The following is a 502,082-nucleotide window of genomic DNA, read 5'->3' as shown; positions in this document are numbered from 1 at the left end:
GTAAATCATTTCATCCAGTCTTGGGACGAGCCGGTGAAGGCTTGAACTTGTCGTGCATTGTTTAAAGCTCTGAAAAGAGAACTTATTCTTTTAGCAAACATCTGTTGAGCATTTTAAGGGATTTTCGAGAGCCAACTACTAGCTAAAGAGTAAAACAAGGTATGGAGTCTATAATATGGGGCCCCTTCCACGACCCCTCCCACCAGACTTGTTAAAAATATTTTCTTATATTGAAAAGATATCCCAGTGGAACTGAAATTTTTTGAAAGAAAAAGACGGCTATAAATTTGTCTTGTTTATGATTTTACATCCCAGGACCATTTGTTAATGGGAGGAGACTTCATGTCTTAACGTTCTTCTCAGAATCCCGTGAAGAAGCCGTGCACGATGCAGACAAGGAAACATGTATCACTCATTTACCGTTCATTAAGCACGTGTTTACTGAACTGGTAGCCCCTGGGAAGCTTCCAAGACTGTTTAAGACAACTTCCTGGCCCTGGGAGAAACTGAAAGAAGTAGGATAATGCAAGGAAACTGGGGCAATGCTAGAGACCTTTCTCTCGAAACCCAGGGGATGAAGTCACTAACTCCATCTGGTCAGGAAGGGGCACGAAGGCTTCATGGAGGTGGTGGTGTTTGAATTAATATTCCAGGGATGAGTAGGAGTTCATCAGAGAAGAAAGGCAAGTGCTCCCTTTCATTTCAGTTTAATGGTAGAGAAAATGTGTTCGTTCTCATTTGACAGATGTTTTAATTGAATTTGGGTGGAGAAGTCACTGGTTCAAAAGTGCCACACTCCTCCCGGGGGATCTGGTATTAGAATCCAGGGCTACTGCCTTCTACCTGAGTCCTTTCCTCCACACCATGTCTGCATTTCTTTGTCCCGGAGACAGAGCCTTACTCCCCTTCATGTACTTTCAATTCAACATTTAAACAATATGTACCCTGATTTTTTTTAATGTGTTTTTTGAATAGGTAATACATTCCCTTGGTACAAAATTCAAAGGCACACCTGAAACTGAATTAATTTTTAAATTTTTTTTAAAATTGGGGCATAATTAACATAATATTATATTAATTTTAGGTGTATAACATAATGATTTGATATTTGTACATAGTGTAAAATGATCACCACAATAGTCCAGTTAACATCCATCACCACACATACACACTTTTTTTTTCTTGTGATGAGAAATTTCAAGATCCACTCTTGTAGCCACTTTCAAATATGCAGTGCAGTATTATTACCTATAGTCATCATGCTGTATGTTACATCCTTGTGAGTTATTCATTAATTTTTTTCTTAAATAGATTACCTAAAGTCATCTAAGACATTTCCTTTTTTATTTATTATTTTTGATTCAACAGGGCCAGACTAATGAAGAACACAAAGGTATTTTAGGGATTTTTCATATTCAGACTAGAAAATTGCTTCAAAATACATGTTTTCATGGCTCCAAACATGTTAACATTGACTTTAATGTGCTATACAGCTCTTAAGATATATTAAAAAGAATGTGAATATTTTGGAATTGAAAATATTTCTCATTTACTTGGAGGCCTAACTTTATATTTGTGAATCAAACCTTATGACCTTTCTTGTGTATTTTAGACAACAGGCTTTGAGAGGTCAGAGATTGCATCTTAGTCTGTTATGTCTCTGGTACCTAGCATAGTATCTGGCACAGCGTAGACAATACATACTGGTGAAAGATTGTCATCTTAAACCCAACTCCTTTAGGAAGACTAATGGGAGGGGAGGGGAGGTGCCTGGTTGGAATCATGGGATCAGGAGTGGGAAGGAGTCTTACACTGCCCTGGAAAACCTTCAGTCAATTAAGTTGTGTCCCATGAGTGACAATTTTTTAAAAAATAAATAAATAAATAAAATATGAAAACCTAAAACCCAGTCAATCCAACCCCCTGTTTCTTCCACTCTGAGTGGCTTTGTGGTAAAAAATAACACTTGCCATTGAAAATTGTGGGGTCTAAGGTAAAGGATACTAAAATACCAAGTCAGAAGATCAGTGTTTTGGTTCCAAATCTGCCAGCTGTGTAGCTTTGTCCATCTCAGACTTCCCACTTCTCCAGTGTAAAATCCCAGGTCCTTGTCATGGCCTAGGAGGAGATGTTGCTGGGCTTGGTCATCTGCTATCTTTCCATCTTTTCATCTTTTCATCTTTTCTGTGAATTGCTCTTTCAATTTTTCCATCCCAGCCCATTGACCTATATGTGCCAAACAAGTCTTGCCCCAGGGCTTTTGCACTTGTCATTCTCCCTTTCTGGAACGTTCTTCTCTCTGATATCCCTGTGATTTAATGATGGCTCATATCCTTGCTCTCTTCATAGCACTTATCAGATGAGCCATAATTATTTTGTTTACCTATGTTTTTTCTGTCTCAGCAGCTCAGAGAAGCAGGAACCATGTTTGTCTTATTTATTATCACATTCTGGCACAGAGGCTAGGCCTAACAAATATTTGTTGGATTAAATAGAATGTTAAGATATTGTCTATCTGTCACATTAAACCTGAGAGAAGGGATGGTTGGTTTCAGCTCCACATCCAACAAAGCGTTCGTTTGTCATAAATGCTAAATAAATAATCATGCCTGATTTACTTGTATTAATATATTTGATTCTTAGACTCTGTGCTTATTGCTTTTAGTATAGCTCAGAACAGTCATTCAACACTTTTTCAGTCTTGCAACTTTCTCCCATCTGTTTTCTCCCCATCTGTCTCCCCTTTCTTCCCCATTCTCCCTCTCCCTTTCTCTCTCAGATTTTAAAGATTTATTCTAGAAGTATCTGCTTATTACTGTTTTCCTTTTTGGGCAAAGAAACCAAGCTAACTAATTTTCTCAAGGTCATATAATGATTCATTTGCTGAGCTGGTTATTAGCATCTTCCAGCCTTGGTTTTCAGGTAGATCATGTATCTTGCTTCTAGCCTGCCAGGTACACTCTTAAATTACACTGTCTACACGTTAGGGAAACTTGTTTTCCTTGTGCTACTGTGTCACTACTGATACTTATTTTACATGATTGATACCGAAAGATTGTGGACTTACTATAAAACTTATTACCTCGTCCTTACCACGTGGTTAGGATGGTAGTTCTTTTCTTTGGTTTCTCCAGAAAGGTCTCACTCCTCTGTATTTTTACTTTATGGAAGTATTTTAAGTGGTGCTAAATGTTTTCTAGAACAATATTTCTGATATGTTGAACTAGTTTAGTCTGTCAGTTCTGAAGCAGAAATAATTATACTTTCATCTAGGAAGAAATAAATAGCTGTCCCATATGGAGTAATGTAACGAGAATACAAGAACGTGGGATTAGAACACCATATAGTTTACCCCTCTATGGCCAGGCAAGATTTCATTTAAATAGTCTTTCTTTCTTCCTTTCTTCCTTCCTTCTTTCTTTCTCTCTCTCCCTTTCCTGTTTCTTTCTTTCTTTCAACATAATGTTTTTGATAATGTTCTTTGGTAGAAAATTCTATGTTGTTTACTGTTACTTTACGCAATGTAATGTTTAAACTGACAATAGCATAGCAGTGGCATAAACTGTAGCAGTATGTATCCATGGAACTCAAAGTGCTTCACAGGCAGACCTTGAAAGGAAAATGAAAATGAGTCACTATTGCTAAGAAAGCTCTCTAAAATGTAGCCTGGAGGCCACTGAGCAATTGTGACTTATGCACTTCTCAGACTGTATGGAATCTGACCTTCTGACCACTTACTGTCCTAATGCAAGCATCTGGAACATCTGCCAGGAACTCAAGATACTTATCAGAACCTTACCCTAAAATAACTCATTATTCTTTAAGGACAAATATTTCATGACTTGCGTCAGAGTCAATCACAGTTCTTACCAGGCAACTTTAACAACGTTGTGGCTTTTGTCTTCATAAGCCCCTGACTCTTTCTTTTCCATGGAACATTCTTTCAGTTTTTCCTGAATCTGTGTCTCCTAGATTCTCCAGACCTCAAATAAACTCTTTTCTTGTTTGCTGCCTTCTGCCTTTTTTTTTTTTTTTTTTTGTCGATGATACATATTCATAAGCTCTCAACATTGGTATTTGGATATAGATCATTGTCACCCATTTGTAAGTGAAAGGAGTCAGAGGCACAAAATTAATTGACCTGCCTGTGGCAGATTTTCTGCAGTTCACCAACCATATTTTTATCCCTTTCCATTGACTGAGGCATAGCTGGGCTTCATCTCCCAAGCTCCTTTGAGTTAGGTTTGTCTCTATGACCCAAGTCAGGCCAGTAGAATGTTAGCAGAAGTGCTGGGTGTCTTCTCTAGGCCAAGGCTTAAAGGAGCACGTTGATTCTGCTCACTTTCTTCTCCCCCTGCACTGGGTTGCAGGCCACTGGGAGACCAAGAGGAGTGGCAGAGGCACAGAATGAAAAGAGCCGACACCCTGAATCACAAAGAGGAGAGCTGCCTGCTGCTCAGGGCATCCTTCTCAAACTATTGTATGAATGAGAAGCAGACTCTATTGGGTTTGAGGGATTGTATACTTTGGAGTCTTTTTGTTAGCTCAGTCTAGCCTATCCCAATTAATTTTACTCCTCCACATTGTTTAGAAAGTCAGCAGTAACACTTCAGCCTTCTGAAGTAAAATTAAAAGGAAGCATATGATTTGCTAGAACACTGCTTAGTGCTTTGACAAGTCAAGATTTTAAAAGAACTCCAGCCAGAGCTCTGCATTTACAGTCAGTTATAGGCACAGATTTGCAGAGTCACAAAGTGGCTAAAGACCAAAAGTATTTTTATGTATACCATTAGGCAATTGATTTGGCAATTGCATCGTGAAGTAACCTGCTAAGCCAAGTGGGAAACTGTCCTTCTCCATGTAAAATGCACTTCTACATGGGAATTTCCACAGATACTCTCAGATTTCTTTTAATTTTGCCTTTTTTCCCCCCTTAAAATACAAGTGTCTCTTAAGTCAACATCGTGAGGAGTTTGAGTTAGGTAGCTATCTGTTGTGTCAACTCTGAAACCTGAAAGCTTTGTTGTTCACTCTCTAGATAAATATGAAAACTCAAGAAGTACTGATAACAGAACCTATAGATTCTCTTCATGAATTCTCTTCTGTAGCTCCCAATTTTACTCCTGGGTTGCTTCTAGTCTTATATTACCATTATTTATTTACTAATATTTATTTATCTGGCAAGATTAACATCCTAATCACTTATACCTGTGCATTTAATTCATTTAATAAGCTTTAGTTCCCTTGAATCTGAAATTTGACTGTTCAGTGGCTAGGGCATATTAACAAGTTGTAGAACTCCTACGGATTGAAATTGCACAGAAATACCTGTAGGAATGAATTATTTATCTTCATTCTACCCTCCCACTTTGAGATAAAACCACAGTGTTACATACTTAAATCGTTCAATGCTTTCTGTTTTTCTGTTTACACGTTGTCTTAATTTGAGTCTCTAACATGTGGTCTACTTGAGGCAAAACTGATGGAGGATTCATTGGGAGTCTTTTTTTGTGTAAACCACTCGTTATATGATTTGTGGAATAATAAATGTGGTCCAGATACAGTTTATGTTAAACCTGAATTCGTTTGTCCTAAAGCCTCAAGTACTAGGAAATTCTCTTTCCCCATTCGATTGCTCTTATGAGATAGACATTGATGTTAAACAGGATACATTAAAAATCACTCTGAATTTTCAACTGAAGCACTCTAACTTTAATGGAGATTAACTGTCACAATATGAAAAGCCATTCACGTATCTATACATTGCCTGCAGCCTTGAATTTAAGGAATATTACCTGTTCTGGGCTTTGAAGGCGATCTCAATATTCATTATCTAAAGAGAAGGGCGTAAATTACACTTTGCCATTCAATAAGCATTAACCCAAAAGATAATAGGATAACCAGTTTCTCTTGCACAATAAAATTATTGCCACAACTGTGATAAAAGAGGTTGAACTAGGTCAGGAACAGTTCTTTTTACATTGCTAAAGAACACTAGAAGAATTAAAAATTTATAGATTACCTCCTAGAAACAATGATCTGGTACAGAAATGTAATAAAACACCCAACTCTCCTGTATCTTCCTAAGCTGCTCTGTGCCATTTCATTTTGTGATTGTGTTGGTGTGACAACTTTCCAAAGCTCTTTCCAAACTGTCTTTTGGCAAAGATGATTTTCAGAGCAAAGGATTTTTTATTGAAAATCCAGAGGCAGATGGTGTAGAAAGGTAATGTTAAAATGTGAACCAAATAGAATTTCATTTTGTGTATATTCTATATACTTACAATTTAATTTTACTTATATTGCTGGTAAGTACAAGACAAAAAAAGTGAAGAAGAAATAAAAAATGGCATTAAAATATCTTAGAATATAAATATCCTTCTGGATAAGATAGTATGAAAATACTATAGAATTATTTTTATGTGATATCTTCCAGTAGCAAAAGCTGGCAAAATTAATTATTAAAAGAGCTATACCTAGTTTTGAAAAGTTATTTATTAATGTTTCTTTAACCTTTCAGATACTTCTAAGTCTGTTGTTTAGAGTTCCTTAAAGCAGGTATATTTGTGTAATATTTAATGCTGGAAAATAATCTAAGTGGGCTTGTTTGGTGATAGACATAACTTGGTTTTAATGGATTCGGGAGGAAACTGGGGTATTTTATTTGCAAATGTCTAAAAATCATATGATTCCTAAGTGTTGATAGACGCTTTTATATAGAAGGTTTTTTGTTTTTTATTTAGTGACTCCTTTCCTATCTTTGTTTTCCTTTGATGGCCTTTTATTCTTCAATAATGAAACACATGAGAACATACACAGTTTCAAACTTTCCATTGATCTGTTTTGAGCTAAATCGCCTTATGGTTTAGTAAAGGTAGTGGAAATATGATTACTTAGGTGAAACATGACTGCACAGGCATTTTCTGCTTGCCACAGATTTCTGCATTTAAAGTAATCTACTGAAAACTGAGACTTGGGAAGAAAAAATGCCCATCTACAGTTTATGCCAATAGAATATATGTGAATAAAAATCTCAAAATTTTTAGTCAGTGAATCCCTGAGAATGGAGGTACATCATCCTTAGAGAGCAGCCAAGAGATCTGTTGAAAGGCATAGCACATCAGAGAAATGAGCCGTGTAGCCTGCAATTGCTAGAAATACATCAGCTGAACCAAACTGACAGGTAATCTCAATGTCATATTTTGGCATGCCTTCTCAGAATAAGCCAGGAGTCTTTTCTTTCCCCTCAAAGAAGTCAACTCATTTTTAAAGTGTTTGGAATAGCATGGATCTTTACTGGTGTGAGCTGGAAAGTTTTTTTTTTTTTTTTAAAGTTATCATTGACCATGAAAAAGGAGCAGTCTTTGGATGTCATCCTTCAAACTGGAGATGGGTAGTGCAAAAGAGGTTTCAGAGGCAAAGCCAATGAGTTCATGCCATTCTTCTTAAGTCCGGCAGAGTGAAACAGAAGAGAACTGACCTTTTATGAAAAGGTAGGTTAGGCTTGCATCTATTAGACCTAAGTATTTTATAGGACTGAGCAGAGCAAAACTAGCTGCTGACTGTGCAATCTCATGGTGTGGCTGAGCCTTCTGCTGTAGGGTCACCTGTCCTCCAAGATGCAAATGGGGTGAGAAGAGCATTTTGAAAGCTGAGGGAAAAACACAGATAAGGCTTTGTTTCACTTTTCTATCTAGCTTTCGAATCCAATTTTATTTAAAACAATAACCATGAGATGTATGTACACTAAAATACTTTTAACTTTAAACTGAAAATATAAACAACAAACTTTTGAGGACTCAGTTGCATTGCTTCCAATAAATATTTAAGCAGTTTGATTTTGTATAGAATTATTTGACCAAACAACCTTGACCTGACAGTTCCAGGATAAGGACATTGATAAGCTACATCTGAACTTTGCCGTGATGAAATAGCACCAAATTCTGGCACTTTGGTCTTTTAATATGCTCCTTGCTGTAGGGAAGGAAAGAGTTTTCCTCAACCTTTTTAGGGTCCATGGCTGGGTCTAAAAATTAAACTGATGAAGATTAACGGGAGAAGAAGTGTACAGATTTATTTAAGTTTTATGTGACACAAGAGACTTCATAATGAAATGAGGACCCAAAGAAATGATTAAAGCTGAGTGTTTTTGTGCTAGTTTGGAGGAAGAATGGAAGCCATGGAAAGATGATGGGATGAAGAGTATGAGCTAAGTGTTGTAAACTGGAGGAAACTCAGCAAATTCTGAACTGTTTGTTCAAATTCCTCTCTGTCCCTTTGTCTGCTGAGATACTGATACTCCTTTCCTCTGGGCATTGAGAGGGCACCTCTCACATGAGGGTTTTATGACCTGCTTTAGGGAAAGGTCAGAAAGTTCTTCCTACACCTGCCATTTCTCAAGTTCCTTCAGCTTGAAATATTCAAGGTGCCCTATTTTGGGGTAGCATGTCCTGAACCCTATCACTGCCAGAGAAACATTTGTCTCTTCCATTGAACATCCATACATATTATTTCCTTTAACACTCAACCCAGGACAAGGCAAGATGTTTATCCTTGTTTCATTTAGGGGAAAATGGGTGCTCTGATAAATGAAGTGACAGAGCCTGCCTCCACAAAGGTGGAGCCGGCATCCACCGCCACAGGGCCCGTCCAACTCTGGGTACAGGGGCTGATGATACAATCTGTGGAATGCCCAGGATCTTTACTTTTTTTTCAACCTTAAAAAAGTTGAGATATAATTGACATACTGTGTTTTAGGTATACAACATAATGATTTGATATTTGTATATATTGTGAAATGATTACAACAATAGTATTACAACAATCACCATATATAGTCACAATTTTTTTTCCTTGTGGTGAGAACATTTAAGATCTTACTCTCTTAGCAACTTTCAAATATACGATACAGTATTTTTAACTGTAGTCACCATGCTGTACATTACATCCCCATGACTTATTTATTTTATAACTGGAAATTTGTACATTTTGACCACCTTCACTTGTTTTACCACCCCGCCAACCCCTCCTCCACCCTGCCTCTGGCAACCATCAATATGTTTTCTGTATTCATAAGTTTTGTTTTTGTTTTGTTTTGATTCCACATACGAGTGAGATCATACAATATTTGTCTGACTTATTTCACTTAATGTAATGCCCTCAGGTTCCATCCATGTTGTCGCAAATAGCAAGACATCCTTCTTTTTTATGGCTAATACTCTGTTGTGTGTATATATACCACATTGTCTTTATCCATTCATCCATCAATAGAGATTTACTTTTTTTTTCTTAGCATTTCTCTGCTTATTAGAATTTCCATTAGGTAGCTAAGAGTTCAGAACATAATTAGAAGAAAGGAAAGTAGTAACATAAAGCAGTATATGGTAAGTGCCAAATGAGTGGTACTGCTAGCCAGGGCTGAGTTCCAGATGAAGGGCACTCAGAGGAGCCAGCGGAGGAGGCAAGACTGGCACCGAACCTTGGTGGTGGGTGGGGTTAGGATAGGCTGAGAGAGAGGAGATGCCAACTCCCTTCTTTTTCTACATATTTTGTTACAAAGAAAACCATATGGATTCTCTTTGTGGTTACATTCTCGAGTAATATTTCTTGGAACACTCTTGGAAAGAATGTTCTCCTTTTCTCCTATTTGCTGGGATATGCTAAAGCAGTATCTCACCAGTAGCTTTAAGACACCCAACATAGAGCATTCTAAATCAGAAAGTCAAATGAGAACTCCAGTCTTGACTCTACCACCCAATGGCTGGCGCCTCCGGAGAAGTCATTTAACTTCTCTGGATCTGTTTATTCATCTGAAAAAATAGGGTTAATAATACCTACCTCCCAGGCTTGTAGAAATTGAGAAATTTGCCCACATTGAGAAAATGTGGGCAAATTAACTAACATAGTGCCTAACGCATGATAAGGGCTCAGTCAGTGACGAGGTGCTCCTTCCTCCTCGTAGGCCATAAACGATAGATTTGTTTTTTGAGTAGGGAACAACCAGCATAGTTCCTGGCAGCATGTGAAGAATGTGATACCTCTGCTGAAATGCTTGTCTCTAGAATTTTGGTCAGCCTTCTTGGAAACCTAAGGCTGACCTCTTGCAGGTGGCCGCCCACAGACCCTTATCCCTGTCTGGAAAATAAGTGGGGGCACAATGCTTCACACTTCCTGGTACTTTGCCATCCACAACCATTGAGAGCCCTGGAATACACACACACTGTCAAGAGGATTAAAGGGCGAGTTTAGGACTGAAAAGTGCTGAGGCCAGGCATTTATGGTAAAGTGTGGACAGCTGTTAGCCAAGGACAGGTGCATATTGCTGGGTAATTAGAAGTTTCCCAGTGAGCTAGCACAGGACAGAGCTACAGTGGTTTTTTTCTTGCATAGATTTTTTTTCTGGGCAGCCTTCTAAAATCCTGTGGTAGTGCCATCAGATGGGGCAGATGCAGTGGTTAACCCTGCTCTCTATTAGCAGACAGAGAGGGAGAAATGGCCTCAGTGATCGTCTTAGTTAATTAAAACATCTTACTGGGAAAGTGGCTGTTATGAAGGGAAGAATCTGGTTTGGGAGCTTAGAAAGTGGGAGGCTGCGTTAGTACAGGCACCCCAGCAAGCTAAATAACATCCCTTTGAAAGCTAAATATAATTTCAGAGTGAATCAGGTGCACACTATCAGTCCTGTGTCTTTATGCTCCAGGGTTTCTGTTGTATTAACAATAATACCAAGAACGATAACAACAAATGACAAAATACTTCCAGTCAGAAAAACAGATCCAAGAAAAAACCCCCCTCAAAGCCCAAAAGTTTTAGCGTTTACTACTAACATAGGAAGGGAGGACCTTTTGTGGCTCTGAGGGAATTGCTTCTACTGGGAATCCATCTCTGGCATAGCAAGGCCACCATCTTCCAAGTCTGCAGGGGCCTCTATTCTCTATTTCTCCCCTGAACACTCAGAGAATCGGTAGAGAGGGACTGGATTCATGTTTAAGAAAGTGTTTATTCTTTGGGAGATGAGGTTAGAGTTGGTGCTGGGGACAGGGCCTTAGAGAAGTTCTTAGAGGTGAGAAAATGATGTCATTGTTATTGGCCTCTTTCCCTCTTTTTCTCACCTTATTAAATAGTGAAAAGAGGGTTGCTTTTTTGAAATGCTTGAAAATAGCCTTTTAATGCTTTAGGCAGCTGGCTAAACTCTTGTTCTGAGTGGCCTTTGGACTGGAAAATTGGATAGTCATTTTGTGGAAAAGGGAAATTAAAGGTAGTTTTAACCATGTGAAGAAAAAATGGATATGATCCTTTATTGTTACTTATTGATGTTGTTATATGCAGACTCCATTTCGATAGGGATTTGAGCCTCAGGAGAGCGATACCATAAGACCCCTCAGAAAAGGGAACCCTAAGGAGAGAAGAGGATTTGAAACGTGGTAGAAGAAAGATTTTCTTTAGGAGGTGTTTTTCCACCCAAAAGTCATAGGTAGGTTACACTTTCTCTGCCCCTAAGGGTCATATTTCTGAAGTTAATGATTAATTGATGTTATAATGAATCCTCTATTCCCTCCACCCCTCCTACCATATCCAGAGTCTGGATTTTTGTTTGTTTTGGTTTGGTTTTCAGTGTAAGTGAAGACTCAGCATCAAGTTATCACTGTATAATCTAGGTCAGACCTTAATTTCAATATCTTTTTTGTTGAATAACTTTTTCAATGGAAATTGAAATTGAAATGTAATTCTGTTCTTTTAAAAAACATTTGAAATATAACATCTCAGTGTTCAGATAGCCTGAGGTAGTTGAGCTTATACTGAGATATCCCTAAATATCCAGTCAGGCTGAGAAGATTTGGCACATATGTTAAATTGAATTAAAAGCATGTTGTGACACTGACTAAAATGTTGTAGACATACCTGGGTGTAGAAAAACTAGGAGAGGAAATCATGATTGCAGTGTTTTAGATGGCCTTTAGAAATTCTGTGACTGCCCTGGGATTAGAAACAATGTTTTGTGTATCTGTGTTTTTGTCTCAGGAGAGGATTGGTGGCTCCTATCGGATTCTCAAAAGGGGCCATATCTCCCGAAAAGAATAAGAACCACAAATATAAAAAATGCTCAGTACACTGGACTAAATTTTAAAAACTGAGAAAAAGAAATTTCTCTGGGCATCTATATGTTCTTTCTACATTAAAGGCTTAGAAATTATATATTATAGGATATACAACTTACTATTCTAGTATGAGTTTTAAATCCGAATACAATAATTATAAAATTATTTCACAGAGAAGCTTGATTAAAAAAGAGATGCCTCGTCTTAAGGTGTGAGATGGTCTTTGTTGTTGTTGTTGTTTTAGGGGGTAATTAGGGAGATGGTCTTAATAAATTCAAATGAAAAATTTCCTGGGAATTGGTGGACTCTGAAAAGATGGAAGCCCTGGTGTTGTGGGTGGAAAATGTCACCTGAGTGCCACTAGGAGGCGCTGTGGCACAGGGAGTGAAAGGAACCCCGGTCTGATAAGGCCTCAGCTTCCAACACCAGTGAGACCTTGAGCAGGTCATTTAGTCTTACCCTGGCTCAGTTTTGTTATCTGCAAAATAGAGATATTCTGCTTCAGTGTGTTCAGTGAGACTAAGATATGATAGATAGCAAAGCGCTTTTAAAGGAGTGCATTGTGGCCATTAAAATAGCTGTGTTGATAAGGATTGCTAAGATGTGCTATTAAGCATAAAGAGTAAGGTGCAGAGTTATAGTATAATGGTTTTATGTATGAGTTTTTATTCAAACACACATATGCTGATAATATACTGCATTATTATTTTTTACTAGAAAGATAAAAAACTGTGGTTTTGTTGGGGGAATAGAACTAGGAATGGGGAGGGAAGCGTCTACTTTTCATTTTATTATTATTTGTATTAAAATATTTTTTATTACCTTAAAATTTTTTTTTAAATGAAAGTACTGGGGAGTGAACCCAGGACCTTGTGCATGCTAAGTATATACTCTACCACTATAAGCTGCACTGCATCACGCCGCCTCCCTGCCCCACCCCCACCCAATTAAAAATATAAATGGGTTATTTGAGCAATGGAATTGTGAGGTGTTTTTAAATTATTATTTTTTCTTAAAAAACTAAAAAAATTTAAAAAATGAAGATGAAAGACCCTTGGGAAGAGAGTGCTCTGGAGGTGTTAGGTGAAATTATTATTACTGAAGAATAACCATGGCTGACTTAAGGCCTGATCACCCGTCTGGGTGTTTTCAGGAAGATGCTTCCCAAGGATGAAGAAGTACTTCAGACTCACTTCGCTGGGTCCCTGAAATAGGATGAACCTGGAGACAGGTTTTCCTCTCTAACCTGTATATAGACGGTATGTCCTTGCCTAAAGTGACTGTGAGAATTGTGCTGGATTTATTTGCAGGTAACAGCCTGATCCCTTCACTAGAGCACGGCTCCAGCAATTGTCCCATCTCCCAGAGTTCTCCCTTCCTTCTGGATCATTCTCTCATCGAATAGTAACCTTCTCTAACATCAGCCATTTTCAGAAAACGTCGATCCCACGTTCTTTTCTGGCAGCTACCCCATTTCTCTGCTTCTCTCCCAGCTTCTCTAAAATGTAGTCCGTACTTGCTGTCTTCAGGTCCTCTCTTCCCATTCTCTCTTTCAACTTGTGAGTGAGTGAGTTTTAAACTGATGTCATTGCAGAGAGAATAGTAGAAGAAACCCCTAGATATCCTCACCCAGCTTTAATAGTGAGCAATCACCGCCACTTTTGTTTCGCCTATATCCTATTCACTTCTCCTTCCCCATATTTTGAAGCAAATTTTATATATCATATTCCTTCATCTGTAAATATTTTAGTGTGTGTTCCTAAAAAATAAGGACCCTTTTATTATAACCAATACCTTAAAAATTAATGATTTTTTAATATTATTAAATATCCAGTCAGTGTTGAAGTTTCTAGTGGTTTCATCTATGTCATAACTTTTTTACGATGTTTGAAACAGGATTCAGATAATGTCCATTTAATGTATTTCTTCTCTCTTCCTCACTCCTCCCTCCCTTGTAATTTGTCTTTTGAAGAAATCATGATCCTTATCCTGTAGATAGTCTGGATCTTGCCAATTGCATTCCTGTGGTGTAGTTTAATGTGCCTTCTGTATTTCCTAAAAATTGGTAGCTGAATCTAGAGCCTTGATCAGACACAGGTTTGATTTTGGGGGTGTGGGGCTAGGACGATTTCATAGGTGCTGGTGTGTTCTTCCATCAGAAAGCTTATAAAGTCTTGTTTGTTTCTCTCTTGGTGATCAGTGCCTATTTCCATTAATTCATTAGGGGTTCCAAAATATATTAGGTGATATTCTACTTTTATCATTCTTTTTTCATTTATTTATTAGTTGGAGTACCTTTTAAAAGAGAAATTTACTTTCATTTACTATTTGAATACCCAATGGTATAATTTATATAAGAAAATCAGGATAAATTCTCGATTCTTTTTTTAATCACTAGTCTCAGAATAATGAGTTGGTTACCTAGCATCCCCAGTTTGATTTTGGATTTTTTTTTGTGTGTGTGATTTTTTTCAAGAATCATTATGAACTCTTTCTTGTATTTAAACATATTAGATGTGTTTTAGTCCATTACAGTTTTATCCATATTGATGGTCAAATTTTCCCATTCTCACTCTCTCTTAAACTCATTTCAGTAATCCCCACCACTCTTGTCAATGTCACCACTGGCTTAAATGTCACAAAATCCAATAGTCAATTCTGGGTTCTCTTTTTAAAAGATATTTTTAAAATGAAGATATAATCTACATACTGTAATATTCACCCTTTCAATGTATACAATTCAGTGGGTTTTTAAGTTTATTCACAAAGTTGTGCAGCCATCACCACTCTCTAATCCCAGAATATTTTCATCACCTCCCCAAAAGAAACCTCATACCTATTAGCAGTTAGTCTCCACTTCTCCCTCCCCTAGCTTCTGGTAACCAGTAATCTGCTTTCTGTCTTGATGGATTTGTATATTCTGGACATTTTACATAAATGGAATCATATGATATATGGCATTTTGTGACTGGCTTCTTTTACTTACTGTGCTTTCCGGGTTCATCCATGTTCTAGCATGAATCATGAGTCCTCATCTTGACCTATCAGGAGCATTTGACACGAGTGATCACTTTTCTTTGTTCTTTTGACTTCTGGAGCACCCTCTCTCTTATGTTCTTCTTACTACACTGTCTACATCTCTTAGTCTACTTAGATGCCTCCTCCTTTTCTTCCAGTCTTCTTAATGTTGGTGAACCCCAGCGCTCAGACATCAGACCTCTTCTTTGTACTCACTCTCCTGGCGCCTTCATCCAGTCTCATAGGTTTACATCCCATGTGGTATGCCATCAACTCCTAAATCTGGATCCCAACCAGGAACTTTCCTCTGAATTCCAGAGCTAAATCTTCATCTCTTCTTGGATAATCTAATATGCATTGCAAAAGCAACATGTCCAAAATTGAACTCCTGAGTCACCACACCCTCCTGCTTTCCAATTTGTTCCTCCCACAATCTTCCCTTTAGGTGTTTAAACCAAACTTTGTAGTCGTGCTCGACTATTTTTCTTTCTCCCCACATCACCTCTGTCAGCAATCCCGCTGGCCTTTCTTTCAAAATACATCCAGAGTTCAGCTCTTTCACATTAACTTCATAGCTAAACCCCTTGTCTAAGCCCCCGTCACCTCTTGCTGGATAATTGCAATAAGTTCCTGACTGCTGTTCCTGCTGCCACCCTTCTATGGTGTATTCTTAGCAGCCTGAGAGATCATTTTAAAGCCTAAGTCATGTGTCTCTTCTGCTCAGAATTATTCAGTGGATCCTTACGTTGGTCAGAATAAAAGCCAAAGTTCTTACAGTGTCTTCCAAGCCCTATGTGATGTGTCCTCCGTTCACCCCATCACACTCACCTCCTGCTACTCTCTGCCTTGATTCCTCTGATTCATCCTCACTGGATTCCTTGCTCTCCCTCAGAGACAACTCACATGTTTTCACCTCAAGGCCTCCACACTTACCGTTTTTCTGCTAGAATGCTATTCCTCCAGATACCTCAATTCCTCATCTTTCAGTTCTGTGTTTATATGTCACCTAATTGATAAAGCCCATTCTGTTTAAAATAATAACTTGCACCTAACCCCTTCCCATTCCCTATGCCACTTTCTCTGCTTTCCTTTGTTTCCCAAGCACTTACCTACTAACACATACACACACTCATAAGTATATGTTTCCACATGCTCACATCTGTGCACACATGTACATCCACTTGTGTACTTGTTTGTCTGTTGCCTGTCTTCCCCACTAGAATGGAAGCTTAATTTTGTTCCCTGCTATATTCCCAGCATCTGGAATTGTACTTGGCATATCATAGGCTCTCAATATATTTTCATGGAATAAGTGAATGAATTGTCTGAATTTGTCTTTCCCTCACAGAGACAAATGGCAAGAAGCTTTAAAGCACTATTTTGGTGGCCATATGATCCAGCAATTTCATTCCCAGGAGAGTTGAAAATGTATGTTTTCGTATGAAAACAAGTGCATGAGAACTTGTACATGAATGCTCATAGCAGCAGCATTAATAGCTAAAAGGTGGAAATGACTGAAAATGTCCAGCTTCTGATCATTAGATAAACAAAATATGGTGTGTCCAAATGATGCAATATTATCCAGCTCATAAAAAGGAACAAAATACTAATACGTACTACACCATGGATGAACCTTGAAAGCATTATGCTAAGTGAGAGAAGCCAGGCAGAAAAGGCCACATATTGTATCATTTCATTTATATGAAATATCTAGAATAGGCAAATCTATAGAGACTGAAAGTAGATTGGTGGTTTCCAGGGGTGGGGGGAGTGGGGAAGTTAGGAGGAACTGCTAACAGATAAGGGGTTTCTTTTTGGTGTGATGGAAATGTTCCGCAATTAGATAGTCATGATGGTTGTACAACTCTGTGAATATTCCACTGTGTTATACATTAAAAAATGGCTAAAACAGTGACTTCTATGTCAAGTGAATTTTATCTCAGTTGAAACAAATGGCATTTTACAAGCTTTAAGTGATTCACATATTTGAATCTTCTTATTGAAATTAGGTTTCTGTGCTCTTTATTGCAAGCAAGCTTTGCTTCTTTTTATATCTGTCAGAGTTTGATTTTAAGGCAATGCCAGGTTGGGGTTAGGGCATGTGCTACTTGAGTTGTATCAGGCTTTTACTGTGGTTGCTTTGCCTCAACTCCTGCCAGGCTAGTTCTATAGTACAACCTTCAGAAGGTAGGGGGAAACCTGGACATCACCAAAACTGGGTCTGCATAGTGGCAAAACATTTGATGGATTTGGTTTAAAGCTGGAGAAAATAGGCTCTTAGAGGTTGTGATTGTGGTTTTTTGCCCTTGATGATCAGGGGAAAAGGCATAATGGTGTCTCAGAAGGAAACATGAGGAAGGTTTCTGTAGCACTGTAGATATTGTAATTTTTGATTTGGATGCTGGTTCATGGGTATGTTCAATTTGTGAAAATTCATCCAATGGTACACTGATAATATGTGCCCTGTTCTGCATATTTGTAGTATTTCAATAACAAGAGAACAATTCAGTTTAACCTCCATATGTGTTTATGATATCAACAAACTGCTGTGATTAAATGGGGACCAGAAGTCACTGAATTGACCTGTTGCCTTGGAGATGACATCTAGCCAGAGCCATTCTGAAAGTTTGTTTCCATGGATAGGGCTCTGTAAGTGCTCTCTGAGCTCTGCATCAGAGCCCTGTCTCTAAGGCAGTGAGTGTATCTTCACCATCTCCTAATCATTGTTTTCAAGAGCAAGGTCATGGCTAACCTGTGGCTCCTGTGCATTGGGGCTGTTGGAATATAAGCCCCCTAGACGAGGTGATGCTCTGAGTCAGGGATGGAGCTGCCAGGCAGGCGTGCCCCACTCCCTGCTCTGTCATCAATGTCAGACACCCAGAAGCTACCCACCATAGTGCTTGCCCTTTCTACCTGGGCCCAGAAATGTCCTTATGGGTGCCCACTACAAGCAGATCTGATTGGCTTGTTAATGGGTTTGGGCCCACAATCTCATACCTAAAATACTTGGTGCCAGATGTATTTTGACATCCAGGCATTTGGGGGTTTTAGAAAGGTGATACACCATATATTATGTAATAAGAGTTGCATACACCGTATATTATGTAATACTGCCAACATGGCTTGGGGAAGCTCTCTGCAACAGACAATGATGAATATTTACACTGAGTAGGATAAGGACTACAAATGGTGTCATGTCAGTTCAGGCCAGGACATGCTGTCAAAAGCGTTTGCATCAAAGCTCAAAAGGTTTTTTGGTTTCAGAGTTTGGGAATGTGGAGTTGCTCATGAGAGAACATGGATCAGTATCAGTCAGTGTTACCATTAAGTGAATGAGTCCCAGTTCTTTCTGGACAGAGGTTTCAGTAGGCAGAGGTGCTGAGTAGTCAGGGGAATGGGCGAAGGTATCAGATGCAGGGGGTGTCACAATCTGCTTAGGTTGAGGCTGTGCCTCTGAGTCAGTAAATGGAGGTGGAAGAGTTGCAAGAAGGTAACCTTGATGAGGTGGAGCAGAGATGACTGGTGGAATACAAGCCTTCTTTGGATTCTTCTCTCCTCCATGGCACCTGTTGAGCTGTCAATGCTTGTTAACATTTCATTGATTCCTGCAACCCATTAGGGCCTTCATGGAGCATTCAGCTGTAGCCAAGTTTATGATTTAAAACTTCTGGAGGCTAATATTTATCTAAATCAATTTAATTATAGGGATGATAAAGCTCACTTAGACATATGTTTTGAGGAGATTAGAGTTGAATTCCCTAAATGAGGAGCAGGAAATGAGGAGCCTTTCCTGGAAAGCAGATTTGCCATCAGTCCTGCTGATCATTCAACAGCATGTAAGTTTACTGTGGGAATGGCTTCTAAATGTCTTTCTTCAGGATTGTCGATAGAGGTTGGAGGGGAATAAACAGTTAAGTCTCACATCACACTGGGAAAGTGTCCTCTATGACCTCAAACATGTTAATCTTGGTGTGAACTGTTTAAAAGGAATGATAAAGAAGGTGAGGGGTTGTTTACGTGCTTCTGCAGGTAGAAGATGGTAGCCAGTAGTGGGGGTGGTTTGTTAGCGGACCCTAACTGTAGTTGGTGATTAGATTTTACTGTGATATAATATTTTTTTAGTTATGTTACAACCTCAGAGATCTTTTCCTGTCTCCCTCTTGTCTCCTCCACCATCTTCTGCCCATCATCATATCTCATTTTGATCCATTCAATAGACATTTGTTTACTGAGTGCTTTTGGTGGTGCTGGAGAAGCCACAAAGGTGCAGTAGGTGCTAGAGAATTAAAGCTGTTAAGATATGGTCTTTGCCCACTAAAGCTTATGTCCTGGTGAAGAGAGACAAATAAATGTAACAGTTGTGTGCATATAGTGTCGTAAGTTAAGTCCTGTGACAGAAGTATTTGTAGAGTGTTATGCGGGTACAGAGCAGGGGTATCTGAATCAGCTGGTATTAGAAGTGGGGCTTAGGGAAAACTTCCTATAGGAAATGACACTTTTTTTTTTTTAACATTTTCTATTGACTTATATTCATTTTAAAATGTTGTGTCAAGTTCCAGTGCAGAGCACAATTTTTCAATTATACACGAACATATATAGATTCATTGTCACATTTTTTTCTCTGTGAGCTACCATAAGATCTTATGTATATTTCCCTGTGCTATACAGTATAATCTTGTTTATCTATTCTACAATTTTGAAAGCCCAGTCTATCCCTTCACATCCTCCACCCCCTTGGCAACCACGAGTTTGTATTCTATGTCTATGAGTCTATTTCTGTTTTGTATTTATACTTTGTTTGTTTGTTTGTTTTTAGAAAAAAATACATATGAGCGATCTCATATGGTATTTTTCTTTCTCTTTCTGGCTTACTTCACTTAGAATGACATTCTCCAGGAGCATCCATGTTGCTGCAAATGGCATTATGTTGTCAGTTTTTATGGCTGAGTAGTATTCCATTGTATAAATACACCACATCTTCTTTATCCAGTCATCTGTTGATGGACATTTAGGCTGTTTCCATGTCTTGGCTATTGTAAGTAGTGCTGCTATGAACATTGGGGTGCAGGTGTCATTTTGAAGTAGGGTTCCTTCTGGATATATGCCCAGGAGCAGGATTCCTGAGTCATATGGTAAGTCTATTCCTAGGGAAATGACACTTTGAATTAAATCTTTTCTTGTTGCTTCCTGTTATAAACAATTTAAATAAAATGTACAGATTGTAGCATAGTTCAGTGAATTTTGACAAATGCATACATCCATGGAAATGCCACCCCAATCAAGATACAAATCATTTTCATTACCACAGAAAGTTCTTTTGTGCTCCTTTCCAGCTAGCACCCCTGTCCTAACCACCACCTCATAGGCAACCAGATGAATTGCCTTCGATCTAGGAATTTACACCAAGAATAAGGGAGGAAAGGCAATTCTACTGAGGAAACAGTTTGCAAAGGCATGGAGATGTGAGAAATTGTGTTATTTGTAGGGGACCTCCTGTCCCTTGGTTATCGTATCTCTGGGGCTGAAGCCATATCATCTTTATTGGATGGAAGTTTGACAGAGGTGAGGCTAGGAGCCGGGTCACTTGGGATGGGCAGTCAAACAACTTCCATCCTATAAGACAAAGTAGCATGGAAGGGATTCAGGCAGGGTAGTGGTACTAAGACCAGTGTATTTATTATTATTATTATTATTATTATTATTATTATTATTATTATTATTATTATTATTATTATTATTATCTAATTAAAGTTTTAAAAAATTACCCATCTTTTTATTGAGGTAAACACACACACCATCAACTTTACCCTCTTAGCCATTTTAAAGTGTACAGTTCAGTGGTATTAAATACATTCATATTGTTTACAACCATCACCACCATCCATCTCCAGAACTCTTTTCATCTTGCAAAACTGAAACTCTACCCAGTAAGCAATAACTGCCCATTCACCCCTCCTCCCAGCCCCTGACAACCATCATTCTACTTTCTTTCCATATGATTTTGACTGCTTTAGATACCTCACATAAGTGGAATCATATAGTATTTATCCTTTTGTGGCTGGCTTTCTTCACTTAGCATAATGTCCTCAAGGTTCATCTGTGTTGTAGCACATGTCAGAATTTCCTTCCATTCTAAGGCTGAATCCTTTGTATGTATTCAGTGTTTTGTGTAAATGTATTTTGCTTATCCATTTATCTGTTGATGGACACTTGGTTTGCTTCCACATTTTAGCTATTGTGAATAATACTGCTATGAACTTGGGCATATAAATATCTATTCAAGACACTCTTGCAGTTCTTTTGGGTATATATCTAGTGAATGGCTAGATTGTATGGTAATTCCTTGTTTAATTTTTTGAGAAATCATTATACTGTTTTTCACAACAGTTATACCATTTTACAATCCTACCAACAGTGCACAAGTGTTCCAATTTCTCTAAATCTTTGCCAACACTTGGTGTTTTCTCTTTTTTTTTTAATAATAGTATCCTAATGGGTATTAAGTGGTATCTCATCAGAGTTTTGATTTTCATTTCCCCAATGATTAAGACTTTAATTTTAAAGAGATCACCTTTGCACCCAGTGTTTGGGGAAATGGAAGCGGACCTTGAGTAGAGGCAGAGAGACCCCGTTAGGAGTGATTATGGCAACCCAGAAATGATGAAAGCCCAAGTTAAGACAGTGGGTGGTGGAAATGGAGAAAAAGAAATGAATGGAAGAGGAGTTAAGGAAACAGACTGTCCAGTACTTGATGATAAGGTGGAAGTCGGACTTACAAACTAAGGCACCTACAAGGCAGTACATACATGATATTTTCATTAGTAACACCAGATTTCGTGCCTCCCTATATTTCAAGATTTTGCTTTTTCAAAGATACCAGCAGACTAGTGAAGAATACTAGAACTCAGAGCCCTGGCTCCCAGCCCAGGTGGGGAGAAGTTTTTTCTACCGTATTTTTAGGGCCCCTTAAATATCTCAGAAATGGGCCTATTGTTATACTTAAACAGATCTATCCTTGTCTCCCTCAAGATGTGATTGGTATAATCAATCTATGATTTTTTTTTCAATTTGTGATTTTTAAATGACAGCTTTATTAAGATATGATTCACATACAATGCAATTCACCCATTTAAAGTGCATAATTTAATGGTTTTAATATATGTGCAGATTGTGCAGCCATCACTATAATCAATGTCAGAACATTTCGCCACCCAAAAAAGAAATCCTATACCCATTAGCATCACTCCCAATTTTCCCCCTGCCCCAGCCCCCAGCCCTAGGCAATCACTAATCTACTTTCTGTTTCTATAGATTTGTCTATTCTGGAATGGTCACATAAATGGAATCATACAATATATGGTCTTTTTGTGACTGGCTTCTTTCACTTAGCATAATGTTTGCAACTTTCATCCGGCTGTAGCTGGTATTAATACTTTATTTCTTTTTACTGGTGAATACCATTCCTGTTTGGATATGCCAAATTTTGTCTGTCCATCAGTTGATGGACATTTGGGTTGTTTTTACTTTTTGGCTAGTATGAATAACCCTGCCATGAGCACTCATTTACAAATCAATCTATGGTTTTGAACGGGAATAGTTACCTTATAGGGTTGCTGCAAGTTTATCTCCTTTCTGTATTCCTTTCTCTCCCTCCCCCAACTCCAATTCATATCTTAACATTATTGGTGGTTCCCTTATGTATGTCTTAGCACTTGGTAGCTTGAGGACAGGGCCACAGTCTGTTACTCTTTGGGAATGACAGTGACTAAGCCTAGGGAGCATGTTAGGTGATGGCCAGGAAATTATTGCTGCAAAAAATCTAGAAGGATTTTTCTGGGTTTTAGGGCTCTTAACCAGGTGGCAGAACCTAATGTGAGGTTTTCAACCATAATTTTCCAAGTTTTACAGTTTCTTTTTTTTAGATGCAAATGCTCAGAGATTTTTGTCCTTTAATCAAAGGAATGCTTGGGTGTTTTCTACACTACTGTGCAAGATAATTAGCTTTCAAAGGTATTTGTCTTAATATTAAATTATTTTTATTGATGCAAAGAAAATAGAAAACAACTGTGGAGACAATTTGCATGTTAAAGTTCAAGAGGTTAAAACATTTTCAGGGCAAAGTTTTATTTTATTGGTAGGAAGTTGTTAAACTCCTTCCTCTGTATAATACAGTAATTGGTCTTTTTACGTGAAGAGAGACATGTATCTAATTAAATAATGTTCCTTGACATCAAACAATTGATCTAATATCTCAGTGAAGACAGTTTTATGTCCAGTGTTGCTGTTGGATGGTGTCTGCATCTGAAACTCCCTTTCATATTAATTTAATATGTCACCAATCTCTCTCTTTGACTCACACAAAGGAACAGAGATGAGTCTTTTCTGTAGGGAGGACTTCAAAAGCAAAACTGAACTGACACTGCAGAAGAAATGAAAAAAAATTTATCAGGCCTTTTTGAAGGTATGTTGTGTGGGTGCACTTTCTTCTGACTAAATTGATAGTTTATTTGCTTTTGAAGTATGAAAGGGAAAAACAGTTAGTTACCTGAAAGAAACTTCCCATCTCAGGAGCAAAGATGACCTGACTCTGGGAGTTCTTAGTCTGTTGTTGACAGGGTGTTGTGAACTGCTTTTCCTTATTCTTCTTCAAAGAAAACACTACAGTGCAAATTTGTTTTTAAAATTAAGTTGGTTTTCATGCTTCAGAAAGTAAACTTGTGTGAGTAACCACTCTCTGGGCCTCAGTGTTTTTATGCAAAAACAAAGGGAGTATAGACAATGAAAGTGTACCAGAAAGACATGCTGGAAGAATAGTCAAGTAGAGCCATATATTGTTTCAGAAGGACTAAGAGACATTAAGAAAATGATAAAAGATGTAAAAGAACCTTATTCATCAGAATTAGAAAAACTTACAAATGAGGTGACAGAATTAAAAAAAGAACTAGAAATAAAAGGGAAAAAAATCACTTTAGAAAAAAGACTCAATTAGATAGAAGAAACAGTAGAACAGAGATAATAGAAGGTAAAAAGAAGTATAATTTAACAATAAAAAAGAAATGAAGAAAGAAATGAAAAGGACTTGAGACTTACCTGTCTATACCAGATAATAGGAGGGGAAGAAGACCAAAGGAAGGGAAAAAAGAAGTGTTAAAACTGAAAGTCGTCCGGAAAATGGCGGAGAAGAAGGACACTCGCAGGTCACCCTCTCCCACAGATACACCAAGACCCACAACTACAAACCCACTCAGCCAACCAGAGCACCTGTGGAACTCCGACAGAACATCGCCCTCTTCAAAAGATAAAGACGCCAAAAATCTGGTAGGAGAAAAGGAAAAAAGAAAGAACAAAAGGCAAAGCAGCGCGGGACGGGTCCCGCGGGGAGGGAGCGGCAGGGGAAGACTGGCGCTCGCTCGCTGGGTCTCCCCTCTCCAACTGAGAGGCCAGCGGCACGGAGGGGGAGCCCTTGACTAACAGAACTAAGTTAAACGGGCACAGAGCGTCCCCCTGACACCCAGCCTGAGACGCGGGCCGGCAGCCGCGGGCAGGGCCAGGCTGCACAAGCCGGGCGGAGGACGGAAGTGGCTGCACGGAGGCAGCCCCGGGGGAACGCAAGGGGCTGCGCGCCGTGGCTGTGGGTGCACAGGGCAGAACAACCTGAGCCCTCCATAAAACAGCAAGGTTGATGTGCTCTCGGGGGAAGGGTGCACACCCCCATCTCTGAAAACCCGCGGAAAGTTTTCGGGGGAAGAGAGGCGGGGCTCAGGCACAGCCGCCATATCCTCCGCGCTGAGCACTCAGGCGGGGGCGGGGGCGAAACCTGCATCCACACCGAAGGGCTTAGCAGCCTCAAAGGCCAGACTGAGACTGGCCTGCAGCCCGTGGCAGATAGGATCCTTCCATCCTGGTCCCTCAGAGAACTTGCTCCACAAAGACAAACAAGGAGCTGGGTTTTGGCTCGGAGCAGGGACAGGGCTGTCCCTCGGTCTTCCCCGAGCCCACCCGCAGAGCGCCGACCAGGGCGGAGCGCCGACAGGGCGGAGCGCCGACCAGGGCGGAGCGCCGACCAGGGCGGAGCGCCGACCAGGGCGGAGCGCCGACCAGGGCGGACGCGCAGCCGCACAGAGCAGCGGAGCTACCGGCGGCGGCGCAGGTAGAGCGAGAGCGGCCCCCGCCTTTCGGGCAGGAACACAGCCCCTGGCCGAGGTGCTGGGAGGAGGCACGACCCGCCCTCCTACCCGGCCAGTCTGCAACATCTGACTGCGGCATCCAGAGGGGCAGCGACCCGCCCGCCCACAGCAGAGACCTGCACCTGACCCAGTGTTAGGAGGAGGCGCGATCTGCTTGCCAACAGGTGCTGGGAGCAGCACAGAAGAGGGCGCCAACGGAGGGCCTCTGAAAACAGCAAGCTGAGCTTCCAAAACAGGATGAAGACAGAAAGACTTCACATTAAAAGCACACAGACTCCAGGAGAACACCGACAAACCACCCCCCCCTTTTTTTTTTAATCTGTTTTTACCTGTTCTATTTTCTATTACTCTCTTAATCTTTACTTCTTAATTCATTTCTATTTCTCTTGGGTTTTGATGTCCTGCTATTGATTACACACAGGTTTCAAATACATCTATTCATCTCCCCCCCCCTTTTTTGTAAAGGTTTCAAAAGGATGTCTCAACCCGATTAATACTCTGCTTCAACTCACTCTTCTATTATTCATTATACACTGTTTTCAAACCCTCTTTCTCCCTTCTTTTAAAATTCTTTCTCTCTCTCTCTTATTTTTTTTCTTTTTTTCCTAAGTTCTATTCCTAAATAGTCATCAGATAGATAAAATCATTAAGGACCAAAATAAACAACTGATACTCCATAAACCACAGTGCCAAAGAGGTATGAGCAAGATGAAGAAGCAGAAAAACCTTTCCCAATTAAAAGAACAAGAGAAATCCCCTGAAAGAAAGATCAACGAAATAGACATCGATAGCCTACTAGATCAAGATTTCAAAAAAGGAGTGATCGAATTGCTGAAGGAATTAAAAGAGATAGTGTTTAGAGATGTAAAATATGTCAAAAATGAAATTGAAGCTATAAAGAAGAGCCAAGTAGAATGGGTAAACTCATTGACAGAGATGAGGAATGATCTAATAGCTGTGCAAAGCCGACTAGATAATGCAGAGGAACGAATTAGTGATCTAGAAGACAGGGCAATAGAAAGCACCCATTCAGAAGAACTACAAGAGAAGCAAATAAAAAATAATGAAAATAGCATAAGGGACCTATGGGATAATATAAAGCGTCCCAATCTTCGCATAATAGGGGTCCCAGAAGGAGAAGAAAGATCAAAGGGGATTGAAAAGGTTTTTGAAGAAATCATGACTGAAAACTTCCCAAACTTAAAGAAGGAATCAGATATCCAAGTACAGGAAGCTCAGAGGGTCCCAAACAGGAAGAACTCAAATAGACCCACACCAAGACATATCATAATCAAGATGGCCAGAGTCAAGGATAAAGAAATGATTCTAAAGGCAGCAAGAGAAAAGCAAAGAGTAAGTTACAAGGGAACCCCCATAAGGCTCTCAGCTGATTTCTCTACACAAACACTACAGGCCAGAAGGGAGTGGCAAGATATATTCAAAGCCCTGAATGAAAAAAAGATGCAGCCTAGGATCCTTTATCCAGCAAGGCTATCCTTGAGGATAGAAGGAGAAATAAAGAGTTTCACAGACAAAAAAAAGCTGCAGGAGTTTAGCAACACTAAACCCATGCTAAAAGAAATATTGAAAGGGCTATTCTAAATAGAAAAGTAGCAGGATGCTACAGAAATGAGAAACACACAACTGGAAAGGTGATAACTCATGAATTACAAATAAAGTAAACATGAAATTATAAAAGAAGACATACAAATCACTGAGAGTGGGAGAGGGAGGCAGGGAAATATAGAATATTTTTTTCTTTCTTTTTTAAAATTTTTTAACAGTAGGATGGGTTTGAGATCATGTTACTATCAGTTTAATAAAAACAGTTACAGTAATGGGTTGATAGATTTACAAAAAAGGGTAACCACAAGCCAAAAATTTACAAAGGAGTCACAAAAATTAAATAAAATCCATGATAATACAAAGGAAAATTACCAAGCCACAAAAGGAAGAAGAAAGGAACAAAGAGGATATACCAATTCAACTGCAAAGATAAGTTCAAAATGGCAATAAACACACATCTATCATTAATTACTGTAAATGTTAATGGACTAAATGCTCCAGTCAAAAGACACAGAGTGGCAGACTGGATAATAAAGCAAGAACCTTCAATATGCTGCATACAAGAGACCCACTTTAGGGAGAAGGACACATATAGATTGAGAGTGAAAGGATGGAAAAGGATATTCCATGCAAATGGAAAAGCCAAAAAAGCAGGTGTTGCAGTACTGATTTCAGACAAAATAGACTTTAAAACAAAGGCCATAAAGAAAGATAAAGAAGGACATTTTATAATGATTAAAGGAGTGATACAAGATGAGGATATTACACTCGTTAATATATATGCACCCAATATAGGAGCACCTAAGTACGTACAAGAATTACTAACAGAGATAAAGGGGGATATTGATGGGAATACAATCATAGTTGGAGATTTTAACACTGCATTAACATCACTAGACAGATCTTCCAGACAGAAAATAAACAAGGCAACAGAGAAATTAAATACTACAATAGAAAAACTAGATTTGGTGGATATTTTCAGAGCATTACACCCCCCAAAAATAGGATATACATTCTTTTCAAGTGCACATGGAACATTTTCCAGGATCAATCATGTACTTGGACACAAAAGAAACCTCAACAATTTTAAGAAGATAGAAATTATCTCAAGCATCTTTACTGACCACAATGCCATGAAACTGGAAATCAACAACAGAGAAACAAAGGAGAAAAAAAGGAAAGCATGGAGATTAAACAATATGTTATTGAAAAAACAATGGATCAATGAGGAAATCAAAGCTGAAATTAAAAAATACCTTGAGACAAATGATAATGAAAGCACAACCACTCAAAACCTATGGGACACAGCAAAGGCAGTGATAAGAGGGAAGTTTATAGCGATACAGGCCTTCCTCAAAAAAGAAGAACAATCTCAAATAAACAATTTAACCCACCACCTGAATGAATTAGAAAAAGAAGAACAAAAAGCCCCAAAAAGCAGCAGAAGGAAGGAAATAATAAAGATCAGAGAGGAATTAAATACAATAGAGATTAACAAGACCATAGAAAAAATCAACCAAACCAAAAGCTGGTTTTTTGAAAAAGTAAATAAAATCGAGAAACCTCTGGCCAAACTCACAAAGAAGAAAAAAGAGAGAGCACAAATTAGCAAAATAAGAAAGGAAAATGGAGAAATTACAACAAACAAAATAGAAATACAGAATATCATACGAGAATATTATGAAAAACTATATGGAACCAAACTGGATAACCTAGAGGAGATGGACAAGTTTCTGGAAACATACTGTCCACCAAAACTGAATCAAGAAGAATCTGAACACTTGACCAATCCGATCACTAGAAAGGAAATAGAAATAGCAATTAAAAACCTCCCTACAAATAAAAGTCCAGGACCGGACGGCTTCACCAGGGAATTCTACCAAACATACAAAGAAGAACTCATACCAGTCCTTCTCAAACTCTTCCAGACGATTGAAAAGGAGGGAATACTCCCAAACTCATTCTATGAAGCCACCATCACCCTGATACCAAAACCAGGCAAAGACACTACAAAAAAAGAGAATTATAGGCCAATATCACTGATGAACATAGATGCCAAAATCCTCACCAAAATTTTAGCAAATAGAATCCAACAAGACATAAAGAAGATTATACATCATGACCAAGTGGGGTTCATCCCAGGGACACAAGGCTGGTTCAACATACGCAAATCAATCAGTGTAATACATCACATCAACAAGAGAAAGGACAAAAACCACATGATCATCTCAATCGATGCAGAAAAAGCATTTGATAAAATTCAACACCCATTTATGATAAAAACTCTCGCCAAAGTGGGTATAGAGGGAACATATCTCAACATAATAAAAGCTATATATGACAAACCTACAGCCAGCATAGTACTCAATGGTGAAAAACTCAAAAGCTTCCCACTAAAATCTGGGACAAGACAAGGATGCCCACTATCACCACTCCTATTCAACATAGTCCTGGAAGTCCTAGCCACAGCAGTCAGGCAAGAGAAAGAAATAAAAGGGATCCAAATTGGAAAAGAAGAGGTAAAAGTGTCATTATATGCTGATGACATGTTACTATATATAGAAAACCCTAAAAGGTCCACACAAAAGCTACTAGAGCTGATTGAAGAATTCAGCAAGGTAGCAGGTTACAAAATTAACGTTCAAAAATCAGTTGCATTTCTTTACACTAACGATAAATCAACAGAAGAAGAAAGTAAAGAAACAATCCCCTTTAAAATAGTACCCAAAGTAATAAAATATCTGGGAATAAATCTAACCAAGGAGGTGAAAGAATTATACACAGAAAACTATAAACCATTGATGAAGGAAATTAAAGAAGACTTTAAAAAATGGAAAGATATTCCATGCTTTTGGATTGGAAGAATCAATATTGTTAAAATGGTCACACTGCCCAAGGCAATCTACAGATTTAATGCAATCCCTATCCAATTACCCAGGACATATTTCATCACAGAACTAGAACAAATCATAATAAAATTCATATGGAACCATCAAAGACCTAGAATTGCCAAAGCATTACTGAAGAGAAAGAAAGAGGCTGGAGGAATAACTCTCCCAGACTTCAGACAATACTGTAGAGCTACAGTCATCAAGACAGCATGGTATTGGTACCAAAACAGACATATAAACCAATGGAACAGAATAGAGAGCCCAGAAATGAACCCACAAACTTTTGGTCAACTCATCTTTGACAAAGGAGGCAAGAATATACAATGGAATAAAGACAGTCTCTTCAGCAAATGGTGTTGGGAAAACTGGACAGCAGCATGTAAAACAATGAAGCTAGAACACTCCCTTACACCATATACAAAAATCAACTCAAAATGGATTAAAGACTTAAACATAAGACAAGATACAATAAACCTCCTAGAGGAAAACATAGGCAAAACATTATCTGACATACATTTCAAAAATTTTCTCCTAGAAGAAATAAAAGCAAGAATAAACAAATGGGACCTAGTGAAACTTACAAGCTTCTGCACAGCAAAGGAAACCAGAAATAAAACAAGAAGAAAACCTATGGAATGGGAGAAAATTTTTGCAAGTGAAACCGACAAAGGCTTGATCTCCAGAATATATAAGCAGCTCATACGACTCAATAAGAAAAAAATAAACAACCCAATCCAAAAATGGGCAGAAGACGTAAACAAGCAATTCTCCAAGGAAGACATACAAATGATCAAAAAGCACATGAAAAAATGCTCAATATCACTAATTATCAGAGAAATGCAAGTCAAAACTACAATGAGGTATCACCTCACACCAGTCAGAATGGCCGTCATTCAAAAATCCACAAATGACAAATGCTGGAGAGGCTGTGGAGAAAGGGGAACCCTCCTACACTGCTGGTGGGAATGCAGTTTGGTGCAGCCACTATGGAAAACAGTGTGGAGATTCCTCAAAAGACTAGGAATAGACTTACCATATGACCCAGGAATCCCACTCCTGGGCTTGTATCCAGAAGGAAATCTACTTCAGGATGACACCTGCACCCCAATGTTCATAGCAGCACTATTTACAATAGCCAAAACATGGAAACAGCCTAAATGTCCATCAACAGGTGACTGGATAAAGAAGATGTGGTATGTTTATACAATGGAATACTACTCAGCCATAAAAACCGACAACATAATGCCATTTGCAGCAACATGGATGCTCCTGGAGAATGTCATTCTAAGTGAAGTAAGCCAGAAAGAGAAAGAAAAATACCATATGAGATCGCTCATATGTGGAATCTAAAAAACAAAAACAAAAACAAACAAACAAACAAAAACAAAGCGTAAATAAAGGACAGAAATAGACTCACAGACAGAGAATACAGACTTGTGGTTACCAGGGGGGTGGAGGGTGGGAAGGGATAGACTGGGATTTCAAAATTGTAGAATAGACTACACTGTATAGCACAGGGAAATATACACAAAATGTTATGATAACTCACAGAGGAAAAAATGTGACAATGAGTGTGTATATGTCCATGAATAACTGAAAAATTGTGCTGAACACTGGAATTTGAAACAACATTGTAAAATGATTATAAATCAATAAAAAATGTTAAAAAAAAACAAAAAAAAAACCCCTGAAAGTCAAGAAAACTTTCCTGAAACATTTCCCAGAATATTTTGCAGTACAGATTGAAAGAGCACACCATGTACCTAAATATGTTGACCCAGAACCACAAACACCAGGACACATTCTAGAACAATTGCTGGGCTTTAAAGAAAAATAAAAAAATTTCTTTGCACACTTAAGGCACACATAGCATGTGACTTATGAAAGAAAGGAAATTAGATTATTATCAGACTTTTTGACAGCAAAGATTTATGCCAGAAGAAAATGGAATAATATACTTAAGATACTCAAGGAAACAAAATGTGAGCAAAAGATTTTGTATCCAGTAAGATTGACACCAACTGTGATCAACATGCAAGAACTCAGGGAATATTGTTCTTATGGGCCCTTATTAAAGTGTCTACTAGAGATCAAGTCCACCAGAAACATTAGAGAGACACTGATGCAAGAATTTGTGGTGAACCTGAAATAAATTGTTGCTTGTAGAACTAAGACTTAATTAGGGTTAAAAGAAGGATATTATAATCTGTAAAGTTTATATGATCTCTCAGCACAGAACTAGTACAACCATTAAAAAAGGGGAAAGTGAGGTTAGCCCAAGAAAAATATTTTTAAAGTGTTTTCTCTAATCGTATTTTATGGTGGTATTATTATTATTGCTGTTGTTATTACTCCAAGATTAGTGTACAGTTATCATAGCTTAGAGAAAATGATGTAATATTCTAGTTCTATCACCCTCTGGGTCCTTGAGAACTAGGATTCTTGGTATGGGAGAAGGTGTTCAATCCCCTAGTAACAATGAGTGGCTCTAGTGCCAAGATTATGGCCTTGAAATACTATGTTCCACTAAAAGAAATTAGGGTTTCCTGGAGAAATGGCTAGTTCTAGGTCTGGAGTAGGAAAAGTACAAGATGAACTGGGACATCTGGACCTACCATGTTGCAGGAAGACTACCAAAGTCAACTAGAGGGGCAGATAGAAGGCTCAGGGGCCATTTTGAAGAGATTCCCACAGGTCAAAGGTGAAACAATTTGAGCCTTAATGAGAATAATGTTTATATATATTTAAATCCATGATTTCATAATAGTATCTTAAAAGAAAACTAATTAGGTCACCTTTTGAGGCTGGCAGATAACCAATTCATTATTGTGAAAACTATACGAATAAAAACAAAAAACTGACTGTTCATCTTGCCTCTCTTTTATGAATTGTGCAACCAAGTGGGTAAGCAAATGGAAGATGAGGGAAAGTCTTTCTTTATGAAATAGTTCCAGCCAATAAATGAAAACACTATGATAGAATTAGAATATCACCATCCTAACTATCTCAAAGGAACTAATTAACCCAGGCATTGAGCACTAACAACAGCCAACATTAAAAGAAGATGAAAACTAGACATTATGTACCCCCTGGTGAAAGAACACACCACCACTTCATTTTGTAAAAGAAACAGAATCTGAGTGTCTTCAATCCTCTGGATCCAGCAGTCAGTTTGCAGGAAATATAGAGGATAGAGGAACATGCTGACCTGCACCATCAGCAAGCAGTCATAAAAGTCCAAATTGGAGGAAACTGTACAGGTGAAACAATGTAGATCCTTCAACAAATATACTGTAAGGGAAAGAAAGGGACAGAGGGGGATATACCAAGTTAAAAGGAGAAGTAGACTAAACTAATATGCCCACTTGGGTGATAAAACCATAAAGTAACAAGAAGGGGATTATATTTTCAGGGGGAGTTGAGGCACCTGGGGCATACTTCAATGCAGTGTTCTATTATTAACATACTGCTATACTTGCTTTATCGTATATGTAGCCAAATCTATCCCTCCATCCATCCATCAATCCATCTTAATTTTGGATGATTTCAAAGTAAATTACAGGTATTTGTATACTTCCTCCTAAGTACTTCAGTCCTCTGATACCATTAATCAGAGTTTAATATTGACTTACAATTTTTTCTTTTGATGTAAAATTTACATAAAGTGAAATGCACAAATTTGTAGTGTACATTCACTGAGTTTTGAGAAGTGCATACACCCGTGGAGCTCAAACTTGTATCAAGATATACATTAACATCACCCCCCAAATGCCCTTATGTTCCTTCCAGTTCTCTAAAATCGGAATATATTTTCCCTCAAATGATTAAATTCAAGAAAAAAATTGATTTCCTTTTGAGTAAAATGAAAAAATAAAGCCTGTTTTCCTTTCTCTTTCCTTCCCCTGATATCACTAATTTTTGTAGATATACTCCAGGAATCTCACTTTGGATTATTGTTAGTAGTACTAAGAGGAAGTCTAGAATAGTGGTTAAGGTTTTGGAACCAGACCAGTTGGGTTTGAATTCCAGCTCTTTCCCTTATCAACGGTGTGATGACATTGCTTACTTACATTCTCTGCCTCAGTTTCCTCCTTTGATAGATGAAGGTAATAATAATACCTTTATCAAAGGGTGTTTTGAGGATTAAATGAGGTAGTACAGTCGGCCTTCCATATTGGTGGGTTACGTATCTGCAGATTCAACCAACAACAGGTTAAAAATATTCTTTAAAAAATTCTTGAAAGTTCCAAAAAGTAAAATTTGAATTTGCCACACATTGGCAACTATTTGTGTAGAATTTATATTGTATTTACAATTATTTACATAGTTTTTACATTGTAATAGGTATTATAAGTAATCTAGAGGTGATTCAAAGTGTATGTGAGGATGTGTGTAGGTTATATGCAAATACTAAGCCATTTTATATAAGGGACTTGAGTCTTCATAGATTTTGGTATCCTCAGGGATCCTGGAATCAATGCCCCATGGATGCCAAGGGACAATTACATGTGTAAAGTACTTACAACAGTACCCGGCACATAGTAAACAAGATATAAGTGTTTACTTTATTGTTATTAAATCATCATTTTACACTGTGTATTATTCCATTCAAGAACCATTTTGATGATTGCCTTCAGATTTAAAATTACATTAACAAGAATTATATTAACAAGAATTATTCAGACTTAACTAGATTTGAGGTCTGTTGGAGGCATCCAATTGCTTAACTATAGGTCATCTTTATAATCTGGAACCATTTGTTCTAGTATCCTTCAGAGACCATTCTTCTAGTATAGGTCCCATGTGGCCTTGAGGAGGCCTTGTACCTTCTTCTCTCTTTGGTTTCCTTTTCTATGAGATGTGAGGAACACCATAGACTCATACAGGAGGTTCATCAGACTCATCACAGGAACTGCTTGGTTATAAATTAGATAATTCATATGAAAACTTGTGGAAGTCTCTGGGAAGTCAATACTCTTACAAATATTTGTGATTGCTGTTATTTATCATTCTCCAAGTGAGTCAGTCCTACTCATCAACCCAGGCAGTACTAACATTAGCAGACAGGGTCAGCTTGCAGATGATCCATTATTGGTGCCTCCATTTTTCTTTTTCTTTGCGTCATTCTCCCCAGTCATGCCCCCCTCCCACTCCACCTCCACCTTTCAGCCATTTCTCCTATGTGACAAGGTCAGCCACCGTTACAACAACTCCAGTCCATCCAGGACTCTCTAGAGGCCAGATCTACATTTTTTTCTGTGCAGGAATATCTCTACCATTTCTTTGAAATAATTAGCTTTGCAGCTATGGAATTTTGGGCAGTCATTTGGAATTCTGTTTGACTTTTACCTGGTCCATGTTTCCTCCTATGTGATCACACTGCTGAGGTTTACTGACAGAATGTGCAGCAGAAAATTTATTCCATCAAGATGGATTTTCTTGGGATAATGTTAAAATAATTCTTAATTTCTCCTTACTCTCAGACAAGAACCTACATTTAAAGTTAAAAACCACATCAAAGCTGTCAATATTTGTTGTCTTATTAAGCAGATTGAATTTTAATTTTTGCATTTCATGTTCTCTGCATATATGATAAAGATCTATCAAATTCATGTTAAAAATTTCAAAGATTCAGTAGACTCTTATTTCTGCATTAAATTTTAAAGTGTCTAATATATAAAAATATGAATTCATAGTACCTCTAGAAAACTGACAGGAAACAAGCCTTAAGAAGGTTCCAAAACAATCTGTGATGTTCCTCAATCTACAGAAGTTCAAGTGTGTCATGTCTGCAGAAAGATTACACTTTTCCTTCCCTTTCTGTTGTTTCTGTCCAAATAATCTGCCCTTTGTCTCTGTTGTGTTCCTTATTATCTGTATCTGTGAGATACTTCAGGTTACAGTCTCATGGCTGACCATGCTATATATGAGAAAAGCAACTGGATTGTCAGTTATGCCTTTTTTGTTGTTGTTAACCAACTTTTGCATGAAGCATTAAAAATTCAAGTGCATATAGCCTTACTCTCCCAGAGGCAACATGGCTCAACTCTTGCTCATTGCTATGGCTCTGGGATTATTTTTCACTTCTGGCATCTGGATGTTTTCCTTTCTTGCTTTATAGATGCTCTAATTGTTTTTAATTTATTTAAAGTAGATTAGTCAGCATTACTATGTGTTCAAAGTAAGAGCAAGAGCTTCTGCTCTATTAAGTGTGTTCTGTAGCCCAGAAGTCTGGCTCCTCTATTCCCTCAGTCTGCTTCTTTTTGAGTGTCTACCTACTCAATAGCCATTGGCCCAGTGAGCAGATATTTTATGCTAGACCGCATCATATGTTAGCAGCTGGTTTATGGATTTGTGGCTTTGGGGCCAGTCTAAATTACTGAAGTTATGCTTCTCTGTCTTCCAACTGCATGAGCTCACACAGCACAGAAGCGTACCAGCCAAGAGTACCTTATCCTTAGCGATGTGCAGAAAACTATCCTGACCCCTTATCTCCCATCTGGCCTGTGAATTTCCAGGTGTTATGTTCTCGTGGCCACCTCTAGGTTGTTCCTTTGAACTCTAGATTTGACTCAGTTCTTGCCTCCTTTCAGATGTTCTCTCTCTCCTTGATGCTTGCCTAGACATGGCGCACAACACTTTTTCTTTGCACGTCCCCAAATGCCATATGCAAAAAGCATTGTGTATCACAGATTTAGAATTACATGGCAGTTTTTAAAACTAGTTTTCAGAGACTGCTGTCCTTCATTGCCATTCCTCCCTGGGGGTTCCCTCTCTCCCATCACATTGCTAGCGCTGCTCCTAGCCCTCTCTGCCACTTCTCTTTTCTTACTTCTCCACCTACTCTCATCCCTAAGTTTCTCTTTATTTTCTGGGCAGAAGAGTCTAGCTATCTCTTGGCTTCCTAGTTTTCTTCCATCTCATGAATGAGGCCTCACTTTTGGGAACCTAAATCAATGTATATTGCTACATAAAAGTTATGGTTCTGGAGAGAATTGTACCAATTCCACTGGGTTAGAAGAGATTACACCCAGAAGTATTTTTAAGTGGCTGTGTTCAATTTTTTCCTGTACCACTCAGTACGGCATCCAGAAGTTGACTATGATCATGTTGGAATTTTGCTAGCAATTGATCTTGTCTTAGTTGAGTCTCTTTTTTTGATTCTAAGTAAAGTAATATTGAAGGTCTTGGTTTTACCTAAATAGCGCTCTGAAAACACTAGATTGACTCCATAGAGTCATTGCTTTTTATTATAGACACTGTCTCTGTGTTGACATTTCTGCCTATAACTTAATCACTTCTTATGTAATTGAGAGGTGATATCTTGATTCAATAACACAAATTTATTAAAATTGATTTGGGCTGCTAGTTCTGGAACAAGATGCGGGACAGTGTAGGGGTGGGGGGTTAAATGCACGTTTCTGATTCTTTCCTCCAAATACAACTAAACGCACTTGGAGTTATTGAACAGACAATGATAACAAGACTCTGAGAGCTAGAAAGAAGAAGCAGACTGGTAGGAAACCTTACGACATGAGGAAGGACAACATGATGAGTTCCTGGGGTTTTCATTTTATTCCCTATATACTCCTGGCCTGGGTGCCACAGGGGCCTGCAATCTGGAACCACCAACAAGGTTAGACAAAAGAAATCAAAAAAAGCCTGCCCTCTCTGGCCAAAGGTCCAGGAAAGGGGAAGCCCAACAGAGACCCAATGGGGAGTCACAATCTCTGTTTTACATCTCGGACCAGTAGGCAGTCTAATCTGTTGGCAACAATGCCAGTAGCAAAATCCCCAGCCATTCTAGACACTGTTCCACAAGCAGGGCACTGGAGGCAGTCTGATCTAAGCACAGCAGCACAGCAGCACAGCAGTGAAGTGTCTCCCTGCCCTCTACCCAGCAGCATAAGACGACCCAAACCCAGTTGTTTCTGCTCCAGCTCCTCCCCCAGAAGATCATCCAGTGACAGAAGTGGCTGAAGGAAGTGCCTTCTGCCCCTGCACACGGCACCAGAAGGAATAGAGCAGGAACCCTAGCAGCTCCAGAAGAAACAAGAAAACCAGAATAGCATTGTAAGGGCTCTCAAAACTGAATTGTCATTGGATCTAAAGCCCACAAAGTAGGCTAGCACTTATAGGCTAAACCTAAACAGAGTGACAGTCTGCTTAAAGAGAAACTTAAAAAAAAAAAAAAAAAGCTTTGAATAGGATCAAGAATATCAACACTATAACCAAATTGTCCAGTGATTAAAGAAATCACTCATCATACTAAGAATTAGGAAAACCACAATTTGAATGAGAAGAGACAACCGATGCCAATACTGAGACAAATCAGATGCTGGAATTTATTATAAGCATTTTAAAGCAGCTGTCATAAAAATGCTTCAGCAATCAATTACAAATTCTCTTGAAACAAGTGAGAAAGTAAAAAAATGTCAACAAAGAGATAAAAGTTATAAAAATAACCAAATGGAAATAGTAGAATTGAAAAATGTGATAATTGAAATTAAAAACTCACTGGATATTCTCGATAGTGGAGTGGAGCAAACAGAGGACAGAATCAGTGAACTTGAAGACAGAGCTATAGAATTTACTTAATCTGAACAACAGAGAGAAAATGGACTGAAAAGAAATGAACAGAGCCTCAGAGATCTGTGGGACACTAACAAAAGAACTAACATTTGCATCATCACAATCCCAGAAGGGGAGGAGGAACTCAGTAGTGTTAGAAGAGTATTTGAAAGAAAATGGCTGTAAATGTCCTAAATTTGGTAGGAGACTTAAACTTTCATATTCAAAAAGTGAGTGAACTTGAATAGGATAAATAAAAAAGTCCACACCAACGTCTGAAATCTACCAAATTCTGAAAAAGAAAAAGAAAAAAAAATTATAACAGCCAGAGAGAACACACTACCTATAAAATGACACTAATTTAAATAATAGCAGGTTTCTTATCTGAGACCTTGGGGTACAGGGTGAAGTGGCACATTTTTCAAGTGCTGAGGGAAAAGAATTGCCAACCCTAAATCCTATACTCAGATAGATTATTCTTCAGAAAATGAAGGGAAATGATGACCTTCTCAAAGGAAAACTTGAAGAATTTGTTGCTAGCAGAACTGCCTTTAAAGAATGGATAAAGAAAGCTCTACAAACACAACAAATGATAACAGAAGACCTTCAGAAAGGATAGAAAAACAGTAGAACGGGTAAAAATAGATATAAAGATAATAGAATATGCTATAACATCATCTGATATGGTGCTTGATATACGTAGAGGAAATACTTAGTATTTGAAAATGCGGAGAGTAAAGCCATCTAATGGAAGTAAGTTTTCTACACTTCTCTTAACTTGAAAATATCAACACTAAGATGCTGTGATGTTTATATATATATATATATATATTACTAAAAACATTATAAACAAAAATGTACCCAAAAGAATTGAATATATGCCCCAAAGAATTCAAAACAGGGATTGAACAGATGTTTGTACACTGATGTTCACAGCATTATCCACAATAGCCAAAGGGTGGGAACAACCCAAGTGTCTATCAGTGGTTGAATGGATAAACAGAATGTGGTATATACACACAGGGGAATATTATTCAGCCTTAAAAAGGAAAGAAATTCTGACATGTGCTACAACATGGAGGACACTATGCTAAGTGAAATGTCAGATACAAAAGAGCACGTACTGTATGATTCTACTTAAATGTGGTAACTAGAAAGTAAAATTCATAAAGGCAGAAAGTAGAGCAGTGCTACCAGAGGCTGGGGGAGGAGGGAATTGGGAGTTATTGCTTAATGGGTATAGAGTTTTCTCTTTGGAGTGTTGAAAATTTTCTGGAAATAGATAGTGGTGATGGTTGCACAAGACTGTGAATATAGCTAATGCTACTGAACTGTACCCTTAAAATGATTACAATGGCAAATTCAGTATTTTATATATACAGATATATGACATAGATGATAAATATTATATGTATATACTTTACCACAATAAAAAGAATGTAATTACAATATGCAGCTCCTGTAGCCCACTGGTGAAGGCTGGTAAGGGGGAAGAAACATGTAAGTTATTACTATCCTTTACTGGCCTGGAGTAGAGGATCTTTGCTCCAGGTAGGTCTCATGGGTAGCCTGTGTTTAGTGGAATCTTAAGCAATTAAGACAAGGGATAGTATTTTAGAAAAGCTACTTTCTCAACTGTCAGGTATGAGGATCTTTAAGTAGAATGTCAGTTCTCACCCACAAAGTTGGCTGATCTTGGTGTAAACAGGTGAGTGAGGCGAGCTTTGCCTCACTTATTTTCCCTCCTGTGATTTTCAAGTACAAATCTGATTACCAGCTGCAGAGTGATAAAGCAGATGTGCTGATCTAGAGAAGAAAGAGCTCAGTGTTCACAGCCAGGGCTACTGGAAAAGCTCATGTTGGCCTGATCTGACTCCACTCCCTTTGTGTTCCCACATCGATTAAGTCTCCATCCTTGAGCCACCTGGCATCTCAGTAAAGTGGAATGCTCAGACTCCACTTCACCATGGGATCGGTGTGTCACACTCTCAGTGACCTAACGCATGAGCTGCGTTCCTTTACCAAGACCCAGATTCCCAGGGCCCCTTAGGTTGCACAAATAAGGCTGTTTTGATGGCCCATTGACTGAGTTATCTTTGAAGTTTGGCTGTTGAAAGATTAATTTGGCCTTAGCCTATAAAAAAAAAAAAGAGAACATTAATATAACTTGTGAAGCATTAAATATATGATTTTCAAGAACCAGATCCTTTATATAAACATTTGCTGCACACTTTGCATGTGTTTACGTTGAATTATTAAATGTGTCAGTTAAGTTCCTAGACATTACTATGGTTTAAATTTATCTGGGTGTGTTGAATCCCATGCAGTTTGTATCCAAGGAAGCATCTCATACTGTGTATTGCCAGCTGGGAGATCATTCATTCATTCATTCATTCAGCATTAGTCAGTTAGTATATTCAAGGTTCTCTGCTGTGCCTTGGGTCCAGATCTAAAAGCACTCTCCCTATCATCTTTACTGCCATCAATACGACAGAAGCAGGGGACTTCCCTGGGAGGCCTTGCAGGATGCCTCACCCTGCACAAAAGCCGCTGTTCCCTAGCAAAGCTAGAGTTGCTTTAATGACTTCCCAGGAATTCAGAGAACAAGGTCACTGGGTCTTAGTGTTTGGTATATGATTTTCTCTTTCTTTTGATCACATCAATAAAGATGTGATTTCTTTTTTTTTCCCATTTTTAAAAAAAACTGAAGTATAGTTGATTTACAATATTGTATTAGTTTCAGATGTACTGCAAAGTGATTCAATTGTATGTGTATTTCAGATTCTTTTCCATTATAGGTTATTACAAAATGTTGAGCATAGTTCCCTATGCTATACAGTAAATCCTTGTTGCTTATCTATTTTATATATGGGGGTATGTATCTGTTAATCCCATGTTCTTAATTTATCCCTCACATGCCTTTTCCTCTTGGTAACCAGAGTTTGTTTTCTATGTCTGTGAGTCTGTTTCTGTTTTATAAAAAAATTCATTTGTACCATTTTTTTAGATTCCACAAATAAGTGATATCATATGATATTTGTCTTTGCCTGACTGCACTTATGATAATCTCTAGGTCCATCCATGTTGCACACACACAATGAAATACTACACGGCCATAAAAAAGAATGAAATAATGCCATTTGCAGCAACATGGATATCACTTATTTGTGGAATCTAAAAAAATGGTACAAATGAATTTTTTTACAAAACAGAAACAGTCTCACAGACATAGAAAACAAACTTCTGGTTACCAAGAGGAAATATATATATATTACACACACACACTACATCTTCTTTATCTGTTCATCTGTTGACGGACATTTAGGTTGCTTTCATGTCTTGGCTATTGTAAATATTTCTGCTATGAATATTGGGGTGCATATATCTTTTCAAATTAGAGTTTTTATCTTTTCTGGATATATACCCTAGAGTGGGATTTCTGGATCATATGGTAACTGTATTTTTAGTTTTTTAAGGAACCTCCATGCTGTTCTCCATAGTAGCTGCACCAATTTACATTCCCATGAACAGTGTAGGAGGATTCCCAATAAAGGATTTTCTTAATTTTCCATGTCACCAGGCATTTTCTCCTAAACACCTCTTGAAAACAGACAGGCTTTATCTCCCCTATAAGGTGGAACTTGAAATATAGATATGAATTGGCCAGCTTGAATCAAGTAGCAAGTCATCAACAGAATTGGGGCTCCCAGGTTCTAGGAAAGGGAGGCTCATCTCATTCACTCTTCAAGGTCCTGACAGTCTCCTCTCCTTTGAGAAGGCTTCTTCATGTTCCCAATCACTCCTGATCTCTCCACCTCTTCCCTATGGAACCCAGCCTTCAAGGTCTCAAGTCACACAGTTTTGTACTGTGTCTCATTTCCACAACTGAATTGTAGGCTTCTTTTCTCTCAAGCAGAGTGTAGCACAATGTGCTAAGATACAACACTTTTATAACTTTTTATCTTCTCCACTTTCCCTTGCAAAATGTATCTGTGCTTTTCTATGTCTCATAGAGTAAGAAAGAGTGATATTCTGACACATTTGGTCTATATTACAGTTATGATTGGCTATTCTTGGGACAGTCTCTTACTTGTGTCTTCTAATTGAAAGGAACTATTTTCCTTTTGTAGGGGCTTTGAAACACCTAAAGGAAAGGCAGAGAATTAAGGTCCAGCTAGAAAACATGGTTTTCTGTCTTTTGAAATAATTATTATAAATATTTGACATATACCTAAATGTGTGTATATGTATATATATATATGCATGTATACACACAAACCTACATGAAAGTCATGAAGGTTAATAGTAAAATGAATATCAGTGAAACTGATACTCAACTAAATAATAAAAGATGACCAATACTTTTGAAACTACCTTTGCATTTCTCCTTAACTTTATTTCTCTGCTTTCCCAACCCTGCCCCAGTGAATCACTATCCTGAATTCTTTTCTTTGTAGTTTTAATACATAGGCATATATCACAAAACAATGTGTCATTTAGTTTTACATTTTTAGACTTTAGATAAATTACATCATACAGGTTGGTTTTTTTTTTTTTTTTTGGTATCTTTCTTAGCTTTATGATTTTCAGACTTTAATGTTCTTGTGTGTACCTGGTAGTTCACTTATTCTTAGTGCTGTGTGATACCACTGTGTGAATATTCTGCAGCGTTTTAACCATTCTTCTGTTGATGGACATTTTGGTTGTTTCCAGTTTTTTACTAACAATGTTGTTAGAACATTCTTGTTCCTGTCTCTTGGTAAAGAGAAGGATGAGAATTTTTTTGTTTTTAAGATTGGATAATTTTTATGATCTGTCTTTGAGTTTGCTAACATTTTCTTCCGTCAAGTCCATCCAGTGAATTTTTAATTTCAGTTATTGTTCCTTTTAATTCTACAATTTCCATTTGGGTCTTTTAAAATATTTTGTTTTATCACTGAGATTCCCTATATGTTCACTCAGTAAGACAATATGCTCCTTTAAGTCATAAAATATACTTACAGCTGCTTAAAGTTGTCTGCAAAATCTAACATCTGTGCCATCTTGGGGTCACATTTTCCAGTTTCTTTGCATGTCTAATACTTTTGAATTGCATACTGGAAGTTGTTCCTGATACATTGTAGAGACCCTGAATACTGTTGTGTTCATCTGAAGAGTGATGATTTTTGTTCTATCAGGTGTTTCAGTTACTGGCAGGTCACCTTGAATTTGTGCAAAATTAGTTTTATGATGTCTTAGAACAAAGCCCGTATCTGTGGCAAGCCCACACCCAGCCCCTTGAACTTGGCAGGACTCAAACTCCAAAACTATGTCTTCCTCTCAGATCTTATCAAGGCTATTAAGTAGTCTTTTTCTTAGATTATATACTCTGGGTACAAATTCTTTGTTCCTCGAATGTGTTGCAAATACATCTTCTCAGATTATGGCTTGCCTTTTCATTTTCTTTATGACATGTTGGTGGATAGAAGTTATTCTATCCATTGTAATGCAGTAAAATTTCATTTCTTTTTTTAAGGATAGTGCTTTTCCCAACTTCTTTAGGAAATCTTTTCTTATCACAAAGTCATAAAAATAATCTCTTCTAAAAATTTAAGTTTACCTTCCCCTGTTAAGTCTTTAAGGGATCTGGAATTGATTTTTATACCTGGTGTGAGGTAGGAATTCAATTTCCTGTTTTCGTATGGATACTCAGTTGTGTCCGCTCCTTTTACAGTCCATCTTTTCTCCAATGTCAGTTTTGAGATATATGACATATGCATCTAACTCTTTCAGGTTGTTTTGTTCTATTCCACTGGTTATTTTGTCTATCTGTGTGCCAATAAACATTGTTTTCATTACTATAAGTTTCCAAGTCTTGCTATATGGTAAGAAAGTCTGCTCATACTATGATTCTCTTTCAAGAGTGTCCTGGCTGGTCTTTGACCTTTGCTTCTCTCTCTCTTTCTCTCTCTGTGTCTCTGTGTCTGTCTCTCTGTCTCCCTCTGTATATATTTTATATATATATATATATATATATATATATTTATATCTATATAAAATTAGAATCAGCTCACTCATCAAATTCCTATGTATTAGGGACCTATCATGTTTTCAGCTGAAGAAGAGTGGTTTAAGAATATGTGATAAGGTCTTTATTTATCATGTGCTTACATTCAAATTGTAGAGAGGATTAATATTCATGAAACATTGAAGAACATAAGATGGTATGTAAAGTGCAGTATTGTTTGGAATGTGTTAGATGTAGAGGAGGAGCCCAGAAGAGAGTTGGATAAAGAAGGTAGGAGAGATTAGTGAGACCTCAGAGAAGAGGGTAGGGCTTAAAGGGTGAGAGGAAGAGAAGGAGAGGTATTCTCAGAGGTGATAGAAATAAAAATAACCTGAGTGTTAATGCATATTCGTTTACAAAGTGCTTTCATATATATTATCTCATTTGGTCCTCAAAGAATACTACTGGGTAGCATTTTAGGGCACATAGAGGGAAAGTGATTTGCCTGAGAATCCTGTTTGTAAATGCTAGGCTGAAACTTCGGACCAAATCTTCTATTTCTAGTCCAGAATTCTCTCCCCTGTATCCCCTTATCTCTCTGTATATAAGAATTGTTTCATATAAAAGAAATCCAGGAGGCCTGGAACTGAGGTCTGTGTTATCCATGTGCCTTTTTCCTTACCCACAGTGTGTCAGGAATCAGGACAAGCTGCTTCATTTGAGACTCTGTGTAAAGCTTTTAGCATCCAGGCAGACTTAGCTAGGGGGCCTGAAGAGGGGATTTGGGGAGCAAATAAAATAAGAGTGGCAGATAAGAATCACATGGCCTCAAAAAAATCTTGCATACCTCTTAGGAAATTAAATTTAATATAGAATCAATATGTTGATACCATGGCTCTATTATAACAGGCTTGTTTTTCCTTAAAAAGAATGTCATGAAGTATTTGTATATTTTTATCAGGCAAAATTTGCTGGGCTTACATTTGGCACAACATTGGTTTGGGCGCAGAACTAGTCCTCCAAAGCAAAATAGCTGAAGTTTTAAAGTTAATTCTCACTGCCAGCAGTTTCCCTTTCTTCATCTATCCCTAACTCTTCAATCGTTGAGTCCCGTCTGGTAGCCAGTGCCCTCTTCAGGACTCTCCCTCACTCTTAAGCAACACCAGTGTTCAAGGTTGAATGTGACTGATGCATGTTAGGGTAAACTGATTTATGATAAGCCATTTTGATAGCTTTCAGAAGCATATTCATTTGATTAAAGCAAAGCTTCAAGCTGAAGAGATAAAGGTATGTGATAGTGGACTTTCTAGCAGTTACCACCGTTGAGTGGGAGGCAGGCAGCACAATTAGAGAAAGAAAATTTTAGTTTTAGTCTTTCACCTTATATCTGAAGTCACAAGTCAGCAAGTATTTGCTGAGTACCTACAAAGTGCAAATCAGCAAACTTTTACTGAATGCCTACAATATGTCTCACTATGGGATGTATGGTTTAATCTCAAGAAATTTAGGGTCTATTAGAGATGATATAACTTGGGAATTCTTTTTAAAAAGGTTTTTATTTTTTATTGAAATATAGACCATTTACAATGTTGTGTTAGTTTCTGGTGTACAGCATCATGATTCAGTTCTCTCTCTCTCTCTATATATATAGGTATGAATATATATGTATATTCATATTCTTTTCCATTATAGGCTATTACAAGATATTGAATATAGTTCCCTGTGCTGCATAGTAGGACCTTGTTGTTCATCTATTTTATATATAGTAGTTTGTATCTGCAAATCCTGAACTCCCAATTTATCCCTTTACCCTCCTTCCCCAGCTGTTAACCATAAGTTTGTGATCTATGCCTGTGAATCTGTTTCTGCTTTGTAAATAAATTCATTTGTGTCATGTGTTATTTTTTAAGATTCCACATATAAGTGATATCGTGTGGTATTTTTCTTTCTCTTTCTGCCCTATTTAACTTAGTATAACGATCTCCAGGTCTATCCATGTTGCTGCAAATGGCATTGTTTTATTCTTTTTTATGGCTGGCTAGTATTCCATTGTATATACATACCACAACTTCTTTATGGGAATTCTTAATTTGGGATCTTTAGGAATTCTAGGAACTGTCTAAAATTCATGCAGTAGTATTTTTTTTTCTGGGGCGGGGAGGGCAGAAGGGTCTAGGTCATTCATCAGAATCTCAAAGGAGTCTATAGCCACCTCCCTCCCCCCAAAGCTTAAAAATTACTGGCAAGAGTTCTGTATTCCATCTGCATCCAGACTCCAGGACTATGGTAGGGGTGGGCTCGTTTCCTTCTCAAATAATGACGTCGCGGTCAGGATTTGGAATCACTTCTCAAGGCTTGCTCCAGCTTTGTCACTGCTACAGGTTAGGTTGGGAAGCAGATTCTGCAACTGATAATAGCCTTTAGGAAGTTTATTAGGGAGTGCTTCTGAGATTAACACTTGTAAAAGGGGAGGGAGGAAAGCAGGATTGGACAGAGGGAGAAATTTTAGTGCCATCTCAGAGGATGCTGTGGTTGATCACACAGGGAGTTCTGAAGCTTGTCTCCTGAGCTGGGGCCAGAGGCTTGGCCTATGCACCTCCCATTGTTCAGTGATTGGATGAGGACTGCCCCTGTGAGGAAGAATGACCTTGGGGGAGGTGGCCATCTCCATCTAAGGTAGTTCCAGGGGCAAGGGTCAGGTAGGGAGGGACAAAAAATGGTGTAATTCCTTCCTTTTCAGTGTTCACAAGAGTCTAGCTCTGTGCTGCTCAGATCCATTTTATTTGTGTGTAAGGTCTGGGAGAAACTCCCTCAGGATTCTAATTAGACTGTCCTCTTGGGTAAGCTGATTTTACGGGTGTGACAGTAAATTTTTGTCGACTTTATCTCCCACCCGTGGAAAGCATATGTCTTAACAAGTCCTCCAATATGCTAGCCACTTGTCCATCTGATCCTATTATCAATATAATCATCATCTATATAGAGCATCAGTGTGATGTTCTGTGGGGTTTTCAGCCAGACAACCAGGTTTCTTCAGAGAGTGGGAGAGTTAATATAGCTCTGGGACAAGGCTATAAATGTCTCATAGCCACCTTAATCTGCTCTACCGAAGACAGCACATCTGGAACAGCAGCTGCAGTTGGGGATACTACTTGGTTGGGTTTGCATTGATTTCCTTTCATACTCCAGGACTTGCCTTTTTTTTTTTTTCAGGAGCCAGACTAGTAAATTAAACAAAGACATGATGGGGACCACCCTCTTTGCATTGTTTAGATCTTTTAAGGGTAGCACTACTTTTTGCCATTTCTCCAGGATGCCACATTGATTTGGCTTTATTATCTTGGCTTGTTTGTAAGCCAAGGGGTGGGGGTCAGTTTCAGAGTTTTCACTTGGCCTTCCTCATTATGATAGCTCTTACCCCACAGGCCAAGGAACTGATACAGAGGATCTACCAAATCTTAAATGTGTCCTTCCAGTTTTACGTTTGGGGATCCAAGAAATGACTGCTGTGGGTATTGCAGACCCAGGGGATTTTCTGTGAATAGGATCTGGGCTAGGACAGTTTTTACTAAATCCCATATGACCCCACTGTAATGGGGGACCTTGTGCTGTTTTAGGTCTCCGGAAATTAATGTCAATTTTGACCCTGTGTCCAGCAGTCCTTTTGGAAAGTCCCTTTCCTCAGTGCATGGTTACCTGAGTAATGGCTACAGAGGCCCACGTGGGGAGAAAACATGGGGAAACATTATGTGTTCGCTTGCTGTTATGTTACAGGAGCATTCCATTTGGGAATCTGGCTTCTCTTTCAGGCAAGTATTTCTGTATCTGAACACTGGCTCAGGTTCAGAAACCAAGCAAAGGACCATGACGTTTTATTGGGACCTCGGACCTCAGCTTCCTGATTATCCATCCTTGATTTATTTTGATTTTATAGTTTTATAGTTTGAGTAATACCCTTGTCACCATTCCACTTATTTTGTCCTTAGGGATTGTTTGTTCTATTAATCGTCTCCGTAACTCTGTGTCTCAGGCCTTCTGGCTATCCCCCAACTTGCCCGTCACTGTGATAATTACATCCACCTGACCTCTGCCTGTTAAGCATTGCTACCTGGCTATGGAGGCAGGGGAAGGTGCTGGGCGTGGGCCCTTTCATCTTCATTCTCATTGTTATCCATGAGTGGTTTTGTGATGGCATCCGTACCATCAGCCCTGGTTCACAGAAGGCAGCCACCATTGAATTTCTCAGCTTTGGTAAGTGCTGTACCCTCTGGGGTTTCCTGGCCTTCCGTGGTAGATCTGTCTAGCATGGCTCACCCCTGCCTTTCAACCCTTCTTCCATGATCTGCCATGGAAGTTCTGGTATTTCTACTTCACTTAGTGTGGCCCATTGACTTTCCTATGCTTTTTTTTGGTCTTTAACTCTTATCTTTTACTGAAGTGTAGTTGATTTACAATGTTAGTTTCAGATGTACAGCAAAGTGATTCAGTTATGCATATATATATATATATATTTTTTTCAGACTCTTTTCCATTACAGCTCATTAAAATAAATTGAATATAGTTTCCTGTGCTATACAGTAAGTCCTTGTTCTTTATCTATTCTGTATATAGTAATGTGTACCTGTTAATACCAAACACCTAATCTATCCCTACCCCCTTCCCCCATTGTAATCCCAGTTTGTCTTCTATGTCTGTGAGTCTATTTCTGGTTTATAAACAAAATTTGTATTTTTTTTAAATTCCATATATAAGTGACATCATATGATATTTGTTTTTGTCTGTCTGACTTACTTCACTTTATATGATAATCTCTAGGTCCCTCTATGTTGCTGCAAATGGCATTATTTCATTCTTTTTTTATGACTGAGTAATATTTATGAGTGAGTAATATATACCACATCTTCTTTATCCATTCATCTGTTGATGGGCATTTAGGTTGTTTCCATGTCTTGGCTATTGTAAATAGTGCTGCTATAAAGATTGGGGTGTATGTGTCTTTTTGAATTATAGTCGTCTCCAGATATATGCCCAGGAGTAGGATTGCTGGATCATATGGCAAATCTATTTTTAGTTTTTTAAGGAAACTCCATGGTATTTTCCATAAGGCTACACCAATTTACATTCCCACTAACAGTGTAGGAGTGTTCCTTTTTCTCCACAGCCTCTCCAGCATTTATCATTTGTGGACTTTTTAATGATGGCCATTCTGATTGGTGTGAGGTGATACCTCATTGTAGTTTTGATTTGCATTTCTCTGATAATTAGTGATTTTGAGCATCTTTTCATGTGCCTGTTGCCATCTGGATATGTTCTTTGGAGAAATGTCTGTTTAGGTATTCTGCCCATTTTTTGATTGGGTTGCCTTTTTTTTTTTTAAATTAAGCTGTATGAGCTGTTTGTGTATTTTGGAAATTAATCCCTTGTCAGTGGCATCATTTGCAAATATTTTCTCCCATTTTGCAGATTGTCTTTTCTTTTTGTTTATGGTATCCTTAGCTATGCAAAAGCTTTTAAGTTTAATTAGGTCCTATTTGTTTATTTTTGCTTTTACTTCCATTACTCTAGGAGCTGGTTCAAAAAAAAATATTGCTACAATTATGTCAAAGAATTTTTTTTTAATAGTGGTATTGGGGATTGAACCAATTAGCATGCATGCTAAGCATGTGCTCTTCCACTGAGCTATTACCCTACCTGCTCTTTTGCTTTTAGGAACCATCCTAGGAATGTGTCTGCACATCTCCTGGGATCCTTGCCAGGGTGTTATATCATGTATCCAAAGAGTGTGTTCCCAAAGTGATACACTCTGCATTATTCACCCTCACGTTCTGCCCTTCTTGATGGAGCATGCTCAGGGTCCAGGCCCTGTGTGCCCTCCTCACCCCTGCTGCTGCGTGTGGACTGGGCCCTGCAGCTTCTTTGTGGCCCCTTCCTTCCTACCAGGCTCCAGGGCCAGATCCTTTTTCTCCCTTCCTTCCCAGCTTGCCTACACTTAAATAGCATTTCCTATTTATGATTACACAGTTGGATTATATTGTAACTTCAACCTTGTTATTGGCCTAATGATTGGAAGGGGAGGTGAGGGTCAGTCCTGAAGGGGACACACGTTGTTTTGATCGGGAGAAGCCTCAGTGTTACCTCCAAGCAAGAGGAGGGTACCAGCCCCTAAGAAGGAGGAGTGGGCCACTCCTGCAGGCTCAGAAGGTTAGGGGAAGTATAGGAATTTGGCATTTTCAGGTGGATCAACCCAGATGCCTCCATCCCATGTGTTGTGATCTGGTTCTTTTCCAGCCAGGACTCTCTACGTGGGTGGGGAGTTTAATCTACTCAGTGTTCAGCTGCTCTTACTAATAAGTTCTGGGACTGACCCTCAGCCTTTTCTGCCCTCCCACTGCAGGTGATGACAGCCTCTTCATACACTATGAAAGATGCCATCTGGCTTTTACATTTAGCCTTTCATTGATGATTAATTACTTTCAGCTTTTTATTATCTTTTCCCACAGTGTCCATTGTGTTTAGCAACAGCCTCACAATTTCGTTATCTCCATTATTACTATTTTGTTTAAATTTCTCCAATGCATGATACATCATGCCAGCCGATGCCTTTCTTTCCACCAGTATAGTACCCCAGTTCACCCCAGGTAAAAATTGTAACAATTACACTGCTACCTTATGCCACCCAGTACCATACAACCCCACCAGTGTTGGGATACTCATTGCCAACTAGGTGATCCAGTTCCAAAATCCTAACGTCCACTTTCTCTGACTACCCCTGGTACCAACTGAAGATTAGCGTGCAAGGGATTTGCTAGGAATTGCTATTAGGATCAAAATCTATGGAAAAGTAGGGAAATTGTGCAGTCCTAGTGGAAGCTTCAGCTGATCCCAGAGTGAGTTCAGAAGCTGGGATGGCATGGCCCTTTATGATTACCCCAAGCTGGGGTAATAGGGTTTAGTATTAAACCCTACATATCAAAGAGTCATTGGATGCAGGATGGTTTGTAAGGGCCCATGACCTTGGCAATACATCTGTCTTGGCCACGGTGATGCGTGTAGGGCCTGACAGCTGAGGGCTTTGTGCTGGCAGCACTCCTAGGAGCTGGGAGTGACTTTCATCCCAGAAGGGAGATCCGTGTGGAGCATCACACTATTTAAATATAGGCACTAGTTAGGATTTTTAAAATCTTGCAAGTGACATCCCCAGACCTCATCTGCCTTTGTTGATGAAATAGATGTCATTGTCTTAATAGTAAAGAATAAGTAGTAAACTTATAGACTAAATGCTCTTTTAAGGTTGGGCAAGCTAGTTGGAAGTGATAAGAGCAGGATTGGACTCTATGTTCTTGAGCAAATCACTTCACCTTTGAGCCTCTTTCCCTCTCTGTAAACTAGAATGCTAGTCCCTGCCCTGCTTGTCTTCTGTTGATTCAGGGTCTCATTAACCATTTTAGACAATGTATTTGAACATGATCTCTGATTTCAAAACTTCAGCCAACCTAGCACAGTTCCCTGTGCATAGTAGGACCTGTTACAAGTAATAAGTGGTGGCAGGACCCCCTTATCCAAAAGGGTTTCCGTACAGTTAAAATTTTATTTCATTGGAAGTCTTTTCAGAATGCTAAACCCTTGAGAAAGAAAGCATATTAAGTTCCTATCGCTGGTTCACACCCTAGGATGTATGGAGGAGCCTCCCCATGTAAAGAGAGGGGTCCCAAGAAGGAGATATGTGAGAATGTTGAAAATATGCTGCCTGGCCCTGGCTCTGCATCAACACTTGCATTGCTGGCTGGGTTAGCTGGGATGAGTGGGCTGTCACTTATTGGTTTGCTCTGATGAGAAGCTTGGAGCCCTCCTACAGCAAGAAAGGGCTTGCCCATTTTTCCAGTTAGATTCTAACTCACCTAAGTTTCATTCAAGTCTACTGAACTCTGCAGGAACCCAGAGTCCCTCAGAGATCTCCAAATCCTAGCAATCCTGGCAGTGTGTGTAAGGGACTGGGCAGGTATGAATAGACAGGAATTGCTCACTGTCTATTCAGTAGAAATTGAGTGGAAAAAGCAAACTGATAAAACACAGTCTCAAAATTTACCTCATTCATCATTTCTAATGTTTTAGATTACAGCTAGTGCACTCCATTCAGTCACTCCTCAACTCCTGGCAGGAGGTAATAATGACACCTATTTTTGGCAGAGTGGATAATGATAAAAATCCTTTGCATCCACAAAGAGACTGTTTGCAACGTTGTTCTCTGCTCACAGAGCCCAACTAAAATCCGCCTGTGTCTGTTCAAGTCCATGGAGAAGCAGACTCCAAGGTGGCATGAGAAGCCCAAGTGATTTCTTGAGGGGGCAGTGGGGAGCAGGAGAAGGCAGACATGGTGATGCAGGTCTGACACCTGAGGAAGGAAGAAGGGAAGGAAGCAAGACTGGGTAAGAAGAGTCTTTGCAGCACAGTTGCAAAAGAGGTTCAGCCAGGCCAATGGGGAGTCCTCAAGCTAGTTATACACTGGGGAAGTCCTGCATCTTGCTGGATTGGGCCTACCTTAATCTCCTCACTGTGCTTAATCATTGTCAATTACACACCCCACAGCAGGAGTTCTGAGCTGTGCGTTTTCGTCACCACAAGCGTCCAGGCCATGCACTGCACAGATCTATTTCTTTCCATAGCTCAGGGAGCAGCTTCTGCATAGTTCCCCATAGCCTCTCTTCCTGAGAGGAAACCTAGAAGAGTTTAATGGCCCATCCTCTCCCTCCTCCACCATCCATCCAAATTCCCCTCACTCTCAGCCATCACCTTGGCAGGTCATGGTAATTCCCAGTATTGTGACCCAAACCTTCATCTCAAGGGGCCTGAGCTCTTAGTAATCATACCCTTCTCAGGCTGGTGTTGCTACAAATATCTGTTTACAGTTATAAGGCAAGGGAGTTCCAGTAGGCACGACTTGACTCCCTTCCTTCCTGAAGTAAAGAGCCAGCTACTGGTCACAGCTCCGGAATCTATTCTCACTTCAGGCCACTTTGATACCTGTGCATGACCAAGAGCTCAGCTTGTATCTTCACCCACTGGGAAGGTTTTTCTTCTCTGTTATCTTTCTAGGACAATTCTGAATGTGGCTGTAACGCAGCTGCGATCCGTTTTCAGCTTGTATCTACATACAGCTTGTGACCAACATTTTAAAAATTGAGATATAATTCATGTACAATACAAATTTGTGAGTCATTGGCAAGCAAAACTTGGGTCTTTTCCTGCTTCTTCAGCTGGTGGTGTAGGACTCCCTGTATGGCCATAGATGCAAGCTGAGAGAGAGGCACTGGTGCAGCCATGGTGGGTGATCTGGCGTCTATAACCTCTGCTCCTGCTCCGGCTCAGTCACAGATGTACCATCTCATCTGAAGACGGACCGTGGCTGGGCCTGTCCCACTTTACGACTTGGCAGGTCCAATAGCATGCAGCTCTTAGTGGACAGCTGTGTGGTCACTTGATTACCCCAGGGCCAAGCATTCTGTCTCTGTCAGGGTCCCACCAGGAACTATTTTTCAAAGGCATAAAATTCTCCACTGCAGATGGCATTGCCTTCCTCCAGAATCCCAGGGACCTGCTTTGTGATTCTCCAACTGGGGCTTGCCATAGATTCCACAATGTATCTTTTTTTCTCCTGCTAACACCCACTACATGATAGGATCTGCTGGATAGTATGGCCCAAATAGCAGGACAGGTCTGTTGTACCTGTCCTGTAGCCCTTTCCTGCTCTGAGCTCCACCCAATCAGGCACCCCCTTATTATTAGACCTCTAAATGGTTCTCTGAAGTGGCAAGCCACTGGTGCTTCAAAGGTTTATCTTCCACCAGTGCCACACATGTGTTTTATCAAGACCTCTAGTGTACTAGTGACCTTTTGTTCATCTTGTCATTGATAGAATGGATCAGCATAATGTTCTGTGGGATGGCCAGATGGCCAGATCTCTTCAGACTTTATCTCAATAGAGGGCGGGAGAATGAACATAACTCTGAAGCATTACTGTAAGTGTAATATTGTATTGTCATTGGTCTCACATGAATGCTGAATGGAAAAGAATGCATTAGTTAAATCAAGTCCCATACTCCAGACCTTATTCGTCTGCTCTAGCATTAACACTAAGCCCAGCACAGTGGCTACAGTTGGGACAACTACTTGGTTGAGCTTGTAGTCTACCCGCATCCTCTGGGAGCCATCTAGTTTCTGCAGGGGTGAGACTGGTGAATTGAGTGAAAAAATGATAGGTCTTAACATCCTGTAGGTCTTTAATGAAGGCACTAATCTCCATCCCTGCCAAGTGATATTATGTTTGATTCACTATCTCGGCTTGCGGGGACTCACTTTCAGAGTTCCCACTTGGCCTTCTCCACTCTGACAGCTCTTACCCCACAGGTCAAGGACTCAATGTAAGGATTACTCTGACTGCTGAGTATATCAGTTCCACTCATACGTTCAGGCACTGTGGGAGTGAGCACTGAGTGGGTCCGTAGACCCTGTGGGTTCACTGTGAGTTGGACAGTAGCCAGGACTCTATTTACTTTGTGGCCCCACCTAAAATAATAACGGGCGGAGTGATGATGCTTTGGGTCTCTAGGTATCAATGTTAACTCAGATTCTGTGTCCAATAGTTCTCAGAAAGTCTGGAAATTTCCATATCCCACTATATAATCACATGAGAAAATGTCCCTAGGTCCTTTAACTGTCCCTAAAACTCTGCGTGTCCGGTCCCTGCAGCCACTGTTACTTTGGGCCTCATCCTTCGCATAGATATTAATGAGCCTGCCTATGCGATGGCCTTTCCTATCATGAGATCTGACCTGCCAAGGAGAACCATCACTCAGCTTCTTAGTGACGCCAGGTGGATGGGGAGTCCTCAAGCCAAAGCTGCCTGTCTGTCTTGCTGAAATGAGCCTGCCTTAGTATCCCTGCTGTGCTCAGTCATTGGTTGGGAGTGGCCAGCAGAAGCCTGGCACAAATGTGGTGGCAAATCTAGAGGAGGAGCAGCTGAGCCGTCAGTCCGTGATGCTCCCTGCAGCAGGGGGCCTCGGCACTTTTCCTGGCTGCTGCACAGCCTCTCTCAGGAAGCATCCAGGAGTGGAAAGGGCCTCTAGTTTAACATGGTAACAGGAAGGAACAATTGTACCCAAGACACTAGGCATAGTTTCTGTTTTTTTTTTTTTTCCCTAAAATATTTCTGGAAAATTCACTTTCAAATACAAATTCTCCTATATGCCTGACATTTAAACAATTGAGATATAATTCACATACCATAAAAGTCACCTATTAAAGTATACAATTGAGTGGTTTTTACTATATTCACAAAGTTGTACAAGTACCACAACAGTTTCAGAACATTTCATCACCCCAAAAAGAAACTGGATACTTCTTAGCAATCACTCCCCACTCCTCCCTTCTGCCTCGTCCCAGGCAACCACAAATCTACTTTCTGTCTCTATGGATTTGCCTATTCTGGATATTTTATATAAATGGAATCACAATACATGGCCTTTTTTGTGGGGCTTGTTTCACTGAGCGTAGTATTTACAAGGGTCATTCATGTTGTAGTATCAGTACTTCACTCCTTTTTATGGTTAAATGATAGTCCTTTGTATGGATATACCATGTTTGATTTATCCATTCGTCAGTGGATTGTCATGTGGATTGTTTCCACTCTTTGGTTATTATGAATTATACTGCTCTGAATATTTGTGTACACAATTTTGTGAATGTATGTTTTCGTTTCTCTTGGGAGAAGAGTGAGTTGCTGGGTCAGAAGGTAACTCTATGTTTAACTCTATGAAGAACTGTTTTCCAAGCTGTTTTCCAAAATGTATGCTTGACAGTTTTATAGGCATTTTGGAAGATACGAAAGTGAAGATAATCCCTCATTCCAAAGAATTTATAATTTACAGTGGATGAGGCAATGAGATTAACCTCCATACATTAAACCATAATTATAATACAGCTTATAATTAAGAGCCAAACCATGCAGCACTAAATTAAAAGAGGCTCTACAGTGATACACACTTTTAGAGCGGGAAGGGAAGGATGCATGTGTATTAAAGGGCTATGCCCCTGAAAGCCTGCATTTCCACAACCCTCTTCAACAAGATCAGCCTGGGACTACTTGAGACAAAGAAGTGGCAACTATTCCAAACTCTAGAAAGACTGCCCTGTGTCAGGGATGTTTCCTGCTTTCTTCGTTTTACATTATTTTTTAAGATAAGAATCTGATATGGTGGATGTAGTTTGAACTTATGTTTTAGATACTATCTTCAAGAGCGAACATAAATTTGAGTAAAACTACTTCCACTCTCTGATCTGGTCTCCCTTGTGACGCATGGTACACATTTGCTGACTCACTTGTTAGAGCTATGGTTCAAATCTGTGGCGAGGAGCAGAAGAAAGTGACTAGTTCACAGAGGGAATGAACCCGAGGCCATGTTAAGAAATATCCTGGGACGTTTTCTATTTCATGCTAAAACAGTATTGGAGCATTAGTATTCTACTTCCTTTCCTTCAGTGGTCTTCTTAATGGATGGGGTCTCATACTTTCCATTTGCTGTTTGTTTATTTTTCAGAGACCAAATACTTGATAGGATGGGAATTATTCCCACTGAATTATTCTGAGGTACTTATTAAGTAGGACTGGCATCACCTCTGGTCCATTTCATGTTGATGTTTGCAGTTGATTTCCCACTCACTGAATTTCCTAATCCCCCTCTCAGCATCTGGACCTTGCTGTTCTCCTTGAGGAAATCAGCAGCTGCTGGCAGCCCTAGAGGGCTCTGCTAACCTACACTCTCACCTGAAATTGCTCACCCAATTTGTCCTTCACGGAGAGATTTGTTTTGAACCTTACACACCCTCCTCTCTGAGCTCCCTCCCCTTCTTACGAGGACGACATTCATTTTGAATTTTAAGTAAGAAAATATGGGGAGTGGGGGAGAAGAAAGCCTTTTCTGTTTGTGCACTAAGGAGCGTGTTCTGTATCCCTTTTTGAAGGAGCAGAGACTTGATAATGGACTCGTCCCCTCCATTTGTTAAAATTCTCATCTTTTAGTAATAAAAAAACCCCAAATTGCATAGTGAATCTGTCTTTATTTTCTCCATGACTAAACACTGCATTTTTCAGCACTTAACAAGTCTTTGTTCTGAAAATTGGTTTCAGATCAGACCCTGCTTCCTAATGAGGCAACGACTTAGTTGGTAACACATTTTTTTCCCCTGGACTGTAAACAGCAGCAGACATGTAAAAAGGCACAGAAGATGGATGGGAAACAAAAGTATGCAATTCTCCCTTTCCTCACAGGGACTCACAGGGTCTGTGAGTAATAAAGGATTGATGAAAGACCCAGGTCTTTGATTGAGATTCTTCTAATTAGAAGTGCTAATTAATACCTACTATATAACCAGCCCTGGTCATTGTTTTTTGAGGACCCCAGAAAAGACTTGCTGCAATCTAATCTGAGAGGGAAGATTTGAATCTTGTTATTTCTAGGCTTCCTATCTGTCACATCAAGTCGGAATCCTTCTCTTTGCTTGGAGAGCTTGTGTAACCTGTGATTCACTTGCCGTTTTAATTTTACTTCCCATTTTCTTCCCCCAAAGGAACTCTTCTAAAATCTGTCTGGTCTTCTGGGTCATTTTCACTGACCTTCACTCATTGCTTTCTAGCTCCTGCATTCCAGACCCCAAGCTTTCCATCTTTCAGAGTCGGACTCCAAAGAAGTAGCTTTCACTTCTTTTGGAAGCTTCTCTGATCACTATAGCATTTCCTGATCATTTCAGTCTATTTTCTCAACGCTACAGCAGGAGTCTCTGTTAAATAATTTGGTTCTTTTTAAAACTGAAGCATAGTTGATTTACAATGTTGTGTTGAGGGGGAGGGTATAGATCAGTGGTAGATGGCATGCCTAGCATGCACGAGGTCCTGGGTTCCATCTGCATTACCTCTGTTAAAATAAATAGATACATAAATTTTAAAAACCTAATTACCCCCCCCAAACAAAACAAAACAAAATGTTACGTTAATTTCTGGTGTACAGCATAGTGATTCAGTTATACATATATACATTCTTTTTCATATTCTCTTTCATTATAGGTTATTACAAGATATTAAATACATAGTTCCCCATGCTATATAGTAGGACCTTGTTGTTTATCTATTTTATATATAGTAGTTTATATCTGCAAATCCCCAACTCCTTTTTAAATTTTTATTTTATTATTTAAAAATTATTTATTTATTTATTAAAACTTTTTTTTATTGAAATACAGTCAGTTACAATGTGTCAGTTTCTGGTGTACAGCACAATGTCCCAGTCATGCATATATATACATATATTCATTTTCATATTCTTTTTCATTAAAGGTTATTACAAGGTATTGAATACAGTTCCCTGTGCTATATACATAGAAGAAACTTTTTTTTTAAAATCTGTTTTTATATAGTGGCTAATATTTGCAAATTTCAAACTCCCAAATTTATCCTGTCCCACCCTTTCCCTGGTGACCATAAGACTGTTTACTATGTCTATGAGTTCATAGTGTCCTTTTTCTTCTTTTTTTTTTTTTAGATACCACATATGAGTGATAATCATATGGTATTTTTCTTTCTCTTTCTGGCTTACTTCACTTACAATGATGATCTGTAGGTCCATCCGTGTTGCTGCAAATGGCATTATTTTATTATTTTTTATGGCTGAGTAGTATTCTATTGTATAAATATACCACAACTTCTTTATCCAGTCATCTGTTGATGGACATTTAGGTTGTTTTGATATCTTGGCTATTGTATACAGTGCTGCTATGAACACTGGGATGCATGTATCTTTTTGAATTAGAGTTCCCCCTGGGTATATACCTGGAATTGGATTGCTGGATCATATGGTAAGTCTATTTTTAGTTTTTTGAGGAATCTCCATACTCTTTTCCATAATGGCTGCACCAAACTACATTCCCACCAACAGTGTAGGAGTGTTCCCTTTTCTCCACACCGTCTCCAGCATTTATTGTCGTGGATTTTTGAATGATGGCCATTCTAAATGGTGTGAGGTGATACCTCATTGTGTTTTGATTTACATTTCTCTGATAATTAGTGATATTGAGTATTTTCTCATGTGCCTATTGGCCATTTGTATGTGCTAATTGGAGAATTGCTTCTTTAGTTCTTCTGCCCATTTTTGGATAGGGTTGTTTGGTTTTTTTCTTATTAAGTCGTGTGAGCTGCTTATATATTCTGGAAATTAAGCCTTTGTCAGTCATATCACTTGCAAATATTTTCTCCCATTCCATAGGTTGTGGTTTTGTTTATGGTTTCCTTTGCTGTGCAAAAGCTTGTAAGTTTAATTAGGTCCAATTTGTTTATTTTTGCTCTTATTTCTATTGCCTGGGTAGACTGCCCTATGAGAACATTGCTAAGATTTATGTCAGAGAATGTTTTCCCTGTTTTCTTCTAGGAGATTTATCACGTCTTGAGTTATATTTAAGTCTTTAAGCCATTTTGAGTTTTTGTGTATGGTGTGAGGGAGTGTTCTAACTTCATTGATTTATATGCTGCTATCCAGTTTTCCCAACACCATTTGCTGAAGAGACTGTCTTTTCTCCATTGTATATTCTTGCCTCCTTTGTTGAAGATTAATTGACCATAGGTCTGTGGGTTTATTTCTGGGCTCTCTATTCTGTTCCATTGATCCTTATGTCTGTTTTTATGCCAATACCATGCTGTTTGTAGCTCTGTAGTATTGTCTGAAGTCTGGGAGGGTTGTTCCTCTAGCTTTGTTCTTTTTCTTCAGTATTGCTTTAGCAATTCTGGGTCTTTTGTGATTCCATATAAATTTTAGGATTGTTTGTTCTAGTTCTGTGAAAAATCTCCTGAGTAGTAATCCCCAATTCATCCCTCTCCCCCGCCTTTTCCCTTTGGTCACTGTAAGTTTGTTTTCTATGTCTGCAGAGAACTTGGTTCTTGATTATAAATTATTCTGTATTGTTCAATAGTTCCAACTGCCTTGTGATAATTTCCTTCAGAGTTGAGAAAATATCTTAGGTTGCTTGTCTCTCTTAGGGCACTTAACATTTATCTATCAAGTCAACAATATTTATACTCATTCTGTATCAGATCCAGTTCAAGGCATGGGAGATACAGTTCCTGCCCACATGGATCTTCTACTTTAGTGGGAAAGGCAGACAATATATAAAGCAAACAAATGGATAATCTAATATCAGATAGTGGTAAGTGATAAGAGCAGTCTTGAGTACATGTAAATTCTTAATCAATCATTCATTTTGGAGAATGAGTGGAGACCAATTAGAGAATAATATAGTAAACAATCTCATGCAAATTATTTGTGCATTTTGCAGCATATCTCTGGTATCATCTTGGGTATTTGATTTTGCAATGCTTCTTCATCTCTTCATCATGCTCATGTTCCATAATGTGTATACACACAATCACATCAAACACAATATCATCACCATTTCCACACTCCAGTGATGAGACTTAGTTTTACTTGCATAATTCATTGGTCTGCCAACTGTTTAAAACCAAGCTTCTGATAATTATTCTCTGTTTTGATTCCTGTTGAATTAAAAGGACTTTAGAATCATCTGATCCACTCCTTTACGTTATAGGTAGATAAATTGAGGCCCAAAATATATGTGTCATTACCTAAAACTATATAGTAACTTATTGGCAGAATTAGGACTAGAACCTGAGTTTCAGATAGTCTCCCCAACTCCCACCACATGATTTCACCATCTAATCTGAAATGGCTTCTCCTTGACCCTTACCAGCTGCCAAGATCAGTACTGTATTTTCTGATGTGGGACTGTTTTCCCACTAAAAAAATGCTCTGAAAGCCCACCTTATTTAAGGCTGTATCCTCACTGTTTACTGTACTGCCTGGCACATGGCTGTATCCACTAAATGTTGGATGAATGAAGGTATTAGTGAATAATTTAAGTACATCTTACTTTTGCAAGAAATGCATTTCTAAAAAGTGGTGTGTAAAATGAATTTCAGCAAATAGAATGTGACTTTCTTCTTGATTTCCCATTCAAAGAAGAAAGATGACTATCTTTATTTTTAATTTGCCTTTGATTCAAAAGTAATTCCTTATATTTTAAACTTTAAGTTTTTCCCTCCCAGCTCAGGACTTTGTAAAGCAGTTCATAGCATAAAAGCTAACACTGTAGTATACTAAAGAACTGCTACTTAGAGTCACTGTGGTTAACTTTTAGTACGTTGAGGCATGATTTATTCTGTCTCTTTCCTCAACCTATTATGTATCTACTTACCACTCCTGGGTTTCCCATATTGAATTTTCTTAAAGTGAAGCCCACCTTTGAGGTATGTGTGTGTGTGTGTATGTGTGTGTTGAGAACCAATGCCAAGGTTGGAGTGGCCCAGGAGTGAGGAAGAAGGAAGAAGTGCAAGCCACATCAGAGAACAGGGAGTGTCAGGGTGAAAGGCTAGCAAGTGAGAAGGAAGACCAGGAGGAATACTGAGTCACATTCCATAGAGCCTTGAGTATCAGGAGAAGGAAAATACATTTAATTTGGTAAGTTTTTGAGGAGTTTTAAATATCCTTGATCTGCTCTCTACAGTTCTTTCTAGCCTCACTCCTTATATATCCCCACTCGCAGGCACACACCCAGTGAAATGATAAGCTACGTGCAGTCCCTGTTCTATTGCTTCTGTGTCTTACTTTCTCTCCCATCCCTTTATTTATGATGAGGTTTCACCTATCATTGCCTCAAAAGTCTTCTCTCTCCCCTGCTGAGTTGGACACTGGTCCTGTGTGTCCCCTTGCCCCATGGTCACCCTGTCATACCACCTGTTTTTGAACTCTAACACTTGCTGAATGTCCTGTATCTGTCTCCAGATAGTAAGCCCATTCAGGAGGGACTGTGACGTGCTCAGCACTGTATTCCCATTGCCTGGCACCTAATGACACAAGTATCTGATATAAGAATGAAAGAAAGAATGAACAAATAAATTCATGGATGGAATGATATAATTGGACCTGTACTTTAGGAACCTTATCTGGCAAGATGAATGGAGAAAAGAGAAAGATGGGTTAGGCAGTTCCTGTGGTATCCAGAGGGAAAAGGAGGAGGCTTAAATTAGTAGCAGAAAGAATACAAAATGGGGACGTAAAATTTCAGAGGAAATCTAGCAACTGATTGAGGGACCAGGAATATTCTAAAGGCTGAGGTTTTGAGCTTGGAAGAATAATGGCACCCTGAATGGAACGAGGGAAGTCAGAAGGAAGAGCTGGTTTAGGAGGCAGTGGTAGGGGGATAAAAGTTTGATTTTTAGATAAACACATGTTTAATATTATCTACTAAAGCTAATTTTATGGTTAGTTTCCCCCGGAAGTTAATGTTGTGAGCCTGACTCAAGGTGTTGGAATTTAGCCCATTGCCATAAGAGTCCTCTCAAGTGTCATGATATTGACTGGTGATGTTACCTTCCTTCCCTGCATCCTGGGTCATATGTGTGCTGAGACTGCAGAAGTGGGACTCATCGGTCATGGCAATGCCACTGCTAGGTCAGACGGCAAATGAAATGTCCTCTCTAGTAGGACTGCTGTCAGGATTAACTTTTGGCTAAAGAGTACTGCTGAGGACGTTTGTCTGTGGCTTTACTTTTGGTCACTGTTTCTCTCCACATCCTTTCTTATTGGCCTTCCCCACTTAGACATGCTCCCCAGTGTCTGATCTGGGCAGGAACCTTCTCTAAACTTCTGGGCTACTTGACAAGAATAAGATCATACCATTCAAACAGAGCTGTTACTGATGGACATTATCTTACCTCTCTTCTCTGTGGCATTCCTATTTTAATAGATTCTTAGTAATATCTGAGAATGTTGGAAAGTTGCTTGCTCCAGTGGTATGGCCCCTGAAGGTAGAGAGAGGTCCTGGGTTCTGTCCCTCACACTGTGATTGACAGACTTTGAAACCTGTACAGATTAAATGGGTAGAGCCCCAGTTTCTTTATTTATGAAATGAGGCAGTTAAACTTAATCAGTGATTTTCAGCCATATCAATGTCTTCCCTTTTTGAAGCTCTTCTTTTACTATTCTGAAATGAAATTCATAGATAGCATGTTACTTGTATCCATGATTTAAAAAATCAATACAGTACCTTAACTTTAACAGAAAAATAAAGGGAAAGTATTTTATATAAATTAATATGTATTTCAATATTTAAGTGCTCAGGCCCACATACACCAGAAGATATAAATTCATCAGATATTTGCAGCTATATATAGAATCACCATAAATGTGACAGCTACAAATGCTACAACTATGAGTGTGTGGTGTTGACATTCATTTATCATTTTTATTGGCCATCAAATACAACTAGTGGCATTGCTGTCAGTGATGTGATTTTCCAAAATGTGAAAGTTTCTTGGTAAAGTTCCAAACAAAATAAAGCATGATCTTCCCTTCTGGGTTGCTATCCTAAAAAAATCCAGTATATGTTTAAACTGTGCAAAAAAAAAAAAAAAAAACCCTCTAAAAACAAAAAACCGTGTGTTTATATGTAGAAAGGAGCTTTTGTTTTAGGCTCAGATAACTGCATACACACTTTTCACTTAGGTAATTTACTGGATGGACATTGGGGAGTCAGGGGAGAAGTGAGACTATTCCCTCTGGGTGGGACTTTTCTCTGTATTGCAGGATGTTGAGTACTCCTCACTAGCCCCCACCAAATGCCACCAAAGTTTCTCTCCAAATTCCTGCAAAAACAACAGAAACACTCACCACAGTTTCTAGAACACATGCTGGAGGTGGGGAAGGGATGGCAGTACTACCTTCCTTGAGAATTACTGAACTAGATGATATTCTAAGTCTGCAGAGACTCTATCATGGGCAGGTCCAGTTATTGTAGGGCACAGAGTTTATTCAGTTTGGGGTCCCCTTCTTTAAACAAAGAATCAAAATTACAAAATTAGGTAGAACTTGGGCATTTATTTACAATAAGAAAAGAAACAGCAACAACATACAAAAATTTTTAAAGCTGGTAAGTGTCACAAATATCACAAGCACCTAGTATTTTTTTAAATTAATAAACTGCCTGTCACACCTAATAATTCTTCCCTACATTTTGGGCAATGTACTCTGGTCATCTCTTCCCATCACAATGCATATTATTTTCTATAGAGATAAGGAAGGATAATTCTGTCTTTCCCTTAACATGGTTGATCAAGTTTTGTTTCTATTAGTGATAATTTAGAAAAGTTTCTTTTAACTTCATAGCTCATTATTGGTTACCATGTAAATTGTTAAGATTGTTATCAAATCCGGGAAACTTCCAGTTTCTTTTATATGCAAGCTATAACCAATAGCTTATACAGTAACCAATCATAAATAGTCCTTAAATTGACAATACTCATTAACCACTTTGTCACTGATGTTGTTGTTGTAGTGGCTTAATGTTAATAAGCACTATCTTCATCAAAGTCATAGTTCATGATAAGTCAGCAAAAAATTTAAAGACAAGAATTCTGATAAATTCTATTTTGTATGATTCCCACCAAAAGAGGGGAAAAAAATGGGTCTTTTGTATTTATATTCGCCTTATTATCAAGTATGTTTCTTTTAGGAGAGAACTTCTCTTTTGACTTGGCATCAGTGAAAACTTTATCCTTTGTTCACAGTTTCACATGACTGGTGGTTGGGAGAATTTTCCATAGGCTGGCTTCTAGTTGTGTACATTTCAAACCTTGCTTCTCCACCACTACTCACATACTTCTGGGGCTGGAGGATACAGGACACGTTCATATCATGATATGGCCTTACTTCTGCACCTCCATACCATGAGAGATACCAGATCAGCCAGCCAAGTGGACAGTAGGAACATTCCTGGAAGTCTTTCTTAAATTGGAAGTGAAAGCAAAAAATTAACTCTATGTAGAAGTGACTCTGAGCCATACAACCCATTCCAGATATTCCAGAATATACCAGATAACCTAAGTGTTAAATGGATTTGGAGGAGAAAGTGAGAAGTACTCTCTACAGTCAACAGTTCTGATAATTCATACCTTTTGACCCTGTAATTGCCTTTCTAGGACTCTGTCTTAAAGGAATATCAGAAACTTGGATTAAAAAATATAATTATGTTAATCACAATGCTAGTCTTACTGTCAAAATGAAAGAAATCAGAGCAAAATAAAATATGATACTTTCGCTGGAATATTATTCAGACATTAAGAGAGATATTTCTGAAGATACTTCTAAAAAGTCAAGAAAAGAGATTTTAAAAGACTGTTTAATGACATAAGAAAGAGCTCACAATATGTTAAATGATTAAAAACAAGATGCATACACATTATGTTTATTGTTAAGAGAGCTTTGAAAGGTACAATTAAATGAAAAGCCATTTAATTTATTTTAAACCAGTTAAAAAGATTTTAGAAAAACAGTTAATGAGATACACAAAATGAATGTTATGTGCACCAGAAAATACCAAAAACAGAAAGCATCTGTTCTTTCTTAGGTATCTATTGCTCCTACAGATACATGTGAAAGGGAATAAAGCAGTTGCTCCTTTTCAAGGAAACCAATTACCTTTCCTTCAGACTATTTGATAAACTTATAAGCCTTTACCTTCCAGCTTTCCAAAGTAATCTTTGTACATACTTTAAAAGAATGACTTTTTCCAATAGTCTGCTAAACTTTTTAAAAAGCCCTATTCTTAACCAAATTTGGAAAAGCTCATCAATGTTCACTGCACAGAAAATCAGTGCGTTAAGTTCATAGAAAAGTTCTTCAGCACGTAGGACAGTTTTAGAGTATGCAGATGACAAGTACTCTAATATTAGTTATCAATGCTTGAAGAGTTTAATTCAGGGGAAAATTATTTACTTAGCGAAGATGTCAGTTCTTGAACCTAAACTCTTCACTACATAAAATGGATGTTGGGAAGTGTTATGGCTCAGGAAATAATCATCACAATGAACTTTCATGCTCAGCCTGCATTCATCTGCCCAATTCACAGGCATAGTAACTAAGAATGTTCTAGGAGTACTTCTTTGCCCTTGGGGGAAGCAAAAGCAAAAACAAGAAAAAGTTATATTAGGATTTTTTTGTCCTTGTTTTCCTTTCTCTTGTTCGTTTTGCTCTTTCTCTCCTCCAAGCTCCACTCCCCTCTATCCTTAAAAATGGAGGTAGGGAGATATATACTATCTGTTTGCATTTGCTGTTCTAGTTCCAGAGGAGCTTCTCACACGCCCATGGCCTGACAATTATCTGTTTCCACCCTTCCTCTCTCCTATATTAGTACTGAGCATCTTAGTATTTAAGGCATCATGTGAGACTCATGGCCCCAAGGAGCTTATGATTGAGCTCACGACTCAGGGTAATTCACTGTACCATGTTGTGGTACAGGTCGACATGTAGAGAGTGCATAAAGTTATGGGTAGGTGCCATAGGAAAGAGCTTCTGCTTTGGGCATTTAGCTTTTTGGAATAGAGGGGTTTTCCTCCTTTGGAATTCCTCTTGAATTTTATTGTTACAACCATGGTTTTGTATCAGACTTCTTTGCCCAAGAAAGTTGGAAGTTGACTGCTGCACACTTGGAGAGAGGAATTTCCCTGCATTTCCAAAGAATGGGAGGATTTGTTTGGTAGAAATATTAGACATAGGTACTTCAGTTAAAAATAAAGAAATGGACTAATTTAAAAAGGGTGATATTCTCTCTTTTTATATATTTCAAACACTTGAAATTGTTTTTTTGTTGAGAAAATTTTACTGATCAGAGTAAAATTTCTGAATTAGTCACCTTAGAGCTTCCATATTCCAGACCTTTTAATTCTCTGACTTGACTTTGAAGGATCTAGCATCTCTTTAATATTCTTGGATCCATGTGGCAGTAGCCATTATTTGAAAGGGGAGGTTTGGGATGACAGTAGCATTTCCGTAGTTCTGTTATTAAATCCTGTTCCCAGATCTCTAAATATAAAACAGATCATCCTAGAGCCCCACTACAACAACTGTAAAGTTGAGTTCAGTATTAACTCAGTTTGTTTTGGACCTTCACAAGGTGGTTTGGTCACTGAAAGGCAGTTAACACTAAATGCATAGGAAGAGTTTAATATATAGTGATTCCTAAACGGATGAATCTCTTGGGAGCAATGCTGTTATATTTCCAAAGAATTCCCATATATTTTGTAAAGCATTGACCTTTTTTGAACAACTTGTTTGTGCAGCTATGTGGGATCAAAAAACTATGGCTGATGCACCCCAACGTATATAGCAGCACTATATACAACAGCCAAGACATGGAAGAAACCTAAATGTCCATCGACAGATGAATAGATAAAGAAGTTGTGGTATAGTTATACAATGGGACACTACTCAGTATAAAAAAGAATGAAATGATGCTATTTGCAGCAACATGGATGGACCTAGAGATTGTCATTCTAAGGGATGTAAGCCAAAAAGAGAAAGAAAAATACCATATGATATCATTCACATGTGGAATCTAAAAAAAAGAAAAAAAGAGGACACTAATGAAATCATCTACAAAACAGAAATAGACTCATAGACATAATAAACAATCTTATGGTTACCAGGGGAAAGAAGGTGGGAAGAAATAAATTTGGGAGTTTGAGATTTGCAAATATTAGCCACTATATATAAAAATAGATTAAAAAACAAATTTCTTCTGTATAGCAAAGGGAACTTTATTCAATATCCTGTAATAAACTTTAATGAAAAAGAATATGGAAATGAATATATGTATGTATATACATGACTGGGACATTGTGCTGTACACCAGAAATTGACACACTGTGACTGACTGTACTTCAGTTAAAACAAACAAACAAACTACAGCTGAAAGCAAAGAGGGACTGCCCTACTCTACAAGGAGAAAGAAGGGAGATTTAGATACATTTCAGAGCCCAGCTCAATCCTGTGAAGGCTTCTCTTTTCACCTGAGTGTTCATTGCTCTCCCTTGGCTTTCAGATCTTACAGCCTCTGCACAAAATTTATGGCTCCATTCATAAGTACAATAGCCACAGCTCTGTTTTGGTAACTGCTTTGTTACCAGGGCTGTACCAGGAGCTAGATGACCAAAGCAGACATAGTGATTCCTGCCCTCCTGGATGTTAAAAAGGAGTAGGCGAGACAGGCAATAAACAAGTAACAAGAATAAACAGTTCGTGGATTCTCAGTTCATTTGGATTTATATAACCTTGAAACAGCTTAATTTTTTCCCCTAGTGACTGCTTTCAATCTTGTTCACCCAGCTTCCTACCCTTTAGTGAATGTTTGGCAGATCCTATAAATTTCCAATCAATTTGCGTGGTTAAAATACAGTTTAGGCAAGCTTACAAGTCAACCTGACATCTAATTCAAAGGAAACTCCTCCCCCACTTACATGTGGTACTTCTGTCCACCCAACCTGGAAAGACATTCTGAGAGGTTCTGGTTGGCCTCTTTTCCTGGGAAAACCTTTAAGAGTGAAGTTAGAGGGATGAAATACCTTTCTACTGTAGCTGGTCTCAAGGCTGCAACTGACAGTGTGTCCCTCCTCTGTGTTCATTCTAAATTCCCCTCCCCCTTGGCTAGCACAGCTGCTGGCTTACTTTATGTGGGGAGGGCTGAACCCCTGGTCATTCCTGAAATATCTGAGATCCACATCTGCTGTACTTGTCCATGTATCATCACATTGGGCAGTGGAATACCAAGGGTGAGTTGATGGTCACTGGGTCCCTCTTGTGTAGTAGCTGTCCTACCTCCTGCTGATGAGCAAGATCTGTGACCTCTGCCAGTATGGTGACACCTTTCCTTGTCTGCTGGTCTTTGACTGGGTGGCAGCTGTAGCTTAAAGTGTAATGGAACTCTCATGTCTCCCAGACAGAAGTGTCCTCAAGACAGGACCTCAGGACGCACAGAGTCTGAAGTTGCAGGGAAAAGCAAAACATATACCCTTAGTGGTTCGCTGGGGACTCTTCAGCTGAAAGCAAAGAGGGACGCTTCAATGTTTCCCCTATAGTTCCCAGACCCATGCATTCTTTCTCTTGGGGACACAGCACAATGTAATGGTCATTGCTTTCAGTATAAGCTGTATATATATATATATACCTGTGGGTATCATCTCCAAGCTGGCACCTCAGTTGTCCCTTCAATAGGCTGTTCTGTCACTCTGTCAATGTGGCAGCTTCTAGAGAGATGAACAACATAGTGGGACCAGTGGATTTCAAGATTTTGTGCCATACTGCATCACCTCCTTAGCTATAAAAGGAGTCCCTTGGTCTTGTGCACTGTTGTGCAGGATCCTATTGGTAGACCAAACACTCTGAAAGCCCTCTGATAGTGATGCTTGCCAAGGCCTTGTAGGCATGGAAGACAAAGGTAAACTGTCAAATTGCAACAGATGAATTGCTGCCCCTTCCAAGGTGAAGGGGTCCAGTGTAATCAACTTGGTGGCTGGTCGGTCTTTCCAGTGAATAATGTTGCATCAGGCACTCAGTGTTGATTTCTGTTGCTAGCAAGTTAGATATTTGGCAGATTCAGTAGCAAGATTAGGCTTGCTGAATGCATTCTGTTGGACACACGTATATCCTTCATCCCTGAGCCATGGCTACTCCATTTGTGAGCCCATCATGCCAGCCCTGGAGTAGCCAATGACAGGCTGGCTGATATCAGCTGGCTACATCTTTCTGCTTACTTGATAGCTTAACATCTTTTCTGGGGTGGATGCTATCTGGGGAGCATTAGTATGTGATATAAATATCTCCACACTTTTGTTTCTCCCCATAGTTCCACCCATATGCCTCTTCCCTAGACCTCCTTGTCCTTGACCTTCCATTTTTCTTCCATGCCCCGTCGAGTCATTCACTGATGCTGAGAAGTCTATATGTATTCGTGCTGCAGGCTACTTCTCTTTCCGCGTACAGTGGATGACCAGGTACAACACACATAGCTGCTATCTTTCAGTGTCACCCCAGAGTGCAAAAGCACTCCACTTTTGGCTTGTAGCTACGTATCAAGTCATTCTACCTGTGAACCATGTTCTGCCTTTTTCCTCCTCTGTCAGCAGTTCACAAAGGACCCCCAGGTGGCCATAGGTGTGAGTTGAGGGAGAAATGCTTACAACAGTGGTGGAGCACATGGGTGTCTGGACTACCTGTTTCATTTTTTTAATTTAAAAATTTATTTCTTAATGGGGTATAATTGATTTACAATGTTATGTAAGTTTCAGGTATACAGCATAGTGATTCACAATTTTAAAGGTTATACTTCATTTATAGTTATTATAAAATATTGGCTACTATGGAAAACAGTACAGAGGTTCCTTGAAAAACTAAAAATAGAGTTACCATGTGATCCAGCAATCCCACTCCCAGGCATATATCTGGAAAAGATGAAAACTCTAATTTGAAAAGATACACACACTCCAATGTTCTTAGCAGCAGTTATTTACAATAGCCAAGGCATGGAAGTAACCTAAGTGCCCATCTACAGATGATTGGATAAAGAAAATGTGATACATATATAAAATGGAATATTGTTCAGCCATGAAAAAGAATGAAATAATGCCATTTGCAGCAACATGGATTGACCTAGAGATTATCATACTAAGTAAAGTAAGACAAATATCATATGCTTTCACTTATATGTGGAATCTTAAAAATGATACAGATGAACTTATTTACAAAACAGAAATAGACTCACAGACATAGAAAACAAATTTATGAAAAAGAATATGAAAACAAATATATATATATGTATGGCTGGGACATTGTGCTGTGCACCAGAAATTGATACATTGTAACTGACTATACTTAAACACACACACACACACACACACACACACACACACACACACACACAAATTTATGGTTACCAAAGGAGAAAGGGATAAATTAGGAATTTGGGATTAACAGATACACACTACTATATATAAAATTAATAAACAACAAGGTTCTACTATATAGCACAGGGAACTATATTCAGTATCTTGTAATAACGTATAAAGGAAAATAATTGGAAAAAGTTATATGTATATAAAACTTTATCACTTTACTATACACCTGAAACATTGTAAATCAACTATACTTCAATGAAAAAATTAAAACATCTACTTAAAAATAAATAAATTTATACTCATTATTAAAAAATTGGCTGTATTCCCTGTGCTATGCAATATATCCTTGTAGCTTATTGATTTTATACATAGTGGTTTGTACCTCAATCCCCTACCCCAACTTGCCCCTTCCCCCTCCCTCTCCCTACTGATAGTCACTAGTTTGTTCTCTACATCTGTGAGTCGTTTCTTTTTTTTATATGCATTAGTTTGTTTTATTTTTAGATTCCACATACAAGTGATATTGTGCAGTATTTGTCTTTCTTTTTCTGACTTATTTCACTATACCTGCTTCATTTTTTGTGTCCTCTGTCCCTACCCATGCTCAACCCTAGAGATACTACTTCAGTCTTACGATGTGTCACTGTTGTGCCCATCCTATGAGTTGGTGGATCTCACAGAACTCTGTATATGCTGGGCAATTTCAGCTACATGGTCACTTGATGTCTTATGACAAGACACTCCATCTCTCTCACAGCCCACTAGCACATTAGAAAATTTTAAGATAGCATATAGTTCTCTGCTGCAGATATCATGGTCTTGCTCCAGAACCCTTGGGATTTCTGTTGTGATTCTCCTGCAAGAGTTTACCATAAATTCCTCCTGGCCTTTTTTCCCCCTACCAAATACACCTCTAGAATCACAGGTTCTGCCAGGTCGGATGGTTAAGTTACAGTACTGAATGCATCACTGCTTGGACTTGTTATAGAGTCCTTTCCTACTCTGGACCTACGTAAAACTTGTGGTCTTCGTGCCACTTAGGAAATGAGTTTGAACAGTATTTCCAGATGTGGAATATGCTGCTTCCAGAACACAGGGGCAGACATGGTGAAGGAAGGTGCCTAATATATGCAAGCAGGGAGGTTTGTCTGAGGTGGGGAGAGTACAACAATACAAGGAGAGGGGCAAGGATATTGAGGGCGTTTGCAAGGACGTGGTTATTAAGATGGAACATGGAATCCAAAGAGTATAGGAGGAAACTAGTGAGGGAGAGAGAGAAAAATAATGGAATGTTGTGAGAAAGTGCATTGCAGTTCCAAAGTGATATTGAAGAATTGCTCTAGTTGAGGTACTTGAGCAAGTAGATCAAAAGACTGGGGGATTGGAGTTTGAATTTGGAAAAACAGAAGCAATGTGTGTGAGTGTGAGTGTGTGAGTGTAATGATGAGGTCCAGGATGTCATCATGAGGGTAGGTAGGTTGCTGCATTGGAATAGAGGAAAGAGTTTGTTTAAAATTAGAAGATACACTATTCTTCTTTATTTCTTGTAAATTTCATCGTGGTGTATGTCTTCCCTAATAGACTCCAAATTCTTATATTTGGCACCAGACACAGTGTTGAGCCCATTGTAGGAATTCAGTATATGTATGAGAGGAACAGCCTTGAGACCTTACGTTTCACAAGGAAAGATCAACATGAGATTCTAGACATAAGAGCAAGAGCTATTTAAACTGAAGCATTTACCTGTTGGCAGACACAGTGTTACTGTTTGTATCAAGGCCACAGGAGCAGCTATAGAGGGTAGATTTAACTATATTTGACATTTGCATTTGGCAGGGTGCCTGGGGAACAGGAGACATGACCAGAACATAGCATCGGTACAGAGGTATTGTTGTGTATTATTTCCAAACTTACTTTTTTTTTCTTGTACTCAAGTGTCTGGTTCATTATTTTTAATGCCAAGGAGAGCCTGTACAGATATATCTTTTCCCCTTATGTTACAAATTTTTGTTACTCTTCCTCTCTTCTTCCAAACAAAACAGGATAGCTTTGATTTTGGGGGCACCAAGAAATTATTTAGCTAGGATGTGTTTCTGCTTGGGGGCACGTGGAGAGGACTTTCCTAAAAGGGGTTGGCTAATGCTGAAAATTCCTTTCAATAGTATAATGTTTTTCTTCTATAAAAGAAAAGGCTTAAAACGCAAACTCCTGGGGGAAGATAACAAAGCTCTATGTAACAGTAAGGTGCAAATCACTGAAGCTAGAGTCTTTTCTGAGAGAAAGGTATATATCTTTTGCTGAGAGAAAGGGGAGGAGGGTCAGAAGACAGTGATGGCATGGGCACAGGGAGAAACTGCTCTCAGGGGAAGCTGAGATGCAGGATCCAAGCTTTTTGCCTGGTGCTGGCTCTGCCACCTATGAGCCTCTGGGTTGCAGGGTTCAGTGGTTGTTGACCTAAAACAAAGACTGTCAGATACTTCTCTAGCAAAGATAGGTTTATTAGGGGAGTAGCAGAGAACTGCAATTCAGGGTTTGCAGCCATGACAGATCACATTCAAGTTCCCCTACACAAGGCAAGGAAACCACTTTTATAGAGGGGAAAGGAGGCTGGGAGGGTTATAGTGAACAGAATCCATGGCTTCTCATTGGCTGAGTCTTTACGAGGAAAAAAAAGTCTTTCTTCTTCTCCTGGGCTTTACTTCATGATAGGGCAAAAGAGCTCCCCCTTCTGGTCTCCTGACTATTTAATTGAGGTTCTGTTTTTTAAATTTTTGTTTGGTGAATATGGTTTATGAGCTCTGAAGTCATGGTAGTGGTCTCTGAATGACTTTGAGGCCATGGAAACATTCACCTCCCTATAGGGCTTTGCTCACTCACTCTCTCCTCTAAGAATTCATCTGGCTTATCAAGTTTACATTTCCTCAAATGGCTGAGAATTCTACATCTGCCTAGTTTTCCTCTCTATGTGTTCCAGATCATTCTTTCAGCTATTTCTTATGACCTATGTGTACAGATGAGCCAGTTTACATAGGCACTACTCAGCCATCCAATTAAAACAGGACCTGTTCCAATGCTTAGAAAAGTGGAATTCTGAGCTTTAAAACAAGTAAAGTCTTTCAAGAAATTGTTTTCAAGCTGAAGTCAACTGAGATTCCAAAGCTCTGAGTTTTATTTCTAGCTCTACTACTAAATAGCCATATGACCTTGGATGAGTTATTTTATTTCAGGGGCACAGTTTCCTCATCAAACACGAGAAAGACTGCATTCAAGCAATTAATGTATATTAATTACTTGATGAATTCAAAACAGCTGTATTAGATGGCATCACTCATGCTGTGGTTTGAATCCTGGTAAATAGCCCACAGTTCACAGCTGCTTTGGAATCTGGTCAGACTTCTGCTACTTTTGGTCATTTGGTTTTTGTACCTGTTCCAGGTGGTTGAGGGCAGAATTAAAACCATTGATGAGCTTTTATTCTGGCCATGCTATCTTCCTGAAAGCTAATTCCCATGCTTAAAAGTTACTGCTGAGTCAGATCTTTCCCGCTTTTCTCTCCCAGAAGTGGTGTTGATGTTTCTGACTTACTACTTCTGCTCTCCCTTGAGGCCTCTTAAGTTTGAAAACTCATTTAATTCCCCATCTCCAGCTGGGAGTGTTCTTGAGTTCTGTTTTTCCTCCAAGATCTTTAAGGAGACTGCTTGCTCGTTCCTAGATAGGCTTTTCTTTGTATTTTCAGAATTGAGCACACTGCTTGACTTTCATTTTCTGCATTTTCCTTTTCTTTTCTCTATTAGTCTATTTTTATAACCATTGCTGCTTCCATCAAGAATCCCCTTCACCTTTAGTTAGACCCAGTGAGTACTGGACACCATGGTTCTTTCAACATGCATTATTTATAGCCTAACTCCTCTACTTCAGTTCCGACCCTCTTGACGTCATGAAAATTTAAGAGTTGCCTTATTCCCTTTCTTTCCATATCTAACCTTATAGCTCTGGCTTGACCAGGGAGTCTGGTAGCATGCATAGAATTATACCACTTTGTGTTTTGGATGGATTGAAATTTATCTACCAATCGTGGAGTCACACAATATGAATTTTCATTCCAATTTGCCATCTACTTGCTGTGGGATATCGGGGAGTTCACTTACCTTCTCTTGAGTCTCCTGATTCCTTAACTGTTCAATGGATGTAATAATTTCTTACCTACTTCACAGTTACAAAGATGAAATTAAATGTTTTATGATATGTAAAGCTCTATATACATGTAAGTGATCTTTGTCAGCATTATTAGTTATCGCTGATTTTCCAGGAGTTTACCATCAATATTATCATAATAATGTATTTATGGATCCCTGAGATTGACTGGCTCACTGGAACACAGGAAAGGTACTGATAGAATATTGGAGAGAGACAGAGTGACAGAGTACTGCTGAGGTACACGAGGTGCCAAAGAACGTGAGTATGCTAATGAATATAATGACTCGGACACTAGGTCCTATCTTTAGCCCAAGGTTAGGACTCTCTGTCTTCCTTAGCATGCCTTCTCCAGTCTCCCTCATCTTAAAGCCCATTGGCAGTTTCTCATTTCCTATAGCACTAGCTATCCATACCACTTATGTGATTAAATCAGGGTAATCAATGCTGTTTATGTTTTTAATTTTCACATTCTTTCTCCCTTACCAAATTGCAAGTATTTCAAAGTCTGGAACCATATCATGCATGTCTTTTATCCCATAGTGATAGCATATTATCTTGATTTGTACCGGGTTGGCACCAGAAATGTGTGGTATTGCAGTGCTGGACCATGTTTTTCTTTGTTGAAGATTAGAAAGAAGTGTCTTCTGTATATGTTCTGTTATTCTCTAAATTTTTTTATTTTTAACAAAGTCATAAGTGAAGATACATTAAAAAGTTAAATAGTAGTAAAACTTATAAAATGAGTACTCCCTGTCAACCACACATTAGAATCTGTTCCCTAGAAGTAACCATTTCTCAAATCTTTAACTGTTTCCCCCTCCTGGGTATTGTTATAAACAAATAAACAAACAAACAAATACACTATCTTCTGGTTTATCAATTTTATACATTATATACTAACCTAAACGTTGGTAGATGAAGATTTTTTTTAAGCTCTTTTTTACTCCTCTCTTCTCCTCCTGTAATCTGATATACTTATAACCAATTTTGGTTAACTTTATTGTCAATGTTCTGGTTATCTACTGATGCTTAACAAATCATCACAAAAGTTAATGGCTTAAAAAAATTACAGTCAGTTTATTTTCTCCCACAGTTCCTATGAGTCAGGAATTGGGAAGGGCTTGACTGGCTGGTTCTAGTCCATGTGTTTCATGCAATTGCAATCAAGAAGGAGCTGGCCAGAATGCTGTATAGTCAGTATAATGCAGTATGCAACCTTTTCAAATTCGCTTCTGTCCCTTAGTAATATGCATTTAAGTTTCCCTCATGTATTTTCATCATGTGGCAGCTCATTTCTTTTTAGTGCTGAACACTATTTCATTGTTTGGGTGTACCAAAGTTTATTTATCTATTCACCTACTGAAAGACATCTTGAATGCTTCCAAATTTTGTCAATTCTACATAAAGCTTCTATAAACATACATTTGCAGGTTTCCGTGTGGACATAAGTTTTCAACTCTTTTGGTAAATGCCAAGGAGTGTGATTGCTGGATCGTATGGTAAGAGTATGTTTAGTTTTGTGAGAGATTGCCAAGTTGTCTTACAAAGTCCTGTATCATTTTGCATTTCCACCAGCAATGAATCCCTACTACTCCACATCCTTGCTAGCTTTTGGTGTTGTCAGTGTTGCAGATTTTGGCCATTCTAGTAGGTGTGAAGTGGTATCTTCATTGTTGTTTTAATTTGCATCTCCCTGATAGCATATGATGTAGAGCGTGTTTTCATATACTTCTTTGTCATCTGTATGTCTTCTTTGGTGAGATGTCTGTTAAGTTCTTTGGCCTGTTTTTTAATCACATTGTTTCTTCTCTTATTGTTGAGTTTTAAGAGTTCCTTGCATATTTTGGATAACAGCTCTTTATCATATGTATCTTTTGCAACTGTTTTCTCCCAGTCTGTGGCTTGTCTTCCCATTTTCTTGTCATTGTTTTTCACAGAGCCAAAAATTTTAATTATAATGACATTCACTTTGTCAATTATTTCTTTCATGGATTGTGGATTTGGTATTCTATCTAAAAATCCATTACCCTGTGCAAAGTCATCTTAATTTTCTCCTATGTTGTCTTTTAGGAGTTTTGTATTTTTGCGTTTTACACTTAGGTATATGATCCACTCTAAGTTAATTTTTGTGAAGTATATAAGATCTGTGTCTAGATTCATTTTTCACATGTGGCTGTCCAGTTGTTGAAGAGACTATCTTTGCTCCACTGTATTGCTGTTGCTTCTTTGTCAAAGATCAGTTGACTATATTTATGTGGGTCTATTTCTGGATTCTCTATTCTGCTCCATTGATATTCCACTAAAATACCACACTTTCTTGATTATTGTAGTTTTCTAGTAAGTCTTGAAGTCAGATAGTTTCAGTCCTCTGACTTTGTTCTACTTCAATAATGTGTTGGCTGTTCTGGATCTTTTGCTTTTTCGTATAAACTTTAGAATCTGTTCATTGTTCTCTACAAAATAAATTGCTGGGATTTTGACTGAGATTGAATTAAATCTATAGATCAAGTTGGGAAGAACTGATATCTTGACAATATTGAGTCTTCCTATCATGAACATGGAATATGTCTCCATTTATTTAGTTCCTCTTGTTTTCTTTCATTACAGTTTTATAGTTTTCCTCATATAAGTCTTGTACATATTTTGTTGGACCTACAATTAAGTATTTCATTTTTGGGGTGCTAATGAAAATGGTGGTGTGTTTTCATTTTCACATTCTACTTATTCATTGCTGGTATATAGGAAAATGATTGACTTTTATGTTTAAATTTGCATCCTGAAACCTTGCTATAATTGCTTATTAGCTATAGGAGATTTTTTTATTCTTTTGGATTTTCTACACAGATGATCATGTCATCTGTGAACAAAGACAGTTTTATTTCTTCCTTCCCAAGGCATTGGTCCATTTCATCTGGGTTATCAAATTTGTGAGCATAGAGTTAGCTGTTCATAGTATTCCTTTATTATCCTTTTAATGTCCATAGGATCACGAAGTGATGGCCCCTCTTTCATTCTGATATTAGTTATTTGTGTTCTCTCTTTTTCCTTAGTTAGCCTGGCCAGAGGCTTATCAATTTTATTGATCTTTTCTAAAAACTAACTGTTGATTTTATTGGTTCTCTTTATTGATTTCATGTTTTCAATTTCATGGATTTTTGCTCTAATTTTTATTTTTTCCTTCTGCTTATTTTGGATTTAATTGTCTCTTCTTCTAGTTTCCCAAGGTAGAAGCTTAGATGACTGATTTTAGACCTTTCTTCTTTTCTAAAATATGCATTCAATGGTATAAATTTCACTCTAAGCACTGTTTTCACTTCATCCCACAAATTTTGATAAGTTGTATTTTCACTTTCATTTAGTTCAAATTATTTTAAAATATTTTCTTGAGATTTCTTCTGTAACCCATGTGTTACCTAGAATTGCGTTGTTTAATCTCCAACTATTTTGGGATTTCCCACCTATCTTTCTAGTTAATCCCATTGTAGTCTGACAGCAGACATTGTATAATTTCTTTCCTATTAAATTTGTTAAGATGTATTTTATGTCCCAGAATGTGGTCTATTTTGGTGAATATTTCATGTGAACTTGAGAAGAATGTGTGTTCTGATGCTGTTGGGTGAAGTACATTATATCAGCTGACTGACAGTGTTGTTGGATCTAAATGTCCTTACTGATGGGTCTGCTGAGTCTGTCCATTGCTGAAAGAGGGGTGTTGAAATTTCCAACTATAATAGTGAATTTATCTATTTACCCTTGCAATTCTGTCAGTTTTTGCCTCATATAGTTAGATGCTTTGTTGTCACATACATACCCATTAAGGATTGTTATGTCTTGGAGAATTGACTCTTATCATTATATGGTGCTCCTCTTTATCCCTGATATCTTTCCTTTAAAGTCTGCTCTGTCTGGAATAAATTTAGCTTTTAAAAATTACTGTTAGTATGGTTTATTTTTCTTCATCCATTTACTTTTTTTTGAAGAAGACTTTTAAGCCCTAGGGGATGTGGCAACTCCAATTCCCTAAATCAGTGAGTGGAGAAGAACCTCCTGTTAACCAGAATGTTTATGCTTAACTGTTAGATGAATGTGAAATAAACATTTATTTGGCTAAGTCACTGACATTTTGAAGTTTACTAGCAGTTAGCATTTAGCATTACCTAAATAATAAATTTATCATTGCTAATATTGTTAATTTATCTGGTCCCTTTTTAAAAATATATTGATCAACCATGGTAGAGATTTATCTGTTTTACTAATATTTTAAAGAAACATCTTCTGTGTTTGATAGTACTCTCTATTTCATTAATTTATATTACCTTCAATATTTCTTTTCTTCTATTTCAGTTTAGTCTATTCTTTTTCTAAGTTCTTGAATTGCTTGTGTAGATCATAATTCTTAATACCTATCATGTTTTAATATACGCATTCAGGCCTATAAATCATCCTTTAAGTATTAATTTAGCTGTATTTTATAAGTAGTTCTAATTATTTAATGACATTTATTATGATTTTAAAAACTTATTAATTATTCACACATGTGTTTTATTATTTTTCTAATGTATGATCTTTGGGGGGTCCAAGTATGTCATTGCTTCTTAGTTGAACTATATTGTATTTTTAGAAAGTCCATCCATTTACTTTTTTTTGTTCATTTACTTTTTATTAATATATTTTTATTTAAGTATATAGCCTCATTTGCTTTTAATCTATGTGTGTCATATTTAAAGTGGGCTTCTTGTAGAAAACATAGTTTGGTTTTGTTTTTTGATCCAATCTGACCATCTGTCTTTTAATTGGTGCATTTAGCCTGTTGACATTCAAGGTGATTATTGATATAATTGGCTTAATAGATACCATATTTGCTACTTTTTTCTATTTGTTGCCCTTGTTCTTTGTTATAATTTTGTCTTCCATACTTTTTCTGCCTTTTGTGGTTTTAATTGGTCACTTTATATGATTCCATTTTCTCTCCTTTCCTAGAATATCGGATATACCTTAAAAAACCCCTTTTTTGTGGCTGCCCTAGAGTCTGCAATATACATTTATAACTAATCTAAGTTCATTTTAAGATAACACTACACTGCTTCACTGGAAGCATGAGTACCTTGTAATAACAAAATAATCTTGATTCCTCCCTTCCATCCCTGGTGTCATTGCTCTCATTTGTTTTACTTACACCTAAGCATACACAGATACATGAGCATACATAACCAAATACATCGCTTTTATTATATTTTGAAGAAACTTTTATCTGTTAGGTCAATTAAGAATAAGAGAAATAAAACTTTTAATTGTACCTTCACTTATTCCTTCTCTGCTGCTCTTCCTTTCCTTATATAGAGCTGAATTTCTGACCTATATCATTTTCCTCCTCTCTAAAGAACTTCTTTTAACATTTCTTGCAAGGCAGGTCTACTGGCAACAAATTCCCTCAATTTTGTTTGAGAAAATCTTTATTTCGTCTTCACTTTTGAAGGATAATTTCACAGAGTACAGAACTCTAGGTTAGTAGTTTTTTCTCTCAACACTTTAAATATTTCACTCCACTCTTTTCTTGCTTTCATGGTTTCTTAGAAGTCAGTTGTAACTCTTATTTTTGCTCCCCTGTAGGGAAGGTGTAGTTTTCCTCTGGCTTCTTTCAGGATGTTTTCTTTAGTTTTACTTTTTTTTTGTAGTTTAAACATGATATACCTAGGTGTTTTTTTTTTTTTTTTGAGGGAGCATTTATTCTCCTAGAGTCTCCCTCATGAAATAATAGTACAGTGTCAGCAAAGGATATGGGTAGAGTTTATACTCAGTTTTGGGATTGTACCCTCTGTGGAGCCCTTCTTTCTGGGGTTTCCCTTATAATTCTCCAACCTCTCTGAACTCTGTCCTTTAAAACCTCAAGGCAGTAAGACTACAGCTTTTTGCCAGCCCAGACTGCACAGATAAGGAGTGTCCTCAGGCAAAAAGCCACAAACATCAAATCTCAGCCAGTACATTTCCCATCTTTCAAGGATTGACTTTCCTCCAGTTTCTGCCTCCTTTTGGTCACTCTCCAATATTTTCATAGTTACAAAAACAGTTTTTTGGTCCTCATTTCCTAGGAGTTATCTGTAGGTGGAACACTTTGATCAAGCTCTTCTACTGTAATCAGATTGAACTTCAACTATAGCTTTTTACATTACCTAGTAACCCAATTCCTGTGATTTTCTGTTCTTTTGTATGTATTAGTTTGCTTCCTGTTGAAATGTCTTTCTGGAGGTACCAAATTTTTACCTTCCTCTGCTCTGCTCAGTCATTTACCTTTCTTGTTATGTTTTCTCTCTTCATGTATTGTGATTCAGGGTTACAAATGTCTTTAAGTTTCATCGAAGTTGAATATTTTTCCTTATTATTTTTATAGTAATTTCTGGGAGGAGAATGAAGGTAGCATATCTTTACCTGGTCCTCTTGAAACCTGAAGTCTCTTGAGTTATTCTTAAATATGTTTGGATTGTAAATTCTTCTTGGACAAGGACAGTCTCTATTTTGTGTTGTCTCAACACCGTGCATTTATAGGAGCGACATTAACAAAGTGCATGTTGAAATCCAGGTGCTTTGGGCACACAAAGCTCTCTGAAAGGTGTCTGTGTTTCTTGCTGGTTTGACTTGCTGCTGTCCAAGAAACTGACTTCAACATTCCTGCCTTCTTGGAACCACTGCTCTTGGCCCACTTAGCCAGTTTTCTTACAGGGCTCTAGCTACCCTTTGTGCTTTCTCAGGGATGTGTAGATCATCCGGAGAGAGAGATGAAAATCTTTTCATAGGCAAGGCTGAATGCTCTCCTTGGTTTCAGGAAAAGTATCATCCTTTAAGCCTTTTAAACGGTGTATGAGTAGGAAGTTTGCAGCAGTGTTAAAGTTCAGCATTGGGAAAATATGTTTATTCTCAAGGTTTTCTCATACCTAAGACCTTTCTGAGAAAAATAATGTGAAAGAATCACTTCACATATCCAGTGGCAGATCTGATCTGCCAGAGCCCTATTCATCTTGAAGATGAATCTAGCAATCTGGGTTCGTGGCTGCACCAGATACTATCTGTCTCACAGCAGCAGCTGTGGGTTCTCCTCCTTAGCCACTAACTTTCTCATGAACTGATAAACTCCTTTGTGCTTGGAAGCAGTGATGCAAGTAGACATCCTCGTGTGTCCTGGAAATGTCTGTGTTTCTGTGTACAAGTTTGGCTGATCCAAGGATGAAGGGTGTACGTGGGAACCTCTGTTTTTAATTAGCCTTTTGGGCATAGCCAGCTCTCCATGCGCTGTCACAACAAAGGGATCTTTATTTCTTTAGGAAATAGTATTAAGATGCAGGAGTTGGAACTGTATACTTGTCATGTGTGAGACAGCTTTTATCTGCTTTTTCATCAATGATCTTTGACAACTGATCTTCAGTTCTAGCTTAACCATTTACTAGTTGTATAACCTTAGGCAAACTCTTGTTCCAGCTTAATTAATCTAGTTTACTGCTTTATAAACTGGCAGAGAGATAATATTTTCCCTGACCACTGACCTTAGAGGCTTAGTGAGGCTTAAGGGGTAGCATGGAAATGGAAAAGTGTGTTATTAAAAATACAAAAATAAATTATTGATATTACAGCTTATAGAAGTTTTTCTCACGAGGAGGGATAAGTTAAAAAAGGAAATCTTGGTTGTCTCCTGAGAGAGTCCTATTCTTGGGGGTAAAAACGGAACATGGGAGTGGGAGGGTATAGCTCAGTGGTAGAGTGCATGCTTAGCATGCACAAGGTCCTAAGTTCAATCCCCAGTACCTCCATAAAAAAATAGATGAATAAATAAATAAATAAACCTCCCTTCAACCCCCCAAAAGACCAAAACCCAAAACCAAAATAAAATAAAACACAGAACATGGTACAATGTGGCACTGAGTTTGCAAAAGATTCTGCCACCACTGCCACCTTTCCCCTCCTTTTCTCAGCCCTCCCTGCCCCCAGGTGGAGACAGAAATTGACACTGGGCAGGACACCCCTCCCTGTGCTGCCAGGCCACCTATGCTGGACGGCTTTGTCAGAGGGCTGACAATCAGCTCCCTGCTGCTTTCTGATCTTTTAAAATCCAATTAAACATCTCTGGCCACAGCGTGACAATTGTCTGGGCTCCACTGAGTGGAACTTCACCCGAAGTGGCATTAGGAAGCCAGAGGAGAAAAGAAAAGCTGCTTTATCCTGGAAAGATCACACCCTCAGTTCCTGAAAGGGTGGGATCTTTGTGAGGTCTGGTCTCATGTTCAGACTGAGCAGTTGGCCAGCTGAATTCCAAACGTCAAGATGATAAAGGTCATGGAGCAGATTTAACCTTGTCCACATGGGCTCTTGTGCCTAGGAGTGGTCTGATGGTTTAAGAATCAGCAATGGCATAAGGTGAGTGTGAGAAACAACAAGTTTGAGTATAATGTCCCTGCAGGGAGGGGTGCTGGAAGGTTAGGATGGAGCCAGATTATAGGGGACCTTGAAGCCAGATCATTGGAGTCTTACAATGAACTACAGGGCCTGACCTCTTATGGAAGGCAGGAGGATTCTGTCGTGGGTAGAGTGTACTACCTTGCAGACTGCCATCTTATAACATCTTGCCATTATATGTGTTTCCTAGGTTTATCCAGCCCCTCTAGTCACAGTGCATTGACACATTGTTTAATACAATAGTGACTCACCTTAAACACTAAGGAGATGCTATATCTGGAAGAATCAAAAGCTTCTTGTTCTGAAATAAATGCCATACAATTACTGGATCAACAAAACAAAACATATAAAACAAGGAATGTGTACTCTGATCCTGAATTTGCTACTAACCAACTGGTAATGTGAGGGAGCTATCTTCTGCTTGGGGATTCAGCTTCCTTATCAATCAAATGACGGAGAAAGGGACAGCTAGAGCAGTGATCTCCAAAGTTCCTCTCAACTTGAATGTTCTGAGGAATAATTGTAGCTGCTAATTTGTGTGCATTTTGTTTATTATAATTTGTTTTATATGTCCATAAGACCATTCTATTGGACCAAGTTTCTGAGGATGTTTTAAAGATAAAGTGATGTTAAAAAAAAAAAAAGACTGCTGATCTATTTTGTCTTTACCAGGTAGACTTTCACCATTTGGGGCATTTTAAACGTTGAGATATAACTGACATACAATATTATATTGCTTTCATGTGTACAATGTAATGATTTGATATTTGTATATATTGTGAAATGATCACCCCAGTAAGTCTAGTTAGCATCTGTTCCATACATAGTTACAGAATTTTTTTCTTGTGATGAGAACTTGTAAGATTTATTCTTTTAGCAACTTTCAAATATGCATTACAGCATTATTAACTATAGTCACCATGCTGTACATTGTATCCCCATGACTTATTTATTTTATAATTGGAAGTTTACACCTTTTGACTCCCTTCACCCATTTTGCCCACTTGCCCACCTGCCCCTGGCAATGACAAATATGTTTTCTGTATCTATGAGCTTCTTTTTTTTCTTTTTTACTCCACATGTAAGTGAGATTATACAGTACTTGTCTTTTTCTGTCTGACTTATTTCACTTAACATAGTGTCCTCAAAGTCCATCCATGTTGTTGCAAATGGCAAATTTTCATTCTTTTTTATGGCCAAGTAATATTCCATTGTGTGTGTGTGTGTGTGTGTGTGTGTGTGTGTGTGTAAACACATATATACATATAAATACATGTGTGTGTGTGTATGTGTGTGTGTGTGTGTGTGTATACATATCACTTCTTTATCCATTCATCTGTTGATGGACACTTAGGTTGCTTCCATATCTTGGCTATTGTCAATTATGATGCTATGAATATAGAGATGCATATACCTTTTTGAATTAATGTTTCCATTTTCTTTGGATATATGCCCAGGAGTGGAATTCTTGGATCATATAGTAGTTCTCTTTTTGGTTTTTTGATAAACCTCCATACTGTTTTCCATAGTGGTTGCACCAATTTACATTCCCACCAACAATGCAGGAGAATTCCCCTTCCACAAGAATTGTTAATTCTTGTCTTTTTGATAGCCATTCTAATAGGTGTAGGATAATATCTCATTATGATTTGATTTTCATTTCCCTGATGATTAGTGATTTTGAGCATCTTTTCATGTACCTATTGGCTATCTGTCTTTCTTTAGAAAAATGTCTATTCAGATCCTTTTCCTATTTTAAATCAGGTTTTGTTTTGTTTTGCTATTAAGTTGTATCAAATGTATGATTTGCAAATATTTTCGACCATTCATTAGTTGGATTTCATTTTGTTGATGATTTCCTTTGCTGTGCAGAAGCTTTTTAGTTTGATGTAGTCCCACTTGTTTATTTTTGCTTTTGCTGCCTTTGCTTTTCGTATCAAATTTTTAAAAAGTGATGGCAAAGACCAATGTCAAGTTTATTACTGCCTCATTTTCTTCTAGGAGTTTTATGGTTTCAGATCTGACATCCAAGTCTTTAATTCATTTGAGTTTATTTTTGTGTATGGTGTAAAATAGTGGTTCAGTTTCATTCTTTTGCATGTGGATGTTCAGTTTTCCAAATACTGTTTGTTTAAGAGACTGTCCTTTCCCTGCTGTGTACTCTTGTCTCCTTTGTTGTAAATTAATTTGACCATATATGCATAGGTTTATTTCTGGGCTATCTCTTTGTTTCACTGATCTATGTGTCTGTTTTTGATTATTTTAGCTTGGTAATATAGTTTGAAATCAGGGAGCATGATGCTTCCAGGTTTGTTCTTCTTTCTCAAGAGTGCTTTGGCTATTTAGGTCATTTTGTGGTTTCATATAAATTTAGGGTTGTTTTTTCTATTTCTGTAAAAAATTTCATTGGAATTTTGATAGGGATTGCATTGAATCTATAGATTGTTTTGGGTAGTGTGGACATTTTAAGAATATAAACTCTTCCAATCCATAAGCACAGAATATCTTTCTGTTTATTTGTGTCTTCTTCAATTTCTTTCATCAATGTCTTACAGTTTTCAGTGTATAGGTCTTTTACCTCCTTGGTTAAATTTATTCCAAGGTATTTTATTCTTTTTGGTGTAAATGTAAATGGGATTATGTTCTTAATTTTCTCTTTCTGATGGTTTGTTATTAGTGTATAAAAATGCAACAGATTTCTGTGCTTTAGTTTTGTATCCTACAACTTTACTGAATTCTTTTATTAGTCCTAACAGTTTTAGGGTGGAGTCTTTAGGGTTTTCTATACACAGTATCATGTCATCTACAAATAGGACAGTTTTACCTCTTCCTGTCTAATTTAGATGCCTTTTTTTTCTCTTTCTTGCCTGATTGCTCTGAGTAAGACTTCTAATACTATGTGGGAAAAAAGTGGTGAGAGTGGGCATCCATGTCTCACTCATGATCTTATAGGAAAAGCTTTCAGATTTTTACCTTTGAGTATAACTTTAGCTGTGGTCTCATCTTGTATGGCCTTTATTGCCTCACAAGGCAATGTTGAGGTACATCCCCTCTATATCTACTTTGTTGAGTTTTTTTTTTTATCATAAATAGATGTTGAATTTTTGTCAGATGTTTTTCTGCATCTATTAAGGTGCTCATATTATTTTTATCCTTTATTTTGTTAATGTATCATGTTGATTGATTTGCAGAACTGAACCATCCTTGTATTCCTGGAATAAATCCCACTTGATCGTGGTGTATAATCCTTTTAATATATTGTTGAATTTAAGGGCATTTTTCAGAAAGGGAAAATGACCTGCCAACAGTTACAATGTGTCAACAATGGTGCCCAGTTTCCATATCTTTCTTCTTCCAGTTTTCTTCTTGCTGTCAGACGTAGAGCTTATCATATGATGGAATGATCACCACACTTTGTATAGTTGTGGGAGATTAGAGGAAAAAGGAATTAATAAACCATAGAGTGGTTGGGGAAGACTAAATGGCAGAAGAGGGCCTAGGTTGGGTACTGACAGAGGGGTAAGATTAAACTAGGCAGAGAGATGGGAGTCAGTCTTTCCAAGTAAACCAGGATAGCAAGGCAGGGCTAGTGTGTTAGGAGTCAGGAGCTGTACTGGTAACAGCAGGAAGCATGGGAAATGAGGAAAGGCCTTATAATCATCAAAGCCCCCAGGTAATGCTGAAGCTCCTGCACTTGATATGCTAGGACCTTGAGACCCAAAGTATGGCCTTGGAACTAGTCTTGGGGCTTGTTAGAAACATAGCATCTCAGGCCCACCCTAGCTCTATTGAATCCAAAACTTCATTTTAACAAAATCCAAAGGCGATTCCTGTGCACCTTAAAGTTTAAAAAGTGCTGCCATTCAGGACAATGGTTTTCAGTGATGTGATGTCTGGTCCCCAACACATAGGCCTCCTGAATCAGAATTTTCTGGGGATGGGGCTTGGACACTGGAAGTTTTGAGAAGCTCTAACCTGTAGCCAGGGTTGAGAAGTACTGTTTTCATGGCTATAAAACAAGAATGAAAATATTGAATCAGAGAATAACACAGTGAAAGATTTAATAAAGATCAGTTAGGCAGCAATATGAAAACTATACTCAGGAAACAGAAATTAGTGGCAATGAAACAAATATACAGAATGAAAGAGAAGACAACTCCACCATGCTGAGTCTTGATGGTTGAGAAAATGGTTGGGCTAGAAGTTGCTTGGGGGAGCTGGTTTGGCTTAAGATACTTCTACTTAGATTTGTTGGCAACTACATCTGGAAGGTCTTAGATGGTGTGGCATTGACGCTTAAATTAAAATTAAAGTTACAGGTTAAAGGGCAGCACTGAAAGTGTGGATTTGTGATCCATTATTCCAGAGTTGGGAGCTTGAGTCATACAAATGGTACAAGAAGACCAGATAACAGAATAAAGGCTTTTGTTGTGTGTAAATAGAATGGTAGGTATGGAGGAATTTTAGAAAACTTTAGACCAAACTTCTGTGCATGATCCAAGTGTCCTCACCGCAATGATAGTACAAGGAATATCCTTTCAACTTGACCTCAGTAACTGTCAGCCTAGATCAGAGAAGGACCATGCCCTGGGCCACCTTGTAGAGCCCCACAGAGTTCATTGCCAGAAGAGCCTGGCCTGTGTGAAGTTCTCTTGCCAGCTCTGTGACTCAGCTACACACTTCCACAGGGATATTTTCAGAGTACAATTATGTGTGGCAGAATCTCTTTTCCATGGCTGACAGTGTTGTCCATCTGTGGAGCTCTGTGCTCTAGAAATAGGGAGGAGGTACTCAGTGGGAGAAAACTGGGAGCCTGCTTCGATGATGGGAGCCTGGGATTCATGCTCTGCACCAGGGCTCCACAGCCCTAGCACCATTTCCTAAAGGAATGGTGGGAGTTGAGCAGTAACACACAGACCACCTCAGTGGTAGGATGCAAACCAGACTGGAACCCTGAGACACACTGAGACAAAAGAAGTAGACTTGGAGTCGAAAAGCCATGGTTCAAATCTAAGTGAGTTCTACTACTTACTGACAGTATCCTTGCCCAAGTTTCCTCCTCAGCAAAATGAGGAATTTTCTCTTCATGGGCTGTCAAGAGCAAATGAAATATTGCATGGAAGAGTGCTTTGCAAACTAAACAAATGTTTTTATAAGTACTATATTTTTTTTTACAAAGGACACCAGAATGTGAGAGGTACAGACAGATGAGGAAGAAGAGGACCAAATGAAATTGGAAGATATGTTTTCATGATAGTTTGGGAGGTTTTCTATCTTTCCTAGTGCACCAAGAGTAGGAATCTTCCCATTTGGTTCTGTCTCTGTTGTGGTCTGTTCATTCTTGCTCCTTCAGCCTGAGACTCCCCAAGCCAATCATTAAGTTTTTTTAACACACCTATGATGAACACCTGGTTGTGTATGCATACCTGTCCTTGGGCAAAATTGTGAAGGAAGCAGAATCGCCTATGGTGACTCCAGATCCCCCTTTAAGGTATGATTCCCAAAGCAGATGTGGGTATCCCACTTTCTGAGAATGAGACCCTTGTGTTCTCTTCCTTCCCTTTCCCCTACCTGGGAAGTAAAGGGCTCACTGTCATATTTCCAGGGATGCTGGCATTTCAGGTGGAGGACCAAAGTTTTAAGCTGTGATGATGAAATTTCTGGCATCATTGAGCTGGGTGGAAATATGTGGAGTTAGATTTTTCTGCTGTCTTTGAAACTATAGCTTTCATCGAGGTGTTGGTATGGCTTTGTGGTGGTATATTTCTGCCCTCAGAGGTCATAAGTCATACAATCCCTGTTATAAGTGCCCTGGGATTCCATGAAATGCATCCAATTGCTTTACTTTGTCGGATTTTGTGAGAATCAAGAAGAGAACAGAAGACAGTAAGCCACTGTGCTCCTCCTGCAATAAGTACCACTGCAATACAAGGGCAGTAACATTCCTGATACTGGCAGAATCTATTCAGAACCACAGGATGCTACAACCAGGAGAAATCTCATGAAAAGCAATTCATCTGCAGTATATTCAAACTTTAGCAGGTACCAGAACCACTTGGAGTACCTGTGAAAGCTCAGAGTTTCTGACTGAGTAGGTCTGGGTGAGTTGGAGAATTTGCATTTCTAGCAAGTTCTCAGGTGACCACTCATGCTGCTTTTAAGGAGCTACACTTTGGAAACCGTGGGTCCTGTACTTTGTAATATATAAAACACTTCCCCCTCTCAGTCTTCTATGAGCCTCTTATACCTTGTGACCTTGTGAGGCAGGTATTTCACAGATGAAGAAGTAAGTTTGAAAAGACTGTGACTGCGAAGTTCACTCAGCCAGTGGCAGAGCTGGGACTCCGAGCCGCTCACTCTTCCTGCCATTTCTCTAGTTCTAAAGTGTACCATTGCCAAGTTCTAGGCCGTCAGTGAAGTGTGGCCAAAACGAGAGGCTCAATCTTCTGACTCTTTCTGTAGGATTCTTTTGATCACTTTGCCTTCTTCAGCAGTCTACAGTGAAGCAGGAGCTGAGAAAGGAAGCCAAGGAGAGGCCTGCTGAGGGGAATGAGAAGGGGAAGGTGGGCAAGCTGTGGATAGGAAGTTTAGAATCCTGGAAGACCTTTGATACCACTCAGGCATTTAGCTTCACAGGACAAGATGTGCAGTGTTCTTTTTTCTAGCCACTCGGTTACTCTGCCACATCAAAGTCTAGTCTGTTTCTGATGTACAGTGTTTGCAAAGCCCCTCCCACCCACCCTGGCATTCTTTGCTATTTACTATTAGTGTCAGCCTTTGAAAAATTAAGAAGCTCTTGATATGTTTCCCTCTCAGCCCCATGTGTTCCTTGTATTTATCAAAATGGAACACTAACAAATATTTATTCAATTTTATAGACATGTTGACAATAAAGACTACCATGTGTGTCTTCTGCCATGGTGATTATTTTGCTCAATACATGATTGACTGAGATGTCTTCTGTATCATAAACACACATTAAAAATAGCAACCTAAAAAAAGATAAAACTGACAAATAGGAAATTCCATATTTTTGGAAGCAATACATTGCCAACCTGGTTATTAGGACACAAAACAGATAATCCTCAGTGAGTTATATAAGCTTGTATAATGAGACTTCAAATAAATGTCTTTTTGGCTTCTACAATGTTCATTTTCATCTATAAAAGTTTTCAAATTGGAACCCTTTTAAAAGTAGCATTTTCCCCCCTGTGTCTATGTTCTAATAACCTAGGGTATATAAAGATCTGGCTACTTTATCAAAATCACAAACTCACGGTCCAATTCCAACTTTTAACATCTACTTATGACCATAATCATGAAGCTAAGAGAGGTTACTGCATTTTCATATTGCATTTTGTCAACCAAAGAAAACGTTCTTAATCTGGCTAAGTATGTTCTACTTTGCTAATCAAAGGGGATTAAGGGAGTCCAAAGCACTCAAGATTTGTGCTGCTTATTTCTAAGTGTGTTATTAAAACAATCTAAAATTGATGAAATGAAGATTCTTAATATTTTTATCATCTCCTACTTAATGTTCCCCCAGAACATTGATTTAAACGTTAAAAAGGCATATGTCAGTATCAAGGATTTGTAACTTAGATTTTTTTTAAGTAGTAAGAAAAGTAAACAGATCTGCATATATTGCAGGTGCCAGTTCTGAGAGATACTGGTGCCATTTATGTATGTATGTATGTATGCATGTATTTTGGGGGAGTGTATTAGGTTTATTTATTTATTTTAATGGAGGTACTGGGGATTTAACCCAGGACCTTGTGCATGCTAAGCATGCACTCTACCCACCTCCCCCCCTACCCCCGCCCCAATGTGGTGCCATTTAAACTTCAGTTTTTGTTTTGCGAATTGAATAAACAACTGCTCTGAAGAAATGAAAGGAAACTGTAATGTTTGAACTATAAAGTTTCTGACGTTTATTGACTCTCTGGATCTCCCAAACAACTTCCTATCCTTGTAAATTTGCTCCTGTGGTTGATCAGATACAGACTCGTGTTATTTTTCCATTACAACGTGTGAGTATACCAGTTTTATTCCCAGCAGTTGGCTGCTTTTAACCTAGAGGTGACTGTGCAGTTGTGCTGACTAAACCCAATGTTGGATGTGCTGTGCTCTGTGTGTGTGAGTGTATGTCCACTTTCACATTCAGTAGGTGCCGTGGGGCTGCACTTATGTGCACGGATGTGAATACCTATTTCACTGCTATCTCTGTCTTTCTATTTTATCTCCTGTTGGGGTTGTAAGTATTGACTTGAATCTTAAATACTAAAGTGTGTATTGGAAATTAAAATCAAGCAAAGTACAAAGACGTTAAAATAAATCCAACTGCATTCTATTGCTTTGGGACTATGTGGAATGACAAAATGCTGTGAATGAAAAGGAGAGCTTCACAGCAGATTGATCCTAATGGAGGCAAGAGGTTAAGTTTTAAGGTCAGGGCACAAAGGTAAGAACTAAGACCAACCAAAGGAAGGGCATACTCCTGTCAGCACCATTTAAATGGTGCTCTCCCTCCCTTCCTTTCTCTCCCTATTATTGTGTATACTTAAATTCACATAAGGTGTATGATTCAACTTGGTGGTATGTGTCAGTGCTTCTACAACAATATTTTAAATCCTTGCAATAAATCAATGAGTGATACTATCCTTGTTTTACCAGAAGAGAGTAAGTGCCTCCCCCAAAGCCACATAGCTGGTAGCTGGCAAGGCCAGGAGTTGAGCCCAGATCTACCTGTCTCTAATGTCTGGGCTCTTTAGTACACCTTACTTAGAATGGTAAAAATCCTTAGAGATCATGTTTTATAACCAATTTATTTCACAGATGGAAAACAAGACTTGCCCCCTTCACTGCTTGCCTCAGTCAGCGTGGATAATGGGGTGTCAGCTGTATATACTAGACTGCCAGGATTTCCCAACTGGGGAAATAGAGAGGATTTGGTGCATCACAGAGTGATGGATAAGATTTAAGAATTGGGTCAAGGGGGATGGAAATGAACCAGTTAAAGGAACTGGAATTACAGATCCTGATGTGAAACATAAATCCTGCTCTTTAAGTGAATATTTAAGTTGATGAAGGATAAAGACCAGCTGGGCTCCACTTTCCATCCGGCCAAAGCAAGAAGAAAGGCCTTTAAATGTTGCTGGGTAGGAGTATAAGTCAGTTGGAATCAAGAAATCCTGATGGTGGGGTGATGTTGGGAGGAGGGTGGCTGGTTAACACCATGGGATGGGGCCCCCAGCTAGGCTGGAAGCTGCCTTCTGCAGGTCTTCCTGTTTTCCTTGCCCAAGGGTAGAATAGCATTGCCTCTCTTAATAATTATAGTTAAAAAGTAACATTCTTAATTGACCCATCAGAACTTTCTACACCTACGAATGTTTCTACTCTCTGATCCATCCCTGGGGATTAGAGCTATTTTCATGAAATACAACTCTGACAACCATGTCTCTGACCAAAGGTGGCCCCAGAATAACTATTTTCAAAGTGTAGTTTTTGGAACTCCAGAGGTAAGGTTGCCATTTGCAGCAAATAAAAGTATAGGATGCCCAACTAAGTTTGAATTTCAAATAATCAACAAGTGATTTTTGTATATTTGTATATCTATAGGTCCCAAGCAATATTTGAGCATCTTGTATTTTATCTAGTAACCCCACCTAGGGTACCTTAAGATCTTTTTCAAGGGGTTTTTGAGGTCAAAACTATTTTCACAGTAGCACTAAAACTTATTTGCTGTTTCCACTGTGTTGACATTTGCATGGATGGTGTAAAATCAACAGTAGTTTAAGGTGCTGGCGTCTTAGCATGAATCAGGGCAGTGTACTGGTGGACATCATGTTATGCACAATCTCTGTCATGTACTCACAGTTAAAAAAATTTCCAGTTTTACTTAAGATTCTCCTTGATGACACAGTAAAAATTATTAGTTTTATTAACTCTCAATCCTTGCATAGATGTCTTAATATTCTGGCGTGACTATTGGGACATAGGCATAAAACGTCATCACTGCATACAGCATACTGTTGCCTCACTTGTGTGATGGTTTGAGGTGCAAAGCTGACTGGCTGGTTTTTCGTGGAACACCAATTTTACTGACAAACTTCAGTTATTGAGACCTAAGTATTTGGCAGATATTTTCTTGAAAAATGAATGAAGTGAGCCAGTCACCTCCAAGGAAAAAAACTTGACAGTATTTGTGCCAATTATAAAATTTAAGCTTTCAAGTGAAAATTAGAATTTTGAAAAACTTCTGTCTACCACTGAGAGCTTGACAGCTTCCCAATGCTGAAAGACTATCTGATGAGACTGGTGGTGATCACAATGAACGGTGGTTTTTTGGATACTGTGTCACAAAACATGTCAACATTTGGAAAATCTGTGTAACTCAGTGAGCCTAAATGTTCCAAATGACCAATGCATGATGTTACCAAATTATGCCTGGGTAGAAATATCCATTGGAAGTGCAATAAAACTGATTTTAATGTAAAGGTGTAGGAGAAGTTTCAATGTTATGGTTTCAAATTCCACATTTCAGCTAACCTTTAAAAATCGAGTTTTGGTGTCTTACCAAAGAAGAATATCCATAATTATCTAAAAAGGCTATTAAAACAGTCTTCCCTTTTCCAAATACATATCTATGGGAGGCAGGATATCTTTACTTCAACACCAACATTCTATCACCACAGACTGAATGCTGGATAAGAGAATCTGTCTTCTTTTCATCCCGACAGTAAAGAGATTTGTAGAAATGTAAAAGGATGCCATTCTTCTCACCATTTTGTTTTGGAAACTAGAGTTACTTTTCTTTAAAAAAAATTATGTTAACACGTGGGGGCAGGGGTGCTCAGTGGTAGAGCATGTGCTAAGCATGAACGAGGCCCTGGGTTCAATCCCTAGTACCTCCATTAACCAAAATCCAAAAACAAAACCCCTAATTACTTCCCTCTCCCCCACAAAATTATGTTAACACATAATGGGCTTATTACTATTTTAAAGTGAACCATAAATGATATTTTAAATGTTCTCAGTTTGAATTTTGAATATAGTAAACACTGAGTGATAAAATCTACATGGCAAAAGCTCTTTGGGGGTCTACCATAATTTCTAAGAGTGTGAAGGTGTCCTGAGACCAAAAAGCTTGAGAATCACTGGCCTAAAGGACAAGACCTAGACTGGTGAACAGACACTGGGGACTTTCTGCTATTCTACTCCATCCTGCCTTTGCAACCTCACTTATCACCACTGTCTCTGAAGTACCCCCAGGTCCCAGCCCAACCACTTACTGATTCCTGCACATGTTCTGGACCTGTCTGCCTGACTCTGTGCATGCCGTTCCTCTACCTGGAACAGTGTCCCTACCCCCTTTCTCCACCTGTCTGGCGGTTAGTGGGTCAGGGCTACCTTCTTAGGGCCTGACAATGGACAGCCTCATTCAGACCCAATTGCACAGTTTGTTTATGGCTATATTCTGCATATAGCCTTCAGGATCTGTTTGTCTTTTTAAATTAGAATTCCTGGAGTGTAAAAGACCCAATTTTCCCTCTGTTTATATTTTTTACCATCTAAGGGCCAAGTGTCCTGCCATAAACTTTATGGAATTTTTGTAAATATTAGCTGACAATTTCTAGCCATATCTGTGGCCTTTTATGATCCTGGGCAGATTAATCAGAGTATTTAGTGCCTGCTGTGAGCAGAACACTTGGCAGTGGGGGGAGGGGGCTAAGGAGGTGATCCTTGCTTAAGGACCTACACTGTGCTTGGAGAGACAGGATTTATAGCCAAGAAGTAATCAAACAAGGCACAAGAAGGTATATAACCGAAGTAATAACCAGGTGCTGTAGGCCTTTAGTGAAGGGGAGGTGGGGGCCATTATGCTTGGATGTTGGCAGTGGCTGGAGAAATCTGAGCAGGCTCCTGGGAGGAGGCAGGGACTTGCTGGGGACTCTTTAAATGGGGAGGGTTTAGTTAGAGGTCAGCAAGGCAGGATTTTGGGTCAGCGAATAAACACCAGCCGGGGCAGAGTCAGAAATGAGCACAGCATGTTCACGGCCTAATGAGGAGACTGCTGACCAAGGTGAAGGTGAATGGTGCGAAATGATAAGGTTGAAAGCTTGTCAGAGGAGTTTGGATTGGGGAAACCAACCAACTTTTTTTGTTTGTTTTTTTGTTTTTCGTTAGGGAAGTGACATGGTATATTTTGAGCACAAGATGGGTTATTTGTGGGAGGAGGGATGGAGATGGGGCATGTTAATGGTCCAGGGGTGTGAGGTGGTGAGGCTCTAGACTAGGGTATCAGCAAGGTTTTTTGAATGAAATTAATGCAGGTCACCATGTCTAGAATGCCAGCATGGTGCCTTTAAATGGTGTGTTTTATACATAAAGGCCTGGGGATTAAAACTCCACAGTAGTATTTTAGTGACATAATTTGGTCTTATCACACGTGGCTGATTTAGAGCTGAAATCTTATATTCTAGCCTTTCCTCATGTCCTCATGTCTTATTGCTTCAGCTACTAAATAATTGTGTGTGGTTTTGGGCAACTTACTTTAACTCCTTGGTGTCTTGGTTTTGTCTCTTGTTAAATGAGGGGACTAAGAGTACCTGTCTCATAGCCTCATTATAAGAATTACGTGAGGTAATACATGTAAAGTGCCTATATTTGTGCCTGGCACCCAGGAAGCCTTTACAAATATCAACTATTGTTATTTATTTATTCAGTAATTTGTATTATGGGTATATAAATAGTTAAATTACCCAATGGGCCAAAGCATTCAGAGCTGTGCTGAATTAAGTTCCTTAAGCTAAAAAAAAAAACACCTTGCTGGAGACTTTGCAAAGATGGGATTCAGAAGCTGGGATGGAAAATTGTTAAAAATTCAAATTCCATCAACTCATTAAGATCTAAAAGGTAAAACCAGGAGACCTGAATCACAATTTAATCATGTCCCTCCTCAGCTTAAACACCTTCGCTGGCTCCATTGCAGAGATAAATCTGGTCTTCCCAGCAAGCCAGCAAGCCTTCCTGCACTGCCCTTTTGTTGGCCATGGCAGCCTACCTCCCCTAGCCACCCCACCCCCAACCTGGGCCGGTGGTCAGCACCTCAGCTGCTCTGCACTCCTGCTAATTTTCAAACACATCCTGTCCTGCACAGCAGTCTCCCTTGCCTTCACTCTTTCCCCCAAGCTCATTCCTGATACCCCATTTGTGCCCTATAAAATTAGTCGCCTGTTGTTTTTTTTTTTAAATAGACTTTATCTTTCAGAGCAGTTTTAGGTTTACAGAAAAATGGCATAGACAATAGAATTCCCATACTCCCACCACCAACAGTTTCTCCTTTTGTTCACCTCTTGCATTAGTGTGGTCCATTTGTTACAACTGATGAACCAATATCGATACATTATTCTTAACTAGGGACCATAATTTACATTAGGGTTCACTCTGTGTTGTACATGCTATGTGGGTTTTGACAAATGCATAAATATAATGTCCTACATCCACCATTACAGTATCATACAGAATAGCTTCACTGTCCTAAAATTGCCCTGTCCTCTGTCTATCCCTCCCTCTTTCCCTCTCCATTAGTTTTTAAGAATCAGTTAAAATGCCATCTCTTCTGTGAAAATGTCTCAGATTCCCTCAATTTTGAATCTCTTTGATGCTTGCATAGCACTTTCTTCATAGCTGTTATAGCTCCTATCTTCCAAATAGTATTAGAGATACACACACTCTTTTCCTCCTTTACTGGATGGTATGTCCTTGAGGGAAGGGCTGTGCCACATATTTGTCCCCACAAAACCTAGCCTAGACCCTGTTCTTAACAGGGTGCCTTATAAATGCTGGCTGAATTGAATTGCGAGCAAATATTAGGATAGGATTTTGCAGAATAGGTCTCAAGAGGCAAAGCTTTAGACCTAGAATTCGGAAAGTGACAAGTGTACTTGTGAATTTTAAACATGCTTCAGGCTCAGGGGTCCATGGATCAGAAACTCTTTCAAGGGAACCAGCTTCTATCCCTTCAGATCTGGGCTCAGAAGCAGCCTCAGTTGAGGTGGCCCAGGACAGCTTTCGATTACCAACTAGGCCTCAGGGCTGTCTCTCTCTGCCTCTCCTCCTCTCCAAAAACAAAGCAAAAAGAAAAAAAAAAAAAAAAAAAAAAAAAAGAAAGAAAGAAAGAACAAGGAGCTTGGTTGTTTCCATCCTTCTAGTCCTGATGCCCCTTTCAGGAAGGCCCCTGAAGAATCTATGTTTGGTCCTCACTTTCTCTCCTCAGGTGGCCCCCCAAATTGAGGGGGCTCTGTGTGACTTCTCTGGCCAAGAAGCACCTTCCCTTAATTTCTTAGTTCACGCTGAGCTTTTTGCTTTATTTTTGCTTTAAAGATGCTGTTCTCAAACATTCTAAAACGCTGTAGGAACATGCAGATCGGAACAAAAGCAAATAAATAGAATCTTGGGAAGTAACAAAGCAAATGTCCTTATCCAAGAACTAGTACAAAGCTAAATGAGAAATATCAGTCATGCACTAGAGACAGTAGTTTCCTCTGTAGACGGGAGCTGCCCTTTGCAAAAACCCTCATCCCAAAAATAAGACAATGAAGGTACCATAAAACAAACTACTCTCTTCAGCTCCCGCACGGGAGTCAGCAGTTTTAGCAGGACTGCCTATTCCTTTAAGCGACACAAGCAGTTTGCAAGACCTAGGCTTTTACTTCCCTGTACCTGCCTCCTAACACCCGTGGCGGTGCGGGTGGAGGAGGGAGGGAGAGGGGAAGAGAGGTGTCCCCCTCCCAACCGTCTTAGAGCCCACGGCTGCGCCAGACCAAGCGCTGGGCGGAGGTGTGATGGGGGACGCGCTGGAAATCAGATTACATCCAAAGGTGCTGTTACCTGGGGCAGTGAGTGCTCCCCAGACAGCCGGGCGACCCCATCCTTCCTGCAATCGGAAAGAGCCTAGAAAAAAGGGAGGCTCTCGCCGGGCTCCGGAGCGTTTGGGAGCCAGGCAGAACCCCTCGCAACCCAAGCAACTACCGCCTGCCCGCACCTGTGCTCCCAGGGGGCGGAGCCTCCTTCAGGTGTGCTGCAGGGAGGACGGCGCGGAGAATCGAGGCCCGCCGCGGGAGTCTAAGTGTCCCCTTGCCCCCGCCCCGAAGAAATGCCAGGGGAGGAGCGGTTAATCCGCACCCGGCCACAGCGGGATCCACAGGCTCCGCCTGCCTCTTCGGAGGAAAGGGGAGAGCCCGCGGCGGCGCCGAGGGGGTTAAGAGGACTGCCCGCAGCTAGAGCGCGCTTAACCCTTCGGCGCCCGCGGGTCAGCCGAGCCAGGCCGGGGTGGCGGCCCCCCGAGTCCCACGCGGCGGCCACCGCGACCGCGCGGGCCGGGAGGGGAGAGCTGCGGGCAGGCCTCCGATCGCCCGGGCACTGCACGGCCCGTGGGAGGCCCAGAGCGGGCGGGGGGAGGGAGGGGGACGCGGCGGCGGGCGCGCAGCGTCGCCAGGGCGAAGCCGGCGTGCGGCGCGGCGCGGCGGGCGCGGAGCGAGCGAGCGAGCGCCTCCGTCCCCGGATGTGAGCTCGGGCTGCCCGCGGTCCCGAGCCAGCGGCGGCGCGGGCGGCGGCGGCGGCGGCGGGCACCGGGCACCGGGCACCGCGGCGGGCGGGCGGGCGGGCGGGCATGGGGGGCGCGCGGAGCGGCCCCGGCGGCCGGACCGGCATCCCCGCGGCATCCCTCCGCTAGAGGAGGAGACCAAGCCAATTCTCCTTTGCAGCAAAAAATTACATGTATATATTATCAAGATAATATATACATCTGATCTTATTTTTTTTTAAAAAAGTTTATTTTGCTCCGATTTTGAAAAAGAGGGAGCGTGGGTGGCCAGCGGTTTTTATAAATTATTCTTATTTTCTGTTATCTGTCCCCGTCCCTCCCCACCCCCTGCTGAAGCTTAAATAAGGGCAGGGACCGCGGCTCCTACCTATCGGTCACCCCCTTACCCGTTCCTCCCCCTCCCCAACGCCCAGCACAGTGCCCTGCACACAGTAGGCGCTCAATAAATGTTCGTGGATGATGATGATGATGATGATGAAAAAAATGCAGCATCAACGGCAGCAGCAAGCGGACCACGCGAACGGTGAGCAGCCAGAGCCTGGGCACCCGCTGCCAAATCTAATCCTTGTCATGGTCCTCCTCTTCCCACCCCCTCTTCCTTCTCACCCCCTCCCGTCTCTGATATGCTGGTGGGTTGAGGGGGTTGGAGAGGCTGCTTCTAGCTCGGTGTCATCTACATAGGGGAGATGCGTGACAGCCACTTCGTTCTCCCCTTCAGGCCTTGAATGTCAGAGTTAATTCTGCATTTGTGGGGTGGGGGCGGCTGTGGAGTCCGTGGAGTACTGTGCGGCCGGAGGGATGGTGAGCCGAGGTGATTCGGGTTTAGTGTCCTCGGGCTCAACTTTCCTCCAACGCTGAGCGATGGAAAGGGGGTGGCTGTGAGTCTTTAGCCTGAGCCCCCTTACCAGCCTCTTTTCGCCTTCCCCTCCTTCCCCGCCCCTTGGTTGACTAGAAAGAAGGTGTTTGGTGGCATCCTGAAAATTCTAGGATTGCCGGCTTTCACCCTTCCCGCCGGTGGGTAAAGCAACCCCCTCCCCTTGAGAGGGAGGCTGGGTCTTAGAATCGCCGGCTAGGGGGTCGGGTGGAACGCGTATTCCCGCTCCCTGCGCTGCTGTGCACACGTCGGTAACCTAGCAATGCCCGGGGAGTCGCTGCCGCTGTGGGGCTCCCCTCCCGAGCCGGCCGGGCACCACGTGCAGTTACCACGCTGGCCCGGCTGGATCGAGGGAAGCTGGAGCAGCTCCTGGCCAGCCCTCCTCCCTCCTCCTTGGAGGTCGCTTGAGTCCCCTACAACTCCCAAGGCTCGCAGCCTTCCCGTGGAGCGCTCCCCAAGGGAAGGCTTGGCACGAATCCTCCCCTGGCTCAGACCTCTGTTGCCCTTCCCTGTGAACCCCTTCTCCGGCGGCTGGTCAGGCAGACCTGTGCTTACTTTGACTCTCCCTTGCTCTTTATTTAGCAAGAATTGGTCTTGCAAATGCCCATTCCTCTACCGCTGTCACCAGTCTCACTTTGACTTGTCTCAGTGAGGAGGTTGTGACCCAAGGCAGGCAGGTGCCTGGAAGACTTGCCTGGGTGTTGGCCTGACCCCAAGCTGGATGGGGCTTTGCACATGAAGCCCCTGTGGAGTTCTACCCTCTGTGCACTTGGATGCCATCCGACACTGAGGTGATTGCTGTTTAGGCCTTGAGGGCCTCTGGCATAACCCAGCCTGTCTATCCTAGGTGTAAGGGTGCAGGCTGCCTGCCTTGTCTGTTTCTCTGGATGCTGGCTTGGCTGCTGCGGCTGCAATTTAAAATGCAAAAAAGCCCTAAAGATGTTTTCTGTTTTCGGAAGCCTGTGGAGGAAATGAGTCCCAAGCATCATGAATTTTCATTTGCAGGAAGTGTCAGTGCATAATCTAGATATTTGTTGTGGGGCTTTTGGTATTGCCCTGGTGCCAGTGGAGGATTTTTTTCCATGCTGAAAAAAATGTATTTGTGGCTGTGGAAAGATGTTGGAGTAACACCCTGAAAATGATTAAGACTATTGAATTATTGGCACTGCCTTTTTTGTGTGTATGTGATGGTAGTTATTTTGAAGAAAAGCTGTTGTGTATGTCTCTGTTAACTCATCAGAGATAAATGGGTTTTAAAAGTCAAGAAAGAAGTGGAATAAAATGGGGGAATGACCTCAGTTTGTCTGAAGAAATGCACTGAAAGGCTCCTTGTGGAGACAGGGATGTAGAGAGGTACTAACCCACTGGGTGTGATGCAGCAGTGGTCCTGTGTTACTGACACTTTGGGCAGAGCACGGGGACTTTTCTTGCTGCTCTGGCTGACCAAACCCTGCTTCTGAAAAGTAGGACATGAGGTCCCAAATGGAACCATGGGGATGATTCCCCCTATTCTTGATGGGTAACCACCTTTGCTTTCTTCTGACACTGGAGTCTTACTGTTTTGTTTTGTTTTTTAATTTTTCTTTTTCTCCTTCTTCCCAGAGGCAAACTATGCAAGAGGCACCAGGCTCCCTCTTTCTGGTGAAGGACCAACTTCTCAGCCGAATAGCTCCAAGCAAACTGTCCTGTCTTGGCAAGCCGCAATCGATGCTGCTAGACAGGCCAAGGCTGCCCAAACTATGAGCACCTCCGCACCCCCACCTGTAGGATCTCTCTCCCAAAGAAAACGTCAGCAATACGCCAAGAGCAAAAAACAGGGTAACTCGTCCAACAGCCGACCTGCCCGTGCCCTTTTCTGTTTGTCACTCAATAACCCCATCCGAAGAGCCTGCATTAGTATAGTGGAATGGAAGTATCCTTTTTTAGGGGAAGTCTTTCTCATTTTCTCTTTTACCATCTGTTCTTTAAAAGGATTTGCTTTCTGAAATGGCACTTACAAAGTGATAGCAGTCTGGAATGTGAGCAACAGAGAGGCTGTATGTAGAAGGTTTCATGGTATATAATTTCCTGTCTCCTCAGGGTGCAGAGGGGTATCTCTGTGGGTATATTTAGAATACTCTGTGTGTGTGTGTGTGTGTGTAGTGGTGGGGGAGGGAGTGACAACCTGAAAATTCAAAATGGTAGATAATTAAAATATGAAACTACCCTTTGGTCATCTGACTCTAGATAGTTCCTTTAAACACACCATTGTTTTTCAGCAGCGGTATGCACTGAACCTATTGCAAGTAAGGTGTGCTGATTAAAAAAAGACTACTAGAAATAAATATGTTTTTGACCTTTAGTGGCATCTTCTCATTCTACTGTTTGGAATTTACTTCGGAAACTCCAATTAATACTAAAGCTGCTTCTAGGTCTGACATTTGGTGAGTCTGATGTTCAGGTAGCTACAAATATGAACGCTTGCTTCACAGGGAGGGAGCGATTTGCTCCTCAGTGCTAAGACTTCCTGGAATTTCCTTTTGACAAGTTCCCAAACAGCATTTGAAACGTGAGCAGGAGGGAGCCTGTGAAGGGAGAGGTTGGTGTCTGCCTCTTCTTCCTGAGCCTGGCTAAGTTAGAGCACAGCCCTCACAGTGGAGGAATTTGCAGTTGCTGCCTTTATAAAAAAAATTCTGTCTGTGTCCTTGGACTGGAGTTACATTTCTGGGTGTCTCCTTTGTATTTTTAAAACTGAACTCCAAATGCCTCAAGAGGGCTGTTAGCTCCCAGATCTTGGAAAACTGGGTGCTTTGCCTGCTCACCCCCTTCCCCAAACCTAGAGGCCAGGCTCCAGTGCCTGCCACCCTTCAGAAGAGGTTGACTGAGGCCTTTCTGAGCAAATGGCTTTCTAATTAGGCAGATGATTCACTGATTTGCGTAAAACACAGCATTTCCTTTTCCCAGAAGTATTGTGGGGCTACCCAGGGCCTTAGAGCGATTCCCAATGATAGGAAGGAGTATGAACAGAGGGCTTCCCCACTGAGCCCAGTGAGGAGGGGCCACGCTCCACAGGGAGGCGGTCGGAGCCCTGGCTGCAAACTGGAGCTGTACCCCCCTTATAACTTGAGTACCTAGCTAGGCAGCTCTTTGCACACCCTCTGTCTCAGCTGGCTGTTTTCTGTGCTCAAGGATTTGCATGAAAATGAGGTAACTGTCTAGAAAGGTTTTGGAGAGAGTAGCCAAGGGTCAGATTTGAGGGGTTTTCATGTGCATTTCCTTTTTTCAACAGTTGTATCCTCTCTAGAAGGAGTTGCAGAGTCTCTCACATGCCTGGGGTCATGTGGATGTGTTTTCTCTTTAGGTTCTTTTTTGAGCCTGAGGAAGAACACTGGTGTTGGCCCAGGAGGGAGCTAGGTCAACAGGGTGTCCCTCAGCGGCATGGCTGGAGTCAGAGGCAGTAATTGTACTTAGCCAGCGCAATCTCCTCCTCCTCAGGTTGGCTTGACGTGACTCTGAGTAAGCAGAGACCTCTCGGTAGTGTCATTAATTTCATGTGTAGTGAGGTGGGAGGCCTGATGCTGTGTCTCTTGGTGCACAGTAATTTGTATATAGGAATTTATGTGAATGGAGTGAATTCCTGGATCGTGTGGTGGATTCCTGTTCCTGCACTGCGAGGCACATGTGTACAGGAACTAGGGGCTGTGGCTGCCAGTACCGGGAGAAGCCGACCTACCATTGGGACAATCTGTGGAATAGATTCTGAAACGATATATGATTTGTTTTTTCAAATGACAGTTTCCTTCAATTTCAGGGAGCAGGATGCAGACAGCCTCCTAGAGCCAGCTGTGCCAGACTCCATCAGCACTAGGAGAGTGACTTTTTACACGCTTTTAGAGTTTATGTGCAGGCTCGGCATTGTGTCCTGCACTTAGGGGAACGAGGAAGGAATATTTAGGATCAGACCCATCTAGTTCTCTATTGCTCTGTTCTGCTTAGCTTGTGAGAATCTTGGGGCAGTGAGATGGCATCTAGCAATACCTGGAGTCTGAAACTGGACCACCATAAAGGAAAAAATACTCTTATGTTTGGCCTTCCTGAACAGCATTAGTACTTCTCAGATTTGCTGGCTTCTCATTTAGGTAATAGGAAATTAAAAAGGCAGAATGGTGGTGTGGGGGAGAGAAGAGACAGTCAGTGTTTTTCTATGTAGGATGACATTAAGGCAGTTGACTTTTAAAACTTTGGTAGGAACTGCCAGAAGGAAAAATGAAAAGAAGATTCTGAAGTTTTTGAGGTGGACTGTCTTACAATTGGATCCCAACGTAAGAGATTTTGTAATACTAGATGCGTTAAAAGAATAAATATGAGGGAAGGATAACTGGCTTTAAAAATAAGCCCATCGGATGAATAAGGGAATGATGTATTTCACATCCATATTTCAGTGAGTGTTCAACTTCTTCAGGGGGCAGAGGTTTCATGAAATTCAAGGTACCCCCAGAGACGTGAGGGGCCTTTGTTTTCTTTGGCATCATTGGATTTCCCAGAAGGAAATCAGGATGAATTGGGAAGGGTCTGTTCATACCCTCAAAGCTTTAGGACTTGGAGGTGTCTGGTTAAATGGTGGCCTTGTCTTTTGTGGGTAAGCATATGGGAGAAACAGTGCTGTACAACCAAGTCCAGAGTTGGAGATTAGATTGGTATTCATGAAACCTTGCATTTGAAAAGACTGAAAACCGAGAGAAGAAAAACAGTCATTTTGGCAGATGTCAAATTTTGTATTGCCAGTTTTGACAATGTCTCTGAATAACACCAGAATGTTTAAGCAAGTATCTGTTGAAGGCTGCTCTCAGAGTGATTCTTCCAGACAGACCCCCGAGATTTAGAGATGTTAAATTGAACTCTGAAGACGTCTGGTGCTGATTTCTTATTACTTTTTATTTAATTTGGTTGTAAGTTGAACACAATAACAGTACATTATATACAGCTCCAGTCCAGCTCTCATCTGAAACAGTGATAACCACTGATTAGTAAAAGCAGGAGAGGGAGGTGAAGCCTGGTTTGCTTGTTACGGTGTCTGAAGTATTGGAACTGCCATGAGATAGTCACAGGTGGAATGGAAGATGTCTTTGCTGACCGGCCTGTGCCAGTCCAGACAGGAGATTCAGACTGACCCAGCCAAGAATAGCCTCCAAGAAAACAGCTCTAACACATGGTGGCAAGGATTTGTGGAAGAGATTTGTCTCACGATGGCTTCTCTTTGTGTCTGCAACAGCCAGGAATTTAGCTTTCTAAGGCCCTTGTTGCTTTTAAAATGACAGGAAGCAGAAGCTTGGTTTGCACAGTGCCCTAATTGGATGTACTTTTAGGTTTTCATATAAAACGTCCCACAGAAGAATGAGTGTAATGTGAGCCTTGTAACAGAAGAAAAGGACATGGGGAGGTCATTTGATAGGAAGATCCGCAGTGAGTTGACCACTGACGATTACTCCTGCTGGAAACTTAGTAGTTGCAGCAGTCAGTGGAATAAGGATTTGTGTGTGTAATTTTAATTTAAAAAGCAATTCAAAAGTGGTGTGATTGGGAGTGTGATGAGAGAGATGGTGTATGCTGACATAACACATATATACCTTAACAAAAATTTTCAGACCATTTGACATATTTATATTATTGGCTATTTTTGCCAATTGTGTGGCCTTAGCTATTTACATCCCATTCCCTGAAGATGATTCTAATTCAACAAATCATAATTTGGTAAGTGTCCTTAGAGTTCCTGCTTATCCTGGTGTGTGTTTGTCATTTGCCTTTGTACCGAAGCTGGCAGCTGGCTTTCTGGGTGGTTGAAGTTTACAGCTACGCATGTGATGTTTCACAGAGCTTTGAAACACTGGTGTGTGTGTGTGTGTTTTTTTTTTAACCTGCATTCTCAAATTTATACTGAATGAAAGTGTTTAAAGACATGAATCTTGTATAAATAGATGTGGACCTTTTTATGGAAGACATTTGTAGCAGATTTAAAAATAACTTTTCTCTCCATATAGGCTTTCTTTTGTCTACCATTCTTTCCCTCATAATGTTAGCTTTTTTTTTAATTAAAAAAAATTTAACCCAGTGTTATTTGGGAGCAGTGGGTACTTTGCTCAATTTTTCTGATAAGTAGAGAGTTATTGTAGTTATTATATATGAACTGTTAATTTTTACAGAAGTAGAATATAACAAAACTAATCCACATAGAGCATAATTTGGAGAATAATACAGTATAGTATCAAAGTTCCTGCTCTTAGCCTATGAAATGCTCCAAGATAAAATGATTCTACGGTGAAATAAATTGAGATACTTCCAATACTTTATTGCCCTCTTAAAGATTTATGGTGCACATTAATTCAGTAAAAGCTCCAGAAAGGTCTGTAGTTAAAAAACCAGTTTCATTTTGTTTAACTCAGCTAGTCCCTAAAAGTAATTGGTCATGGATTCTTTAAACATTTTTTGGCAGAACGCATCACAGTGTTTCATGGAACTTCCTTTGGGAAAGGTTGATATAGTTAAAAAAAAAAAAAAAAAGAAAAAGCACTAGAGTGGGACTAGGAGTTGTCCTACTTGGCTGTCAACTGGCTGAATCTTGGGGCATTTATTTGCATACCTTTTCTGCACTGCCCAACTGTCCATTGATGGGATTGGGTGAGACAATCAGGAGAGTTGTTTTTACCTCTGACATTCTGTCATCTTTCCTTGATGATTCAGAAGCTGTTTCAGGATTTTTCTGGGGCTGTAGCATCGCCTTTGTAGGGCTCAGTCCTTCCTAACGAGGCCATGCAGAAAGGAGGTAAATGAGGGGCTGGGCCTGGATAACAGGAAACCCTCTCTCTTGTATTGCCTTCCCCTCTTTTAGCTGGTTCCATTTGTTTTTGGTTTCTCGTGTTGAAGCTGTATTTTCGTCTGGCTGGATGTTCTTAACTGAGTGTTGTAAAGGAAAAACTAGTGTGGGGAGAGCTCTGCTGGGTTCTGAAGATGTTGACATTGTGTTCCTGTGATTTTAGACTTCATAGTTTACGTATAGGATATCATATTACACTTAAAATGTGTGGCATATTTCAGCATGATGTCTCTTCATATTTGGCCTTCTGTAGTCTGATGTCTAGAGAATTTTAAAACACTTTGGATACTGCTACTGAAAGTACAACTGTAAATGGAAGTTGGATCACATATACAGCCTCATTATTAGTGTATATTCATCCTGTGCTAGAGATGAGTTGTGTGATTTTGGGTATTTTAAATAGCTTCTGATTTGGTCATAGACATGTGACATTATAGATAGTCATTTCAAAGGAAAAGCAGAAGTAGTGAAAAGCCCCCATCAATGGGGCTAGGCCACAGATGGTGTCAGCTTGTTACCAAATTTAACAACGTGGATGGTGACCCAGTTTGTTGCTTTTTGTAGCTCAAGAGAACATGATTAAACAAACTTAGAAAATAAATACCTTTCAGAAAGGCAGATTAATTCAGATCAATGGAATAATTAATGTAGCTGCATGTGTAAGTCAATTAATACTCTGATTCTTTTTTCCCAGGGAAATTCAGGGCACTAATGTAAGTACTGTCAGACCATTTGGATTTGTCAGCTAATAAGGGAGGGAATAAAATATAGGAAATGGATAAATCTCCTTTCCTCCCTCTGGCAATCCCTCCCCAGTGGATCTTTTCTTGACAGTTCTTAAACACTGGTCTTTTTTGGGTGGGAGAGGGAGGTGTGTTAGTTTGGCAGGCCTTCCTAAAAACCAACATGTATTCCTTTGACCTCTCAGTATCCTGAAACTCATAGCATTCAAGTTTGTGTCTTGTGCTCACTTAAATGGTCCCATAGTTAGATGAGTTTTGTCTCTGCCTAACTCATTAAATATTTCCTTTCCCACTGTGGGAAGGGAAGATATATGCGGATTTCCCCCTGACTCTTAGCAAGGTCCCATGCCATGTCAGTCCTCTTGCCAGGGAGCAGGTTTGTTTTGTTTTGTTTTGTTTTTTAATACATTTGACCCAATTTGTACCAAAGTGATTGCTCTATTTTTGGGGTTGGTTTAGAGGCAGCTGAACAAAGCTTATTTTTCATCTGTAGTAAACACCTTTCAATTAATGTGAACGGCAAAACAAAGGGCAGAGACCAATACAGTTGTATGTGTCAGGGAGCTGGTGGTTTCCTCTGCCTCTGAGCTCTGTCAGGAATGTGGATGTTGACCACCTGGAGTAAGATTCAGGGCCATCTTGGTGGAAGATGTTTCTGCCTGTTGCAGGTAGTTTGTAGGGAGGTTATTACTTTTGTTGGAGAAGAAATGCGGCTGTCATCCTTGATCCAGTGTGTGTCTGGTCTCGGTTATATGTAACTCATCTAGCTTTGGGGATTTGGAGACTACCTTGGGGGCAGTTAAGTTTTCCCAGAGTTAGATTAAAAAAATATATATATGTATATAAACAGTCTCAAGTTTTTGTACAGCTTTCATTGTTGGACTCTCAGGGACTAGTGGAGGCTGAAGCCATGGAAACGGTGCAGCTCAGTTCCCACAGCAATATCCCTCCTAGATCAGTCAGTAGCAGGGTTTCCTCTCCACTTATTGAAAGTGTATATCATTTATTTAATTTTCTTCCTGGCATGGGGCAGGGGAAAGGGAGTGCTTCTTCACAGAGTGTCAGAGTAAGGATGATCACAGTCCTGTACTTCACTGTGCTAGAAAATGCTTTATTTTGCTTCCCAAACTTCAGTTTCTCATAAGCACACTGCTGTGGCTGAACCGTGTGCATCTGTACATCCTGTTCCTGGTACTCCCACACCCACCCCCAGGCTGCCGCCCAGTTCTTTGTAGTGCTGAATGGCCTCAAATGAGAACTGTCCAGAGAGGGGCGCTCACCAGCCAGTCCAGACTTTCCTTGATGTCTGCTGGTGACTGCAGCCTCTGAGGACAAGGCGTGCGGCCCATGGTGCTCTGTCCCTTGACCAGGCCAAGTGCCTGGTGCCTATCAGGTGCTCAGTAAATGCTTGTTAAACTCAGCGAAAAGTTAACTAAGTCTTTGATTCCCTTTTTGTCCCCTTTGCTGTTGAGCCCATTTATTTGTGGTTTTAGACTGTTGACACTTGGCCTCTGCAAAATCCCTCACGTCTTCCCCTTCCTCTCCACTCACGTTACAGCCATGACTTCTGCTAGAGGAGTGATCCTGAGGCTTCAGGGGCTGCCCCTGCCCTGCCCGAGGGGAGGCCAGACCCCATGGCCAGGTCTTTCTTGGTCCGTTCAACCTGTTCTGGTTTATCCTTCACTCCTCTCCTTCATAGTGCCCCCCAACCCCATTTGTCTACCAGCCGTTCCTCAGCACCCTTCCCTCCTCTTCTCCACCCATGGCCTTTTCTCCATTTGAAATGCCTCTTCCTCCTCACCACCCTTTCATCAGTGTCACTGTCCTTAGAGCTGTTCAGGAGTAATCTCAAAGGACGGCTCTTCCGTGAAGCCTTTTTCTTTCTTTCTTTCTTTTAATTCTTATTTTTTATCAATGTGTAGTCTATTTACAATGTTAGTTTAAAGTGTACAGTAAAGCGATTCAGTTATACATACACATTATACATATATATATATTTTCAGATTCTTTCAGTGAAGCCTTTTCTGACCCTGATTGGAAGTAACACACTTATCTGACTGTCTCTCGTGGCACTTGGCACATAAAACACCCTGTATTTTAGTTATTTATGTGCACATCTTATCTTCATCTTATCAAGCATCTTTGCAATACAGTTCATAGTGAATCACTTTGGAACCCCAGCAGCGCCTGCCCTGACGGTGTGCAGTGGATCTTCATAAAGGTGGGCGGGTTGTTGATGGCTGAATGCACGCTCTCTCAGGAGAAGCACCTCACCCAGTCTCTCCTCTGAGCCATATTTAGGATTTCCTTGGGTGGCAGGTCTGTCTCTGGACTCCTGGAGGTCCTTGGCTGTGGGTGGGTGGGAAATTCCAAGTGTTTTACTCCTGAAGAGCTTAGGGTCTCGTGACCCTGCTTCTTGTGCACCTCTTGCTGAAGGAGCATCAGAGCTGGGTTTCTGAGCAGAGCAGTCTTGGACATTTTGTGCTCTGGCTCAGAGCTCAGGGTAGCAGAATGGTGGGAGCATCTCTGGAAAGCAGTGCCAGCTGGGGACTCTCGTCAGTGGAACCAAATGCCTTACAATGGCCAGGACCATTGTGGGACAGCCCACTTTGATTGCATTCTCTCCTCCATGGCTGAGACCTCCATGCACAGTGTTTCCTGTGCTTAAAAAGTGAGGTCATTGACTCTGTATGATCTGTAGTTTAGCATCTCATGTAGTGAGCGGTGTGGATCAAAACACCTGAGACACAGTTTTATAACTTGGGTCCTTGGGCTTTGCCTATGGGGTGACTTTTAGTTCTGTACCTCATCTACTCTGCATCTTTGCTCTGTTGTCTTTCTGTTTGAATTGCATGTTCTTCCTTCTTTGTGCCTGGATTCTGTCTGTTTTTCTAGGACAGCTGGTGTGCTGCCCTCAGTTCAGCCTTCTCTGATCCTTGTCCCCACCTCCTACCCCACCTGCTGTGTGTAAGTAATACTTGCTTTCTCCCTGCAGTCCCATAAGCATGGTAAATTCTCCTTTTTACAGATATTAGCCCCTTTCTGCCTTATTTTATAACTGCTGCAGGAAGTGGCTTGGTGTGCAGTGTGTGGTTCTGCACATGGGCTCTGGGGTCTAACAGCCTGACTCTTTGGCTGGTGAACTGAGTGACTTTGGATGAAACCAGTATATTCCTAGAGGCTGAGGCTGGAGCCTGATTGATATCGACGGTGTGGTGAACTTAACCCTGGGTGGCACACAGTAGGCACATTAGGAAATGCATGTGTGATGACTAGGTACATAAATGAATGAAGGTACAGGGGCTCCACGGTATGTCCTTATAGATCAGTAGTTAATTTTCAACAATTGGCTAATGATTAATGTTTGCTCGAGAGGCTGACTTTCATTGTCCAATATTAATGAGAATCCCAGGAAACACCTGTCAGAGTTTGCCTTGAATTTCAGAATTGATCTTTCTTGACAAATTTACTCTATATCTGAAGCAAGAGAGTAGGAAGACAAGTACTTGATACTTTTTGAATCCCTACGTCATAAGCTAACTTCTGTATTCAGAATTGTGTGTGAGCCATGTGTGAGTAGTGGTACTTGGGTAGGTGTGTGTGTCACATTTCGTGTGAATGTTGGTGGAGGAAGAGCAGCAAAATGACCAGAGTAGATGGACTTGTGTAGTAACACTTAACCCAGAGCTGGTTTCCTGATCATAAACGGTACATAAATATACCTTGTACAAATAATTGCATTTCTTTTGTAGTCTTACCTCATGTTGACAAAGAACAAGTTACCTAGCTTGATCTTTTATTGAACAGGCCTTGAGTATTAGTTGTTTTTCAGAAATCAAACCCAACTCTTAGAGAATTCAGATTTACAACTATTTAAATTCCTTAAGAAGAATTCCAGAAGGGCCTCACTCTTTTGATTGGTTTGTTAAAAAGTGATCTCATTGTTATATAGACACTCTGTGAATACTAGAACTTCCCTGCTCAGACCTTTTAAAAATGAGCCTATCTTGGAGTGAGGCTGTATTGGTGTATTGGCCAGAACTTGTGTGTGTTTTTGTAATTTATTAACTTAGCTAAGGGACAAGTCCAAGAGGTAGACACTATATCAGATACAACTGGAAAGGGGGCTTAAAAGAGGTTATGGAGCAGGGGAGGGTATAGCTCAGTGGTAGAGTGCATGCTTAGCATGCACAGGGTCCTGAGTTTAATCCCCACTACCTCTGTTAAAATAAGTAAATAAATCTAATTACCGCCCCCCGCCAAAACCCCCAAACCAACAACAACAAAAACAAAACAAAAAAAGAGTTTTTTTTTAAAAGAGGGTCTCAGGATCCCACCCTGCACCCCAGCCCTCAAGTCTCTGAGGCAGAGTCTGACTGGCCTCCAGAAGGTCCCCCTCACACACAGTCTGAAATGTGCATCCCCTCAGTCCATTTGGGGCAGGGTCTTCGGGGAGATGCATTCCTTCCTTAACCTCAGCTTAAGTGTGATATTGTAAAAATGATTGTGTGAGAACAGGAGACCCCTGTAGCAGATCTGTGGATAGTTTCCTATTTTAACCTTCACCATCTCCCTTTAATTTTTTTTTATTGAATTATAGTCAGTTTACAATGTTGTGTCAATTTCCAGTGTAGAGCATAATTTTTCAGTTATACATGAATATAATCATTGTCACATTCTTTTTCACCGTGTGCTACCGCAAGATCTTGTATGTATTTCCCTGTGCTATACACCTTTAATTTTTAACTGTCTGTACAACATAAGAAGTATCTGATACAGAGGGGTCCACTTGCCCAGCAGTAGAGACACGTCTTGTGAACTACTGTTGGTGGTGGTGGGGTGGGGACTCCATCACAGACCCTCAGCAGCTCCTCCTCTAGGAAAATCCCTAAGGAAATTGCAGAGGCTCTGAAATCCTGGTGGCTGAGTGGAGTGTTACTGTTGCTTGGATGATGTGCCAAGGGAGGGGATGTTGGTGGGTGTCCTTGCCCTGTGGGGTGAGGGTGGGGGTTGGTAGCTCATCTACAAATAGATGTAAATCTCCTATCATGCTCCCACTCTTGGGGTTCTCTGCTGTCAGCACTATAGGATATGTCCCCAAGTCCTGTTCTGACCTTGTGATCAAAATAAGGAAAGTGCCAGAAGGCATCTTTCCTTTTTAATGTGAGTGAGATTGGTATTCTTGCAGCTGGAGTTCTTGTGGGCAGTGAGGCTGTTTTGCTGGGCAGGTGGAGCTGGCACTGGGAGGTGGGGAGGTGGGCACAGTGAGAAAAACTGAAGATGGGTTTGAAGGAGGAACTTTCTGAGCGTTTCTGTGTGTGTGTGTGTGTGTGTGTGTGAGAGAGAGAGAGAGAGAGAGAGAGTGTGAGAGCGAGAGAGCGAGAGAGAGAGAGAGCTGGGGGAAAAGTGTAGTGGGTGGATGGAACCTTGGGTGTTTTTGACATGCACCTTCTAGGATGCAGCCTTCTTCTGGTGATGTTAACCAAGCAGGGCCCCAGACACTGCCCATGTGGGGAAAATGACTTTCTTCTCCAGAACCTCAAAGCAGTTATTTCTGCTAATTTCTTTTCCTCCTCCCTTCTGGCTGAGTGGTCATTTTAGAAGTTACCTGTTTAAATTATTGAATGAGTGAGACTCAGACTGGGGGGAATTGGAGGGCTGACCTGAGGGAGGGAAAGCAGGCTGCAGACCACTCAGGGAAGATGCAGCTGGCAGGTGGACCCTGCCTGGGAAGGAAGGCGGAGGTGTCCTGGGTCAGCTTGGCCTGGGGGTTGAAAGCAGGTTGGGTCTGAGGCTCATGCCTTTCCCTGTCTTGGTCATCTTCTGAGGGGTCCAGCCTGCCTCCTTTCCCTACATCCACGGAGAAGTCTAGCATAGCATACTCACAAATATGTTTGTAGTGCTGTAAGAACCCTTGTTTATAAGATAGGAAGTCAAGGCACCATTATTCAACAAATATTTATTGAGACCTGCTGTGCAGAGCATACCAGACTCACGGGTCCCGGCTTCTAGCTGGTGCTGCTGCCAGCTCACTGTGCCCAGCTGCTCTTTCATTAAAGAAAACCCACAACATGGGGTCAGAGAGCAGCCGCCTTTGTTTTTCATATTTTGCATTCTTTAAATCATCATTTGAACTTACACAAGTAATACATGAAGATATTCTTCTGAACAGTTAATACAGATAAATTGATAATCTCCTTTTATCTACCCAGCTCCTTCTAATCACGGGTAACCTGTTTCAGAATTGTTTTTCACTGTGTATGTGTACATGATCTGTGCATTTTGAAATATATATCTATATAGTTTGGGTATTTTAAATTTTACACAAGTGGAAGCAGAATGTATACATTACAGAGCTTTCTTTTTTTCCACTGTATGTGTCTTATAGGTCTTTCCATACCTGTATTTAGAGCTCTCACAACTTCTTAGTTGCCATAAAATATCCCATGTATGTGCCATGGTTTATTTAATTGTTCTCTATTGGATGAGCATTTAGGATAGTTCCTAAAGTTTTAACTATTTTAAACAATGCTGCATTGAATATTTGTCTATGCTTTTTGTGCATACAAGTAAACATTTCTCTGGGGTAAGTACTTAGAAGTAAGCTCTCTGGGTGGGAGGGTAGTGCGTTTTTTTCCATTTCCATACTTAATGCCACATTGGCTTCCACTTCGCCTTTATCGATTTACGTTCCCACCTCCGCGTCTCCTTGAGATCAGCTGTCCTTTAACTCTGATGAGTGACATCATTTGTTCTTTATCCTAGGCCATGGAAAAGGAAACCTCTGGTGGGGGCTGAGGGGGGAGGTACAGGCTCTTTCTTGGATGGTTGGGAGACACCTGGAGCATGTGGTTACAGCAGAAAGTCCAGGAACCCTGAGTGCCAGACTTGTCATCTTTTTTGAACCACAGACCCAGATGAAAGGCACCAAGGAATATTCTTTCCTTTGCTTTGGGTGCCACACACTTGGGGACCATGATTCTTTCAAGGGAAACACTCATTCCAGGTAGCTAATAGGTAAATCAGTCCCTAATGCAAAAATTGAGCCTTAGTTTTGTAGTGTTTGCTTGCTTCCATTGAGTACCAAGACCAATACTGCCTTTATGTTCCCTTTTAGTTGTGGAAGAAAAATATCTCACCTGCTTTGTTTCTGCTGTCTGGAGGTCTTTGATTATTATTTTTTCACACACACTAGAACTTTGCTTTTATTATGGTATTTATCACAGGGTTTGTACCCCTCTTACTTCCAAAAACTCTGAGGTGACTTAGAAAATGGAAGTTGATGAAAGATGGGGCAAATCAGAACTCCAAACAAAAAGGAGCTTGTCCAGGTGCACGAGGTGAGTGGATTGCTAACACCTGGGCACTGAATTGGCTGTTAGGTTTTCCAGCAGTGGTGGCAAAAGGGAGCACTTCTAACTTACAGTGTTTTTATTCTCTCAACAATAGGAAGCAGCTGTATTCGTTGAGAGGGGAGCTTTCTAGGAAGCAAATCCTAGCGGGAATCAACAGCATGGGTCCTTGTGCAAGGTACTGTTGGGGCAGTGCTTCAAAACAAAAGCCCTGTCTTCACTGTGCTTTTGTTGAAGAGAAATAAATGCCCTGCAAACAGATGGCCTCTGGATTCAGAGTTCTTAAAAGGTTAGGGCACAGCATTAAACTGTGGCATACTGGAGGCACTTCTGTATTCTAGAAGAGTTTTGCCTTTCTTGATTATATAAATTACTATAGAACTCAGGTTGGGAAGATTAAGAGAGTGGTTTAAAACAACTGTCATTTAATCATACATAAATTACTTTCTTGAGCATTTATTTTGTGTAAAATATGGTCTATTAAATACATTCACTTACTGTCTTAACTTGGTTTAAGCCAGAGAACAAAAGGATACTATGAATTAACACAAGGAACCCCTTCCAAACCCTCATTTTGGAAGAGATGTGGTTTTACTTTTTTAATCTCATGTGAACTAAAGAAGTGACCGATATTTTTATAAGAAGACAACCTTGAGTGTTCTTCAGTAAATAGATAACAATGGGGTATAATGAAACATTGTTTATATTTAAATGACTTCTTTTATATTGTACAAAAACAGCTTGAATGGGTAAATTGTTAAAATGCTGCCCTTTTATACCATTAATTAGTCCCTTGGTCCTTTTTTTTTTTAAAGGTAATGCAAAAGTGTGCTTCTTTTTGGGTGTTCACAAATTCTAAATTATTGAAATATAAATTAATATGAATCTATCCAAAGCTCTTTTCAGAATGTTTATCTGGTGGGAGTGAAATTAAAACATTTAAAGTTCTAAATTAGAATGTGGAAAAGTAGTGACACCCAGCAAGAATTTGGTAAAAAGAGAGGTGTTTAAGAAGTCTTTTTCTAGAAAGCCACGTGGGATTGTTACTGCTGTAGTCTGGGCAGAGAAAGCTTTGGTGTTATTTTAGGTTGGCAGCTGAATAAGCTAATTGATAATCATTAAAGGCAGGGGTGGGAGGGGTGGGGATAGTAGGTTAGATGGCGGTTCTGATTTACCATGAATGGCACTGAATGTGGATCACAGACCTGGTGAGTTTGGGATTGAGAAGGACCCCAGTGACCTTCAGACGAATGTGTTCCTTTTTCAGACCCAGCAGTTGACTTGCTCAGGGTCACACAGTGAGAGAGGAGCCAGGTGGGGACTCAGGCCAGTGCTTCTGTCTCCTGGTCTATTTCTTTTCCATTCTCTCCAGTTTCAGCTGGGAATCCAGACTGAAGTCAGGCTCTGGGGCAGGGACACTTGAGACATCTGGAAAATCAGATGACAAAAGCATGTTTCTTCCAAGCAAGCTGGGCATTCAGTAGACTTTTATCTCCTCGATTTCTTATCGTCTAAAAGATAGTTTTGATCACTCCTCTCTGCCCTGTTTTACTTCATAAATTATTCTCTTACTTTCTTCATGCATATTAACGTGCAGAAATCATTTGGCCATAGACAGCCTCATGATTTTATGGAGAGAGCCAGCGGGGGGAGGGGGGATTCAGCCAGGCTGGTTCTAGTGTGGCCGACAGGCTGTGTCTTTCTGACCATAACCGGAGGCACATGGATAATTACCTTTGTTACTAGCTGGTGGCTGACATCTACCGGGCTAGGTGGGCTCAGCATATGTAATCTCTTTAGTTCTCCCTTAATCCTCACTATAAACTCACGAGGAAGAGACTACTGAAATCCTCATGTTGCAGGTGAGGAAGAAAGGCTCGGAGTGGTCAGATTGTTCCCATGTGGCCACGAGGCCTGGTAATTGGCAGGGCCGGGACTCTCCCCGGGCTTTCGGACCTAAGGGCCCAGGCTCCACCCACCGCGCCGTGCGGAGAGGTCAAAGTTCGCCGGGCGGCTCGCGTCCCGGACTCTCCTCAGGCTTTTTGGCCTAAGAGCCCACGTTTTACCCACCGCGCCACGCAGAGAGGTCAAAGCTCCCGGGCCGCTGGCGTCCGGGATTCTTTCCCTGCTTTTTCGCGTAAGAGCCCGCGCTCTACCCACCACGCGGTGCGGAGAAGTCATAGCTCCCGGGCTGCTGCCGTCTAAACACTCAGCAGCGGAGGGGGAGGCCAAGGGGCCGAGCGACAGCGGGACCTCCAGGTGGGTCTCTGGGCAGGCTTCACGGTCCTGATTTTGGTTATGGCATGGAACCCAGGTTCGGGGACGTTCTCGCTACCCAGAGACATTTCGAGGTGGAGAGAACCTGGGCGGCCCTCTGCCCGTCTTCTGAAGCATCTTGTGAATCATCCAATTAAAATGGGAATTAGAGGAGTTTAAATTCGGGCATGAAGTAGATTTTATTGTATTTTAATTCCTTGAAAAGTGTTACTTGTGAAAGGCAAGTCTGGGGCTTCTTGGGCACAGGGCAGTCGGAGGAATGAGCAGTCAGGGTTGTGGGTCCCTGAGTTGCACACACCCGCCACTCAGAGCCTGTGAACAGTACAGCCACTCTTCCTCACCCAGCCTGTCTCTTATGTAAAAGAGGAGATTAAGCGGTCTGTAGGGTTGGCCTGGTCCCTGGCTTCTAGGAGGCATGGACTCTCTGTGGCTCACTATTGCTGGAGCCAGGGTGATGCGTCCTAAAGCCTCAGCGCAGTCCTGGGAGTTAGGGGTGACTGTCCTCAGCTTCACAGGAGAGGAAGCGGAGCTTGGGAAGACGGACCTGCTTGCTCCTGCCCCAGTGAGAGAGTGACACTATGGGCCTTGGATGAGGGTGGGACCCTTCTAGCCACATTAGTTTCCTGAATGGTTTACGGGGTTAGGGGTTTGCTTTCCAAAGCAGTTGTACGGAAGATGTTTTCACCAGACTGACCCAACCTGAAGGGCTTGAGACCTAGCAGTCAGAAAGGGTGTTGCGGGAACCTGGTGAATTAGTGACGGAAAGTTACCCAGCTGGTTGTAGGAGGCCCTAGACCTGGACTGCACTCCATCTTCCCTTAGGCAGCAGTGAAGTGCTGTTGATTTCCCTTGGGACACTGTGGGTAGAAGGGGCTGGTTTAGTGATCAGAGTCTGATTTCCACAGCCAGGAAGTTATCCCAGCTGGAGTAGGGCAGCAAAATCCGGAGCTCAACATCCTCCTGTGATGCTTGGTGGTGTCCCTGCGGACACTGTCTCAGCTGCTCGGGCATCCACTTGACCAGCTGTATCTTGTTCCTGTGAGGCCCAGCTGGGAGACCCCTGGCCACCTCTTGATTTAAATGATACTCAGAAGGAGAAAGAAAACAAGTGCTAAAGAGCAAATCAGATGTCAGGGGAGTTCTGGTCTGATTGCTGTGCTCTCAGAAGGGAAGATGGGGCAATTCTTAGAACCAGAGTAATGGCAGTTATCACTGGTGCCCGTGTGCTTCTGTTACAGTGCCCGTGCATTCTCACAGTGTGAGTAACTGCCTACAGGCTACAGAGCAAGGCCGTTAAATGACTCCCCCAAGACCAAACATCTAGGATGTGGCAGAGGTAGGACACAAAGTCCCTGGGCGTAGTGGAGGCCTCCTTGCAAGTGGTTCTGCTGGGAAACCATGGCTTACAGATGGAACATGACATGCCAGAGCTCAGGGTCCCCAAGACCAGGGATACTGTTTGTTCTTCTCAGCCATGTGACCTCAGATTCTTCACCTGTAAGGTGAAAGTAATAATGCTAGTTCTGCCCCTCATTGCTGAGATGGTTAAAGGGGATTTTGTAAGGGAGCCCTCTGTGCACAGCAAGTGTTGTATGTACTGTGAATTTCCTTATACATCAAGTCTTGCATTTGTAGTTTGCTCTGATTGGACTGCCTCCCTTCTTCTCTTTCTGTTTGTGTTATCATGTCCTTTGGAGAGCAGAGAGTCTGGAGGAAATTGGTCTAGACCTGGGTCTCAGGTTTGCTGCCTACTAGCTTTGTGACAGAACAAATTGTTATCTCCCTTGGCCTTGATTTTCTCATCTGTAAAATGGAGGTAGTCATGCTTGTCTTACCTTTAGTATGAGGTCTTCGAGGAGTCAACAAAATGATATGAGTGAGCCCCAGTTCACCCAAGATGTTATTAATTAATTAATTAATTTTTTAAATTGAAATATCAGTTTACAATGTTGTATCAATTTCTGGTGTACAGCACAATGCGTCAGTCATACATGAACATACATATATTTGTTTTCATATTCTTTTTCACCATAAGTTACTACAAGATGTTGAATATAGTTCTCTGTGCTATGCAATATAAACTTGTTTATCTATTTTATATATATACCAGTCAGTATCTGCAAATCTCGAACTCCCAATTTATCTCTTTCCACCCGTTTCCCCCTCGAAACCCTAAGTTTGTTTTCTATTTCTGTGAGTCTGTTTCTGTTTTGTAAATAAGTTCATTTGTCTTTTAAAAAAATTTTTAGATTCCATGTATAAATAATACCACATGGTATTTTCCTTTCTCTTTCTGGCTTATTTCACTTAGAAGGACATTCTCCAGGGCCATCCACATTGCTTCAAATAGCGTTATTTTATTATTTTTTTTTATGGCTGAGTTGTATTCCATTGAATAAATATACCATGACTTTATCTAGTCATCTATCGATAGACATTTAGGTGTTTCCATGTCTTGGCTATTGTAAATAGTACTGCTATGAATGATGGGGTACATGTATCTTTTTGAATTAAGGTTCCCTCTGGTTATATGCCCAGGATTGGGATTACTGGATCTGATGGTACATCTATTTTTTGTCTGTTGAGGAATCTCCATACTGTTTGCCACAATGGCTGTATCAAACTACATTCCCACCAACAGCGTAGGAAGGTTCCCTTTTCTCCACAGCCTCTCCAGCATTTATCATTTATGGACTTTTGAATGATGGCCATTCTAACTGGTGTGAGGTGATATCTCATTGTAGTTTTGATTTGCATTTCTCTGATAATTAGCAATATTGAGCATTTTTTCATGTGCCTCTTGGACATTTGTATGTCTTCATTGGAGAACTGCTTGTTTAGGTCTTCTGCCCACTTTTGGATTAGGTTGTTTGTTTTTTTGTTATTAAGTTGTATGAGCTTTTTATATATTCTGGAAATTAAACCCTTGTCTGTCTCATCTTTTGCAAATATTTTCTCCTATTCTGTAGGTTGTCTTGTTTTGCTTATATTTCCTTTGTTGTGCAAAAGCTTGTAAGTTTATTTAGGTTCTATTTGTTTTTTTTTTTTTTGCTTTTATTTCTACTGCTTGGGTAGACTGCCCTAGGAGAACATTGCCAAGATGTATGTCAGAGAATGTTTTGCCTATGTTTTCTTCTAGGATATTTATTGTGTCTTGTCTTATGTTTAAGTCTTTAAGCCATTTTGAGTTTATTTTTGTCTATGGGGTGAGGGAGTATTTTAACTTCATTGATTTACATGCAGCTGTCCAGTTTTCCCAACATCATTTGCTGAAAAGACTGCCAAGACGTTATTTAATTGGTTAGGAATGGTTGTGGGGAGGGTCTCTTTGCCAACTTTCAGGGTCTGAGCATTGGGGGAGCCTCTTTTCCCTCTGCCTTTAGGGGGCTGTGGAGTTTTTAAATCAGTCCCACGCCTGTTAAGCCCCCTGTTCTCTCATGAGTGCTGCATTTCTTGGCCCGAGGATTTTTGTTTCCCTTTTTCTTAGTGTGGCCCAGTACATGGAGGTGGAGAGAGCAGGGTGTGTGCCCTTCCCCTCTCTTTGTTGGAGCCTGGCCTCTATGCCTGGCCCCGGGCTGGTGGGCAGGGTGAGCATGTGGCTGCAGGGGAGAGGCTGCCACTGATACCACCCCGGTGTTGAGCTCAGGGCTCAGCAGCAGGAGCCCCATATTCCTGGTCGTCAAGGACTGAAAGCAGACCCCCATGGTTTGGGGGTTCTGGGTTGGCATTCGTGGCCACACTGATGTTTCAAATGGGAGCACCCAGGGGCCATGTCTTGAAGCTCCCACCGTTTGATTTCAGGCACCAGTCTCAGATTCTGTACCTGTTTTCTTGTCTTCACAGCAATTCACTCAGTAGTCACTAGTACTCCTGTATTACAGATGAAGTACGTGAAGCTCAGAGTTAACTGAATGAATCTTTGCTGAGGTCATAAACCCATAAGGTTGTGAACGGATCCAGTGGTCTCTCTGTCTGCTGTTTCCGTTCTGGCACACCAACCCCGCCTCCCCCGGCCCTGTGCACACGAGGCATGTCATGGGAGGATCAAAGAACTTAGAGTTCAGTGGCCTACCTTTGTGTTCCTGCTCTGTAACATCACTCCTTGTGACTCCCGCTATCCTCACTGGTCACAAGGTAGGGAGGGAAAAGTCAAGTGGGAGCTGTGTGAAAGTGTTTTATAATGTAGAAAGCAGCGTGCACACGTGAGGCGTTATCCTTATTATTGTCTGTGAGGGAGTGAGTGACTTCCCAGGAGAGGAAGGCTTTGCCTTTCCCTCTGATCGCTTTGGAAAGCAGTGCAAGGCTGAGCCCTGATCCACCCCAGTCCACTCCCATCTCCCCATGAGGCCAGTGCTACACACAGGCCCTGCACAGATGAAGAGCCGTACCCATTGGGGCAGCGCCCCCCCATCTCCACCCCCGGGGTTGTGCTGGGGGGAGGCTGAGGTGCGGGTATGAAGAACTGAAGATACCCGTTGAATCCACAGTTGGAGCTGGCTCTCCCCCTCCACGATTCTCGAAGGCCAGCTGCCGTGTGGAGTCCTGACTGTACCTTGAGCTCCTCAGGATTTGTGGACCATGGGGCTGGGTGGCCATTGAGGCTGGAGGTCCTGTTTGTGGTCTCGATTCCTTCCCGTCCTGGTGGAGCTGGTCACCTTCCCTGGGGAGCCTCATGGACTAGCCCCTGGTGGGACCAGCTCTGTCCCCTGAGGCATATGCTTACTTGGGTTTGGTCTTACGCGCTTTTCTTATTTTCAACAGCAGCGTGAACTTGTGTGCAAGGAACCAATGTACCCTTGTCTTCATCCTCCATGGTCCCTGGCACAGGGTGTTGGTAAATGATGGACCATTTAGTGAAGCATCACTGTGACTGCCTTTGGCATACTGAGGTTGCCTTATCGCTTTGACTGCTTTCTTAACATGGCCTGATAGTCTCTCTTCCCAATCTGGAAACAGAACCCTGGGGAGGGGGATGGAGGGACAGAGCGGGATGGACGACTGGGCAGAGATGGGGGAGGAGAGACAATGATGAGGGAGAAGGAGAGAGACATGAGAGACAGAGTAGGGAGAGGAAGAGAGAGATGGGGAGAGTGAGAAGAGAGAGTTGGAGAGATGGGGAGTTTGGAGGGAGGGAGGGAGACAGAGAGATACTCCCTTTGGGAGAGACTGTAATTGCTTAATGAGAACATCAGAACCTACAAAACCAAAATGGAGTGTGCTCTTCAAAGTAGTTATTCTGAGGTTGCACCCTCGTCCCAGTGATGCAGGACTACTTGTCTTCAGAATTGCTTTCAGAGCCAGTTTCTATTTTTCATTTTGCTCTACTTCAGGCTAAAAATGGGGTGATTCAGGTTGATCCCTGACCTTATCCAGCAGGCTCTCGAGAGGCACGTGTCCTGGGCTCTGGAGAAGGTCCTCGCTGGCATTTTGGAACGCTCTGAGGAGTGGCTGTATTCCCAGCGCCACACATCCCGCCTTCCGAGCTTCCTACTTTGAAGGGAACAACACTTGTTTATGCGACTCTGGTGTGTTGATTAAACAAAACAGCCTTCCTACTTTGCCGTCTCACTTCCCTAAGTCTGCAGTCTCATCTGGCCTGTCTTCTCCTGGTGCCAAGAATCCGTTTACTGAGGCTTTCATCTTTAGCCCCTGGCCCCAGGAACACGGTCATGTGAGATGTTTTACTCTCAGCTAGAGAATGGCTTCTAAAGGCCTCCCTCATCCCTGGAAAAGCAGGTTTTCATGTTACCCCAGAGTCAGGGGTCTTGAATGTCGGCTTCTCAGGAGTTGGGGATGCCTGCCTGACCCTTGCCAGGGCTCAGGGATCCTGGGAAAAGATGTCAGTGTACCGTTCACAGCTGTTGTGCAGGTGGTTTACACAAGTAGACAGAATTCCTTCAGTTCCCCAGAGTGTTCCTTGGACTTAGAAGAATATGTGTCTGCATTGCTTCTTTTCTTGCCTTTTAAAAAAATGCACTTTTTGATCCCAGTTAGGTTAGACATTTTAATCTTAGCTGCAACGAAGAGGGCTCCACCCTTGCTGTGTGTGAAGCTGTGCGGGACAAGGACTGCTTTAAAAATAGCCCCTTGTTTATAAGTGGGGTGACTTCGACTTAAGTCATGTTCTGTTCAGGTGGTTGCCACTGGCACCTGGCACTGGGACCTGGGGGCAATAAATAACAGAAGTAATTGGTCTCCATTAAGTAGATGGGATGAAGCCATGCACATTTTTTCCTAAACAGCCTTATTGAGATATAATTTACATACCATACAATTCACCATTTTAAATTATACAATTCAGTGGGTTTTTTTTTAACTACATTCAGAGTCAAGCAACCATGATCAAAATCAATTTGCCAACATTTTCGTCACCCTGAAAAGAAACCCCATACCCATTAGCCATCACTCCCTATTTCCCTCCAGCCCTCCCTTCCCCAGCCCTAGGCAATCACTAATCTACTTTCTGTCTCTATAGATTTTCCTATTCTGTACGTTTTATATAAATTACATAATATGTGATCTATCGAGTCTGGCTTCTTTCACTTAGTACAGTGTTTTCAAGATTCAGCCATGCTGTAGCCTGTGTCCGTACTTCATTCTTCTCTGTGGCTGAGTGATGTTCCATTGTATGGCTGTGCCACATTTCCTGTGTCCCTTCGTCAGCTTGTGGACATTTGAGTTATTTCCATTTTTTGGCTATTATGAATATTCCTTTGAACATTCAGGTACAAGTTTTTGTATGAACTTGCATTCTCAGTTCTCTTGAATATATGTGTGTGTATATGTATGTATGTATATATATATATATATATATATATATATATATATATATATATATATATATTCTACTCCTAGGTGTATGTCTATGTATATATACACCTAGGACTAGAATATGCTGGGTCGTAAGGAAACTTGAACATTTTGAGGAACTGCCAAACTGTTTCCCAAAGCAGCTGCATCATTTTACGTTCCCACCAGCAGTGAATGATGATGGTTCCATTTTCTCCACATCTTTCCTGACACCTGTTAATGTATAGCTTTTGGGTTTGAGCCGTTTTAGTGGATGTGAAATAGTATCTCATTACACACTTGCACTTCTCGTGACTAATGATGTTGAGCTTTCCTTGTGCTTATCAGCCATTTCTGTGTATTCTTTAGAGAAATGCATATTCAGATTCTTTGCCCATTTTTAAAATTGTTCTTTTTTTAATTGAGTTGTAAGAATTCTTATGTATTCTAGTTACCAGTCCCTTATCAGATACATGCTTTGCCAATGTTTCCTCTCCACTGGGTTGTCTCTTCATTTTCTTGATGGTTCCTTTGAGCACCAAAGTTTTAAATTGTGATGAAGTGATTTGTACATTCCTAGACTCTTAGGGCTGACTAGGGCCTTTGAAGTTGCCTGTTTGAATTCTCTTGTGCTGGTGATGGGAGGCTCTGTGGTTCAGGGAGGAGGCACCTTCCTCAAGGTCACAGGCTAAAAAATAGTCAGGACTGGAGTTTAACCTATAGGAATCCTCAGTTTCATCCCCACTTTCTGAAGGTAGGAAGTTTAGGTTAGGTGTGTAGGGAAAGAGAGTTGGTAGTTCTGAACCATTCTCATCTTCCTGGAAGCACACAGATTCCAAACTCTGCTTCTAGATGGGCTGACCCTAAGGCCCCTCCCCATAGTTTGTTTGTTTTTGAATAGAGGAGGGTCCTGTCAAATTTGGTCCTTTCTTTGAGAGGATGCATTATATAAGAGAGTAGCATAGATCAGTGCTGCCTGGAATGGTCTTTGTCACTAGTCACTTGTAGCTATAAGAACATGAAATAGATTTAAATTTTATTTAATTTTAATTTCTCAGTCACATAAGCCTCGTTTCCATTGTTCAGCATCCATGTAGGGCAATCGTATGAGACAGCACACATCGGGAACATTGCCATCACTGCAGCATGTGCTGTTAGATGGTGCTGACTAGAGAGGTCTGTGGCCCTGTGCACTGGTGTTGTGTCCTCACCTCTGACCCAGGCTGATGCCCTGGACTCACAGCCTTGGTCTGTCCTCTGTATGTTCCTCCTCCACCTGCCACCCAGACTTCCTATTTGTGTAGCTGCCTCTGGGCTTCTTGGCAAAGCCTGCGTGCACCCCCCCCCCCCCCATTAGATGGTTTGTGGGCCTTGCTGGCAGAGACACTGCTTTTCTTTAGCTTCTGGACTTGGTTGCTGGTAAAGAGACCAGTGCCTTTCCTCACTTCAGCCAAAGGATGTGACCCACAGAAATAGCACTGAAAGATGCTTAGAGAGGAGTGTGTTCTTTCTTGGAAAGACTAACTCCTGAAAATGAATGAATGAATGAAATGATGTGCTCTTTGGACATGAAGAAGAGGTTGAAGAACTTTTGAGTTCAGTTCTTTTGGCTATGTTGGTGGATAGCCTTTTGAGTGGGTACTTCCCTTTAGAGGCAGTTGGTCCCAAGAATTTGCCACATTGTGAAGGGCCGTGGGGAGGGAGGCAGGAGGAGTTGGAAGCCCAGTGTCTCAAGATGGTGACATGGCAGATGCTGGCCTAGTCTTGCTTAGCACCCTGGTGGGGGTCACCTTTATTTCTCGTGCCTCTAATCCTGAGGGACATTCTAATCACTGATCTCAAGGTCATCAGGGCCGCTCAAAGAATCTCAAAGGAAGTAAAAAGGATGGAAGACCTTATGGTGGTACCAAGTTGGAGCATTAGAGCAGAGATGAGCTGGGAAGATATCAGCGAGGAGAAGGGATTCACCCAGGCTCACCGCAATTTAGTGGTGGCAAAACTGAGATGAGAACCGGGTCCTGTGGCATCTGGCCTTATGCACATTCCACCAGGGTGGCATTTATACAGCGGCAAACACGGCGACTTCTTGGAGATGTTGCCCAGGCTTAGACACGATTTAATTTAACCCACACAAGGCAGGTCTTGCCTTCAAGCCCTCCTCTGCTGCTCTCATCATTAGAAAGTATTAAGAAACCTTTCAATTAAGGCGGGATCACCCAGGGTTCGCATTCCTTCTCTCTGGCCTATCTCCAGGATCTGTTTTCTGCAGGGAGGTCTGTCCTTGACTTTAAAGAAAGCGCTGGGAAACAGAGACTTGTTTTTGTCCGCAGGACTTCGAGAGCCTTGAGGGCAAGGCCAGCATTGTTTGTCATCACTTGGGGACTGGCACAGCGTGTTCAGTTAGTGAATATCTGTGGACTTTCTCTTTTTCAGGAAAATCCCCTTTTGGATGGATTTCTGAGGTCCCTTCTTTCTGTGGTCCTGAAACTTCGTCAGTTCTAATTTAGAAATAGTGACCAGAAGAAATGGGATCGTTTCTCTGTCTGTAGGGAGAATTGCCCATTTTGCCTTTGAACTTTATAAGATCTGGAAACTTACATGTTTATACTGTGAAAGTCAGTGTTACTTTTTGCTGAATTGAGCAGTAGGTAGATGTAACCCAACAGGACATCCCGGGTAAAATTCCCAGAGCAGTGAGGGCCGAGCAGGGAATTGTGGAAGGCATCCCTTGCCATAAGCATGGACTGTCTCACCTAACAGTGAACATTTCTGCTGTCTTTTCCAGGGGTGAAAAACTGTTCTTTTCAAAGGCAAGCTTAATGACTACTGTGCCAAGACGTGAAATGATTAGATAAATTTCTGTACCAGTTTAGCACTAGAAATGCAGTTTACAAAAGATCTTAAAAACAGTCTTAAAAACAGGGTGAAACATCTTAGGCTCAACTGGTGTACTTCTAGTTTAGTTATTAGAGACAAGGCTTCAGGGACAGGATCATGAACAGGGATGTGATCCAGGTCAGAGCACCTGTCTACCTGGCCTTTGAAGCCTCTTTTTGGGTTCATTTTAATTAGTTTCTTGTTTCAGTTTTACCAGTACCTGAATTTCTCTGGTTGGAGCAGAGTTAAGTTTTCAGGCTGAATTACTTGGATGATTGCCTTTGTTTTCTTTTTCACATAGCCTTTGGATATCTGGCCTTTTCAGCCAAGGAAAATGGAACTGGTTTTAAACACTCACTTGAGCCATGAATTTCAACTGTGTATTAATTTGCTGCTCATTCTTTGATTTTCATATCTTTTGAGAAGCAGTGAAATGACACTGGGGCAGGCCTTCAAGTTTCCTTTGGAGGGACCTCAGGGGCTTGGAGCTGAGGGGAGTGGCTGGGGAGAGTGGAGCTGTGCCCTCCCACCCGTGTCACCCACAGAGCAGCTCTCCCTCCTCCCTCCCGCCTCCCTCTTCCCCACCACTCCCTCCTTCCCCCTCTTCCCACTCCTCCCTCATCTTTTTTTACTTTCTCCTTCCCTCCCTTGTGTGTTTGGGGGGCAGAAAAGTTTCTGAAACTCATCTTGTAGGCAGTAGAGAAGAGGTTGGTCTGTGTCTCATCCTCACTAGAATCAGCACGGACTCGAGACTGAACACTTAGGGCTTGGTTCTTGCTGTTCTTTACTCCTAAGAGTCAGCCACAGGCGAGATGCTGTACTAAGGTCTCAATTTTGCCTCTCAGAGCTGTTATTTAGCTCTTCAGGGCAGCAGAAGTAAGAAATCTGGTGTCCTGAGTGAGCACAGGCCCTCTAACACGTGAGTTCCTGTGTTTTATGGACATCTTGAAAAGTATTCGGTGTTATCCCCATTTTTTTTTTAATGTGAAAAAAACCCTCCAGTTAGATCAGAGTATGAACTCATTCCTGACATCTTCCAAAATTGTTTTCCTAGGGAGGAGAAGGGCCATATATAACGTGGAAGCTTTGCAGTGGGGGAGGTGGGGGATACAATGGGAATAAGCTGGAACTAACAATTAAATGATCAGTAACAGGCTTTGCACATTCTTACTGTTTTCTGCTTTGGGTATAAGTTTTGCTCTATAAAGACTGGAGGTGACCTGTTTCATCCCCTATATATTGGGAACTCTCAGAATGTGCCAAGGATCAGCCCAATTCACTGAACGTTAATGCAAGAGTCAGAAGTCAGTCTCTGACTGCAGGGAGCTCATAGTTCAATGGGGACGGATGGCCCTTAGGGAACCCGTGTACTCAGACTCCTCTGGTGCAAGTAATGGGCCCAATCCCAGTCAAAGAGGAATTTATTGGCTCACATAACTGACCAGTCCAGAGATAAATCTAGAGTCAGCTTAGGGGCTCAAATGATGTCATCAGGATCTGGTTTCTCTCTCCCCATCCTGACTCCACTTCCTGTGTGTTGACCCCATTCTCAGACATGTCCTCCTCTTTTAACTGCAGGATGGCTGCCAGAAGTTCCTAGGCTTGCATCCGTTCACCTTCCTTCCAGCCAAAAAGAGTGTGAGAATCTTTGTCCAGCCCTGCCAGACAGTCTTGTTTTATCTCATTGGCTCAGACAGGGTCATGTGCACATCCTGACCCTGTCACATGGCCGGGGGCATGGGAGGCACTGTCTGACTTCAGCCCTGGTCCTGTGCCTCACTCATGAACCCAGGATGGAGCCAACTCTACTCTAAGCCTCTGGGCTAAGAATAGGGAGAAATCAGAGCCTTGATTTCTGGGGGAAGGAACTCCAGACTTGATCCCTTGTCAGGGCAGGCAGAACTTGGGGATGTATTCCCTTCTGACATATCCGTGAGTCAGAACTTAGTCCATGATGAGCAGAGCGTCTTGTTAAGTGTGGTTTAGCTGCGCCATGGATTTAAATGCTGAGCCTTGTCTGTCCTGGGAACATGGTTCTTGCTGGGATGGGGAGGGAAACATTTTAGGGGAGCATTAGAACCTTGACCTTGCGAACATGTTCACAGTGGTGACTGAGACTCTCAAACACATACAGGTGAATAAAGACGGTGCATGGACACCCCTCCAGTCAGCCACATTACTCAGATTAACATGTTTTAATCTTTCTGGGATTTGCATAGCGGAGTGGGGATTGGTATATCCTGTAGAGATTTTGGAGAGAGACCCAGGTTGTTCATCTTGGCTTCATAGCCGAGCCTCATGTTCCTCACCTGAGTTGTGGGAAGTAAATGACGTGCTGTGAGAGAAGCCTAGTGCCTGGAACATAGTACACAGTCCATCGAGGGGGCTGCTTTTATTTCCTCGTGTTTCAGATGAACAGGATGTGCTGCCACATAATATCTTTGGAGTTTGTTTTCATGTGACCATGCTGTAAATCTGTGAAAATCATTCTTCCACAGCCCACATCTCTGAGAGTTGGAGAGATGCATCTTCAATGGGGATGAGATGGTAGAAAACTCACACACATCATAGGCCTCACCTCGTAGTTCACTGAGTACTTTTGTGTTGGTGCTCTCATTTGATCCTCAGAATAGCCTATGATAAAACAGGCAGGAATCACAATTCCCGTATTACAGGCAAGGAAGCTCATCTATGACTTATCCAAGGTCATTGTGATGGGAGAGGGCAAGTCCTAATCTCAGATATCCTCTGTCCATTGTAGCATTCTGCCACGCCAGTGTAGATCTGCCTTTCTGATATAATTCACTGAATTTGTTAGGTATTTACTGTAGTTTCAAATGAGTTTGACTAGAGAACCATATTGTATAGTTCATCTAAATCAGAAGCCTTGAGTTCATTTAGTGAAAAATAAAATTGTCCTTTTCCTTCTTTTTGTTCATTGGCCTGATTCATTGGGATTGTTCTGCAAACCTCTATTGCCATTAAAGCAAATTAGCTCAATTTGTGTTGTTATGAAGTAACATAAGTCAACTTTATAACATTTCGAAGTTATATTCAGTAGCTTCCCAATTAGAGCCTGAAAAGCTTGCCTTTCTGAGGTCCAAGTCATTTATCCTGGTAAAGGTAAAGATTTTTCAGGAAGGTTGGACTCCTGGGAAAGAGTGTCAAATGCTAAATTCTTATTCTGTTAATACCTATCTCATTTCTTCCTAACCACACCCATCAAAGTGTTGTGCACCAGCATATTGCAGTACTGGATAATAATTAGGATGGCACTGAGTATTTAAGAAAAATTGAGGATGCCTAGCAGCCAAGAGACCATTAGAATATTAACATTATCATGTACAGATCTTCCTCAGTTTACGACAGGATTATGTCCTGATAAACCTATCCACTGTAAGTTGATAATGTTGCAAGTCAAAAATGCATTAAACGCACCTAACCTACAAACATAGCTTAGCCTAACCCACCTTAAAAGTGCTCAGAACATTTACACTAGCTCACCACTGGGCAAAATCATCTACCACAGAGCTGATTTTATAATAAGGTGTTGAATATCTCATGGAATCTATTGAATACTGTACTGAAAATGAGAAACAGAATGGTTGTGCGGGTCCACATGGTTGTAAGTGTACTGGTTGTTGACCCTCATGACTGGGACTGACTGGGAGCTGCCCAGCATCCGGAGATAGTGTCTGTCTAGCCTGGGAAAAGATAAAAATCCAAAACTTGAGGTATGGTTTCTACTGAATGTCTGTGGCTTTTGTACCATTGTAAAGTTGAACCATCGTAACTTGGAGAGGTCTGTAGGTCTTTTGGATAGGGCTCTGTTTGAAGATATTTGAAAATGTAGACCAGATTAATCAAATGCATTGTGTGTGCTAAGTGTCTCTGTGTTGCCCTCTTATTCATGTGTGAATGAGGTGGCCATGAGAACCTGCAAAAGCAAGATCATCTGGAGTAAGTTCATCCATTGTTAGGTGGTTTTAGGGTGGGTCACATCTAGTTGACTGAGGGTTGAGACTAAAGCCAGATTACTGGGTTCATGATACACTAGGAACAGGCACACAATGCCTTAACCCAGACTTTGACTCTTAAGGTACACAGATGTCTCTGTGAATACCTCTCCTGTGGTAGAACAGACCAAGCACCTGAGCCCAGAGCTCAAATGAATAGCAACTGTGCTTGGGGTGTGCCATACATCTGGTGAGGTGCATGGAGTGCACAGATATGAACCTTTTCATGTACACACCATGTAACCACCTTGCAGACCAAGTTATAGAGCATCTCCAGTACTCCAGAGGGTTCCTTCATGCCCTTGCCCACCTCCACTCCTTTAGACCTCCACCCAGGAAATCACTATTTGGACTTCTACTAGCATCAGTTAAGATTTACCTATTCATGAACTTCATTATAAGTGGAATCATGCAGTAGGTACTATTGTATGTTTGGTTTCTTTTACTCACTATAATGCCAAAAGCGCAGGTTTACTGCAGTCAAGATTGGCTTGAGAACTCACCTGGAGTCAAAAGGTTTTGAGAAACCTTGGTTTATGCAGCTTGGCAACATACATTCTGAGATAAGATATCCTGGAACTGTCATGAAATGAAATAATATACATGCCAAGGAGAGCAGAGATCACCTTAAAAAAAAAAAAACTTCCATGAAGTTACTTCTAATTGCATATCTTTTCTTTACCTGGTAGTGGGAATTCTCCCCATAACTCCCACATCTTCCACGTAGACACTGGAGAGTCCTGGCTGCTTGGGTATAAGGTATATAACATTATGTGTGAATGACAACATTTGAATGAGTATGTGGTGGAGTCAGGGAATGTGTTAGCTGGTATTCTGTTTCAACTATTTCTTCCTGATCTTGGAATAATTCCCTTGTATGTGATGTGAATGGTTGTAAAAGACCTTCTAGAAAGAGATCTTATTTGTTTTTTGTTACTCATATACCTTGTCCTACAAGTTCCTTCTCTTCTCTTGATATCTGTCATTTCCTGTCTTTTTTTGACTTTGAATAAATCCTGAAGAACCTGTCTCTGTTTTGTCCAACTGTAGTCCTTTAAAGTGGAGAAGCTAGAGTTTTAGCTATATTTGAAAGTATTTTTCAATAATGTTAAATATAATCTATGCAACAACTTGGTTTCTTTCTTTCCAGAGGTCTTAGAGCATTCTGGAAATGTTCTCAAATATACACAGCCAGATAATACTAAATAATGCTTATAACCAAAAGGGAAGAGTTGAGTTTGAAGTACAGAATATTTGAAGAGAAATCTAGTCTTGTTACTTTTAATTTTGAAATCAATTTTTGATTTTTTTTCTTTTATGGTTAGTATTTTCTAGGTCCTGAGAAAGACCACAAAGATACTCTGTTTTCTTCTAGAAGCCTTATAGTTTTAGCTTTTACTTTCAGGTCTTTGGTCCCATTTCAGATTTTTTCCTATGGTATGAGGTAGGGGTCAAGTTTCATTTTTTCCCCCAATGGATATTCAGTTCTTCCAACAACATATGTTGAAAACATTTCCCATCTCCATTGAATTGCTTTGGTACCTTTGTTGAAAATCAGTGAACCATATAAATTTGATTCTATTTCTAGACTTTTTCTCTTCCATTGATCTACTTGTCTGTCTTTATGCCATTTCTACACTTTTGATTACTGAAGCTTTATTGTTATAAGTTTAAAATCAGACAGTACAATTTAGTTCGTCCTTCCTTCCTTCCTTCCTTCCTTCCTTCCTTCCTTCCTTCCTTCCTTCCTTCCTTCCTTCCTTCCTTCCTTTCCCCCCAAGAATCTATTGGCTATTCTGGGCCCTTAGCATTTTCATATAGATTTTAGAATCAACCTGTCAATTTTTGTAAAACAACTTTCTGGGTTTTTGATTGAGATGACATTGAATCTATAGATCAATTTGGGGAGAAGGACATTTTAGCAGTATTGAGTCTTTAAATCACTAAATATTGTGTATCTCTCCATTTACTTAGATCTTCTCTAGTTTTTCTCAGCATTGTTATTAGTGTAGAGGCCTTACACAGTTTATTAAATTTATCCCTAATATTTTGATACTATTATAAATGGAATTTAAAAGGATCTTCCGGTTTTTTTATTGGTACTATGTAAGAACAGCTTGATTTTATATATTGCCCTTGGACCTGTTACCTTGTCAAATTTATTTATTAGTTCCAGTAGTTTTGAAGATTCTTTAGGATTTTTTTTGTGAATGCATTCATTCTGAAGAAAGAGTCTTATTTATTGCTTTCTGATGTGCATATATGAATGTATGTATTTTTCTTGCTGATTGCATTGGCTGGAACTCCAATACAGTGTTGAAATCGAAGTAGTGAGAATGGACATTTTTTTTTTTTTTGGATATTTTATTTAATCCTTTTTTTTTTTAACATTTTTAATTGATTTATAATCATTTTACAATGTTGTGTCAAATTCCAGTGTAGAGCACAATTTTTCAGTTACACATGAACATACATATATTCATTGTCACATTTTTTTTTTTCTGTGAGCTACCGTAAGATCTTGTGTATATTTCCCTGTGCTATACAGTATAATCTTGTTTATCTATTCTACAATTTTGAAATCCCGTCTATCCCTTCCCACCCTCCGCCCCCTTGGCAACCATAAGTCTGTATTCTATGTCTATGAGTCTATTTCTGTTTTGTATTTATGCTTTTTTTGTTTGTTTTTGTTTTTTTTAGATTCCACATACGAGCAATCTCATACGGTATTTTTCTTTCTTTTTCTGGCTTACTTCACTTAGAACGACATTCTCCAGGAGCATCCATGTTGCTGCAAATGGTGTTATGTTGTTGGTTTTTATGGCTGAATAGTATTCCATTGTATAAATATACCACATCTTCTTTATCCAGTCATCCGTTGATGGACATTTAGGTTGTTTCCATGTCTTGGCTATTGTAAATAGTGCTGCTATGAACATTGGGGTGCAGGTGGAAAATGGACATCTTTGTCTTGTTCTTGAACTCAAAGGAAAGTTGTTTAGTCTTTCATCGTTGAGAACAATGTTAATTGTACATTGTGTATAAATGTCCTTTATTGGTTGAGAAAATTTGTTTCTAGTTTGCTGAGAGTTTTGTTATGAAAGGGTGTTGGATTTTGTCAAATGGTTTTTCTGCATGTATTGAGGAAATCATATGGTTTTCCTTCTTTATTAAATTCCTTAGAATTTTGAATGTTAAGCCAAATGTTTTTCCCAGGATAGACCCCTCTTGGTCCTAATATATTAACAATTTTATGTATTGCTGGATTTAATTTTCTAATACTTTGTGAAGGATTTTTGCACGTGTGATCTTGGGGAATATTGGGGTCTTAATTTTCTTTTTTGGTGATGTCTCTGTCTGGTTTTGGTATCGTTATTACGCTGGCCTTGTAGAGTGAGGTGCAGTCTGATACCAGTTGCTCTGCTATGACTGGCAGCAGAGTTCTAGCTTTCTTACTTTGAGTGCATAGAGTGATGGCTGTTGGGTGAAAGAGGTGGAATTACTTTAATAATTGGTTGAGAATTTCTGCTTTAACATATGAAACATCTTTGGAATAGTATATTTGTTGTATATTTCAAGGATGCTGAGAAATATTTTATCTTGAGTAGGATGAACAACTCTTAATTCTCCTTATGCTAAAATTGCATTTATATTTAAGTAGCAGAATTTTTTTTATCACCAAGGGAATGAATTGTCTATCTGACTGTCATCCATTTGTAATTTATGGAATATTCAATTAATAGGTTTTATTGTATGTCAATATCTGATCTCATTTTTTCCTTTCTCTGCCTTCTTCTGGTTATATTTCTCCCAAATAAAAGCTTATATTCATAAGTCAGTGTTTTTTTTTTTAATCTGTTGAGTTATTTTACATGAAGTTGGTCACATGGCCTCAGGTAAAATAAAAATATTTTTTCATCTATATTGGTAGCATTGTAGGTTGCCACTACTGCTGCGGTTTCTGTTTTGAGGAGACTTTCCTTCAAAAACGAGGATTATAAATTCAGTCTAACTCAGCAGTGGTTTGGTATAGAACGGAGGTAGAAGAAAACAAACCATCAATTTTGGTGAAGTGGGAATCTTGTGTTAAGCAAGCAGTGAGTGAGAGGGAACTGGGAGCAACCATTCTGGTTCCCATAGTGATGGTGCACCCAGAAAAAGTACAGGGTTAAAAGGAATCATTATGAAAGAGTTTTGGGGGTGTGTTGTGATGCTCCAGGAAGCACGCCAACTTCTACACCTCTGGCTTCAGAATGACGTGTTTAGACACACATCCTACACAATGTGTTCAGCAGTACTTATTGCGCTTCTCTTTAGCCCCTCCAGTCCTGGAGGGTGGTACCTCTGGGGAAGTTAGGTCCCCATGTGATGTAGAAGGATCTTCCCCTCTACTTCTTTCCAAGAGTCCAGGGAAGGTGAGTGAGTTATGGAGCCTAGAGACAGGGGCCCAGAACATTGCCTGGGGCATCTGTTGACCTCTGATGTTCCCTCCCTCCTGGTCCTGGATGGTAGGCTGAGTTGTTCAATGCCGGTGAGGTGGGATGCATGTTTTCAGATGCCACTGGCCTGACCTTGGTGCTGTCTCCTATATCAGTCTCCCTTGTTCCTCTGGGGGGGTCCTTATGAAAAAGGCTTGGGATTGGGGACCATTTCCACATTTACCTAAAATATTCCCCCTGCTCTCCATTCATTCATATCCCATCATTCTTGAAGGCTTACTTTAAGTCCAGCCTCCTTCAGGAAGCCTCCCCTAACTAAATACTTGGGCCCCCCACTCCCTTTCTTCCCTTTAAGGTCTACTTTTTGTGTACTGTTTTTATAGTCCCAAGAAATAACACACTTTGAATTAAGCTGAGAAGATCAAGTTTATATCAGAGACACAGTCCAGGTCTGATATTTTTAACGTGATGCAGAATGGAAGCTCTTTGTTCACTTGACAAGAGTGAAAAAAAAAAGTTTTTATACTACGCAATGGGAAATGAAGCATCTGCAACAGCAGAATTTAGGTTATAATGAGTGTGAAAGCAGAGAATTAAGGCTAAAAGAAGCAAAGTAATTTGGGTCTTGATTTCTCTGGCTTGACCACTCTGGGTTATTGCCTTATTCCCTTTTCTTTTAGACACTGTGGTCAGATTTTTCTACAGAGGTATTTTCTTGTCACTGAATTCTTTACACCACACCCACTCTGTTTGGATTTTTGAGTTACTTTTCCCTTTTGGTTTCTGTACCCTAGCTCTTTTTATTATGGCTTCTCTGCAAGTTGTTTTTAGTGTATTGGTATCAGAGTCAGACATCCCCAGGGCCAGATCCCAGGCTGTGTCATCTTGAGCAAGTCCATCTCACTGTTCTTCTTTTTATTCCTTTAAAAAGGATGATGAAGCTTGCCTAGCAGGATGGTGGCAGAGTTGGAGAGAATGCAGGTCCCGTGCTGGCACATGGCAGGAGCTCTGATGGTGACTAAACAGGTCTCCAGTTGCTCTACCCCAGGGGTCCCCTCTGTCCTTGCATATCAGAGGTGCTAAGTAAGTGCTCTCCCAGTGGGTTACTTAACATTACAGGTAGGGTGACCTTGATAGCTGACAGCCAAGGGGAGGTGTACCCTTGAGCTTGCTGAATTGTTGCAAAGGCATTTTTCATGGTGTTTACTTAGTTGCAGGTGTGACATGAGCAACATAGCAGCCCCGTGATAACAGAACCCATTAGGGTAACATTTGGAAGTCATTAAGGCCACGAGAAGTCAGTGGGAATCTTACTCTGTGTCCTGCAGGGGATCTGGGGATAAATAATGAGAGAAAACATGGAGCAGATATTCCTGAGAAGGTGGGACTTTAACCACAATAATAACCGCCACTTACGGAGCAGCTGCTCTGTCCCAAGAGCTGTCCCCGGTAGTTGCAGCCACAACCATGGGGCAGAGAAGTAAACTGAGGCTCCAAGAGGCTATAATGAGGTGGGTGTGTAAAATTCAGAGAGAAGTGTAAAGTGGGCACTTCAGGGCAGGGGAGGAGAATGAAGAGATGGATAAGGGTAAGAGATTTTAAGCACTTGAGTAATACTAGAATTTTGTCACCTCTTTTGATGTTTAAGAGACATGTCATTGGCTAGAGTTTGAGGTTATGATGTTGTGGCACTGACTTTTGCATGTGTGCTGCTTTTATGTTTATTTTTGATACTCATTTTGTGAAAACTCTTTACATTCATTGGATTTTATATTCTTCTGAAATGGGATGCAACTGATAATTTTATAGCCGGGAGGAATGGAGAGGCGTGGTAAGTGTGCTGAACAGAGGGCTCTGATCCCTTTCCTGTCACCTGGCTGTGTGATCGGTGCCTGACACACCACATCACTTAGTAGGTTGGACTTGGGAGTCTGGCCCCATGGGCTTTTCTCTGGGACCCTTGACTGACCTAGGGTTTGGAGCAAGTTTTTGCTCTGGTGGCCTTGGCAACAAGTGCTTGGCCAGTTAGTGAGGATGGTAGAGATGGAGACTGAGAACCAGGCTCTCGACCAGATCAGACTTTGATGTCTCAGCTGTGCCCCTTTTGAGCAATCTCTCTGTCAGTTGTTCACATATCTGCATTTCCCATCATGTTTTCCTTTTTGTCTTGGCTTCAGAGATGCTCAGAGCTAAATTTATTGCTTGATTATAGTTGCTGGGTTGGCCAAAGTTTTAAATACTTTTTTTTTTAACTTTTGTATGTGATTTTTTTTCTTATTTTTATTTTGGTAATCTGCTTGTTTTTGTGTTCTTGATGGCGTATCACCTTAAATCATTTTGAGAAGTAGGTCAGGTATACATTTAAGAATTATTTTTGTAGGAGGAGAGCCATAAGATAAATGAAAACAGATTTGGGTGACCCTCATTTTAAAAAAAAAGTTTGGGATAGGTTTTGTATTTAAACTCCTTTTTATGTTATTGGCTATCAGATGGTCTGTACAGCTCATTTTACTGTCCTCTCAAATGCAGTATGCGTCAGGGGAGAGTTTCTCTTTACAAAAGTTGTTTCCTTGGATATGAAAGTATTGGTGTGGTAACTTTCAGTTCTGACCTTGAGGGCAACCTGTGATTGCCTGAGATTGTGGGGGCCACACCCCTCAGTCTACTCCCTTGTTGGGGCCTGAGGCAGCTCCCTTGGAGGCCCAAGGCTGCTGTAGAGGTGAGGACACTGAGCATGTGCAGCTGCTGGCTAATCCTCCTTGAATGTGGAAGGAGAAGGTTTGGGGCATAGTTACCAGGTGTCACTGCGCCTTTGTTCCAGCCTGGCTCTTAGAGTAGCTCTTATGCACTTGACAAGCAATTATTTGGCATCAACGGTACGCTGGGCACTGAGATCGGTGCTGTATTCTTTAAGCACTAAATGATGACAGCAGAGTTGTTAATAATTACAGATGGGGTAGAATCATCACACAGACAATAAATTTCAGAGGAATCATATTGAAAATACTCCTAGTGGCAGATGCGGGCAACTCGAGTAGATGACCCGAGGGCCCTGTAGAAACTGAGATGGTTACAGTGGGGCGACGTAGGGGAGCAGAATTCCCATTGCCCGGCTGTGCTTCTTGTGTATGAGGGCCCGTTGGGGCATCTCTTCGCAGTAATTCCAGGTATTTGGGCTTATGAAGCAGGTACCTCAGGTCACTCAGCCCTTTGGTGTGGCCTCCAAAGAGATTCTTCCAGAAGTTCTGTGGGGGTGGAGTGTGTAGGCTGGCTGTGCTTGCCCTCCCCTCCCCTCTTTGTGGCTGTTCCTTTCTGTGATTCAACTGATGGCTTTTCTTGACAAATGGCTGGCTTAAGCTTTATTTTATCTACTTTTATCTTCTCCAGCCTTGTGCTTCCAGAGCATCACGGGCCTGTGCTCATTCTGTCCCTTCTACTTCTCCGGTGCTCCCTCCACATCCCAAGGGGATTGGGACTGTATTTGCATCATCTCTGCATTTTCTGGCACTGCCAGGGGAGGTGGCTGGCCAGGTGCTTTTCAACCTCTAGAACCTCCCCTCCTCCTCCTCCTCATCATATGTCACTGAAATATTTTGCTTCTTCTAGGCCCAGTCCTGTTCCTCTTTCTCCATCTCTCTCTGCTGCCTTTTGACCCATATCCTTACCACCCCAATCCTGCCCCTTTTTGCTTGCTGACTGGTTTTTCTTACCTTCTGTCACATTTACATGCTCAGTATTTTTTACTCCAAGCATCTGTTCATCTAAATCATGAACTGCAGTTGGTATAATTAAATTTGTAATATGTTTATTTTAATATCAACATGTCGCTTCGTGCATGTCTCTGTAAGAGACCTGGCTGTCAGCAGGGGCTCAGAGCACTGTTTGCAGATGTCCACTCCTGCCAGCCTCCCTGGGATGTTCATCAGGTGCCTCATCGGTTGTTTCTCTGCTGTGTGTCCATCTCTCTGGCCTTCGCTGTCTTTCTCTCTCCAACACACATCGCTGCTATAGGCTGGACCCTTTCCTTTCTGTAAATCCTTGTCTGTTGGTGCACACAGATACCTGGGGGAGTGAGGAGGAATTGAACTGCTCAGTCAAGAGGTCACATGCAGGAACCAGCAGAGAACTAGAATTTCTTGCCCTCCTCTTTATTTTCCTTTGTGTAGCTCCTTTAAAACGGCAGCACGTTAATAGTTGGGAACGTGGAGCCTGGGCACCCTCCCCTGAGTATATTGCTGATGCAAAGGAAGGCTGGCAGGAGCAATCAGAGCCTCTCCTCTCTCCCTGCCTCCTGTGGTCCCCAGTGATCCCCCTCCCCAAATGTATGGGAGGGAAACCAGCCCACCTGAGGAGGGGTGACAAGAAGTAGAGGATCCCATGTTAGAATAGATTATGTGCTGGCTGCTTGTCACTTCTGTTTAAAGGTAAATAAAAATCTATCTCTGGCTTAGAATTCTAGCCTCCTGGCCTGTGGGTGAATATTGACTGGCTAGTATTACCTCCCATGTAGGAAAGCTTGCATGCAAGGCTATAAATTAGAGCTCTGCATTAGGCATATCTTCTTAATGTTTTCTGCTGAGTGGAATTAGAAACATGTTGTTTCTTTTGAGGTTGGGAAAAGCAAACAAGGATCCCTTTCCTCCCAGACTAGTGGAAAGTAAACTAATAATTTGCTATCCCGTTTTATCAGCCATAAAAGTTAGATGAAAGCTGGGGCAGATATATTAGAAGATTGTGATGTGTCTTGGACCACAGATTTTTATTCCTTTTCTGGAAGAGAAAAACTGCATTTTAGAGTTAGATAATTTGATTGAGTTTTGTAGACTATCAGATACACAGAACGCTGGGTTAAGTTTCTTGAGTTTTGAGTTTTTTAGCACAATAATGGGCAGGTCACTTGACCTCCATGGGCTCTGGCTTCATCAGCTCTCTAAGGGAAATACAAATTCCTGCCTTATAGGTGGTAGTGATGATCAATGGGAAATTTGTGCCAAGCACAGAGTATGTGTTCAATAAATACTGGTAACAGATAAGCACTTTGATAAGCCTACAGAAGGCCTGGGTTCTTTGGTTTTTGTTTGTTGGTTTTATTTTGTTAATTATAACATATGGCTGGACTTAAAATAATGCATGCTGTTTCTGCTTTTGTGGACACTGGTGCTTTTATAGTTCTTACTGAATTGTCACAGAAATTTTGAAAGAACTCATGACTTCAAACAGTTTTGAATTTCCTTTTTTTTTTTTTTTTTTTTTTTAGTTTGCAAAAGATTTTGAAGCTTAAGTCATGTAAGTAATAACAGGAGAAGTTAAGAGTCAAAGATTTTTCTTTTACTCTGGTCAGTTTTTAAGCTGAACTTGGCATGGGTTGAAGCAAATCCGTGTCATCTTGACCGTTCACTTTTGTTTTCTTTAACTGAGAGAATAGATTCTATACTCTAATGAAATAATTGCAAACAGTCCTGTTAACGTATGGTATTGATTTTTCGCAGAAGAATTGTTGAAGTGCATGGGAACTACTAGGTTAAAAGACGTAAAAATAGCCAATGCTTCATACGGTCCAGATGATATCCTCCAGACTAGAGGATCCAAGAGGCACGAGAAACGTTTAGAGCATCTAGAGCAGGAGCGGGAAACCGTGGTCTTCAAGCCAAACCGAGCCTGCTGCCTGTCTCTGCACGGCCTGTGAACTAAGATGATGTTTTACATTTTTGAATGGCTGAAAAAAATCCAAAGATGAATACTGTTTCTTGACGTGAAAATTACATAAAATTCAGATTTCAGTGAAGATAATTCTTTTTTTTTTTTTTTTCTTTTTGGTTGCAGCCACTCCCATTTGTTTACATACTGTCTATGGCTGCTTTTGTGCTACAATGGAAAATTGAATAGTTGCCTAAAATATTTACTGGCTGGGACTTGACAGAAAAAGGTTGCCAATCCCAAATCTAGATGGTGAGGAATTTTAGTTCGAAGATACATGAGTTGATACATGGCTTCTTTTTGAAGTTCAGCTTTTGAAAGTATTAGCTTATTAATGTCCTTTAACAGTGACTGGTTTGTTTTGTTTTTGTAACTTAGAAAAGTATTATGCATTTAAAGCATACTTAATGAGTTCCATTGAAGTTATCGATGCTCATATTTTCCCCTTTTTGGCTACTGTGAGACTTTTTATGTTGGTCCCTGAGTCCTTTTGACAGGAGCTGGTAGTCTTTGATAGCTTTCTTTTTATCTGGTATAAGCTGTTCAAGATGAGATTTCTTGCCCCGGATCTGGAATCAGCCATTTCTCCAGGAAGTCAGTCCTATTTTATTTTAGTGGATAATAATATTTCACAACTACAGTCTGGGCTCAGAGGTGCATATCCACAAACAGCTATTTATAGTAAAAACACACACACACACACACACACACATAGAAAACGTGTAAAGTACAACACTTGTGTAACCACCACCTACGTCAAAAGGTAGAACATGGCAGAAGCTCAGAAACACCTACAGGGTCCCTTTCTGACCACAGCCCTCTCCCTTTTCCCCTCAGAGTAACCACTCTCTTGATTTTGATGGTAATGACTTCTTTGCTTTCCTTTTTTGTTTTATCATTTTATATCTCCATCCCTAAGCAATGTAGCTTAGTTTTGTCTGTTTTGGCATTCTATACAAATAGATCATGCTGCAAGAATTCTTTTACATTTTCTCTCATTCAGCGTAAGATTAATTTGTTTTCATTTTCTTGTCAATATGATATTCCATTGGATGAATAGGCCATAATTTATTTATTGATTCTACTACTGATGTACATTTGAGTTGTTTCTAGTTTTGAGCTGTTAAAAGATGCTACTAAGTCTATCCTTGTGTCTGTCTCCTGATGCACATGTACATACATTTCTGAAGAGTATGTACTTGGAAGTCGAATTGCTGGGTCAAAAGGTGTGTGTCCTCTTTCCAAACTCTCACCAACGGTGTGTGAGTGTCCTATTGCTTCATATCTTTGCCCACACCTGGAATTGTCAGACTTGTAACTGTCTTGCCAATCTGTTGATTGGAAATGGTAGGTAACTCTGCGACTTTAGTTCAGTGTTTCCTCAATTGCCAGTGAGGTCAAAAACCTCTTTATATGTTTAACTAACTGGATTTCTTCTTTGTGATGTTTCTATTCAAGTCTTTGGGTTATTTTCCCACTGAACTGTCTTTTTCTTCTTGATTTGTAGGCATTTTGATTTGTGGGCATTTTTATATGTACTGGATACAGGTTGTCATTGGTTGTGTGGGTTATGGGTGTCTTTTCCCATTCTGTGGCTTATATTTTCACTTTCTATATGGTGCCATTTTTTAATTGAAGTCTAGTTGATTTACAATACTGTGTTTCAGGTGTACAGCAAAGTGATTCAGTTATATATATATTCAGTTATATATATATTATTCAGATTAGTTTCCACTATAGGTTATTAAAAATACAGAATATAGTTCCCTGCACTATACAGTGAATCCTTGTTGCTTATCTATCTTATGTGTAGTAGTTTTTACCTGTTAATTGCATGTATCCTAATTTATCCCCCACTTTGGTAACCGTAAGTTTGTTTTCTATATCTGAGTCTGTTTCTGTTTTATATATAGAGTCATTTATATTATTTTTTAGATTCCACATATAAGTGATATCATGTGGTATTTTTATTTTTCTTTCTGACTTCTTTCATTTAGTATGATAATCTCTAGATCCATCAATGCTGCTGCAAATGGCATTATTTCATTCTTTTTTATGGCTGAGTAATATTCCATCACACACGTGTGCTTGCACAACCCCCCCATCCTAAACCAGTCACCTGTTGATGGGTATTTGGGTTGTTTCCATGACTTTGCTATTGTAAATAGTGCTGCTATGAACATTGGGGTGCATGTATCTTTTTGAATTAGTGTTGTTGGTTTTTTTGGATATATATGGTGCCCTTTGATTAACACAACTTCTTGTGCTTTTTATGTATTACTTTAGGAAATCTTCCTCGACCTTGAGATAGGTTAGAACATATAATAAAGATATAAAATATTCCATAGTAAAAATGTATAATAAGAGCTGATCTTTTAAAAGCTTTATAGCTTTGTCTTACTATGCACGTTCCCTTTTTAAAAATCTACACAAAAGCAATAATACTGGACCTTACTTTTTCATAAAAAGTTTTATTTTAGAGATCTTTCTATATCATCCATATACAGATCTACTTTTGTTTCTAGTTTTATTTCCTATTAAAACAGTGCTGCAGAAAAACTCTTGTGCTAATATTGGCATAAAATGTGAGTGTATTGATAAAGCAAATTCTAAATAGAATTTCTAGGTCCAATAATTTGGTTGTGTTAACAATGAATAAATATTAATGTATGCTCTCAGGTAGTACATGTAAAATAGTCAGTAGTCCAGTTGACCACATCCAGAGAAACTATCTGGATGGGAAGTGAGTTCTTTAGACCTAACTTGCATTAATTGCAATGTGATTATTTTTAAAAGATTGACATCAGTCTCCATGTTTCAAAGGAAGAAATGGCTGATTTAGCTGTGTTTTAGTTTGGAACAAATTTCACAGGAGAGTGTACACTTGAGTAGAGTGTACGTCGTAAAGAACAGGGAGGCAAGCAGATGCTTAACTGTGCTGTAAACTCAGCACAGAGAAGCCACTTTGAATGACTGTGATGTTCTTTGTGACAACTGACTTGAGAGTTCTTGGATTTTTGAGTAATCATCCTCGCCAGAGTAGAGACTATCACCAGCCTTTTGGATCTCAGATTTTATTCAAATTGAAATGATTCCCTTACCCCTCTCTGGCTTTAATAGTTCTTTGAGAATAGCTGTTTTCCCCCCATACATTTCTTACGTACATAACTGTGTTCTAGGGAATAGAAAATGCTGTGGAGAAGATGGAGGATTGGGGTTATGAGATTTAATGCTTGTCTTCACGCAGATTGCCATTGCATAGAGTTTAGGTAGTAGTTTACTTGTATAGTGGGCTATTACCATTAATTTTCTATTACTCTCTTCAGGGCATCATTTTTTTGGGGAAAATTTTTGTCTTTTATTATTTTATATTTTATTTTTTAATTGAAGTGTACTTGATTTAAAGTATTGTTAGTTTCAGGTGGGAAGTATAGTGATTTTTTGGGGGGGTTATATTCTATTATAGATTACTATAAGATACTGGTTAAAATTCCCTGTGCTGTACAGTAAGTCCCTATTTTTTAATCTGTTTTATGTATAGTGGTTTGTATCTGTTAACCCCAAATTCCTAATTTATCCCCTTCCCCTGCTTTTGCCTTTGGTAAACATAGGTTTGTTTTCTGTGTCTGAGTCTGTTTCTCTTTTGTGGGTAGATTTATTTGTATTATTTTTTAGATTCTGCATATAAGTGATATATAGTTTTTGTCTTTGTCTGACTTCACTAAGCATAAGCAAATATTCTCTAGGTCTGTCTACATTGCTGCAAATGGCAATATGTCATCCTTTTTTGGCTGAGTAATATTCCATTGTGTGTGTATATGTAATATATATTATATTATATATAAACATTATATATATATACACATACGTATACAGAACACTTCTTAGGCCACCAGTGTGTTGATGGTTACTTGGGTTGATGGCAAACTTAGAGCAGCTGAGCCAGTCACAAAGTCACCATATGTTGTATAATTCCATTAACATGAAAGTCCAGAATAGGGAAATATATGGAGACAGAGTAGATGAGTGCTTGCTTAGGGCTGGGGCAAAGGGGGAATTGGTGGTGATAGCTAAAGGGTACAGGTTTCTGTCCGAAGTGATGAAAATTTTCTAAAATTGGTGAGGATCATTGCACAGATCTCTGAATACACTAAAAACCAATGAATTGTACATTTTAAATGGGTGAGTTGTATGGCATGTGAATTACATCTCAAAGCTGTTTAAACAATGTGAAAAAAAAAATCAACGCAGCTGGTTTTCCTCAGGGGGCTCAGTGAGGTTTCCCTGTAAGTTCTGTGGTTGCTTACAAGAATGGACGATATAGAATTCCCACGTTTGGAAGAAGGGTCCTAAAACATATGCCAGTTTCTTACCAACAGATAGGAACTGGTGATTTTTCCTTCTTCATCAAATAGGAGTCAGTGCTGTTCAGAGGCTCTTTAAAGAAGGGGTCAACATTATTCTTGTTAAAAGGGCAAAAAACCCAATCCAGAACATTCCCCAGAGACCCATTTAACCCAAAGCTGTGTGACTTCTCTGAATTTAGAATTAATACAGATTTTAAATGCTCCCACCCCCTATTGCTGAGTAACCCTTTTCTGATGTGGAGGTGAAGAGGGATAAAGAACTTGAGTGTGTACAGCTGAGTTAGTCTTTGTTATTCCCCAGGTGTGCAGGATTCAGGGCCCTCTCGCCAGGTAGGTGTGTGGTATGTACCCAGGAATTGATGTGTATTTATTGAAGTCTTAATACTTGCCTGTCCTTGTGCAAGACACTGGCTTTACCCAGGAATATAGCACCTGAGACAAATGTGAATAATAAACGTTGTCCTAATAACTGACATATGGATTGCTAGCTGTGAGCTTGGCCTGTCCATTTTAAAGTTGTTACAAAAGTGGAAAAAACATTCCTGACAGACAGAGGTCTCATTATCTTGTTTAGTTCTCATATCTGAGGTGGCGAAGTCACTCTTACTGTCGTTTTACAGGTGAAGAGACAGATACAGAGAGGTTACTTGTCTTGCTCAGGATCACATGGCCAGTGATGGGTAGATTCACTCCTGGATCTGCCCAACACCAGACTTTCTTGTTAGGGGAGAGGGGACATGCAATTGATAACATTTGTATTACACAAGTAATATACATTAAAAGACAAGGAAAAGCACAAAGAAGAAAATAAAAGTCACCCATGACTACCACATGGGCATAGCCGTCTTTACTGTTTCTGTTTATTTCCTTCCAGTCTGTTTCCATGCCTTCTGATTTATTTTTATATCCACCCTACCTCTGTCAGCCCATTGGTGAAGGCCATGGCTAATTCATTAAAGAACCTTGGGACTGAGGACACATAAGTAATAAATCAGGATGTTTCACAGGCTGGAGACTAGGGGGCAGAGGCAAAACACAGACCCAAAAGTGCATACCATTGGCCATCTCGAGGAAGGTCTTACTTGTCCCAAGTGTCCCCTTAATCTTTCTCCATTCCCCCAACCATTAAACTACCCCTCCTGTGCAACATTTAAAGAAAAATATCTACAGAGGGACACGTGCTGCAGCACATGCATTTAGGAAAGTGTGGAAAAGTGCAGTGCTAACAATGACGGCTTTGGGATTTCATGGTTGAGTGAGGTGGGTGGTAGAGTTGAGGTGGCTGGAGGCTTCCTGAGAGTGCTGGGACTAGGTCTGGCTCCCAGCAAGTTGAAAACCCTGGGAGAGAAATTTCCAGGTACTATGAAGAGGTTGTGAGAACCTCCAGTCCTGGGAGGGCTAGGTGAGGGAAAAAAATCAGATGCAACTTTACCCGATGAGTCATCAGTCTTTTGCTTGGTGATTGGTGGGGTCAACTGCCATTGTGCCTATTTCCAGTGTTGGGCTGCAGGGTATTGGTTAGCACTTCTTCTCTGAAGTAATATCAAAAGAAGAGCTATATTTCCAGATCGAGCTGCATCTCACATGTGCATGTGTGTTTATTTATTTTTTAATTTATTTTTATTTTTTAATGGAAGTACTGGGAATTGAACCCAGGACCTCATGCATTCTAAGCATGCGCACTACCACTGAGCTATCGCTCTCCCCATTATACATGTGTATTTAGATGTAAAGACTGGAGTGGTGGACAGACCAGCTTGAGGGTAGTAAGCTGTCATGGGGAGGGCTCAGGTCCTGGTCCTCTACGGCAGTTCTGATCTCAGCTGTGCTACTTACTAGTCATGGCAGATTGTTCAGCCTCTCATTTGTAGAATGTGGGGACGCCCACGACACCTGCATTTAGTACTGTGCCTGGCCTAGAGTGAGTGCTCAAGAAGGATGAGCTAATGTTGTATAATTCTAGAGGTGGGAGAGAGAGATGTTCAGTTTGGAAAACTATAGATTCATCTCTTTGTGTTCACTCAGGAAACCATGTTATAAGACCTACACAAGTCACTTTAATGTTTGGGGCCTCAGTTTTTTCAACAGTGAGATGATGGGTGGTTCTAAATGATCTCTTTGATTATATTTGTGACTGTAATTCTACAGATCTTTAGTTTTTTTGTTTGTTTTACACCATATATAGTTAAATTTTTTTCTTGTGATAACTTAAGATCTACTCTCTTGGCAACTTTCAAATATGCAGTATGGTATTATTAACTATCGTCACCATGCCATGTGTCACATCCTTAGGACTTATTTTGTAACTGGAAATTGGTACCTTTTGATTCCCCTCACCCATTTTGCCCACCCTTCACCCCAGGTACAATTCTGTCATTTTAAAGAATGTCTCATTGAACACAAGTTACTTGTCAGAATATTTCCTTGTCTGAGCCTCCCCACAACATTGACTGGCAATGACCAATCCTGCCACTTTCTCAGTTAAGGAGGCAGGCTTACAGACCTCAGAGTTTGTGAGAAGAGCTTATTCTAGAAAACGAAGGCCAGGTTCCCTTCAAAATGAACGTGTGAAATATGGATGTACCTCGATTAAGCTTTTGCCCTTGTAGCGAAACTGAGCTGGAAAGGGGTTCTTGGAGGAGCTGTGTGAGGATTTCAGGAGACATGATTCCCAGGAGAGCTTCAGGCTAGGACTGTCACAGTAGAGCAGTAATTTACAGGCTCCTGACAGCTGGGAAAAGGTCATGGTGTTCTTCTTTGTTTATAAATGAAAAAGTAACTTGGGGTTCAGGGGAAAAATGGAAGGGCTTGTAAAGACTGACCTCAGAATCCCCATTATGTCAAAATTCGATTTGTTTGATGCAATTAGCTCAATCTGGACACTTTCTTACTCTAAAAGCAGCTGGGATTCAGGGCACAGGATAAAGCAGCGTTGGGGCAGGGGGGCGGGGAGGAGGCCCTCTGGCAACAGTGGAAAGGCCAGATTGTTTCTATTGTGTGCCCTGATGTAATTCTTTGTCTGTGTGCCCTCTGTGGTTTATCACTTTCCATTTCATGCACCCTTCTTGTAAAGCAATTACAGAAGCAGGGACAAATAGGCAGTAGCAGTGGGGATTGGAGCCTTTTAGAATGGCTAACCGATGCAAACTGGGCATCAGCTGGTGGAGGATGAGGAGTGTGTAAGGATGGGGAAAGGAGTTTCTTCCTTAGAGGAATGATGGTTAAGAAGGGTCATGAATGTTGCATATTGGGTCTCTTTGGCCAGGCCCTCCAGCCCCTGAGTTCCTTCTAGGTGCTTCCTGGCTTTTGGCCACAATGGTGGCTGCAGCAGCTGAGCTGTAATTTAGATGTTACCACTGCTTAGCCATGAAAGGGCAGCGCCAGGCTGCTCTGTCACAGTGCTGGGGGGGAGATTTGGACCCTGGGGGACTGGCAGCTGCATTTGGAATCTGGATGATTCCAGGAACCCTCAGAGCAATGCTTGGACCACCTCAGTGGGTCAAAGTTTGGGTGGGGTCCCCAAACCAAACTGTACCTCTAGGTGCACTGAGTTTATAGCTTTTCAGTGGTCAGGGTTCAGATTAATCTCTGTCCTTGGTTTTATCATAGTAGACTGGCTTTTGGCTTAGGCTTCTGGTGACCAACTGCTCACAACCATAGTTTAGTCCTTGAAAGGCTGTGAGGGCCAGGATTTCACTAGCAGGGATGAGATGCCAACTCTGAAGAGATCTTGCTTCATTTTTGATTGGGCATTTCATCTGCATTTGTTTTTTTGCCCCTTGTCTCCTCTCTGTCCTCCAGTGTCTTTGCGGAAAGTTCTGTGTTCTAGGGCTCAACTCACCAGCCTGGCCCTGTCAGCATGATTATTATTAAATCCATTGCATTGTCCAAAGAAATTGCAAAGTAAATGGATAGTAGACAGCCCTGCACCCTGACATTGGGCAAGTGGCTGGCGTTTTGTGAGTCTGTGCTTTTTTTTTTTTTTTAAATTTTCATGGTGGGGATAGTAATGCACCATGGTTATGAAGAAACACATGGAAAAATTATTCAAACAGTGGATCATTTATAGACCTAAAATGGAATTCTCAAGTGAGACTTTCTGTAGAAAAGTTGTTTGTAGTAAATTGCAATGCATACGCTACTTATATAGTACTTAATATTTGCCCAGAGAGTCTTTACTTTGTTATTCCTTTTTGATCCCATCAATCATACTGCACAAGAAAGAGGAGGCAGGACTCACTCTCCCCCACCATTTGACAAATGAGGGGAACTGAGGCTCCTGGATATTGTGACTTGTCCAGGGTTATTGACTGAATAAATGCCCAAATCAGTAATAAAATGAGGCATCCTGAGTCTGAGTCCAGCGCTCTTGCCGTCACTGTGCTAAGTGCATAGCACTAGGGCTCTTGGTCATGGCTCCGGGGGCTCACCTGCCTCTGTCTGCCAGCCCCTGTTTTTTGCTTAGCAGCTCTTGATGGAGGGCAGCTGGTGCCCAGGCCCTCTGTTGCCATTAGAAATGTCATTAATGAGGGGGCCCAGTCACTTACCCTCTGGGAGCATACCATCTCATAAGGGAGGTGGAATGTAATAATGACAGTGTCTCTCGATCCTCTTTTTCTTCTGCCTCCTGTGAATGTGCCAGGGCAGGGGGTGGACAGAGACTTGGTTCCCTGACCTTGGCTTTGTCTTTCTCTCTCTCCTTTTCGGAAGTCCTGATAGCCCCTCGATGGGTTCCTCATCTAGGGTTCTGCTTGCCTCTGCTGGAGGCCATAGAGGGTGCACTAGTGTGTGCTGGAAGGCTGGGAAGACAGAAGAGACAGGGAGTTTTCTCCAAGGAGACTCATTTGGAACCAGCTCTTAACGTTGATGACAGTGGTCCCTTGGGGACAGTGCCTCTCCTGCTGGCTATCATGACCCATGGTGGGACGTTGACAGCTTTCGCTGAGACCTCTCGTCCTCCTTGTGAAATTTTAGTACTGGTTTACTTACTCTGAGTAGAGCTGGAAATTACAAGGCAATAAAGTTCTGCCTTTGTCCCTCTAACATCCTCTCCCTACCAGAGCTTTCTCCCAAGGGTACAGTAAGATGGGACCACTTCCTGGCATTGCTGGGCAGCCTTTCCATCATGAGCAACAGGGATTGGTCCTGAAAAGAGGATCTGAGGACAGTTATCCCAGATTTTACAGCTGGCTGGGTGGAGGGTGATCTAGGCTCATCAAAAAAGGAGTTTTTTCCCTTCAGTCAGAGAGTAGAGGTGATGTGCAGACTTCTCTGTGGTTGGTTTTCCTCTTCCTCTCTTGGTCCTCTGATTCATTGTGCCTTATGTCTTTGTTTTCCCTCTTTGCATCTTTCTCTCCTGAAAGAGGATTTGATGGAATGGTTAGAAACATGTTAAATACACTAGCTTTGGGGCTTAGTTGTTGGTGCACAAAGAAACTGAAGAATACACCTTGGCTGTGTTCCTTCACAGATTGTATCCTTCCAGAGAGCCAAATTTTCCAGAGTGCTGAAGCTGAATTTTTATCCATTATGAGGAGCAGACCTTTTCTTTATTTTTAAAAATCCATTTTGCAAGGAAATTCTTTGAAATGTATTACACATACACACACATACACAAACACGCACACTGCTTTTATAAGCAGACTGCTGGGAACCTAACCTGATGTTCTGTCACACAGGGTCACTGTTTGGGACATTGAAGATTATCCTCTGCTGGAGGAATGATGCCTTTGGGTTGTTTGTCCCTATTTAGTAAAAGGCTCCAGTCTCATACTTGGCTGATTCTTGTATCTGGGTCTTGTTTTTTCCTTCCCTCCAGTATGTTAGGTGTTACTTTTGCTTGCAGTTTATCTCCCTTTCTAATCTGCTGTTTAGGAACAAGACAGCAATTTTAGAAATGTAAGAACAACATCTACCATATAGTGGGTTCTTACTGTAGGCACTGCTATAGTACATTACATGAATGTTCTCATTTAATGCCCACACAGTGCTAGCAGATAGGTAGTGTCATCATCTTTATTTTATAGAAGAGGGAACTGAGCAGCAAAGAAGGCAACCACATATCCTTCTTGCCTGAAATACAGGAAATTAATTCAACAGGCATTCATTGTGAGCTTCTTTTGTACTTGTTAAGCATCATTAATTAAAAGTAATTGGTGTCGGGATGTTGAGCAGTATAAGTTAAAGTTTGAATAATGGATTATTTTTAAATAGTCTGGTTATTTACAGGGCTTCATAAATCTTTTTTTGTTGAAGTATAGTCAGTTATAATGTGTCAGTTTCTGGTGTACAGCACAATGTCCCAGTCATGCATATACATACATATATTCATTTTCATATTCTTTTTCATTAAAGATTATTATGAGATATTGACTATAGTTCCCTATGTTATACAGAAGAAATTTGTTATCTGTTTTTATATACAGTAGTTAACCTTTGCAAATCTGAAACTCCCAAATTTATGTCTTCCCATCCGCTTTCCCCTGGTAACCATAAGATTGTTTACTATGTCTGTGAGTCTGTTTCTGTTTTGTAGATGAATTCATTGGTGTCTTCTTTTTTTCTTTTTTTAGATTCCACATATAAGTGATATCATATGGTATTTTTCTTTCTCTTTCTGGCTTGCTTCACTTAGAATGATGATCTCTAGGTCCATCCAAGTTGTGCCAAGTGACATTATTTTATTCTTTTTTATGGCTGAGTAGTATTCAGTTGCATAAATATACCACAACTTCTTTATCCAGACATCTCTGGGTGGACATTTAGATTGCTTCCATGTCTTGGCTATTGTAAATAGCACTGTTATGAACATTAGGGTGTATGTATCTTTTCAAATTAGAGTACTCTCTGGATATATGCCCAAGGGTGGGATTGCTGGATCATATGGTAGGTCTATTTTTAGTTTTTTTGAGGAATCTCCATACTGTTTTCCATAATGGTTGCAGGCCTCATAAATCTTTGTGTTGTTTTACAGTACTTAAAGGGATTTAAGAATGATAGAAACTGTAATAAAGTGCAAAAGTAGTCTTCTCACTGCTGCTTGGGGTTCAGCTCTGCAGACCAGAGGACAGTTCAACACAGGAGTCATTTTTTGTTTGTCCCCCCTGATGTCATAGTAATTTGTGTTTGTTTATGCAGTCTGATTGTCCTAATCTTGAATGTGCCTTAATGTAAATTCGCTTACATTGCTTCTGCCAGATGGAAATGACATATACCTATGTGTTTGAATTTCCATATGCCTGAGCCTGTGAAACCCTGTAGATATAGTGGACCCGGCTCTAGATAATTAGACAGTAGACTTAGGCTCTTACTTCAACTACTTACTTGTTGCAGGGCCCTGAGCAAAAATGGGTATTCTTCTGGGCCATAAGCTCCTCTACTTTAAAGTGAGGAGGTAAGGAAATGTGGTGGAATTTTTAGTTTGGGACATTCTATGAAGAGCTGATTCTATCTCAAATGACTGTGACCAGAGATATATATCTACAGGTGCTTGCTCTAAAGAGGGCTATGCAAGCAGTAGTGTTTAACCACTAACTTATAAAATTCTCTGAAAGTTGATTCTTTGAAGGATATTATACTTGCCCTTGGAGTCTTACTTGTTTAAAAAATTTTCTTCATATTCTCCACTGGCTTTTCAAGCATTTTCTTTGTAGATAGCCCAGAAATGGTTTTCAGACCTGTTTCTGATGAGTTTATCATAAATTGATAGATTGGTAGGTTTTCTGTTAATGATGCTCTTGTGCTGGCTGGCTGTTCACCTTGGCCCTTTAACACTGAGTAAATTAGAGAGCATCGATGAGAAGTCTTCTTTTCTTCAAATACTCAAAGGGTTGTTTTTTTCTCCTGAGCAGCTGTGCATGTCTGCATAGGACAGAAGTAGAATAAAGGGAGCTAACGTGAAGGCGACTTCAGCTGGATGCACAGATGGGTTGACAGCAGCCTGATTGTTGTGCTCAAACCTCGCAGAACTGCTGGGAGGAAGAGGTGGTGTGTGGTGTTGGCCTGTTCTGGATGGCCCCATGTAAAAAAGAGTGTTTTGACATTCCCCGGGGGAAGGACCTGCTGGAGGAGAGGAAGGAGAGCCAGGGATCCTCTTCCAGGGATGCTGCTTGAGGGCAGATGGCAGCAGGGTGTTGGCTGGCCTTCAAGGTTCCTTCCTGTGCTTGGGGCTCTTGTCCTGAGCTGATGAGGTATGGCACCTGGATCAGGCAATTCAGAGAAGCAGTCAGGTTCTCCTCTGTTTTTTAATGTTCCCTGATTACCAAGACATTCAAGGACAGTGAGTAATGGTGCTGAGTTCCCCCGGAACCATGGCACAGGGATGACAGCATAGGTTTTTTCCTTCACCCCAGGTCCAGTTCTCTCTCCCTTAGCAGCATTGTGCCACCCGGAGGCGGGTAAGTCTCCCACTCGGCATTCCTTGACTCTTAATGAACTATCAGGCTTTCCCCTATAATTGGGTCAGGCAGCCATGTGACCTGCTCACTGCCAATTTCTTTTTTGAAAAGATGTTCATTTCATGGATCATTTTGAAGATTCTCCATGGATATATAACATGGTTTTAGGAGGTTGGATAATTTTTCAATTGTTCTTTGAGATAGGTTATTTTGTCGGTCTCTTTGCAGTCAGCCGCTGTAGACTTTTTAAAGAAGTTCTCTCTTGCCATCTTCATTTTATTGCTTCTTGTCCAAGGACAACCACGAGAGAAGTTCCCAGACCCACGTGATCCTAACCTGCTCCAGAGGCGACAAGAAGGTTGGGAGGAAAGTACAGATTTTTAAGTTACTGATATTTTAATAAGGGTTGGGGGAGAGAGGTAGTCAGAGACTGAGACCCAGAAGTGTTTTTTCACTTACTTGAGCTTGGAGATGGAAATATGTTCTGAAATTTGTTTTGTCAGCTCCCTCTGAAATAAATAAAATTAGTGATGATATCATTCCTATTTAAAATGTTTGAATAGGTATCAAGGCAAAGTGATTAGAGCCTAATTGTTTGCCAGATTTCCTTTAAAGCTATGTTTTTTTGGGGGGGATTTCTATGCCAAAAAACATCTTAAACTGATGAACATATAGTTGTCCTCAGTTACTCTGGCCAGTTTTTAATTAGATGACTGTTTTCATCGTTGAGGAAATACATTTGCATTGGGCCCAAGCCCCACGGTGCCAGATTTCAATCCCAGAAAGAAATGCTCTTAGTTTAGTGCAGATGTGCACTTAAATAGCACAGGAGTGAACGCTTTTACTTGGCCAAGGTCACATGGCAACTTTGCAAAGGGTTGATTGGTTTTGGAGTTGGGCAGGTTTAGGGTCGAGTGCTCCAGCTAGCCCTCTGTCTGGAGGACCCAGGGCTCTCTCCACCTCCCTGTGAGTGCAGCCTCAGAGGAAGTTTACTCAGGTTCCCAAGCCTCTGTCACTGGGGCCTGACTGCCGGGAGCAGAGGGGGATGGGGACAGAAGCACGGTTGCTACAGTACAAACCGACCTCCTTCTTATCCCCACTCTGACACAGCCGCTGCCGGTGAATCACCAGCTCCCTCATTTGTGTGCCTGTTGGTCCTGGGTGCTGGTAATAAACTGTGAGGTACTCACTCGTTGCCACCTGCTGTGCTAGATGCTGGGAAGGATCAACTGTAGTTTTGCTAAAACCTAGCTCTGAGGCTTACACCAATAATATTCTGCAGTTTTTTGCCAACCCCCTGGTCAGACCCTTTCACTGGTTCTTGTTACCCAGGACACGAAGGCTGGACTCTCAGCTAACGTTCCATCCGCTCTGGACAGCTGGGGCCTGCTTCTCCCCCAAACCAGCTCTGCATGTTTGCCAGGCTGTTTCTTTTCACTGCTGGATATCTGACCTGGAGCCTGACACATGGCTTAGATGGTGACTGGGTGCCAGGCACCCTGCCTGCCTTATTGGAACAGTGTGTCTCCTCCTGGGCTGCAGGTACAGTGCTGGGGAGCATTTTCAGACTTCTTTGGCATGTGAGGTCTTGGATGGCAAGGGCTCTTGCTGGAAGCCTGTTTCTTCCTATACCCAGGCCCACTTTTCCACCTGTGAGTGATCCTCTCCCCGGGGCAGTTCAGTCTGTGCCTGGGGAAGATGACAGACTCCAGGCCCTTTTTACCTCTGCCCATGCCTTCAGTGTGGGGTTTCACTCCTGAGGGCTTTATTTCATTTCTGAAGACCGGGGGCTTTCACCTTCACAGCCTTCTTCTCTCCACCTTGGAGCCTGTGAGTGAGAATCTTTTCTCAGGGTTGCCCTCAGGAGCCTGGGCAGGGTCAGGAGCTCTGCCACACTGCCCTTTCCACCAGCTTTTTCTGGTTCTGTACTTGACATATGCAGTGTAAGTTTGATTTCCTCTTCTTTGATTGCTCCGGGTATTTTTTTTAACCTTTTTTCTAAACTATCTTATTAAATTCATTTTGCTTGACTTTGGAGTAGAAAGATAACAGTAGAAAGATGACTTTACCCTCGTCTGAACTTGGAACTGACAAGATACACTTTATTATTTTTTATTGAATTATAATTGACTTACAGTAGTGTTAGTTTCAAGTGTACAACATAGTGATTCCATATATTTATATATTACAAAATAATCATAATTCTAGTTATCATCTGTTACCATGCAGTTATTATATTATTGATGATATTCCCTGTTCTATACATTATATCTCTGTGAGTTATTTATTTTATAACTGGAAGTATGTATCTCTTAATCCCCTTTACCCATTTCATCTGTCCCCTCAACACCCTCCCCTCTGGCAACCACCAGTTTGTTCTCTGAATCTATAATTCTATTTCTGGTTTTTTTTTTTTAAGATTACACAAATAAATAAAATCATACGGTATTTGTTTTTCTCTGACTCATTCCACTTAGCATAATACTCTGTGGGTCCAACTATGTTGTCATAGATGGCAAGATTTCATTCTTTTATTCGGCTGAGTAATATTTCATTGTGTATATATATACACACACTACATCTTCCTTATACATTCATCTATCAGTAGACAATTAGGTTGTTTCCATATTGTGGCTTTTGCAAATAATGCTACAGTGAACATGGGAGTGCATATTTTTTTTGAATTATGTTTTTGTTTTCTTTGGATTAATATCCCAAAGTGGAATGACTGGATCACATGGTAGTTCTGTTAATTTTTTGAGGAACCTCCATACTGTTTTCCATAGTGGCTGTACCAATTTACATTTCCAGTAACAGTGCACAAGAGTTCCCTTTCTTCCACATCCTCACTAATACTTGTTTCTTATTGTCTTTGTTTTTTTGAGGTGTAGTTGATTTACAATATTATATTAGCTTCAGATATACAGCACAGTGATAATTTTTATAGATTCTGTTCCATATAAAGTTACTATAAAACATTGGTTATATTCGCTGTGCTGTGCAATATATCCTTGTAGTGTGTTTATTTTATACATAGTAGTTTGTACCTCTTAATTCCCTACCTCTATTTGCCTTGCCCCCTTCCCTCTCCATAATAACTACTAGTTCTCTATAGCTGAGTTTCTATTTTGTTGTATTTATTGGTTTGTTTTATTTATTTATTTTCCAAATATATTCCAAATATTCCAAATATAAGTGACAAAGTATTTGTCTTTTTCTGTGTAACTTAATTCACCAAGCATAATATCCTCCAGGTCCATTTATGTGTTTCAAATGCAAAAATTCCTTTTTTATGGCTGAGTAGTAGTTCACTGTGTGTACGTGCATATGTGTGTATATGTATACACACACACACACACACACACACACACAAACACACACACACATACACATACCACATCTTCTTTATTCATTTCTGTTGATGGACACTTAGGTTGCTTCCATATCTTGGCTATTACAAATAATGCTGCTATGAACATTGGGGTGCATGTATTTTTTCAAATTAGTGTTCTCATTTTCTTTGGATATGTACCCAGGAGCGAGATTGCTGGATGGTATAGTATTTCTATTTTTAGTTTTTCGAGGAACCTCCATATTATTTTTCATTGTGGCTGCTCAAATTTACATTCCCACCAAACAGTGTTCGAGGGTTATCTTTTCTCCACATCCTTGCCAACATTTGTTATTTGTGATCTTTTTGATGATAGCCATTCTGACAGGTGTGAGGTGATACCTCATTGTGGTTTAGATTTGTGTTTCTCTGATGATTAGCAACATTAAGTATCTTGTGCCTGTTGTTTATCTGTATGTCTTCTTTGAAAAAATGTCTAGTCAGGTCTTCTGCCCATTTTTATTTGTTTGTTTTTCTTGGTACTGAGTTGTATGAGCTATTTATGTATTGTGGATATTAATCCTCTTATTGGTCATATTATTTGCAAATATTTTCTCCCATTCAGTAGGTTGTCTTTTTGTTTTATTGATGGTTTCCTTTGCTGTGCAGAAGTTTTTAAGTTTAATTAGGTCCCAATTGTTTGTTTTTGCCTTTGTTTCCTTTGCCTTAGGAGTCAGACCTCCCACCCCAAATTGCTATGATTTATGTTGAGTGTTCTGCCTCTGTTTTTTCTAGGACTTTTGTGGTTTTCAGTCTTACATTTAGGTCTATAATCCATTTTGAGTTTATTTTTATATATGGTATGAGAAAATGTTCTAATTTCATTCTTCTACTTGTAGCTATCCAGTTTCCCCCAGCACCACTTATTAAAGAGACTATCCTTTCTCTGTATATATTTTTTAAAAATGTTATTTATTTATTGGTTTTGTTTTGAGGAGAAAGTAATTATGTTTATTTATTTACTTATTTATTTTAATGGGGGTACTGGGGATTGAATCCAGGACCTTGTGCATGCTAGGCATGCACTCTGCCACTGAGCTATACTCTCCCCCTCCCTTTTCTCTGTATATTCTTGTCTCCTTTGTCATAGATTAATTGATCATAAGTGTGTGGGTTTATTTCTGGACTCTCTGTTCTGTTCCATTGATCTTTGTGTCTGTTTTTATGCCACTACCATACTATTTCAATGACTGTAGCTTTGTAGTATAGTCTGAAGTCAGAAAGTGTGATACCTCCAGCAGTGTTCTTCTTAAGATTGTTTTGGCTCTGAGTTCTTTAGGGTTTCTATACAAATTTTTTAAATTATTTTTTCTAGTTCAGTGAAAAATACCATGGGTACTTTGATAGGAATTGCATTGAATCTGTAGATTGCTTTGGATAGTATGATCATTTAAAAAATATTCTTTCAATCCATGAACACTGTATATCTCTTGATCTGTTTGTGTCATCTTTAATTTCTTTCATCAGTATCTTCTAGTTTCCAGAGTACAAGTATTTTACTTTCTTGGTAGTTTTATTCCTAGGTATCCTTTGTGATATGATTGTAAATGGGTTTGTGTTCTTATTTTCTCCTTCTGATACTTCATTGTTAGTGTATAGAAGTGCAACAGGTTTCTGTGCATTAATTTTGTATCCTGCAACTGTACCAAATTCATTGAGCTCTATTAATTTTTTGTGATGTCTTTAGGATTTTCTACATATAGTCCCATGTCATCTGCAAACTGTGACAATTTTACTTCTTCCTTTCCATTTCCTTTTTTTTTTTTTTTTTTTTCGGTCTGATTGCTGTGGCTAGGACCTCCAATTCTATGTTGAGTAAAAGTGGCAAGAGAGCTCATCCTTGTCTTGTTCCTGATCTTACAAGAAATGATTTCAGTTTTTCACTGTTGAGTATGATATTAGCTGTGGTCCTATCATATATGGCCTTTATTATGTTGAGGTATGCTTCCTCTATACCTTTGTGGAAAGTTTTTATCATAGATGGATGTTGAATTTCATCAAAAGCTTTCTCTGCATCTATTGAGATGATCTTATGGTTTTTTACTCTTCAATTTGTTAATGTGGTATATTGTATTGATTTTTGTAGATATTGAACCATCCTTGCATCTCTGGGATAAATCCCACTTGATCATGGTGTATGACCTTTTACTGTATTGTTGGACTCAGTTTGCTAGTATTTGAGGATTTTTGCATCTATATTAACAGCGATACTGTTCTGTAATTTTATTTTTTTGTGATATCTTTGTCTGGTTTTAGTATCAGGTGGTTCTGGCCTTATAGAATGAGTTTAGAAGTGTTCTTTCTTTTGCAATTTTTTGGAATAATTTGAGAAGGGTAAGTGTTAACTCTTGTCTAAATGATTTCACAGAAATCAACCGTGAAGCCATCTGGTCCTGGACTTTTGTTTGTTGGGAGTTTTTAAATTACTGATCCAATTTCATTCCTGGTAATTGGTTTGTTCATATTTTCTATTTCTTCTTGGTTCTGTCTTGGGAGATTATACCTTTCTAGGAATTTGTCCATTTCTTCTAGGTTGTCATTTTATTGGCATATAGTTGTTCTTAGTAGTCTCTTAGGATCCTTTGTATTTCTATGCTGTTGGTTGTAACTTCTCTTTCATTTCTGATTTTATTGATTTGGGCCTTCTGTGTCATTTTCTTGATGAGTGGCTTAAAGTTTATCAGTTTTGTTTATCTTTTCAAAGAACCAACTTTTAGTTACATTGATCTTTTCTATTTATTAGTTTCTATTTCTCTTTTTTCTGCTTTGATCTTTATGATTTCTTAACTTTAACTTTTGGTTTTGTTTGTTCTTTTTCTAGTTACTTGAGGTGTAAGGTTAGGTTGTTTGATATTTTTCTTGTTTCCTTAGGTAGGCTTGTATCACTATAAACTTCCCTCTTAGAACTGGTTTTACTATGTCCGATAGACTTTGGATCATTGTGTTTTTGTTTTCATTTGTCTCCTGGAACTTTTTGATTTCTTCAGTGATTCATTGGTTTAGTAGCATATTGTTTACTCTCCACGTGTATGTATTTTTTGCAGTTTTCTTCTTATTGTTTTCTAGTCTCATAGTGTTTTGTGTTGTCAGAAAAGATGCTTGATATGCTTTCAATTTTGTTAAATTTACCAAAGTTTGTTTTGTAGCCTAGCATGTAATTATCCTGGAGAATGCTGCACGTGCACTTAAAGAATGTGTATTCTGCTGCTTTTGGGTGGAATGTTCTCTACATATCTTAAGTCATTCTGATCTAATGTGTCGTTTAAGACCAGTGTTTCCTTACTGATTTTTTAGGGGGGTCTGGATGATCTGTCCATTCATGTAAGTAGGGCGTTAAAAGACTCCTGCTATTATGTTACTGTCAATTTCTCCCTTGATGTCTGTTAATATTTGATTTATATATTGAGATGTTCTTGTGTTGGATACATATATACAGTTGTTATATATTCTTCTTGGGTTGATCTCTTCTATTGTCTTTCTTTGCCTCATGTAACAGTCTGTTTTAAAATTTATTTTGTCAAAGTATTGCTACACTGGCTTTATTTTTATTTTCATCTGCATGGGATACTTGTTTCCATCCTCTCACTTTCAGTCTGCATGTGTGTTTAGATCTGAAGTGAACCTCTTGAGGCAGTATAGATATGGATCTTGTTTTTTCATCTGTTCAGCCACTCTGTCTTTTGATTGGAGCATTTAGTTTTTTACATTTAAAATTATTGATAGATATGTACTTAGTGACATTTTGTTAATTGTTTTGGGCATGTTTTTATAGCTTTTTTTTCCCCTCTACCCTTTTGATTTGATAACTATCTTTAGTGTTATGTTTGGATTTCTTTATCTTTTTGTGTGTATCTATTATAGATTTTTGGTTTGTGGTTTCCATGGTATTTATATATAACAATCTATATGCATATGTAATTATTCTAAGTTGCTGATGTCTTAATCTTGAACACATTGTAACAATCCTGTTTCTTTACTCCCCTCCCCTTATGATTAGTTTTTACATCATATTTTATGACTGTTTGTTTTGTGTATCCCATAACTGCTTATTATGCATCTGTAGATGATTTTACTACTTTTGTCTTTTAACTTTTCCACTAGCTTTGTACGTAGTTGATTTACTACCTTTAATATATATTTGCCTTTACTGATGAACGTTTTCCTTTTGTAATTTTCCTGTTATTCTAGTTGTGGCCTTTTCTTTTCACTTTCACTTAGAGAAGTCCTTTTAACATTTCTTGTAAAGCTGGTTTGGTGGTGCTCAGGTCTTTAAGCTTTTGCTTATCTGTAACACTTTTTATCTCCAACAAATCTGAATGAAAGTCTTGCTGGGTAGAGTATTCTTGGTTGTAGATTTTTTCCTTTTATCACTGCAGATACATTGTGCTACTCCTTTCTGGCCTGTAGAGTTTCTACTGAAAAGTCAACTGATAGCCTTGTATGCAGCTTGTTGATTTTTCTTTCTGCTTTTGATATTCTCTCCTTTACCCTTAATTTTTGCCATATAATGTGTTTTGGTGTGATCCTCTTTGGGCTGTTGCTGTTTGAGATTCTATACACTTCTGAAATTTGGATGTCTGTTTCCTTTCCCAGGTTAGGGGGAAATTTTCAGCTATCATGTCTTCAAATATGTTCTCTGTCCCCCTCCCCCCACCTCTTCTCCTTCTGGGACCCTATCATGTGAATATTAGTATACTTGATGTTGTCCCAGAGGTCTCTTTAAACCGCTCTGATTTCTTTTTTATTCTTTTCTTTTCTGTTCAAATACAGTGATTTCCACTATTTTGTTGTACAGCTCTGTGATCTATTCCTCTGTATAATTTAATCAACTGTTGATTCTTCTAGTGTATTTTTCATTTTAGTTATTGTATTTTTCATCTGTTTGGTTCTTCTTTATATTTTCTAACTCTGTGTCAAAAAATTCCAATTTATCATCCTGTTTATCCATTCTTCTGTATTCTTTGATTGTCTTTACCATCATTACCTTGAACTGTTTCTCAGGTAGACTGCCTATCTCCACTTTGCTTGGTTCTTCTGGGGTTTTGTCTTGTTCCTTCATTTGGAACATGTTCCTCTGTCACCTCATTGTGTTTAATTTGCTGTTTTTATTTATGTGTATCTTGTAGGTTGGTTACATTTCCCAACCTTGGAGAAGTGGCGTTTTGTAGACTTCCAGTGTTTCCCAGCAGTGCACTTCCCTCTGGTCACCAGAGCTGTATGTTCTAGGGGTATTCTCCTGCGTGGGCTGTGTGGGTCCTTCTGTTGTGGTGAGCTGACTACTGTGGGTGGTCTAGTAAGTGTGACTGGCCCCTGGTCTGGTTGGTTGTCAGGCCCTGCCTTGTGTAGAGGCTGCTGGACACTGGTTGGCAGGACCAGGTCACTATGCAGCTGTCTGTGGAACCCTGGCAGGTCCCAGAGTTAGGCAAAGCTGGGTTCTGTGGTGGGTGGTTGTGACTCTGGATCTTCTCAGATCTAGTGTTGGCTTGCTGGAGGGTGGGGCCAGTTTCTGACATGGCTAGCTGTGGGTTACAGGGTGTCCCAAAGCTGGTGCTGGCTCACTGGTGAATGGGGCTGGATCCTGGGGTTCCTGGCTAAGGAGTTCACAGTATCTCAGAGCTTGTGTTGCCCCGCTGGTGGGCAGGGCTGGAGCCCTAGAGGTGCCAGTGCTTGTGCTGGCTCACTAGGGGTAGAGTGGGTCCCAGAGACTGCCTGCAGGGCTCTGGGGGTCCTGAAGCTGGTGTCAGACCACTGGTAAGTAGGGCTGGATCCTTGGGTTGTTGGGCGAAGGGCCAATCGTGTCCCACAATGGACCTGGCCTGCTGATGGGCAGAGCTGGAGCCCAGAGGGTGTCCCAGGGCTGGTGCTGGCCTGCTTGTGGGAGAAGCAGGGTCCTGAGGTCTCTGGCTGCAGTGCCCATGGGTCTCAGAGCTGGTATCAGACCACTGGTGGGAGGAGCTGTTTCATGACACAGATGGCTGCAGGATCCAGGGTGTCCCAAAGCTTGTGTCAGCCCACTGGGGAATGGGGCCTGATCATGTGGAGGCTGGCTAAGGGGCCCAGGGTATTTCAGACCTGGTGTTGGCCTGCTGGTGGGTAGACTGGTCCTGCCATGGCAGTATATAGATGGGTCTTGGTTTCTTTTTTTTTTTTTTTTTAATCCATTCAGCTACTCTGTCCTTTGATTGGACAGTTTAGTTTATTCATTTACACTTACAATAATCACTGATAGGTATGACTTTTGCCACTTTGTTAATTGTTTTCTCATTTTTATAGTTCCTCTGTATTCTTTTCTTCTCTTGTTCTCTTCCCTGTGGCTTGATGACCTTCGTTAATTTTATGTTTGAATTCCTTTCTCTTTTGTATGTATGTATCTATTATAGGTTTTTATTTTTTGGTTATTATGAGGTTCATATATAAACAACAACATATATATGTGACAGTCTATCTTAAGTTGATAGTTGCCTAAGTTTGAATGTATTCTACAAACTCTACCCCCCTCACCCATGTTTCATAATTTACATCTTTTTATTTTGTTGATCCCTCAACTAATTATTGTAGTTATGGTTGATTTTACTACTTTTGTTTTTTAACCTTCATACTAGCTCTATATAAGTAGTTGATCTACTGCATTTACTATATATTTGCCTTTACCAGTGAGATTTTTTCTTTCATGTATTTTCTTATTTGCAGTTAAGGCCTTTTCTCTTATGCTTAAATAAGTCCCTTCAACGCTTTTTGTAAAGCTTCTTTAGTGGTGATGAACTCCTTTAGCTTTTGCTCGTCTGGGAAACTCTCTCTTCTTCGATTCTGAAGGATAACCTGGCTGGGTAGAGTATTCTCAGTTGTAAGTTTTTTGCCTTTCAGCACTTTGGATATGTCATGCCACTCCCTTCTGGCCTGGAAAATTTATACTGAATAATCTGCTGATAGATTTGTGGGGTTTCCTTTGTACATAATAAATTGGTTTTTTCTCTTACTGCTTTTAGGATTTTCTCTTTATCCTTACATTATAATTAAAATGATAAATTTTATCTTGGCGTGGTTCTCTTTGGGTTCATCTTATTTTGAACTTTCTGGGCTTCCTGGAGCTGGATATTTGTTTTCTCCCAGATTAGTTAAGTTTTCTGCCATAATATCTTGTGGCTTTCTGATTTGTGCTTCTACTTCATCCAGTCTGCTGTTGAACCTCAAGTGCATTTTTCAGCTCAGTTATAACCAGTTTGGTACTTTCTTATATTTTGTATGTCTTTGAAGTTATCACTGTTCATCCATTCTTCTCCTGAGACCAGTCAGCACCTTTATGACCATTACTTTGAATCCTTTATTGGGTAGGTTCTTTATCTGCATTTTGTTAAGGTCTTTTTCTGGGGATTTGTCTTGTTCTTTGGAATATTTCCCTTTATCTGGTCATTTTGCCTGACTCTCTGTGTTTGTTTATGTGTATTAGCAGAGAGAGATACCTCTCCCAGTCTTGAAGATGTGTTCTTGTGTGCGAGATGATCTGTGGGGCCTGGAAGTGCAATATCCCCTGTCTTTGGAGCCTGGTGCTCGGGAGGGGGGGGCACCCCTCGTGCAGGCTGTGTGCCCTTGTGCCTGTGGTGGGGCTGCAGCAGCTGCATCGAGGGACCAGGGTGTGGTACACGCCCACCGGAGCTGGCTGGCTGGAGGGAGAGCGCCAGAAATGGTGCCTGCCAGCTCTGTCATCAGCAAGTTAGAAGGAGATTGCAAAATGGTACCCATCAGTGTTTTCCTTCCTGGAGAAAGTTACTGCTGGTCCCTGCCTTTCTGGCATCTGCTTTGGGATTAGTTACTGATTCTCCCTCACTTAGGGTCCTAGCACTTTCCACACTATTGCTTCTGCACTGGATCTCAGGGTAAGCGGGTCTGCACGTGAGCTCTTTGAGATCAGGCTCTCAGTTCCCACAGTTCTGTGGGTCCCCTGGACTCCATCCCTGTTGATTTGTAAAACCAGACATTTTGGGGGATCTTCTTTTGGTGTCAGACCCAGGGGCTGGGTGCCTGATGTGTAGCACAGTCTCTTCACTTCTTTAGGGAGAGTTTCATATTTTGGGGATCCCTACCAGACTGTGGTACACCGTGCTTGGGTGCAGTCCTGGGTGAGATTGAGTCTTTGCCTCTCTTACCAGTCTTGGTGCATCTCTATCTTTTGTTATGGAGCTACTGTTCATCTAGCTCTTGGGTCCTTTTCAGAGGACCATATGTAGCTGTAAACCTGTGTCCATGGGAGGAGGTCAGTTCAGGGTCTCCCTATACTGCCATCTTGAGCTCCTGATTTCCATGACACACTTTAAGAAAGATTTACCATTCCTGTGAGTTTTCTTCCTTCCTAAACTATAAACTTCTTCAGGCCAGAAACTACGTTTTATTCTTTTACGTGTCCCCACTGTACCTCTACCTGCTGGGTGCTTAGTAAACACAGGACAGAACAATGCAATGCTGACCTTGTATAAGAGAACAGGTACTTCCAAGTTATGGTAAAAGCTCTCAGGCACACTGAAAAATTACTTGCAGACACAAATCAAGCTGCCGGCACATGCATTAAAGCCAGGACACTAAGAACCATTGCGAGACAACACTATCTTAGCTTAGGAAATAAAGTTTACTTTAAAGTAATGCTGTTTTATTTATGTTAACATATTTTAGTTGACACAATGATGCAGAATAGACTTGCTACAAATTAGTGGAGCATTTCAGTGAAGTTCTTAATAAATTCCTAATTTCCGTGATTTGTCTAATTAGGCTAGGCTTGTGTTTAACACAACCCTCATTTCTTCATTATCAGGTTATAAAAAGTGTTTATGCTGTGCTGCAGCCTATGTGTGTGTGTTTCTACCTGGCCTCAGAGTCTCCAGGAGCACCTCTTGGTTCTTCCTGTTCCCCCTCATATTAAGAACAAATCCCTGCCATTTATCAAGGGTACGTGCTCGTGGGGGTTGTGGAAATATTACTGGCACTGCTGCTGTAACCACTCCCCCCAGTCCTGCCACTAATGGGAGCTAGCGTTTGACAGGCACTCTTCCTTTGCACTGTATTCTAAGCAGTATATGTGTGTTGTCCCACTTAAGCCTCATAAGAATCCTATTACTTACATTATTACTCCTGGTTCAGTGGAGGTTCAGAGAGGTTAAGTGCCTTGCTAAGATCACACAGCTTGGAAGAGTGGGGAATAGGCTTCTTTCCCTTCAGGCTACATTCAATGAACTGAAAAGTAATCAGAGCCTACTGGTAGGAAAAAGACATTCCCCCAGGGTGAGAGCACCAGCTAAACATGACCCTCTTGTTTGTGAATCAGACCTAGAGGATGGGGGTGGAGTGGGAGGAGAAGTCCAGGAGGGTCATCAACTGAGAGTTACCTGTGTGGTTCAGGTAGAAGATAGTGCAGGTGCCAGAATTAGGATCAAAGGTAAAACTCTGAAGTGTTACCCACACAGTAATGACAAGGCACACATGTGTACTGGAGTGGAGGAAATGTGGCAAAATTTAAAATTCTCCTGGGTAGATCCAGCGTACCTATTTATACGTCTGCATGAATATCTTTAGACTAGTCACAATATGGAGACTCCAAGGAATTGCCCCTGTGTCTCTTTAGAACATAGTAAAGTATATGTGTGTGATTTCCAAAATTTCTACAAAGAATACTTATTAGAAAAAAGATAGTTATTACATTAAAAACTTGTAAAGAGAACCATTTTCTTCTCAAAGCAATTGAAACAGTGTAGCACCAGATAGGGTCTTTTCCCAGCTATTTTACCAGGCACTGGCACACACACCGCACGTGGCTTTCAGATTCTATAATGTTTAGCCCTATACAGTCAGCATATTTGATTCTCTGGCAGTCAGCCTCTGCATTGGAAGAGAAGGTACAAATTAGGACTGTTAAGATTCCATTCAAAGATTCTTCTATGGACCATGATAAGCGTTTGCGATAGGAGCTTTCCATACTCCATACAGGTTTTTTTTTTACTTAGAAACTTGTGTTAAGGTAGAGAATTATGCTACAAAACACAACTGTGTAAATACTTCTTGAAAGTGCCTTAAGTTGTGTGTATGTGTGTTTTAAAACTGGAATTTTCAGTATCATACCACAGGAGGAAAGATGTGAGGTAAATACTCAACATGATTTACAAAAAATTGGACAGAAGTTGGGAGCCAGTGAACTGCTTTGACACTAACTAGATTCTCAGTTGTTAACAATCTCATGCGGTTCTCGTGAATCACGCTGCGTCTGGCCTCATATCACCCGAACAGATGAAGGGGACTGCTCCTCCTCTCCCGGCACGACACGTGTGGGCTTTGCCCCATCTTGATGAGTTCACAGACTCCTTTCCTTGAGCCCCCATCTTTAAGCCCACAGCAGAGTGGCTATTGGATTCAGTGTGCCCTGGCGAGTTCCTTACCATTTCCTCGGTCTTTTTCAAATGTGTTCATCATCCCTCCTCAGTGATGTTTAAGTCTTGTCAAGGGTAGGCCTAGGTGGTCCTTTGTTCCTTCTCTCATAGCACAGTGTTTGTGGCTTTTACTGCATGAGGTTAAAACACCTCGATGGTTGACATTTTATCTGTTCATCACTCAAGAACCAGTATGTGGTCTGGCACCCAGGAAGAAATCAATAAATATTTTGTTGATTAGTAATTCCTAAAGCCAATTCCTGCATCTTTTGAGTTTGATGACTGTTTCTGATTATGAGTGGGAAAGGGTTCTGATTGGCGTGGGGAGATAGCAAACTCCCTTTGGCCACATATTGATTCAATCACAACTGCCTTCTTTTGAATTTGCATTCTAAATGTTAACACTATTGGCAAGTATATAGGACTATATAAAAATTTAAAGAAGGTATACTGAAATACAATAAATGTGAAAAGTTATAACAACTTTATAGCAAAATCATATTTCTTGTAGCTTAAGTTCCCCAGTTTCTGGGTTCTGCGTAATATTCTAACAGTGTCCCATGAGGGTGCTCTACCCAAATGATTGAATGAGGAACTGAAAAGACTTATCAGACGTTTAGTGTCACAGACTCATGAGCTGAATCAATACTGAAATTTCTACCTATGTTTTTTATGGCTCCACATTTTGTAAAACTCTGGGACATATTGAACATGTGAACAGGGATCTCAGTCACAGTGGTAGGACAAGGTGTGGGATAGGACTGTGCTAAAGGGTTCAGTTTGGAGGGTGGATCTCCTGTCCTTTTCCTCATTTCTTTCTGGCTGCTTTTCCTTTTTTCCTATGAGGTACTCCCCAGGGAATAGAGAAATAAGTGGACAAAAAGCAAGTATGAAAATGGGATTTATGACTTTCTATACCTAAAGCTCATAGCTCTTTCCTTTAATGCTATAATGACCCGTCTCTTTTTTTCTCTTTAAGTCCTGCTCAATGATGTTCCATTTCTCACTTTGCTATCTTTCTCTCATCAGTTGCACATGACCTATTGAGAGGGAAGACTCTTCAGACCTTGTTTGCCTCTCAGCAGAGAGCCTGGCTGTGTCTCACCAAGGGCTCTTTTCTCTGTCCTTAGTTTTTTTGTTTGTTTGTTTGTTTTATGTGGATAGACCTTGTCCAGATGATTCTTTCATGTATTTTCCCCAACTTGGAATATCCACCTATCTGTTCTCCATCACTGTAGTGTTTTGTTTTGTTTTTTTAACTTACTTAATGTAAGTACTGGGAATTGAACCCAGGACCTCATACATGCTAAGCACGCGCTCTAGCACTGAGCTGTACCCTCCCCCTCCATCACAGTAGTTTTGTCTTGTCTAGAATGTCATGTAAGTACAGTCTCTCAGTATAATGCCTTTGAGATTCATCCATGTTCAATAGTGTGTGTCAGTAGTTCCTTTTTATTGCTGAGTAGTATTACATTTATGAATATATCACAGTTTACTTATCCATTCACCTATTGAAGGAAATGTCATTTCCAGTTTTTGATGATTAGAGCAGCTGTAAACAAACATACACATGTTTGTGTGAATATAAATTTTCATTTTTCTAAAAATTTTTTCTATAAATTTTTAGATTTCTGTAATTCTATAAATTTTCCTATAAATACTGAGGGGTAGAATCATATAGTAAATGTGTGTTTAATGTTACAAGAAACTGCTGAACTCTTCTCCAGAATGGCTATATCATTTTGCATTCCTACCAGAAACATATGAAAGTTCCAATTACTTTCGATCCTTGGCAGCACTTAATAGTGTCAGTATTTTTGAGCTTTTCTAATAGCTGTTTGGTATCTCATTTTGGTTTTAATTTTCTTTTCCTTAATGGATAGTGATGCTAAACATCATCTCATGTGCTTATGTGCCATCTGCATATCCTTTTTGGTGAAGTGTCTGTTGCCATCTTTGGAAATGAAAAAATTGGATTTTTTCTTACTATTTAGTTTCAAGAGTTCCCCATGTATTTTGGATCCAGGTCTTTTATCATATATGTGAATTGCAGGTATTTTCTCCTGCTCTGGCTGGTCTTTTGTTTTTCTTGTATGTTTTATAGAGAAAAAGTTTTCACTGATGACACCAGTTTAATTTTTTTCTTTGATGGATTATACATTTGGTGTCATATATAAGAACTTAGTCTAACCCCAGGCCATACAGATTTTCTTCAAAGTTATTTAAAAAAGTTTTCTAGTTTTACATTTAAATCTGTGATCCATTTTGAGTCGTGTGTGTGTGTGTGTGTGTGTGTGTGTGTGTGTGTGTGTGTGTAAAGTATGATGTTTAGGTTGAGGTTCTTTTTTTTTTTTTTTTGGCTCAAGGGTGTCCAGTTGTCCCAACATCATTTGTCAAAAAGCCTATCCTTTCTCAATTAAATTGTCTGTATACATTTGTCAAGAATCAACTGGCCATACTTGAAACTTTTAATGGATTCTCTATTCTGTTCCATGGATCTATTCCTTCACCAGCACCACACTGTTTTGATTACTGTAGCTTTAGTGTAAATCTTAAATTGAGTAGTTTGAGTTTTCTAACTTTATTATTTTTCAAAATTGTATCTGTTCTAGTTCCTTTGCCTTTTCACATAAATTTTAGATTCAGCTTGCTGATTTCTACAAAAAAAAAATCCTACTATGGTTTTGATTTTAATTGCATTGAATCTGTAGGTTTAGGGAGAATTGATGCTTCAATTACACTTGACCCTTGAGCAGTGTGGGGGTTAGGGGTATTAACCCTCTGTGCAGTAAGAAATCTGCATATAACTTTATAGTCGGTCCTCTATCCACAGTGCTACATCTGTGGATTCAACCATCCATGGATCGTGCAGTACTGCATATGTATTGATTTAAAAATAATCCATGTGTAAATGGAGCTGCACAGTCCCATCCCTTGTTCAAGGGTCAGCTGTATATTGAACTTCCCAATTCATAAATATGGTGTATTTCTCTATTTATTTAGGTTGTCTTTGATTTATTTCATCAAGGACAGTGTCTGTTTTCATCAGTGTGTTTAGATCATCTATACTCAATATTATTTTTGATATGTTTATATTTAGGCCTACCATCTTATTTTAGTCTCTTGTCTCTTTTTCACTCTTCTGTTGCCCCTTTCCTGCCTTTTTTTTGGGTTATTTGAATATTTGTTAGCATTTCATTTAAATGTATCTGTTGTTACTGATCTTAGGGGGAAATCTCTAAGTCTTTCACCATTATGATGTTAGCTATGGTTTTTCATAATGATCTTTTTTTTTTTTTTTTTTTTTGGATTGAAGAAGTTTCCTTCCATTGCTAGTTTGTGGATTTTATGTATAGTTGTTTTTTCTTGTGATGGCCTTTATCTGGTTTTGGTATCAAGGTATGGTTTCTAATTTTTGTGGAAGTGTTTGTGAAGGATTGGTGTTAATTCTTCTTTAAACATTTAGTAGAATTCACTAGTTAAGCCATATGGGCCTGGGCTGTTCTTTGTGGGACATTTTTGGTTGCTAGTTCAGTCTCCTTACTTATCATAGACCTGTTCAGATTTGCTGTTTTATCTTGTCACATCAGTATTAGTAGTTTCTTTCCAAAAACTTGTCTGTTTCATGTAGGTTATCTAATTTGTTGGCAGCATTTCTTGTACAGTAGGTCTCCTGGAAATGAATTCTCTTAGTTTTCAACCTCTGAAAATGTCATGCACCTTCATTTCTAAAGGATGTTTATAGAATTCTGAGTTGACAGTTCTTTGCTTTCAGCACTTTATAAATACTGTTTCACTTCTTTCTCACCTCCCTGGTTTCTTTGGGAAAGTCACTCAAATCATTGTTCCCTATATGTTACATGTTTCCTCTGGTTATTTCTAAGATTTTTTTTCTTTAGTTTTTAGCAGTTTGATTATGATATGTCTGGGTATGGATTTCTTTGAGTTTATCTTGTTTGGAGTTTGCCGAGTTTCTTAAACTGTCGGTTTAGGTCTTTTGCCACATATAGGAAGTTTGCAGCCAGTATTTCTTCAAATATTTTTTTCTCAAATAGCACTCTTTCTTCTCTTCTTCTAGGACTCTGATGGCATGAATATTAGACATTTTGGTATGTTCCTGCATGTCTCTGAGACTCTTAATTCTTTGTTCATCTAGTGATATTTAAAATACACTTATTGTATTTTTCAGTTCTAAAATTTTAATTTGGTTCTTTGTCTTTTTTTGAGGTGGAGCTGAGATTTTCTATCATTCCATTATTTTCAACAGTGTTCACCCTTTCTTCCTGGAGCATGCTTATAATAGCTACTTTAAATTGTTTGATTCCAGTACCTATGTTATCTTGAGGTTAGTGTCTTTTAATTGTCCTTTTCCTTACAAGTTGAGAGTTACCTGGTTTTTTATATGCTGAGTAATTTCAAGTTGTATTCTGGACATTTGGATATTATGTTATGCTTTTCTGGGTCTTGTTTATATCTTACGGAGACTGTTTATTTTTTCTTTTGTAAGCAGACAATTGATCTGTTGCAGGTTTTGATCTGGATTTCATGGGCTGTGTTTCTAACATCAGTTCAGTTTTCAAAGCCTTTTTGGTGTCATTTGAATTTCTCCTGTGTGTGTAATCCATTATCTTTTCCAGAGTGCAAATCTCAAAGCTGTTGGCATGCTGTTTAGGATGAGATACACAATAAACAGCTCTGAGGTGAGCCTAAATGTTAGTATGTCTCTTTGTGGTAAATTCCCTTAAGTTGCCTTCTCTCTGCAATCTCTCTGACAATTTCTGGTTCCCTGAGGCCCTCTTTTGCTTCTGCCCCCTGCCAGAAATACAGGACTGTGGTTCTCCTTTTCTGCTGTGTACTTTCTGTGACTGTCCAAAGATCAGCAGCAGAAGGCTGGCAAGAAAAAGAAGCAATGGGCATTTATCCTCTTGTTTGTGGAACTACAATTTCTCTTCTTGGAGAAAGTCATTCCCCCTTTTCTGAGTTCTTTGTGCCTACTCACTTCTGCTTCTGTTCTGTGGCTCTGTGGGATTGCCTGGAGCTGAGGTAGGAGAGATCAGAAAAAAGCAAAACCGATACAGGGGTTTTCTTTGAACATTAGGAGTTACTATTTTTTTGCTCCTTAGGCTAGAAAGTGAGGGTTTCTTTTCCAACTTCATTCTGTCCATAATAATTAGTGAGCACTTCTGGGTGCTGGGCCTTTGAATCCAGCCTGGGTGATACCAGTGGGAACAAAAACAGTAACTGAAAATTGACTACTGGTTTGGTGGTCCTCTGTGTTCTAGTTTTCTTCCTCAATCTACTGGCTACCATTTACTTTGCAGAGTCCTCAGATGTCCCATGTTTTCTGTCCAGCTTTTATATTTACATGCAGTTAAAGAGATAAGGTGGGTGTTCTTAGTCCATCTTGCCTGCAACCAGAGCTGCCATATTAGTCTTAACATCACTGCCTATAAAACAAATCCTGAGTAGGGTGGGATTTACCAGGCCTGATTTTTCTGAGACCCTAGGATGTGTTCATAATGTGTATCATGAGATTCTCACAGAATCCTTATGATTAAATAAGCTTACTTTTCTTTAATTTAAAGGAAGGGTTAGCATACTGTTTCTGTAAAGGGCCAAATGGTAAATCTTTGTATCCTTCCAGCCATACAGTCTCTGTCACAAGTTCTTAACTTGGCTATTGTTGTGTAAAAGCAGTGATAAGCAATACATAAGCTAATACATAAGATGGCTGTGTTCCAGTACAACTTTGAAATTTAAATTACTTATTCTTTTCATGTGTCAAGAAATATTCTTTGTTTTTTACTACCATTTCATAGATGATTAGCCAGATTCAGCCCATGGCCAAAGTTTTCAATGCCTGACTTTTGTCATGGATGGCTGTCTGACCCTAACCAACAACCTTTCTTGATCATAAGGGTTGTGTTTCTCCATAACAAGTAAAAAATAGGCAGGAAAACAACAGGGGTTACAGAAATCTTACAGAGGTGTTCATAGATATAACCTGTAAGTCAAAGAAGCATTTCAGTCCTTTTCTGTGTTTCTTAGATTGTGTAGCGACTGAAGGCCTTTTACATGTTTAATCTCAGTTTACCCCCATACTACTCTAAGGCAAACGCTTTCATCCTCATTTTATGGGTGAAGGGGCTGAGGCACGGAGAGGATTACTAGCATGGGCCACGTCATGCCTAAACTGGGGTTTGCACCCAGGCCAGTCCAGTGCCAGAGCTGCTGCTCTTTACATTCTAGGGCAGTGCTCATCTCCTCTCTCCGTTTTGACTTGTGTCCTTACAAAGAGACCTTGTTGATGGCCAAGTCATCAGAAGAGCTGGTACTCAAGACCTCTGTGTTCTGGTCCAGACTAGCTCGTGTATTATTGTTTGAATCTGGGAAGTCTCTTTTTTTTCTCTGGTCCTAGTTTCTCTGCCTATAAAATAGGAAATTGGACCAGCCAGTGTCTGTTTTTGTGTCGTTGTGGGTTTTGTGTGGTTTATGTTGTGGATTTTTGCAGCAAACTTCATGCACAGTGACCCTGGGAAGAGGTAGTGGTGTACTTTGTCCCTGGAGGGCTAGAGAAAGTTGTAGGGAGCAAGCCTGACTGTTGACTTAGAGCTCTGTAGCTATAAAGAAAAACAGCTTAAATACATTACATCTTTTTTATCTTCAGTTTTTCACAGTATACTCCTAGATTACATTTTGCTTGATTTAGTGTTAGCCACAGAAGTTCATGCCATTTTCTTTGAATTGTTATTAGTGGAAGTCAGCAGGTGCTTAAGAAACTGTGGGTCTTGATGAAGTAGTGGTATACCTTGTTTGAAATCTATTCTGCAAATAGTGAAGCATTTCTTAAAGACTTTATGAGATAATATGAAAATGTTCATTGCTTTCTGTTCATTCCAGTATTTTAAAAAGTTACTTTCACATCATGTCTTAATTATGTAGTTGATTTACTGTTCTTTTGAACATGATGGAAAAGGAACATGTAAACAGTCGTAAAAAAACAGAGGTGAGAAATGAAGTCACATCTGCGTGCTGCTTTGTGCTAGCAATTTTTGTACATACTGTTGTACGAAGAAGTCCCAGTTTACCATGATGAGTAAGACTTGGTCTCTACCATTAAGGGGAATTTAGAGTTTAATAGGTTTAATTGTTCTCAGCTGGCATTACTCTCCTTCAGTATTTGGAAATGTATGGGGCAGTTGTAATCGTCACAAATACTGAGAGTGTTATTGGACTTCAGTGTGTGGGATTGCATTATAATGAAGAGTTGGCCCACCACCCAAGTCTCTTGTAGAGCCTCTCTTGAGAAACACTGGGTTAAGCGAAATAATAGTAATGATAATAAACACTTGCATGTTGAGCACATCCAGTATGTTCTGAGAGCTCTACAAATATAGGTCTGTATTCTCTGATCTGCAGCTCTAAATTAAAAAAATCTCTAAAATTGAATTGGATATTTTTTATGAACCCATTTGGTATTAAAACGTGACCTGAATTGGTGTGAGACTTTTTTTTTTTTGGCTGAATATGTTTTTTCTTAAACAGCTTTATTGAGGTATAGTTTACATACAATGTAATTTACCTACTTTAAGTATATAGTGCAGTGATTTATCAGTAAATTTTTAGAGTTGTATTACTATTACCACAATCCAGTTTTATAACATTTTCTTTATCTCAAATTCTCTTTAGCCTGTGTGAGACTATAATAAAGTTTTTTTCCCTTTTAGTGTCAATTTTCAGATATTCCACTGAAGAAACAAAAAGTATTTGGTTTTAGGGTGGTACTCTGGATCCTTCTGGACCCTAGGTATTCATTTTTGGAAATCTGAAAAATTCTGAATTCTAAAACCTTCCTGGGCCCAGAAGTTTCTGATAAGGGATTGTGAACCGTATGAACACATCCAGTCCTCAGAATAACCCCGTGATGTAGATACCATTATTGTTCCTCATTTACAGTTGTGGAGACTGAGGCACAGAGGGTAAGACCACTCACTTTAGGCTGTAGATTATGCTGTACACAGAAATTGACACATTGTAACTATACGTCAATTAAAAAAATATATATAATGCTGTTATGTGAATGGTAAAGCCACATTTAGAACCTAGGTATGGTCATACCACTTTGCCTTACCCCTGCTTCATTTATCCAAGACTGAAATGAATGCTGCTGGGAGTCCAGAATAGAAAACCAAGAAAATAGCATGACAGCTGGGCCTGTAATAGTATATGCCTGCTTAGAGATGGAGGAAATCATGTTCTTCTTCTGTTTTTATTTGAGTTGATACTAAAGAATATTTTAAAGTTCAACTAAACATACCATGAAAACCAGCAGACCCACAGTCCCCATTCACTAAATCGTCATTATCTTCACTCCTCTGTGTATCCCTCCCCCTCCCCTTCTCTCCCCACACAGAGGGGACCACTATCCAGAATTTCATGTCTAACTTCTTTACTATTTTTCTCTTTCTGGCTTACTTCACTTAGAATGATGATCTCTAGGTCCATCTATGTTGCTGCAAATGGCATTGTTTTATTCTTTTTATGGCTGAGTAGTATTCCATTGTATAAATATACCACAACTTCTGCATCTAGTCATCTGTCGAAGGACATTTAAGTTGCTTCCATGTCTTGGCTATTGTATATAGTGCTGCTGTGAACATTGGAGTGCATGTATCTTTTCGAATTAGAGTTCCCTCTGGATATATACCCAGGAGTGGGACCATATGGTAAGTCTATTTTTAGTTTTTTGAGGAATCTCCATACTGTTTTCCATAATGGCTGCACCAAACTACATTGCCACCAGCAGTGTAGGAGAGTTCCCTTTTATCCACACCCTCTCCAGCATTTATCATTCATAGATTTCTGAATGATGGCCATTCTGACTGCTATGAGGTGATATGTCATTATACTTTTGATTTGCATTTCTCTGATAGTGATATTGAGCATTTTTTCATGTGCCTATTGGCCATTTGTATGTGTTCACTGGAGAATTGCTTGTTTAGGTCTTCTGCCCATATTTGGATTAAGTTGTTTGTTTTTTTGTTATTAAATTATATGAGCTGTTTATATATTCTGTGAAATTAAGCCTTTGTTAGTCACATCATTTGCAAATATTTTCTCCCATTACATAGGTTGTCATTTTGTTTTGCTTATGGTTTCCTTTGCTGTGCAAAAGCTTGTAAGTTTAATTAGGTCCCATTTGTTTATTTTTGCTCTTATTTCTATTGCCTGGGTATACTGACCTATGAGAACATTGCTAAGATTTATGTCAGAGAATTTTTTCCCTATGTTTTCTTCTAGGAGATTTATCGTGCCTTGTCTTACATCTTCTTTACTTTTCTTGGTAGTTATACCACATGTTTTAATCCCTTCTATCTTTAGTTGTGCACATTTTTGAAGTTCATACAAATGGAATTATATGGAGTACATTCTTCTCTAACTTGCAGTTTTCTCTCAATTACAGTTTTGAAATTTATCTGCAGTTCATTTGTTTTCATTGCTGTACAGGAGACTATATTGTCATCTATTTATACGTTTTCTGATAATCAACGTTTGTGATGTTTCCTTTCTTTTCATAACTTAAATGGTGCTATGGTGCATAGTCTTCTGAATTTCTCTTGGTGCACCAGGGCAAAGAATTACCTCAGAGTGGAGTTACAAGATGCGTGTGCATGTTCAACTTTACTGATGATGGATATTTGCTTTCCAAAGGGTTACATAAGTTTATGCTCTCCTCTAAGGATGTACAAGTGTTGGATTTGCTTTCATATTCTTATCACTTGATATCACACTTCGTACTTTTTTAAATCTAATGAGTCCGAAATGGTATTTCATTGAGGTTTTAATGTGTATTTCTCTGATGACTAATGAGGTTAAGCATCTTTTTCATAGCCGTTTAGTTTTTCTCTTTTCTGAAGTGTCTGTCTAGCCCTGTGCCCATTTTTCTGGTGGACTGCCTTTGTCTTATTCATTCACTGATGTCCTTTATATGTTCTGCATACTAGTCCTTTGTCAATTCTATGCTATACAAATATTCTTCCCAGTTAGTAGCTTGTCCTTTTGTTCTCTTTGTGGTGTCTTTTGATGAACAGAGTTACTAATTTTAATGTAACTAATCAAGTCATCTTTTCCTTCATGAATTTTTTCCCCCTTAGTTTATTTAACAATTGCTTATGGAGCCCTTGGTATGTGCCAGACATTTTTCTAAGCACTTTCTGTAAATTGAAAAACAAGGTATCACATCTTAGGAATTAAGTTGCCTTATTTACCAAGTAAGATATAAGGACACTCAGTTGGTCTTAATGGCTGATGTACAGTTTGGTACTTATGTCATTTTGATTCTATTGAGGAAATTGAGCTAGAATGCTTTTAGTCTCCACTGGGAATACTTCTGCTTCCCAAATGTTCCATCAGAGTAATAGAAAATGCAGTGTGTATTATATATATTCAGGCACACACTGCTCTTTCCTGTGACCCTTCTGTCTGTAGAAAGTATCATTTATGCCATAAATATCAGTTAACTTTCAGATAACACCAGTGCTCCGAGTCATAGCCTTTCCCAACCTGGTTGGCCGAAGTGAAGCATGATTGGGCTTTGTGAAAATTATGATTACTGTTTCTTTATGATGGAGAGTCTGATAATTCCTAGACAATGGGGAGCCATTACCTTAAGTAAAACTTGACAATCTGGAGTCTTTCCAGCCTGAAGACCACAGCAAGTTCTTATCATGGACCAAAGAAATACATCATCTCCCAGTGCTACTACCACTTCATCTCTTACATCTCCTTTTCAGTCCACTCCAGCCCAAGTTAGTCTTCAGAATAGGCCCTCCTCCTTCTGCCTGGAATGTGCTTCCCCAGATGTATTTTGGTTCAGTCCTAATCACCCAGGTCTCTGCTCTTAAGTCATCTTCCCAGATATGTCGTCCCTGACCAACCTCTAAAACAGCTTCCATGCTACATCTTGCTTGCCTTTCTGTTGGAAACTTCAGCTCTCTGGATAGCTCTTTCTATGAGTATTTCTTTCATTACACACTAAGCTCCTTGAAGCAAGGTTCTGGTTTAAGTTTTTTCTTCTGTCATCCCTGCTGTCTTCCTGCAGGGACGTAGGACTGAACCCTGAATGCTGCTCTGCTCACGGTAGACTCTCTTGCTGTCTGGGAGGATGCAGGTAGTAGTTGTCTTCCAAGGAGGAGAGCAGTAAATTAGGCAACACTGTCATTTCTTACACAAACTTCTGGCCGAAGTAGCATTTTCACTCTGAATTCCTGTAAGTACTTTTCTTTCTTCTTCTTTTTTAAAATTGAAGTACAGTTGGTTTACAGTGTTGTGTTAGTTTCTGGTGTACAGCATAGTGATTCAGTTATACATATATATACTCTTTTTTATATTCTTTTTCATTGTAGGTTATTACAAATTATTGAATATAATTCCCTGTGCTATACAGTAGGACTTTGTTGTTTGTCATTCTGTATATAGTAGTTTGTCTCTGCTAATCCCAAACTCCCAATTTATCCCTCCCCTCTTCCCCTTTAGTAACCATAAGTTTGTTTCTATGTCTGTGAGTCTGTTTTTGTTTTGTAAATAAGTTCATTTGTGTTACTTTTTAAAGATTCTACATGTAAGTGATATATATTTGTCTTTATCTGTCTGACTTACTTGCTTAGTATGATAATCTCCAGGTCCATCCACATTGCTGCAAATGGCATTATTTTATTCTTTTTCATGGCTGAGTAGTATTTCAGTGTGTGTGTGTGTGTGTGTGTGTGTGTGTGTAAGATTGCTGGATCATATGGTAACTCTCTTTCTAGTTTTTAATGAATCTCCATATTGTTTTCTATAGTGGCTGCACCAAATTCTTTATGTACTTTTCTTGAGTCTCGTGTAAGAAAATTCGATTGACTATAATCTTGATGAGAGAGGGGCTGGTCTGTTTTGTTCACAGTAGAATCTCCAGTTCCTAGTGCAGTGCCTGACTCATGGTACCCACAAAAAAATGTTTACCAGTAACACATGGCTGAATCTGACTTTGGTGTATGTGAAATTCATTATTGTTATTGATGTCAAAAATTATACTTTAAAATTACAAGAATGACACTCTCCTTACAGGATCTGTAAGGAACAATAGTTTCTCATTGTCAAAGAGCCTTTGTTGCTCACGTGACCTTTGGTGTTAGGCAAAAAGTATGACAGACATGTACCCAATTCTGTATAGCTGGTGTATTCATAGATGTTCAGACCTCAGAGTCTCTTCTGAGCACTTTACTGTTTTTACTTCATTTAGTGGTGCCCTTATAACTTTAAAGAATTCATACACCTTCCAGAATACTTATGTTCCTACTCCTTCCTCATCAGAGAGTTGAAGCCTCAAGTGTTTGTCAACTTTAATAGTAGAACAGCCAGTTATTTTACCAGCAAAAGCCAGCTTATTAAGGAATAGCTAGAGGAATTTTGATACTGGATATGCAAACTGTGGTGGACTACAGACAATTCTCAAAGAAGGAGAACTTTCTTTTGTGGGGAAAAGAAGAGAGTTGAGAGGGGCTGTAATAACCAAGGAGTCCATTGGAGGAAGCTGGGAGTCCAAAGTATGGAGACTTCTCATTGGTTAGGCTACTACAGTCTCTGGGCTTTTGTTGGGCAGAGTTTTCTTCCTGCAGGATAGTAAGGTGGGAGACACCTTCCTGTTGGAGTAATTGATGATGCATGGCTGGTCCTGAGAGCTCACTCTGTAGTCCTGTCTTGACTTTAATTTTAGCTGAGGTTTTAGCTGAGAGATTACTGAGGAATGAGAACCTATATTCTAGGATTAATGTAAGAGATCAAGGGAAGATAATCCAGCCACTGATAGAAAACTCTGTATTTAAAAAAATAAACCAATTGTCTATAGTTTAAAGCATCCTCACTAATAAGCATTTTCTTAGGAAGAAAAGTATACCATGTCTGGTATGTATTTTGCCTGGGTGTGGCTATATGGTGCTGAGACAGGAGCAAGGGCCAAAGCTTTTGCCAGTTTTTCCAGGCAGGATTGTATCAGGAATTCCTTGAGAATGAGGAGTTCTAGTTTATGGGTTTCTTTCTGACTGGAAGGAGCATGGGCCTGGGCAGAGCACTCGGCTAGGCGTCAGAAGGCCTAGTCTTGTGACCATAAGTAAGGCATTTAACTTAATTAAGCCTCAGTGTCCTCACTTAACACAGACAGAGACATCATGGGGTTGATGTTTGGATCAAGTGAGAGAATGTGATTCTTTGTGGACGATGAATTTCTGTGAAAATAAGATGGTGAGGTAGTCTTGCATATGTGCTTGGCAAGACCCCAAACTTGGATAACTGCAACTGTTTATCCTTTTATGTCCCTGCACCAGTGCAGCTAAGAATGGTTGCAGATGTCATCTAGCTGTGTTGGTTGGTAATCTTCAAAATGATCACTAACTCAAATGAGAACTTCATGCCATTGGCATTTATACTATGTTTAATCAAGACCATTCTCTCTCTCTCATTTCTTGACACCAATTTCATACATTCTCCTCTCTCCTTAAAACTCCAGAACCTCCTTCCCATCCTTGTTCTCTGCTGATGGCCTTATTTCCTGTTCCCTGAGAAAGTTGAAGCCATCAGTAGAGAAATTCTGAGTTCCTGCCACCACATCCACCCATCTGTCTGCCTTTCTGTCCACAGGTGCTGCTGCCACGTCCCTGTTACCCAAGCAAGCCCTTGGCCTAGGCCCGCCACCTCACTTGATCTCCAGATTGCATCCTGCCTCACCAGTTCAATACAGGCATGACAGTTCTCTGGCTTTGTTGTGCATACTGCATCTTTCCTGTCAGTGCACAAACATGCTGTTATTATTTCTCCCATTTAGGTACAGACCCTCTCTTGAACCCTTTTCAGCCACTAGCTGCAAATCCATTTTTCTCTTTAGGTAAACTTTTCAAATTTTCTATGTTCTCTGTTGCATTCTTCTCTCCTCACATTACTCTTTGAACTCATCTAATCATGTGTTTGCTACCACCGCTCCACTATAACTGCTCTCATCAAGGTGACTGCTGATCGTCTCGTGGCAAAATCCACTGGTTTGTTTTCAGCTCTTTCTGTACTCGAAGTACTTGCAGCTGAAGCACTTGCAACACCCTCCTCCTTGATACACTGTCTTCTCACTTGCCACATGCTGTGGTTTTTCCCCACCTTACCTGCTGCTCCCTTTCGGTCTCTTTTGCTGATTCTCCCTGATCTCTTCCTGCTGGAGTGCTTGGGACGCAGGCAGCAGACCACTTCCTCTTCCCATCAGCGTTCCTGTCCTTAGTGGTCTTACCCAGTTTGTTGTTTTAAGTATATTCAGAGGCCAAGATCCCAGGGACTTCCGGCTCAGGCCTCACTCCTACACTCCAGGCTTGTGTATCCACCCTGTCCCTGGAAAGGCCTGTCTCATCCTGCTCACCCCGCATGTTCTCCTCTGAAGCACTTGTGGCCACTGACAGGCTGTCGCTGTGCTGCCTGATTGGTGGTTGTCATCTCTGCCCTGCACCAGAATGGAGGCTCCACAGGGGAGGTTTCTCTTCATCTGTAGCCGCTGCACCTAGACAAGTGATGTGTTAAAATGCAGTTCTCAGTCACTGTCACCACGCCCTGTCTCAGCTCTCCCTACATCCGACGGTGCTCCAGCCCTTTGTCGATAGGGCTGGTCTTGGAAATCTCTTAATAAATCCATTTTGGCAAAATGGTATCTTTATTTCTGTAGAATGCTGTTTAATATCAGACATTTTTAGTATGCAGTATGAGGTACATTCTTTATGATTAATTGAGGGGGGCCATTTGGAGTAGTAGAAAGATCTTGACTTAAGAGCCAAATACTTCTGAGTTTAAATTCTTGCTGTGCCACTAAATAGCTACAGAGCCTTAGTCAAAACATAGCAACCCTAGGCCTCAGTTTTCTCTCATTTGTGAAATGAAATATTTGTTTCAGAGAGCTGTTGTGAGAGATTGTGCTGAGGATGTAGACTGCATCTGGCATAATTTTTGGCACATGATACATCTTCAGTAATGATGACTGTTAGGATTACTGTCCTTGGTTGTATAGACGATCTGTAAGATTGCTCACAATTTAAAAATTTTGAAATAAAAATTTTGCGATTTTTCAATGTTGGCAGTTGGTCTTTGGTTGAAAACATGACTGTTTAATACAACATTGTTTCTGTGGTAAAAATTAGATTTGATTTACATTGTTTCAACTTACAGAGTCTTTTTCAGGAATTTATTCTGCTGCAGAGTTCAAGGACTGCCTTTCAGTAAAATTTACTTAACCAGAGTGCTTAGGAATGGAATGTTCTGGAGGGATTGAATCTCCTAATTAATGAAAAGAACTCATTTTGTGGGGGAAGTTATTTCTAAAATGCCTTTATATGTACACTGAGCATAATTCCCAAGTGTACACCGTGTGCTCAGTCACTACTTGGTTACTTGTCTTTAGCCTGGAAATACTTACCTGAGCTTCTGTAGTGATTACTCTGAGCTGTAAGCTATAGGAAGTGCCATTGATGCTAATAAATATGAACTCAGTATAGATACTTACTTTAAGTATTACTTAAAATACTTTTAAGCCACATTCATGATAATTATTGATTGGTAGTACCCACTTGGAGGAGGAGGATTACAAATGGCCCCAGCTCAAAGGGAGCTGAGCAGGAAAGTCAAGACAGTGCGTGTGAACACACATATCTGCGTGTGTCCATGCACATGTGGACTCACGTGGTTAAATGACAATGCGAGTGCAAAATGCTGAGTGCAGAATACAGTCCAGTATGTATCACTGGACAGTGTGTGGTAAGTGCCAAATGAGCAGGATAAATTTAAGTACTGTGATTTCAAAGAAGGAGTAATTAGCAGAGGCTAAAAATGGGCAGAGAAAGCTTCCTGGAAAAAGTGAGATTGGAGCTGGGCATTTGGCTGAGTCAGAGCATGTCTCTGTGTGATGAAGTTTATGAGGCTGGTCCAGCCAGGAACAGGAGGATGGTTGTCCAGCCAGTCCATACCCACGTCTGGAAGGATGGCCTGGCAATCACCTTACAGCTCCGGCTGTGAACACAGCACATCTTCCCTAAGTCATGTCCTTGTTTGCCACTTGTGATTTTGATTATTGTGACTTCAGATCAAGACTGGTGGGGGGAGGCAGGGTTCTTAAGCTGGAAGGGCAAGGGAGGGAGTTTAGGACCAGGTTTGTTGTGAGGAGTTATTTGAACCATTGGTTTCCTGTGTGTGTCTGACTCTTCCTTTGGATATGGGTCCGTGAGGGCAACCTTTGGCTGTGTGTTTCTCTCTGGTGATGTGATGGGTGATTGTGGGGGAGAAGAGAAGGAGATTTAGTCTTCAGACAGAAAGAAACATGGCACCATTCATAAATACATTCCCCCATCCACTGAAAGCTAAACACATAGATTATACCATGTGGCAGGGATGGGATGAGGGCAGTGGGGCAGCCAGAGAGTTGTTTTATATTGATTCACTTGCTCAACTGTCTGGATTATTTACTGGGAAACCGTGGCTGTCAGTGGTTGTTTATACTAGCTGGAAGGGGAGAGTGTGGCCAAGAGCCTACAGTCTTACACAGGCATTTGTGTGAGTTGTAGGGGGCTTTCTGTTGGCAGAGAGGCTAGGATGGAGTTGGGGGCTGGAAAAGGAGGGGCCGTGAATGTCACAAGGTGACAACCACACTTCTCCGGAGGAACCACAGGTGAAAGATGCCTGTTTAGGTTAAATATGAACCCTAAATAGAAAAGTAACCTTGTCTTTTTAGGACCTTCTCAATTCAAGTGCCTCTCTGTATAAGACAGTGATCTTTATTGCAAAGGCTTACTTATGAAAAGGCATGAACCGTGTCACAGTGATGGTGAATCCCAGGCAGTTCAGCTCTGATGGGGCACTGCTGACCTGGCCCTTGGCTGCCTGGCACCTACTCTCTAAATAGGTGCTGGGGAACTTCTGACCCTGAGTGACTGGGACTCATAAAACTCCTTGGATGTGCTTTAGACATCACTCTGGCTTTACAGTTGAGAGAGCTGCTACTCAGCCTGTGGACTGATTTCTTTGAGGTCTCCAAGGTGGTTTTGCCTGTCTGTCAGTTGGTCTCTCCCTCTTCATATGCTGTCTATTTGCTGTTGAGTCCCAAATTTATGTATCTACCCATGACCTATTGATCATCTCGACTTGTATTTCAAAGACATCTCAAACTCAGCACATCCAAAATGGAACCCAGGTTTCCCCACAGCCTTCCTGTCCTAGCAGATGGCATCCCATCCATCTAGGTGCTGGGACACTGAGTCTCAGGATCTCCTGGACCCCTTCTTATCCCACATGTGCCATCAGAATCATTGCCGATCCTGTTCTTTCTGCCTCTGATTTGTCCTTATTCTGTCCACATCTCTTCCTCTCTGCTACTACCTCCCTAATCTAACCCACCATCATCTTTTGCACCTCCCAGTCTCTGCTCCACACAATGGCCAGATGGCCTCGTAAGCACAGATCTGAGTGTGATACCCATCCATCTAAACACCATTTTATAGATCCTTCTTAGATGAGTTGGATGGGTTTCATATTGGGGTCCCAAGGCTCTGTGTGATCCCTGCCTCCTCTCCTACATCCCTATCTACTCTCTTCTTTGCCTATCTATGATGCTTCAGCCAATCAACATCCTTTTAGTTTCTTTAAAATAGTAAGTTCTGATGGCCACAGAACTTTCACACACGTTCCTTCCACCTGGAAACTCCTTTTTTGTCCGTTAGTTCCTGGCTTAAATGTCACCTCTTTTAGGCCTTAGATAATTCCTCTACCTAAAAAGTTCTCCCATATTTTCTCTGTCATTGTACCCGGCTTATTTTCTTAATAGCATTATCTATAGTTGTTTGTTATTTGGTTATTTCCTATACTGATTGCTGTCAGGGAAAGGCCTGTGTTCACCCTTGTGAATCCCCCTTTGTCTCCAAATCATGTGCTGTTACTCTGCCTTTCCTTCACTCCGGCCACATTTAACTCCTTACTGTTCTTCAAACATGCCGCTCTTGCTTCTGCCCTAGGGCCTTTGCACTTGCTGAGTCACTTGCTCAGAAATTTTTATTTTTAAGCCCAGATATTGGCTGCCTTGTTTTCCTTATATTTTTACTCAAAGTTACCTTTTTGGTGAGACCTTATCTGGCTCCTGTGTCTAAAATTGCACCTACCCTGACAGTCCATGCTGCCCTTCTCTGCTTTATTTTTCTTCCTTGTGTTTATCACTGTCTACCATGTCACACATTTTACTTATCTTATTTATTGTCTGTCTCCCCCATGAGAGTGAAAAGTGAGAGTTTCTATTCTTTTACTGCTGTATGCTCAGTATCTGAAACAGTTCTGGGCACGTGGGCACTCTATGAATGTTTGTTGAATGAGGGAGCAATTGCATGAATAATGTATGCTCAGCAAGTGGCGCATATTGACCGTTCTATACACTTTCTTATTGTGGTAAAATATACGCAAAGTATACCATTTTAACCATTTTTATGTGTGCAGTTCAGTGGCATTAAGTACAGTCTCACTGTTGTGCAACCATCACTGCCATCTGCTCTGTACTCTTTTCTGAAATGAAAGAATCCAAGAATAAGTGAGGAACTGAGTAAATGAAAAGCAGGTTTACAGTAACGGTGCTGTAATGTGGGGCCTCATGTTCTTCGCACTGCAGCGTGCAGGCCAGGAGGGCTGCAGGTGAGAGGATGTGTCTCAGGATGCCAGGTGAGGACTGCAAAGATACTCAAAAATTTGGCACATGCTTTATGTGGTCTGTGTTGTAAATGACAAGGGCCTTGCCCTGTTTCCTCTTGTCCCCACTGTGCACACCCGTGCTCCCTTGTGGCATCACGCACAAGCACGTGCCTTCTGAAGATGTGACTTTGTAATGTTTTGAGTTCGTGGGGTGATGGTGAAAGGGCAGTGCTCATTCTCCTTTGAACCTCACTGGATTGGCGTCAGGAGAGGACCTTCCTTCCTCCCTTGGAGCACTCAGCCGCTTAGGCTATTCCGTTGATGGCAGGATGTTTTAATTCTAAGTAAATCAGATTACATGGAACACAAAATGTTAAGTGTGGGTCAAAATCATTGACTATGAAGTTCTCCCAGATAGATGGAAAGGGAGCATTGCTTCAAGCCCTTAAAACTTTTTTCTCATGAGCTTGTTGGATTCTATAGAAACGCACATTTTTGGGCACTTCACCATTTCAGGCCCTTCTCTGCTGAAACCCATATGGTGTGTTCCTGCTGTTGTCTATCACATGTGCTGCTCTGGATTCCTTGGTAACACTGCAGTGGTGTCTTTTCTTTATGACTCCACTGAAGTCTTAAGACAGAAGCACAGGGCAGGCACATCTAAGTGTTTGGGGTCTTCTTTATTGAATCCTCCATTTTTTGTCCATCCCTGTGATAGGCTCAGTGCTGTGTCGGTCTGGGGTGTTCAGAGAGGATTCGAGTGTAGCTGGGCCCTAGAGAAGCTTACAGTACAGCAGTGCAGATAGAGCTATCCCTACCTGACTACTTCTTGGTGCCACAGATGCCGGCCTCTTCTGTGCACAAAAGGCTGTGCGAGCTCCAGGGAGGGAGAGAAACTTGCTGTGTGGGGTGGGAGTTCAGGGAAAGGTTAAGGGAGAGTTCACAAAGGTACCTGTCAAGGCCAGAAGCCTGCTGGTGTGGTGGGGGGCTGTGGGGGGCAGCGAGGCAGAAAAGGCGGGATGCGGGGCAGGATTGTGGTTGAGGCCAGCTTTCTGTCTGATCTCGTTAGTGGTAGACAGGAGCTGGATTTAACCAGGATTATGTTCATTTCTGTTGTCAGCTCTAATCATCTGTTATTTGACTTGCCTTCACTAGAGATATTAGTATCTGTCAGGAAATGACTAAACTTCCACAAATGTGTCTGTGGTGCACAGTCTTGTGGGGCCCAGGGTCAGTGGTCATTTGCCTGGTATGGACAACATTCAGTTCCCTAAGCTCACAGGATTCCCCAGCCCTGTAGGAAATAGCAGTATGCCTTTAGGTCATTAAATGTTACTCCATGAGAGTAAAGACACATACTAATTGGTTTAGTCTTTTTTTTTTTAATGGTTACATCCATTAAAAAAAAAAAACCAGTTTATTCTCTTTGTATATCTTAAAGGGTGCTAGACACTTAGAGTCTTTGATGTAGTAAGGCTTGGTGCTAGATTGTTAATTGCAGTATTGATGACACTTATACCCTACAGCAGAGTACACACCTTTACCTTTTAATCAGCAAAACTCATTAAGAGAAAGCTTTGATTGTGTTGTTGGAAAGGGAAAAATATCCCTTAACTGGCTTAGTTTTTTCTGTTCTCAAAATTAGCTTGCAGACAAGAAAAATTATTAGTTATTTTCCTGAAGCTGTGTGTCATATTGTAGTTGAGAGGAAATGCTTGTGTCTCATGGGCACCTTTCCTCTTACCACTGAGACTTGACAAAGCTGATGGTCCTTGTTGCATCTTTGCTTTATTTGCTCTTCTGGGTGTCTTGGTTTCGGGCCAGATGCAAGACATGAAAAGAGTTATGCTCCTGTTTTCAAGTGGGACATGTTACTATTTGTTTCCATCACAAAGGCCCATGAAGATTTTGGAAGATGCCACTGACATTTTTGTAATATTTGTTACATATTACACAAAAATAATGAGAGCTCTCAAGTTTGACTTGTAGCTCAGTTTGCTTTCTTAAAATGGCGAGCAATGAACATTTTCTAGTGAGTGCATCCTCTTAAATTTTAAATGGATTTAAGTAAAATTTGGCCTGTGGATGTGCTAATTCTCAGTGAAATCTTCAGTGTGCAGAAATACTAAAAGCCATCATATTCAGAGACTCATTGCTTTCTGTAATGATTTCCTGTAAGAACATAAGAATCTACATCCTCCATCAGACTAATGGGTTTTCCAGTCCAGCCTTCTGACACTGAGAGTGGAATTAAGGGAGTCACTGTGGGAGGACCTGGTGACCCTTTTTGCCATCACCTTAAAAAATTTAGGGGTGTGGTTTAAATATGGATAAATTCCCTTAATAAGCCATTATGGAGCCACTACTCATGTTATTCTTGAATTTGACTAAATTGCTTTTGCAGCAGTTTTTATTTTTGGCCTTGACCATCTGGAATGTGGCAGCCAGTCTGAGCAGCAGCCAATCAGAATTTACCCATGTCAGCAACGAAGGGTTGACGTCCTTTTCCCCATTCCATACTTACTCATTTGATTCCCTAGGTAGAATTCATAAACACTTAAATTGTTCACTTAAATTGTTTGAGATCTTTGTAAGGACATATTACTTTGAATCCTGTCACCAGTACACTTCCGAGGGACATTTTCTCCCCCTTCTTGCTGTGGGGGCTCTCAGAGCTGCAGAGCTTCTGCTCAGTAACCTCCATCTTTAAGGAAGTGAGACATGGGCATCTGAGAGTCCTGGGTTCCTTTCCTGGCCCCACCAGGTCCTGGCTGTGTGGCCTTCATGCTTCTCCAAGTCTCTCTCAGGCTCAGCATACTCATGGGTAAGGTGGGGGTGCCATGTACCTTCTCATAAAATTGTATTCATTTAGTTTCAGACTCCTGGAGTTGCGAGTGCCAGAAGCCCAATTCTAACTGACATGTACAGAATGGGGGAATTACTAGTTCATACATGTAGCCAGGAGGCCGGGGGGCTGCTCACTTGGGCGTCGCCAAATTCCAGCCCTTACAGTGCTGGTGAGGGGCTGTCTGTTTATCCCTCAGCAGTGCTTGTCTCTGCTTGACTGTCTTCTTGAATGTGGTGGCTCGATGGCCATTGGCAGCTTCAAATTCATCTCTTACCGACTTGGCAGTCCAGCCAAAAGAAACAGCATTTTTTCCAATAGAAAAATTAGAGAAATCCCATGCAGTCTCTGAGTCCTTGGTTTGGGGCACAGCCTGGTCTTGTCCTTTTCACCATGGCCAGGGAGTAGTTTTGGGCCCTGCAGTGGCCAGAGGATGGAGTCATGTCAACCTAAACCACATGAGGAAACAGTTTCCCACAGAGAAGTAGGTTCTCACTGGGAGAGTGGGACGGGGAGTTCAAAGCAGTGTGCGGTACCAACAGTGGCTCTCCTGGTGGAAGGGGATGCCGGCAAAGAGCCTGGTGCAGTGCCCGGCAGACACAGTCCCCTGGATGGACTCTTCCTCTCATATTCTTCACTTACTCCTCAGGGATGCAGCTTCTTTAGATTGCTTCTAAAGCCACTTCTTTAAGGTGATTCTACCCTTAATATTTCCACAAACTTTTAATTTCACTTACCTGCAACTTTGAAATGTTTTGAAAAGGTCTATATTAAGGGGGAGGGGTGGTGTGGGTATGGCTCTCAGGAGTTCTGAGCAGGGAAAAGCCCCTTTCTTAGGGTGTCTACCGGCCAGTTGGTGTAGGTAGTGGGTCATGTGTGTGTAGCAACTGTGGTGTGGAGTAGAATATGGGAAAGTGCTGCCAGGGAAGAGGGAGGATGTGGGGAGAACAGACTAGAGCATGACCCTGTCCCACTGGGAGGATGTGGGAGAACCTGATAGGATCTCATCTCAACTGGGCCTTGAAGGCAGGATCGGCTGGCTGGCTGGCTGTCAGGAGCAAGATGGGGCAGCAGGAAGGAGAAGGGAAGGAGAGGGAGCTGATTCATCCTTAGGCTCTGAGTATGGAGTTGGGAGGCGCGTACCAGTTCCTTGATGTAGTAGGGGAAGGATGTCACAGTCACGAGTGCCCAGACAGAAGTCCGTATGGATCTGGGGAGGGGGAGCTGGAAGAGGGAATCTTCAACTCTCATTCCAGATGGTGGAGGGTGCAAGCAGAGGCAGCGATAGGATGGCGAAAGATGACAGTGGGACTATGAGCAATTTTGTTTCTGGAGCAGGAGGCTCACCTGGAGGAGATGAGCTGGAGCGGGCAGAGTTGGACCTTGAATGTCAAGTTCACACATTCACTGTGCTTCTCTGGGCAGTAGTTTTCAAGGGAGGCTTCATGGGCATGTGATCTCTGCAGCTGCACAGGGCCCCATGCGGCTTAATGCTCTGCTGTTGTCATCTTGAAGTTCTTAGTACTTTTAAAATAAAGGGCCCTGCATTTGCATTTTGCACTGGGCTCCAAAAAGGATAGAGCCTGCTGTGGGGTGATGTGGTAGTGGTCTGTGCTGTGCTGCGGGACACGTCCAGCTGGAGTGAAGAAGGGACTGGGAGCAGAGGTGGGACAGTAGTTGGGAAGTTTCACTTAGTTCTGAGGAAGAGAGAATGGGGGCCTGAGTGAGGACTAGTGTTGCACTGAGGATGGAGGGAGAGGCACGCATCTGACACCTGTGGCCAGGCCTGAGCAACAGACTGAACAGGATGGGTTGGGGGAGGGAGGGGCCGCAGGTGGCTTCAGCTCTTGACTCGGGGACTTCTTGTGCTGTGCTAGCCTTGGAGCTGGGGGACTTCTGGTGAATAAGCCTGGTTTTCCAAACTGAAATTTAGAAGACTGTCTTAATATTTTTACTCAGTAGTAAGCTGAAGCTGACACTGGCAGACTCATTCAATGAATGTAAAATAACCAGAAAAGACATTCTGGAATCAAACAGATGGACCAAGCAATCATGTTTAAAATGGCAAATCACAACTTGAACTTCAGTTAATCATAATCACATTTCTGTTTCTTGATTTCGAAACATCTTCCTAGGTAGTTTCCTGTTTTTGTTTCTTTTATTTATAAGGCCTTATTATAGGGCACCCCAGTTAAAGATGCTTGGTACATGATATCTGATCCCCTAAAACCTTACATTTAGGACATGATACTCTTTTTGAGGTTTTCAAAAGTGGTTATTTCACCTCCTACAAAGATTGATGAGGGAATTTATTTCCCGCAGCTAACATAGAAATTAATACAACTGTGTATTTACTTAGTGATTTTTTCAAAAACACCCTTTAAGTGGGTCAAGGTTGCCCTGAACTTAGGGTCCCAGCCAGCTGTGAGCAGGGCTTTAAGAAGTGGGGCTGGGAGGGGAGTGTGATTTTAAACTGTCAAGTCTGACCCTTAAATACTGAACTGTTTCCTGCCTGGAGCAGACATAGACAAAGCACTTTTGTTGCAAGGACATGAGGTCAAGGCAGTGCTGTCCAGGCTCCAGATGCTGTGCTGGGACATCTTGAAACTGGGGAAACAGCTCAGGGCCCAAAGGAACCAGGATGTGAGGTTTGTAAAAAGATTAAAGGACTTCACTCCCATCTCAGGGGAAGGGCAGAATGCCTTTTCAGAGTTTTACAGAAAACGGGCTCCAGGGAGGTAGAAAGACCCCTGCAGCTTTTGTGCCCTTGTGGTGCCGCCCACACCTGGTCATCCAAAGTGGCTTTCTCTGACCTGGGCATCTTTTCCATGAAAGAAGTAATTTGGTGCCATCCAGATGTACCACGCTCTAAAAATGGGGATTTTACCTGCTTCTTTTTTAAGGGGGTATGGAGGGATGTGTGATGTTATAAATGGGGGCCCACAAAGTTAGGAGAAAAAGGAAGGGTTCCCTTCTTATGCTCTTCGGCCCTGGATGGTTGCGATGTGTTTGAATTTGTCTTGATGCTCCTGTTGCAATGGGCTCTGCATAGTTAAGAGCCTCTCTCATGATGTCTAGCACTGCGAATTGGTGTACTGCAGACACTGGCCAGCTCCTTGGTGTCTCCCATGGCACCAAGTGTCTTGCTCTGTGCACAGTAGGCACTTGTTGGATGGATGGATGAATAAATGTTCCATTGAATGAATCCTGTTTGACCCGTGTAAAGAAAGATCCCTGTGCCATCTGCAGAGGGAGAATTGTGACTCCTGTGTGCAGGAGAGCTTTGTGCTAGAGCATCCTCGTAACCTCACCTGACCCTTTTTGGCACCAAGAACTGCAAAGGCAGAGACCATTTCTATTATGCTCAGCATTTATTCCCCAGTGCCTAGTGCAGGACTTGGCATGAAGCAGGAACATCATAAATATTTGTTGAGTGAATGAACAAATGATTGGGATACTCCTGTCTTTCTTACATTATAGTAGAAGCTCGTTTCCAAAAGAGTCATGTGTGAATGTCTCCAAGTTCCTTTAGTCCTCAAGAGCTGCTCCTTCACTTCCTCCTCCTTGTCCCCCTTCACCACCTCCTCTTTCTTCCCCTCCCCTTCTCCCATGCTCAACACAGTGATTGACACATAGCAGTCATTTGGTGTTTGTTCAGGGAATGAAGTAAGTGGCAGTAGGTAAAGGAGAGTGCTGTGAGTAGGAGTTAGAAGTTCTGGAGTACAGCCAGTAACCAGTCTGGAGACCTTGGTGAAGTAGGCTGGGTGTCCCATCTGCACCCAGCAGAGTCCTCCTTTGTAAAATGGGGTTACCAGTTGCTGCTCTGGTGACCTTGGGGGCTGTTAATGTAGCTCAGAAGACAGAAGGGATAGGAACTGCTTGGGAAGAGTTAACTCTTGTACCTGTGAGAGGACTACTTCTTGTTACCAAAACATGTCAGAGTCCAGTTGTACTGGATGTGTGGCTACTGGGTATGTACCTCCTTCCCAGTCTGCCCTGAGAACTGGTGGCTTTATTTTTCCTAGATAATGAGAACTAGATAAATCAGATACACCATCAGTGTGGAAAATTTGGGTATCACAGAAAAGTGCAAATACGAAAACCATAATTGCCCATATGAGGTGGCCCAGAGATAACCACTGTTAACCTTGTGGAATAATTAAAAACTGTCCCCAAGCTGGTGTATACATGCACCGCACATCACACCTTACACATGTCACACACACATGCATACATGAAATACGATTGGAATCATCTAACAGTTATTTTTCATATGCAATTTTCTGAAGTAAATTCCTGTCTTAGCTTGGGCTGCTGTAACAAAGACTATAGCCTGGGTGACTTAAACATTTATTTCTCACAGCTGTGGAGGCTGGGAAGTCCAGTCAAGGTGCCAGCAGGTTTGGTGTCTGGTGAGAGCCCACTTCCAGGTGTGCAGAAGGCTGCCTTCTTGCTGTGTCTTCACATGGTGGAGAGAGATCATGTCTCTGTCTCTTTTTACAAGGGCAGTAGTCCTGCTCATGAGGGCTCACTCTGATGACCTCTTTACCTCCCGAAGGCCCCACCTCCCAATCACAATGGGGATTAGAGCTTGAGCATATGAATATTGGGAAGATGCAAACATTCAGTCCATAGCAATGGCTGGTTCCAGGAGAAGAAAGAGCCTTGACGTTTCTTCCTTAACTTCCTCAGGGCCTAGCCTGGTGTGAGACAGAACAGGTATTTGCTAAATACTGAAGATTTCTAGAACCTCAGGGCTGGAAAGATTCTGAGTTATAATTAAACATTCTCATTTTAAATACAGGAAAGCTAAGGCCTAGGGAGGAAGACAGGCCCAGAGCCCCAGGGCTGGGTGAGAGCAGAGCTGAAGCTCAGAACCTCGCCCACTGGGACTCCCTGCTAATGAGTGCAGGTGCCAGGAGCTCCGTGGGGTTGGCACTTCCAGCGGATAAACCAGTGCTTAGTTAAGTTTGCCTTTATCTCTAGGTTTGCGGGTACTGCTCTGTCCCAGGATAGGGCCTGCATATCTCCAAACAGCTGTTTCCAGTGGTGCGTTTGGACTGTTCTCTCAGCCTTACACTGATTTCTGTGTCAGTTGACATCTGGGGCCTTCCTGCTGGCTCTCATCATTTGTATTGTACGCAGACTCTGCACTTGATTTAACATACTCGACTTGGTGGGAATATATTCTCCTGTATTTGTCACTTTTAGATGTTCTAACATTTGTCTTTCCTCACCTTTAAAGCACAGTGGAAAGTGGTCCTCCTTTCTGTAGGTGGTCCTTGCCTCAAGCTCTCACAAGTGTGTGCATCCACCCCCTCCCTTTCCGTGGCTGTCTCCCTCAGCACCCTCTTGTTCACCAGCAAATATTTCATGTGTTAGGTCCCCAGGGAGGCTATATTGTGAAAGATTCTGCATCTGTGAACCCCATGCCTTTAAGGATGTGAGTCTGAAGACAGTGGCAACATGTATATAGGAAAATTCTAGCTCAGTTTACGCAGTGGCCGGGGACCCGAGAGAAGGGCCAAGAAAGTTCTCTGAGTACTCAGTGGCAGGAGGGTAGGGAGATGGGCAGGTGAGGCTTTGAAAGGAGGGGTGTTAGAGCTTGACTTGAAAGATCGATGAGGATTTGAGCACTGGGAGGTTGCAGGGAGAAGCACCCCGGAGGAGGAGGAGGAGGATGAGATGAGAAGAGTGAATCCCTAGCCTGGGGCACCCAAGGAGGAGGGAGCTTCAGGAATCCTCGGGTCTGGGACTCAGGAGAAGCAGCTTGAGTCTTCGCCATCGCAGGCCGTGACTCGGGGATCACCTGCCTCATCTTTCACTCGCTCCTGCCCTCGTGCTAAGGGTGCATACAGCCTGTCATGCTGGTGCCAGCTTTCCTTTGGGACAGGGCTCTTGACAGGGGCCCATGACCTCTAGGTGCTTTCTAGTGGGTTTCAGGTGGTCTGGGAACTGCCTGAAGTTGTGTGCATGATTTTGTATCTGTGCTCTTTTTTTCCCTCCAGTTTTCAGGTCTCTGTTACCCTTGGAAGGATACACACCTTGTAATCAAGAAGGAAGAAAGTTGGCTTGTGGATTAATTTTCATGACATTTAAAGATCTTGAGTTGTATAAAGTTTACTGGGGCCAGTTTCACTCAGTTGGAAAGCCTTCACTCTTCTCAGGCAGGGACACTGATCTCAGACTGTCTGTGCTCCATGAGCAGGACCGTGTCTTGTTCTTTTCTCTGCTGTCCCCTAGCCCCACTTCCTGGCTCTTCTAGGACTTTCTGCTTGGTGAGTCTGCACTGTTGACAATCGGGAGCTCTGCCAGGTGGATGTGAGGTGTCCAGCAGAGGGCAGGGCTGATGGCAGCTGCCTCGACATGCTGTTCAGTAGGCAGGTGAGTTGTGGCCCTTCAGGGAGCAGCACAGAGCTGGGTTGGTGGCAGCATTTGTTATCCTACCCAATGTAGGCTGCTCTGTAGCTCCATGGAGGACATGACGGGAGAGCGGTGGCGCCCCTTCACAGTTGTTTAAAGTCACGTTTTTCCTTTTTGGAAAGGCACGAGGAGAGCATTTGGTTTCCACTGTTAAGGGATTTGGCCTCAGAGAGCGACCACAGCTGCGGAGTGTAGTGTTCTAGAGTCACAGGCTAAGTTAGGCAATGCCTAATCCAGGTGGGATCTGGGATCCCATGTTATCACTCCCACACACCCTCTCCTCTGTATCTCATTCGTCTAACAACTCATTGATTGTCTAACCTCTGCTGAGAGGGAGGGAGTGAACAGATATACACAGATCCTATCTACAGGGAGCCTTCTAGAATGCAAGGTAGCATCTCAGTGTCCTAAAGTGTTTTGAGATGTGTGCTAGTTGCGGAGGTCAGGGGCAGGTAGGGTGAGAGGTGATGGGAATTGATGCTCCTGCTTCTCTGGAGATGCCCCCGTTTTCTTTCTGTTCTCCTAAACCTGCAGAATTTTTACTGCTTGTTTCTGTCTTCAACACCTTACTGCATTTATAGTCCCCTCCATCATCTGCCATCCATCCATCCATCCCTTCATCCCTTTACCATCCAACATTTACAGGCCCTAAGACAGGAATGCAGAAAAGAGACTCGGTCCCATCTCTCAGAAGTTCATCTTTAATTGTTTTCTCGTCATCCAAATTGCCCTGGGGGTTTTGTTCCCTAGCTTAACTGTAAGCACCTTGAAGGTCAAAGATGAGCTCCTCTTTGATAGCCATGGGAGACTGAAAGATTTGTTGTTCAGTAGTTTGCTAGAACTGTAGTCCTGATGTCTTTGCTTAATGAAAACCTTGAAAGACTTTGTGTCTGCAAAGCACGTCTGCCTTCCTACTTGCCACATTGAGTAGATGTCTCTATGAGAGGCTTTTAGTTCTGGTTTATCAATCCAGAGTGCTAGGAGGGACTTGGGGGAAAATATAATGTCTCAATAGGCAAAGATCCCCAAAGTGTATTTGTGCTTGAGAAATGAAAAGACTTAATTCATGTCTTTTCTTTATGCTTCTACCACTTTTTCTGTTGTTTAAAGAAAGGGATGTGCCAGTTTAAGCTGCCTAATTCATTTTTTAATGTGGGTCAGAGCTGCTGTCTTCATGTGTCTTTGTCTAATCACACCTAGACTTCTGCTGAAATGTTTGCTTCATAAATTAAGTTTAATTAATAGAAATAGGAAGGTGAAACACAGGGCTGCCCATGGAGGCCTTGCTGTCTGAGCTGGATTTGCAGTCAGGGAGCCAGGATTCTGGCAGTCAGGCTGGGGCATTCATCAACAGTGTGTAGTGTAGATTTACTTCTTAGCAGAATCGGCTGGCCCACTTACAGTCCCGATGCCAGAAGAATTGTCATTGTCTTTAAAAAAAAAAAAAAAAGATTTGACTTAAAAAAAAAATCAGACTCAGGGTTGAGGCCAGGTTTGAATCTTAAAGCAGGTTGACCTATTTTCATCACAGCACCATCAAAGCCTGCTTTGTGAGTCTACCTCCCTAACGTGCTTTTATTGGAGTCACATGAATGGAGCACCTGATTCAAGCAGGAGTGAGTGAAGACCTTGTCCAGGGGAGCTCTGTTTCTCACTGGGCCTGAGGGCCCAGCCTCGAGATAATGCCTCCCAGAGCACCCCCCAACTAAGGCTTGCTCCGTGCCTGGGGGAGGGCCTCCTGGGAGAGGGCAGCAGCCTCTTAGCCCAAGTATGGGGGTTACCTTTTACAAAGTGCTGTCACATATCCCTCGTTGACCTTGTTGGTGGCCTGGGGAGGGAGACTGGGTGGGCCATGTTATCCTTGCTCTACAGAGAAGGAAAGGGATGCTCGCACAGGTGGCTAGTGGGAGGCATATGGCACTGGCTCCCCTCGGGGACTGGTTGGGGCCCCTGCCTCAGGGAGCTTCTGCTCCCTTCTTTGTTCTCTTTCTCACTTGGTTGAAGCAGTTCCAGCTGTGCTTGTGGTTCCAGAGCGAAATAACTCTTCAACTGCATGTGGGATCTGTGTGTGATGGGCTGGCTGGTGAACTCTCCTGAGCATTCCGTTACCTAGCCGACTCTGTGTCGAGATGAGGGAAAGGGCTTCAGTTCCACGTGGGTGGTGGACAACCCCATGGCAAGTGCGAGAGGGAGGAATTCACATAGAGGAGACAATTTGCTCACCAATTTTTCCTTATCTCTATTCTGGCTTTTCCCCCTTGGAAGATGGCTAGCTCCTAATCCCCAGGGGCCATCACCTGCCTAGTTATCAGTAAAAGCCTCCTTGTCTGCTTCTCTGACTTTCTTGTTTCTCTCTGGGGCAATGGTTCTTCACCCTTACACGGTCTCCAGGGATAAGAATGGGTATCATTAAAAAAAAAAAAAAAGCAAAATTAACCCACTTTAGCTTTTAGAATTCATTGTAGTCCACAGAAGATATTGACAAGAACTGGAGACTATGTGTTAGTCTTATAAAAACCAACAGTAATAATAATCCCTTGCATTCTTGTAGAGAGCCTTAAAACTTTAGACTGTCTTTACTTGTCTTACTTGTCATTTCCAGAAACCCTCTGGATTAGATAAGTCCATGTTAAATATTTCCATGTTATAGATGAGGAAATTAAGACCCAGAGAACATAAAGTACTTGCCTAAGGTTACTTACCAGCTAGTGAGGAACTGAACCCAGATCCTTTAATTCAAAACCAGACAGGCAATATCTTTAACTTCATGAAGCTTATAAGCTAATTGAAAAGGAAGCTATTGAACAAATACTAGGACAAATATCTGACTGAGGGATATATCAAGAGGGACCTAAACTGCAGGCTGGGCCTCCCTGAGACAGTGGTGGGCCAATGAGACCCCGATGCTGGGTTGACTTCCTCTAAGTGAAAAGAGGCATGGAAATTACTCAGGGCATGGCATGCCCGAGGAACTAGATGGAGCTTCACATGGCTGGGTAAGCGTGAGCAGTGGTTGGGAATCACAGGGTCTCATCACAGAGGGCCCTGTGAGCTTTGATTTGGTCTAAGGAGTGTGAGAAGCCACTGAAAGGTTTTAGGCAGGGAGTTGACGTGTGTTTCAGGAAAGACGGCTTTGACCATTGGGTGGATATCTATTGGGGGAAGGGCAAGAATAAAACTAGGGAGCCTGGTTATGCAGCTCCTGGAGTTGTTCAGGGGGGAAATAATGGTGACATAGACGATGCTGGTGACAGTGGGCATGGATGGAAGTGGAAGAGTGAAGAACTGCTGAGCAGAGTTTGGGATTATCTGGAGGTGGGAGAGGAGGAGGAGTAAGACAGACTCAAGATTTTGGCTTGGATGGGGGACAGGGCCATTTTTTTGAGTTAGGAAACCCTGGGGAAAGGGCCAATGTTGGGAAGGAGGATGTTGGGCATGCTGAGTTTGAGATGCCTGTAAAATACCAAGTGAAGATACCAGGTAGGAACTTAGGAGAGCTGGAGGCTTGAATTTTGGACTCATTGACACAAAGTGGATTGTTGAAATAGGGAGCATGGATTAGGTCACCAAATTCTGTTTTCCTTACTGTACTTCTAGACAGGGTGTTTTCTCAAGCCTGAATTAGAGCTTTGAGGGAGTTATTACCACATTTGGAGACAGTTTCATAAAGACTATTCCTCAGGTCTCAAAGAAGACCCTGTAATGCAAAAGGCAAATCAGGTAGGTGAGTGGACCCAACAAAAGAGCTTAGTGTTATACCTGAGTGTTGCTAATTTCAGAACTGGTGGTTGGTTGAAGGAATGTGGGGACATGGTCTCCGTGGTGACACTTTTCATTGCTATGTATCGTCCACCCAGTTGTTCTCCCCAAGTTCACTTCCTTAGATCCTTGTGTTATATGTGATGCAATTAGAAATGATTCTGAATACTTCCATAGTGTTTCAGTATTTTGGATCAATTCTTTGGGTAGGTGCCCAGCGGTTGCCTTCTGTGGTCCTAGAGTACACACACGTTTTATGACTGCTTATTGTTACTGAGACAATCAGTTGTTCACATCAACGAGAGCTCTGGACTTGCTGGGGTAACAGCTTCACGTGTCTCCCTCTGAAAACCTCAAAGAGTTGCCCTCCAGGTTTGTCTGTGAGGCACCCTGAGGATGGGGGAGCCAGCATTCTCTCATTGGGGCAGGCCGAGTACCTCTGTTACCACTGGGATTGTGAACCTGACTCAGACCTGGCCATGCTCAGAGCCTTGGGCTGGAGCCTGATAGCTGAGAGGATAGGACACGGATGATTACCTCTGAGGGTGAGCTCTGCTTTGAGTTCTGTATGAGGTGGGGGGGAGTTTCCAGAAGGGAGATGCTCCTTCTGCTTGGGGAGCAGAGAAGTGTGTCATAGAGATTATGTCAATAAAGTGAGTTGGTGGAGGTGACTGATGGCTCTGTGCCCCTCATTCAGTGTTCCCCTGTATCTGGCAGATTCAGGGAGCCCTGGCCGAGGGGGCACAGTGGTCAGCCAGTAGAGGCTCAGTTAACCCAGAGCAGGCAAAGGCCCAGGTGAGGACCAGTGCCCCACACCCAGCCAGCTCTTTTCTACCTTCTAGTTCTTGAGGTATGAATTTTTAACCAAGCATTTTCTGACCTTAACTTTTTTGATGAGAAATCATTCTAAAAATTGGAAATTTTAAGTTACCTATGATTTATTGAATCAATCCATCCAAATACTCATAGTTAGAATTATGTAATACAGGCATAAAACTATAACAGAGTCTTATCTCCTATGTGGGGGGAAAAAGTAAATCTCTTTCCTGGTAGAAAATGAGAGAAAAGGGCTCAATTAATATTGTGTCACATTCACATTTTTTGGAGAGCATCTTCCATTTCTTCAGAAGGGGACCTGCGTGTACTTTTCCATCTCGCACAGTGCCACTGCTCTGTTTCTAAAGCTTCCAAATGGTGACAGATGTGGGATTCTTTAATTCTTCAAATCTGTAGGGTTTTCCCTTGTGCAAAAATCACTGCCTTTTTTTCAATTTAATTAAACCTTTAATGAATATTTTATCAAATGAGCTCCATGTCTTGTATTTCATTATTAATGTTGTTTATGAGGCCTTCTCATTAGCATAATTTATAAACTAAGAGATTACTAAAGAAGGGTGACTATTTTAGAGACAGTGGTAGGGGAGCACATCTGCACATCTTAATGTGTGCAAAAGTGGGCATTTAATGATGCCATGGGAGAATAGGGGCTGCTGGAGCATGGGGGTCACATGGGGTGAACGCAGTTGTCCTAAGTGCATGGCTGTTCCTGCAGCAGTTGGGGTGGAAGGCAGCTGGGAGGGATCATAGAGCAGGGCTCTGGAGGCAGAAGGGCTGAGCGTGGGTCAAGATCTGTCTGGTCCTCACTGGCTCACTTTAGCCGAGCTCCCTTCCCCCATTCAGGGTCATTTTGATCTGCCCACTGGCCAGATAGTGTTCCTGGTTCCCCGATGACCCTGGAACTGGCTTGTAATCTTCATCTCTGCCTGTTTTGGCTCCATTTTGTGGGTGATGTACGTGTGACACTCTGGCTTCTATTTCAAGGGACTTTCTCCTTCTTTCTGGAGTCACTACTCCCCCTCTCATCCCTTGGACCTTGTAGTCATGCGTGATGTTTCAGCTCCTGAGTACCTACCTCATCACCCCTCCCTGCTCCACACTGCCCCTGGGCCTATTCTCCCTCTTATGTAATCCTTGCAGACCTTTGCTTTCCTCCTCGTCCAGCCTAGGTTCCAGACTTTTCAAGTCACTTCCCCAACAGGTCTCCCAGTTGGTCCTTCCCTGTGTATCTTCCAGGGAGTTCCCAGCCCTGGGCGAATCAAGCCAGCTCTTCTACCCCTGGCTGCCTGTCCCTTGGTTACTTTTGGTAGCCTTTTCTGTTCCTGTGGGTTGGGCTCCTTCCCACCTAAGAGCCTCTTTACAGACTGTTCTGTCTCTTTGGGTTGCTCCTCCCTCACCTCATCAGCTGCTGCTTCATATTCAAAACCCTTATTTGCTTCCTGCGGGGGGGCGTCCTCTGACTGCCTGGTTGAGGTCAGGGTCTCTCCCTGTCCTGGTTCTCTATCTGTGATCATCCCACATCGTGTGTGTACTTCTCTGTTCCAGACCTGGCCCAGGCTTCCCAGGGCAGCCCTGTCATCAGACCTTCTGTTCCTTCGTGCCCATGAAATTCCCCAGAAATTCTATTACTATAGCATCCAAATGCTGTTTCCCAGACTGTCTATCCTACTCAGAAGTGGCTCAGAAATCTTTTGTCAGCACGTGTCTTGATTCTTGGTTCCCAAAGCCCCATGGTCCTCATTGTTCTAACCCCTGGTGTCTGGAGGTGTGGTGAAGTATTAGTGAATGGTGTTGGCTTTGGACTAACTTGAAATCATGACCTCTCTACTTACAGCTGGATGGCCTTGGGTCAGGTCACTTCTCAGAGTCTCAGCTTCCTCATCTAAAAAGTGATAATAGTAACCACCTCCTGGTCTATTGGGAGGATGACAGGAGAAGGTACAGGTGTGGAGCTCAGAGGGTTCAGGACATAAGGGAGCATTCAGGCAGTGTTGGCTGCCGCCATGAGCTGTTCTCCATTGTGGGGACATAAAGCTCTACCACCTGTGCTTCTTGTGGTTCCCTTACATGTGGGCTTTCAGTAAACACTTGGAGAGCGAAATAAACATTTTAAGAAGACATTGAACCCCCTTGAACCTGCAATGCAAAGCCCTCTCCACACCCCGTGCAAAGCGTCTCATTCCCACGTCCCCCAGGTCTGCCCCCTTGACATCACTGCCTTCTCTCCACCATCAGAAAATAAGTGACTCTTCATGTCTTCCTCCTCTCATTCTGTCTGGAATACCCTGTCTCTTTCCTTGGATCCAGCATCATGTCCACCACCCCCTCTACTACCAACTTCACAAACTCTCAGTGTGTGTCCGCCAACTCTATTGACCCTTTGTCCACTCAATGCTGTGTTGATTTGCCCTCGTTCGTTGCTTTCTAATTGTGAAATTATAGAGCACTAAAGGCAGGAGTGATGCTTCCGCTTTCCTGGGAACCACACAAAACATAGAAGAACTCAGTCCCTTCAAGGCATTCAGGAGAAGCTCGCTGACTGAAGGAAATAACCAGTTGACCTAGTTCTGGTGTTGATTAACTAATACCTGGATACCAGGGGTACCCTGGGATGCTTGTTAAATGCATGTCACTCAGCATGTTTTGTCACCAACTTTTGGCAAACCTGAGTGACAGGATCTTGCCCTCCTGCCCCCTTTCTATTCTTTCCCTGCCTTTCCAGGAACACCTGAGCCTTCTCTGCATGAAGGCAGCCTTGTGTGCATTCATTCAGATGTTCAACAGAAGTTGGGTACCTCCCTGCTGTGTCACAGGCAGGCCCTCATCCAGGCACCAAGGAGCAGCAGCGAACCAGTGAGGGTTCCCGTGGAGCTGTGTGGGGTCAGGGAGAGACAGAAGCGGGCACACATGACAGGGCTGGAACTTCTGTCTTATATTCTGGTTGGGGAGACGGAAAGAGTGAGGGAATGAGAGGAATAGGAGGCGATGCACATTTTGGGTGGCCAGGAAAGGCTTCTTTGCTGAGGCAGTATGTGAGCAGGAACCTAAATGCAAGGAAGGAGCACGCCTTGTGGATGGTTCTGGAAAACAGTAGTTGAGGCAGAAGGGACATTGTGTGCCAAGGCCCCAAGGAGGAGATGGGAGTGAGTGTGTTGTCTTGAGAAGACAGCAAGGAGGTGCATTTGGTTGGAATGGAGTAGCGGTGGGACGAACTGAGGCAGGGAATTAAGAGAGGCCAGGATGCATAGTGTGTTTTCAGCTCCCGCCAGAGCCTAGCATTTTACTCTGAATCAGCTGGAGAACTATTTGAGGGTTTTGAGGATCAGAGGGACAGAATCTCATTTATGTAATGTAACCCCACATCTGTTAGGAGCTCAAGGAAATTGAACAAACTTCAGTAGTAGGAGGAGGGGAGTTACTTGTATTGTAACAGAAGGGCACCTTCCTAATTGCTTTATGGGTAAGGCCCATAAGCAAAAGGAGTGACTCCAAATGTCTCCTGCTTCTCTCTTAGCAGATATGTAAGTGGTAAATGCTTTGGAAGAAATTCACGCTGAAACCAGTGGTTGTATTTTTTAGTTGTTTTTTGTCACCATATAACTGTCTTTTACTAACTAAAGCAAAGATCCCCAATTTGTGTGGACATCACTTTTTTCTTTCAGATTTTAAAATGCTATTGCACACATACCTATTTTTAAAATTCAGGTGCATTTTGGAGGACACAAACAAATCCGAGAAATCGGTGTGAGCAGTTCTGAGATCTGCATTCAGACATTTAGAACCATTCAGCTGACTTCTGTAAAAACTCCCACAGGCACTTGTGCCTTTAATGGTGGTGAGAATGTTGTTGATCGTAGCTCTGTATCAGAGGGTGTGTTCCCCTCCGCCTGAGGATTGTAAAATTATCAGGAACATCCTGTTGGTGTTGAGGTCATGAGCAAGTGAGAGAAATGAGAGGGAGGAAAAGAGTGGCTGTTCTTCCCCCTTGAAGGATGAGAAGGGCTGGGCTCCAAGACCACCCAAGCAGCTGGATGGTTTGCCTTCTCAGCCTGATCACTCCCCACCCCCTCTCCCAGCAAGTGGGCAGAAGGCGCTGCCTTGCCTGCCCCTGGGCTGAACTAAGGCTTAGTGTCCTGCCTGTGCACCTGGGTCACTGGCAGGGATGGCTGCAATCCCAGCCAGCTTTGCAGGGGTCAGAAATAATGATGTTAGACTCCGTTCTTCAGGGAGCTGTTGCTTTTCTTAGAAGGTATAAAAAAAGAAAGGCATGAGTAAGGCAGAATCTTAGAAGAAGAAAGAACAGAAATGAAGTTCAGGGACAGAACCCACTGGTCCTGGCAAAGTCTCTGGGAGTACGTGAGGGAGGGAGCTTGTGTGTGCATGTGTGAAAAGGCAAAAGGAATGGGTGACTCTCTTGGACAGAAAGACCCTCAGCCATAGGTGTGAAGTCTGGTTGACATTAGTAACCAGACTTAGACAACACCTGGTCTAAAAGGCATTGTCTAAGTCTTGAGGACAGAGACAAAGTCACCCAAAATGCTCTGGGCTTACCGAGACTCAAGTTCCAATGAGAAGTTGGAGCCCAGATTTCTCAGGCCATGTTTTTCTATTAGTTCAGTCACTTTAACAAATGCTTATCACTTTCTTGGTGGCAGGCACTGTTCTCGATACTGAAGCTGTTTGGTGAACAGGCTCCACGTGGAGCTTACATGCTACTGGGTGTACAGGCAGTAAACAGATAAACCAGAGAAGATAGCTTCAGAGAGCACCTGCCTTACGAAGGAAGAGAAGTGAGCTCATTTGACGGTACCAGGTGGGTGGCCGGGGATGGGGCTCCAGGACAGAGTTTTCAAAGAAGGAAGATACAAAGACTGATGCAGAAAAAACTTTGGGGGGAGCAAAAGGAAGGCCCATGGATACGGTTGTTTGCATGCACGAGAGAACAGCAGACTCCTCAAGTCCTCTTACTTCCCTCCAATTCTGGCGGAGACCCACAGCCTTGTATGTGTGCAGCAGGTATGCTCAAGGCGCCAAGGGACCCTCGTTTTCTAAGCTCTTCATCTTCCCCTTGGCCATGTAAAGAGTTCTCATGAGAGCATGGAGACTCTTGAGACTTGGAGATTGTTCTCCGATTGCTTTCCCCCCAGTCACTCAAATAGGAAAATTCGACCTTCCCAAATTCCCCTATTGATCTGGAATTGTGTGCTGGCAGGGGTTTCCCTCTCACTGCTCTCCTGTCCTGTTGTTGCTTTCCTATCAACAGCAATTCTGTTTCCTCAGGTTCTAATTTCTGTTTTCTCCATGTCATCTGTCAACGGGGTCTCTTTTGGTGGAGCTAATTGTTTAGCCATTAGAATGGCTCATTAGTTGAGCACAGCGATCGTACACAGCTGTTTAATAGGGAGTTTCACCTTTGTGGTTTCAGTCTGTCTTCGCGTCAGTAGTCAGGTTGTGACGACCAGCCCCTCCCAGGCAGTATGCTGTTTCCCTCTGGAGAAGACAAAGGACACATCCGTGAGAGAACACTGGTGGGGACGTTGAGAGGGAGTTGAAGCAGATGCTAAGAACACTTTTATGTGGAAGGAAAGGATGAGCCAGAGGTTATACCAAGGGATGGAGGAAATGCCACCTCCCCTGGCCCCCAGAACCCTCACCCAATGTAACCAGCTCTGAAGCCCCAGATCACGCTAGAGGCCCCAGAGAACCAGGAAGGACCATGTCTGTGTTCCTGGTCTCCAGCTGGCCTCAGGAGCTACTCGGCATCTGGAATTGCTTCCCTCTGCTCCCTAGCCCAGCTCACCAGAGCCCTGACTCAGCCCAGACCCGCGGCTGTCCTGGGCCCTTGCCTGCCTGCCTTCCATCACCCACTCCAGTGTGACCCCAGCTCCTTAGTGACACCTGCCTGACCACATTCAATTTATCTAGAATGCAGTGGAACTTGTAGCAAGGGAGATGCCAGGTAAGAATACATGAAAAAAGTTGTAAAAGTGTTTTCACAGTTCTTGCCTTCAAGGAATTTACAGTCTAGTGCTCATGAGGACATGAATGATAAAGGCATTTTGTGACATGTGCCTGGGGGAGTGGTTCAGACAGCCTGGCTGAGCATGAGGGCGATGTGGGGTGTGTATGGTAAGATGTATTAGTAGGTGTGGGCATCTGTTGTCGACAAACAACCCAGGCTGGTATCAGGATCGACTTTTGTGATCTCCTGGGGTTTCTTTTCAGTTGTAGAATGCTGTCATCATTAAAGAAACAGGGCTTGGCCACTTACTGCTTTAGATGTCAAAAAGCAATGGAATGAATGAGGTCAAGATCCACGGGCACTGAGAGCCTCATAGCATGTGCACCACAGGAGCACTCCTCCTGGCTGGTATTGGAGCCACACGACACTGGGAAGGAGGGCTGGACCAGAGAACTTGGGTCACCTCAGGCTTACTGTATAACCTTCAGCCTGGTCCTCTGACCTTTGGGGAACCCTGCTTTCTCTCTCTGCAGTAATATCCTCTACAGTGTGTGTGTGTGTACACATGTGCACCCATGAGTTTGTAAAGAGGTAACTCTAGTGTCGGAAGAGATTTTGTTAGGAGTCAGGAACCCTGGTTAGTGGTCCTCCTTGTCATTTTCCGTGTCATCTGGGGGAAATTGAGCAGAGTAACAGCCCCCCAAAGATGTCTGCATCCTTGTCCCTGAGACCTTGTGAGTATGTTACCTTACATGGCAAAAGGAACTTTGCAGATGTCATTAAGGAACTTAAACTAGAGAGATGACACTGGATTTTTCAGGTGGGCCCATGCTATCCTTGTAGGAAGGTCAGAGACAGATGTGTTGGTGGAAGCAGAGGTCAGAGGGATGTGGTCACAAACCAGGGAATGTGGAAAGCCTGGAGAAGCTGGGGGAGTCAAGTGAACAAGTTCTCCCCTAGAGCCTTCAGAAGGAGTGCAGTCCTGCCCAGGAAAGGAACCTTCATTTCAGCCCCAGGAGACCCATCCTGACATCTTACCTCCAGAACCTCTAAGATAATTTTGTGTTGTTTTAAGCTACTACATTTATGGCAATTTATTACAGAGACAACTAATACATTACTTATTCCTCTAGACTTTAGTTGCCTCAATCCTAAAAAAATCTTATCTTCCTGATGGCTGAGAACTGGACCATGTGATGATTTTTTCAAGTTTCCTCTAGTTCTAAGATCCATAAGATGAAAAAATAAGCCTAACAGTACATTGAAGAGTTTAAAAGGAGAGGGAGGAAATGGAGAGTTAATCTATGTGTGCCGGATGTTTTCCACCATCTGAGAAACATTTTAATTTCTCATTTTAAAAAACTGATTCAACTGATATTGGAGATGCTGTTCTGGGTGCTGGGGATACAGCAGTTAATAAGCTTGACAAAAGTCTCTTCCTTCTTGAAGGTTCTGTTCTTTAGGGAGATGGATGATAAACTGTGAGCATCATAGCTAAGTAAATTATGAATAATGTTGAGGCTGATATTGGTCTGGAAAATAGAGCAGATTGAGGGACTAGTCATACCCACGTTGGAGATGTGAGAAGGAAGCTCAGAGGACTGAGGATTTGCTCAAAATTGCAGCATCGGGAAGTGGTAGAGCTGGACTTAAACCCAGGTCTTTTGGGATCCAGAGGCCTGGTCTGCTCTTCCTCTCAGGTGGGCAGAAAGCTATGCTCTACTTTGCTTATTTGGATTTTACCACTTTTCTGAGGGAGAAGAGTCCCTATCGACAGCTGGTGCTTAAAAAAAAAAGTTGCTGCCCTTCTGGATTTCATATATTTAACTCCTTCCCATCTCTGCAATAAAAATGCCAGAAAGTTAGGGCCAAGGAATGTGGGCAGCCAGCCCAACTGGTGGTACAGCACGGGGCCTGTGTTCTATTCCCTCCGAACACCTGCGTCCCATCTCAGCAGAGGCCTGGGAGCAAGGCCGTAACCCAGGGAGAAGTGGTGGTCAGTAATCATTGTCTCTTGCACGGCCTTTCTCCGGCAGTTTGATGTGTATCGTTTCCCATCACTGAGGGATATGTTTTTCTAGGGAACTGTTGGGTCTTTAGAAGGAAACACGTGTTGTTCCTTAGAGCCTCTCTGCATTCACTTCTTGACCACATTCGGATGTGACAGTGAAAGGTGCTTGGCGGTAAGACTAATGGGAAGTCAAATATTTCAGCATTAAACATTAACAAGTCATAATTAATAAGAAGTTAGTAAGTTTTATTAATAAGTCTTCATAGGCTCAAACAGTAGAGTTTAGAGGTTGGTTCTGGAGTGCCTTCTGTTGAAAGGAGTTTGTAGAAAAGCCTTGTTTTCTGGTTGTACTCTTTTAGAGACTGCATTTCTCTTTTATTTCTACTTACTGCTACTTCTACACAAACCAAAAGAAAGGCATGTTTCGGAAAAATTAGCCCCGGGCTAGCTGCAGTGAAAGGAATTGAACTTTTGGTTGATCTGTGGAGGCTGAGGAATAGCTGGACGAGGTATGTGCCCAGGCCTGGGCATTGAGAGATTGGGTCTTGGCATAGCTCTGCAGTGGATATCCATGTCATCTAGGAAGACCTTTCTTGGCCCTGGCACAGCTGAGAAACTCAATTTCATTTGAAAATGTTCTTCAGAGCACTAGCAGATTAGCCAATCCTGGAAGTAAATAAGTTTTAGGTGGCCAAATTTGGATACATTATCAGTGTGCCTTAAAAAAGAAAACCACAGGTATGTTCCTGGTAAAAAGCTGTATGTAAATTGAATTTTAAATAGTTTTCCAGTGGAAGGAATCTTTTCCTTTTTTATGTATTAGTTTTTCCTGAAGGTGGGGCTCTGCCTGCATTTCCTTTTTCACACCAGGGTAGAAAAGTTTCAAAGCAAAACATGTTCATTTCCGAACATGAAGGAAACATAAAAACAAAACAGTGTACATTTAAAAAAAATGAGATCATTTAAACTATACTATTTTGAAACTGAATGACATATTGTGAATGCCTGTGGCCTGTTGTGTGATCTTCTATAATATTATAATAGATATAATTTATCTGCATAGTATTTCATTAAAATGTTTGTTCCATTTAAGCCATGGTCTGTTGGAAATTTAGGTGGTTTTCTTCTTTTCATTACTGCAAATCAGGTTGTGTTGAATATCTTGGTGGCAAAATCACCATGTACATCTATGATTATTTCCTTAGAATAAATTTTTAGATGTGCAATTGTACAACAAAGAGTACACAGAATACAGAATTCTGTGGTTTTGATGTGAGTTGCAAAGTACTTGCTTTGTTGATTTTTTTTCAAAAAAGGGGGTTAAAAACTTGAGAAATTTTGATGTTAAAGTAATCGAATATTCGAGAACTCAGACTATTGAGTTATTTCACACCTCTAAGCCTCAGTTTCCTCCTTTACAAAATGAGTATAATAATACCCTTAAATGAAATGTGAGCATTAGTTACATAGTATAAGTAAAATCACATAGTATAAGTAAAACATACATGGAAGTCTATTAATTTGTACTGGAACCTCTCCTCATTCACCAGAGGCACATATGGGGTCTTGCAGTCTCCTCTCTGCCCCACCCAGGCTGATGGCAGCTGCCATCAGCCCAGGCAGGCCCACCGCCATCATGGTGCGCTATGACCAGGGCTGAGATGTCTGTCCTAGTTCTGAAAGCCTTCAGACATTTATATGTTCAGACAAACTAATCAGGCTGAAATTTCTCATGCTTATTTGCAGCTAGCTGAAGCAATCCATTTAGTTGCTTTGGAATTACCCAGGCGTGGAAGAATTTGGTTTCTCAGCCTTGTGAAATTCTGCAAATAGTAAGGTACTGACAGGCCCTGGTGAAATCAGAAACAGGGGCCGTGGGTGTGGCCCTTGATCAGGACTTCTGTCCATGGCTAAACTGGTGACTCCCTAGGACTTCACATCTGCTTCAGCTCTCCTTTTAGCCAGCATATATCATGAAGAGGTTCCTGATATCCTCCTCTGAGCTCTGAGCTTCTTACTGAGAAAGCAGAGCTTTGGTTTCCTTTTCCTTTCAGTTTCGTCACTGATCGATGGAGATGAGACAGTTGCTGATTCTGTTTCTCCTCTTCCTGAGGGAGAGGCCCGGAAGCCCTTAAGTACATAGTTGGTTTCTTTTAAAACCCCACCGATCCAGTATTTGGGCTGTCACGAAGGGCTGGGGGCCAGGAGAGCTGGGGCTGAGTTGGGGATTGCAGATAACAGAGTGTGTAATACCTAGTTTAGTCAGTCTTCATGGCCCATGAGATAGGGACAAATCAGGAGACTGAGGCACGAGGAGGAATGTGCCCAGGGACAGGCAGCTGGTGAACAGCAGGTGTCACCGTTGCATGGGAGCATGCTGAGACAGAAAGGTACGGTCCCTGTTCCTCGAGGAAATTTTCATAATCATAGAAGCAACAAAATAAGTTGTTACATGAAAGTAACTAACCTGTTCGAGATACAGATCTAAACCCCCAAATCTCTGAAGAATTTTGCTCTGAATGATCAAAATAGTTGATTCCTGTGTAATATACATGCATCCTTTATGCGCTGTCCCCACCCCTGCTCTCACTTAGTCTATTGATTCTGTCCTTTGTTGGCAGTCTCGCCATGTTGGGTTACCTGCTCTGTAACTCCACCGTTAACTCTGAATTTGACATGAGGAGGGATACCATCTCAGGCACATACAACGTAGTGTTTTCCTTTTCCCCTTGTTGAGGTCATGCCCTTTTGTCATGAATATAAAAACTCCAGCCCCAGCCTCAAAGATTCTGATATGCTTCCCAGGATTGTGTGCATGCTCACTGCTCTGCCCCATCCTCTGTGAGGTTCATTAATGTGCGCAGAGTGCTGTGTTTCTGCTCTGTACATCCCATCAGCAAAGGCTGGGTCAAGCTTTGCTTCCTGTCATAGGTATTAAGGGTTTTAATTTTAAGCTACAAAATTACATTCTAATGCTAGATACTCTCCTTTCATCTCTACCCACTGCTGTGAGCCTATCCACGTTACCAAGATGTGCCTTCTCTGGGGTGTGCCCCCTGGTTCAGAACCACTGGCTTAGTAGCAAGGGAGAAGGCAAGAAACTGATTAAAACAAACCCTAGGATTCTAAAAAATCCTAGGATTTTAGAAATCCCAGGATTCTAAAAATAGGTAGGATAATTTGGGGTAGAGGAAGAGAGCCCTGCAAACCTCAGCCCTGAGAATACTGTTCTCTTATAGCTTAATGGCTGATTTTCCTGACTCCATGCAGAAGATGTTAAATGATGTTGTTAGTGATGATGATGATGATGGTAGTAGCTACCACTTAGTATGTGCTAAGCATTATGGGAGGCACTTTTCATACTTTTATTTCATACAATGACCCCATTATAGGTATTTCGCTCCATTTTAGATTGAGGGGACTGGCTCATGGAGGTAAGCTTTTCCTGTGCCCCACAACTAGGTAGGGAGGTGCTACCTGAGATCAAAGGCCTGTACTTCTAAGGCTGACACCCCGTTGCAGCGACACAGTGCTCTTATAAATTCGTGCCTGCTGCCGTCCCCTGCCGCTGCTGCATCACAGACGTTTACTCACCTGAATTGTCCTGTATTGTCCTTGCTGTCACAAACCCTTTCTGGAATGAGGGCTACAAATAGTCTTATTCACAGATGGTGAGGTGTTTTGTGATCAGAGCTGATGACTTTTTATCTTTGTAGCAGCAGTTAATGGAAGTTCTTACCAGCCTAGAGTTTTTGTTTTGTGAACAATTCCTGGACTTCAGTGCAGGAGCCAAGACTAAGTTCTGGGTCTTACTTGTCATTAAGTGGTTTTTGGGACTTCGGGAAACTCCCTTCCTGTCTGTCCATCACTAATTGGTCTTGGTTCCCTTCTCTTCCTTTCCCTTCCCTTCCCATCTCCTCTGCCAGTTGATCAGCGCTCTCATCTGGTTATGTAGCAGGTACAGCTTTGACAAAACTCTTTCTCGCTCACTGACCAAGTTGTCCCTCACAGACAGTGAGGGGCAGCTGAGGTACAGAATGCTGGGTCACATGTCATGCATGTGATCTGGGTAGGACCCTGAAGCCGTGAAGGAGGGCTGATGGGGAAGTGGAGGCTTTCACGTAACAAAACTCAGCTCTAGATTGTGGTTTTGCATCTGGGGTTTTCTGAGTGGCCTGAGCTCACACATGGAACAGATACAGCCCCCCCTTGAGAGATTGTTCCAGGTATTTTGATGAGCTAGTACCTAAACTCTTTAAAGTAGGAATAATGCTTATGCTTACTCTGGAAGGCAGTAGAGCAGAGTGGTTCAGAGACTGCTGGGGCTTGAATCCCAGCTCTGTTGTGACCCGTATGACCTCGAGCAGGTTCCTTAACCTCTCTGTGCCTCAGTTTCATCTGTAAAACCAGAGATGATAATAAACCTACCCCCTCGAGTTGATGTGAGGATTCAGTGACTTTCTACATTGGAAGCACTCAGAACAGTTTCTGGGACATACTGTATGATAGATGAGACCATATTGTTAGGTCATCTGATTCTCTAAATCAAATGAGAATGCTTCATAAATTGCAAAATACCATTCAGATACTCTTCATGATGGAAAAATGAAGAAATAGAATAATGTTCTAGTCTAAGCTATAGCCAACAATCCCAATTCACACAGCAGCAGTAAAAGCGACCAGTTGGAGGTGATAGGGAGTCCACAGACATGGCAGGGGAACAGTGATGCCCAAACTCAGCTGTGTACTTGAAATCCCTGGGGAACTTCAAAATCCATAGCACTTCATTCCTTTCCAGACAAGTAGAACCAGAATTTTGTGGGACAGGGTGGACCCAAGAAGTCATCATCATTGTCATTGTTACTATTTTATAAAAAGTTCTCCAGGTAATTCTGGTGCAGCTGGTCTGTGGACTAGTGTTTGGGAACCTCTGGCTTGCATGTCCTAACAGAATTAGTTGGTTATATTTAATGGAGTGTAAGAGAACTTGGTAGAGGGTCTGATAGCATGTGTCTGTATTTAAATAAATGTTCATAATGTTGGAGAGGCTACACAAGCAGGCTTGTCTGAAAGAAATTCTAGACATCTGAAGACACCTGAAGCCCAGGATTGAGAGTCTGGCACTGTTTCTTATTGAGGTCAGTGTTCACTGGCTTACTCATTCCCTTGTGTTGGGGATAAAGTGATGATGGAGACTGCTATTAACTGGTCGAGCAGTGGGAAGTCAGTGTAACTGAGATTTGGGAGTGGACAGTTTTTGGATCCTGGTTTGCAGAAGGAACACTGGATTCCCACGTCTGAATGTGTAGATGAAATTGCTCTGTGGGAATAGGATTTTGCAGAAGTGGCAGCTGCAGGTAGAGGGCATGGTGCAGAAGATTCAGGGAGCAGGCATTTGGGTGACTAGACCACAGATGGAGAGCTAGCCTAGTAGAGAGTCATTCTAAACTCATTAGTCTGGGAGCAAGGAACAAGCTGGAGGTTCTGTGCTCAGGGAAAAGAGGGGGCTGGCATATCCTTGAGAAGGAAGATCACACATGGAGGGCTTTTTGAAGGGTCACTGAACACTTCCTCATCCCCCTACTCTGCTCTGCTCTCTGTAGCTAAAAAACTTAATGAGGAGGTCATAAAAGCTATGTGGGGTGCCAGGATGGGTCAGTGATAGCCCTTGGACGAGCGTCTGTCAGCTGGTTTGGTTTTACTAGCCCTGGCAGTGAAATGGGGTAAGTATCCTGACTTCACAGAGTGATCGGAGAGTTGGAGGAAATGGTGGTTATGAATGGTGGCTTTGTTACCTGTAAAGTGCTGTTCATACATATGGAAGCACTGCTTGTGATGTAAACATAGTGTGCCCCTTGGTATTGGAGGAGAGAGCAGTCTCTATCCCTGGGTGGAGTGGGGGATCCTTGCTGGTGAGGGTAGAGCCCCAAATCTAAGGATCTTGAACCTTATACAATCACCTTTGTTTCATGGTCTGAGATGGGGAGTATCGCCTTCCCAAGGCCCACTGCAGGGCAGAGCACTGTGCTGACTCCTGTGGTTCAGCTGTCATGGCCCATCTGTGAGCGTTTCTCATTGTGGGTGTTGCAGTTAGGTGGCTGGTTATGCCCAGTTTCCAGAGCTCTGCTGTGACTCCATTTCTTTCTCTTTTACACTATTATTACATGTAAGCTAGAGTGAGATCATTAGAGGTAACACCAAATCCCTTTAACTGATTAAAAAAAAACACACAAAAAAATAGCCTATTCAGATTGTGCTCCTGTCTTGTCAGAAGTAAATGGATTGACACCCCACACAGCAGTTGCCGGGGCAAGAACCATGACTTCAGGTAGGCAGAACCTTCCAGACATCAACACTTTCCATGCATTTGAGACCACCATGGTAGGCTCCTGGTGTGTTTGGCACTGTGGAAGTTCTTGAGGAGATAGATTGGGCATTATTTTTCTGGTCCTTAAGTACTTTAGTCTTTCTAGGAACATAGTAAATGATCTTGCACCCAAATGATTGGTAGGAGTTGTTTGGAAAGACAAGAGGACTCAAAGTAATTGACATGGTGTAATTGATCACAGTGAAGGACAGGTAACTATGGATCTCATGAATCAGAGTAATAATAACTTGTATGCAGAGTGTTTTAAATTTTACAGTTTTCTACAAGGATGGTGAACTCTGCCTTCAAGGAGCCAGACAGGTAACAAAAATCAGGGAAGCAGTTAGATTGGTGGGGACTGTGGTACCTGAAAACACAGCAATTCACAATTTAGAATGGAAGCATAACACACTGCTTCTGATTTTCAAAGACCATTTGTAAATATGATCCTGTTTAATGTTCATGGCATCCTTATGACACAGGACTATCCTCCTCTTCCAAGGATAATAAAACATCAAATACAGTCAAAGCAAGGCAGAGATAGCATGTGGCCTGGAGCCTGCAGTGCCTATTTGCAGAGCTGTGTGGCCCTTCCCTTGGAGGCCTTGGCCCTCGGGACCGAGCCATTTGGGAAGAAGATGTTGTATCTTCTAGTGTCCGCCTGTCCCCAGAGCTGCCTCCATTGTTCTGAGCATGGCTCTAGGGAGACAGGCCCCTGGGCTGTTTGTTTCTACTCTTACCAAGTTTCTTAAATGACCCAGGAGGAAAGGCTTGGAGAAACCAGCAAGCCTGCACAGGAGTTGAAGAAGGCCATCAACCGAGTCAGTATTTGGGTCGTTTTGGACATCATGACAGGCCCAAAGTGCTGAAGTCAGCTTTGCTACCATGTCAAATTGGCTGACTTGTGATTTCCCAACTGTCTCTTCCTTTTCATCATTCAGCCATCTTAGTCGTTTTTCACTGAAAGAAAAAGAGAGATTGAGAGATCCAGTTGGGGTTAGTTGAACCCAAAGCAAAGAAACCCATTTACTGGGGCTGGATTCCCCTGAAGGAGGGAAGAGGTGTCAGTTACAATTAATGTGAACAGCATCTCTGGCTCCCGAGACCTCTGGTTACAGCAAATGTGACAGCATGAATTACCTTCAATTACGGTGAACTACATTTAACTGCATTATTGCCTGCACACCTTGATGGGAGCTGGCTGCTTGGATATCCTTGACCCTGGAAGAAAAAGAGAGGAGGGGAGACTTGGAGATGACAGATGTTGAGGATCTGGGCACAGAGCATAGCGGCAGGCTGGGGAATGTGGACTTCCGGTACTGTCCTTAGAGGTTATGGGTGGTTTGGGGTCTGCTTCCCATAAGTGCTTGAGGAAGGAAATGACCTGCTTTATTGAGGTATAATTTACATACAATAAAATGCGTACAGTGTACAGATCAATGCATTTTGATAGCTCTATACACCTCTGTCATCATCACCCTGATGAGGATACAGAACATTTCCATCATACCATCAGGTTCCCTGGTGTCCTATCTGGTCAGTCTCCACCCCAATTCTTGACTCAGAGCAAACAATGATCTGATTTTTAAAAATTATAGATTAGTTTTGTCCTTCCTAGAGTTTTATAGAAATGATTCAGAGTGTTCTCTTGTCTGTGTTATCAAAGGTTTGTCCTTTGTATTGCTGGGTGATGTTCCTCTATGGATATAGCACAATTTATCCACTTAGCTCCTACTGGACATTTGGGTCCAAACATTGGAAACATCCTTTTGGCTGTTAAAAATGAAGCTGCTGTGAACCTTTTTACACAAGGCTTTGTGTGGACATACACTTTTATTACTCTTGGGAAAAATAGATTAGGATTGCTGGGTCATATGGTGTGGTGGGCAGGATTTTGGCCCCCATGATCTTTGCCCTGCAGGTGATATACCTGTGAATATGTTATATTACAAAAGAGACTTTGCAGATGGAATTAAGGTTGCTAATCGACTGACTTTGAGATAGGGAGATTGTTCTGGGTTAATGGACCCAGTGTAATTACATGGGCCCTTAAAATTAGAAAAGGGAGGCAGAAGAGGCAGTTACAGGGATGCAGTAGAAGGAGAGGTCAGAGAGATTCAAGACTGAGAAGGACTGGAGCCAATGCTGTTGCTGACTTTGTTTGAATGTGGATGCACTTGGGCTCCTGTATGACAACGTGACAACCATTTCTACCTAACGATATACAACTAACTTCACTGTGAGTGGAGAAATTCTCACCCATAACCCCAGTGAGGAGACACACAGTCCATTGTATTCCTCTCTGGCTTGGTTAATTACTCCTCAAATTCAGTCACAATCCCGTGACATATTCTGTTACCTAAAGACTAAATTGTTAACTTAGTTAACTTCCAACAACTTGTACATAAAATCAAAATGGGAAGGAAAGCGAAGAAAATAATTAACATGTACAAATAGAAACTACACATATAATAGGCAAATAGAAAATATGCAAATCTACTGTAGTTCTAATTTCTGTAATTGATCATGTGGCCACAGTTGCCATCAGTGGCTTCCTTTTCCCACTACGTGTTCTGTATTTGACCTGCTCTCAGCCACATCAGCTGATTGGGGTTCTTTAGTAGAATGACCCACACCTTCCTTCCTGAAGGGTCCAAGCCTTAAGTTTCCTGCCTGGTTTAGATTGCTGGAGTTTTCTATTAACCTTTAGTATAAGGCATGGAAGTACTAAGAGGTATCCCCAGAAAATGACCTGGTTTCTGGACTGCCTCCTGGCCTCCATTGTGTAAAAGCAATGCAGGTTCCCTCTGCTAATCAGAACTGGTCCCTATAGTCTGTGAATTAGTCCCTTCTCCCTGCCGATTGATTCAGTGGCATAAATGGACCTAAGCGTCCAGGTGGTATTCTCATGTTTAAATTCATTGTACTCTGTTCGAAGTTTTCCTTGCATGGGGACAGAGGTCTCCAAACCAGCAGATCACAGTTACTGAGATGGGAATCAGATAATCCTGTGAGTTGGATATTAGATGTAAAGTAAAAGAAGCCGCGCTCACTTCTGTCCCTTAAATTCTGGATGCATGTATTCTGGCTATGAGAGAGACCATCCTGTGTGTTGATTTCTGACTCAAGGCATATGCTGCATCCTGTGAAACAGAACCCCATCCTTTCTGGGTATTCTGTTCCTCCTGGTTCCATATTGAGTCTTTAGAAGCCTTTCCACCTTTCAACCAGCCAGCCATTTCTGGGTGACAGGGCACTGACAGTTCTTGATGTTGTACTGATACCAGGTTTCCTGCAGTTTCCGTGTTCTTTGTTACAGCTGGCTTGTTGATTATCCCGTTTCTTATCTCATCTGCTTTCTACCATTCCTTGATGTGCAACCTTAAGTACATCCTTTCCTCTCTCTGGATCTTCAACTCTCCATCTGAAGAGGGGGAGGTTGGGCTTGATGATCCTTTGAAAACTTTGCAATTCCAGTGTGTTCTTGCTCCGGTGACCTTGCAGGGTTAGTTTGAGATTGCTTGAGACATTGTGGGTACAAGTGAAGAGTTGATGCGAGGGGTTGTCATGTGGTGGGAGGGTTGGGACATGATGCATTCCCATTATATCATCATTGTCATCAGTGTCCAGGGCTTGACTTCCATTCTCTCTGGACCCAAGGGAAGGGTACTGGCCCTCTTATACCACGTTGCCATGTCTTTGCCCCAGGACTTTAGGATCAGTGCTCCTTTCCATGGGTGTGGGTCAGGAGCTGTTGGTAGGGATGGGGAAAGGGCCATATTGTGGAGAGATGGTCAGAATAGGACGTGGAGTAGTTTGACATTTCCAGTCTGTGTCCTGCCTCCCTTTTCTCATCCCACAACACAACAGAGTTGCGCACACTTTCTCTCTCTATCCCCTTTCCAGACAGATACAGATGCTCTGAAATCAACCAGCCTTAGTGAGGAGACAGCCACTCCAGTGTCTTCTGCCTGCCCCTGGCCTGTGCTATGCTTGGCAGTTGCAGCAGGCCTACGAGGAAACACGCTATGCTCTCCCTGGTGGTTGGGTTTTTTTTTTTTTTTTTTTTGGAGATGAAGACCTAAAAATATTCTACTCTATAATGGGTTATCCAATCAGCCATGCAAATAAGCACTGTGCTAGAGCCTATAGGAAACAAGGCAGGAAGCCTGAACTCAGAATCGTGCCAGCTTTGCCTTTTTTTCTTTCTTTCTTTCTTTTTTTTTTTTTTTTTTCTTCATGTGCTTAGGATCTGAGTTTGGGAGTTGATGGGGGAGGAGAGTATGCTGGGCTGGTTTCCATGGAGGCAAGCACTGGACACTGATTTCTGTCTATCTGGTGGGTTGAGGGCAAAGAGGGTAGGATTTGGTGTCACAGGGAGTTTTGGAGGTAGTGTTACTGAATATAGTTGGGACGATTTGACTTACTTTGCCTTGAACATCTCTTCCAGCCTCTGGGCCTTTCTTCCTTATGATGCTCACCTACCCCAGTGCAGCTGCCTAGAATGCCCCCGTCTTGTTTTACACTTTTCCAAATCCTGCACATCCCTCAAGGCCCAGCACTTACGTGATATTGTCATGACCAACTATGCATAGTGAATGGCTGCCTTACAATACTCTTTGTCTATAACAGAAGCAGCCTCTTCCCTGTAGCTCTGTGTGGCGCTTGTGTGTACATTATTCTTTGTGTATACGGTGTATCCCTGGATTCTCCTAGAGGCCCTCTGACACCAGTAGGGGTGGGGGTGCGGGAGGCAGCGAGAGATAGTTCAGTGTTTGGGCTCAGAGCACATGTTGGAGTGACATCCTTGCTCCTCTCCATGACCCTGGTTAAGCTACTTTGCCTTCTAAACATGCATCAGTTTCCTCCTCTGTAAAACACTGAAGGTGGTATTTCCAGTTTCACAGGGTGTAGGTTTATGACAGCTGAATGACACAATGCCTATGAAGTACTCAGCAGAATGGCTGCCTCAGAGGCAGTGCTCAGAAATGCTCGGTGGTGGTGATATAATTTTGTAGTTTAGGGGCAGGAGTAAGTCTGCTCTCACAGTGGTGGCTCCTTCGCAAGGACTGTGGGTGGTTACCTGAGTTGTTCAGTGCCAGCTCTGGGCCCAGCCCCAGGATGCTGTGCTGGAATGGTGACTGGTGGTCAGGGATGCAGCCGGGAGGAAGGATATTGCCGTGAGCACCCAGTGTGCTGGGAGAGGTGGGTGGAGGCGTCTGTGTGCTGTGAGGAGAGGACTTGACCTGGACACAGCGCAGAAGCTCCATGAGGAGAGTGCCCATCTGTCCTTTTCACCTTGTGTTCCCAGCACCCAGGACAGGGCCAGGCACATAGTAGGTGCTCAGTCCTTCTCTGCGGAAGGAATGTCCAGGAGCCCTGGGCCACATCTCTGGCTGTCCCTCTGACCTGGTAACCCTGACAGCTCCCGCAGCCCCCTGGTCACGGGGACCCCCCAGCGTAGGATGGGTTGGGCCTTCCAGGATGCAGTTCTCTGAGGTGTCCTGGCAGCTGCCCTCCACCTAGCATGCGTCTTACCTCAGTGGTGCTTTTGGAGAACTGGGTGGAGAGGCAGGAGCATGAAAGCCCGACTGGCAGCAAAGGGCGCCAGGTGCTGGCAGTGCTGCAGGCTGCGTGTGGCTTTCCTCAGGTAGCCAGGTGCTCAGCTCATGGACAGTCCTGGTTATGCTGACACTGAAGGACTTCCCTGGCAGCCAGATTTGCTGCTGTGGCTGCTGCCTTGTCAGAGTCCAGAAAGCATTCTGACAACGGGCCCCCCATGTTGCTGTCTCTACTGATCAGGAGCCCCCAGGATCTTTCTGGCCACAAGGTAAAACTTCTGAGCACCATGTTCAAGGCTCTTGAGATGCTCTGGCCCCACTGGCTTTTCTTGTGTCACCTGCTCGCTCCCAGTCTGTAGGCCCCCAGACCCAAGCTGCGGCCACCTTGACTGTTTGCTGGTCCCCAAAAATATGCAGAGCCCTGACTGTTCCATAGGCGTTGATTGTGCCCATCTCTCCCCTGTGCACACCATTGCTCTTTTGGGTTCCACCCTCCCTGTTCCTTCCTGAAGAAAGTACATTCTTTCCTTCCATTTATAACCTACATCATTGGAATGTACTTGATTCCGCGTGGCACTTTTCACCTGTAAGGCAGTGCAGTTGTGTGGGGCGAATGTTGGCTTTGCTGTTGAATAGACTGGGATTCTAGCACTGTCTCTGCCATTCTCAAGTTGTGTGATCTGGGCAAGTTCTGTAACTTCTTGGGGCTTTACAATGTCGTTGGTGAAGTGGGGATAACAACTCTGACATTGTCAGATTTTGTGAACTACGGTATTTGTAGCCCTTTGCAAGTGTCAGCTAGTAGGCCCCAAGGGAGCTCCTACCAGTGCCATCTCTCCTTTGCTGGTTTCACTGGCCAGCTCCACCTCCTTCCATGTAGAAACAGTGCCTGTGGAGTGTCAGAGGACAGCGGGTCCAGTCCCGACGCAAGAATCACACCAACAAAACACTTACCACGCCCCGTGGCTCCAGTTTCCACTCCCTTCCTAACCCACAGTCTTCACATCTCGCACGGGCTGTTCGTGGACCCGACGTTAAGCAGAAAGAGGTGGAATTCGATTTTGTACTTGCTCATGCCTTATCTCTCCTGGCTGTCAGGAAATTACTATTCAGAATTAGGATTAGTTATGGAAATTTCTCCCTTATCTGCCCTTTCCTTTCTCTGTGAAGATCATAGTTTCAGGTTGTTTCCTTGAAGTAAATCATTTTGGCCAACCTTTGTGAAGCATTGGGAACATGCCAGGGCTGTGAGGTGCTGGAGAGGATAACCTGCTCCCAGATTGGGACCTTCACCGGGGCTGACTGGCTGGTCCTCACAGCGCTGGCGGTGGCTGAGGGGGCCGCTAGTGCTATCCCATCCTTTTACAGGGCACTAGGTCTTCCTCCCTCATCTTCCAGCACTAAGTCAGGTTTTCTTTCCCTACTCCACTCCTCCTTCTCCCCTTCTTGTGGGAAGGTCCTCGGGGGATCCTTTTACAGAGCTTACCCTGGTCACCAGGCCAGAGTGGAAGGCTTCCTTTTGTTCCGTTTCTCTCCGAAGTGTGAAGAAGCCCTGAACAGGTGGAAGATGGGGAAGATGTGGCCCCTTTCTACTGGAAGTTTATAAACTGACCACGGTAGATGGCGCACCCCTGTTTCTATTGAACAGATGGTTATGGAGTGTCTGCTCTGTGCCCGGCACTGTCCTAAGAGTTGGTAATATGGTGACAAAGTAGACAAAAAGTGTCTCCTACGGTTGTAGCTGTGGGCATGTAACAGGGAGAGATAGTCAAAGTAGTTATAGATTGTTATAAGCATTAGAAAGAAAATTTATGAAAAATTAAATAGTGATACAGGTCTAATACAATAAGAATATACCAAGACAAATTGTAGGATCATCAAGTATCAGCTCTGCAAAGGCCCTTGTCCTGCTTCCCTATATTTAGAGAGATCTAGGCTCTGAGAGGGTGGGGCCCACGTCTAGTGAGCAGGCTGTCCCTAGGCAGTATGTGTGGAAGGGCCTGGGGTGGGGGTGGCCTTTTTTGAGGAGGGTATCAAGATCATTAATCTCTATCATTTTCACCCAGTTCTGGCTCCTCTTTTAAAGCAGAAGAAAACCCAAGGGGATAAAATTTGTACTTTCGTGGTGTGGAAATGTTTCTTCCAGCCGAGGACTACCCCTACTCCAGCTCTTACAGTCACATTTGTATAAGAATTTGGTTTGCACCCTACATTTGGGGGATAAGCAAATATACCTGGACTTGTACAACAGCAAAGACTCATTCAGGATGGCTTCTGAAGGATTCCCCTGCTATTTGAAAGATACTAAAAACTTTAACATCAGGGGAGGACTCGGGGCAACAGAGAGGAGGGAGGCGGGGCAGGATGCAGGCTCTGAGGCCCAAGTTCTCCCATTGCACAAGGGCTGGCCGTGGCTCTGCCAGAGGAGCAGAGGCCCTAGAACCTGGAGCATGGAGCAGGAAGGGCACCTCCCCCATGAGGATGAGAATAGATAGTTGCTCACAAAGCCTCCAACGCCAGGCTGAAACTCCATTTCCTCTCCTGCACCGCTCCCTACCCCTGCCTTAATAGTGAAAAGCTTAGAGAATACCCTTTTATTACAAATGAAAACAAATTCACCCTAAACACTGGGTTTGAAACCCATAACTGCAAATAAAGGAAAATAGCAGAATCAGCCAGGTGTGAATTCACGGAAACGAATGTGCACAGGGTTGAGGGTGCCACTCCCTTCATTGGAGGCTAAATCTAGGGGGCCCTGGGTTTTGGCTAAGTGTCTCATTTTTATTTTTTCAAGATTTCTGGATCTAAGCCAGAGGGAGCTCCAAAGAGATCACCTGAGGGTGTCCAGAGCCAGCCCTGCTTGCATTGCAGGCTCTGCTGGGTGCTGATGGCTGCCTAGTCCTGGTGGGGAGGAGGTCCTTGGGATGGTGGTGCAGAGAAAAACCAGGTGTGTGCTGCTCAGAAGTTGCCTTGAGAGAGGAGAGAGGGGAAGCAAACCATTTAATTCTACTTATGTGAGGAAAATCAAAGACATAAGCAAAGATTCCTAAGACAGCACAGAAAGCAACCATAGAAGAAAACACCGATGCAGTAGACTTCATCAAAGTCACAAACATGGGCTCATCAGAAGATGCTGTGAGGAAGATGAACAAGCAAGTCCCCAGTTGGGAAAAATATTTGCAAAATGTAACAGATGAAGGACTTGTATTCAGGACAGGTAAAGCATACATACAACCCAAAATAAAAAGACAAACATTTCCATTTTAAAAAAATCCAGCAAAAGATTTAACAGATATTTTTAATAGAAGATACAGATGGCCCAAAGGTCCATGAAAGAATATTCATCAGTTCTGTTATCAAGAGAAATGCAAGTTAAAACCATAATGATGTGCCATTACGGTACCCACCAGAGTGACTCAAATGGGAAAGGGTGAGGATGCCAAATGTTGGTGAGGGTGTAAAACAGCAAGAAACTCCTACACGTTGTTGGTTGGGATACAGTGGTACAAACACTTTGGGAAAATCCTCAGGCAGTTTTTTGTATGGCCTATAACACAGCAGTTTTATTCCTGGATATTTACCTAAGAGAAACAAAAACATGTCCACAGAAAGATTATACACAAATGATGATAGCAGCTCTACTCACAATAGAAAGAAATCCTAGACACTATAATAGGTGTCCCTCAATAGGGGAATGGATAAACAAACTGTAAAAATTCATACAGTGGAATACCACTCAGCAGTAAAAAAGGCATGAATTACTGATACACATGGTATCATTATGCTGAATGAAAGAAACCTTTCATAAAAGAGTAAATATACTAAGTCCATTTAAATAAGTTCTTGGACAGGCAAAACTAACCTATGGTGGTTAAGAGTCAAACAGTTGTTGCCTCTAGAGAATGTGGGGTGGGGACTGGGTGGGAAGAGGCCCAGCACAGCTTTTCGAGGTGATGGTGATGTTCCATGTGTTGATGGAGGGAGGGCATGCATTTGTCAAACTCATTAAATGGCACACCTGAGATTAATGCGTTTCTCAATGGGAAATTTTACTTTTAAAATCCTATAAGTAAGTATTGAACTCTAGATAGTGACATGCATGCTTAAGGGTTTAAGGATCAAGTATACAGAGGTCTGTAACTTAAAGTGTATCTAAAAACAAGATGTGTTATGGGTAAATACTGTGCTGATGAGATACGTGATAAGATCTATATAGCAGAATCTTGAAGAATTTAGTCAGTAGGTATGGGGTATTCACTATAAAATTCTTTCAGCTTTTCTCCATGTTTGAAAGTGTTTGTAATAAATGTTAGCATAAATCTGCTCAAGCGGAAGATGCAAGTTGCAGTAATATGGATGAAAAATAATTGTGATTCATTGCTCTTTGTTACATGGGCTGTTTTGCTAATTCTTCTTCAGAATGCCATTAAAACCCACCACAGGAGCCTCTGTAATCTAGCTGGTTTATCAAATTCAGAATCCTTCCATCTTTTGTGATTGATTTGATTTACCTGGGTACCTTGGGGTCAGTTTTCTCACCACATGATTCTCTCTCCCCCTTTACTGTGAGCTCCTGAAGGTGTTTCCTTCAGTAATAAGGCGTTGGAGTAGTTTCAGAATCGTTGCCTTCTCTGTTAGTTTGGGGAACAAAAACCAACAAGTAGGAGATTGAGAAGTAGTGATGGGGCAGAGACTCTGGGTTCACTAAGTAATCTGATATGTACTCAGTGACCAAAACAAAGTTCTAGCTTTTCAACAAAGATTTAAATAAAAAGATGAAGTAGTTCATTCCTTCCCTTCTGTCAGCATTTACCCACCTACAGTGTAGTGGTCAGTGTCGTGTACAAGAGCTGAAATGGCCGATCATCTGAACTCTCAGGGCCTGAGACAAAAGTGCTGGAGATACTGTTCAAATTAGCGATTTGGGGTAAGCATTTGAGTGGGTAGGGGATGTTACAAGCCACTGTAGATAACCATGGAGTGAACTGAGGACAGAGATTAGATCAACACTCATTCCTTTCTCTTTTTTCCTGGAATGAAGTCAGACCAGCATTGTTCTCATTTTTATTTGCAATGAACCTAGGTTTTGAACTCATCTATGTAATAAGAACAGGAAACGCAAACTAGAAGAAAGGAGAGTCCGCACATTGACTGGTTAGGTCTTACATAATAATGAAAACAACAACAGAAAGTGAACCCATGCCCTCTGGCCAGCCAGGTTCACTCTGCCCTCTTCCCAGGCCCCATCCCCTTCTGCCATGCAGAGCCTTTCCCACCCAGGTAGGTTTTGGGGGCCTCCACTATCCCTCTTCCTGCCAGCCTGAGCCCAGCTGTAATCACTCATCTGAAAGGTATGTTCTCCTGGTGTTTACTGCCCTTTACATGGCTCTTCACCTGGGAAAAGTCCACCCAGGCACTCTGCTGTATCCCAACAGGCTTTTAGTTGGTGTTAAGTTAGTTCAGTTACTCAGCATAGTTAGTTCACCTACTCAGCACACCCCGTAATCCTTGCGCTGTGGCTCTGATGGGATTAGTCATCGGAAATAGAACGTCTGTGAGGGACAGCGAGGTCCCCTCAGATAGGCCCGAGACTGGACTTGTGCAGGTGATGCCAGTGGGGTGGTAGAGGGGCATCGTGGAAATGAGCGCCCTGTTGGTATGTTGAGAAACTCTAAGAAACCCAAAGCATTCTGATGACCATGAAAATTGCATTGGTAGAATAGGGGTGGAAGAAAGCAGATCAATTGCTACATTTTTATAAAGGGGTAGAGAGGGAAGGGGAGAAAAGAGTGTGTGTTTATGTGCAAGAGTGTCACAGAGGCCTAAGGGTTTCTTCCATTGTTTTCAGCCCTGAATGAAGAGGGCTCAACTTGTCTCTGAATCGTGGGCAGTAGACAGAACTCAGTACAGCAGAGCACGAAAAGGCAAAGACCACATTTCATTTGTGTCTGGGTCTGTTTCCATGTCCCAGCTCTGAAAGAGGACCCGGCAGGAGCCGCAAGGGCAGTGAGGGTGGCTGGATCTGAGCGCTGGTGCTGATGCTGGCGAGATGGACCCTATGGTCTACCCTCCCTATGTTTGGCAGAGCCACCTGGTTATCAGTGTGTCCATGGCCATGTCCCCACTGCCTCCTTTCCTCTTGGTGGTTTAGATGTGCTGCCTTGCTTTTCCACAGCAGCCCACATCTGCCTCTGGTCTCCAGCTCGTCTCCTGAAGACGGTTGTTTCTCTACTGAGCTGTGTGAGGGCCATGGTGGCACTGTTTATACTTCAAGAAGGTTTGCTGCTCTGGGATTTGGGGGTGTTCTCTGCATCACTCCCGTCTTTGCCAGGTTGGTGCCCTGTTTCCTTTCTTTGTCATTTTTTTTTATTTTATTGAAATACAGTCGATTTATAATGTGTTAGTTTCTGGTATACAGCATAGTGATTCAGTCATATATATATTCCCTTTCATATTCTTTTTCATTATAGGCCTTTACAAGATACTGAATATAGTTCCCTGTGCTCTACAGTAGGACCTTGTTGTTTATTCGGTTTCATGAAGATTTTTCTCGTCGCTCCACTTGTACTAGATTTTCTGCTGGAGTTCAGTAGGTGTTCTGCGAGAGCTGTTCCACATGTAGATCTATTTTTGATATATTTGTGGGAGAGGATGAGCTCTGTGTCCTTCTAGTCTGCCATCGCAAAGCCCTCTCCCTCTTTTCAAATATAATCAATTTTAGGAGGGTGGGCGTATTTGTTCATTTACTTGCTCATTAACTTAAGTGCCCATTTTGTCTCAGGTATAGACAAAAGGAATTTGCTAAAAGTACAGACAATTTGCGACCACCCAGATTTCTACTTGACCTTCGGATCTATTTATGAGTTTGCAACAAATTGAGGAGATAAGTCCTATGATTGGGCCACTGGTCCCCTGGTGATGTGTTGTTGAGGACGTGGCTAACTGGTATACAGAGAGGTTCAGGACACCCAGTGCAGAGAGAATGTAGGGGCACGTGGGGTCACATGGTCCAACTCCCTGCCTTCAGGGCCAGAAGGGAGCCAGGTAAGAACATTCATAAACTCTGGAGGGAAAGGAAGAGTTTTGTTTTCAGTGCTGCTGCTTTGGGATTTTCTAGATGAGTTTTGAAGCTGGAAACTGACCAATAAGATATATAGAATTAGAGCAGAAGAGTCTGAAGCTCACTGTATCCCCCCTAATTAAAAATGGGGCTCATCAGATGTTTCGAAGTCTGGGCTCTTAGTGGCATTGTGCGGTGGGCTTGGGTTGTTCAGTGCTGCCCTGGGCCCCCTCCCTCATGATGAGAGAGGTGAAGAGGAGGTGGTGGCTGATGTCCAGGTTCCAGAAAGACCTGCTCTAGAGTCATTTCCTGGTGGCCCTGATCTGGAAATAGCCGAGAATCGTAACCGAGGCCTGAGTATTTGGGGACAGTGTGGCCGAAAGTAAGGTCCTGATTGTCAAAGTGAATCAGATGGAGGGGGAGGTGGGGCAGGCGTAGCAGCTGATAAAGGCCATCTGCATTGGAGGGTGGGAGAGAGACAGGAGAGGGAAAGGCTGAGTGGTGAAATGAAGAGAGAGAAGGAGGCTCTCTTAGGAAAAACCCTCAAGGAGGGGAAGACCTGTAATCTGACCTAGACCCTGAGCCAATTCCTCTAAAAAAATTTTTTTTTTCAAATTAAACATGGATGCAAGTCACACTCAAGTGTCGTCGTGCTGGGGAAAGTTTCAGTGTAGCTACTGTCATGGTTTATGATGTCAGATAAGTTCTTTCATCTCTTTGAGCCTCAGTTCACCCCTCCAGATTTCACCAGCTGAGGAATCTCATGTTTTAACGTGATGTGATTTGATGTCTCCTGTCACTGCTTTCACCTGGGCTCGGTGACTCTCCTCTCTTGCTTACTTCACAACATCCTGGGAAGACCCTGTACCTTCCCAGTCAAGCTCAGTTATTGAAACTTCAGTGTTAGAGCCTGATTTAGGCTCCCACTTGCTACCCCACCCGCCGCTAAAGGAAGCGAGTGGGATCTGTGCTCTGCACCCCCCTCTCCAATATCGCCTTGAATTCCTTCCCTTTTTGTGGAAGCAGTAAAAGGACAACTACCTTTTCACTTAATTGGGCTTGACTAAGGATTTCTTCCTGGTAGGCTTTGCAGCTTCTGTAGCTAAAACTAGCCAGGTGGCAGACTCCATCTGGCAGGCATCCCCATGCAGTGGCCTGGGAGGGGTACTATGGGGTCTGCTGAGCCCTCCCCTCTCACAGGCCCTGACCTGGGACTCATGGCTCTGGCTCAGTCCCTTTAATCCCCAGTGCCCAGCCTGTGCTCCTAGGGTGACCTCTCATGGTGACCAGTCCCCTCGGGTGAGGTCCCAGAGATAGCTCAAGCCTAGGACCCCTTGGGGTCCACTTGGCTTGTGGGAAGCTCATGGATCCCTACCCGGCCGGCAGGCAGCATGGTGACTGTCCTGCCTCTACCTCTCCCTGTTCAGGGACGGGGACTGGTGGTTCTGGACTGCGGCTGATGCAGAGTCCCCAGGGAACAAGGAGACCACTTTTATGATTCTCTTAAGTCCCTGTCACTTTGGTTTAGGAAGGGGACCTCCCTCTAGCTTCTCCTCCTCCCCGACACTGCCATCAACTCTGTCTTCCCCTCAAGCATCATTAGACAGTGGCCGTGGGGGTGGCAGGTGGTTGATGGCAGAGAGAGGGCTGGCTCAGTAAGCCCTGGGCGGGAAGGTGTATAGTCCTATTTCTTGGTTACTTAGAAAATGAAGTACTTTCGGCAGAGAGCCTTGTCCTTTAATATCTGGGTAACAGCACACATCTCAGCCAACTCCTTTTCAAGTACAAAGTGAAGCATTTCACTGTCACCAACACTGCCTGCCATAGCTTATCTGCACACGTGCATGAGTATCAGATGTGGAGCCTGCACCCTTTGTGTGGGACTGTCTTTTCATGGCTCTGGTGTTCTCTCTGTGATAGCATTACTGAGGACCATTTCTTGTAGAAGGATGAATGTTAAGTCTTATTTAAGGCTGTTACAATGTTACCCACCCCCCAAGCCAAACCTCAAAGGATCAACACGAGCTGTTCTGGGTCTGCTGTACGCTGACATCATTGCTGACAGACCAAATTATAGTACTCTCTCACCTAGTTCTAAAGGATGAATGCCATGGCACTTAAAGTATTTTGCAGAAACTATTATTTTAACTCATTTTCACAGTGTCTGTGTGTGTGTGGTTTTTTTTTTTTTTTTTACAGTCTTGTAGGAACTTTGGTTAAATACAGAGTAAAAACTGAAAGCTTGTTTGGAAATAATGGGGAGTCAGGTCCTTCAAGGTCTTTTAAAAAATATTCCCTAAATAGCAGTTTCTTTTGTGCCTGCAATTCTGAATTGTAGTTTGTGCCTCCAACGAAGACAGACACCATCTGGGACAGCGCATGTGTGTGTTTCCAAAGCCTCGGCGGTCACTGTAATTTTAGCGCCTGTGTATTTTCACAGGAAGCAGTAAGGAAGGACTGTCAGGACCTGTTTTTAAAAATGTTTGTGTTTGCAAAGATTTTGGCTAGTATTTCACACATATCTTAGCCATGAAGCAAAAATGTTACACCATATTAGAAAGATCAGGGCTGGATAATCACTAGTATTCTCCTTGTCTTTATCTGGCAGAGAAACAAAAGCCAATAGCAGTGTATCTCATGGGCACTAGGGGTCCAGAGCAGGGGGTCAGCAAACTTTTTCTGTAAAGAACCAAATAGTAAATGATTACGGCTTTGTAGGCAGTGCCGTTTGGGTTGATATCACTCAGCTTTGGTGTTGTAGTGCAGAAGCAGCAGTAGACAGTACCTATGTGAATGAGCACAGCTGTGTTGCAGTAACATTTTAGTAACAAAAATATGGCCAGTGGACCCAGTGTGGCCTGTGGGCCGTGATTGACCAACCCCTGGTCTAGCGAGAAATAGGAGTTTTGAGTAGTCACTCCCCAGAAGGTAGCTGTGCTTACCTGATGGCCTTTTATACCAACACAATCTCCCCCAGCTGATGATTCATGAGGCAGGACTGGTCTTTGGTCTATCCGGAGAAGATCACCCTAGTGGAGATTTACATTGACTCCCGAGAGAACGCCTTATTTCCCTTCTTCATCCTACTTCAAGAACTGTATATCACACAGACTGCAATGTAGAATGAAAGAATCCTTGATAGCATAAATGAAGTCATGGTGAAGGTGAGGCATTAGCAATCGGCACCTGGGCGATTTTTTGGGCATTTCTAACCAGTTGTGTTTCCACCAGAGGCTGCCAGCCTCTGTTCCCACATGTGACTCTGTGCTTCTCGCTTAAATACGTTCTCTTTCTCACTTGTGTTCACCCACATTGCCTCCCTCCTTTCCTTTTTCTTGCCTCAGCACATAATGCTGCCACTGCTACCATGTGTGCCCCTCTGGCACACAGGAGGACAGAAGTGATGACCTAGATTCAACTTTGGAGAGTTTGCCGCCATCAAGCTCGAGTCCCTAGGTGGTGGCACTCGGTGCTCTGTCAGGGCTTCACAAGTGGTCACAAGAGCAATATGGTATTCATTTAAATCTACATGCACTGATGACTGACAGTGCATCTGGACCCTATGATGCAGTTTCTAGAGACAAATTCATGGTGAGCACAGTCAAATGCTATACCTCAGATTGGAGCTGAGGACAAGGTGAGCCCTGGTTAGTCTCTCCAGCCTCCTGCTGCACCTGCTTTTTAATCTGATCCGTAAGTTGGTTATTCTAGAAAGTCTGATAGGGAGACTCATTTAAAAAGTTAGGCTCTCTTCCTCGGTGCTACCTATGGAGGTGGCAGCCATCTCCTAGTCTTCATCATGGCCGCCCTCAGACCCCTCGTGAAGCCCAAGATTGTCAAAAAGAGGACCAAGAAGTTCATCCGGCACCAGTCAGACCAATATGTCAAAATTAAGCGGAACTGGTGGAAACCCAGAGGCACTGACAACAGAGTGCGCAGGAAGTTCAAGGGCCAGATCCTGATGCCCAGCACCGGCTATGGGAGCAACAAGAAAACAAAGCACATGCTGCCCAGCAGCTTCCGCAAGTTCCTGGTCCGCAATGTCAAGGAGCTCGAAGTGCTGCTGATGTGCAACAAATCTTACTGTGCTGAGATTGCTCACAACGTCTCCTCCAAGAACCGCAAAGCCATTGTGGAAAGAGCAGCCCAGCTGGCCATCAGAGTCACCAATCCCAACGCCCGGCTGCGTAGCGAAGAAAACAAATAGACAGCTCGTGCACATTGTATTTGTGTTAATAAAACCATGAAACTGGAAAAAAAAATTAGAAACACTTTTTAAACATTACTTTAACCTGGGCTATATAACTGAACATTTATTTGCCAATCTTTTGGTGTAGGTATGAAAGGTTGTTTTTTTTTTTTTTTTCAGTATTATGCATCTACTGGTCAGGGTACCATTTTCTTTCTTGTATAAACTACACCTATCAGGTACCTACATTTTCCAGTTGTATTTTATTTAAAAATAGAATAAGAACTTAAAGGTATATGAGAAGAAAGCAGAGAGCAATTCTAAAAGTGTACGGTTTCCCCTTATCCCTTGCTGTTATCTCTCCTACATCCAACCCAACAAGAAAACAGACCTTCAGCAGCATTGCTTACCTAGGACTTCTCAGGGATTCAGCCGAGTTTTTGTGGCAGCAGTGACTCTTTGCCCTCATGTTTCATCATTTCAAACAGCATACGATTAAGTTAGGTAGTTAAAGTAACAAGCCCACCTGGTATAAACTTAGGAGCAAACATAACCAGTTCTTAGTAAGCATACAACTCAAGCATTGAGGACAAAAACTTGTGAACCTTCTAGAAATCAACCTGGGAGCCACATGGGTTCAGTGTGGCATGGGCATTAGTCATTATCTTTTACCCAGAAGGAACAGGAATATTAGTTCATCTGACCAGATGGTTAAAAGCAAATTAATTTAGAGAGCTTCTGCCATATTAGAAAAGAGGTCAAGACCTGAACTTCTACCCTCAATTCCCAGTAAAATAATAACCATTTATTGTGTGCATTCTCTGCACTGGGCATTGCACGTTAGTCCACTAATTCCTTTGACAGCACTTTCACTGATTGGGAAACCAAGGCTTGGGAGGATTAAGTGCTTGTCCACAGCTATATAGCCGGACCAAGCGGGAACTCTGAATCCAGACTGTGTGACTCTAAAATTCCTTGTGCTCCCCAGTTTAAGATGGGTAGTCAGAAGTCATCCAGCTAGCCTGTGGTTTTCCTTATCCTGGCTTGCGGGTCTGGTTGTTTCAAAGTCAGTAGCAAGCTGGTGGGGTGTAGGCCCTGCAGGTTTTCAGAACCCACCTATTTACCTTTTCCTGGCTGTAATGAGGGGTAGACTTATCTCACATCTTTGGCTCTCTCTGTGCTCTCCTTTGAGCTGTGAAAAATTCAAGACTGAGTTTTAACAGTTGAACTATTTGTTCTGGATTTGGATTTTTTTTTTTTAAGTTTGGCATTTGAGCAGAATCACAAGTTGTGGAAGGTGGTAATTTCCAGACATTTGAGGTCTGATTCATCAACACTACTATAATTAAAGGAAAACCTATATTTGTTTGCTCCATTTTATCCTAACTCACTCACTAGGATGTTTTATAAATAATGAACCCAGATATTTGGAAAATAGCATCTATTTAGCTGTTGAAGCTTTCGTGGGATCTTCTGTTCATATGTCTCAAAGTTATCCTGATGACGAGTTTGCCTGAACACTAAATTGGTAGGGAAGTGACTATGGAAAGTGAACTCTACTGGCGTAAAAGGCAGCTTTAAAATACAGAGAATGGAAATTAAACAGCTTGACAGCTCTTTTAGGAGGTCCATTTATGAAGCATAGCGAGCTCAAGTGCAGTGATTTCAGTTGGTCACAGGGTGTTAATGAATTTTGAATTGAGGCAGTTGTGATTAAGCCTGTTGCCTTTTCCAACACTAATCATTATTAAAATGATGATTGATCTTAGTGATTATGAAACCATTAAAAAGGCATCCGCCTATGCCCAAATGAACAGGATGGATGTCGTTTTTGTAGCTGTAGCCAAATGGGACTTCAGTGATTGTGATTACAAGGTGCTTGTTTGTTTAGGCTCTTTCTTGTATTTTCAGAGCCTTCAATACTATTTTTTGTCACAGGCTTCCAACATTGGGGCTGGGGAGTAGTGCTTGGTGTTCCCCCTGGGCCTCAGTGCCTTGGCCTGTAAACTGAAGCAAGTATGGTGACTTCTGAACTTTCCAGAACCCTACCTTTGATTGGTAAGAGGCTGGCAGAGACTCTCCTGTGTACCGTTTACAGCACAGCCACATGGTGACAGCAGCCACTTTACTGAGAGCAAACCATGTGCCAGGCATTTCTGCCATCAGTGTTAACCCTTAATTCCCTGTTGAGGGAATCAGGAAATGGCTTCCCGAGAACCTGAGCGCTTTCCCTCGGGCCCTGCAGCCAGTCTGGCAGAACTGGGATTTGGACGCGTTCTTCACTATCTACAGTCTTGTGCTTTTAAAAAAGATTTTCCTTTCGGGAGATCACTGCACAGTCTGAAGAAAGCTCAGGAAAGACTTCATCTCATTCAGTGAATAAAGACACAAGAACAGTCTTCAAAAGGCCAGCCTCAGACTCTGTAGAGCTCGCCCAGCTCAGAGGGCCAACCACCTTTCCCATAAAGCCTCTGGGGAAGAGGAGCCCCTTCTCTCCTTCATGTCCCTGTGTAATTGTAGATGCCCCTGCTCTGACTGCCCTCTTCTCACCTGAGAGGTGTGTGTGCTGAAAGCAAGCAGCCCAGGCCTGCTGGGGGACACACATGACCCTCCTTGGCCTATAAGCTCCAGGCTTGGGTGGGGACCATGGCCCAGGTCTCAGATGCCCCTGTGCTCCTATCCTGCTTCTCTGACCTGCTGTCATTCCTCCAGGTGGACCAAGGAAGGCGGGCAGGCTGTGAGGTAGAAAGTCAGCTAGGACCTTCCCTCCTTTCAGCGTCCAGGGCCCAGGTGTCTGCTGCTGCTCTTCCTGCCCCCCGGTGCTTAATGTGCTCTAGCTGCTATTTCATTCTGTGGGTTTCAGTTTCTCCATCTACTGGAGGGCAGTGCTGCTGGGTCCCCAGAGTACCTTCTGGATCTGTGACTCAGAGCCTTCCCCACCCTATCCTCCCTCCTGCCTTCAGTGCCACACTGCAGACCTGTGTCTTCTTTCCCATCTTGGTCTCACCCACTCTCCTTTCCTTCCTCTGCGGATGACCCTAGAGACAGCTGACTCCCACTGTGGCCCCACTTCATCTTCTGGGACTGGGAGGGAACTCACTGCCCAACCTTGGCCCCAGCCTCTGTTTCCTTACCTGAAGATTGAGTTCTTCCAGAGAAACAGACTTAGGACATGTACCTCCATCCCTATCACTTCCTGATTTGGCTCTTTTTGAGTTTTGGGGTTGCTTCTTGGGTGTTTGGCTCTGTAGAGTTAGGGATTCTTTAAATACCTTTTAACTTTAAGGTGTTGTGTGTGTGTGTGTGTGTGTGTGTGTGTGTGTGTGTGTGTGTGTGTGTGCCGGGAGAGTATGTGAGGAAGCCTGAGAATAAGAGAGTGGTTATTCATCCCCACGGGTATCCACTGGTAGGGCCAGATTATTGGCTTCTAGAGCTGTTTCTTAACATTAAAAAAAAATTTTTGGCCAACAGTAATAGATACATTTTACATTGTAGCTCCCAAACTATCTAACTATCTATCTATCTATCTATCTATCTATGTCATCTGAAGCATGAGTTTTATGAAAATATACTTACTTTTACTGAATTCTGATATTTGCTGTGCATTCTGATGTTTTTCATGCTATTTTATTTCATTTTCAAAAATTGCTGGATGTAAATCACAAAATTAATTTCATATGTATTCCATTTTAAATGTCTTCTCCATTATAGTATAAACTCTGTGAACACAGGCAAAATTATTTTAATTCCTATAATTGGTGCTCAATTCATATTGTCAGCTGATTCTTCTCTCTAGGCAAATCCTCTGGAGAAATATTTCTAAGTGCTGAGAAACAATTTCATTCAAAAGATGAGGTGACTTTTGTCACTGGTCTGATTTCCTTTCACATTAGCTGCTAGAAATCCCAGTGATATTAATAAAAATGTCCTCATGTTATACATCTTTGTAATGGTCCTATTCCTGTTTCACTTTATTTTCATTTCCTTGTTAATTTATTTTTACTTCTCACCTTATTCATTTGTCCTAAATATTTAGAGTTTCAGCTGATTTTAAAAGATGCTCAATGAGAAAAAACTCACTCAAATCAGACAAATCTCTAATCACACAAATCTTTAAAAGTAGAGACAGAAAGTCCCCCATGATCTTGCTCTCAGAGGTAAGCTTCTTCACTTTCTGGTGTCTGCGCTGCAGACTGGCTTATTAAGAGATCTTGTCAGACATCAAGGGCATCGTATAGTTCATATTACTCCCGTAGTCATGTGCCATGGACATCCTTCCCTGCCCTTACATGTGTTTCTGCCACGTTCTTTTTAAACAGCCATCTAGCATTCCCTTTCTTATCTACTTCACATTTTTATATTCTTGCTGCCTGGAGTTCTTTTTTAGAGCAAGCATTTAGGTATTGAATAAAAATTTACCTTACAAGAAAAAGTAGAGATCATTAACTAGCCCTAGCCTCCTGACCAAATAGAATCCTCCAGTAACTTCTTCTGGAGCCACCGATTTTCTTGGGAATGGAACTGCTTATAGAAAACCCGTGTGGGTCCCGAGCTTGGAGGATGGTGGCAGAGCCCTCCCTCTGGCCTCTGGAAGGTGTTAAGTGGCATTTGAGGGAAAGGTTTGACTGGCAGGACCAGATCAATGCGAGTGATGCTCCCCAGCTTGGAGCGAGTCTGCAGACACTGTGTTCTGCTTAGTCTTTGCCTGGTGTATTGATTTCCACTTCATGGCCACAGTTAAGCGGTGCCTGGTTTTTAAGCCACCCGATGTCTTTTAAATTAACTTAATTTTACTTTCTAATACTAAAACCATGATGAATTAGAGGCATGGAGTTATTAATCTTCTGAGTAAATGTATCACACATTTTGTCTCAATTATAGGTGACACACTTTATTTTTAAACTTTAATTTATGAATTTATTCAGAAAGAAGTTATCTATGTTCCTGTGGTCTCATGACATTCCCTGGAGAAAAGGTGCCCACGAATGAGGGCTGTTCGTCCCAAAGAGTAGCTTTTATGATGGAGAGAAACAACCGGTGAGCTGAATTCCCATGCCCATTCCCAGCTGCCCATTCTGCCCTGGACCACAGACATCTGCTCCGTGGCCTGCACAGTGAGGGGAAGGGGTGACCCGGGGCCTGGGAGCTGGGCCCTGCTTCACCTCCTGAGTGTTCTGCTCTGTGATGAATTGTAGACAGGCTTTACTGCTCAGTCCAAGAGGTGTAGGAGCTGGCGTGGATAGGGAAGCTGCCTCCCTTGGTGTGGAGCCGGTGCTGACCCTGGGGTGATGCCTGCACTGTGGGGGTGCAGACCTGCCACATGGACAGTGAGCTAGGCTATTGTCCTGGTGTTCACGTGGTGAGTTGTTAGCAGGTGCTCTGTGCCAGGCGCTGTGTTGTTCCTGGGGCACCACAGGCCAGGACTGCATGTTACACGGATGCAAAAGTAAAAGGAGCAAGTGTCCATGGGTGTGAGGTCCACGCAGACCCTGGCTCACATGTTTTTGCATGTGTTGCCTCATTCACACTCAAGAACAAACCTGGGCTGTCTCTGCCTTTCTTATTCTTATTTTGAGATGAAGAGGCAGCGGCAAAGAGGGGTGAAGCCCGAGTCCACAAACCCAGTAAGTGGCAGAGCTGGAACCTGACCCAAATCTCTTTGCCTCCTCTGGACAAGGTCAAAGTGCACCCGAACTCATGACTGTGAACATTTTAAAATGGGAGCAGCTCTGCTCCCCAGGTCTCAACACTTGTACAGTCAGCAGCTCCTCCTCCAAGGTGCATCCTCAGGTTGCTCAGTCCAAGTGGCCTGGATGACCCTAGGCTGAGGTCCTGGTGTCACGGAGCTGGGACTCTGTAAAAGCCCAGATGAGGCTGGGCAGGCCTGGGACCAGCAAGGAGGTGGTGGACTTCCCCACCAGGTAGGTGTAGTCAGGCTTTACTGCTGTCTTCAAAGCAGAGGGCATCTTACTGTTCTTTTTTGTTCCTGTTGACTGTGACCCTCATACATGAAAGGAATAATAATCCCTTCTTTGGCTGTCTTACTCCATAGCTTCGAGAATCAGCTGAGAGAAGGGCTTGGAAAGAGTTTCTTTTCCCAAGTGCCGTGTCCGGGTGTGCATGTGGTATGTTTACAGGGATACAAGTAAGCATCTGGGGCATGAGATGAGATTACATTTATAATTCATGTGTGAGAAAATTTAACCACATACAAATGTGGAAGATTTGTCTTTAGCTCTGTTAATGGAGAAATGGAATGACTGCTTTCTTCTCAAATTGAAAATGTTTGATTGTAAACTTACTCAGTTCCTGCCATTGTGAAATGTTTGCTCATTTCTTTCCAGCCACAGAGGACATGTTGGAGCACTTGGCTCATGCCAGGCAAATGAAGCAATGCTAAGAAAAGACTTCTTTTCTAAAATAATGGGGTTTGGCAGTTTGTGCATGACCCGAGCCCCCTAGATCCCAGGGAGGCAGCGAGCAACTTTGATCAGCCCCATGTAGGGCCCATAATCCCACTGCCATTTGCCTTGACCTGAGCTGTCAGAATGGGATGTAAAGGCCTGACATGGTTTAGGAAGGAAGCCTAGCTCTATAACTCTACCTCAGAGAGGCAAATGGATCTGGGCCTGAGTGTGAGACGGTGAGACAAGGTCTCAGCCCAGGTGCTCAGAAGTGCAGCATCAGGCTCTGCCTGCTTCTTTGTTGTGGGTGATGCCGTCATGGTATTTACTGAGGCTGAGCGCTCAGGTCTCTGCTCCATGTGATGAGGGGATCTGCAGAGGTAGATACAATGGATCTTGCCCTCAGGGTACTGACAATCTATGAGTAAAACCTTCCCAGCTGAAACCAGGAGCCCCTGAAAAAAGGGCAGCTCCTTGCCTCTCTGCTCTCTTTCATGACCTCGTACATCCTTGGTGCTCATACATGTGTTACGATTTACTCTCATGATTAAATGCATGTGGTACAACTTTTAATTCTGGGGTGGCAAACAGTTTTGACTCACGTGCCTACTCCAGTCTGGGGGTGATGCCCAATTGGGTACTTTGTGGAACTGCATTAGGATGCAGTGGGAGGAGTGCCTGCGCGAGACTGAGTGAAGTCTGCTGCAGGGGTGCCTGGGGAGCAGAGGCAGTAGGCACATGATGATCATTTGTGTTTCCCATAAGTGCACAGGCTTGCAAAAGGAGGGGCGGAACAGTGCTCAGAGGAAGTGAAACTCCCTACTCTTCCCTGAAAGGGTGGAACAGGATTAGATAAACAGAAGGAAGTACTGTCAGTCATGGAGGAGAGCAATGACAAAGACTGGAGGTTCCAATGAGTATGACACACATTCAGGGTGTCCTGGGAGCTGACGGACTGGAGCAGAGGGAGTCGTGAAGGAGGAAAGGGAATGGGGCAGCCTGGAGGCCCTGTTCCCATTGGAGTAACATATCAGTTGGTTGGTGGTAGGTAGAGCATGGACAGATTGTGTAGAGGTCCTTGGGGATGCCAGATGGAGGAATTTAGACGTGATACAGCCTTTTCAAGCTTTCCCAAATGCTCCAGACACAATTAGTTGCTCCATTCCACATCTCCCCACAGGGGATTCCCTGCTTTGGCTTTGATTATCGTCTGCTATGTCTGGAAATGTTTGTGTGTATGTCTGCTGTCCTCCTTCAGGACACAGACAGTGTCTTAGCCATCTTTGAATCTCCAGTGCTTAGGACCACACATGGCATGGAATAGATACTTGATGAATGTGGTTGGACGAAATTGAAATAGGGTGCCTTGACTGCCAAGCAAGGTAGGGTGGAGGCAGGCGGTGCCTTTGTGGTCAAGCTGGGTGAGGAAGTATATGGCTGCTAACTATAGGATATACTGACTACCAAGGGAAATCCGTCTGTGTCCCAGGGTGGGTGGGATGGGAAGCAGGGCAAGTCTGAGGCATCAGGTTTATAGGAATGTATAGAGTCCAGGAGACCAGCTGGAAGTGAAGACAGCAACAGAGAATGAATGAGATGGAAGGAGGAAATTTGGAAAACTGAGCCTAGATGAATTCCCAGAGGCAATAACTTGCAGGGCTCATGGGTCCTATACATAGAGAACCATCCCAGAGCCCAGAGTCAAAGGGAATCATCCAAGGAATTGAATCTATTGAGAAGTGAAGATTTCATATCTATTGAGATTCTCATAGATACTTCAACTTTCAGAGAAGCAGAGTGATCCTGTAGGCCCTGGGTATTTAGCTAGGGCTCTTTGGTTTGCAGTGCACCAAAACCCCAACCCAAACTGACTCAGTTTATTAGCTGTTATAACTGAAAAGCCTAAGGTTGGGGGAGAGTTTTGGCTTCAAGTTCAGCTTGATCCAGGGGCTCATACAGTGGCATGAGAACCAGGTGCTTGCCTCTGTCTGAGCGTCTCTCTCTGTTTGACTCTCTCCTCATTCTTTGGTTTGGCTTCCCTTGATGTTGACACTTCATCTTCATGTTCCCCTAGTAACTCTAGGCTTATAGCCTCTGAAAGCTGAGTCCAGCAGCCAATGACAGAACTTCTGGCCTAGTGGCTACAGTGAAAATCCAGGATTAGCTCTGATTAGACCTGGTTGATGGGCACTGGGTCACAGGCCTATTCCTGAACCAGTAACCTGGGTCACATGCCACCCCTGTACTTGAAAGTAGGAAAGGAGCAGTTCTCAGAGGAAAGTCAGGGTGCTGTTACTCTGCGAGTTTTGCTGGATGACAAGAACCATAATGAGCCATCCTGTGCAGCTGCTTGCTTTAGTCAGGGCAACAAAGCAGCAGTTGCCTCTGCTCTGCCAATGAGTAAGGAGGCCACATCCAGAGAGAAGGCCCTGTCAGCTTCCTCCACCCTCTTCCTACAGACCAGATGTCTTTAAAGTTGGTCTCCATGGAGCAGTCAGCCAGGTCACCTGCTAGTCTCCTCCGTTTGTCATGTCAGGTACATTCTAGACAGCATCCTGGGCAGTGGCCCAGCCCGAGTGGTCATGGGATCATTGTGCTGGCATTGGTCCTGTGAAGTGTCTGTCCCATCTTCTGATCCCCACATCAGGACTCCACTTCCAGGGCCCAAGAGTGTGGCCTCACCCCATCCTGTCCTATCCTGGGCGGACTCTGATGATATGTGTCTGACAGTTCATGGAGCTCTTCCCTGCTTTCGCATAATCTGATTTTTATTGTAACCTGGGTGGACCAGGGTGAGTATCCCAGTTTTATAGATGAGGAAACTGAGAAGCAGAGGGTAAGAGACTCAGCCAGTGGCAGCTGCAGGGACTACAAATGGACTCACATGTCCTCTAGAATCATACTTTTAAACCAAAGGTGAAGAAGAGGGAAGGCACGCTGACTATTCCAGCCAGTTTCTTCATGTAAACATGGCATTCAGCTACCCATTGGTGGCCCTCTAGGTACTTCATTCATATGTGCAGAGGAGAGCATCACTTCTCTGGGAGCGACCTCCACAACCTGGTCACCTGATGAGGCGGCAGCTGCTCTTAGGTCTTGCTGCTGCTGGTTGGCTGTCCTCCCTGGGGTCCCGGGGCCCTCACAGGATCTCCCTCTGAAGCCTGAGTCTGGACCTTGCTCCTCAGGTCATGGAGAATTGTCGTGTAACAGCTGGGAGACATCTGATTCAGGCTGCTTGTTTTACAGGCAAGAACCTTACCTCACACCCGTGCTCCTGCCGCTCTGGGCCTCTCGACACCCTTGACAGAATTGCCTTTGTGGGTCTTCCTCCCTCCAGCTGGAGGTGGGGAGCCTGTGGGTGCAGAGATGAGCTGTGAGCCTCTTCCTGGATGTGCAGTTGTGGGTGTTTTCCTCAGACTGGGCCTGTAGAATCATTTTGGGTGGGATGTTCATGTCCCCACACACTCACGTGTTCAAACCTCAACCCCAGTGGGACGATGTTTGGAAGTGAGGCCTTTGATCTCTCTCTCTTCCTGTGTATACCCACCAAGGAAAGGCTAGATGAGGACATCATGAGAGGTCAACCATTGGGAAGCCATGGAGAGGGCTCTCACTGGATACCAGATCTTGGCACCTCAATCTTGGATTTCCCAGCCTCCAGACTGTGAGAAATGAGCCTCAGTTGTTTAAGCCACCCAGTCTATGGTATTTTGTTAAGGCAGCCTGAGCTAAGACAGTTATGAAAGTTCTAAGCGGGAAAGGCCATTGAATAATGTTTGGTCAAAACCTCTCATTTTGTCCATTTATTTATTCATTTGTAAATACCGAATATTTTTGTGACAGGCTTGAGAATTCAGTGATGCATGAAATAGAAATGGTCTCCGATTTTATAAGAAATTATCATTTATTGGGAGAGACAAATATCAAAGAGAGTTTTTTTCAATTTAGATTTTCCATTGTGAGTAGGGCTGTGCAGGAATGCAGTGAGCTTTGGCAGCATTTACCAGCGGGCCCGAATTTTGTCTGGGAAGTCAGCAAACGTCTCTCTGAGCAAGTGTCATTTAAGCTGAGCCTTGAAGGACAAGTAGAACTTAGCCTGGTGGAAAGGCAGGATTGGGGTGGGGGGGCATTTTACAGAGAGGGGACAGGGTGTAGCCTGAGCCAGTCAGCAGCTGAACTGGGGCTAGCGGAGAACAGATAGAGCTCCAGGCCCTGCATTCTCTCCACACCCCGTGCAGGGCTCGTGGTAGCCCCGTGTCAGACTTGTGTGCTTACAGAAGAGGGGAGCTGATGTACATATGTTGGGGTGGGCACACCAGGTGGGTGAGGCAAGGTGGGCAGAGACATGGGGGAGGGGAGGTGACTTGGGAAAACAGTGGGAGGGAGCAGATCAGCCCCTGACTTGGAGTGGAGGCTCCTACAGAAGAGGAGTGAGCAAGTTGGAAGGCACAGGTGGATGGAAGGATGAGAACATTCGGTTGGGATCGAAAGGGAAGGGCCTGTGAGACACTGGGATCAGCTGTCGTCTCAACAGTCTGAACATTTATTCCAGGCTTGTTCTAGGAAGGGTTTATGGTAACTTAGAAAGATTCCTACTCTGATTAGTTTGCTTTTGGGTACATAGGCTAGAATCCCAAATTCTCATGTTTTTATACCCCTCATTAGGTCTGGCTTTGCTGCTTAATTCCTTCGCTTTTTTCCTTCTCTACCTCCTGTCAGGACCCGTGAGCACTTTATGTGTGCCCAGTATGGTCTAGATGCTGGGGTTACAGAGACAGTAAGAGATAATCCCTGCCAATGGGGAGCCCCAGGACACAGAAGGGATATGTGTGTGGAGGGGAGACTATCTTCTTCTGCCGGGGTGTAAGCCAGGAGACCACTGCGAAGACTTGGGGCCTGTGGGTGGATGAGTGAAGCAAAGAGATGAATGTTACCAGGCTCATCAGCCTCTGTTGATCTTTTGACAACAGGTTAGGTAGGGATCAGGCTTTCTGAGGAGGACCCAGGTGCTCAGGGATGAATGGGTGGATGATGGATGGCTGGATGTTCACAGCACTAGTCAAGGCTCCTTGAAAAAAGGACAGCTGACGACCAAGTACAGTTAAGGATCCTGGTGTCTCCTACTCCCTGCTAGTTGACAGTTGCTGACAATAGGTTCTGTGTAGGGTTAACTGGTTTAGAGACTGCTGGTTAAGAGTTTCTCCTGTTCGGTGAAATTTCACTGTTTAAAGAAGATAAATGAGGTTTCATAGTTAGATTTGGAGCTTTTATTTCTCTGGTGGCTTGAGTCTCAGAGGGGACTTTAATCCACGGGTAGGGTGGTCTCTGGTAAAGAATTTGTGGTTTCTTAAAAGATGATTTGCCTGGCCCTGCCCATGCAGGCCTCCCTGTCGGTGAGGAGAATCCCCGCTGGTGGCTGGGTGAGTGCTGCGGCACATGGCTGTACCTGGCAAGTGCAGGGAGGCTGGGGTGCAGGAATCATTTATTCTTTTTGTTTAGCCTTGGGGCAGACTTGTAAGGTGCAGCCTCTACTGCGAGGGCACCTCATTTCGGGTTCAGTTCCAGAGGGTTCTTGCTTGCCTTTCGCCAGCCTGCTCATTCCTTCATCCTTACCCTTGTTTCTTCTGCGTGCTCCCCTGCATCCCAGCCACAGACTCCGTGCCTTCCCTGTGCAATGTCTCATCCATCCTTCAGCCACTTACATATTCCCAGCTCGCCCCGTGAGGAGCCTGACTTTCTTGGCGGCTTCCATTTCAAATGACTGACTCAACATTCTTTTCTCAAATGAACAATCCTCTTGTGAAGTAATTACCCCTGCTTGCCATGACTGTTGTTTTGCAAGGTTTTTTTGAACACTGCATTGGCTTAATGTGGAGGTGTATTTGTTTTACAGGAGTCCTTTTAAACGACAGGGTTGGGAACCAGGATGACACTGGCTTCTAGGCAGACGGGTCTGACGTGCTCTCCAGGCTATGTTGGCATTATGATCAAGACTCTGTAATAAAGAATCACATTAAAACAAGGTTATATTTCTTATAATCAGTTCCATCAAGTAATGGATTGAGGATTTTGGAAAGAGAAACCAAAGTCTTCAAAAAGGAAAGAGAGGAGAATGAGAGAAGGGGATAAAAGAACCCTAAACAACTTAGTTACACAAATGGCTTTTGTATTACTGCGACAAAATTGCTTAGAAATATAAGCTAAAGAGGGCAAACAAGCTGGGTTTGGTAGGTGTACTCTCTGTTCCCTGTCTTGTTTTTCTGCTCTAAAGTATAGTGCTGTGTTGATGTAGGGATGTAACTGCTATGAATATTGATGGCAGCAAAAGCTTTTTTTTTTTCTTTCTCCTGCCTGGCCCAGTAAATAAAGCACAAAGGATAAAAAGGGAAGAGAAATTGTAAAATCAGTGTGCTGTTTCCAGCTTATCTTGTTCCCTGAGAACTCTAACTCTTGAAAACATACTGACAACCTACCTGTAGTGGTCAGGGTCTAATTTGGGTGTAGCAGGTTGGTATTTTCAGGGATTTTTGCTTCTGAAAAAATCTCAAAGTTAGCATTCAGCGTTAGTGTCGCTGCTTCATTCAAGTCTCCCTGGATCTCTCCTCTGTAGCCGGCAGCAAAGTCACTTGCTGTTGCTGAGAGCATCCACAGTGGTGTGGGTGCACCTCTGGTGGAAGCCTGCCACTCAGGGCTGTGGCAGTGAGTGGGAAGACGAGCCCTTGCTCTCATGAGGCACACAATGGACTCCAGAGTAAACAGAGGAGTCCTGGGATGTGTGTGTGGGGCACAAGCGGGCATGTGTGCTGCTGCTCTGGGAGATTTCAGCCACTCATACTGGCCTGGCTGTGTGGAGGGAGTGGGTTAAGTGGTCCAAGAAGGTCTTCACACCCTGCTAAAGGGTGTAGGGTGCATGGAATGAGCCAGGCTGAGAACAGGACCTGTGGGGAGATCTGGAGGAAGCATGGATGTGGAGGCTGGGGATGAGCTAGGCTTTTAAAATTGAAAACACATTGACTCTGGCTAACTTACACCACAAAGGAATTTATTAGACCGCTAGGATGGTGTTCAGAGCATCAAGGGATGCTCCGAGGGCAGGTTAGGAACGACCTGGGGACTTGGGGGTAAAGAACTGATGGAACTGGCTTTTCAGCATGACCACTGGGGAATCAAGGTTGAAGATAAAGGCTGGGGTACAGCTGAGTTTGGATGATTCCCCTACTGGTAAAGAGAAAGAATGCTGTTGCAAGACATGGGGAAGTCACATCTAGGACTGGGTCTCACCTGCGACAGAGGGGTAGCCCAGCATGGCTTAGGTGAAATAGTGGTCACATATAACAAAGCAAGTCCTTGCAGGGGAGAAGTGGTTTAACCCTTTGGCCCTGTCAGAGGGCTCAAGATGCAGAACTGCTCTTTGTCAGTTACGTCTCCTAGAAGGTTCTCTGAGCGCACATTAGAAACCCCCACCTCCCCCACCAGACTAAACTTTTCGAGGATGGGGACCATAATGGAGACATTTTTCTAATCCTGGCTTCTGGTATGGAGCACATCACACAGAAGAGATGCTAAGTATTTCCAGAAACAAATTGATTTGCCCCCTTGCACTAGGCATCTTGATAAGTGAATTCTGTGAATTCCATTTTCCTAAGGCATTGGTGACTTTCCCTGTGTCCTACAGAGGAAAGTTTATATTAGAGGACTTTATGGCCCATATGCAAGAGTTTTAATTACCGATGATTTTTCATTTACTTATTATTTACATAGCTTTTTTGCTAGCCAATGCCTCTTGTAAAATTAATCACACACATCCTAGTTAGTCCATATTTCTTTTGAAACCAAAGTTGTATGAAGAAACCTTTATAAAAGAGACAAGAGCCAACATTTTTAGACTTGCTGACAGATGCATTTTCTACAGCTCATGGAATGTCATGAGCTGGAACTGGAAAGGTTCGAAGAGCCCTCCAGCCCAAGGGTGGCATCTGGAAGGTCTTTGGCAGTCCAGCGGGGATAGCTGCTGGGTCTGTGAGAAGTGGATTCAGAGGCTGAGTCCAGGCTCCCTGGAAACATGTGTGGTGACCCAGCTTCCCTGTCAGCCAGGAGAGGCGGCAAGCCAGTGAGGAGGCCATGGGTTTGCCATCCAGATTCCCTTCCCTGACTGCGCTGGTGAGGAAACTTAGGTCCAGAGAGGAAGAGGGACTTGCTGAGGTCACCTTGTTGTTCAGTGGCACAGCCAACCCTGTCTTAGAAGTCAGACGGAAGCCCAAGAAGAATACAGGGTCAAGCGGATGCATCTTCCTTTCTTCCAAAGGACGTTCAATTCAAAGCCCTGTGGGAATCTCTGTTGTCCCCTTGTGCTTTTCTGGGCCTGATTTGGCAATCTTAGGAGGAGAACATGCTGCATTTGGCAAATGTATGCAAATAACAAGCATGCCATTATGTCCTAGGCAGAGTCACTGCACACACATCAGGGCAGGTGGCAAAATGCAGTCATGCAGCCTGGGATGAAAAGCATATTACACTCCGTTGCATATGAGAAATTCAGTGTTAGAATTAAAATGCTTTCCTGGTCCAGATACAGTTTTTATAGTTCCATTTCTCTTAATGAAGCTTTGTTTGGAGAAAAATGCTCTGAGATACTGATTCTAATCCCTATTTCTTTTTCTTCCTCTTCCCCACCCGTCCCCCCATTTTTTGTTTTATTTCTTTGTTTCTCTTTGCAGGAAAAAGTAGAATATGCCTTCCTGATTATTTTTACAGTCGAGACATTTTTGAAGATTATAGCGTATGGATTATTGCTACATCCTAATGCTTATGTTAGGAATGGATGGAATTTACTGGATTTTGTTATAGTAATAGTAGGGTAAGTCCCTTTCATTTGGGGAAATGTTTGGAAAATGGGAGGTGGGAGTAACAGAAAACAGTCTTCTAAGGAAACAGTGTTGCTCCTTTATGAGTGATTGCAGCCAGAACCTGTCATGAATTCTTTGAAGCCTGGTGATGCTGTTGTCAGTCTCTGGGCAGAGACTGACTTGAAATTCTCTCATTGTTACTCCCTCTTTCAGTAACGTGTTCTGGAAGAAAGTTTAAGCTCAGCTCGTGATGTGAGAGGGTTCATCTTACTACACCCTGGGTCTCCACATATAGGCCAGCCCCGCTGGTGATTTGAGTCAAATGGGTAGAGTTCTTCTACTTAGCACCTTGTTAAGTTAAAAAAAAAAAAAACCAACAGTGAAAAAGTAATAAATCCTTCATAGGAGTGAGGTACTCTGCCATTTAACATCCCTTGAGCAAAGCCATTAATTTTTTATGCTGACTTGGGGGAAAAGCTTTGGGACGCCAGTATCCCATTTTAAATAACAAAACAAGTGTTTGAAAAATGTCAGATATCCGGCATGAAATGAAATAAGCCAGAAAATGCAGAGAAGCAGGCATGTTCCCGGAATCCTGTCACGGGAAGAAGACACCAACAGTTTCAGTTAAAGGAAAATATTAAAATAAAAAAGTGGCCTGTGTTATTCTGGTCCTTCAACACCTGGATGTGTTGCCAGCAGGAGAAAAATGAATCATTGTCAGAGAAATACTGTGTCTTTGGACCAAATACTCGCATAGGAAAATAAAATCTAGCCCTTTGCTGAGTCTTAGTTACCCAGCTATAAAATGGGTTGCTCCTAAAATTATATTTGCTCCTATAGAGAGAGATTGTTAAATGGCCTTTGTGTTTTTGTCTCCATGACTTCATTCAAATGCCTTTTGCAGTGGAGCAAGGTGATTATTCTTTTGGATTATTCTTTATCATGAATCCTTTGACTTTTCATGAGAGACTAGTACTGATGGATATTGAGAGAGTGGGATAAATTTTGAGCCTGTCTTTTCAAATTTAAGAAGTTAAAGTGGGATCCAAAGTGGTGGCCCAGCAGGATGATTAGACTTCTGGAGAAAATGTTAATGTTAACTTTTGCAAAAAACACCATAGTAAATTGGAGTCTGAGGCATTGCTGCAAAGGTAGTGCTAAAAGCAACAGGTAGTAGTTATATATGTGCCATGCCTTCCTATATTTGATGAACTCTAAGAAGGAATGGCAGACAGGAGCCTTGCAGGTCTGTTGGTTCTGGAATAATCTTGCTGGGCATCTTCTGACTGGACTTTCTGTTTAGCTAGAAGATGGAGATGCTTAGCTCCATTTCTTGTGTTCCTACCCTACAATCACCTCAGCTTTCTGGCTGGAGGCATTTTTCAGATTGTCACACAGCCCAAAGACAGGGAACTCAGCAGAGTGTGGTGTTCTCATTGAGTTGAAGAGATAGAGTTCAGGAAGGCTGAGGTGGCTAAAATTTAAGAGGCATATATGAGAGTGGGGAGGGAGCTATTCAGAGAAACAGCTCCATAAATATGCCCTGGGGTCCTCTTGAGTTTTGGCTGAAGACTTAGCTACACTTACATGGGGTAAGGCCAGGCAAAGAATACTACTGGGGAGGAAAGGAAAGCTGGGGGTTGGAGGGGGGACTACAGCTGAGTAATAGCTAGAGATCACGTAGGTCTAGGAGTTGTTTAAGTTGAGACCAGCCAGACTGGAAAGCCCTCACTGAATACCCTGGACTGTCAGTAGAGATCCCAGAAGGGCCATTAGTAGCAGGGCTAAACTAACTTTAGAGCAGAGGTTGGCAAACTATGATCAATGGGCCAAATTCAGCCTGATACCAATTTTTGTAAATATTATTGTCACAAGCCATGTGCATTTGTTTACATAGTTGAATATTTTAGGTCCACAAAGCCTAAAATATTTACTGTCTGGCCCCTTATGAAACAATTTTGCCAACTCCTGCTCTAGAGTGAAAAACAACTGAAGCCCTTGCTGCTAATGTTTGAAAAGAAGCCTGAAAAGGATCAAGCTGACGTGCAAGGAACTTAAGTGCTTAACAGAACAAAACTCAACACTTTTTAAAGGAAGACAACAAAATCCAGATACTTAAAGTGTTTAGCATCTGGTCAGATATTACTAGGCATATGAAGAAATATGACCCATGACCAGCATGAAATTCCATCAGTAGAAAAAGACCTAGAAATGACAGAGACGATGAAATTAGTAGAGTATTACTTTATAAGACTTTTAAAACAGCTATTATAAATATGTTTATGGATTTAAAGTAATACATGACTACAGTGAGAAAAGATGGGACAATGTAAAAAAGACAAATAGGACTTCAAGATCTGGAAAGTATATCTGAGATGAAAAATTCCTGGGTTGGCTTAACAGCAGATTAAATACAGTAGAAGAAAATAATCAAAGAATTTGAAGACATACTAGTAACTCAAAGAATAATGATGGAGACTGAACGAACACCATCTTAGTTACCTGTGGGACAGTATCAAGTAATCTAACATACATATGTTTGGAGTCCCAGAAAAGAGGGGAGATGGAGGGGAGACAAAAAATTTTTGAAGAAATGAGTCCAAATTTTCTAAATGTGATGAAAAATACAAACATAAATCCAAGAAGCTCAACAAAGCTCAAGCAAAATAAACATGAAGAAAGCTACATCAAGGCACATCATGTTCATAATCAAATTGCTCAAAACCAGAGATAAAGGGAAAGTCTTAAAAGTGGAGAAAAAGACATTGTAGACTTTTGTCAGCAGCTGTGCAAGCCAGAAGACAATAGAGAGATGTCTTTAAAGTGCTAGGGGGAAGTATCAGTCTATAATTCTTATTTGATGAAGATATCTTTAAAAACTGAAGTAAAAAAAAAAATTTCAGATAAACCACAGCTGAGGAATCACCACTACTAGACCTGCACCTTAACAAAGGAATTTCTTCACATTGAAGGGAAATAACAACAGATAGAAATAAGAATCTATACAAAAGAAATGAAGAATACCAGAAAGCATAAATTCATATGTAAATATAAAAGCATTTTTCTCATTTTAAAGTATTTTTGAAAGTAATTCATTACTTAAAGCAAAAATAATAACAGTGTATTGTGGGGTTTATAGCATCTCTAAAAGTAAAATATATGACAACATTAGCACAAAGGACAGAAACAGGGAAATAGGTATATACTATAGAAAACTGCTTGTGTATTTGGTGGAGTTATTATTTGAAGGAAGACTGGTAAGTTAAAGTTGTAAGCCCTAGAGCACAGGCCAGCAAACTTCAGCCCATAGACCAAAAATGGTTTACTGCCTCCCCCAATCACTGACACCACATTGACAAAGTATTTTGCTGTCTGCTTTAGGAGATTAAGTTTTATTGGAAGACAGTCACACTCACACATGTTTATGGCTATTTGGTGTTAGGATGGCAAAGTTGAGTAGTTGTGACAAAGACCCTATGACCTGCAAATCCTAAAATAGTTGCTAGCTGGCGCTCTACAGAAAACTTCTGCTGACACTTGCCCTAGAGAAGTCACTGGAAAAATAAAGAGGTATAGTTAATGAGTCTGTATTGGAGATGAAATGGAATTTTTAAAAAGCTCAATTAATTTAAAAAAAATGGAAGAAAAAAATGACAATGGACAGGGCAAATAGGAAACAAATACACGAAGCACACACTGATAGAACTGAAAGAGGGGATAGACAAATCGTCAGTTGTAGCTGTATATTTTAATACTCCTCTTTTGAGGAGTGTTGCTAGACCATCTAGACAGAAAATCATTAAGGATATGGGGAGAGTTGAACAGTACTATCTACCAACTTGACTTAATTGACTTTTTTTGAACACCATACCCAACAAGAGCAGAATAGACATTGTTTTCACATGCACGTTGAACATTCACCACAAGACATATTCTGGGCCATAAAACAAGTCTCAGTGAATTTAATAAGATAAAAATCATAAAATTATGTGTTTTGAATGAATTTAGCAATTTTTAAAAAATAAAGTCAGTGTAAAAAAGCATGTGAATTTCTGTATCCTAGTCATGAAAAACTGGAAAATGAAATTTTAAAGATAATGTTACTTACTATAACATCAAAAAACATGAACAATTTAGGGATAAATAGCACACTGAAAATGACTAAACCTGCTGAGAGAAATTCAAGAAGATCTAAATGAATGAAATGATGTACCATATTCATGGACTGGAAGACTCAATATTGTTAGGATATCAGTTCTTCTGAAATTGCAGTATAGGCTGAATCCTACTCTAAATTCTGGCAAGGTTGTTGTAGAGAATGACAAATTTATTCTAAAATTTATATGGAAATTAGAGAGGCTCTAGGATAACCAAAGAAATCTTAAAGAAAAAAACTGGAACCTGATTTAAGACTTCCTATAAAGCTACAGTAGTCAAGATAGTGTGCTAATAGAGTAAGAAATAGACATAAAGATCAATGGAATAGTCTAGAAATAGATCCATATGGATGTGATCAATTGATTTTAGACAAAGGTGCTGTGATGAGTCAATGGGTTGAGGGAACAGTTTTCAATGAATAGTGCTGAAACAGTTGTTTATCCATATGAAAAAAGACTTTCCATTCTGACCTCACACCATATACAATTATTACCTTGAAATGGATCATAGACTTAAATGTAAAAGCTAAAACTGTAAAATTTCTAGGAGAAAATATTTATGACTTTAGGGTAGGCAGAGATTTCTTAGGACCCAAAAAGCACTAGCCATAAAAAAAAAATTGAAATTTTGAACCTTATTAAAATTTAAAACTTTTCCTCAAAAGGGATACTATGAAAAAGATGAAAAGATAGGGCACAAAATGGGAAAAAAATATTCCCAGTATATATATATGACCAAGAACTTGTATTCAGAATATATAAAGAACTCTAAACACTCAAAGTTCAGAAGACAACCCAATACATAAATGGGCAAAAGATTTGAACAGATCTTCACAAAAGAAGATATGTAGGTGGTCAACAAGAACCTGAAAAGACGTTCAGCATCATTAGTAATCAGAGAAGTGCCAACTAAAACAACAGTGACACGGCACTACATATCCACTAGTATTAGTAGAAGGACTGACAGTTAACAGAAGTTAACCACCATATGGAGCAGCTGGAGCACACTGCTTATAGAAATGGAAAATGGTGTATCTCTTTGGAAAAGATTGCTAGTTTCTTACAATGTTAACCATACACTAACCATATGACCATATTACCAGTACAGCTTTTGGGTACTTACCCAAAATAAATCAAAGTACATGCTCACAAAGAGACTTGATTCATAATAGAGAAAAACAAGAAACAGTCCAAATAACTCTCAGCAGGTGAATGGACAAGCTCATTGTGGTATATTCACACAAAGGATTATCGCTCAACAATAAAAAGAAATAAACTGCTGATAAATGTAACAGCTTGAATGAATCTCAGAAATGTGGAAAGCAGAAGCAGATGAACGAAAAGGAGAGCATGCTGTGTGATTCCATTTATGTAAGATTCTAGGAAAGGGAAAAACACCCCAGACTGATAAATAGCCAATCACTAGACCTAAAGCTGAGCTTGGAGGTAGGCAAAGAGGCAAGAGAGAACTGTTTGAGATATTGCAAAGGCTCTCTGTCTTGGTTATGGTGTTTTGTTACTTGGGCTTATGCATTTGTCAGAATTCATTGTACACCTTAAATGGGTGTATTTTATTATATATCAATTAAACTGTAATAAAGTTGGTTTAAAAATAAAAAAATCATCTAGGAAACTTTAAGTAGAACTGGACTTGGTTTTTTTCTCATTAAATATGAAAAACTTCAGAACATCAGATTACTCTTTATCTAAAATATGTACTAAATTGTAGTCAAAGAACTCAGAAGGAAAGTTTAAACAGAAAAAGAAAAATCAAATTATTATGTCTTCCCTTGACTCAAATTTCTACGTACTTAAGTTTCCAACTGCAGACTCTATCCTAATCCAATGGAGTTTCCATTCCAAGTCAACTGTGACCTATTGCTTTTGTCAAGGTTCCCAGGAACAGAAACGTTAAGAAAGTAATTGATATTTCTAAAATGTTAACTGTTAATAATGTTCAGTGTGTCTACCAGAGCTGATACTATTCTCTGCATAGAAAAGTTTGATCTAAGCCAATTTTTATCCCACTCTTCAAATTTTTAAAATCAACATATTTGTTAAGCATTCATGCTCATCACTAAGCTTTTGGGAGCATGGGAGGTTCACTCTGGTGCTTCTGATTTGTATTGGTTTGGGTAGCTCGTCGCCTTTTTCTCCTGTCTTGCAGTAAACTTTTTATAACAACCTAGGATCAGATACTTTCTCCTCTTGTACTCATCTCTTCGGGCAACATGGTCCTTATTTTGGTTGTGGTGGGGGAGTGGTGAAAGGGTAGAATCACAGAGCATTAGAATGGGAAGGTCAAGGCTCTGGATCATTAATCCAGTTTTCTCAGTTTACAGAGAAGGAAACTAAACCCCAGAGAAGAAGAGGGACTTTCCTAATGTCCTAACTCTTAGAAAGAGAAGCCAGCCCTGACCCCTTACACCCTCTGGCTGTCTGCACACAACAGCCAGCTTCTCTCTCGGACTCAGGCTCCTCTGATGGGAGAGAGCCATTGTTCACCTGTTTTCAAGGGCATTGCTGAAGAACAGGAGATAAAAGGACCATAAAGTGTACACTGCAAAACACCAATACTTGAAAGCAATCTTAAGTCACCACCGGCATAAAGTACTTTCCTATCCCTTTGGGATGAAAATTCCTGTGGCTGCTGCATTTCAGAAGAGTTTGAGGTTTTCTTTCTTCCTTTTCCTTTGTTTTTGTGACACTGTGAACTTGTTTTGGAGGGGACTTTTAACTTTAGCCTTGCTGCAGGGAGTTACAGTAATTAAAAAACTATGCTAATGAGAGACCTGTCATAAATTTGATATATTTTCCCAGTCATAACCAGGGAGAGCCCACCCTCTGTAGTTTTGAAAAGGTAAAGACCTGACTGATTCCCTCCCTGCTCCTCCACCCACAGCCTAGGTTCCTTGCTAATTGCTGTACTGTTATTAAAACAAATGACTGGTCTTTAAATGCCCCGGAATGACATGACTATGCCCAATCAGGACTGTAATCAGACCACCCTACGTTTTATGGACTCAATGTCTTGGTGATCCTGAGGCAAGCCAACGGGCGCAGAGCTTCTGCTTTGGCTGCTAATTAAACTTTAGAAACCTTTGCTTTGTTGCTGGGCCAATCATACCCACAATCTGATAGGCCAGAGTTGATTCTATTTGAAACGGACAAATTTCTGTTTATTCTGAAAAACAAGCAACAATTCCAAAGAACAAATGCTTATTTGAAAGAGCAAAAGTAACTGTCAGATGAGTGGATTGCCTGGAAATAGCTTTACTCAGAAAACCTTCTGAGAGTAGGAAAAAATTTGTCGTGGCTGCCAGATACAATATTATTCACATTTCAAAAGAGAAAATGATGATATTAATACCTTCCTTTTGGTTACTGCTGTTGGCCTTTGCACAGCTCCTTAGCATCTGGATTTACATCATTCCCTGAACATCCCTCTGGAGGTGGAGGGGTGCATGTGCCAGTGACTGTATTGGAAGTGGTGTGATATATTGATTAAGATTTGGAACTTTGAAGTCAATCTTCATTCGTGGATTAATTCAGGAGACATTTTTTGAATGCTCCCTGTGTGTAAGGAACTGTTGTGCGCACTAGGCTAGAATAGACTAAATGAAAACATGAAGAAACAGACTACAATTCACTGCCCTTACGGAACGTACATTCCGATGGGGCCAGCATACCTGGATTCGTGTTAGATCTGCCACTCGTTTTGTGGCTTCTAGCAAGTTACTTGTTCTCATCCAGTTTGTTTCTTCATATGTAAAATGGAGTTCATGATTCCCGTTGCATAACGTTTTTGAGGATTCATGAGGTAATGCATGTTAAGTGCTTAGGATATACTGACTGCTCCTGAATGGTAGCTGCTACGATTATTGTCATCGTTATTGCTATTTGGGCAATTCCACTGTCATCATCGGATACCTGTCATCATCAGATACCCCTCTAGCATCCAGCCTCCAGGGGGCTGACTAGGATGCTCCATTGGCAGGAAACTGGGTGAGATCAATCCCCGACCCCAGTCCTTTTAGATGTAGGGGCCACGGCCAGGGGTCACAGTCTGATTCTTGCCTCTGCATTACCTTCCCTTTATTTAAGCAGCAGCCAATACAGAATTAGCCCTTGTTCAAAAATAACTACTATCACCATCCTGTTTTGCTTCCCTGGGTGACAGACTCTAACATTTCTTCCTCTCTTTTTCTTTCAGATTGTTTAGTGTAATTTTGGAACAATTAACCAAAGAAACAGAAGGCGGTAACCACTCCAGTGGCAAATCGGGAGGCTTTGATGTCAAAGCCCTCCGCGCCTTTCGAGTGTTAAGACCACTTCGACTAGTATCAGGAGTGCCCAGTAAGCACATTTCGTTTCCTAAAGCCCAGAGTTTGTTGATTTTTTTTTTCCTCCTGGGTGGGTCTCAGAATTATGAAATGGGGTGTGATGAGGTGAGTTGTTGTGTAGGAGTCAAGGTCTCATATGCCTTTGCCCTTTATGAAGCACTTCTGCTTGTATTGTCACTTTGGGTCTACGTGACAGCCCTGATTCAGGGGCTGGATATGATTGTTGTCTTCTTGATGTTGTGGGAGAAATTTCTCTTGTGGAGATAAAGGAGGTTGTGACGGGAAACCTGGAGGTCAGGCCTCCTGAGTCCAGTCTGGTCTTTGTTCTCCAACACCACACTACTGTCACCTCCTCCCACTCCCAAGTCTGCCCCTCTGCACGTGGCAGGTTAAGTAGATGAGGGTGTTGGAGGGCTCAGCTGACTGCCTTATTTGCAAAATGAGAGCAACCAGTGGCTAGAATCTTGAAAATTCACTTAACTCTCTAATAGAGGAACTGTTCCTGTCCACTGTGGGGAAGAGGTGAATGCTTCTGTGTCCTCCCCCACATGCAGGGCACAGTAGTGCCTGCTTAAAGGTTGTTGTGAGGACTGAGTGCAGTGATGGAGGGAGAGCCCATGCCAAGGGCTGGAGCATAGTCTTAGAGTGAGAGGTGCTGTTGTCATCCACTAGGCTACGCTACCTGTCCAGGCCAGGCGCTAGATATCTGGGCCAAGTTCAGTGCTGCTTGAGTTGAAACAGATGCCCCACCTGTGCCCTGGCCAGGAACTTCCATAAGGAGCATGGAGTGTCCTTCACCGAGTTCTGTCCCTGAGAGTACACCACCCACCCACCTCCTGGGGACTTTGGAGGGTCGAGGTCCTCCTGCCTTTCTAAGGACCATGGCTGTGAGGTGGCTGCCTGCTTTCATCTGGAGGACGGATATGGGACTGTGAGATGTGCCTTTTTTTCACAACTCGTAAAGCCATCAGAAGAACAAAGATCATGTTTTTGCCTCTCCAGAAGTTCTTCATGAAATTTTATTGAACCTGCTGGCTTTCAGAAAGCACCAAAAATTCTCCAGAAAAAAAAATTCCAAATTTAACATTTTTAAATGTAGGAAGTGGTGTTTTGTTTTGTTTTTTATGTGTACTTGTTTTTCCAGATGGTTCATTTATTTTCATTGAAAAAGATCAGTGCAAGTCAAAACCACAAAACTGTCTGGAAGCAATTGAGAAAAATAGAAATACGTTGGAAATGATCAGCCCTGTTGTGTGTAATATGATTATATGAGAAGTTCAGTGAGCAAACATGAGGTTTCAGATTCAGTTGTTACAGCTTAATCTAATTTAAAAGTAACCACGACAACTTTTTTCCCCCAAAGAGCAAATGACAGGCCGGCCTGTCTGCGGTATGTGCTGTGAGCTTCGTGGATCTGAGTCATACGTAAGGACTTCTCAGCCCATGTTCATTAACTGCCCTGGTGGGGAAACTCCAAGTCTCTCCTCAGGCCTGACTAGGCTTTGGGGAGATGGGTCGGGCCCTCTGGGTCAGGCTCTTTCCTGTGCTGGTTTGCAGCTGTGGACCAGTGATTTCTTAAGTGCCTGAAATTGTTAAAAATGCCAGGGAAGGTGTGACTGTTTACACTTCTCTGGGAACTATCTAATCCCTTCTAAAGAGAACTTGGACTGGCCTACAAGGCATGATTTTGTGTGTGTGTGTGTGAATAGATGTTCATTCATGGGAAGGTAAAAATGTGTTTCAAATAGAGCCCTTCAGATGTTTATGGAGCTCTTAACCACCCATACTCAGCTGATAAATATGTGTCTGAATCCTCGACTGTCAAGTGGGAAAGAACCCTCAAGATCACCCAGTCCACAAGTACCATCTTCTAGATGAGGAAGCTCGTGCAAGAAAGAGGTAGTGACTTAAGCAGGTTCTTACAATTAGTGGGTGGCCAAACAAGGCCAGACCCGTAGCCTCCTAGCTCCTGGCCCAGTGTTCTTTCTACTCCATTTCACTGCCTCCTTGGTTAGAATCCCATGAGATCAGCTGTACATATTGGTTGTATACAAAGGAGCCTAATGTCGTGAAAGTGTACACGTTCACATTACATACAATGTCATTATCTCATAAATTTGACTAATCCAAAATATTGAAAATTTGAAATATAATAGTGATATTGTATTTAACTGTAACAGTAATTGTTACATTGCACTTAAATGAAATGTATTAAACATAACCACATTTATGAAACATACTGCTCAGTGCCATACAATTAAGAATAACTACTGGATGATGATTTTGGATGGCCCATCCATGTCTTAAGAAAAAAAAAATGAAAAGACAAACAAAAAGCTCTTTGTCCAAGTAGATGAGAGCAGATGTTTCTTTTCCACACCGTCTATTCCTTATGGAAGATGAAAACATTAAAAGTCATCCTACTGATCATTTTTTTCCCCAAAAGAAACCACTTGAACATTTAAATATCTGAAGGCAGTACTGAGGATTTTTGTCATAATGAGCATCTGGAAAGAGGCTCTTTGCAAGTCCGAAACTCTCTTATCACTCTTCCCTCCCCATCCCTGCCCCCACCTTTTCCTGTGTACTTCTTATCATGGTGAACTTTTCTTGTAATTGCTGTTTTGTGTCTCTACATGGTGTGTTCTGACTTCTAACTCATTTAATTGTAGCATCTCAACTTCTTATATTCTTTTGTTCGTTGAATATGTATTGGGAAAGTGAGAAGATATTAGAAAAGGCCAGTTTGAAAGAGTTAGAGACCGTGAGGAGAGGAAGAGACAGACAAGAAAGGGGGAAAAGAGTGAGTTATACGGAGGGAAGCTGAGGTCATGGGTGACAGGAGGAGCGCAGGGCACACAGGCGCCTGGTGGATCAGGCAGCCTGGATCTGGTGGGGCTGTGGTTTCCTGCTAACCACTCTCCTTAAGTCTCCTATTTCCTTCCACCCAGTAACGAGTGTTGCCCAACCATCCCTCTTCCCGTGGTCTTTTCTCTTCCTGTACCATGGCTCTGAGTGTTACTCTGTGAGTAGCTTCCAGGTTTCTGTGTTCCTCCCTCATCTCACAAGTCCACGTGTCAGCTGCAGGACGCTTCCCTCTTTGTGTTAAGCCAGTGATCAAACTCACTGGGTCTAGTTGATCTCACCCCTTCCATCCTCTGCCCCTCTCCTACCTCCCTCATTCCTGAGGAGCCTCCTTTTGACAGGCTTATCTTTGTTCAGGCACTAGGATTAGCATCATGACCCTGCCTCCCCGGGCACCTTCCTCTCCCTCAGACTTGCTTGTTGAGTTCTGATCTCATCTGGATCCTTACCCTGTCCTACCTGGAGGCCCCACACCCTCCAGCTACTTCTCTGCCTCTCTTGCCTACAGCTACCCCACTTATATTTCTAAAAAGACTGCCTTTTGAATTTTCCTGGATCTCCCCCATGTATACATGTTATTAAACTTTTGTTTGATTTTTTTTACTGTTTAAAAATAGAGACTTCCCTTTGCTGATGGTCTGAAGTCTGGCGCTGTAATACGAATCCCAAACTCAGAGCTACCTAGCTTGCAATCTGCTTGTCTTTCCTGATACCCTTTCCCACTGTGTGACCGCCAGCTGAGACTCACCACCCCCAGCCCATGTGGTGCAAGCTTGCTTCTGTGCTTTTGGTGCTTTCTTCTCTCTGCCTGGAGTAGCCCCTCCCCCGTGCATGCCCACACGCCAGTGGAAATGCACCCTCCTCAGCCTTCAGGCCCTCCTGAGAGGGAGACTGCTGCCCAGTCCTCTTTCTTCTTTCATCTGTCTTTAATTTTAACGGTGTGGTATTACTCACCCAGCATCTGTGTGCTACCTTAATTTGTGTTTAATTCTTACGTCTTCTCCTAGAAAATAACCTCTTTGAGAGAAGCCACGTTATGTAACACATCTCCACACTCCGCAAGGCACCTAAACCTTGCGCTTGCCGCGAGGTAGATGTTCAAGGAATTTTGTTAAATGGATGAATGAATGTGTAAATGAGTGACTTTCATATCCAGCAGTCCCCTCTCCCGGCCTTAGTTTTTCCATCTTTTAAGTTGAAGGAGTTGGATTAGATGATCTTTAAGGTTCCTTTTTAACTTATCTCACATCCAGGCTTAATGTTAAAAGCTATGGAAAAAAAAGAAAAGCTATGAAATAGCCCTTCGAGTTTTATTACTATGTGTCATACACAGATCAGGCATCATTAGGAATTTTATACACACACACACACATAAACACATATGTCATTGAAATATTTCCTAGCTCACTAACTTATTTTTCTCTTTCCTAGGTTTACAAGTTGTCCTGAACTCCATTATAAAAGCCATGGTTCCCCTCCTTCACATAGCCCTTTTGGTATTGTTTGTAATCATAATCTATGCTATTATAGGATTGGAACTTTTTATTGGAAAAATGCACAAAACATGTTTTTTTGTTGATTCAGGTGAGTAATGAAATGGTAGATAACCTTACTTTTTAAAAATTCAGCTTTCCCAAAAATAACTTCTGCAGTTTGGGGAAAATCTAAAACAAAATGAGAGAGAGAGAGAGAGAGAGAGAGAAAAGAAAGCCAAATACACCAGTAAATCTAAGCCAGTTGTTAGTTTGAATTATATTCAGAATAAATGAGAATTTAGTCTCCTTTTCTATCTTAATTTCCTATGTAATGTATTCTGACAAGGACTCTGAAAACTAGACCACGAGGTGAATCAGCAGTGTTGTTTTGTATAGGCTGAAGAAAGGTTCTGTAAAAGTGAGGACAGAGGAGAGAGCAGTGGACTCTGAGTAGAGGAAATGGCAAATCCCATGAAGGAGGGAATATGTGAAGTGAACCTTGAAGGACAAGAGGAGTCCAAGACAGCGTAGCTGGGACGTAGGGCGTTCCAGGGTCTGGCAAGGGGACAACAGCTTCTGTGGCTTGGTTTCCTGATGCTCCCCTCTCCCTTGAGTTCTGAAGCCTTCCTCCTCTGTTGGCAGATGTTGTAGCTGAAGAGGACCCAGCACCATGTGCGTTCTCAGGGAATGGACGCCAGTGTACCGCCAATGGCACGGAGTGTCGGAGTGGCTGGGTTGGCCCCAATGGAGGCATCACCAACTTTGATAACTTTGCCTTTGCCATGCTCACCGTGTTTCAGTGCATCACCATGGAGGGCTGGACAGACGTGCTCTACTGGGTAAGCAGCTTGAGGAGAGAGTCTGTGGAATGTTCTTTCCTTGGATAGAAGTGTTTCATTAGCTAGAGCCATTGGCTAGAAAAGAAACCCCAGAAGTGAGTTCTTTGGGAAGGGATGCAGACCCTCCCTTCACTCAGGACCTGTCATCCCCACCTCAGGGCCTTAGTTTCAGCTCTAGAAAGCCGCTACAGAATGTTGGCTCTCTCCATCCCCAGTCCCACTGGGCTGGTTTTGCCCAGCAGTCTGGTTTTTAGGAGGAACTCCAGCAGGCCAGGGCTGTCCTGATTAAATGCTTAGAAAGCCAGAGGTCATTTCCCCAGTTAAGAGGCTCCTGGACTCCATGGACTAAATCTTGTTCTACTAGGCCCTATACAGGAGATAGACAACATGAACTGGATCCTTTTCATGCTTTCCATTGCTTAGGACAGCCTTAAAGCCAAAGTCGGGTTTTCCCTTATTACAGTATTTCCCTTTTGCATCTTCAGTATTACTATAAATCAGCCCAGCATAAGCCCTCTGCTCTCTCCGTTTTTTCTTTGGAGTCAGGACCTCTGGCAGAGCATGCAGAGGTGGCTCGTCAGCCTTCCGGGGCTGGTGGAGCTGTCTGTGAGCACAGAGGGATACCCTTTGTGTGGTTGCCGCCTGGTTCTTATTCCTGATGGAGCCAGGGGGTTGGCTATAAATGAAGAGCAGTCATATTTTAACAGCCTTTTCTCAGAGCAGAGTTTGTTTGTTTACTTCTTTGCCTGATAGAGTTGGGAAAAGCTCATAGAAGTTTAGAAATGATTTTCCACGGCACAGAGTTGCTGGAAAAAACAGCCGACTTGCGGATTTTGAGCCTAAACTCAAGTCCAAACAGGATTAACCCAGATTCCAATAATGATTTGTTATAAGGCAGTTAGTAATAAAATACTTCTTGAATGAGCAGTCTCTAGTTAGAATGCCTGCAGATTGAGAAGGAGCTTCTGACAGGATCTAACTTTCAGACACTTGATTGAATTTCCCATTACTCTGTAACTTCAGAGATTGTAGCATGTAATGGTTATGAATAGAGTTTTTGCTTCCCTTCACCAGTGAGCACCATACTTACAGGATTGTAGGAGTCCCTGTATATTCAATGTTAAGCAAAGGAGGTATGTTTTTATTTTCATCCCTCAAGTATGAATCTAGTTTGGTAATAAGGTTTTTTTAAGCATCACCAACATGTTCTATCTTGCCCCCCTCCTTTTCTTATTGTCATAGGAGAGTGTGTGTGTGTGTGTGTTTGTGTGTGTGTGTGTACGCGCGCACGAGTGTGTCTCTCTGTGGGTATGCACATCTGTTATTTATATCCATAACACAATGGCTTTCATGAAGAGGAAGAAGGAAAGAGATTCTATTGGATGAGCCAGGTCCATGGCCCTGCAAGGGGACCCTCTAATTATGTAAAGTGTTTGTTTTCACTGTTACTTCCTAAGTTGCAACTCCTACATAGATTAGTGACATTCTCATAACCAGTCTTCCCTTGGAGTTTCTGATAAATAGAAAAAGTATCATCCAACTAGCCCAAACTGATCCTTCCCCCACACAAAGAGTACAGAAGACAACATTCTGATTGAAAACAAACAGACAAAAAATCTGTGACTCCCCACAGCTCTGTTCTCCCTATTGTCACAGTGAATTGTCCGTTGCCGATCCAACATGCCTTGACTAATGGACAGTTTTATCCTTTATTATGTTTCTGCACGTTGATCCTCTCATGACGATGTTCCTGTTGCCACGCAAGTGAAAACTCTGGGAGTGTGTGATGAAAGGAGAGGAAACTCCATGCACCCAGAAACAAAAGTTTCACTTGCTTTCCTGAGAACCGTTAAGTATCACCTAAGATGATATAATTATTACCTCTATTATTCATATGACAATCACAGAGCTAATAATTTGACAATATAATAATTACATTCTCTATGAATTACATGGCATCTTTATTCCAACGGAGGAACTCCAATAATTTACCAACATTATTCCAGTCTATATCCCTTTATAGAACATCTCAGAAACAGTGGAATACAGACCCCTGGACATCCCCAGGGTCCTACTGCAAGTGCTGTGGTCCATGATCTAGAACAGGGGTCTACAGACTTTTTTATAAGGGGCTAGGCCATATTTGGTCTTGCAGACTGTAGTGTCTCTGTCACAACTACTCCAGTTTTGCCCATGTCACTTGGAAGTAGCTGTAGACAACATGGGAACCTGTGGCTTCCTTCTGATAATTATCTGTGGACACTGAAATGTGAATTTTGTAGCGCTTTCCTGGGTCTTAAGATACTGCTGATTTTTTTCCTCACCATCTAAAAATGTAAAAGCCATTTTCAGCTCATGGGCCATGCGGAAGCAGGTGATGGGCTGGGTTTGGCCTGCAGATCGTAGTTCAGTGACCCCTGGTCTAGACTAGAACCCAGCCCTCTGTCCTTGACATTCTTCCACTGTCAGAGGTTCATGAGCTCTTCTCAAACACTAGGGGGCAGCTCAGTAATGTCTTCCAGAGTGCTCAGAAAGATCTTATTCTCTGAAACATGTCAGGTTGCTTTTAATTACTTGTTGATTGCATTTATTAACTCAGCATAGACTAGGCAGGAGCCAGGGCCCCAGCCTTTTCCATACTTTATGGGCCACGGTCGGCTGGAAGCCACACAGTTCTGTTCCAGAACAGGACATCCCTGCCCAGCACAGCACCTGGCCCAGAGCAGGTGCTCGGCAAATACCAGTTACACTTCAGGTGTCTCATCCCATTGCTTCAGTGTAGATGCACCATGTTTAAATGCCATTTTTATCCACAACCAGGATGTAAAGGGAGCATCTGAGACAGAACTAAGGAGATTAGATTTTAAATGTTGATTGCGAGGAGATTTCTCAGTCCTTTAGGTGTTTGTATATGATGGACAAAGTCTTTGCAGGGATGATTTTGCATCTTGTCAAGATCATATTCAGTCAGTGTTCTCAAGCCCGTTGATGCCACAACTCTCCAGAGTGCCTGGCAAGTGGCCAGCAGGGTCTTGACAAGGGAAATGCAGGGGGGCCCAGTATGCAGAATGACACACATGTAACAGAGCCACGTGGATGTGTGGGGAGGGGATTCTTAACTTCTGGAGAAACATAATTTTTTTTAGCACTCTCTTACAAGGTGAATTCCATAGACATAATTAAGCTGCCATCTGACCCACATGTATTTGATGTCCTTAGAGGCAGAAGGGTGAAGTGCAAGGAAAGAGCCTTGAGGCTGCCTAGGGCCAGGCATGTGACCTTGGGTAGGTCACCAAAACTCTTGGGCTTCAATTTTGTTGTCCACAAGATGCAGAATAACACTACTTGATTTCATTTTTTTCTTTCAACTTGGAGGAAATGTTTTTAAGTATAGGAAATTAAGTAAAATAGTATTGGTTTCAGGAGAGAGCTATCCATATAAATCGTTTATGGCCTTTTGCTTTAGTGCCAAGCTCTTTTCTCAGCACATCCATGGCAGCGCTGGCTGTCAGACCGAACGGGAAGTTCTGTCTCAGCCAAGCTGACAGTCTCCTTCATTCCTGTTATCTGGGAGACCCCTCTCTATTTCACCAACAGCTTGCCTTTCTTCGCCTTTCTCTTATTCCATGCTCAGGGAAGTACCACCAATATATCAAGTTTCTAGTAGTGTTAGCAACAGTTAGAAAAAAACAAAAAGCCTCAGGTTAGCCTTTAATTGGAGACATGGATGTGCATTTCAGCCTTTGAAGTGAGGGAAAACTGAAACCAAATGGATTATTATTTCCTGAGTACTGGGTGACACCACATGAAGACTTTGATATACTTCAAAAATCTAAATTGAAATGCCTGAGCTCATGCCGATTTCTCCATTGTTGACAAAGACCATGCAGACAAAATCCCAAGCACAGTCTCTATTTTCATGTGGGGGTTTGGGGGACCAGCTTGCCAGTTCTGACTTGTCCCATGTGTGTGGTAAGGTCTAAGAAATACTAGCCTCTGAAAAGAGACCCTTGTTGAGAAGGTTTAGTTGGGAGAAAGACTGGCCCCTAAAGCTTAATTTTTGTTTCTCTTTCCCACCTTCTGGAAATTTAAAGTCTCCTGTGGCCTTGGTTTTCCCCTCAGCCCCCAGCTGTTATTCCAGGTAATATTTCTGATTTGAGCAAATGAGAGAATAGGAGTCTGTTGAACACTGATTCCTAAACAATTAAAAGTTTCTTTATTTGGAGGAAAAGTTCCCTCTCAAGTGGGAGCAGACAGCTGTTCCTGGAGCCATTCTCTGGGCCATGGGACTGAGGCCTGAAAGAGGATGGGCAGGGCAGAGTGTCGGCTGACGGCTGACCTACTTTGCCACAGTGTGGGAGCACAAAGTCTCCTGGTGGGGGCCCTGGACGTGCACATCCTTCCCTCCCCATGAGCACACACTGCCCTGCCACGTGCATTCCTCCTGCTCCAGCAGAGAGGAAATGGGCCCACAGAGGTCTCTGTGGAAGGGTCTGACTTCAGGCTGAGCTCTGGCCACTACACCAGGCAGCCTGTTTCTTCTCCTCTGCTCATGGGTTTTTAAATAAGTTTAGTGGCACAGTTGCTTTGGAAGAATTACCCTGGGCCTTCCTGCTGAAATTAGTTTATCCAACTTAATTAGATCAACAATTGCAGCCACGGCCCTGGCTCATTCATTACCCTAATTGCCAATGTAAGATGTGCAGACTGATATGAGTTCTATTGAGCACATCAATTTTCATGTGGCCAAACAGGTGTTTCAGAAGGGATTTAATGCCCTCTCCTTCAACTTCAGCAACAGATGTTAGTTGTTTTTTTTTTTTTTTTGATGTTTTCTTTTTCTATTTGGTTTCTGCATGAAACAAACAGTGAAATGCATGAGCTTCATTCTGTAAAGCTAAAACCTAGAGCCGGATAATGTAGAGGAAAGCGCATGCTTTAAGTCCTAAGGGCTTGACCCTGCACACAAGAACTATGAATTGGCCCAGACTGTATACTGTTCTATTAGCTGGAGATTCTGGGTGTTCTAGCAAAGTCAAGCATGACGTCACTCATTCTGTCCCCTGACTGGTCCTTAACAACTTCTTTCTGGGAGAAGTGTTTGCCCAATTTAATGCTAACTTGTGCTGCTGGTAAGTTCCATCCAGCCGTGAACCTTAAAACACCTGTTTATTCCAGCAGGGAAATTGCTCATGACTGAACCTCTCCCGGGAAGATGTGTTGGGGCAGCCATGTCTGACTGCGCTGCTTGAGCTTGTCCCAGAATTAGGGGCGCCAGATTCCTTTGGGAAGCTCACTGCTGGAGCCAGCTCTCCAAGGGTGGGTCTTGTTGGTTCAAGCTAGGTGTAGGGGAGAGAGGCTTTTTTCTTTCCCTTCTCCTAGATCCTTCCCATGGATGCAATTGGGAAAAATCTCATTCCCCAAAATACCCTTGAATGTGTGTCAGTTAGCTGACTTCTGAATACTTTCCTTCTTTGAATTAATTTAGCTGTGCTTGCACTCACTGATTGCAGATAATACAGGTTTAAAGTGGATTAGGTTTCCTTGGATAGGTTGGCTACTAATGGAAAGTTATTATTTCAGGGTTGTTTTTTGCGGGGAGGAGGGAGAGGAAATTAGTTTTATCCATTTATTTTTAGAGGCAGTACTGGGGATTGAACCCAGGACCCTGTGCATGCTGAGCATGTGCTCTATCGATTGAGCTATGCCCTCCCCCCTCAGGGTGTTTTGTTTGGTTTTTAAGAAAAAAATTTATAGAGTCAAATGTTGCAAATTTGTCCCTGTAACTAAGACTTTTCCACCATCACAAATTTTGAAAGCAAAAATAGTACTAATAACTTGAGAAGAGTAGAAAATAGTTTCCAGCTAAGCAGCAGTTTTTCTTCTACAAAAATCTTTTCTGAAAAAACCCTTATCAAGACAGTTTCCTGTGAGAAAGAGCCAAATCCCAGCTGATTTCCCTCCCAGTGGCCAAAGGTTGCTGTTGCTATTATTTGCCCAGAAAACTTTGGTGACTCTGTGTGTGTGTGTGTGTTGAGAATATATAATGAATGTGCTTTGGTTACTGTTGTTTGATTTGCAGCAAAGTAAATGTTTCATTAAATGTATAGAATGCTGTCTCTAATGTGATCCTCTCTCCTTATTAGATTCTCTTTTTAACCCACTCCTATGAGACCGTCTTATTTCTTGCAGATGAATGATGCTATGGGATTTGAATTGCCCTGGGTGTATTTTGTCAGTCTCGTCATCTTTGGGTCATTTTTCGTACTAAATCTTGTACTTGGTGTATTGAGCGGGTAAGCTACACCTCTTTCATCTTGAAAGCAGAGTTCTGAGGACAGTTGCCAAGACCACACAGGCTTTGTTGGTGGGGGCCGCCAGGCGGGTGCCAAGCATTTTCTGTGTCCTCCAAGATGCTTAGCTTTCTTTTCTGCTGAGGCTTCCCAAATCAAGCTGATTCCTGGAACCTCACCAGCCTTCAAGAAGGAAAGCTATAGGATAGTTATTGACCAGAAATTAATCAGTGTTGTCACTTGGGATTTAAATAGTTGGCATTGCTTGCCCATTTGTCCGTCCTAAAAGGAGATATATCTATAATTGCTTTATTGGTCTGGATCCAAATGTAATGCAGATTAATTGGTACAAAGCAGTAGCTAAATGACTTTTTGTGGGCCACATTGGTAGGTTTCAGCAGCAGAACATGTCCTCACTGAAGGAACCAAAATGGAAGGCCCTTGGCGGGGTCCCATCCTAGGAGCACCAGTCTTCGGTCAAAGCCCTAGTGGTCTGGCAGCTGGTCCTGGGGCTCTGCTCTTTGGCAAATGGATAACTGATAACTGATCTCCTTACATTTTACAGGTAAATGATGCGATAGGATGGGAATGGCCATGGGTGTATTTTGTTAGTCTGATCATCCTTGGCTCATTTTTCGTCCTTAACCTGGTTCTTGGTGTCCTTAGTGGGTAAGCAGTTGGATCCATGTTCCACATTCTGCTGCTGCCACATGTCAGGCGGCTCTGCGTGTCCCCTAGCTGCTCCCTGCGGCTTTCTCTGCATGCGTGTGGACTCTGATGTCCCCTCTGTGTGTTGCTTTTGGACTAAACTGTGATTCTTTCTGCTTGTATCTGTTTGTGAGATTCTGTGTTTATGATGCTTGCCAAACGCAAGTAATTTAATGAAACTGTTTCCCTGAAGCTAGTCGCATTAATATGCCCGTGTGTAGAAGTAGATTAAAACTGAATAAAAGGATTCCCAGCCTTGGTCTCACCCAGGAAAGGGCCTTTGTCTTTTGTGGTTTTCTTCCCTTTGGTACAGACCGTGGCCTTTTTAAGTTACCCACAATGTATCATGAATGTTTCCAGTGGTGTTTCAGATTTCATGGTAAAGGAGAAATAGGCTTAGGTTAGCACATAAATAATAAACAGTTTCAAAATCGCACATCCTTCAGATCGGGATCATTTATTAGCTCAGGATCATTTTCTGCTGCTGTCATTGTGAGAATGTTCCCTCAAATTCATTTTTAATCATAACTTGTAGAATCTTTCTTTAATGCAGAGTAATAATCAGCTTTTGCATCTAAATTCCTATAGCCTTATCCTTGTCCTTGTCACTCAGTCACTGTTTTTGACATTTCATTTTGTTGACCACCTCGGCTCTGTGGATTGACCGTCCATCAAGGGGTTTCAGTGGAGACTGGGTCAGGAGGGGGCCTTAGCCCTGCCGGTAGTCACCATCCCAGAGCCCTTCTGGGCAGCCGTGCACCCTTCCCGTCCCACAGCCACCCCAGACAGGGGAGGACCTCAGACAAGGGAGGACCCCAGAGAAGGGAACTGGGGCTCCCAGACCCTCAGGAGCAGTGCCAGGTTATCACCATTGATGGGGGGCTTGGAGTGGCCAAAGCCCAGGAGGCGCCCATGTCCCCAGAGGAGCCTTTGTCACTCCCTGAGCTCAGACATCCTCAGGAGAGAGATCCTGTTGATAGACTTGATTCCAAGTCAGTTTATCTATTCCTCACTCTCTTTATCTTTGTCTTTCTGAGCTTCTATCTGGGGGAGGTGATGTCTTCATGCAATACTGAATCAATGGAGAGACCTTTATCGCACTTTTCTAAACGCTGCTTTTTCCAGAGCAGAAAACAGAGCTAGTTACCCATTTCTGCTTCCTTTCCTCATATTCCCTCTAGCCTCCCCAGCCTGTTTTCAGGGGATAATAAATTTAGAATTCTGTTTGACTAGGTGTGGTCACTTTTTACACCATGGGCACACCCTGTCACGTGAAACCCCTGTCCAGGAGCCTCTGTCCCACAGTGAGAGGAGTGGGGGGATGGGCTGGGACTGAGGTAGGGGTGTGACAGCATACCCCTGCCCACCACCCAGACCAAAGCTTCTTTCTGCAGATGAATGGCCCCCAGGCCTCCTGTTCTTTCACTTAAAACTTTGAAAAGTACCTTCCTCCTAACACCTTCCATCGCCTTAGGTTAGCGTTGGGATTGTAAGGGTGGAATTTATCCCAGGAGAAACAGTCTCATGTTGATTTCACCACAGGAAAGGCCCATACAAGGTTAACAGCAGCTCTGTTGTGAATTCCTTGGCGCCCCATGTCTTCTAAACCCAACTAAACTGAGGCCATGGAAACGACTAATTTTAACAGTGCCTGTGACATGCCTTATCTTAGAGCTCCCCAGAGCAGGAACATCACCCCAGCAGGATGGAGCATCTGAAAAAGAGGGAAAAAATGGGGGGGAGGGACTTCTCATTATCATGGTGAGTTTTAAATATATGCTTCCCCCCCCCCAGGGGGTACCCAAAGCTGGAAGATGAAAATAGGCACCCATCATGATAAATCGAAGAGTTTACTTAAACATAGTTTAGGAAAATAAGTAATTGTAAAACATTTTTGTGTCAGAACAAAACTAGATCCTTTATGAAGGAGTCAAATGATATGTGAACTTTAAAAATAAAATCTAAGACTTCCCAGCAATTGTCCATGAGTTCCACATTGTGCCCCAGCTCCTGGGGGCTGCACACTGATTCTGCCCTACCTGTAAGGCCACTTGGTGGGAAATGCTGGGGGGCACTTTGTGGAAAGTAAGAACCACGTCTGCAGAGCAGTCTCTCAGCTGTGTTCGCTCATTTGGTCAGCATTTCCCGAGTTCCTGTTGAGTGCCCGGCTCTGGGCCAGAGGCTAGGGTGCCAAGATGTCTGAGACATAAATGGGGGCCTTATGCTCAGATGTTCATCGTCTGGTGGGGGAAACATTGTTAAGCAGTGCAGGATGGCCAAGCTAGAGTAGAGGTGGAGACTGAGGGGCTGTGAAAGCTGCCTGTCTGTGAGCTAGATCTTAAAAGATAAGGCATCTGCGGGGGCGTGGGTGGGGGGAGTGTGACTGGGGGTACTGATGATGAGCTGGCATGTTCCTTCCTCCCCTAAGAGTTAGCTACCTGGGCTTCTCTGTCCTCTGTCCTCCTTGCCTCTGCCCTCCTTCCTCCTTGACTTTCCCCCAGAGCAACAAAAAAATCTAAATGGGTCATTTGTATTCATTTTCTTGTTAAAGCTGACGTAAAAATTTTTTGATTTTAACCTTAGGGTTCTTCCCAGTTTTTTTTGGGGGGGGGCACTCTAGAGGGAGTACAAAACCTGAAGGACGTAAATGTTAAAAGGAAGATGACTTAGGTCGGATAGTCCCTTAGGGACCATCAGACTGACACAGATGTAATCTGGAAAGCCCTGAATTAAAAGGCTCCCATTTTAGACACTTAAGACTGTGCTGCTGCTTTCTGATGAAGAGTCATTAAATGATGCTGTGTGTCTTTAAGTCTGTTAACCATGTGGAAATATTTGTTTCTGCTCCTTGGCTCCTCCTTTTTCCTGTATGGCCATGCCATCCTATTGTATCCTTGAACAGATTTTAATCTACATGCTTAATTTCATGTTGGTACATTTTTAAAGCATTGTTAAGACTGATATACGTTGGGAAAACTTTGGTTTTACCACCGACCCTTTTTCTCAAGGTGAGTATGAAGTTTGTGAACTTCAGCCCCATGTAGCTGAGCACGGTCCTGGGTAAAGACTTATCTCTGGTGATTGTGTGCTGTGGGAGGAGCCGAGAACATCTGTAACCAGGGTGGCTATTTCACATTAAGTCGTCTTTTAAGGAGATGGTCCCATGATGACCAGGGTTTGGAAAGGCTGTCTCAGTGAAGCCTACGATTCAGACAGATTATGTCTCTTCTTAAGGTGGCTTTGATGGTTTTTCACTTCTGAAATGGTTCACCTAACTCCTCGTCCCCTTTGGGGTTTGTGCCAGTAGGTAGGTCAGATAAGAACATGCAGTGGTGTTTCAGAGCTTTGCTTCTTTAGACACACTGCCGGGTTCCCCGGGGAAATGGTGGTCATGGACAGGGGCCCACCCCATGCCAGGTATACCCGCAGTTAGGCAGAGGGCCCTCCGAGCCCCTGAATGGGAGTGAAGACCCCCAGGAAGGGACTGGTAGATGAGACAGGAACTGGAAGGCCTGGTTTCTGGTCCTGCCAGTGTCACACAGCAACTCTGTGACTTCACCGAGCAGCCAGGACTTCAATCCCCTCGCCCTCAAACGGGGGTCCTGCCGTGCTGCCTTCCCTGCAGGGTGGCTGGCTTGAGGTCAACTAATGAATGTAGAAGTGCTCTGAAGAATATATCCTATGAAGAATTGTACTCATTGAATGTATCTTAAATCCACGGACCTCCTGCTAGTCCCCTCCCTGAGTGAAGTGGGAACAACTAAGGGGGCTGTTTGGAAACTAAAATATACCGTTTTCTGGACTTCCCAGGAGGTGACCAAGAGAAACATCCTTTGTACGCATGTTAATACTGTACTCAGTGTCCCAAGGAGGCTGTGGAGGTTCTCTGTCAGCTCTAAAGTATTATGCAGCTCTAAATTATCATTGAGGTTATGTCTGGTTTTTCCTCTTGCACAAATAGAGGAGAATGGCATTTCTGTAACATAGTGGTTAAACATCAGCTTTAGAGTCGGATAATCAAGACTGGACTCTTTGCTCTAGTTTTTACCAACTGTGAGATTTGGTAAAATGACTTGGGTCTTTGAGCTTTACTCTCCTTGTCTGTGAAATGATGTTAATAATATGAACCATGTGGAGTTGCATGAGGAGTTAGTGAGCTGGAGAGTGGAGAGAGCTTGGTCACTGTTAGGATACTTGCTTGAGGAAGAGCGTATAGAGTGAGATTTGATGCAAGAAAAATCTAATCAACTCAGTCTTTTTAAACTAAATTTTTTCCTTGAGAACCAAGCCTATAGATTGGGGTTAATTTGCATGTCGATTTCACTCAGGAGTTAATAAACTAAATAGTCTCTGTGCTTTCTGCTTTTAGAGGATCTAATGTTCAGCAATGCTATTAGAGGTGCAGGAGGATAAAATGAAAATTATTAAGAAGTTGGTCAATTATACGACCTTGTTAAGGAGAGATTTGATTCGCCTTTGTCTCTGCCCAAGATAGACTAAGGACCCACAGTGCTTAGATAGGTTCTGATGTCTATTAGATGGATTTCTCCTGAGAAGTTTAGATAATCTGATATTTATATAGTGGCAGTCATATCCCTGGCATTTAGCAGTGGCCAGAAAGAGATTAGATAAAAAGACCCTTAAGAGATTAGTGTAATGTAACCCAGACTTTGATGCATCTGCTTTCTGTTAGCCTTTGAAATCAGGCCCACATGCCATTTTTCACAGTAAATCCAAAGGGCAATTTTAGGATCCTATGGTATGAATAGGTTTTCTATTCAGTTGTTTTTAATACTGTTGTCTTGGTGCTTGGATCTTCCTTCATACATAAAATATTTATCCACACAGATCTCTTTTCTTTTATAAATTCAGTGTCATAAAATGAAGGCTCTTTAATTGTATACCAAACTGACCAATATTGAGATGAACCTCTATCTTAATCACTTTTTTAAAGAAAAAAAAAAGCCTGATTGATTAATTTCATCTCCTAATCCTCAGACTTCATTCACATTTGTCCAGGACACTCCCATTTTTCTTCAACCCATTTGGTTTCTTTTAATCCACAGTAACTGGGGGAAAAGGATGCTTGGTGATAGTGGAAAGAGTTGGAATACAAAACCTAGATAGAGATTTGGTCATGGTTACTTTACTTGTGTAACTTCTGGTCCAGGGGGATGCAGAGGGAATGTGGTGGTGGTGTGAGACTGTACTGTATTACATCAGAATTTTACAGAATAGGTTCAGATTTAGGAGCCAGCATAATTTACACCCAGGTCCATTAAATTCACACCATTATGAGCCATGGTAAATCAGAGATTGCCTCTGATTGCCTCCCCTTAAATGTTGGCAACCCAAGTAGGTAGATGGTGGTGGTTTTGCTTGTGATGACGTACCCTCTGGAAATAGGCATTCTTATAAATTATTCATGACTGGGATTAGATTTTGCTCTCATTCAATACTTTACCAACATCTGAACAACAAAATTTCCTGTACATACACATATCTGCATCTTAGAAGAGTAGTCGAATTGCTTACAACATTGAAATAGAGTATTGTTAGGTAATGGGATAACCAGGCTATCAGCATGATTGGTTACCACTATATTACAAAATAAAATTGTATTGAGTTAATGAGTTGCTTCCATATCTTGACCAACAGATTATGAAGGCACATAGAGGTCTAGTCTAAAAATAAAGGGTTCTTTGTAGAGAGTTCATCCAGTTTAAAAAAAAAAGATTTTCCTGTGTGTAATTATTAATGATGGTCAGACTGGCAGAATTCCAGGCAAAGATGTCCTGAATGATCACTTGTAGCTAAATACTTGCCCATATTTAGCTGGATTTGCCTTTGGTTTGATTAGGCTAATATGTGAATGATTTGTCCACACAGTCAGAGGTCTCTTTTCTTGAACTTGGAAGTAATGTTGTGAGTAGGGTTGAAAGGCTGAGAGAAAGGTCTGTGGTCCTTTAGTAACTTCACGTGGTTTGGCTTTGGTAGAACAAGAAATTAAGCCCCATTTAAGCTTTACATGGAAGAATGCTAAATTTCCTTTTTCTAATGAAGAACCAAGCTAAACATTTCCATATACTTTTAAACACTGAACTTGCTTGTTGCAGAGTTAAAAGGCTGTCGGAGGTAGCTGACAGCAAGATCCTGGTGCTGTTGGTACTATGGTACCTGAAATGCACAGGCCGGTAGCCACACCTGATGTCAACAAGTGAGTGGTAACCTCTCTGCTGCTGGCTCGTAGCTGCTGTTTCCATAGAAATGGCTGTTGGGATCAGTGGAAACGAGGTAAGTGAAAGTTTTCGCTGATCCTTGTTTCCATCAAGCTGACGTCTGTTTCCCTGGCAACAGCAGTGGACAGCAGCCAGGCACTAGCAGCAGATTCAGCAGAGCTCTCTCACTCATCAGCTGCGGCTGTCATCTATTCCTGACTGAATTCTTTTTTTTATAGCACGTAGCAAAAACCTCTGAGGACCCAGGAGGCACCTCTGGCCCCATGTGCCCTTCTAAGCACCCATTTTGCCAGTGGAGAGCTCTGTCCTAAAGCAGAATTCATCACAGTGCTTTCATGCAAAGGCTCAGCTCTTGATAAAACTGCTGGTACCTTAATGGTTGAAATTAAAGCCATAATTTTCCTGTGTTCCCTGTTCGGTTGGTGGTACTAACAACTGCGATTACTTCTACAGTGAAAGGGTTATTTATGAATTTAATAATTTAACTTCTGTGAGAAATGTATTGACAGCTGCCCTAAGGTGCTACTGTCAACCTCTGCCAGTTTTTTTTCTCTTCTGTGTAATATTCTTTTATAGGCTGATAAAATTGCTTACAGAAATCAAATATTGGTGTAGTGGGGGCAGCTCAGTGTACCAAGACCCGTATGTCTGTAGTACAGGGAGCTCTTCTTAAAGTTCAGCAGTTGTTCCTTTCCTAGAACATTTTAGTGTTTAAGCAAATGAGGCACCTAAGATGAAAATATCCTTCTCCCCTGTGAGAGCACTTGCAGGTCCCACCAGGCAAAGGAGAGCCGTTATTATTGCCCTGGTCTGTAAGATGAGAGTTTGTGGGGAGGGGCACAGAGTGAGTTGTTGGACACTGTCTTGTTTTAAACTCTTAAAGATAGTATTAAAGATATTTCCTCTGAAACAAACAAACAAACAAAAAACCCCTCTGAGAGTCAGAGCTATATCTCTGAGAAGGAAATGAAGGTACAGATCCACAGTGTTATGAGAATTTGGATGGGTCAGGGCTAAAAGAGCACTGGTAAATGGTGAATTACCTGTCTTGGAGGGCTTTCTGAACAACTTTGTTCCCAGCAATCTGGACGAGGGCAACTATCCGTGGCCTGGAGGTGATATTAGGGCTGACCCTGTACTACCTGGTTGGGTTCAATGTAGCAGACTAATAAGAAGCAGAAAATCTTGCTAGGTATTTTTCTCTTAGATTCCTTAAGAAGAAATTGCTTAATCATCATTCAATGAATAGTTTTAAAAATTTTTAATGGAGGTACTGGGGAATGAACCCAGGACCTCATGCATGCTAAGCATGCACTCTACCACTGAGTTATACCCACCCACCAATGAATATTTTTTGAGTGCCTACACAGTGGTAGATGTATTTGCCAAGCACCTTCCTAGACACTGGAGTTTCAGTGGTGAAACAAAATGGAGACTTGTCTTCATGAAGCTTATATCTAATGAGGGAGACAAAAATTATAAACTTTTATGAGTTCTTTGAGAGAAAGGTACATGGTGCTGTGAGAGTGTTTAACAGGCACAATGGATGTCCAGGGTGAAGAGTCCTGGAGGAATGGAAGGATGAATGAAGAGCCATTATATCCAGGCAAGATGGGAGAGGATGCTAGGGGAGGGTCTTACAGTCAAAGGAAAAGCCCATGCAAAGGCCCTACAATGGGAAGGAGTAGAGGGCGTTGGAGAAACTGAACAGAGCTGGAATGGCAGGTACCCCGGGGGCTGGGAAGGAAGAGGGGAGAGAAGAGAGACTGATGAGCAAAACCCAGATCATAAAGGTCCTTCAAGACCAGGTCATGAGTTTTGGCCATTAGCTAAAAGGTAAAGGAACCCGTGATGATTTTTAAGCCAGAAGTGATGTAATTTATATTTGTGTTTCACAAAAATTACTCTGTGTTCTGATGTCTTCAACTTACCTTAAAATACTTCAAAAATAAAAAGGTAACTTTATGGTTGTATAGAGAGAGATAAGAGATACAAAAAATATTAGCAAATGTTAATTGTGGAGACTAAGTGGTAGGCATCTGTGTTCACTGTATAAGTCTTTCTACTTTTATGATTGTTTAAAATTGTTTCCTAATGTTGGGGGGGGGATCAGCTTGTAAAAGTCACTCTGGCTGCAGTAGTATGAATGGACTGGATGGATGCAGGACTGGATGTGGGTGGTTCGAGGCTATTGTAATCCTTTTCTAGCCACAGTAGAGTAACAGGGCCAGAATGGACCTTTTACTATAAACAACTATAAAACTGGCCAAAATATATGAAGCAGGTTTTTTTTTTTTTTTTCCAGAGATGGAAATAGGCAGCATAGGATTGGGTTCCTTAAGAGAAGGGAAACACATGAAGTAAGCGTCACAATTGTCCTGGCTTTCTGCCCAGCGATGCTTTTAGAATTGTGGCTCAGGGAGGCAGAGCCCAGAAGAGGATGGTGGTCTATTTGCTCAAGAGGCAAAGAGCAGATTATGGGCTGCCGAGATAGAGATAGCTGGAGTTCTCAGGGAAGAGTACTGGAGAGAGGTGTGCAGAAACAGGGCTCCGAAAATCTGAATAAGGATTCTCTGAAATATTTGACCATGTACTAAGCTGCCGTGTACCAAGTGAACTTAGGGAGGCGTGGTAGAGAACAGCTACTACAAAGCTGGGAGCTGCTGGAAATCTCAGTGTTGGGAGACAGAGGGATTCTGACCAACTGGAGAAGGTTGATCTTGATGAATACACTGGACGTTCAGTTGAGACCACAGAAAAGCCAGGCATTAGGGGTGAGACTGTAGCCCTGGAGTAAGAGCCGCTCTAGACTTGCCTTAACAAGTCTTATAAACAAGCATCAAAAGGATCAGGTCAAGTGGTCAATTAAACACCCGCCAAAACAAATCAGCACCCATTAAAGGAAGACACCAAAATCCAGATGTTCCCCAAATGTTCCCCCGTATCATTTAAATTACAGGACATAAAAAGAAGCAGGAAAACCTGATCTATAATCAAGATGCAGGCAGTCAATAGAAACAAATTGAGGATAACAGATAAGGAAAAAACATGGAATGAACAAAAAAAGCCAATAGTAAGATGGTAGACATAAACCCAACTGTATCAATAATTGGATTGAATGCAAATGGGTACATTTTAATTACAGGACAAATTGTCAGGCTGAATGCAAGATATTACAAATATAAAGACAGATTAAAAATAAAAGAAAGGGGTAAATACATTAGTACCAAATATATAAAATAGACTTCTATACAAGGAATATTTGCAGAGATGGAGATATTTCAGAGATAGAGACATTTCATGTTCCTAAAAGGGTCAATTCACCAAGAGAACGATGATTCTGAATGAGTTTGTATCTAATAAGCTTTAAAATACATGAAGGGAAAGCTGTCAAAATTAAGTGGATAAATCAGTTCACAAACAGATAAATTTTTATAGTTCTCTTTCAATAATTGAAGAGCAAAGGGATGAAAAAAACTAAATATAGATAACATCTGAATGCTACCAACCGAACTGACCTAATTGATACTTATAGAACACTATATCCAATAACTGCAGAATACACATTCTTTGCAAGAGCACATAGAACATTCACCAAGATAGATGACGTCTTGGCTGTTAAAAATAAAAAGTCTGTCTCAGAAGATTGAAATCTTGCAAAGTGTTTTTTTTCTAATAGCAATTGATTTAAAATAGAAGCCAATAACAATGATCTGTCTAGAAAGTCGTTCACAGTATTTGAAAATTAAGTAACACATCTCTAAATAATTTAGAATTTAAAGAAAAATAATTTAAATGAGAAAAATTTTAAACTGAATAATGAAAATACATCTCAAAATTTGCATTATCCATCTAAAGGAGTGCTTAGAAATTTACAGCTTTAAATACCTATGGTAGTAAAGAAGAAAGGTTTAAATTCAGTGATCTATATTCACATCAATGGCTCTAGAAAATAAAAGCAAATTAAATTCAGGGAAAGCAGGAAAAAAAGAACTCAGTAAAATAGGAAATGCAAGTAATAGGAAAAGTTAACAAAGACAGAGTGTACTCTCTGAAAAGCTTAATAAAATTAATAAGTCTTTAGCAAGACTAATCAAAAAAGAAAAATCTGTTAGAAATGATAAGCTTAAATTGTGTGCATTTTATTGTTCACAACTTGTATCTCGATAAAATTGATTTAAAAATACCGTTAAAATAGAATTAAGAGTCTTCTGCTTCTGGTCAAGATGCAGTAATGGATACCAGATTTACCCTCCCACTTGAAACAACTGTAACAAAACCAAAACCAGACAATATATGTAAAACAATGGTTTTCAAGACCCTGGACATCAGGCAGTGAAGAACATTTCCCTGAGAACCGGGAAATCAAATAAGCTCCATGATTGTCCCGGTTTACTGGCTAAAGAGAATTCCTGGGCCCCAGGACAAGGAGTGGGAACCAAGGCAGAGCCCTGTGATCTTCCTGAGTTGAGAAGATGAAGCTAAGACTCTGAAGAAGCCAAAATAACTAAAATATGAACAGTGTAAAGCAGGATAGAGTACTAGAGATGAGAGAATTTCATAGAGAACTTCAGAGATCAACAGAAGGTCCCCCTTAAGTATTCAGCAGAGTACTTTTCAGCATGTATGTGAGGGATCTAACCCAGAGCTGGGGAAAGAACGTTTGAATGGATTACAAAGGATGGTTTTGGTGTTCAGTGCTCAGGAATATTGCTTATTTTCTCCAGCCAGACTGGAAAAACTCATGATTCACAGGACATTGGGTGGAATACTCAAAGGATATGCCTCAATACTGAGGAATTAATTTGCCCTAGACTAAGCAGTGCTCCAGAATGACCTAACAAATCATTACAGCAAGACCTGAAAGGATCATACAGTTTGGTCCAAGTTACTTAACTGCATCCCAGAACAGAGTACTAGAGTATTTGTAGAAATACAGAAGTACCTAGCACTCAACAAGATAAAACTTAGGGTCTACCATTCAATTAGAGGCCACTAGGCATGCAAAGAAGCAGATACCATGGCCCATAAGAGAAGACTTAATCAATCAATCGCAACAAACTTGGAACTCACTCAGAAGTTAGAATCAGCAGAAAAGGACATGAGAAGAGACGTAGCTATATTCCATGTGTTCAAAATGTTAAACAGAGACATGGAAGATGTGAAAAATAGACTAAAAAAAATCAAAATCCTAGGAATAAATTTAATGAAAGGTGTAAAAGATCTCTTCACAAAACTGCTGAAGGGAATTAAAGAAGACCTCAAAAAAATGGAAGGACTAGAAAACTGAATTTATTAAGGTGTCAGAAGACAGGTAGTATTAGGAAAAAATGCTTTTCTTTGTAACAAGAAGAAAGGAGGAGGAGATGGGGCAGATGTCAGTTTGGTTTGGGAGTGGGAAGCTGGGAGTAGTCCTGCGTAGTAGTTTCTCTGAAGCAGGAGACGGGGTTCACTGTTGATGATGCTGGGGTAGGTGGCAGAGTCGGGTCTGAGGAGAGAGAGTGGGGGAAGGCTCAAGGTAGTCACTGTAGGGAGCTGGGAGCAGAGAAGTGAGGTGGACGATAAGTAGCATTGAAGTCCTATTTGAAGCTGGCAGTGGTGGATCCACACTGGTGTCAGTCCATCCCACTGTATGGCTTTCTGTAGCCATGTTTGCCTGCTCTTACATATGGAGAAAAGGGGTGTTTGAGTGCATGTGGGGTGAAAGTCTTGCTGTCTCTAATAAAAAGATGGAAGACAGTTTAGGGTATCAGCAAGAACTTCATTGAATGGATTACTGATGGATCATGAAATCTAAGGTAGATCAGGAGGGAAGGAGAGGCCTGATGGACTGAGAAAATGGGGGAGGTCAATGGACTGGACATTTCAAAGAGGTTAATGTTTATAGTGGGAGTAGTTAATACAAGCCAACTTTCTGAGAGGAGGTTGTGGTCAGAGAGTGGAGAGCTTGAATTTATGATTAGGGGTGGTAAAATCGAAGGGTTGAAAATATATCAAGGATTTGAAAAGCCGAGGGTTGGCAGGGTCAACCAAGGGCTACTGGAGTCCCCCAGGAAGATGAAGATGGTAGAACTTGGGATGGGGAGGAATGTTGGGGGCCAGGAGCCTAAGACTTCAGGGGGTTAGTAGAAGACAACACAGAGGAAGGGCGAAAGGTCACATAGCCCATTGGCACTGTCCTCAAAGGAACAGGGTTTTTTTGGTGGTGGTTGTTTGATTTTTATAGCAGGATGAGGGAGTATTGGTCAAGATGTGAGAAAAACAGAAAAGCAAGGGGGCTGTCAGCTCCACCTTGAGACCCCGAGGTAGGTGGGGTCTGGAAGGGACTGCAAGGGAAGCAAAGCAGTAAGCTCCAGGGTGACCAATGTTTCCCATGAAGTAAGGAGGAAGGGGGATCCCTTTGAAGAGGTGGAGGGTACAGGAGAACGTGCTCTCTGCAGCAGCAGTTTCTGAGGGCACAGGGAAGGGCTGAAGCGTGAGAGGAGGCCGAGTTGGTGACAGGACTTCAGGGATGAAGATGCACTTGGTGATGGGGATTGGGCCTTGGACGGGTGCCCTGCACTTTAGGCAATTACTGATGGCATCAGCGAAGAGTGCAGAGGCTTAGTGCGGGTGAGGTCTCCCAATGAAGGAGGGTCCTCGGTTACCAGAGACGCTGGCTGGCTTGGTCTGGGACACTGTTGCCCAGCCCCTGTGGTCTGGGCTCACCTGGCCTGAGATGTGTGCCAGAAGCTTCAGTCTACAGAGACAGCCTGGAGGTGCTGGTAATTCCAGCAGATGTGGATGGCCTAGCCGAGGGTCATGGCCTTGCTGTAGCTGGGGATTCTGAGTGCCCCCCCCCCCCACACACACACACACTGTGCTGACTCCTCTGGCCCAGGGGATTACTAGTTGCTGTGGTTATTGGTCTTCGCATGTCGTAGTGGGGAAAGTGTGAGTTTGGAGGTCAGGGTCCTGGTTCTTGTCCCAGTGCCACACTTCCTGGAGATGTGACTTTAATCAATAACTTCACTTCTCCAAGTCAAGGCTTTCACCTGCCTAAAGTCGATGGCCCCACGTGCTGTGCAGTTTTTCTTACAGAGCTGTCCTGAGAACCGAGGAGAGAAATGGATGGGAAGGGGCTGTGTAAACCATAAAGACCTTTGCAGATATGAGGTGTGCTCAGCGTTGGCTAGCTTGTTGCCTCCTTCTAGGAGGCTGCTCTTGTGAGTTTGAAAAGCCTTATTTGCAGTCTGAACATTCACTGGCCAGTTCTTGTCTCCAGGGCCCCTCATCTTTCTGGGACCTGGAGTGGCACTTAAGCACTAACCTAATTTCTCAAAGTCTGATTGTCATAAGAGTTTGGTTTGGATTCAGGGATGAAATATTAATCCACTCGGAACTAGATCATTCCCTTGAAATTCTGCTTTAAAATAAATCTTTGTTTAAGTTATCTGCTGGCACATTCAGAGCCTCTAAGCATTTGGGGCTTTTCAGCTTCTGAGTCTGGGAGGCTTTCTAGAGGGATCTGAAGGATTCTAATCCAGTGGGTGATGGCACCCCACCTGCCCAGAGGCCCACCTGTCCTTGAGTCATATGCCGTTACTTATGGACAGGCTCACGGAGATAAATCGAGGAGCTCCATGGCCCTCCCTGTGAGGATGCCAACAACTACACGCCGTCCCGCCATCTGTCAAGTAGCCTTCAGCGCCATCTGTGCCGAGCAGTGTGCTCTGGGAGAGCAGTGGAGGGCTGGCAGGGCAGACAGGGCTCTCCTGAGAAGCCGGACTCAGGTGGGTCATTGAAGGAAGGACATTTGTCAGGATGTAAAGAAAGGAGGACTTGGCCCAGATCCCGGAAATGGTGGGGAAAACAGGAGCTTCAGGAGTTGGCCAGTGGGGCTGTCGGATGCTCTGTGTTGTTGGGGAGCAGTGGGGCACAGGGAGGGATGTGTAGTTAGGAATGCCAAATGAGGGAGGTGGGGTTTTGTCTTTAATTTATGGGAGCTGTTGAGGTGTTGGAACACTAAGGTGATGGAGGCGAGCTGGGCCTAGAAGGCAAAGCTGGTGCCTCCCTGGGTGGAACAGTGGGGGCTGTAGTAGTGGGGTGGGCGTGAGGAGCTGGAAGTCCAGGCTGGGGTAGAAGTGAAGGAGACCACATGGAAGATGGTGTGGGCCAGTGTCTCTCAGATGAGGGGAGATCTGTGGATTTGTCAACTCTGGAGTATGGATTATGTGAGAGAATTTTTCTTTACTGCTCATTGTTAATATAGCAGCTAAGATAGATGCCCAGTGCTGGGCTAAGTGCCTTATATAGTTTGGTTCATTCCATCTTCTCACCTACTCCAGTTAAGTGTGTTTTGCCTCAGTTTTACAGATGAGGGAAGCAAGGCTCAGAGAGGTTTCGATTTTTCTCAAAGTCACACAGCAAGTAAGGAAGGGATTCTGAGTAAGCTCGGGATGAACTCTGGATCTGCTTGTCTCCAGAGCCCAAGCTGCTCTCTCATCGGTTGGCAGCGTTTCCTGTGTGTGGTGAGGGGGAACCCCCTGTGGGACCCCATCTACCAGATGGGGTCTGTGCTGATATATCCTGACCTGTTCCATTCTTCATGCTTTGTCAGTTTCTTTCTCTTTTCCAAATTAATTACTCAAAGTAAAGGAGAATCATGAAATATAAAGACTTCAAAGAAACTGGTTTCTTTTTCCTCTTAAAACTGCTTGTGAAGAAGTCCCACTCTAGTTCAAGTGGTCCTTTGGGATCCTGTTTCTGAGAGGTAGGCCTCTGAATCTCTGAGTCTTCCCTATGATAGGATGCTGTTGCCTTATTCTCAGATAAGTCCGGTTGTTCAGAGAGGACACTTCACCCATCCTGCCCTTCAAGGAGGAACTCCTGGGAGAGAGCCCACCTCCTCTGGTGCCTCTTTCCAGGCACTTTGCCTTTGACGTGACCAGTGAGTGGGGCTTGGGTGGGAACTCCTACAGGGATTGCTTTGAGGACATCCCTGCTGGTGGGCTCAGTTTCAGCTTCTTCCCTGGGCCAGTGTGGCTCATCTGTAGTCAGACCCAAATCACCCCCTGCCCAGCTGCCCTTGAACAGTGCAGCTGTCTGTCCATCTCGTTCTCTTTAACCAGGCCCTTAGCAGCAAACTGTGTTGGCGCATAAGCAGGATGGGCCCTGGGCTTCTGGTCCCACCCCACATGTTGATTTTGAATGGTTCTGCTACCTTCCCAAGTCAGACTTCAGGTACACGTTTTCCTTATTTTTCTTTCAAACCAGAATCTGACAAGTCTAGGCAGGTATATTTCTCAGGTGACTTCTTAAGGGGCAGTATTTCAAGAAAATATGTAATGAGGTTGACGTGGCTCACTTGATTGAAATATTTCTCTTGGAGAAAGGGATGTCAGACAAGAGGCCCATGTTTCTTGAAGAACAGCTTTTAAAACACGTTTTTTAGAAAACAGATTGAAACAAGAAGTCTGACTTTTTAGCATGCAACCCGCATGGATCCTTACCATTTGGGGAAATGTCTGTGGTAGCCATGGAAACTAACTCTTCAAAGAAAGAACAACTCTTCTGTCCTCAGACAAGATGTGGGGAAAGGAAAGCATATTTCATTCTAAGACACTTTATTTCCCTGGATAACTTCTTAGACTTGTCCAGGGCTCTGGCTGGCTTAGATTTTTTGTTTTTAATGGCAATGATGGATGTGGTTTTAGGAGATGGAAAGTTACATGGGCATTTGTGGTCAAGTACGTGCCACACAGAGCCCACAATCCATGTCATTGACATGATTATCATTAATGTGGGACCTGAGCCTATGAAACTAGGCATTAAATTCAGCCTATTCTTATCGGGCAACTACTAATGGCCAGGGTTTGTGATGAGGAACCGATAGACCAAGATAAGACATTCACAGCCCCTTCATCACAGAGCTCACAGTCTGGTGTGTAAAAGAGACTATTAAATAACAAATTGCAGGGCAAATTGGAGAAATGTTTTTATAGGCTGATCCAGTCAAGTAGGGTGGGATCTGGAAGAGCAGTTAGTTGAACCTCACTTAGAAAACAGCTCACAGTGGCCTGGAGCTGAAAGAGGTCTCCGGGGCCTTGGAGAAGATGAGGGAACTTGAGGACAGCTGGAGCTCCAAGATAAAGCCAGGGAGTGGTCAGAAAGGACCAAGGGGAGAGATAAGAAAGCCAGACAGATAGCGCATTGCTTCACTTGGTCCCCACTCGTGATCCTCTGGTGCAGTGTAAGTGCCACACGTACCCGTCCCTGAGGTTTGGTGTGTTCAGTCCACCTCACTGTTGTTCACAGCAGATAACTCCACCTAGTCATTAAAAGCTGGGAAACACCTACTTTGAAAATGGTTCATCTTGAAATGTGGAAACTGTTTTCTATATAAAGCATCTTCACTTTTAAGTCAATACAAGCGGTCAAGGACATGAAAAGGGGAGGGTTGCCTTGAGAAAATCTCTTAATGCAGCCAAACCTTTGAGAACAGAAAAATTAGAAGGCACCGAAGCCCTTTATGCAAGGAGTCTATTTCAGTAATGAAAGAATAGTCATAATGTAGTTGTATTATTGGAAATGTGATTGGTTTTTTTTTTCACTCCTTCCAATCTGCTGAAATTTTAATTTTCCATTATTTTTGCCCTGATTCCATCTTTTTCTTTCTACTGGAGCTTCAAGTGCTTAATCTTAGTCCTTCTCAGTGCTTTCATGGCTCCAGGTACAACTTCATACTCTTGTTTTACTTTTCTTTCTCCACCCAAGAAATGTGACTGTTAAACATTTTTCTCAACATGCTTGCTGTGTAAACAGGGGTCCTGCATTTTCTCTTGCCCCTTCTGCTGGCCAGTGGCTCCCCTCCGCTTCCTGGTAGCCAGTGCCTAACCCCACTGACGAGCACTGTCACAGGTTAGTCCTCTTTCCCTCGTGAGCGTTACCTGCAGGCGAGCAGATCTTACTGCCAGTGCTGCCGTCCAAGGCCCTCCGCCCCCAGTCTGGCCTATTTATTTCATGCAGAGAAAACATGTTCTGGCTACTCCTGGTTTTTTTGTGGTTCAGAGAAGACTGGAACAAAGCCAACGATTTTGATGAATTTTGAGCCAAACCAGTGCCAATAGTTAAAAAAAAAGAAATTGGTATGAAGCATCACACATTATTGTTGTTGTTGTTTTTTACAAAATACCTAGTTTCTTTGAACACGAACTGAACTTACATACTTTCCAAAAAATTAAATGTAAACATAAAAATTTTTTTTGAATCAAACTACTCTTTCATTCTGTTTTATTTCCTTTATGTCTGTGTAGGGGAAATAATTTAGGTCTAAAGAAGACTAGCCTCTGCTGATAAAAAAAAGTATCAGTGTGTTAGCTCTTCTGTGTCCCCCTACTCTTTGCCTTTTTATAAATGCTGCTTTCTGGAGGTTTGTTTTTGTTTTTGATGAATTTTTGAGTCATCCGTTTTATAGAAATCTGAGCCCTACTGATTTGGTTGGCCTTGCTCACTAGAGGCTTTTACGCTTGTTTGTGTCTGTTTTCTCTGCACGCGTGCATGTGTGTAAATTTCAAAGCATTTAACTTGCCTAAATTTTATTTGTGTGGGTTTGGTTGAAACAAATAGTATTACAATCCAAGAAAAAAACATCGTCTCTAAATCACCATGATTTCCAGTGACCCACTTACTTTATGCGGCATATGAGAAATTCCAGAGCAGACCGTGTGTCGTCCTTCTGCATTTGTGGCAGTCATGTTTGACCTGCACGATGATAGTTTTCTTTAGGCTACGTGCTCTCTCTACGGTAGTGTTTACTGAACCAGGGCTTCTGGAGGTTGGGGTGTCAGGCCTTGTAACTCCTGGGCAACATCGGGGTTTGGGAGGCTCTGCAGAGTGTGGGGTGTGTGCCCAGCTCCTGGGGCTGCTCCATAGGGGCTCCCAGCAGGAAAGCTGGCTGGTTCCAGGCAGGGAGACTCTCCCTGGAGTGGTACCCTCTTGGGAGTGGGTCAGCAAGCGGGGAGATGAACAGGAACGGTGCTGCTCACTTTCTCTCAGCCCGAGTTGGCTCTGGAAGAAAATCAGAATGCGAGGGTAAATGCTGCTTTCCATCCCACCCCTCCCTTCCTATCCTGACTAATAAGTGTCCATCCTATGCATCTCCTGAGCCAGGAGGCAAAGATTGGGAATCCTGTGGAAAAAGACCTAGGTTTGGAGCTGGGTTCAGAACCTGGTTGTCCTGTTTACCTGGCATGTGACGTGGGTCAGTAATATCACCTTGTTGAAGCTTAGTTTTGACCTTTGTGAGATGGGAGTGAGGATCCTCATCCTGCCGTCCCACACCGAGTTAGTGGGCCCTGTGGACAGTGAACATTAAGACCCTCTGAGGACTCCAAATAAAGATCTCAGTACAGAAGAGGTTTCTTTCCGTTACTGTCAGAGAACCTTTGGGAAACCATGTCAGCCCCAGCCGTGAGGTGCAGGCTCTCTGGAGCTGCTGCTGGTGGTTAGCTGGGACCCAGGGCCAGTGAGTGTGCTTATGGCTGAGGGGCTGCTCTAGGTGGCAGGGCTCAGGCTGCGAGAGCTTCCTCTTGTCCTCTTCTGTTGGCCTCTCTATCAGTGGAAGGTCTTTGCTGTGGCCTCTGTGAGTACCAGCAGGTGGGGCAGAGGGCTATACCACAGCTCTGCAGCCAGAACCCCTCCTGGCCATTCTTTCTGATCATTCTCAGCCCTTCTGCTTTTTGGCTGCCAGGTCTAAGAGAGGGTGCCCAGCTGCTGCCCAGGGAAGGGACCGTTTCACAGCAGTTGGGTGTCCTGCATCCCTCTGAGCCACAGAGGAAGCCGGGGAGACTCAACTTATAGCTACAGTCAAATGCAACGCAGGGCAAGTACTGTCCTGAGGGGGATAGGGGATGTGGTGGGGACTGGGGAAGACAGACAACAGGTCTTTACAACACCCCGTATGCCAGCTTCTCCACCGATGGCTAGTCCTTCTCTACCACAGGTCCCCGTCCGCACCCTCCGGGAAAGTTGCTGCTTCCAAGGCTCTTCGTTCCACCTTTGATGGACTTGGACTGTTCAAAATTTTTTCTGATGTTGGCACTGAAAGCATCTTCGGAAACGTCCACATGCTCCCTGGGGCCCACAGTGGGTCTGCTTCCTCTTTTCCGTGGCAGCTTTCCAGAGGCTGAGGACCAGGAATGTGGCTCTTCTGAGACCTTTCTTCTCCACTAACCTCCTGTTTGCCCTTCCTCTGCCCTTAGGTCCTCCTGCCTTTCTTCTCTGAACACTTAGGCAGGGAATGTTTACCTGGCATGTCCTGCAGGAAGATCCGCATTAGCTGAGAGGTCAGCGGTGGGTGTGCGAGTGAGACCTAGGGGGCTAGCAAGGACAGGGTGGAGGTGAAAGGGACCGGTGAGTAGGGGGTGTGGGTGCGGGGATCAGTGGTGACAGGCCTCACAAGTGCTTTTCCAAATAGTAGCGGCAGAAAGTTGGGAATTTTATCAGGATCCTGTTATTTTTACTCACATTTTTATTGATGTTTAATCTAATCCCTCACCCAGTGTTGACTGAATTCTTTCTGGCCTCCTTACCACCATTTTCTCCTTATTTTGTTCTGTCTCCACATATCACTTCTGTGAGACAAAGCTGATGGCCGCTTTCTCCTATCAGACTTCTGTTGGTTCCCCATTGCCTACAGGGAAGCAGATCGCTCAGTTTGGGGTTTAAGGCCTTTCCTGGACTGACTGTAAGCTCATTTTTTATCCTCATCACTTCATGCGTCTGCCCTCTTCCTCCTCTGCCTCCTGTGTGCCATGTTGAGGTCCTTAGGAGGGTGGATTCAGGAGTTGGATGGGTTGTGTGACCAAACTCCCTGAGCCTCAGTGTCCCTGTAACAAGAGTGACAACGTCCTTCCGTCACCAGCTGCCCTCTCCAGTGAGGATGAGGTGCGAGGAACTGTGCTGGACTCTGAAGTACGCCACTGAGGAGGCGGGTGGGGTGAGGGCACTCACAGGTCCACGGCTAGTGCTCAGTGAGGGGAGCTCTGATGATTCGGAGGAGGGCAGCACTCGATGGCTGGGTGACCAGGGAAAGCTGTATCTTGAAAGGGGAGCTGGAATTCAAAGATAGGAGAGGGATGCTCAGTGGATGGAGTTCTGTGGACAGAGGCTCACAGGGTTGGGAAAGTGGGGAAGAATGTGGCCAAAGTACAAGGTGTATGTTTATGAGAAGGGGAAGGGAGAAGGCCAGAGGGCCCTGAGCACCAGGCTGTGGAGCTGGATCTTGATTCCTGAGGGCAGCAGTGAGACGCCCTGAGGCATTCCAAGCAGACAGACAGCGTCCAGGTCTGCAGTGGTGGTAACCAGCCGAGAGGGAGGCAGGCCCCTCCAGCTGTCTCGGTGGGCGAGGTGTGTGCAGACGGGCCAGCATGAGCCCTTGGGGATTGTCAGGTCCGGTTGACAGGGAGGCTCCTCACTGAGAAACTGCCCCTTATGGAACATAGACCCAGAGGGAAGATATTCTAACAACCTGAGACAGAAAATCCCCCTCACAGGCCTGTAAGTGATTAGGGAAAGTGGCAGCCTGGTGTGGAGGCTGCTCGATAGTGCCCATGGGCTCAGACACTCAATTCGTAGGCATCTATCCACAGAAGACTCTAATTCAAAAAGATACATACACCTCAGTGTTCATAGCAGCACTGTTTACAGTAGCCAAGACATGGAGGCAACCTAAATGTCCATTGACAGATGAATGGGTAAAGATGTAGTATGTATATGTGTGTGTGTACACACACACGCGCGTGCGCGCGCGCAATGGAATATTACTCAGCCATAAAAAGAATGAAATAATGCCATTTGCAGCAATGTGGATGGACCTAGAGATAATCATATTTAGTGAAGTTAGGCAAAGACAAATATCATATGACATCACTTACTTGTGGTATCTAAAAAAAAGTGGTACAAATGAACTTATTTATAAAACAAAAATAGACATAGAAAACAAACTTCTGGTTACCAAAGGGGAAAGGGGTAAAATTAGGAGTTTGGGTTAACAGAAATGCTATGTTATAACTACTGTGTATAAAAATACATGAACAAGGACCTACTATGTAGCATAGGGAACTATTCAGTATCTTGTAATAACCTATAGCGGAAAAGAATCTGAAAAAGAATATATAAAATAACTGAATCACTTTGCTCTATGCCTGAAACTAACACAACATTGTAAATTAACTGTATTTCAATTTTTTAAAATATACACTTATTTCAGGCGTATGAGTGATCGCAGGAACCATGGGCTCTCTGTCCTGAGGCATTCTGGCCTCTTCAGGAGTAGGGCTCATTTTGTTGTGTGTAGTATGTTTTTTTGTACCTAGTCTTCATGCTTGCTTGAAGGGGCCTCCACAGGGGAGCAGAGACGAGGAAAGGAAAACTTAACGAGATGGATAGCATTGTCCATTCCCATGAGGAGCCTCCAGTCTACCTGGTGAGCTGAAATGAATGTAAAACAACATAAACTGGCATTTGATTAGTATGGTTACATTTTCTAAACACTTCGAAAAAATTTTTATTTGGGAAGTAATTTCAAATGTACAGAAAAGTTGTAGGAATAAGAATAGCTTAGTGAGTAATCCATGTGTCCTTTACTCTAATTCATTTATTATGAATATTTTATTAATATTTTATCTCATTTGCTTTTTAATTTGTAAGGGGTGTGGACTGACTTATTTTTAAATATTTAAAAATTTCTTACTGTTTTTAGTTATTTGGAGGTTCAGATTATCCCAAATCTGGCCAGTGGGAGGTGCTTCTCATGCCCCCATCATAATATTTTTTGGCTGGTGTTTTTTGTGTGTTTTGTTTTGTGTTTAGCACTTTCTTACTTTCTTAGTCCTATATCTACCCTGTCCCAGCCTTGAAATCAGCCATTTGTCGAAAGACTGCTTATCCCTTTAACAGGAAATGGTATTGGAGCCCGAGATCTGGGTGCCAGGTGTGCTCATAGCTACGGGGGGGATTTCTTTGTTTCTAGATACTTCCAACAGAGCTAAGAGGTTCATGCATTTACATACACATCCTTACCTTTATACATGTAGTCACATGCCTACATCTTTAGAAGTCATGAATCACATCAGTACCCAGAGGGTTCTTTCTCATCTTCTGCCTCTCATCTTTCTATATCCCTTCCACAGGGAGAACCCTGGCTCCCAACAGCATTGACACATTAACTCATTTGTTAAATCCTGTAATACATCTAAAATAGTTTCAGCATGATACCATCCATATTGCTACAGAAAACCAAGCCGACTAAGAAGAGCTCAGCATTTGTCTGTGGTTCCACCCTCACTCCAGTCCTGCCCACAACCGGGAGGATGCAGTCACGTGTTCATGAGCTTCTTGAACTAGTTTTATCTTTCTTCTTCAGGGTGGTTGTGGTGTTCCTTTGAAGTACAACCAGATTCATTTGTTTCAATTCACTTCTGTTTTAGAGCTATTTTTCCCCCATCCCAACATTGTTGGTGTAATTTAAAAATTTAATGTGTAGAACAGTAAAATGATTCCAAATGTCCAAATTATAGAAAAAAGTATATTTGGTGTCACTCCTACTTTACTCCCTCTGCTCCCTTTGTCCCCGGCAAAGGAGATGGCAAGAAGTAAGGGTTAAGGAAAATAGTGGTTTTCACCAGCGATCCATTTCCTGTCTGGGAAGGGAGAACAGGGCTGTGCAGTGGGGTCTGCCCTGACCCTGTCCAGTGCTCTGGCTAGAACCTGCAGGTGGTGGGGGGCTGGGGTCTCAGGGCTCTTGGTTCACACAAAGGGGTCAGTACACACTAGGAGTGCTTAGTGTTACCTGAATTTATGGAAGAAGCCCTCTTTGACCTTATTTTATGCTTCATCCTTCAGATACTTCCTGTGGTAATATTCGTATTTCCTTGTTTCCTCTTCTTTTGCATCCAAGGGGAATGGCACAATATATGTGCTTTTTTGTCCAAGCACTGCTTAAAATCTTTTTTTTTTTCCCCTTATGATCTGGAACAGGTAGGCTTCTATCACATGTGAGTTGTCAGGTCTCTAGTCACTTGTGAAAGCCGGATGGTTTCTACCAATAGCTTTGTCAAATTAACTTTTATAATAGTGACTATTATTTAATCCCTGAGTCATAGGGTTCTAGAATGATGAATTCTGATGTAAATGGAAAACTGTCTTTTTCGTCAACCACTGAGGGTGATAAAGATTCATTGGACTCAGGCGAGATTTTCTGGAATGCAGGGTTTGTTGTGACGGGAATGAGTTATTTTCCACTGAGCAGATAGTGGTGCAGGGCTGGTAGGGCGCTTGCTGGCTTATCGAGGTCACTCTGAGCCCTAGGATCCCGTGTGTCCTTTTGTGCTTCTCCCAGTTTTGCAGGCATCATGCAGCTTAGAGCCCATTCAGAGCGGTTTGCAAGTTTTCTCCTTTTGGTATTTGAGAAACCTCCTCCAGTGGCCTTTTATTCCCAGGTTCAACAACTGTGATACATTTGAACTTCACATTGGTACAGTGCTTTCTGATTTTCACAATAGCATTTTATTGAATGTCTTACCTGTTCTCCTGTCTCACAGGGATTAAGTATCACGTCTGCTTTGCAGGTGAAGAAACTGAAGCTCAGAAAAGGAAAGTGACAGAGAGGGGCCTAGAATCCAGATCCTCAGACTTAGAGCCCAGCATGGTCTGGGAGGACCAGCAGGCCAGCTGAGATTATCCCAGAGCCCCCATGTCCCTGCACCTCCTCTTCTGCAGCTCATGGCTGACCGGAGGAGATGCATGCCTTGTAGATCTCAGTTCTGTCCACATCAGCAAATGTTATTTGCCTACTAAGTACTAGGTCATTCTAAAGGGACTGTCTCAAATCAGTTCAGATCATTTATATTAACAGTTTTGTTATATGAACAGTTATAATAGTGATTATTATTTAATATAAACGGGCTAAAAGCGAGGACTTGGCAGTGTGTTCTATTCTCAGAAATTTTAGTTCATAGTAGGATTTTACCTGGGAATGCCTTGCTATACCCCAACAACCAAGAATGTACAACAGTGATACAACTTGTTAGAAGGGATTTGTTTGTTTGTTTTTTGTATTTCTAATGTTTAAAAAAACTTCGTAAAGTAAGATATTAAAGCAAAATTCCCTGTGAAACTTAAGGGTAACTCTTCCATTATTTTAGTTTTTTTTTTTTTCAAGAATTCAGATCAGATATGTAACCAAAATAAGAAGACCCTGTCTTATGTGATGTGAATTGGGTACTCTAAGTTCAGAACCGAAACATGCAAAAAGATTTTTTCCTGGGATATTTTTGGTAAGCAACAGAATTGAAGGCCCACAGACTTGGTCTTTACAACGTATTTAAGAAAACAGACAACATAATGCATCTTCATGTTGACATGTGACACTCCAGGCCTCCACGTGAGATTCTGGTTTGCATGTGACATTCTCAGAGTTCAGAGGCATCTGGTGAACTACCCAGGACATTACGCTTATCCTATATCTCAGGAAGCCAAGGCTCTGGGTGTGGTTTCTGTGAGTGACAACATGCCTGCAAAAGCCTTTCTGTTTTGAGATGGGAAGATGTTCTCTCCGGGAGGAATGGCCCTGGGCTGGGAGTGCAGAAAGCATCTCTGGGCCTTGATCAGCTTCATGGACCCCCTGGAGTCAGCTCCCCTGCTCTGGGTGCCACACAGCCTGGCCTCCTCACTTCCCAGAGAATGAAGGTGGGAAGGGCCAGCTCTAATAGAGCCAAGGACAGATCCTGGGGTGTCTGAAAAGTGGGTGATTTGGGGGCAATGAGGGTGTTCTTTCTATCTGGGGACAGAGGGTGGCACCTCGGTGAGGCTTCCAGTGTCTTACCTGAAGTATCAGTGTCCCTGGGTGTTCAAGCATCTGCTCAGCCCCTCGACAGTCCAGAGTGGAGAGTGGGAAGGAGGAGAGAAAGTAGAGGTTGGCTTTTTATGTAAGCAGGTGACCTCCCTTCATCAGTCGGGTTGGGTAAGATTAATGAGGTCCCTGAGAGGGAGATTTGCCAGCTTTGGATTGGAAGGAAGACAGATGTAGTGTCCGTCAGAATCCCGGGGTCTGTGTGCAGAAGTTGCACTGCCTGTAACCTCACCTGCTTTCTTAGCTGCTCTTTAATTGTACTTACTAAATCCATAACATGCATAACTTGGCTCCTCTTACGATTCACTGTTGGAAATGCAGATGGTCCCTTGTATATGAAAATTGGGTAATCAACCACCTGACTCTCCGACTTGCCTGAGCGAATGTGGGATTCTGTACATACGCAGAGATATAGGCCTGCGGACATGAAACGTAGAGTAAACGATGAACAGTTGGAAACATTGACAGTCTGCCAGAGCCTTTCCAGGCAGGTGTGCCCATAAATGGGCAACAAATCGTACTGCCTTTTCACCTCCTACAGGGGAGACTTTTGGGGAAAAGATCATGGCAAGAAGCAAGGGTTAAGGAAAATAGTGGTTTTCACCAGCGATCCATTTCTTATCTGGGAAGGGAGAACAGGGCTGTGCAGTGGGGTCTGCCCTGACCCTGTCCAGTGCTCTGGCTGGAACCTGCAGGTGGTGGGGAGCCGGGGTCTCAGGGCTCTTGGTTCACACAAAGGGGTCAGTACACTAGGAGTGCTACGTGTTACCTGAATTTATGGAAGAAGCCCTCTTTGACCACAGCTTGGCCCTGTTGGGTCCTTTCTTTCTGAAGTGTGATGCTGGCTGTCTGGGGAGGGTCTGGGGGAGGTGGGACATCTGAGTCCAGGCCCCTGGTTGGGGGTCAGGAGGCCTGCCGTGATAGCCTGTGAGGTTTTGGGCCTCGGCTCCTGGAGAGCACAGAGCTCCTGAAGGGAGTTCGTTTTCTAGATACGGTGCATGTGTTGGTGTGGTCTCTGCAGCTCTGACCCCCACGGTCTTGCTTGGGGAGGCACTGTCCTGTGTCCTGTCCACGTGTGTGGCCCCTTTTGCTGTGCTCGTGTGGCTGTCCTTGGTGCCGTGTGTCCCGCCACAAGACTGTTTGCGGCAGGGCAGATGGCTTGTGGCGCAGGTCCCGGGGGACGTTCTGATATGTGCTGTTCTCTTTGCCTCCTTCAGAGAATTCTCAAAGGAAAGGGAGAAGGCTAAAGCCCGGGGAGACTTCCAGAAGCTCCGGGAGAAGCAGCAGCTGGAAGAGGATCTAAAGGGCTACTTGGATTGGATCACCCAAGCAGAGGACATTGATCCTGAGAATGAAGAAGAAGGAGGCGAGGAAAGCAAACGGAATAGTAGGTGGTGCCCCTCCCACTCTGGACCCGACAGAGCCTGCGTGCCGTTCAGACACCCTCCCACAGCCAGTGTCTCCCTGTGACCCAGTCTGAGGCCGAGGCCTTCCTGCAGCCACTTGGTTCCCCTGCTGCGCGTCAGAGAGAGCAGTGCCTTTACACGGACGGAATTTCTGCCTGAGGTGTGGGGTTTAGCTGCCTGTCTCACCATGAGGCTTTATGATTGAGGGGGGTCAGCCAGATGGGCTGTGGGCCCCTTCTATGAGGGCAGAGGCCTGATAAGACGTGTATTTGCTGTGCACTGGAGGAGGAGAAGTTGAGGTTCCTTCACCCTAGAGTGAACAGGGCCGCTGGAAGGGAACTTGAAGAGCAGAGTCCCTCCCACCCAGCAGCTTGAGCCATGGGGCGCCAAAAGCTTAGCCCATCAGGGGACTGGGAATGCACCAGCTCACCATTCAGGGCAGTGTTAGGAGGCACGTGAGTCAGTGGGGCTGCTCCGGAGCCCACCCTACCAGTTCCCCAGTGGGACGCTCAGCACCGTAAAACCCTTTCTGCAGTCGTGGGGTCCCCACACTCCCTCTACCACTGGAATTAATTGCCATTGTCAACCAAAGCATTTCTTTTACCATACACTTTTCCGGCTCTCATTCTTCCCGAGGCCATCTGTGCCTCAGGTGAAAGAGGCAATTGAAATTCAGCAGCAGAGTTGACTAAGACATTTGTGATGTGCTTCAAATCTAGACTGGCTGGTGGTAGAGACTGAGGGTGCTTGTCCCTTGAGAGGCCTGAGAAACCAGGTTAGGCCTCAATCCATGGAAAGTGGCTGAGTCAGCCCCACCTGGAGCACAGCCCCTTGATTCACTAAGGCCAGGTGCGGAATGCCAGGAGAACCCCTGAAATGGGCAGGATGAGGTTTGCTCCTTCTGGGGAAGGCATTCCCTCACACACATGAACGCAGCACAAGGAGACAGGTGCAGGTGGCACGAGGAGGCAGGACGTGTACTGAGGGGCTGAGGGGAAGAAGGGCTGGCTGCAGGGGGCTAGGAGAGAGCTGTGGGGTCTTGGGGCCTGGACCTTGAAGGATGGATGGATCTGAGATAGGTGAGGAAAAACACTGAGTCAAGGCAGTGGTATGAGAAGGACCTGGAGTTTGGGCAAATGAAGGCTCAGGGAGAACGTGACAGGCTCATCCTTTAGCTGGAACCCCAGGGGTGTGCAGGTCAGGGCAGGTCAAACTGGGGAGGATGGACAGGCTGATGGGTGCCCCCTCCCTCAGAAGTGGAGTGGGGAAGCTGAGGCCAGGACCTGTGGTGTAGAGGATCCCTAACAGAATGGGACTCTGAGTCTATGCTTCGGCGGAGAGTGGGAGTTTCCTGTTACCAGGGGTATATGCTCAACTCAGTCCTGTGTGCTAATGGTGGGGCAGTGCGTGCAGGCTGCGCCCCGCCCCGCTTCCCACTTCCCAGGCCACACCCACTGCCACCTCAAGGAAGAGCCTGAGGGTGAGGAAACCGGGGAGATCTCTAGGCAAGGTTCATTGAATACGAGATGAGAGTTTATAAGTGGATGTTCACAGGCACTCCACACCCATGACACGTCCTCCCTGTGATTAGGTGTAAGGAGTGTCTGCGCATCTTTGGTGCAGCTCCGTCCCAGGCATTGGAGCCAGAGTCCTGCGGCCTTCCCGGAGCTTCTGCCCCTGCGGCAGGGCCACGACAAGGCAGCCTGCCCCACTCTTATCCTCTTCATTCCCAAGCTTTGGGAGTGACGCTGCCCTGCAGAGGTCCATGCTCTCCTCAGCTCAGCACGTCGCCTGTGTTGTGTAAACCAGCAAAAGCTGTGTCCCTTCTTCTGAGCAGAGCACCTTGCTTTGCCAGCGTAGATGTGTCTGTAGGGGCAGAGCAGGGCCCTCTCACAGGCAGGTGTCCTTTCGTCCCCCTATTGCTCAACCTCTAGAAACAGACAGGGGTCTGTGTGAGTGTTGTCATCGCCAGTTGTGCTGGAACTCTTTTTATGGCTCGTGATTTGAGGACTTGAACCAGCCTCTTTCAGTAGTCCTGAGGGTCCACCCTTGTGTCTTGGCCCCACATTTGCTGTGTCCCGCCTCTGTAAGGAACCTTGGTGTGTGATGATGAAATCAGTGCCTCTGCCTTTGGAGACCTTCCCGTTGGGGGTAGGTGTGGAGGTGGTGCCTTAGGTGAGACAGAGCAGAGAAGCTGGCACTGTAATCAAGGGCCAGCAGTCTGCGGTGGGAGCTGAGGGGTGCAGAGATGCAGGGAAGGCCCTTGGGAGAGGCCAGGTTCCCACTGTGCTCTGAGGGACAGGTGGCCTATGGCTGTGGAAGGTCAAGGAGGGGGGTGATTTTCAGGCTGAGGAAATGGTATAGACAAAGGGCGAAGTTTACAAATATTCAAAGCCCTCAAGTGCATTACTTAGTAATGTAATTAAGGAAAGAAACAAAGCCCCTTTAAGGGTTGTAGAGCCTTGGAATTCACTGTGTAACTAGGGCTCCAAACCCCATGAAGCCGTGCTGTGTCTCTGGAAGGTCAGCATCATGGCTTTTGCTGCGTGCTGGGATGTATAACTCAAAACGTGGGGCCAGCTTGGTGTTGGGTCCGGAATAGCATCTCTTTCTGGTGCACCCTGGTTCTTCATCAGCTCTTTTGCTAGGTGCTGGACTTCCCTGTGGAGTGAGGCGCACAGTATTTCTCCAGTTGTCAGAGTCCCAGCGCCTTGGTGGATTAGGGTTAGAAATGAAGCTGAAATCCCAGGCTTTGGGAACCATGTAGAGATTGAACTGGCTTGAGAAGGAGGAAGCCCCCCCCAAGGAGGAAGTGAGCCTCCCTGAGCACATTTTCCAGCAGCGCAGAAGTTCTGAGAAGCCTGGGACCTCAGGTGGCTGCCAGCTGTTTCTCCTCACAAGCAACGGTGTCTGACAGCCAGAAACACAGGGGGAGAGGGGTTCACTGTGGCCCATGTGGGCCTCCTCACCAGCAAACCGTGGCTGACTTACCTACCGCCTGCACACTGTAGATCTGGTCTCTGTCACCTGTTTGCAGATAGTAAAGTGTGGGCATTGCCAGCGCCAGCATCCTCCCTGAGTATGTAAGACTCACCATACACCTTCCACCCTGGCCCTGCCCTGTCTTCTCTCTAGGGAAGGAGGGGCTGCTCCCTGGGGCTCCTGACTGTCCACACGGCTTCAGGATATTAACGCCACTGACTGTCGTTTTGGGTTGGATCCTGGATGCATTGGGACCGTTTTCCCCCAGACATGAAGGATTTAAGTGACAGTGTGAGAAGCCTCCCTGATGACTGAGCCCAATGTAGAAAGAGGGGAGGGGAGTATTGGAAGCCATTAATAATGGCTGATGGCATAAGCCCACAGAAGGCAGGGGCTGGGCCGGTGGGCACTGTGACACTCTTCTCAGGAGTTGGCTGCAGTTGAGTTTGGTGACTTGGATTTTGGACTGGAGTGTTAGGCACATCACCCAGCATCTCTGAGCCCCAGTTTCTTTGCCTGCAGGAAAGGGATAAAGATATTTGCCCACAGGTTTGTCATGAGGATTAAATGCTCGATAAGGAGCCGTTGTAGCGGCAGGAATACTTGCTGCTGCTGTTGTCGTCAGACTCCAGGACAGCGTGACCTAAACAGAATTCTTCTTGGGGATTCCACTAGACCTCTCCCCAGCCTCAGGCTGAGGACCCCTTTTAGGACCGGGTCCCTATACTTTCCTATTTAGGAACTTTAAGTTTCTCGAGTATTGATGGAATATAAACCTGTTGACTTTCGAGATACAGTAGCACAGCTCTCTGGCCCTTGAAGTCCATTCCTGGCTTGTTGCTGCTTGCTGTCAGAGAATGGATGTCAAATCAAGCTCTTGGAGATGCGCTTACATTATCTTTTCTCTCTGATCTACTGAATGTCACTGTCAGCCTCTGTGGTACCCAACTCTGGCTGTACGTGACAGTCACCCGGGGAGTGAGGGCACATCCTGATGCCATCCCCACCCCCATGCTGGTTTGTCTATCTGTGGTGTGACCTGTGTGTGGTTCCCTGGAGGTTCCAGTGTGAAACCGGGGGTGGGAGCTCCTGAATGCCAGCACACTGAATATTATGTTTGAAAGAAGACAGACAGAGAGGCAATCAGGTCCCTGACTTTAGGGCTGTCTGGTAGCTGTGGTGACAGGTAGCTTCCACTTTGTGCGTCCACACACTATTTACATTGTCACTTCCCTAGATTTGCTGTTAGAAAGCTAGTGTTGCACAACTAATTGAATGGACAAGATTCCCTTGGAAGTTAGTTCCTGAGCATTTGGGAAATTTTCAAGGATAATTTTATTTAATTTTTTGCTGAGCTTCGAGTTTCTTAAGAAACTCTGCCAAATCTCAAAGTGATTTTTGAGACATGTGCAGCTGCTTCTGAGTTAACAATGGAGTTTTGCTAGGGCCATTAAAATCTGAAAGCCTAAAATTCTATTTTAAACTCTTCTCATTGTCAGTGATTAGTCTTTTTAAAAAATAGCATTACAAATAATGAAATCTTTTTAAAGGAAGTTCATTTTAAAATTCTGGCCAGAAAAGCAAGGCCTTTTCCTGGGGAACTATGAATGGTCAGTAATCCCTGCGAGGATATTTGATGCCCAAAGGAAGGGAGGGGATACCTGAAACTCCAGCTTAACCACAGCACAGAGCCTCTGTCTTCTCTTCTTCAGATCAGCCATCCTGGAGGCTGGGAGCCCCTTGCCCGCCTCTCACTGGGACACTGCCCCCCCCCCCACTTGTCTCAGTGCACAAGGTTGTCACAACTGTCACCTCTGTTCTGCATGTGCCACCTTGATGCCTTTTTCTGCAGTGTTTGATTTGGGGGTGGGCAGAAAACCAGAGATTGTATTAACTGTTGGCAAGCACCAAGCATGGACATTTGTTGGTTCTATTTAAAAAGGTTGTGTCTCCGAATTTTGATTTAGGAAACTACTTTCATCACACTTAAAGTACCTCAGGGCACGAGTTCAAAATGGAAAACATTCAAGTAAAAGCTGTAGAGCAAACAGCAGCAGTGAGAGCTGCAGGTGGTAAACACTTGTCCAAGATAACACCCTCTCTGGGGAGAGCCCAGTACTGGAGTTACAGGAGACACCCTCTCCCTGGAGTTGCTGGGAGTCGTCCTCTGCCCAGGGCCGGCCTCACAGGAGCTGGTGGGAGATGGATTTGGGGATGGTTGCCCCGCCGTGGAGAGAAGTGGGCCCTCCAGCCGGGTTTTTGGAGCCCCAAGTCCGGGTTGTTTTTGATTTTAATATATTTTGATTGCATAAGCAATATTTGTCCACTGTAAGGAATTCATAGAACAGCAAAGTATATAAAGAAAGAACATCTCTCACCCCTATCCTTAGAGAGAAGCAGGCTTGGCAGTTGGGGCCTGTTCTTTCTGGCCTTGTCTATGCACATGAGAACCTGGTTTTGCACGCGAGAACCTGGTTTTGCACAGATGGCACACTCACTGGTCCCCACCATTAGGTCGTCCAGTGCAGGTGGTTCTTCAACTTGCCTTTTTCACTGAACCAGGAACCATAGACATCTTTCCATGTTTTTAAACAACATTTTGGCTATTTTTAATAAATGGCCATTATGAAAGCTGCTGCAGTGGACTAGATCATCTGTAGAGCATGTGGACTCTACTTGAGCAGTTGTCGGAATGGCGATTTTACACTTGTCGTGTGATTGTCTGGTTGCTATCTTCCTCCACCATGAAACTGTGAGCTCCAAGGGAGCAGAAGCAGGGTCTGTTTCTGTTCTGCACTGTGTGGCTGGCACCTAGTGTGGTCTTTTTCACCTGTGTGAGCTCCCAGTGATGACTTGCTGAACGAGAGAACACCAGTTGGTACCTCACATGTATCTAGTGCTTCCTGTGTGTCAGACACTGTTCTGAGGCCTGTGGGGTACCTTAGTCATTATTCCTCACACAACTCTGAGACCAGAACTTGGCAGAGGAGGAAAGCAAAGCACAAAGAGATGAAGGGCCGAGTGATGGTTAAGTGGCAAAGCTGGGATTTGAACCCAAGTATTGTCACAGTCCACACGGTAGCCACCATTCATCCCCCAAATGCGACACCTGTGTGTCCACCCATGCTCACCTTCCTAGGGTAGTGGTGACCAGAAAGGGTTCTGCTGGGTCCAAGAGAAGGCTCATTTTGGAAATGTGAGTGGTAGGCCAAGTGACCCTAGTTTCCGTGCCCGCCAATCCAGTGCAAGTGCCTGTTTCTCCTGAGTCCTTGCCCACCCAGCATTCCTTCTGCTGCCCCAGCAAAGGTTACCTAACCTGGGGCGGCCATTATATCACAGAGCTGGAAGGGGCTAGAGACCCTAGAAACATTTTTTTGTGTGTGTGACCCAGTGGCCATGGGGGATTGACCAAGGTTGACTATGCTTCCCCAATCTTGTATCACTGTATCTACCATTCACCGCTTACAACAGCCCTTGGAAGTGTGGGGTCAACTGTTACTAATGTCTTACGAGTGAAGAAACTAAGGCTTAACGCAGTGGGGTAACCTGTCCACAGTCATCCGTCCAGTGAGAGGCAGGGCTGGGTTGGGACCTGGTCTGCCCAAGTCCAGAGCCCACCACTTTAATCCTGCATGTCCTGCCGCATATAGCGGTCCTGGCTGCACTCACAGAGCCAGTCAGCACCCAGGACTCCTGATGAAGCGCCCTCTTCCTAATGCCCTTCCTAGAGGGGAAGCTAAACCCGAAAACCTTTGTCCAGAGTGGGTTAGGACAGATTCTCGAAGACAGGCATATGTAGACTAGCTACAGAAAGTGCACGTCTGCTCTGCGGGTCAGATCCTAAATTGTAGATTTCTGCGTGGGAGGAGGACAGTTTGGGGGTTCATGTGCCAGAACCCATGATGGGGCTGCCTCTCGCATCCTCAGGCCTGTTTGCATTGCTCTTGCTGCCCTCTACTGAACCATAATGAAATTGCCTGTGTTCCACCCGAAGGGGTCACAGTGGCCGATTTGCTAAAAGAGGATAAGAAGAAAAGGAGGTTTTGCTGCTTTCGCCAACACAGGGCTAAAGATCACGGTAAACTGCAGAGACTGAACTTTCTCTTCGGGAGACTCTTCTCCCAAGACCTCTGATGCCTTTTCCTTACACACGGGCATGGCGTGGGGTGCATGTGCTGTGTGGTGTGTTTGTAAGATGCCCATGTTTTAATTTGATTTCTTTGAAACTTTGTTGTGTTGTTTTCCTCTTGCTTTTCCCCCAGATGTGTGTTTTAGCCAAGACTGCCCTGGAATTTCCTCTTTGAACTGTACCTTTTAAAGAAGCAGCTGAACCAACTCAGAAAATTTATTTAATTCAGCATGAATATTCTTAGCCTGGAAGACAGACTTTTTAAACACTTTTCCCCAAATGATGCTTTTTAATCTAAACTGTTTAGAAATTCCAGCGGTGGTGTTTGATTGATTTTTCTTTTCCAGGTTCCATGTTTCAAATGGCCTCTGGGTCTTCCAGTCCCTGGCTGGTTTGCCCAAGACCAGGCTAAAGCTAGTAGTGCCAGTTTCAAGAATGAAGTTAAAAATAGACTTCTCGGATACCAAAATTTGGGGGCATTTGTCTTTGCGAGTAGGAATGGGGAAGGGCTTATGTGGGAAACACTTAGGTTTCAATCTATGCTCTAAAATAATGCTTAACGTAGCCCCTCATCAGAAGCCCTGGGATTAGCACAGGACCATCCCCATGCAAGGCAGTTATGCAGACAGCTGTTGTCTTGCCCCATCTGCCTGAGCCACCACTGTGGTCCCCAGCCCCACAAAGCTCTGCCTGCGCACGCACGCTAGTTACCGCCACTGAGGTCGGCCCTGGCCAGATGACTCTGGAGGAGGAGCCTATGTGAGAAGAGTCAGACTAAGGGACACAAAACCAGCTGGTAAGAGCAGAGGGGAAAAATTGCCCTGTTTTCTCAAGAGTGGTCTCAGCCATTCGTGGGAATGCCGAGCACAGAGGTAATTGGAATTAGACTTGACTAAGCCCTGGATGGTCTGAATGAATGTTGTATCAGAGTCCTCCTCTCATCAGAAGACCTGCAAGTGGAAAGGGACAGTGAGTGTCAGATTCGAGCCCTTTGTCATTCTGTGAGCATGTGGTGGCCCTGAGAGGAAGAGCTTGCCTGAGGGTGGGAGCGAGTCTGGGTCAGAGACAGAGCTGACCTGTGCAGCTTTAGTGCTTGCAGAGGGTTTGCAAAGAAGAGGTTGGGCTTGGTACAGCCGTGAAGGCCTCTGCAGGTAAAGGGGGCTTCAGTTTAGCAGGAAATACTGTGATGGCGATGAGAAATATGTTTTCAAAGACTAACTTAGCCCTACAGCTCCGGGTGGGTTACCAGGAGCAGACGAGTGGTTCCTGTCCCAGGGGAGCAGAGACCACCTGCCTTGGGCATGCAGGCATCCATCCTCATGGATGGGGGGAGCGAGGTGGGGTTTGGGCCTCGTGGCTTTTCAAGGTTTCTTGAGGCTTCTGGGTTAGCCTTGAGATCTGTAATAAGAGGAAGCAGCCTCATGTCTTCAGGAAACTCTGTATTTTGTGTATGTTTTTGTGGCGGGGGGTGGTCTTTTATTGCCTGAGATACTATGGACCCTAAAGAAGGCCCCTGACATTGCTGGTGATCCTGCCAGGATGGGGGCCTCTGTGAGGATGCTGTGCTCCCCATGTCCCTGGTCTTACAGAAATAGTTCTTGTCAGGGTATAATTCTTGCTTTAGACACAGAAACCTTGGTCTGGCCTTGACCCACATTATCCAACAAGAGTCTGGCTTCTTTACAGCAATGAGAGTCTGTTACCCTGTGACGGCTAAGTGTGTCACCACTAGCAAGCACAGGCAAATTCCTGCAGGGGATATCATGGCACTGCTCATGCTTGTCATGAAAATAAGATAAAAACCCAAGATCTTGGCTTCAGAGCCCCTGTCCCCGAGGAAGGCAGCCGTGATCCTGCCACTGCTCAGTTGTCTAACCTCACCATCTCCCCTCCTTTGAAAGGGAGGAGTGAGGAGCTTTAGGCTGCTGGGGCACGGAGGGAAATGCTGAAAGAGACCTCTGAATATGCAAGAAAGCCCATTCTGTAGAGAGCAAGGGAGCTGGGGTCCTAGAGGCCAGGGACATCTGTGAGTGAGGCTGTCTGTGTGATTGGCTCCAGGACAGGGTTGGGGAGTCCTGGGCTCACTTGGCAAGGGGCCTAGGGCTGGCAGAGGGCTCTCGGGAGATGCTCCTTCCTGTGCGGCTCTACTCCCCAGGGCGCTCTGCCTAGAAGTGGCTTGGAACCCTGAAGGGTGGGCAGCCATTCACAGTACTGCTCATGACCTGCTGTCGTTACTGAGCTGGGGGTGGGGGAGAGTACAAGGGAAACCCCCTTGGTGATGGTAGTAAAACCAGACAATCTGTGGATGTTTTCTCTTTACAGCCATTCTGTAAGGTCAGAGGTAAATGGGTCTTAGAGATGAGATTGCCTGACAGCAATAATAAATTGGGTACCTAAGTCCGAGGAGGAAAGGGGACTTGTCCTGTGTGGCCAGTGACAGAGACCAGGCTTCTCTGACTTTTGTCCTAGAGTCTACGGGCTCAGTAGCCTCCATCATTGAAGGAATTTGGTCTGAGATTTTGCTGTGCCTGTTAGTGGTGGGCATAATTTGGGGGCTGCCTATTTGGACCCTCACAGACTCATTCACCAGTGTGTGCGCACGTACACACAGGCCCATGCACATGTGCATGTATCTATTTTTGTGTTGGTTTCCCTCTGGATTCACAAGCCAGGCAGATAAGGTTGAGAAGCATGTTGTCCTTCAGAGTGAGAGTAGATAGAGGAATGTTCCCATGTTGAGGAAGATGCTCTTGTGCTCGTCTGAGAAGCGGCGTGTTTCCCTGATTTGTCTTGTGTGGCATTACCCGTGATGGCGTCCGGGCCCTACAGTTAGATCCTAAAGAGGAATAGCATGACCCAGTATCCAGAGACAGTGCTCCGAGTGGGGGCTGAGCCCAGGCTGCCTGGGGCAGCCCTGGCAGCTCTCATTTACAGTCTGGGTTGTGCTGGGCTACTGGCTGGCTGGCACCACCCCTCGCCGACAGCAGCACTGGGCATGCCCACACTCACAGCCTGAAGGTCTACCCTGGAGCTCCCCCCAGAGATCCCAGTGCCTGGAATCGATTGCAAAGCATGGGCCCTGAGCTTGCCCAGATTTTCAGCAGGCAGATTGCAGTGCAGGTCAGCATCCCATCACGGGCGACACGCTTGTCCTAATGCCTGATTTCAGCCAGAGTCGTTGAAAATCGTTTTCACATTTATGCTTTAAAAAGTGGAAACTTCCTCAACAAGTCTCTAAAGTTTCCTGAAATGTGTAAGGGAAAAGGACTTAGAGAGTGTCTCTGTGTGCAGATGGCCCTGGCTTCTTCTGCAGGAGGGACTGGTGCCTATAGGTCTGAGGGTCTCTCTGCTGTACCCCTAGTTATATCTAGCCACTTCCCTGCAGCAAACGCTGAATCCCTGCTGAAGGGGACAGGGCATTCACCCTGAATAGGGCAGTCATGGCGCTGTGGCAGCCAGTTAAGGAGAAGGGCACATGTTCTGATAATTCGCCCGTGGGTTTACTCACTTAGGTCTTTATAATTCTTTCTGTTGGCATTTTTATAAAGTCCCAGTTGTCCCCATCTCACCTGGATTTTTGTACTCTTTCCAATTGCTGGGCTGATCTCCTGGAAGTGGTCTGGCTGTACACCTGGTTTCTGGGGGTTAATAAAGGTCATCAGGACAGCACACCAAGGATAGTGGGTAACAGGCTTTCTTGGTTTCTGGAACTTCGGGATTTGTGTTTTTTTAGGTATGTGTCAACACACACACCAACACATACCAATACCGACACATACGGCAGCATATTTAAGTAGGTACTGGAACCACAGGGGTGGGTGGTGTGGTGGGAGGGGCGCGGGAGAGCTCTCTCCTCACACATCTGAGCTGCATGTCCCGAGGCAAGTGGGTCAGTGCTCTCATCTGTGAAATCACAGGGTTTGTTCATAAACGAACATGAACTCAGAAGCCCCCTCCAGTTCTAACAGTCTGTGATTTTCCTCTCTTGGATTTTTAAAATGTAGACGAGATCTTATTGGGGCTGAATGAAGTGAAACACATATCAATTTATGAACGTTAAAAAAATGAATGCCTGGTGCCAGTGAAGGGTGAAATATTTTAATGTACAAACAGGCTCTGTGGTTGTGCCCTCTGGGCCCGACATCTTCTGTGTTTCTGAAAGAGGAAGTGCTCTCCTCTCCTGTGGCCAGGAGGGAGAGGCTGGGGCAGAGGGAAAGGCTGCCGGACCCCCCGCCAGAGTCTGGCTCCTTGGCTCAGATGGAGGGACTGGTATGAGATCTGTTTCTGGGACCAAACAGGGTCACCACGTTCTAGCATGGTCACTGTCCTCCCCTCCTCCTGCCCCATCCTCTCCTCCTCCTAAGCCCTGGTGACATAATTCTGGAGCAGATTGATTAGATTAGGGGCCTGTGGCTCTATGGGTGTCAAATAATTATGACAGAAAATTTGCTCTCCTTACAGCCGGCTAAGTGAGAAGTAACTCAGTTTCAGACAGAAAAGATTTAAATTAGGAGTGGTGGGCAAGGCTGATGCAGAAGTATGGGTGGTTGTTCACACACGAATCCTCTGTGCGGTAGTGGACATGGACAGCGTGAAGTGACACTGGGTTCAGACCATCTGGGGGGATGTGGCCTTGCTTCCAGGGAGCTCCAGGAAAGCTTTTCTGAGATGATAGATTCATTTACGAGCCTCGCCGATTGCCCAACACCATGGACCCCTCTGTATCTTACCTCCTGTAGTTCTGCTAATGTCCCTGTGAGGTAGGTACTCCCCGTTTTACAGGTGAGAAAATGGAGCCTTGGAGAAGGTCAGTCACAGACATGGGGTTAAACTTAGATCTGGCCAAACTGAGAGCCTGCTCTTAACCACCGTCCTACCCCACCTGAAGGATGGAGCCTGCTTGGAGAGTAGGAGGACCTCTCTCCACCAGGGTAGCCCTGACATGTGCCCCACAGTTAGCCTCTCTGTTTCTGCTTGGGGAGTTGGGCTTTATTTCTTATTCCCCATTTAGTCTTAGTCTAGGGTGCAACTTATACATTTCATTCACTGGTGGTTGGCACAGAGCCAGGAATGCAAAACAAGTTGATTCAACCCTTGAAATGTCACAAACGTTTTCTATAGGCAGGGTGTAATTTGTAAGATTATTTGAAAATCAAAGCTTTAGGAATGAAATACAGCTATTTTATTGATACCATCATAGGATATGGCCTCAAAGTCACAAAGATTTAACCCATTCAGAAGAATTTTGCTCTTCTGGAAATAATGACTGAAGCTACAATATGATTAATAACCATGAAGTATTAAACAATTAGAGATGGAAGGGGCCCTCAAGAGTGTGGAGTTAGTGTCCTCATCCTACAAACAGGACACTGAAGCCTGGAGAAGGGTAGGACTCTTCCCTGGGCAGAGCCAGGACCTAACTGGGGCATGAGAACCCCCCCAAGCTTTCCCCCATGTTCTGCTGTTTTCAGCTTCTGTCCCCTTAGTAGTGGCAGTAACCACCAAGAAAGACGTTTCACAGAGATGACTCGTCACACTTGTCAGGGTCTCCCACCATGATTTTTCTCTGTCCTATTCCTGGAGAGAAGGGTGTCCGTATGGGAGGTACCTGTAATGGTGAACTTTGCTGATTCTTACAATTTTTTAGTCTTTTGCTGAAGTCAGAGTACGGGACAGTCATGGGGAAGAGAATTGCATGGACTGCCTCCTGTGTGTGTGTGTGTGCCTCTGTGGAACTTTTTAATCAAAGGTTTTTCTGTGGTTGGACTGTGGATTTTTTGTTTGTTTTTGGTTTGTTTGGTTTTGTCTCTTTTTTTGTTTTGTTTTGTTTTGTTTTGCATGAAGTTATAGAAAAAAATGAATCAAAGTTTGTAGTTGGTTTCCTCTGACTTAACTGAGGAAGAAAAAAGTTATTCTATGAGAATACAGTAATATACCGTGCATCTGTAATTCTGCTCATTTTGCCTTCACTTTTGAAACCTTTGTCTAAATGTGCCTGGAGATGGCTGTTGAGAACTCCCCATCCCAACCCCCTGCCCCGGCAGGCTCAGTTCTCTGGGTGCTCACAAAAAGAAAGAGTCTTCTTTCATGCCTCAGAAAAGATGTTTCTCAGCTGTCTGGGCCGTTTGAGTCAGGTCCACGTTCATCCATGTCATTCACATCCTGTCTCCTGAGCAGGGTCAGCAGAGATGCAGCTGCCCAGACAGCTCACTGGTCCTGCTCCTTTGCCCTGTATGCCTGGGCTGGCCTCGTACTCCTCACTGCAGCACTCCAGGCACTGCTGCCAGGTTTCACAGATGAAACAGAGGCATCCTTCCTAAGAAGAGCCACATGGGCAGAGCCCATAGCGGAAAGGACCTTCCTGTTGACACCATTAGGTCTATAAGAACGATAGGCCGCTGTGGTTCAAAATTATGCACCAGGGAAAAGAAGTGCATGTGTTTGGGTGATTCGCCTGTGTTTCGACTTTCGATGACCCCAGAGCAGCATTAGTCATTCCTTACTATGTGTTTCTGGAGCTCCTGACCCCTGCGGTAGCTCTTTTCCCAGAAGGTTGAAATCCCCTGGGGGCTGCCTCTCCCACTGGGCCTCCAGGGCAGGTGCAGAGCCTGGGCTCTCATTGTATCCTGCACCTCCTTTACTGCCTGGTCTCCTGTGCACATTTGTGACATTTCTAGGGTTGAATCAAGTGGAGGAAAAAAACACCCATGTGCCAGGTGGTGGCTCTGGGTGGGTCTCTGGGCCTCCCAATGCTAGTGGGTGCTTTTCCATGTTTCCTCTGCTTCTGCTCAGCGTCCTGCTGTGGGAGAGGGAGACTTACCCAGAGACCCTGGTTGCACTGGGACCACAGTCAGCTTTGCTTTCTGGTTGCTGATTTGAGGAAAAACCCTCTTCTACCCATAAGATTATACTTCTTGGTGCTCTGGTGCCAGCATCTTTGGTCTGCATTTTCTGCATGTGGGTTTTACGAGCTTGGCAGAAGAACAGCAGCTAAATTAACTGAAATGATTCTAATTCTTTAATTTTTGAAAAGATCATGCGCCTGGTACCTTCATGCACTCCCCCCTCTATAATAATGTCTCTCTTTCAGTGTATTTAAAATAAGAATTTGTTTATGAAATAATAGGTTTATTCACAGATTTTCTAGAGTACACCTGTGGGGATGAGAAAAGGTGTGGCTGTAATGGAGATATTTTGGGGACCTCTCAGCACAGACCTGGAAGTCAGAAGAGTTGGCTGGTGCCAGGCACAGCGGCAGGGTTCCGTGTGGTCCCTAGGTTCCTTGGAAAGTTGGGTGGACAGGATTTCTTCCTCTTGGGGGACTCTGGGCTTCCTCAGCAGATCATGGAAGTGAGGCCCCCCCCACCATGGAGGCACCTGGCTTCTCAGCACTTCCTTTTGCTGGTCCAGCCCATGAGGACCCTTCCCCACCCTCCTCATCCTCTTGCCAGTTTCCCAGAGGGTCAGCCTGGAGACCGAGGTCACATCTGTCCCGCCCCAGGCATGCAGTGCATCCATCACTGCATCTCCAGTGTTTCTTCTCCCCACAGCCAGCATGCCCACCAGTGAGACAGAGTCTGTGAATACGGAGAACGTGAGCGGGGAAGGCGAGAACCAAGGCTGCTGTGGGAGCCTCTGGTGAGTGTGGGAGCTCCTTCCCTCTTGGCTCCTTCTGGCTTCTTAGAGAAGCAGTTCTGAGGAAGACATCCCGACTTCAGTGGAGCCCTGGGGCCGTGGCCTCAGTGCAGGAGGGGTGGGCAGGCTCACTTTGGACCCCTCGGTCCTCCTCCTCCTCCTATCCTAGGGCCCCCAGGCCCCCAGCATTTCACCTCCACTTCATCCAAAGCAGTCTGTCCTGCTGAGGTGGAGCCTGCTGTGGGGTGAGCCAGGTAACCCAGCCATCCCTTGTGTCCACTAGGTGCTGGTGGAGAGGAAGAGGCGCTGCGCAGGCCGGGCCCTCTGGTTGTCGGCGGTGGGGGTAAAAGGCCGATTCTCCTCCAAGTTTGGGGCTGGCATCAGTGCTTTGACTAAGAGCTTGTGTGGCAGAGATGCTGATAGAATGTGCTACACGTTTAAGTTTCCTTCACTCGCAGGGTCTCCCACCCTCATGCATAGTGGCTGGATGATGAGGCCACGCCCTCCTCCACTCCTGCACTCTTTCTATGGAGCCCTGCACCACCCTCTCCGCACCATGGAGGACACATGAACACCCACTGGCTTATTTTCTAGCTGAGCTGGGCTGCAGCAGTGGGCACACCAGCAGTGTGGAATGTTTAGAGTCCCGCCTGCCTTGGGGGAACCCCTTGCAGTCCTGTTTGCTTCCTGCTGGTGTCCTTTAGGTCTTAGGTCTGTCCAGTACAGATGTCATTTCTAAGAGAATCTGATCTCCTTGGCAGAGGTCCATAAAGATAATGTGTTAGAAGCAGAAAACTCAACAGCTGATGAAGTGAGTTTGCCTCCTTTCTCTTGCTCTGCCCTCCTACAGTAGCATGAAGTAGGCAGAGGATGGGTTTCTCTTGCCCTTTTACAGCTGAGGCTTGAAAAGGTGAGCTGCCTGCCGGAGCTCCCACAGTTAGTGAGAAGCAGAGCTGGGACTCCCAGCCCAGTGCTCCTTGGGGTATAGTAGCAGCATGTGCTGCTGGTGAGACGCGAGGCTGGGCTGTGGGCGGGAGAGGCCCTGCTGGTTTCAGTTTGAGGAATTTAGGGTGGCGGGGAGAGGAACCCCTGACTTCGCTGCCTGTACCAGGGCTGCTCGGGGCATCCAGCTAAGAGTGTTCTCTTGCCTGGCCCCCTGCTTGCTCCGCTGTCACCCTCGCTGGCCAGCTGCAAGAGCCAGGGGTGCTCAGGCCAGGCTTCTATGCATGGCTTTTACAATATCTCTGCCCAAAGGTCCGGGGAGTGTACGCTCAAGCCTTCCTAACAGGTGTCATATTCTTTTTGTCTTTCTTTCAGTCAAGCCATCTCAAAATCCAAGCTCAGGTCAGTATCTTCTTTCTATTTTTTCTTAAGCCTGTGTGTGGGTTTTTTACATTGTAACTTCTTAATTTTACATAGGATTGCTCTAGACTTGATTTTCACTCTGTGGGCTCTAACATTCACATGGAAGATCAATCTGCCCAGTGAACAGTAAGTACCTGCTTTGGAGAACAGTGTAGTAAGGGCCAAAGATCTCCCACCAAAACAAATAGACTGACAAGATGCAGCAATGAACGATGTTTTTGCCTACTAATCAACCTTTCCTGTCCCCTCCCAGAGTCATTTCTCTAAGAGATACCTTGTCATTTTTATGCTTAAAACTTTTCCACGGAAGTAGGTTCGAGAAGTTTTCTGAGTTGCTTGTAACGTTCTGTTTCTTGCTCTGGGTGCAGGTTACATAGTCAATTAGTAAAAACTCATTGAGACATATACCAAGGATTTGTTACTTTTCCGTATAAATACTATTTTTCAATTAAAGACAGCATTTTACTGCTGTATACAAAAATTAACTGGAAATGGACATAGAACTAAATATAAAACTTTAAAAATTCTAGAAGAAAGCATAGGAGAAAACCTTTGTGACCTTGGGTTAGGCAAAGGTTTCTTGGGTATTACACCCAAAGCACTGACCATAACAGGAAAAATGGAAACTACTTCTCTTTGAAAGAAACAGATCAGCTGCAGACTAGAAGAGAAAATATTTGCAATATTTGCAAAACATAATTGATAAAGGACTAGTATCCAGTATAAAGAGTAGTGTCAAAAATAAGAAAACAACCCAATAAAAAATAGACAATAGATGTTTAACAGGCATATAGCCGAAGAAGAGATATGGATGGCAAATAAGCACATGAAATGACGACTGGTCATTAGGAAAATGCAAATTACAATCACAATGAGATACCACAACACACCTCAAGAAGAGATCAGATTTAAAAATCGGGCAGCCTCATGTTTGGCAAGGGTGCAGATCAGTGGAAATTTTTACACACTGCTGCATGTCAAATGACACAGCCATTTGAAAAGCAAGTTGGCAGTTTCTTGTAAAGTCAAATATGTATTTACCGCATGACCCAGCAGTCCCCCCTCTAAGGTATTTTTATAAGAGAAATGAAGCTAGATGCCTACACAAAAAATTTTGCATGAATGTTTATATTCATAAACATTAAATATGTATAATTTATAAATAAAAAACTCCTGAAAGATCAACAACACAAATGAATCTCCAGTGACTCACAACACACATGAATCACAAATGAATTTTTGCCAAGAGAAGGAAGCCAGTCTCAAAAAATTATGTATTGTATGATGCTATTTATAGGACATTCTGGATTAAGCAAAATAAAAGAGAAAGAAAACAGATCAGTAGTTGTCAGGGGCTGGAGTGAGGAGAGTGGATTAACTGTAAAGGGCCATGAAGGAACTTTTTTGAATGATGGAAATATCCTACATCCTTTAAAAATTAAAAAAAAAATTTTTTTTTTTACAGTTTTAAAGGTTACTTTCCATTTATAGTTACTACAAGATATTGCCACTATTCCTTGTGTTGTACAGTATATCCTCGAGCCTGTCTTACACCCAACAGTTTGTACCTCCCACTCCCCCACCCTGATATCGCCCCTCTCCCCGCTCCCCACTCAAGGAGTCCAAGCTTTGGACTCCCCAGATGTCAAATGGAGGGCGCCCTATTTCTTCCCACCTGAGTCTGTTTGGGGGAACTAAGTGGAGTGCCCTGCCCTCTGCCCCCTGGCTAACTCTTACTCAGCTATTGAGAGCCAACCCAAATCTCAACTTTTTGGCTAAGCCTTCCTTGACTCTTCCAAAGATCTGTTGCAGCTCCTTTCTTGTTGTTCCTGAACCCAGTACCCTGGGCATAGTACTTGGTGTGGATTTGTAATTGCCACAGCCCAGCGTGCTATTCATGGGTGGGGGCCATGGACTTGCCTTCTTCATCTCCACATGCCCAGTGCCTGGTGCAGGGTTTCAGGGGCTGTGACAGTGGGGTTGCCTGAATTTGGGAGGCACCTGTGTCTTGTCATTGCAGCATAAATAGACCCACCTCTTGTTGAGGCCACCTTGCTTGTGTGTCCTGAATTACGCATCACAGGAGAAGCCCAGACTTGCAGGGAAAGTCTTTAGTGTCCTTGGTGGAATTTTTCTACAGTTATCCTGTTTCCAGCTGCTATTACCATAGGAAACCACACAGCAAGAGAGATAACAAAATGTACCCTGCTTGCCCCAGGTCTTGCTGAAGAGTTGGCACAACTGTTTCTTTGGTCCCTGGGTTACAGTGTTCTTAGCAGAGCAGTGCAGCTGAGTCAGCAGGGCTGCAGCCTGGAGACAGCTTAGAGATTCCTCTGACTCAGGGCTCTAGAGCAAGTGCCCACCACCCCCATCACTGAGCACAGGGCTGATGTTGCTACTTGGCTGGCTCCTCCCTGGGACCCCCTTCACCAAGCCATCCTGTGGCAGGGAACGTTGCCCATCGGGAGATAGCTAAGGGAAAGAATACTTTCTCTGATTACATATGGAAACCGAAAGTTGGTAGAGGACATGCTACTTGTCTGTTTGGCTCAGCTCATTTTATTTGTATGGAAACATGATTCAATATTGGCTCTTCTCCTAAAGGTGTATTTTGAGCATCACTAGTTAGAAAGGGCACCTGATGACTCAGTAAGACTCACGTCCTACTCAGCATTGACAACTCTGTGTCAGGCTCCAGAGGAACCTCCTGGATTTAAGAAAGGACTGAAAGTTTCTCTAAAAGGAAATCTCAGGTTTTTGAGCACTTCGCTACCTGGTAATTCTGTATGATGATTGAGATAGATGCTGTGAGAGATGTGTATGGAAAGCTAGTGTCTCTCTGCACCAAGAGCATGGACAGCTCCATGGGCCACACGGTGGAAGTGTGAACCACGTACGTGTGCGAGCTCAGTTTTGCATCTGCATATGATTCTCTGAATATCTAGATTTCCTTACCACTTTGAGGACTGCATATGACAGATTATGGAGTTATCTAAAGCCATAGGGAGGAAACTGATTTCATGATCAAGTCAGGACTAGTTTTAAAAGTTGTCTTACAAGCTCTGGTCATTACTGTGCTGTTTGTTCTCCTCTCTCCTTTCTGCACGCCCACCCCTATCTGGGCCTCTGGGGCGCAGTTACTCCTCAGTGGTGGTGATCGGGGCTGTGTCTGTCATCTAGGAAGTAACGTTTGCTTCTCTTTCAGCCGACGCTGGCGTCGCTGGAACCGCTTCAATCGCCGAAGATGCAGGGCTGCTGTGAAGTCTGTCACGTTTTACTGGCTGGTTATTGTCCTGGTGTTTCTCAACACCTTAACCATTTCCTCCGAGCACTACAACCAGCCTGACTGGTTGACACAGATTCAAGGTATAAGCAGAGGTTGTTCTCTTTTTGTTCTGAAGAGGGGATTCCCTGAGGCTGTCCAGCTGCGATATAGTCTTTTCTGATCGATGTGTAATAGTGTATAGGAACATTGCCAGTGATTAACTTGGAAGACAGCAGAAACGTGCAGATACGAAGTGCACTTGGAGGGGGTTGTCATCTGTGCCATGAAGCACCTTGGAGCTGATGAACTTCAGAGCATTTCACGGGCTTGACCCTGGGACCAGCCGAGGATCACAGAATCTTGCAGCTGGAAGGGACTTCATGTCCTTTCTCCATGTCCCCTCTGGAAGCTTTCTTTTCCTCTCTTGTATCCTTTGCAATGATAACTGTTCCTCTACCTCGAATGCCCCAGCAGTGTGGTTGGGGGAGCTCATCCCATTCTGAGTTTTAACGGTTTTGAGCTCTTGTGAAGTCCTGCCTGGCATTGTCAGATCTGTTCAACTCTCCAACCTGCTGGGTGGTATTTTCTGAAATGACCTTGATAGGCAACTGCTTCTTAGATCGTGGTACTGTAAGCAAGACTAGACAGATCTCTTGGTGACTAATTGAAACCAAAAAGTGTGATGATCTAAATGCAGAATCATAGCTCTTAGTGCTTGGAAGCATCAGAGATTATGTGGTCAGCAGCCCCTCCCCATTTCACAGTCAGTGAAACTGAGGCCTGGAGAAAGCAAGGAACTTCTCCAAGAGCCACATGTCTAGGTAGTAGCAGAAGCAGGACTAGAACCTGGCAGACAAATGGACTGTAAACATTCATGCCGTATTTCTATCATGGGGAGAAACAGCAAAGACAGGGACAAAGGTACTTGGGGGCACTTCCGGCAGGGGCTGGTGGGAGGGAGATGGGGAGAGGGGAGTGTGAGCCTCTTCCCTGATGAGACCCTGAAGACGTGTGCCCCTTTGTCTTTCCAGACATTGCTAACAAAGTCCTTTTGGCTCTGTTCACCTGCGAGATGCTGGTAAAAATGTACAGCTTGGGTCTCCAGGCGTATTTCGTGTCTCTTTTTAATCGGTTTGATTGCTTTGTGGTGTGTGGCGGAATTACCGAAACCATCTTGGTGGAACTGGAAATCATGTCTCCCCTGGGCATCTCTGTGTTTCGATGTGTGCGCCTCCTGAGAATTTTCAAAGTGACCAGGTGAGTACCAGCACATCTCACTGGAGGCATTTTCTGAATGTGGGTGGTGGTCAGCCCTATCCCCTGTCCCTGCCCTTGGGGACGTTCTCCATCCCAGGTGGCACTCTGGGCTCACCCCCTTGTCTTGACTTGCAGGCACTGGACGTCCCTGAGCAACTTGGTGGCATCCTTGTTAAACTCCATGAAGTCCATCGCTTCGCTGCTGCTTCTGCTTTTCCTCTTCATCATCATCTTTTCCTTGCTTGGGATGCAGCTGTTCGGTGGCAAGTTTAATTTCGACGAAACGCAAACCAAGAGGAGCACCTTTGATAATTTCCCTCAAGCACTTCTAACGGTGTTCCAGGTGAGTCCTGCCCTCCCCTCCCCGGGCCGCGCCTTGTGAGATGCCACTTTGTCCACGATTCAATAGGACAGAATGATTCCATTGTTACTGTATGAGGAACCTCTGCCCTAATAACAACTCTGATGAATTTTGTGTCATTTAAGTCATTTGTTTAGTATCTCACTCCAGCAAATCTATGTGCTGTGATTTCATGTTTTTGTGAGACCTCTGGATGTATTACAAAATGACAAACTGAAAACTTCTGTGTGATTCTGTGAGGTTTCTGAGGTTCCTGTGAGATAGACTCTAAAATCCTCTTCTTGTCCTTTGCTAATATTTGATTGCAGGCAAGTTTTATAATCCTGGTTATAACGGATTTATGCAAAGAAGTGACTTCTGAAGCCCTAATACTTTGGTCTACAGTCAGGGGAATCAGGGTGATTAAGGAGTTGTGACAGCTTTCTTCCCCTTTGTTGTCTTCCCTTGTGTGATGTAATGGGGACACATGGACTCTTAGGATGTCTCTGCTGTTGGGGTCTTTTCAGGCATCAGGCCGAGAAGGGAGCAACAGTGTCCGAGGTTCCCAGGTTGCCCTGCGCTCAGAGGCCAAGCCTCTCCACCCAACCTGGCTCTAAGCTGAGTATTCTAAACCCCCTTCTTGTATATTGTGACCTGAAACCCTTCCTTGGCAGGTAAATTTAAAAGACATGTATGCCTTTGTTGGTTTTCACTTGCGATCTCTCCCCTCCAGGAGAGGCGGGAAGGCCTGGTGGGAGGGGCAGTGAACATGGACGTCCCATGTGCTCAGCTCTGTGACCTTGGAAAGTCCCTGTTTTCTGAAAAATGAGAGCCTAGACAGAATGATCACTGAGGTTCTTGCCCACGTGGTCATTTTGAAGTGATTGGAATTATTGTCACTGTTATATAGCAATATAGTATGATATAATTCAATTTTTTGAACTATGCTTAATTTTTGGCCACTGACAAGTTATTATTTTTTCTGATTTCTTTCACAGAAATCTGTATGGTGGTTGTTGTTTTTATAGTACTTGTATGTGTGGCACAAAATTCAAATATTAAAAACATATAAAGTAACAAGTCTCCCTCCAGCCCAGCCCCCAATTTCCCCTTGTAGGAGGCAACTACCATTACACGGATTCTTGTATGTTCTTCAGACATAAATACATTTGCCCACCTGCATACCTACATAGATGAATTTACACAGATGGTAGCTCATTCTACATGCTTTTTTTTCACCTTTCTTTTTATCGCCTAGGGTGTCCTTAAGACCCTTCCTTACAGGCCCATAAAAAGCTGCCTCCTCCTTCTCAGTGCTGTGTATTTTTTATGGTGTGAATGTGCTATAATTCATGAAGCATCCCCTGCTGGTGAATATTTGATTGTATCTAGTCTTGGCTCAGTGGGTGACCTTTAACATACACCAGGGGGCACGTGTGTGAGTAGATCTGTAGGATAAATTCCCCCGGGTGGAATTACTGGTTTAAAGGGTGAATGTCCATATGCACCTTTGACACTCTTGCCCAAGTATTCTCTTTAAGATTGTGTTAGTTCAGCCTCCAGGGATGGGGCGTGGAGACTGCCTGTGGCCTCACTCCCTGTCACCACAGTGAGTGTTCTGACTTTTTGATGGGTACCTGTCTGGTAGATGAAAATGGCATCTCATTGTAGTTGCAGTTGGTATTTTGTCAGGAGTGAAGCTGGATATCTTTTCATATGACTCAGAGCCATTTATAGTTCGTTTTCTATGAGTTGCTTTACTTTTTCAAATCTGAGTATGATTCACATCGTAGATACAGCTTTCCATTTCCACAGTTAATTAGCTATGAGGAATACTATGCAGTGGTTAAAAACAATGACCATGAACCTATTGACACAGAGGGTCTCAGGAGTATGTTGTTGAGTGGGGGGAATAAAAGCAAACTGCAGAAAATTCCAATAGTATGATACCCTTTATGTCTAAGAAATTAGAGAAGACACCAACTTCCTGCTTTCTCAGAATGTGTACATATGTGTTCAAATGCACAGACAGAGGTCCTGGAGAGATGCAGCAGCAGCATGCTCCTGGGGAGGGGACTGAATTGGCTCACGTATAATCAAAGGGTATACACGTCTTATGTGGAATGTTATCTTATTTTCACCACAAGAGTTAACTCATGAATTTGTGTGGTTGAGAATAGTGTTTTGAAGACTTTATGGAAGAGTGGATGGATTTGTTCATTGCAAACTGGATTGTGAGAAGCACCTTACAGCAGACATGGGCAGCCACCAGGAGCACTGGGAGGACATGGGAATTGTGACTCCACCTGCCAGCTGACCCCAGTCTTGACCTCTTAGATTCTGACAGGTGAAGACTGGAATGCTGTGATGTATGATGGCATCATGGCGTATGGGGGCCCATCATCTTCAGGAATGATCGTCTGCATCTACTTCATCATCCTCTTCATCTGCGGTAACTGTATCCTTCAGAACGAGCAGGGCCATCTCGTCTCACGGTCTTGTTGGGGGTCTTCCTCTCTGAGTTTTCCGGTAGCAGTGGTGGTAGCAACTGTGGTGGGGAGGGGAGTTCATATGCTCTCCTTCACTGTTGCTGGGAGGGCATGGGAGGAGCAAGTCTCAGACTTTGAGGAGTGAGCGCAGCCAGTGGGAAGGAGCCTGAGAAGGCAGGTGGCCGCACCAGTGGTCACCTACTCGGAATCACGTCACGTCTCCTGCACAGGTCCTGAGGGAGGGCTTCATGCAAAGGCACGTTACTCTCTGTGTCATCACCCTTAAGTGTGGAGGGAGTAAAAATGTCCCTCTACCTTCTAGGTAGAAATCCCGTAGGTATGGGACATAAGAAGTGACCAAAGCAGGCTGCTTGTATACCTTTTTAGAGAAGGAATCAGTTGTTTGTGAAGATTAGACAAAATGGAAGGGTGTTTGCTTGGAGTAGCAAGTTGATGGAGAAGTAACAAGCACTGTTTATATATAACTGTCTCAGCCTCACATTCCCTGTCTCCAACAGCAAGGATGTTCTACATCCTCCTGGCTTGGGGAGGATGCCTTTCTATGGGAGCTTTGTTTCCTGCTTTCAGGGAAACAAAAGGCAATTCAGAGTTTTACTTGTACCAGCTCTTTCTCAAGTAACTTTAATTCACAATCATCAATATGCCACCTTGGCATGTTTTGGGATGACCTGGTCCGAGCCCCATTAAGAGGTTAGGGGTACATCTATATTTTCTTAAGACCCTTCATAACAGATGGGGACCCATCTTCAGTGGATTGACCTAATTCTGCTTTGCTGACCTGTACGTCTTTGGGGGTCAAGCACCCATTGGCCAACTGCTCTATCCCACTTAGTGACTTTCTCCAACTTAATCCTTTTCCCTGCCAAGAAGTACTCTCTAATTCTAGGCTTCTGAAAATTCAGGTCTCTCGTTACCTCACTCTGCCCCTTCATGACCCTGTGACTTCAGTTGTGTCTGCTTTCTCTCTGCCCCCTGCCCTAGCCCAAAACCTGGCATGTGCAGGTCCTCAATAAAGGTTTGGTCAAAGACCAAAGGAGACATCTTCATCTTCACTATTTTATTTTAAAGAATCCTAATCTGGATTCTTCTCCTGAGGAGTCCTAGATCCTTTGAGCTGTTTTCCGCTTCATCTTCTCTTGCTTGTTAGTGAATTTTCTTCAAGGTGGTAATCCCAGTGCAAACCTGTGGGGAATCATGCTTTGTGCTGCAGTTTATTCTATGGAAGTCCCTCTCTCAACAGAGAAATCCTACAGCGCCAGCCTCTGCTGCTGCACGGAGCCACCTCTGCCCTCCTCCTGCCCAGGGGTGAGCTCTCCTGCCAGGTTCTGTGCCTCTTACCGCCTGTGGGATCTGCTGTCTGTTGGATATTGGGGTGACATTCCTCCATCTTCCCAACTAGATGAGAATTATCCTGAGTCAGGAATCTTGTTTTGTGTTCACATCCCTCATGGCTTACACCACAGGGTCTTGCACATTCAGCCCTTGGTAAATATTTATTTAGTGAATAATCAGTATTTTCTTTTACTGCTCACTTCATGATTAGGCCACAGTGATATACTGGCTTTAATCTGCAGACAAGTGTTCCATGGCCCCTTTCTATCCAGTTAGATGCTGTGTTTTCTTTGTAGCGTGTGTACCGCTCTCTGAAATACTTAAATCATTTATTTTCCGTCTCTCTCAACTAGAATGGATGCTCCTTGGGAGCGGGGACTCCGGTCTGCCTGTTTCCTCCCATGTTCCCAGCACCCAGAACGGTGCCTGGCACCTTAGAGGTGCTTAGCAGGTCTTTTCAAATGAACTCCAGAGCACACCACTGTTGAGGAGGATCTGGTGGGTAATGCCTCCAAATACAGGTAAAACACAGGGTATTTGCTCTTAGAAACCATCTGTTACATATATGCAAGATTTTCCTGTGCTTTCTTACTCTAGATTTGCTTTCCCCTACCTAAGAGAGTTTCATGTCATTGTGAGACTAGAGATGTAGTGTTTTTTTTATCGGGATCACTAGTAGGAATTCTCAATACAGGTAGTCCCAGGATTCATTATTCTCTGAGCCACAGTCACCCCACGCCCCTCAGAAGAGTGTTCCTCTTGCCGACCATCACCTAGTCTGGGACAGACTGCTGCCTCAGGCTCATTGCAGCTCTGTTTAGAAAATAGTCTAATGTGTCAAAGGTGTTTTGAAAGTCTTAATAGAATTCACTCACATTTAAGCTAGCTCACCATCGGTCCTTTGTTGGATTATGTTTGTTTACATGCTGAGAGACCTACATGCGAGTTCAGATTGCTCAGGGCTTGTGGGACCGTGGTGTGCCTCTTCTGTCTTGGGGTCCCTGGGTTTCCGTCATCTTGCATGTGGGTGGCTGGGCATCAGCCAGAGGGATGCATTAGTCGGAGAATGGAATCCTCTTGACCTTTGGCCCTCTGATCCCTGTGCTTCTCAAAAATGTACAGAAATGCTAGCAAATAAGAAATCTTCTGATTTGGGAACCTTATTCATAGTTTTTTTTTCAGTCACTCAAGGAAACCACGCATATAGCATTATAGTAAGAGCTCAAAACCTTTTTCCTATTTGCAAAAATTAAATTCAACCACAAGAGTCAAAGATACAGCCACAGTTGGACAATGCAAAAGAATAGTCAGGCATGCTCTAGACAGTGTGGAATGAATGAGTGAATGAGGTGTTCACAGATTCGGATGATCATTTCAGATGAGAAAGGCTCAGACTGTCTTGTGTGATGGGATCATCATTTGAATGATGTGTATAGCCTTTCATGGGGTTTATTTTGGAAAACACCCCAGATAAACAGATAAATAATTGTGGGTGGTGTGTGTTTTAAAAGAAGTAAAATGCATAGAGTGAGATGCATAAAAATGCCATTTGTTTGTCATAGGTTGTTTTATGCAACATGTGTCACAGCCATAGAGACCTAGATGTAGCGACACGCACATGCCCAGGCACACGCAGGGGTGGAAATGTTGACGTTTGCAGGTTTTCTTGGGTTTTGGTGAATCTTAATTTTGCTTTTTTCCAGATTATCTTCTACAGGCTCTAGTCCTTTTTGAAAAATGTGGCTCTGGCCCCCTGGCTTTACCAAGTGAATATAGCACTAGGGGACAGTCACCTGTCACCAGCCTCCTGAAACACTGAGGGGTGTGATGTTGCCATTGTTCACTGTATGTAGCTGCATTTTGAAACGTGTTGTACCCTTAAAACATTCAAATTAGATATTCTACTGAATGTCTTTTTGGCCATTGCTGTAGACAACTTGGCTGATGCTGAAAGTTTGAACACTGCTCAGAAAGAGGAAGCTGAAGAAAAGGAAAGGAAAAAGATTGCCAGGTAACCCCGTTTTCACCTGAGGGTTCTAACCCGCGGAGCCAGTTGCAGGTGGGGCTTGGCGGGCAGCACGGACTGCATGGCAACTCCCAGGCTGCTGTGTGGTGGGGATCGTGGATGGCCCTGTGAGGTACATCAAAACGGGTGGAATCTTAGGCAGAATCCAGGCCCTTGGCTCTCAGCCCCTCAGAGCTGGGAGTGGGAGTTGCACGTCCCCATGCTTAAAGAATCACGTGGTTAATTTTGGTGTCATAAAATAAATGATGCATTCAACGCTGATTAGCTCTTGGATGAGAATTTTAATAAGATGATCTGTGTAATGAATTCAGTGCATTGAGATGAACAGGAAGCTCTGAGTGGGTTGTGCTATGTTCTTGCTGTTAGGGTTGTTTCCAATTAATTTCTGTCCTTCATTGGGCCACTGTTGATTCAGAATGCTGATTAGCTTTTTTATACAAAACAATATGGTTACTTGGTTTCTTTTGTTCTGTTCCCTTCTCTATAGAAAAGAAAGCCTGGAAAATAAAAAGAACAACAAACCAGAAGTCAACCAGATAGCCAACAGTGACAACAAGGTATATGTTATGTTCTCCCCTTTGTTTCAAAATGATTCTGTTGATACCGCCATAAATGTGCCCTTTACACCGTGACAGTGTTGTGTGTGACATTTGGGTGTGAGAGGATGTCACCCCATCACAGACGCTGGCTTTCCAGGGGCTTCTGAGTGACTCGAGGCACTTGGCTGGTGATCAGTAGTATTTCATCAGGGAATTGGTATGATAAATATTGAACTGGTCTGACCACTTGTTTTTTCTTGATTGGAATGATGTGGCCAGACCTGACCTGTGTTAGTGTCTTCTCAGTGAGGCCCCTTGTAGGGAGGCAGGAATCTGCAGTGTAGTTCTCGTACAGTGTATGTGACGGCGACGGAGAGGAGGAGGGCAGGGATGGTGCCGGCTGTCCGTGGCTGGGTAGGAGTGACACGTCTTCTCCTCGTCTGCCCTCAGAGCAGAGTCATTTCTGGGGGGCAACTGCCGTCCCAACACACTCACATACAGCACACACTTTGGAGACGACTTCTCTGCCCTGTGCTGAACGGCAGGGTCAAGTCTTTGCCCCTCCCCAGTACGTATAAGTCAGAGGCTCCCTTCCTCCCCCGACCTCTCTGTCATCCCAGGTTACAATTGACGACTACCGAGAAGAGGATGAGGACAAGGACCCCTACCCGCCTTGTGATGTGCCAGGTATGGTGGCAGAGGCCAGAGACAGGCTCTCAGCTCTTGAGGGTGTGACTTTGCTCCCTCTTTGATCAGTGGCTGAGTCTGTGGCCGGTTGGCCCAGCTGGGGCACACGCAGGGCTGCTGAGGCTGCCAGGGCCACCAAGGCCAGGGATCCAGTCCCCATGTGGGCCAGTTAGCTCTGCCTTTTCTCATGGTTGTAGGCAGCTTATGTAACCCAGAATCCAGGTGGAGAGGGGAGAACTCAGAGGTGGAGCAGGGCAAGCCCCACCTTGGCCAGGATATCTCTCAAGGAGGCAACCAGTTATCAACATTCACCTGACATTTTGACGTTGACCGGGGCCTTTGTTGGGTGACATAGAAGGGACTGTGACATTGGGGAGCCTGGGGGACTGACTGTGTGATTTAAAATCCCACATAGTTTTTCAGGCTAGAGCTGAGCAAGGAGGTTACTGGGGAAGCAGCCAGGTGCTCAGGACGCGGCAGTGTGAATCCCACTGCTGCCACCTCTACCTGTGCTCAGATCTTAAACGGATTCCCACAGCTCCACATGCTCACCAGACGGGCATCCTTTTCAGGCCCGCCTCACCCCCTCGCACTCTCAGTTCATATATGGAAGGGTTTTGATGAATCTAAGCTGATAGGTGATGATACATTTTAAGCCAAATTTTCATGTGAAATTGAGAGTAGTAATTCCAAACCACATGCAGTCTTTGTTTATTTCATGTCTATAAAAAAAGTGTCTCCTTTAAAGTAGGTGAAGAGGAAGAAGAGGAGGAGGAGGATGAGCCTGAGGTTCCAGCTGGCCCCCGTCCTCGCAGAATCTCTGAGTTGAACATGAAAGAGAAAATTGCCCCTATTCCCGAAGGGAGCGCTTTCTTCATTCTTAGCAAGACCAACCCGTAAATATCCCCCTTCTAGTCACGTGGCTGCCCCGTCTCTCCCAGGACCCTACAGGTTGCTTGTGGGTGGCTGGGGATGGGGTGAGGGTAGGTGGTTCACAGCCCCTTTCTGCACCTGAGCATCAGGGCCCCCGGGCTGCCTCTGACCCCTGTCCTGCTCCAGCCTAGCTTTTGCCCTCTATTCATCTCTTCCTCACCTTCCTGTGCTGGACCACGGGCTATAGGGGTGTGACCAGGTCCTGGGAGGAGGGCCATTCCAGACTCTCCTCCCCGCTAAGCCCTGCACTAGGACAGCAGGGGTACAGTGCCTGGGGCTTGGTTGGAGCCCGCAGCTCTGGTGCTCCATGGGTTGTCGCCTGTGTTTTCCATCCAGAGGAACTTTTCTCCACTAGGGGTCTTCTGTGAAGATGGGGCTGAGGATTTTTGACCAGCTTCTGCACAGCATCTTCACCCAGAGACCCAGTTTAGTTGATTACTTTTCCCTATTGAGTTTTATGGTGGTAAAGTAATATCAGTCAGTGATATTTTATAGGTGGTATCTATTCAATTGAGCTCCATAATATCCTGCTTAGAGTAGCATTTCTCCTGTTAAAAGATAAGGTGCTCACCAGGAACGTGGTAATTACTCACAACTACTATAAGAGGAGATGGGGGTTTTCTAGCTGGTTTCTAGGCTTTAAATCACCTGGGATGGAGTAAAATGCTAGAGGGAATAGATGGCTCCTGTAAAGGTGTCTAGAATTGCGGAAGCAGGTCTTGGCTGCCAGAGAAGAACTCTGTCAATTCACAGGCTCCAGGGAGAGACAGGTGGGAGGCAAGGCAGGCCACAGTCCTTACAAACTTGAAGATTTAATGATAGTCTTCACAGGTCATCACTGTTGAGAATTTGGGTATCTCTTTAAAAAAGTTAGTCAACCGTCATTACTGACACCTACAGTCTCCTTATATTGGAGGAATGGATTGATTTTCCCCCAAAGCTATGAGCACTCCTTCCTTCATAGCCCTGGGAAGCTTTCCCCTGCTGCTAATAGCTTGCAAGCTCTCCAGGAGAGACATCCCAGCATTAAGCAGACCCAGAGGGGTGATTGGAAGCAAGAGGTCACCTTCATATAAAATTTGACTCTGGCTGTGAAAGTGAAAAAATCTTTTCAAAGGAAAACCTACATGTATTCTATAGGGGGAAAAAATCTTTAAATCCAAAGTCAGATACTGAGGTTAAAGGTAGTTAGGCACTGACTACACTAACTAGCCCATAGGCCCTCAGGGGCAGCAGGAAAGGCTCTGATGGCTCACGGAGCCATGGGGGGAGCCAGGGCTGGGGTGCTGCGCACGTGCTGCTCTGCCTTGCTGCCCAGGACCGTGGGACCCTGTGATGGCTCCATCACACAGTGCAGTAAGATCTTTGTAAGATTGTGTAACTGTCACTTCACCTTCTCAGAGGTACTTGTTGTGGGTCACCTCCCTCCACCAAACAAGAAAAGTAGCACTTAGTACAGAATATCCACGTAATAGGAGATTCCACCAAGCCCCGCTTACTGTGGTCCTGTTTTGGTACGGCCCACGTGCAGTGCAAGAAAGGGGTTGCTTGCATTCTTTGTGAGCTGTTGTGATGGGCTCTGAACTCCATCTCCTTTCCAAGCCAGGGAAAGTGAGCCGCTGGGCTTCTTGTTATGGTGAGAAAACGTCACCATCAGATCTGGATTGGAAATCTGTCCCTGGTCCCTACTAGTTGTGTCACCTTAAGAAAGTTCTTTCATATGCTGAAGCCTTACTTTTTCACCTTGAGAAGGACCATATCCCCACTTCTAAGGACTCAGTGAGTGGTCTCTATGGTGTGGCCACTCGACTCCTTGAGGTCTGCTGTCTTGGGGTTTCAAGGGCCCAATGGTTCCAATCTCCTGGGTGGGACAGCTGCCCTCTGCCTGATCGGTCACCACAGTGGCCCCAGCAGGCTGGGAGGCGGGGGGCCGTCTCCCCTGGCCCTGCCTGGGGTTGCGTCTATGCCACGGCTCTCCCCACAGGATCCGAGTGGGCTGCCACAAGCTCATCAACCACCACATCTTCACCAACCTCATCCTTGTCTTCATCATGCTGAGCAGCGCTGCCCTGGCGGCTGAGGACCCCATCCGCAGCCACTCCTTCCGGAACACTGTAAGCCCCCCAGTGAGGTCAGCAGGGCGGGGCTCCTGGGGGTCAGTTCTGGGCTCTCAGGCAGAGGCTGTGGTCCAGGCAGGACCTGCAGGGGCCACGAAGGTAAAAGCTGGAGTAGACCTCTCATTCACCTTCAGGCCTTTTATGTTTCAGGTTTGTAAGTGCCAGACAGCTTTTGTTTAATGGGCACAAACCTTCATGGACTCATGCATGTTACACTTCATTTTAAATACTCTGCAGTAACTTAGTGTATTCAGGGACTGTGCCTCTCTGCCTCCCTGTTCCTTGTTGCCAATGTTTTGGTCCTTCTTTTCCCCTCCCTGGTCAAATTCACAGGCACACCTATTTCGAGATTTCTGCCTGGTGGCAGCATCCAGCAGGAGAGAAAGTAAAATTGAAACCAAGGGTGTCACATGCCCAGGAGCTCTTATTTAGGGTTGGCGGGAAGACTTCTCTTACGTGGATTTAGATTCCCAAAGCCACATGGCTCCATTACTAAGGAGAAATACAAGTTTGGGAGGTGACAGATGTAGGACTGAGGGGTTCAGCAGAGAAGAACTATGTTTTGGAGGGGCAGGAGGTGACTTGACACAGAAAACAAGCAGAGGGTTTAGTCTTCTATCATTAATCAGTTTCATAGTTTAGGGATAGCACCCTTCCTAAGCGTCTATGCTGGGCAGAGACTGGTACCTAAATTAGTTCCTGCCTGAGCAGTTCAGCCTCAGCAGGTCAGCTCACTCAGCACTGAGAACAATCAGAGGCAAGACAGCTTCAGAGGACAGTAGCCTGTTGCCTCTCCGGTCTTGACCATAGCGCAGTTCCAGATGATCACCAAGAAACCCGTCCAGGGAGGGAGGCCCGCGAGTGTGCGAGGCTGTCAGCAGTCGCTGCCTTGCCTGGTCGGTACTTCTTTCTGTACAAGAGATTTTTAGAAGTGTGAGGATTTGGACATATCACTAGACCGGTGCTCCCCCCCCCCCCCCCGCCCAATTCCGATTGTGACGACGACACCCCGTGTTCTTTCCATTTCCTGTGCTCTTGGTTTGACGCCTGGCAGACTCAGCCTGTCAGACTGAAGGAGCATCGGCACTCTGCTTTGAAGATGAAAAGATCTTTCCCTCAAAGCATGTGTTGGTATAAAGATGAAGGCCCCTAGCCTGTCTTAACCTGTATTCACATGTTAGGGCTTTTGTTAGAGATCCCCGAGGCTGTCTCCTTCTAAGTGCTCAGAAAAAGCAAAGACCTCTGTGTTGTTGAGTCCACCATAAAAAGAAGCCCACAGCCGGAAACACTGTTTAGGAAGAAATACTGTTCTGTGACAGACTAGGTGCGGAGCCAGTCCTCGAACACAGATTATCAAAGAATTAATTTAGATGGGGGCCTCATGTTCTAATTTTTTATTGTAATTACTTCCCCATGAGTTTACTTCCCTGCTTCTTTTCCCAAGAATGTTACTGTCCTTTTTTAATAGACGTGTGTGTGTGTTGCTTTTAAAATACCAGTATTTTTATTCTACTGTGGTAAGAACTCTTAACACGAGAGCTTCCCAAATTTTTAAGCACACAGGACAGTATTTTTAACGCTGGGCACCACGTTGTACAGATCTCCAGCTCTTACTCATATGATGGAAACTATCCCTGCTGAACAGCAGCTCCCCACGTCCACCTCCCCTAGCCCCTGACAAGCACCATCCTGCTTTCTGTCTGTGAGTTTGACCACTTTGGATACTTCATATGACTGGAATCGTGCAGTGTTTTGTTGTTGGTGGTGGTGTTTATTTTTTTTTTTAACTTTAGCTGAGTTACTAGTGAAAAAGAGAAAGGAGGCAGAGTAAAGAAGAAACAACCTGAATGCAAGAGCTTTGCCCGTGGGTACCAGGCTGAGTTGTTGACTTGTTGGCAGCTGGGTCTTTCTTGGCTGCCCACGTGCTTTCCGCATTCACAGCTCTGCCGTGACTGAGGAGGGGCAGGGTTCCCCGTGGACAGCCTTGTTAGTGCCCTTGGAGGTACTTTTCACTGCCTGACCACAAACAGAAATACACAGAAGTGTTCCAGTAAAATGTATGCATCTGAAAATGGGAACAGTTTGGGAAACAAGTAATAGCCTCTGAGGAGAGAACTTCAGTGAGGAGGGCTGGCCCCTGAAGCAGAGGTCCTCGCCTCAGTGTAACAGCAGTCAGGGCTCCCCTTGGGTGGGTCCCACATGTACACAGCGGGCCCATGCAGCCTGGCTCCCTGCTCAGCGGTGCGTGACTGGTGCGTGGCCTGAGCAGCTGCCCCTGTTCTCAGCGGCCACGTCTGTTAGATACACAGAATTGGCCTGGGTGGGCTCCCCGGGTTACCTTCCCTCGCTGATCTCTGCGGTTCCTCCAAACCACAGAGCACAGTTATCATGCAGATGAGCAGCCACGATGGCCTCTTCCACCAGCAGAGCTGCAGCTGCCGTCTTTGTGGCTGAGGGTTCCCTGTGAGCAGCCTTACTTGAGTTCACACAGACTTGCTGCTGGCCTCCTGTCCTGCCCACCTGCCCCCATGGCTCTGAGCAGAAGCAGGGACCCCAGAAGGGGTTAGCTAGACTCCGTTGGTTGGAAAGTAGACGGTACTTTTAGGAGTGCTGATGAAGTGGCCTGGACTGATCATTCAGAAGCCAGGTCAGTCTTGTCTTTGAGTGGGCCCAACAAGGGAAAAACCAGCCTGGAGGCAGAACAGTGTTAGATGCACAGCAGCGCACAGGGGGAGGCCGATAAATGAAAGCCGCCCTCACAGGTTTACCCAGCCTGGCACATCGACGGCGGAAGGGTTTGCTCCCTGATGGAATGAGCTGGAATTGGAGGGGCAGGCGGCCTGTTTGATGCCACTACGTCTTTGTTTACATTTGCCCTCCAACCTGAAGCTCAGCTGAATGACAACATATTTCATTCAGCCAGCAAGGCAGTTCAAAAGCTAAAATGTGTGTGAGACCAGTTTACCCAGTGCCACATGTAACTCTGTATAGTCACAGAGTATAGTGTGCTGATAAGCAAAGGTTGTTAGTAAAGTACTTTTGTAAGTGATCGTCTGTCTGGCCAAGACATGAGACTGGCGGGGGGCGGGTGGGTTCAGCACGTGTGGTCACAGGAGGTAAGTATCCCCAAAGCTCTTATAGGTTACAAAGATGAGCTGTAACTGGACGGGATGGGGCACTTTGAGCATCTCTGCACTTCCCTCCAGGGTAGCAGGCTCATCTGGGGAGAATGGGTCTCAGATCACAAATGGGGTTCTCCCCATGGGCTCGGAGTTGTCGGGGTTTGTCTGGATGCCTTTTTCTCATCTCCCGTGTTGTGCCTTGCAGATACTGGGTTACTTTGACTATGCTTTCACAGCCATCTTTACTGTTGAAATCCTGTTGAAGGTAATGGCTTTTTCATTGATCCTCGCGTATGCTAAAGCAGCCGTAGCAATAATGGTTGCAATTCTTTGTTTACCTTCCAGATGCTAGGTTATGCAGATTATGTCTTCACTGGTACTTTTGCATTTGAGATCGTTTTGAAGGTAACACGTTCCACAGGAGTGTGTTTTAGGGGCCTGCTCCTATGTGTGACACACAGCCAAGACGTGTGACGTGCTTTTGGCCCTTTTCAGTTTTTGTCCTCTGTGATCAAGCTCCACTTTTTTTTTAACCAAAGAATTTTTTTCTGTAACCATTCAACTTGGTTTTGCTGTTTCTTTTTAACCTTTGAATGCATGGGGGAGCTACTCTGGCTTCCTAATAGCAATTGGAAATTCCTTTTTGCTCCATTTTTTTTATATCCCCTGAATTTGTCAACTGGTAACAGGTACAACACTATGTGTGAACTTTCTTCCACCCTTCCTGACGTCAAAGTCAGAGGAAAAGCATTTATTTCTTCGACGAAGGGGATGTTTCTCTTCTCATTTCTTTGACTGCATTTTCAGTGCCCTAAAATAGTAACACACTATTTTCTTGCAAGAGGATATTTGCAAGACAGTGTTGGTCTTTTTGTGTTAAGATATTTTATATCTGTGTTACGATATTTTAATGGATGGGCTTACATTTGCTCAACGAGAAGAGCTCCCTTTGGGCAGGGCTCCCGGAATGTACTGCCCATGCATGAGCTACGCGTTGCCATTGCTGCATGTGGTTTGTGTACTGGTTGTGAAGGCCACCTTGGGGTGAGCTCATTCCGATGTACTCCGAGGTCTGGAGACCCGCAGCAGAGAGCCCAGAACCCCCAGACTTGCTAAGAGGTGGGCATCCCAACAGCCCTGGGACAGTGTGGCCTCTGACAATTGTCAGAGCAGTCATCTCCTAGTGGGGAGGCAAGCTGGGAAATGAAGGCTTTGAACCACATTTTTTTAAAACCATTTTGGGTTTTTTGTGTGTGCATCTCAGGAAAAGAATGTATTTTATGTTAGACTACTGTGGAACTTGGGCTCTTTACAAACTCTTCTATAAAATGAAACCTCAGTTAACATTCCAGGCAATAGAGTATTTAGTTATTTTCTTTCTTTCTTTTTTTTTTTTTTTTTTGTTAGTGAAAATATTAGCACAAAACCAACCAACACCTCTTTTAAACCCTTGTTAAAAATCTTCTAAATATTCGAGTTCATTTTCTTGCCTTTTTTTGCCAGTAAACTTGGTTAACAGTTGTCCTAAGTGAGATGTGTGCCTGGGCCAGTGAGTGGATTCTAGCACCTCTCCGTGGCACGGGGCATCGATGCAGAAGGCACAGGGCATGGGGTGCAATGACCCTTGCCTGGCCTCTGCTGGATCCTGAGCTGCCTCTTTCTCCACCCCCCCCCCTTTTTTTTCCTTTGTAATTCGCCTTCTCCTCTAACTGAATAGAAAAATGTTCTACTTAACCTGTTAGCCTGGTTAATTGAGGTTTTATTTTACTTTCCACATTTTTAAGTTGTTCAATGAATATAGTTACTGTTGGGCTTCAGAGTTTTCCTTTGTTTAAAAGAAAAAACCCATGTTACTGCTTTTCAATTTCTGTATATTTGTCTCAGTGACTTAAATCTTTGGAGTCAGTCTTCATTTTGAAGGTATCTTGGAGAACAGAAAATAAGCTAAAATAAGAAGGATTCAGAAAGTGGGAGGTTCTCCAAGAAGTAGCTGACATCTGAAAGGGTGGTTCCTGGGGGCCTGGGGAAGATTTGGGAGGCTGTTTGGTTACTAGGTTAAACCATTTGAAGTGGCCTTTTTTATGTGTTAAAAAGGGTTAATTAAGTATTGGCAGATCCATATGGTCCAGGGTAATTAGTTCCTGGCTCTGCATCTCTTCTCTTGTACTTATCTGAGCCTTTACCCATTTTTTTTTTTTAAATAAGCAGTGAACTTCATATTTTAGAGTGTTTACTCTAGAGCACTTCTTTACTAAACTCCTTTTCCAGAGGTGCCCGCAGTGGTGTCTGGGCACACAGGGCTGTGACTTTGAGAGCGGTGAGGCTCACATGGCGAGGCCAGGGGACGGCTTCCTAGCCACAGCTGGCACGTGCTAGAGCAGCTGGGCTTCAAGGAGCCTTTTAAAATGGCTGTATCACCAAGGACCATTATCAGCAGTAAGGGGCCTGGAGAAGTGATTCAAGTTTCTATGTCAACAGAGCGTGGGAGCCCGGGACTCCAGTGCATCTTCTAGCCCCGACTAAGAGGCCTGGATGGGAATAGTGTGCGCTCTCCAGGGGTCTCCGAGGGGCCAGAACCAGCATTTTGCGGGGAGGCCAGGTTGTCTGAGCAGTGATTACGTCATGACAAACCTGGTCACGTGGACTCTTTCCTGAGACAGAGCCTTAGGACATGCCAACGATATATTCATACTTGAAATGTGTCGTCGCTGTAACGAAGTCCACATTGGTCTCTTCTTTTAAAATGTATTGGAAATGAGCTGCCTTTTTTCATTTTTGAACAAAGCATTCAGTTGCTCTGCCTTGTTGGTTTACATTTCTGGCACACTTGTTCATAAAGTCATATTTTGCTCAAGATTTTGTAAAGAGCCCAGGTGTCATTTTCTCTGGAGAGGAAAAAAAAAACAGTAAATTCCTCATGTTTCTGCTTCTAGATGACAACTTTTGGAGCTTTCCTCCACAAAGGGGCTTTCTGCAGGAACTACTTCAACTTACTGGATATGCTGGTTGTTGGGGTATCTCTGGTGTCATTTGGGATCCAGTAAGTATTCTGGGGGGGGGGGGTGTACACAGGACTGTTGGGCAGGACGGTCTCTGCGGGGAACTTTAACATAATGCATAAAGCCTTGGCATTGTTATAATGATGACACTCCGCTATCTGGGAAAGCTTAGTTAGCGCCCATGTCAGAAAGCATTGGGACAGCTCCTGCATTTTTGTGGTTCTGTTTTTCTTTTCATGCCCTCTGCTGGGATGGGCTCAATACTCTGATATTTGCTTTCAACAGAGGGTGAAAGATGTCTTGACTAGGAGGGAGAGCAGCTGGGCTCTATTCTGGATTCTCCAGGGGCTGGCCCAGGGCCTGGGAGCCGGGGATCCTCTCCCAGAGTCTCAGTTCCCCATCTAGGAGGGTTAGGACTAGGTGGCCTCTCAGACCAGCTTGGATATTGAAGGCTTTCCTTTATCTCCAGGATAGATCAGCTGCTATGACCCTTTTCTTTTGGCCTCTACAGTTTTCATCTAGGAGGGGCCAAAGCTGCAAGTCAGAGCCCCAGGGCCTCTCCATGGCCTTGTGGGATTTCTGGTGGGGCGTAGCCTGAGCTGCACACTGCCTGCCTGCTGTACGCTGGGGTTTGGGGCAGAGGCTCCAATGGGAGTGTCCAGGGGTGGCCTTGCTTTCCTGCTGACTTTGAAGCACCTCTGCTTAGGTGCTGACCATCAGTAGCCCCCATATGAGAGTGTGGGTACGTACATGACTTCTGAGCTAAAGGTGAAGGAGAGACTCTGTCCCCCTCAGAAGACCAAGGACCCCTGCCTGAAACTGCCCTGTGTGCTCATCTTCATCCTTGCCTCCCATCATTGCCTGGTGGGAGGAAGCCACATAGTCACAGCTTGGAAGGTCATTCTCACTAGTGTTTTTGCAACTCCTCTAAGCTCCCAGCTGTGCCTACACCCTCCAGCTGCTGCCCAGTCCACTGCCTCCTAGGCATGTGCTCGGGCCGCACTCAGCCACTTGCCACTGCATGAGCTGCAGCTTCCAATCTAGAGCCTTTGCAGGTGCTGCCCCCTCAGCTGGAGCCCCTTCCCCCTTTGTCTAGCTAAATCCCACTGCCCCCCTGGGATTCACCTGGACATCACTTCCAGGGAGCCTTCCCGGACTCCCTAAGGCATGGTCCCCTGGCATCACAGACCACCTTCCCTCTGTTGTCACACCTACATGCTGGGTTACAGCTGCCCATGTCTCCTACCAAAGAGTGGACTCTTAGGCCAGAGAAGCCTGGCACCAGGGCACTGCAGCAGGCCTCCAAACAGAAAACCAAACCAACACAGCTGAAGCCTAGAAGCCAAGTACTACCTAGTGTTCACATCAGGTGGAAGCCATGGGAGAGATGAGCTCTACTCCCACGTGTTGCATAGTCCATATTAAAGTGAAATTATCTCCAAGTATTTTCTCCCATTATAATACATCCTGCTTGCTTGCTTTCCTCTGTTCTTTCCCTTAGATCCAGTGCCATCTCTGTTGTGAAGATTCTGAGGGTCTTAAGGGTCCTGAGGCCACTCAGGGCAATCAACAGAGCAAAAGGACTTAAGGTTTGGATTCCTCTCTGTGTTGGGCGGGCTTTTGTTGGGGTTAGCTGTCCTCACTGACCTCTCTGGACTGGGGCTGGGCTGAGGCCTGATGGATTTTCAAGTGGGTTATACGTTTGAAAAGGACATTTCTGGGAGGACATAGCTCAGTAATAGAGTGCGTGCTTAGCACGCACAAGGTCCTGGGTTCAATCCCCAGCGCCTCCATTAAAATAAATAAATAAACCTAATTACCTCATCCCACCCCAAAACAAACAAAAGTAGCCTGAACATGGTAGATTAATTAAAGCAGGTTATTAAAAAAAGGAAAAGAAAAGGACATTTCTGACCAACGAAGCTGCCTCTGCCAAGTGCTAGTAGCATTTTTTAAGTTATTATTTATTTTTGTTAATTTATTTTTCTTTATTTGATTACTATTTATTACTTTTTTCATTATTAATAATATTTTAGCCTTTAAATCTGTTCTCATGCAGTTTATATGGAAGGCCAGAGGGTTTGGCACTTCTTCTGACTAAGCTCACTGCTTTAGAGGACACCAAGGAGGGGCTGCTAACAGGGCATTCCTCCCTGGTGGCCGCAATGCACTGGGGGTAACTCCCCACAGATAGCTACCTGCAAGAGGAAACACAGGGAACTGCCGAGTTGGAAAATCATATAAAAACTCCCTTAAACATAGGAAATCCTGGCTGGTATTAGCTCACTCTGTGGCTAAAACAACACAGACAATTAACACTCCCCTGTACCCTCCTTGCCGCATCTCCCCAGCACGTTGTCCAGTGCGTCTTTGTGGCCATCCGGACAATCGGCAACATCATGATCGTCACCACCCTGCTCCAGTTCATGTTCGCCTGCATTGGGGTTCAGCTGTTCAAGGTACTGGGAGGGCCTTCATGCTCAGATCCCATCTCCTCCTGTAGAGGAAGCCTGCTTTTGACAGTGTGTGTGTTTTGTACCCAGGGAAAGTTCTATCGCTGTACCGACGAAGCCAAAAGTAACCCTGAAGAATGCAGGTGAGCGTTCTGAATGCAGGAGTGGGGAATTTGGAGGGACAGACAGAAAGCTTCAAGAATTTGCTCATCCCAGTGTTCCAGGAGTTGTCGTCGTGGACTATAAGAGGCCTGAGTGCTCACCTCATGGCTGAGAGGTGGAGAGGTTTTGTTTGGAGGTGAAATTCACCTAACAAAATTAATCATTTTAAACTGCAGTTCAGTGGCATTTCATGCAGTCACATTGTGGTGCAAGCACCACCTCTATCTAGTTCCAAAGCTTTTCATCATCCTAAAAGAATGGACAGATGGCTTCTGATGTTTGGTATAGAGTCAGTAAACTGGGGGGGGGAGGGAGGCACTAAAACTTAAAATAACATTATGAGATGCCCCAGAAAACTCTTCTCACAGACATGTGGATAACTTTTTCCCCAAGCCAGAACTCGAAGCATAATTTCCTGGTGTTCAGGAGCTGGCTGCCCTCTTCTGACAGGTCCCTGGCTACTTCTTCCCTTGCTCCCATCACACACATTTAGGCCATGTTTCTATTCACAAGAACAGGAAGAGGAGAAAACAGGTGGGAAATAGTCACCCTTTATCCCAACCCATCCAGAAGACTATGAAGACAGATCAGAAACCACTGCCTGAAGTTCTGAGACTGTGCAGAAGTCCCCGTGTCCCTGCCCTTTTGTGATGTCCCTAGTCAAGGCCTGGCACTGCTTGTGTTCGTTTGGGGTTTCTTCTCATCAGAAGGTGCTGTCAGAGAGCACCAGTTGCCACGTAACTGACAGTGTACCTCTGGGGGCACTGTTCTCACTGTGGGTGAGGGTGTCTCCCAGAGGGGACAGCACAGCAGTCGTATGAAGATGCCTCCCCTTCCCTCCCTACGTCAGCTTCCTCATCTGTGAAACAGAGACATTGGAATCCTTCCAGAAATGAAATTCTGTGAGCAATCTTGTGTGCCAACCATTACAGAGTTCTTTTGGAAAGAAAAGTGGGAATATTGTTAGTGTAAGAGAGGAATTTGATTAAAACTAAAATGCAGACAAGAAGGTTCCTGGGCTTGGTTCCCAGAGCTTGTGGAATTCTCCACGGCCAAAGCTTTTGGGTCTTCATTGCACACTTGGAGCCCATTGTATGAGAGATGGGTCTTGTTGGCTAGTTTTCATTTGTGATCAGGCACATGCTGGGTGTCTGCCTGGTCACTGTGGAGAATACTCATGTAACTAACCATTGCTTGGCAGTTATTTGAACCATAGAGTAGATTAAATGCAGGGCAAGATATGGAGAAATGCAGCCTATGAACCAGTGAACCGAGCATGACCATGATGCCCGGGGGAGGGACTGGTCAGGGCGACCAATTCCATGTTCAGCTGGGGTGACCCCCACTTCCTTTCCTCTCTAGAGGGCTCTTCATCCTCTACAAGGATGGAGATGTGGATAACCCTGTGGTCCGTGAGAGGATCTGGCAGAACAGTGATTTCAACTTTGACAACGTCCTCTCAGCCATGATGGCTCTGTTCACAGTCTCCACGTTTGAGGGCTGGCCCGCGTGAGTACTGGGATCTCACGGCTTTGCCGCCACTCTGGGCTCAGCCGGCTCTCCTGCAGTGAGTCCTACTGCCTTTCTCCACTTCTGCTGGCCTTTTCTATGACTTGTTAACTTTGGGCTACTTTTCAGTCATTTCCCGGCCCAGGGGGCTCCTCTGTCTAATTAGGCAAATGATTGACCTCTGTGGCCAGCTGCCTGGACTTTCGGATTTGAGAAGCAGGGGTGGGGTAGATCCCAGGTGGTGGCGCATCTAAGCGGGCTCCTAGGGAGCGTCCCTAGAAGGGAATGGGGAGACCTCAGAGGCATTTTTCATGTCAGTTCCTGTGTAGCCACATCAGTAAAACTGCCATTACGCTGTTCCTAAAGAGGGCCATGACAGTGTCCCAGATGGTTAGTTCATTGATCTATTCATTCCTCACACTAATAAGAGTCATTGTGCCCTGTCTTTCACTGATGTACTCACTTGCTCCTTCGTAAAATGTGCTTTTGAGACCAGCTCCATGCAACATGTGGAAGGAACAGAGCTGTCCTGACGTGGTTTGCCCTTTCAAAGTCCTTATCTAGTCAGTGTCTGGCAGCCAAGCCAGGCAGGAGGGTCCTGGTGCATCAGAGACATGCAGCACATGGTCCTGAGGAATGGCTAGAATTTTGTGGATAAAGTCAGAAAAACTGAAAGATGGAAGAAGACAGGGTACAGAAGGAGAGTCTCTTACATTTTTATTATTCTCTGCTCTCTGATAGCCCACCGACTCCTGCTACCAGAGCACGTATACATAGATGCAGATCTGAATGTCAAGTTCTCATGCTCAGAAGAACTGCAGAAGGTGGCCAGGCTGGCAGGACTCTCTGGGTGCACGGGGTGTCTAGAGTCCTGCAGACTGAAAGGACAGTTGGGTGGGGCTTGTTCATTAGGGAATTTATCTTGGGAGAAGGGGAGGATAGAGTGAGAGCCTACATTCTACAGAGCCACGGGCTGTAGTCTCAGATTTTAAACAGTGCACTGTAGCAAATATGGGTGGCCACTGCCACCAGGGATAGCAGTAACATGAACAAACCTGGGACTTGGGGCTCAGATGAGTTGATCCCAACTTCCAGCTCTGCCCCCAGGACCGTGACCTTGGGCACTTAGGTCTCTCTCTGAATTTCCTTCAGATGGGGATGACAGCCTTTCCAGATGGATGTGAAAGTGTCTAGCACAGTGCATCCTTGGGGGCGGGTGCCTGGGAAAGGCTGAATCTGCATCAGAATGGGGGTAAATTGAATTGGAGGCTGTTAGAGTAATTTCCCTTCTTCCTGTTCAGAGTTCTCCTTGGCATATATTAATTTTAGTGCACATTTCAGTCTGGGGATCCTCTCTTAGTTCTCTAGAATTACCCTGGCTGTCCTGTTTACAGCTTTCAGTTCTGCCAGTGTCTTCCACATGATGTTCCTCCTTTATTCTATCTGTGAATAGAAAGGAACATTATTGAATATTTGTAAAATCTTTTGCAGCCCTCAGAGCAATCAGTCAACGAATATATCCCAGGTGGTCACTCCTCAAAGTGCTGGGCAGGCTGGCCTAATGCTAAGGAGGCTTCCTGAGAGACTGCTCTGTGTCCAGGGACCTTGGGGTGGGCACTGACGGTCGCTGCCCCCAAGGTGTTGGGAAGAGGGACACCTGCAAAGGCAGTGGGGCTGAGCTGCTGGGGCCGAGCAGTTGGCGGTGCTCACTGGGCACTTGTGCTCCCCAGGTTGCTGTACAGAGCCATCGACTCGAACGGAGAGAACGTCGGCCCCATCTACAACTACCGCGTGGAGATCTCTATCTTCTTCATCGTCTACATCATCATCGTAGCGTTCTTCATGATGAACATCTTTGTGGGCTTCGTCATCGTCACTTTCCAGGAGCAGGGGGAGAAAGAGTATAAGAACTGTGAGCTGGACAAAAATCAGGTTAAAGTCACACACTGTTTGGGCTTCCATCCCTTGAGCAAAAGAGGACTGATTTCTCTTTTGATGACTTTCCCCTGGGCAGAGAGGGGCGCCCACCTGCTGTCTGTCCCTGGGCTTGGCTTCCCATTCAGAGCACGCATGCAGCTGGTTTGAGTCATTAGTGTTGAAGGTTAGTTTCCCAGATGCAGATTAGAGTGTAATTTTGAAATTTACCCAAAGACTTGTAGGTGAGAAGTCAGAAGGCTGCCTTCTGTGGTTATGACCCACTAGTGGCAGCTCAGAATCATGTAGGGTGGTGTGGCTCGGGTCCAGAAAGCACTCACTGACACTCACACAGTCCCTACTGAGGGAGTCTTTTATCTCCTCAACCTCTGGACTGTTGACATTTGAGGCTGGATAATTCTTTGTTGCGCTCTGTGTCCTGTACAGGATGTTTAGCAGCATCCCTGGCCTCTACCCACTAGATTCCGGTAGTACCTTCTGCCCTCCCTCACCCACCATTCCCGTGCCGTTTCCAGTGACAACCAAAAGCATCTCCAGACGTTGTCAGATGTCCCTAGTTGAGAACCATTGACCTAGGAGGAAGTACCCTATCACACCATAGGGAAAGTTGCTAAATTTAAACTCAGGTCTAAGATTACACCGGCATCACTCTCTCTTGACCTATCTGATAGAAGCAGGGCCTTTGGCTCTGATTGTGTGATGATGTGAGAGAGCCAGGAGACCTGCGTTCTACCTGCATTTACTCTGTGACTGAGGGTGCAGCCCTGCTCCTCTCTGGGCCTGCTCCCTTATCTCTAAACCAAGGGTATTAAGGAGTTACTCCTAGAGGTCCCTTTCAACTCTAAAATGTTGTCTGTGAGATGGAGATTGTGTTCTGGGAGTTTCCCCCGGTCCTCTATCAGGAGCCATCTCTGTTTGGTGATGACTTAGTGAGCAAGGATCATCAGGCAGCTCGGGCTTCCTGCAGGGAAGTGGCCGTGCCTGGTGAGGCCGTCTCTCTGGTGCAGCTGTGAACCCACTGGGGGAAACACGAGGACAGCATCTAGTTTGTTTGTAGGAAGATGTTGCTGTGAGTTGTGAGGGCGTCCCTGCAGATCCTTCCACGTCAGTCTGAGGGAGGCCTGGCCCAGCTGTTCCCATCCCCTCACCCCTGCCGAGGAAGAAGAGTGTCAGGCCCAGGCCCAGGCCAGCCAGGCGGCACCAGAGCTGAAACTAGGTCACCACCCGAGGTCCAGAACAAGCTCCTGTCAGGGGTCCCTAGAGTCAGCCTGTGAGGTCACAGCAGGGCCAGGTCCTGGACAGAGGGAGCTTATCTGAAGTCAGAGCCAAAGCAGGAGAGCAGGGTTCAGGCTGGACCTAAGAGCAGGTAGGGCCTGATACTGAGCTGAGCTGAGGGCTCCTGGGGCTGGAGGCTCCCTCTGGGCTTTGCCATAATGGGTGGACCAGTCTCAGCTGCAGCGAGAGGATACAGGGCAGTGCTCTGCCATCATCATGGACCACTTCCTGGGGATTCTGACGTGAACACTACAAGCTCCCAAGTCTCAAAAGCCCCCAGATGGACACACAGGTGCCTCCCCACTAGACACCCAGGGTTAACACGCTCTGGCTCCTGAGAGGCGTCTCGTGTGGTTCCATCCTGGAGCAGCCAGGGACCTCCAGTCTCAGAGTCAGCCCAGTTCCTCTGGTTCTTGAGGATTTCTGTGCCTCTCACCAGGGGCCCTTTTCCGTGATGCCCAGTGGTCCCTGTGGAGGGTGCTATGGCCATTTCCGCCTTGTCCTTGGTCCCTCCCAGTAGATGTGTACCAGCTCTTGGAGGGCAGGCGAGAACTGTGTCCTTCTTCCATAGACATGCTCAGGACCCCCGTTTCTCTTTTCTGCCATTGCAGCGTCAGTGTGTTGAATACGCCTTGAAAGCTCGTCCCTTGCGGAGATACATCCCCAAAAACCCCTACCAGTACAAGTTCTGGTACGTGGTGAACTCCTCGCCTTTCGAATACATGATGTTTGTCCTCATCATGCTCAACACACTCTGCTTGGCCATGCAGGTAAAAATGGAGACAGCAACGAGGATCACGTCTGGGCCTTGGGCGCCGCCCCATGCCCCAAATTCTGAGGGTGGAGTGCACTCCCTCACCAGAGGAAGGGTTTGATTTTCTGATGAGTCTGGGCTGTAGTTTGGCCAGAGTCCCATTCTGGCTAACAGTTGCCACGGCAGGAGTTTGCAATCTCTCTTTTGCGTAAGAGACTGACTGTATAATGTGACTGTAAGCAACATTTACACGGAGCCCAAGCATGGCGTTCAGTTGTGTAAACCTCGGCTGAGGGCCTCCTGTGGCCAGGGAGCAGTGGAGGGCTGAAGCTCTGTCTGTGTGGAGTTGGACAAACAGGGATTTCAATCCTGGCTTGACCCCTTACCAGCTGGGTGATCTAGGGAAAGTTATATCCCCTGAGCCTGGCTTTCTTTATTGGTTGAATGGGAACTCTGTCACACCTACATCAGAAACAGAGTTTGCTGGGTCATTCGTGTCAGGCCTTTTGCTCTGGGCCTGTCGCAGAGTGATGTTCTGTCCTCAAGTCACTCTCAGTACGGCGGTGGGAACTCATCCAGTCTGTGGGATATTGGGTCTGACCTGCATCACAGCTACTCTTTGCTCACCCTGGAGGCAAGGAATACAGCTCACCTCACTTGGCTGTATTGGGTCACATGGAGGTATTAACCGCGAGCGTTTCCAGCACTCACGTTGTCTAGTGGATGTTGCACTGGGACAAGAGAGACCAAGGTCTAGATTCATTTTCCCACTGACTTGAAGAATTTGAGCAAATCAAACCAACTCCCAGTGCTGTCTGGAAAATGTATCTAAAGACAGCCAAGGATACATTTTCTGGCCCTTGCTTTAAATTTTAGAATTCTTTACGAATGAGAAGGCCCATGTGCTGATATAGGGAAAAGCGTGAAGTCAGGATAATACTGACTTTGATGGAACATAAGCCTGAATGGGATAAAATGTATCCCTAACCAAACCTTCCCTTTAGTTACAGACTGTGGGTGTGCTCTGCATTGTGCCTGGGCCGAGGCCCTGAACATAAGTCCTGCCGGAAGAAAGGGTGGATTCCCTTTGTCCCGAGCAGAGGAAATGGATGTCTTTCCCCTTCATCGTTCAATCAATCACCCTCATCTTGTCAAGGCCTTCCTGGGGGCATTAGCCGTGTGCCCTCGCAGTGTCAGTGACATCACTGGGAGTGGGTGCTGGCCCGTGGGGTTGCCTCCATGTCCAAGTGAAGGACAGACACCTGCAGTGGGTAAAGGGCTGGGGCGCCTCCTTTTGCAAGTCAGGAATGTGCCTCTGAGAACTGTGCCTCTGTCTTCATCCACACAGCACTACGAGCAGTCCAAGATGTTTAATGACGCCATGGACATCCTGAACATGGTCTTCACTGGGGTTTTCACTGTCGAGATGGTTTTGAAAGTCATTGCTTTTAAACCCAAGGTGAGTCGCTGAACCTACTTTTCAAAGGCTGTTGCTGAATCACCCCAGAGAAGCACCCACTTCCTGTCAGTCTTGGGTTGCTGAATTGTGCTGAATTGTTCTGGCCGTTAACTAAGTTATCACCTGAGAACTTGATTAAATCAGTTAAAATCTGATTAGGGCATCTATGTACATATGAGAAAATAAATCTGCAAAAACAAAACCTCATAAAAACAATTCTGAGAAAAAGAAGGGAAGAGAGAGTTGGGAATTTGTAGAATTGAGAGTGTTTTGAAACCTGATGTTCTGTTTCTCGAAGAGTGTTGTCATGCTATCTCACGGAAACTTGCCTCGTTACTCGAGCTCTAGAGAAATCATCTTATATAACCCCTCAGAAATAATTCAACCCTGCTTTTACTTTTAGATCTCCATCATAGAGACTGTGGTTTTATTTGTTCTTGGTCTACAGCATCTTTTTCACCTTTTATGGAAAATTCTGCCAGCTGCAGACCTCTCATGACCATACCATCTTTCGTTTGTTTAATTTAGAAAAATTTCACTTGACTTTAAGGCAAAACAAGACATGAGCCTTTTAAACTTTGTTGGATGGCTCAGCATATTATGTCTCCTTTAGTGGGGAGAGAATCCAGTCCCACAGTTGTCAATGTCTGTAGTGTAAGAGACAGATGGTACAGTGTCCAAGGGCACGCGTGGTTCCGGAACGAGACTGGATTCAAATTCCCAAGCAAGTTACTTAACTGTTCCGTGCCTCTATTTCCTCATCCATGAAATGAGGACACTAATAGCCCTATTTCATAGGGTGGCTTAGAGGAGTGAAGAGTAACCTTATGTGCCATACTTAGAAGAGTGCATGTCATGTAGCACCATGCTGTGGATGTGTCAGTACTGTTACTGTGACCACCACCATCACTGTCATCGAGTGATGATATTCCCTTGTCCAAAACCCCAGGCAGAGAAGAAGCAAATCCAGGCTGAGCTGTGGGACCCTCAGTTTCTTTTCTAGCAGAGCCTCCACCTTTCAGAGTTAGAGAATTAGTGCAGTGACCCAGGTGTCTGTTCATTGGTGTGTAAGGTATCCAACAGCACTAATTGAAGTAAGACTTGGATTATGAAATGATGGTTTCACGTCCTCCATACTTGCGTGGAATTCTAATTCAGAACTGTTCCTTTCTTTAATTCGAATTAATTTCTATGCAATCTTTGTCAGATCTTTGTGGACCAAAAAGAAAGGACACTTGTAAGTGATCGATTGGGGTGATTGCAGTGGGGTCAGATTTGGCACTTTTGCATGGCCAGATGCTGTATACTGTGACTTGTCCATATCTCCATCCAGACACATTTCCTCCCCTCCCAAATGCCTCTGAATTTCTTTTGAGACTTTGGTTTGCTTCCCCCTCCCCTTTCCGTCTTTGAACAGTATTTGTCGGGACTAATGGCAAGGTTGCCAAGTAAGAACATCAGAAGTACTTGAGGTGTGACTCGGAACATATCTGTGGAACATTTCCTGGGTCCGCTTGCCATTCCTTCCCCTGCCTGGTGATTAAGCCCTGAGAAGGCATGTGTGTGTGAGTCCGTGTGTGTCTGTGTGTGCCCTCCAGCAGCCCAGGTGTCAGTGGCTGTGCCCGATGAACCACTGATACCAAACCTGGGAGGAGAGTTGAGTGGCATATGAACAGACTGGTGGGGCCAACGGGAAATGAGTAGCTAATCTATAATCAGTACTGATCGATCAGAGTTTTAAAATGAGTGATTTCTGCTAGATGTGCTGCTTTGTGGTTTTCTTCCATGAGATATTTTCATAGCAGAAGACGTCCTCAGATGACAAGTGAGAGAAATTTTAAAACAGCAATAGCAGCATCTCTACGCTTGAGGGGCACTGTCGCTGTGTTTGCAAAGCAGAGAGATTTTATGCTGTTATTGTGTGTCTGGAGGAGTGGGAGTCATTTCACGGAGAAGCGAATCTCTTCTTAAAACTCTCCCTGACTGTCCTGTCTCATCTCCAGTGTCGGCAAACCACGGCCAGGCGAGTGGTCTTCCACAGAGCAGTCGGGGGGGCAGTGGGGCTGAGGAACCGTGCAGCACAGGCGGCCGGAGCTCCAAGGGGATGGCCGCAGGGGTAGAGGGCTGGGAATTTGGCCCCTCAGTCTCATCTCAGGAAGTCTTTGTCTCTCGTGAGGAGCTCTGTCACGGGGTCCTTTGGGGCAGCGTTCTCCACAGTGGGGGGCACACCTTCTGGGAGAGCTTGTCAGCATCTGTTAGGTGAGACGGGGGTGGCTGTTGTCTTGTAATACAAGTAGGAGAGTGAAGTTGGACAGACTCCTTCCTGGTGAGAAGGCATCACAGGAGCCCGGGTTCGAACAAGTGGAAGATGTTCCAACAATCCTGGCGATGCCTTCCATATTCGAGGGCCTGACAGGTAAATGGGGCCTCCTGAGAGAGCACATTTAGAGGGATGTGGACTGAGGATGTGCAAGGTGAGGTCGCCCCGCCTGCCTAAGCAGGAATGGCTGAGGTAGGGGGACGGGAATAGGACACCTGAGCCGGGAGCTTCCCTGGTTGGGGAGGCAGGCTCACCCCAGGGGAAGAGTGTGGGTTGGATGAGTGTGGAAGGTGGTGAGGAGCCAAAGAGCCAAGGAGTGAGACCAAAGCAAGCAGGCTCTTCGGTGGGTAGTGTCATCTCCCCAGGGAAGGCCCACCCGTTGGACATGGACCTCATGCACTTGGAGTGACCGAGCCACCCTAGGATTGTGAAAGGTGGGCTGTGTTGTAGGTAAGAGACCAGCCCTGTTCCCCAGGCCTTCCCCTCCAGGACTCTCAAATGGCAGCCACTAGAGTTCTCCAATGAGTTCTTTTGCCCCAAGGAAGAAGATTGAAGAAGGGCCTTTCCCAAAGTGCTGGCTCCTGCAGGTATAAAGAGCACTTCTGATTTGCCTGAGGTCCCCTCTCGTGCTTCCAGAGGTGCCCATCGGATGCTGGGTCCAGCCCATGTTGGAGGCCAGGTGCCCTGCCTTGGATGTGGGCTTTCCCCTGGGAGCCACACTTCATTCCCAAATCTTAGACCTGAAAGCATTTTGATCTTGGTTCTACAGTTGGCCCTTGAACAACATGTGGGTCAGTCCAGGTATAACTTAAGAGTCACCCCTCTGTATCCAAGCTTCCTCTGTAACCACGGACCAGTGGCTGTGGTATTTACTGTTGAAAAATATCTTTATATCAGCGGACCTACACAGTTCAAACCCGAGGGTCACCTATACTTTTAAAATGTCTAATTTACATGCCCAGCCACTTGAGCTTGGAAGGAGAGTTATCAGTTTTGAGGAAGGAAGAAAGTGGTTTAGTGCTGTCCTCATGCTTTCGGACAGGGTGGATATGCAGTGGACACTGGGTCATCCGGTCCCGTCAGCCTGTGGGGACAGCACTCCGTGCCCAGAGGCCCTGGCAGGAATGCGACTGCTTCAAAAGCCCCAGCAGCTTTCCCGGAGTACAGAGTTCCTAGAGTGACTTATGTTAATGCTGAATAACACCCGAGAGCAGATATTTTTCTTCTCCTTAACTAGAACTTTATGCCAGACTCCTCCAGGGGCTCAGCCTGCCCCTTCCGTGTCGGGGTTTCCCCGCGCTCTCTCCTGGTCCCCTTCTCACCTGGTAAAAGGCCAGCATGCCCGGGGTGTTAGTGGCCAGCTCCACCTCGCCCCAGCCTGCGCTGCCCTCCTCCCTCCTGAGCTGCTCTGATGGCTGAATCATCCCGGCCTCTGGTCTCAGCCTGCCTCCCTTCATCCCCCACGCGCTCCCTTTGTAAACCCAAAGCTGACCGTGCTACCTATGGTGTGAAAGAAAAAAATCTGTAATTTCTTAATTGAATATTCAAAGTCCTGCACCAAACACTAGCCCACTTACATTTCTGCCTCACTCTCCTGGCCATTCCTCCTCTCCACCACGTCCCCACTGCTAGCATGCTGGACCTTTCCTTGGCACAGGCTTCTGTGTCTAAAGACCTTTTTCCACCTTGTTACCCTTTAAGGCCTGTCAGGAATGTGGGCTCCTCCATGACAATGTCCCCCAGCCCAGCCAGGTCAGCTCTCCTCTCACATGTGCTTCTGTTAGATGCTCACGGTACGTTGTCGACATCAGGACCACCCATGTCTCTCTCCGTTAGCTGATGAGCAGCTGCTCAAGGTCACAGGTAGGGTTGTGTTTGTCTCACGCGATGCCTGCTACACGCTGGTTACTTAGTGAAAAGTGATGGAAGGAAGACAGGAGTGAAGGGGTGAGCCTGTGGGTGTAGCCTCTTGGTATCAGATACTACCTGCTTTTCTGTCACAGATTTGGGCAGAGCAGAGTGGCCAATTGTGAATGCATTTTCTTCTGAGCCTCCACTTGACCTTTGGAAAGGCTTATGCTGGTTAGAAAGCTGTCAATTACAGTTTCTGCCCAAAGTTGGCACTGTGGTCATCCATTGGGTCAAATGCTACCCAGGCAAGCCCTGGAAGGAATTGGTAAGTGAGCTGACTTCTTTAGTAAACAGCAAGATGCCGATCACTTGTCCAGGTATCTTCAGACCTGCAGAGGTGAGAGACCCCAGGCAGCAGAAGGAACCTGGACTTGGGCTGCATTTCTCATTTCCATTGCACAGACCTTGCCTCTTACTGTGTGCCACGCCCACACTCTGTCCTGTTGGGGGTCCAGGCTCTGTTTCCAGGAGCCTAGAGTCAGGCGGGAGACCACATTGACGACAGTCAGGATAGAGTTCTTAGAAGCAAGGGAGCTTCCTGGCCCCAAGCCCACGTCAGTCTGGTTTATGATATTAAATTTCTGGAGTCAGAAGTGTTTCTGAGTAATAGATGTTATTGCATGTGGCTGACTTGCTTGGTCCTTTCAAATGGGTGAGGCTGGCTCTGGCCGGGCTGGTAGGGACTGCTGGTTCCACTGAGGGGACCCAACTCAGCATTCAGTTGTAGGAGACCCTGCTGTCACCGGCCAAGAGGGGAGAGCATGGAGGTGGGCGCATGGTGGAAGCCCTTGCCTCACCTTCTGGTTACCCAGACACTGCGGTGACTTTGTCAGCAAAGGGGAGGGGGCAGAGTCATACTCACTTGACAGTGATTTTACTACATAGGCGGCTACTAAACAGGGAAACGAGATGTGGGAAGAAGGGGCGGGCTGGCATTTTCTGCCTCCCGTGGACCCCTGGCAGAGCCACCTGGTCAGAGCCTGTGACTCCAGCCACCTGCACCAACTGAAGCCTCCTGTCACCTAGATTAGTGGAGTCAGCTTTCAGTCGAGGAACCCTCAGGAATTTCGGCACAGTTTTGTGAGTGCAGTTGGACACTCTGGAGAGAGTGAGGATGAGATGATTGGAGAGTTCCAGGACCCCACACAGTGCATCAAGCCCTTGTTGTGCTAATTTAAAGTGACTTTCCACACCACAGTGGGCCAGGACTGGCCAGTTGGAGAGTGGTTTGTAGGCTGATAGGAAGGACCCAAAGGTGAATACTGATGATTCTGCAGAGACAGAAGCAGAGAGAGAGAGGAGCTATTCAGGAACAAAGTCTAAAGTAGGTAAGAGGGGCATTGAGTCCACAGTGGGTGGGCGTGGCCTCGGTAGATGGTGGATAGCAAGAGGTGGAGCAGAGCACGTGGAGCGGCCGCAGGTGGGGCTGGCCGTGTGCCGGGGCGGGAGAGGAGGGACACCGGGTCTGCCACTGTTCTGTACCCTGGAGCCCCAGTTACTGATGACCATGCATTTATAAGGCATCAGCTCCTGCCTAGAGGTGCAGGGAGGGATCACCAGGCTCTGGAGCCTTGGGTTGCTGTTAACCCACATAAAAAAGGTCAGACCCTGCCCTCAGTAATTGGGAGAATCTTACATTATTTAAGATGGAATTTGAAAAACAATCTCAAACCGTAAGTCAGTGTTATAGCTCCTCCGTAAACGCACTTGGGGTGATTAACAGTGACTAGAAGGAACATCCCAGTTACCAGAACAGCCAATGTGTCCTCGTTCTCTACAGTGTAGTAGAAGGCGGGGACTCCGCGGTGGCTTCCTCTGGGCCTGCACTGGATCACCAGTTCATGGGACCTGACACTTCAAAGGACTTTCTGTTCTGGTTTTCTGGATCCAGCACTAAGTGTACCCAGTTGTAAGCACGCTGGGCTCCTTTTTATGTAATTCAGACCTGAATTTTTATTTCCAAAACATGCTCCAACTTGTTGAAAAGATGCAGTTGAATTGCAGACAGAATCGTTGACCTTGCACCCAGAAGCCTCCGTGCTCCCCAACACCCACTCCAATTGAGAGCTTCCTGGGGGGTATCAGGAGACAACAGGCACTAATTTAGCACCTACTGTGCTGAGCCCAGAGGAGGACATAAAATGTATGCCATGTATCTACAGATTTATAAGTCACAATCTTAGGGATGTTGTACCTTCAACAAGATACGAGGACCTGAAATAACAGGAACCAGGTAGAGCTGAATGACAGGAGGGTGCAGGTTGGTGGAAGGAGGAGGCGTTGCCACAAGTCAAGCACTAACTGGGTTCATGGCTCTGGGCTAGGTGGTGCGATTAGTGGAGGAGGGGACAGAGCAGTCATCACGGTCCCCATCAGAGGGCTTTCTGCAGGATAGGCCAGCAGGCAAAGACCCCAAATTCAGACCTGAAAGAGATGCAGAGTCACCATGACAGTAAGTGCATCAGGAGCATCTGAAAAGGAGCCATCGGGGAATTGGCATTTGATTTGACTGTGAAGAAGGAAGTGGATTTGGGCAGATAGAGGCCTGGAATGCAGAGATGTCAGGAGGTGGGGAAGAACCTGGTGGTGGTTTTGAGGGATGGAAAGGTGTCCTCTTAGCCTGGAGGATGCATAAGGAGGGGAGGAAAGCCAGAGCTGTGGTGGAAGGAGAGCGTGTAGGGTTTGGGCCTTCTTTGGAGGACAGTTGAGTGGCAGCATCGACCCTCAGCACTTCTTTCCCTGGGAGACCTGCCATGGCCTCCCTGCAGCGATCCCCAGGCCCCACACCCACCTCTGTGCCTCGGACCTCATGCATTGCTGTGCCTGTCTCCCTGTGAGCCATTGCCACATGTCTGTGTCCCTTTAGACCCAGAGCTCTGTGAGGACCACCTGCCACAGGGCATACCCTTTGCAATAGTTGGACTAGTGGACAGGAGGAAGGGATACTGGTTTGTTTCAAGGCCACAGAAGTGACAATGTGTGAAATGTCAACCACAGTGCTCTTAAAGTGGGAGAAGAGAAGAAAGTGGGATGATTGGGGACCCTTCTCCATCATCCAGTGAGGGGTTGGGGTCACAACCCTGGGTGCCAGGGCATGGTCACCAAATGCCTCTCTCTGTCCTGCAGACACTCAGCTTGGTTCAATGCTGTCCAGGGCCGTGATCTTCTGTGTGTGTGTGTGTGTGTGTACATACGTGTGTGCCCTCTCACACATGCAGGTGCCCCTGCCCCATGTCACTCTCCACTGGTGGCCAGTATCATCACTTCCCTTTGGCCCTTGAACCCCACCGGGTTGCCGTGGGTGCCGCGGGGCCCAGGTGTGTCCCCACGTGGTCGGCATGGCGTCTCATTGCTATGTGCTCATAAACGTCTGCCCCGCCCACTCTGTCCAGGGGTACTTTAGTGATGCCTGGAACACGTTTGACTCCCTCATCGTAATCGGCAGCATTGTAGACGTGGCCCTCAGCGAAGCTGACGTGAGTATGTGCCCGCCTGGGGCGCCCGCCTCCCATCCTCTCTGTCTGTGCACCTCCACTCCCGCCCTGCACTGCATCACCTGGACAAGTCACAGAGCCCAGTCGTACTTGGTCGAACACCAGGAGTTTTCTAATGAGAGATGAACAGAAGAGGCCTTTTAGGGTAGAGCCTGATCCCGGGCCTTTCTTGACACAAAGCACCTTTGGGAGGGCCGACTGCTTTGCACTATCACCCAGGTCACTGGCAGGCAGGGCAAGAGAGGCATCTGGAACTGTTTTATCTGCTGTGTCAGAAGTGGTACCCAAAGTGATGTACCTACAACATGTTTGCTTTAGGGCGATTTTTCAAGTAGCCAGGTGGCTTAATGCTAGAATGTTCCCCTTTTATAACACTGTCCTTTTCTTCTTTTTTCCCCCGTTGTGCTTCCTCTCTTCTGTGGCTTCTGAATGCTTGCCCTCACAGCACTATTTCACTGATGCATGGAACACTTTTGATGCCTTAATTGTTGTTGGTAGCGTCGTTGATATTGCTATAACTGAAGTGAATGTAAGTAGCAAACTTTGTGTCCTATAACCTGATTGTTTTCGTTAAGTCTAATGGGGAGGAGACCAGAAACCCTCCCCATGGATCTCTGAGCACTTTAGAAATTCATGCACACATTCATTTCAAAAGGCGAAGAACAGTTTGTCGTCTTCCCTCCCTCCCCCCACCCCTGAATGAGAGTGGGGAAGTAAGTGTAGAATTGCTATTTTGGAACAAATACACCATTTTAAAAGGAGACCTTATTAGGACAGTATGGAGGTTCCTTAAAAAACTAAAAATAGACACACCAGCAATCCCACTCCTGGGCATATATCTGGAGAAAACTATAATTTGAAAAGACATATGCACCCCAGTGTTCACAGCAGCACTATTTATAATAGCCAAGACATAGAAACAACCTGAATGTCCATCAACAGATGACTGGATAATGAAGATACGTGTGTATACACACACACACACACACACACACACACCCCACATGATGGAATACTACTCAGCCACAAAAAATAGTGAAATAATGCCATCTGCAGCAATATGGATGGACCTAGAGATTATCAGGTTGAGTGAAGTCAGACAGAAAAAGACAAATATCATATGATACCACTTATATGTGGAGTCTAAAAATAATGATATAAATTCTGTTTACAAACTAAAAACAGACTCACAGACATAGAAAACAAACTGGTTACCAAAGGGGAAAGGGCAGGGAGTGATAAATTAGGGGTTGAGGGGTTGAGACACACATTACTATATATAAAATAGATAAACAACAAGGATCTACTGTATAGCACAGGGAACTATATTCAATTTCTTGTAATAAGATATAATGGAAAAGGAAAAAAAGACCTTATTAAAATGTTAAGGGCTGGGAGTTAATTATGTGAGTATGTGAACATTATTGCTCACTAGCTGTGTGACCTTGGCAGGACACCTGGCTGCTTTGTGCCTCAGTTTATCCATTTGGAAAGTAGAGCTCATAATATTTGCCTTGGTACCCACTGTGGCACCCACCATGGTGGGTACCAAGGCACAGGGGGGATGCCCCACAGCTGTGCCCTGAGCACGTGGCCACCACCTTGGGTGTCCTCACCTGTACCCTGTGTCTGCCAAGTCCTTCCAGTGACCCTGGGTAACGTCCCTGTCCTAGCTCCCCAAATATCGATGCAGATTGAAGGCTGCCCTGGGCTAGGGGACAGAGGGCATAGTGTGTATCAGGGGAGGGTGTCAGTGCTCGCTCCTTTGTTGCACCCAGTTGAATTCTTTGTTGAGGGAACAAGTGCAGTAGCAGCGTGGTAGCTAGAGTGAACCTCCTGTAGGAAGCACCCTGAGAATGCTCCTCAGCATTCAGGGGCTCCAGAAAGGGGAGCAGTGCCTCCCACTCGCCCTTCTTGGATCTGACCCATGCCTAGACTGGAAGGGCCCGAGACCAACAGAAATGGCCCTGCCCACCTGGCCTGTCCCCGGTTCATCAGCAGGTCTCTGTGGGTGTCCAGCGTGTGCCACTAGGTTGTGTGAAGCCCTTTTCAGGGGTGGGTGGAGCATGAGGGGAGCTGTTGGGCTGTGCTGGCTTCTTGCTCCACACTGCCAGCCTGGCCTTCCTTGCCCAACACCTGGCCGGGAAGGCGTCACCATGCTCTGCCTGGCTGACATCTGTGGGACTGCATGGTCCATCCTGGTGCCTAGACAGCCTGCCTCACATAAAAGTGATGGTGTCTCTGAGTGCCACCAGTCTGGGGGCCAGGCTGATTGTGGAGTGTAGAATAGTGGGACAGCCACTAGCCTGGACCCCAGCCTCTGTTCCCTCGTGGGTCCGCTGGGGTGAATGACACCTGCCCTTCCTACTTCGTAGGTACATTGCAATGATAAAATGATAGGAGTAGTTGTGAAGATACTTGTTCAAAACCCAAAAGTGTTAGGGAGACAAAATGGAATTATTTTAAATGTAGATTTTCCCAGTATTAATAAGGAAAATGAACTGTAAGACTTTACCACGTGCGTGAGGGTGTGAGTTGAGCCTCATGACACTCAAATTCATGCCATGACAAAGGAGTAAAATGGCATTTTCCTAGACCTCAGTACATGCATCCTCCAACCTCCAGAATCTCAGACTTGTGAATTATTTCACACAAAGTAGAATTCGTATAAATCACCTATAAAATTGACACTCATAATATGTAAATTATGCTTGGTTATAAAATAATCTCATACTAATGGGAGAGCAGCAGGGCTGCTCACCAGGCTGCCGTGGGCTCTCTCCTAAGTTTATGACCAGACATCCACCTGCTTAATCATCTCACAACATAAAGCACTTACAGCCTTCATCAAAGTACGCTTACTTGAACATTCTGGAACCAGACCCTTATGTTAGTCAGAGGCAGCCTACAATGGAAGTGGAAAAACCATAAACAACAATTTCAGCAGGTCCCTCCGTGCTTCAAGTGTTGTGCAGGTGGTAGGGTGAAGGCTTCGTTTCTGGGCACCAGGATGTGGCCAGGGTTTGTTCACCCAGCAGACAGCCCAGCTCTCTAATGCCTGACCCACACACTGGCTGCCGGGTGCTCGGTGACAGCACACGCCAGCTTCCGGGCTGCCTCGCCGTGTGCTGCGGGCTGGCACCCACTGCACCTTCCCCTCTGGTTCAGCCCTGCTCTTCATTGTCTCTGACATGTTCCCCTTCACCTTCCATCAGTCAGGAAAGCCACAGGTCTATAAAAGCCCACATGAAGTTTTTTAGGTAGCACTTGACATTGGAGTGTCCATACAATCCAGGCTTTCGTTGACATTCAGTCATACCAGTTAACTTCCTTGTACTGTTTTTCAGTGTGTAACCATTCCCCTGGTCAGATGAAGGCTGAGACCAAAGCTTCCTGAGCCCAAAGCAATGCCAGTTCAATGCCCTGGGCCAGTAGAAACACCCTTGGGGGACCTCGGTATTCCTGTGCTGGGCCTCAGCGCAGAGGGAATGCTCAAGGGCCCCTCTTGATTCGGTCCTTTGTCACATCTTTGTTGGGCATCTACAAAAAGATAGAAGAGACTGGGTGCCCCTACCCTCTGCTGACATAACTGTCTGCGGGGAGTTGGTGGTTCTTCCACCCCATCTCCTGCACATCAGGTTCCCCAGGGAAGCAATGCACATCATTTTCCTTGGTGGCCTTGCCCCCCAAGCTCCTGCGTCAGCTGAGCATGAATATTCTTGGTCCATTGTTGGCTGTTTTTAGCTACCATACGTCATCATTTTTTGCGATGTTTAACTTGCTGTGCTCTCTCTCCCAACCTCTGTTGATCTTTCTTTTCTGTTGCCTAATTGATTTTCATGTTGGTTTTATTTTTAGAAAATTGTAGCGGCAAGTATATATAAACATATATACGGTGAAGTCGTTGTTAAAGCAAAAGCGCTCGAAAGACTGTATACTTGTCTTTGGCTTCCCCACCTTTGGTTTTCACTGAGTTTCACAGGAGTGCAGTGGGTTGTGGTCATCTAAATTGTGTGCTGTGCCCTATTTCATCATCTCCAGCCTGGGGCCTGAGCTGGGGCCATCTTGGTCTGTCATGCTTGGCTCTGTGACATGCCAGAATAGTCTTCAAAAATGAGTGATCTGGCCTGGAAATGAGAAATTGAGCTTGCGTTTGCATCTTTGTGCAGACATTTTGGATGGCCCTTTCCGTTGTCCTGCTTGCACGCTCACCCAGCCCTCTCCATCTTGCTGCCCCGCTCCCACGCCCCACACCCTGCCACGGTCATGGTTTGATAGCTTTCGTGGACTTGTCTTCATCACAGTGGATCATAACTCCACCAAGCTGCTAAAATGTCAGATGAGGAATGGCAGGCTCACTTTTTCCCCTTCTCCGATGCTTGTTTGTCCCTTGAATAGTGAAATGACCCAGCGTTGTAGTCACCCTAACCTAGGGAATGGCCGTGGCTGACATTTAGTCTTTTCCGTTATCGTTATTGCCAGGGAGGCAAAATGCTTGTTTAGAAGCCATGCCTGCCTTGTTATTACTTAAGAGCATGTAAAAAGTCAGTAGGAAGCTCACTCCCAGGGACCCAAGATTGGCCCCTGACTTGTCATGTACTCAGGTTAGACCAGCTGGCCAATAGCTACACTCAGCCTCTTTTCTGAACCCCCGATCAGGTTGTTCAGCCCTCCATTCCTTATGCTACCCTTTTCTAGGGACCGGATTGCTGGTTTGTGGACACAAACTCAGCAATCCCAAGTACAGAAGCCCTCCATTCCAGAGGTGTTACAAACCAGGTCAGAAGTAGTCAGAGGGGGCTCCTCCCAAAGATTCTCCAGGATGCCTCAGGGTAACTGGTTTGCTGGGATGCTGGTTTGCTTCTTGTCTGAAATGGAAGACTGCATCCTTTCAGCTTTTCCAGAAAAACATGGGTATGAATGCAGAAGGTGCAGACCCATCCCTTTGATGGCACTTGGGAAACTCAGGGCTGGTTTGGCTCCGTGGTTGCGGGGGGCTGGCCCAAAGCCTACATTGCTAGAACCTGCTTGGGAGCCCTGTGGGGAGGAGCTTTGCAGACCCTGGCATATATTTTGGCTTCCTGAGGCTGAAGGCCCATTTCCCTGTAGGGTTTCTAGATGAAGGATGTGGCATCTCAGGAAGGAGTTACCAAAGTTATCTAGTCCAGGCCCTGGGATGACACTGGAAATCCCTCTATTGAAAAGCAATCACTCAGCCCCTAGCGCTGTCTTTGGAAAGGCCCCTGGGGAGTGAGTTCTTCCCCAGTTTCCCGGGCTCTACAGGTGTCCTGTGATCCATCCTGGGAGTCTGGCAGGACGTCAGCTTGCTGATGGTCCATTCCCACCCTCCACCAGCTCCCTGCATTTCCAAGCCTCCTCCATCCCTTGTAGGGAAGGCAGAGAGGGTATCTCCTCTCTCTGTACCCTTCTGAGTACTGAACCCTTATCAACCCCAAAAGAACCTTTGCTGAGCTGTAACAGCCTGAGTGAGCTTTTCTTGTGCTCCCACTCTGTGTGGTCACTCCAGACCTCCAGGGAATGTGTTGGTGTGGGTGACCAGCTGAAGACATGGCCCAGCTTTACCCTGGCCAAGGGCCACCATCCTCAGCTCTGGCTGTAGGTTGGTATCACCTGGGAGCTTTTAAAATTCCCAAACTCGGGCACATCCCAGATCAATTCCATAAAAATCCTTGGGGTGGGACCTCGGCATCAGAGTTTGTTAAAGGTTCCCAGGCAGTCCCAGCGGGCAGCCTAGGGTGGGAGCTGGCCTGCCCTTCTCATCAAGCTGGCGTTTGTAGTTTAGGCAAAGCCATCCTCAGGGTCCCTCAGTGTGTAAGATATTTTGGCAGCTTGCACTTTCCCCTAGTGCTACCCGTGACATCCTGCCCTGCGCAGTCCTCCCTGCCCAACATGGCGTGGGGGGAGGGAGGTGTCACAGGCTGCACTGGGGGTGCACGCAGCCTGGTGTGCCGTTTGCTCTGCCCTTCCTTTCTTGCATGTTGTGCTGCCTTGCCCCTCCACAAATGCTGTCTCTTCCTCTTTTTTTTTTTTAAACAAAAGACTACCCATGGTTTCACCTTCATAGCCCAAGATTTGTCATGCTTCAAAGATACCAGTTGAAAAGGAGATGTGCGCTTCAAAAGTCAATTTGGCTGCTGACTTCCCCGTATAAGATGGGCATAACAGGCCCATCAGACTTGGGGTAGGCTGGGGAGGGGCAAGCAGGAGAAGCCGTGGCCTGAAAGTGTCTTCCTCAACCATACAGCCTCCTTATTCTCTTGCAGGTCCAAAGTATAAGTTATGGACATTGCAAAAGTATACTGTAGAGTGTCTGTCTTATGCACACTCTGGTCCCCTTGAGCATAGGCAAGCATACAAACACACCCCCACACACTCCAGCTGCATGGGCGAGACTGGAGCCTCCTGCACACAGCCCTTAGGGAGATGGTGTGGGAGAGATTGAGAACTTTGGGAAATAAATTCCTTCACTTGATAAAGTCATTGAGTTAAAAACCATCATCTGTCCCTTTAAGGAGATGAGATAACAGAGGGAATATAGAAAGAGTGACTGGGCTTTGACCAGCCTATTGGAGAGTCCACATTCTGAGCATCCCAAGTGAAGCAGAAACCTCTTTAGCCCCAGCAGAACCTGTTAGTCCAGTTGAATTTCAGTTGTGATGTGATATGCTCAGACTCCTTATATTTTTTGAATTTTATAGAGTTTTATGTTTGGTCTCAGGAGGCAGCCATTGATGAGAGTGAGACTTTAGAACGGAGTTTTTCCTTTCCCTGTATCTCCAGGGAGGAGAGCCCATCAGATGAGGGTGTGTGGCCATGCGTGCACACACATCCCTTAGCTGTGCAGACACCATGCAGAGAGGCTCCCTAGAGCCCTGGAGAGTACTCAGCCATCCAGGCCCCCAACCAGAAGAGCCTCCTTCCTTTGCTGGCTGCCGGGTAGACAAGCTGCTTCAGCTGAGGTGATCCCCCCCCAACCCCCACCTTGAAGGGAAAAGAATGGCTGTCATTTCCCGGCTCTTGTTCAGTCTCTACTGTTTAAAGATGCCTCCTGATATTTGTGAGTTTGCTTACAATCTCTGCATTCTCATAAACACTTATTGAACCTCTAGTAAGTTCCAGACACCATGGTGGGCACTGAGTGGAGTGAGGCAAGGTCCCTGCCCTCAGGGGGCTCACAGGCTGAGCGGGGAGGCAGATGACCACAGGGTGATGGTGCAGGGATTCTGCACCCTGGGGCCCAAGTGGCAGGAGCCCAGCCAGACCTGGGGTGAAGCAGCACTGCTGAAGTTCAGGGCAAGCTGCTGCTAAGTTGTTTCTTCTCAAGAGCCACACAGAGCTAAGCTTTCTGGGTTGGGCAGTGAAGGCTTCTGGAGGGAAACCAACCCCTCTCCTGCAGTGCCCGGCTCCTTGGCTGCCCCACCAGAGAGGGCCCCACTGGACACGTGCTGCCTAGGTGTGCGGCTCCGGGAAGAGAGTGGGGTCCAGGAGGCTTGTGGACCACAGGGAGCTCCCACCCTGTTTGCCTTGTTTAGAAGAGCCTTTCTGTTCCTCAGGGTTAGGGATGGCCTGCCGCAGAGTGGTTAGTTCCTCAGACCCACAACCCTGACAAAGAAAAGAGAACCAGTCTCCCCACAGAAGCAGAGTCCTCCTCTGCATTTTCGGGTTCAGGACAGCTGAGGTCTTGCAGCATTACCCTTTACTGGATGTCTGTCAGCCTTGGAACATTACGTCCTGGGTGTGAGTTAGAAAGCAGCATGTCTGAGCCTGTGTCAGCACTGCCCGCCCTCAAGTCAGTTCCAGGCAGTGCCGCTGGCGTTTCCAGGAAGGGAGCAGATGTATTACCCTAAGACATTCACCACAAATTTTTAAAAAGAGGGAGGGGCCGTCCTCCTGACCACCTGCTTCCTTCCCAGTTCATTAATACATTTTCAATCTTTGATTTCTTAAAGCCAACTGAAAGTGAAAGTGTCCCTGTCCCAACTGCTACACCTGGGGTAAGATCAGTGACTAGTCCCCGGGGCCTGGGCCTTTTCCTTGAGTTTATTTGACCATGCTGAGTTTTCCACTAGTTGTTCTGTATTCTCCATGATTGTCCTTCCAGAGCAGTGTCTGCAGTGGTTTGCGTTCATCATCAGTGTCCAGTACTCTTGACCAGCCCAGCGTCCCCCTCTTAACACACTAGACCGTGTGGACATGCATGTGCTGTGTGGACGCGGTTTTCCAAGCCCTGTGTTGTTAGCATGTAACTTTTCCTTTCATATCATGCTTCTTAAGGTGAAAAGGCCCTAGAAACACATCTTTAATTCTTACCTCTGCCACCTTTGTTTGCATCTTTTGCTGTTTTTCTGAAAGTGTTGCATGTTCTACTTTCCATTGGGTTTGACCTCTCCATAATAACCCTTCAGAACTCTGAAGAGAGCAATAGAATCTCCATCACCTTTTTCCGTCTTTTCCGAGTGATGCGCCTGGTGAAGCTTCTCAGCAGGGGGGAAGGCATCCGGACATTGCTGTGGACTTTCATTAAGTCCTTCCAGGTAAGCGCCGTTCCCGCGACTTCTTTGTCTTTGAAGAATATGTGTGAGTCGGCAGTTGTCCTCTAGTGTGGAGGGTCCAGACTCCCTTCTGGGTGACCACCTGGGTCTGTAGAGAACATGGGATGCTGAGGAGACCCGGCCCAGCGTTGCTCGGGTAAACCCAACAGGATTACTTGCTTAAAGGAAGCAGAGGAGAAAGCAGTAAGGACCAGTGGCTGAGAGATGGGCAGCATTTCCCAGGCTGACTGAGATGCGAGGCTCCCCACCCCTCCACCCTCCTCAGGATGCCCTGTGTGATTGGTGATGTCTGAGCGCGTGAGGGTCCTGGCCAACCTCTGGAAGCCAGACAGCTTCTCCCCTTAAGTCTGCCACAGTCTTTGTTGTCCTCTGTTGGCCAACCTAGATACGAATCAGAGACCACTCGACTGGGGCCAGCACGCCATCCCCAGTCACGAGTTGTCCAGTGCCTGGGAGGGTTACAGAGTGGGGGACATCTGGGTATGAAGTAGGTCGTCTTTGTCATCTGGGACTCTCCAGGCTGGTGCATCCTAGTTCCAGACTGTTCCCCAACAGAACCCAGCTTCTCCTGTACCTCCCAGCACGCACCCTAGATGTTCTAGCCTCCTGGACTTGCACCACTGGGGAGGGGCACAGATTCTTGTCACTAGGCGCACCAGGTGGGGGGTTTGAAGGTGTGCATGAACAGCAGAAAGTGAGTCACTGATCTTTGTTTCTTCGTCATTTGACTATTTTTAATTCAAAGGTAGTACATGCTCATACTAACCAAGGATACACAAAGCACAAGTTCCACCCCCACCCCCACCCCCACTCCCACCACCTCTGAGATAACTGGTGTTACTATCCCAGGAAACATTTTTCCGCAATGGGTGAGGTGGTAACAGGTAAAGAGAAGAAGGGATGACATCTAGGGAAGGAGGTAGATTCAAAAACTGAAAGAAAGAAAATCTCAAGTCCTTTTGGGGAAAATGAGGCTGTAGGAGGAACGGGAATGCAGCTCTGAGAGGGGCAAGGGCAGAGCAGGGCCTCAAGCAGGTGAGCCTTGGTCCTGGAAATGGATAAAATCCTAGATGGTTGCTATAAACACAAAGTACCACAGTTTGTGGACAAACTTCTATAAAAATAGAATGAATTCATGTAATAATGTCATTCTTACTTTTTAAAAGAAACAATTTAACTTTTTTTTTTAAGATTTGATTATTGCAGATAAATTTGTGTCTCAGAGTAGCAGTTGATAAAAATTGAGAAGCGGTGCCAACTAAATTTTTAAACATTCACTAATCTAGGAGAAAATGCATGTAGATATAGTGAGGATAGCCTGGAACCAAGCTTGTGGGACCCTGTTAGCCAGTCCAGCTGTGAGGATGGAGCCGCTGCACTGGGCCAGCTGGCAGTCACAAATCCAGAGTTGGCACAGTCAGAAAGATTTTTAGCCATTGGCTTTCAGGTGACCTTTCTCAGCAGAGAAAGTGGAGGCTTTACGCATGTGTGCTTGGCATTAAGTTTAACAATCTGGGCGCTCCCTGGAGGCCTGCCACACACACGGACACCTTCTGTCACCTGCGGTGAGGTAGAAAAGCAGTTGAGGAACCTTGGATTAAGGGACCAGGGGTCTGACCCGACGTGTGCTGGTATTTGATGTTCCTAAGGGGAGCCCAGGCTTGGTGACAGCTCAGCCAGCTCCTTTTCTTTCCTGGACCAGCCGCCAGCTCTGCTCTTCTTTCAAAAAGTGTGCATTTTAAGAAAGGTGCCTTGCCTTCAACAGCCACAGCCAGAAAGTGGTTCTTCCACTCTGTCCCAGTGATTCCACTCCTAAGGCTTCACGCTGAAGAAGTACTTCAGCAGATGTCAGGTGATTTTGCATAAAGATGTTCCTTTGTAAAGTAGCCCCTTGGTCCAACCCCAAACACCCCCACAAAAGAAAGTGGAAGCCATCTAATTATCCAGCATTTTGGAATTGTTTCATCAATTACAGTAATTTCACAAAGGAATCCAGCAGTGAATTTAAGCATTACCCTGCGAGGGAATAGTCACTGTTTGACACTGTTCAGGATTAGGATATGCTGTTAACAACTATGTAAAGCACGTCCCACCTGCAGCTTCGTAACACAAGTGTGCACGGGCTGCTGCATGCAGGGCTGAAGTCATCCTGCTGGGCTGGGGTTTAAAAATCTCTTCCTCACCGTTGACATCCTTTCAATATAACACAGACAAGAATACTGTGTGTGCCCCACATGGGTCTGCAGTCTGTCCCCGAGCAGTTGCTGTCAGGGTTGGGGGCAGGAGGCCCGCATAGAGCCAGGTGCTTCCTCTCTTCCAGGCGCTCCCCTATGTCGCCCTTCTCATAGCCATGCTGTTCTTCATCTACGCGGTTATCGGCATGCAGGTAAGCTCCAGCTCCTCTGTCTCTGAATCCCCTTTGCTGGGTCGCCCCAGATCTGTGGCAAGATGTTCCTTGGGCAGGTGGGCTGGAAGACAGGTCATGATTTTTCAGCCAGCAGCGATGAGAAAGATGTGGTCCAGGGAGCCGGGCCCAGAAGGACATGGGTAGGTTGGAATATGTCAGGGGAAGCTAACCTGGGGACCCTCCCCATTCCCAGTCTGCATCTCAGGAGAGCCAGTCAACTGAGAAAACCCATTATTGATTGTTGCAACAGCAAATGCCATACTGAAAGAAGCCCTCATTGTCCTATTTTCTACACCCATGTTGCTTAGAAAGTAGTGAGTGAGACAAAAGTCTGTTTATCATCTGAAAACATTACAGATGATTTCCAGATGCTGGCTGCTGAACTCAACTCAGCAGCACCCCTCTAAAAAGAAGCATGAAACCAGGCCCTTCTGTGGCCTGGGCCTGGGGGCTAAGGGGTGCAGGATGCTTTCCAGCCCATCCTGGGGTGAGGAAGGGAATTAGAACTTCACTCACAGCTAAACCCTGCACGCAGTGGGTGGGTAGGGGGCAGAGCCTCCCGGAGGAGAGGGTGGTGGAGCAGCTGGTGGCGCTGGACCTCCCCTGAGGCTTCTTTGCTACATTCTCTGCTGGTCAAGGTGCAGCCTTTCAGATAAGGGAGGTTGTGAGTGACAAATAGGTGAAACATCCCCACAGCAGAGAAATGGTGGTGTGTGCCTTTTTATTCTGAAGACAGAGAAGTATTTGCAAGTCATTAGGAATTTTACCAGGAGTTTGGAACGAAGAGTTAGCATGCTTGAGTCCCTCCCTGTAATTCAGCAGTAGGGGATGCCCTGAAGGGTCTTTGATGCCTTAATGTCCTCTTACAAAACTAGAGTTGTCTCAGAGAACCCCAGACTCCTCACACACGCCACCACGGGTTTACTCTTTGCTAGGCATCACGCCCTTCTAAAATGTCAGTCTGTTTCTGTAATTCCCACGAATGAAGTATTTACTACCTTCCCCTGGCCCTTAGGGCAAAGCCCATCCTCCTTCCCGTAGCCCAGTGGCCCCCCAGGCTTGTTGGCAGCCTGGTCTTTGGTCTGTCCATCTGTCACACTCATGGTCTTTTCATTTCCTGGAGCACCTGTGCCTAGTGGCCTCTGTGCCTTTGCAGGCAGTGCTCCCTCTGCCTGCAGCACTCTTCCCCTCCTTGTCACCTGACTGGCTTCTCCTTATCCTTCAGTTCTGAGCCTTCACCTCACTTCCCCTGGAGGCCTACCCTGCCCTCAGCCCCGATCTGTGAGCCTGGCTGTGCCTCCCTGTTGGGCTGGACTAGCCCAGCTCTCATCGGAAGGGGCTGCCTGTCTGGTTACTTCTGCGCCCCTTCTCCCAGGTGGGGACTCCTTGAATGGAGGATGTGCCAGACCTCGGCACCATGTGCCCAGTGGTCAGTATGGTGCCTGGCCCAGTTCTGTTGAATGAATAAAGTGCCAGGCACTCCGAGCAGGCCCTCGTGGGTACTGACCAAACTTGAGTTCTAGATTCATATACAGAGTTTTGGAGAGTTTTTTGCATGACAAAAGCTTTTCTTTTTACCCTAATACTTTCTCTCTATAGATGTTTGGGAAAGTTGCCATGAGAGATAACAACCAGATCAACAGGAACAATAATTTCCAGACCTTTCCTCAGGCAGTGCTGCTGCTCTTCAGGTGACTGAGTCCAGCCCAGAGCAAGCCTGTCTCCCTCTGGGCTCCCAAGTGACAGAGGACGCGTGTTACTCCAGCAGCTGGTCATGGTGGCTTTTTGTATTTGTTTTGTATTCTCAAACAGACACACGATCATTTTAGTCACAGGGGAATTTTGCTGGATTGTGGTCATTCCAATTGTGATGGGCTTAAGGTTTTCCACTTGGGAGTGAGAAGGTCTAGGGAGGCCACCGGGAAGGTACAGGATCTGTGCTTACGCTTGGGAGCAAGTGCCTGAACACAACCAGGAGAAGCGGACATTTAGCAGGAACATAGGGCCTTTTCAGAGCCAACACGGAACATCCTGAGATGTGCAATTTCAAGTTTTATGGGATTTTTTTAACTCCATTTAATAACTGCAAGCAAAGGGCCTTAAAGTGAGAGAACTTTCTAGAAATCATACAAGTAATTCCTAATGACTCTAGTGAGTGGAGAGCAAGTTATCTGTGAGTTAAATGGTTTCTAATTCTTTGCTTTTAACAGAATTGGATGGGGATCTTATCAAGTTGTCAGATGTTAGGTCATTAAAAATAATTAATAATCGTTTAAAAATTATAATATGGGTTTAAAGGAGAGAAGACACCAAAACAAACATCCCCTTATACAAAAAGAATTGATGTTCTTGTCTCAGATGGTTAATGTCAATCAGAGGGAGTTGCAGCAGGGCCTGTACTCACTGACAGAAGCTGCATTTGAAAACCAGTAGGAATTTCAGTTTAGGAACTCTCACTAATTCAAACTGGCTTTTTCCCCAAATTACTTATGTTTTGCTCTAAATTTAAAAAAATTTTTTTCCTTAAGATTTCTTAAAGGTTTAAGCCTCAAAAGCCTTCTTCCCCTATAAAGACCTTTCTTTGCTTAATCCAAAAAAGGTGTGCGACGGGGGAGGCCTGGCAGGAAATCATGCTGGCCTGCCTCCCAGGGAAGCTCTGTGACCCCGAGTCGGATTACAACCCTGGCGAGGAGTACACGTGTGGAAGCAACTTCGCCATCGTTTATTTCATCAGTTTTTACATGCTCTGTGCGTTTCTGGTAAGTGATCAGAATCACCCCACCCCATCAATGGACAGATGCTCCCATAGCTTTTTGGGATTCAGTGATGTCCCGTCAGATGGCTACAGAGTACTTCATGCTGACCGGCACTTTAGACTCCACCGGGCAGGAGAGGGTTTTGCTGAATGAGGCCTGTTTTACTAGCACCTTTGTTGTGAGCAGAGGTTGGATGCTAACTAACAGGCTTCGCCACCCCAGCTTGTTAGGGCTGCTGGTTCCTTTATAAAAATGTCAAAGCTGCTGCACGTAGCAGTGACTTGAGTGTGAGCTATTTGGTGCCAAATTATAAAACTGCAATGTGCTTCAAAAGGTCAGATAATACATTCCTCCTGTCCTCCTGTGAAACTATACGCTATAAAGCTATTTTGGAAAACTAGAAGCCTACCTTTTTCTTAAGTTCTCCAGAAGGAAAGTTTTTACAGCCTCTCGGAGAAGTGGGTCCAAATGTTTTGTGACCGTTATAATTGGGAAGCACTTTCTAGGGGCTAACCCAGCTCAGCCCACTAGAGCTGAAGCTCCCTCTTGATTGGCTTTTACAGATCATCAACCTGTTCGTGGCTGTCATCATGGACAATTTTGATTATCTGACCCGGGACTGGTCAATTCTGGGGCCTCACCATTTAGATGAATTCAAAAGAATATGGTCCGAATACGACCCTGAGGCAAAGTAGGTTGTGTGGCTTGTGTGGGCTGTCTCTGGATATTGCCTGTGCATTTTGTGGAAAGTGGGAATGGACAGAGGGCTCAGGCTGGCCAGTGCTGCCCCACACTTCATGCCATACTTTGTCTCCAGGGGAAGGATCAAGCACCTGGACGTGGTCACTCTGCTCCGCCGAATCCAGCCTCCCCTGGGATTTGGGAAATTGTGCCCACACAGAGTAGCCTGTAAGGTAAGTATCCTGTTCTCATGCCTGACAGCCTCTCTTGCGGGGACTCCCAGCTTCAGTCGGCAAACACTAAGTGACGTTCTCCCAAGCCTGATGTCAGGCACTGGGGCTGCCAAGATGAGTGATGTGTGGTCACTGTCCTGAGGAGCTTTCAGATGTGTGACTCTTAGGACACTCTATCAGCCAACAATAAGAATAGGAAAGGAATTACGTAATTTGTCATCAGGTGGCAGGAGTGGGTGCTAACAAGTTGCATCAAGTCCAGCAGAAGAGAAGTAGGAGTTTGTCAGAGCGGGAAGAGTATTTTGCAAATGGGGAGTCTGGATAGCCCAGATGTGGAGGCAGGAGAGTAGGGGGTCATCTGTGTGGCTGGAACACAAGAGAGAGCAGCAGAAAGCCCCAGGCTCAAGCTGAGCATGGCTGTGAGGAGCCTTCTATGCCAGGCTGAGTCCCTTGGAAGAAACGCAAGTAGACTTCCATTCTAGAAAGTTGACTCTTGGCAGTGGAGAAGTGAACTGGGGACAGGAGAATGCCCAGGAGACCTGTTGCCATCTTCTCACTGAGAAGTCCGGAGAGCCAGAGGGAGGGCAGTACAAGTGGGCGTGGAGAGGAGGGAACGGCTGAGGGAGCTCCTTGGGAAGCAGAAGGGAGAGGACCTGGTGGCCTGGGCATTTCCCAGCTCGTGTGATGGTGGACGTGGTGACGTGCCCCTCCACTGCTGGAGCTCCTTTGCTGGTGAGCCTGCATCAGGCAGTGACTTTGCAGGGTGGATTCAGCTCTCCCACCTCACCCCTTTCTGAAGTTTTCACATCAGACTCTCTGCGAGCCCTCATTGAGATTTGTTTTCCTTCCACAGAGCTCATGTTGAACCACCTTGAGTCAGTTGTCACAACAGAAAGGATTCCCCCTTTACAGGAGAAGTGCAAGATTTGGCTTTGGGAAGTCTATCCTATAGAAATCCGACTAGGAATTTAAATGGGATGAATCCTGTGTACACAAGATTTTAGTCCATTAATAGGGAGGAGAAAAGGCTTTTAAAATCTTTCTCTTAGAACACCTTGTCAGCCAAAAATAAGAAATTTGGAACTATTAACATTTATAATTCTTTAGCATTTACCAGCCAGGCACCTAGCTGAATCTCAGTGTCTGTGGTCTCCTTTAACCCTTGCCCGAACCCTTTGCCATGAGCCTGGCATCTGCATTTACAGAGGTTACTGAGGCCAGAGAGGATGTCATTCACCCAAGTTCTCTTCAGTTCTCAGTGCTGGTGTTACAGGGGATAGGGGAGAAAAAAGAGAAGCAGAAAGTGGGGATCCAGCTCTGGACGACCAGACACTCAGAGAAACCACATGGTCTCGTACACAACACTCCCCAGTGGTCTCATCAGGGCAGGGTCCTTGAAGGATACTCCGTCCCTTAGGAATAGCAGCAGACCCTAACCCCACAACAGCCTTAAGGACATGCCCAGAATGGAGGCCTGACCCCAAGACACTGGGAGAGACGATTAATGAGAAAGGGAGAGGAATGCGTGAACAGTAAGGGGACTGAACAGTTTTGAAAAACAAAGTGCATCATCCAAGTGCCAGCTTTGTGCTTCATGACTAAATCTTTGACCTTTGTCATCTCAGAGCCCCTTAATTGGTAGATGCCCCCTAGAAGGCCGTTGAGCTCATTGAGGATTGATGAGAGAGAAGCAGAGTAAACATGGAAAAGGGATGCGGCTGTCATTCGTCATTTGCGTTCCATTGAGAAACATTTCTGTTTGCAGAGACTAGTTGCCATGAACATGCCGCTCAACAGTGATGGGACAGTCATGTTTAATGCAACTCTGTTTGCTTTGGTTCGAACGGCTCTTAAGATCAAGACGGAAGGTGAGCCCTCCCTGGAAGCAGGACAGGTGGGAGAAGAGGAAGGGGATGCTGTGTCCCACCTTGATTCCCATCCGGGTCTTTTCTTGTGCAATAGGGGATGTCCAGGGAAGGGGGCAGGGAGGGTAGTGAGACCGTCTGTGCTGGACCCTCTGGCCTGGCCTCCCTCCCTGCCTCCTTCCTCTTTTCCTCCTTCCTCCCTCCCTCCTTTCTTCCTCTCTCTCTCTTTTCCTCCCTCCCTCTGTCTCTTTTTGTCCTGGAAGGTTTACAGAGGGACTCATGCCGCCTGCAGCCCTGGAGAACAGAGAGGCATTGCTGAGTAAAAGAAGCCAGGCTTGTTTTCCCCTCTTCTTTTTGAATTCAGGGAACCTGGAACAAGCTAATGAAGAACTGCGAGCTGTGATCAAGAAAATTTGGAAGAAAACCAGCATGAAACTTCTTGACCAAGTTGTCCCTCCAGCTGGTGGTCAGTGTAATTTATTTCCTAAGTAGTTCTTGGCCAACACACTGGTTTCAATGACAGAGTCTCCAGGAAGCCCAGCATGTTTGCAGAACACTCAAGGTATCAGCCAGAGCAGTAGGGCCAGCAGCCGCAGAAGGCCCTTTGGCCATTGGTGCAATTATCTGGGTTAACGTGAGACCATTCCAGACAAAGGAGAGGGTTCAGTGACTAGGAAACCAAGACCCAGATGACTGAAGCTGGGTTTTCTTGTGGGTGGAGGAACTAGGAGAATAAGCTTACTGCCTGAAAACCAAAAGCCTGTATTTTGGGGGCCCAAAATGAAATACTTAAAACTAGTTTCCATTTATCCTTCAACGTATTGTTGAAAAAGTCTCACAAAAAAAAATTTCAGAAAATGATATTTTCAAAATGTTCTTGACAAAACTGATTCTATTACCATAATTACCAAAAATGTCCCTTTAATTAGAATTTAGGGTAGAGACAGAATAGGCATGCTTATTTCCTTCGTTGTTTATCACAAAATAACTTACTAAACTTTTTTCAGATTTATATATATATAAAATACATATATATATATATAAGACAGATACTGTTTTTTCATTTTGGTTGAAGTACACATGAACTTACCAGTGGAGGTGGTTGTTTTTTGACAGTTTTGTTTTCAAGTTTTAAAGGTGCAGGATCGGTTTGCTCAGCGCCCCTACCCCTGGGCGCATTAGAAGCGTTCCGTGCGTTTTATAACCAACTGAACTTTTACGTGTCACTGTTCCTGCAGCCTTCCAGATGGGGCTGGCTCAGGTCTGGAAGCTGACTCCGGAACCCCAAGCCAGGACGGTGGCCACCGTCTCTCTCTCTGAGAAGGTGACAACTCTGGCTCTTGGTGGGGCAGAGAGAGTGGCACGCTGGCCAGCTCCGCTCCTCAGCATGACTCAAGAAGCAATGTGAGCTTTTGTCACTGCCACCCATAGCTGGCAGGGCCACCGGCTCAATGCTGGGAGAGATGGCCCACAAAGAAATGATGAAAAGAAAGTGCAAAAAAAAAAAAAAAAAAACCAGAAAAAACACAAACCAAAAATCCTCCCACCTAGGGAGAGAACCCTGGCTCTCCACAGGAGAACTGATGCTGCACTTTTTAAAACAACTCTTTGGTTTTCATTCTTTTCTTTTTAGCTGCACACCCAGGTGCTCGCATGGCTGAGATGAATTGCTTTTTCAAATCGTTGTAATGATGTGCTTGAGCTTTTTCTGCAGCCTCCATTCCTTTCAACTCTCAGTCTTTCAGAATATTCTGAAGCAATTCTGTTTTAGGGTGGTGGCATGGAATCGGAGTTATCTCTTGCCAACTGTATTCCCCGATATGTTTCTCAACATACAGATGCATGCTTCAGAATAGCAGGTCACGCCTGTCTAGGTGAACCTCCTCACACGGTCCCCCCACCTCCCTTCTCTCTTGAAACGCTCCTCTCCTTCCAGACCAGTCTCTCTCATGTCAGTGCCCATCCTGGCAAGACTCACCTGGGGAGTGTCATTCGCATTATTGTGACACTTCATGTCTTTCTTTTTCACCAGAAAAAAAGTCCAGTATTTGGCTCCCTTCCTTTGAAAAACTGATCAACTTTTTACCCTCCTAGGCTTCTCATAAAGGCTACGTAGTCTTCTGCTTTCTTGGCCCAGTAGTGGCCCCTGGCTTTTTCTCCACATTTCTTAACATGGATTGAGGTTTAGGATGACGGGTTCATCCCTTCTAGAATGGCGGCTACAGTACCAAGAAACAGCGCCTTAGCAGGGGATGGAATGCCCCAGAAGCTCCATGGCATGGGTTGTGGGTGTGCCTAGTGTAGAGCTTACCAGGAAGAATCTCAGATAAATGCTCTGTCACTGAGTTTCCAAAGGCAGTGACTTTTAGCCTTTGGTGACAGACTTGATTGAGTTGTTGGCCGGGATCTTAGCATCTGCATTCACCGTTTATCTCTTTATTTTTCTCTTTGACCTTCCAGTAGACTGGGGGTCCCAGCCTTTCCCACACTATGGGGCACTTAGAAAACGAGGACATTTATATAGCCCTCTGGGCCAGCGGAGGGGTAGCTCCCATGGCTGAGGGGCTCAGTGTGCCACTCAGGTTCCAGGAGCCTGGGACCAGCCATTGTGGGGCACTCAGAGAGTGCCTTACACCCCTGGTGGCAGAGCAGAGTAGGTGCCCATTTTAGGAGGCTTTGCCGGCTCGGGGGTGATGGGAGATGCCCCCCAGGCCATTATGAGCTGGATGAGATGATACTCGGGAATGCGCCCGGAGCCCAGGTTGAACTCCATGCTCTCAGTGGTACCTTTGGCTACGGGGACAGCCTGTCTACTCTCTCTGCACTGAGCTGTCTCATGTCCCATTTGAATTTTTCACATGTTCTTACCTGCACTCTTGAGTCTTCTGCCATTTCACTGATCTCCCCCCTCCTTCAGAAGCCCCCTCTTTTCCCAGAGACTGTCCTTTCCTTCACTCCTGGACCTGGGTCTTCTGTGCCCTGAAGAGTGCTCGGAGCTGACACCATCATTCTCTGCAGCCCCGAGCCCACATAGCCTCCCTACATCCTTCCTCTGCTTCCTTCCTTTTCTGTGCTTTTGGACCTTTGGTTTTTCCTGTTCTTCAGACTCTTCCTGGGCCTGGTCTCAATAGCTCAGCATCTCGGTGTGGAAGACCAGGTGACCCTTGATCGCTGCCCTGCAGAACCCTAGAAGGGTGCCTCTGCCCTGGAGCTGTCACTTGTGCAGAAACACGGGCCACCCTCTTCACTGAGTATGTCGTAGCCCCAGACTCTGGGCCAAGGGGAGCCAAGACCCTCCCAGAGGAGCCCCCCTGAGCCCTTCCAGGTTAGCACCATCCAGGCTGGAGGAAGGTAAAAGTTAGGCCTGCTTTTGCTGGAAGCATTCCAGTGTGGAATGAGGTGGGCCTTCTGTAAATTCAGCAAGTGTTTTTCTTGGAGCCCACAGAGAAGACTTGAAACCCTGGCCTGCAGAGGCTGGCTAAGGCCCTGGGATTCTCTGCTTGGTCCAGTCAATCTACCTCCCACATGGAGCCCAATAGAGAGGTAGACTTGGACTCTGGGAGAGGCAGCCCCAAAGGAGCAGATGGCCCTAGCAGTGGAGGTAGTGGGGAGGAGAAGGAGACCCCGGGCCCGGGGTACCTACATCCCAACTCACCTGGCCTGGGGCAAGTCATGAACCTCTGTCCACTGCCCTCTCGCCTTCCTGCCTCTGGACAGTGCATTGTTAGACCATTTAGACCAGCACAAGACTGATGAGGGACCTGGTTTTACATGGTACCCAAAGACTTAGGTTCACTTTGGTGGCCTCCATGCCACTGTAGGCCTTGCCGTTTTGGGTTTAAAAGGAATGCAACACGCTTCTCAAGGCTGACCACCCCAGGGCATCTCGTCACATAGTTAACACTGAGTAGCTTCTGACAAGGGAGTTTGGGGGCAGCCCAGAGTGGCCCAGCAGTGTCCAGCCAGGGATACTTACCACATGGGCACAAAATGAGCCCCAGCCAGGAGGGTCCCAGTGTCTCCACCTGTCATGCTCTCTGCTCCACTTCAGTGGATGTCGCTGTTGGCGGGTTGTAAAATAATAGTGACTCTGATGGTTCACAGTCACGTGACCCCTGACACCTGCGACCACCCAAGCCAGTGGCTGAGTGCTTTATGGGCCTCTTCTGCCGTGATCCTTACAGCTCTTCCAAGAGGCTTAGACCCATTTAGGGATGAGAACACAAGCCCAGAGAGGCTGAGTCCCTTGCCCCAGATCACATGTAATTTGCAAGGGCAGCCTGGCCCTAAGTTGAGCTATGCTATAGCCTGAGGGCAGCAGTTGCTACTCCTCCCAGCCTCTGCAAGCCATGGTCACCAGTTCCCAGCCCATGGCGGGTGGGCTTCCCAACCAGGGATGCACCGACGCTGCCAGGGTAGCTTCTGAGAGACAGCCAGAGCCTCTATTCTGCCTCATGCATCACCTTGTCATGCTCAGGGAGTTCCAGTCCCCCAACAACACACATGGGGGTTGTTTCTGAACAAAGCCGAAGTAAGTCAGCTCAACTTTGAGGTTAGTTGGAGCTGTCTCTTGCAGTATCGAAAATAAACAGTTGTGATTACAAACCGAGAAATGGTCTACGGAGGCTACTGGCAGAGAATCAAGGGGGCACATGAAAATCTGGGTTTGCAGTCACTCTTTGGAAATTTCTTCTTCTGAGCTTGTCTGTCACCTTTCTTGAGTCTCTATCTTTATCTCCAGGCATCGGGATTTGGATGGTTAATTGTCTTTGGTGTTCGTGGTAATTACACATGCAAATCCCTATGCACAGGGGTGAAAATATGACCCATGAAACCTTTTTTGTTTGTTTTGTAATTTTCATTTTGAGTCAATAACCAAGATGGCACTTCATAGTGTTACTAATATGCTGCTCTGTTGATCTCATGACAAGTATGTTATTTTCTGCAATTTTGAGTACCAGTTTATTTAACTGACTCTAATTTTGAGCCTTAACTGCTTTGCAAAACCTTGCTTTTCGCTAGATTTAGTCTCCTGAGTCCCAAGCCGAGAGCTCAGTGCCTCCTGCGCTATCCTGCCCCACCCCACCCCCTAGCCAGCAGCGAGTGTTAAGGCTCTTGGTGCAAATGTGCTGATTCGGGAGAGCTCTGTCTGGTCTCTCCGTTTAGATGATGAGGTAACCGTGGGGAAGTTCTATGCCACTTTCCTGATACAGGACTACTTTAGGAAATTCAAGAAACGGAAAGAACAAGGACTGGTGGGAAAATACCCCGCGAAGAACAGCACAATTGCCCTACAGGTGAATTGTTGTTTTGTCTTTTTCTCTTTTCACTAATGATTTTACAAGCTTATTTGAAACACTAGAGAGCTGACTATTCATGGTTGAGCAGTACCATCAGGATTTTGTTTAAAGTGAGATACTGCATACTCCCCCAAATGTGGACTAGCCATTTCTGGGCCACCAGGTAAGTGCCTCCCCTCCCTGCCTTCTCTGTCGCGCCCCTGCATCTGCATCCACTGCGGCCCATGTGGCAGGACCTCCGGGACAGCGGCCAGGGCACATCCCTGGCAGGAAGGGAGCCACAGCTGCCCTCGCACCCTGTCTCCCCCAGGCTTCTCCAAAGGCAGTGTCCTCTGAGCAGGCACCCACCTTCCCCCAGCCCTGGGCTTGGGCCCCAGCTGCCCACAAAACAGCTTTCCATCTGAACGCAAGTGCTTTGTTTTGTTTCTGTTTGTTTCTTACCCCACTGCTTGTTGGTTTTCGGTCCATTTCAGTAACATCCATCACCTCCTAGAGCGTGTGTGCGTGCGTATGTGTGCAAGTGTGTGTATGTACGTGTGGCGTGTGTGTCTCTGTGTGTTGTTTCCTGACGGCCCTGAGGCTCGCTGTGCAAACATTGTTCTCTTGCATCTTGGCCAGCCTCTGGCCCCTATGTCAGCCTGGGCCCTGCCCAAGCTCCTGGAGGGGCTGTGGTTCCAGGAACCCCTGGTTCTAACTAGGATCTTTGCATTCAAGGGTATAGAATCCTAGGTAAACCTAAAGCCCTGGGTGGGAAGCAGGTGTGTGGGGAAAGGGAGTCAAAGTGGAAATCTGCTAAGAGGTGCTAGGAAGAGAAGTTGGTGATTCCTGTGGTGAAGAAAGAGGGGTGGAGAAGGAATGGGGAAAAGATGCTAAGCACTGCAGAAAGGGGACTGCACAGGTTGGCAAGCTGTCAAAGCAACTGTCCAGATTAATCAGAAGCCCTGTCATCTCTGCTGTCTGGAATGTGTTAAGTCCATCATGAATAAGATAAAGAATCTTTCCCTTTTAAATTTATTTCCTCCCAAATCACTTTTGTGTCCCTGTTATCACCATGTGTCTTAAATTGGGCCTTGTTGGTATGGGTGAGGTTCAGTGTGAAATAGTCCTCCACTTTTCTTCTAGGGGAAAATGCCCAGCCTTGTTTTGTGTTCTAGGTGATGGTAATTACCAAAGTGTGAAGACTTGTCTGATCTCTCTGAGAGAGAATGAACACGAATAACAATGAATGAGTGAAGGAAGGAGTGGGGGTGTGTGCATATGGGGGGTTCAGAGATGACCTGGTATGACCGTGACTTGTTGATTCATGACGAAACCTGGGCTCTGCCCAGACAGCTACAGGGCAGGGGGAAAGGTGGATGCTGAATCTGACCAAAGACAATTTCTGGTCTTTCTTCCTCTGATCACATCTTTAAAGGTAGCTTAGTGAGTCACAGGCTCAAAAGCTGACTGCTATCTCAGGTTGTAGAATTTGAGTAAAGTTCTTTCACCTCTGGCTGATCAGTTTGCAAAAATAACAGCCCTTCTCCTGATCACAGTTCACAAGTAGACTCAGAGAGCCTAGCACACTGAAAAGATGTGTTTGCAAATTTAAACATACGTTCTTGAGGGCAGTGTGGCCAATTTGGGTGCAAGGACAGGGAGTGATAACGTGCTTCCACAGGCTTTTCCCTAATGTGGCCCTGGGCCTGGAGGACTTGGCTGGCTGGATTTCAGAGTGTCGTGGTGCCCCCACCCACACCCCTCCTGTCCACTTATAGGGGACCTGCTTGCCGTTCTCGGATTCTAAGTTGGTGGGTGTGGCGGAACTTGATGACTTTTCTAGAGGGGGAAACATACTCTTTCATGGATGACTATGTTGTAATTCACAGTAACCAAGGTAGCACTGTGTTCTGAGACCTTCTGTTTTCTGTGGAAGGCCTGTGTGATGACCACCTGGATACAGAGTTATACCTTTACTGAATCCCCAAGATTTCCCACTTAGATGGCTTCAGTGCTTGCTCTGGTAGCTGGATATAATGTTTGGGTGTTCTAAAACCTGAACAATAACACATGGCTAAGTAACTCATGGTCACATCTCAAGGGTGGGTTTCACTGAGTCTTCAAGTTGAAGGTTGGAATGATGCTTAAGCTACATGTATAAGTCATGGGTTAAAGACTGTTACATTGTGTCACAGTAATGTTTTACTTTTTTCATTTTGTTGTTTATAGAAAGTTTCATTTCCTTGGTGAAATTAAAATATTTTCAAAATAATATCAACACACTCTCACATGGTTCCACTGAGAGTTGAGGCTGTGACTATAATTTATGTTAAGTACCCAGCCTAGGAAATTAAGTTGTGTTCATAATCTTGACAGATACATTCTGAAAATGCGTTTGATTCCTTCAGCAAACATCAAAAATAGAAAATTTTTGTCTCCTTGAAGGATAATTCTAATTACATTTTTGGCTTCCGCTGCTCTAGAAAGGGCTCTAAATGTGATTTGTCACTTGACTTTGAATTAGCACGACAAGGCTCTTCCTTTCTGCACTGGGGAAATATTACGTGACAGTGTGGCAGTTAGGGAAACGGGGTCTCAGGGCAGTGGGAGGAGAAATGGATCAACAGTGTCACTAGGCTGAGTACACAGATCCTCAGCGAAGCTCCCCAAAGCGGGCACGGCCTATTGAGAAGTGGAATGAGCTGCTCCTCCTGGGACTGGGGTGCCGTGAGGCTGATGGCTCCATTGCTGTTGGAAGGTGGAGTGAGCGCAGGAGTCAGGACGTAGGCAAGTGCGTGCTTGTGCTGCGTAGAGTGCAGTCTGTCTGAGCAGGGTCGGAGCTGGTCCACGTTCCCGGCCCCACCCCACAATGGAATGGTTTTCGAGGGCACACAGATGCACTCTGGTTATCAACCTCGTGGGCTCCATTCGGTATCCCTCTGTTCAGACCAACCACAGTGCCCCTTCTACATGAAGGGGAGTGGCTTGAGGAGGTACGTGCGGGTAGGAGCTCGGCACCCGGTGTCCTCTGGCCTCTGTGGTCTGAATGAGTGTGCAGTTTCCATCCGTACATCCATCTTCATCCTTAAAGCCAGCCTTCTCTCCAGCCCCTCTCCAAAGGGAGTCAGAGAGAAGCTGCCTCAAGCTTTTTTTTTTTTTCTCACCCATCCCCTACATGCCACATTCACTTTAGTTTGACTCAGCCTTTGCTCTTCATCCATCGTTGCTGCATCCCAATGACCCACGAGTTTCCACAAGGAGCAAGTAAATAAAGGAACACAGCTCTGCAGCCACGAAAACTCTGTCCCTTCCCAGCAAATAGCAGTGCCCCATCTGACCTTCCAGATGAGGACTTCTGTGCAAGATACAGGCGTGAATTCATCCTGTGTCTCATGGACTGGGGGGGAAAGGAACCCAGAGTGGGGAAAGTTTTGTTCATTTCTTTTTCTTTCAATACTCAAGGATGTCCTTTATGCAAAAGACATTCTGGTGGAATCTGAGGAGACTCTGTTCTCCACTCATCCCAGATGGGATCCTGCCCATCTTCATGACAGGAAGACTTTAGAGGGATAGCCTTTCTTTTTCTTTCTTTTTTTCTTTCCTTTTTTTCTTTTGTCTGTTTGGAAGTTGAGTTTAAATAGGAGACCATCATTTACAGCTTGTAAAGAATTAGGCGGTTAGGCTTTAACCTAATGTGAAAGCCAGAGACCCAATAGATAGTGATATAGGTGGCCCAGTGGAAAGGTGGGTGGTGTACCAGAATCAAATGACTCTTAGTCCCTCCTGAGAGAGGCTCAGGCCTAAAGACAGAGGAAAATGGGACCCACAGACATTTAACCTGTAGAGTATCCGACACCTGTTGTGTAGTCCCCTTATTCTAAGAAGTAGCAAGATTTTTTGGTCTGTTTTTAAAGCATGATTCCATCTAAAGCCATAAAAAGGCTTTTCTTTTTTAATCTAAGAGAACAGATGCTAACAGATGAGATTTCACTGGCTGATTCATTTGTTTCAGATGCTTGAACGGATGCTTTAGAATTTTCTGCCTGAGCTACAGCACCAAGCTCGTTAGTCGGAAGGCGTTTGTGGCTAAGGCCTTGAAAGGGAAAAGTCTCAAGTGGGCTTATTTCTACTGAAACAGCATTTCGGGAGAAATGCAGGAAAAAGCAAACCCAAGGCCCCAGGGAGACCCCTTCCAAGCAAAGCACTCCGGAAGGTGGAAGCGAGGCCGTGGCTCGACTGTGGAGCCGTGGCCTCCTGTCGCGGACGCTGCTCGCGGTGGCTCCTTTTCATGAAAGGGAACGTGCAAGGCTTAACAGTTTTCCCTTCCGAGCAGAGACTCAGAGAAAGGGAAAGAGTGAGAGAAAGCAAAGGAGGTGGGCAGCCGCCCTGCAGAGAAATGAAATGAACACAACTTCCTGATGCTGGCCAGTAAAAAAAAAAAAAAAAATTAAAATAATAAAAAGATTAAGCAGACCTGCCTAAGGTGGGCAGCTGACTCCATTCCAAAGCCCTGCATCCCTAGTTTGCCCGAACTACCAAAGACTGGCAGGCCCCTTGGCGCTGAGCTGACAGAGTTCCTTTTCTATGCCAGTCCGTCATGACCTCCTGACCATCCAGCTCCGCTCTCTGCAGTGACCAGTGCAGGATGCAGTGAGACGGGGGCGGGACAGGACGCTCAGACACACCCATTTAAACTAACACATATACCTGCATGCCCAACCAACCCAGGCAACACCTCAGGTTCCATCTTAATGCGTCCACGGGAAATACCACCACACCCCAACCTCATCCGACATTGTCCGTCTTTAAGTCAAAGCCAGTTTGGGGATGCCTCTTTGGAAGCAGTGTGGTCTAGTTTCAAGGACACTGGGAGTCAGGGAACCTGGGTTCTAGTCCCAGCTCCAGCGTCCACTTGCTGCGTGACCTTGGGCAAGACACTTAACCTCTCTGTGCCTCAGTTTCCCCATCTGTAAAATGGGGGTAATCATGTCGACCTACCTCACAGGGCTGTTGTGAGGAATAGCTAAGTGATTGTAAAGCACTTTGAACGTATAATTGCTTATTATTAAGACTTCAACAATAATAATATCATATGCCTGTTTACTACCAGAACTTTAAGAAATTCTTGTTTTTCTTTGATCTCTTTTCTGTTCTGTACTTTAGTGATCCATTGAGAAGGAGAATTCTCCCTTTTTTGAGATATCTAGGAAATGCATAAAGATGTAAACAGAGGTAATTCTACAGGTTGTGTTTTCACATCTTATGGAAAGTAGATTTTTGCCCGAGAAGTTGCTTCACGAGGGGGTCTCATCTGAAACTCTCAGCCAATTCTAAGCAGTGGTTGAGGAGCCAGTACATCTAATGCTGAGCCCATGATACCCAGAGGAGCCAGTTTATGTTTTAAAGTCAGTACTCAAGAGTACCCTTGAATTCCTGAAGTGTTAAGGGTTATAAGCTTGGTCTGTGCAGATGGGGCTGCGTACGTGGTGGGCGCAGAGAGCGGCGGAATGTGGGGAGCCGGGCCCTGGCTGCGCTCATCCCTGACCAGGCAGAGCTGGGGAACCGTGTCACCAGTGGAAAGAGTGGTGCTAGCGGAAGCCCCCCGGGCCTGTCCTATGCGTGACTGATGGAGTCCCTTCCAGCCTTGAGATTTGTTCCAGTGATGTCATCTGTGCTGTGACCTTTGCCCTTTGGCCCCAGTGGCTTACAGTACCAAGTGGTCTGCCCTGCCTGGATTTAAGTGGACTCCCTGGCCCCACTCTGGAAACAGACCCAGCCCCAGATTCTGCTCCCATGTGTGCAAACTGTTGTCAGTCTAGGAGCTCATGGTGGTTTTTATGGCATGGGGATGGTGGTGAAAGCCAGCTTGCTCCACTGTGGCTGGACCCCTGTAAAGATGTTGAAGCTTGTTTGTATCTGCTGGGTGACAGCTGTAGCCCCAGCACCTTGAGTCTCCTCACCCCCTGCCAGTACCCAGCCCCTCCCCAAACCTCTCTGTGATCCAGTAGCTAAAGGGCTAATGCTTGTTGTAGTGGAGGCCTCTGGGACCCTATTTTGGGCTGAGAGCCCAGCTCTGCTCTGACTGGGTAGTGCCCAGAGGTTCCAGTTATAAACTATTTGGTGTATCATCCCTGAAAAGGAAGCTGGTCAGCCCTGTGGGCACAGGTGAGGGGTTTATCCACCATCAGACAAATGGTCCTTCTGTCTCTGGCCCACTCTGATATCAAGTTTATGAAACACTGAAGGGAGCATATGTGCTCACCCCTCTGTGTGTGGCCCTGGTCTCAGGAGGCCGGTTGACCATCTGTCTTCTAGATGTGAGTGTCTATGCACTAAAGCCTCATAGAGCAGCCCCAAGCAAGTCGCGTGGCTGGTGTTTCCTTCCAAATAAGTAAAAACTGGAAAACAGTAACTTTCTAGCTGGGATTTAGGGAATGATTTAAATGAAACAAGAGCATCTTGCCCCTCGTGGGCCTGGCTGTGTTGCTGAGTGACAGCACTGGCTGTGGTCGGTGGCTGAGGCCAGTTCAGGAAGGACAGCCAGAAATTGCAGGCGCTGCCTGTGGCCTCAGCTCAGAAGGGAAACAAGGCTTCCTCGAAACTTGGTTTACAGTCAAACTGCAGACACCTCTTTCCTTTTCCCTAAGACCCTGGCAGACGAGTATAGCTTTAAATGTAGAGGAGTCGTAAGAGACGACTCAAGTATATTATGTCAGAATCTTCCAGACTCACTGAGCAAACTCGGTGCCCAACCCCAGAATCCATGGTGCTAAACTCTTAAGCTCCTGGATGAAGACACGATGCTGGCCAGTATCCATCCAGGGAAGTAGACGGAGGATTGGGCATTGGGCTCTTCTTAAATAACTTATTCTATGGTGTGACCTAATCAAAAAATTAAATTGATCTGCAGGACTATGGGGAACTGGATTCTCTACTCTTTCTGAAAGGTGGGAGATCTTTCCCTTCTGAGAATAGTAACTGTTATTGTCAGAAATCTTTGAGAAGATAGAATTGCTGAAAAGAAGTAAAGGAAAGTTACGTTAGGTAATAGCAAAAGGTCCTAATTACTGAGGCGTCTTATTGAATAATACCCACCTAGTACCCCTCATCAGTGCAAATATCCCAATTCAATTGCCCAGGGGGAAGAACTTGCCGACCCTGACGGTTCATTGACTGGGGAGGCACCTGCATGAATTCGTTCTCCTTGACACACCGTAGCCCTCAGAGAAGTGGCTGTTTGCGGGTAACGAGGGCACATCAGTCTATGGCACAGTGCCAGAGGCTGGGTCAGAGAAGCCGCGAGAAGGACGTTTCTTCCCAAAGCGGAGAAAGGTCAGCGGAATCCCAGGGGTCCTGGATGGGGTGAAGAGTCCAGTGCCTGAGGAAAACATGGGGTTGTCTGTCTGAGGGTGGGTTATCAGCAGTTCTCCAACTCTTTGGTCTCAGGAATCTTCTATGCTCTTAAAAAGTATTGAGGACCCTTATGTATCAATATTACTGCATTAGGAATTTAAACAGATTTTAAAAACACAGAATATGCAAGCACAACGATGCTGGAGAGATGAGATCCTGTGAAAAACCCCACTGTGCTCTCAGGAGCGAATGAGAATATACAAGGCTGAGAGCATTCTAGTTTTTAATTATGCAAATCACAGTGACCTCACGGACCCCTGAAGGTGTCTCAGGGGACCCCAGTGTCCCTGGGCCACACTTTGAGAACTGCTGCTCTAGGGGATTGATCCCATACTCCCCCTAAAGGAAAAGGGTGCTGGAGCTGCTTTATGATCTGTGTACAGCACTGCCCCTACCTTGAACCGTTCCCTCCCTCCCAGGCCCGTCCCAGGCCTGTCCCCAGCCCTGGCCCACTCACCTAGACACAGAGCTGCCTGGGCCCCCAGTGTCTGGCCAAGTTCAGGCTGATTGTCAGACTGTACGTGCCACGTCTCACTGCCTGTGCTGATCTGAAAGAAGGATGATCTGAACTGGTATGTGACAGATAAGTATTCATAAGACTCACAGCTCCTCAGAGTGGCACGGCTGAGACAGGAGTGTGCTGAGTGTAGCATCGGTTTGCGTGATACCTGGTGATCATCTGTCATTGCCGTTGTGACTTAGTGATGCAGGAGCTCTGCTAAGTTAGTTGAAAGAAGGTTAACCTTGATTGAGTGGCACTGCAGTCATGTGGAGCCAGTCATGAGTGAGCACGTGATTGAGACCTGATCCCAGCACTCTTTACAGTAGACCCAAGAAAGTGGGGTCAGCATGGGGTCAGTGGAACTGCAGGCCTGGGGATCAAGATTCCTAGCTGAGCCTTCGCCAGCGTGGGCAGGTCCCTTAGCCAAATGGGAGTAGTCTTGGCCCACCCGCTCTCCCTCCCAGGGTGTAGTGGGATAAAGTATGGGATATCATGAGGGCAGGTACAAAGATGCCATCAGAACAGAAGTCGTGATTTGTGACTTCTGCCAGGCCCACTCTCTCTGTTAATCAGGAAACTGACAAGCAGTTCTCCGATTCTGGTGTTAAAACCACAACTAAGAATCAAGGTGGAACTAAAACAGGTAGCGCTGTCAGATCATTTGCAGGGAGACGTCAGAGATCGCTTCAGATAATTTTTTTTGAGGTTTCCTTTATCTTTTAGAGTGATGGTGACAAACCTGGTGTATACAGCTGAGTGCCCCCTGCCAGGGTAACTTCTGTGGTAACGTTGCAGCTGACTTGTCAGTGAGGATCAGAGTCACTGTGGATGACTCACAGGAGTGCCGTGCTCATGATTCTAGCCCTTTATGTTTATATATAACTCGAGGATGGTTCATAATGGGACACAAAGGCCATGCCATCCCATTTTCCCTGGCAGAGAGCAATGACAAAGTAAGGGGTGTGCCTGTGTGTGCTGTGTGTGCGTGGGGAGGCGGGAGACAGCTTGTAGATGAGCAGGTGTATTCTGTGAGAGTTTCATCTCCAGTCCTTTCTTCTGAGGGAGCTAGTCTACAGTGATCCTTTCTGATTGGGTAGGGGCAGGATTCTGCTAAAGGGTTAACCAGAGCTCGCCTTTAACCAGATGACCACAGGGCCAGCCCTAGCTGAGCGAGACCTGCCTGTGGTAGGGAACAGGCTCTGCCAGACATGGGCTCTTAAGGCTGGAGTCTGGAAGCCTGGCACTCACACCCGAAGATGAATGGCCTGGCCCAGTCCCGACTGGAGGCTCACATCTCTTATCTGCACTGTTATAGTGTAGGTTCGGGAGGGGTTCCTGGGCGTCTCTACGTGCTGAGAGCTGGCAGATGGCGAGTGTGTCTGATGGCGCTAGCTTAAGGGGACAGGCAGTGAAAGCATTTCAGATGCACCAGGTAGGAAAAACTTAACCCTGAAAGTGGGCAAGAGAAAGGAAGGTAAATGAATGTTCCTGTTTGATATTAAAATATCATACTTTAATGCTATTGCTTCAGAAATATTTAGAGAGATTTTATAGTTTGGGGGGGTTGGTGACTTTATCATTCAATAGAGTAAATATCGATAAAATTCCAATTAAATGGTGTCTAAAATTTAAAGCAGCAGTCTACAGGCAAAGCGCCAATATTTCTTTGAAAAAAAAAATACTCATGAGAACATCTAGCATTTAAAAATCAACCAGAAACTAGGCTTGATTCTGTTTAATGTTTTATATGATTGGACGTCTTAAAACAAATCAGTAATGTTTATACTTTCTAGCAATTCTGTGTTTCTTCAAAACCATAATTCTACTGTGATGTTAATGGAATGACTTTATATGGCTTTAACTGTGTTGGGTTAAGTGCTAATGACCACGTTTCAAATTAAAATAGTATTTTGCTAATAGAGGTAGACACAGATATGAAATACGAAAGAATAGATAATTTTACTGATTGTAAAGTGTTTGTTTCAAGAAAAACATAGTTTTGTTTTGTTTTGTTTAGGGCTGTAGAAAAAAGTAATTTTTTCAAGGGTTTAAGATAGATTCCTGCACTTTGGGAATTGGAACTTGTGCCTATGGAATTTTTGGAGCAGCCTAAGCTACCTTTTAGCTGGATATGTGTGCTAGAAAATTTTTCATTATCATGTTTTGTGATATGTAATAAATTCAGGGTGCTGTGCTTAAGCTTCGTTTCAGTTCAATTTTGGGAACATGTGTTTCCCTCCTTCCCAGCCCTGGCAGACACCCCTGTCCCCTGTAGTGTCCCCCCGCCCGTCCTTCCTCCCCTCCCCTGTGAAAGAGTAAAGTCAGTCCCTGACTGTTAGAAGGTATGTTTCTTCCTACGTGGAACAGACGAAATATAATCATGTTCTCTAAGCCTCTGCTTTCCTGTCTGGGAAGAGTGATGCTTTCTCTCCTCCTTTGATGTCTCTTTAATAAATATGTTGTCGTTATTTGTCTTTGGAAGCGGTCTCTCGGACCACCTCTCAATTTTCTCTGTGATTTATGTTGCAAACAAATCCTCTGTCCTGTGTCTGTTCACTGCTCTCTCCTAATCTTGTGTATCATTGAGAACATGCTGAAGACAGTTTTTATTTTTGCAATTATGTTATATGTGTATTTCAGTGAAATGTCAACCCGTCAACAGAGGATGATGTTAAAAATTATCCAAATAAATAGTTTTCTATTTCTTCTAATCAGACCTAGTCCAATCAGTTGAATGACAGTGAACAGGATGATCTGGTGTTATTTAAACAGAGTGTTCCTGGCCCACAATGTACATAGTTTACCTGGGGGCGTTGACTTGGTGCACTGTCACCTGTGTGTGTTTTGTGGCACTGGCAGTGGGTGTCTCAAACCTGGTCTCTTGTTTAGGAGCCTCAGATAGGTAACAGCCCTTTCTTCCCAGTGATTCAAAATCAGATGGTGAAGCCCTGGCTTAGTTTATCTCCCCTTGATGATTGTGCCCTAGAAAGCACTGCCTGCATGAATGGCAGGCTGTTGGGTAGAGCTGGGCTCAGCCTTGCTGCCCCGGCTGGGGCAGGAGCTTTCACCCACTTGGCATTCGAGTTGCTGTCTTGTTGTTTCCCTGAGAGTGGTGTGGGTCTGCTGCTAAGCCAGATGGTTCCCCAGGCTCGAATGTGCTGGAGGCGGGGATCCTGAGAGGAAAGAGTGAGTGATTGTGTGTGCGTGCATGTGTGTACATGTGTGTGCATGAGCCTATGATCAGAGGGACAGGAGAGTGAGAGGCAGCCTCACTGACTGCACCACAAACTGTCCAGGGTTTGGTCCTGGGACACAAGTCATTCCCCTGCAAGACCACAGCATTCCTAGCCTCGAACCTTAAGGCTTTGACTCCAGGCAGCTGTTTCACCCCCACGATTCATAAAATGGAAAGACTTGCTGTTCCAATATTCAAAGAATGGTTCAAACCAGACCCAGCCTGGTGTGCCATCTTTAAATATATTTTTTTGAGGTATATTCAGTTTACAATGCTGTGTCAACTTCTGGTGTACAGCACAATACTTCAGTCATATAAGAACATGCTTATATTCGTTTTCATATTCATTTTAACTGTAAGTTACTACAAGATATTGAATATAGTTCCCTGTGTGGTGTGCGGTCTTTAAAAGGATCCTCTCATAGGCTGAGTGCTATTACGGACAAGGCCATTTGCCTAAGAGCCTCTTGGGAAGGTCTGTACCCCCTTGCTGTTCTAAATTAGTGTCAGCACCACTGGCACCTGCAGGACACCAGGCTGCACTTTCCCACATCAGTGGGCCTAGGCTTGTGGAATCTGGCAGGACTGTGGCCACCATCCCCTCCACCCTGCACACCCCCTCCACCGCCAGGCATGTCTCAAACATGGCTATCACTCTCTGTCTATGTGCTATCCCCACCTGCTGCTGGGGGCTGTGGAGGGGGGACGGGGAGTGGTCCCCTCCTCTGATAACCCCCTGCTCAGCCTAGTTCTCCTCTGCAGACTGCCCTGATGTTGGGGAGTATTAGCTGCAGAAGGAAACCCTTACAGCCAAGGTCTCAGACGCTTTCCAAGCCTTTAGCAGCTCCTCAGGGACAAGCAGACTGCCAGCAAATGAGGGAGTACTGCCTGGGTACCGGACTGGTGGCCTTAGACCCAGGGCAAGGAGGAAATGCCTCTTTCAGATGCAAATCTTTTTGTAGCAAAGGCTAGAGGAGCTATACTGTCCCTATTAATGTGCCATTTTTCTTCAGATTGATGGTCAAAACATAGTCTTCTTAGAGCCAGCAACTACCTCTTCCCCATATATAGTCCTTAAGCATCTCGAATATTTCTCTAATGAAGGCAGTTACACGGAAGGCTTCTCCCAAGGGCTGTCTCAAAGGAACCCAGGCCCAGGGTGAAGAAGGGCGGCTGTGAGAGCCTCAGGGAAATGCAGACTGTCTGAGCGGCCTGGAGGGGTACCCTGGCAGACCTTGCACTGCCTCCAGAGGTGTATGAGCCCCTTTCGGTGTGCTGTGGTCTTGAAGAGGGTGACCCGACCATTGGCAAGTTCTCAGCTTGAACACAGACTGCAGGCCAGGGTGCCAGGAGATGGCCACAGAGGCTGGCCCTGCACAGCGGCCCAGGTCTGTGTGTGTCCATCTGTTGTGTTGTGGTCCTGAGTGTGCTCGTGGTGGCAGTGTGCTGTGTCGCTCCCTTGTTCCCATGGCTTTGTAGCAGGACCGGTGGCCCCGATGGCTGCTTGGTCTGCCTGCCCTCCAGTCTCTGCACAAGCTTCCTCGTCCTGGACGCAGCCAGCAAATACTTGGCACCCTCCCTGTAGAGCAGCCTGGCCCTGCTCCTCCCCGCACCTGGGGCTCCAGGAGACAGTGCTCTGCCGGCCAGCCTTCTGTGAACTGTCGTCTAGGTGTGGGCCTGGGCTGTGGCCATGGCAGACCCTAGGACTAGTAACCAGGGCTAGTAACTGTTCCCTGCAAGTGGGGGTATTTGAAAAGGAGGTCACTGGCCTCAATTATCCCAGCATAGGACCATCCTGAACTCCTGGCCACACCCTACAACCCTGAGGCTGTAGGGACACATTTGGTTACATTCGAACAAGCGGTCAGGTCCCTGCTGTATCCTTTGGAGAAACCTCCCCCTCCCACAACGGAATCAGGCAGGAGCACAGCCAGGACCAGGCCGGCCCAGGGCTCCCGTGTTGTCTAACCTGTTCTGCCATTTCCGTTGATCTAGGCGGGATTAAGGACACTGCATGACATCGGGCCAGAAATCCGGCGTGCTATATCATGTGATTTGCAAGATGACGAGCCAGAGGAAACAAAACGAGAAGAAGAAGAAGATGTATTCAAAGTAATTATTCCACGCCTAGCTACACACTGGCCACTTGGAAATAGTGGGGCAGGAGTCCAGTTTGGGCAGTTAACGATCTGTGAAAGAGCCTGGAGAATGCACACCAGCCCCAGGACCTAGAGGCCCTGGTGGCCCATACCCTCCCCAACCCAGCAGACCCTGCCCATTCACCAGCACCCCTTGGAGGGCCCGGCCTGCTCCTTCCCTGAGCTTGCTTGCTCCTCTGCCCTACACTGGCCACTTCAGAGGAGCTTGGCCACAACCACCAGCCTGTGTGTATGAGCATCCTGGGTCCTTTCAGCAGCTGCCGGCTCTCCCTCCGTCCTCTTCCCTGGGCCAGTTTTTTGATCTGCCAGCCGGCCCTGTGCTTCCCAGGCCCCCCAGCCCAGAGCCGGGCCTGCTGTCCAACCTCAACCACTGGGGCTGCCAACAGTGCTGCTGGGCAAGTCGGCTGACCCTGGAGCAGCTGGAAGAGCCCACTCGAGGGACAGCAGAGAGCTTGCCTCCCCAGCCTAGGAACCGGTAACCTTCCTCATTCCAGGGGGACCAGCTGCCACCCAGACAGTCACCCTGATCACTGAGGCACTCAGATTGTTTTACAGGGATCCTACGGAGCTTACCTAGAATTTGTTGTTCATGTAGAAAAAATTACCTAACATAGCTAGCCTGCATCAAATATTTGTTAAATTACCTGGTGTTGTCTCCCATTATTTTGCAGAGAAATGGTGCCCTGCTTGGAAACCATGTCAATCATGTTAATAGTGATAGAGATTCCCTTCAGCAGACCAATACCACCCACCGTCCCCTGCATGTCCAAAGGCCTGCAGTTCCACCTGCAAGTGATACTGAGAAACCGCTGTTTCCTCCAGCAGGAAATTCGGTGTGTCATAACCGTCATAACCATAATTCCATAGGAAAGCAAGTTCCCAGCTCAACAAATGCCAATCTCAATAATGCCAATATGTCCAAAGCTGCCCCTGGAAAGCGGCCCAGCATTGGGAACCTTGAGCATGTGTCTGAAAATGGGCATCATTCCTCCCACAAGCATGGCCGTGAGCCTCAAAGAAGGTCCAGTATTAAAAGGTAACCTTGAAAATGTATTTGTACTTGGTAACACAGTGTTGGCCCAAGGGGGGGAGGTCTGTCTCCCTCGTGCTCTGGTACAGGCAGGAGATTCCCCGTGGGCACTTGCAGTAGGACCTGTGAGTGCGTCAAGGTAACGGCCTCACCAGGCACTGGCCCTGTGACGAGCCTGTAGGATAGCGGGCCTCTTGCCAGCCTGTATCCTGCTCTGTGAGATGCCCCTGAACACAGCAGCAGCTGCAAACTCTGCCCTCTCCAACTGTACCGCATACTCAGGGACAGGGACTGGCAAACTTTCTCTGTCAAGGGCCAGAGAGTAAACATTTTAGGGTTGGAGCATTGGACAGTTTCTATCGTAGCTACTCAACTCAGCCGTCGTAGCAGGAGAGCAGCCGTAGATGTAAATTCGTGGGTGCAGCTGTGTCCCAGTAAGACTTAATTTGCGGACACTGGCATGAGCTTCACATAGCCACACGTGATGAAATATTTTTCTTCTTTTGATTTTGTTTCAGTTCTTTGAAAGTATAAAAACTGTCTGTAGCTTGTGGGCCATACCAAAACAGGTGACGGCCTACATTTGGCCCTTGAACCATAGTTTGCCGACCCTGCTCTGGGAAGTAGCTTGATAGCTGCTTTTTCAGTTTCATTGGAAATATTTAACTTTTATCTTCTCCCTCCCTCCCATGGTATGCCTTTCCTGGATAGAACCCGCTATTATGAAACTTACATTAGGTATGTGCTCATTGCCTGTTTATGTGTTAACTACCATGTGTTTTAAGTGTAACCAACTGGCCTCTCTGAATGCTAAGAGATGAGAAATTCCTGGGAGCCAACTAGCCTAGGGTAGGGTGTTACAGCCCCTAACTGTGGACTCAGCAAAGGTGGTTGCTTCTTTGTAAGCAAAGGAGCTTTCAGATCCCTCTCTGCATAGACTGTTACCACCCAAGGACCGACATGCCCCACAGGCTCGCCCCCCAGGCCTCATCACCGTGCTAGGAAAACCCACTGTGCACTTTCGGGGTGTCTAGTCTAGGCCTGTGGAGCTGAGCAGTCCTGCTGGTCTCTGGGGTCATCTCATGGGGGCTTCATAAAAATGTGATGCCCATCTCCTGAAGACCAAGAGCCAGGCCTTGTCCTTTGTCTCTCGGGCAGCCCTCTAGCCTTGGGCAGTGCACCCACTCCACGTCTGTTGAACCCAGTTGAATTTGGGATGGGATGGTCATTGTGTCAGGGCCAGGGAGGGTAGATCTCCTGGTTTAATTATCTCAAGTGATATTAGAAGTCACGTGAGCTGGAGGAGGGCAGTAGAGAGTGAAGAGCTTGGGGGAAGTGCAGTCCTTTCTTTGGAGAGTGGTGATATCACAGAGCCTGGCTGGTTTTCCTGAGGACTGAAGCCAGGACAGCTGGCTTTTGGGGGACATGACAACAGTCGTGGGGCAGGGCAGTCTTTGAAAACTCAGTGGACATTATCCGGGCACATCTCTCTCCCCTGGAACACTGTATTCAAAACTCCTATCCCTCTTTCTGGGTCAGATGTGGTGCCAAGTTTGGATCCTCTCTTTCCCAGGCTCTGAAATCACATTGGGCCAGGTCAGGAGGACCAGAGTTCAGAGCAGGTGACCTGGGCACCCATCGCTATAGGTTTCTAGGGTGGGTGCCCATCGCTATTGCCGAGGCCCGGCTGTAGGAGCTGTCTGTCGCCTGCCCAGACGCTCAGGCCCTCTCTCCTACTGCAGGTCTGACTCAGGAGATGAGCAGTTCCCAACTATTTGCCGGGAAGATCCAGAGATACACGGCTACTTTAGGGACCCCCACTGCTTGGGGGAGCAGGAGTATTTCGGCTGCGAGGACTGCTACGAGGGCGACAGCTCGCCGACCGGGAGCAGGTGAGGGCCCTGTGGCGCGGGCTGCCATTAGGAGGCCTTGCCATCCCCTGTCCCTAGGGCTCCTGCGCTGTGCTCGGGACGGTCCTGGGAAGCAAAACAGGAGCACAGTCTCCAGGTGACTGCAGAGGTCGGGGCAGGAGAAAGAGGGCCGCAGAGAAGCAGAGTGGAGGCTGGTTTTTCAGGGCTGTTGACTTATTTCCACCAGGAGCCTATGCAACTTTTAGCAAAGGTTCCAGAAATGAGAGCCTTTACTAAACCCTGGGGGCTCTGTCCACATGGCAGCTCGTCCAGCCCAGAGCCTACTTCCTACTTCCGTCCCCTGGAGATGAGGGGACTTGAGGACAGAGTGGCATCACTGAGCAGATGTGCCTCTCCAGGCTTCTGAGACAGGAACACATGAGGTTAAAGTGGGCCCTTTGCTCAGGACATGTAGCAGGCAGTGCAGGGAGACAAAGGCCACCCACCACCCTCTGCTCTGTAAACTGCATCTCACGGTGACCCGTGGCCCACAGTAGTGGGCGTGGTTCTATGGTGAGGTCACTCTGGCTTCTGAGATGTTAAACATTAGCTTCATGTTCCAGGCCAGCCACAGCCTGACCTGCCCTCACCCTGCTCTCCCCCGCGTCCTCAGATAGGCCTCCCAGCGCCGCACTTCCGGAACTGCTGGTCCTGAGCTCATTCTGAGTTGCCTTCTTCAGAGCCTTCCTCACGTGTGACCAGCCCTTGGACTCCCTTCCCCCATCCCAGCTGGCCTCGTCCCACCCTCTCTTCAAGGGCCTGCTCCGCACTCCCGTGACTGGAATCGAAAGGCCTCCCCCGCCCCTAGAACTCACAGAGTCCACCCTGAGCCCCCTCTTCCAGCGCTGACCCCCACCAACCTGCATTAGAATTCCCCGCACCTGTGCTATTTGTCAAGTGCATTTGGGGGAGTTGGAGGGCACAGTGCTTTCTGCATCCTCGCGTCCCAGTGCCCAGCCCAGCAGCTGGCTGAGGGCAGATGCTCCAGGAGGAAGTGAGTGGGTGATAGTCAAGCTTGCAGGGCGTCCGCAGTGCACATCTGCCCTGGGTCTGAGGCTGCCGCGGGGAGGGAAGCCACCGGCACCTCACTCGTCACAGGCCTGCCGTCCTGAACCTTCCTGTAACACCCCTTGCCCTCGATCTAGAATCTTCCATGGAGCTTGTCCTCAGCTAGTCCTACTATGTCCAAGGAAGTAGGGAGAGGACAGTGGGACTGTGCGAGCTGAGGGCAGCCTTGTTCACTACATCCTCACGTGCCCCTTGCTCTCTCTTCTGGCCTTTCCGACCACCAGGCAAAGCTATGGCTACGGCTGCAGCTACTACAACCGACACCCAGGCAGCAGCTTGGATTTCGAGCGGCCCCGAGGGTACCATCACCCACAAGGCTTCTCGGAGGATGATGACTCGCCTGTTTGCTACGATTCCCGGAGATCTCCAAGGAGACGCCTACTACCTCCCACCCCAACATGTGAGACCAGGTTTTTTGTTTGGCGGGGAAGCCTCGCAGAGACCAGTGTGCCTCTCCCCCTGCCCTAGCCTGCGGGTGGTGATGCCACGTCAGGGGCTTTCAGTCCTTAAGACCACTCCCCTGGTTGGAGGTCCTGTGGGCTCGCCTTTCTTTCTCATCCATGTCACACATGGCAGGCTGAACTGCTTCGACGCTGAGAACAGAGAAAGGTAGGATGGGGCCCTACAGTTGGACAGCGTGTAGTGCCCGATGGGGGGCTCTCTGTGCACATCATCATTGCCTTTGACTGGGGATCTGCCCTGAGAGGTAGGCAAGATGTGCCCAATGGTGTAGACAGACCCGCTCCCTGGATTGGGTAACTGACCCTCAGAGGATGGAGGATGGGCCTGTACTCAGAATGGACCTGAGCCCAGGCCTGTCCTACCAAGTCCCAGGCCTCTGAGGAGCACCTGGGGATTCCTGGTATCCATCCCTCCTCCTTCTTCACCTCTCTGGCTTCTTCTCTCTCATCTTTGCCTCTGTCTGCCAGTACCCTGTGCTCACGGTGTAGGTTTTGGCCTTGGTGATGACCTCTGGGGTAGGCGCTCCCATCCTGGAGCCAGGGAGTCCCGTCCCGCTGAGAAGGGGCAGGGGCTGGCTGCTGATCTTCTGGGGCAGGTGGCCTCACTGGCGCTGCCAGGAGGCCTGGGCCACCCCCAGTGAGGAACTGGGGCCAGGGAAGGAAATGCAGCAGCGGCCCTACCAGCTCCCGGCCGGGCGCTTTGATTTGGGACATGTGGGCATTTTGATGATGGTGAAAGAATATCTGTTTCTGGTGATTCTAACGAATGAGGCATATTTAGGGGCAGGACTCTAATCAGTAACCAAAAATAGCCAAGACACGTCGGTTTTGAGTCTGCTGTCTACGTGCACGGTAACAAGTGCGGCTGGGTGGTGCCCAGGGCCTGTTCTCTCTCCAGCTGTCACAGCCTTGCTGGGGAGTGTAATCAGCCCCATTTCCATGGTTAATATTAATTTCACAGCCCCCCAAACAAGCTGCTAAACATAGCGGCTCTGGTCTCCATCAGTACGGGGATGACGCACTTGCAGGCGAGGCCGGGAGGACCTCGTGACTTCCACTGCCCTCCTGAGACCTCCCTCTCTCCCCAGGGTTCACAGGCACTGCCTCCATGAAGCAAGGACTCTTGAGCAGGCAGCTGTGGCCACCCTCTTTGTAAAGGGGAATAAACTAAATGCATTTTATTTGCTTTGCTACCCATCCATTCGGACCTCAGGCAGGGAGAACATGAAACTCCTGTGTTCTGTGCTACAGGGGGTTACTTCCGCTGTTAGAGATGGGTGTGCAGAGCACACAGGTTGATGGTGCATGTGGACTCATTTCCAGAGCTGAAAGGTGCTATCTGAATGCGAGCGATGGTGGTTTTCCTCTCCTGGCTCGAGCCTCTGGCCCCGCCATCTGCTCCTAGGAGGGCCTAGAGTTTGTGCTGACCGGGGTCAGTGGGGTCCTCCCCTCACAACACTTAAGTGCGGCCCTGCATGGTGCATGGAAGGAAGGCTGTCTGATGTGGAGAGCAGGTGTCTGTGTCCCATATGGGCAGCTGGACGAGGAGGCCCAGCAGGCCCCAAGGTGTATGTTGGGCCTGTGAGAAGAGACTGGTTGTCTGTCTGGTCCCTCCCTGTTGGGCAGTGGCCGGCAAGGGCTCAGCCTGGTCTTCGTTCGTGTTTGGAGCCAGGCCCTCACACAACCTGCTCCTGCAGCTTTTTGTACAGCCCCGGGCTTCCCCGGGGGCCCTCCCAGGCTGGCCCCTGCAGTTTTCCAATGCAGGAATTAGGGGTGTCTGGAGTTCTGCTAGGGCGAAGGCAGATTCAAGAAAGGAGTGTTGAGGTGACTCAGTGCTGCCTTGCAAGTGTCTGGAGAGGCTGCCGAGGCAGCTCTGCGGTGCCAGCACCTGTGGAGATGTGTCCTGGGGAGGCCTCTGGCCTGTGCTTGCGGGCCCAGAATTCAGACCCATCTCCCAGGCCTGGTGCCCTGTGAAGCCACGAGCTCCGGATCATCTTGTCATCCCTCAACCTGTTCTAAGCCTCTGTTCGAAGTGGCCACTAACAGGACAACCAACCACAGTCTTTAAAGTTCGACGTTTCCTTTCTTGTTTGTTTTGTCTTTGGTGCTGGGGAAGCTGGGTCTTTCCCAACCAAAGAATCTGCTTATTACCTGAGTGGGTGACAGGGCAGGTGGCAAACAGAAGTGTAAGTGCGGGAGTCCCAGCAGGGTGTCACGCCTCCCACATACATTCAGGAGGCCTGGAAGGTGAGGACAGGGCCGTTTGCAAGTGGCTCTGGGATTCTAGAATGAGGTCATGTACTTGACCTGACATGCTGTGTCCCCACCTCATGCAGGGCCAGGGGCTTCAAGTCAGAACAGCTGCCCTCTGGCTGCCTCTAGTTCCTGCCCTGGAGAGCAGGTGCAGCAGGGATGAGAAATCAACTTGCACTTTTTGAAAACATCCCTCAGTTGGGCTTCTTCTCCCAAAGTTCTGAGACCTCACTGCCTAGTGCTTTCTCTCAGATGTGGTGCTTGCTTCTTCCTGGGCTCCCTGCTGAACATCCAGGGGGCTGCCCCGACCCTAGAGCCCCGGGGCCCTGACAGAGCTTGTTTCACAACTGCATGGTGTGCTCTGATTTCTCAGCCCACCGGAGGTCCTCCTTCAACTTCGAGTGCCTGCGCCGGCAGAGCAGCCAGGAGGAGGTCCCGCCCTCCCCCGCCCTCCCCCACCGCGCGGCCCTGCCTCTGCACCTGATGCAGCAACAGGTGAGCAGGCCCACCCGGCCCTGCCCCTACGGCCGATGGGCACCCTCTTCCCCTTGGCCCCTAGCGCCGGTGGGAAGTGGGGAACCTTCACATGCACTCTGGTTCAGTCCTATAACAACCCCGCCAAATAGAAACAATCGTGAACCCTCTCCTATGGACGAGCAAACATCGGAGAGGGAAGGTGACATCCCTGAGCTCACACAGGAGGTGAGTGGCTGACTTGGCTTTTGAGTTCAGGGCCACCAGCTTCCACAGCTGGGGTCTTATCCTCAGTGCACTCCTTTCCTCGGCACTGAAGGCAGGGCCTGGGACAACCCACGCCCCAGGGAGTGGCGGACACTTGACTGGCCCTGAACAGTCAGTGCTGCCCTTTGTTTGCTCTGAGAGGTTGTCCTGTCACTTATGGAGCCCTCTGGGGCCAGGCCCTGGGGTCACGAGGGTGGATGAGCCTCCAACCTGCCTGCAAGGGGGATGTGGTCCAGGGAGACGGACCTGTCCAGTGAGGGCAGCCAGACAGGAAAGAGCCTACTCTCCGGGGCTTTGCCTCCAGGACAAGAATGTGGTACTTTTTCTTCCTGAGAAGAGCACATGAGAGATGCTGTCCTCTCAGGTCTGTGGGTCTGGGGACAGGTGGGAGCACACGCCGTACAGTGAGCGTTGAGGGCCAGCCTTCCCGGCGGGCTTCCTACCCCAAGCGTCCTGAACACATGAACACCGAATGCCATTTCAGAGTCTCTGTTCAGGTTTCTCTGCCAGCCTTTTCCTTTTCTGCCTTCCATTTTTATGTTAACTTTCGTGTCCTGCTTTGTCGTGGATAGAGGACAAACGCTGGGAAGGCCCAGGCCCTCAAACGCCACATCCCCCACAGGCATGGAGGTCTATCCTGGCGGGCTTGCGGGTGACAGTGCCCTTCCCTCTGCTACCCACCCTGCCTCTCTCCAGCCATCCTGGCTTCTGATTTGGCTACAGGCCTGGCTGTTCACAGGACTAGGCCTCAGTGTGCCCCTCTGCAGAGTGGGACACCAAGGCGGACCTGCGTGGTACCGCTGTGGGTAGGAGAAGCAGGTTTGTACTCGGTGCTTCAGAGCAAAGTGCTGGCCGTGGGATGCGTTGCCCTTAGGAGAACCAGCCTGTTTCCCTATGAGCGCTGGGCGCTGTCAGTTTGCCCTGAGTGTACTTCCCTGTTCAAACCCAGAGTGAACTGGCTGGCATGTTCATACCCCACGGCTGGTGTGTCTTCCCTGAGCCATCTTTGTTATGAAACAATTTCACAAATTAGCAACTGATTCCTACTTGGGAAGTCATAGGAAACATGTAGACTTGGGGAAAAAGAATTCCCAGTTTGTGAGAAAGCCAAGTGTTCATGGCCAGCACTCTGAATTCCTCAGTGTGCTCCTGTCCTTCCGAAGCCCTGTGAAACAGCGCCTCATGCCTGGCCTGTTCTCAGGGGGCCTAAGGCTGGGACTGCTGAGGACTTCTGGTCTCCCCACTTCCTCTTTCTCCTCAGATCATGGCAGTTGCTGGCCTAGATTCCAGTAAAGCCCAGAAGTACTCGCCGAGCCACTCCACCCGGTCGTGGGCCACCCCTCCAGCGACCCCATCGTATCGGGACTGGACGCCATGCTACACCCCCCTGATCCAGGTCGAGCGGCCAGAGGCCCTGGACCAGGTCAACGGCAGCCTGCCGTCCCTGCACCGCAGCTCGTGGTACACGGACGAGCCTGCCATCTCCTATCGGACCTTCACACCAGCCAGCCTGACCGTCCCCAGCAGCTTCCACAGCAAAAACAGTGACAAGCAGAGGAGCGCAGACAGCTTGGTGGAGGCAGTGAGTTGGCCACGGGAGGGCGCAAGTGGGGAGAACCACGCACAGCAGGAGCGGGTGTGGGTTCTGAGGGCGGACAGGCTCAGAGTCACCCTGCCTGGCTTTTGAACCTGGGCACGTCTACTCCTTAGCAGCAGGGATGGTACTTAAAGGATGAATATAGAAACACCACCCCTGCTGGGTTTCATCAGTTAGCTATGCCTAGGATTGTGTGTGCTGCTCCTGCAGATACTAGTTTATACTGAAGTACTTGCCCCCCATGCATTTCACTCGTTGGGCCACGTGCAGTTTTTGAACTCTTTAGGTTTTCAAAGCCATTTACCTTCACCCTGTTATCACGTATGGGGTCACGTATCGGGGACGGGCTGAGTCCCAAAAGCACATCATGCAGTCGGTGCTTCAGGTGGTTTTCCTGTCATTTTCCATTCACACCACTGATCCTCTTTCCTGTCTAGGTCCTGATATCTGAAGGCTTAGGACGATATGCGAGGGACCCAAAATTTGTGTCGGCAACAAAACACGAAATTGCCGACGCCTGTGACCTGACCATTGACGAGATGGAGAGTGCGGCCAGCACCCTGCTGAATGGGAACGTGCATCCCCGGGCCAACGGGGACGTGGGCCCTGTCTCACACCGGCAGGACTATGAGCTCCAGGACTTCGGGCCGGGCTACAGCGACGAGGAGCCAGACCCTGGGAGGGATGAGGAGGACCTGGCAGATGAAATGATTTGCATCACCACCCTGTAACCTCCAGGGAGGGGCAGACTGGCTCTGGCCTCAGGTGGGATGCCAGAGGGCCAGGGGAAAAGTGCCTCTGTAGTTAGGAAGATTTAGGCACTAGTGTGGAGTCCCTATTCAATTAGACTTTTGTACAAGTGATGTCATGCCTCAAGGAAGCCATAAACCTGGTAGGGAACAACCGTGTCCATGTGCTCAGCCCCAGCCCAGCTGCAGGCAAGAGCAGGTCCAGCCCTCCCGGAGAGGAACAGTGAGGAGGCCGGACAAGCCTGCCTGCATGTGCTGGTCCGGAGCGCACACCCACCGCCCGCAGGCACGGGGAAGGGGGGGAGAAGGTTTAAGGTGATGACGATCACCATACCTGTGTCATTACCTCAGCCATCGGTCTAGCATATCAGACGTTCACTGGGCCCAGCATATCCATTTTTAAACCCTTTCTCCCAAAACACACTGCTTCCTGGTTCCCGTGCAGCTGTTCTGAAATACAGTGTGTAATCAGGACCTACCTACCAGCCGCCGTCCTGAGGGGGAGCAGGACCCTGTCGACAGGGTTTTCTGTGACGTGAGGCCAGTTTACAGGAGAGAGCATCACTCTGACGGTCGGTCTTTGACTGTCGGGCTAAGAGCAGCTGTAAACTGGAATAATAATGCACTCGCAACCAGGTAAACTTAGATACACTAGTTTGTTTAAAAATTATAGATTTACTGTACATGACTTGTAATATACTATAATTTGTACTTGTAAAGAGATGGTCTATATTTTGTAATTATTGTACCGTATTTGAAATGCAGCAATATTCCTGGGTCCTAATAATTGTAGTTTCCCACTGAAATCTAGAAACTATTAGTATTTTTACTCGGGCTATACAGAAGTAGAAGAAATAGAGCCAATTCTCATTTATTCAGTGAAAATCTTTTGGGGGTAAAATTTTAAGTTTAAAAGAACTTGACACTACAGAGATTTTTTCTAAAATATTTTGAGTCACTATAAATCTATCTTTACACACGAGATACCAGATGACTATCTGCAGTCTTTTCTTTGGGCCAGGGTTCTGTGATTTGATATTGTACTTTCCGATCCACCATGGGTTGCAGCTGTCTTTTGTTTTACTTTAATACCCCTCCAATGAGTTCACTGCAGAGTAGGTCGAGCTGGCTCCTCTGACCCTGGGGCATCACAGCCGTGGTCTTCTCAGCTGCCCCCACAGGACCTTTTTGCCTTTCCGATGCAGAAATAATCTCACAGGTGAATGAACTCTCTCTGCTGTTGTCCCCCGAGGACTGGTGAGGCTGCTTGCTTGTCTTAGGAAATACGGAGTCCTGGGGCAGGGGGCCGAGGGGGCCAAGTGCTGATCTCCAGGCCCAGATGTCGGGGTCTGTACGAATCATATTGTTGCCTTTTTTACGAAACACTGCTGTACTGTGTGTTCTCTTTGAGGGCTTTTATATGCAACTGAACGAGGGCTGACGTTTTCATTAGAATGCACTCACTCTCCAGCTGGACTTCCTGATGAAAACCCACTTTTGGATCATGAGACCCATCAAGGATTCCTTTTCTGTTCACAGAATTATGCCGACTTTGTCAAGTTAGCGACCTTGGCAGGGATTCCCTGCAGTCAAAAAGACTGGTAGCAATTTTTGGTTTGAAATTTTTAATTATATCATCTATTAATTTTGGGGGGGGGGTTTGGTTTTGTAAATAACACTTTGTTATGAAGACCTTACAAACCTCTTCTTAAGACATTCTTACTCCAGATCCAGGCAAAAACACTTCAAGGTTTGTAAATGACTATTTCCTGACGTAACTTCTTTTTTATTAAAACGTAAAATCAAACTGTGTAATAATTTTATTGTATTTGGGAGCTCTCCTTGCAAAGAGCTGGTGTTCGTCAGTGAAAGCTTCAAAGGGGGCAGGTACTCTGAGGACATGTCTGTAATTATGTAGATTTTTTCTTATCCTCACAGCTCCTTGGATGCCAACGTTAACTTAACACCAGCTGCCGGTAGCACTGTTTCTCCTAAAGGGCTAACTCACTGACACCGTCATCTCGGACTCTGTCTCTTCACCGGGTACTGGTTGACTGCGTGGCTTACTGTCATCCGTCCACGACTGCCCTGCCCGGACGGCACTTCTTGGCACAGGTGACGACCTTTTCTAGTCAGCACTTAAAACCTGGCATTTTCAAAGGCTGCACCACTCCTCATGTCTGTCAGCTAACATTAAATTTTCTTTTGTGAGAAAAACTTGAAGTTGCAGAGCATGGTTTTTACCTTTTAGGAGTTTTAAGATTAAATGTCTCTCCTCTTTGGTTCCTCTCCCCACCCCTAAAAAGTCATTTTGTCGTGTCCCCAGGAATAGTACATTGTTTTTTTTCATCTGTGTTTTCTGTGATATCATAAGATGGAAATGGCAGCTCTAACTACTGACACGCAAGAACTTCATTAACAGCCGTCTCCGTGATTTCCATCAGACAGCCGAGCCAGAAGGCACCTCCCAGCTCCACCCTGAAATGTTTCAGAATCGGGCCAAGGCTGGGAGGGGTGCATTGCGAAGGCCCCAGAAGCTTCTCGGTGTACAGAGTGGGCTTCAGCTGCCCAGTGAACCTACTTTATGGCTGATCCTGCACTTAGGAGAGAAACCAGAGCAGTTAATGTCATACTGTTTGTTTTACAGTCCTAAGTAAGTGTCTTTGCCTGTCTTCCTCAAAAGTTTTCATTGTTAGGATGTGTGGTCAGTTTGTTCTGAAAACTGGTTAGTGTCACAGTTCCAGCTCCTTTATTAGCCTCCCTAGACGCAGACTCCTGCTGTGTCTTCACCTGTTGAAAAAGTTTTAATTTCTCTAAAATGATACTCCTTTCCTACCGGGACTAGGAGGCAGGTGAGAAAGAGGAGCAGACCTGGGGCCTTTGCTTCCAGCAGGGAAACGACAGTGTTAAGTGGCCTTGAGGGCGCCCCGTGGGGCCGGGGGCAGGAGCTCCCCTGGGAGACTGCCTGGGTCTCAGTTCAGGGCCAGTGGGGAAGGCTGTGTGCTTTTCTCTGGCTTTTAAGAGAAAAGCTCCTACTATGAGATCTGATGTTCAGCTGTTCAGTGGAAATAAGAAACAACCTTTGGGCAGAAGACCATGGTTTGGATGGAGAGAAGACTATATTTATGGACAATTCCTGAGCCTGCACTGGAAACAGAAGGGCCGCACATGAAGGCACCAGAGCCCCGCTTCGGGACCTGCCATTTCCTGGTCACCTGCAGGTAGGCTGCTCCTTTGCCCCTTTTTCCAACCACGAATGACCTGTTGAGGCTGCAGCTTAAACACTGGCTTCTTCACATGGGTCCGTGTTCCTCAAAGCCTGGGCACAGCTTTCTGTTAGGCTTTTTCAACCATTTTTTTTTAATGTACATTTTTCCTTAAATGTACATTTTTCCTTAAATGTACATTTTTCCTTAAATGTACATTTTTCCATGTTGGGGGTCTTGCAAGCTTGCAGCTAAGGGGCTTACCTGACAGTCTCCATGGTTCCTCGAGAGGCTGAGTGCCGGCTGGCCTCTGTGCCCTTGGGCCTCTTGACTGTGGTCGTCCTCCGTCTCTGGCTTCCTCAGCCAACGACCCTCCCTTCCGAGGTGGAAGGTTCCCTCGTGGCGGTGGGACTTTCAGACAGCCCGTTGCTGGGACACTGCTCCTCTCTGCCCAGGTGGCCACAGCACTCACCTGTCAGGGCTCGAGTGAGGAACCACTTGCGGTCACAATATTCTGTCTGTCCGTGGTCTGAACCCCAACAGTTTTCCTGTGGGGTGCTGGGTCTCTGACACTCATGGTCTCCTGTGAAAGGTATTTCTGTGTGTGGCGGTGCCGTGGGCTCGTGCGGAACAAGGCCTGGGAAGCAGGCGGGGGAGCGGGGCCTGCATGTCCCTCCGACTGTACAGGCTCCTTGGGGCACGTCACTATCTACCAAGTCAGCCACTGTGTCAGAGGCTGGGCCCGGCCCGGCACGCAAAGGTGGCAGAATGAATGACCAGCACCAGAGATCAGCAGTCACGGTCAGGCCTGGGACCCCCCTCCCCACACACATACCCCTAAGGTGTCACTTCGTGGCCCTCAGAGTGGTGGGCTGGCACCTGCACTCCTGCTGCTCCTTAATCCCTGCAGGAGGCTCCAAGACCCAACAGATGCCTGTGGGGCAGGTGGAGACGTCTCTAGGAGAAAGAAGGCTCTTGGCAGATTTAAAATTTTCTTTCTTGACCCTCCCTTGGAACAGAAAACAAAGATACAGTTCAGATTAAACAAGAATTCCTTACACATTTTTAAAGGAAGCAAGGTGTGACAGTTTTCTTCTTTCCACTTTTCTGGAATCTTTCTCAGAAACATAAATTGCAGCTGTCAGGCCTCCAAGCCACCTCAGTCCACTGTGATCTGGGTGAACCCTGGAATGTTCCACTTTCCTCCCTTCCTGATTCTGGGCCCAGCACGACAGGTTGGACTAAAACTGCAATTATCTTTCCTGCCACAGACTGGGTATCGCCAGAAAAATCAATCCAAAGTGTTTTCAAGTTTTCATTACCTTGTAACAACAGTCCGGATAAGGCATCTCAGTTCAAAAATAAGTTACAGAATTGCATTGCTGAATTATAAATTTAAAGATCAGAGAGCTATTTTAAATGCTACTTTGTATCTGTTTTCCCCCTAACCTCAAATCTTCACCAATTTATTTTTCTTTCACTCAGTTGTGTTTTTTACAGGATCAGGATCATAGTTTCACTTGACTGCTTCTTCCATCAGTCTGGCTCCCGCCTGGCCCGTGGACGTGGGGAGGATGAGAACTAGCCAGCCCTGGCCGCTGCGGAGCCGCTCCGTTCCCCAGGCTGAGGGAGGCCTCCTCGCAGCCTAGCAGGTCTGCATGGACCGGGGCCAGGGATGCAGGTTTGCTCTGGGTTTCTAGGTTTCCTGGCAACAGAAGAATCTTTAAAAATGCTAAATCATGAAACCTATGGTAGTGAAGAAGCCTTCCAGACTCGTTTCCTGGAACAAGATCCGGAACTCCTCTCATTGGGCTGATGATGTTAGTAAGAACCGAGCATCGAGACGTGGGTGGCAAGCCCCTCAGCAGGACCTACCTGAGCACAGGTTCCTGCCTCGCTGTGGGACTGAAGTGGCAGAGGAAGGAGAAGCCTGTGTCTCCCAGGAGGCAGCTTTCCTTCTGGATGGGGATGCTGGCGGCTGTGCCCATTGCAGCTGCACTTCCAGTTTTCAGCCGGAGGAGGAGGACGCCCCAGCCTCCGTGCCAGCACCCTGCTCTTTGAGGAGCTTGCCTCCAGCGAGAACCACCTTCTTCAAGTCCTCCCGGGCCAAGGGAGGCAGCAGGCAGGAGGACACTGGGTTGGAGAGCACCACAGAATAGAAGACAAGGACCTGGTAGGAGTTAACCCTTCTCCACCAGACTCCCCTCCCCTCTGCTGTCCCACCAGGAGGCAGGGAAGAGGGGCCCCAGCCAGAACGCTGGCCTTCCCCAGAAGGCCCACAGGGACATGCTGGGAAGAAGGAACCTGATTCACTGACCAGTACTGGTCTCATTTCTTAAGAAATTACCCAGTTCTCAGCCACTGAATCCCACTGAATCATGACATGCTAGAGAAGTTCAGGGAAGAGTATTTAAAGCAAGGGCTGTGCTGGGCCTTCTCAGGCAGAGACAGCCTCAACGCTGGGTGGCCAGGGTCCTGGGCTTGTAGACGGGGACATTCTCGTCCCAGAGTGCCGGCCGCCCCCTAATGATGTCAGCTGCCTTCTCTGCGATCATGATGGTGGGGGCATTCAGGTTGCCACTGACCACACTGGGCATGATGGAGGCATCGACCACCCGGAGGTTTTCCACCCCGAGCACCCTGGTCTGCGGGTCCACCACTGCAGTGGGGTCAGAGGGCTGGCCCATCTTGCAGGTGCATGCCGGGTGGTAGGCGCTGTCTGCTTTTGCTCGCACGAAAGCGTCTATCTCCTTATCTGACTGGATGTGGCTTCCTGGCTGGAGTTCCTGCCCCCGGAATGGTGCCAGGGCTTTCTGTGCAAAAATTTCCCTAGTTAGCCTCACACACCGCCGGAAGTCATCAATGTCAGCTTCTGTCAAGGAGAAGAAACAGGTGAGATGCCTCCTCTTACCATGCTGGCTTTGTAGGAAGGTTCTCTAGGTGAAGAGGCTCAGTAAGCTGCCTGAGACGACACTTCATGGGCACAGAGGTCCGAGCCACCAGGTTGCCTGTCACCTACCTATTGGTGGCTACAGGTCAACCAAGCACAGTCCCATGAAGCCCAAACAGGCAGCATCCTTGACCAACACAGCTCGCCCCAGAGGCCCCAGGTTTAAATCAGGGATCTACATTTTATCCATAAAATGGAGGTAGGAATACATGCTCTGCCCTGTGGGGACCGTGCATTTTTGCTGGCCGTAAAGGGGCAGACCCAGGAATGTAACTGGCTTTTAGAGGATGTGCACAGGAACAGTACAAAAAATGCTCTACGAGCCATCTATACACAGCCAGATCCCTTTGTATCTCTTGGGAGATTGTTCTGAAAGCTACACATTCCTTGTAATGTGTAAAGTGATGTCCCAGAGTTACTATAAGTGACCCACACACTACACAGCGGCATGGGCAAGTTTACAGCCCAGAACTATGGGGTGGAGGGAGGGCAGGCAGAGCATGACTTGTGTCTCAAAAAGTGGGGGCCAACAGTAAGATTTCAGGGTCCAGTATGAACCTCATAAAGGCATTCATTCATTCAGTGACCCAGTAAGCCCAGACCCAAGGGAGACAAAGGTGGCTGGTGGATTACCTGTTGACAAGTAGTTGGGTTGGATCACAGGGTGGTCGTGGGGGTTGGCACTTCTCAGTTTGAGCCAGCCCACACTTGTGCCCCGCATGGTCCCCACGTGCACCTAGAAGAGCCCAGAGGAAGCGGTGACCTCCATCAACCCCCCCAACTTGGTCATTTAGAGAGGCCCCAGGTCTCCTGTGAGGTGGGGCTCAGCACCAAGACAATTAAGAGCGGATACATTTGAGCATCTGCCTGCATCTTACCTCCCCCACCCCCACAAGGGATCAAGCCACCTCCATTAATCACTCCTGCCACCTGGCTCTATACCTAATTGTCCAAAATGTTCAGGGGCTGGCCGTCCCTGGGCAGAGCTGACCTCTTTGTCCACTTCTAGTACTCAGGCCCCAGAGCATCTGCCCTGAGCTGGGTGCAGTTCTCACCTTCCCATGCACCACGCAGTCTGTCTCACTTCACCTCTCGCTCCCCTGTTCCTTCCCCTCAGATACTCTGAGCAGCTGGAGGGCAGGGTGCAGGCTTCCAGGCCACCCCTCCCCCAGCCGAAGGCCCTGCTGCAGCAGAGAGACCACCTGCCCACCTGGTAAGCCTCCTGCTGCGCGGGAACCCGCCCGTGGTCGATCACCTGGGACGGCAGGAAGTGGAACTGGATGTCCGGATGGGGGACGCCTGCCTGGCTCCGGATGAACCCACCTGTCTCCAAATGGGCTGTGGCTCCATCCCCTGAGAATCAGAAGATGATGAGGCAGAAAAGCAAGTCCGGGTCTGGTAAGTGGCCAGCCTCCTCCTCCTCTTCCTGTCCTATATTCCAGTGCCTGGACCCAAGTCCTCAGCTCTGTCCTCTTTCCTCCAGGTGGGCTTACCCAGCACCAGGGCTTTCAATATCAGCTCCGGGCCAAGGGGCTTCAGTGTCCCATGGGCATCTCGAGCCCAGCTCAGCCCCACGTCCACGCCAGAGTGCTCCTCTCAGTCAAGGCTAAAATCAGAAACTCCTCCCTCTACTCCACTGCTCATGATCAAGCCCATCAGGAAGTCTCATTAACTTCAGCTCCAAAATCGACTTCACTCACACCCCAACCTCCAGCCAAGTCCAGATCGCCTCTTAAGTGGTGGCTCCAATGGCATCCTTGATGGGATCTGACCTACCTCTGTGCTTCCTGCAGCCCACCCTTCACACACAGCCCTGATCAAGCTCAAGGCCCTCCTCTTCCATCCAACCTCCCATCACTGCTGCCTCCTCCAGGTGCTGCAGTCTCCCTGACCCAACAAATTCATTATTCACTCACACACACTAAATGCCTAGCCACAGGGCCTTTGCACGTATTATTCCTGCCTCTCAGACCCCCTGCCACCATTCTCCAGCTTAATTAACATCCTGATTGTTCCTTCACTGTACTTAAAACTTAGCATGTTGCTTGCATCATTAGCACTTCTCACCATGTAGCCCAGCACACAGTAGGTAAGCAAGGAATGCATGCTGAGCACGCAAAGCACCATTTCCTGGCAAAACAGTTCTCTGAGACAAATGATGAGAAATGGAGGCTGATTCTGTAGTCTGCCACCAAGTGCTTTTTCCATACCTTTTGTCCTGGCCCCTTAGACCCCAGACTGTGTCCAGCATGAGGCCATCCCCATCCATCTGTCAGGGAGAGCAGCACCTTACCCCTGCGGACTCACTCCCTGGGCAGGCCCTGTGCTACCGTGGCTGGGCCTCACACCAGCCGCCAGGCAGGAACTGTGTATCTCGCTTCCGCAGATGGGAAGACTGAGGCTCAAAGAGCTAAGGTAATTCACAGCCCAGCTTTAAACCAGGAACTTGGGGCCACAGCCCTTGCTAGGCACCTCAGGAAGGAGGCCGTGCTGGCACAGACCCTCTCTCCCCAGGTCGTGGACGCGCACACCCACCTGTGAACTTCCAGAGCCACTCCAGGCCAATCCGGACCTTCCTCAAGGGCTTCTGCGCAGAGTGGAGGGTGATGGGGCGGGTGCACGCCTGCTGGATGTACACCTCCAGGTGGTCTTGCAGGTTCTGGCCAACCCCTGAAACGGGAGGGAGTGGTTAGGAAAATGGCTCCTAAGGCAGCTTAGCTGAGCTCTCAGCGTCCCCTGGTCTTGAGAACTTCTCCCCCATCCACCTACCTGCCAGTCTCGCTCCTGCTCATTCCCAGGGACACCATTCCCACACTCCCGGCCACCTCTGGCCCTCTCAGATTCTGCCAAAGCTGCCTGTCCTGACACTTGCCCCCAGGGCAGCACCTGTCACCCTCCAGGTCCTTCCTGCCCAGCAGCACCCTCCACAAGGGCAGGGCCCATGCCTACAGCTGGCTCCATGCAGCGAGCTGTCCCAGCACGGCTGATGGCCAGATGGCCTGACAGCCCACCCTCACCCCTGGCCTGGGGAGGAGGGAAGGTGACCTGTGCCGACCCCACGTGAACTCATCCAAGCCCGGGAGGTGCTGGGCAGGGCAGTCACAGACCAGCACTTCCACAGGCCTCTTACAATGAAGCCTCGATGCAAAAAGGCCCAGGCCTCTGACTGGATTATGAGAGAGGGCAAGAGGGACAGGACCCAGCCCTGCAGGACATCAGGAACAGCCTATAAAATAAACATTAGGCCTGGGAGAACTGTCGTAGCATGAAGAGCATGCCAGGGTAACTGGTGAGTCCTGAGGATGGAAAACACCAAGGCCTGGACCCCTCTCACCACAGGGCTGCCCTGGTGACCTGCCTAAACCTGGCCCAGTCGGCTTTTCAGGATGAGGCTCCCTGCCAGTGGGACATGCTGCTGGGATGGATGGGCTGGCCAGAGAAGGGAGGAAAACCACGCGAGGGCTTGGGGTCCCCCTGGGAGTAGGAGTCCAGGGAGGCATGGGGACCTTCAGGCTCATGAGAAGAATGTGACAGTTCTGTGAAGCCCTGACTCTTGTTCCCTCCCCACCCCATGCTAATAAAATACAATAAACCATTTTATGTAGCAGAGACTGCTCTGGGGTGCAGTGCGGAAGGGAGCTCACCAGGAAGGTGGCACACCACCGAGATGCCCAGTTTCTTGAGGTCGTCTGCGTTGCCCACGCCGGAGAGCATGAGCAGCTGCGGAGAGTTGATGGCACCTCCGCTCAGAATCACCTCCTTGCTGGCATAAGCCTAGAAGAGGCACAGGGGCATGCAGGTCACACAGTTCCCAAAAAGCCAGTCAGAACCCCAAGAATGCAGCCATGACATACCCAAGTGGTGGCCGGGGGTCCTGCTCACAGGCCCAAGAGCGAGGAAGAAGATGCTCAGGGCGCCACTACGTGAAAGCAGCCTGCACGTGCAGCTGTGGGGTATGTGTGGTCATAAACAGTGGTTCATACTCTGATACATTCTGCAACAGCCAGGCAGTAAGGATGGTCTTAAAAACAGGGCTGCAGAGCTTAAATTAGATAAATGAAAGCAGGCACTCAAGTGAGCAGTTGAAATAAAGCACGTGATGACCCAGGTCTTCACGTGGGATGCAGAACAGTCCCCACATGCTAGTGGAAAACAGCACAGTGCAGAAATAAGGAGTGTGAGCCCATGGACGGTTTTTAGTCTCTAACAGAAACCTGCCAATTTCTGGACAAGTGTAGAAGACAGAAGCAGCCAGAGGCTCATGGGGGCACTCACACCAGGGCACCACAGGCCCTTTGCAGGTGGCTGGACTGCAGCTTCTTCACCTCTGCCAGGTCACCACCTCCTGCAAGGCACTGGGGGGCAGTCTTTCAGGCCATTGCCACCAGCTGCTCACTCCTAATCACCAGGAAGATGGGGACTGGAGCATGGCTCCGCCCACACTAAGAACGACCACGAGGGTCACTGCCCACTCTCCCTGCCGCGTGAGCTGTCCAGGCCTGGCAGTAGTTCACTCACCCGCTGGCTCTGGCCGTTCTTGACATACTCCACGCCCACTGCACGGGTACCTTCAAACAGCACCCTCCTCACAAACGTCTGGGCCTCGGCCGTGAGGTTGGGGCGGCTCAGCGCCGGGTGCAGGTACGCACAGGCCGTGCTCCAGCGCTTGCCTGCACAAAGAGCAAGGAGGTGAGGCACAGCCCTGTTTGTTCCTGGGCACCTATCCTACAGGAGGAATTGAGTAAGGACTAGAGAAAGAGGGAATCTGCCCTTCCCCTGACCGTGCAAGCTTTGCCTTCAAAGTAAGGCTGAGACCAAAACACCCTTCCCAGCCAGAATCCACATCTATCCGGGGCCCCTGGATGCAGGTGGAAAAACATCCTTCACCCTCTACAAGATGACAGAGACCAGGAGTGGCTCATAACGGGGTGAGAACCCTGTAGAGGCAGCAGGAGCCCTGGGTCCACCCCTACCTTGCATCTGCCCTGCTGCAAGCAAGGCCCATCACTGCTTTGTGCCTCCGTTTCCCCCCATCTTAAGTCTCTAAAACGGGCTATGTAGCCTGAGAGCTGACTCTCTATTGTCCACACCAACAGGGACCAGAGGCACAGAGGATACTCAAGGAGTCACCCTCTTTGAATCACTTCACATTGGCTGTGGGTGGTATTCTGTCACACCCCCCTCTACCTCATACCACCCCAGTCTGTCCACACTTACTGACCACGACGGGTGGGGGCAGAAGGTACGGGGCTGTGACAGAGCAGCTTCTTGTTTTTAGAGGAGGAACCCAGGAGATGTGGAATCGAGGGCCCCGCGCTACCTTCGTAGATGGTCATGTCCATCCAGCCGAAGCCCTCTTGCTGGAAGCCGTTCATGTCCTCGGTGAGGGGGTAGCCGGCCTGCTGCGCCGCCTCCAGGAACGCGCGGTGCAGCGGGTGGCCGCTCTTGGCCCGGGACACGCGCAGGGGCCCGTCGCCGCCGCGGTACCTGCCGGCGCCCAGCTCGTGCGCCTGCGCCTTGCGGAAGTAGGGCAGGCAGTGCGCGTAGTCCCAGCCCGCCGCGCCCTGGCGCTGCCAGCGCTCGTAGTCCTCGGCGTGCCCGCGCACGTACACCATGGCGTTCAGGGACGACGAGCCGCCCCAGACCCGGCCGCGCGGCCAGTACAGCACCCGGCCGTCCAGGCCCGGCTGCGGCTCCGTGTGGTAGCACCAGTTGTACCTGTCGTCGCACAGGTTGGCCACGAGGGCCGCGGGCATGTGGATCTTCCACAGGAGCCGCTTGCTCCCTGCGTACAAGTCCTTGGGCCCGGCCTCCAGCAGCAGCACGCGCCCGTCGGGGTCCTCCGTGAGCCGGCCGGCCAGCACGCAGCCGGCGGAGCCCGCACCCACCACCACGTGGCTGTACTCGTCCGCATTCCGGGGGCCCGCAACGGCCAGAGCACGGATGCCCGGGGGCCAGTGTGGCCCCAGGGCTCCCCATGAACACAGGCGCCCTCGCCTCCAGCCTTGCAGGATGCGCCACATGCTTCTAGCCCAAGTCTTCTTACATCCACTGAGGGGAATGTGATGATTTACTTTTCCTGAAAGAGGAAAAGAGGCTTTGAAAAGTTTAACTCAGCATGCACGTGCAGAATCAGCCCAAAGCTGGGATAGCCACACTGGTGCAGCAAAAGGCCACTGCAGGCCCTCCCAGTGCCCTGGGGAACTGGGAGGAGGGAGCAGAAGCACAAGTAGGAATATCAGTTTTGTGAGATCTGTGCCAGGACTGACAAGCACAGGGCTGGTTGCACAGGAGACAGGCCCCTCCCCAAACCAGGGGGGGGGGGTTCCCCAGAAAGGCATCTCTGTGACACATGTGCATGAACCTGGAGGTGGGGCAGGACTCAACCTGCTAGAAAGCAGGGGTGATAAGGGCTTTCAAGGTTTGCACTCACTCCTCATCCATTCGAGATAGTTGCTGAGCACCTGCAGCATGCCAGGCACCATTTCATCTATAGCAACACTCAGAGAACAAGACATCTGCCCTCAGAACTGATGGTCTGCAGCCAGGGAGACAGACAAGACATATAATTGAAGGTCAGGTTGACAGGCTGGAGACTACAGAGCTCAAAGCCTTTGACCTGAGAGCCACCGAGTGCACAAGAGGGCTTCTCAGAAGGGATGGGGTCAGAACTACAATCTTCAAAGATCAGTGCTGGAGTTTTAACAAATGCCAGTAGCTTCTGGATGGTCCTTTCCCAAAAATGTTTATATCAAGCCCAACATGCGCAGTGCACAGAAGTGGAAAAGAGCCAGGATAGTCCATCAAGGCCTCTCCTGACACAGGAACCTCTAGAAAAGCCCCACCCATGAGACTCAGGCACACAAGGTCTGCCCAGGACTCAGGCTGCCATAAGAGAACCGAGAAACCTCAAGAAAATCCTGATAACCACCCCCCCACCTCCATGAGCCTGCACCAAGAAAGAGCTGCAGCCTATCACTGGAGGCAGGCTAAGAGCTGAGAGTGGAGAGAAAGATTCCCCCCTCTTCCCACCCCTCATTCTTGCAGGCACAGGAGAAAGACGCAGCTGGGCCTCCTAAAAGCTAAATCTGAAGCAGGAATTCTGAGATGACTCTTCCAGCACTCCAGGCCTCATGCCTGCACAAGGGAGCACCAGCCCACCGCTCAACTCCCAAATGGGTTGGCTCAATATTCCACACTAACGACCTGATAGAATAAAAGACATGCCCTTTTCTAGGCATAAACACTGTTTACCTCAGTCTACTATCCTGTTACCAGGTCATGCATTCAATAAAAAATTAACAGGCACAAAAATCAAGAAAAATAAACGACTCATTATAAATTATGGGTGGTTGTAGTGTTGGTCCCATCCTCTGTGGGGGAAACCACAAGACAAAACAATACCACTTACAAGAACATCGGGAAATTTGACATAATTAGGATTAGATTTAACAAAACATGTGCAATACATGGGCAACACTGAAGACTACAACATTGTTGATAGAAATTAAAGACAACCCAAATATAGAGAAAGAGATGACATGAATAGGAAGGTCTCACATCTTATGTCAGTACTCCATAAACTGATTTATAGATTTGGATGCAATGCCAATCAAACCTCAGTAGGAATTATTTTTTTTGGAAATTAACAGGCTGACTTAAGAATGTATACGGGAATAGAAATGACATAGAAAAAGTTGCAGTCAGATACAAAGAAACTCCATGTGGCAAGGAAAATGAAGGAACCACACACAGCAACTCTATCAAATATGGCTGAATCCTAAAAATACGTTCAAAATATAAAAAGTACACTATAAAAATATGTTCAAAATATAAAAAGTATGACCTGCATGAGACAAAGTTTAGATAAATAAAGTTTTAACCTGAAATTGATATATGCACCCAACATCAGAACCCCAAAATGTATAGAGCAAATACTGACAGATCTGAAGGGAGAAACAGATAGTTCTACAGTAATAAGCAGAGACTTCTATACTCAGATTTCAATATTGGATAGAATAACCAGACAGAAGATCAGTTAGGAAATAAAGAACTTGAATAACATTACAAACCAATTGGATCTAACAGATAATTTATAAAACATTCTACCCAACAAAGCAGGATACACACTTTTCTCAAGTGCAAATGAAACGTTCTCTAGGACAGACCATGTTAGGCCATGAAACAAATCTTAATAAACTTTGAAAGACTGAAATAATACAAAGTATCTTTTTTTAAACTTTTTTATTGAGTTATAGTCATTTTACAATGTTGTGTCAAAATCCAGTGTAGAACACAATTTTTCTGTTATACATGAACATATATATATTCATTGTCACATTTTTTTTTTTTGCTGTGAGCTACCACAAGATCTTGTATATATTTCCCTGTGCTACACAGTACAATCTTGTTTATCTATTCTACATTTTAAAATCCCAGTATGTCCCTTTCCACCCCCCGCCCCCTTGGCAACCACAAGTTTGTATTCTATATCTGTGAGTCTGTTTCTGTCTTGTATTTATGTTTTGTTTTGTTTTTAGATTCCACATATGAGCGATCTCATGGTATTTTTCTTTCTCTTTCTGGCTTACTTCACTTAGAATAACATTCTCCAGGAACATCCATGTCGCTGCAAATGGCATAATGTTGTCAGTTTTTATGGCTGAATAGTATTCCACTGCATAAATATACAACATCTTCTTTACTCAGTCATCTGTTGATGGACACTTAAGCTGTTTCCATGTCTTGGCTATTGTAAATAGTACTGCTATGAACATTGGGGTGCAGGTGTCATTTTGAAGTAGGGTTCCTTCTGAATTTATGCCCAGGAGCGGGATTCCTGGGTCATATGGTAAGTCTATTCCTAGTCTTTTGAGGAATCTCCATACTGTTTTCCACAATGGCTTTTCTTGCTTCCCTCTCCCACTCTTAATGATTTAAATGTCTTCTTTTACAATTTTGTTTACTCTTTTTGTAATTCATGGTAGTTATCTCCTTTCCACTTATGAGTTTCTCATTTTTGTAGCATCCTGCTTCTTTTCTATTTAGAGTAGGCCTGTCAATATTTCTTTTAGCATGGGTTTAGTGTTGCTAAATTCTTAGTTTTTGCTTGTCTGTGAAGTTCTTTATCTCTCCTGTTCTAAAGGATAGCCTTGCTGGATAGAGTATCCTAGGCTGCATCGTTTTTTCATTCAGGACTTTGAATATATCTTGCCACTCCCTTCTGGCCTGTAGTGTTTGTGTAGAGAAACCAGCTGAGAGCCTTATGGGGGTTCCCTTGTAACTTACTCTTTGCTTTTCTCTTGCTGCCTTTAGAATCATTTCTTTATCCTTGACTCTGGCCATCTTGATTATGATATATCTTGGTGTGGGTCTACTTGGGTTCTTCCTGTTGGGGACCCTCTGAGCCTCCTGTACTTGGATCTCTGGTTCTTTCTTTAAGTTTGGGAAGTTTTCAGTCATGATTTCTTCAAAAACCTTTTCAATCCCCTTTGTTCTTTCTTCCCCTCTGGGACCCTTATTATGTGTAGATTGGCATGCTTTATATTATCCCATAGGTCCCTTATATTGTTTTGTTTTTTATTTGTTTTTCTCTCAGCTGTTCTGATTGGGTGCTTTCTGTTGTCCTATCTTGTAGGTCACTAATTTGTTCCTCTGCATTATCTAGCCTGCTTTGTACAGCCTTTAGATCAGCTCTCATCTCAGCAAATGAGTTTACCAGTTCTACTTGGCTCTTCTTTATAGCTTCAATTTCATTTTTGACATATTTTGTATCTCTAAACACTATCTCTTTTAGTTCCTTCAGTACTTTGATCACTTTTTTGAAACCTTGATCTAGTAGGCTATCGATGTCTATTTCACTGATCGTGCTTTCAGGGGATTTCTCTTGTTCTTTTAATTGGGAGTGGTGTCTCTGCTTCTTCATCTTGCTCATCTCTCTCTGACACCGTGGCTTAAGGAGTATCAGTTATCTATTGTGGTCCTTAAGGAGTTTATTTATCTATCTACAGTCTATGCAGGAATAATACTTTTAAAAAAGAGAATTTTAAAAGAATGAAGAAAAAAGGGTTTGAAAACAGTGTATAATCAATAGAAGAGCAAGCTGAAACAGAATAGCAATTGAGTTGTCTTTTTAAAACCTTTAAAACCTTAAAAAAAGAGAAAAAAATCAGAAAACAGTATTTGAAACCTGTGTATAATCAATAACAGGACATCAAAACCAAGAAAAATAAAAGTGAAATCAGGTGGATTTTTAAAAATAATAAAAAGATTTTAAAAGAAAAATTTTGAAAGGATTAAAACTGGAGACATATACAATTGTTTAAAAAGTAAAAATTAAAAAGTTAATAGAAAATAGAACATATAAAAAAGATTAAAAAGAAAAAAAACAGGGATGTGTTCTGGAGACTGTGCAGTCTTAATGATTTTATCGAGAGGTCTTTCTGTCTTCGCCCTGTTTCCTGAACTACGGTTGCTGTTTTCAGAGGCCCTCCGTTGGCATCCTCATGTGCTGCTCCCAGTGCCTGTCGGCAAGCAGATCGCGGCCCCTCCCAGCAGTGGGTCAGGTGCTGAGCTCTTACCTGGTGGGCAGGCGGGTCACTGCCCCTCCTGATGCCGCAGTCAGATGCTGCGCTCCGGCGAGGTAGGCGAGTGGATTGCGCCCCCTCCCAGCGCCAAGGTCAGGTGCTGTGCTCCTGCCAGGAAGGCAGGTGGCCACCCGCCCTCTCCCAGCACCGATCGCTCCGCTGCTCTGTGCAGCTGCCCGCTCTGCCTCCAGTCGGCGCTTTGTAGGCGGACTCGGGGAAGACGGCAGAACCACCCCGCCCCTGCTCCATGCCAAAACCCAGCTCCTTATTTGTTTTGGCGGCGCTCGTGTTCTCTGAGGTACCAGGGCAGAAAGATCCTATCTGCCTCAGGCTGTAAACAAGTCTCAGTCCTGCCTAGGAGGTTGCAGAGCCCCCAGGTGTGAATTCAGGTCTTGACCACGCCCCCGCCCGGTGCCGCGCACAGGAGGAGATGGCGGCTGTGGCTGCGCCCCGCCTCTCTTCTCGCGAGAAGTGCCATTACTGGCGCCGCGGTTCCGAAGAGACAAAGGCTGCGGCGCCCCTTCCCCCAGGACACATCAGCCGTGTTGTTTACGGAGGGCCCTGGTTGTTCTGCCCTGTGCACCCACAGCCACGGCGCGCAGCCCCCTGCAGTCCCCCGGGGCCGCCTCATTGCAGCCACCCCCGTCCTCTGCCCGGCTCCGGCCGCCTGTCCCAGCCCCCAGCTGCCTGCTCGCGTCTGGGGCCGGGTGTCGCAGGGACCCTCTGTGGCCCATTTAACTTAGTTCTGTCGGTCAAGGGGTGCTTCATACAGATCTGAGCCTCAGAGGCTCCCCCTCCGCCCTGCTGGCCTCTCCGTTGGAGAGGGGAGACCCAGCGAGCGAGCGCTGTTCCTCCTTTGTGGCTCCCTCCCCACAGGACCAGACCCACACTGTTTTGCTTTTTCTTCTTTCTTTTTTCCCTTTCTCCTACCAGATTCGTGGTGTCTTTGTCTTTTGAAGAGGGCGATGTTCTGTTGGAGTTCAGCAGGTGCTCTGGTTGGCTGGGTGGGTCCGTGGATGCGAGTTTTGGTGTATTTGTGTGAGAGGGTGAGCTACCAGCGTCCTTCTACTCCGCCATCTTGGCTCCTCCCAGAGTATCTTTTCTGATCATAATGGAATGAAACTAGAAATCAACATCAGAAGGAAAACTGAAAAATTCACAAATATGTGAACATGAAACAACACGCTCTTAAACAACAAATGTGTCAAAGAAGAAATAACAAAGGAAATTAAAACATACTTTTAGACAAATGAAAATAAAACCACAACATACCAAAACTTATGAGATGCAGCAAAAGCACTGCTAAGGGGAAATTTATAGTTGTAAATGTTTACATTACAAAGGAAGAAAGATCTCAAAAAATTACCTAACTTTACGTCTTAAGGAACTAGGAAAAAAAGAGCAAACTAAACCCAAAGCTAGCAGATGAAGGAAATAATAAAGATTAGAGCAGAGATATATGAAATAAAGAACAGAAAAGCAGTAAAGTCAAGCCTAAAGTTCGTTCTTAAAAAAAAATTTTTTTTGACAAACTTTTAGGTAGATTGACTATGAAAAAGAGTGAAGACTCAAATTAGTAAAATCAGAAATTTAAGTGGGTACATCACTACTGATTTTACAGATACGAAAATTATAAGAAACTACTGTGAATGACTGCATACCAACAAGTTGGATGACTTAGATGAAATAGAAAAATTCCCAGAAATATACTATCTACCAAAACTGAATCATGAAGAAATATAAGATATGGTAAGCCTATATAATTAGTAAGGAAATACTTAGTAATCAAAACCCCCTCAACAAAGAAAAGCCCTGGACGAAATGGCTTCACTCATTAAGTCTACCAAATATTTACAGAATTAACATCAATTCATCTCATATTCTTTCAAAAAATTGAAGAGGATGGCAAGTTTCCTAATTCATTATCTGAGGCATCCACTAACCAGATAGCAAACCCAAACAAAGACACTAACAAAAGAACTACAGACCAATATCTCTTATGAATACTAAACAAAATATAAGCAAATTGAATTCACCAGCATATTAAAAAGGATTATATACCATGACTAAGTGGAATTTATCCCAGAAGTGCAAATATGGCTCAAGATACGAAAACAAATCAATATAATACACCACATTAATAGAATGAAGGAATAAAAACCACATACTCATCTCAATTGATGCACAAAAAGCATCTGACAAAATTCAACACAGTTTCAAGATAACACTCAGTACACAAGGAATAGGATGAAACTTCCTCAATATTATAAAAGCCATATGTGAAAAACCCTGGACTAACATCATACTCAATGGTAAAAGGCTGAAATCTTTACCTTAAGATCAGGAACAAGACAAGGATACTCACTCTTGCCACTTCTATTCTTCACAGCACTGGAAGTTCTAGACACAGGAATTAGGCAAGAAAAGGAAATAAAAGGCATCAAAATTTTAAGGAAAGAAGTAAAATTATCTCTGTAGATGACATGATCTAACATGTAGAAAACCCTAAAGATTACACACAGACACACACAATAACTGTTAGAGCTAATAAGCAAATTCAGCAAAGCTGCAGGATATAAAATCAACACACAAAAATCAGGTGCATTTCTAGACACTAACAATGAATAATCTAAGAAGGAAATTAAGGTGACAATTCCATTTATAATAGCAGCAAAGAGAATAAAATGTATAGAAATAAATTTAACCATGGAGTTGAAAGATTTAAGACTGAAAACTACAAACCACTGCTGAAAGAAATTAAAAAGAAGACATAAAAAAAGGGCAAGACAGCCTGTGTTCATGGATTGGAAGATTTAATACTGCTAAAATGACAATACTACCTAAGGTACTCTACAGATTCAATGTAATCCCTAGCAAAATCCCAACACTGCTTTTGGAGAAATAGAGAAACCCAGCCTAAAATTCATTTGAAATCTCAAGGGACCCCAAATAGCCAAAACAATCTTGGTAAACAACACAGTGGGAAGACTAACACTTTCTGATTTCAGAGCTTCCTACAGAGGTGCAATAATCAAAACAGCGTGGTGGTGGCATAAGGACAGACATACAGACCAACAGAGGACCCAGAAATAAACCCTCCTATAGATGGTTAATTGATTTTTGACTAGGTGACAAGACCACTCAGTGGAGAAAGTATCATCTTTTAGGCAACTGGTGCTGGGTTAACTGGATACCTATATGCAAAGGCATGAAGTAGGATCCTTACCTGAACCTTGAAAACATTATGCTAACTTTTATTATAGTAAAATATACATAACATTAAAAATTACCATTTTAACCATTTAAAAAATGTGTCCTATCCAGCAGCATTATGTATATTCACAGTGTTATGCAGCTGTCAGCAATATCCATGTCTAAAACTTTTCATCAGCCCAAACAGAAGTTTCAAATAAAAGCTATTTATGACAAAAATAAAAGCTATTTATGACAAACCTACAGACAGCATAGTACTCAAGGGCAAAAAACTGAAAGCCTTCCCATTAAAATCTGGAAAAAGACAAGGGGGCCCAGTCACACCACTTCTATTCAACATAGTATTGGAATTCTAAGCTGGAGCAATCAGGCAAGAAAAAAATAAATAAATAAAAAGGATCCAAATTGGAAAAGAAGAGGTAAAATTGTCACTATATGCAGACAACATGATACTACATACAGAAAATCCTAAAAGCTCCACACAAAAACTACTAGAGCTGATAAAAGAATTTGGCAAGGTAGCAAGATACAAGATTAACATAAAAAAATCAATTGCACTTCTTTACATTAACAATGAATTAGCAGGAAAAGAAGGTAAAGAAACAATCCCTTTTAAATCGCTACCAAAACAGTAAAATACTTGGGAATAAATCTGACCGAGGAGGTGAAAGACATACATGGAGAACTACAAAACACTGATTAAGGAATGAAAGATGACTTAGAAATGGAAAGATATCCCATGCTCTTGGATTGGAAGAATCAATATAGTTAAAATAACCATACTGCCCAAGGAAATCTACAGATTTAATGAGATCCCTATCAAATTATCCATGACACTTTTCACAGAATTAGAACAAATAATTGTAAAATGCATAAGGAATCACAAAAGACCCAGAAATGCCAAAGCAATATTGAAGAAAAAGAATGAAGCTGGATGGAATAACCCTCCCAGACTTCAGACAATACTAAAGAGCTACAGTAATCAAAGCAGCATGGTATTGGCATAAAAATAGACATAACATACAGATCAATGGAAAAGAAGAGAGAGCCAAGAAATAAATCCACAGACCTATGGTCAAATAATCTTCAACAAAGGAGGCAAGAATATACAATGGAGAAAAGACAGTCTCTTCAGCAAGTGCTGTTGGGGAAACTGGACAGCTGCATGTAAGTCAATGAAGTTAGAACACTCCCTCACACCACACACAAAAATGAATTCAAAGTGGCTTAATGACTTACATATAAGACAAGACATGATAAATATTCTAGGAGACAACATAGGAAAAACATTCTCTGACATAAATCTTAGCAACGTTCTCCTAGGGCAGTCTACGCAGGCAATAGAAATAAAAGCAACAATAAACAAATGGGACCTAATTACACTTAAAAGCTTTTGCACAGCAAAGGAAACCATAAGCAAAAGAAAACAACCTATGGAATGGGAGAAAATACTTGCAAATGATGCGACTGACAAGGGCTTAATTTCCAGAAAATATAAACAGCTCATAAAACTTAATAACAAAAAACAAACAACCCAATCCAAAAAAGGGTAGAAGACCTCAACAAACAATTATCCAGTGAAGACATACAAATGGCCAACAGGCACATAAAAAAATGCTCAATATCACTAATTATCAGAGAAAGGCAAATCAAAACTACAATGAGGTATGACCACACACCAGTTAGAATGGCCATCATTCAAAAGTCCATGAACAATAAATGCTGGAGAGAGTGTGGGGAGAAAGGAACTCTCCTACAGTGCTGGTGGGAATGTAGTTTGGTGAAGCCATTATGGAAAACAGTATGAAGATTCCTCAAAAAAACAAAAATAGACATAGCATATGATCCAGCAATCCCACTTCTGGGTATGTATCCAGAGAGAATTCTAATTCAAAAAGATACATGCACCCAATGTGCACAGCAGAACTATATACAATAGCCAAGACATGAAGCAACCTAAATGTCCATCAACAGATGACTGGATAAAGATGTGGTATATTTATACAATGGAATACTACTCAACCATGAAAAAACAATGCTATTTGCAGCAACATGGATGGACCTAGAGATCGTTATTCTAAAATTAAGTAAGCCAGAAAGAGAAAGAAAAATACCATATGATATCACTTATCTGTGGAATCTAAAAAAAAAAAGGCAAATGAACTTATTAACAAAGCAGAAACAGACACACAGACATAGAAAACAAACTTACAGTTACTGGGGTGCAGACTGTGGGAAAGGATAAATGACAGTTCGGGATTTGCAGATACTAACGACTAAATATAAAATAGATAAACAAGTTTATACTGTATAGCACAGGAAACTATATTCAATCTCTTGTCATAACATATGGTTAAAAAATATGAAAACGAATATATGTTCCTTTTTGACTGAAGTATTGTGCTGTACAGCAGAAACTGACACAACAGTGTAAACTGACTATACTTCAATAAAAAAATTTTTTTTAAAAAGTCCATGAATGATAAATGCTGGAGAGGGTGTGGAGAAAAAGGAACACTCCGACACTGCTGGTGGGAATGTAGTTTCATGCAGCCAGTACGGCAAACAGTAGGGAGATTCCTCAAAAAACTAAAAACAGACCTAACACATGATCCAGCAATCCTACTTCTGGGTATATATGCAGAGGGAACTCTACTTCAAAAATATACATGCACCCCAATGTTCATAACAACACTATACGCAATAGCAAAGACATGGTAGCAATGTAAATGTCCATGGACAGATGACCGGATAAAGAAGTTGTGGTATATTTACACAATGAAATACCACTCATCCATCAAAAAGAATAAAATAATAGCATTTGCAGCAACATGGATGGACCTGGATATTGTCATTCTAAGTGAGTAAGCCAGAAAGAGAAAAAAAAATACATGTTATCACTCATATGTGGAATCTTAAAAAAAAAAAAAAAAGGATACTATGAACTTATCTACAAAACAGAAATAGACTCACATACTTAGTAAAGAATCTTATGGTTACTGGGGAAAGGGGGTGGGAAGGGATAAATTGGAAGATTGAGATTGGCAGATACTAACTCCTATATATAAAATAGATAAACAACATGCACAGGGAACTATATTCAATATCTTACAGTAGCTTACAGTTAAAAAGAATATGAAAATGAATATATATATGTTCCTATGACTGTAGTATTGTGCTGTACACCAGAAATTGATACAGCATTGTAAACTGACTATACTTCAATGAAAATATATATGAAAAAAAAAGTCCACAAATGATAAATGCCGGAGAGGGTGTGGAGAAAAAGGAACCTTCCTACACTGCTGGTGGGAATCTAAATTGGTGCAGTCAGTATGGAAAACAATACGGAGATTCCTCAAAAACTAAAAATAGACCTACCACATGATCAAGCAATCCTACTTCTGGGTATGTATCTGGAGGGAACTCTAATTTGAAAAGACACATGCACCCCATGTTCACAGCAGCACTATATACAAGAGTCAAGACATGGAAGCAACGTAAATATCCATCGACAGATGACTGGATGAAGAAGATGTGGTATATTTATACAGTGGAATACTATTCAGCCATAAATAAGAATAAAATGGTGCAATTTGCAGCAACATGGATTGACCTAGAGATCATCATTCTAAAATGAAGTCACCAGAAAGAAAAATACCATATGATATCACTCATAAGTGAAATCAAAAAAAAAAAAAAAAAAAAAAAAGGACACTATGAACTCATCTACAAAACAGAAAGACTCACAGACATAGTAAACAATCTTATGGTTACCAGGGAAAGGGGGTGGGAAACTTCAGAGTTTGAGATTTACAAATGTTAGCCACTATATATAAAAATTGATTTTAAAAATGTTTTTTCTGTATAGCACAGGGAACTATGTTCAATATCTAGTAATAAATAACCCTTAATTAAAAAAATATGAAAATGAATTTATGTATGTATATGCATGACTGACACATTGTGCTGTACACCAGAAATTGCCAGATTGTAATTGACTATAGGTCAATAAAATAAATAATAAATAATTTAAATTAATAAATTAGTAAATAGTGACCACATGGCTCTGTTAATACAGACATGGCTTGAGCAGACCTGGGTACAAAGCTCAGCTGCTCATGGACACTAAGCCCCTTGGTGCCCTGAGGCTGGCACTGTCCCCAGAGGTACTTGACATTCACATCTGTCTCTGAATGCATGGGCCAGGGTGGTGATGACAATTCCAAGAGAAAACTGCAGAAAGAGCGGTGGGGGCACTGCCATCCTCCCCTGTCTGGGGGTCTTTGGGGGTTGTTGTCTAATGGAGGATTCAGGGCAGGCCACCTGCCCTTGACCTGGCCTTCTAGTCCCAGCTTTGACCTGCTCTCCTGCAAGACCTCCGACAGGTTCTCAGCCTTCTAGGCTAAGCTTTGTGTGAGTCAAATGAACAATGCTCTGTAGCTCCCATTACCTGTTCACAGTTAAGTCATGGAACCAGAGTTATAATTATAATATATATACAATATATATAATTATAATAATAATAATGGGGCAGCCACCCATCCTGAGCACCTCGTGTGGGTTACCACGCACTCTGAATCCCCCAAAGACGCTGGGTTGGGGGCTTTATCATCTTCACTGTCATCACCATCAGTCCCACATCACAGAAAGAGAAACAAGCCTGAGGGGGAGCCCCTGTCCCTTTTCAAGTCAGACGCAAGACCTGCCCAGCACAGGCCTCACCCACAAAGCCACATCCCTGGAGCTAAAACGTTACCATCAGCATATGGAAAGGGTACAAGGTGCCACATGCCCACCAGGGCTCTGGAGGCCAAGAAGTGGTGAAGTTCAGTGGCTTCCCTGAAGCTTGGCAAAGCTTTGTCAAGGGCAAGGCCACCCAATCGCCCAGCCCTGGGGGTGGGAGGTGGTGAGTTTGGGATGGTGGCCCAGGGTGGGACGGGTCTCGTTCTAAGAGATGAGACCTCGCTAGGTGGTAACAGTCCTGTGAAGAACCCTGGGCAGCTGTCTCCTCCTCCCATAGGAACCTACCACCACTCTCAGTCCAGGAAACCCTCCCTCCCAAGGTGGTAAAATGAGCTTCCTCACAGCCTCAGGGCCCCTCTTGTCTCAGGAGCCCTGCCCTACCTGTCTCCTGCCCCACCCACCCCTCACCAAACCACGAGCCTCACTCTCTGTGTTCCAGGCACCTGGACCACCTTCCCTCCCCTCTCCCGCCAGGGCCTTTGAACATGCTGCTCCTTCTTCCAGGCACAGGGTCCCCACCTCCTTGCACCTGGGTCCCTCCTCACTTTCCCTCAGGCCCCACTCAACTGACACTTCCTCCAGGGAGCCTTCCTTGACCACTGGCCACAACCATCCTGGGACTTGTCTTTGTACTACTGACTGGGACCTCAATCCTACGAGTGAAATGAGCTGTTGAAGGCCCATTCTTCCAGCTGAGGGCTCTGTGGCCTTGTCCTCAACACGGAGCCTGGCCAGAGGCTGGCCCTCTGTAATGCCGGCTGAGTGGACACACGTTGGAGACCAGCCAGCACGCAGCCTACAGCTCCCACACCTGGGTAGGCTGAGACTGGGACACTGAACTCATGCATCTGTGCCAGGGCGGACAGAGGCACCACTTAGAAGGGGAACAAGGAACGTTCTGGATCCTGACCTGGTAGTAGTCACCTGGTATATATACAGATAAAAATACACTATCAGTACACTTTTACTGTATGTCTGTTGTAGCTCAATTTCTTTTTAATTAAAAAAGGCATTTTCTTCAAAAGTCAACTTTCTCTTCCTAAAACTCTCATCTCCCACATATTGGTGCAGAATAAACAAATGAGTCACAATTAGCTAATCATTTTTCTCCTGAAATAGCTAATCGTTTGCTGCTTTGGAGACGACTCTGGGCTGCTTGGGCAGGGTCCACTTGCCCCTGGGCCCTCCTGGTGCTACGGGTGGGACATGGGACAGGGCAGAGCTGGTCAGGCTGCCAAGAAAGCCCCAGGGGGAGCCTCCAAGTCTGATGCCAACCAAAGGCCAGGCTTTCATCCCCAACTCTGCTGGGACTTCTGTGTGACCCGGGTCAAGAGTTTCCTATTGTTGACAAATGGGCGCCAGCTTCTGCGGGGCCTCTGATGTTTGCAGCTCCTCCTTCCTCTCTTCTGTTGCCCCACGGTGCCCACAGGACCTTGCACCCTGCATTCCAGGCATTTGCCCTATGCAGCCCCCACCTCTCTCTAGTTAGCCTCCCCCCTTTCTAAAACCTCCACAGTGGTGGTCCCACCGAAAGCAGTGTAGGGTAGGGAAACCCAGAGTCCTAATATCCGAGGGCAGCTCCTCCCCCGCTTGCCTGCCATCTCTTTCCCTCGCAGGCGTGTCTGTGGATCCAGTCTGAGCAGGTGGTGTGTATGCATGAGGTGTGTTTGGGAGGCAGGTGTAGTATCTAGGTCACTGCTGAGGGAATCAATTCCCCCAGGGCCTCCCCCAGAACCAGTCACCTGACGGACTCAGGGGCAGGGTAGGAGCATCTCGGGCTGGCCTTTGACGTGAACCTCCCTGAACTCTGGCCTGCGCGAAGCCTGCGTGGGTGGGCTCCTGTAGCACAGGAGGCCCTGGTGAAAGTAGGAATGTGGGGGACCCAATGGTGGGGGCACTGCCAAGTCTGAGTCAAAACCAGAGGAGGGCTGCGGGGACAAAAGATCCTGGTGCCCTGCCCCTTACACAGAAAAGACGTAACACCAGAAAGAGGAACTGCTCTCCCCTCTCTGCAGTGTTGAAGGAGGTCTTTGGGGCAGGCACAGTGGCCTTGTGGCCTCATGAGCTGCCAAGATTTCCACCTCGCAGGGTCTGTGCCCAGAGCATCAACCATGTTTGCTCACTCTCAGTCAGCAGCGGGGAGCTCATAGCTCCCAGGACCAGGCACACAGCAGGTGTCCGATAAATGCTCCTTATGTGACTAGTGTATTAAGAACACATTGTTCACTTCAGGAGAGGAGGCAGGCATGGAAACTGAGGCACAGCGGGGCAGTGATTCTCTTTAAGGCATGGGACCGGCACTGCTGAATCTGCCTACTTTGGTCCGCCCATAGGTCAGGCTCCATCATCTCCCACCCAGACCCTCCTGCCTGCGTCCTAGCAGCATCACTGCATCCACCAAGTCCCTTCCACGCCACCTCACCATCTGTCCTCCACATAGTAGCTGGAGGATCTCATAATGGACAGGAGCCTGGCAGCCGCGGAGGGGTCAGCTTGGGCCTCACGAGAGTAACTTCACGCACAGGGAAATATTAAAAACACAAATGATTTCTCCTTCAAGTGGAGACAGGGGTCTGAATGAGAGAAAGTGAAAAAGCCTCACCCAAAACTCCAAACCGGAATCTGATCATACATCTAGGTCCACCCACTGATTCAGAGGAAATTCGAAATTCAGGGGAACGTGTGGAAGGACACTCAGGGACACCACACACCCAATCCAGGCCAAGGGAAACCTCATCCAACAAGTTCGAGTGAAAAAGAAACAAGACAGAGAGAGATGGAGGGAAATCCATAGATCACGGGGAATAACGTATGGATCTCATTCAGATCCTGGGATTCAGACACTGGGTATCTGAGGACGTTAAGAAGTCACCGTTTGTCAGATGTGACCCCAGTCCTGTGGTTCTGTTGTTTAAAATGACTCTTTCCACGATACCTACTGAAAAATTAACAGAGTAAAAATGAACCATATTTGTGATTTGGTTTAAAATAATCCCAGGGATTCCAGGGACAGACGAAACCCATGAGGTTATAGGACGTGGGGCTCAATCCTCTCTTCTGGCTAATTTTGTACGTGTTCCAAAATTTTCCACGACAAAAAGGACTTTTGTTTTTGCTGTCTGTTTTAAATCTCAACTATCCCTGCTAAAGGAGTGAGGGAAAGAAGGCAGACTGGGAGCAACTCACAGGCCAGAGCCCCGTCCAGGCTGAAGGGCTCCTCCCTTTTCCACAGAAGTTCGGGGCCTTTGATAAAGGCTTGCTACCCACTTCCTCTTTCAAGCATGCTTTCAACTCATAAAAACCCCCACCTCACACCCAGAGGTGAAGGAGTCGGGGCTCGGAGGCCAGGGCCAGCCCACGTGCTATTTTCCTATTTTTCGACTGTCTGAGGAAGATAAGCACAGAATGGAAAGGCAGGGTTTGGCAGTCTGACCAGTGACTTGTCAGCAGAGAACCCTAATAAGGTAATAGGCTTAAATGCGGTATATCTTTGTTTTTATAACAATTTCTTTTTTTTTTTAAATCAGCCCATTCAAGATTAAAATTTAATAATCACACAGATGTGGTCCTTCACCACAGGGAGTCTGGGATGGTCTATTAAGGACTAGACATCAATCCCATGGAGGGCAAACCCACGTGTGCAGGTGGTACTGCCCAAGGCCCAGGGACAGAGCTTCCCTCCCCACCACATGCAGCCGGATTCCCACCTTTGCTACAGACACGGCTGGGCAGACAGCAGAGAGCAGCAGCGCTGTGGGGCCGGTTTACTCTTTAACCCATGGTCAATCAGGCACTGTTACAGGCTGGGAGTCACACTCCACCAACAGCCAGCGAGGCCCAGAGGCACTGAGTACCCCGGGCAGGGTGTCGGCCCATCCGCGGAGTGGCAGGGGGCAGGATCACAGCCCAGAGCCAGCCCACTTTCATTTATAAACCAGCAGCAAGCAGATGAGTCAGCCAACTTTCCCACACACGCCCACTACTGTGTCCCTTTCAAACACCTGGAGGGGCTTAACTGCAGAGGGTCCTAAGGACTGACAGGCGAGCTGCTTAAACAACGCCCACTGCTTCCTTGCGTAGACACAAAGGGCTCTGTCACTGAACGGGGGCATGGGAATCAGGCAGCGGGGCCAGTGCAGGCCGTCAGTGAGCACCCACACGCCCCCATTTCAAGGATGTGCTAGGGGAAATAGCATCGCTATTCTGTGATATGCAAAAAAAACCCCCCACAAATATGAACTTATAAGATAAACTCACACCAATATGCAGCATCTCCTGTATCTGTTTCACATATTGCAGTTCCACGTTCAAGTTTGACTACTTTTTAAAAAAGTGAAAAGAGATGGAGGTCAAGATCCTTGGTTTGCAGCCCCAATTCTGTCACTATTGGTTTAGCAGCTCTGGGCCTCAGTTTCCATATCAATAAAATAGGAACAGAGCTACCCATTTCATAGATTTGTTAGCAGAGAAAAAGAAAAGAGCCAAAACCACCCTCCAAAGAATTACGAGTGCAAAGTCAAAAGCACGTGGCGGCGGCTTTATCAAGTTCACAGCGTGGCCTGGGTCCCTCCCTACTCTCTTCCTTCCATCCTCACTCATCCCATTTCCTCCTCCATAAAGTACAGAGAGTGATGCTCCAACTATCAGCAAAATATTACTCATAACAGAGTAGTTAAAGTATCATTGATCAAGAAATAGTTGGCTGTCCCTGCCATATGAGCTCCACACATGCACACCGCTCCACCCCCTGATATCTCCAGTAATCCTCCCTCCAGCCCTGGAAGGCTGACTCTGTCACCCATGTACAGATGGAACTTTGAGAGAGAAACAGTACTGGCCTCCTCTGTGTTCTGGACTTCCTTCGAGGCCCCACTGTGACAACACATTTGAAAATCGATGCAAGTACACACAGGCTGTGACCTCCCAGGGTTCCATCCTAAGAACTGGTGGGAGTAGTACTGAGGTGCAGTAACACCACAGCCTGCATCTGTGTGTGCTCCTAGGCCAGCCCCTCCTCACTGGAGCAGAGAAAACGTCTGCGGTTCTGTGGCCCTGCTGGGAACCAGGAGCAGGCACTCAGTGTGGCTTCAGAGTCCCTGGCTCAAAGCAGGCACAGCCACTGACTCTGCAAAAGTCAAGCAGCTGGAGCAGAATAGGGTGCGGGGTGGTACTGAGGGCAGAGTGCTCCCAACAGACCCTGCCCCACTTCAGGCAGGCTGCCTGGGCCCTGGGAGGTAGCCAGGGTTTGCCAGAAACAGCTTGCTCTTCACAAGACAATAAGTCCACTGTTGACTGGCTGGTGCCTTGATTAATATTTGAAAAAAAAAAAAAAGAAGTGGAAAATTCCACCTGTGTGGGCAGAGGCTGGGCCTGGGACCTGTCAACAACCCCAATGGCCTTGTTCCCTTGGTGATGGACAGGGTAGAAAAACAAAGGTCTGATAAAAGTGACAGACCTGAGGACATCACTGCACTTGGGTCCAAAGAAATTTCCCTATTTGGGCCATGAAATTAATTTGGTTTTTTTTCCCCTGTCCTGCCTCTCTTGTCCCTAAATTTACACAGCACCTTTAAGTCCTTCAACTTTCTTCCCACCGCTTCATAGTCTTCCAATAGCCCTACCAGGCCAGGGGAAACTGAGGCTTCAGCCTCACCTGAGGCCAGCACTGGTGAGTGAGTAGCACAGCCAGGCGATCTGAAATCCTGGCCTCTCAACTCCCAGCGGTGGCACAGAGCCTGTGCCCGGGGGTCTGGAGTCAGAGTCATGGGAAGAGTGGTCTTCCAGGCTCAGTAGAGGCGAGCTTCACCTACCAGAGGAGGAAGTGGGGAGAAAGACGAGGAAGCCCAAACCAGCTCTCTGGCCTGGCAGGCTTAGGTGCAAGCTTAAGCACCCGCCTCAGAGGAAGGTGTGCCTTCATTCATTCATTCATTCATTCAAGCATTTAACAAATGCCTACTAAATACCCAGACATGAAGGCACACTGCACAGTGGCTGTTCCAGAAACCTGGATCTGGCAGAATTTATGACCGAGGTGGGAAGGTCAGAGCATCTGCAAAGGCTGCTTCCCTCACAGACTTGAGTCACCTCACTTCAGTGTTGCCATTACACTGTCTCATCTGCCCCACTTTACAGAAAAGGAAACTGAGGCTCTGAAATAGGCAGTGACTTCCAGAGGTCAGAGAGAGAGAGAGAGGAAGCTTCGACCTCTCGACCCGCAGTGGCCCTGCCTCCAGTTTACAAAGTCACAATGCTACTGGGCTTAGGCAGTCAAACAAATGTGTCCCTTCCAGCAGGCCACGTCAGAGGCTGCACGCTTAACCAACAAGGACTACTCATGGAGGGACACTTTTTGGAATGACATTCTGATCCAGGGCAGACCCCTCCCCCCCGAGAAGACAGGCAAACACACCTCATCGGCCCACAGAGAACACCAGCCGTGGCTGAAGTGCTCTCCTCAGGACTGCCCACTCTGCAGTCCTGCCTACAGACTGCTGTGGGTATCAGAGAACCAGGGCCAAGGTGGTACTATTTCTGTGCCCACACACACCCAACCCAGGACCCAGGACACTGGCAGGGCTTGCTCAGTCTGTGTCCCGCGCCAATGGCCAGCATCCACTGCCCAGGTTCCCTCCTTCCTCTTCTATCTGATGCTCAGCCCCCTGAGCACCTCACTCACCTTATCTTCCCTCTCTTCTTTGCCCACCAGCTTCATCCCCTGGAGGACTCTCAGCCTCACCCTTTCTTGAAACAAAGCCACCCCACTCCACTCCCATCTCAGAACCCACTTCCTCCCATGCCTGTCTCATTCCCTCTTGCCAAAGACACTCCTGACTGCCGAAGACCTAAGGCAAGGGCCTACCTCAGACCAGGCCACCCTGGCCCCTCTGCCCCATGTGACATCATGGATGCCCCCTCACTCCTGGGTCTTCCTGGTGCAGCACCTCCTAGCCTTCATCTCCAGGAAGTTCTCCTCCCCTAGAACCCTATCCTCCTTCCTCTCTACCACCCACTATACATGTCTGATGCACAAACTGGATCTCCAGGACTAACCTCTGCACCCCTGGTTGTCCCCAAAGCCCTCACATTCAAGGGCCCAAGCTCCTGCAGCTAGGCCTACTTTGAGGCATGGCTGTAAAGCTGGCACAGCTAAGAGCCTGGCCCAGGGCAGACTCAGATATTGGTCCAGTGAATGCATCTGGGTGAGCAGCTGCCTCCTGGCTGGTCTCAGAGGGGCTGGTCTCACCACCCGACATAGCCACGCAGGAGCACTTTCTGAAACTGAACACTGACCACCACCCAAATGTCTGCCATGGTTCCTGAGCACCATGGGACAAAGTTCATAATCTCAGAGCTGGAAACTGTCTGCATCTGTGCTTCCACAGCAGGGCGGACACATGTGCCCTTGAACATGCTCTCACCACACTCATCTTCAATCTGAGAGCACCTGTCAGCCAGCACCCTGCACATGACTGTTAAGACAACTATTAGAGCTGGAAATTATCTCAGGGACCATAGGGCTCAAAGCAACTCAGAGAGGTTGAGTGGGGGGCCCAGAGTGGCCCAGCCCCAGTCAGACCTGAATCACTCTTTTTGGTCAGAAATCAGACTAATCCCTTGGAAATGTCACCTGCAATCCAGATGTGTGCATGCCAGAGCCCCCAGCTGACATTGAGACTGGCTCCCACTCCATGCAGGCCCAAATCTGAATCAGGCACGTGGGCCAGGCCTGGTGCAGAGAACCTCAACAAAAAGAGCTGCTTGACCAAGTCAACCTCTCACAATCTGACAATCCCATCCTTAAGTCCCACATCCCTGCCCAGGTCTTGGCCTCTTCATCTAAAGAATGGAGTTAACTTGGCCTACGAGTTTAACGGACCTTGGGTTGGTCTTGTTCTTTGCAAACAGTGGAGCTGAAGCAGCAGAGTTGCAAGCTCTGCGACCCACTGTTGGCCCAGCTGATTTTTATTAACCTTTCCCCAAACCACTGTCTCAAACAATGGTCCTGGTCCACCTGCACTGAATTACAGGGGAGGTCTAAGTTAAATGCAGATCCCGGACCCTGCCCAGACCTGAGGGACTGTGTTTGCTCTCTTAGGAGAGGCCCAGAATTTGCATTTAACGCTGGCTCAGAGATCAGGGATGCCGTGAAACTCGAGAACCCCACCTCCAAACTTTAGGGTGAAGGCTTCCGCCTTCCGGAGACCCAAGTGTTAGTGTCAGGACTCATTTTGTGGAAATACACATTGACCAGAAAAACCTGGGAAAAGGGAGAGTTTCATTACACGAATTACATATTACTTAGTTCCTGCGAGGAACTAGTTTCCCAGAAGAACTCAGACTTTGCTGCCCGCATCCCACCGCTTTTGTTTCATAGGGCTCGGCAGTAGCGCCCAGTGGGGCCCCAACTTTGGCGTTCAGACCAGGTCCTCCCAACCTACCCGACCTCTGGGCCTGAGGCCGCCCGGGATTCCGGGCTTCGGCCAAGTTGGTTCGGGGCGGGTGGACCGGGGGTCGGGCGCGTCCCCGCTACTCACCGTGGGCAGCTCGGTCGGAGTGCCGGGATGGTCAGCGGTGGAACCGGAGGAGCTGGCGGCGGCGGCGGCCTGGCCCTGCCCTGCCTGCCCCGTTACACTTTAACTGAACGCGCCGGTGCTCCGCGCGCTACTGGCGGCCAGGAGGAGCACCACGGGCAGCTCGCACCCAATCTGCTCCCGGCCGGCCGGGCTCGGGATGCCGGGGCGCGCGTGCAATCTTGCACCTGGCTCATTGAACGCACGTGTGCGCCGGACGGGCGCGCCCGAGGCGACTCGGAGCCGCTCGGACGTGGGTATCCCTCCGGGCCCCACCGACCGGGCGCTTCTCCATTCCCCACCCCGAGGGGGCGCCAGAGGGCCTCCCCTGACAGGGTGGTGCTGGCGGGGTGGGGGTGGGAGGCGGAGCCGGGAGGGATGGCCTCGCACCGGGATAAGAGCGCCGCACAAGGCTGCGTCGAGCCGGCGCGTTGGCGGGTGGTGGCTCCGCGATGTTGTTAGTGATGCTGAGTCTGGCGGCGTTGTGCGGGGGTGCGGCGACCTCGGAGCCGGTAAGCCCCCTTGCCCGCCCCTTTCTTTCCAGCATTCCCGTCCCTTGAGCCCGAACCCTGAGAGGTCGGTCAACTCAAGTTTCTCTGGGGTGCTTGGCGAGGACCCTTGGGAGGGAGTACCTGTGCACTCTCTGGGGCAGCCAACTGGTACCGGCCGGGAGGGCACTGGGCATCGGGCTGCTAGAGTCAGGGGTGGGGGAATCAGACAGACCCGGGTTCAGATGCCAGAGTACTCTGGATTCAGCTGGTTATGCTCACTGAGCCTGCGTGTCCTCATCTGTAAAAGGATACATCAGGGTGTAGTAAGGACAGCAACAGGGGCTGCAAAGCAGCAGCAAAGAGCCTGGCACATGGTAGGTGTTCAGTATGGTTACTGCCTGGGGTCTTGAGGTCTGCCCACTTCGTCGGCTAAGACCTACTTCTCCATTCTACTTGCCTTTTTGGCCATGTTGATTTGGCTGTGCTGGGGCCCTTGCCCCCAGAGCTAAGCTCCTGAACTCTACCTTTGGGTTTCCTTCCTTCCCCTATGACTTGAAGGACTGAAGGAATTTTCTGGGTCATCAAAGAAGAAAAAGCTTATCTGCAAAATAGCATTTGAAGTTATCTCTCTGCCCTTGTAGCACAGCACATAGCATAAAAGCATGGTGTTACTTGATGATGATGGACAGACCCCATTCCCTGCTCTGTCTTCAGCTGCTCTCCTTGTCCTCTGTCTCAGCAATGAGACCCCCTGGCCTTTTCCACTAGAGGAAGAATTCATTGTCTTTGCAGTAGTTGCTATTAGGCCAACAGCTTGAACTCTGTAAAGTTTAGAGCTGATGCTTTGCTTCTTTCTAAATTTTGTCTCACCAGCCCTTTGACAAAAACTTAGCTCCCAGTGTGCTGGCTCATTTGTTCAAAGAGAAAAACAAAACTGATGATACCCCCTTAGAATTCAGCTTTAAAAAGACAAAGATGAGCGACTGAAGTTTCACCCAACTCAGATTACTCGAACCATCAAGTCTTGCCTTGTGTCTTACAAGGCATTTGGAAACGCTGAGGCTGAGAGGACTCAGATTCCACAACTGGTGGGGTTATCACCTTGGGTCTTGTAGTTGGAATGTTCTGCTGCCTTTTAGGTCCAGTTTTTTTTTAATTACAAAACCGAAGTACTAATTATTTTTTCTTATGAAAAGACATAAGCAGTTAACCTCAAAGGATTTAGTGCTGGCCTTTCTTAGACATTGATGATACTATTTATTTTTTTAAAAGTTATTTTAAAAAGATAACATGATGAAATCACAGTTGCTTTATGATTTTGTAAATAGCTCAGGTGAGTCTTTTTATATTAAAAGAGGATTTTTTTTCTAAGAACCTGGGGAAGGTACCACAGACTGCATTCACAGCTTCCTTCTCCTCATCTTGGCACAGCCAGTCCTTAACCTGGGGAAACTCAATAAATATTATAGACTGTTCTGAAAACCTACAGTGAAACGTTAGCGTGAAGGGGCCTTCATAATGGTCCAGAGTTATCTCCTGCTTGCAGCGTGGAAGGCCGAGGTGCAGAGCGGGTGGAGACCTACCTGTGGTCTCTAAGGGAAGTGATGGGCAGACTTGAGGATCATGCATACCGGTGGCTAACCTACGGTCCACCACAGCCTACCATGGCGACACTTAGTCTTCCCCAAACTATGAACAGAATCCAGTGAAGTGGAACTGGCTCAGCTTTTATTTGAACATTCATCACTTGTATATGCATTTAAGGAAAAAGATGGTGTTTTGTCTAATTTGGCAAATGAAGGCTTGTGGTTTGCCGGCATTCAACATGGCACTTGGTTTCTTTCTCTCTTGCAGACAATTCAGTGTGGCTCTGAATCCGGTAGGTGCACTAGGAAATGGGTATGTGGGGCTTTACATTGAAAGCACAGTTGCACTTTTAAGGGACCCAAATCCTGGCAGTGGGTCATTAGGGACCAGGCGCAGGGTAAACCATTGCTTTGTTAACTAATGCGGGTGAAGCTTCTACCTGCCCAAGGCAGAGCTCTCAGGGTTTTGGGTGGGCTGGCCTCCTGGCAGGAAGAGGCACAGGCAGGGCAGGAATCACCATGCAAGACAGAAAAGAAAGGCTGCCTCTCCTCAGAGGGAGATCAACGGCCGTGGGATGGACGTCACTTATAGCTGGGAACAGGAAGCAAATATTTTAGAGAAGGAGGAGTGTTGGGGATGGTAGCATCTGAAGAATGAGTGGGCTTCTGCCCAAGAAATATGGATACACAGCATGAGCTGAAGGAGAGATGGTACTGGCAGAAACTAGGAGGTAGGAAGGAGTCATGTGGGCCAGCTGGCTGGAGTCCAGGCTGAAGCATGAGGAAGGCAGGACTGATCCTCATAAACATACCAAATACATCAGATACAGACATACGTACACAGGGACCTGGAGTGATCCCACGTGCTCTGCAGGCTGGGGCCAGGAGGTGAGCATCACCTCGGCTGTATACCAGCCAGCACTGAGAGGTGTCTGGCCTACCTTAGCAGGAAGAAGAGATGAATTGTGAGTGAGGGGTGGGTCAGAGTGTGTCACACAGAACAACAGGTGGCACTAGACTGGGCTGGAGAGGGGGTGTCATGACCAGTCTCACCTTCTCCTAGGACCATCTCCAGAGTGGATGGTCCGACATACTCTGACCCCAGGAGACTTGAGGGGCCTCCGAGTGGAACCTGTTAAAAGCAGTGATGTGATGGAGGACTATTCAATTTTCATGAACATAAGCTGGATACTCCGGGCTGATGGTAAGTTGCATCAGTTAAAGATAAGGCCTAAAGTGTTTACTAAAGCAGAAATGGGCAGATTCTACGACTCATTACTTCCCCTCTAGTCCCATACCCAACAGGATACATACATGCATGCACCAAAGCCACATACTAGAATGTTCATAGTAGCAGTATTCCTAACAGCCAAAAAAATGGAATGCATCAAATGCCTGACAGTAGAATTGGAATCACAAAACAGAATCCAGTATAGCAATGAGCAAGAACAATCTATAACTATACACAGTATGGAGGAATCTCACAGACAGAAGAAGCACACATGCCTGCAGTCGCAGCCATCAAATGATTCCATTAACAAAAAGAGCAGAACAGGCAAAACTACTCTAAGTGGTCGGAAGTCAGGACAGTGGCTACTCTCGGGTGAGGAGTGACTGAAAGGAGGCCTGGGGGACACTCCTGGGGAGTTTCTTTACCTGGGTACTGGCTGCATGAGTGTGCAAACTCATCAGGTACTACACTTGTGTGCTTTTCTGTATGTTATGCTAGCCTTCATGGAAAAATGGGTTAAGGCCAGAGAAAACCCCCCAGGTTTAGGAAAACGTAACTTTTACACCTCCCAAATGGCATCATGGAGGTCCTGGCATTTCCCAAGGCACCTTGTGAGTTCTTTGGAAGAACCAATCCTTGGGGCCTAAAGACCATGTCTGTGTGTTCCACCCACTAAATTCAGCGAAATTCCATCGGGTCAGTAATCTGGGAGTGCCAGGCACGGATTGATGAGTCAGCTATAGTCCCTACCCAGTTGGATTCTCAGAGGGTCAGGAGGAGGCAGACACTGGCACAGACACAGTCAGAGGGATCCCAGCAGGACCTGTGCTCCAACTGAGGGGGTGGGAGGGAGAGCAGGAGAGGGCCCTGGTGAAACCACATTAAAGTCAATGTTGCAGTAAGGCATTTGGCTTCATCCCTGGCATAGAGCGAGCTCATTTTTGTTAGCTGTTGTTATAGGTGGTGGTGCATGAGTTGGGCCTTGAAGGAATAAGACTTGGAGAGGCAGAGAATAGGAGGCGAGGGCATTCCAGGGAGAAGGATCAGCATGGATAAAGGTGCGGCCTGAACAGGCACAGCTGGTGATGACACTCTGGAAGGCCTCTGTGGTGTTCTACAAAGCAGCCTGTTCCTCTTAAAAGAGACCCAAAATAGTGCAGAGTTAGAGTCACCTCTGCAGGTTATCTGTGAAATCAGGCTCAACAATGAGGAAGAAAGGCTTTGGAACTGAAATCCATATTCTGCCGCTGATGGACTCTGTAAGCTAAGGCAACACTCCCTGAAATTCCCTAAGCCTCACTCACCCCATCTGTAAACTGGGGACAACCACAGGGCCTACCCTGGAGGGCTACGGTGAATGTGAACTAAGATGAGGCAGGGTAAGCTGTCTAGCATCAAGTCGGCCACATAGGAAGTGCTAAATATACAACTGCCCCCTTGCTACCTCGGCAGCCAGCATCCGCTTGCTGAAGGCCACCAAGATCTGTGTGACGGGCAAAAGCAACTTCCAGTCCTACAGCTGCGTGAGGTGTAATTATACCGAGGCCTTCCAGACTCAGACCAGACCCTCTGGCGGCAAAGTAAGCACTTGGAGACACTTGGCTAATTGTCACTAAAGCCAGGTCCTTTGCTGGGGAGTGTGGATCCTGTGCCACACACACACACACACACACACACACACACACACACACACACACACACACACACACACGCTGGTGAACAGCTATAGCCTGGAGACTTGAGCAGGCCCCCTGGGTTCATATCCCATTTCTGGCCACTTCTCTGCTTTGTGCCTTGGGCAAGACAGCATCCCTGGGCCTCAGTTTCCCCAACAGCAAAGTGAGGGGAACTGAACATAACTTACATCCGGGCTCTAGAATTCCACACTTCTCTGATTTTATGAGTTATACTGGCAAATTTTGTGGGGTCTATTTCCTTAGCAGACATTGGCTAGAGACATGAATTTCAGCAGGAGGTTAAGGAATGAAATCATAAATGAAAAGGACTTGGAAACTCAGGGGTTCCTGCTTTGCCTTGCAGTGGACGTTCTCCTACATAGGCTTTCCTGTAGAGCTGAACACGCTCTATTTCATTGGGGCCCATAATATCCCCAATGCAAACATGAATGAAGATGGTCCCTCCATGGCTGTGAACTTCACCTCACCAGGTAAACTTCCTCACTCTTTTCTTATTCTTGTCTGGCTGGGACACCTGCTTTGGGGCATGTGGTTTGGTAGAGAGGCCAGGGTACCCTGGACATGGTGTTCAGCCTTGCTGAGCTTTGCTTACTCATCTGAAATATGGACACAATAGTAACTGCACCTCACTCACAGAGGAGAGGACTAAGTCAGGGAAAATGGAGGGGAAAGCCCACTCCCGTGTGTCAGGCGCTGTGCTGAGCACTTGACATGCATCATCTCACGTAAGCCTCCAACAGCGCTGAGGTGGGGATAGCCCCGTTTTATAGATGAAGAAAGGGAGGGCCTCAGTAACTTGCCCAGTGTTACACACACAGTAAAAGTGAAGCTGACCTTTCAAACTTCGGTCCTTCTTGATTGATGCACTGTAGCCACTCTTTGTCATTGATGTAAAACGTTTGTTCTGGTCTCGGCTTCCTGGCAGGCTGTGTAGTTTGACAGCGTGTGGCTGGTCTCTGAGGGTGTGTGGACTCCAGGAGGCTCTTAGGCTGCAGTAAAGAGGCAGGGTGGCACAGCGTGCTGGATTCTTACCCCTGCTCTATGACACCCGATCAGCTCTCTGGTGTCACACCTGCAGTGTCACGTATGGGACTGGGGCAAGGCTGAGACAGGATCGTGCGTATGCAGGGCCCAGCATGGTCCTTGGCTGCAGCAATTCCCATGCCACCTCCACCCAGGCTGTTGGGGTGTTCAGTACCTGTTCAGTACCCCATGCCTGACCCTGTCTCATGTACAGCATCAAAGCCAAAGGGGGCAATTTCTAATCTGTCATTGTTCCTTGAGACTGTGAACCAGTATATTCTTGGTATCACATCATTTACCACACAGTCGTTCCCAGCATTCTTGATGAGACCAAATCTCATTTAAAAATTTTTATATTTTGGAGTAATTTTAGATTTACAGAAAAGTTGCAAAGACAGTACCAAAAATTCCTGTATACTTTTCACAGTTTCCCCTATCGTTAACATCCTACATTTCCATGGTTCATTTGTCAAAACTAGGAACCAAACTTTTGTATATTTTTGTGACTCTAGACTTTAGTTGGGTTTTACCTTCTTTTCCATTCATGTTCCAGTTACTTTTGGTCCCCTGTGCCTCCTTGTGTCCTGTCTGGTATGTGACAGTTTCTTAGTCTTTCCCTGTCCTTCATGACCATGACAGTCCTGAGAAGTGCTGGCCATGCACCCCACAGGATGTCCCCTGATCTGGGTTTGTCTGACGCTTGTCTCATGATTAGGCAGGGGCTCTGGGTGTTTGGTGAGAATCCCGCAGAGGTGAAGCAGCCTTCTCATCACATCTGGTCAGGACGTCACCACTGGTGCTCACCCCCATCATTTCCTTAAGTGGTGTCTGCCAGGCTTCTGTATCAGTCTACTCTTATTTTTCCCTTTCTCTAGTTTTTGGAAACAAATCATTAAGTCTACCCCTCCACAGGGATTGGGGTGTTCGGGGTGGGATTGAACTCTACCTCCTCTTTATGGATGTTACCAAATCTCATTTTTAAAGAATGGTTGGTTTCCAAGTCTTCTCTTGAGGGGATCACAGATACTGTTTTGATAGAGACTGTATTTAAATTAGACTCTGGTTATCACCTCATGGGTAGATAATCTTCTGTTTAATAGTATAATGTTAGCATCTCATTTAAATCTGCTCTCTTACCTCACACCTGGAACGTTCTGGCAATTTGTTATAGGTGTGATGAGCATATATATGTACACACTTATTGGCAAGGGGGAGGAGCAGTTTTTGTTTTCTAAAATGTAAAAATGTTCAAATTTCCAGGCTGCCTAGACCACATAATGAAATACAAAAAAAAGTGCATCGAGGCAGGTAAGTAAATACAGCATTTGCTTTTGTTATTAGAAGAAACTCATAACTTGAGCCAGCACAGCTCAAGTTTTTTTTTTAGGATCAAGGAACTGAGGTCTAGAGTGGGGCTGTTATGAATCCAAGTTGCTCAGACAGTGAAGGCTGATCCCCAGCCAGCCCTGCGCCCACTGAATCCAGCAGCCTGTCCAAGGATGGACAGACTCTTGGTAGGTTTATGTGGGGAGCAAGTCACAGAAAAACACCCTCAACACCTCCCACCCTTGGTTAAAGTAACATTTTAGCCCAAACCAAAATTAAGGTGGTGCCAGTCAAAGGCCCTTCCTGCCTGGACGGGAATCTGTAAGTCCTTCCCCAGCTCAGACACCACTCAGTACCACTGAGCTATGGCCATTGGGATCCTGTGCACCTTCAGCCTGGGTTTGCAAACATTCAAGGTGCTAGTGTTAGCTACAGTAATGACCTAGAACCATGCTTTTAACCTGTGACCTCACAGGACTTCACCTCTCCTAGGCCAGACTGTTAGAACCTGCCCCTACTCTTTAAATTTTGAAATAATCCCCTTCAGAATAATCAGTCCTAAGTATCCAATTTCCAAGGAGTTTACCAGGATTTATGCATTTCTGGGTAATACAGTCTTAGGGTGCTAATGAGATTAGTGGTACTTGGGGGGATCGGTCCCTGTCTTGTGGCACCCACACCCCCAACAAGGCACCGCTGCGAACCCTGGCTGACTGAGCTTGCTGGAAGGCAGACTTCGAGCACCGTGCTTCCTCTCTTGCCTCCTGCTGTGAGAGATGTGGAGTATGAACACTGGGGGATGTGAGGGGGTCTGGGGGTCTCCAATCAGTCCTAGTTCCCAAATCCTAAAGACAGTTCTGAGCTAGGGCCTGAAATTGTCTCCTGGGTGGGGAAAACAATGCAAACTATTCTAGATCCTGTTCCTGGAAATTTACTGAGTGCTAATTTGCAAACCACATGAGTTGAAACAGCCCACTTTTTCTTAGAGTAGGCCTGTCAGGGTATCGTCTTAAGCTATGAGGCATTTCCTTGTCTCCTGATATTGGGTAAAGCTGTGGCAGGATGCTCTGAAGGAGGGAGCTCCTGGAACCCAGAGTGTTCTAGTAGCTGTGGTCCTGATCCTGAATTCACTTGCTCTATAAACTGAGATATGTCTAACCTGTGGCTCCTGCTACCCATCCTGGAAAGGAGGAAATCCTGACCCCAGCCTTTCACTCAGAATGATGTTGAGAAGTGAGCTGTAGAACCCAGACTATGCCTCGCACCACCCCCAGCCCAGGAAAGCTGCTTTCAGCAAAAGTTGGTGACATAGGTCACCAACTTTTGCTTAAAACTTTTCCTGGGCAGACATTACATTAAGATGATAAATAAAAGGTACCTTGTATAGAAGAATCTGGATCTCTTGGATGTGTGCCTGAGAACTTAGAGCTGTATCTGTCAAGCCCTTTTGGGGACTGAAATGCACCTCCATCCTTGTGATTCTCTCTCAACTCACAGGAAGTTTGTGGGATCCAAACATCACCGCTTGTAGGAAGAGTGAGAAAATGGTAGAAGTGAATTTTACAACCAGTCCCCTTGGAAACAGATACATGGCTCTTATCCAAAATACCACTGTAATCGGCACTTCTTATGTGTTGAAGGTACATTTCCCCTGCTTCATTTCCCTACCAACACCCCCATCCTCAACCTCCAGCCCTCCCCACCTTGTTGAAGAAGAATGCAGATTCCCTGGACAGATTCTTTTGAGAGAGCACAGGCAGGACTGTCTGTTATCCAGATGTGCTGGGCTATTTTGACTAATTTAAACAAAGAAAAACAAGTCCCCGGGGGTCATCCCCAGAAACGACCCTGTGAATCTAAACCCAACCAAAACTAGAGGTCTCAGAAGTATGGCATGAATCCTGATTCACAGTTTAATGAGTTCAACGCCAGTTTGGGAAGAGCAGTGTTTTCACTGGCAGTCTTTGATCTGCCATCTCATATGGCTCCTAATTCTTGATTTTGTCTCACTCACCAGCACCAGAATGAACAAACTCGAACTTCTGTGGTGGTTCCAGTGACCAGGGAAAGTGAAGGTGCTGTGGTCCAGGTAAAGTTGAATGAGATGCCCTGGGAAGGGGCGGGAGGGGACTGAAGACCTACGGCACGGCTGTGAGGTACCTTGGAGGAGTCCTTTCTAGTTGGAGCAGATGAGTTCTCTCCCCAGCTCGCTTCTGCCAGCAGTCTACATTAAGTGATGCTCACAGGGAGTCCTGGCCTCAGTCTTCACAGTGAGGTAGGGAAGCTGACTTACTGTCACAGTCCTTTTTGCTTCTGAGTGGCTGTTGACTTTCCAAAGTGCTTTTATTCCCATTTTCCTCAGAGGAATTCTGAGACAGGAGTACCAATTTATTTCCCCAAACCTCTGTTTTCACCACAAATTGAAGTAACAAAGGATTTGAAGTCAGAAGGCTGTGGTTCCCGATCAACTTATGAACTTTGCAGGGCAACTCTGTTCTCTCAGGGCCTGAGTTTACTCTGCTGGTGAACAGGAAATTGGAGTAGCCGATGCTCTCAGGGCTCTTTCAACTCCAAGCTTATGCCATGGGGCCATGGAGGGCCTGGGTGGGACACAGCTACACACAACATAAAAGGAGCTTTTGTTCTTCATCCTCTGGGACTTACAGGCAGCGCTTAGACACACCAGGTGGAGCAGATAACTGTCAGCACGTTCTGGCCGCACCCCTTTTCCAGGGAACCCGACTCTCCTTGTCCCAGGGGACTTACCAGTCATAAATCAGACTTGGGTCAAGAGGAGTCCCACCACTGTTTTTTTAAGAGGACATATTTGCATATGTATTAGGATGTGACCTAACCCTTTTAGATAAGGAAACAAACATGTTAGCAACATGTACAAGGTTTAGGGTCGCAACCCAGGAGTCTTAGCAAGTGTTTGGTCTTCGGCCACTGGTCTGGATTTTAGGGCTTTGTTTGAAAGTATGACCAAGGGGGAAAAAATGTCCTATTAGAATGCTAGAGAGGGGTTGAAGCCAGAGAAAAAAATGACGAGAAATTCTGGTGGAAGTAGGAATCATGCTGAGACTGAAGCATGGTGAGAGCTTTCTGAGCCCCTTATTTCTCCGCAGCTGACTCCGTATTTCCATACCTGTGGCAATGACTGCATCCGACGCAAAGCAGTCGTTATGCTTTGCCCACAAGCAGAGGTCCCCTACCCTCGGGATCACAGTAAGTGCCCAGCCATTTCCATGAGCCCATCAAAGAGGCTCAGGAAAGGAAGGCCTGTCCCCACCCCCATTCAACATGTGACCGGCTGTGTGTGGGGGAACATGAGGGAGAGTCCCTGCCTCCGTGGGCTGAACAGGGTGCCAGAAAAGACAGTAGTGCTGTGCCCAAGAGCTGCAATCTGAGTAAGAATAAGGCTTTGTTTATAAGACTGAGATCCTTTACCTAGCAGGGAATAACAAGAAGGGGGAAAAAAAATCAATAGTGCAAAACAGATGTTCAAAGTGCCACAAGGATCTGCTGAAAAGTCACTAGTGTAAAAGGACCGATTATATGAGGGAACCCATGTTTCCCTGCGTTCTGACTTTCTTATCTGTCTCAGTGGCCCAGGCCTGGCTGTTAATGTAACTTGATGTGGTTACACAGTCAACATTTGGATAACAAATTAGGAATAGTGGCACCAAAAGACACTGGTGTCTCACTGGTGTCTGGGAGCAGCTTATTCTGGAAAATGTCTCTCTAAATTTAGAGATGTTAGTTTTCACTGCAGGTAAACAAATAAAATGCTTCCAGAACTAGCCCAGGGGTGGCGTCAAAAGTGGAAAAGTGTTTTTCTTAGAAACCCAGCCTCCTAACAGTCCTGACTGCTATGTGGGCCTAGTACCTATGGATTCCTGAGCACTTTGACACGCCGGAGCTTACCTGATCCTCAACATTCCTGTGATGGGGTGGCATTACCCTCCACGTTTGTCAGCCTAATAAACAGCCTTTAAAAACACCGTCTGTGCATACTATATATTAAGTAATTGCACCCCAAATTACATTAATTTGTCAAAGAACAAAAAAACGAATGTAAACTCTGGTTACCAGAGTGAAAATGCCTGCGTAAATATGAAGTGAGAGGCCAAAGTGATTTTAGAGGACTGTTCCTAATCTCCTGGGTCCCCTAGCCCTATTGAGAATCTAATGAAAGACCTGGACACTTTACAGAAAAACATACCGATCTGCAGACCCCCTCTAGAGATCTACTAACCCCTGGTTTTAAAGGGACCAAAACTTACACAAAGCATTGAGCAAAATTTTGTTTCCAAATAGGAGAAAAATTTGGATTGTTTTGCTGAAGATGAGCGAGTTCTGTTTTCTCTAGGCAGAAGCGTCTTGGGTGGCTGGCTGCCTCTCCTCCTCTCGGCTCTGCTGGTGGCCACATGGCTGCTGGCAGTTGGGATCTACCTAACCTGGAGGCATGGTAAGGGTTACAGTTCAGTTCTTTAGAGAAACCTAGATGAGGAAGTAACAATGAATTTTTTGTAAAAGAGATTCCTCCGGAGGCAATCACATTTTGGCATTAGACAAGAGTCAGACAACATTTATTTAATGCCTTAGAGCTCCCCTAAAGACTGATACAATGACTGGATTGCATCTGCTAAGGGAAAGCGGGGATCGGGACCTCCAGATCTGCAGACCATCACCTGTTTCCTTTTTTACCATCAAGGCATCTACAAGGACTGAAATGGGCCAAAGATAGCTAATAACAAATTGCACTTTACCGGTGATAGGTACTCTATGTTAGTTCCTCCTTTTTAAAAATAGTTCTTCCAATAACACTCACTTGGGTTCATATACTCTAAGGATATGGCCAACTCTAAAACACTGAGGACCTGAATAAGAAATCAGAGTATTTATATAGATACAGAGTTAGAGGGAGGTCCACTCAAAACCTCTTCTTCTCCTCCCCTCCACACATAGACAATATAAATGCAGACTTTGTGCTGTCACAGATAGGACAAGATTAATCCAATGTTGTTTCTGAGCTAAGTAAGCCACATGGAAGTCTGACCGTAGAAATACTTGTATTTAGGGGGCAATGTTTGACCTGTATCCATAACAGTAGTTTCATACCTAGTATCCGCTTTGTAGCACACACAGGACAGAATCCCAGTTGAATTCCAGCTGAAATGGGGTACCACTTAACCTTACAGAACTGTAAATAAACACCACCTGTAGGTAGAAGATGGAACAACTTCTGAGTTGATCCAACTCAAGATGAGATGTGAAGGACAAGTGGTCAACTGTCCCTGTTCATATATGACACTAGAAATACTAAAGTTACAATCACCCACCTGACACAGACCACCTTAAACCTAAACAGTTTCTATGAATTTATTTGAAAAGATACGGCTTGATTAAGAATTATTCAGTGACAGGGATTTAGAAAATACATCTTTTACAGTATCTTTAAGGTTTAAGCACTGGTGTGTTTCAGCTGATGTGTACAAAAGGAGCATCAGGGATCTCTTCCTCTCTGGCAATAACATCCCTGGTGCTCCAGCAAGGGATCATTTACCAGCGATGGTTTAGACTAGAGTGAAAGAAAGCCTGCTACTTGTTGTTCACAGATAACAAATGTGTTTCTCCCCCCACAGAAAGGATCAAGAAGACTTCTTCCCCTACTTCCACTCTACTGCCCCCCACTAAGGTTCTTGTGGTTTACCCATCGGAAATATGTTTCCATCACACGGTTTGTTACTTCACTGAATTTCTTCAAAACCACTGCAGAAGTGAGGTTATCCTTGAAAAGTGGCAGAAAAAGAAAATAGCTGAGATGGGTCCCGTGCAGTGGCTTACCACTCAGAAAAAAGCAGCGGATAGGGTCATTTTCCTTCTTTCCAATGATGTCAACACCATGTGTGATGGTACCTGCGGCAAGAGTGAGGGCAGTGCCCGTGAGAACTCCCAAGACCTGTTCCCCCTCGCCTTTACCCTCTTCTGCAGCGATCTGAGAAGCCAAACTCATCTGCACAAATATGTGGTGGTCTATTTCAGTGAAGCTGATACCAGAGACGACTACAGTGCGCTTGGCATCTGCCCCACGTACCACCTCATGAAGGACGTTACCGCTTTTCGCAAAGAGCTTTTCCATATCAAGCAGCATGTGCCGGTGGGGAGAAGGCTGCAAGCCTGCCACAACAGCTGCTCCTCTCTGTAGCCACCCACGAAGCAGGTGACCTTAAAGCCTTACTACCCCTCCAATTACAGGGAAAAAAGCATCTGTGATGATTCTGAAGTTTCCTGTACAGGTTACTTGTAGGGAGAATTACAGTCAAACCTTGAACCACCCAGGGATTAAGGATTCTGACATTTTAACTCTTACAACTTTTTCTCTGAAAGCATCTTTTTCTTAATGCAGAGATCACCAAAAGGCTGTTTGTATTAGTATTTGTATTTTCCTAGGAATGCTTATTTTTTTCACATAGTCCAAGACTGTGTCTGCTCTAGAATGTGGATCAGTTACAGGTGGATGACTGTTAAAATGTAAATTATCCTTAATGGGCCATGCCACTCCTTCCAATACACGTCTTACAGATAAAGACCACAATGAAGAAGCATAGTGTCCAGATTCATAAGCAACTACCTCGTACTGCCTGAGACAATACATTTAATGTGAACGTTCACTTATTTGTCATAATCAGTTTTCTGTGCCTGTAAAAGGAAGCAGACATGGCTTATGTCAAAACTTGGACCAGAAACCAACTTGAATCAACACCTACCAGTTATAAGAGCAATATGCTATTAGGTGAAAAACTATCATAAACAGAAATACTTAATATGCTTTTAGAACTAAGTAGCCAATACTAAATTGTATTGAAGCAGCCTAGAAACATAAATAAGAAGAAACATAAATAAAATCAGTATTGTATAAATTTAATTATTTTGTTAAAAACCTAAAAACAAAAAGCAAAAAACAGCAAAACAATTTTCAAATTGAAGGCAAACATCCCAAGTAGTACTAGCACGTAAAAATTGTTACACTGGCAGACTCTTCGTTTCCGACCTACTGAGCAGATCCTTAGGATGATTTATGTAAAATGCTCCAGTGCCAGCATTTTTCCACGTCCTAAACCTTAAACCTCTCACCATCCTTACTCTTTCTATATTCCCCTTCACCTGCATCTCTTATTTGTACCTACATTCATCTTACCCCACCCCCATTCTTGGGAGCGAGAAGGTGCCTAGCAGAGAGTGGCAGGAATCACGTATCCTCTGCATCCTCCCAGGTGTCTGAGCCCCCAGGCTGTGCTCACTGGCTCCTGTCTCCAAACCTCCTTCCTTTTCTCTGGCCAGGGGCTCAAAAGGCTGGACCAAGGCCTGGACCACTGGTGGTAACAGCTGTCTGTATTTAAACTTTAGTTCAGACTGCTCACAGATTAAGGTCAACTGATCATACTGAACAAAAAGAGCTCCAAAAACTTTCACTTCATTTTCAGATAAAGGAAAATTAGGGACCTGATGATTAAGTTAGTAATTCCAACAGTCACCTTGCTTTTCTGTATGACATATTAACAAGTCTAAATTATACAAAAATCATTTCTACTTGGCTTTAGGAAGAAAATGAGTTTCCTTTTATAGTTTTTGTTCCATTTGGGTCAAATAATGATTGTTCTCCTTCCCAAGCCCACCCCAGATCATGCTGGTAACAAAAACCAGCCAGCCCAGACTTAAATCTTTGCCTCTGAAAATCTAGACCTGAATGGGCCCCAAACTTTTTTGTAATCCAAGAGAAAATGAAAATTTTTTTAAAAAGAAGCTTCTCTTCCTATCTGGAATTCCAGCAGCACACAAGAGTCATGACGTAAGTGCTTGTTGTACTAGACAAGAGAGAAAATGCGTAACCAGACATTGCTCACAATTTGGGTACACAATCACACACCCAACCCTCACCGTCACAGGAGACTGCCTGATGACACTCTGAAGGCAACCTATATGAAAGACTTCACCACTGAGAACTGCTCTACTGCAGCATTTTACATCATCTGAAGTTTGAGACCCTGAGAAAGGCGCAGAGTTTACCACTGGAGTTAATATTTATTCTCAAATGTCCTGACTACAAAAGCAGCTCAGTTTTTACACCAATGTCATGTCCTCACATAAAAGTTAAAATTCATTAAAATAAAGTTAAAATTTTCATGAACCTTATGCACTAGGTCAATAAATTAGAATACAAATATTCTATAAGAGTCTTTTATACCACGAGGCATGTTTTTGGTCTTCAACAGTGACTGTTCTGTCCATTTCACCACACAAAAGCAGCTCGTTCTCGTAGCATGCGAACACCAAAACGCTGCCATTCTCTCTGATAAATCCACAGTTCCTGTGTCGTATCCAAACAAGCCAACACTGCCCCTCCTTTCCATGCAATCAGCCGGGGATCCATGTCCTAGGGAAGTGATACACAAGGATATTTCGATGTAAGCAGGTGACACATACACTTAATCATTTATTTGAATTTGGGGGTAAAAAGAGCCCCGCTGAGTCAATACCTAATAAGCCAGATTTTCAACTTGCATTAAAGACCCATGAAGGACCCATGAAGTACAGACATCTTTCTATTTCAACTGACAAGAAAACTTTTTAGTTTTTATTACTGAAGATGCTACTATTCACTACTCACCATCATTCCACAATGGTTCCTATAGTCAGGAACATATGTAAGGAAATATTTTATTTTAAAGTTTCAGTGTAATAAATATATCCCACAATCCCTCCCTGAAGATTAAAATAAACATATTCCCAGGAATTGTCAGTGAGATACAATAAAATACAGGAACAATCTGTTTCTAAATTCCTGAATGTGTTTCTTTTCAAGACAGTTCAACAGCAAAAGATCTCTGACAACCACCTGGCCCATGGAGCAGCAGGAAAGCCTCAATATGAAAGAGATAAAGATGGAATTGTTCTGACTGACAGCTGAGAAGGGTCAGACTTTTCCCTGCTCCACCCAGTGCTTTTACAAAGGTGGAAGTCAGTCATGGTAGTCTGGAGGACACAGCAGGGACTAAAACCCAGTAATCAGGATCCCTAGTCCACAGCTCCTTTTACCACCTCTGTGACCTGCTGAAAGTAATTCTTCCACCCGCTCCAAGCCCTCAAGAACTCCCCAGACACAAACTCATGCGTCCCAGGATTTTCTGTCCACATATGACATAACAATTAATCAATGCTGTTTCATCTGCATAGAGTCCAACTTGCACTAAAAACAACATACCTTCGGTCTCGTGATCACATCCACATTTTCAATAATTCGCCTGAATGAAGGTGGCATTTTATTGAGAATTCTGTGCTGCAGAAATTCTTGAGCTTTATGAAACATCAAACCACCTCCCACCACCAGGATGGAGCTGTACATCTTCTTTTTGGTATCATCAGATGCTGAAAAGACAGTGAAATCCCTTCCACACTTTTTCTCTGTCCATCACCACCCTAGACCAAGCCACCATCATCTCTTGCTTGGATAACTGCAGGAGCCTTCTTGGCCCTCTACAACCCATCCCTCAACAATGCTACAGTGCAGCCAGAAGAACCTTGCAAAACACAAATGTGGGCATGTTGCTGTCCCCACCCCTCACCCTGCTAATAGCAGCATTAGGACCAAAATCTCTAAGGGGGCCTACAAAGTCCAGCATGGTGTCTACCCAACACTTTTATGGCCTCCTCTTTGCACCCTGCTTCCCAGCCACACTGGCCTTCACATAGGCGGCTTCTTCTTCTGCCTGGGATGCCACCCAACCTGTGACAAGAGAACACCCCACTCCCCGCTAGATCTTTCTCAAGTGGCTCTTCTTCAAGAAAGCCTTCCATGCCTCGCATTCTCCACACCTCCTCCTGAGTAAAAATTCCCTATTAAATCCCTCAATCAGAAGCTCTCAAAATCAGTACCCTTTAGTTCAATTTTGTAGCACCTGCTAGTTATAATTTCACACCGTGTGATTATTTGACTTCTTTTGGTCTCCTGCACTAGGCCTCTATGAGGCCAGAAACCAATTGCTAACATCTGACAATGCAGGCATAAAGTTGGTGCTCAACAGTTTTTGAATTAATATGCTGCAGTGCAAAACTACACCCCAGCCTGAACCCTGCTCTCTCCCGGCTCCCCAGATGTGCTTACAACAACAGTCTATGCTATGAAGGATGGCTTTATCCAGGCCCAGAGCTTTCCCTTCAAACAGTGAAATGGCTGTCTTCCTGGACATCAGTGCAGTGAGAGCCTCCTCAGAATCATTGCCAGGCATCAAGCAGTCTCCCTGCGAGGACCCCAAATCCACCTCCTGGGAATGCAGTCTTTCTGGAAGATCAGAGGACTGGCCACGAAGATCCCCTTCAAATCCAATGGGTTTAGATGCAGACTTTCGATCAGCAGTAGCTTTTGCAGACTTTAAAGCAATCAAAAGGACAATCAGAGAGATGGTAAGACTATAATAGAACACTGTTGATGTTTCCAGCTAGATCCATCCCTCCCTACCTCACTAATCTACACCACATAAAACAAAAGCTGTGCCTGCAGAGAGGAAACACACCACAGTATATGACCAAGCACCCAGTTCCCACCCCTGGATAATCTGGGAGTGACAGGCGGTGTGCAGAAGATGAGGACATGCTGACAATTCCAAAGCAATCACTGGCAGGCAGGCAGATCACAGAACTTTACTCTTATTGATTGGGTTTTGAAACTGAAAAGTCAGCGTAGATCAACTTTTTCACCTTTGAACTGAGTTTTTATGTGGACTGGTGGCTGTTACAGATCCTCATTTCCAGATCTAATCTAGTAACTTCATGTTCAGCTTTGGGATAGGAACCAAGACTAGAAAAGGTTTACTGCCCTCTACTTCTCCCCATCATGAACTGCTGTTTCATCAGCAGACAAGAGCTTTAATTTGTACCGTTGCATCAGACATCCTATTCTTAGAATCAGTTTTGGACAAAGGAATTCAGCTCTTTGTCTGTGCTACCCAACTTCTAAGTGATAATTAAAAAATAGATGGGATTTTATTGAAAATACCACTGGATAAATATTCAAAAGAAATAATGCAAGCCAACAGGGAAGTATCCTCATTAAATTAACTTTAAAATGTGTGACTGGTATTCTGAAAACTGGTTTGATGTCTGCTGAATAAAGACATCTGTCATCTGGATTTTAAACATAGACTTCATTTCATCTACAGCCCTAAAAACAGTTATCAGCTTTAGTATGCTGTCAGACGAGAGTGACTGCAATGATCCATTAATTCGGGCAAACTTCTGCACATCCAAACTGCCTCCTCTCATACCAGAATTAACACAGACCTGTTCTTGCTTGCTCTGAGTGGCCAGCAGGTAATGTTCATCATGAGGATCCTCAGGGTCACCCTGGGATCTGTGCTGCAAAGTTGTCATTTTCTGTCCAACAATTCCAAAAGTTGCTGGATAAAATAAAGCCATCGGAGCCTGTGCATAGAAGGAAAGAATGACCAACCAAGAATACTGCCTCCTGAAAAAACTGGTCCATCAAATTTTGTTCTTCCACAAACTAAGTTGGCAAATCAGGTCCTATAAGTTAGACCAAGTGAGTGCTCTCTTTTGGGAGTAGCATAACTTCTTCAGTGCATGACAGGCCAGAAAACTCACTTCTCATCAAACTGAATGGGTGATATGACACCAGAGAGAGAGAGATCTCACAGTAAATGTAAAATAATTGCCTAGTAATCTACTTTACAATTTCCTAATAAGAATGGTGCCTCTCTCTAAATAACAATTCATCACATAGTGGCCAACTAAAAAGATGGTCCTCAGATCTGTTCTAATCTGTATTTTATCAGTGGCTTAAATGTTGGGTTAGCAGCTAAAAAATCTACAACCAGCTGACATTCTGACCTCATAAGGTTTCCAGCAAGTACATATCCTCTCAGTCTGACTGAACCTGGCTGGCTTTCTATCCATAGAAATATACACTCATATGTTACCTGGAGTTTTTCATCTCCTAATCGAAACTGGTAAAGAAGGGCAGGGGAATCTGGATGTCGAATCTGAAACTCATGGTCCTGAAGGCCAGAGATGTCCTGATTTCAGGAAAAGATGATGTCAGTCAATCAGTAAAAGTGCATGTAAACTCCTCAAATGACAAGCCTCTCTGCCATCTAAATCTCACCTATAAAAGGGGTGCCCTACAACTTTCTATCACTCCCATTGGAACTTAACGAGAGTTCAACCGTACTTTGCTTCTTTTTTAACATTTCTGAAATTCCCACCATCTGTGTTCATGTTTTCCCCATTATCAATACACACTAATACAAATAATGGCCCAAACCAATAAGCAAATTCCCTTAATAACTGGGAAATGTTACTCTGTCTTATGTTTCTCAAATTTCTTTTTAAATTCAGAATTATATTTGAAAAAGTTAAAAAAAAGTCTAAAACAAATAGCATAAAAAGGTACCAATTCACATGCAGCAATGATTAAATGCTGATTGTTTATAATACTAAGAAAGTGCTTCAGATGAGGCCATTTCATTAAATGTATGTATCTACATATTTACCTGCTACTATTCTTTCCACCTAAAAGTTTACCTTCATCCTTTATTAAAATGACTAGAGATCCTAAAGTGAGATAAATTAGCTAAACTCTCTTAAAAAAAAAAATAGCTGTGTTCCAGAGCCTGAGACATATTATTACAGCTCTGATCTTACCAAAAACTCACTCAAGAGCTTCAGCCTCAAGGCTTTATCAACTTAGATCCAATGGGTAGCGTAATATTGTTAAATTTTTAATTATCTTTAAATATCTCAAATTTTTCCTGAAAACAAAAATAATCAGCAAACTTGATCCCCACCTGATCTAAATGACAAAAAGTTTCTTTAAGGTGCTGCAGAAGAAGGCAATCCATTTTATTTGTTAACTGGCATTCTCTGTAAGGAAACCCAGCTCGCTGCATCAGCCAGTAAAAACATCTTGACACGTCAGATCCACCATATGCCAGACAGAGCCTAGAGTGAAGAGAAAAGGGCACATGGAAATTCTGCTGCTTAAGAAGGTGCAGAGGGTGTTTTGAAAACTCAGGCCCAGTGAAACATAGCAAGTTTCCAGAAATGTTGTAGGAATAAACTAAAGAATGAAAGGACAGAATGAATGGATCAGAGGAAGAAAGCAAACCAGCAAAGACCAGTGGTGAGCACCTAGAAGCAATCATGCTATTTGCAAAAAATCTCCAAGAAACAGAATATGTATTAAATCTAGCTCATTTCCAAATCAGTATGCTTAGCACATTACATGATAGTCATTTGCCTGTCTATGCTCACCAGCACATAGAGATGGCAGGGACACCAGAAGACAAACTTACGGGAGAAAATCTTAGAGAATACTATCCACTAACTGAATGTTTCTACAATTTGGAAAGATCACTGCTGTTTGTTTTGCTGGTAGAAGATCTGGGTCCTGTGTTTTCTCTATACTTTGGGAACTAATGTCATTAAATAACATACACAGATGAGCCAAAACAAGTCATACTGGGTTTTAGAATGCACTGTAACTTGGCATGGCAGGAAATCATTCTCACGGACTGCTTGGGCCCTCATTTAAATTTGTTTCTATGCCGTAGGATTCAAACTACCTATGTGAGGGACAGGAAGAATAAAAGCTTCCTGAAGAAGCCATCCTAGGAGCACAAAACGCTGCAGGGAATCCATATGTGCACTACCTCAATGTGCTCACCTGTGCTGGGCTTGTCTCAGAAAAGACAAGCAACAAACCTGCTTCTGATAGATATCTTATTAACTCCTCCATCAGTGATGACATAATAAAAGGACTTGACAAGTATAAAATTACTTATCAATCACCAAACATAATTATGACAAGAAAAGCAAATACTCAAAATGCTAGCTAGCTAGAGAAGTCAGACCAGAAAACTTATTTTCCCCTATATTACTTGCCTAAATAAAGCTTTGCTTTGAATGTGGTTGGTATTTTTCTGCTAGACTACAGCAAAAGACACAAAGCTAATATACACAGCTCGTCTGTGGAAAAGCACACAACACACACTAGGACTTTCAGGACCTGCTGATTTGAACTCAGATTAGAGACTCCCAATGGGAAGGGTAAAATCAGTTGTTTACAGCCTTGTTAGAATTTGACAGTCTTGCTGGTTTCCTATGAAAAATTTAAGTATGTAATTCCTTAAAAAAAACTTCTTTCTAACTCGTGATGCTTTCTACTGAACAGGCTGTGTGGAGAGGAGCAGGGAATACTACCTCCCAAGTTCCTTACCGAGTGTTCCGATGGGAGACCCCATCCTCCACACAGCACACGCTTGTCTTCTGGTCTCCAACATCTACGATACACGTGCTGCTTAAACCACTTCCAAAGGTGGCGCACACAGACTCCTGATGGACCACAATCCCTAAAAAACAAAAGGTAGGAGAGCAATCAGCTAGGGAGCAGTAAAAATCCCAAGACAAATAGCCAATTAAAGCCTGGGAATCTCTGGGCAAGCATCCAAGCATAACCAACCCTTCCAGAGTAAGTATTTCAATAAAGCAGTGAAACAGATTAACTTTGTCAGGAAAAAAGACAAACAATCTCATTTCAAGCAGATTTCACTGGAGTATCAGACATACCTGAAAAACCCATCTTCATTAGGATCATATTCACTAATTCTTTCACATGCTGTTTATTATAGATATCAGGAATTAACAAGATACATCTATAATACTAAAAAGAACAAAGGGAAAAAAGATAAAATGGTTAACACCCAAGTTGTAAAACTTGTAAAATGAAAAATAAGACAACTGATGTGTCCAAAAAAGGTCCAGAGTGAAGGCATCAACGTGAGCAAGCTTGCTGACTGTGCAGAGCAGTAGAAAGAAACACCAAGAGACAAATAGAATGGGGGGAGTTCAGTGAAGAAGAAAAGATATCCTCAATACTTCAAGGTCAAGAAGGCTTCAAGGATACTGCATTATAGACAACTGAACACAGTGTACTTTTATCAACCAAGAATCTGAGAGACAATCCAATAACTGGGAATTTGTTTACCTTTAAATCTTTCAGGGGGATTTCCAAGTATTTTTGTATTGCATGAGACCATATTACTTCAATATCTGCCAGAACAGCTGTAAGGGAGCCCCCAGGTCCTGGGTGAATATTTAACTGACCTCTTCTGATAGGCCAGTGAATATTGTAACAGTCCAATGGATTGACATACAAGGCCTGGAAAAGAGGGGAAGATGAATACATTGTTAAAATTCTTCTCTCTAGGTTTTCTGGTTTCACATTAAAAAATCCTAAGGCCAGAAGTTATCATTAACAATGCTGACTGTTCTAATTTGAGAGTAGAGTATATAAAATCTCAGGAGCCACTGTCAGTATCTGGTCCTCAGAGCAGGATTACAGAATGGTAGGAAACAACTAGAACTGCCTGGCAAAGCAAGTAAGTTTTAGTAGTAGGATCCAGGTTTACTTCTTCCATTTCATTGTAAAGAAGTATCCTACCTCTTCTCCTACCAGAAACTCAGGATGATGAGATGTGTTCGTCCACTTATTTCCAGAACAGTGATCTAAAATCGCAGGTCGCATCTGCTTGTTGTAGGAGCGTGCCTGAAATAAACAAGGACCAGAAAATTCTCTGAATTTATGCAAGAAAAAAATGGGCTGTCCTCTTTTCTTCACTCTCACAGACCAGATAGAGTGACAAATTCTAATCGCTAATCCAAGATATCTGGCAAAATATTGATTAGTAACAAGTGGATTCTCCTGCCCTTTTTCACAATCTTGATTTTTCCCATGATGTGAACACTCAGGCTGTGATTCACAGCCAGTCCAAAATTAATACTGCACTCTGCTTAAAATTGAATACAGATTTGTATATCATACACTCATGCCCACTCCTAGCAGTACTGGTTTATCACAGTAAAGTGACAAATGTCCCAAGAATACACCTTCCCATTAAGATACACTTAAGACTGTATAGGTAAAGTGTAAATCTTCAACAATTTGCAGTAAGAAAGACCACCTTACAAATTACTTGGCTTGCCTACACATCTGTAACACTGATTCAGGTATTCTATAGGTGGTTAAGAATGGCTTTTCCTCCTTTTTAAAGGAAATCTCATCTTTAACTTGCATAATGAAACAGGGAAAGCACATGAATGCATTGTGATACAATAGCACTGGTAAAAGAATGAATCAGAAGAAAGTGCTGAGGCTGAACCTGCTCAGGGGACACAGGGATCCTTCGTGTACCATTTGACATCTTTTTAGACCATATTGCTTGATCCACCATTTTAAGGCCATTTTGTCTTTGTTCGTTACTTTCAGGTTTCTGGGGAAAAAGGAGGAGAGATGAACAGTATAAAGGATTTAGTGAAAAGGGAAAGAAATATGGTAAATAACTAATTTAAAAAATCCAGCAATAGCAAATGCTCCCTCATCAACAAATAAGCACAGCCTTAATTTCTGTCTTGTGTATTGATCTTAAGAATTCAAAGTAATCTTTTTATTGTTTATTAACATAAAACTCAGAAAGGAACCATCACCATAAACTAATTATTTGCAAAAACCTATATAACCTCAAGTGACTTCTGACTTGACAGAGCACATCTACTTTATGTTTACAAAGTATTTCAGAGACTTTTCCATGTATCTATATAATTCTGATGTTTACAATTTTTTAACATTTTATTCCTTCACCTGTTATTTTGCTTAAATAACAAATCTTCAAGTTATTGTAATACTGTACAACACATAGCCATGAATATTTTTGTGGAGATGTTATTTTGTTTTCTTTCAATTTTCATTCCTGAGGTTTATTCTCTAAAGTAGAATTATAACATCCAAAGATATAAATGAATTTTAGACTCTTACATTGTCATTATATTTAAGCTTAGAAATGGACTTAAGGACAGCCTGCTAGTTATGCCTAAAAGTGAACGCCTAAGGCTTACTATCAGAATTATAGAAGCTGCAAGTTCCTCAAACTTCCCCTGATTTAAAATTTAAAAGTAGATTACAATGCAATATACATATTTACCATCTATCATGAAAATGTTTCCTGATAATTACCTCTGCAAAACTGGATGCTTACTATATCACAAGTAAATGCTTACTTTATCCTTGTAAGGAAATACTTTCTTTTTTGCATTAAAATTATGTTTTGATCTGAGATCATAACAAGTGCGTATTATAGCAATTCAGTTTGCTTACAGATTGGAAATATGAGCTCAGTTTAAACTCTAAGTATCTGGGAAAAAAAATATGGCGGTCAGTTAATGCATCACTTTAAGTGAATGACAATTCTGCATCTTCCACTAAAGTTCACCTTTAGTGATACCCAAGTTATATCAACAATACCCAAGTTATCCTGATGGGTTAAAAAAAAAACAACAACTGGATTTACTTTTATTATAATTATTTCTGTACAATCTAAAATTGCTAGCTTAGTTAAAAGAATGATATTTGTAACCCCAAATGATGTAATTACTTTAAAACACATTAAAGCTATGAAGATGTTCAAGATTACCGCATATACTAGAAAGTCTAAGTCCTCCCAAGGGGACAATCCTGGGCTTTCTCTCCAGGTCCTCCATTTCTGACTTACATTTAGTCCCTCCCTCAGAAGCCAGTTGTCCTTGTATAGGGGCTGCCCTTGTTGTTTGTGTCTTCGTGCAATGACATGAGGAATGCTGGCAGGAAGTGTGTCTGTGGCTCGACCGATCCTTAGAGTTGTTGAACCTGGATGTATGACAACAATGAAGTTGCTCTGGATTTGCTGCAAATATAAAACATAGGAGTGTTTTACACGCAGTTAAAAAGTTAAGTAACATAGAGGTAACAGGCTAGACTAAGAAGTCAGTTTCCTGTAATGACTATCAGACTGAAAGGTACCAAAATAGTTCACTAAAGGGAGTTCTTTGAGAGGCATCCAATTACTGCTCTCTGCCCAAATACAAACTCATTTTGTATCTCTATGTTCCCAGGATCTGACTCAGAGTACATAGATCAACAAATATCTGTTTAAATGAATAAAATCTTATTTATCCAATGCAAATCAACCTACAATTTTTGTACATTTCTGTGCCAAGCACTGTGGGTACCATGGTGACCAGGACAGAACTTTCCTTTAGTAGGGAAGATAGTTAAACAAAGAATAAGAAGAGTGTGGGGAATACTATGACTTGTGAAGTGCTGAGCTGCCTAAATATGCATCACTTAAGATGCTTGTTTTAAAAAAATTCCTAAAGACCCTAAGACTTCACTATGAATTTTCTGATTCAGAATCTCCAGGGAGAGAAAAACTAAACATCTGCAACTTTTAAAAGCTCCTAAGGTGATTGGTATGATCACTCAGATTTGGCAACACAGATTGAGCAGGTGAGGGAAGAAATTAATGTAAGAACAGAATCACTACTTTATAATGCAGGGAAGTATGGCTTTACACATTAACCACTTCCAAGGATATACAGAAACCGTATTTCAGTCACTGTTCTTAAAGCACTTTATCCTTGTTGGTTCTGTGCTACCTACCTAGGCACAACTCAGGCAAGAGTTTAGGGTTAAAAAGCCAGAGTTCACAATTCTATCCTCAAAGGTCATAAGACTCTGCTGTATGCACTTCACTTTCCATTCTTTGGAGACAGTGAACAAGGACTGACAAACAGCATCAATCAGCACAGTGGAGTGGCGACTGTGGACTTTTGGAGGATAATTATTTTAGATCTGTAATTCTCAAGGGGGCATGATATAATCTGAATTGCCTGGAGGAATCTTTACCACGTAAACTTGTTGAGGGACCCAGTCTCAGTAGGGAGTGAGAGAGGGAGGGACTCTGACAATCCCTTTGACAACAGGATGCCTCTGTTGGATTACCATTCCAGTGTGACTCCTCAGTCAGCACCTCCTCGGCCCTGCATTTAAGCTATAGTTGTGTCTTCTTGGCAGGTCTCTATTCAAACATCTCTGTAACTTGCCAATAAGATAAAGTCCAGAACCTGCAAGATGAAGAACCTGCCTACTTCTCTGGGCTTCCTCTAGAACCACTTCCTTTTCAGTCTTCTTCATCTTCCCAATTCAGATGTCTCCTGATGTCTTAGCTCACCATGCTGACTTCCAGGCCTTCACAAAGGCAATTTCCTTTGCCTGCAATGTTCTTTCTCCGTGTTAAATATTACTCCTCCCTTCAGGTCTGCAGTTAAATGTCATCAGACCAGGTTTGTTTGTCCCCCTGCAATCTAATCTTACGTCACCCCTTCTTTTCATGACACTTTGTCATTCTTGTAGTGATTTACTGTCTGCTCTCACAGCAGACAAAACCCTTCACATAAGGGGTTACTGTCTTGTTCACTAGTCTACGCCCAGCACATGGAACACAGAAACCTAGAAGGTATGTGTGAATGATCACGGCACCACTTTCACATGACATGGCGCTATGTGGTACATTTCCCAACCTTTTGTGTGCTACGGCAGAAAACATTTGTCTAGCAGACTGAGTTAAACAGATGATGCTACTTGCCATCATGGATACTTGTACCTTATTAATGGGTACACAGGCAGTAACACACTGACTGGGAAGCTCTGGGGAAGTAAATGCAATTTTTCAAAGTGTGGACAAATATTTTTTAATAATTACATATTTTAACATATTGGAAAAAAACTAGCCAGAAAATCCCATACTTCACTTCCTGGATATTATTGTATAAGATTGAGTAAAAAAGTTATTCAGCAAATAATGGTATGAGAGCCAAAGAGGATATGGAAAAACCAAAGGGCATTATATAACTGACAGAAGTTAAGCAAATGTTGCTATGGTGGTTAAGAGCCCAGGCTCTGGATACACAGAACTGGCTATGAATTCAGACTGTGCCACTTCCTTGCTCTGGATGAAGTTCCTACCTCAGAGAGCTACTGTGAGGATTAAACGAACCTGGCTAGCTCTGTTCTACATTGCCTTCAAAAGAAGTCAGATTTTTTGGCTTACATGACCCTCATAATAATAACTCTGTTAAGATCTTCAGTCTTCCATGGTCCTCCGCACTAGCCCATCCCACACCACACCCTGATACCTAACGCCTAACCCCCACTGTGAGCTCTCCCCTGCCTCCCCCTCACAATGTGGGAGCATCCCAGAGGGTGGGAATTGGCAAGGCCCTTACACACCATCCAGTCTGCCCCTTCAACTAGAAGTCTGGAGAAACTGAGGCCTGTGCAACAGTAATAACCTCCCTGAGGGTTTACCATGTACCAGACACCGTGCTATTTATTTTAAACTGCTGGGCCGGCTGAGAATTATCCTTAACCCATCTACCAGTAAGGAAGCTGCTTCAAAGATGTCTAACTTAAAATTCTGAGCTTTTAAATACCTCCTTAGTTTTTGCTATGAATTTGCCCATTTTCCTGTGGGAATGTTTTCTTCACTAATTAGTAAGAATACACACACACACACACACACACACACACACACAAGGTCTTCTGCCTGCCATGCTTCTACAAGTAATTTTTTTCTGGTTAGTATGCGTTTATCTTTTTCTGGTTTAACACACAATTCTTAATGTCTATTTAGAAAACTGTATACCTTCTCCTTGTTTGTGCTTGAAATGACCTCCACTACGTGAGATTTCCTTAACAGAGAAAAAAGACTGAACTCCTGAGTATCCCTTACCAAGGCGCGGTGCTAAACTACCTGAAATCACTTAAACTTCAGTTGCTAGGAAAGTGACAGCCCTGTCCTGGTCTCAAGACCAGGAAGGCTGGGGCTCGCACAGCGGTTGATGGGGGCGGGCGTTAGAGACGCAGTCAGCGACCGGGTCGTTGACCCTGTGCCCGCGGAGCGACCGTGGGACGACCTCCCCCCACAGCACCACCCACGAGAGTTGGGGCCTGATACCCTGCAAACCTCAACCTCCCCACTCTGTCCCCTGCGCCCAGCACCGCGGCCTCCACCCCGGCCCGGAAGCCGAGTCCGAGGCCCGCCCCGGGCGCACCTCCTGCAACGACTCCGGCACCAACGCGGGCACAATGGGTCGTTTCACGCCGCGCTGCTCCTTCTCCTTCTCCCCGCCCTTCTCCTTCCCGTTCTCGGCGTCCCCTTTCTCAGCCTGGGTCATCTCGGCCGCCGACGCCCACCAGCCTCTAACCTCAGGGGCGCGCCGCGACCACCAGAGAAGAGCCTCCTGCAGGGAAAGACGCTCGGCCGGCTGCCCACAACCAAGATGGCCGCCAGAAGTCGGCCCAGAGGATTCCGGGAAGGAGGAAGGGCGGAGCTGTCCAGAGGAGGGCGGGGCAGGGACTGGATTGGGTGGCTGTTGCCGTGATTGGTCTTGGCTGGAGCATGCCCACAACGTACTTGTGTTTTCTTTCGAGCGCTTGCTGTGGAACACCTGACAACAGGAATCTCACTTGGTCCTCACACCTGTCTCTCCTGGATTCTCAGACGCCACTCACAGTTCTGCTTATACTTCACTGCCATGCTTAGTCCAGCCTCTGATGTTAGGATTCAATGGAGTTAGGGCTCCTCTCTACACACTCCTTGAATGCCTTTATCCAGTTTCATGGCTTTGAATGAAGATAAATACCAAATATATACATTTCCAGTTTGGATCTCTCCCTAAGATCCAGACTGATAACCAATTGCTTATTTAGTACTTCCACTTAGATGTCCACAAAGCATTGCAAACTATGTCGAAAATGGAACTCTTGATCTCCACCTCTGGAAAAAAATCTACTCCCACTCTTACCATCTCAATAAATATCACTTTGTTTCTTCACTTGTCCACATTTTCTACATTCACATCCATCAGCAAACCCACAATCTCTCAAATGTATCTTGAATGCATCCACTTCTCCATTTCTATTGCTTCTACCTAGTCCAAGTTACTATCTCACCTGGATCACCACATCCTCTAAACCCAAGTCCCTGCTTCCAGTCTTGTCCTCCTGTGGTCTACTTTTGATAGTTGCCCACGTGTCAACTTTTAAAATATCATGAACTAGTTAAAACAATCAGTACTATGTACTCAGCACTTCACTTAACAATGCCAATGAGTTATCTCAAACAAAAATTAAACCCATGCTTTAAACTCTCATGATTTCCCTTTGGTCAAGGAACAGAATCTATAGCCCATAAAGCCATACTTAATCTAGTTCCTACTACATTTCTAACTTCACACTCATTTCTTCTCTCCCCCTCTGGCATTTCGATACTCGCTTTCTTTCAGCTTCTCAGACATGCCAACCCCTTCCCATCACCAGGCCATTGAACTTGCTGTCCTTTTTGCCTTGGATGCCCTTCCCTCAGCCCATTCTCCTGTCTCAAATGTCACTTCAGAGAGAACTCTCCATGTACCTTGTCATCTTGTTTCCTTTGAACTTGTCTGCCCAGTTAGTGTTTCCCACACTAGACAGTATGCCCCATGAGAAGAGGGACTTTATTTTAATCATCAGTTAGCTTCAGCACATGATAGGTGCCCAATAAGCACTTGGTGATTAATTACTGCTGAGTAAAGAACCTCCTGAGGCAGGAATTTAATCCCTATCTTACAGATGAGTAAACTGGGAGAGAATGGCCTAACTCACTCAAGAGCATAACTATTGAGTAGCAATGATGTGGACACAAACTACTCAAGAGGCCGTGTTCTGTACTACAGTAGCATCCCTCACATGCAGAGGGAAACAGCTAATGTCCAATGCAGTCCTGACTCTAGGATAAGCCATAAGGAAGAGTCCTTGCAGCAACAGTCCAAAGGGGCAGATCACGGGTCATGTGCACAGAAAAGCCACCACTTTCTGATACTGCCCTGGTCACCCCCACCACAGCCTTAAGTGGAGGTTTGACAGCATGACTCTGCCATTCACTAGCCATACAGTCTAGGAAGTTACAAAACTTCCCTGAGCCCTTGCATGTATCTGTATAATGCACCTATAACCTACCTACCTCAGTGTGTCAGAATTAATAACACGTAAAAGGTAAAATGTCTGACACAGACCTGAGTCATCAACAGACTATCTTTATTAAACCTACCCTTAAAATTGTGTTCTAATTGCCTCTTTCCTTATCTTTGAAGACCAGTGTACTATGGCACTACAACTCCATTTCCTGGCAGAGTTGAATAAATAGTTATAAACAGATATTAAAAAGCTCTTACCTTTTCAAAGTCTGTTAAACATAAATCTGTATTATCTACCTTACCTATAAATAGTTCAGTGCCTATTACATGTCATCACTGTTCAAAGCACTGAGAGAAAGAAGACAAAATCCCTAACCTCAAAAGAACTTCTAGTGAAAGAATGAGTTACCAGCATTCAGATGGGGTTAAAGCCAACAGGCAGTATCTTAAGCAATGGTTTAGAATTAAAATTGGTCAAAATAGAATTGAAATTCATGATTTTAAAGACCACCTAGCAAATCTTCATTTTGTAGCTCAGGTTTGTTAAGGCTTTATAAATACCCAGATAATTATATTTGGTAGCAATAAGACACACTGTATTAAAGATCCATGAATTAATTCAAGATAAAAATTAATTCAAGAGCACAGATAGTGTATGCATACTAATGAGATAAATACAATGTGATTTATTTATAAATGAGAACAAAAAAAACTATTTCAGAAGCTGAAAAAGGTGACACTAATAGTACTCAGTACACAGTCTTTTATTTTTCTTCAAATTTGGAATTTTTTTGTTTTAACTCTATAAAGATGAGAAGTAAGTTTTGTAACCTAAAAATATTTACTTATTAAAACTATATTAATACTTTCATAAACGTTACAAAAAGATGAGACAAACATGTGCATTTATAGAACTGCATATCAGTCATGCCAGTTCCCTGCGGAGGGAATTCCCAGCACGACCTCATTCGTCTGTGAGGACACAGAGCAAAACTCTTGTTTAGACATACACATTCATCTACTTGTCCAGCATGGTCAGCACTCCATTTCCTGATGGTTTCCTTCTGCTATGAATGTGCATGTCCAGTTGTCTGCTTCTTAGAGCAGACATTTACCTGCAAGAAAATGTTATAATTAGCTACTAGTTAGTAATTTGGATCTGTATGAAAAATCCAGTCATTACATACATGCTTTAAAACCTTCTTCAAAAGACATTTTGATTCAATTTTTCAAGGCTTAAAATATATTTTTCCAAATAAGATGTCTGAGTAGTTACAAAATGTTGTGACTTCTGTTTTCCCAAAGAAAACCTTCCTAAGAAGGCATTTTCAAAATGAAATCCCTGCAGAATAATTGCAGATTTTAAGTTACCTTCCTCATCCTCCGGCCATTGGAGGAGGATTCGGGCCACGCAGATGATTAATTCGACCCATTCTTCTGGGGGGGTTTCCTGGTGGCCTAATAATAAGACAAGTTAATTTCTACTGTTTAGTAGACATTACTCCAATTGGTTCCTTTTAAACACTCAAATAGACCTTTTGCTTTGTTTAAAACAGGAACTACCATTTAGGTTGGGAGTCAGAAGTTCAAATACTGAAAGAGATCAAACGCACATGAGAAAAGAGAGTCCAGCAAGGATTATGATAAACTGAACAGAACCTCCTGTAAATGGCCAACTGAAACCCAGCTCCAGCAGAGTTTTGCCATATGGAACCACAAGCCCTACCCAGTGCTGCTCGATCTTCTGAGAATTTCATTAGCAGCTAGAAATCCGGATTCTAAAGTGAAATCTCTAGATTTTAATGTTTAATATAAATGGCCATCAGTTTTCATCCTCTAATTTAGACTTTTCCCATAGGATATTTGATATACATTTTAATTTTGTCAGATTAACTCTGGTTATCATTAATTTACAGTAATGCGTTAATCTTGTGAAGTAGAATTTAAGCCTTTAATTTCCATAAGCCTAACTATTTCTATCTGTCTGTCTACCTATCTATCATCTATTTATCTATAGTTTAACTAAATTGTATGGAGAAGTAAAAACATCTTTTATCAATGTAAAAAGCTATACCCTCTTCCATCATCGTATCTGGAGTCAGATGAGCTTCCATAGCCTCTTCTCGTTTTCACATCTTGCTGAAGCAGAGTTCTGAAACTGAAACAAGGAGCAGAAAATAACAGAATTTCTAATTTCAACATTATAAAATGTATTTCCATGGCTTTAACTGTCATCTCTGTGGGAGGATGACTAAACTAACTTAGCTCCAAACTCACATTTTTGGAAGCCAGCTGGACACCACGACCTAGTGCAAGCACATGTCTAAACAGAGTGTGCTATTATGTTCTGTGCCAAACCACCATTCCTTGTCTTATTTGCTATAACTCTTCTAGATAGAGTCTAGGAATAACTCTGAAATCAGAGTCATCTCCAGCTTCCTTCCTCTGCTCTCTATTAGCTGTCAAGTCCCAGAGTCTGCTCTTACAGTATTGCAGGTCCATTCCCCTGCAGACAGCTTACCTAATGTTACCTGGGGGAGGGAGAGGTGGAGGTGGTGTGCCAGTGGCAAAGGGCCTACTTGGAATCCATTTCAATGGAATTTTCTTTATTTGTGGAGGGGGAAGGATTTAACTAAATTAAGATTTTAAATAAACAATATGGAGTAAGTGAAATCTGTAAGAGATTGCCAAGAAGTTTTGCAATAAGTAACTTAACTTAGGGCCTTTCTCTCCCGTTTTGTTTTTCTATGGAACTGCCTCTTCCGTTTAGCACTTCTAATTTATGCTACATGCAGCCATCAGATTAATCTTTCCAATCCACAGCTACAATCAAATTAAATATAAAGATCACTGCCTGATTTTCAAAATTCTGTCATCTTTCCTATGTTTCTTCCACCTGGAATAACTTCCTCTGATGTTTACCTCCCACAATCATGCCCACCCCAAGGTCTTCTGTAAAGTGAGTATTTACTGACATTTAAGTCATCAAAGGAAGGGACTGTCTCCCACATGTCTCTGCTCATGAGACACTCAAATGTGTATTTAAACTTTGGATATTATTAGTAGCTGATGAACAATTTTCGTAAAACAAACAGCATATGAAAAAGAAGTTTAAATTGCTGTCTCCTCTGTATCAATGTTAACAGTTCATTAAAAAAAGTTTACGACTTGGGAGCTTTTAAAAATCAAGATCTAATTCTCCTTGTTTACTTACTGTACAATACACAATAAAAGTGTCACATACACACTAAAGGTGGGAACAGCAGAGAGAAAGCGAGATGCTGACAGTAGAATGAGCAGGCCTGGCCCCATAGCTGCAGGCTGAAGTGGTTACCACTAGAGCTCAGGCATGGTCAAGCTTACTAACTCAAGGAACATATTTATAATCCTAAGTTGTTTGGGGGCAGTTTTATCGCAAGACAAGCCCTCACCTCCCTTAGAAAAGCTATGACTTAAAAAAAAAAAACTACAGTTAAAAACTGTTTCTGGAAAGCTGAGCTTCTTTTAAGATACCAACATAATGTACTTAATGTACTTCTGTCAACTTAAATATCAGGGCTACTAAGAGCACTACTACACTTACAACAAAACCACAAACTCAGCTATTCCCCAGAAGAAATCCGTTATGAAAGATAATCTCCATGGGGACTGACTCCGGCTGTCCAACACTTGTCCTAGAAACAAGAATAAAGAAACTTCAGTTAGTGCTACAAATCCCTGATACAAGATGCATAACATTTTATCAGCTAGGTAACACTCATGGACTTAGTTTTCAACTCGTCCATTGTTCCAAATGGTCAACACAGGAGAGGTCTGTTACGTGCACGTCATTCTAAGGAAGGGTTCAGGGAAGTAAAGCTCTGTGATCTAAGGTTCACTCCTTTAATATGTCTAATTATGCCTTTTATAGTTTGTAATTTTGGTGGGTGACACTTCAAATTTTTTCTTTTTTTATTGTGTTAAAATATACACAAAAAACTTTTACAATTTTAACCATTTAAAAAAGTATACAGTTCTATGGCATTCAGTACACTTACACTGTAGTACAACAATCAACACCAGCCACTTCCAGAACTTTTTCATCTTCCCCAACTAAAACTCCACACCCATTAAACACTAACTCCCCATTTCTCCCTTTCCCCAGCCCCTGGCAACCACCATTCTACTCTGTCTCTTGAATTTGACTGCTCTAGTAACTTTATATGAGGAATCAAAGAGTATTTGTACTTTGGCAACTGGCTATTTCACTTAGCATAATGTCTTCAGGGTTCATCCATATTGCAGCATGTATCAAAGTTTCCTTCCTCTTTAAGTCTGATTAATACTCCATTGTACATACTTACTATATTTTTGTTCATCCATTCATCTGTTGATGGACACCTGGGTTGCTTCCATCCTTTGGCTACCGTGAAAATGCTGCTATGAATATGAGTGTATGACTATCTGTTTATTCAAGTATTTTGAAGAAACAAATGGGATGGGTGTATATAAAGAATGCTAACACCACTTCAGAATATCTTTTTCACTTATGAGGTCTGTTGCCTATATAAAAAGATTGTACATACTCTTAAAATCCTTAGAATCAGTTGTTATGTTAAAATTCTTATAAATCAAAGATCTGTGTGCTCTAAGTACTGAAGAGAATTTGGCTTGTTCATTAAAATGACCACTATTTTTCTTTATAAGAATACTGTTGATCCTAATTAAGATTCCAGCTTTATCTTACAGAAAAATGGATCTATTTTTCAAACCACTTTAAATAACAGAAGCTACAACAGAAAAAGTTAATACTCTAGAGTTCCAGCTCTGCAAATCATCAGGTCAGAATATTTCGGGAGAAGAGCAATCTGTCAACTCCCTTTCCATTTTTCCTTCGGCTTCACCACACTCACTGCCATCTCCCCCACCCCCAACTCCAATATGGTTTACTTTTCTTCTTTCCTTCACCAGCTTATTTTCAGGCATCTACTTGGACCTGAGCTCTCACAGACCTATTGAGAAAAAAGGGCTACACTTAAAAGACAGCATGAGTGATAGGCTTGGTTCTGCCTGTTACTAGCTCTGCTTTGTTAAGTGATGTGACATTTTCTCTGAGAAAAGTATTGCAAGGCTAGTCACCATATAGGATTGTGGAAAAAAAGGTCATCTGACACTAAGAAATATTTTGTCAACTATGAAATGTTGATACAGCCCTTTTAAGAAAAAAGATCTAACTGGAACCCATCAAATTCTTCCTATGTGATTCTAAAGAACCTATTGCATGCATTTGTATCATTCTGACTTTTTACACTTTTACTCCTGGTTTCTGAAGGCAGAAACCTCCCCTCTCAATATTCTTAGAAATAGATTGCTTGAATGCAACTGGCATTTCTCAATTATAAAAATGAGATTAGAGGTCCTAATAGGAGCTTTATGTTATTTATGTAGATCAATACAACAGTACATACACAATAAGACACACTACAAATACAAAGAATTATTCAATAATGCATCAGTAATAGAAGCTGCCAGCCTTAAGCATAGAGGATATAACACAAAGTCTGCAAGTGCCCAAAACTAAGATGAAACTCTGATCCTTTTCTTTAATGCTCATCAACCTACTTGTTTTGAAAAATTGTAAGAGAGAGACGAGGAGGAGGAGAAAGTGAGACTTTGAAAAGCAAAGAAATGCAAAGTGCACACAGCCAGAAGACTTCTCACTGACTTGAACATAAACAAATGATTCAAACAGAACCAGGACCTGGTTCCAGTGACCCAAGGACTACTTGTTAAGAGTGCACCAAGGCATTTATTTCACCTGAGTCAAACAGGTGGGCAGGCAGTTCTGATATTGTTCTGACCCAGTCATGCTGTGTCTTTCCTTTCCACTCCCTGCCTTTGGGGAGTCACAAAATTAAGTCTCTCTCAGAGTCTCCATTCCGGTAATAATCCACTTGCTCCTACAGGGAGTGGTGTTTCTCCCCGTGCTCCTTGAAATCAAGGCAAAAAGTTACAGGCATGACGAACTACCTCTCTCCTGAGGGAAAAAGCTTTCACCCAATTCTCTTACACCGTTTAGAAAGAGGCAGTAGGGTAAATAACCGCAAGGACGCTGACGTCAGCCCACCTGCGTACGAAACCCAATTGAGCCCTTTGTGACACTAGGCAAGCTATTTAATCCGGCTGCGCCAGTCTCCACTCCTAAAGCATCAGATAATAGGGTATTACCCAGATAGTGCGAAATAAAGACCGAATAGGTGGGTAAGAGAACAACGCTAGAGCAGTGCTCCAGACATAAGTGCTACGCAAGAAGTGTGGACACTCCGGTCATTACTAGTTAAGGACAACGACGCCCGATAGGAAAGACCTCTTTCCGAGACCCACAATCAGAACTACCACGACGACGAGGAAGCCGGGCATCCGGCACCGCGGTTACCACAAAGGCCTCGGCCTCCGCGGCTGGCTCAGGGATGATGGGCTGACGCGCCGCAGGCCGGGGCGACTTCACCTCCAGCTCCGCCTAGCCAGGGGCCGTATCCGGGAAAGCCGTGCCGGGCCCGGTGGGCAAGGACAGAAGAAACTCGGGGCCCAGCCTCAGAGGACAAAGGTCGCCCTAGTATCCTCTCCAACTCACCATTCGAGATGTAAACCATCTTGCCTCCTCCCAGCCTCCGGAGCGACAGAAGTGTCTGGCCCCTCTCAGCTTCCGTATTCCTCTTTGCGCCCGCCCTCTGACGTCACAAGGCACGTAGCGACAAAACAGCCAAGAGGAGGGAGGTGGGCAGAGTTCATTGGCTCTGGGGAGACACGTCCCCCGCCGGCGTTTGGTTTCGTCAAGCCAGTGACTTCCGGCGTAAAGCGGAGGCTGACGGGCAGATGACCGGATATGACGTTAGGATTTAGCCTGTAAACACGGTAAACTCGCGCTTTCCTGTCTCCTTTGGGATTGGATTTTGGAGAGCTCTTTTGTACCACCTGGAGAAGAGATGCTGGTTTCTAGTTGTTAGAAAGTCCCAGGGTTGGGGAGTAAAGGCCACATGTGAAGTGGCTTGGAGAACCGCTAGCAGGAGGAAGTTGCTAAGAATTTTCCGGAATTGTGGATCTTTGAGGGAGTTTCGGGCGGAGGCGGTGATCAAACCGTAAAGAGCTTTATTGTCAAGCCTTCGGGAATACACAGACATCTCTAGATGACGTACTTACACTCTTTAGAATCAGCGTTTCTGCTCTTGGTTCACCAGAAGTGGTTGGAGTTTTTATCAGCTCTTGTGAAACAGCTGGAAAATACTGTAGCCCAGAATAGCTCGAGACCTTTCTATGCTTCTCATTCCTGGCTACTGCGTGATATGCCAACATTGTGGAGGTGAAGGACGAATTGATGTCTCGTGGTCTTTGATTATACATGGACTGCATACAAAATGCTGATGGGTATTTACTCTGCACCAGCCACCGGGCTACTTTCTGGTCCTTGACAGTGGCAATTTAATTCCTCTCCTTTTGCTTTTGTATTTGGCTGTTCTTTCTGCGTGGAGGCCTAATTTTTCCCCCTAGTTCTCAAGCCGTGTGTCGTTTCCCCAGAGTTACAAATCACCTTAACTAAAATGAAATTGAAATTTTGCTTTTAAGAGTGTGCTAAGATTGTATGTTCCAATACCTAAACATCTTAATGTTGACTTTTTTGTAGCATTTTTCCTCCTAAAAGTGCATGAAAGAACAAGACACCATCCTTTATTTGAAATTTTTGCAGCGGTATCATGAAGGGTTATTTTTGCACAAATATTGGGATGGGATCATTACTTTTCCCAAGGACCTTTCTTAACCTCAGCCATAACCACCACCATCTCTTACCTGCTCTTCTCTAGTTGCCTTCTACCTAAAATCACAGCTTCCACCTTTACCAAGCTTAAGCAGCTTTTCACACTGCAGCAAGAATGATCTTAAAATGGAAATCACTCCATTCACTTGCTTGCAACCTTTTAGACATCAAAATTTTCTGATTTGCTATTGTTGTATGATCTAGTTCCTTGTCATGGTCTAGGCCCATCATGACATATCTATTTAATTGCCCCTTTAATTACACCTCCTACCACAATCCCCACCCAAACTTTGCTCTAGTAACATTGTTCTTTAAGTCCTGAGCACCCAAGTTCTTTCATGCCTGCAAGACTCTGCACATGGTGTTACTTCTACCAGGGTGCTCCCCTGCTGCCTTCTTGCATATCCAGCTCCTTTCATCTTTTAGAGCTCAGCTTAAGTGTCACCACTTTTGAATTCCTTTTCCTGGCCAATCATCTCCATGCTTATTTTCTTCATAGTACTTACCACAGTGTGAAAATATTTTATCTCATAATTGGCTTTTGTCTCTCTAGAAAATTTTAAGATGTAAGAGCTCAGGAATCTTACCTGCCTTGTTCCCTTTTATATCTTCAAGGTCTGTCATAGTCCTTGGCAGGTAGTAGGTACTCAGGTATTTGCTGGTAGAGAGGGAGGGAGAGAGACCAAGAGCGATCTTTCTAAAAGCTTCCAAAAATCTCTGCAATCACCAAAGGAGGAAGGAAACTAATACTGGGATCTCCTGAGTACCAGACACTACTGGGCTGTCTCTTCCTCTTCATCCGTCTGCCTAGATTGTTTCTTCCTAAGATTTTAATACAGTAATTCCCTAATGAACTACGTCTAGCCTCTCCCACTCCACTTCGTGCTCTATTTAGTTACTCATTTAAACCAGTCTTGCCTCTTTCCCGCTCACACCTTTGGTTTCTCCCCACCACCTGACAGCTAACACCCAGCCTCCCTGGTCTGGTATTGATGACTTCCGTGATATATTTTCTTAGGTTTACCTCTATGACTTCTAATTTCCTAATAGATCCCTTATTTTCCTTCCTTGTTGTTTCTGCTCATTTATTTTTCCTCTTGATGGGAATTTTCCCCACTTCTTAAAATCTAATCCATCCTTCAAGGTGAGGCATGTTCCTATCAAATGAAATAATGAATATGAATGGGCTGCAAATTAAATATATATATTTATAATATAATATATATATAATTAGTAGCAAAATGGGCTGGAGGACAAAGAACATTTCTCCTTTCCCAAATCTTTCATGTAAAGAACTGCAGGTTAGTTACCAGCCACATGTGGCTGTTGAGCGATTGAAATGTGGCTTAAGTCTGAACTGAGATGTGCTACATGTGCAAAATATTCACTAGAGATTTAGAATGAAATAATGTCAAATATCTCACTTCTTATATTGATTACATGTTGAAATGATTATATTTTGGGTATTGGATTAAAATATTTTATTAAAAGTAATTTTGCCTGTTCCCTTTTACTTTTTTAATGTGAGTGCTAGAAATTTTAAATTACATACTTGACTCACATTTATGGTTCACATTATATTTCTTTTGGACATCACTGGTTTATAATGAAGACATTATTGGCCTGGCACAGAAAAGATACTCATTAAATATTTATGGAATGGATGAATGAATTAATGAATGAATGGTCTTAATAGTGGATAATATTTATGCAAGTTTTATTATGTGTCAAGTACTATTATTTCATTTAACCCTTACAACAACAATAATAATAGCTAACATTTATATAGTACTTACCCTGAACCAGGCAATGTTCTAAGTGCTTTTTATGTATTAATTCATTTAAACCTCAACCTTATTAAGTGGGCTCTACTATTATTCCCATCTTACAGATAAGGAAACTGAGTCATAAAGAGCTCAGGTGACTTGCCCAGGGTCACACAGCTAGTAAGAAGCAGAGCTGAGATTAAGACCAAGAGTGTGGCTCTATAGTTTGTGCTCTTGATTCCTATGCTACCCTGCTTCTGCACACATAAGCAGAAGTATTGAAATAGGAGGACACAATCCAATGTGGTACTCAAAATATAGAATAGGAGGTGGTTTCTGGAGACAGTTTAAATGTATCTCAGTTTTCTCAAAGATACAAAATAACTTCCCACAGTTTGTCTTTTCTAGACACCCTAAGCATAAAATTCCCCTAAGCATCTCTAAATTGTTACCTACACATCTCAGTACCAATTCCTTGGCCAGAGGGATGGGCTATTCTGAATGACAGCTATCTTGAGCTGGAACTGGAATCAATCCCACTTAAGCCACATTGGTGAAGAGAGGTAGTGCTAACCACATTATAGTGAAGGAGTGCTGGGTTACATCAAAACAGTAAGATGCCTTCAATACTGCCTTCAGGGAACATGGGAAACAGATGGCATTTATACTCTTCATTAACCTTTTATGTGTTTGTTCTTACAGTTATTGCCTTTGTATTCTTTATTTCATCTGGGCTCAGATATCTTAGCTCTCTGTCTCATTTTTCTACCGTATATTCTTTACTGATGTTTTTCACAGTAACTTTTATTTCTTGTTTTTATTTCTTTTAGTTTATGTAGCCTCAGGCTGGACATGCTGTGCAAATCATTTTTGAGCCAGTAAGCACCTCATCCCTTCAGCTGAACTGATGGTTGTACTGCTCTACAAGTCGCTTTTTTTTTTTTTTTGAGTAAAGGTAGACTCATTCAGAGAGATACATACTCCATAGACAGAGTGCAGGCCATCTCAGAAAGTGAGGGAGCGAGAGGCTACAAGTCACTTTCTTAAACTACTTGAACTCATTTTCTGCATCAAAATGGGAAAATGTTCATAGAAATTCACAATGCTATCTTCCTGGGAGAATTTGGTGGATTAAGAAGTTAGGGATTTAATCTGTAATCTCTAAAGTATATCACAAAGTTAATTATATTATCAGTTTCATTAGTGTGCCTATGTGGTTAAGTTTAAACAGTATCTTTAAATGAATAAGGAATATCTAGATTCAAACCGTGGTTCTGTTACAGGAAAAGAAATACTATTCCACTTATAATTTCTAACCTTCTAAACTCATGATCTGGTTTTAGCAACATGGTACTGTAATGGAAACTGTTACAGTGGTAAATAGAAAGAAATCCTGGGGCCAGTTTGTAAAGTAAAACCATCAGAGATTTAGGTCTTCTATTATAGATGCATTAACTGATTATCAAAAACACATTTTTAAATATTTTTAGAATTATATTCTATAGTACAGAAACAGTATTACTTTCCAAGCCTTATGTCTAGATTCCTAAAAATGGAGTAAAGAAATATAACAGAAGTGTACTTTCTCTCACTGTGTCCGTAAGTCTCAAGATAAAATTGATTTTTATATTTTGAAAAAGTTAGAATCTAGATATGTGCCTGTTGAATTTAAGAAACATTTAATTTTTCTTATTCACTAAATGGTTTGGAGCAGAGCATCTGATAGTCCTCAGATCTTTTTTGTTTGTTAATGTGATACCTGTATATAATATAAAAAGCAAAAGATACAAATGGCTAGTCCATAAAGCATAAATCTCCTATCTTCCCCTGTAAGCCAGGATTCTAAATTTCCATACTGTAGCTTAGCGAAGCTGTTATTAGCATTGCTTGGCAAATTCTTTTTGGGCAATAGTAGCCTCAGTGAGAGACTCATCTGTCTGAAGTTCCATCTTCTCTGGGATCTTGGCCAAGTAATTCTTCACTTACTAGCATATTTAATGTTTAAACTTTTCCCCCCTTTATTTTATCTGGATTTTTAAAATTGCCCTCAGAAGAAGAGTTAATATAAATTACTTAATCCTTCATGATGAAGTGGAAGTTGATGTGTTGATTTTAAAAGTTCTGCTACTTATGTGTAAATAAAATTTCCAGAGCAACTGCTGTTTTTTCTAATACAGTCAAAACACATATGAACAGAAAGGATTATTATAAGTAGTAAATTAAAATGTGTGGGTGATTTTAAAATATATTTGTTTGGCCAATAAACATTCTGCTTTTAATCTTTCCACAACCAAACAGATGAACAAAACCATACTCTTTGGCTTGACATTCTTGGTCCTTTTTATGAAAGGTTCAATGAAAATGGACTCATTTTGTGGTCTCTTAGGGAAAAGATCTTTATGACCCAGGGATAAGTGTTCCTTGAGAAAATTGTTAGCGAAGCTCAAAAGGATACTCTTAGGGAGATTGCTGTTGCCTCAACAAGGTAACTAGGCAGCTGGCTGTTGCTGATGCCTCAATATCACCTTACTTTTTCTTACTAATTATATAACACAAATTAGTTAATATCACTCAAGGTCAAATATGGCTCTCAATTTCAAAAAATCATCTTTCACAATTATCAGTAATTCATCTCTTTTGCTATTAAACTCTAACTTGTTTTTAATGAGAAGTATGAAACTGAGACTCTGAAAATGGAATCTGGCAACTGCAAAAGTGTTGCTGGATGTTATTTTTCTCATTTCATTTCAAATGCATTTAGCTACTCCTTGATGGCACCCAGTCTTTCACATTCAGAGACATTTCACAAGTGTGTTGGAGACCATATGTGCAGAAAAGTGGAGGAGCAAGTGGAAATGGCTAGAGTCACCTTGGGTTGCTGACCTATTTGGTCTCCCTAGTTCCTGTGCTGTAGTCAGCTGGCTGGCAAGGGAGCGAGCAGATGTAGAGGCTGCCAAAAGGGCTGGCACACAAGACAGGCTCAGGCTTACTGCTTCAGTGGTGGGGCAGTGTGAACAGTTCACACTGGCATTTAAAAGGCTAACCCAATACCAGGGAGCTCAGCTTTGGAACTGTTTCTGCACAAGGAAGCCACCCAGAATATGACTCTAGCCATTTAAATTGAGTCACTGCTTTTAGAAATGTAAAATTATTTTAAAATCCAACTAAAGTACATTTTCCATCATAAGTCTTGAAAATGGTCATATCCTTAATCCAGCATTTCAATTTCTGGAATTTATTCTAAAGAAACAATGAGAGCTGTTCAAACATGAATTCATGTACAAGGACATTTGCCCCAGTGTTTTTTGAAATAGAAAAAAAAAGCCATATAACTGTGCAACAACGGGGGACTGGCTAAACTTTGGAATACACAGCATATTGTATATTAAAATAGTGGGAAATTACTTATGATATATTAAGTGAAAAGTGCAGATTATGAAACAGTACGTAAAGTATGCTATCAATACAAAAACATATACAGAAATACACTAAATATTATGGGAGCTGTAATTTTTTCTTTGTGTTTTTCTATGGTTCCCAAATTTTCTACAGTAAACATGTATTCCTTTTGTAATTAGAAATAAATATCAATAAATTTTTAAAGATACATTTGCTAGAAACTGAGGGTTTATCTCTAGTCTCATTTTAATTGCTTGGAAAATTCTTAAAAATATCTTCTTCTAGCAGAAGTGATAGGAAATTAATAGCCAAAGAGTTTACTCAGGTAGTTGTTAACTTTCAGCATACATTTTAAAGTCATTTTATTCTAGGTTGTCTTTGCTTTGTCTGATTGCTCCAGTACACACAAGCATACACATGGGCACCCCAGTCAAGTGAGTCAGTGTTTTTGGTTTTCCCTAAGGATGAATAGAGTTGAGTAAGAATCAAGTAAACATAGTTTCAAATTCCTTGCTATTTAGCTCAAAATAATTCTGACTGCTGATCAAAATAAAGACTTATGTGTTCACATTTTGTAAATGATCTATTGGCAAGGTTACTGAATAAAACCCTCCATTTAAAACATTTGCTTTTACGGAGAGGTCTATCATACTGCTAAATAAACTCTTTTAAAAAGAGTCCGAATAGGGCTAAGAACCATTATAGCTCTTTAGACCTTCTTCTGGGCAGTTGCCTGATTGTCAATAGACTGTAGAATCATCTTACCAGTATTCTGACCATGCCAGAAAAAAACGGCCTGTGAAGCAAGAAAATTTATGGTATTTGCTATGATGGCAAAAAAAAAAAACTTAAACAAATTCTCAAAATATACAAACAAAACAAATCCAAAAGGTTGCTGTATGAGTGTTTGATCTAATGTGCCTTCCTTTAAAATAGAATTTAGTGGGTATAAAAAGTACATTGTGACAACTGAGCCTTATTTTCAGGAGATGAAATTAAAGTCCAACTCAATAATTTTTGCCTCCCTGCTGAAAGGCAACCCTGGAAAGAGCAAGCAGGGAATCAATGCTGAAAATAAGTAATTTCTTTTAAATATGGATACAGTGAAACTTAAACCTGATCTGCCTTCTAAAATAGAGAACAAAAGAGCTGCAGAGACCCTGGTTTGTGCCTAGGCTCTACAAGCACCAGGGACAATCTGGGGAGGGAGGTCTGTCCATGTAGTGCCCACCAAGTATGCTTTGGACTATCCTCTATGGGCAGTTTGTTTCTTTAGCTCTCACTCCCAAATGAGCAGTATCTCAGCTTTAGGGATAAGGAAATTATTTTTTGAAATCTGAGACTAGTGAAGGAAATGGCTTCCTTTGATCCTCTGGGTGATACAACACCTATTTAAGAGCTTGCCTGGTTTTTATGATATAAGCCAGAACAACAGCAACAAAAAGACCTCTGGATGCTTTAGGGTATTCTCTTTTCTTTTTAATGAGCTGTAGATTTCAGGAGAGAGATTCAAAAAATATCTGGCAATTTACTTTTTGCCCTGGATCCTAAAGATCCATTAAAGTATTCAATCACTCCTACTATGAATTCAGTTCAACTTGACAAACATTTATCAGGCTCTTATTGTATACAAGTCATCATGCTAGGCAATGGCACAGATAGTAGTAATAACTAATATGTATTTAGCATTTTGTGCCCAGTACTGTTCTAAGCACTTTCCATATGTAAACATTGTATTGAACAAAACTTATGGGTTGTGATCAAGAATTTTATTTTTGTGTTCCAGCACTCCTTTCATTTTGTTCAGTGGGGCTTTCTTCTATGTTCCTAAATAAAAACTTGGTAAACCTCTTAGAAGAAAACAGGCAAAACATTATCTGACATAAATCTCAGCAACGTTCTTCTAGGACAGTCTATCAAAGCAATAGAAATAAAAGTCAAAATAAATAAATGGGACCTAATTAAACTTATAAGCTTCTGCACAGCAAAGGAAACCATAAGCAAAACAAAAACACAACCAATGGAATGGGAGAAAATATTTGTAAAAGAGAAGACTGACAAGGGCTTAATTTCCAGAATACGTAAAGAGCTCATACAACTTAATAAGAAAAAACAAAAACCCCAATCCAAAAATGGGCAGAAGACCTAAACAAGCAATTCTCCAATGAAGACATACAAATGGCCAGTAAACACAAGAAAAAATGCTCAATATCGCTACTTATCAGAGAAATGGAAATCAAAACTACAATGAGGTATGACTTCACACCAGTCAGAATGGCCATCATTCAAAAGTCCACAAACTATAAATGCTGGAGAGGCTGTGGAGAAAAGGGAACCTTCCTACTCTGTTGGCGGGAATGTAGTTCGTTGCAGTTGTTATAGAAAACAGTACGGAGATTCCTTAAAAGGCTAAAAATAGACTTACCATATGATCCAGTCCCACTCCTGGGCATATATCCAGAGGGAACCTTAATTCAAAAAGATACATAAACCCCAATGTTCATAGCAGCACTATTTATAGTTGCCAAGACATGGAAACAACCTAAATGTCCATCAACAGATGACTAGATAAAAAAGTTGTGGTATATTTATATAATGAAATACTACTCAGCCATTAAAAATAATAAAATAATGCCATTTGCAGCAACATGGATGGACCTAGAGATTGTCATTCTAAGTGAAGTAAGCCAGAAAGAGAAAGAAAAATACCATATGATATCACTTATATGTGGAATCTTAAAAAAGACAAAATTATTTACAAAACAGAAACAGATTCACAGACATACACAACAAACTTATGGTTACCAGGGTGGTAGTGAGGTGGGAAGGGATAAATTGGGAGTTTGAGATTTGCAGATACTACTATATATAAAGCAGATGAACAATATGTTTATACTGTACAGCACAGGGAACTATAGTCAATATCTTATAGTAACTTATGGTGAAAAAGAGTATGAAAATGAGTGTATGTATGTTCATATATGACTGAAGCATTAAGCTGTACATGAGAAATTGATACAACATTGTAAACTGACTATACTTCAATAAAAAATATATATACAAAAAAACCACAAAACTTGGGCAAACCCCATGACTTCTCTGGTTTCTTATAGGTCACACACTTGGTCTCAATTTAGTAATAAGAATGTCCATTGCTAATTAATAGTAAAGTATGGAAACAGGATGCTTGACTGAAAATTAAAATTTTCCCCTTCCCCAGGTGAGGCTTGCAGGAAGTTTGTATAACTAGACAGTTTCCTCTCCTTGCCCTGTACCTGGAGCTGACTTACTGTGGCTTTTGACCCTTCTAGGGATGAGAAGGGGAGCTAAATGGACCAGAAAACTTACCTATGGTCCTTCATAATCTGGGCTGATACTCTTTCAATCAAGCTTTCGTGGGTTCTTTGGAAATTCTCTTAATTGCTGGGAATCTTGTCACAAATAGTACCTTTGATAAGGCCAAAAACATCTCTATTCCTTTTCCTGACTTGCTCAAAGATCCTTCTTTTATTCCTGGTAATCCAGGGTTTACCTCCAGCCTTTCCTGCTCAAGTCTCTCCACCCTGCCAGGCAGCCACCTTGGCAGGGCCAGGTCAGCCCATGCCAGCTCTCTCCCATATCCTTTGCCTGACAGATTCTGGGATTGCCAGCTAAGTCTAACACAGCAGTAACATCTTCACTCCTGCCTTTAAGGCAGCCATCCAGACCATCCCTCACCTTTTAGGTCTTCTAGGCAGAAGCCAGACCTACTTCTGTAGTCAAACCTAGCCTATTGTGTTTCTGTCATATGGGAAATTACCTTGACGCAAAGGTACCTTCTGGTACACCCACCAGGCAAGCTATCCCAGAAGTCACAGAATAGAATCACTCACAGACCAAAATGGGATGCTCAAATGATACAAATTAGTCAATCAATTTAAAACACAACAAAAAACAAAGGTAAGGAGATGGGGAGGCTTATCACACCTTAGGGTAGGATACCAGCAGGGTAGGAGGATTACATTCCTGAGTCCTTTGTCATTCATTGTTCATTTGTCCTCACTTTTTGCACCTCCAGCTCCCTTCCCCTACTCCGGCCTCAAGCCACAGCAGCCTCCCCACTGATCGTGTGGTTATAAGAACCAGACTTGAAAATGAGTGAAGGGGCTCAGCAAATGGAAGGTACAACGTGCTTCCTCGGTCAGAGAGACACAGGGGTCTGGCCATTAGCCATACCTTGACAGTTAGCTCATTGAGCAGCAATGGATTTTATGTGTATCTCCTGGGGAGAGCACAGTGGGTTCATAACGAGACCATAATGGGTATCACAGGTGGGTGAACAATTTAGGGATAACATACCTGTCAGTCTGGAGGTGGCCTGATCCATTTCCTTATAACTTGGTCTTTCCATCCTTTTCTATCCATAAGATATACTCCTGTTCTATTTTTTAAGAATCATATAATCCACTTATTCTCTTTAACATGTCTTAGATGTTACTAATATACTATCTTTCTAACATCCATCCTATTGATTTTTTTTGTCTTCTATAGCAAAGCTGCATTGTCTTAAATATAATAAGAAGACATTACAGTCCTTTCAAAACGTAGGGATGCATATTCATCTCTCCAGGTGGTTTCCTTACAGACTGTCTCTCACGACTTGAGATGAAAGGAGTGAGCCTTTGGGTGGGTGGGATTCACAGGATAACTATCTCCACAGAAGTCTTCTTTTAAAAAGCCTCCTCAGAATCTACTCTTGAACACTTTTGTATCTGCACGTGAAGGGCTTAAGAGTTAAGGAACTGGTTTTCAGAGGGCTCCTTTGAAAAGATACAGCTTGCTCTAGGTCCTCTTTCCAAACATCAGATCTACTTAATCCAGGTGCCTCAGTCAAGACTTCCATTTTAACATGCTGCTGCACATGTATCATTCCCCTGAATCCTCACAACCACCTGATGAAGCTGGTATGTTCTCAGCTCCATTTTTATAGATGAGGAAATTGAAGCTTAGAGAGATTCTCTAACTTGTACACTGCTAACAAATGGTAGAACTGGGATTGTAACCCAGGAATCTGGCTGCAGAGTCTCTGCTCTTCAAGAGTCCCTTTCATTCTCCACAAGAAGGAAGGGGCTTGATGAAAGCACAAATGACTACTATATAACTGAAGAAGGTCAGGTGTCCTGAGAGAATCACACACTAAGTACCCATGGGGTGAGGAGGAGGGAGAGCAAATGAGACCTGGAGGGAATTAGAAAAGGACTTCTGAGAGTGATAGCTGAATTGTGTTCTGTGAGATAAAAGAGTATTTTGACAGGGGCAGTAAGGAGCTAGAGATGAAATGAAGGAGGTATGATGAGGTTGCATCTGTCCTCCAGAAATCCTTTCACTTCAGCTGCGTCTCCAAACGATCACATATCTTAAACCTAATAAGACTTATGGACACCCTTTTCACTTTTCCAATTGGACATATGTCTTTATTGGTCATTCAGGTGGGACAAAGGAGATATTCTTTTGAAACTCAAGCAGACTAGGTGTTTGTCTTGTAAGCTGTCAGAGGAAACAAATTGTGAGGGAAAAAAGACTTACAATAGAATTAACTTGAACTGACTGATTTTTTTTTAAAGCATCCTGTTTCCATAGTTTATGAAAGACAATTATATTGTCATTGACTTAGATTTGTTATCTACCTGTTAAAACCCACCTGGTAGGCTGTCGCATTAGAAATGTTTAATTAGCATCAAGTTGCCTATGATATTTTTCTGCCTCCTTGGAATGCTTTGTATATGGGCAAAAGTTATGTCTTAAATCAGTTTTGTTCTTCAGAACCAAATGTATAACTGCATTATCCACTGACTAAACTCAAGTAGACTTCTGGATTATTGCTCATTGTCATCTCCTATTGTCAACAAGCCTTTGAAGCACACTAAGACAGGAGCGCACACTTGGGTGGGAACTGTGGCAGTTAGAGATGCTTTCTATGGGGACACATTCTATGCTTTCTAAAGGGGACAGAAACTTTTCAGCTTCAGCTAGTTTTCACTATGTGGGATGGGGGTCCAGTGTGGCCAGTGCTTCTGATGATTTCAACAGAAGCTTGAAATCTGGATGATAATCCAAAATGTCCCTGTTTTAAAATGCTAAAATATTAGTAACTAATTTATGTTTTTTAAAAATACATGGTGCTAGCCAAACGAAACATGCCTATGGACCAAATACAGCCGAAGAACTACCTGTCTGCAAGCTTTGTTTAAGACATACCCACTAGAAATTACTAAAATTCCTCACAGGCCTAGGCTTGAAGTAACATACTTTAAAAACAAAAACATCAACCATTCTATTATGGAAAATTTTGAGCACTGAAAAGTAGAATAGTATAATGAACCCCTTCGTACCCAACACCCAGGGGTTTACACAACTATCAACTCATAGCTAGTTTTGTATCATCCTTACTCCCACCCACTTCCCCCCATTTCCTCAGATTATTTTGAAGCGAATCCTAAACATCATATAGTTTCATCTGTATATATTTCAATATACATTTCTAAAAGAGAAAAACTTTCTAAAAAATCTTGGTGCCATTTTTCTCATTAACAAAAAATTAACAATAATTCCTTAATATCATTAAATGTCCAATGTTCAGAAATCCCCTAACTGTCAAAAAATAGTTTTTATTTTTCAAATCACAATTGAAATACACTGTAGTTGATATGTCTTGATAAATCTTTTACTCTATAGAGGAACACAACATTTTACTAAATAGTAAAAATTTATAGTAGTTTAAATACTACTAAAAAGAAAACGTTTTAATAAGGAAGAGAAAACCAACAAAATTTGTGTCCATGGGAGAAAAATCCACTGTTCTAGTCATGTGATTAATAATAACGTCACATATTTTCTTGTAACTAGGAAGGCACCAAATCGTGTAAGTGAAGTACCCTCACCATCACCTTATTACCAGAGTATTTTTAAAGAAGTAATACTTTTCAAGTAAAAAAAAAAAAACTCATAAAAATAATACATTTGGAAGGCATCAGCAAAAATGGTGGAATAAAGATCTCCCCCAATTCTCTCCTCCAGAAAAGCAATGAGAAAACCGGCGAAAATTGTCAGAATCAACTCTTTAAAAACTGTGGAAATTAACCAAAAGCTTACAGCAATCTGGATAGCCTTTATTCAAGAAAAATGGCCAAATCTCAGTGAGAATAGCAAACTTTCTGGCATGTTAACTTTTCTTATTCCCAGTCCCACTTCTCCAGTTCCACAGCAGCCTTGAGAACCAACAGCCTGGCAGCCACCAGAGGGGCAGAAAGGAGCTGGAGCACCTTTACAGCTTCAGTCATAGAAAACTGTCATTATCTGAGCTGTCTGGAGGTTCCCTAAAAGACACCAATGGTAAGGCTGTCAGAACTCACAAAGTGTGAAAAAGACTTTGCCCAGGGACATTTGTTGAAAATACTTCAAAGCAATTGATTAACTTTGTGACTGCTTGAGGCAGTAAATAATAGTTGGGAACACCAATAGGATAACCAAGAAGCTTAAAAGGAAAAACTGGGCAATAAGATATCCATAGGGGCTTTGAAAAGCTCTGACATGTTTCTGGGAATCTGGAAGGCCACCTGTAGGGGTAGGGCTGTGCACATGCTTATGGCTGTTTGCATGCTCAAGAAAGACCTTAGAAAGTCCTAAGTTCTCAACTCTGGCTGATCTTGAGACTCTGCACAAGCAAGAAGTGAAGGGTAAGGGAGAATTGAGAACTGCCTGACTAAACATTGAGGTGTGCCCCAAGACACAGAGTGCTTCAGCAAAGACTGGGAAACTTCCTGATTCTAGATATTTAAAGAAATCTTTGAGCTGACCACTAAGCTAACTGGGCAGAGACTTCAGTGGCTACAGATGATAAAGAATACAGTCTTTACAGAATTAGTTTAGAAAAGTCATTAAACAAACAACAAACAGCAACAATAACAAATTGGAGGAGGTGAAGAATCTTATTTGTGGAGTTGCAATATCATATTAATTAAAGTGGTCAGTTTTCAACAAAATAGATATATTAATAAAGAGATAGAAATTATTTTTAAAAGAGAGTCAAATAGAAATCTGAAGGTGAAAGTTATGGCCACTGAAATAAAAATTCACTAGAGTTAGTGACTCACCAGCAGAGTTGAGCAGGCAGAAGAAAGAATCAATGATTCTGATGATAGATTAATTGAGATTATCCAATCTGAGGAACAGAAAGAAAAAAGAATAAAGAGAAGTGAATGGAATTTCAGAGACCTGTGGAACGTCATCAATCATATCAAAGCATGCATAATGAGCGTTCCAGAAGGTGAGGAGAGAAGGAAGCAGAAAGAATATTTGGGGACAAAATGGCCCCAAACTCCCTAAATTTGATGAAAAATATTAATCTCTCTATCCAAGAACTAAAATAACTCCAAGTAGGATAAAATTGAAGAGATCCACACCTAGATGCATAATAATCAATCTGGGTGTCAAAAGCCAAAGTAAAAGAGACTCAAAACTAGCATGCACAAGGAATCCTCAATAACATTAACAGTTGGTTTCTCATTAGAAATCATGGGGAAAGTATGTATGTTCATGTATAATTGAAAAATTGTCCTCTACACTGGAATTTGACACAAAATTGTAAACTGACTATACTTCAATTTAAAAACAAGTGAAAAAAAACAGAAAGAAAAAACAAATCATAGAAGCAGAAGGTAATGGGATGACATACTAAATATGCTGACAGAAAAGGATTGGCAACCAAGAACTGTATATACAACAAACTATATTTAAAAAATGAAAGAGAAATCAAGATAACATTTTTAGATCATCAAAGCTGAGAGAATTCTTTGCTATGAAATCAATCTTACAATTCATAAATCCTGCCTTATCAGTAATTACATTAAGTGTTAATGGATTTATTCCAGTTCAAAGGCAGAGATTAGCAGAATGGGTTACAAAAAAATCCATGTTATATGTTATCTACAAAAGACATATTAAGATTTAAATATACAAGTAAGTTAAAGTAGAAGGATGAAAAAAAGATAAGCCATGCAAATAGTAACCAAAAGATAGCTGGAGTGGCTATAGTTGGAGTGGCTACACTTATATCAGACACAATGACTTTAAGATAAAATTTGTCACTAGAGACAAGGAAGGACATCTTGTAATGATAAAACTGTCACTACAGCAAGTATATATAATGATTATAAATATATATGTACTTGACAACAGAGTCCCAAAATACATTAAGCAAAAACTGGCAAAATTGAAAGATAAAATAGATAATTCAACAATAATAGAATGATACTTTAACATCCTACTTTCAACACTGGCAAGAAGAATTAGACAGGAGACAAACAAGGGAATAGACGACCTGAACACTATAAGCCAACTAGAATATATCCAAGGTACTCGACCTCAAAACACCAGAATACATATTCAAGTACATATGGAATGTTCTTCAGTATTGATATGTTAAGCCATAACAAGTATCAATCAATTTAAAATAACTGAAATCACACAAGGTATCTTCTCTGACTACAAATGGAATGGAATTATAAATCAATAAGCAGAAACAAATTACAAATATGTGGAAATTAAATAACACACTTCTAAATACCAGTGAGTTAAAGAATAAACCACAAAGGAAATTAGAAAATAATGTGAGATAAATAAAAAGGGAAACACAACATCCCCAAACTTACGACATTCAATGAAAGCAATGCTTAGAGGACAATTTATAGCTTCAAATGCCTGTATTAAAAAAGGAAAAAGATTTCAAATCAATAACCTAATCTTACAACTTAAGAAGCTAGAAAAAGTAGCGCAAACTAAATCCAAAGCAAAGAGAAAGAAGGAAAGATAATTATGGAAATATAGTAAAGAGAATAGAAAAAATAAACTCAAAGTGGGTTGTTTGAAAAGATCAACAAAATTTATAAACTTTTAACTAGACTGATCAAAAAAGAGAGAGAAGACTCAAATTGTTAAAGTTAGTAATGAAAGAGGTGACATTAATACTGATCTTACACAAATAAAAAGGATTATAAGGAAGTACTATAAACTTATTAAGTATGCCAGTAAATTAGATAACCTAGATGAAATGAGCAAATTCCTAAAAAGACACAGACTACAAAACTGATTTAAGAAGAAGTAGGCCTATAAAAAGGAAATAGATTGAATTAGTAATCGAACATATTCCTACGAATAAAAGCCTAGAACCAGGTGGCTTTTCTAGTGAATTCTACCAGACCTTTAAAGAATTAATACCAATTCTTCACAAACTCTTCCAAAAAATGGAAGAGGGAGGAATACTTCCCAGCTCATTTTATAATATCAGTACCACCCTGATACTAAAATAATATAAAGACATAAAAAGAAAATAAAAGTACAGACCAATATCCTTGATGAATAGAGAATTTAAAACATCCTCACCAGATATATTAACAAACTGAACCAGCCACATATTAAAGGATTATACACCGTGACCAACTGGAATTTATCCTAGGAATGGAAGTTTGGTTTAACATCTAAAATCAATCAACATAATACACAGTATTAATGAAATAAATGCAGAAACGTGTCATTTTAATAGTTGCAGAAAATGCATTTGACAAAATCTAAAACCTTTCATGATAAAGAAGTCGATAAATGAGAAATAGATGTGATCTCCCTCAACTTTATAAAAGGCTCTATAAAACAAAACAATACATCATGGCTAAGATCATATTTAATGGGTGAAAGAATGAATGCTTTACCCATAAGACCAGGAATAAGATGAAGAGGTTCATTCTCACCATTTCTTTTAATATTATACTGGAAGATTTAGCCAGGCTACTTAGGCAAGGAAAGGATATAAAAGGCATCCAGATTTAAAAATAAGAAATAAAATTATGTTAATTTGCAAATGACATGTCCTAGTGTGTAGAAAATCCTAAGGAAAACACATTCATGCACATGCGCGTGTGTGCATACACACAAACACACTTAGAGCTAATAAGTGAGTTCATCTAGATTGCAAGATTCAAGATTAATATACAAAAATCCATTATATTTCTATACACTAGTGGTGAATGATCCAAAAATGAAGGTAATAAAATAATTTTGTTTACCATAGCATCAAAAATAATAAAATAGGAATAAACTTAACAAAAGAAGGGCAAGATTCACACACTGAAAACTTTAAGATATTGCTGGAAGAAATGAAAAGAAACCTAAATAAGTGTAAAGATATCTCATGTTCATGGATAGTAAGACTTAATATTAAGATGATATTATTTCTCAAATTTATCTACAGATGCAACAAAACCTCTGTCAAAATCCCAAATGGCTTTTTTTGTAGAAATTGATAATTTAATCCCAAAATTCATATGGAAATTCAAGGGACTCAAAATAGCCTTTGTTCCAGAAAAATAACAAAGTTGGAAGATTCACACTTTCTCATTTCAGAATTTAGTACAAAGCAACAGTAATCAAGATAATGTACTGGCATAAAGATAAACATAGAGTTAAATGGAATAAATTCAGTGTCCAAAAATAAACCCATATATCTATGGTCAATTGATTATGGCAAGAGTGCCAAAACAATTCAATGTGGGGCAACAATAGTCTTTCCAATAATGGCGCTAGATATTCACATCTAAAAGAATGATGTTGGACCTCTGACTTACACCATATATAAAAATTAACTCAAAATAAATCAAAGTTCTAAAGATCAAGAGCTAAAATTGTAAAACTCTTAGAAGAAAACATAGATGTAAATCTTTGTGATCTTAGTTGTAGCAATGTCTTTAGATATGACATCTCAGGCACAGGCAACCAAATAAAAAATAGGTAAATTGGACTTCATTAAAATTAAAAGCTTTTGTGTATCAAAGGACACTATCAATAAAGTGAAAATACATAGAATGGGGAAAATTTTTATAAATTGTGTATCTGAGAAGAGTATTCAGAATATATAAATAACTTGATAATAAAGAGACAACCCAATTGAAAAATGAGCAAATGATCTAAATAGGCATTTCTTCAAAGAAGATATATAAATGGCCAATAAGCACATGAAAAGATGCTTAACATCATTTAGTAATCAGGGAAATGCAAATAAAAACCACAATGAATTATCTCTCATACTAGGTGAGTGCTATCATACACTAGGATGGCTATAATAAAAAAAGATGGACAATAACAAGTGTTGATGAGGATGTGGAGAAATTGGAACACTTATCATTGCTGGTGAGAATGTAGAATGATGTAGCCACCCTGTGAAACACTTTCACAGTTTCTCAAACAGTTAAACACAGAGTTACCATATGACCCAGCAATTCCACTCCTAGGTATATACCCAAGAGAATTAAAAACACATGTCTACACAAAAACTTATACCCAAATGTTTATAACAGCATTACTCTTAATAACCAAAAGGGAAAAACCAAATCAAATGCCCATCAACAAATGAATGAATAAACACAATGTGGTATATCCATACAATGGAGTGAACTCCCTCAGATTTTGTTTTTCTGAAAATGTCTTGAATACTCCTTCATTTTTGTGTCTTTTATCAAGTTTGGGAGGCTTTTGGCCACTATAAAAACGTTCATGGTTTAATCAATTAGTACCCTCCCCTTCTTCTCCCCTTCCCCCCTTTCCTTTTTTCATGACTAATGATCAGAAATTCCTTTGTGACCAACTTTATTGCAGGTTTTTACTTCCTCTGGTAGACCCAACTTAAGTTTCATGGTTTACATGCCATCATGCATGTCCAATGGCAATTAAAAGAATAAAATTTCTCTCTCATCTGGTCTCATTCAGTTATCTTGGCAGAAAAAAAATGTGGTAATTTATGGCCACATTTAACCCTCAAGCTCTGCAGAATAAAGGTTCATAGGTCAATGCATTCAGACAATTCATGTTGTGTCTGAAGAACTGGAGAAAAAAGTGTTTTCTAGTCAGTTGGAACCTGCTTGACTCCATGAGATCCAATCACTACTTGGCAGAGTCATTATTAAGGTTCCAATAGAATTAAATTCAAATCAGGACATTTATTGTAAATGTATTGTATGTCAGGCACTATTATCTAGCTTGAAATTGTGAGTTTGCTGAATCTAATTATGTTTATAAATAGGTCCCAAAGGAAAATTTGGAATGTCTTGAAATGCATTATATCACTAAAGATAATTTTAGAACTTTTAAATTATTTGTTATGGGTCGAATTGTGTAGCCCCTCAAATTCACATGTTTAAGTCTTAACCCCAAGCACTTCAGAATGTGACCTTATTTGGAAATAAGAGTCTTTACAGAGGTAATCAAATTGAAATGAGGTCATTAGGGTGTCTTAATCAAATATGACTGATGTCCTTAGAAAAAGGGAAATGTGGACACAGAGATACACATAGAAGGAAGATGATATGGAGATACACAGGAAGAAGAAGGCATGAATAAGCCAAAGAGGAAAGCATGGAACAAACATCCTTCTCTCACAGCCCTCAGAGGGAACTAACCCTGCTGACACCTCAATTCTGGACTTAGCTTCCAGAACTATGAGACAATAAGTTTCTATTGTTTAAGCCACCCAGTTTGTGGTACTTTGTTATGGAGGCCCTAGCAAATGAATATAGGACTTGTATGGTTTTTTTAAGGCAGCCAACTTTTTACAAAAGCTGCAGAAGGCTATAGCAATGGGAGTATTTGTGACTATTCTAATTTTGTGACTTTTAAAGTTTACAAGAATTTACTCATTATTTCTATGCCACACATCTTTTCTTATTGGAAGTCTAATTTCATGCCATGAGGAAATAAATATTGCACTGGCCTCATTTCTTCCCATTATTTAAAAAGAATCCCATGACGTGATACTGTCAGCTAAGTTTTCACTTTCATGTATCTTGCTCCAAGGGACATTCGCTTTTGATGTTGTTCTACTTATGACTCATCAAAGGTTTCAGAGCATCTGTACTTCATGGTTCTTGGCAGAGTCACCTGCAACATAGCCGAGGTCTGAAAGCCATCTTCCTCACAGCGCCTTGCAGACTGATTTGTAGGTTGCTGAACATAGCTAAATTGAAAACTGCCCTATTTGAAAGGAAATGGATGTCGTCAATCCTTCCAAAATATCAAAAGCTACAGATAGCCCACAGGACAGATAGCCCACAAAATATAATGACTGCCTAGAAAGCCACCTGGAGAACGGCGGCAAGGGTAACCTGCGGAATTTTTATCATCTCTGTGGCATATCTGCTATGGAATCATTTAATTTTGAAAGCCTCGTTCTACATTTCAGTGGCCTGTGCGATAACCTTGAGGAATATTTCTATGATACCTTTATTAAATTGTGACCCACCTTTTACTAGATTCCTCAGAACAGAAGGACAGAGAGCAGGCCTAGAAGAAATTAGCTGATCCCAATTGATTATATGACTCACTTGGTTGGCTAAGGTAGTGAGCTTTCAAGTTTCCTGCTTCCAGGTTCTTTGATGGAATTGGGCCTCCAAAATCTTTTAAGTCTCCTGAATTCCTAAATTAACCCAGAGATATATGTATTTGTGAGGATGGACATGGGTGAACTTGACAGATTCTTTCAAATGTACTGTCATTATTATCAAAGCTGCAGAGGGAACTTTACTTGTGGGAAGACTTAAAAGTTGTTATGCAGTGACTAAAACAACTAAACCTTACATTGAAATGCTCAGGGTGAGGCTGAGTTAATACTGTTTCATAGGTAGTCAAATGGAGGGAAACAGATACAGGGGGACATTTTTTGGGAGGACATGGAGCAGGAGTAGAAGGCAGTTAGGGGAACTTTCACATTTTATCCTACATGCTTCAATTTGGCTTAATTTTTATTGAAAATGAGACTATTTGTATTATGTATTCATCTTATCAATGAAGATAAAAATATAAATTTTGGACTAAAATGAAAACAAAACCCCCAAATACTTGGGTAATTAATGCCAAATGTTTTGGGACCTTTTTTTGAAAATGATAAGGGGAGTGGACTGATGAACAGAAACATAATTATCTTGTTTTCTCCTTCCTGCCTCTCATGTTACACTTCTAAAAATGCTGTCCCCATAATCCATTAAAAAAATAACAGTAGCCTGTAGTTCCTAAGTATGTTCCTAAAGTGTTGGACACTGTGTTAAGTGTATCACAAATGTCTTCACCTTGAATCCTTACCAGAATCCTAGGGAGGAAAAAAGGGTGTTAGAGAGTTAACCATGGAGATGTCACCTACAGCTACTGCAGCAAATGCATTATTCTTAGGATTATGTTGTAAATACTGAACTCCACAAAACATCATTTGGAGATACTGTCTTTTCATTCAACTTACTATCAGTTTGATGAGTTGTTCAAGCAGAAATAAGTATCTATCACTTTCTCTTTGAGTCATCCTGTTGCTACTAGAAAATAAATCTCTGATGGTCACATTATGATGTCTCTCAATACATTTGTAGAGATAGCTGATGTTTTGGAGTTGTGGCTTTAAGATAAGATCCCAGGCTAGAAGAAACAAAATGTCAAGATGTATCAAGAAGTGAATTTAGTAGTATAAGATATTCTGAAATAGTCTTAGCTATATCCCACATAGTAAATTCTTCAGATAACTGATATTCAAGCATCAGAGCTTTTAAAGATTTATTCTTTCTATTGGAAGTCTTTCAAAATTACTTACCATGCCTGTGGCAAACAGTAGACTACTTGTAATTTAATCTTGACAGCACAAACTTATCATTATAAACATCTATTATTGCTCTGTGCTAGACTGTAAAAAAATACAATTCACTTAGAAGGCTTTCTTAATGTATACCTGCAACTGGATAGAGTTCTTTTTCAAAAGTTACCTTATGAGGTTATTATTCTCTTCTAACAAAACTGGTACTGTGTACAACGTTTGAAACTCTTCCTTACAAATAAATGTTCTACTAAGCCACATATTAAGATTTCCTTAGTGGTGGAATGATCGCATCTTCTGAAAGTAAATTTGATTTTTGGAAATAACTTGTAGTCACTTGGAACCAAGTTTAACTTACCATCTGGGGTCAGAAACAACCTATCATTATCAGACAAAGAATGCAGTTTGTCACTTGCCTTGGGTATTTTCACTTGCCTCTACCTTTGATATCTACTTTTGAGATCTCCTTTTTATTGAAAAAAGCAAATACATTTCATTACAGTCTAGAACAGAAGAATAATGCATATTTATAATGATAAGCTACATTTGAGACTTTGAAGAAACAGATGCATAGCTAATTATTAGGTTTTGTTATGGGCTGTGTCACATAAGCTGTCCCTTTCAAAAGACCCTCAATAAAGACTCATACAGAGGAGAGCGGCCAAGATGCTGGAGTAGAAGGACCCTAAACTCACCTAATCTCACAAGCACACCAGAGTCACAACTAACTGCAGAACAACCACTGGTGAAAAAGACTGGAACCTACCAGAAAAGATCTTCTACAACCAAAGACATAAAGAAGAAATAAGATGGGACAGAGGACAAGCTCGTGATATAATCAAATTCCATACCCCCTGGGTGGGTGACCCACAAACTGGAGAATAATTATATGGCAGAGGCTCTCCCACAGGAGTGAGAGCTCTGAGCTCCACGTCAGGCTCCTCTGGGAAGAAGAGTCCCCAGAGTGTTGGCTTTGAAGTGCAGTGGGCTTGACTGCAGGAGCTACACAGGACTGGGGTAAACAGAAACTTCACTCTTAAAGGGGGCACACAAAATCTCATGTGTACCAGGACCCAGGGCAAAAGCAGAAATTTGATAGAAACCTGGGCCTACCTGCTGGTCTTAGAGGGTCTCCTGGAAAGGTAGGAGGGGCAACTGTGTCTCACCTTAGGGATATAGACACCAGTGGCAGACACTCTGGGGGCCATTCACTTGCTGAGCTCTCCTGGAGGCTAACATCTTGGTACCAAGTCCTGGCCCCAGCCAACAGCCTTAGGCTCTAGTGTTGGAATGCCTTCAGCCAAACAACAAACTGGGCGAGGACACAGCCCCACTCACCAGCAGGCAGGCTGCCTAGAGACTTCTTGAGCCCACAGTCACCTCTAGACATGCCCCTAGACAAAGACCCAGCTTCACCTGCCAGTGGGCAGGCTCCTCCTGCTAAGAAGCCTGCATAACCTCTAGACCAGCCTCACCCACCAGGGATAGATACCAGAAGCAAGAAAACTACAGTCCCACAGCCTACAGACCAAGTCCACATTTGCAAGCCAGACACTATCCTGGGACCAGCTGGCCCCTGGCCCTTGGGTGGTGAGAAGGGAGTGCACTACTGGGATGCACAGGACATTTCCTACAGTGGACCACTTCTCCAAGATTGAGAAATGTAACTAAACCACCACATGCACAAAAATACAAGTAGCAATTTAGACAAAACGAAGCAACAGAAGAATGTTTCAGATGAAGGAACAAGATAAAACCCCAGAAGAAGAACTAAGTGTCATAGAGATAGGCAATCCATCTGAGAAAGAGCTCAGAGTAATGATCATAAAGACGATCACTTTTATTCAACATAGTTTTGAAAGTTCTGACCACAGCAATTAGAGAAGAAAAGAAAAGGAATCCAAATTGGAAAGGAAGAAGTAACACTGTCACTGCAGATGACATGATACTATACAGAAAATCTTAAAGGTGCCACCAGAAAACTACTAGAGCTCATCAGTGAAATCAGTAAAGTTGCAGGATACAAAATTAATATACACAAATATGTGGCATTTCTGTACACTAACAATGAAATATCAGGAGAAATTTTAAAAAAATTCAATTTACCATTGTTATCAAAAAGAATACAATGCCTAGGAATAAATCTACATAAGGAGGCAAAGACCTGTACTCCAAAACTATGAGATACTGATGAAAGAAACTTTAGACAACACAAACAGATGGAAAGATATGTTGTGTTCTTGGATTGGAAGAATCAACATTATCAAAATGGCCATACTACCTGAGGCAATCTACAGATTCAATGCAATCACTATAAAATTACCAATGGTATGTTCCCTGACTACACTACAAAGCTACAGTAATCAAGACAGTATGGTACTGTCACAAAAACAGAAATATAGCTCAATGGAACAGGATAGAAAGCCTAGAAATAAATCTATGTACTTATGGCCAATTAACCTATGACAAAGGAGGCAAAAAATATACAATGGAGAAAAGACAGTCTTTTCAATAAGTTGTGCTGGGAAAACTGGACAGCTACATGTAAAAGAACATGTATAACATTATAACATTCTCTAACACCATATACAGAAATAAACTCACAATGTATTAAAGACCTAATGTAAGACAAGATACTATGAAACCCCTAGAGGAAAATATAGGCAGGACACTCTTTGACATAAATAGCAGCAATATTTTCTTGAATCCATCTCCTAGAGTAATGGAAACAAAACCATAGATAAACAAATAGGACTTATTTTAAACTTAAAACCCTTGCATAGCAAAGGAAACCATACACAAAATGAAAAGACAACCTACAGAATAGGATAGAATATTTGCAAATGATGCAACTGACAAGGATTAATTTCCAAAATATTCAAACAGCTCATATAGCTCAATATCAAAAAACAAACAATCCAATTAAAAAATGAGCAGAAGATCTAAACAGGTATTACTCCAAAGAAGACATTCAGATCACCAACAGGTATATGAAAAGATGCTCAACATCGCTAATTGTTAGAAAAATGCAAATCAAAACTACAGTGAGGTATCACCTCACACTGATCAAAAAGTCTATAAATAATAAACGCTGGAGAGGGTGTGGAGAAAAAGGAACCCTCCTACACTGTTGCTGGGAAGGTAAATTGGTGAAGCCATTATGGAGAATAGTATGGAGGTTCCTTAAAAAACTAAAAATAGAATTACCATATGATCCAGCAATCACTCTTGAGCATGTATCTGGAGAAAACTTTAACTCAAACAGATACATGCACCCCAATGTTTATAGCAGCACTGTTGACAATAGCCAAGACATGGAAGCAACCTAGATGTTCATAAAGAGATAAATAAATAAAGAAGATGTGGTATATACACAATATATTACTCAGCCATAAAAAAGAATGAAATAGTGCCATTTGCAGCAACATGGATGGACCTAGAGGTGACCATACTAAGTGAAGTAAGTCAGATGAAGACAGGTATCATATGATATCATTTATATGTTGAATCTAAAAAAAAAATGATACAAATGAACTTATCTACAAAAGAGAAATAGACTCAACAGACATAGAAATCAAAAAAAAGGGAAAAAGAGGATGAGGGATAAATTAGGAGTTTGGGATTAGCAGATACAAACTACTATAAATAAAATAAATAAACTAAGTTATGTATAGCACAGGGAACTATATTCAATATCTTGTAATAAACTATAATGGAAAAAACCTGAAAAACTATATATATATATATATATATATGTATATATATATATACACACACACACACACACATATATATATGCATATACACATACATGCATACATAAATATATAAAATTGAATCACTTTGTTGTACACCAGAAACTCACACATGGTAAATCAACTCTACTTCAATAAATAAATAAATAAAATTTTTAAAAAGACTTAAAAAGTTTTCCTCAACATTTTATGATGAAAATTTTCAAATATACAGAAAAGTTAGAGAATTTTATAGCAAATACCTTTATATCTACTTCCTAGTTTCATCTGTGAACATTTTATTATATTTGCTTTATCTTCCCATCCATCAGTATTTCATTATTTGGATCCATTTCAAACGTCTATCTTTGTTCTTTTAAAATATATTTTTGGGTGTTCTAGGTCCTTTCTATTTCTATATACATTTTAGAACCAGCTTGTCAATGTCTACAAAAAAGCCTGATGGAATTATGACTGAAATTGTGTTGAATCTACAGATCAATGTGGAGAGAATTCACATGCTAATAATATTGAGTCACCCATTCCATGAACATGATATATGTCTCCATTTATTTAGGTTATCTTTAAATTCTCTCAGAATGCTTCATGGTTTTCAGTATAGAGGTCTTAGATATCTTTTGTTAAATCTATCACTTTTTTCCCTGTAGTATTGGTAGTGGAATTGATTTAAACATTTATTTTCCAGTTGTTTGCTCTTATATAGAAAAATATAATTAAATCTGTGTATTAACCTTGTATCCTGCGACCTTGCTAAATTCACTTATTCATTCTAGTAGTTATTTTATAGATTCTTTCAAATTTCCTATGTAAATGTGAGGGAAGAAAAACTTCCTTCTACACTCTTATGTTCTGTGCTGGACCTAAGAATTAAACTGACAGAAGACAGATTAATAGGAGAAAAACATACACATTTTATTTACTATTTTTACATGTACGCAGGAGTTTTCAGAAGGAAAATGAAGACTTGAAGAAGCCATTAGGCCCCAAAGCTTATGTATTTTTAAGCAAAGATAATAAATGATGAGGATGTAACAAGGCAGAGGGGCTTGGTCAAGAGGCAATAAATTGTAGGACAGTGACTAGGGAATATTTGCAGGAAACTAATGGAAGATAAGGGTTATTTTAGTAGTTTTCTTGTACAGGTCCATTCTGGTGTCAACTCCCAGTGTCTAGTGGTAAGAACGTTCTTTTCCGACTGCAGGGGGGGGCACATTTCTCATGGGAAATTTTATGACCTGCTTTTAGGTAGATAGGGGGAAGTCAGAGAGCCCTTTCTGTATCTGCAGTTTCTCAAGTGCCTTCAGCCCAAAATAGTCAAGTGGCATATTTTGGGGGTGGCAAGTTCTGAACTTCTTAAACAAGCATGTCATCTGTACATTTTACTTTTTCCTTCTCAACTTATGCCTTTTAATTTCTTTTTCCTTGTCTTATTGCACTGGCCAGGACCTCTGGTACATTGGCAAACAGTTGTGAGAGGGAGCATCCATACTTTGTTCACAATTTTAACGTTAATATTTCATCATTAAGATAAAGAACATGTGGTATATATACACAATGGAATATTACTCAGTCATAAAAAGAATGAAGCATTTTCATTTGCAGCAACATGGATGGACCTAAGGATTATCATACTAAGTCAGTCAGTCAGAGAAAGACAAATATATGATATCACTTATATGTGGAATCTAAAAAAAATACAAATAAATCTATTTACAAAACAGAAACAGACTCACAGACAAAAAACAAACTTATGGTTGCCAAAGGGGAAAAGGAGGCAGGAGGGGGAAAAATTAAGAGTATGGGATTATAGACACACACTACTATGTATACAATATCTAAGCAACAAAGATTTACTGTATAATACAGGGAACTATATTCAATATCATGTAATAACCTATAATGGAAAATAATCTGAAAAATATACATATGTAACTGAATCACTTTGCTCTACACCTGAAACTAACACAATATTGTAAATCAGCTATACATCAATTTAAAAAGGAATAAAGACAAAAAATATTTCACCATTAAGAATAATGTTAGCTATAGGCTTTTCACAGATACTCTTATTAGATTGAGAAAGTTTCCTTCTATTTCCAATTTCCTGAAAGTTTAAAAAAATCATGAATTGGATTTTATCAAGTGCTTTTTTCTACACATATTCAAATGATTATATAGATTTTCTCCTTTATTATTTTAATACTGCAAATTAAATTGATTGATTTTGTATGGTAAGACAACCTTGAATCTTAAGAGAAGCCACCCTTGATCTTGATGTATTATTCTTTTCTATATTTTCACACTCAAAGTGTCATACAATTCACAAGTCTATTCTTCAGATTCTGAGGGCAGATTTTTCTCTTTTTTTAAAAAAATAAAAGGCTCAGTTGAGTAGTTTGGTCCTGGCAAAGTTTACTGAAGAAGGTTTAAGAAAAAAACAACTCCCCTAAAATAAGAACCTGAGCAAGACTATGAAAATATGTATATAATTTAAAAAATGATACTTCAATCTTAGTCCCCAGTTCCTGCCACACAGCTCCTAAAGCCCTGGAATCTCAGGAGTGATGAGTGTCTTTTTTATGTTAATGAGATGGTTAGTGTCTGGGGGCTCCTAGATAGTTTCAGGAGGGGGGAGCTGAACCACAGGAAAGGGACCACCAAATGACAGAGGGTTAGAACTTTCAGCCTTACTCCTGACCTCTGGGCAGGTAAGAGGGGCTAGAGATAGGGTTCAGTCAATAAAGCCAAAGATTTAATCAATCATGCTTATGTAATGGAACCCCCAGAGAATTCCCTAAACATGGGGTTCAGAGAGCCTCTGGATTGGTGAATGCATCCATGTGCTAGGAGGGTGACCTCCAATTCCATGAGACATAAGCTTCTGTGCTCCAGATCCTTCTAGACCTCATGCTCTGTACCTCTTCATCTAGCTGTTAATTTGTATCCTTTATAATATCCTTTGTAATAAAGTGGTAATAGTAAATAAAGCGCTTTCCTGAGTTCTGTAAGTCATTCTGGTGAATTATTGAATTTGAGGAGAGGGTTGTGAGAACCCCCAGAATATATAGCTGGTCAGTCAGAAGTGACAACCTGGGACTTGCAACTGGTATATGAAGCAGGGACAGTATTGTGGGCTGAGCCCTTAACTTGTGGAATCGTAAGCTAACTCCAGGGAGAATGTGTTAGAATTAGAGTAAGTTATAGGACACTTAGCTGGTTTTGAAGAGTTGGAGAAGTGTTGGAAAAAACACCATGCATTTGGTGTGTTAAAAACCAAAAATTCAACCTACTAAACTTAAAGATCTAATTGGCTTTATTCACAGATCTCTGAATCAAGTAGCATGCTGCCCAGTAAAGAGAAGGGCTGTCTGAGGGGGTGTACACAGTGGAAGGTTTTTATAGGTAGAAGGACGCTGGGACAAGGAAGCTATTAGCAAAAGGAAAGAAAGGATCGTTTCAGACCAGGTCACCTTACTTGGGGGAAGGCCTAGGGTCTATCATGCAGATCACCTCACTGGTGCTGGCTGTAGAGTCCCAGGCTGTCCCATTAAGATGACATTCCTGGGGAAGGTTGAAAGTGCAGTGAGGTCAGGTAGTAAACCTACGTTTGGAATCATGGGCTTTAGCACAAGTGACACCATTTTGGGCCTGTGGTTTCCCTCTTTAACAGGTGTCAGAATATTGCGAGTAAAAATGGTTTGGAGGGGGACAAAACCATGGCGGGTTCCTCCTGCCTTTCCTCTCATTCCCATTCCCATCTCTCCCTTCCCAGGCTCCATCCTTCTCCCCACAACTGCGTTTGCTCCATCTTCGCCAAGGTCTAGATCCCAGCTAGCTGCTGGAACCACACAAGGAACTCTCAAGCTCGTCTAGTTTGATCCCATATATACATTCCCCTTCTCGCACCTGTTATTGAACCAGGTCCATTAGTCCAACACACAGGAAGCCGACACGCTGACATGCCAGGGTTTGCAGCAGAGAATTTCTTTGCAAGGCAGCTAAGTGAGGAGAGGGGAGGACAAGTCTCAGATCCACCTCCCTGAAGGTGAGAGGGCTTCGGATACTTATGGGTACAGAGGAGTGGGGAGCGTGGGGAAAGGTGATTGGAGGTAAGAAATAGGTGAGGTAATTGTCATTCTAGCAGGTGTAACTAAGCTATAGGCTTCTTCCTGGGCCGTGTGTTCAGAAAACGGTGGGTTCACATGCTCTGAGGGTGGAATATGGGGCCCTCTGATGTCAAAAGGTCACCAAGTGGACACTGGCACATGCCCAGCGGGAGGGTGGGTGGTCTTAACCAGAACCAGAGACTCCAAGTTCCTGGGAAAGCAGCTCAGGCAAACATCTTACTGTTTAGGCTCCCTGCTGCTTGGGGGACATGCAAGGTTTCTTTTTGTAGCAACAATGGAAGCAAGCTTGGTCAGTGAAGGAAGGTTCCAGGTGTCATGACTACCCATGGTTTCACTCCTTTAATAGTCTGCTGGTCCCAGCTTTAATTTATGTTCTTTCCTCAGAATGTTAGCAAGGCTGAAACTATTACCACGTCAGGGTCATAAGTTCTTAGGATGTGTTACTAAGGGCTGCAGCAGGTTTTTCAGGGCCAAAGTAATGAGCTGCAAAGTGATGGAGAGCTAGGCACTGATACAGGTGAGGAAGGAAACATCTGGGAGCAGAGAAATCTTTTCAGCTTCCCTAGTATCAGACTAAATAGGCCATTACGAAGTCTGCCCATCCTTAAAGGGACCCTGGCCAGCCACGAGGCCCCTTGCTTTAAGTGATGTTGTTATTTCCAGCTTTTGAATGGCTATGTTTCAGGCTTCTCTCAGGCCTAAAGCAAGAGTCATTTCTGTAGGAGAAGTGTTTTGGATAGCACAGCATTTATTAACTTCTCACCTCTCTGCCTTACCAGGTCACAATGGCTTTAAAAGGAGATAAAGGCTACATTTGTTGTCAGCTATGGAGGAAACATGCAAGAACTTTTAAATTAGAACTGGTGGCCCTGCCCACCCCAAGGTGCAGTTTCTATAACCTTCAAGGAAAGAGTCACCAAAAATAGATTTTTTCTTAGGCTCCTGCTTGGGTGCGCCTCTTCTTTCTCCCACTAGGTGTCACCACACTACACAGTAAAGAAGGGAAATGACATAAGTGACAGGCTTCCAGACTTTGGAGAAACTTTTTTTTTTTTTTAGCTTAGCAGCAAACTAGGCCTAATTAGTTTGTTTCATAAGATGTATCTTTTAAGATATGAAAATCACATATAGTCAGCCCAGAATGAACGTCACCTAGTTCATTTACTCTTAAAAGGCTATCAGTCCTGGAAACCCAAGCAGAGAGAAGCTGACAGTCACTCTATCTGTAAAAACCTGGAAAGATTAAATCAGCTGATGACCCTGCAACAGTGAGTGGATCTCACCCCTCAGGATATTAAATCTCTTTGTTGAGAGGTTGGATTACTGCTAGATCCCTTTATCACCAGAGCTGAGCTCTTGCGGCTGCTAGGGATTAGATATGATCCTTCTCTATCCACAGCACTTTCACATCCTCCCTCCTCCCAGTGCCTCCTTTGTGGTCACTCTTCTGTGAAGGCGAAGATAAGATGCCAGAGATAAGGGGGGAGTGAACATGGCAGCCTCTGCAGCATTTCATTCCATCACCCCAGTGGCCAAGCCGTCCCCCTGGTAGCATGAAGGATCCTTCCTGTCCTCCAACATCCAGCAGCCTCTGCAGGCCAGGCCCGTGATTATCAGCTTGCTCTCAGATCTCATTTAGGATGTCAGGGGGCTCAGGGGAGGGCAAAGCACAGTTAATTCTACGCATCTCACAGGATGAGTGATAAACATCTGTATCTAAATCTAATGAAGCTTAGCTCCAGGAGGCTGACCCCTTCCATCACCCACACAGATTTCCCTGTGGACTACCATCTAACTTCCCACATGTAATAATTTAACATCCAGGGGTCAGGAAGCTGGTGGGTCAGTGATGACTCTGTGTTCTGTTCTTTGACAAGGACAAGATGCCACCGACATCTGGTCTTCCTTTTGGTGCAAGGTTTAAAATTTCATTTCAGCTAGGTCATCTGAGATTGCTGCTAAAACGTCCTGGGAGTTTGCAGGCTCTCAGAAGGAGGATTGAGATTCAGTCACCATCATTAACATCAAGCAGCATTTATAAACGATCTGTGTCAAACTTAGCATGTCGGGGTTGGGGTGGGGGTGTCTTAAACGTGTTTACACAAAATAGAACACCTTCCCCTCCACACTTCTAAATGAAATAGGCAAAACCAGAGCTGCCTTAACACAGTTGAGCGTGACTCTAGGGGGTGCTGTTTGCAATGTTGTCTGTGTAACCATAGGTGGTGCCTGGGCAGCACCCCAAAATATAAAGCAAATAAAACCAATATTTATTGATATAAAAATTGTACATTCTAATTTTGAACCTTTATATAAAAGCCAATAGGGAAGGAGGGTATATCTCAGTGGTAAAGTGCCTGCTTAGCATGCACAAGGTCCTAGGTTCAATCCGTGGTACCTCCATTAAACATTAATAAATAAATAAACCTAACCCCCCCCAAAAAATTTAAAAATAATAAAAACATTTATAAAAAAGAAAGAAATTTTTTAAAAAGGCAATCAGTTGGAAACACTCTTTGGATGAAAATCAAAATTTGAAATTGTGAGTTGTAGTTGAAAGTTGCCCTCAGTTGCATCTCAGATTGTGCAGATAAGCAGTTGAAATCTTAGAAACATTTTTAATCAAACAGATCCAGACACTCATAAATAAGAGTGGCAGGAATCACAGATTTTGAAATTTGGGTAATCTCTCTGGAGCAGAAGAGAATATTGATCAAATGCATGCACCGTTTAACCCAGCAATTCCACTTCTAGGATGTTATCAGATATACTTTCAGCTATGAGAAATGATCTGTGGACAAGAGTTATTCACTGCCGCATTGTTGGTAACAGCGAAAGACTGGAAACAACCTAAATGTCCAGTAGAGGACAAATCACACAATGGAACACTTGGCAGCTCTCACAAGGAATGAGGAAGCTTTCTATGTGAAGCATGGTCTGCAGATAGTCCCAGGAAAAGAGCAAGGTGCAGAAAAGAGTAAATAATACGTTACCTTGAGTGTGTTTTTATATACCCGCTTGTATATGCATGAGAAATTTCTGGAAAAGCACCCAAGAAACTAATAATAACACTGTCTAGCTCCAGGACAAGGTACTGACTACATGGGTAGGGACTTACTGAATACCTTTTGTACCTTCTGAATTTTGAGTTTCATGAATATATTACCTAAGCTAATAACAACAATAATAGTAATATTAATAGCCAGATTCCTCCCCCTGCCCCAGCCAAAAATCATCCAAAACATGTGATAATCACTATACAGTCTAAGATATAATATTCTCACAGCGTAGCCCAACCCAGATTGCTAACTCACTGTGGTGGTACAGTATCACACCTGGATCAGCTCTGTTACTGACAAAACAGGGTAATTTAGTGCTGGCGTTTAAATTCTGCTTCCATTGCTTATTAGTTTTGTGACTGAGGGCAGATCTACTTAACTTCTCTTGCGCCTCAGTTCCCTTTTTAATAAGTGATGGTAAATCCTACCTTGAATTGTTACTGAGAGGACTGGACGAGTCAGTCTCTGTTAAATGTTCGATGAAATGTTTAAAAAGAACATAGCAGAACAAAGAGTACACAGTGCACAGCTTTCATTATCGAGGTGTGCAGGGATGCAGTGGGAAAACTGATAAGTGAGGGAATGTAAGTGTAGCCCTTGACACATGGTAGATACTTAATGAATATTAATTCCCTCTCTGCTCATACTTACTTGGGCTGCCAGGGGCTTTACAGACTCTCTTTCTGAGCAGACTGAGCAGTAATTTCCTACTGGACGTATTTGTGATCTCTCCACTTCAGTCTGCAGATGGACCCTTTGAGCTGTCTTAGACTGGGTTAGGGTGCTTTTAAAATGAAAAAACTGGTTGTATTATTTCCATGTCAGTTTCTTAGGCTTATCTAAGTAAACATTTCCATATTTTTTTGTCCAAGTTTTATACGGATTAAATCGTTGCAGTGGAAACATGCCATGCTATAAAGTGCAAACTCTGTGGCTCAGACTTGAAGCATAAATTGAAGGAAAGGTATGAGGCAATTATACAAATAATTGTTAGAAAAGTGGAAGTAAAAATGGAATAACCAACATTTTTAGAATATTAGAGACTGTTCCCAGCACTTTATAAGCTTTATCCTTAGCTGCTTTGAGTTAGCTATTATGATCAGTTGCCTTATTCAAGGTTACAAGGTAGTAAATAGTAGAGATAGGATTTAAACTCAAGTCTGGATAACCTCAGTTTCTAAATTTTGTGTATACACCTCTTCTGAGGCAAATCGTCATGAAACTAAATGTATAAACCTTAAACAGAAATTGCTAATTGATTTTAGGATGTAGTTTTCTAAGTAAGAAAGGGACCACCATCTGTTTGATTTCAATGCATTCTTGGCCCTTTGTGTGCAATGTCTTTTATGTACTTCATGTACCCTGTGAGTTAGGGATTGTCCTCATCTTTCAGGCAAGGAAACCAACACTCAGAGATGTTAGGTAACTTGCCAAAGATTGCACAGCAAATGGAGGAGAAGACATTTAAACTAAGGTCTGTCTACTTCCGTAGCACTCAGACTTACAGTTCTTAAGAACTTCTAGTCATCTTCAGTCTTGTCTTGTTTTTTTCTCAAACCCTCTGCTGGCGCACACATTCAAAGGAAGTTCTATGCGAGGCCTTCGAAATTTGTCTCCTGGAGTTGTTTCAAATACCTATGCAACTCATAGTAAAAAACAAACTTTCACATTGAGTTGAGATAAGCCTCTGTCTCGCTGTAACTAGATTCCATCTACCCTCTATCGAATACAATATTTCTCATAAAAACATACATTTGTGACGTGATTCTTATAACAATGCAATAGTTTCTGCAATTCTTTATAGTCTGAGTTGTCAGTGCCTTAAATTAGGTGGAACAGAATTCCTTTCAGCCTAGGAATATCTGACAAAGTTTGTTTGGATTCCTTTGACACAGCTGTTTGCAGCCAGATTTTCCCTGTCTGAGTGCCCAGAACCTGAGGAGACTGACAAGTGATAATGGGAGACCCTCATGCAGAGAATGCTCTGGGAGGAGCCCTCCAAGGGAGGGAGAGAGACTGGTATAGTGGGTGGAGCCCTGGGTTCCGCACAGAGCTTTGCCATTGGTGGCTCTGGGATCCCATATCTGTAGAATGAGGTTGGCTCAGGTGGTCTCTAAAGTAGGTGTAAGTCGGGGAGGGTATAGCTCAGTGGTAGGGCGCATGCTTAGCTTGCATGAGGTCCTGGGTTCAATTCCCAGTACCTCCATTAAAAAAAAAAAAAAAAAGTAAGTGTGAAACCAGGAGCTGGATTATGGCTTCTGACTGAGGTGAAGGTGTTTTCCATATATGAGAACTGAAGGCTTACCATGTGCCAAAGGGTACGCTGAGCACAGTTCAGGGATGATTTGATATCATCCTTACAACAGCCCTCTGCAGTCGGTTCTACTAGTACCCTCATTTCACAGATGGAAAATCTGAGACTCTAAGAGCTTCACTCATTTTACTCCAGGTCCCATAGGAAGTGGCAGAGTGGGGATTCAAACCCAGGCCACCCAGCTCAGGAACTTGCCCCTTCACCATGTAGCTCTACAGCCCTGGAGCTAATAGAATTACCCCTCATCCCACTGCCCAGAAAGAGCTCATTCTCTGTGCAAATGTATTCACGTGCATATTGTACACAAAACCGATGCCTACTATGGGTACTGTTTGGCAGTTGTTTTTTTTTTTCCTCTTAGCCATATACCTGAAAGTTGATCTTCATTTATAAGATAATCCCTCACTTCCCTCTTGCAGGCGTCTTCCTGAAGAGCCAGGTAGAATGAGAGGCGGGCTGCTAAGAGAAGCACAAGGGCAGTGTGGAACTCACTGTTAAAGATACGTGCCAGGGCCTTTAAATGACCCCCAAACAGCCAGATCCTATTCAGCAGAAGGAGAAAAAAAAAAAGAATTTTCTTGGCTGTGTTTTGTAGCTTCCATTAGGTTCACTGTCATCCAGAACAATGCTGAGTCAGGGCCTGAATGATCTTTTCCTCTGCCTGGGTTCTTGTCTTTGGCTTGCAGCCATTCTCTGCGTGCTACAAGGCATGAAGGCAGGTCTCCACCTCATCCGTCTCTCAAGAAAGGTGACAGGTATCATACATATTTGAATAGGCAGCAATATAGCGTGTGGGTTAGGAGGAGGCATTCAAGTCCTGGCTCCAGCTCTGTAGTGTGTCCTTGAGCATGTGATTTAATTCAGAGCCTTGGTTTCTTGTCTGTAAAGCACATAGTCTGAGACTGCCTCCCTCCTAGGGCTGTTGGCAGCTGGAACCCGACAGGCATGAAGGTGCTCTGCACAGAGTCAAGGTGCCAGCCTAGCCTCGCTGGGAGGCGGGATTCTGCTCCATGCCCTCATGGCTGCTGGGATCCTGTTGCTGTTCCCAAGCCACTTGCTGAGACTACCTGGGCCTCTCTGACTGGACAAACCTCACCACACAGGGTCTGGGGACTCTGGGTCTTGCTACCTACCAGGCTCGCTGGGGACAAGGGCAGAGCTCTCCCCTTCTCCAGTGTCCAGATCTGCCCTCCTGGTCACCAGGATTTGGCTCCGAGAGACAGGGTGCAGGGTACCTTTTCAGGGATGCGTCAGCATTATGATTTTCTTTTCTTTTTTTGGCTTCCCCTCTTTCCCTGCTTGCTCCTTCCCACCAAGCCTAGGGGATTTTGATCTAGCCTGGGGCGGGGGAGGGAGAGCTGTTGGACAGGAAAGCTGTCTCCTACCACACTTTCTTAAAAATCTTTTAAGTAATTTAAGGAGAGATTTTTAAAACTCAAAAGCCGAGTATTGATCCCTGTATTTGTTGTGTTCTGCTATTTCAAGATAGTCTCCTGCCATCGTAATGTGGCTTTATTTTATGGAGAATGCTAAGCAGCTGAATACTTTTGGTTGCTTGGCTAATACCTGAATAGGGTGGCTGTTTCGGAATCCCTGTGTGAGCACCACCATGAGGAGCCTGTGAGCACCACCATGAGGAGCCTGTGAGCTCCTCAGTCTTTGGCACCCAGCACAGTGTCTGTCTGGTACACAGTAGGTGTTTCATACATGTCTGTTCAATGACAGCCTGTCTTACTCAAGAAATACTCTGCTCCAACTTGTTAAATGTGATTTTTAAGGTCCTCAATGGCAGTTTTTGTGCATGACAGAGATTATTCATAAGTATGAATTTTTATGATTTTTAAATTAGTCCTCGATTTATTAAAGTTAGAATTTTTTTTAAAAGCCTTGTATTTCTTAAGCTTTTAAGTTTAGATTACAAATCTTATTATTTCGCTGATAAGCCCAGCTAATTCTAACAGTCACTTTTAAGGGGCATTTGATTAATGTTTGGTCCCATTTACAAACCTGATTGAACTTTTAAATTGCTTTTATAAATTTAATATATTCAATTTCCTTTTAAGTACTATAATAGTCTGGTTTAACAAAACCTTCCTGAATATTTAAGTAACTCTTATAAATCTAATACATTAAACTTATAATTATGGTAAACCTTTAGTTCTATTGAATTATTCAGTTCTGTAATAAACTTATTAAGATTTGAACTTAAAATCCAAGTCTAAATCAAGTACATATTTAAAATTAGAATCACAAGGATGACTTCCTGCTTCATTAGGCCAGTTCTCTTAAATATTATAAGTACACAAAAGGCCAAAAATCTGATTCCTTAACATGAAAATATAAATACTACACATTGGAGATCTTTAAATATTTCTGTACTTATTTTTCAGTCATCCTAGAGGTAAAAGATACTGCAACACCAAGAAAATAAATACACCATCCCAAACGACCTTCCTTTCTTTTATTTTTATCTTCTTTACATTTGTTCCCCAACCAACTTGACTATGTCCCAACGAAAGCCTTGCCACCAAATGCCTTGGTGATCTTGGCAAAAGCTATTGCCATCATAGGGTTTCTGTTTCTCTACCCATAAAAAAATGGGTGTAATTAGGTTAGATGATCTCTAAGGTCTTATCTATACAATTCTGGAATTCATATTTTTATGTTTATTCACAAGTATGGCTTTCCATTTTGGTTAATAGGAATAGACAAAATTACTAAATCAGAGCATCTACTGCTCATGAAAAGCTACCATCACAGAGAATGCCCACCACTGCACATATTGTTTCCCGCCTTCTCCTGCTCAGTGTCACCCATTTGGTTGCCTGGACCCTAATGATTTTCAGGCCTCTGACCTCGGAGCACAAGAAGTCAAGAAATCACATCTGGGAATATCCAGGAAGAGTTTTAAAACTAGATGGATTCATTTGCAAAGTATATGTTCCAGTTTATTTTGAAATTCATCCCACTCTTTGATGGCTCATGTCATTGCTAAGGCTTCTGAGTAAAATTTGGGAATTGAATTGAATTAGATCTCCTTTTGTTTAAGTCCCAGATTCACTCCTTAAAATCATGTGACTTTGATGATCAATTTTATGCAAACAAATTTGACAGCTTAAGATGCAATGAACAAATTCCTAGAAAGATATAAATCACTGAAACTGACTGAAGAAGTAAAAA

General features: G+C 43.7%; 6 protein-coding genes and 1 non-coding gene across 24 annotated transcripts; 4 read left to right on the top strand and 3 right to left on the bottom strand.

Moving 5' to 3' along the window:
• The first annotated feature begins 99,528 nt into the window (after positions 1 to 99,528).
• On the top strand, positions 99,529 to 395,904 carry CACNA1D (calcium voltage-gated channel subunit alpha1 D). Of its 4 annotated transcripts, XM_064496423.1 has the most exons (49): positions 99,529 to 99,925; positions 101,879 to 102,188; positions 105,901 to 106,006; positions 246,741 to 246,880; positions 255,243 to 255,385; positions 259,669 to 259,821; positions 260,355 to 260,551; positions 267,410 to 267,513; positions 293,901 to 294,070; positions 308,751 to 308,838; positions 309,119 to 309,178; positions 310,153 to 310,179; positions 313,406 to 313,566; positions 314,497 to 314,722; positions 314,858 to 315,065; positions 317,400 to 317,520; positions 320,801 to 320,915; positions 321,418 to 321,487; positions 322,090 to 322,156; positions 322,905 to 323,052; positions 325,074 to 325,203; positions 328,534 to 328,593; positions 331,262 to 331,368; positions 332,829 to 332,916; positions 333,679 to 333,786; positions 333,871 to 333,923; positions 335,305 to 335,451; positions 337,182 to 337,383; positions 339,273 to 339,431; positions 340,764 to 340,874; positions 348,498 to 348,581; positions 356,570 to 356,614; positions 357,026 to 357,154; positions 359,493 to 359,558; positions 361,179 to 361,270; positions 362,179 to 362,338; positions 362,899 to 363,026; positions 363,153 to 363,249; positions 365,015 to 365,117; positions 365,479 to 365,580; positions 370,281 to 370,411; positions 383,539 to 383,655; positions 384,374 to 384,738; positions 385,444 to 385,470; positions 386,475 to 386,624; positions 387,935 to 388,110; positions 390,798 to 390,919; positions 392,427 to 392,747; positions 393,200 to 395,904. In XM_064496423.1, exons 1-49 carry the CDS (start codon positions 99,859 to 99,861, stop codon positions 393,491 to 393,493), a joined length of 6,555 nt encoding a protein of 2,184 aa, XP_064352493.1. In that variant the 5' UTR covers positions 99,529 to 99,858; the 3' UTR covers positions 393,494 to 395,904. The 4 variants fall into 4 exon arrangements, with proteins under 4 accessions (XP_064352493.1, XP_064352494.1, XP_064352492.1 ...); XM_064496424.1 differs by lacking the exons at positions 267,410 to 267,513; positions 309,119 to 309,178 and adding an exon at positions 266,744 to 266,847; XM_064496422.1 differs by lacking the exons at positions 309,119 to 309,178; positions 356,570 to 356,614.
• LOC105093182 (large ribosomal subunit protein eL32-like) lies at positions 231,177 to 231,652 on the top strand. Its single transcript, XM_064496126.1, has one exon. The coding sequence runs from the start codon at positions 231,230 to 231,232 to the stop codon at positions 231,635 to 231,637; it is 408 nt and encodes a 135-aa protein (XP_064352196.1). The 5' UTR covers positions 231,177 to 231,229; the 3' UTR covers positions 231,638 to 231,652.
• Positions 394,367 to 427,074, bottom strand: CHDH (choline dehydrogenase). Of its 10 annotated transcripts, none has more exons than XR_010384839.1 (11): positions 426,747 to 427,074; positions 412,619 to 412,653; positions 411,184 to 411,375; positions 404,988 to 405,746; positions 404,186 to 404,337; positions 403,312 to 403,441; positions 402,203 to 402,337; positions 400,878 to 401,020; positions 400,301 to 400,403; positions 396,982 to 399,589; positions 394,367 to 396,301 (listed from the first exon to the last, which is right to left on the bottom strand). XR_010384839.1 is itself a non-coding variant. In XM_064496427.1 (10 exons), the coding sequence occupies exons 4-10, from the start codon at positions 405,688 to 405,690 to the stop codon at positions 399,171 to 399,173; spliced, it is 1,785 nt and encodes a 594-aa protein (XP_064352497.1). In that variant the 5' UTR covers positions 405,691 to 405,746; positions 411,184 to 411,375; positions 412,587 to 412,653; positions 426,747 to 427,074; the 3' UTR covers positions 394,367 to 399,170. The 10 variants fall into 10 exon arrangements, 7 of the variants coding, with proteins under 7 accessions (XP_064352497.1, XP_031326410.2, XP_064352495.1 ...); XR_010384840.1 differs by having other exon boundaries at positions 394,367 to 396,110; XR_010384841.1 differs by having other exon boundaries at positions 394,367 to 396,105.
• Positions 427,075 to 427,173: 99 nt separating this feature from the next.
• IL17RB (interleukin 17 receptor B) lies at positions 427,174 to 441,824 on the top strand. The gene is made up of 11 exons (XM_031470556.2): positions 427,174 to 427,294; positions 429,128 to 429,152; positions 429,923 to 430,063; positions 431,543 to 431,670; positions 432,131 to 432,257; positions 434,071 to 434,118; positions 435,634 to 435,776; positions 436,154 to 436,225; positions 437,262 to 437,361; positions 438,506 to 438,604; positions 439,782 to 441,824. The coding sequence occupies exons 1-11, from the start codon at positions 427,235 to 427,237 to the stop codon at positions 440,342 to 440,344; spliced, it is 1,506 nt and encodes a 501-aa protein (XP_031326416.1). The 5' UTR covers positions 427,174 to 427,234; the 3' UTR covers positions 440,345 to 441,824.
• Positions 441,040 to 455,386, bottom strand: ACTR8 (actin related protein 8). Of its 6 annotated transcripts, none has more exons than XM_031470552.2 (13): positions 455,137 to 455,386; positions 451,758 to 451,928; positions 450,372 to 450,482; positions 449,654 to 449,758; positions 449,198 to 449,371; positions 448,780 to 448,873; positions 448,430 to 448,562; positions 447,000 to 447,153; positions 446,133 to 446,228; positions 445,477 to 445,617; positions 444,302 to 444,566; positions 443,402 to 443,565; positions 441,040 to 442,573 (listed from the first exon to the last, which is right to left on the bottom strand). In XM_031470552.2, exons 1-13 carry the CDS (start codon positions 455,257 to 455,259, stop codon positions 442,430 to 442,432), a joined length of 1,875 nt encoding a protein of 624 aa, XP_031326412.1. In that variant the 5' UTR covers positions 455,260 to 455,386; the 3' UTR covers positions 441,040 to 442,429. The 6 variants fall into 6 exon arrangements, with proteins under 6 accessions (XP_031326412.1, XP_010979190.1, XP_010979188.1 ...); XM_010980888.3 differs by having other exon boundaries at positions 455,290 to 455,386; XM_010980886.3 differs by having other exon boundaries at positions 450,404 to 450,482; positions 455,290 to 455,386.
• A 3,019-nt stretch (positions 455,387 to 458,405) lies between these two features.
• Positions 458,406 to 463,801, bottom strand: SELENOK (selenoprotein K). Its single transcript, XM_031470555.2, has 4 exons — positions 463,652 to 463,801; positions 460,622 to 460,712; positions 459,113 to 459,196; positions 458,406 to 458,496 (listed from the first exon to the last, which is right to left on the bottom strand). The coding sequence occupies exons 1-4, from the start codon at positions 463,668 to 463,670 to the stop codon at positions 458,406 to 458,408; spliced, it is 285 nt and encodes a 94-aa protein (XP_031326415.1). The 5' UTR covers positions 463,671 to 463,801.
• An 11,611-nt stretch (positions 463,802 to 475,412) lies between these two features.
• LOC116158411 (small nucleolar RNA SNORA27) lies at positions 475,413 to 475,539 on the top strand. The gene has a single exon (XR_004142713.1). It is a non-coding gene; the product is annotated as a small nucleolar RNA SNORA27 (small nucleolar RNA).
• The last annotated feature ends 26,543 nt before the right edge of the window (positions 475,540 to 502,082 follow it).

This window comes from Camelus dromedarius, chromosome 17 (assembly GCF_036321535.1).
Source record: "Camelus dromedarius isolate mCamDro1 chromosome 17, mCamDro1.pat, whole genome shotgun sequence".
In the NCBI taxonomy this organism is placed as follows: domain Eukaryota; kingdom Metazoa; phylum Chordata; class Mammalia; order Artiodactyla; family Camelidae; genus Camelus; species Camelus dromedarius.
This window is presented reverse-complemented; position numbering and strand designations above follow the sequence as displayed.

What these genes read in the sequence shown, in the direction of transcription:
- CACNA1D (XM_064496423.1), top strand. Translation starts at nt 99,859, where the DNA reads ATGATGATGATGATGATGATGAAAAAAATGCAGCATCAACGGCAGCAG. An exon ending in TTGGGGTTCAGCTGTTCAAG is followed by an intron (nt 333,787 to 333,870) that starts GTACTGGGAGGG and finishes TTTTGTACCCAG; the next exon opens with GGAAAGTTCTATCGCTGTAC. An exon ending in AGAAGGTCCAGTATTAAAAG is followed by an intron (nt 384,739 to 385,443) that starts GTAACCTTGAAA and finishes TTTCCTGGATAG; the next exon opens with AACCCGCTATTATGAAACTT.
- LOC105093182 (XM_064496126.1), top strand. Translation starts at nt 231,230, where the DNA reads ATGGCCGCCCTCAGACCCCTCGTGAAGCCCAAGATTGTCAAAAAGAGG.
- IL17RB (XM_031470556.2), top strand. Translation starts at nt 427,235, where the DNA reads ATGTTGTTAGTGATGCTGAGTCTGGCGGCGTTGTGCGGGGGTGCGGCG. An exon ending in CCAGACCCTCTGGCGGCAAA is followed by an intron (nt 431,671 to 432,130) that starts GTAAGCACTTGG and finishes TTTGCCTTGCAG; the next exon opens with TGGACGTTCTCCTACATAGG. An exon ending in TGTGAACTTCACCTCACCAG is followed by an intron (nt 432,258 to 434,070) that starts GTAAACTTCCTC and finishes TCAAATTTCCAG; the next exon opens with GCTGCCTAGACCACATAATG.
- CHDH (XM_064496427.1), bottom strand. Translation starts at nt 405,690, where the DNA reads ATGTGGCGCATCCTGCAAGGCTGGAGGCGAGGGCGCCTGTGTTCATGG. An exon ending in GGACATGACCATCTACGAAG is followed by an intron (nt 404,338 to 404,987) that starts GTAGCGCGGGGC and finishes CTCTTTGTGCAG; the next exon opens with GCAAGCGCTGGAGCACGGCC. An exon ending in CGCAGCAGGAGGCTTACCAG is followed by an intron (nt 400,404 to 400,877) that starts GTGGGCAGGTGG and finishes GGGCTCTTCTAG; the next exon opens with GTGCACGTGGGGACCATGCG.
- ACTR8 (XM_031470552.2), bottom strand. Translation starts at nt 455,259, where the DNA reads ATGACCCAGGCTGAGAAAGGGGACGCCGAGAACGGGAAGGAGAAGGGC. An exon ending in TTCTGAGGGAGGGACTAAAT is followed by an intron (nt 450,483 to 451,757) that starts GTAAGTCAGAAA and finishes CTTTTTCCCCAG; the next exon opens with AAACCTGAAAGTAACGAACA. An exon ending in ATGTGATCACGAGACCGAAG is followed by an intron (nt 442,574 to 443,401) that starts GTATGTTGTTTT and finishes TCACTTCCCTAG; the next exon opens with GACATGGATCCCCGGCTGAT.